At 42.5% G+C, this 576,716-nt stretch overlaps 7 protein-coding genes across 15 annotated transcripts; 3 read left to right on the top strand and 4 right to left on the bottom strand.

Annotated features, from left to right (window-relative positions):
- Positions 1 to 71,054: 71,054 nt before the first annotated feature.
- Positions 71,055 to 79,706, bottom strand: CHAMP1 (chromosome alignment maintaining phosphoprotein 1). Of its 2 annotated transcripts, XM_073350749.2 has the most exons (3): positions 79,366 to 79,706; positions 78,808 to 78,920; positions 71,055 to 74,806 (listed from the first exon to the last, which is right to left on the bottom strand). In XM_073350749.2, the coding sequence occupies exon 3, from the start codon at positions 74,741 to 74,743 to the stop codon at positions 71,927 to 71,929; it is 2,817 nt and encodes a 938-aa protein (XP_073206850.1). In that variant the 5' UTR covers positions 74,744 to 74,806; positions 78,808 to 78,920; positions 79,366 to 79,706; the 3' UTR covers positions 71,055 to 71,926. The 2 variants fall into 2 exon arrangements, with proteins under 2 accessions (XP_073206850.1, XP_073206849.1); XM_073350748.2 differs by lacking the exon at positions 78,808 to 78,920.
- Positions 79,707 to 94,475: 14,769 nt separating this feature from the next.
- LOC140904985 (F-box only protein 36) lies at positions 94,476 to 115,450 on the top strand. The gene is made up of 5 exons (XM_073327421.1): positions 94,476 to 94,772; positions 97,575 to 97,694; positions 99,244 to 99,352; positions 110,230 to 110,402; positions 115,098 to 115,450. Exons 1-5 carry the CDS (start codon positions 94,575 to 94,577, stop codon positions 115,281 to 115,283), a joined length of 786 nt encoding a protein of 261 aa, XP_073183522.1. The 5' UTR covers positions 94,476 to 94,574; the 3' UTR covers positions 115,284 to 115,450.
- A 6,850-nt stretch (positions 115,451 to 122,300) lies between these two features.
- Positions 122,301 to 170,328, bottom strand: UPF3A (UPF3A regulator of nonsense mediated mRNA decay). Its single transcript, XM_073350747.2, has 10 exons — positions 170,090 to 170,328; positions 168,493 to 168,599; positions 152,425 to 152,531; positions 148,447 to 148,545; positions 148,226 to 148,336; positions 144,342 to 144,397; positions 144,089 to 144,247; positions 140,019 to 140,179; positions 131,907 to 132,201; positions 122,301 to 123,691 (listed from the first exon to the last, which is right to left on the bottom strand). Exons 1-10 carry the CDS (start codon positions 170,282 to 170,284, stop codon positions 123,518 to 123,520), a joined length of 1,464 nt encoding a protein of 487 aa, XP_073206848.1. The 5' UTR covers positions 170,285 to 170,328; the 3' UTR covers positions 122,301 to 123,517.
- A 5,116-nt stretch (positions 170,329 to 175,444) lies between these two features.
- CDC16 (cell division cycle 16) lies at positions 175,445 to 243,482 on the bottom strand. Of its 2 annotated transcripts, none has more exons than XM_073350735.2 (19): positions 243,271 to 243,482; positions 237,387 to 237,441; positions 235,335 to 235,486; positions 234,459 to 234,497; positions 230,292 to 230,432; positions 227,631 to 227,790; positions 226,663 to 226,757; positions 225,804 to 225,937; positions 224,337 to 224,416; positions 223,381 to 223,430; positions 215,215 to 215,288; positions 213,244 to 213,369; positions 202,726 to 202,878; positions 201,944 to 202,007; positions 200,694 to 200,755; positions 190,400 to 190,535; positions 182,740 to 182,830; positions 176,267 to 179,324; positions 175,445 to 175,861 (listed from the first exon to the last, which is right to left on the bottom strand). In XM_073350735.2, the coding sequence occupies exons 1-18, from the start codon at positions 243,316 to 243,318 to the stop codon at positions 179,059 to 179,061; spliced, it is 1,926 nt and encodes a 641-aa protein (XP_073206836.1). In that variant the 5' UTR covers positions 243,319 to 243,482; the 3' UTR covers positions 175,445 to 175,861; positions 176,267 to 179,058. The 2 variants fall into 2 exon arrangements, with proteins under 2 accessions (XP_073206836.1, XP_073206842.1); XM_073350741.2 differs by having other exon boundaries at positions 235,335 to 235,432.
- On the top strand, positions 243,026 to 509,605 carry RASA3 (RAS p21 protein activator 3). 3 transcript variants are annotated; one of them, XM_073350720.2, is made up of 24 exons: positions 243,026 to 243,376; positions 368,894 to 369,011; positions 390,620 to 390,723; positions 415,148 to 415,242; positions 436,276 to 436,352; positions 467,813 to 467,893; positions 469,384 to 469,456; positions 476,096 to 476,175; positions 480,508 to 480,612; positions 481,189 to 481,345; positions 482,210 to 482,358; positions 485,153 to 485,267; positions 486,143 to 486,217; positions 486,851 to 486,974; positions 488,161 to 488,267; positions 489,511 to 489,588; positions 490,587 to 490,664; positions 491,941 to 492,014; positions 495,807 to 495,913; positions 497,645 to 497,727; positions 501,418 to 501,626; positions 504,750 to 504,853; positions 506,597 to 506,780; positions 507,430 to 509,605. In XM_073350720.2, the coding sequence occupies exons 2-24, from the start codon at positions 368,935 to 368,937 to the stop codon at positions 507,503 to 507,505; spliced, it is 2,412 nt and encodes an 803-aa protein (XP_073206821.2). In that variant the 5' UTR covers positions 243,026 to 243,376; positions 368,894 to 368,934; the 3' UTR covers positions 507,506 to 509,605. The 3 variants fall into 3 exon arrangements, with proteins under 3 accessions (XP_073206821.2, XP_073206812.2, XP_073206827.2); XM_073350711.2 differs by lacking the exon at positions 243,026 to 243,376 and adding an exon at positions 312,039 to 312,267; XM_073350726.2 differs by lacking the exons at positions 243,026 to 243,376; positions 368,894 to 369,011; positions 390,620 to 390,723; ... (5 more) ...; positions 480,508 to 480,612; positions 482,210 to 482,358 and having other exon boundaries at positions 481,276 to 481,345.
- On the bottom strand, positions 267,009 to 283,984 carry CFAP97D2 (CFAP97 domain containing 2). Of its 3 annotated transcripts, XM_073350689.2 has the most exons (5): positions 283,796 to 283,984; positions 278,583 to 278,663; positions 276,200 to 276,318; positions 270,634 to 270,826; positions 267,009 to 267,480 (listed from the first exon to the last, which is right to left on the bottom strand). In XM_073350689.2, exons 1-5 carry the CDS (start codon positions 283,886 to 283,888, stop codon positions 267,385 to 267,387), a joined length of 582 nt encoding a protein of 193 aa, XP_073206790.1. In that variant the 5' UTR covers positions 283,889 to 283,984; the 3' UTR covers positions 267,009 to 267,384. The 3 variants fall into 3 exon arrangements, with proteins under 3 accessions (XP_073206790.1, XP_073206801.1, XP_073206795.1); XM_073350700.2 differs by lacking the exon at positions 270,634 to 270,826 and having other exon boundaries at positions 267,387 to 267,480; XM_073350694.2 differs by lacking the exons at positions 267,009 to 267,480; positions 270,634 to 270,826 and adding an exon at positions 274,419 to 274,455.
- Positions 509,606 to 516,736: 7,131 nt separating the features above from the next.
- On the top strand, positions 516,737 to 527,872 carry C1H13orf46 (chromosome 1 C13orf46 homolog). 3 transcript variants are annotated; one of them, XR_012156692.1, is made up of 5 exons: positions 516,737 to 516,945; positions 517,442 to 517,547; positions 517,640 to 517,690; positions 520,141 to 520,191; positions 523,856 to 523,903. XR_012156692.1 is itself a non-coding variant. In XM_073327403.2 (5 exons), exons 1-5 carry the CDS (start codon positions 517,416 to 517,418, stop codon positions 527,828 to 527,830), a joined length of 372 nt encoding a protein of 123 aa, XP_073183504.1. In that variant the 5' UTR covers positions 516,972 to 517,415; the 3' UTR covers positions 527,831 to 527,872. The 3 variants fall into 3 exon arrangements, 2 of the variants coding, with proteins under 2 accessions (XP_073183504.1, XP_078707261.1); XM_073327403.2 differs by lacking the exon at positions 516,737 to 516,945 and adding an exon at positions 527,758 to 527,872 and having other exon boundaries at positions 516,972 to 517,547; positions 523,856 to 523,920; XM_078851135.1 differs by lacking the exons at positions 516,737 to 516,945; positions 523,856 to 523,903 and adding an exon at positions 527,758 to 527,872 and having other exon boundaries at positions 516,978 to 517,547.
- Positions 527,873 to 576,716: the final 48,844 nt, after the last annotated feature.

Raw genomic sequence — 576,716 nt, 5'->3', positions numbered from 1 at the left:
AAGTTGCTGTTAAGCTACAGCTGACACTGTAGGGATGGTTTGTCTAGCACAGTTAGGGCTAAAGAAAACCCCTACCAATGACTTTAAAAAAAAAAATCATACAATGCCTAAGCTTTTGAAATATAACCTGCCACATCTTGCTGCAGCATCTTTTTCTTCCAACCTTTTTGGAGTAAATAGCTTTTTATCTTGTACATGCTTTTCCATGTGTCTAGTTCGGTAAAGAACTGGGAACATCTTAAAAGTTTGCAGTTGACTCTTTTGTGACTTAGTGGCTAGAGCACTGGAATGGACTCAAGACCTGGCTTTTATTCCTAGCTCTCCTGATGGCTGGCCCTGGGCAGGTCACTTCACCTCTGCTAGTTTCCCCATCTGTAAAATAGGATTAATGACCTCCCTTGAAAAGTGCTACGCAAGAGCCACCTATTACAACTTTTCCTTCAGTCTGGATTGTGATCTTCATAGTCTAGATACAAATTGTTTGATTTTTTAAGTTGGCATTTCCTTGACTGTTAAAGGTTTGTGGTACATCCCTGAAGCACCCTTAACTACCCTTCAGCACCATTTTTGTCTTAGAGCTGTGGCTTTCTCAGTTCTCAGAAAGCAAGGTCTATCTGTACTGAACAAATATAAAAAGTTAACACGTTTTAGGGGTAGAAATGCAAACAGATGTTTCAGATCATAAAATCTCAGGGTCAGTAATATTTAAAACAAACTTATTCTCCTTAGAAGTTTATGGGGAGAATGCAGAACACTGCACATCAGTGAACCAGTATCAGATTAATGTTTGGACCTGGAAGACACCTATCTCTAGGAACACAATTTGTTATCTCAAAATGACCTGCAACTGCAAGTTCAGCCTTCCTCTGACTCTTAAGGGTGAGAGGGACATGGCACTGGTCTCGGTTTCTCTTGAACTTTTTGTAAGTTTTTATTTTAGCACCAAACCAGCCCTTTCACCTGGGGTGAATATCTCTGTGATGACATAATCTCTCTTCTCACTCTGTAAGCAAGGATGAACTAAGGTCATTAACACTTCATGAGGCTAAAGCTTTTCTTTAAACATGTCAGACATCGAAAAGTTAGGGGTTTTTTTCTTCCATTTCAGAAATTGACTTTAATTGCACTTAAAAGAGACTAATGCTATTCTTAATTAAAATGCAACTCCTTCAGGGCCTGAACTCCCTGTCTGTGAAAATGAGTTACCAAGGCTGTAGGTAACACAAGTCTTACTGAAACTGATTTTAGCTTACAGACAGATTTCCCCAAGCTGGCAACATTTTTCTTCCAGAGTGATTTCAAGTGCTGAGAAATAGTATTCAAACTAATACAGATCTTTAAATGTGAGTGTTTTACCTTGCACAGGGTAGACATCTTTCATAGAGACCTTCCTCAACAATTTAATGAAAATATGTCCACTTACTGTGTCTTTTGCTACTGTGATTGGAGTACAAAGCACAACACTTCTATATTTTAACTATAAAAATCTCTGTCTGGGGTAATTTTACACCACCTACAAGGAATCAGTATTAAAGGTGTGACATAGACACATACAATGAAATTCCACTCTTTCTATTAGATGTATGGTCTAGATTTTCTATTGCGTGTTTCCCCACAGCTAGAGTGGGTAATCTTTGTACTCTCTAGGGAAGTAGATGTATGCAAGAGTGGGAGGAGTCACCCCATTGCCACCTGGAAGGCTGCCACCATTACTAAATTTTCCTGAGTGAGAGTAGTAACATTAAATCTTCTCTGGGCTCCCTCAGAGCCTGCCTTGGAACAGTGTGGACTTTGAATCTATTCTTCTCCCTGGCCTCTGTCCCAGCAGAAGAAAGTCATTTACTACTACACACCTGCACTAGGCAGACTCTTCCTGGAAGTGTGAATTGGGCTCAGCTGTGATATTGAGCCTCTCTTCCTCAAGTGAGCTATAGCTAACAAAAGCTTATGCTCAAATAAATTGGTTAGTCTCTAAGGTGCCACAAGTACTCCTTTTCTTTTTACGAATACAGACTAACACAGCTGCTACTCTGAAACCAGTGTTGCTTCAGAAGGTGATCGTTTGGCTGACAGAACAAATGATTAGCTGGATATAACCTGGTTTGACCTAATATGGCTTTATGTAGCAAAAGTATTGAATTAGACACACAGGGCAGTAGACAGTGCTTATTGCTATCTTTTTTTCCTAGCAATTTCTTCCCTTAAGGTTAATTGAACTTTCCTCACATACATAAACTGGAACAATTCTTTTTCTTCAGGGGGAAAAAGCTTGCTTGCCCAATTGGTTTCTCCAGGCTTGCCCCCCTCAAATCTGTTGTAAGACCTCAGTCATTTTCTGTACTGCTGCTCCTAAAATAGTGAGAACAGCAGACTCCGCTTCTAGCCCTTTGTTTTACAGTGATCAAGAACACACAGTCACACTTTAGTCACTCCTTTAGATTTTTCTTGTGCACCTAGTGTCACACTGTCTCAAGTTGCTCATGATCATGAGTACCACCTCAGGGCTGACTGTCAAAAAAAAGGGCAGACACCCCAAACCATGGATGTGTTCTATAATTACATTTCACCAAATGTGAATTTCTGGCTCACTGTATCAGTCTTACAATATTACCAACCCCAAATGTTCAAAAATCAGGCTCACTAAAAATCATGAGATTATGTAAAAACAATAGATTTGGTGTTCTTTTTATTTACTTTCTGCTTTTTGAGCTTTTAGGGTGCACTGGGGTCACATTTTGAAGCTTTCTCCACAGCCACAAGGGCTAGAAACTTACTTTTTCTTTAAGAATGAAGGCAGAAATCATCACATATCCACTTGACTCCTGGAGCTGGGCCTCTAAGGAAAACAATTATCATGAGACTCATGACAAAATCATGAGAGTGGCATGGGGCTAGGATTCATCACTGAATTTGGCCCACTGGGTGGATCATTAGCTTCCCTGGCCCAGGCTGGGTACTGATGGGGAATGCAATGTGAATGCTGATGCTTGCTCGCCCCCCCCCCACCACCACCACCACCACCCCCAAGACCAATCACTTACCCCAGGTCTATTGGTACCCTAGATCTTATACCTGTAATAAACTTTTTAAAGGTTTATTAGCTAAGAAAAAGGAATGAGTTATTTACAGGTTAAAACAAGCCCACATATACACACAAATGAATTACCATCTAAATCCTAAGAGTGACAGAGATCTGTCAATTCAAAGCGTCTTTCAGGATAGACCAGGAGGCAGCCCCTGGGGATCTTGTGCTTCAGTTCAGAGTGTGTGGCCCTGTCAGAGTTCAAACAGCCAAAACAAAGGAAAATTTTCCTGTGACTTTGTTTTATTTCCTTTGTTCAGCTTCCAAGTACACAAGTTGAGCTTCCTTGCAGGTAGCATTTCCAGGGTGTGAGTAGGGCCATTAACCAATCCTTTGTAGTGCAATATTCCTTGATGGCCTATCTGATTTTGATAGTCCTGCTGGATACCTGGTGGGGGGTCAGGGGAGAGCAGATGATTCCAATGCCTGAGTTCACAAGTTCAGAGCAAACATTTTCAAAGTTATAAAGCAAAACTTATTTCCTTATAGCATGGAACACAGCTATTACAAGTAAGATTAATGCACGCAGTAATTTACAAGCATTTCAGAGTCTAAAAACTAAATATGTTTTTATAAGACTAATCTCTGTTTTGTTCAAAACTAACATAAAGGTGAGCTGCTCTAATCTCCATCTACAAGTTTGTCAGTTTTTAGCTTATGCTGGCAGCCTCGGCAAGAGCTGGCATCTGGTGTGTCGGCATCATACCAAGCAACTTCCCTCTCCTCCAACTTGCTGCTCAAACTATTTGACTTCTGCAAAACCTGCCACTGGTGTACAATTTCTGCTTCACCTCCAAACTTCTACTCTTCATGTACTATATGTGTATGAGCTATCAAGTGCTCTAAACTGTGAGCAAAGAGGGAGTTATGCTATGCCTCCACTTATTGTTGAATGGTAGGATGGGTGAGTTGGAACGTACAACTTTTTCATTAACTAATCTATTATTTTCATATTGCCAGTGATAAGGGGGGAGAACAAATAGGAAGCAACTGAGCAGAGAAATAACCCAGAAATCTTACAACAAAATGAATCATATGTAACCCCCACAAACAGTCTGGCTCTCTGTCTCCACTAGTGACTGACCCTCAGATGTTTAGCAGTCGACTACTGCCTTTGAACTAATGGAACTCAGTCTTTCTACTCAGGTAGTAGAGGCTTGTGGTTTTAGATCCAGATGTACTGGGTTCAATCCCTGTTATCAGTGATTTACCTAGGTGTGTCATGTTACATCTACATCATGATAAAAAGAAGAAAGCTTGGAATATCTAATCTATATACTATGTAGAGAATTTCAGGAAAATCACCACATTATTTCCTGTATGTGAGCCTATTTAAAAAAAAATGTATGCAAGAAGTAAGGGAAGGGGGTAGCGGAAAGTTTTTTTTAAAAAAAGTTAGGCCTAGGTGTTCCCTCCAATCTACAGGCAATTAGGATACTTTTTTTCTCTTCCCCGCCCCGGTATGATTTAAATTGAATAGATGAATTCCTAAAGCCAGAAAGCCACGTTCATCCCTGGTAAAAATCCACATTAATAGAGTTAGGATGAATTTGTCCTAAGATTTAGATGGAAATTACAGCCAGATCATTTATTTTATTAAGCAAAGGGTGAGCTCATGAATAATTTCAATATAATTACCATAAATCAGTGCTCAGAGCCTACTGTCAATGTTTACATTACAGTATTTTATATGAGAAATGAATACTGTATATGATTCTGTTGATGCTTAGCCATCACTTATTTTAGCCTCCAGACAAGCAGCCGTGTTAGTCTGTATTCGCAAAAAGAAAAGGAGTACTAGTGGCACCTTAGAGACTAACCAATTTATTTGAGCATAAGCATCCGATGAAGTGAGCTGTAGCTCACAAAAGCTTATGCTCAAATAAATTGGTTAGTCTCTAAGGTGCCACTAGTACTCCTTTTCTTTTTATTTTAGCCTATTATGCTACTAGAAACACTAAGGCCAGTGTTTTCAAACTTGGGTGCCTTATTTGAGCACTTAAATTTGAGTTCTAATTGACTTAGTCACAGAGTTTAAGGCAGAAGGGACTACCAGATCATCTAATCTGATACGACCCCCGCCCCCCATACACATCACAGGCCACTAAACCCCCAACAAGTTACCCCTTGAATTATAACCAATACTTGAATTAGACTAAAGTATTACAGCCCTCTAGAAATGAAACTATTGTGTGGAAGCTGTATGTCTTACATACCTCTGAAAATTAGGCTACTTAGTTAGAGGTGCCTAACCTTAAACCCAAATTTGGGAAGACTTGGCTTAAGATCGTACAAAAATAGCAAGCTATGACTTTAAACATGACCAACTATTTTAAAAGCATCCTTCCTTCCACGCCCTTCAAATTGAATTCCTAAGACAAAGGAAAAAATGTAAAACATTCTTGAACATGCTTGTGTGCACAATGACAAAGCAGTAGGAGGAACAGCATCAATATCATTTTAATCACCGAATTATGTCCCAGTGTTTCAATGCAAAAAACTTTCTGATTCAACTCCCATTTAACTCTATGAAAAGACTCCCATTGACTTCAGTGGAAATTGGATTGGGGCCTTAATTCATTCTGTAGAAGTGCAAGAGTGGTCTCCTGTCTCAAATTCTTTCTTTCTCCCCTTCTCTCTCCATACAGCTTTACTCTCAACCTTTTTATAAACTATCTACTCACAGAAGCTCATTGTAATAAATTTTTTAAAATGTGTGAATCTACTGATTAGTATACATGAGAGGAAAGCTTTGATTGCCTTTTAGAGATGAGGGTTGAATTTCCCCACATGGACTTTTGACTAAAGGAAGATTAATTGTAAACTGCAGTTGCTGGGAATTGGACTTGTGCCCTTGTGCTCCTTTATGATCTATGAAGCTTTTTCCTGTTACTCCCTTGTGGACTTTGCGGCTGAATGAAACACCAGTACATTTGACATCACAGACACCAAGGAAGTGAAGCCTGACTAGCTGGGAGTGGAGTGGAGGTAATTTTGTGAGGCTTTTTAAAAAAATGTGTTTTTTGTTTTGTTGTTGTTCACACTATTACCCCTTACATCTCCAAAGCCTGCAGAAGTGAGCCTCCCAGCCTGGGTCATCGACCTGGAGTTATGGGGGTCATGCTAGCGCTCTAAAAATAGCTGCATAGACAGCACTTTGAAGCCGCAGCTCAGGCTCTGAAGCCCCCTAGGCTGCAGAGCCCAAACTTCAGTCAACGCTGCAACTTCAAAGCACTGTTTACACAGCCCGTTTTAGAGCCCCACAACCCCAAGTTTGTTGACAGGGGCTGAAAAGCTTGCTGGTGAGCAGTTTGGACACACTCTTAGGTGTCCTAATCAAGATTGGGGCTCTGCTGTGTTAAGTACTGTACAAACGCCAGGGAAGACACTGTCCCCAACCCAGAGTTTTGTAGATGAGACAAGCAGTGATACAGATTATGTTAGAGAAATGTCAAAGGCGTGTAACTTTTATCCTCCATTCCATTCCCCCTCACCATACATCATCCCTGTCCTGATGCCTCTGGCAATTTGTTAGTCTCAAACATCCTCCTTCTCTGTTGGCCTCTCCACAGACATAGCTTCAGGCCCAATAAGGGGGAGGAGGAATTAGTTACAGACTTGCCAAAAATGTCTGTGGTAAAGTAGACATGATAGGGTAAAGTGGATTAGGCAGAGTATCACAGGAAATGCTCCACCTGTGATTCCTGTTCTAGTCAGTGGGAATTCTCTCTCTTTCTCTAGTGCACGCGCGCACACACACTATTGTGATGCTGTAAAATCAAGCAGCAAGTTCCTAGCATGCGGTCCTATGAGTAGACTTATTTTTGCTAAACCGAATGGTCCGTTTACAAAAGTCTACCAGTTAAATACTTCAGCCTTGTCTAGACTGGAATTTAAAGGTATTTTGTTAGGCCATGTCTACACTAGCACTTATGTCAGCAAAACTTTTGGCACACGGAGGGGGTGGAAACCCCCCCCCCCCAAGCGACATAAGTTTTACCAGCATAAGTGGTAATGTGCACAGCGCTATGTTGGGGAGAGACGCTCTCCAGCCAACATAGCTACCGCCGCTCGCTCGTTGAGCTGGTTTTGTTATGTTGATGGGAGAGTTCTCTCCAATTAGCATAGCACAGCTGTATCCGTACAACGGTGCCGCTGTAAGCTTGTAAGTGTGGACGTAGCCTTAGCTAGCACATTCTAGCTAACATATTGTAAAGGTCTAGAGTGAGCAAGGCAGTACATTCTTTAACATGTGCTAAACTAGCTGAATTAAAGCTCAGCAGGGAGCCCAGGCTTCAACTCAACCAGCTAGCATGTCTGAAAATCTACCCTGTCTTGTCTACACTAGACCAGGGGTTCTCAGGACAAATTTTTTAGTGGTCTCCGAGTGTGGCCATCAACTCTTGCTTGTAGCCGCTCTCACCCTTTTTCCTAAAATACTTAATTAGCTTGAGGGAAAACAAATAAATATGCACATAGACACAGCCAAATCATTGTAATTTATTTATTGCTAGTAAGTAAGTCTGTTGTGAAAAGTGATATTAACAAACATATAAATATCACTTTTCATAGTAGACATACGCAGCCCCGGCAAGCCTGGGGACAAATTAAGCCCTCGATGGTGGGGCCAAGGGAGGCAGCGGGGGCCTAGAGCCTGAGGCCTGGTGCCACGCATCTGAAGCCAAGGACTGGAGCCTGAAGCCCCACAGCCAGAGCCTGCCACCCCACCACGCCAGGGCTGAACCCCAAAGCCTGAGCCCCACCTCCCATGGGAAGGTGGAGAACCCACTGGGTGCCTGCTCCTACAGCGTTGTGCCACAGGTATCTCCAAAGGGTGGCAGGGCCCAACCTCTGCTGGCGGCCCCAGCAACCAACACCAAGGCAGGGCATCCAGGAGCAAACAGGGAGGGGGCGTGGCCACTACTTTGCCTCCCCCGCCAGCCCAGTCCCTGGTGGCCACATTTGAGAAATGCTGCACTAGACGTTTAGGACATGTTATCTAACCCATTTTAACAACTCACCTTTAAATCTTGATTTTGATAAAGCTTTAAATTCTACCGTGACAGTACTATAGAAAGGCTAAGATGCTCTGCCTAACACACTACTACTTACAAAAACACATAGTTGGGGGGAAAAGATCTTTGAATCTTTAACACCACCTCCATTCCTTCAATTAAGGGATAAGACAACTCCAAATCCACATCTTTGCATCCTTCAGCTGAAACCTTCAACAAAAAGCGAGAACATGTAACACTTGAAATTCCTATTTTCTACATGGGGGGGGCAGGAGTCAGTAGGTAGGGAGACATATTTAAAAGTACAAAGAAGTATATGACCCCAAATTTGTTCCCTTCTGCAGATCACCTTTTAGAAGGGACAGCCTCGGTTGTAAAGATACCATCTCAGCTATCTTACAGATAGAATCTTTTAGAAAAATTCTTCATTGTGTTATTGTCAGTAGTTTTGCTTATTTTTAAATCTACCACTTTCAGAGTGAGATTTTATTGTAAAGGGTATATGCAATCACTGGAAATAAAGTGAAACCAAACCAAACCCTTTTTCTGAGATTTGGAAAATTTCAATTTTTTAAAGAAATTATTATTCCATTTTCACATGCCTCTGTACCTCCAGTTATTCCAGGACTGGAACCAGAAGTGTTGAAATATTATGAAACAGTCTGTTCTTGTGGTACTCCTGACTTGACCAGAAAAGGGATGTGAGTGAGAGGGAGATGGTTCCCATGAGATTTCCAGCCCTATTCTAACAATCAAAGTTGGACAAGTTTTAGATAAGTATCCAAACTTTAGGATGCTTATACAAACTGAAACCAAGATGTTGAGGTTAACTTGTCATTGGTTAACTATGTCATTGGTAGATTGCGGGATCCTTTCAATAATCATTTGCCAAGACAGCAGTGAGGAGAAAGAGATTTTGAGATGAAGTAGTATTGTCTAGCTATTAGAACAGACAATGGGACATCAGGACCTCTGGAGTCTCTTACCAGCTCTTCCACTGGTTTGCCAGTAACAAAAAAAAAGAATTTGGCCCAAAGCAAGGTTAACACAACATTTTAATGTATTTTTGTTCATCTCTTTTCTCTTCTATGTTATATAGATTCTTATACTGCCCTCATCACTGTAGTATCTGAATGCACTAAGTGATGTGACCAATATCTGTCACATGTGCATAATACTCTCTCACCTTCTCTCCTTGGGGAGAATTGTGGGTATTTTGTTTTGGGAGGCTTTTGTCATTTGTTTTTTATTTTGACAATTGAAATTCACCTTTAGTTACATAGGCTAATGCTTCCTTATGCAGTAGTAAACAATCTCAGTTATATGACCACTCGTTACAGTGCTTTGTCTTTAGATCTGTGAGAAGAAATGGCCAATTTTGTTGTGTGGATTGTAAAATGCACAGATCGTGAGGTTCCATTGTAGCAGTAACAGTACACTGCCCTTCTATGGCACCTTGCATCTGAAGTCTCAAAATGCCTTATGAACATTAATGAATTGCCTCTAACCTGTCTCATAGAGGTGTTAAATATTATTACGCCCCTCGCTTGTGTGCAATGAAACTGAGGCCCAGAGAAATTAAACCATTTGTCCAAATTAACACAGGAAGGCTCTGGTTGAGCAGCAATATAACCCGGGTTTCCTGATTGCCAATCCTGTACTTTAACTACAAAACAATTTGTCCTGCCAAATTATTTATTATTCAAACCTACATCCTTAAAAATGAGATTCATGTGGGACTGTAATATTTGCTAATTTTAGAGCCTTTCCATAATATATATAAAAATTATCACAGTTTCTCCACTCCTAAGAATGGTAATACTGCATTGGCTATAAGCATCTTTGTTTTTTCCCTCCCACACTGTGGCTTAGAATGACAATGTGGCAATTCACAAATCAGTGGGTGACAGTAAATGTCACCGTTAACCCTAGCTGGAATTGGTATAAAAGGTCGCCCCTTTTTTAAAAAACATATGCTGGCTAAATTCTGCATCTAGCAGAAGGCATTTATAAGTTCTATTGTTTAAAATAATTATTTCTTTCATTATGCAGTGATTCTGTGTCTGATTATTTGTTTACAGAAGCATAGGAAGCCAATTGATTGAATTAAGCTCAAAATGCAAATTCCTAGTCTTACAGGAGGAGGAGGATAAAATGTTCAGTGATTTTGGGTTGCAAATTGTGACAAGTTAGTCATATTCAGTTCACTAATGAATCTTCTGATTAACTGTAGCCTCACCTCTTTCTGCCTTACTTGCATCTGCTGCGGGAGCGGAGTCAGAGTGAGCTATTTTCCTGATATGTATCTACATCTGTATCTCTCTTTTATCAGTCGTAAAACTGGATCTTAAAATATTTTGAGGTGCAATTTTAGTAGAATGTCAAAGCTCGTAACTTTTCTGCAGGTGCTAGAAGCCAAGATGTAGCCAAGGAACATAATGTGATTCTGCAATTTTATCTTCTTTATCCTTGAGAAGTCAGGATGTATTATCCTCATGTCACAGGTGGGGAAACTAAGGCACAGGGAGGTTAAGTGACTTGCCCAGGGTCATAGAGGAAATGTGTGGCAGAGCCAGGAAGATTTCCTGAATCCCAGGCCAGTGTTTTAGCAACCAACCATCCTTCCTCTCAATCAATTCATAGGAGGGGGTTTTCAATCTTTTTCAGAGTGTAGATCACATCCTAGTAGAGATTGCCTTATGGACCACCACCACTTCTGTTCATAGTGGCATAGCAGACCTGTAGCAACTACACATATGAAAAAGTAATTTTAGAAATGTATTTGACCCACCTATGTTTTCTTTTAATGTGGTTGAGTAGCTGGAAACTGGGTCAGATTTTACTTCAATGGAGCTATGGCAATTTACATGTGACCAGCACCATGTCACTAGCTAGATGTCTGTTGACGACCAGCAAATGCGCCAGGGACCACAGTTTGGGGACTGCTGTCTTAGGACAAAAGGTATCTTGCTACCATTCTGTAAGAGAGCACTTAGTTGTTGGGGAGCTACAGAATGAAACCATGGCACTGTTAATAAGAAATTCACTGAATATTTGTTATTAAGGAAGTCATAATTTAACCAAAGATAAAATACCTTAAATTTCTACCCTTTAGTCTTCCACTTGTTTATGTTACCCATGGAGCTCGCTGGTAAAATTTAGAATCTCTCTAATGAGACAACTGAAGAGTGTGTGATTGAGGGTGAGGAAATATTTATCATATTACAGCCTTTTAACTTTCTATTCCTTTTCTCTTGATCGTTTCAGCCCTTACTACTACAGCCCACCAACCTCCAAGGTCTGAATGCCCCTGAACTTCAAGGAAGTCTGGATCTGGATCCAAACTGTGCAGCTACGACCCATTTTATGAATTCTAATCTCATCTATTTAAACAAAAATCCTCCTCTCAACCCTCCCAGGTCTTGCTTATAATGAGAATTTTAGGGAAATCCCCCACTGTTGTTCTAGCACTATCTATCTAAGTGCCACTGTATATTGGCCACCTGTGCTTTTACTACTAGGATCATCTAGGCCTGCTCTGAACAGGATTAGATGATACTGTGGGAATAATGTCGGTATCTGATCTATGTTGAGATCTTTATTTGAAAATGCACTAGCACCAGAATTTAGGCAAATCTTTCTTTATTAATCCAAAGACCAACTGGCTTTTATAGTTATCCCGATGTGCAGTCTAATCTTAGCTAAACCTAGGTACAACAATATAACAGCTATCGATCATAAGTATTGATCAGTTACTTACAACAGAACTAGGCCTGGCATGCTCAAACCCACGTTGGCTGGCTCCAACTGGACAGGCTGATGCTAGCAAATGGCCCCATCTATTCTTTTCACTTTTGTATCTTATAATAAACAAGCCTACACGCCTATCACTCTGTGTCAAGTCTCCGCCATTGTCAAAACCGGTTCGAACCATCTTTGACCAGTGGGCTGGCAAGTGCCCAGAGATTTCAAGGTCTCCCCTCACAATATTTCACTTGTCTCTATCGTTTCTGCAAATGTCCCAGTAGTTTTACTCCCATAACTCATTCCTTTCCATTAGTACCTGCTAACAAATGTGCTTAGCTTTGTTTCTCCTTTTTCCCAACAAAGCATGCTTTCTTAATTCTCAGCAGAGCCAATTAGCCCTGAGCATTCCTGTAGTGTACGCCAGCAGTCCCACAATGACTAGCGCCCGTGGAATACAGCAGTGCTGCAGCCAATGGTGGGAGATTTCCATCGTATTCTCATTGTAGATACAACCCTAGATTCCATGAGCTCATTTACTCACCCAAAAATCTATGCACAAGCACCTCTCTCCCACTTCCAGATCTACATGCACTGCCTGTACCCTACACATCAAGGGCTGAAGCCTTTTGTGATGCTTCTGTATAAATGGCTATACAAAAACAGTCTCACATTACTTTGCTTTGATTCTCTCTTGAGCTCAGTTCAAATCTGTTAATTTTCCTTTTCTCCTAACCTGAATTCTGATTACTGGTTTCCTCTCATCATATTAACTTGTGTTATTTGTTATGAAATGTACACAAATTAAAAATGTCTTCAGTTAGCAAATTTTTATGTTTCAGACTTGGGCACATGAATACAATTCTTTGTCTGTTAATACATCAAGCATATATCTCTCATCAATTGCAGCTTTCTTTTAAAACTGTGCCATATTATACCAAAGGGAACAATTAAGAAACAAAAAGAACAAACAGGAAAAAAGAGAACTGATGACTAAACACAAATCTGATCCATGCAGGTTTTTCTTTCCAAATGTTACATCAGTGCCAGCTCAAATATGCCTATTCCCAAATTGTCAAGGAAAGGGAAGCTAAAACTAAGAGACTCTGCCCAACTGATCCCTATTCTTAACTATTAATCATTCAAGCACTAGATATAGAGAAATTGGGTCTATGGAGGAGGCAGGGAGAGGAGGGTCATGAGGACGTTGTTAGTTTAACTAGGATTTTGGTGCTTTTGAAAAAAAAAAGTGGATAAAAAATGTAGAAAACCACCTCACAAATGATTTGGAACCATCCAAGTTTGTACAGTGCCGAGCTGAATGGGGGCCTGGTTCACCAAAAAACAGATAATGCTGACATTTATGTTGCTGTACCTCCTCTGCTGGGTAGTGGTGTGGTTTTGTTTTTTTAGAAAAAACAGTGATTTTGATTTCTATTTTTAAAGAGAAATGTTGGGAAATATTCTCTTTAATAGCACTTTTGTATGTTTGTCAGATTTTCTGTACTTTTCTTCCTTCATTCTTTGTTTAATTAAATGTGTATTAAAAAGGATCAGGGAGTTTTATTGAGCCAGTGCTGCCCTGGGAATAATTCAGTAATCTATAGCTAAATAGTTTAGGGTGCAGTTTTCAAAGTTGTATGGGGAATTTAGCAATTAACTTTAATGGAAGATATGTGGCTAAATCCCATGCATATTTTGAATCCCAGTCCTAATCTTTTACAGGATCTAGACCTTTCCTATTTTAAAATTAGGTTGCAGTTTTGGACCATCCCCTTGACAAGCCTGGATTAAGTGCAGAAGAGACCCTCCCCATTTTAATATTGTGTTGTTTAAATTATGTTACAACTCAACCTGAGTGAGTGGTCACAACCAGCCTGTCTGAGCTGATGAACTTATTGCTGTGTTTAAAGAAGGACTTTTGTACTGGGCCAAATTTGAAAAGAGGAATATTTATGCAGAACAAAATGCACTGTACTAGCGGTGTCCCTTATTCACCTCTGTGTTAGGAAACATTTGTGTTTGAATAAAGCATTCAGCCTTCTCAGTACTGCTTCTCTATCTCCTGGAACCTGCACTGAAGCAATAATCCTGTGTTTAGGACACTACAGTCTGTTGACATGGAAACAATAGTAGGACAGGCCATAAACTCAGATGAGCTATGGGAGAAAAAGGAGGAACTCACTAACAGTAACTGTCTCCAAATGACTCACCTCTAAACAGTCATGCTATGTGGCCATGAACCTTTTAAGCCATCCTTGGCAATTAAGGGGCATGAGTGATTCCCTCAAGCCCTCCATTCTATAAACTGAGGGTATAAATATCCTGTACCTTGAAGCCATCACTCAATTCCTTTCGGTCTCCAAGAGTCTTATTTGCAGGGCCACACAGAGGTTTTGGGGGCCAGGGAAAATCTGAAACTGAGTCCCCAACACTCCCAAAAAGATTACCATGAGAATGAAGAGTTTAAGAAGAGGAGAAGAGATGGGGGCAGGCTCAGAAAGGGCCCAGGTGAGTGGGGTTGCTGCCCTCCCAGCAAGGAGGGGAACCTGGGGTGGGTATGAAGGGTCAGAGAAGGTCTAGGTCTGTGGGGTCATATCCCTCCCAGTGGGTATTGCGAGGGGGGGGAAGGAAGCAATAACCCCAACCCCAATCCTACCTACAGGCTCTCACCCTGGCTTGGCAAGATTATATCTGTGGCAGCAACAGTGGGATCTATGCCTGGCTAGGGCAGGTGAGTCGCTCCCCGCACTATCAATGGTAAGCACCAAACCTCAATGGTGTACAACCCTGTGCACCAGGTTGCAATGTCACACATCAAATTTGGCCCATCCGTCTCTCTATCATTTTGAGGGCCCTCTCAAATGGCAAAGCCTGTGGCAAATTACCCCTTTCTCCTCCCACGCACCTCTGGGTGGCCCTGCTTATTTGGACCTGGGCCCCAAAATGGAATAGGCACTGCACCTCAGGGGAGACAACACATTCTGAGAACAAAAGTTAGGGCTTTCAACATGGTTATGTTTTTACCATCTATATTGGTATGATTACACCACTATAACTCCCCCTGTTGACACTTTTATTCCACAATAAGTTGCTTTTGGGGGTTGTTTAGCTTAACCCCCTCCCAAAACAACATAAGTTAAACCAAAATAAAGCTCTCTTATACCAGAATGGGTGGATCCACACAGGGAGTAGGTTGGTATAATGATAGCACTTTAAATTCACACCTTAGTTTATAACAGTATAACTTCCACATGTAGCTAAGCTCTAACTGCCTGTAAGTAGCCCCTTTTCTACTTCCTGGTGTGACTGAAACACTGCCATCTAGTAACTAGCATGTGCTTTGATGCAGTGTCCAGAGAACAGTGGTTCATGACAGTGTGAACTGAACTCTGCCTAGTAACCCAGCAGTCTCCACATAAGGGCAGATTGTATTTCCATATAAAGAAAGGTGCTAATCCCCAAGCTGAATGAGCCTTGAGATGTTCAAGCACAGGGACATTAGCCAGTTCAGAACAAGACTGAATGTATAGTCTTATCCCCTTAGACCTGGTCTACGCAGTTTTTATCTGGAATAACTATGATGATTATGATTTTTTTTACATTGAGATTTTATAGATATAGATATATCATTAAAACCTCTATTGTAGATGCAGTTATACCAGCATAAAGGTCTTTCATATGCCACTATAGCTTATTCCCCTTCCCATACAGGAATAAACTATACCAGTGTAGTTAAAACAATACAACTTTTGTATGTAGACAAGGCCTTAGACAGCTTTTGAGCTGAGATGGTCTGCCTTCTAGATTTTTCTCCAGAGATCAAAAACAGTCTGTCTTTCTAAATGGTTTAGTCCTATCCTATGTAGGGAGTAGCTAACAGGTCTTTTGACCTCCAGAATTTGTAACTTTGCCTCTCCAGGGTGAAAATGTGGCTTTGAGAAAAACAAGAGGCAGTGACATAGATTAATTTAGATGAAAATCTGATACAACTTTGCACAGAAATTGGGGATGAGGTCTCAGTACCACCTTGTATTTGTGGAAGATGGTTAAAAAGTAAGTTGGTCATCACGGCTCATAACTTCAAGACTCTCTGGAAGAGAGGTCGTAATAGCAAGACTCTATGGCCCCAGAGGGCTCCTCCATGACTGAGTTAGTTAACACCAAATTTAAGTACCAAAGAGTAGGCCTCCTAACAGAGAGTATAAGTTGGTAAGAACTTTTTAAATTAGTTTAGCCAGAGGATGAAAAAGCAGCATGATCCCTTCTCATAGGATTGCAGAAAGGCAGAAATAAGAGAAAGTCTGACAAAGCTGCATTTGGACAAGAATCAGAGTCAAAGTTTCTTTCTTAAACAAACCTTTAAAACTGGTTCTACTTAGCAGCAAAATATCTCCTTTCTGGGCTCTGCCAGGACTGCTCTGGGGTCCTCAGATAAACACAAGCAGACATGGTATAGAAACTCACCAGTCATTCTCTTGGGTGAAGCATCTAAGATACAGGAAAATTATACATCCTTCCTCCTGGGACAAGAGATCTCAACTCAAGGAAAGAATTTGACTACAATGGACTGTAGCACCCTTCATGGAAATTGAAAAAAGGAGCACATGTTCTAGGAGGGAATAATTTGGAAGGGGCACCAGGAAGTCAGTCTGTGTGCACATGGCTAGAAGGCTAGCTGCAGTCGCAGCATCTTTGTAAATAGTTCTCTTAATAAAGAGCCAATTTAGTACAAGAATGGGGTCCTTTCATGAGATTACCCAGCATGCAGTACATGAAACAGACTTGCTCCTGATTTATACCACTATAACTGATCAAAATATGTCCTATAGTCTTTTAGGCATGAGTCTAGATCATTTATGACCTGACTTTCAGCGGTACTAAGTACCCCCAGCTTCTAATGAAGTCCATGGATGCAGTAGGTGCTCAAAACACTTCTGAAAAATCAGGCCATCTGGATTTTGTAAAAAATGACTGGCACCTTTAATTTCACAGGTCCCAGCTACCTCCAGGATTGGGGGCATAAAGCTACCTTTTAACTTTCTGCCCCATCATGTGGTCTCAGTATTGTTCTAGACCTACCCCCGGACCCCCATCACATGAGCTGAACCCTGATTTGGAGCACCTGAGATATCAGATTATGATGGGTCTCTGTCATAATTTGCTCATCTGCAAAATGAGGATTATAATACCTACTTCACAGCAATGTCAAAAGGCTATTCATTTATTCTTGAAAAGGACACTGAGATCCTGGGCTGGAAGGCACTATAAAAGTGGTAAGTATTACTATCATTTATTTAGTACACATTGGAAAACCTAGATTAGTAATAGTGATAGCTTCAGAATTATTCTGATGACCCATGATAAATTGCTCGAGGCTTAAATCGGACATTCCAGATTCAGGTGGTTTCAACAGATCAGCTGTAGATGAAGGAGAGATACGTTTGTGTCCAGGAGTCAAAATAAAAAGAAGTGAGAGACCAGGTGAGCACTCAAGATGTTTGTACATTGGAGATTGCCCAAAGGAAAAGAGTAGCGAGACCAAAGCGAATTGTAAACATTCCCTGAAGTTTAGGTGAGGAAGGAAAAGGGACACTGTCAGAGGATGGCTGGCCCCTGTAACTGAAATAGGTCCAGCTCCTCTGTGCCAGAGCAGGGGCTCTCATTTAGGCCAGTGAAGGGAGAGGGGCTCTGCCTGGGCTTTAAAGAGTCAGAGGGTAGTTCAGGGAGAACAGAGCTAGATGTGAGAAGGAATTGGCTAGGGGAGAGTGAGGCAGAGAGGGGCAGGAAGTAGGAATGCCAGAGCACCATGGGAGGAGAGGCAGTGAAAGCCTGAGAGGCAATGGGGAAACAGAAAAGCTGCTGTTGTTGGTTGGGTTTTTTGAGTTTGGGAATAAAACTGGGACTAGACAGTGGGTGTGGCAGTGAGTCACTTGGCAGTGGGGAGACACCATTCCTTATCACAGCTACCTTCCAAAAATCTGACAACACATGGGTGGCAGAACAGGCCCTTAGCAGTTTTAATAGAGATGAACGGAATGGGGAGCAGAGATTACTTGTTTCAGCCATGCTTGCTCGTAGGCCAAGGAAAGAATAAATCTAGCCTGTCCCTTGAGGCATTGATGGGCTGATTTTGAGAAATGTTGAACACCCAGAACTTCCATTGGCTTTAATGGGAGTTGGATGGCATCTCTGAAGTCGGAAATCACATCAAAAGTATGTCTGTTAGTCCCATGGAGTAGTTGGCTTTTGGTTTCCTTAAACCCATTTAGATCTTTTACATCTGTTGGTTATGTTTTCAGAGAGAATTTCTGATTAATGTGGTAGTCCCCATAATGGATGTAAAAGTAAAGTCTTCTCAAATAGGGGGTTTGAGTGTCTTCCACTGATGCAGGATGTTGCATGGGGGCAGGAAGGAGGAGAGGTGCAGGGAGGCCCCAAGGGGATTAATTATCCCACCAGGGTTCTGCCAGGAGGGCAGTTCTTTAGTACAGTTAGGGCTCAAGAGGACACCACCCCCCACCCAGAGAAGGCTTGGACATCAAGCTATGCCTCCTCTCTCTCCATGGCTGTCTACTTCTGGTGTGGGAACCCACCCAATAAAGTGTGGCTTGCAGGCATCTTGAGCCATCACACCTTCTGGCTCTAGGTCAGATTTTCCACAGCTAGCAACTTACAGCCCCCTCTCTGCACGGAATGAATAGATTCCAAGGCCATCTACTTTTTTTTCCTTCTTTTTTTTAACATAAGAAATGGAAATATTTCAATACTTCAATAGTAGGGGAGCTTCAGAAGGCTGAAGGGATCAGTTAGGACAGAATCTCTAGCAAGGATGGTTCCGACATGCTGTAAAGCTGAGTCAGGAAGCACAAGGAGCACAAGAGGAGAAAGCACATCTCTGGAAATGGAATCACTGTTGGCTGCACGCTAGTCACACTGCTGATGGATTGCTCTGCAGCAACCCTTGAGAGGAGGATTTTGTAAATTCAAAACCATTAAACAAATTCAGAGTGGATTTAAAGCTGGGATTTTATTAAGTCAAATATTTTAGTGACTTTAATTCTCATGCATTGTCTATGATTGACAGCTCTGGGCAAACACTCTGCTTATTCACAGAACAAGTGACACACAGATAAACAGAGCAAGCTTCCCCAAACAATCGCTCCCAATCTACAACTATGCCTTCTACAAGCCTTTGCCCAGAGTGCTACCCAGTTGGCAGTCTCAATTAATGTTATGATAGGGGCAGTTGGTGTGCTGTGGATACCTGAAAGTGACCTGGAAGCACCAGTTCACTTCATGTAGCCCATCAGATTCCAACAACATTTGGCCCCTACAGTATGCTGCTGGACTTGAACCTGTGGTGAAAGGCTATATCCCGTAACTCTCCCTTTTAAAGCTTGTTTTCTTTCAAAGGTGATTTTTATAAAAATTTGATTTGAAAAATATTTTCTCAGCTATTTCTTTGCCCCCAGCACATCTGCAGTATAACTGCCCTGGTTATAGCATTCCTAAAAAGTTTGGGGCTAGCAACTTGTACACATGTGAGCTGCTAGCCCTTCACAAATCTGCCGCTTTCTGTTCTTGTTTGTCATCTCTTCCCTGGCCCTTTTGCTTTGCCAGTGATGCCTGCCTTGCTCCCACCCCATTTCTCCACTTCTCCAACTGTCAGCTGCTTGCATTCTTCCATTTCACAACCGCCGTCAGGGGAGGAGCACTCTCTTTGGATAGATCCACAAAGTAACTAACCACTTTCAAATCCTGAAGACTCATTTTCTACTGTAATGTCTGCAAGAAGTTAGACAACCAATAATGGTGGGGTCCATGGGGTCATCTGGCTGCTCAGCAGAGGCGGTGGCTCAGCCACAGATAGACGACTGATAGGGATCTTGCCGCCACCCTACTGCCATCAGCTAACCTGAGCCGCTCTGCCCCCAGCAGCTCTGAGCTGTCTTTTTTTTCTCCTGGATCCCAAAGGCCAGCCTGGGGTGACTGCAACAAGTAGCTTTAGATCTTCAGGAAATATTAGTGACAAGTTTTCAGTCCTCAAGCTTGGTTTGCACTGGTTCCATTGCATATTAAGCAGCCATTGCAATTCACTCCAGAGGTAGCTGCAGTCGGGGCGAAAGGTGCAATATAACAGGCATGTTATTAGGCCATTCCAGCAGTAAAGGGTACTAGGGCTATGGCTACACTAGACAGCTTGTAGCGGCGCAGCTGCACCAACGCACCTGCACTGATGTTAACTCTCTGTGTAGCCACTTTAAGCCAATGGGAGAGATTAATTACTCCAGCCCCCTGCAAGCATAGGTGCTGGAACTAGGGGTGCTGCTGCACCCCCTGGCTTGAAGTAATAACCAAAATACATGGTTTCCACCTCCAGTACCCCCCTATAAAAACTGTTCCCACACCACTGCCCACACGTGGCGATAGCTACGTCAGTGGGAGAAGTTCTCCCGCCAGTAGAAGCACCGCTGTGGACAGCACTAAGTTATGTCACTCAGCGAGGGGGTTAATTTACACCCCTGAGCGACATAATTTATGTTGATTTAAGCTGTAGTGTAGCCATAGCCTGAGACCTACATTTCAGAATCTGGGATTTGGTTATCTACAAATTTTCATCTTGTGTAGTAATTGACACCTATGCTGAATGGATGTAAAATGCCACCACTCTGATTTACGAATGGTAGCTGTGTTAGTCTGTATCAGTAAAAAAATGAGGAGTTCTTGTGGCACCTTAGAAAAGTGGGTTTTAGCCCATGAAAGCTTGTGCCCAAATAAATTTGTTAGTCTCTAAAGTGCCACAAGTACTCCTTGTTTCATTCTGATTTAGTAGCACTTTATACCCACTTAGCATAGGTGACTGCACAAGTTACATAGCAATGGCTAATCAGGTCCCTTTACTTGAGTGAACAGGAGCAGCAAACGGAAGGTTTTCTAGGGTGTGCGAGAGGCAGATATACCTAACAAATGTACTCCAAACTTAGGCCAATAACACCCCCACCAAAAAAACCCCAACAGGACCAGGTGGTATCCACCCAACAGTTCTGAAGGAACTCAGATATGAAAGTGCAGAACTCCTAACTGTGATATGTAACCTATTGCTTAAATTGACCTCTGTACCAGATGACTGGAGGATAGCTAATATAATACCAATTATTTTTAAAAAGCTCCAGAGGCAATCCTGGTAATTACAGGCTGGTAAACCTAACTTCAGGACCAGGCAAATTGGATGAAACTATAGTAAATAATAAAATGATCAGATACATACAATACGTTGGGGAAAAGTCAACACGGTTTTTGTAATTGAAATCATGCCTCACCAATCTATTAGAATTATTTGAGTGTGTCAATAAGCATGTGGACAAGGTTGATCCAGTGCATATAGCGTACTTGGACTTTCACAAAGCCTTTTACAAGGTCTCTCACCAAAGGTTCTTAAGCAAAGTAAATGGTCATGGGATAAGGAAGGAAGGTCCTCTGGCTAAAAGATAGGAAACAAAGGGTAGGAATAAAAGGTCAGTTGTTGCAATGGAGAGAGGTAAATATCAGGGTCCCCTAAGGATCTGAACTGGGACCTGTGCTGTTCAACATATTCATAATTGATCTGGAAAAAGGGATGAATAGTGAGGTGGCAAAATGTGCAGATGATACAAAATTACTCAAGATAGCTAAGTCCAAAGTTGACTGTGAAGAGTTACAAAGGGATGAAATTCAATGTTGATAAATGCAAAGTAATGTACATTGGAAATAATCCCAACAATGATGGGATCTAATTTAGCTGTTACCACTCTAGAAAGATCATGGAGTGTTTGCAGATGGTTCTCTGAAAACACCTGCTCAATGTGCACCAGCAGTCAAAAAAGTGACCAGAACATTAGGAAACCATTAAGAAAGGGATAGATAATAAAACAGAAAATATCATAATGCCTCTATATACATCTGAGGTATGCCCACACCATGAATGATGTGTGTGGTTCTGGTTGCCCCATCTCAAAAAAGAGATATTAGAATTGGAAAAGGTGAAGAGAAGGAAGCCAAAAATGACCAAGGGTATGGAACAGCTTCCATATGAGGAGAGATTTAGAAGACTGGAACTGTTCATCTTAGAAAAGAGACTATAGAGGGATGTGATAGAGACCTATAAAATCATGACTGGTGTGGAAAAAGTGAATAGGAACTGTTATTTACCCCTTCACATAACACAAAAACTAGGGGATACCAGATAAAATTAACAGGCAGCAGGTTTAAAACAAACAAAAGGAAGTACTTCTTCACACAACACAGAGACAACCTGTGGAACTTGTTGCAAAGGCTAAAAGTATAACTGGGTTCAAAAAAGAATCAGGTAAGTTGATGGATCATAGGTCCATCAATGGCTAATAGCAAGTGGGACCCAACCCCATGCTCCTAGTGTCCCTAAATCGCCAACTGCCAGAAGCTGGGACTCGACAACAGGGGATGGCTCACTCAATAATTGCCCTGTTCTGTTCATTCTCTCTGGGGTACCTGGTATTGGACATTGTCAGAGACAGGATACTGGGCTAGATGTTGGCAAAATAAAACCACCTCCACAAGCGGCGGTAGCTATGTCGACAGGAGAAGCTCTCCCACCAACGTAACACTGACATAAATTCCAGTGTGGACAGTGCAATTTATGTCATTCAGGAGGGTGGTTTATTCTCTCCCCTGACCGAGGTAAATTATGCCGACATAAGCTGTAATGTAGACGTAGCCTAACTGCCCTAGCTAGGATATTCTAAAGAAGTGCTTGTTAAAATAGGTATGTGTGAGATTTAGGAGAAAGAAGTGAAAAATAAAAGCACAAACTTTGCCAGTACCCATCACCCTTGAATATCTCAAGTGAAACAAGAAGAAAAAATGATTGTGATTTGAAAGGATTTTACATCTAGAAGTGATTTTGAAAGCCAACAGATACACTACAGAATTTTTAAAAAGCTAAACAAAGTAGACAGATGGTCAAAGCCACTTAATTAGATGCATTCAGAATAGAAGAAAAAGATTGTCACATCGAATCTAACTGAAATGCTGTTGAGAAAGGCAGACAAGCCATTGAGCTGCTAATCACCTGCTGATAAGCGCTCACAATTGGAGAGTTCAGCTGCTCTGTACATGAAAGACCACAATTTGTACTCATCAACAAACAGGCTCAATCCAAGAGAGTGCAGAGCATATCTGGTGAGATGCTGAGTGCCCCTGCTGATTTCTCAACATCTTACAGGATTGGACACAACATCTAAGTTGATCTTTATTCAATGACACTACCTTCTCTTTGCATGTAAAATGGGGCCTTTTCTCACAAACTATTTTTTCATTTAAAGTAAAAAAAAGGGGGGTGAGTGGGTTATATTTTGCTGTCCAGGAGGGTAACTAATCACTTACAGTGAAACTCTGTGTGGAGAAATGACTGGGCTCAACAGCCAGGTGTAGCTTTTGTCACTGGGGACTTGCGGAAAAAAGGGAACATCTACTTTCTCTGTCCCCCTTTGAAGATTTTTTTTTCTCATCTATTTCCCCCTCCTCTTCTCTCTGATCTTCCCACCCACTTCTGCAATTGGGAATTCCTAACATTTAATTGGGGATTGGTCCTGCTTTGAGCAGGGGGTTGGACTAGATGACCTCCTGAGGTCCCTTCCAACCCTGATATTCTATGAGTCTATGATTCTATGATAAGCAAGCATGTGCACACCCACCTCCTCAATATGGCACCTCCCACCCTTCTGATCCATTTCTTCTGCTTTATTATTAGGGAGTGCTCCTGAAATCAGATGCCTTCTTCTATTACTTGGGCTCTAAGGTCTTGCCTACCAGTGAACCTTGGTGTAATCGTACCTATGCCTGGGGATTTGCACAGTGCACCTACACCAGTGGCTAAAATCCCTATGTGGAGCAAGGAAATAGGAACTCACTAAATACAAACAATCCCAAAAACAGCCAGGCTTGAACATGGAATCTGTGAAAGCTGCGAGGGACACAAACCTGGGATCATTCATCCATGCGCGCGTCTCTCCAGGGGAAGACTATGCTAATGTTTCAAACAAACAAAACATTTTAATATTTAACCAGTATTTCTGTGGAGAGCTGTTCTCACAGCTCAGGTGACAGATTATAGACAGGTTATTCTTCCTTTGACAAGTACTCCAGAAAACAAACACTTTTCAGAAGTTGTATGTTTCACTGTAAATTCAAAGAGGAAGTTTTTGCTCTCTTTCTCCCCTCGCCCCATTTAGCTAGCTAGCTCTTCTATTCTCAATGAAGTTTAAACTGTGGTCAATTTTTTAATTTCCACAGCCATACAAGAATACATACTCAAGATTTACACTGCTTTGGGGTCTGGGAGCACAGTCAGCCCATATTACTGCTGGGAGATTGCCTTCTTCCAAAATAATTTGTGGCTTTTGGCTTTCAAATCCACCGCAATCCATGAACAAACTTGAAGAGTCTGGCAGCTACGGGCAGGTTGGGATTGTACAATGAGAGAAAAACTGCTTTCAAACTCTCTCACAAATCCTGAGTCAGACTGGAAAGGCTTTACACATTTTGTGTTTTGCTGTAGTAACCATTTCCTCACTCCACCCAACCACAGTCACTGTTGCTGTGTGAGCAAACAGTTGGCATGACAGAACAAGCCTAGATAGGTTGTGTTTTCACATCAGATGAACTTCCCAGCCCCTTTGAGAAGAGCTGTTGCTACTTCTTGTTGTTGGTATCAAAACCATTTTCACTTGCGTGGAAATGTTATTCTGGGGGCAGAGGTGTTACAATAACTGCTCCATAAAGTCTAACAGCCTTTATTTTCTACGTATGAAGTTCCCAGACTTTTTTTTTTTTTTGCTGTGCCCGCCTTCTCCATGGGAATCACATAACAGCCTGCCCCAACTCCCACCTGTCCAGGGCAGAAAGTGCCTCATTGAGGGGAGTGGGCAGCAGACCCAGCTACCTTCATCTCTGGAGGAACATGTGGCAGGGCAGTGCCGTACAGGGTAGACTGAGACTCCTTGCCCTCCCTCCTCTGTGACTGGGGACTCCCTGTGTGTTCTCACAGCTGCTGCCCTGGCCTGGCCCTGACACCCAGCCAGCTGCAGCCCCACATAAGGTTGCCAACCCCCCAGGATTGGCCTGGAGTCTCCTGGAATCAGCATCGATCTCCCGCTGACTACTGAAAACAATCCAGGAGATTTTAATAGGATATTTTTTTTTAAATGACATTATGTCACTTGGGGTGGGGGTGGGGAATCTCCCAGAATAGCTTCAGTCAGAGTTGGCAACCCTAGCCCCACATCATCCCTCATGCCTCCCTTATGAGGGAGAAGAGTGTCCCATAGTTTGGGAACCTCTGTTCTCTGTTATTTCCAATAAAGAGAGTGATTCTCTCTGTACAACAATAATTAGCCTCCCATCACTCACTCCACCCCAAGCCTTCATGCCACACATTATTCCCATTTAAAAAATCCAAAGAGTAACCAACAAGAGGTGTACCTAATGGTAAGCCTATTTTGTTAGCTTTAATGACTCTGACCTTTGTTTTTCTATGTTCTCTCCCCTCTCCTGGTTTATCATCATTTGCTGTGTTAAGTCTTATTTAGATAAGATCTTTTGGACAGGGGCCTATGAGCTTTTTGTCTGTGGAGGAGCATCCATCCATACAGCACTGTATTAACAAACAATAAGTGTTGTGTAATCTGTTCCACTTTGTATTTTGCTCTGACATTCTGAGTACTTTTCCCAGACCTGAAGAAGAACTCTATGGAGCTAGATAGCTTGTCTCTCTCACCAACACAAGTTGGTCCAATAAAAACTATTACCTCATCCACCTTGTCCCTCATGTGCAACTGTATTATCCTTTCCATACCAAATCCCTAAATATTTCCTAGTTTCTGCACCTTCCTGCAGTGACAAATTTTCCATCAGTGTTTTGATAGAATTGCCATCATTCTAGAAGCCATCTTGTACAATTGTTGTGCTGAATGAAATATCTGACAGGGAAGGAAATGGTTTATGCCAAATTAAGAACAAGTCCTCAAGATCAAGCATATTTGAAGGGTGTGGCTGGCCTGCACACAAATGCTAATATCAGAAAATGAATTATTTCCTTATGCATGGCTTCTGGTACGTAAAGTTATATGAACTGTGGGTTTTAAGTTATGTATACAGGTCCTGTGGAAGTCTTTACTATGGCCACAGTAAAAACAAAAACAAAACAAAAAACTTTTCAACTCCTTGGGCTGGTCCATACTTAAAAGAAATACTGATATAATTATATTGCTTATAGATGTCATTTTTTGCCAACGTAGTTTACTGGTAAAAGCATTAGAGTAGATGCAGTTATACTGGTATAAAGGTGCCTTATATTGGTATATCAGTTCTCATACTAGAATAAGTTATACAACTATAAGCATTTTTATAACAGTATAATTGTGTTCACACCTGGGGGTTTGCCACTTCAATTATATTGCTATAGATGAAGTGGCTAAACTCTGATGCAGACAAGCCATTTGTGGCAGCCTATTCTAACAGCCAGCCCAGTGATCACAGAGCTGCAAGTATTCAGTTGGGTTCTGATTCTTTAGCCCTCTTGGTCGTTCAAACAGTGGAGCTTGTGCACTGAAATCTTACACTGCACAATGGTACAATGGATGGTATGAGGTATGACTTTTGATTATGTATAATGTTTTGTGAAGGATTCTTTGAATGGAAATAGGTTCCTCACACACAAAAGACACATGATTTCTCCTTTTTCTCTCTGAAAAGAGACCAGTTTAGAAGCATAATTTCACTTCTTCACCATTGGCTGCCTCATCTTCACTGAAAATTGTCTATTTAGGTAATTATTTCCCTCATTTTTTCCTTTAGAGTGAATCAGTAGTTCTACTCTCCCTTCTGCTTTATGCTTCTGACAGTTTTTAAGCTCTTTCTTGCAGAATTATCTGGTGTGACAGAGACAGATTCCTCTTCAGTTTTTGGACTGGTTATTTCAGGACACGCACCTTGTTAAGTTAAAGTGCCAGATCAGGTTCACATAATCATGCAACTAAGAAATAAAGAAGGGATTAATGCAGGCATGAGGTAACAGAAAGTGCCCCAGCTGGAGCTGATTACAGCTGTTATAGAGGCTTCTCCAGGGTAGGATGTTACTCCTTCAAGAAGAGGCTGTGACCTGAGCAACCAGACTAGCTTTTGAGCTGTTCAGAACTCTTTCTGCCTACCCAAGGGGAGGAGTTCCAGCCCAAAGAATAGACTAAATGAGGTACCAATCTCTCTTAATAAATAGTGCCACCTGCGTGCAATATAGTACCCCAGATAATCCTGAAATACCTTGTAAATAGTTTTAATCCTAAAGATTGCTTTTTAAACATACACGCTATTTTTCCACTTCTGCATTAGTCCAAGCTTCAGAAGATAGCAACTTCCACATAAATGCGGAAAGCTGCAGGACGCAGTTTATCTATTTATCCTAACTATCCCGGCAAATAGCTACCTCTAATAGACCAATTACTTGCTTGGTGTAACTTCTGGCACAGCATGGGTCATTTGCTTATCTGATGGCCAAAAGACAGGGGGAAACCTAGCCAGATTATTTTTGTTTTGAATTTTTTTTATTTTTAAAGCCATCAAAACAGAGCCCAAAAGGGTCATATGCAGTTGTTTCCTACTTGGAATAGACCACATGGTTTGATTTACTTATTTTTTTTCCTCCAAAGTTCTGCACATGTGGTTGTGGTTACAGAGAAGCGCTTAGAACACACAGCTAAAAATGGCTTGGAATGATGGGAAATATTTACAATAGTCATCAGGATGAAGACCAAACACATTAAGGAGAAACATATTGCCCTCTATCTACTGTTGACATAACTAATGATAAGCTTAAGTTCAAGAGGAGCTTGGGCTACGATCCCATGTAGCTTTCGCAGGCTTCACTCTTGCAATGAGATCCGTGCGGGCATCTCCATACCTATGTAGATCTCATTGCAGAACTGGGGCCTTTTAGTCTGTGGCAATAATCCAATTAATTTAACTAGTGGTTTTGTTGGAGTAATGAATGCAGGATCATGGTCCTTACCAAGGGCTGCAGGATCAGTTGTAGATATCAAGGTGATAGGTGTCTCTGAAATGCTATAGGTAGATTTGATAACTCTACATCATCTTATTCTCATTGTATGTTAATAATGGTCAATCTTTCTCAATCTAGTCTCATTAGTGGGGAAAGGATGGCCAAAGCACAGGACTTGGGAATCAGGAGACTTGAGGTCTACTCCCAGCTCCACTACAGAACTCGAGTATGCCCTTGGGTAGGTCAGTTAGGCCCAGAGCCTCACTGGTATTTAGGTGTCTAACTCCCAGTGATGTCATGGCCTGAGGTGCTGAGCACTTAGAGCTCTCACTGAAGTCAAATGGAGCAGGATCAGGCCCTTAACCACTCAGTGCTTCAGTTTCCCTATCTCTAAAATGGAAAACTAATATTCACCTACCTGCCTGGGATGTTGGGAGGCTTCCTTCCTTAATGTTTGCAAAGTGCGTTGTGATCCTTGCAGAGAAGGTGCTATAGAAGGGCTAAGGATTAGCTTTATTGCCACCTTTCGGACAATGAGTTTGTTACAAAGGAGACTGCTACAACCAATGGATTTACAGGACTTTCTTAACCAGACAGGATCACACAATGAATGTTTAATGGGATGAGAGACTGGAAAAGTCTCTCATCCCATTAAGCATTCCCCTGCAGCTAAAGGTTTTCAGTGAATTGATGGGGCAGCACCAAGTAGCCAAGTCTGTCTCTAGTACAAATTAGCCTGAACTTCATTACATAAATATTCTCACTCAACTCCTTGTGTCAGCCCGTTACAGCCTCCCATTAATCAGATGAAAAACGCTGATTGTAGCCATTGCACTCCTTCATGCAGCCATTTTTTAAAAACAGACAGATCCATAAATGGAAGTCTGAAATGAGTATTTTTTAAATGACTCAGCCTTTCTACAGGCACATCCAAATGATCACTTAGGAACCACTCTACAATCCTTACTCTCACCTCAGCTCAATGGTGCCTTTGTAGCCTAGCCATGTGCTGGGGAAGGAGGAGAAAACTCAGCTCCTAACAGTGGCTGCTCATGTGAGGAGCTCAGTGGAAGGTGAACTCGACACCTGAAGCGAAAAGGAGCTGGAGCCCCCTTGTCTGCTGACATTGCCATTAACTTTGCTATAAGAGGCCATTCTGCCTGCTCTGAGAAGGGAGGAAGACTCAGAGCCAGAGTCTCATGGGAAAATCACAACTGTAGCATCTTCGTGAACCTGCTGCTGAAGAAATTTGGGCACAGCCATACCTCTGGCATTTTCTGCCCATCCAGCTGGTTGACTTCTCCATGAGAGGCCAAGGATGTTCTCCTGGACCTGAGGCACAGGTGAACTGGGGAAAGCACAGGAATCAGCCTGCAGTGGGCATGCAGCTGGGTCACAGGGAGACGTCATGGAAAATGGTGATTAGTCTCTTAAATTAGCCATTCTCAACCAGAGCCCCGGCACCCCCCACAGGGCAGACGCCCTGAGCCACTAGCCCCCGCCTGTTGGCTGAAGTCCAGAGCCCCAAGCCCCCTTCCCTCCCCCACATTCTGGGCCCTGGAATTTTAATCGCATGTTGGTAAGGCCTCAAAAAGAAAAAGGTTGAGAACCAATCTTAAATAACGGAGGAAAAACACACGGACTTTGTCAAATGAGTGGGATCAGAAAACTATTTCCATGTCTGATCCCCTTTGTTTCACCCTGATGGTACCATTCTCTACTGCAAAATGATTTATTTGGCAGTAGGTGTTTGTAGAATATAACCTGCCCAGGGAATTGAAGATGACAGCTTTATGTTAGAAATAATGTCTTCTGGGACGGGGCTATGTCTCTTGCAGGGAAAGAAGTGGACAGCACTTACACTGCTTGTTTGCTAACCTGTGGGAAAGCTGGTTGCCATCACACAAGAAGGGAAAGTGAAATATTGCAACCCTCAATAAGGAGTTGGAGGGAATAGTTATTTCCCCCAGATAATGAATTGTAAAAATAGATTCATAACTACAGATCTGAAGCTGTATTCTAGCTGCATTGCTGAAATCAACTGGAAGAGCATACAAATTAAATCTCTCGGGACTGGCCAATGTTTGGCTCATTTTCAAAAGCTGTTAATTTGCTGATACGGGCCCATACCAAACATTCAGTGAAAATTCAAATGGTGACCTGTTGTCCTGTGTGTCAGCATTTATATTGGAAAGCTATTTAGTACAGCTGCAACATACCAAGGTAGAACTGCTGAATACAGATCGAAACACAGACAGCTGAAGCCAAAGGCTCTGGTGATAATGTTAGAGTAGGATATTTGCTGGCATTAACCCCAACTAGGTAAATTTCCAAAATGGGGATTCTTCACATCTGAAAGTGCTCTAAGACCTTAATTAATGTGCTGTGAGATTCAGATGAAAGGAGTGATAGAAGTGCAAAGTAGTATAATTATTATTTCTACAGGAATTTTTCCCAACAGTTAATTGTCACTTGCTTTTTAAAAAATAAATATAATTTGCCTACTTTAATAAGCATCTGTCATGTTTTATTAGTTTCTGTATTATTAATTACTATTATTATTATTTATTTGTATTACCATAGTGACCCTAAACCCCATTGTGCTAGGCGATGCACAAACACAGAACAAAAAGATGGATGCTGCCCCAAAGAGTGAGCAATCTAAGTCTCAGACAAGAGACAGATGGACACAGACAAACTGATGGGGAAGTATAAGGAAACAATGGGCTGTGGTCTCAGCACACCAGCAGCCTAACAATTGTCATGTTTTTTCAAGGCATCATGGCAAAGAAGAATTTTATGGAGGAATTTGAAGGAGGGTGATCAGGTGGCTTTGTGAATATTTCAGGGAGCTCCTCCCAGCATAGGAGAAAGTACAAAGACACTTGTTTGAAAATTTAGTAGAGTGGGTGATGGAGGCTAATATCTGTAATAGAGAGAGAGCACACCTGGAGCACAGGGCCTGGTACAAGGACTGAACCAAAGTCAACAAAAGCCAGGCCCTGAGCAAAAGCCAGCACACCTATCCTAAAGCAAACGCCTGTGTACAATTTCACTGTCTGGTGCCTGAATTTGGCAAAAACATGTCTGGTGTTGCTAAAACAGAGGCACTCCTAAGTACTAGGTACTGGATTTTCATGTAAACACGTTCCTGGGAGATGGTACAGGAACACACTGACCCCAAGTAAGACAAGGATGGGAGGATAGAATAATGAGTGGGGATGTTTCATTCGAACCCGCATGTACAAGGTGTACGGCTGGTAACTAACCATGTCAGGCTTGTAATACGTAACTTGTTTGTATTGATGTGTAAAAGAGAAATCATAGGAGGGGCACCTTTGTGCAGCCTCCAGGGCAATGGAAAGTCCTGCTGCTGACTGAGCGAAATCCATTTTAACAGGCGTACATGTGTTAGTGTACCTGGAGAATCCATGGGGTGCTAGGACCATGCTTCATTGACAATAAACCTGTCAGAGTCTCTTCGCCACTGAACTGACTCTGTGGTCTTTCTGGGTAGTACTAGTGAGATCTGCTGAGCCAGCTACCTGTGCAGAGCTGAGATGGCACGTGGAGAGAGGTAGGGTCCTGCAGGGATCAGTTCTGGGTCCGGTTCTGTTCAATATCTTTATCAATGATTTAGATAATGGCATACAGAGTACACTTATAAAGTTTGTGGATAATACCAAGCTGGCAGGGGTTACAAGTGCTTTGGAGGATAGGATTAAAATTCAAAATAATGTGAACAAACTGGAGAAATGGCCTGAAGTAAATAGGATGAAATTCAATAAGGACAAATGCAAAGTACTCCACTTAGGAAGGAACAATCAATTGCACATATAGAAAATGACTACATCGGAAGGAGTACTGCAGAAAGGGATCTGGGGGGTCATAGTGGGTCACAAGCTAGATATAAGTCAACAGTATAACATCCTTGTAAAAAAGCAAACATCATTCTGGGATATGTTAGCAGGAGTGTTGTAAACATGACACAAAATAATTCTTCTGCCCTACTCCGCACTGATTAGGCCTCAACTGGAGTATTGTGTCCAGTTCTGGTTGCCACATTTCAGGAAAGATGTGGTCAAATTGGAGAAAGTCCAGAGAAGAAAAATAAAAGGTCTAGAAAACATGACCTATGAGGGAAGATCAAAAAAATTGGGTTTGTTTAGTCTGGAGAGGAGAAAACTGATAACAGTTTTCAAGTACATAAAAGGTTCTTAGAAGGAGAAGGGAGAAAATTTGTTCTGTTTAACCCGGACAAGAAGCAATGGACTTAAATTGTAGCAAGGGCAGTTTAGGTTGGACATTAAGAAAAACTTCCTCTCAGGGTGGTTAAGCAGTGGAATAAATTGCCTAGGGAGGTTGTGGAATCTCCATCATTCCAGATTTTTAAGAGCAGGTTAGACAATCATCTATCAGCAATGGTCTAGATCAGTGGTTCTCAAAGCTGGTCCGCCACTTGTTCAGGGAAAGCCCCTGGCGGGCCGGGCCAGTTTGTTTACTTGCCACGTCTGCAGATTCGGCCAATCACAGCTCCCACTGGCCGCAGTTCGCCGCTCCAGGCCAATGGGGGCTGCAGGAAGCGGTGCAGGCCAAGGGATGTGCTAGCTGCCCTTCCCACAGCCCCCATTGGCCTGGAGCGGTGAACTGCGACTAGTGGGAGCTGCGAACCTGCAGCTGCGGCAGATAAACAAACTGGCCTGGCCCGTCAGGGGCTTTCCCTGAACAAGCGGCGGACTGGCTTTGAGAACCACTGGTTTAGATAATGCTTGGTCCTGCCTTTAGAGCAGGGGACTGGACTAGATGACCTTTTGAGGTCCCTTCCAGTCCTACAATTCAATGATTCTACATACATGCCCGCCAACTGATAACATCATTGGCATGAGTTGACAATTTGATAATGAATGAGAGAGGATAGGTATGGTAGTGATAGGCCATTAACTTGATAGGCCTTGAAAGTGAAGACCATTAGTTTATTGTAACAGGTTGGCTCCCTGGCTTCTCATGAGCGCCCCCTGACTGGGTGTGCATTTGCACCTCTCTCAGTCTGCATGACTTCTGCCGGTGATTTCTCAGATGGGTTTTCAACAACTTAGCCCTCTGGCCGACTAACATACACAGTCTGTAAGTGAAACAAAGTAGACCTCTTCTGGGGTATATAGTCCAACAGGGGCCTAACCCACTACCCCTCTGTTGGTATTTCTGTGGCCCTCCCTGGGCTTAGTCTTTAAGTAGTCCCTGCCCTTGTATGGGGCTGTACCCCCAGGATTTCCTCCCTCTTTGCCCTCTCTGGTCCCAGCTCTCCAGCTGGGCCACTAAACCACCCAATCCCCTTCTGGAGATGTTTCACAGTTCACTATTCAGCCCCATCTCAACTCCCTGCCTCAGGCATAAGTCACTTCCCTAGTGGCTGGGAGGGGTGGGGGAGAAAGAGACCCAGGCCTACCCACTACTCCAGGTCCTAGCCCAGTGACCCTATGAACCGCAGCCAGGTGCCCCTACATCCCCTTCTGTGCTATTACAGTTCCCTGGTCCATTTCCTTGGGGGCCCTGGCACCTTCACAAGTGCTTCACCCATACCATAGGGCTGAAATCTTGTACTCAGTCCCAGCAGCTAGCCAAGAGTTCTCTCTTTCTCCCCTGGTCTCTGCCAGTAACTGATCTGTCCATGGTCCTGCTGTTCCTTGAGCCGGCCAGGAACACAAACCTTACTCCTCCAGCTCCATGCAGCAACTGACTGTCCTCAGCTATTGCAGTTACTTTTATATGGGCTTGCTGAGCCCTGATTGGATATTCCCTGCATCCTCTCTCATTGGCTGCTTCCCTACAATCACTCTAGGCAGCCTGGAGGACTTCTCTACTGCTCCTTTTTAGGATGGGGTGTGGTAGGACCAGGAGGCCTCCAGCAGGGGGCCTCTGGGCCTAAAACACCCTGTCACACTTATATTTGATGTTATAGAGAAGGGGAGCCAGTGGACAGATGCAAAGAAAAGGGTGACATGGTTAAAGCACAGGGCTAGGGAAATGATCTCTGCAGCAGCATTCTGAATGGATATGAGCAGGGGAACATTGCATTTGTCCAGACCAGAGAAAAGGATGGTGGGTTAATCAAAATACAAGATGATGAGAGTCTTAGCTGTGTGGTTGGAGCGGAAAGGCCATACTTTAGAGATTTTAGGCAGAAAGAATCAGCATAGAATTAGACATAGTCTGGATGTGAAGACCTAGATGGGGACTGAGTCTAAGATGATGCCCAAGTGTTGGGCGTGAGTGACAGGCAGGACAGTGGTGTTGTCCACAGAGATTGAGAAAGGAGGTGTGAAGAAGAGTGCTTGGGGGGGCTAGATTAAGAGCTCTCTTTTAACCATGTTGAATTTGAGCGGACAGCTGGATATCCACAAGGAAATGTCAGAGGAAATGTCTGCACTTCAAGCTGGGTATGTAATTCCCAGTTTGAGGAAACATACCCATGCTAGCTGTCATCCAGCTAATCAACTAGAAATAGTCTAGCAGCTGTGGTGCAAGTGGTGGGAGGAGCTAGCTGCCCCATTACGATCCCACCTAAGATGCTGGGCATGTGCTTTTGCCCCTCGAACCACTGAGAGGGAAAGGAATCCTTTCAGCAATGTGACTAAAGGGGGACAACAGAGGGGTAAGAATTCATACACAAAGCTAAGCCGCCTGCTCTGTGGGTGGCTAAAGAGGTTGGGAGGGAGAAGGTTGTACAAGAGAACTGCTAGCTACTACTGAGATCAAACTCTAGTCTTGCCACTGAGTGTGGCCAACATAAGCTCTTGTCATCTGGCCCTTAAACACTGACCAAGAACAGTTGAACCATATTTTAATATGTGGTTAATTGGGGGATTGGTTGTAAGCAGAGCCCTGCGCAGATACAAAATTTGGATCCACATCCGATCTGCTATCCACAAAAATGATCCATGGATGCAAAGTGGATATCTGCAGATTTGCAGGGCTCTCGTTCTAAGGCTAAGCCCTAAATACTGTATGCTGGAATGGACACCAACACTTACTGGAAGAAGAAACGGACTTTGTTCCCTTAGATAACATGCTCCTTATGGGAACTCATATCACCTTTCCACATGTGGAATCTGTTCTGGAAGGCCTTAGCACTTCCCAAGAGGAGAGTAGTGCAATAGCCAGGGCTTAAATTTAGCTGGAGCTGTCCAGAGCAGAGCTCTGGTAAACGTGTTAGCCCCACGGGGCTAAAGCCCGAAGCCCCGGCAATCCCTTCCCCATAGGGCTGAAACCCCGAGCCCCCGCCTCTCCAGTGGAGGATGTGGGGAGGGGCATGATGGGATCCGGGAAATACTCTATGAGAATTTAAGCCCTGGTTATGATCCAATCCTGCAAACATTTACTACGAATGTAGTACTTACTGTCATGAGCAGTCCTACTGAAGTCAGCAGAATAACTCACAGTAGCAAGCACTACAATAAGTACCGCATGCTTGCAGAAAGCATCACATTAGATCATATAAGGTTGCAGGATTGGGCCCTAAAGTTGTGTGTAAATGTGTATAAATAAACAAGTGTGTTTGCATGTTTCCAGGAGAATGGATATGCATGTGTGAGAGTGGGGATGGGTCCCCAAAAATCTGAGGAAAAACAAACAGTGCAGAGATACTTAAAATGATTATTCCAGTTTTAGATTTTCAAAGGAAAAAGGAATTCTGGAGTTCCTGAATGAGCTACTTCTAACCATGCTGCTGAAAAGGCTGCCAATCCTCCACCCAATAAGAAAAATGCAGTTATGTTTCACAGATCTGTGTTAACCCAGATCTCTTCTTCCCAGTAATGAATTATTTCCAATCACAAACTTTTTGGGAAAAGCAGAGTCACATATTTCAGGGTATACTTTTGAACACAAAGTATTCTAATCAATAATAGGCAGATTTCCACTGTTGGGAGCATTGCAGCTGCACAGTGGGGAGGGAATAAAAGGGTATGGAAAATACCACCAAAAATATCATCCCCTCAGAACCATCTTGCCCCACAAGGTCAAAATTGTAATGTTTGATGCCCTGACTGGACCCAGGATCACATTCTCATAAGTTGTACCTTCCAAACATATTCATATCTGGCATGTGCAGTTAACTGTTTGTGCCCCAATGAGAATGTTGCACAGTGGGTGGGACGGGAAGGGGTATGGAGCTGACATGGAGGCATAAGCTCTGAAATAAATGGCTGGGAGGGCGGAATCATCACAAAGAGATCCTTATAGAGACAGCCTCTCCACCCCCAGCTCCAGGTCCCATCTTGTAAGTTTTTCCACAGGACAGGGGGTTGATCTGTGGAGTTCACACCATCCCTTGTTTTGCTCAACAACATCACTGTAATGTATAGTCAGTTCTCTGTGTCATATTAGTGGGCCATTGACAGTGGCTATTTTCTTGTCTCCTAAGATTCCTTGACAGAGAATGAATCACTGCACAGTTTTAATACAGCAGGCAGATGTGATGGATTTCCTTGTATTACACAGTAATAATACAGGACATAGTTAATTCGGGGCTAAGGCAGAGCATATCAGACAGAAATGGTTTTTGAGGTTTGTGAAGCTGAGGTGTTTGCTAACCACAAAAGCATATTCATGCATGTGAGCTTCTGCATATCACACCTGTTATGCAACAATAGAACAGAGTCAATAAACCACAACTTAAAAAAAGAAATGGGGAAATGCCATTGTTCTTCCCTTCTGAGGCTTTGGAGGTTCCATACAGCTAATTCCTCTGACTTTCAACTGAAGCCAAAGAAACTAATACCACAGAGCTATGGGTTAGGGATGAAAATACATGTACACCTTCTGCATGGAGGTGACTGGAGGCCAGTGGTGAGGAGAGAGAGACAGGGGCACCACAGGGCAGCGTTCTCCTTTTGTGAGCAGGCCACTTGTTTCTGGAGGGCTTAGTTTTCTTCCAAGAGTTGTATCACCCGAGCCTGATGAGCATGGACCTCAGTCTGGAGATGGACAACAAGCTCCTATGGACCAGGCACCCTCTGGAGCGGTCAGAGGTGGTTTGTGCAATCTGTCAGGAGTCAGGAACCAGAACTGAGGGTCAGAACCGGGGTCAAAGGCTGAATGCCTGAGCCAAGGATCAAACCAGAGTCAGAGCCATGAATCAGGGCCAAGAGTCAGAACTGATGTACCTGGAGTCAGAGAAGGCTGGAACTGAGCTGCGTCCAAGGAAGGAGCAAGGCTAGGATGCGGACCACAAGTTGAGGTAACAGGGACTAGGCAGGGTCTGTTTTAACCTGCACAGATGCCTGGAACTCCCTCCAGGCTTAAATGGTGCACCTGGCCCATTCAGAGGTCACAGGGATGCCGCCAATTGGTTCTTCTGTGGGTAGTCTCCCAGGGTTTACAGAGCACTGATCATGGCTCTGACAGGGCTGCCAGGCAGTGGCTGGAAGTGTCAGTCATCTGGAGCCTGGAAGACTCGGGTTCTAGTTCACCAGTTCCTTACAGACACGTACTTGGGAGTAAAACTTGATCTTAGCCTGACATAAACCTGCCTGCCTGGAACACCTGAAAATGAAGATTTCGTCCCTTAGTGCCATGGTATCAAAACTAGTGGAAACCTCCTGTGGAACAGAGTCTTTGGTCCTTCTTACCCAAACATAATAAAGTGTAAGTTTTACACAGGTATTGATGGATGTTGCCTCCAATTGTAAATTCTATTTCATATTTCATCCCCTAACTCATTTGCCACTGGAATTCCACTCCATTTGTTGTGCTGCTCCCATCCACTAATAATTCCATTTTAAATATCTGAAACCAGCAAGATGTGTGTCTAACCTCCTCTCGCAGTACATTATATCTCTTTTCCCCCAGCCTTCATCGGTTATGATCTAACTAGATTGTTCTCTCAAAGATAGGAAACACTTCTTGTGTGTTTTAAAGAAGCACAGTGCACTCTGTCATTAATTATTGTTATAAATAACTAGAATGAACAGGATAGACTGCATCTGGTACAATCAGCAGCACTATACATGTGTTGCACCTGGACCAGCAGAGCAGTCTTGTTTGCATAAACTTATTTTTGCAAGTTTTGGCTACAGTCTATAAAATAATACACCTCAGTAATATAGCACATGACTGGCTGCCTCTAACAATTGCACAACATCCCTAATGACTGGAAAAGAAGCAAAAGTTAGCTTGGCCTTTAGCTGACAAGCTGGCTCTTTCCCACCTCACTGCAGTCATGGGACTAAGCAGTTGCTTTCCCTGAAAGACTCTTGATCCATTTCAGTCATTACAACAAGAAACATCTGAGGATTACAAAAGCACAGACAGATCAAAATAAAAACAGAACTCTAATTCTATACAAATGAAAATACAAACACAACCTCAACACCACAAAGTATTACAGAAACCTAAAACATGTTTGCAAGCTACAGTACTTTGAGATGAATGGGGCCTTTCTGTTCTTCTTTGTTTTGATTTCTGAGCTGGAACTGGTATAAATATAGGGACTGATAAAAACAAAAAGTAGAAATCCATGTTGATTTTAATGAGCTTTAGATCAGGCATCTATTCCTGAGAAGGCTCCAGGCTCCCATTAGTCAAGCTGTATTTGCACCCACTCATGCAGGCTGAACTCTGTGGAGAAAATGGTTTGAAACTCTAATACGATAAAATCTCAAGTTTCCTGGAGGGGGACTAGAGACATGCTCCAGTGGAAATCTGAATGACATACAGATCTACTTGTATAGATACTGCCATCCTGTATAATATCCCTTACCCAATGCAATGATCTTCATGAAGTACAAGATTATTACTAACAAAAAAGAAAGCTGTTTTATGTTTTCACATTTAAAAACAGATAATTACACAATAACACAAATGTATCACATGCCATCAGAAACAGTAATGGGGCAATAATTATGATACAAAGAAAGCAATGTCATTATTTTCATATATCTATTCTTATTTTAGTTATATTTCACACGGATAACATTTTTGGATAATGAACCATATTATACATCTAAACAAAATGCCACAACCTGGTATATTTTAAAGAAATAAAATTTCATACCACACTGCACACATCATGCATTGTGTATATTCTACATTTGTTGCTGAATAGCTAGTTTAGGAAAGGATGGTTGCTTTAATTTTTTTCTTTTCTTTTTAATTGGGACAATTGTTTGTATCTCTTCACTTGTAAGTGCAGTGTAATGCACTAGAATCAGTGGCTACTGGCCCCTGCATGTGACTGGAATATGACCTTTCATAATCCTGACCCACATCGGGCACTACTGCAATGAAATCAGGATCATTTTCTCTTATCAGCACTCCCATATGTCACACTCATGACAGTTACTCTGGTCCAGTTGTACATGTTGTGACCCTACACCCCTTATTCTTCACAGAGATATTTTATTATATGTAGAGGTGAAAGTAAGCCAGTACAGCATACCGGGGCGGCCCAGCTTCCCCAGGAGGCAATTTAAAGGGCCTAGGGCTCCCTTTAAATAGCCCCCAAGCCCTGCTGCTGGAGCCCCGGGGTGGCAGCGGCAGCCCGGGGCTCCGGCAGTGGTTTAAAGGGCCCAGGCGGTAGTGGTGGCCGAGCCCTGGGCCCTTTAAACTACTGCCGGAGCCCCCGGCTGCTGCTGCTACCCCTGCAGGGGAGGGGGAGGGCACTTACCAGTACAGAACAGGCCGGGGCTGGCTCTGACCCCCCCATCCCCGGCCTCAACCCAGCCCCCGTACCAGAAAGTCCCTATTTCTACTTTCACCCCGATTATATGAACGTGGCATAACTAAGATGCGTTCCATGTAAGATAGGTCATGTGTGGTATCATGGGAAAGGTTGTGATTTAGTGAATATGATTATCCTATTTGTATGCATGTATCATTTTTGTATCTAAAGTTACCAGGGCGAAGCTTTGCCTGTTGTAAAGCTCCTTTTTTACCTCCAAGAGGCTTGATTGTTGGGAATATGGACTACGTATCAATTACAAAAGTGTTTGCACCTGGGGAACAAAATGCAATCAGTCTGGCTGGTTAGTTAAGGGCCAATAGGGAGAACAATAGGACTCTGAAGATACTAATCTCCCCCTTCCATAGAAGCTTCCTGGGATGCTGCTTTGACGCTGCAGGGTCACGTGATCATGTCACCTGCTACTGGACCCCATCTTGGCCTACCAGTATTTTTCCACTATTAAGGGGTGGGGATCAAACTGAAAAACAAAGGATTCCCGCCATATGTAAATCCTATTTAAGACAGGGAAGTGAGTTAATCAGGGTTTGTTCTTCACTGAATCCCCACCCAAGATGACTGCTGAAAACACCTAGCACGGATCTGGGGAAGGAAGGACTTGACCCAAGCTAGGTGTCTGGTCTGTGAAAGGAATACCTGGAGTTCTAAGCTGCAAGCAAGAGCAGTTTGTCTTCAGGAAACTCTGCAACCTGCTTAAAACAACATTTAGGGTGAGAAATTACTACTTGTAGCCAGTTTCTTTGCTGTACACTTAGCTTGCATGTTTGCTTTATTTGCTCAGTAATCCACTCTGATCTGTTTGCTAACCCTTAAAATTTATCCTTTGTAGTTGTTAAACTTGTTTTTATTTTCTCTAAACCAGTTTGTACAATTCATAACTGGGGGACAAAAAGCTCTGCATATCTTCCTCCACATGGAGGGACGGGGTGAATTTCAATTAACTTACACTGTAGAGTTCTCTGTGCTGCACAGACAATACAATTTTGGGTTTGCACCCTAGATGGGGTGTGCACTTGAGTGCTGGGCAATCCCCTAGCTGATTCTTCACATGCAGAGCTGATTTCAGTGTCTGTCTCTTTTTACAGCTGGGCGTGTCCCTACCTGTGTGTGTTAGAGGAGGCTTGAGGGCCTGGCACAGCAGGACAGGGGGAGGGAGCCCAGGCTGGTGGAACGGGTAGGCTCAGTGGGACTCCAGTAATCAGGTGGCACCCCAGAGTGGGGGACAATCTGTCACAGTGGCACAGCAAGCAGGGTAATGTGCACAGCTTCTTGCTCTGAGACACTGGTGGTGATTTTAAGTGAGTTTTAAGTGTGTTGGCTAGAGAACAGACAAAGTGGTTACCAGTTTCTTATTTTCTGTTTGCTTATTTTAGGCAAGGGAAGTAGGGGCAGAAAAGCAGGAAAATGAATGAAAGTGAAGCTACCAAAAAGCTGGAGCTCTGTAGATTGCAGGCAGAAGAAAATGAAAAGATGCACAAGAAACAGGTGGAATTAAGACCACTGCAGATAAAAGAACAGGAAGAGGAAGAAGCCAGACAAAAAGTAGCCCATGAGAGGGCCATGGAAGCCCAGAAGCAAGCCATGGAACTGCAAGCCAAAGCAGCAGCAGCCAGGCAAAAAGCTGCCCTGGAACTGCAAGCCAAAGAAATGGAGGAGAGAGGAAAAAGAGACACAACATGAACTGGCCTTGATTGAGAGGCGGAACCAGAATCCCACACCAGAGGACCCCCACCTCTCCAAAAATCCATAGGTGGGAGCGGTTGTGTCCTGCATACAACTAGAGTGGGGACATTGCTGAATATTTCATCACCTTTGAGAGTACATAGTTTTTAAGTACATAGAGGTTGTTACAAGGAGGAGGAAGAAAAATTGTTCTTTTTAACCTTTGAGGACAGGACAATCTAATAAAGCATATTTTCTGCCCAAGTTGAGTCAATTGCAGAGTTGGGTGGTTCCTCAATAACCAAAACATTTGTGTCTTTTCCTACTCTCTGTTATATTGCAAAAAGTCTTTTGTTTCTGTTCACAGCCAGGGCGAGGCTTTGCCTGTTGTAAAGCTCCTTTTTTACCTCCAAGAGGCTTGATTGTTTGATGGTGGCTCTGATAGTTTGCCATTGATAGTTTTGGGAGGGAACAAGGTTGGTCAATTGAACCTTGTAGCACCTCACTGGCTGATTCGGGAGGGGCTGACAATTCCTTAATGCTTGGATGGGCCATCCCTGGGGCCCATTATCTTTTGGTAATTCATTTCTACCCCAGGTCCAAAAAGCATACTTTCAATATAAATACAGTGTTCCTTAAATATTACCCATACATACATCTCACAATGATTATGAGTCTTGACAAGTTATGAGCTTTTTGTAGACACTTTGCATGATATCTTTTATGGATAAATACCCTGCAAAATATGTGTTGCTGTAATGAGTTTGTCAGGTCTGAAGGGAAAGCTGTTTACAAAGGACAGGGGACTTTCCCAAGAGGTCTCAGTTTCACAATAGAACACCCCTAAAAGTGAACTTCAATGGCTGTCTGTACATAAATATGTTGATTAAAATGTTCAGCAGTTTAAAGTCAATGGGGTTAAGGGCTATGGGATTAAACCCATCATAGCTTTAAAGTCCTATATCTTGGGTCCTTCAGGGGCTGAACCAAGTTATGAGTCCCACTGGACAGCTTGGAAATTATATAAGTGTACCCCTTCCAAGTGGTATAAAGTTCTAGTCTCTGGGTCTGCATGGTCGTAATGTATCAGATATTAAACCTGCTTTTCTGACCAATGTAGTTTGATGGGGGATGGGAATGCAATCAAAGCTGCATGACAAATGCAATTTGCCACATTTATATCACCATCACATGTGGGGTACTGTGCTGTTACATAAACCGAGAAAGAATTTATGAACAAGGGATACCTGAAAATGGAGAGATTTCATCAAGCCCAAAATATTTGCTGATTATCCTAACTGTTGAGCTGTATTTATCTTTTCTGCAGATGTAATAACCCTGATATAAGTAAATACTCTTATGTTCCCATTGCCCGCAGAAACAGTGTTTACAGTCAACAGTATTAGCCTGTCTGGAAGCTCTCTTCACATTTTTCTTTACATCTACAGTCAAGATCATTCTCATTCTCTTCAGAAGTGAAGTTTGTGTACAAGTGCTTGAGTGTATACATAAAGTCAAAGCTCAAATACCAAGGTGAAGCGTGCTTTTGAAATTCCTGGACACCTAACTAGAATGGATTTCTCTCTGTATCAGAGGTCACCTTCAACCCTTGGGTCAAGTGCTGCAAACTGGGAAAATAAAAGTGATTACTGTAACTGCAGTTCTGAGAGAGACTGCCCTTGTGGAGCAACACTTTTGACATAAGCACCCTCGGCAGCATCCATTGGGGCCACTCATTCCTAGCATAATCCCTCCCCCTCACTCTGGGTTCTAAGTACACAGCTAGGCTGATCATCAGGTTTTTTTTGTTCACTCTAAAATATAAGAGACTTAGAAGAAATGTGGAAGATGGGCAGGGAGCATGGATTCGTATCGGCAAGCATCTCAGAGAACCATGCTTACTATGGTAAGTACCATTTATCTCCTTTGAGAATTACCCAGTAATTCCCCATTCTTCATGCATTGAATCCCTTCAGGAGGTGGTTCTAAGGAATATTTATCCGAAATTACTGCCAGACCGCTCTTCTGAACTGACCTGAAGTGAGCACTACAGCACAACTATTACTGCAGATGGCAAAAATGGTGAGAAGGGAACTCCCTGATGGGCATGTTTCTCCTCCAGTCCCTCCCAGCAGAGCACCTTGAATGCCCTGAAACATTGTGGCCCACGTATACATGGTGTCTAGATTATACACCTTCTGTAATTGTTTCTGCAAAGACCTCAGTTGTAAACTTGTGAATTGTAGCACTTGGACACATAGAAGACACATAAGGCCTAATAACAAAACCACACACATCTCCAAGGCTGAACTCTCACAAGGGATGTGGTCTCCTGGATGGGATAGAAATGGTATTTGGGGTAAGGGGGAAGATTTGAAAGCTGTGAAAGTTACTAGGATTCCAATGAATTCCACTTTCTGTGATGGGATGAAAGTGGACTTTTCTTTAACATGAAGCCCTGACCCGGGGTATTTTATCTGCTACCCAAGATCCATAAACCTGGGAATCCTGGACGCCCCATCATCTTAGGCATTGGCACCCTGACAGCAGGATTGTCTGGCTATGTGGACTCTCTCCTAAGGCCCTACTCTACCAGCACTCCCATCTATCTTCAAGACACCACTGACTTCCTGAGGAAACTACAATCCATTGGTGGTCTTCCAGAAAACACTATCCTGGCCACTATGGATGTAGAAGCCCTCTGCACCAACATTCCACACAAAGATGGACTACAAGCCATCAGGAACAGTATCCCCGATAATGTCACGTCAAACCTGGTGGCTGAGCTTTGTGACTTTGTCCTCACCCACAACTATTTCAGATTTGACGACTATTTATACCTTCAAATCAGCGGCACTGCTATGGGTACCCGCATGGCCCCACAGTATGCCAACATTTTTATGGCTGACTTAGAACAATGCTTCCTCAGCTCTCGTCCCCTCATGCCCCTACTCTACTTGCGCTACATTGATGACATCTTCATTATCTGGACCCATAGGAAGGAGGCCCTTGAAGAATTCCACCAGGATTTCAACAATTTCCAGCCCACCATCAACCTCAGCCTGGACCAATCCACACAAGAGATCCACTTCCTGGACACTACAGTGCAAATAAGCGATAGTCACATAAACACCACCCTATACCAGAAACCTAATGACTGCTATACTTACCTACATGCCTCCAGCTGTCATCCAGACCACATCACACGATCCATTGTCTACAGCCAAGCCCTAAGATACAAATGCATTTGCTCCAATCTGTCAGACAGAGACAAACACCTACAGGATCTCTATCAAGCGTTCTTAAAATTACATTACCCACCTGGGGAAGTGAAGAAAAAGACTGACAGAGCCAGAAGGGTACCCAGAAGTCACCTACTACAGGACAGGCCAAACAAAGAAAGTAACAGAACGCCACTAGCCGTCACCTACAGTCCCCAATTAAAAACCCCTCCAGCGCATCATCAAGGATCTACAACCTATCCTGAAGGACGATCCCTCACTCTCACAGACCATGGGAGACAGGCCAGTCCTCACTTACAGACAGCCCCCCAACCTGAAACAAATACTCTCCAGCAATTACGTATCACACAACAGAAACAATAACCCAGGAACCAATCCTTGCAACAAACCCCACTGCAAACTCTGTCCGCACATCAATTCAAGGGACACCATCATAGGACCTAACCACATCAGCCACACCATCTGGGGCTTGTTCACCTCCACATCTACCAATGTGATATATGCCATCCTTTGCCAGCAATGCCCCTCTGCCATGTATATTGGCCAAACCGGACAGTCTCTATGCAAAAGAATAAATGGACACAAATCAGACATCAAGAATTGTAACATTCAAAAACCAGTAGGAGAGCACTTTAATCGCCTGAACACTCAATAACAGACTTAAATCACCATTCTTCAAGAAAAAAACTTCAAAAACAGACTTCAACGAGAAACCGCAGAACTGGAATTAATTTGCAAACTTGACGCCATCAAATTAGACCTGAATAAAGAGTGGGAGTGACTGGGTCACTCCAAAAAATAATTTCCCCTCCGATACTCACACCTTCTCATCCACTCTTGGAAATGGGCCACATCCACCATGATTGAATTGGCCTCATTAGCACTGACCCCCCCACTTGGTAAGGCATCTTTTCATGTGCTGTATATTTATACCTGCTTACTGTATTTTTCACTCCATGCATCTGAAGAAGGGGATAAGTATTCAGGAGGCTAAAGTTCTGTTCCCAGCTCTGCTGACTCAATATCTGACCCGGGGCAAGTCATTATGCTCTTATGGCCTGATCCAGCACCATTAATGACAATCGGAGTTTTGCCCTGAGCCGGATCAGGCCTCAATTTCCCGGTCTGTAATGTGGAGATAGTTATGTTTCCATCTTCAAAATGCTTTGAGACATTAGGATAAAAGGTGCTAGGTAAGTTTCAGATATAAATTATTATTTATTGTTTCTTTTATTACAGCATCCTCTACCAAACACAGAAGAGGAAAAAAGTTTTGAATAAGGATTTTGTTCTAAAGAAATCAGTGATGTTAAAGAGATTCCGATTAGTTTCATTTCTTCTATCGCCCAGACTGAAGCTTTAATGGTAACACTACTTTTTGGTGTTAAAATCCTACTTGACATACATCAAGTGCAGAAGAAAGAATGCGCCTTTTTAAGAATCTAACTTTTAATGCTATTGTGCATCAGATCCTAACTATAACCTCCCGATTCTGTTCTAAGTAGGTTCTTATACTACTCATCACAGCAGCGTCTTCCATTAGTGCATGAAGTGATGCAACAAACATCTGTAATGTGTGGTGTGTTCTCTCCCACATCATCTCCCCCAAGGGAAAATTTGTGTGCAGGATAGTGTTTTGTTTTAAATGCACACGCTGCTCTGTGCTTAGAGAAGGCAGGGCAAAGAATTGCATCTTGTACTTGGTTTTCATTTTTTTAGTTTTCAGAGTCTGCCTCATCTATTTAGGACTGATTTACACACAGATTTTTGTACCGATATACTTAAATTGGTATATTCGCTTAATGTGGATGCAGCTATACCAATATAAAAGTTCTTATTGTGTTAAATTTACCAAAATAAGCTATAGCAATGTCAGCACCTTTATTTAAGTTTAATTGCATCCACAGTAGGTGTTGAACTAATTTAACTTAAACTGGTATTTTTAAATCAGTACAAATACTGTGTATAGACAAGCCCTTAGACTCCCAGATGTCTGCCTCTTGCTTTTGACTCAAAGCCAGATCTAGGAGAGGCAAGGCTATGCTTGTTTAGCAGATGAAAGTTGTCATGCTAGAAATTTCATTATGGCAGGATTTGCAGTAATTAGTTTCCATACCAGCATATAAATAAAAGGATAAGATGCTGACAGAAGCCCTTTATCAATAAATAAAAGTAAAGATGATGGGTGTGTTCAAAATAAGGCAGAAATGTAGTAACTTGATTTGACCTAGGACACATTCTTTTGAGATGAAGGTTTTATTCACAGAAGAATTCTGGTTTATTTGCCACTGTGTTCTCCCAAGTAGTTTTTGTAGAATTTGGGAAAACATCTGCAGTATGTTATACTTCAGTTAATACAACTTCAAATAATCCCAGAAAATTATCAGTGACCTTTTGCAAAGTGTTTAAAAAAATTAAAATGTCCTTCAGCATTTTATACTTGTGCTTGGCCAAGGAACAAGAGGGGTCTAATAAGCCGTTTTTGTGTGTGAGCAGAACCCATTTTATTGTTATAAAAATATTCAACAAAGAAACTTGGATATGAAAAAATAGTGGTAAGTATTTGGGAGTAAACCCAAAAATTCTAATTCCCTCCTAACCTGGGTATTTCAGAGGTCAATGGGCAGGGTGGGTATTGTGTTCCTCATGCTGCTAGCTACCCTGGTGCTGAGAGAGAGAGAGCGTCCATGCATCCTCTACTGGATGGACTCTAACCTGGTCAGGCGCTGATGGATCTGCCTCACGCTCTAGGGACCGGCTTGCAGAACACATGAATGTAAGTTTCTCCTTCACAAGTCAGGTTCATTTTGGCTTGCAGCTAAAGGTCATTAGAGATGCTGCACATTTTCCCTTGTTATTCCCAGATGAATTAACCCCAAAGCAGTATTCTGAAGAATAACATTTCAGCCATGATTGGCACTATCTTTGGTAGCAGTTAGGGACAATAATATTGGGCTGAGCATACAAAGTGTGTATTTTGTTGGTACGAGCCACCAGTAGGTATTAGTACCAGTTCAACTCTGGGGTGGCGGAAAAATGTATTTTTGGACAACATACAGAAGGAAAGTTAAGTGTTTACTCCTCACCACTGCCCTGCTCAGAGCCAGGGATTTCCCTAGACCCCACCAAATTTCTCCAACCCCTCCCCCCCCACCTACATGCAGTGTTGCCAATTTAGTCATTGGTTGGAAATTTGAATTGAAATTGAAACATTAATACACATTTTAAAAGCATATACAGTATATGAGACAATACTTGTACCTGAGAAAGTATAATGGGTTTGAAAAGTATGAACAAAGACTAGCTTCCTCATACGGCTGTTATTTATGACAATGTCAGCACATTTGTTTTGGCTATATTGGCCTGCCTAATTATTTCAAATTATTATTTATAAGCAAGGTCTGAATGACAGCTAGTGATGAGCCAGTGGTGGGTGGAAAGGCCTCAGGACCAGACTATATTTACATGAACACACCTACTCTGCCTAGGTATCCAGCAGACGGAGCTGTGCTGCCCAAGTGATCAATTTTGGCTGGTGTTGGGTTGCAAATCACTTAAGTATTAAATGTGGGGGTCATGAAATGTTGTTATCCGTATTGTAGGAGGAAAGAGCAGCAGAACTGTACGTAGCCTGCCTGAATGAGGGGTCTCCCTCAGTGGGTAATTTCTGCCAGGGCTTGCCAGAGCTGAGCCCCGGCATCTCTAGGCTGGGCAGTTCCTAGCCCTGGGACCTTGGGGCTTGTCACATCAGTTATGAAAGTAACAAACTTGCTTGAGCCCCAGCACCTCTTTCATTATAAATTAAGCCCTGGTCACAATCAACTCAATGGCACTTTCTAAGTAGGAGGCTTGGATGCCAAATCCTAGTGAAGAGAGAGGGTGGGGCACAGGTGTTTTGCTTGGTGGTGTGGGCTCTGCCTAAGAGTCACAGGCACTATTTGACCTGCCCCTCTCTCCTGTTTAGAGAGAGAGCTGATTAGGCTCCATAGAGAGTCTTTTGGTTTAAGTGACCGCTAGAGCTGAAATCACTGATAATCAGGTATAAGTGCTTAGACCTGCTGTGGGACAGTGTTTCTGTGGAAGAGACAGCCCAGCCTGCACTAACAACGAGGTTCCCCCACTGAGAGCTGAAATCACTGACAGCCGGGTGAAACCGCGAGAGACCGACTCGCAGAGGTCACAGTGGCTGGTGACAGCACAAGGTGACAGTGCAGGGCCATTGGGGATGGAGTGGTAGAGTGAACAATGGCTCGACAAACAACAGCGGCCAGAGCATTGGACTATGTTTTAGTGACTTTGCTCCAGAATGCTACATTTGTGACTGGGAAATTTATATAAATATACATTTCCTAGTAGGCCAAGATTTTTAAAATGCATTATTTGCCAAGTCATTATTTCACATCATGCTATCTCAAGAGGTCATTATCTTGGAGAGTTTCTGTACTAAATTTTTTTATTATTATAATTATTTTTTATGTAAGCATGGCCATATTGGGTCAGACCAACGGTCCTTCTATCCCAGTATCCTGTCTTATGACAGTGACTATTCCAGGTGCTTCAGAGGAAATGAACAGAATAGGGAATCATCGAGTGATCATCCCCTGTCATCCATTCCCAACTTCTGACCAACAGAGGCTAGGGACACTCAGAGCATGGTGTTGCATCCCTGCCCATCCTGGCTAATAGCCATTGATGGACCTAACCTCCATGAACTTATCTAGTTCTTTTTTTAACCCTGTTATAATTTTGGCCTTCAGAACATCCCTGGAAAAAAGTTCCATGGGTGACTGTGAATTGTGTAAAGAAATACTTCATTTTGTTTGTTTTAAACTTGCTGCCTATTGATTTTATTGGGTGACCCCTGGTTCTTGTGTTGAGTGAAGAGGTAAATAAGAGTTCCTTATTCATTTTCTCCACACCAGTCAAGATTTTAGTCTTCTCTCTTCCAAGCTGAAAATCTTTTAATCTCTCCTCATATGGAATCTGTTCCATACCCCTAATAATTTGTGTTGCCCTTCTCTTTACCTTTTCCAATTCCAATATATCTTTTTTGAGATGGGGTGACCAGACCTGCACGCAGTATTCAAGGTGTGGGCATATCATGGATTTATATAGTAAAAGTGGAGGAGCTTGGTTTGCCAGACTGATCAGCTAAACCAATACTGACAACTTATATGAAAAGGCTGCAAAACACCATGCCTTTGGACTGCATCAACATGCAGAAAGCCTTATAAGCCAGTCACTGTCAACGCCAATTTCAGAAGAACTTAATGATGCTGTTAAGAATGCTGGAGACACAACTCAGTTTATGAGAGCCAAGAAGTAGCATCATACTTTCTATTTAAGCAAGAGATACCACACACTACAAACTGGAGGCCAATGTTAAGTGCATTGTCATTTGTTAATCCTGAAGTTGGACACTGGTTTAGAACAAGACTGGCAAATATTCGCCATCTTTCTGAAAAAACTCAGCTGACTCTCTACAAGCATGGGGTGCAACAGTGAAAGACTCAGCAGCTGAAAAAGTGAAGAACTCTCTCACCATATTCAAAATATGTGCATACATGGCTGATGAATGCACCAATGCAAATAGGCATCAAGTATTAAGTCATTGCGTATGTTATCTTGATGTCCGGGGTAAGCCAGTAGATGCATTCTAGATGTTCAGGTTATAGAAGACACATCAGCTGCATCTGTGACATCTTAGAAGAGTTAAATGCTTGTAAACTGAAGCCCAAACAGATGGCTGCTTGTGTATTTGATGGAGCTACAAATTTCTCTGGAAAACATAGTGGAGTACAAGCTTTGCTCAGAGAAAAGTGTAAACCTAATCTCTCCTATACACACTGCAGAGGCCATCTACTCCAGCTAGTGCTAGTACAAGCTGCAGAATCTTCAAAAGACATTAAAAAGCCATAAATGTAATGGCTTTTTTATCTTCTTTTTTTCCCACCACAAGTCCAAAAGGACTGAATGTCTTGGAAACAAATAGAATACACTGGAATTGAATTTCAAATTAGTCTAACCTGGGAAAACCTGCTGGCTTTCTCATGAGTGATTCTTGGCTGTTGTCTTCAAATTACTACAACCATTATTACTGACTTTGGAAAGTATCCACCAAGATAGGACAGATCTAAGTAGTGAGGCTGACGGACTACTTTTGTTACTAAGTTCAGAGAAGACTATCGCCATTCTCTTTCTTGTAAGTCTACTGTTGAAACCACTTGGGTCATTAAACAATGTCATCCAGGCATCTGCTACAACAGTAGAAGATCTCTGTCCAGCAATAGAAGCTACCCTTGTATCAATCAGAGAGATATCCACTGAAAATGTACTGGAAGGAGCAAAGACTTGAAGGTACTTATACTGACTCCTTAAACGAAAAGGACAAGAAGTGTTTGTTAAGGCAACTGAAAAAGCACACAGACTTGATTCTTAAAAATCTACAACAGCGACTTCTAGATTCTACTTAACCTCTGCATAGCTTTTACAGATCCCTGTCCTATAAAACACTGACAGTTGAGTGAAGTGAGTGAGGTACTACCAGCAATGAGGCTGCCATGTGCTCAGGACAGAATACAGAATTTGAACAGAGTGGAATATCATATGACGAATGAATGAAGTTTTGACTTCAACTTCTTTTTTATCATCACTAGTGGCTCTACCTGATCTTTGTGCTCTGTTTCCTGGGATGAAAGAAGTAGGAATTCATCTCTTGCTACTCCCAGTCACAACAGCTACAGTTGAGAATTCTTTTTCATCATTGAATAGAATTTTGTGTTCTGAAAGAAGTCGCTTTCTGCCTGATCACATGAATGAACTAACGAGCATATCAACTGAAGGAATGGAAGTACCGGACACACGAGAAGCCACCAAAGATGAACATACTGAATTCAAGAAATCGATTAACAGAGTTGTGAAATCGCCTTCTGCCTGATCATAAGCATATCATGAAGGACTGGAAGTAATGGACACATAAGACGACACAAAAGAGTGCAAAATTACAACAAGAAACCAAGAAGGATATAGATGATGTGCTTCATAGTAGGCTTGAGTAACCAACTTTAATTTTTGTGATGATTTTAAAACATGAGTTAAATCTAATAAAATGGTCATGAAACATTTTTCAGTTTTTACTAGGGTGCTATACAGCCCACCTTTGCCCTCATGGTCTCAACCCTCCTCAGCCCTCACCTTCCCCTGAATATTCCAACACCCCTCCTCCCCCATTTCAATTCCTGGGGAAAACACTGTACCAAGGTATTTGAGGAAACAATGGGGAAGCTATTAATTAGGGAATGTCCCTGGCCTGGCTTCAACCAGGCTGGCAAGATTTATTCTTCCCAGAGCCAAACCTAAGATCAAAGGGGACACTAATGCCATAAAGATGCTTGCCTCAGGAAAAAGGAGGGGTGGAGCAGTCTGTCAGAAGTGGCTGGAGAAGAGTCTCTGACTGAGACACACACAAACTGAAGCCACCACGGTGTTTCTCCTACCCCAGAGATGGAGGTAACTCAGTTGAATGGAACTTCCCAAAGCTTTCAAGAAAAACAAACATTTAGGACAGAGAAAGTATGTGTATAGATCTCTAGTGGTTTTACCCTTTTCTCTGCGAGCTATGTACCTTTGAGTGAATAAATGATGCTTTATTTTGGAGAAGCTGGTTTTAAGTGACTTTAATCAGCCATTGTCACAGGCTCCTGGAGGAAAAGGGTTCAGAGGTGCCAAACACAATTGGACCTGCAACGGTTCGCTCTAATTTTGGTAGGCCGTGTGCCCAAAAAATTTCTTCTGTGCAAATTGTTGTGCTTCTGTGCAAATTTTTGTGCGTGCGGTGTTTCGCCGTCTGCGTGGGGTTTAGGATCTGTGTGCATGCTCACAGACACAGAGCTTAGAGGGAACAGAGCCTGTCAGGTTAATGTGGATGATAAAAAGAGGGCTGCAGCCCAGAGAGCCAGTTTAAGAGTGAAAGGACCATATGGTTCCACTCAGAGAGGGGCAAAATCTGTCCCCAAAGGGGTGCACTCGAGAGGGACTGAAACCAGTGGGTATGTCCTCAGCTGATCCTGTGCTAACATGGCTACACTGCTATTTATACTCATACTAGCTCAAAGAGAGCTACCGGGAGTACTGTGTATATATACATGAGCAGGGGAATCACACCCATAGCTTGTGGTGTAGATGTAGCCTAAAAAGCATCTCCAGCCCAGCTCGCCCTGTAACCATAACATACCCCATTGTAGTTATTCTCAAATTGATGCTTCCTGAGCTAAGAAATTTAAAAGCAAACAGTGGTGTCTTATTATAACTCAGTGCTGGGAAAAAGCAAAGCAAGCTTTTGTTAAATCATAAACCAGTGACCTAGATTCTTGCCATCCTAACATTTTTTCTGCTGTTTTGTGTACATATACACTGAATACTTTGATTTTGTCTGCAGTGAAGTTATGAAATTAATGCTTATGTTCATTCTTTTAATGGCCATTACAATAGGATTAAATGCATAAAAAGCTTACACACTAACTGAGTCTACTGTACTGGGAACGTTCAGTAGATTCCAAACATGGATTAGATATGTATATGAATTAAAAACAAAATCTATGTTAATGCAATGTTAGGGATGTACAGTTAAAATAAAAATAAGACAGAAGAAATGCAAGAGTTGGATACCTACCGCAATATTAACTTGATCACATTGCACCTATGTTATAGTCTTCTCTGTTATTAAATATATAATTTAACGCATTGCTGTGTTTGGGCCACATTAAAGGATCTGTGTGTGTGAGAGTTGGTGGCATAGAGGCAAGATGGCTTTAAATCACCTTTTCACAGCACTTCCTATAAACTGCTCTAGCAGCTGAGGATCACCAGTGTGCCAGATACTCTGGCCACACTACCTACTGTCCTAACATGTCCCTTATGCCTAGCCAGCTGAGAACAGGTGCTATAGTTGGTATTGTCAACTCCAACTGTTCAGAAATCATGAAACAGACCCTCAAAATCATGAGATGGTCTTCAAAATCATGAATTTTGTGTCTTTTATTTGCCTTCTAGATTTTGAGACTGTACGGGTCACATTTTCAAGCTTTTCTACACAATGGTGAGAGCTAGAAACTTCCCTTAAAAATAAATCTGAGGTTCTCACATAATAATGTGACTCCAGGAGATGGGGATTTAGGAAAAACATCAAATAACACAAGACTTATAAAATTGAAAGAATTTGCATCACTTCACAGAGCTGCTACACCAGCTTTATGCTACTCAGGACATTCCCTGTAGAAGAGGATTTCCCCAGCTGCCCTCTTAGGGCTACTTTCGGAAAAGCAGCTGGACATGGGGGCTGAAGATCTGTCCCAATGATCTTAAATATGGACCACAAAATAATCTAGATGTGCAATGCTGCTATGTTAACTTTGCAGTAAGAACTTTAACTTTTACATGTCTTCCACCAAAATTCATGGATTAATTTGGCCCAATATTATACCTAGCATAATGGGCTCTTTCTCCTCTCATTTACACCCCCATTTTATACCAATGTCATGTCAGTGATGTTAGTAGAATTACTTCTGATTTGTGGCAGTGTGAAAGGGAACTCAGGCCCAATGGGTACAGCTGGATCCAGAAATATAGGAAGGGGTTAATGAAAGTCCTGATGATAAACAAAATCAGTGTACATCTCCTTCCCCTGAGGAACTATACATCACTGTGTATAATATATGATGCAAACCAGCCTTTACTCATTAGAAAAGGGCCAGAGTGGCCACAAACACAACAGTGCTAACTGAATTGCTAAAAGGCAGTGATAGTGACATTTGAGAAGGCTGAATATATTAATGATTTTGTTTGGAACCCACAGAGGTAATTCTGGGTTACTCCCAAGAAATTGGAGCAGCACTATTTACAATAATGATTATTCTTAGCTAAGTTGCCATGGAGTAAAGCCTGGCTAATCCTAATGGACCAGTTCAGGAATAATCTATTTTTTAAATCCCATTGCTTAATTCTCTATCACAATCATTAGGCCAGTATTTATCTAAGCTACAAAAGCAGCAAGATATACCAGGAGCTGTGATTTCACCGAGTTTGGACAATGCTATCCTCATTGTTAAGTATAAGAGAGTATCTTATTGTTCAGACTTGATCTATGCAGAGAAGGATTTAAAAAAACAAAAAATAAAACCAAACATTTCTCTTGATTTCCCCCCTAAGTTATGTACTACATCTACTATATTCCTGAGCCTGGCATGCCACAACCATTAGATTAATGGCATTTCTGGACTGCCAGCCAAACCAATGCTTAAGAGGATATGTGCATAATGTATACGCAGTCTCAAAGGGGATCATTAAGGTTTTTTTCTTACCTGGGCCCAGCAAGTCCACATCAATCTTGCTGCTGCCATCCTAGAGCAAGTCTCCGTCTCAACCTTTCTAAATACTTAACATTTATTAATTAATTCTCCCAACATCTTTTCAACTTAAGCAAGCATAATTATCCCCCAACTCATGCAGGATGGTTACATACTTAGCCAAGAACACAGAGATAGTCAGTGTCAGAACAATGCACCCACACCGCAAATATAAAAAGCTGAAAAAAAGGTCTAGCCAAGTCTATGCACACAACTCCCTCCAAGCTTTTGGGGACAAGTGCATTATGGGACTCCCAAAGCATCCATCTCATAGTTCTTGGCACACTCTTCAGAGCAGTACTTTTTTTTTTTTTACAAATTAGTATGGCAGGACCTAAATCCTGGGTTGGTTTTTTTGTGGGGAGAGATGGGGGAGGAGACATTACGAAAAGGAATGCCATTTATATCAGTAATTTTCTTCCTCCACAAAAAAAACCTCTTTGACTAAATCCTTAAAAAACGATCCAAGTTTTCTACACACAGCTAAACTTATTGTCACCAAAGCCATGGCAGTGTTCACTTTGAAAGAAATAGTGGCATAAGGTCATTGTAGACAACACCACATTGTTGTCTGCCATTAGTTACTAGGGACAAAGGCACAGAACCATTTGATTTTAAAGTACCTCACTGCTGGAAAAAATTCCAGAGAGATTAAATTAAGGCAGACAATGGAGGCATTTAAAGGGAAAATGACCAGTTTGATGAGACAGATGGTATCTGTAATTAACTTTGGAATTTTATTTCACATATGTTATACCCTGCACATTTTCAAAGTTACACCAGAAGAAATGGGTGTCCACCAACCTAATTAGCTGGCAACTGATCCTCCTTGGATACAAAACGTTAACCAAAAAAACCAAACGGCCTACAGCCAATCAGAAATCAGCTTATATACAAACAGTAAAATAACTACTTTTAAAATTTTTGAAGAGAATACAACTCAGGTCCACACTGACCAAAATCTATAGTAGCTGTTGGTTGTTTACCAGTCAGCTGCTAGCCTCAATGCATTTCATAATGGACAAGTGTCCGCATCATAAAAGACACTAACACAGTCAGCTCCCTTGTTGGCAGTCTGATAAAGGAGGCCAATGGTTTAAACAGCATAGAGGCTCAACTACCCTCGCACCCCAGTGGTTCTCTCTGTTGGTTAAAGTTGTGGCACATTAGCAGGTTAGTGGAGGAAGATTGCCCTGTTGCTATCTCTTGATGTGCCCCGCCCCTTCTCCAGGAGAAGTAAATATAGTCTTGAGAGAGGTCAAAAGGTGGCTGCACAACACTTTTCTAGTGTCCTTAATCCTTGGGCCATTGAGCCCCAAGTTTGTCCTAAGGCGCAATTTAGAGCAGCTTCAGGGCTGCCTAAGTCACACCAACATAACTCTGGGATCATTTTGGCAGTCCTAGAGCAAAAGGGCACAGGCTACACCCTCTTTTTCCCAGGCATGCTCCAGATGGGTCATGGAGTAGTGTAGGAGCCACTACCCTGGTCTCTGTATGAATTGAGCATTTAGTCTCTTGGTTACACCAGGTTTAAGGATGCTTTATGTTTTAGCAGTGCAAAGTTTTCTTAACAGTGCTGATGACCTGGGCCAAAGAGACCAATTGTTAATTTTCTGTACTATTTGTTAGCAAAAATAGGAGTCCTTATATCAATTATTTGGGATAATACAGATACATTTATTAGTACAAAACTAAATTATTCCAGTTCTGAAATGAATCTCTGCATGCTGCTTAGGAAACGTATTGGTGAATGTCTCTACACTCCCTCCAAAATTTATTTTTCATAAATATTTTGCCACTTTATCTAGCAGCAGGAGATTATTGTCCTGAGATAATGTTTTCTTCCAACTGATGTAATTTTACTTGTATTTTATCTTCTTTCATATGATTAAAGTATGTACTCAAATTCCCATGGGTTTTGTTAATCGAATGCTGCATTTCAAACGATTTGTCAAAGACAAGTTTAGAATGTCAAACAAAGATCTTTTCTCCATCCCTAATATGTATTTTTAATATTTATTTAGGAAGTTTTAACATGTTTACAAATCCTTGCCATGAAAATATCAGAGACTAAACAAACATGACATCAGCTAGCTTTTTTTTTTTTTTTTTTTAGAAACATTGTACAGGTATAGAGTCATGAGACCTTTCTATTTAATGTGGTGTTACCATATTACAGGATGAGCATCATTACAACACCTGTGTCACTTCTAGTGCTTTTATTGAGAGAAATCTCTATATAAACATATTTAACAGATCAGGAATGTCTATCAAATGTTCATATTCAAAAACATTGGAGAGGTATGCTGGGGTTTTTTTGAAGGTGAATGTCCTTTGAGTACTGAATAAAAGGTAACCAAATATCTAAGTATCTATCTTTCCTCTGTCTGTTTTGCTGAGTACATAATTGGTGTGTTAATTTACCCATAACCACAACCTGCCATATTTTTTTAACCAGTCCTCAATGGTTGGGATAATTTTCTTTTTCCAAGTAGAGGCTACCAAAAGCCGAGCAGCTACTAGAAGATGAGAGATTAATTCTTCATTTCCTTGTGCGGTCACCTAATATTTTAATTGTACTATTTTTCACAAAGGATACAAAGGTTCTGTGAAATATTTACCTTTTCATTTTTTTACTCTAAACAGAGCAGTAAAGTTCCATATTCACCAAACCAAATCAGTGTGCTCATGTTTTACAATTTCAGCTCTAGCCCCATGACATGTGAAGGCCAAACAGGTCATATAACTCTCCAAAATTCATTTTTCTCTTGAATGAGCACAATGAGAAAATAATGGAGCAATCCCAAACCACAGCTAAAGTATGTAAAAGAATACAAGGGAAAAGCTTGCAGAGTTCATTACTACTGTATATCTGCACATAAACTTTCCTTTCAATATGCCAAATTTTGAAATCCTTATTCAGACAAAACTCCCACTGATTTTAAAGGGAAATTTGCCAGAATAAGGACTAGGCCTTATGCTTGTATAATACTTGGACTACCATAATTTCATTGCACTAATAACCACACAGTCACTGAAGTGCAGTTTGCCCGTAACCAAGGAAAACTGTTAAGTAGTAGCAATGGGACCAAATCAGAACCTTGCCACACCCCAGATATTAGTTAAGGGCCTGTTTCTCCATTGCCTTGCATCTTGTGTAGTTATTTATATTTGTGCAAATTATATATGTATTATATAAGTACAAAGGATCTGTACCTTGTGTCTGGTCTCACCTCTATATCATCTAATAATGAACACAGTTCTGTCCCCCTCCCACCGAACTTTGAGGAAGTTTGGATATGGACCTGAAATTTTCCCTTTAGGCTCACCTCTAAAATATCATTATCTTCCCCAAATAAACTTCTGTGTGGTTAGGGATCCCTCACTAAACAGCACTGGCAATACAAACAAGCAGTTCAGTATTGTCTCATTATGGAATATACACTTAAGTTAAATCCTGATCCTAGCCCTCTCCCTCAGACCAGAGCCACTCAACAGCCATGACAGAAGATCTGGAATGGAGTATCTTCTCTGGCATTTGCCCCTTCCACTGCATGGGTTGAAGAGATTTGAATGGTGATGGAGCCGCACAGTAGTGAGTGCACCAACCTCACACTGTTTCCTGCTCTGATCCATACCAACATTTCTGATGCGTATCCCAAATCCCACCCTGTCCATGCCACAGATCTGCACTACTTTGGTTCGATTACAGCTTGCCTTCCCCGTCCACTCCATACAAGCAGAGCAAAGAGCAGGATTTGTCCCTAATTGTTCAGCATTTTATTAATTTATTATTATTATGCAGGGGAGAGAGAAATATAGGGAACATGAGCATGTGGAAATTATTTCAAATGCTATTTCGAATGCTATTGTAATTAATAAACTTGTTATTTACAGGAGATGATAGTCCCAGAAAGGGAGCATCCCCAAAATTAAGCCAGAAGCTCTGTAACACTGAGTACTATGGAGTAGGTGGTAAGGTGCTCAGAGTCCTACTGCACTCCCTGCCCACACCTAACTCCCCATAATTAAGGGTCTAACTTTTGAACAAGCGCAGAATGCATTTGTATGTAACTTGGATGCACAATTATCACAACTGCATGGTTTAAAAACAATGTCCTCATTTGAAATACCTTTACCATACTCTACCTGGCAACAAATTGCTCTCCAGCTCTCTCTAGTGGACAATTGCATTACAGGGGCTGGGAGAGCTGTAAACAATAGAAATATTAATTAATACATACATTTGGTTTAGAAATAATGAAGATACTTTTTAAGAAATTGTACAGGCTCAGGACCCTATTTTCCACTCTACGTTAACATGCAAAGGTGTCATACATGAGTATATCTGGAGCTGTGTATTGCAATAATTTCAATGATTATATCTGATAAACATTTGCTTATATATAAAATTCTTTTAAAATATACACATGTATTTTTTCCTTGATCCAGAGCTAAATTTAAGATTTTAAACTCACAACATTCAAGTAAATAAAAATTATGACTTTTCTATTTTAATGCATGTTTTCATTATAAATATACATTGTAAATGGGTTTTAAATGTTAATTGTTCATCATTTGTTTAATTTAATGCACAAAATGAAGACGGCACATTTAACAGAATATTCTCTGTGTTATGAGATACACAATACAATCTTCACTCAGCATCTGACAATCGTTCTCTGCCTTTATCTCTGCAAATGTTATTACACTCCTTAAAGCTGTTAAAATAAAATAAAATAAAATAAAAAGGTTATTTAAGCTCAGAGAAATGGGTCTGATCCTGCAGTTCACACTTAGGGTGAAATTTGCCCAGGTTGCAGAAGGCCTCCAGTGCAATGGAACCACCATGGTTCTGCTGTGCAGGTGGTGGGCAGCTTCAGAGTGGGTACAAAGAGGGATGCAACATTTAAAATGAAAACTGCATCCACACTGAACTGGAATGTAAAATAATTTTAACTTCCTTCCAGTGCAATTCTAAAAGGACCCATAAATCTTCATGTAATGAAGTGAAATGGTAGGCTATAAATGGAATCATAGAGACTTCCACACTAATATTTTCTAATCCTCTAAATCTCTATATTTGCAGCCAGCTCCACAGAGCTTTGCACAATAATGATGCAGTATGGTCTGTCTGACTGACAGTTTTGAAAATTATTTCTAGCTCATACGAGTTTATGGAAATTGAATAGGTATGAGAAAGCTGTAGAGTGACAATTCCTCAGCTGTGAATAAATGATTACAAGGGATGCCAAGATTTATTTTAATCCTGCAAACATAGCGATTTATTTTTATCAATTTACACTTCTCCTATTTCCTGTATTTATATGTTAGGAGCAAGTAATATATATTATATTAAAGAAGTTTTGATATTAATCCCGAGACCTGGGATTGAACACAATGAAACTTTTTTGGGGAAGAATGTAATGTTTTGTCATGTAATTTAGTGCTAAAGCTGCTTTCAAAACCAAGATACTGTTTTAAAAGTGGAGGAAGAAGAGACTAACATGCAACCGTTCCATGGCTGGAGTACTCAGTACTCATTGTCAAGGACACAGAGGCAATGGAAGAGGAAAGCTGGGCTGTGGTATATGGTAATACAAGTAAATAATGATTACCTATAGTTAGTGAATTGAACTCTCTGTTTCTGATCAACATGTCCTTCAAGATTTTAGAATTGGTAGATCTCATCCTCTCACACCTAGTTTTTATTTAGATTGGAAGAGGAAAACAAGCTTTCCTGCTTTTTAAACTCCCAATCAGTTTCTTCTCTTTGATTGAACTAGTTATTGAACTGAACTAACAGAATAAACTGAAATGAAGAAAATATTCTCTCTGTATCTACAGAAAAAGCTGCTGCTGTGAAAAGCTGGTTTAGCACTTCAACAGACTTTGTTTGGTTCCAGATGCTTTGTCGCACCAGTTCAGTGGCTTGACTTTAAAACTTTGCTGGCAAACACGTAATGTTTGAATTTTTTTAATGTAAATAATTTTAATAGATTATAGTTAAAGGCTGCGAGTTTGTCACGGAAGTCACAGATTCTGTGACTTTCCATGACTTCTAGAGTGGCTAGCTGTACCGGCTGCTGCTGGGGCAGCCTCAGGCCATTGCTTCCTCAGCAGCAGCAGGAGTTTGGGTGCGGGAGGGGGCGGAGGTTTGGGTATGGGAGAGAGTGAGAGCTCTGGGCAGCGCTTACCTCAGGGGGATTCCCTGGAAGCAGCAACATCCCTCGGCTCCTAGGGGGAGGCGCAGCCAGGGGGTCTGCACACGGCCTCCACCTACAGGCATTGCCCCTGCAGCTCCCATTGGCCATGGCTCCCAGGCAATGAGAGTTGCAGAGCCAGCGCTCAGGGAGGAAGCAGTGCACAGAGCTGCATGGCTGTGCCTCCGCCTAGGAGCTGAGGAATGCCGCCACTTCTGGGGAGGTGCAGAGCTGGGTAGGGAGCCTGCCAGCCCCACCAATTGAGGTCATGATTATCTGGCGTTAAACAGAAGATGTGAAGTCACATTTGCTTATTTCTTAGCATTTTTTTCACTTGTTAGAGCAGTTCTGTGACTGTGAACATGGCCTGTTACCAACTAGCCATGCATAATGTGCATGCTCTTGCTAATGAATTATTAGCTTTATGAAAGCTCAGATTACTTGGGAAGAAATTCACTCTAAAAAGTATATTTTCAGCTCAGTACCTGAATGTTTATTTCCAATAATATTTTACAGTGATTTTGTTTTCTTTTTAAGGTTGAAGGCAGAGCATTTAATTTAAATTCGGAAGTGACTTACTATGGAACATTTTACTTCAGTATGTTTCAGATAACACCGCCATGCATGGGGGAGGAACGGAGAATGGAGGTAACAGCTGAGTATCCACTCCCTCCCATGACCAGCAAGCATTGATTTCCACTCCCTTTACACAAGAAAGGAAGGAAAGAGAAATGCCTAAGAGAACTCTCTCCCTACAGTGGTGATGGAACTGAGTACAGCCTCTCTATTGGATACCATTACTGGAGTTTCACTGACATTCCCAATCACACTGGAGCTTTTCTGAGATTTGGCTCCAGGGATTTAGAAGTGTGAAGAATCAGTACTGATGTAAGCACCTAGGATAGCAACCACAAAAGTACTTAAGTGCTCAAACCCCACACTTAGGTGCCTAAATCCCAGTTTTAGGCTCCACTACAACCCTGCTTAATCCAGTGCCTAAACTCACTCAGTGCCTAAATTTTCAGGGTAAAAGTTCCCTAGACACCTATGTTTCTGCCTCTAGGCATATGCACTGCTACCTCCCTCTACATGATCAGATGCTTATCTCCCATGTAAGCCCCACAGCAATCTACGAACTGGGGGGAGGACAGGTGTTTGCTCACCTATCTTGCACATGAGGCCTGATCCTGTAGGCATACTCATAGGCCACCTACCCGGTGTAGGTCCTTTTCCAAATCAGGAGCGGGAGAGGAGGAGCAACTGCTAACCTCCTTATAACTTTTATCCCAGTGGTTAGAGCACTAACCTGGGATGTGGGAGTCCCAGGTTCAACTTACCCCTCTCTGCCAGAGGAAGAGAAAGGATTTGAACAGGGGTCTACATCAGCAGTTCTCAAACTGTGGGTTGCGACCCCAACAGATGGATTGCGGGTCCAACGGGCTAGATTTGGCACATGAGATGATGTGGTCCATCCCTAATGTGTCTGGACCTGCTCCACAAATGCTATGCCAGAAGGCTGCCATTTTGATCTACAAAATGATGGCCTGCACCAGTTGTGACCTTGCACATATGGTGCTTGCAAAGTCACATTGTGCGGAGGCTGCCTTCCTGGATCAGCACTTGTGGAGCAGGTCCAGACATTTTGGCTGTGCAGAGGGGGCTATGCAGACATTGTTTTGCCATTTGCACCACCCAACTGAGCAAGCATCCACCTGAGAGACTTCAATCCAGAAGATCCTTATTTATGGGCAGCAGCCTTATCAACAGAGTATCCTCTCTGCTTGAGCTGGTATGAGCCTATTAGAACATAAGAATGGCCCTACTGGGTCAGACCAAAGGTCCATCTAACCCAGTATCCTGTCTTCCGACAGTGGCCAGTAGAGGGTGTCCCAGAGGGAATGAAAGAACCGGTAATCATCAAGTGATCCATCCCGTGTCACTCATTCCCAGCTTCTGGCAAACAGAGGCTAGGGACACCATTCCTGCCCATCGTGGTGAATACACATTGATGGACCTATCCTCCATGAATTTATCTAGTTCTTTTTTGAAGGCCAAGAAGCCTCACATAATTGGAGAGGCTTTGATTTTGCCAACTGCAAGTACGGAGAAGATAATGGGTGGGGAAACGAAGGCAAACAAATTCAAAGCCATACAACTCTCCAACAACACAGTGAAGCGAGGGATTGAGGTGATAGCAGATGATCAGAAATGCACACTGGTTGAGCATCTGAAAAACACAGATGCTTTTACTCTTCAAGTTGATGTGAGCACTGAGAGCCGTGATGCACATTTCTTGGCTTTTGTGAAATACACACGGGAGGGTGCAATTCTTGAAGAGTTTCTGTTCTGTCTCCCTTTACCTGGACACAAGACAGCACAAGAAATATTCAATGTGCTACATGTAAGATTACAATATCTGGTGTAATCGCATCGTGGGCTTTTGCACAGATTGAGCTCCATCTATGGAAGGCAACAAAGAAAGTCTGCATGCCTTGGTAAAGAAAGTTGCTCTGTCTGCTATGTGGCCAAGGAAAGTGTGGGCCCCTTAATGAATGAGGGAGGCAACCTAGTGACAGAGGATGTGGAAAAAGCTAATGTACTCAATGCTTTTTTTGCCTCTGTCTTCACTAACAAGGTCAGCTCCCAGACTGCTGCGCTGGGCATCACAACATGGGGAATAGATGACCAGCCCTCTGTGGAGAAAGAGGTGGTTAGGGACTATTTAGAAAAGCTGGACGTGCACAAGTCCATGGGGCCGGATGAGTTGCATCCGAGAGTGCTAAAGGAATTGGCGGCTGTGATTGCAGAGCCATTGGCCATTATCTTTGAAAACTCGTGGCGAACGGGGGAAGTCCCGGATGACTGGAAAAAGGCTAATGTAGTGCCAATCTTTAAAAAAGGGAAGGAGGAGGATCCTGGGAACTACAGGCCAGTCAGCCTCACCTCAGTCCCCGGAAAAATCATGGAGCAGGTCCTCAAAGAATCAATCCTGAAGCACTTACATGAAAGGAAAGTGATCAGGAACAGTCAGCATGGATTCATCAAGGGAAGGTCATGCCTGACTAATCTAATTGCCTTCTATGATGAGATTACTGGTTCTGTGGATGAAGGAAAGCAGTGGATGTATTGTTTCTTGACTTTAGCAAAGCTTTTGACACGGTCTCCCACAGTATTCTTGTCAGCAAGTTAAAGAAGTATGGGCTGGATGAATGCACTATAAGGTGGGTAGAAAGTTGGCTAGATTGTCAGGCTCAACGGGTAGTGATCAATGGCTCCATGTCTAGTTGGCAGCCGGTGTCAAGTGGAGTGCCCCAGGGGTCGGTCCTGGGGCTGGTTTTGTTCAATATCTTCATAAATGATCTGGAGGATGGTGTGGATTGCACTCTCAGCAAATTTGCAGATGATACTAAACTGGGAGGAGTGGTAGATACGCTGGAGGGCAGGGATAGGATACAGAGGGACCTAGACAAATTGGAGGATTGGGCCAAAAGAAATCTGATGACGTTCAATAAGGATAAGTGCAGGGTCCTGCACTTAGGACGGAAGAACCCAACGCACAGCTACAGACTAGGGACCGAATGGCTAGGCAGCAGTTCTGCGGAAAAGGACCTAGGGGTGACAGTGGACGAGAAGCTGGATATAAGTCAGCAGTGTGCCCTTGTTGCCAAGAAGGCCAATGGCATTTTGGGATGTATAAGTAGGGGCATAGCGAGCAGATTGAGGGACGTGATCGTCCCCCTCTATTCAACATTGGTGAGGCCTCATCTGGAGTACTGTGTCCAGTTTTGGACCCCACACTACAAGAAGGATGTGGATAAATTGGAGAGAGTCCAGCGAAGGGCAACAAAAATGATTAGGGGTCTGGAACACGTGACTTATGAGGAGAGGCTGAGGGAACTGGGACTGTTTAGTCTGCAGAAGAGAAGAATGAGGGGGGATTTGATAGCTGCTTTCAAGTACCTGAGAGGTGGTTCCAGAGAGGATGGTTCTAGACTATTCTCAGTGGTAGAAGAGGACAGGACAAGGAGTAATGGTCTCAAGTTGCAGTGGGGGAGGTTTAGGTTGGATATTAGGAAAACTTTTTCACTAGGAGGGTGGTGAAACACTGGAATGCGTTACCGAGGTGGTAGAATCTCCTTCCTTAGAAGTTTTTAAGGTCAGGCTTGACAAAGCCCTGGCTGGGCTGATTTAATTGGGGATTGGTCCTGCTTTGAGCAGGGGGTTGGACTAGATGACCTCCTGAGGTCCCTTCCAACCCTGATATTCTATGATTCTATGACTCTCTGCATGATTCACAAAGAACTGGCAGCTAAAGCTCTAAGTCTAGAGGTCGGTGAAATTGCAGCAGGTCTCATCTACTGTGAACTACATTAAGGTTCAACCTCTTCATGCATATCTGTTTGAAAAACTGTGTGAAGATATGGGGTCCAATCATGATGTGGTGTTGTTCCACACTGAAGCTCGTTGAGAAACTGCTGAGCTTGAATTAATATGCAAACTAGATACCATTAACTTGGGTTTGAATAGAGACTGGGAGTGGCTGGGTCATTACACATATTGAATCTATTTCCACATGTTAAGTATCCTCACACCTTCTTGTTAACTGTCTAAATGGGCCATCTTGATTATCACTACAAAAGTTTTTTCTCCTGCTGATAATAGCTCATCTTAATTAATTAGCCTCTTACAGTTTGTATGGCAAATTCCACCTTCTCTGTATGTGTATATATATATCTTCTTACTATATGTTCCATTCAATGCATCCAATGAAGTGGGCTATAGCCCACAAAAGCTTATGCTCTAACAAATTTATTAGTCTCTAAGATGCCACAAGTACTCCTGGTTTTTTTGCGGATACAGACTAACATGGCTGCTACTCTGAAACCTATCAGGGGGTCATGAATTTTGAAACATCTCTCTTCTGAGAGAAAGGCTCTGGCCTAAGCAAAGTCTAGGTCTTCTCTGAGGAAGGTGATCCTTTGTGTAGGTTGAAGCATGGATTTCTCTCACTTGATTACAGTCCCAATTGACCGGAAAATGCACATGTACTGGATTGCTGAGGAGAGATCCTGTTGAAAGTTGGCCCTTAGGAACCATCTGTCCAGGTATAGGTAGACAAATATTCCTTGGCACCTGAGGTGGCCAGGAGCTACCTCGAGACATGTGATGGGGCAGCTGCCCCTTACTGGCAGAAAAGGGATTAAAAGCAGCCCTAGGGAGGTTGTACAGGAGGCAGGCAGACAGAGAAGAGCTGAAGGGAGCAGCCAATCGGGGCCAAGCCGAACTATATAAAAAGGGAGCAGCAGGGCAGAGGAAGGCAGTTCTCTGCTGGAGCCCACGGAGGAAGGACTGTGTCCCTGGAGGACTGAGAGAACTGCCAGCACCCTGGACAGAGCAGTGCTGCTAGCAGGACCAGTGGAGCGAGAGACAGCTCCTGGCTGGCTGCTGAGGTTTGCACACTGAGGCCCCAAGACAAGGGCAAAGAGGATGCTGGGGCCACAAGGATGTGGCCAGACAACTCATTGCAGTAGCTACTAAAGGAAGTGGCTGAACAGCAGACTGCAGGTCCCCCGGAAAGGGGGAGCACACTGTGTGGTACAGCCAAAGGGCTGTGTCACTGAAGCAGATGCCACAGACCTTGGAGAGACGTGGATCCTGGAGCAGAAGTGATGGCGGCGAGGCAGCACCCAAAGAGGGCACACTACCATGCAGAACTAATTCCCAAGACAACCAGCAGGAGGTGCCAGAGTGGTGAGTCACACCCCATCACAAGGCATTTGAAGAGTAATGGGGTTATACTCAAGCCAAAAGGAAACTCTAACTACTAGTATCTTGTCTTCACACACAACCTCAGATACGTGATGTGTTTTATTGCCACATCAAAATAGGTGTCCTTGTAAGTCAAAAGCCACATACCAATCTCCTTGAGATAAGGAAGGGATAATGTCTCTCAGAGACAGCATCCAGAAATGTGTGTTCTTCTGTACCTGTTGAGGTTTCTGATGTCTACTATGGGTCTCAGACCATCACTGCTCTTGGGAAATCAGGAAATTGTGGGAGTAAAATCCTTTCCCTCTGTATTCTTGTGGAGCTTCCTCTACAGCTCCCTTTTTCAAGAGAGAATCCACTTCTTCCAACAAGATTTTTTTATGAGATTGATCCATGAGGTAAGGAAAAAGGGGAGGATGGTGAGGTGGACTGTTTGGAAATAGATGGAGTATCCATCATGGATGGTGTCCAGTACCAGCAATTGGAAGTAATCATGCACTAGGAACTGTAGAAAGAGGACAGACTAGGGAGGAAGGACTGGAGATTTGGTGCAAATGGGTGTGTGGCTCTCAATTGTACTATTATAATTGGTTTGGAGACCAATGCTTAAGGCTGTAAGGATGTGCAGCAAGGAATTCTCCTCCTATAGTGATGTCATTGGCCAGCTGCCCCATTTCAGAGGTGGCTGTAGCCATTAATTTTATTTAAAGTTAATTTAGTGATGTTATATTACACCACCATGAGTTCAGCTATAGTTTTCAAGCTCAACAGAGTGAAATTGCCTCTACTGCTTTTCTCAAATTTGGAGGCTCTAGGAACACATGAAGTCCAAGGATAATAACTACTGATTCACTCACAAGTACAAAGTCTTATCTGTACTACAAGTTTTATTAAAGCAATAAGTTACAATTACCCATGCATACAGAAATCCTACCAAAAACCTATGCAATAATTATAACTGTAGTCATACTCACATCCTCAAAGATATTCTAGGGTCCAATGGACCTCTCACCAATTAATCATCAGTAGAGGGATAGTTCCTGTTGTATTTTTTCCTGTTGGTATTCCCACTTTTACCCAAACAGGGAACCCTCTTTTATATTGTAATTCTGACTACACCTAACACTCTTATGCACATGCATAAAGGTGTCAATCCTTCCCCCCACCATCTGTACTTCCACACCCCATGAATATTGGGTGCCCCATTTTTCATAGGTTTGTAGTTCCTCTTATTCTTATTAGCATTTACACACAACATGTACCTTTGCAGTCAGGAGAGATGTTTTAAAAGATGTTACAATAAGGTGTCATGATCTTGAGCAACACATTGAGCTCAATTTTCCACATCACCACATCTATTGGCACATATTTACAGTACTCTTGTGATCTTTACTGGCACAGGGTTATTGGAAAGAGTCCAGCGGAGGGCAACAAAAATGATTAGGGGACTGGAACACATGAGTTATGAGGAGAGGCTGAGGGAACTGGGGATGATTAGTCTAAGGAAGAGAAGAATGAGGGGGGATCTGATAGCTGCTTTCAACTACCTGAAAGGGGGTTCCAAAGAGGATGGATCTAGACTGTTCTCAGTGGTAGCAGATGACAGAACAAGGAGTAATGGTCTCAAGTTGCGGTGGGGGAGATTTAGGTTGGATATTAGGAAAAACTTTTTCACTAGGAGGCTGTGAAACACTGGAATGCGTTACCTAGGGAGGTGGTGGAATCTCCTTCCTTAGAAGTTTTTAAGGTCAGGCTTGACAAAGCCCTGGCTGGGATGATTTAATTGGGGATTGGTCCTGCTTTGAGCAGGGGGTTGGACTAGATGACCTCCTGAGGTCCCTTCCAACCCTGATATTCTATGATTCTTCAGTCACTTACTAATGTGAAGCATTCCTAAGCATATGGCCTAGTATGGCTAAGTTGAAATCTTACTGGCCTCAGCCTGTAGGCCGTGTGTTTCAGCCCTCCTTTACTTAGATACCTAATACATACTTATCACTCCTAAATACGTTCCAATCTTATACTTCTATGATCCTACATCTTAAATCTATTTAGCATACAACAATTACATGTAACATAGCATATGAGTTAATCATATCGTACAGCACAATAGATGGATAATAAAATGAACTAATTGGCTACATGGCTGATATCAGCTCTTTAACTTGATATTTGTTAATATGAACCCAGTTTTATAAGCATTTTGTCTATGATCTTTCAAAGTTAAATAAAAATATTACTATAGCACTCATTTTCTGAATAAAGTCATGTTATACTACAAAAGAACATCATCTGTGCTAATAAAGAATACTTGTATAGCATAAGAACAGCCATACAGGGTCAGACCAAAGGTTCATCAAGCCCATTATCCTGTCTTCTGACAGTTGTCAATGCCAGGTGCCCCATAGGGAACAAACAGAACAGGTAATCATCAAGTGATCCAGCCCGTTGCCCATTCCCAGCTCCTGGCAAACAGAAGCTAGAGCAGTGTTTCTCAAATGCAGCCACCAAGGGCTTTTCCTGTGGCCTGGCCACAGCCTCCTGGGCAGTGATGGGGGGCGGCGGTGGACTGTCCCCAGGACCACCAGCAGGTGTTGGGCCCTGCCTGCCCTCTGGAGTCACAACCACCAGAGGGGAAGCAGACCATGAGTTCCCCACCTTCCCAGGGGCAGTGAAGCTCAGGTTTTGGGCTTCAGCCCTGGGTGGTGGGCAGCAGGCACCAGCCATGGGCCTTGGGGCTCCGGCCCTGGACCCCACGTGCACAGCAGTGGGTGCCAGCCCTCGACTCACACTACCCTCCCCGGCATTGCCTCTGGCCCCCACCCACTTCCCCATCCAGGACTTAATTTGTCACCTGGCTTGCCAGGGTTAAGTCAGCTGTGAAAATTGATATTTGTATGTTTGTTAATATCACTTTTCACAGCCTCCCAGCTAGCCAGTAAGTCTGCTGTGAAAAGTGATATTAACAAACATACAAATATTATCTTTTGCAGCAATAGACTTACTAGCTAGCAAGTCTTTTTTAAAAAAGCAACCAAAAAGCAAAAGAAACAACAAAAAGACAAGAATGTGCAAACCAACTTATTTGTGTTTCTATTCTGTTTAGGCTCAGTAAAGAATATATTTATTACTGAGTCTGCAAAAAAATCTCTACATAAATAAATTACAATGATTTGGACATGTATATGTGAATATTTGTTTTTCCTAAAGTTAATTATTTTAGGAAAAACTGTCAGGGTGGCCACCAGCAAGAGTTGGTGGCTGCATTCTGAGGCCATGAAAAAAATTGTTGTGAGAACCCCTGGGTTAGAGACACCACCCCTGCCCATCCCGGCTAACAGCAATTGATGGACCTATCCTTCATGAATGTATCTAGTTCTTTTTTGAACTCTGTTATAGTCTTGGCCTTCACAACATCCTCTGGTAAGGAATTCCAGAGGTTGACACTGTGCTGTGTGAAAAAAAGACTTCCTTTTGTTTTAAACCTGCTCCTTATTAATTTCATTTGGTGACCCCAAATGCTTGTGTTATGAGCCCACAAAAGTGACCTTAAAATCCACTTATGGGATTATGGGAAAACTAGAAACAAATGGCCTGGTAGATTAGGTACTTGCCCTCTTTACAATGCAGGACTATTGTCTACAGTACAGCCTAGAGTTTATTGCTTTCATTGGAAGTAACAGGTTGACTTCCTACCATTAAACTGAAATGAAAATACACAGTCTGTTACTATTATTTACTCCAGTGTAAATGCATTAGTATGTGGCCAAAGCAGAGAAGGATAACTTACTGTATCTAATGGAAAATAGCAATGTCAGGTAAGTAACATCCAAAAATAATTAAAACAAAAGGATTGGAAATGGGACAGAACACTAAATAGCGTACGCCTTCCCTACAATGGTATATTACAGGTATTTTCCTCCTCTTATATTTAATGCTCCTTTCTAAAGTACAGACATGGGAGTTTAAACTAATTTTACTTCCATTAACAGAAAGCTATAATACCTACAGAAAAACTTCAGATTTATTCTGCACTGAATGCTGCTATTCAAAAGTATTTGAGACTACAACATAGCAGACTATCACAGGCTTTTCTTTGAAAGAATAGACAAAAACAATGTCATGTTCACGTTAGCTTTTTATTAAAAGATTGAAGCATAACATTTTACCAGATACAAGAAATTCAGTTTTCTCTGGCATACAAAACATTGGAGTCAACAAGAGAAAATTCTGGTTGCTGTATGTATATGTGTATATATATATATATATATATATATATATATATATATATATATATATATATATACATACACACACACACACTAAATCTGATATCACTCCATCAATTTAATGTATATTAGCACATGCTTAAAACATGGTCAAAATACGTCACAAAATAAGTACCTTGACATTTTAAAAGTCTGAGATAAATCATTCAAAGAGGTGAGAGCAGTGAATTTCCAACAAATGCTATACACTCAATCACAAGCTCAGGGCATAATTATTCCAGAAAACCAACATCATTTTTTCATGCCTGATTAATCACATTCAGTTTCACTGGGCTACTAATTTTGAGGCTTTGCTTCACATTTTAAAAAATAAGACATTTGAGAGATGTGAAAAACTAAGTTCAATCTTCACAGTAATATGATATGGGTTGTTTGCCACACCTCCACTTTATGGCCTGCATGTTTTACAACAATCTTTACAAAACTAGTTTTCACCCCTGTTTTGGTTTCAGAAATATAGCATCTCTGACGAATAAAGTATGAATCTACTGAATAATAATACAGGGACATGAACATGTATTTAGAACAACTTTTGAATAATACATCCTTTCAGTAATACAAGCTATAAGACAAGTTAAACACAGTACAATAAACCACGCATCTTTTGACTTGTCAGATCAGCTAAACTACTTACTTAGCTAACATACAGCAATACTTACACATTTTAGTAAATTAAACTCATTGAGTATAAGGAAACAAAAACAATCACATTTGTTCAAGAGGTTCAAGGCTGTCCAATTGCTTTTTATTTGTATCTTCACTATGACGGCTTTGGCAATGGGTTAAATGTTTCTTAAAGCCTCTGGGAAAATTTGATTCAAAATTACAGCGTGGACATTTAAGCAAACTTTGACCATGAGCAGCAACGTGGTTTTTAAGAAGGGACTCCAAAAGAAAAGCCTTTCCACATATTTTACATTTGTAGGGGCTTTGAACATTGTGCTTGTTAACTAAATGATGCAAAACAGCACCTTTTTTCATTGCACGACAGCAACAAATTTTGCAATAATACTTTCCCTTTCCACGCTTCATGTATTTTGCGATCTCTTCTTCTGAGATGAAAGCCTCTTTCTCTTCTGTAAATTGCAGTATGCACTGTGGCTGAATGGGAGTAGCTGCATCTATTTTGCTCTCTTTGTTGTAATCAGACGATTCCGTATCAAACTGTTCTTGATCACTATTTGATTCTTGTTCCTTTACCTCGACAGAATCCATCTCTGTTTTTCCACATTCACTGTTATTTAGTTCATTATCAGAGGTCTCCTGGTTTTCCTTCTTAGGCTTCTTTTTGGGGCATGAATACAACATATCTTCTGAAGGCTCCTTCACTAAGATTGACTGCTCTTCCTGAGACAATAGATCATCCAGTGTTTTTTGGTCTTCTAAACTCTGAGCTAGGAAATCACTCTCATCGGACTCAATAGGCATCTGGGGCTCAGCGGAAACAGCTGAAGCAGGTTTGAGAGGCTCAGGAAAAAGAACATTTTTCTGGACCTCAGAGGAAACAGAATGAGCAGGTTTGTGGGGATCAGTAGAAAGAGCATGTTTCTGGACCTCAGCGGAAACAGCAGGAGCAGATTTCAGGATCTCAGAAAACGGAGCATGCTTCTGGACATCAGAGGAAACACCACATTTCTGAGGCTCAGTAAAGGCGGCTTGTTTTTGTGTCTCAGGGGAAACAGCAGAAGCAGGTTTTTGGGACTCAGTGAACAGGGCAAGTTTCTGCACCTCGGGAGAAACAGCAGGAGCAGGTTTCTGGGACTCAGTGAAGGGGACATGTTTCTGGATCTCAGGGGAGGCAGCAGGAGAAGCTTTCAGAGGCTCTGGGAAGCCAGTATGTTCCTGGACTTCAGGGGAAACAGCCGCAAGTTTCTGGGGCTCTGGGAAGAAGGCATGTTTCTGGACTTCAGGAGAGAAAGGAGCAGGTTTCTGGGACTCAGTAAAAAGGGCATGTTTCTGGACTTCAGGGGAAACAGTAGTAGCAGACATCTGAGGCTCAGGGAAGAAAGCACGTTTCTGGACCTCAGATGAACCAGCAGGAGCAGATTTTCGAGGCTCAGAGAAGAGGGCTCTTTTCCGGGATTCAGGGAAGAAGGCCCGTTTCTGTCCCTCAGGGGAAATGGTGGGGGCAGACTTCTGAGTCTCAGAGAAGAAGGTTGACTTCCGGGACTCGGAAGTAAGTTTCCAAGACTCAGGAGACATTGAGGGAGCAGGTTTACGAAGATCAGAAAACAGAGAAGATTTCCAAACTTCAGAGGAAACAGTGTGACTAGGTTTTCGGAGTTCAGGTGAAAGAGGGGGAGCAGACATCCAAGTATCAGGAGAAAGAACAGGTTTCCAGCCTTCAGGGTACACAGAGGAGATGGGTTTCCATGGCTCAGACGAAACAAGAGTAGATTTCTGGGGCTCAGAGAAGGATGCAGGTTTCCAAGGGTCAGGAGCAGGCCTCCGCGGCTCGGGGGACACCACCGGGGCAGGCCTCCGCGGCTCGGGGGACACCACCGGGGCAGGCCTCCGCGGCTCGGGGGACACCACCGGGGCAGATTTTTGGGGCCAGGGAGAGACAGCAGTGGGAGATTTCTGTAGCTCATGAGAAATAGCAGCAGCAGGCCTCCAGGGCTCAGGAGAAGCGGAGGGAGCAGGCCTCCATGATTCTGGGGAAATTGCAGAAGCAGGTCTGCGGGGTTCAGGAGACAAAGCAGGAGCAGGCCTCCGCATCTGAGTCATATGCCTGCGGGGCTCCGGAGATACCGCCGGGGAACGCCTGCGGGGCTCGGGGGACACCGCTGGGGAACGCCTGCGGGGCTCAGGGGACACCGCTGGGGCAGGCTTCTGGGGCTCTGGAGACACCACTGGTGAACGCCTTCGGGGCTCAGGGGACACCGCTGGGGCAGGCTTCTGGGGCTCAGGGGACACTGCCGGGGCAGGCTTCTGGGGCTCAGGGGACATGGCTGGGGAATGCCTGAGGGAATCAGGAGACACTGCCGCGGCAGGCTTCTGGAGCTCAGGGGACACTGCTGGGGAAGGCTTCTCAGGCTCAGGGGACACCGCTGGGGAAGGCTTCTTAGGCTCAGGGGACACTGCCGATTTCTGAAGTTTGGGGGAAATAACTGGGTCAGGTTTCTGTGGTTCCAGGGAAAGGGCAGGTTTCTGTGGTTCAGGGGAAAGGGCAGGTTTCTGTGGCTCCCGAATGAGTGATGTTTTCACGGATTCAGTCTCAGCTTCTACCTGATCTTTCTGGTCTTCATTCCACTTTTCAGGTACTGCATGTTGTGATGTAATGTGATAATAAACGTTGCAATACATCTTGCTGGTAAAGAAACATTTGTGACAGTGGAACAGTTTTGCACTTTTCTGATAAAATATAAGTTTACCTAAACCAGCAGCATCCATTTCATCACAATATTCTGGGTGGATGGTACCCATATGAATTTGTATGTTTTCATAATCTGTCCCTCTGAAACTGCAGTGATCACATTCTAAATGCTCTGATGTTTTACGCAGTATCTGGAACATGTCCATTTTTCTATGGTCCGTTGCAGCTTGCACAGCACTACAAGTCGAAAACAGCAAGCTTCTGTATTCCTGCAATAGAGGTAAAACATTGCATATTTAGCTCATATAATACAAAATTTACTTCTTTATTTTTTGTTCATTTTGAATCAGCTTGATGCACTTCTCCATTTCTAGAATAAAAATTAATCCCAGCAAGATCAAGCCAATCCAGACATTTACAAACCCTCAAGATAGTTACGAAAAGTGTCATCAGCAGCTGAATCTTTCTTTTACACAAAATACACCTACTTCTCTTACATAGCAAATTGATACATCAATTTAATAAATTATTTTGCTCTGCGGGGAAAAATAACTTTTGCATGGCTATAACCTCCTGCATGAAAACATACAAATACAGATTTCCCCTTGGCCTGCAAGTCACGGCACATAGTGGAGTTTGTGCAAGTAATTTAAATTCTATTTCTGTTTACCAGGTGGGTCTGGTTGGTATATATTTATCAGTGGACGGACTTTGCAAATAAACCACATGCACGGGACCTATGTAACAAATATTTAGCTCATGGCACCATGTTCATCTGACAAACATTTCTTTGCTTGATATGAGAATACTTATACTACATTTCATCTGAAAAGTAGAACCACTTTCAAAAAGTTAATCTTTGCAAAACCACTCTAGGACTGTTATCTTCATTTTACAGATTAATAAACTAGAAGGAGAAATTAACCATCTGAGACAAGTCCACATAAGCATTTCATAAAGCTGGAACAGAACCATGAGGTCCTGACTCTCAGTCAACTGCTCTATTCACTAAACCCTCATTTCCATACAGTAATTATTTTTCATGAAAAACCACATTTGTGACACACAGAATGACTGTCAATTAAAAAACCATGCTGTTGTCTGAAGTTTACCTGCTGTTGTTACATTTAAGATTACCGACATTGAAAAAGCAGAGAAAAAAATTTCTTTTTCAGTTTTTGTGCATTTCACAGCCCTCTGTATAGGTGGTTTCTCCAGCATGTATGGGTCTTTCACACAGTGGAGGGGAATAAATATATTTATAAAATAAAAAACTGACTGTAAAACCAAAACAAAATCACAGAGATTAAGACAGATGCAGCAGAGTGGGCAACAGGGGATGGATCACTCTATGATTACGTAACCAATTCATCCCCTCTGGGGCACCTGGCACTGGCCACTGTCAGACAACAGAATACTGGGCTAGATGGATCTTTGGTCTGACCCAGCATGGCTGTTCTTATGTAACTCATTAAAAAAAAAACTGACTAGATTTCACCTGATAGTGTCTCCAACGATGAAAAGTGATAGTGTGATAACAAGATGTCCAGATAAATTATTGCTGTAAATAGAAGACCCAATCTAACCATATCCCATCAACTATTTTCACCTATTTTCATCGGTGCCCTTGTACTGGGAAAGGAATATGTGTGTGGTAGTAAATTATTAATAATAATGTTAATATTATTAATATTATTTATTTGTATTGAGGTCGTGTCTAGAAGACCTAGTCTGGAAGTAAGGTTGAGTCACTGCTCTAGGGCTGAGAAAAAAAATCCTTCACATATGTACAGAAAAATGGTTGCCCAATTGTACACTTCTGTATCAAAAAATAATTCATTTACCTAAAAGATGAAAGCTTTTTTTTTTCTGGAAGACATGGCTTTGATATACACACATTTTGAAACCACAGAATCTGAACTGGAAACGTGGGTTAAAAAAAATCTTTGAGATTTTATTATTTATTTTAATCCTTACTATAACTCTGGATCGCCTACTACCCATACTAAATGTTCAATCCTTTTATGAACCCTGCTAAACTGCTGGTTTCAGTATATCTTGTGGCAACAAGTTCCACAGACTAAATGTACTTTATGTGCAAACTACTTCCTTTGAGCTGTTTTAAATATGTTGCTTTTTAATTTTATTGAACACCATATCCTTTTATTGCGAGAAAGGGTGGATAAGATGGGTCCATTTACCTTTTCCATACCACTTATTATACATACCTTTATTATATCCCTCTCTATACTAAACCATCCCAAATCTCTTCAACATCTTTTTATATGGAAGCTCTTCCATATCCCTAAATATTTTTGTCGTCTGTCTCTGAGCCCTCTCTCTTCCTCCCTTCATGTCCAATCATTTTCAGAATTTCTTGACACATGGCATATTACTAACCCTTCTTGGGAGGTTGAATTATTTTGTACTTCAATACATTTTATATTTATAGGAATTTCTGTGGTTTGAGACTACTCTTTGGCTTTCATTGTCTCCCAGATGAAAGGATAAAAATAAGGTGAGTCTGTTACAGAGTGGGATCAGACTGCGTCAAATTTGTGCTCAATTTTTTATTGTAACCACCACATCATGCTACATGTTTAACAAGTGCAATGTCGACCAAGGGCTTGTCTACACTGGCAATTTACAGCGCTGCAACTTTCTCGCTCAGGGGAGTGAAAAAACACACCCCTGAACGCTGCAAGTTTCATCACTGTTAAGCGCTAGTATAGACAGGGCACCAGCGCTGGTAGCTATGCCTCTCGTAGAGGTGGTTTTTTTTAGAGCGCTGGGAGAGCTCACTCCCAGCGCTGCGCTGCGACCACACAAGGCCCATTAAAGTGCTGCCACAGCAGCACTTTAGCATTGCCAGCATAGACTAGTCCTAAGTCTATGTCTACATTACAGACATTAGAATGGCACAACTGTACCACTGCATGCAGCCATTCTACATACTGACGGCAGAGAGCTTTCCCATCAGCATAATTAAACCATCCCCAACAAGCAGCAGTGGACCGGGCCGGTTTGTTTACCTGCCGTGTCAGCAGGTTTGGCCAATCGTGGCTCCCACCGGCCGCGGTTTGATGTCCCATGTACTGTGATTTTTTTAAAATTTAAATTATTATAATAGATTATAGTAAACTTAGGGTTAGCATAGACTGAATTTTAAATAGATTTATTTTAAAGAGAAAAATGTATTTAACAAATAAAAATATGATTTAAATAAAAAACAGTCCCTGTGATGCTCTTTTTCAAGTACATTGCATGAGGATACTGAATTGGCTGAAAATTCATCCCATGCCAGACAATTAGTTTTCAGAAACATTTATAATATAACAAACAACAACATTTTCCTGGTAATGTAAGGCTTAGAATCTAAGTTTAGCACAAAATTAGATTAATTTAGCTTTAAAGATAGTTAAACTGGAAAGAAAAATTAAATTGGCAAAATCCATATATAATCACATCCGAACATATTCTCCTTAACTCTTATCTCTCTTACTTTATTGCATCTTAATTTCTTTCCTTACTGACTGTTCTAACTCCTTTACTTAAGATCTCCCGAAGAAACTGCTACTCAGGCACCTGCACCAACTACTATATGCTACTGCTGCCCACCTTCATAGACATCCCAAAAAGTGTGCACATATCTCTCACAAACTATTTCAGGATCCACTTCTAAAACACCACTCAATAGACTTGCTCCAGCCTTCCTCATATGCCTGAATTCATAATCCTGGTATGGCCAAATTGTGTCTCATGAGCCACATGACTTTTTTACAGTTAAAGTGAGTCTCTCAGAGCCCAGGCCACTCTCAATCCTTCGCCTACCAGATTGGGGGATGTGGGGTGTGGAGAGAAGAGAGCTCAGGGCACCTGCCCTGCAGCGGGGTAGTGGGATTAGGGACTTAGTTCCCCCCTCTGCAGAGGGGGGAACTAAGGGCTTTAGCTCTGGGAGGGGATGTTGGGGCAGAAGCGCTGAGCCCCAGCAAGCTCTGCCCTGCAGGGCAGGTTGTGCATTTCTTGCAGCTCTCGAACGTCTGAAGATTACTGTATGCGGCTCAGCTCGGAGGATCAGTAAATTTGGCCTCCCCGACATAATTTGCACCGCTCCCTACGGAACTGATGGGATGATATAGCCCATCAAGTTGATTCTAACAAGTGACAGGGACAGTCCCTTAAAAGTTGCACGCTGTAGAGAAACTCCTTTACTTGAAAAAACATGATCCTAGATTATTAAAAATGAAGGAAAGTTTGCAATTCAGCTAACCTGTCTCTATTTCTGGCAGCTGTTTTTTGTTTGTTTTTTTTCTCGTCACTGGGGCAAGGAAATCGGCTGCACGCTCAGGTCTCGGCGCCGCACGGCGCGGGTTTCAAAGGCTGCTGTTTACACCAAGTACAGCTTTCACCATTTTTTTTTTTTTTAAGTATTTTGATTCCGCGTTTTCTATTGCCGTTAACCTCAATATAACCCTGGGGGCGGGCTGTGTGGAGGGTTCACGCATTTAAATGCTAGGACCAACCGCGCGGAGGCGGGCCGAGGGGGGGGGGATTCACGCCCCCGCACGGGGGCAGCCTCCTCGCACGCCCGGCTCGGGGCCTAGCGAGCAGCAGCCCGGGGGCGTGTGGGGGGAGGGGATCGCGCAGAGCGGGGGAGGGGCCTGAGCGCGAGTCTGACCGGCCCCGACCGGCCCCGAGCGCGCTACCGGGGGCGGGTCTCCAGCACGAACGGCCCCGGCACGGTGGGGGGACGGAGGCCTCGGTCCCGCGCCTGCCCGGAGATGGTTCCGCCCCGCCCCGCCGCAAGCCCTTTCCCGGCCGGACTCACCGCAGCGGCGGAAGGGGGCGGGGGACTCTCTCGAGGTCGTTGTTCCCGCCGCTCCGGTCAGGCGGGGGCTCCGCGCGCGCGGGCAGACCCCGGGCTGGGCGCGGCCCCTCCAATGGCGGCGGCTCTTGCTTCCGCAGGCCGGGTTGAGGGCGCCGCGGGCGGCGATGGGGAGGGGGCGGGGGGGAAGAATAGGGGAGGCGCGCGCGCGGCCGCCCAGCGGCGGCTTTATTGGGTCTCCGGCCCTTCCCGCTGCCCAACCGGAAACGCCGCAGCCGTCTCTGCCCCGCCCTCCGCCGCGCGAGACCGCAGGCGTCCCCGGAGAACGTGCCGCGGCCTTCTGGCGGTGTGCGCGTGCGCGCGCGCGGGGGGCGGGCCGATGGCTGCGGCTGGAGCGTGTAGCGGGGGCGGTTCGGGTGGGGAGAGAGCGCGCGGGGGCCGTTGCAGGAGGGGAGGCCCCTGGGAGGCCCCCGTTGGGGGTGTGGCGCGCGCGTGTGCAAGGCTCGGGCAGGCGCCGCACGTGCAGCAGCCGGGCAGGGCCCGTTCTAGGTCCTGTTGGGGCCAAGGGCCGCTGGCTGCGGTGGCAACCTGCTGGTGCCTAGTGAGGGGCCTTGCTGATGTGATTGCGGGGGAGGTGGCCCCTCGTGTGTGGGGGGGGGAGCATCTGTTACACACTCTCAGCCTGTGCCAGTGTCTCCCACTCACTGCTTCCCCTCTCCCCGCAGCCGTCCTTCACATCCCGGGGTTTCTTCTTGCTCCCTCCCCAAAGGCTCCCTGAGGCACTGGCTACACTGGGAATTTCCCCTGGTTTCGAACTGGGCTGCACGCTACGGTTGCGACTCCAGGCTTTGCTCGCCTACATGTGGTGTTTGCACGTTCTGATATGCCAATGTCTAGTATTGGGGCAAATGCCCAAAGCAGGTAAGCCTGGAGACCCAGCATGAGACTTATCTGGCTGATGGGGGTTTGGCTTTTGTTTTTGACAGAGGGGCTGAAAACGGAACTTAGAATGTGTGGTGCTGGCCCACCAGTTGCCAGCTCGTGCCAAGGTCTCCAGGTCTCAACTGAACACTGACAAAATGCCTGGCATCAGTCCGGCTCCCCTTTGTGTTAGTAACGCCTAAAATAGTTGTTCGTAAGAATGTGTTTAGTCTTTATTGACTGCATGTGACTAGCTGCAAGAAACATTAAGGGCACAAGAGCAAACTATCCCACTTCATAGGAAAGATGGGAAGTATGGCAAGAGACCACCCTGGCTTAACCAGGAGATCTTCAATGATCTAAAAATCAAAAAAAGAATCCTACAAAGAGTGGAAACTAGGTGAAATTACAAAGGATGAATATAAACAAATAATACAAGTATGTAGGGACAAAATTAGAAAGGCCAAGGCACAAAACGAGATAAAACTAGCTAGAGACATAAAGGGTAACAAGAAAACATTCTACAAATATATTAGAAGCAAGAGGAAGACCAAGGACAGGGTAGGTCTGTTACTCAATAAGTGGGGGTGGGGGGGGAATAATAATAGAAAATGTGGAAATGGCAGAAGTGCATAATGACTTTTGTTTTTTACCAAGAAGGTTGGTGGTGATTGGACCATAGTGAATAGTGAATGCCAGTAAAAATGAGGTAGGATCAGAAGAGGCTAAAATAGGGAAAGAACAAGTTGAAAATTACTTGGACAAATTAGATGTCTTCAAGTCACCAGGGCCTGATGAAATGCATCCTAGAATACTCACGGAGCTGACTGAAGAAAAGGAGTACTTGTGGCACCTTAGAGACTAACCAATTTATTTGAGCATGAGCTTTCGTGAGCTACAGCTCACTTCATCAGATGCATACCGTGGAAACTGCAGTAGACATTATATACACACACAGACCATGAAACAATACCCCCTCCCACCCCACTGTCCTGCTGGTAATAGCTTATCTAAAGTGATCATCAAGTTGGGCCATTTCCAGCACAAATCCAGGTTTTCTCACCCTTTGCCCCACCCCCCAAACTCACTCTCCTGCTGGTAATAGCCCATCCAAAGTGACCACTCTCTTCACAATGTGTATGATAATCAAGGTGGGCCATTTCCAGCATAAATCCAGGTTTTCTCACCCCCCCACCCCCATTCACACACAGACTCACTCTCCTGCTGGTAATAGCTCATCCAAAGTGACCACTCTCCCTACAATGTGCATGGTAATCAAGGTGGGTCATTTCCAGCACAGATCTAGGCTTTCTCACCCCCCCACCCCCGGGGGAACACACACACACACACACATAAACTCACTCTCCTGCTGGCAATAGCTCATCCAAACTGACCACTCTCCAAGTTTAAACCCAAGTTTAACCAGAACGTCTGGGGGGGGGGGGTAGGAAAAAGCAAGGGGAAATAGGCTACCTTGCATAATGACTTAGCCACTCCCAGTCTCTATTTAAGCCTAAATTAATAGTATCCAATTTGCAATTTGTCCTTACCCATAACTATTTTACTTTTGGGGACAATGTATACCTTCAGATCAGCGGCACTGCTATGGGTACCCGCATGGCCCCACAGTATGCCAACATTTTTATTGCTGATTTAGAACAACGCTTCCTCAGCTCTCGTCCCCTAAAGCCCCTACTCTACTTGTGCTATATTGATGACATCTTCATCATCTGGACCCATGGAAAAGAAGCCCTTGAGGAATTCCACCATGATTTCAACAATTTCCATTCCACCATCAACCACAGCCTGGTCCAGTCCGCACAAGAGATCCACTTCCTGGACACTACAGTGCTAATAAACAATGGTCACATAAACACCACCCTATACCGGAAACCTACTGACCGCTATTCCTACCTACATGCCTCCAGCTTTCACCCTGACCACACCACACGATCCATCGTCTACAGCCAAGCTCTGCGATACAACCGCATTTGCTCCAACCCCTCAGACAGAGACAAACACCTACAAGATCTCTATCAAGCTTTCTTACAACTACAATACCCACCTGCGGAAGTGAAGAAACAGATTGATAGAGCCAGAAGAGTTTCCAGAAGTCACCTACTACAGGATAGGCCTAACAAAGAAAATAACAGAATGCCACTAGCCGTCACCTTCAGCCCCCAACTAAAACCCCTCCAACGCATTATTAAGGATCTACAACCTATCCTGAAGGATGACCCAACACTCTCACAAATCTTGGGAGACAGGCCAGTCCTTGCCTACAGACAGCCCCGCAACCTGAAGCAAATACTCACCAACAACCACAAACCACACAAGAGAACCACTAGCCCAGGAACCTATCCTTGCAACAAAGCCCGTTGCCAACTGTGCCCACATATCTGTTCAGGGGACACCATCACAGGGCCTAATAATATCAGTCACACTATCAGAGGCTCGTTCACCTGCACATCCACCAATGTGATATATGCCATCATGTGCCAGCAATGCCCCTCTGCCATTTACATTGGTCAAACTGGACAGTCTCTACGTAAAAGAATAAATGGACACAAATCAGATGTCAAGAATTATAACGTTCATAAACCAGTCGGAGAACACTTCAATCTCTCTGGTCACGCAATCACCGACATGAAGGTCACTATCTTACAACAAAAAAACTTCAAATCCAGACTCCAGCGAGAAACTGCTGAATTGGAATTCATTTGCAAATTGGATACTATTAATTTAGGCTTAAATAGAGACTGGGAGTGGCTAAGTCATTATGCAAGGTAGCCTATTTCCCCTTGCTTTTTCCTACCCCCCCCCCCAGACGTTCTGGTTAAACTTGGGTTTACACTTGGAGAGTGGTCAGTTTGGATGAGCTATTGCCAGCAGGAGAGTGAGTTTACGTGTGTGTGTGTGTGTTCCCCCGGGGTGGGGGGGTGAGAAAGCCTAGATCTGTGCTGGAAATGACCCACCTTGATTACCATGCACATTGTAGGGAGAGTGGTCACTTTGGATGAGCTATTACCAGCAGGAGAGTGAGTTTGTGTGTGTATGGGGGAGGGGGGGTGAGAAAACCTGGATTTATGCTGGAAATGGCCCACCTTGATTATCATGCACATTGTAGGGAGAGTGGTCACTTTGGATAAGCTATTACCAGCAGGAGATTGAGTTTGTGTGTGTGGTTTTTGGAGGGGGGTGAGAGAACCTGGATTTGTGCAGGAAATGGCCCACCTTGATTATCATACACATTGTGAAGAGAGTGGTCACTTTGGATGGGCTACTACCAGCAGGAGAGTGAGTTTGTGGGGGGGGGGAGGGTTGGAGGGTGAGAAAACCTGGATTTGTGCTGGAAATGGCCCAACTTGATGATCACTTTAGATAAGCTATTACCAGCAGGACAGTGGGGTGGGAGGGGGTATTGTTTCATGGTCTCTGTGTGTATATAATGTCTACTGCAGTTTCCACGGTATGCATCCGATGGAGTGAGCTGTAGCTCACGAAAGCTCATGCTCAAATAACTTGGTTAGTCTCTAAGGTGCCACAAGTACTCCTTTTCTTTTTGCAAAGACAGACTAACACGGCTGTTACTCTGAAACCTGTCATTATGCCCAGGAGCTGACTGAGGAGATATCTGAGCCATTAGCGATTATCTTTGAAAAGTCATGGAAGATGGGAGAGATTCCAGAAGACTGGAAAAGGGCAAATATAGTTCAATCTATAAAAAGGGAAATAAAGACAACAAGGGGAATTACAGAACAGTCAGCTTAACTTCTGTACCCAGAAAGATAATGGAGCAAATAATTAAGCAATCAGTTTGCAAACATCTCGAAGATAATAAGGTGATAAGTAACAGCATGGATTTGTCATAACAAATGGTGTCAAACCAACCTGATAGCTTTCTTTGACAGGGTAACAAGTCTTGTGAATAGGGGGGAAGCAGTAGACGTGGTATATCTTGACTTCAGTAAAGCTTTTGATACTGTCTCACATGACCTTCTCATAAACAAACTAGGGAAACTGTTCCCAGAGAGTACTTATCAGTGGTTCACAGTCATGCTGGAAGGGCATAACGAGTGGAGTCCCGCAGGGATCAGTTCTGGGTCTGGTTCTGTTCAATATCTTCATCAATGAGTTAGCTAATGGCATGGAGAGTACACTTATAAAGTTTGCAGATGATACCAAGCTGGGAGGGGTTGCAAGTGCTTTGAAGGATAGGATTAAAATTCAAAATGATCTGAACAAACTGGAGAAATGGTCTGAAGTAAATAGGATGAAATTCAATAAGGGCAAATGCAAAGTACTCCATTTAGGAAGGAACAATCAGTTGCACACATACAAAATGGGAAATCACTGCCTAGGAAGGAGTACTGCGGAAAGGGATCGGGGGGGGGGGGTCATAGTGGACCACAAGCTCAGTATGAATCAACAGTGTAACACTGCTGCAAAAAAAGCGAACATTCTTTCGGGATGTATTAGCAGCAGTGTTGTAAGCAAGACACGAGAAGTAATTCTTCCACTCTACTCCACACTGATTAGGCCTCAACTGAAGTATTGTGTCGAGTTCTGGGCACATTTCAGGAAGGATGTGGACAAATTGGAGAGAATCCAGAGAAGAGCAACAAAAATTATTAAAGGTCTAGAAAACATGACCTATGAGGGAAGATTGAAAAAATTGGGTTTGTTTAGTTTGGAAAAAAGAAGACTGAGATGGGACATGATAACAGTTTTCAAGGATGTAAAAGGTTGTTACAAGGAGGAGGAACAAAAAATAACCTCTGAGGATATGACAAAAAGCAATGGGCTTAAATTGCAGCAAGGGAGGTTTAGGATTGGAATAAATTGTTTAGGGAGGTTGTGGAATCTCCATCATTGGAGATTTTTAAGAGCAGGTTATATAAACACCTGTCAGGAATGGGCATAATACTTAGTCCTGCCTTGAGTGTAGGGGACTGGACTAGATGACCTCTCGAGGTCCCTTCCAGTTCTATGATTCTATGATTAATCTCAATTATCTGTTTCCCATATTGTAAGATATTTGAGTGGCTATATTGGGAGCTTCTGTGACAGTGCAAATCATCAGACAGGAGAGAGACATTAGCTACTGTGCAGTGCTAGTCTCCCAACAGCATGTGTTATGTCCTGTCCAACAGGAAAGGTCCATCGACACCAGACGGATTAATGTGGGACAATAAAGAGGACAAAAGAAATTTGTTGTTTTGCTCTCCCACCCCTCCAATCACCCAAATGGATTCCTCCCATTAGCTGAGCCTGCAGTTCAGAGCACAAAGGATGAGAAGAATAAAAACACCTACAAGACGGAACTTGTATCTCTACTTGGACTTTGCAGGGCAGGGTTACTAGGCAGAAGTGGGAGCCTGGGTTAGCCCTAAAGGTCATCTAGAGCTTGCTTATTAAAGAAGCTTCTATTACTTTTTGAAACTTAAGATTGTAATTCATTTGTACATATATGTTTACCTGCTTTAACGTTGTAAATAACTCTCATTTCCTTTTCCTATTTAATAAAATAGTTTATTATAGGACTGGCAACACGTGCTGTCTTTGGTGTCAGATCTAAGGTGCAATTGACCTAGGGTAAGGTAGTTGTCCTTTGGGATTGGGAGTAACCTGAATATTGCTGTGATTCTTGGTGTAAGGGACCATCTATCATCTGGGTGGTGAGACAGAGTAACTAAGGGTACTTCCTGTGACTCCATGTTTAGGCTGTTACAGTGCCCACGGAGTTTACACTTGATAATTGGTGGGTGAAATCTAAATATAGATCTCAAAACCAATTTGGGCTTTGTTTCCTGGGTCTTAACAGTCTGCCCCGAGGTTGATACTCACGCTTATGAGTCACTGCAGGCAGCTTTATATAATGAAAGGCTGGTTTTCAGCTCTCGCTGGAATCTTCACTACATTACTCCATAATGAACTAGTCTGCCAGGGATGTCTGTCACAACAAAATGGTTCCCGTGGCATTGGAATATCATTGTGATTAAGAACGCAAATGTTCATGAAGAGAGGTCAGAAAACATGCAGTTGAGAGTATTGCTGTTGCTCATCTGCTTTCTCTCTTTCCTTACCTCTCTAGATCTCAACAAGTTTTGTCCCTCACACACCTTTGTCTTCTAGTGGGCTGTCATGATGGTATGACAGACAAAAAGCTTGGCTTGTACAGTGGCTTTTAGTTTAAACAGAAATTGTATTTGTGTTAATTCTTTGCTTTTTGCTAGGGATTGCAATATTGGAAACAAGTATATGAGCATATAAGAATAAAAGGGCTGGGGGAAAGAAACAGAACACTAACAATACAAATTCCATCTCTGATTATTATTTGATCTTCAATCTCTATCCCTCCCCTTTTCTTCTTGGGCATATTTTTCAGCAGAATGCTCGCACCTCTCAAGGTTCACCAGCTTCCCTTCTTTCTTCAGCAAGGAGTAGATCGGAGGTTCTCAAACTGGGGATCATGACCCCTCAGGGGGTTGCAAAGTTATTACGTGGGGGGTCATGAACTGTCAGCCTCCACCCCCAAACCCCGCTTCACCTCCAGCATCTATAATAGTTAAATTAAAAACACTTTTTTTATATTTATAAGGGGGGGTCACACTCAGATGCTTGCTGTGTGAAAGGGGTCACCAGTACAAAAGTTTGAGACCCATAGGGGTAGATGTTATTTCGTCACCCATGGTCCAGGCTGGGATTTAGCTGGTACAGGCTGGTTCAGCATACCAGTCTGTTTGGGGCTGCCTTTTTATTCTGCAGAATTTAAGCTGTCATTAAAAAAAAAAAAAAGTAAATCTCTACCTGTTATGGTTGCTGAGATACACTTGATTCATGTTCTCAAATCTAATTGATTCGATATCTGCCTGCTTTTTCAGAGCCTTTACCAATAATTCAGAAGGATGTAATCTGCCCTCTGTATCTTAATAGGCACTAACTCTGATACCAATTGATGACAATGTTGGCATTTAAAATATTGTAAGAGGCTTCCTTTTCCCCACTGGCTGGGTTGCAGGTGGGTATGGTTTGAGAGAGTAGCTGTGGGACTGGGAAATTGGAACAAAGTGTTCTTGTGGGTGGTTCTGCTGGTCAGTAGTTCTAGGGGTAGTAAACACTGCTGTGTTAGGGCTTTGACGGTATTCAAGTTTGTTGGATTTTTAGATAAGGTGGTCTCAGTTAATTTCTTTGGGTACTCATGATGTTACAGTATTAACTATTTCACTGGTCATCAAAACAGCTAGGGATGGAGATAAAGGATTATAATATGAAGATCTGCACACTCTATTGTGAGTGCCAGGAACTCATTTCGTCACCTCAAGAGAGTGGGCTTAGGAGAATACCGCCACTTTTTCCCACCCCCTAATCAAGACAGAGCCAAATTGAAAGACCCTAGCAGAGCCCAGCAGGATATCAGTGGAGTATGCCTCACTGGGTGTCTGTCTACACACTCCCTCTCCGCAAAAAAAGACAGAAGCCCAGTGGAGTATACGAACTTCCCTTAGGTGAAGCCAAGCCCAAGAAGACCAGAGACCATGTATGGTCATATTTTCAAACTAATTTGCACGTGGCATCTCATGTAAGTGGATCCTATTCTATGGTGGATCTTGGAAGAGTACCACCATCTCTTCTTCACCCCCAAATCTGACCTCCTGCCCATTACAACTGCTGAATTTTTTAGGGTCCTTTCTCATGGCTTCTGCTTAACTGCTTAACACATGATGTTTAGCCTTCTATCTTTATTAGCTGAAACATGCAGGAAAACTACAAGTTACAAAACCTGGTTAAATCCTTTGTTTATATCATTTAAAATATTAACAGGGTTCATAAAGAAGTGAAAAACAAAGGGAGTCCCAGAGAGTGGGAATCAATTTATAAATCAAAGGAAAAAAGAGAAAATAATGGAGGCCAATTTTTCTCAGATTTCCCAGCCTTTTATCTGAACTTCAACATATGGTCTAGGTACAAGATCAGCAAAACGAATTTGCATCTTACAACAGAAAATGCTTTTTCTAACAAACACTTGCTTGACATATAGAATCATAGAATATCAGGGTTGGAAAAGACCTCAGGAGGTCATCTAGTCCAACCCCCTGCTCAAAGCTGAACCAACACCAACTAAATCATCCCAGCCAGGGCTTTGTCAAGCCAAGCCTTAAAAACCTCTAAGGATGGAGATTCCACCACATCCCTAGGTAACCCATTCCAGTGCTTCACTACCCTTCTAGTGAAATAGTTTTTCCTAATATCCAACCTAGACCTCCCGCACTGCAACTTGAGACCATTGCTCCTTGTTCTGTCATCTGCCACCAATGGGAACAGCCAAGCTCCATCCTCTTTGGAATCTCACTTCAGGTAGTTGAAGGCTGCTATCAAATTCTGCCTCACTCTTCTCTTCTGCAGACTAAATAACCCCAGTTCCCTCAGCCTCTCCTCATAAGTCATGTGCCCCAGCCCCCTAATCATTTTCATTGTCCTCCACTGGAATCTCTCCAATTTGTCCACATCCTTTCTGTAGTGGGGGGCCCAAAACTGGACACAGTACTCCAGATGTGGCCTCACCAGTGCTGAATAGAGGGGAATAATCACTTCCCCTGATCTGCTGGCAATGCTCCTACTAATGCAGCCCAATATACTGTTAGCCTTCTTGGCAACAAGGGGACACTGTTGACTCATATCCAGCTTCTCCTTCACTGTAATCCCCAGGTCCTTTCTGCAGAACTGCTGCTTAGCCAGTCGGTCCCCAGCCCGTAGCAGTGCATGGGATTCTTCCGTCCTAAGTGAATGACTCTGCACTTGTCCTTGCTGAACCTCATCAGATTTCTTTTGGCCCAATCCTTCAATTTGTCAAGGTCACTCTGGACCCTATCCCTAGCCTCCAGCATATCTATCTCTCCCCCCAGCTTAGTGTCATCCATGGATTTGCTGATGGTGCAATCCACCCCATCATCCAGATAATTCATGAAGATGTTGAACAGAACCAGCCCCAGGACCAACCCCTGGGGCACACCACTTGATACCGGCTGCCAACTAGACATCGAGCCATTGATCACTACCCGTTGAGCCTGACGATCTAGCCAGCTTTCTATCTATCTTATAGTACTTTCATCCAATCCATACTTTTTTAACTTGCTGACAAGAATCATAGAATCATAGAATATCAGGGTTGGAAGGGACCCCAGAAGGTCATCTAGTCCAACCCCCTGCTCGAAGCAGGACCAATTCCCAGTTAAATCATCCCAGCCAGGGCTTTGTCAAGCCTGACCTTAAAAACCTCTAAGGAAGGAGATTCTACCACCTCCCTAGGTAACGCATTCCAGTGTTTCACCACCCTCTTAGTGAAAAAGTTTTTCCTAATATCCAATCTAAACCTCCCCCACTGCAACTTGAGACCATTACTCCTCGTTCTGTCATCTGCTACCATTGAGAACAGTCTAGAGCCATCCTCTTTGGAACCCCCTTTCAGGTAGTTGAAAGCAGCTATCAAATCCCCCCTCATTCTTCTCTTCTGCAGGCTAAACAATCCCAGCTCCCTCAGCCTCTCCTCATAACTCATGTGTTCCAGACCCCTAATCATTTTTGTTGCCCTTCGCTGGACTCTCTCCAATTTATCCACATCCTTCTTGAAGTGTGGGGCCCAAAACTGCACACAGTACTCCAGATGAGGCCTCACCAATGTCGAATAGAGGGGAACGATCACGTCCCTCGATCTGCTCGCTATGCCCCTACTTATACATCCCAAAATGCCATTGGCCTTCTTGGCAACAAGGGCACACTGCTGTCTCATATCCAGCTTCTCGTCCACTGTCACCCCTAGGTCCTTTTCTGCAGAACTGCTGCCTAGCCATTCGGTCCCTAGTCTGTAGCTGTGCATTGGGTTCTTCCGTCCTAAGTGCAGGACCCTGCACTTATCCTTATTGAACCTCATCAGATTCCTTTTGGCCCAATCTTCCAATTGGTCTAGGTCCTTCTGTATCCTATCCCTCCCCTCCAGCGTATCTACCACTCCTCCCAGTTTAGTATCATCCGCAAATTTGCTGAGAGTGCAATCCACACCATCCTCCAGATCATTTATGAAGATATTGAATAAAACCGGCCCCAAGACCGACCCTTGGGGCACTCCACTTGATACCGGCTGCCAACTAGACATGGAGCCATTGATCACTAATACTGTGGGAGACCATATCAAAAGCTTTGCTAACGTTAAGATATATCATGTCCACCACTTTCCCCATATCCACAGAGCCAGTTATCTCATCATAGAAGGCAATCAGGTTGGTCAGGCATAACTTGCCCTGGGTGAATCCATGTTGACGGTTCCTGATCACCTACCTCTTCTCCAAGTGCTTCAAAATGGATTCCTTGAGGACCTGCTCTATGTTATATCCAGGGACTGAGATGAGGCTGACCAGTCTGTAGTTTCCTGGATTCTCTTTCTTCCCTTTTTTAAAGATGGGCACTATATTTGCCTTTTTTCATTCATTCGGGACCTCCCCCGATCACCACAGTTTTCAGAGATAATGGCTAATGGCTCTGCAATCACATCATCCAACTCTCTCAGCACCCTTGGATGCATTAGATCCAGTCCCTTGGACTTGTGTATGTCCAGCTTTTCTAAATAGCCCTTAACGTGTTCTTTCACCACTGAGGGCTGCTCACCTCCTTCCCATACTGAGCTGTCTAGTGTAGCAGTTTGGGAGCTGCCCTTGTCTGTGAAGACTGAGGCAAAAAAATGTTTTAAATGGCTTCATTTAATTGCAACAGGTTCTTGTCATAGCCTGAAAATCCTCCCTCTCTAGTCCAACATCTTTAGGAGTCCCTTTCTCTTCCTGGACCATCCGTATTTGTTTGATTGTGGCCATTAAACCCCAGGAGTCATTTTGGGGACTACTTGAAAAGATCACTGTGTTCAGCACAAAAAAAGCTGTGACTCTCTTTTAGGTACAAGTATGATATTGTGAGGATAGTGAAACCTAGTCCTGCTTTCTCTGTTAACATAATGTGGATAACAAAAGGAACGTATAATGCGCTAGCTAGTGTGCATGTTTATGCCACCCATTCTGCAATATGGAAAGTCAGAACTGTTCAAAACTGTGATAGTCTCCCTCTAGTGGCTGGTCACTCAAAAGCAGGAGCCAAAACATGAAGTCTACCTTATCATGATGAGTGAAGACAATAGTCTAAAAAATGTTAGTAGTTACTTGTCTGTAATATTAAAAGAAAAATTGTCTTTATTCAGAAAGTCTCATATTTTTCTATAGAGGGTTTATTGGTGAGCCTTAATACACATTAATACTACTACAGCTAAGTAGTGGAGTGTCTTTGTTTTCTCCTTCGAGTGATTCTGCACATATATTGTAGGCATATATGCGTATACTGTAGTGCTCCCAATGAACTCATAACAGACTTTTGCCAGCAGAATTGCTCGGCCGCACACGCAGCCCTACTCTCCTCATGCATTGAGACGAGGCCATGAAAGGGGTATGTCTGGTGCCTCCTTCTCAGTTCCTTCTGGCTTCCCATGACAAAAGCCAGAGCTGTCCATAGCTGTTTGCTTCAGTTATCCAGTGTTTTCTAAAAAGCTTTGTCAATATAGTATCTAGAGCAGAACTCACAGACAGGCACTCTAAGTGCCCTGTTACTAAGATCTCCGGCAGTACTGACGGATCCTGCAGCTTCTTAGCCTTACCCCCCAGCTTTTGGGGGACCTTCGGTATCAGTTCCGTGGGATCTGTTCATGACATCTTACCTGACCTGGTGTGGCTTAGGGAGGGATCGTGTCTCTTATGAGCAGCCCTCTGCAGGAATCTGCTCTTGTGCCCATGTGAGTGTGTCTTACTCTCGAGGTAAGGCTTGTCCTTAGGCTTCTGTGGCTCATGCTCAGAGGGGCACTGCCTGTCTGTGGAGGCCACTGTACAGGGCTGACTCCTTGGCCAGAATCAGAGTGTGCTGGGGTGTCATTTCCTCTTCCATCAAGAACTTGCGGAGACGGAGCTCATGGGCCTCTCTGGTTCTAGGGGGAAAAGGACTTACACTTCACTGAGATGTGTTCTTCTCCCAGACAGTATTTGAGAGCTCCTTGTAACACTACATCTTGAGGCAGTGCCTCTAACAGTGATTTGGGGGTGACAAAAGAGAGGTCAGTCAGGGCGTTTTCCTCCCCCAGCTCATAACTCCCTTACTGTGGATTTGTCAGGTAAAGCCCAGGACACCCGAGTGAGCTCACCCAGATGGTACTCTGCTGAGAAGTAGTACTGATGTAGCTGATCAACCCAACTATGAATCTGAAGGGGTCAATGCCCTGACCCAAACGGTGTCACACTGTGGTTAACACCTGGTGGACAGTGTGTAATGTGAAACTGTGGCCATACAAATAAGGATGCCAACTTTCAATGTCCATATGCATGCTAGGGCTTCCTGCTCTCCAGCTGAGTATTTCTGCTCAGCTGAGGAGAGAGCTTGGGAGGCAAATGCCACTAGGTGTTCCACCTCCTGGTGGATCTAGAAGAGCATAGCACCGAGAGCTAAAGCTGTGGCATCACACATAACTAGGGCCTTACCAAATTCGCCATCCATTTTGGTCAATTTCATGGCCATAGAATTTTAAAAATTGTAAATTTCATTATTTCAGATATTAAAATCTGAAATTTCACAGTGTTGTAACTGTAGGGGTCCTGACCCCTACAGAACTTCTTTCTTTTTTACAACAACAAGATTTGACACCCACAGAGAAGAGTCAATTGCTTCTATAATGTCCTCCTTGAGCAACAGAGAAACCTCTGTGGCTACAGTGAGTTCTGCAGAATGTTGTATAATTGGGATGAACAGGGAATTCACCCATGGACGAAGTCAGAGGTATGGCAACAGAGAGACCAGAGGAGACCTTATGGAGTACATCTCTCCAATCATTCCCCACAAGGTGGATTTCTGTTTACTGTGTGTTTAATACTTTAAAGTCCAGTGCCTGGAACAGATCCAGCCTGAGAATGTTGGCTCCAGAACAGGCCACATAAAGTGGTAACATTCCCTTTTCTCATTGATGATACATCACGGGGAGATCCACCATCCTCAACGAAGTGATTTTCACATTGCCATATCTGGATAGCGTGGACTGTGCTGGCCACAAGGTGAAACAGGCGAAATATCTATAGTACGTGGGTGTACGTGGGTGTAGTTTACTAGTGACACTCATGTCCAGTGTCCACCAGCAGCAGTATCTCCACACCTGCTAAATGGCAAGGGCAAATTTTAAAACTCTCTCAGGCCCGTGTAACCAAGTGGATCCCCTCAGGGATGGTATCTTCCTCCATCTCTTGGTCATCCATATAGGTGACGGCTGGGGCAGAGCGACACCATCTGGCAAAATGGTTACGTTTTCCACATCGGCAGCACATTTGTCCCTCAGCTGGACACTCCCGGAGCCCCTGACAGTGCCGGGCTCGGCAACACTTGCTGCAGCAAGGAGCCGTGTCAGCACTCTGCTCCTGCATCCGCCAATGATTAGAGCGATTCTCCTCATTCACCCACACGGTTACCTGACCCTCTGTCAATATGCTGTACCAGGGTGGCTTCAGTGATGTATGGTGTGAATGAGGATCCTGAAGAAGAACCTGGAGAGGTCTGGGTCTGGGAAAGGGTCTAAACCTCTTGAGTTGCAAATACAAATTGACAGCCAATCTCCACCACCCTGTACTGTCAGGGAATCTGGTCCATTAGGAGGCAATCCTGCAAATGTGGGGGTGGAATCTTCTCCATAAATTGATCCTGAATCATCTGATCAGTTAGGGGTGCAAATTTGCACAGATCTGCCAGTTCCCAGAGGCTGGCTGCAAACTGCTGGACTGACTCCCCAGGGAGTTACCTTGCTGCTGAAACTTAATGCGTTCGACCATTGCATTGGGTGTAGGTGAAAGTGGGCTGCTAGTGCCCTCTCTCTGCCTCCTGATACAATATGTTCGTCTCCAGAGTGGAGAAAATCCAAAAGCCTTCGGCACCTGGAATAGAAACGTATGCTGGTGAGCTTCAGGCGCCACTTCCAGACCATCTGCCTTCAAGTACATATCTAATGCTACAATTCACCTGGTCCATGGCAAGCATGGGTCTCCTGGTAGCACCAGGAATGGGGTAGGTGTGGTCACAGAGACTGGGAATTGCCTGGTAGCCGGGGCCACCCCTGGGTCCCACATCTTGTTGCCAAGTTATTGGAATACCACAGTGAAGACTACTCAGGTTTAAATGCAAACAAGAACTAACTTTTCTTCCAGGAGTCTTATGGGCAGCCCCTCTCTATGTTTCTTCAGGACCACCTGGGGCTCCTCATCCTCCAGGCTCCACTTCCTGGTTTCTTAAAGGAGCCACATCCCATAAGCAGCCATTCCCAACTACTACACTGGCGAAAGTCTCCAACTCAAGTGCATTGGGAGCACATATACCTGTCATGGATGTGTAGGTGCACAACACATCTTGAAGAACAACAGTTACTGCAGGTAGGTAAGTTACTGTAGGTAAGCCATTTTTTCCTGCAGGTCCTGAATTTTATCCTCAGTGCCACACCTGTAGAACCCAAACCTCCAAATAAAACAGAAGGGGTTGATCTAGCACTAATCCTTGAGTGCAGGGTTTGCCTGGCCCTATTCTATCTTCTAAATGGAGTGGAGTATTAAAGCTTGTCTGATGGAGATATGTTACTCCTTTTTGTTTTTATTCCTTTTGAAGACGGTATTAGGAATTAGCTCTATAAATAAGCTGTGAACAGACGTGTTAGATTTGTCTATTATCCAGGCTGCCTTGGGAGAGAGAAAGTTTTGTGCACCAAACATGAGAAACTGTACAGCTGTTGGCTTGCGTATTGTTTACGTGTTGATGCTAGCCAATAATGCTCGTCTTGCCTCATCAAAAATGTACAGTCTTAAAAGTAATGGCATTCTAGTTCGTAGAAATGAGAACTGCTGGAAAAGCTCCAAGACCCAGGCAGAGAGTAGACAGAGCAGATAAATTGTAAATCGAGCGTAGGGATATTGCATATACCTTACCGGGATTCATTTTATACTAATGCTCAAATTGGAAGAGCAGTGATGCTAGTCCCCTCACAAGTGATGGTAAATTCCAATTTATTTCATTTTTCATCCACTAATGTTTAGAAGCTGGGGAATATTGTACCCACCCATCCCTCCTGAATTACCACTGATATGTACATGAATCCAGCCTCTTCTGGGCTATGTAGCTGTAACAGTGCTTCTTGTAATGAATCTTAGATGTCACCTGATTATTATTAGTTGCATCAGTCCTGCTAGATGTATGCCCTGTTTAGTCAGTCAGTGTTTACAACCAGCCACTTTCTGACAGAATAGTGCTAAACTAGACTTCAGTGGAGGTGCACTGATTTACTCTCTAGCTGAGAGTCCAGCCTTCAGCATAAAACTCTGAGGCAAAATGAGTATTTAAAAGAGAAGCACTGTATCAGTTGTTTTCAAATAACTCAGTCATTCTGCTCTGACTGCAAGGCAGACATTTCCTAAGGAAATGCAATGTCTGGCGAACTATACAAAAGCTATGGAAAAAGGCATTGAAGCCAAGCATGCAGAAGCATAGAAAAGTGTCATAGAAGAGTTTTAACGGGGCCATGCATAGAATTATAGAGGTGTGTGCGTCCCAGAGTAGGCCATGGAGATGGATTCTCTGGAACCCAGTTAGATTTATATTGGCCGCCTAGAAATTATGGCAGTAAGTGAGCAATTAAAAGTGATTTGCACACACCCAGCAACTTTGTATAAATGGTAATTCATTAAAACAGGCCTTTATGAGGGACTTGCTCTTAGACAACAGGAAGGTGGTTGGCCATTCCTCTACTGCTATTTTAAACTTCACAAGTGAAAATGGGACTCCCCAGGGTGAAACGTATGGGTATAAAAAGGAACATGTCACAAATGAGTTAAATTGTTGAACACCAAGTAATTTTATCCTGCTAAAATTATAATCTAGGAGAAAAAAATTCAGGTAGACCAAATTATGAATAAGCTTTTTATGATAAAAAGCTAAGGATGTGCTCCCGCATTGAGCACACAAAGGTTCTTACCATGGCTTAGGAGACACCATTCCTTACAGCCACATTCCCAAGCATCTGGCTCAAAATGTGTTGCTGGAGTCACAGTGTAACAAGAGTAACTTTTAATTTTGTATTAATGCATGTTTGATTACTCTATAAAATGCATTATTGCAAAATTAAAAAGGCATTGAACTACACAAAATATATTAGAAGAAAAACCCTAGGAATTTGAAAACTTATATTTAAAGCTTTACATATAAGTATCTGATCCCATGTAGACTTTTGGGGCCAGATTCTTTGATTCAACATGGTCACTCCCAGCAGAGAATTCACTCCCAGCAGAGAATTCACTCTATGTAGGGGGAATCTCCTCAGAGTATGCCAGATCAGGATTGTGACCTGTTGGGGGAGGAGGGGGAGGGGGAGAAAAAGCATAGTGGAGCTGAGGTTTTTCATGCCCAGTCCTATGCTGGCATAAAGAGAATTTATGACAGGCTGGACAGCCCTGAATCAGGGAGCCACAACTGGCACCTTCTGGCTGCCACTCTCAGCTCACATCATTAAGCTTCAAGTAGTAGATTCTACTACACCTACCTTTCTATTAGCAGGTTAAAAATGAAGTGAATGATGGTTCCTGCTCCAAACCACTTTCCATAGGCAGAAAGTTCCACCTGTATCAGCAGTAGGTGATTAAGTCTGTGATCCTGCAAGTGGATCTGGGTGGGCAGATCTCGGTACTCACATAGATCCAGTTGCAGGATCAGGGACTTAGTTCTCTGGATACAAACCTCATCATGTGATATTGATATCAGGCTTAGAACCAGCTTCCTCTCCCAATTATTTTCCTTTTACTAACTTCAAAGACTTATTTTCTCTCTCTCCTATATGTGAATGTTCTGTGGGATTAGTTCTGGTCCTCAACAGCTAAAAAAGCTTGCCATGGATACAAACTAACCTGTGCTGCGAAGGGTGGACATTGACTGTGCAATTATTTAACTTTCATTTCTAACAGAGCACTCTAATGACTTTTTGACAGCTCATGAGTAATAGTCAATGCTGTGAACATAGTACTCCCGAAGAGAGATTTCCCCAGCACTTAGCCCTCCCCTCAAGTAGGCTGGCCTCAGGAATGTGGATGCTGATTATGCTTGTTATTATAAACAATTTAGAAAGAGCTGAGTTCAACCAGTCATTGCACAGAGTCCATAGAAACAATCCAGTGAGGCTGTGATCTGTCTTGCAGTCCAGGCAAGGAGAGAAAGCCAGCATGACTTCCCTCCTGCAGGATAAACTTCAGGAGATCCACAGTCAGGCTCCTTCTCCCAGCAAAGACTTCCATCACTTTACCATCACCAAACCAGAGGTAAAAAGTGTTCATTGACTTTCAATTAGCATTGTAAAAAAATCAACAGCTCATAATTGTGTTTCTCAAAATGTTACACTTTGTATTCAAAGCATATATAGTGTCACACAATGTTTCCAACATTTTTTTGCATCACAGTAATGTCAGAAGATGTCGTTTGTAGAATAAGTTTAGTCCTATAATTTGTATTGACTGATCTTTAATGCTTTGCTAAAGAAGATGCTTAAAACAAAGCGAATTTGAATTTCTTTTTCAAACTTGCAGTAAATTATCTGACATTCACTGTGCTGTTGGTAGTGATACTTTCACTCCTTGCTTTGTTAGTTTTGATAGTTCAATAGCAACCTAATATTCCATCATCATAGCAATACATGCAAAAAACTGTCTTAATATGACAGTAAGCTTGCAGAGTTAAAATCACTTATCCAAGAAATGAAAAAGCTAGGTTCCAGCAGCAGTGAAAACTTGGCTGGTTTTCACATGTTTTATGCCTTGTAGTATATGGATAATTTTTTCAAAAGCATCTATTACTTAGGAGTCTAAGTCCTAGTCTCAAAAGTGACTTAGGCAGCACAGCTGAACTCTTATACAAAGTCAATAGGACTTCATCTTCTAAATGCCTAAGTCATTTTTCAAAGTGTAACTTAGGCACATTTGAAAATTTTACCCTATATTTTGAAAATGTCTAATCCAATGGTTCTCATCCTTTTCCATTCTGGGATGCCAGGCATATGCGCCGAGTTTCTCATGTGCCAGGAGGTGCTCCCCCTGGCTCCGCCCCAGGTCCTAATTGATCTCCATCCCTTCCCCCAGGGCCCCACCCCCACCCTGCCTCTTCCTGCCTCAGTTCTGCCTCTGCCCCGCCTCTTCCCGCTCCCTCCCCTGAGTGTGCCAGGCCCTCGCTCCTCCCCCCTGGCACCTCCTGCATGCTGCGGAACAGCTGAATTCAGCTGGTGGGAGGCGCTGAGGAGATAGGAAGGCACTGATATGGGGTTGCTGGTGGGTGCTTAGCACCCCCCATTTTTTCCCCATGGGTGTCCTAGGTTCCTTTCCCTTTGTTTTCATGTATGGTATAAGAGTTGTGCTTAACAAATCTGTCATAATTGAGAAAAATAATGTGAATAAAGAGACAAACAAGTACAAGACTGTATGTGATGTTGACTCAAGTTTTTTAGGCTAGCGAATTTAAAACAGAGAAACAAAATCCTGTAGATTATTTCAGAGAGGCTGTGTGGTTTTGTTTTACACCAACTTACAAATGAGCGTGTTTAATTGATGCATACATCTGCAGTTTTGTGACCCCCAAAAGCAGTATTGGAAGAGTGATATGCTGTACAATTGTTTTTGTAAGCACTGATAAAAAGCTTCTTTGTGATTCTAGTCCTAAATTTGTATCTTTTCTTAAAAGATTACGAATGGGTTGTACAGTGTGAGATCAAAGTCCTCAGCCTCTGCATAGCTGTTTTTTGTTTGAATTTATTTTTGGCTAAATTTAATTGAATTTAGTCCCTGTATCCACACTCATTCTTCTTGGTGCTGGCTGTTGTAGGTGATCTGGAGGTCATCGAGGATTTCCTTTCAGCCTAATCAAGAAAAGATTTTCCCAAAGGAAGTGAGAAAACCCCACAGCGATATTTTGCTGAATGAACAGTTACACAGCAAGTATTGAGTTAGCAAACACAGAACAAACAGTATGACTAACGTTGTCTCTCTCCTCTGTGATATATATATGTCCTAATACCACTGCTGGTTTGGGGATATATGCTGTCGTAGTGTATGCACTCTCCATCCCCATTTTGGGGTGGGTCGTGGGGGCACCGTGGTTACAGTCTACCAGATTATCCTCATGCTTAAGAGAGCATGGTTTACAGGTTAAAATCAATATGGCAACTCTTGAGTTCGGTGCTGTGTGGCCTAATGGCCAGAAACAATATGGCTGCCCTCAGGCACAAGGCAGTACGGCCTAATGGCCAGAGTCAATATGGCTGCCCTCAGGCACAAGGCAGTACGGCCTAATGGCCAGAGTCAATATGGCTGCCCTTGGGATCAGGGCTGCAGGGCTTAATGGCTGCAGTCAGGGGCCACCACACAGGGGGGTGAAAGCTGGGGTAGGGGGACCTGGGCCCTCCCGGCTCCACCAGCTCCCAGTCCAGGGCCCTGTCAATGGCAAGTATGGTCACCACCCAGTAAGTGGGGCTCCTACTGCAACACTCTGACCTTCCTTGGATGGGAAATACCAGTCACACCTCCTCCCTGGTCAACTTCCTACTGTGTCTCCTGAAGCCGGGGTCTGTACTCCATCAGGGTCTCCGAGCTCCTTGGTGCAGGTAGCTCCCCAGGATTCCAACTCTGGTTGGCCGGCCGTAGGCCACAAGTCTCCAGTCTGGTCCTCGAGACCACTGGTTCCTGCAGTCAGGTGCTGAAGTGATTCCTGGGCTGGAGCCTCCACCAAGTGTCCTCCCTCCTTGGCAGTCAGCCTAGAATGAGCTGGTCTGCTCCCTTTTATACTGAGCCAGCAATTGGAGAATACCCAGCAGGGTCTGAGGGGTGGGACTTCCGCCGCCCATAATGTGGGGTTAACCCTTTCTTGTATAGTGCGGGGTATGCACACCCTGTCACATATACCCTTCTTTTTACCTGGTTAAAAACTTTATCCTCAAATCCACAACTCATTCCTGAAATCATTTTATACTATTTCATAGATTCCAATCATGTGTTTGTCTCTTCTCCCCCTCAACAATGCCCATAATGTGGGGTTAACCCTTTCTTGTATAGTGCGGGGTATGCACACCCTGTCACATATACTTTATCCTCAAATCCACAACTCATTCCTGAAATCATTTTATACTATTTCATAGATTCCAATCTATGGAATAGCTATCATGTGTTTGTCTCTTCTCCTCCTCAACAATGTCCATTATATAGAAGATCCTTGGACATAATTTGCAGACCAGGATTTATCCTTCGTGCCCATGTAGAAGCAATACAATTATCTATATCAACAAATTAGGTTTTTTCTCATAGTGAGACACTTGACAGTAACAAAGATAAAGTAGTGGTGTGCAATATAGTCACTGCATAGGACTATTTTCATTTATTTCAATCCCTTTTGGGATCAGTCAGTTATTTTAGAATTTTCTGTTTGTTTTTGTTAAATGGTGATGGTTGTAATGAACAGGGCACTAAACATGTAACCCCATATGGTACAGTAGCTATGGAGAAATCTATTAATCCTTGTAAGCGTCTTAAACACACATTGAAAACCCTTATGCCTTTTGTGACAAATGTGATACTTACATTTCAAAGTGTTTTCTTCTGAGGTAGCTGGTGTTTATATAAGGAACTGACAAGCTTTCAGTATGCAATGGTCTACAGCATTTTTATTGCAGGATGGTGTTCTAAGACAAGGAAATGGCCTGTGTTCATTCTGCTGAAGAAAACGCTACATCTTTCATTTGACATGCCTGGGCCTTTATTATTCCACTTTTAAGTATTATGGAAGTGCTAAATTATCTTTCCTGGGTTGGTAGTTAATATTATTTCAGTGAATTATCTTTAATTGAAATTTTGCTGGGGGTAGAACACTCAGTTCTGAAAGAAATTATATTACTGTCAATAAAGGGAGTTTAGCATCTCTTATTAGCAACTGTGATCTCTTTACATCTTGCCCAAGTTGTAGCTACAATGCAGTAATCAGTCCTTGCCGATACCTCCCCATTTTGTATCACATGAGTTCTCTTCTAGGCCTTTTTAGTGGCAGCAGATAATCCCTTCTTCATCAGCAGTGGGGTGACTTCCATTTGGTTTTGACCAGTAAGAGTTGATTTGTCTTCAGTATCACTAGCTTTACATATGTATTTTAAAAGTTCATTACACGTGTGTGACATTTTGGGGAACACCCGGGCAGGGGTTCTGTCACCACCTGACTTGTAACTTTGGGTGCCTTAATGCTATGGCTCTGAGTTCTGACACCAGTAGCCAGCCTACATGAATAAAGTGTCTCAGCCCTGGCTTCTAGCAGCCTAGTTACTCCGTGCATGGTAACCTCAACAACTTGCTCCAGTTCAGAGTTCCCCAAATCCATCTCCCCAAGTTCTTCACTATCAGACACTTGGGCTTTTCTGCTCTGGCTTGTTGCTCCCAAAGGCATGAAACCTGCCCCCAGTCATCAGTTCTCTTTGGAACACATTGGAAGCCCAGTTATCAGTTCTCTGTGGGGCTCAGTTTGCTTATCAGACACCTGGTTGGTGTCAAAATAAGCAAAATGTTTATTTAGTAGAAAAATCATAGTTCAAGTGATTGCCTGCGTCCATTTCACTGTAGGTGCGTGTGTGCGCTTCAGTGCACAGTTGTCAAGAGAGGTTTTCCCTTAGCGGTACCTGGTGCGGGCGGCATGAGCACCTTCTGCTGCCTTGCGCACTGCACACAGGCATAAAGGGTGGAGCCACCCACCCTGACCCCTTCAGTTCCTTCCTACTGCTTGTGATGGTTGTCGAAGCTTCCATCCTTGCCTCTGCAAATCTTTTTGTCTAGTGTATAAATAGTGCCGGTTTTAGCATCTATATAGTTAGTTCAGTTTAGTGTCATTTAAAAGAATGTTTTTGTGGCTCCAGTGCCCAATCTGTGTACCTGCCCTGATTCTGGCGATGTGCTGCACTCTTTGGGTTTCAAGCCCTGCCATTTTGGTGGTAAGGCAATGCTTAAAAGTGACCCTCACCCCACCTGCCCTAAGTGCTTGGGGAGGCTAACGTAAGTGACAGATGTAGCATCTGTAAGGGCTTTAAGTCCTGCTCCAAGAAAAACAGGGCAGCCAGACTTAAATTAATCGGCACTCCATCCTCCATCCGAACCATATGTGTTAGTTAGTAGTGCACCTCCAGCATTACTGGTACTGAGAGGCAGATTGGTGTTGCTGGCATCATAAAATGGACTGGTACCAGGGCCATCAAGGGAGGCACAGACGCTGAGTTCATCTAAGGACTCGGGAGTGAGCTCAAAGAGGAGGCACTCTCCAGAGCATATCACCAAGCAGGGGAGTTTGTTGATTCCAAAGACTAATATGGGCCTGTTGAGACCAACTTCTGAAGTACCATCATCGGGATCGCCTCACACCCCGGTACAGCAGAGCACTTTCCTGATACCATCTGATCCTGAGGCAACTGAGGCTGCAAGAGAGTTATTGAACCTCTCAGTAGCGCCATCACTGGCAGTTTAGGAGTCTTGCCCAGCACCAGCGCCCAAGGAACCAAAATTGGCGGCTTCACCTCCACACCATGCATGTCCAGCAGATTTGGCTGTTACTGTAGCAATGAAGTTGGTCCTGTCTAGTAAAAAGCTGCAGATGAGCTCTCCTGTTCCCCTTTCTTCAGAGTCTGAACCTGCCTCACCGGTACTGATGGGTACAGAACCATAATGCTCACAAGAAGAGGATTCTTCTTTGTCAGATTTTGAAGTGGGTTCCCATGTGTCCCAGCCTAGCCATTTTCACCATCAGGAGCATACTACTTGTCCACCTTGGTTTCAGCACAATATCAACGGGGGGCATACCGACGGGACCCTTGGACCACACATAGTTGGGGATTGAGATCATACCACTGGCCCTTTTAGAACCTGTGGAGGTTTCCCCCTCAATCAAGAGTGTCCTCACATCCCCTTCAGCTGGCTCCAGGGTTGAAAGTAAGGCGGTACGGGCTGGTACGGTGTACCGGTAAAAGGTAGCTGCCAATACCGGCCTGGACTGCTGACTTTAAAGCGCTGCTTTAATGTCGCTGCCCCTTTTGTACCCATGATCAGCAGCCCTGCCGGGTCCCTACCCCATACCGGTAAGTTCTGCATTTTACTTTCACCCCTGGCTGGCTCTGCCTACGGGCTGTCAGGAGCACTGAAGCTGCAAACACCTTGCGTCAGTACCAAGCCCAGCACTGATTAGGTTCAGGGCTCTTCTCACAGGCAAGCCTGAGAAGAATGGGAACTAGACCAGCCCCAGAACCAATGGCATCCTCTTCCTTATTCCCTGCTGAGGCAATTTTGGCAGACCCTATTTCTCTGACTCCTGATGATTTCAGGACACATCAGGAGTTGAAGATGATGAATTTGGCCCTGGACATCCACCCAGAGGAGGCTTGTGGACATCTTGACATTGGTGGCTCTGTCTAGTGTAGCTCTGCCTATTAATAAGATTATTTTAGAGCCCAACTAGGTTCTTTGGCAGACCCCAGTTCCCCTGCTGCCTACTGCAAAAAGGGTGGAGAGGAAGTAATATATCCCCTCTCAGGGGTTTGAACATCTATATCACATCCCCCACAGGGCTCCCTGGTAGTTTTGGCAGCCAATGAAAGTGAGAGACAGGGACACCAGTAATCAACCCTGAAGAACCAAGAGGCCAAGAAGTTGGACTTATTTGCAAGGAAGCTTTATTCCACAGGTAGGTTACAACTTGGTATTACAAGTGGGAAAGTTTTGTTGTGGTGATACAATTTTTCATGTGGGATACAATTTTAAAGTTCAAGGACAAGCTCCCAGATGATGCAAAACAGGATTTCCACATATTGATCAAGGAGGGCAAGTTGGTTGCCAGAGCAGCTCTGCAGGCTGGTCTGGATGCAGCAGATTCTGCAGCTCATGGCATGGCCTCTGCCATCGCTCTGAGACGTTCGTCATGGTTGCAATCTTCTGACCTCCCTCCAGAGGTTCAGCAAACAGTTCAGGACCTCCCATTAGAAGGGTAACAGTCCCAGACCGCCAAAAAGGTGGGACAAACCAGAACAAAACGGGTGGAGGGAGGAGAGAGAAACAACCCTGGTCTCAGTTGGAGTGTATACCAAAAGGAACAACCTCAGACCACACCCTACTACCGGGGGCAGCCCAAGGCCTCAACTAGACCCCAAGGAACACTCCAGACTCCTTATTGTCCCACCACACCGTTCTCCAGCAACCCACCTCGCCCCAGTGACCCATCAGCTGGACAATGTTTAAATGTAATGAGCCGGGCATGTAAAGGCCAACTGCCCCAAGAACCCCAACAGATTACAGTTCATTGCACCGGGGTCACACCAAAGGTCCTCAGGCCCAGATGCCTCCCAGATACCCTCAGAGCGGAGGGAAACTGTGAGTGTGAGCGGGAATAAGGTCACAGCGTGAAGGGACACCGGAGCACAAGTGTCGGCTATCCATGCTTCCTTAGTGGACCCCAATTTAATTGACCCAGAGGTCCAAGTGATGATTCAACCCTTCAAGTCAAACTCTTTCGTCTTGCCTACAGCCAAGTTTCCGGTCCACTACAAGGGCTGGTCAGGAACGTGGACTTTTGCAGTCTATGAGGATTATCCCATCCCCATCCTGTTGGGGGAAGACTTGGCCAGTCATGTGAAGCTAGCCAAGAGGGTGGGAATGGTCACCCGCAGCCAGGCTAAGCAAGCTGTCACACCTAGCTCTGTTCTGGAAACTTCTACCAGGACCCGGTTGGAGGTGATAAAACTGGACCCCATGCTAACGTCTTGAACAGCAATAGTGGATCCAGTCACAAAAACCCAGACAGAGCCAGTCCCAGAACTGGAACCGGTGGAACAACCAGCACCAGAACCATTACCAACACTGAATCCAGTACTTGCAACCCCAACACCAGAGGGCTGTACCGAACCTGCACCGGTAGCAGCAGATAACCTTACACAAGAGGCTCAGCTGAGGTCTGAACCCCAACATAGTGCACCAGGAAAACGCGGTTCACAGTCAACGGAAATAGCCCCATCACCTGCATCGCTTCCAGAGGGACCAAGCCCAGGTCCACAATCCAATGAGGAACTGATGTCTCCAGCATCAAGGGAACAGTTCCAGACCGAACAGGAAGCAAATGAAAGCCTGCAGAGAGCTTAGACAGCAGCACAGAGCAACCCACCGCCTCTCAGCTCTTCCAATCAATCCAGGTTTGTTGTAAAAAGAGAACTTTTATACAAGGAAACGTTTTCTGGTGAACACCAGGAACACTGGCATCCCCAGAGACAGTTGGTAGATCCAGCTAAATACCGGGTAAAGCTATTAAGCTTAGCCCCTGATCATCCTAGTGGCCATGCTGAGGTGAACAGTACCAAAAAACATTTGGGAAAGTCGTTCCACTGGGAGGAAATGGGCAAAAATGTTTCTACCTATGTCCGGACTTGTGAGGTGTGCCAAAGAGTTGGAAAACCCCAAGACCAGGTCAAAGCCCCTCTCCAGCCACTCCCCATCGTTGAGGTTCCATTTCAGCGAGTAGCTGTGGATATTCTGGGTCCTTTTCCGAAAAAGACACCCAAAGGAAAGCAGTACATACTGACTTTCATGGATTTTGCCACCCCTTACCATCATCAAACAAATGGCCTGGTGGAGAAGTTTAATGGAACTTTGGGGCCATTTATCAATACATAAATTCGTAAATGAGCACTCCAATGATTGGGACCTAGTGTTGCAGCAGTTGCTCTTTGCCTACAGAGCTGTACCACATCCCAGTTTAGGGTTTTCACCATTTGAACTTGTATATGGCCACGAGGTTAAGGGACCATTACAGTTGGTGAAGCAGCAATAGGAGGGGTTTACACCTTCTCCAGGAACTAACATTCTGGACTTTGTAACCAACCTACAAACCACCCTCCAAACCTCTTTAGCCCTTGCTAAAGAAAACCTAAAGGATGCTCAAAAAGAGCAAAAAGCCTGGTATGATAAACATGCCAGAGAGCGTTCCTTCAAAGTAGGGGACCAGGTCATGGTCTTAAAGGTGCTCCAGGCCCATGAAATGGAAGCGTTGTCGGAAGGGCCATTCATGGTCCAAGAGCGCTTGGGAGCTGTTAATTATCTCATAGCCTTCCCCACCTCCAACCAAAAGCCTAAGGTGTACTATATTAATTCTCTAAAGCCCTTTTATTCCAGAGAATTAATTTATTTCAGAGAACTGTTTGTCAGTTTACAGCCCAGGGAGAAGATGATGCTAAGTGGCCTGAAGGTGTCTACTACGAAGGAAAAAGTGATGGTGGCGTGGAAGAGGTGAACCTCTCCATGACCCTTGGGTGTATGCAGCGACAGCCGATCCAGGAGCTGTGCACTAGCTATGTGCCGACATTCTCAGCCACACCAGGACTGACTGAATGGGCATACCACTCCATTGACACAGGTAATGCTCACCCAAATAGAGCCCAACCTTACCGGGTGTCTCCTCAAGCTAAAACTGCTATAGAACAGGAGATCCAGGATATGCTACAGATGGGTGTAATCTGCCCCTCCCACAAGGCATGGGCATCTCCAGTGGTTCTAGCTCCCAAACCAGATGCGGAGATACATTTTTGCGTGGACTACCGTAAGCTAAATGCTGTAACTCACCCAGACAACTATCCAATGCCACGCACAGATGAACTATTGAAGAAACTGGGATGGGCCCAGTTCATCTCTACCTTGGACTTAACCAAGGAGTACTGGCAGGTACCGCTAGATGAATCCGCCAAGGAAAGGTCAGCCTTCATCACACGTCGGGCTGTATGAGTTTAATGTGCTCCCTTTCGGACTGCGGAATGCACCCGCCACCTTCCAAAAACTTGTAGATGGTCTCCTAGCAGGATTGGGAGAATATGCAGTCGCCTACCTTGATGATGTGGCCATATTTTCGAATTCCTGGGCAGAACACCTGGGACACCTACAAAAAGTCTTCGAGCGCATAAGGGAGGCAGGACTAACTGTTAAGGCTAAAAAGTGTCAAATAGGCGTAAACAGAGTGACCTACCTTGGACACCAGGTGAGTCAAGGAACGATCAACCCCCTACAGGCCAAAGTGGATGCTATCCAAAAGTGGCCTGTCCCAAAGTCAAAGAAACAGGTCCAATCCTTCTTAGGCTTGGCCGGATATTACAGGCGATTTGTACCGCAATACAGCCAAATCACCGCCCCACTGACAGACCTAACCAAAAAGAAACAGTCAAATGCCGTTCAGTGGACTGAAGAGTGTCAGAAGGCCTTTAACCAGCTTAAAGCAACACTTATGTCTGACCCTGTGTTAAGGGCCCCAGACTTTGACAAACCGTTCCTAATAACCACAGATGTGTCCGAGCGTGGTGTGGGAGCAGTCTTAATGCAGGAAGGACCAAATCAAAAGTTCCATCCTGTTGTGTTTCTCAGCAAAAAGCTGTCTGAGAGGGAAAGCCACTGGTCAATCAGTAAAAAGGAATGTTACGCCATTGTCTACGCTCTGCAAAAGCTATGCCCATATGTTTGGGGACGGTGTTTCCACCTGCAAACCGACCATGCTGCGCTACAGTGGCTTCATACCACCACGGGAAATAACAAAAAACTTATTTGGTGAAGTTTAGCTCTCCAAGATTTTAATTTTGACATACAACACATTTCAGGAGCTTCTAACAAAGTGGCTGATGCACTCTCCCGTGAAAGTTTCCCAGAATCAACTGGTCCAAATCGTCCTTAAGATGTGGGAAATATTGTCAGTCTTTATACAATTAGTAGTATATTTAGAGATGCATCTGTCTTATTAACTCTGTTTTCTCCTAGAACTCCAGAAAGAAATCACAGCCAGTGTTTCACCCTATCTGTGATTTGGGGGGCGTGTCGTAAATATAAAGGGAAGGGTAACCACCTTTCTGTATACAGTGCTATAAAATCCCTCCTGGCCAGAGGCAAGGCCCTTTCACCTGTAAAGGGTTAAGAAGCTAAGGTAACCTCGCTGGCAACTGACCCAAAATGACCAATGAGGGGACAAGATACTTTCAAATCTGGAGAGCAGGCGGGAACAAAGGGTTCAGTCTATCTGTGTGATGCTTTTGCTGGGAACAAAAAATTAATCAGGTTCTTAAAAGAAGAATTTTAATTAAAAAAAAAGGTAAAAGAATCATCTCTGTAAAATCAGGATGGTAAATACCTTACAGGGTAAAAACCTTAAGTTACAAAAAGACACAAAAACGGGAATATACATTCCCTCCAGCACAGCTTATTTTACCAGCCATTAAACAAAAGAAAATCTAACACATTTTCTAGCTAGATTACTTACTAACTTAACAGGAGTTGGAAGGCTTGTGTTTCTGATTTGTTCCCAGCAAAATCATCACACAGACAGAGAGAACCCTTTGTCCCTCCCCTCCTCCAGATTTGAAAGTATCTTGTCCCCTCATTGGTCATTTTGGGTCAGGTGCCAGCAAGGTTACCTTAGCTTCTTAACCCTTTACAGGTGAAAGGGTCTTGCCTCTGGCCAGAAGGGATTTTATAGCACTGTATACAGAAAGGTGGTTACCCTTCCCTTTATATTTATGACAACACTGCATAGTCTCCAGGACTCTAGAGCAACCCTAGAGTCCCTGGGCATTTACATCCCAGCAGTAAAGCAGAAGGCCTTCTGTCCTCACCAGTCCCAGGGATTTCAGGGGTTTGCCCCTCAAGCTCAGCAGCTGCCAAGGAAGAAGAGCAGAGGTTACAAAAGACACCCACCAGCATCCTCTGCCCCTGCAGCTTCTGGTTCATCAAGGCATCCTCCTCCAATACCTCATTTTGATGAGCTGGCCAGGAACAGACTGCCAGTTCTTAGAATGCCATCTTTTTCTTCCCTGATTTTTGCAAACCACCTGTCCCACTTCCATAGTGCTTGGGCCCACATCACAAGAGATCAATAGGTTCTAAGCATGGTGGAAGTGGGATATACACTCCAATTTATTTCTAACCCCACCCTCCCATCCCATTTCCCTGTCCCTCTTCAGTGACCTGTCTCATGAGACTGTGTTGCTGCAAGAAATACAGTCACTTCCCCTTGTAGGAGCTATAGAGGTCCCTCCACTGTTCAGGGGGAAGGGGTTTTACTCCTAAAATTTCTTGATCCCAAAAGCAAAAGGGGGGTTTCAGGCCTATTTTAGATCTAAGGGAGTTAAACAAGTTAAACAAGGGGGAGAAATTCAGGTGGGTTGGGGAGAAGATCCACAGACCCCAAAACAGGCCAGAACATTGACCTGCAGTGCAGCTCCCTGTGGTCACTTCTCCAGTCCATGGGTTAGAGCGGTGGCTGCAGCTCTTCTTTCCCATTTGCATGTGGGGTTGAGGCTACTGGATCAATATAAATAGGGATCCTGTGGCCCCCTTCCCAGGCTAGTCCCCGTAATAACTTGCCATCCCAGCCTGTGTGCGACTGGTGCAGAGACTTCTGTGGTACAGACAGCCTCTTTTATTCTCCCTTTTGTTACAGCTGCCCTTCCCACCACATATCCATGAGTTATCTCCCCCCTTGCCCCATGCAAACTATCAGCAAATCGTGTTGCTTCTTCCCTCCATAACATCTCTAAAAACTGCCCCCTCTCTTTCATCCCCTGCTGTTAATTGTAATCCTTTTTCTGCTAAATCACAGTCTCTTTCCTCCTAACAGGAGGGTGTACACATGCTCCTAGTGCTGGATCCTACGTCTAATTACAGTGTCTCACTGGGGACCTTGCATTTATGAACATGCCTTAAAATTACTCATTTCCAGAGAGCTGTTTACCTGCAATTTATTTAGTATCTATTCTTTTCTTTTCTTCTTTTTACACAGAGCAAATGCAGAATATCTTTGGTAACAAGATGCTGGAATACACGCTGAATTTGTGTCAGGGATGTTATGATTTCCTAGCTCGAATGCCTGATAACCTGATTCTGCACATCCTGTCATTTCTTAACACAGATGACATCAGACAGCTGTCAAAAACTTGCAAGAAGTTTCAGCAGGTAATTGTATAAGTACTCACATATTACTACTGATGTTGCCATGAATTTGAAACAAACGGGGTCTTAAGGTTATGAAGGCTGGAGCTTTACATTATCATTTTATGACACAGGGGCACTGTGATCCATGGATCCATCACCACTGATTTCTGTGGTAACTAGAGATGGAACTAAGTAGGCGAATGCAGATCTGGATTTTGAACACTTTAGGGGGATCAGGATCTCCCCTCTCTAGTGGGAATTAGAATCTTGCTATGGACACAAATAGTCTAAAACCGTATTCTGCTTGGCCAATTGAACCTTTACGATGTCACAGCCATGCCTCCGAACACAAGAGCTGACGACCTGAATCCTAATCATCAAAAAGAAAATTCCTACAATTGTGATTTTAAAACATACGGACTTGGGGGTGGGGGAAGGAAAGATGAAAACTGCTAGCTCTTTCTATTTCTTTTCTACCCTCATCTAATATAATGTGATTTATACCTGAACCCCTTTGAGGAAGCTTGACAACAGCAAAGGTAAGGTTTATTCCCCTCACTGTTTCACAGAACCCATTCTTCATTTCCCTTTCCCTCTGCATTTTCACCTCTCCCTCTCTCTCTCCCCTGGTGCATCCTGGGAATCGTAGTACCTTAACTCAAAGCTACTAGAATCACCTGGGAACAAACTTACAAACACAAACTGTGGTAGCTATTGGCACCTAGCTTGATACAACAATGGGCTAAGAGTTTCACTTTTAAAATGTAGCTGCATTCTCTCCCTGTACCTTTCCTACCAACCCTTTCTCCCGTCTGTCTTTGTTTTTTCCACCTCTCATAAGCTCTTTAGCAAATAAATGGGGAGCCTTAAACGAGTTCACCACTCAGGTTATCAACTTAAACTTTATCATGAAAGCTGCCTAGCCAAGCTGGAGAGCAGCAATTGGACTGATAGGAGAAGTTATGGTTTCTTTTGAAGTTCTGCTATGGGAAGCATGGGACAGGATCTCTATGTGTAGTAGAAATCTATTTCATGTTACAGAAATCTTTGAAAGTAAATTATCCAGAGGCAGTTCCAACACACTGCCAGAACTGAATGCTTGCTAGCTGGTCAAAGGGTCAAGATGTTTCAGTTCTTTTCCTATAGTATCTCATCGGACCTGCACTTTGGACATCTAACACTTGGCCTGGGATTTACTAGCTATATACACTGTACCTTTGTGTAGAAGTTAGCAGGACATCTTACTTTCTCAAACAAATCAAGGGCTGTTGACAGGGCATACGTAGGCCAAAAAATGTAATATCCCTTTTCTTTATCTAGATCCTCCTCACCCAGACAAGCTACCATAGCTAAGCAGCATGCCACAATATCTGCTAAAATACAATCTCTTTCTTCCCAGCTTGTAGGAGAAATAGCTGATTAGTTTAGTTATGTATGTGTATGCATGAAGAATTTATGGAGAGAAAACTAAGCAGAAGAGACACATTCTGCAGTTAGTTGTGAATATAGTAAATATAGTACGGTTCATGATCATTCCTACCTCTGCTGATGGCGAGTTCCATAGCGTAGGTCCTGTGTCTGTGAAGCTCTGTCTCCTCCACTAATCAACCTCGCTGTCCTGAAAGATAGTGGTATGGGAGGGAGAGGTATCTAGGGCCAGTCCTAAGACCTTTAGTTGCACTCTATAGTCAATGGGGAGCCAGTGCAGAGAGCAGAACACCAAGGTCACGTGTTGGCAGCAATCTATGTTGTTAAGCAGATGGCAGGCTGCGTGTTACTTCTTCTCAATCCCTGTCAGTTTACTTCTCTCTTTAGTCATTGGCTCTTTCATCTAAAATTATCAACTGCATTAACCAATGTATGAGAGAAGTTACAACACACAAACAACATTTACTATTCCGGTGCAGCTCTGGCTTTGACACTGCGTAGCAGAAGACTAAAGTAAGCTACAGCTCTCAAATATGAAGCATGAAACCTTCTTCTAATACTACAGCTTTCGCTTCATCTTTGTGGTAGCATCCAGACATATTCAGGAATCAAATTACCAGTAATGTTTTCCTTTTTGCAATGAATATTTTACAGTACCCTGAGCAAGCCCAGTGAACACAGTGCCTTTGTTTAATGTGCATCATTTAGTCCTAATAAGCATCATGTCTCACATTAGTGATTTTAATTACTGAGAGATCCAGTCGTTCAAACAGAACGTGTTCAAAGGAGAAGGTAGTGGGCCTGCTTGTGCTCTCAGTTACTAACGTTTTGCAGATATGTTACTTCGTTGACTTCAGTCTGAGTTACTCTGGATTACGACAGGGAGAGAGGAGAATCAGACCTAGGTGACCCAGATTTTCAAGTGTCCATTTAAGGTGTAATCAGCCTGTTTGTTAGAACTGGGTGCATGGGGGCCATCTGGCAGGCATGAGACCCTCCCCCACATGAGGGTGAATGGCCCTCTGTGCTGGTGCTTTTTTTGCAAGGCTTCAAGCTGAATGCTAGCTCTGTGCACACCCACATAGGGACATTGTGGGTGGGAGGAGGCATGACCAGACATCCCTGTGGCCTGCTGATTTTTCTGCTACCACAAGGCCCATAAGGACTATGGAAATGGGAGGTGCAAATATGAATAATCCTCAGACCTGCCCTAGTCTGTGCCGGGGCCAAGACAGCACCAACCAGCTCCCAAATAGGGAAGGCATAAGCTACATCTTCTCAGTCCCCACTCTGGCCCTGGCCCAGGGGCATTTCCCCTTCCTTTGGGTACATTTTGTAGAATAAGATGTTGTGGGGAGCAAGGGCTCCCTCAGCCCCCTCCAGATCCCACTGTCCATCATTTATACTGTCTCCCATCCCCAGTTAATAACACATGAGAGGTTATCTGAATCATACAAATAAGCAAAAGTAAGATCCTCTCCTCTCCCTTTCCCTTAGGAGAGAGGGCACGGTGGGTGACACCAGCAAGGCAGAGGTGGCCTGTCTCTCAGGTGGTCTTTCTGGACTCAGCTCTATGTGCTTGGTCTATCAGGATCTATTGCCCGTTAGTGGGGCTATCTTCAGCCCCTCCTCTTGGGACGTACAGCTTTATAGTTGGCCTGTACAGCTTCGGAAGCAGTGCAGCCTGTGACTGTCCTTGTTATCAGCAGTCTCCAAAGCTAAGCAGCCTTCTCCCTGTGGCAGGTTTTCCTTTTTAAGCTTCTCCCCTTCAGGCAGAATAAGTCTTGCAGGTGTGCCTCATTAGGGCTGAAGAGGCCCAGAAGAGCTCGTTAGTCTCCTCTCCCCCAGAGCAAGGGCATGTCCCTTCACAGATGTAAATAATTAAATGTAATAAAACTGGCATAAGTGGCAATTGCACCTTTTGGCATTCAGCAGATCTGCAAACCAGAAACATACACACCAAGGAGATGAAGGTGTACGGAACTGTAGGAACAGGAACTAACAGGGGATGCAAGATAAAGCGGCTTCCCACGACAAGTTTAAACTTACGTCCACCACGTCACTCCCACAGGACAAATTCAGCTCTAGGATAAGCAAGTTCATCTTCTACTGATAGCATGATTTTGCTCTCACCCTGTTTTTACTGAGGAATTCCATTTACTTCAGTGGAGTTACTCTTGTTTCATCAGGATGGGAGATCAGAACCAGGCCCACTGGCTTCAATAGGTGTTGCAGTCACTTATTCCAGGGTTTGGTATGCACAGAATACCAAATCAATGCAAATTCATTTGTTCTGCACACCCAGTGTTCCACATTGTCCCCTTTAGCGCCGCACACAGAACATGGGTGGAAGGAGGGGCAGTTGCCTCCTCTGGTCCCTGTGGAGGCCTCTGCCTGGGGTCTGGAACCTGCATGGGGAATGGAAACGGGATAGGCTGCGGGGAGAACACACATCAGCCCCCTTCCAGCCAAAGGGAAATTCCCTGAAGAAGACAATACAGGCTGTATTTTCTGCAGAGCCTTCTCCCAGTGGTTGCCAAAAGCAGCCAGCCATTGGAGTGTGCTGCTGGGGTCTGGAGCCGGCATAGGGCCCCTGCCCGAATGGCCTGACCTCCTCCTACTTATCTCCCAGGGTTAGAAGTGGGCCCAAATGCCTTTCCCATGGTGGGGCCAAGCTCCTGTCTTCCCTCCCACATAGGATGATGTAGCAGAGAAGAGGGGAATCACTGCAAGGGGATCCTCATGGAGGTTTCCTTCCTGGGCCTCCCTCCTACAGATTTATCTTTGGGAGGGGTTTGACCCGGGACACTGAACCAAATTACATTACTTTGTTGCTTATGTTCATTTTTTGACCAACTTGTACCATCATTTAAATCACCACTGAAATTTGTCCCTGGTCTTGTTGTGAAATATTTTGCCAAACAAGGGTATTATTTAGCCTGACATGCTGAAAAAGGTAGAAGAATTTGTATTGATATTAGCAGTCAAATCTCTTCTATACTTGTGCCACTTTTAACCAAAGGCCCCCCTCCCCCACTGGCTTAAGTAAAATAATGTAAAGGGAAAACAAACAAACAAAAACAACTAACCACCCACTATCCCCCACACCCTCCTCCCCCCAAAAACCCAATTAGCTGTGAGGCGTCAGATTCTGAGGTCATTACACTACTTTAAAAATGGAGTAACTCCTGTGACTTGAGATTTACACCAGTATGTTCTAAAATGAGATCAGACTATGGCCTAATGAAGTGTATATTGTGTAATAACCATTGCAAATATTCATTTTAGTTATGTAGCCGTGAAGAACTATGGGAAAGAGTTAGACGGCTACAAGATAAACACACTAATGAGCTGAAGATTATGAGGGTCCCAGTTTACAAGAAGCTAACATACTTCAATCAAAAGCCCAGTCAGAGAAGATGCAGAGAAGACAGACCACATTCTTTTAAATGTGATTGGCAATTATCAGACTAGACTGACAGACCACGCATCTTTTTTAATATTATGTTGCTATTGTGAATAAAACCCTATTGTGGAGATAAAGAGAATTATAATAAGTAAATATGAATTTTCTCTAGACATGTATGAGATCACAGAGCTTTCCTTTCATAAGTTAAAACTGAAAGGGTACCATTAATTTGAAAACCCCATTCCTATCTAATTTTTTTTTAAATCTTTATTACAAATACTTCATCAGAAAAAGATTAGTGATTTTTATACCTTTCTCTTTTTGTGCACGTAACATCATTTTTGTGTATAGTCAGTTTCACTGTTTTGTTGATGATTCACAGCTCTATTGGGACACTACTTAGCCAAATCTGAAAGCGAACCCTGGTGTAGCTCAGACACCTGCCTAAAGGAGTCTTTGAAAAAAATAAAGACATGACGGAATGACTTACAGCAATTTATTTTATTATGCAGAAAACTTAGGGTGTACTATTTAAAGGGTGCTGTATCAGAAAACTGAGTTGTTGAAGTTGCCAGTGTGAAGTTTTTGAAATTTAGTCAGTGTGCATTTAAAAATGCTTCAGGCCATGAACAGATTTTATTTAATGATCCTTTGCAGTCCACTTCATTCTGCCTTACAAAAAGTAGCTCCTAAGATGCACATATTCTTATTGCGGTTCACTACATACAGAAGGACTTACCCACTATAAAATATTGATGACTTGACCCACAAGTAATGTCTTCAGTGAAGAAAGGGTGCAACAGACAGAGATGGCTGTTGGTCATTAAAATGCTGAAAGTTCTTATTAAACACAGAGTATAACCTCTTGCAGCCTAACTGAATATTGAACTAAATTCAGCTGTGGCGTCAGTGGATGCAATACCATTGTCGTCAATGAAATTGCAAGACTGAGTCTGGGTTGTTGTGCAAAGCGAGTTAATATGGTAGAAATCAAAATTTTCACACCATTTGTACTCTGCATGAAGGCTGGCTGCACATCTGCATTAATTTGTGTGCTACCAGATTGCCTCATTCGAGGAAGTGCAGCAGGTTGCTAGGCAGACGAACACTCATTTTCAGCCTAAGTCAGCTGGTGTAGCATGAGCACACTGCTGTTGTGTGGCAACAGGCAAGCAGCTGTTCTTTCTGGCTAGTGTGAGTAGGGGCAGAGGCAAGTTCAGCCAGCAGAGTCTTTGCATAGCAATGGGAATGCTCCTGAAGATTTTAACAAGGGCCTACCAGGGGAAAAAATAGTAATAATAAACCTTGGGGAGCTTATGCTTAAGAGAGGAGTTGATCAAGGACTGGGAAACTTATTTCATTTATTCTGCCATCTAAAGAAAAGCAGTTGCTCACAAATATAACCAAGTGGGGAAGCTAAATTTCTCAGAAAAAAATTAAGTCCATTTACTGTAGATATGTAGATTAAAAAATAAACAGAGCATATTGACACTGTACGAGCGTGCTCCTCTTGTGTCCTTTGAACAAAGGTGGAGGTGGGACAGGGGATGAAGCCTTTTCAGAAAACCTTGGGCTGTCCTTCCTCGTAAACATTTTTTGAAAATATCTGTGATTTTGGTGCAATCTGTTTCATTCCAATGCAAAAACCCTGGCGCCACAAAGCAGGCAGATCTGGACAGCTGATAGTTTCCCTGGTGCGACAGAGCTCTCAACTAGCACAGAACTGGTGTGGCCAGCCCCCAAACCACTTGATATGTGTCATGGGTAGGGAAGGGTTGTGGCTGATATGCTCAGTTGTCCTATGGCCACTTAGGGACTGTGCCCATCTTGTAGAAGTTAGAGCAGCTCCGGCCTACACTGTGGGGACATGACTGCAGAGGCACCTTGAGACTCAAGAAGCTTGATACAACAGAGCATGTCGGACACGTTCTTAAAGTATTTTTCTGAGTTGCAGGGCTAGTTACAGCACTGCCAACACTTGCAATTTTATTAGCAAAAAGAAAAGGAGTACTTGTGGCACCTTAGAGACTAACCAATTTATTTGAGCATGAGCTTTCGTGAGCTACAGCTCACTTCATCAGATGTTTATGAAGTGAGCTGTAGCTCACGAAAGCTCATGCTCAAATAAATTGGTTAGTCTCTAAGGTGCCACAAGTACTCCTTTTCTTTTTGCGAATACAGACTAACACGGCTGTTCCTCTGAAACCTTGCAATTTTATTGTTGAGGCTTGTGCTCTTTGGTGTCTTTTTAAGCCTTAGCTTCTGGAGTAAAGGGATTACTTGAGCATCTCAACTTTTATTTAAAACAAAACAACAGGTTTTGACCCCTGTTGGCTGCAGAGAAAAGTTTGAAAGCATGCCCAGTGTATACCTTAGACGCTCAGAACCCAGGAGTCAAATAAAAAGAACTCCAAGTTTGTAATATTAAAAAAAAAAATCATTGGCCTAAAAGTTATCTCATGATTTGGGGGGGAGGGGGGCAACTCCTGACTGTGAATACTTGGGGCTGGCAATACTGAAGTTATCTCTGGGATCGCAGTATCGATACATGGGACAGACTCTATCAGAAGCAGATAACTCATCCCTTCAGCCCACCACTGAAAGCTCAGCTCACTCCCCGCCCAGGCTTTCTTTAAGTCAAGCGGGAAACTGCTCTCTTGTCAGCCTGGAAATAATTGTTATAGGTCTTCCCTGTGACCTCTCACAGCTGCTGGCCTTTACCAGGCCCCCCTCAGTTTGCCACAGGTTGGTCCTAGCTGGTGTTGCCAGAGTCTGAGACCTCTTGGACGATGGACAGTGGGACTGGATAGACCCTGGGGTGCTTGCCCATGCGTGACGTTGCCCCTCCTCATGTCCTCTGTCATATGTTCTAGGAGGTGGAAGACCATCCAGTCCTCTATCTTTATTGCATACTTCAAACATGTTCTGCAGGCAGGTGCTCCTACCTGCACCTATCCCTTGATCCTCTAGAGCTTGACACCAGGACCCTGCCATCCAGCTGGTCCACTTCCAAGCCATGCCCAGTGAACATCTCATTGTGCTCCTGCTCCACCCTGTGTACTTCTTTGCCCTCAGTCTCAACCTGACACCAAGTGGAGGGATATCCTTCCAACTAAAGAGGACACGGATCCTGGTGGGCTAGCCTTTATTCAACTCTAGTCCCACATCCTACTGCAAATATAAGATGGTGGTTCCTGAATGGACCCATGAGCACAGGCTAGCACCTATCATGGACACCCCTCAATGCCTGCCCCTTTTGTGGTGAGAGGGATACTCTATCTCCAGTGTGCCAGGTTGCAGTCACTCTTCTGGTTCCTGCAGAACCTTCTGCTGAGATTCTGGATGAAGTTCTCCCCACATATATTCCTGTATACACACCCCATTTGTGGTCCCACAAAGCACGGATCTTTCTGGTCAACCTCCTCCTGGCACTAGTCATTGACAAGTCCAGGAGCAGGAAGCCTGACAGGGAGGTCCTCTATGCATGAGACTTTTTTCTGTCTCCTTGTCACTGGACACATCCGGGCAGACTTCCTCTAGGCTTCGTCCACTAACTCCTTGGGCTCCTTTGCTGACCAGTAGGTGTGTCCAGGGCCCCCTCCTTGGTGTCCCCACCCTGGTTTTAAACCTTTGACATGCATTCCTATTCCAGCTTTATAAGTTTTTGTCCCAAATAAAGAATGGTTACTTACCTTACAGTAACTCATTCTTTGAGGTGTGTTGTCCATATGTATTCCACACTTGGTGTGTGGGTTCCATGCACTTGAGATCAGTTTTTTGGCCAGTACTGTCCAAGAGGGATGTACCTATGCCCTCAGTGCTCTCAGGCCCCCCCCCACCAAAGGGCAGAGTGGGGACTACCCCCACTCAGTTCCTTTGCCAATTCAGCATCCAGGTGTTTTAGGATGCAGTAGTAGGAGGGATGGAGGGCAGGTCGCGGAATACATATAGACAACAAATGTCCAAAACACAGTTGGCAACGGGTTTAGTTGGGGGCTGAAGTAAAACTATGTCCCCATGTTTATCCCCCCCCTCTACCCCCCACTGTTCCTCAGACGTTCTTGTCAACTGCTGGAAATGGCCCACCTTGATTATCTACAAACTACCACAAACATCACCTTCAGCCCCCAACTAAAACCTCTCCAACGCATCTTCAAGGATCTACAACCTATCCTGAAGGACGACCCATCACTCTCACAGATCTTGGGAGACAGGCCAGTCCTTGCCTAGAGACAGCCCCGCAACCTGAAGCAAATACTCACCAACAACCACATACCACACAAGAGAACCACTAGCCCAGGAATCTATCCTATGGCCTGGCCGTGACTTATACCCCCGACTAAATCTTAGCTGGGGGGAGGCACTGTTGTGTGGGGAACCCAGGAGGGCCACTGCTGCTGCTCGGGAGGTGAGCCCCGGAAGCGACTGCTTGCGGGGCGGCCCGGCGCCAGCAGTACCAGGTGCGCAGGCTGCAGAGCAGCAGCTGCTCCGGCTGCCCCTGGTGCCGCCCACCTGCTGCTGCTCCAGCTGCCCCGGGACTGCTGCTGGCAGCCACTCAGCAATGGCTGCTCCAGCCACCCAGGACCACTGACCGGGGGGTCCCCAGAAGCAGCTGCACCGGCTCATGCAGCTGACTGCGGAGCTGCTCCAGCAGCGGCCAGTAGCTGTTCCCGGGGCCAGCTGCTTGGGGGCAGCTGCAGAAGTCACAGCGGTCACGGAAAGTCACAAAATCCATGACCTCTGTGACAGACACAGAGCCCTAATGATAAGAGCACTGACTCAGGGAAAGTGGTTACCACTCCATCTCCTCATGCTGTGAATCTCAGCATTGAGACTGTTGGTACCCTAAGCAGATGTTTTTTTAGGTAGTCAGTACCAGAATAGACTATGCCAAGGAGGTTGGTACCAAGGTTATTGGAACCAAAGCAGTAAGCCTCAGCATCAGTACTGAGTGCTCTGGAGACAGCACTGCAGAAACAGTAGTGGAGACTGCATGAAGGTGCTCCCTGGCTGGTACCGGTGTACAGAAACCATAATGTTTATGAGTGCCAGAGGGACTTAAGTCAGACCTCATTCTACCCTTGTGAGAGGAGGCATGAGATCTATGGCCATGTCTACACTAGGGACCTTTCACTGGCACAGCTGTACTGATGCAGTTGTGCCACTGCAAGATCTCCCATGTAGCCGCTCTATGCCGATGGGAGAGAGCTCTCCTGTCGACCTAATTAAACGGTCACCAACAAGCGGCGGTAGCTATGTCTCCTGCCAACAGCGCTGTCCACACTGGTGCTTCTGTCAGTGTAACTTATGTCGCTCGGGGGAGTCACACCCCTGAGTGACACTAACAAAAGTGAAAGTATACACACAGACTATGTCTCTTCCTTTTTACAGGTTCCTCAGACAGCGCCTGTCCTACTCTTTAAAAGAGTGGTGCTGTGTTCTGCCCGTCATGGCTGAGAAGACTTAGAAGTGGCAGCAGAGGTGTGCTTCTCAGGAGCTGGGGCTGTGGAGGAGCTTGTGGCATTCACCATCACCAGAGCACTTCTGGGAGCAGAGTGTTCAGACCCAGGCAGATCTTGTTTACCCTGGTCTGAGGTTGGCCTTATATATTTGTCTACGAGTAAAGCTTTAAATGAGCCTCCCTCGCTTTTCAGGTTCTTTTAGAAAAAGACAGATAAACGAAACGTTTGTCAGTAATATGCTCCCACCCAAACAGAATCTAGTATGCCTGTTGTTGAGGGGGGGTAAGCCACCTCTCCCAAAAGGCAATATTTGAACCCTGGTGATTTTTGCTCAGCCATAAGGACTGCAGCCTAACTAAAAGACAGAGATAAAACTATCTGGAATGGAAACCTAATAACACGGCTGTTCCTCTGAAACCTGTTTCTAAACTATACTACATCTATACTGAACAGCTAACTATCTATGGTGATATCAGTTTTGTAATCGCAAGTGAACAACAGACAAGTACACTGCTCTTGGTTTTGCCTCGCAGTCACAGGCAGTGAAAAGGAACTGAGGTTAGCTCAGTACCACACCAAGCTATATGATCTCAGGAAGGGGAACACAAGCACATTCAGGGTCCATGTGTGGCCCCAACAGGTGCTGCTGGCCAAAAGATTCTGAACACAACTGCACGGGACACATGGCATCAAGTCTGGATAGTATATGGACAACATATCTTGAAGAAGAACCACCTGCATTCTGGATCTTGTGGCCTGTCCCACATCCAAGGGGGTTGGCCTTTAGTCTTATGGGCTCTGGTCACCACCTCCTATAATTCAAAGAGGCTGGAAATATTTGGTCTCATCTGGGCCCTGATCCTACAAAGACTTGTGGTTTACCTACATATAAAGATGCACCTAAATGACTAACTTGGTTTGAATTGACACCTCTCCTTATTTTGGTGTAAATTTGTGTGTGTACAGTTATGACAAGATCACTTCACCTCCCTTGGATTCTAGGCATCTGTTTGCCTCAGTTTCCCTACCCTGATCAACTCACTGTCTCCCTCATACGTTCCAGCAACCCAGAGCTATTGGGTCACTGAGGTGATATGCCCTCTGGCTAAGTCATTCCAGTACATTCTTTTCAGAGTTAACGAAGAGTCCAGCAAAACTGTGGAGAACTGCCTAGCATTTTCTGACACTGATCTGGCTCTACTGTAGCCAGTATTCCTGCTCCCTGCAAGTCTCTCCCTTCACGCTACATAGGCTCCCATAATAGGAAGCTCCATTCTTGGGATACTGTCACGTGATCCTGGTCACCTGACCCAAACACCAGCCCAAGCCCAGCATAGGTGGGATAGAGCCCAACTCAGCCCATCCTGTGATTACAGTCTTATTTAAGATTAAGAGTGTCCTACTTCAAAGTAGTTTAAGTCGGTAAAAAATGCTTAATCCTCTTGCATATAAAACATCTTATATGTAAACTTAATATTAAAACTCTTCAATTATATTTTTAATCTGCCTTTTAATACTAATAAGTTGTATACTATCTTTCTTAATACCTTTGGTGTACTAGGCAAAAGAATTGTGGAAGATCATTTCTCAGTTCATAATCAAAATGTTTTTACTTTTTATTATATTTAATGTTTAATGTCTGGGAAAATACAACAAATTTTTTTTTGAGTTTAGAACAATCAGATGTTACACTTAATAACAAACTGTTCAAAGTAGAATGTCAAAAATAAACAAACATCTTAATATTTAACTTCACTGACAAAGCAGATCTTAGTTTCAGATAACTGAAAAGTGCATCAGTCGTAAAAGACAACTATCAAAGAGCCATATTTTGCCCTTACACGGACATGTAGCTGTCTCTGAAGACGTTGGGAGCCATACGTATGCATCAGAGGGTGGAATTTGGCCTAGATCTCCAAAATGAAATGTTGGAGCTGCTGTGTGTGTGTTTTTTTCAAACAAATTGTATTTTATAACATATATATCATACATGTTACAAATCCTGCAAATGCAACTTATGTGAAACATTTAACATATAAAAAGTCATCACTGTACAATCACTTTTTTAAAAGTCAGTACCAAAACAAACAAACAAACAAACAAACAAAAACTGCAATTTTAGTTAAACCAGATACAGTATTTAAGTGCTGAGGTTTGCATTAGCTTTTTCTGTTTTAAACACAGGAATATATTAGAACATAAAAGGCAAAAGTGGTTAAGAGAATGACCAATTTTATAACAACATATAGTAGCTTTTACTCACACTTACCTGACACTATAGTTAAATTGAAAAACAATGTAAACACAATGAGGTACGGATATCAATAAACATTTGCAAACTATGGGCCTGATCCTGTAAACACTACTGGCAACAAAATCCTGGTGTTTGCAGGATTGGGTCCTATGTAGTTAATGCCATTCACAGAACACATTTAAAGTGCCTGAGATATCAAACTGATGCAAATATACATTTCTTTATTTCTATCAATTTAACAGGCTAGACTAAGTGAAATATTTTCTGACAAGTTTTATATAAATACTAGCTTAAAACTAATAGAGGTTTTCTAGCTAAAGGTAAATTTACGAAAATACTGAACCACTACTAAACTAGTCAAACAGTGCTTGCTTCTGTTTTTGTAAAAAAGCAACTGAATTTCCTTTATGTGATATTTTATCTGCCTCCGATCACCATTTTCATTTTAAAGAAAGAAAGAAAGAGGCAGAGGTATTATAGTTTTGTTGGTCCAATCTGTGGAATTCTGAAGTGGCCTGATATATTTTGTGCAGAAATTAAATCTTAAATTAATTTTTTTCACAAGTTTTCTACCCCTGATGTTTCATTCTGCCTCTTCACTCTTCTCAGAACCACCTCCAGTTGAATTATCTACCTCATACTTTCTATCGCAGGCATCTTCACAGGACTTCCCACTGCAGTCATAGATCTTACTTGTAGATCCCGTATGTGTTCGAATGCGAGCTCCTGGCTGGTATAACTGCATGGCTGGACGATCCTAGAAAGAAGTGCATAAGGTTAACTTTTGGAGAAAACTATAATTTATTCACATATGTGAGATTTAGGCCTTGTCTATACTATAGAGTTATGTCAACAAAAGGCAGCTTTTGCCGACAAAATAGTGAATGGGTGCACACTGCGATGCAACTTTTGGAGGCAAAAATGCCGTTTTGGTAACGAAATAAAACCACTCTGACGAGAGACATACGTCTTTTTCTGCAAAATGTTTGTCAATGAAGTGCCAGTGTAGACACCACGCTTGGTTTTTTCACTTTAATTGGCCTCCAGAAGGTGTCCCACAACACCCATCCCAACAACATCTAATCAGCAGTTTGAACTCCACTGCACTGCAGTCAAGTAAACAACCATCCGACCCTCCCCGTTAGATGCCCTGGGAATTTTTGAAATTCCATTTCCTGTTTACTTGGTGTCGATAGGTCTCATTGCATCTTCCAAGGTGACCATGGAGACTTACTGCAGCAAATGCTTTCCCACTTGGACCACTGCGGAGCTGCTGGACCTGCCTAGTATATGGGGAGAGGAGGCTATGGAGTCCCAGCTGCACTTGAGCCATAGGAATTTTGATACCTATGGGCAGATTTCTCAAGGCTTGTTCGGAAAGGGCTGTGACCGGGACGTGCTGCAGTGCAGAGCGAAGATAAAGGAGCTGAGGCAGGTGTACCATAAGGCGGGGGGGGGGGAAACCGTTGCTCTGGTACTGCACCTAAGACCTGCCTGTTCTATAAGGAGCTGGACACTACCTCGGTTGCGACACCACCTCCATTGCCAGGAGCTCCATGGATAGTTTGGTGGGCCTGGAGGTGGCGGAAAGAGGACCTAATCCAGAGGACAAAGTTATTGATGAAGAGGTGGAGTTAGACAATGATGTGGAGCTCCTGGCTGGATCTCCCAGTGGGGGAGGCAGCCAGGAACTGTTCACCACTCCAGCGGTGTCTAGCCAGTCTCAGCAGTTGCTCTCTGGTGAGCAAGAAGCAGGAGAGGAGATGCCTGGTAAGTGGCTGTGGTTTGCGTAATGCAGAGGTGGGTTCAGGATATAGAAATGTACAAGGATGGCTGTATTTCTGTGTGCTGGACACTTCGCTGTGCAGCTAATCAGTACGGTGGAACAGGGTGTTGATGTATGCTGGGATCTCATGGGAATCCTCCAGAGAGATTTCTAGGAAAGTTTCCTGGAGGTACTTGTCAATCCTCTGCCGCAGATTCCTTGGCAGAGCTGCTTTGTTCCTTCCCCCACTGTAGGGAACTTTCCCACACCATTTGGCAATCACTTGTTCAGGGACCAAAGCGGCACACAGGCAAGCAGCACAGGAACCATGGCGGAAGCCACAAGCATGTAGTAGATGTACACTCGCTTCTCTGCTTACCCTCAACAGTGAGATATCTACTACAATGACCCTGGCCTGTGGGAAAGTGTGGGAGAATTTTAGAATTTTTCCCCTAGTTGGCTGCACTGCAACCCTTGCGGAGTGTTCTTTTTCCCATGTAGAGCGCCGCTCCCCCCAGCCAACACTCACCATGCTTTGGGTGTTTGCTGAGATGTGTGCTTGCCAAGGGTCAGTGAGAAAGTGATTATGTTACCAGAGGTGTATTTTACTGAAATGTTTCTATACTGTGCGTGAACTTAACAATCATGCTTCTGTGCATTGTTCCTTGTGCTTCGGCAGATGTGGCCTTGAGGAATACCCCACAAACATCGGCCCAGCATCACTGATAGATAAGAAATCACCCAAGACAGAGCAAAGAAGACATATTCCGGGAGGTACTGCACTTCTCCAATGCAGAGAAAAGGGAGAGCAAGGAGTGGAGGGAAGCCGAAAGGCAGAACAGAAAAGAAAATCAGGAGTTAAGGATTCTACTGAATGGATGATTAAAGTAATGGAGGAGCAAACACAGATGCTGAAGTCCTTAATAATGCTGCAGACTGAGCAGATGCATGCCCATCCTCCCCTGCAGTACATTCAGAACTCTTTTCTATGCCTCCCCACAACTCTGCCTGCACAGTCCTTTCTGCTTTCTGGGACTTCTCAGTTTCCCCTTCACTCCACCCCCTCAGACAACTTTCAAAATGATAGCTGGACCTACACACAGCTCTGAAAGTCTGCCCTTCCCTGGTAACCTCCTTTCCCACCAAGTTTCTTTGTGTGTGTGTGTGTTGTTTCTTGTGCAATAAAAGCAAAATTTTTGACCAGTAACTCATCTTTATTTGTTTCCTACAAATTGAAATAGCAGGCTCTACCAATACATACACAGGCAGTTTAATCATTTGCGTACTGGAATGTAAGGCCCGAAATTTCGCCATTGCTTCCTAGGAAAACTACATGTAATGTAACATTGCAGCACCAATCACAGAGATATATATTACTGCTTCTCATTTTCAAAGTTTTGCCTCAAAGCCTCCCTGATTCGAATTGCTCCCCTCCTGGCCCCTCTGATAGCCCAGGTATCTGGCTGCTCAAAATCAGCAGCCAAGCAGTCTGCCTGTCTTTCACCCTTACCTTCACAAAGATTATGCAACGTACAACACGAGGCTATGACCACAGGAATATTATCCTCATTGAGGTCTAACCTAGCATAAAGGCATCACCAGCACACCTTTAATCTCCCAAAGGCACATTCCACTGTCATCCGGCATCTATCCAGACTGTTGTTGATCCACTCCTTACTGCTGTCCAGGTTTCCCACGTAAGGTTTCATGAGCCATGGCTGTAAGGGCTATGATGGATCTCCCAGGATCACTATGGGCATTTCAACATCCCCCACTATAATCTTCTGGTCTGGAAAAAAAGTCACCATTTGTAGCTTTCTATACAGGCCGGTGTTCCTGAAGATGCGTGCGTCATGCACCTTCCTGGACCATCCTGCATTGATGTCAGTGAAATGCCCAGGGTGATCCACAAACACCTGCAACCCCATGGAGAAGTATCCCTTCCTATTGAAGTACTCTGTCGCAAGGTGGTCTGTTGCCAAAATTGAATATGTGTGCCATCTATCGCCCCTCCATTGTTAGGGAAACCCATTTCTACAAACCCATCCACTATTTCATACACATTTCCCAGAATCACAGTCCTTCATAGCAGGATGCGATTAATTGCCCTGCACACTTGTATTAACGCAGCCCCAACAGTCAACTTCCCGACTCCAAATTGATTCGTGACCGACCAGTAGCAGTCTGGAGTCGACAGCTTCTACAGAGTGATTGCCACGCACTTCTCTACTGATAGGGCAGCTCTCATTCTGGTGTCCTTGCACCATAGTGCTGGGGTGAGCTCCGCACACAGTTCCAGGAAGGTGGATTTCCACATCTGAAAATTCTGTAGCTACTGCTCGTCATTCAGTGCTTGTTTCCCAAGCCCAAAAGCGATGGTCCACTGTCTGCAGCTGTTTCGTGAATGCCAAAAGCAATCTAAAGTTGCTTCTATCCATATCACACAGCATGTCAGGCAACTGGGAATCTTCTTCAGTTAGGAACTTTGTGATTAATTGCACTGCCATCCGCAAGGTCTTAATGATAGTTATCAGAGTGCAGGAGAGCAGTGCAGGATCCATCCCTTCTCACAAAGATGCCGGGGTGCACAGCAAACAAGGGCCATTGAAAAATGCTGTGAAAGAAAACTGGAAGCCCATGGTATGCTGGGACAGAAAACAATACATCATGGAACATTGAGCGTGGTCCCAAGATGCACCGTGACCTGCTCCACCTTCCCACAAGACCTACCGGCAGAAGTGGTCAAGCTGGACTGTGGGATAGGTACATTGCTCACACTTCGATGATAGTGCCCCAACTCTGGACACTCTCTGCTGACAGAGGGAGCGAGTGTGAATGTGCAATACTGATTTTTATTATAGTGCTTTTTGAGTGTTGACATGACTTTTGTCAACAAATCTCTGTAGTGTAGACAAGGCCTTAAAGTGAGTAACTTGAGTTTATGTAGATAGTGGATTTTGTGTTAAATCATTTTGTATTTAATAAGAACTAGGAAAAAGCTGCAGTGTAATGAAAACAGATTTAGCATTTATTATCCACCTCTTTTATAACACTATTCTTGGGAGCCAAGAATATTGAGTAAAATAAAACAGCTGTAAAAACAGGATGATAATATTTTTTCTCACAGTTTAAATTAAATGTAATCTAATCTAATCTAACAGAATGTTATAACAAAGGCCAAGAGAATTCTGTGGTAAATTTTGATACAATCTATAGTATAAGCTGGGGAGGACAATAACTGGTGCCAAGCACACTTATGGCTCTAGACAAGAATGTCAGATAATAAATACAAATATAATAAAATCATACCAATCAGTGAGAAACCAGAACCAGGGCTTGATAAAATTAGAATAATGAACTGCAAATGAAGTTTGGTATTCCATATTGTGACGGGGTCAGGCCAGATGGCTACAGGAGAGTGATCCTATTGGGATCCAGGAAGTGGGTGGGCGAAGCCTGCCCACTGCTAAAGGGTCCCCCGCAGCCCTGGTTTTATAGGTGGTCACTTTAGCTAGGGTAGGAGGTTTACAGGGAAGTCCCGTGACTTTGTGGGGGCACAGATAGGGAGTTCATAGATAAGGAGGTGAGGGGAAAAGTGCAACCAAAAACGTAACAAAATATTCGTGAGGAGCCAGAATAGGGGCTGCACCTGGTGCACTCCAGGTAAGCGTGTGCCAGGGTCTCCCTCACGCCGCAAAAGGGGCAGGTGTCTGGGATGGGGGTGAACTGCGCCAAGTAAACGCCCATGCTCACGGCCCCGTGAAGGAGCTGCCAACTGATATTCCTGGCGGGCCTCGGGACCAGGGTATAGGCTGGCCCACCGGTACAGGAGAGTGTTAGAAGGCAGATATATTAGCCCCAGATTAAGTAGGTCCCTTTTCCCTGGGTCAGGTAACAGGGAAGGTTCCAGAACGATCAAACTTTCTGGAAACAATTAAGGCAGACAGGCTAATTAGAACACCTGCAGCCAATCAAGAAGCTGCCAGAATCAATTAAGACAGGCAGGCTAATCAGGGCTCCTGGGTTTAAAAAGCTCACTTCAATTTGTGGTGTGTGTGTGAGGAGCTGGGAGCAAGAGGTGCAAGAAGCTGAGAGTGAGAAGGTGTACTACTGGAAGACTGAAAAGTACAAGCATTATCAGACATCAGGAGGACGGTCCTGTGGTGAGAATAAAGAAGGTGTTGGGAGGAGGCCATGGGGAAGTAGCCCAGGGAGTTGTAGCTGTCACGCAGCTGTTACAGGAGCCACTGTAGACAGCTGCAATCCACAGGGCCCTGGGCTGGAACCTGGAGTAGAGGATGGGCCTGGGTTCCCCCCATCCCTCCATTCCCACAACTCCCTACTTGATACCGGAGGAGTTGACCTGGACTGTGAGTTCCACCGGAGGTGAAGGTCTCTGGCCTGTTCCCTGATCCACTAGGTGGATCAGCAGAGACTGTGGGGATTGTTCTTCTTCCTTTCCCCATCCTGACCAGTGATGAGGCTAACTGAGTGAACGGAAGATTTGAGCCACGGAAGTGGCCAAACTGAGGGCTGCCGTGAACCTCTGAGGCGAGCAAATCCGCCAATAGACGCAGGACCCACCAAGGCAGAGGAGGACACAATATTCATATAGAGTAAAGTGGATACCACCCAATGTGAATCAGGAAACAAAATGAGTAAAAAGGAAGAATGGCTAACTGTACAGGAATAGTGACTGAAACCATCAAAAACTTGCTGATCTGCAAGGGCTGTGAATAATTTTTGTTAAATGAAATTAAGGCCAAGTGCACCAAGAATTGTCAGAATATATAGATATATATATATATATATATGCTAAAGACTTTCTAAGACAATAAGATATTGTGAATGGTTACTGTTTAAAAGCCTCTGCCTAATGAGGCTATTTATTTTAACTATCACAAACATTAGACTTTGATGCTATGGAGAGATCATATTTGACATCTGTTTTAAAATGTAGGGTTTAGTCTAGAAAATGGCATGGAATAGGCCATTTTAAGAAAACTGCAGAGCACTGAATTCTGTTCCATCTCAATCCTGATTTCCTTTCACCTGCCCCTCACAATTTTCAGTCCCTTTGGTCTTGTTTTTTCCTTCATTATTTTTTCCCCTTAACTGATACATCCTTCATTATCAGCTCTTCTCTTCCCCCTTCTTTGCTTGAACTTCAGCCTTGTTTAACCCTGCTTTCCCTTTATTTTCCATTTCTTTAGATTAGATGCCAGACTTTTTATTTAGGATGTTTAAGAACAAGTTGTTGTAGGAAGTGTTTTGTGGTGCTATGAACAGCCACATCAGCATGGTACTTATCTCTCTTCATCACATCCAGCCAATCAACACCAGTCATGCAGTCCTAAACCCTGAGATGAACAGTGAACATAGAGCCCACTAGAACCATTACAATAAAGGGTCAGTCAGCTTTTATATACCACAGACCCTCTTTATCCATCACAGTTTCTATGTTCATCAGACTGAAACTTGGCATAAACAGTGTTAGCTCAACTGGATGTTTCATTTTTTATAAAATGGTTTAAATCAATTTAATATTTTTAAATATTTTTAGACAGAGATTCAGACAGCTGCTAGAGGGGGCAGAGAAAAAAGAGCATGGCTACTCCTTGCCTATCCTATCTCTAGCAAAAGCACAGCTCCCTCAGGAGGCACACTGTCATGGGGACCTTGCCTGTGCCTGGTTTGAAAACCCCCTTCAGAAGAGGTGCACATTACAGGGGGGATTCCATACAAGACAGTATCAACCATCTTGTATGGAAAACTTTACATGATTAGAATGGAGAGAGGATAAGGCCACCAATAGCAGCCATCTCTTGGAAACGCTATGACATGCCCTCTGAAATCACAAAGCCCCAAGCCCTCAGAAAGGGGCTCCACAGGTTTCAAGGTGAAGACAGGAAAATGGTTTTCTGCATGTGGTTCCCATTCAAGAAGCTGCCCAATTGTGGCTGTTTTTTTAACAGGTTATTTCCCTGGATTTGGCACTTCTCAATGGGGTGATCTGCCCTCAACCAGGGAGAACCTTTACCTGAGGGCAGAATGGATGAAGACTGCAAGATCTACTTTCCTATCTTCTGTACTGGAAAATTTCTAAATATGCTTGTTTCTGGATAAACTCTTTAGTTATTCACTTTTACTTTAAAAACTGAATAACTGTAAACCAGCCAGTAAATCTGCCTGACTAGTAAATATTCTGCTTAGAATAAATTCACTTTTAAAAGGAAAATGGGCCAAAGTTTTCAAACTCTATTATTAGGGCCCTACCTAATTCATGGTCCATTTTGGTCAATTTCACGGTCATAAATTTCATAATTTCAGCTATTTAAATCTGAAATTTCAGGTGTTGTAATTGTAGGGGTCCTGACCCAAAAAGAAGTTATGGGGGTGGGTCACAAGGTTACTGTAGGGGGTGTTGCGGTGCTGCTACCCTTACTTCTGCACTGTTGCTGGCGGCAGCGCTGCCTTCAAAGCAGGGCAGCTGGAGAGTGGCAGCTGCTGGCCGGGAGCCCAGCTCTGAAAGCAGAGCTGCTGCCAGCAGCAGCACAGAAGTAAGGATGGCATGGTATAGTATTGCCACCCTTACTTCTGCGCTGCTGCTGGCTGGGCACTGCCTTCACAGCTGGGTGCCTGGCCAGTAGCTGCTGTTCTCTGGTAGCCCAGCTCTGAAGGCAGCACAGAAGTAAGGGTGGCAATACTGTAACCCCTCTAAAATAACCTTGCGACCCCCCTGCAACTCCCTTTTGGGTCAGGACCCCTAATTTGAGAAATGTTTGTCTCCCCCATGAAATCTGTATAGTATAGGGTAAAAGCACACAAAAGATCAGACTGAAGGGGGGAGACCAGATTTCACGATCCAGGACGCGTTTTTCATGGCTGTGAATTTGGTAGGGCCCTATCTATTATAGGGCACACGTGATATAACTTTTAAAACACTCAAAAAATGCTGAGCTTCCAAGACTAATGTTCTAAGGAAGATTCCAAATATTGTATGTATATATGACCAGAGCAGACAAATCCTATCTCCTTAAATCATTTTAACTATGTAAAAAAAATAGAAATCTGGGTTTTACTGAAAATCAAATAAAGAATTGCTTTTCTTGAAAAAAGCATCTTTATGCTGAGATTGCAAAAGTAAAACCTGTAGCCTTGAAGTATATTTTACTAATGAAAGATTATCCTAAATGAATAAAAGAACCTTATTTCTTATGCGCTCCTTTTTGGATGCCATGTCATCACACTTGTCCTCTTTACCCAGTTTGTCTACGGCCTCCACAGTGAAGCTGTAGTTGTGGTTCCCTTTCTTCCCTCTGTCTTGGCTGTATGCTTTCCCCCATTTCAGCTCTTCTTCATTCCTTCTCACAAACTTGTCAAATTCATAGTGAGCTCTATGCTTTCTGCCATCATCCAACCGATATCGTGGTCTTTCAAGGTCTTTTTCTCGAAATCTTCTCTCCAAATCCATTTGCTCTTTATCACTATCATTCTGTGACCTATGTGTGTTTAAACAAGAAAAAAAACCAAACAATTAACTTAGACAAAATCTTTGCTCACAAAGATTCAAAGGCCACTGAAACCAACAGAAAGACTCTCACTGACTTCAACAAGCTTTAGATCAGGCCCCCAGACAGGCTATATTTTCAATTAAAAGAAGAGGTGCATTGCAATTTTGATACAGGCTTTGTACATCATAAATTCAGCTCCCCATTGTGCATTCAGTTCAATTGGAAGCAGAAAATTTTTCCAGTGGCTTGAAAAGAAAATCAGATTGACTTCAGAACTGCTTTGAAGATCATCCTGCAACCCTTACTCATATTTGAAAACATCACATAAATAATGCTCTTGATGTTAATGGTACACGTAAGTAAGGGTTACAGGATCAGGCCCTAGGAGACTGACCCTGCAAAGACTTGAGCATGTGAGTAATCTCACAGACTTCAGAGGGAGCACTAATGGCATAAAGTAACTTGCAGGCTCAAGGCCTTAATTTTTTGGCTCCATTTAACAGAAATTATTCACAGCCCTTGCAACAGATGGAAGGCATTAAACCAGTCAGAGTTAATGCTGCTGCTCCAGCCTTCACTTACATTTGTGTGCCTAGGTGATGTAGCCCCACCATTGCATTTTTATTTAGGTGAAAAAACATGATCTTTTCGAAAGCTCATGCTCAAATAAATTGGTTAGTCTCTAAGGTGCCACAAGTACTCCTTTTCTTTTTGCGAATACAGACTAACACGGCTGTTCCTCTGAAACCTGTCATTATGTACTAAGTAATTTATATTATAAATAAACTGTTTGCAACATTTTGCTGTTAAGATGATACAGTTCTCTGCACTTTTATTCATCTCATTGCTCTTGTTCAATAATCAGATAGCTCCCTCATAAAACAGTATGGAAAAGATTGCAGAATAATTTCATCTAATTATAAAAAAGAGTAAATACACAGTAGTTATTTCAAACTTTTATTATATGAAATAAAAAGTAATTCAAATTTAAACAGGAATATACAATTTTGCCAGCCACTGACATTTTAGCTTGTGACAAAGGAAATGCTAATCAGCAGACAAAATGGATGAGTCTGGAGATTTGTCACTTTTTTATTATTGTTTATTAGCACCTGTTTGTTCATTAACTTTGTTGAATATGACAATTCTTCTGTTTTCCACATCATTTTTTCCTTGTAAGTCATGAAACAGTGAAAGTCTTCAGCCTCTGCCATGTAATTATCTGCTGATTGGCACTTCCTTTATTTAAAAAAGGGGGGAAGCCACACCTGCAAATTGCTGAGTACCAGCAATAGAAAGTCAATGTTAATTGAGGTTGCTCAGCAGTTCGCAGGACTGGGCCCTGTGTCAGCATATTACACTTCCTGAGTGGAAGGAAAATGGCAGCTCTCACTGGGTCATACCAGAACCTTTCCCAATTACAGAAATATTAAAACAGTGGCATATACTTCTAAATATGTATATTACCAGTAAATATTACTTTAGCTCTCCAGGATCTGACTAATCATGCCTATTTAGTTTTCCTCTACCTTTTCAGCTTTTAAGTGAAAATGTGTAACTGTAGGCACTAACTCCATGAAGAGCCTGAACTCCCAACAAAGTTTGGGAGAACACTTCAATCTGCATGACCCTTACCATAAGCTGGAAGAACACTTTTAGGTTAGCTCCTGCAGAATCTACTTGGCACCCTGCTTCCTACTCTGCCCATTACCAACCACAGAGAAAGCCTCAATTAGAAATGCCGCAGGAATGAAGTTGGCAGGGTGGATTTGCCTAAAGATGGCTCATAGGATGGCAGCAGATGGGGAGAGCAAATTCAAGCTCAGTAGTGGCTGGTGTAGCTTTGTAAAGAATCCATTGTAAGGAGCAGGTTGTGATGTTGCACTCGATATGATTTTTTTGAAAATATGCTAATGAGTGTGAATATACTGTAACTGGAATATGCTTCATGCAAAAGGTCTCTTGTAAGGTATCATTACAAAGCTTATAATCTACTGAGTATGTTCATCCTATTTGTATAAATGTATCATTTTGTATCTGAAACTAGAAATATAAAATATAACTCTGAAGTCCTATTGTAATTATGCAAAGTGTGGGCCATTAATGGTAGCCTGGAATCTTGATGGCTCCCATTAACCAGGAAAATTGACTGTAGATGGCTCTGTTTACTTGCAAGCCTTCCTGTGAGGCAGGCCAGGAAGAATGAAGGCTTGAGGTCTCACAGGACATGTGATCATGTCACCTGGTACTGGAATCCATCTTAAACCTGGTGCTTTTCCATTTAGAAGGAGGGGTGGGGACCCAGAGAGACAAAACATTCCTGCCTTGTGCCAAAGCTATAAAAGGGGGTGGACCAGAACAAAGGAGGCTGCAGTCATGTGAAATCCCCTGCTTTTCACCTAAGATGCCTGTTGGAACTAACAAACTGTACCAGAGGAAAGGATTGGGTCCAGACTAGGAAGGAGTCCAGTCTGTGAAAGAAGCTTACTGAAACATCTTTAAGGGTGAGATTTCATCTGTAACCAGTTTCTTAAATGTATTAGGCTTAGACTTGCGTGTTTTGCTTTATTTTACTTGGTGACTTACTTTGTTCTGTCTGTTATTACTTGGAACCACTTAAATCCTACTTTTTATATTTAATAACATCACTTTTGCTTATAAATTAACCCAGAGTAAGTAATTAATTCCTGGGGGAGCAAACAGCTGTGCATATCTCTCAATCAGTGTTATAGAGGGTGGACAATGTATGAGTTTACCCTGTATAAGCTTTATACAGAGTAAAACGGATTTATTTGGGGTTTGGATCCCATTGGGAATTGGGTATCCGGGTGCTAGAGACAGAAGCACTTCTTAAGCTGTTTTCAGTTAAGTCTGCGGCTTTTGGGGGACGTGGTTCAGATCTTGGTCTGTGTTTGCAGCAGGTTAGAGTGTCTGGCTCAACAAGACAGGCTACTGAAGTCCCAAGCTGCTAGGGAAAATGGGCTCAGAGGTAGTCCCAGCACATCAGGTGTAGAGTGAACAAAAACAGACTCCAATGAGAATCTTCAGAACTGGAATTAATTTGCAAACTGGACACCATCAAATTAGGCCTGAATAAAGACTGGGAGTGGATGGGTCACTACAAAAACTAATTTTCCCCCTACTGATACTCACACCTTCTTGTCAACTGTTTGAAATGGGCCACCTTGATTACATTAAAAGTGGCAAAGAGTCCTGTGGCACCTTATAGACTAACAGATGTACTGGAGGATAAGCTTTTGTGGGTGAATACCCACTTCATCGGATGATCCAGTAGCCACAGGACTCTTTGCCACCTTTACAGGTCCAGACTAACACGGATACCCCTCTGATACTTTATTACATTGAACTCATTAGCACTACAAAAGTGATTTTTCCTCCCTTCTTGTCAACTGTTGAGAATAGCCCACTTCCATCTTAATTGAATTGGCTCGTTCGCACTGACCCCCCCACTTGGTGCGGCAACTCCCATCTCTTCATATTCTGTGTATTTATACCTCTATACTGTATTTTCTACTCCAGGCATCTCATAAAGTCGGTTTTAGCCCACGAAAGCTTATGCCCAAATAAATTTGTTAGTCTCTAAGGTGCCACAAGGACTCCTCATTGTTTTTGCTGATACAGACTAACACAGCTACCACGCTGAATCAACTGAAGTAGATCATAGCCAATTACTTGGCAAACGGCACCATTCATCACAATTTAAAAAGCACTCAGAAAGAAAAAGGTAAAATGTACTATACCTGTACAGCCTGAAGAATGCTGCGTTACACCTGAAACACTAAATTAATGCACACATAAAGGGTCTGTTGTAAATGTTATGTTGCTCTGCCAAAGGATTAAGACATACAAGCCAGGGGTGGCCAACCTGCACCTGAGAAGGAGCCAGAATTTACCTATGTACATTGCCAAAGAGCCACAGTAATACATCCGCAGCCCGCCATCAGCTCCCCCCGCCTTCCAGCAGCCCTGCTGATCAGCGCCTCCCCCTTCTTCCCCATGCCTCCTGCAGCATGCAAGTGGCTCTGGGGGGGAGGGGGAGGACTGAGGGTGTGGCAGGCTCAGGGAACGGGGCAGGAAGGAGAGGGCCTTGGGGGAAAGGGTGAAGTAGGGGTAGGGCCTGTGGCAGAGTCAGGGGTTGAGCAGTGAGCACCCCCCTCCCCCGGCACATTGGAGAGTTGGTGCCTGTAGCTCCAGCCCTGCAATACAAGCCTTATTCTCAAATAATAGATTTAATCCTGCAAGATGCTGAGTATCTGCTGAGAGCTGCTGAGTGCCCTCAATTCCTAGTAAGCAGCAGGAGATAAGATTTTTATTATCTCTCAAGAGATGCTCAGCACCTCAGAGGATTGAACCAGATATCTGAAACCTTTACCAAAGATGATAATAGGAGGCAGTGCGGCCTTCTTGATAGACAAGGCCCTTCATTTTTGGTTTTTATTTTGTTTAAAATTTCCCAGGAATTTATCAGTGTTTATTGCAAAAATTACAAAACAGGTGAAAATTGGTGCAAAAAATCTGAGCACAGTTTTCTGGGTAAATATCAGTATTAATATTCAGGGATGGGAGGACAGAAAAAAAACAACAACAAAAAGAGAAAAGTAAGAGTATTTCTGATCTGGCTCCTACTTCAGAAAGAGAGATGGCTTCCCAGGTTACTGAGCCACCAGCTCTTGTTCCGAAGCAGGGAGCCACATCTAGGGAGTTCCAGCACTTCCTTTTTTAGGACTAGAGTACAGATATATGCATGCACATACATGAGTGTGTATAGTCCACTACACTGCCTTACTTTAACAGACACCCTCGCATTTAGATTAATTTAATATTAACATAAACACATCTACCTAATGTAAAGTATTGGATTTTCTTAACAGTTAGTATTTTTATGTACTTGAGTGGTCCAAAAACCAGGTGAAAATTGGTAAAAAAATGAATAATAACTTTAGTGAAACCAGGGGATTTTTCAGTAAATTAAAATTTAAATTAAAAAATGAAGGGCCTTGATAGAGCACTAGACTGGGACTCAGGCGACAGAGTTCTATTTCTGCTGAGTAACGTGGGGAAAATAATTTTCATCTCTCTGAGCCTCTGTTTCCCCATCTATAAAACAAGGATAATGACATTCACCTACTTTGTAAAGAGCTTTGAGATCAATGGATGAAAAGTGCTACATCAGAGCTAGGCATTATTAAAACATGTAGGATGTTAATGATGTACCATTTCTTAAGCTAGTTAGTTCAACATTTGTATTTTCTAATCATTGAACAAATTCTCTTTACTTTTCTATCTGCCGTTACAAGAACATTTCTTGCTCTGCATCTCCAAGAAGTACATCCCTAAAAGTACAAGTGGTAAAGTTACATTTGCACTTCCCTGCATACTGCTCGATAGAAAACTTTAGAAGACTACCATGTGGGTCAGAGTAATACATATGTTATTAGACTAGAGCAGGGAAGTGGGAGTCAAGACTTCTAGAATTTAATTTTCACTCTTCTGACTCACTGTGACACCTTAAGCTCTCTCTGATCCAGTTTGTCCATCTGTAAAATAGATTTAATAGTGGCTTACCTCCATACGAATGTTCCGAGACTCATTTTTTCATGCTTGCAAAGCACTCTGAGACCCTTTGTTGAAAAGCACTGCAGAAGTGTAAAATTTCAATGATCTCTCCTAGCATATAAACCTTAGCGATATGTCTGTCTTAGGGGTCAATCCTGCTCTGTAACCTGCTTGCAATGAAGCACAAAATGCTGGAAATATTTGTAAGAGGTGCAGCATTGCCACTTTTGGTTTGTCTTTTGATGGTTGAGCTCTCCCTACCCATTCCTGTATGTGTATGTGACATTCAGTGTTGCTCACTCTCCCAGATTTTTGGGTAAGGTGATTTTGACACCTACAGCTTCCAGTCCCCTGCCCAGCAATTAATTCTGTCTCCGAATCTTCCCATCAGTTCTGTCCCCACCAAGCCCTCACCCCCAATAGTTCAGCTCCTGCATCAACCCTTCCCCCGCCAGGTCAGCCCCCATCAGTCTTCACCTCCTCAGTTCAGTCCCCCAGCCTCCACAGTCAGTTCAGAACTAGCCCCAGAGCACAATTCCCCAGCCTCCACCATCAGTTCAGCCTCTTCCAGTTCAGTTCCCTCCCATCACCAGCCTCACCTCTGCTCCTCTTAAGTTCTTCACCCACTTCTCCCAGGCCTGGGGTGGGGGCTGACACAGGGTCCCCTGTCCCCCTTCCAGGCTGGAGGGGCAACTCCAGGGGCTCCTCACCCTTCTCTGCCCCTTTCCAGGCTAGGTGTTGCAGGGGGAGTGGGGATGAGATCCCCATTGCTCACAGTAGGGGAAGGGAGAGGAGGTGGTCAAGCTGCAATGGGCTGCTGAGCTTTTTGCTGCCTCCTCTCCTCTCCCCTCCTGCAAAAACAGCAAACGGAAAGGAGAGCTTCTGCAGAGCTGCATTTTGTGAGGAGACTGGAGCTTTCTGCTTCATCATAAGACAAGCTCCACCCCTATCTGAAATCCCATCATTCATGAAAAAAAACCCAAGTGTTGGCAACACTGGAAGGTGCTCATCCCACTACCTGCTGTGAAGCCCAGCTACACAGCTGCTCCTTCTGGGCTGCTGCAGAGATTGGGGTGAGAGAGGTCACAGAAATGTCACAGATCCACTGACTGACCACTCTCAAGAGGGCCTGTAGCTGGGGTTCAAGCCCCTGCAGCTCTGAATTTGCAGAACTGGCCATGGAGGACCTCTGTGGTTTTTGCAGAAGTTGGAAGTTAATAATCAGTAAAGAGGAATCACAAAATATGAATTCTTTCTGTTGAATGGTGCATGAAGAAATGTATTTCTAAAGCTATTAAATACTCATGAAAATGCCTATTGTCAGATAAAAAAATAATAAATATATCTGTCAAATTGTTACAATGACATGAGGTTAGCTTGTCCCGCCAAGCATTACATTTTCCTTTGATTCAAATTGGATCAGAGGAATTTGCACTCTATCATTAATTTCAGCTTAAGTTTCTATGTAAATATTTCAGAAGGCTCAAAAGCAGATCTTTATAATATTAAAATACCTAACAGCTGGTATGAAAGACCATTCGCAGTTTACTCTGTGGAATGCCCTCATTCATTTAAGAACTATGAAGAAGTCAAAACTGCAAATTTATCAGTGCATTGCTAAGATGTTTTGAAGTACATGCTCCTTTGAATGAATGCGCATAACTCTCATTAAGGTTAAATATATGATTGTTTCATAGCACTAAAATTATAGGAAGAAATGAAGGCTTTTGTATTTGATTATGCAACAAAATGAAGTGGAGAATATTAGTGTGTCATGAATACTATTGCTATTATATAACAAGCAAACCTTCCTGTCTATCCATTTCAGTGGAACTAAAAATATTCTGCTGTGTGAAGATGGAGCTGAGCCTGCCTTTTAGGCCTTTCCAGCAATACTGACAAGCACTTGAACACTTTAGTGAAATACCAATGGACTATCAATGATGTTTCATACTTACATAGCACCTTTTAACCAGGGATCTCAAAAGCACTGTACAGACATTAATTACTTATGCCTTGCAATATCCCTTTCAGGGCGGTAAGTTGTTACTACATCCATTTTACAAATAGGAAAACTTAGAGAAAAAGATGTAGATGGCCACATTCACAGAGCAAAATCCATCCCTGTGATGAGAACCAGCACAAGGACAATGCATCACTTAAGTACCACCTAAGACCTCAAAATCCAAGGATCCAAGTTGCAACCTTACCAGATAAACAGTACTTACTTTTCCTTAAGTTCCTTTGGTGAGCCCTCCAATGGCTTGGATTTTATACTCCCGGATCCAGGTGATTTTTCCCATTTGCTTTCTTCAATATCAGCTTCTTCTCCTTTTTCCTTATTCATTTCACTGGCCAGGTCATCTCCCTTTTCAGGCTTCTTAAGAAGCTATGAAATAATGTTTATATTAAGATATAAGTGTTTATGCACCCTTAGACATTTCAACGACTTCTTATTGTAATATACTAATGTATACCAGCTGGTGCTAATTTGCAAAACCTATTTCATTCAGATTTTATTTTAGTGATTTCATTTTTTTGCAAAGCACAACATTAAAATAGACATTTAAAAGTTTACTTATATTAATGGATAACTAGAGTACAATACAAATCATGCAGCTGCAACCTTTAAAATAGGACTTCATAAAAAAAAACCTGGAGAATGCATGCTTACCCACTTTCTTCTCCTAGGTATTAGCTATAAATAATTACAGTGTAGCTCAGAGACAGGCAAAAGACTGTATGTGTCTAAATCATATCCTGAGAGGGCCCGATCTTACTATCATTGAAATCAATGGCAAAACTGCCATAATACTTCAAAGAAAGCAGGATCACCCTTCACTTCTCTAGATAATTTACAAAATCTGGCAACACATGAGCAGCTTGAGAAATACTAGTTAGTATATATTGCCCCCAGTAACAACTATGTGGGTGAAACCAATCACTATGCTCTCAAATGAACTCGCACAGGAAAATGATAAAAGACAAAAACACCGTATCATCTGTGAGTGAACACTTTTCACAAAGCAATCACTCTATATCTGGCCTACCAGCTGCCATCCTCAAAGGAAACTCACACAACACTTTCAGAAGACAAGCCTTGGAGCTTAAATTCATAACTTTGGTAGACACTAAAAATCATGGCCTGAATAAAGACATTGGATTTATGGCTTATTACAACAATCTATAACCCGCTAACAACCTCCCACACATCCCACCCTTTCCCCCATATGACTGCAGGGGAGGTAACAGGGCACTTCACCTTGAATGGTCCTCTTGAAATACGCGTTAACTACTTATGCTATACAATCTGTTTCACCTTATATTTAACTGTGACACTCTGAGGATGTTTCCCAGACATGAAAAGAGCTGTGTGTAAACTTGAAAGCGGGTCTCTTTCCCCTACAGAAGTTGGTACAATAAAAGATATTACCTCACCCACCTTGTCTGTCTAATATCCAACATGGTGACATTCCTCTTATGACTTCCCAAGTTACTTGTAAAATAGAGAATATTTTCCTGGTCCTTTGGTGGTGAAACTACCTTTCAAAACTCTATTGTCATAGATATGAGTAATATTGAATTACTTTTGCACAACACATTTTGGAGTGGATAGTGATTTCCTTTTCTTGGCATGTGAAGATGAAGAATGTGTTTCTTGTCTTGCTGCCCAAACATGCATATTATTAATTATATACCAAGTTATGTCTTCAAAGCACCCTATAAACTTTGGTCCCAATCCTGCAAACCTTAGTCATGTGACTAGTTCTTTCCATTACCTTTAATTCTTAGAAATAAGGCTTTTCATGACTGGACTGATTAATAGCATAAAATATGGATGTAGCCATTATCTATTAATCTTAGACATGTATTGGAAAGAACAGTGCAATTTGGTAACCACACCTTTGGTGTTACAGTTTTAGGCCCTAATTGTTGTAATGTATGTTTCTTAACTATTTTTTTTATTTTTATCTTAAAGAAAAATACAAAATACTGGTACAATCGTAAGTTATTTGTATACTTATGTTAAATCAGAATATTGTACTACTATGGAGAGCTGTAAGTCAACATATGTAAGTTCATACAATTAAACTTAAAAATATCTTTTCAGTACATGTAAAGTCTATTATACGTCCCTAATTCCTCTGCTTACAATTGGAATCTAATATCAGTTGTGTTAGTCATATTGGGTGCAATATTTCATTCATTCTTTTTGCTGAATACCATGTAGTTAACGAGACCATAACTCATGTTGAGAGTTATGTGAAAATAAACTTATATTAAAATATTTTTTTTAGAAAGAGACCCAATATAATAAAATATAATAATAATATCGATTTTATATCGGAAATAAATAGGGCTGTTGATTAATCACAGTTACTCATGCGATTAACTCAAAATTAATCACAATTAAAAAAAATTAATAACGATTAATCACAGTTTTAATCACACTATTAAACCAATTGAAATTTATTAAACATTTTGAATGTTTTTCTACATTTTCATATATATTGTATTCTGTGTTGTAATTGAAATCAAAGTGTATATTATTTTTATTACAAATATTTGCACTGTAAAAATGATGAAAGAAATAGTATTTTTCAATTCATCCCATTCAACTACTGTAGTGCAATCTCTTTGTTGTGAAAATGCAACTTTCAAATGTAGATTTTTTTTTTGGTTACATAACTGCACTCAAAAACAAAACAATGTAAAACTTTAGAGTCTACAAGACCACTCAGTCCTACTTCTTGTTCAGCCAATCGCTAAGACAAACAAGTTTCTTTACATTTACAGGAGATAATGCTGCCCCCTTCTTATTTACAATGTCACCAGAAAGTGAGAACAGGCATTTATTTGCGTGGCACTTCTGTAGCCGGCATTGCAAGGTATTTACGTGCTATATATGCTAAACATTCATATGCCCCTTCGTGCTTCGGCCACTATTCCAGAGGACATGCTTCCATGCTGATGACGCTTGTTAAAAAAATAATGCATTAATTAAATTTGTGACTGAACTCCTTGGGGAGAACTATATGTCCCCGCTCTGTTTTACCCGCATTCTGCCACATATTTCATGTTATAGCAGTCTCAGATGATAACCCAGCACATGTTGTTTATTTTAAGAACACTTTCACTGCAGATTTCACAAAATGCGAAGAAGGTATCAATGTGAGATTTCTAAAGATAGCTATAGCACCCGACCCAAGGTTTAAGAATCTGAAGTGCCGTCCAAAATCTGAGAGGGATGAGGTATGAAGCATCCTTTCAGAAGTCTTAAAAGAGCAACACTCCAATGTGGAAACTACGAACCTGAACCACCATAAAAGAAAATCAACCTTCTGCTGGTGGCATCTGACTCAGATAATGAAAATGAGCATGCGTTGGTCCACACTGCTTTGGATTGTTATCAAGCAGAACCCATCATCAGCATGGACGCATGTCCCCTGGAATGATGTTTGAAGCATGAAGGGACACATGAATCCTTAATGCATCTGGCACGTAAATATCTTGCAACGCCGGATACAACAGTGATATGCGAATGCCCGTTCTTGGCACGGGCCGAGGGACGTACTGGCCACCGCTTCCAGCAACTCTCATTGGCCTGGAGCAGCGAACCGCGGCTACTGGGAGCCACGATCGGCCAAACCTGCGGACGCGGCAGGTAAACAAAGTGGCCTGGCCCGCCAGGGACTTTCCCTGCACAAGTGGCGGAACAAGTTTGGGAACCACTGGTCTAAAGAGTGTTTCAGAGGGCAAAGCTAATGGATCCACAAACGGATCATTCCGCTGTCAAGGGGGAAACTCAGATTTTAGATTAGTGGGGGTTCTGGCCAAACTCATCCAAGGTGTAACTCCACTGACGCCAATGGAGTTACACCACAGATTAATCTGGCCCCTGGTCAACAAGAGGTGGTAAAGAACTCTGAGGTCATGGATAACAGAAAAAAACGTGTGGCATATTGCAAGCACAAGCACTCTGTCGTGGAAAATTACTGCAGTAATCCAGAAGTCTTTCAACCTTCATGCTGGGACTCCTCAACATAGCTACAATATGAGCAAAAAGCAAAGTTAGAGGAACAAAATCAGAAAAACTGTAGTTCAAAAAAAGGGATATTAAAAAATCCTATAATCCCAATTGTCCCTGCCTTGACAAACTTCTAATCATGGGACCTGAATTAGATCTTCCTTTATTCTTCCCAACTGATATGAGTACTTTGGAAGTAAGTGGAAGACAGGAAAATAAATTCTGTATAGTTTCAAATGAAGAATAATTTTATATTTTCCTTAAAAGTACCTTGATTCTTATTTCTTTTTCAGCAATTTTCTTTTGCTTCTCTGCTTCTTTTCTTTTACGTCTTTCTTCTTCTCTGCGCTTTCTTTTCTCTTCTTCTCGCAGACGTTTCTTTTCTAACTCTCTCCTTCTTCGTTCTTCCCTTTTTTCTTCACGTATCCTCTGAAGAATTACAACATTTTTTATATAAAATTTTTCAAATGCAAAACATACTTGAAACATAAAAGTTGAGCTTCAGTCAAAAGTCTGGACCTACCTGCTTTTCTAATTTTCTATTTTTAATATATTCCAAAAGAGGTGTTGTTCTTCTAGCTAAAATACAAAAAATTTGTGATGTAGTGTTCAACTCCTAAAATATGTACTTGTTTCTTTATTATAACTACTTGCCCTTTATTTTAAGCTTTAACTGTAAGGGAGCTAGGTGATATATAACACTTTGTTTCAAGTGGTGTATATATGTTGGAAAGTGCTCCCATCTCTCCATTCAGAAAGGATCCCTGGCTCTTCATCATTAAGGACCCTAGAAGTAAGAGAGCCAGAGATATTTTCTGTGATTATTTAATGTTTGAATTATAACCATATACTTTAATTTTCAGGAAAGACATTTTTCTTGCTGTTCACCAAAATATTATTTACGAAAAGGAAACAAATATGTTCAAAATTTATTCCTAAATTTTAACATTGGTACACCAGCACCTGGCTGTCCAGCTATTCTTATATTACCATCACCATGGTCATATATAGCACTTTTCATCCACAGACCTCAAAGAATTTACAAAGGTAGTATCAACATCCTCATTTTCCTGATGGGGAAAATGAGGCATATAGAGGTGAAATGACTAGTCTAAGGTAACACAGCAGGCAATAGCAGAATCAAGAAAAGAACTCAGCTCTCCTGAGTCCCAGTATGTACTACGTCAAACTGTCTTTCTTATTATATGGATCTGACACTTTTTCCATTTTTACTAGAGATAAACCCAAACTAAAACCCTACATCAGAACATTCCCAAACTTTACAAAAATGTTTAGCTAGATCCAAACTTTGCAGCTTGCATGCCACCTTCAATTACAACTCTGAATTTTCACCCAGTCATAAAATTAATTGTGGGTTGAAACTTGAAACAGTATACTTATAGGCATAAGTAACTACAAAAATGTTTGAGATCCTCTGTCAGTTTTAGATGTGCAGGAACAGAATTATAATATTGGACAATATTTAGGACTAAGGACTGCTCTTGGATGCATGTACAGGGCTCTCACTGAATCCAAAGGAAGAAAAGCAAACACAAAGGGGAAAGGAGGGAGGGAGGGATGGAATGGTCATTAGTGTGCATGATATAATTTTGAAGCCATAATAAAACAGAGTTGGAAAAGGATATTTCCTTGACGCTATGGTTTCATTTATCTAACCTTTAAAATTTAAAACAACATGGCCTAAACCTGGCCTAAATTTATGTCCCGAAAATATGTGAATGTAGACATTACTAATTACAGTGTAACTGTTACTAAATTATTTATTTACAAAATCGTGAGTGCAATTTAGACACTTTTTTAAAAACATGAACGAACTCTTAAAAAGAAATCAGCTGAAAAATGAAAACAAAAAAGGGATCTCTATGCAAGCAACAGCTTTTAATTTTTTCTTTCTTCCCTAAAAACATGGACAGAAGGATGAACCTACCTTAATTTTGTTAAAGAAATTCTGCTTTTGAATTCTGTATTACATTACTCTGTCACCCTGAAACTGATGAGCTAGAGTATCTGAGCTGAGTTATCAAACATGCTCATTTGATCTAACATGACCTGGAGGCACACAAAAGCCCTTTGAGAATTTGAGGCCCAGTTCTGCTCTCTAATACATGGCCATATCTTTCACTGACTTCAATGAGAGTTACACCCTTGTTTCTGAAGGCATAGCTGGGCCCTTGTACAATTCAACTAGAGCTGTGATATTCACGGAATAAGTTTTTTCTTGGTTTTGACATTGAAATTGCAACCATGTTTTATCAAACAACAATACAGTATTTGAAAAAAATAAAGCAAAATAAACATAGGACAATTTAATTTGATCTATTGTGAATTGATTTAATAGAAACAAAACATTAAAAAGCCATTCTGTAGAACCTCTCTCAACTGAGATACTGTCAACACTGCACTTGCAACTCTAAGGCTACCCCTTTTTCATTAATAGCTGGAATAATTTGAAGTTAGAAAATCTTTATTAAGATACTGGGAAGCTCATTTTCACATTGCTGTGAAATATCTAGGGAAAGCTTCCGGTCAAGTAAGGATACATATTCTTGAGGAACTCCACATCTATAACAGTCACACACATTCAAGCTTTGTTGATGACAGATTTATTTAGTGTCCTTAGTAATATTCTTTCCACCTCTTCTCTAATTTATCCTTACCCTTTGCTGAGCTCCAAATATCCCTTTGCCAATTGTTAACTCACACACCTACTACACAAGTGTCAATGCCACTGCTGCAGTGAGAGTGCCGGGGGGACGTATGAGGAGGGGGGAAAGTATGGGCAATTTAAGAAACAGTAGTGATCAAAATATATTGGTTATTTTTATATATCCAAATAAGGGAACGGTGTACAGCTAAATTTCTCCTAATTGATTATAACACCCAGTGGACAACCATATGTTCTGTATGCAGTCCCTTGCACATATATCATGTTATCCTGCAAAGACTTTATTTGGCTGGCCATCTGAAAAATGCCAGTATTGTCAAGATTAAAAAATATTTTGAAATAGTTATAGTATGCAGTATAAAATAATAATATTACTAGAGGGTTTGTGAAAAAAATAAAGCTTATTTTTAATCAGAATTGCAAGTTTTGAATAAAAATGGTCCTTTCCTGCCCCAGGTCCTCTCCTCTCTCTGTCTGTGTCGGTGTCCTGGGGGGTGTAGCTTCCCATTTTTATTGAGCCTCAATCAAAGCAAGGGCTGTCATCAGTCACTCTCCTTTCAGCTGAGGACTAAAGAGGACTGGTTGGTTCCCTTTGTGTCTATCAATAATACTCCTTAAATCACTATAGGGCAACGCCTGCAACACTTTTACTTAAAATTTGTGCTTATACCCTTTCCTGCTTCTCTATACTCTGTTAAAACAGCTTCATTTTTCCTTTGGCAGTTCACCTATCAAAAAAACAACCCTCCCCCATGTCCCCAAAAAACCTGCTGGCCTGACTCTAGCGACTAGCTAAATGGTTAGTGCCATGCAGGAGATCCAGATTTGATCTGCACTCTTGGATTTTCCTGTGGTTCTAAGGATTAGGAATACCTCGCATTACTTAACAACTACCCCTTCCTAGGACCAGAAACTAAGGGTGAGAATTAAATCTGGGTTTTCAGCATAGCAGTGAAAAGTACTAATCAAAAGGCTAATCTCTAAAGTAAATCCAACAGTGTTTTGTTTTGTTTTTTTGTTTTTTTTTAAAGCTGAATTGCCAAAGGGAAAAAATTAGACTATTTTTATATAGTAATGGAGCAGGAAAGGGCATAAATACATAAATTGTTTTTTTGCTTTGCCGTACCCCGTGAACTATGTAAATATATGTATTATTAATAATGTTCACATGGTTGAAACCTGAAGAATGAAACCCAATATACTTTAATCCTGAAGAGCTCAAGCTTGATCTGATGGATACAGATCCTGCTGGAGAATGTGAAAGTCATTCTGCCTATATAAACAAGGTTTAGTTCAAGGTTTATTTTTCAGGCTGCCCCCAGATGATCTTGATAGGGTATTTTACCTTTCACCTGGCAGGCACCCAGGATCATGAAAGAGCTTGAGTACAGTATTGAGGATCTTATCCTTTCTTTCATTTTGGGTTATCATTTTTTGCCCTTCTACCATCTTTCAACAATAAACTCATAGACTATTCCTTTATAAATACTAAGGACCAGTTTCTGAAGCCACTGTATATACAGAACATGTGAGTTCCATACATGCAGAAGCGTGCCATATGAGGTGGCTGTAGGCATTACTCCAATGGAGAATGAGAATATAAATATACTCTCAACCACTGCCAGGCTGAATGGGAGAGATCCTGCTGGTAGTATCCCAAAAATATGAAAAAGCATATTTTTAAATGATCAATAATGAGGAAAAAAGTCAACAAAACAGACCAATAAGTTCCCTTGTTTTTGCCTCAATCTCTCCCAACAGAGTCTCAGGATTAGCACAGATTTTCTCTTCATCGGCACAGTAACTTTCTAAAAATTTCCTATATTCTGGATCTGTGAAAACATTTTTTGAAAAAAAAAGTTAATAAACTATTTATCGTATGTATCTTATTAACAATAAACAGAGTAGCTTTTCCACCGTGAGATCAAGAAAATGGGTTTACCATCCTCAATGCTCCCAGCTTTTGCATCTTTTTTCTTTAGCTTCTTTTTTGAAATCTTTTGGAATGGAGCAAATTCTACCACAGCAGGATATTCCAAACCTTAAGAGAGAGACCAAATGCTCAATTTTTAGATAGGGAAATATCTGTAATTTAACAGTGAGATTTTCAACAGCATACAGCACTGGCCTAACTTTGTTTCCATTGAAGTTAGTGATATGCGCTTTTGAAAAACCCACGCTAAATTGCTAATTAAATGATAGAGATAAGTAACATGTAGTACCATGAAATATCTACAGAGTAAAATAAATAAATATGTATTTGAATTACACACTTTGAGTTCAGATACTGTTGTCATAAGTATCAGAACAAAAATCAGCCCTTCATTAATTTTGATACCCCTACCAGGATGTCATAATTAAAACAGATCAGCAGTTGCACTATCAACCCATTCTTTTATCATTCATAGCTTGACTATAAATCTATAAAGATTTTCACTGAGTTAACAAACTGACATATGAAAGCTAAGCCCAGAGATCATCTCTTTCAATAACAGAAATTGGTCCAATAAAAGACATTACCTAATATCCTGAGACCAATATAGCTACAACACTGCATAAAACAACTGAGATATTTCTATAGTTTTGTTGCTAGGAGGGGATGACAAAGGGGATGACATCTCCATTTAAATCTAGCAACATGTAAAGCTGTGTGAAACGCCGTCATTTTAGTTTACATGAGTTTGTGCAAGTCACCTTCTTGTTTTCACTTGCATAGGTTCTCAGTCCATAAAGTCTGCTCTAACTCTGGGGTTAGAATAAACCCAAAAACGTTAAAGAAAAATTGAGATGAAACAGATGGAATTTATTTCGAGTCAAAACTATGTGAAACTTTTGAGTTTTGCCTGTTTTGCACTCAAAACCATAAATCAGCCCAGGTTCACACAAAAGTTGCCCAACTTCACTGGAAACCTGGCTTGAGGGAAAAATACAATTTTTGTCATGTTTAAAATATTCTTACAACTGTTTTGATGAGAAGCCCTAACACCTCCCAACTTTGGAGCAGGGACTTGAAATTTTGCAGGGGTTTAACTTTGTGCCAGAGATGTGCTTTTTGCCATCCCTGTGAAAATTCCCCCGAATTTGGCAAAATAACATCTCTATCATATCTCAGTTGGTACGTGCTCAGTAGAGAACTGTCAGAGTTTAGCAGATAAATTCTCCAAAGATGCTCTCTCCACTGAGCATGGAGCGGGGAGGGATAGCTCATGCGGGGAGGGATAGCTCAGTGGTTTGAGCATTGGCCTGCTAAACCCAGGGTTGTGAGTTCAATCCTTGATGGGGCCATTTAGGGATCTGGGGCAAAAATTGGGGATTGGTCCTGCTTTGAGCAGGGGGTTGGACTAGATGATCTTCTGAGGTCCCTTCCAACCCTGATATTCTGTGATTCTATCCCTGACAGCTCCTCCCTGACTGCACATGTGCCACCACACCAAGTAAGTGAGCATGCTCTATCCCACGGCTGAAGGGGTTGAGCGGGACTTTCCCTGCAATTGCTCTCCCAGGGCCACTGTGTAACCCAGCACCAGACCTGAGAGCAGAGAGGTGGTCTCTCCGGTGTTCTCAGTGCTCCACCTGATGGCAAGCAGGCAGCCAGGATGAGGAGGAAACCACTTCCCTCTAATGCAGCAGGGTGGGTAGAGAAGAGGAACTAGGATGGGGCAAGGGCAGGAGCTGGGGAGGAGCAGATAGGAGCAGAGGGTGTAGGGGGGAGAATGGAAGCAGGGGCGACGGTGACAATAGCTGGAGAGGTGGGACAGGACTATGGGGTGGAACAGGGACAGAAATTGGAGAATGGTGGGATAACAGTTGGGGAGAGAGGAACACAGGTAAGGACAGGGACAAGAGCCATAGATAAGGTGGAAAAAGAGAAGGAGATTAGTAGCAGAGGGAGGGATGGGGCAGGAACTAGGGGAGGCAGGGCAGATAGGAAAGAGTCAGAAGAGTGAACAGAAGCACAGGGAAACAGGGTCAGGAACTCAAGAAGGGAATAAGAGCAGAGAGCGGAGACAGGGCAGTGGGATCGGAGCACCAGGAGACAGGGACGCTCTGAGGGCAAAGATATATGAAGAGTCTTTAACCACTAGAAGACACTCCTCTCCAGACCCTGAAATTGAACCCAGGATTTCTGTATCTCAACATTCCTTTGCTGTCTAGCAAATAGCATGAAAACCAATGGCAAATTAAGTGTCTCATCCCTCTTTACTGGCTGATCCATACACAGGATAACAGTCTACTATTGCTACCAGTTACTCAGTTGGCTCAAGTGGTAGAGGTCTGTGCTGTGGATCTAAAGGTCCCATCTCTGCTGATGACCCATATGGAGGTTAATATGATTTCCACAACATGGATTTTTGTTTTTTTCCCTGTGGTTTTTTAAAAACCTAGAAAACTACGTTAAAAAACAAAGCGTATGTCTACATTACAGCGAGGAGTGTGCTTCCCAGCTCGAGAAGACAGATGCGCTAGCTCTGCTTGAGCTAGTGCACTAAAAATAGTAGTGTAGCCAGGGGTTGCATGGGCAGCAGGTGGGGCTAGCTGCATGAATACAAAGCCACCTAGACAGTACTGTACTTGGACAGCTACCCAAGCTGCCACTCATGCTTCCCCTGGATACACTGCTATTTTTAGCGCACTAGCTCAAGCACAGCTAGCACATGCCTGCCTGCCCAAGCTGGGACACACTCCCAGCTGCAGCATAGATGTACTTTAAATTACAAGATCATTAAGGTTGCAGTCAAGCACTCAAAAGTTAGGAAATGCCAGAATCAATGTTATCTGTACAACCTTAATTTGACCCCCTTATAGTAATCTTCAATAACAGGATCACACACTATTGTATACACAGGCCCCCAGCCTCATTCAGCATGCAGGATGGAAAGAAGGAAGGAAGGAAGGAAGGAAGGAATGAGGGATGTGCAGTGACTGAGGTTGTTGTCTGTAGGACCCATTTTATTTGTTGCCAAATTTGGAAGGAGTGTTCAGAAAGAGGCAGGGGACTGCAGGAAGAGAAAGGATAGTTTGATAGTTAAGGCAGTTGTAGAACTAAATTCTATTCCTGCCTGTGCCACAAAGTTCCTATGTGATGTTGGGCAAGTCACCTAAACCAAGCTTTGCACAGGTGTCCACTAATTGTGTGCCCCTCATTTTCTTGGTACCCACCTTGAGATACCTGAGGTCTGATTTGCAAAAGTGCTGAGCAGTCACAACTGCAACTAAAGCCAATAGGAACTGTGCTCTGAACATATAAAGTGCAATAAAATCTAAGTACTCTGAAAAATAAGGCCATAAGCCGCTCCAATTGGGCATCCAAAAGTAGTAGAGACGTGACCATTTTGGCCTCCATTCCCCATGCATAAAATGGGATAAATAATACCACCTTATCTCCCAGCCATATCATAAAGATCAATTCATTAATGTTTGTGAAGCACTCAGATACGATGGTGATGAGCTTCATAGACAAGCCCAAGAAGAAATTAATAGGGTTTGGATGGTGTGATAAATAAGGCATGTCACCACATGCTGAATGATGAGGATAAAAAACAAAAATACTGAATAGCTACCCACTCGGTGAGCAACACCATCTTAAGCACCAAATGGGGCAGGAGTCCTACGGAAAAAAAGTATGTGATCATGTAAATAAAGAATGTCATATGCACAAAGGGGCCAAATTAAGATTGCCAGTCAAATTTAAATCTGGCATTTCTTAACTTTTGAGTGCTTGACTTTGCAATCTTGATGCTCTTTTAATTATATGTTTTAGTATGTAATTAACTACCTATATTGAGTAAAGATTTCCAAAATACTTACTGTCCTGTAGTGCTACAAAGAATACAGGTTTATATGTGTTAATTCCAGAAAAAATCAAATATGTAATAAACAGGTCGCACTGAGATTTTTAAAAAAATGTAAATAGTCTAACCTTTATTATCAATGAAGACATAGCCATCAAAGCGATCCCTAAAAAGAAGGATGTCATCAGGATTTCTAAAATTAATGTATGCTCTTGAGTAGAGATGAGGATAAAGACTGCAACAAGAAACAATTTTATTTTCTGTTATTTATTGTCATGTTCAGGAATGAAGAAAGAAGCAAAATTAGAAAAATCCTGTCATAATTCTCATTTATCTTATGAAATGATTGCATTAAACTTGCATATCACAGAATGCAACTTTTACATACACACTTACAAAATCACAGGAGCCAAGCAAAACGGAATTGATTTCCAGGATATTCCACATCCTGGCAACTGTGGAGTTTAATTCTGAATTAGGAGACAAAAGTCCCTTTTTCAAATCTTGGAGTATGTGTTTCCATTCTGTGCCCGCTTATAGCCATTAGGCCCACTTTCCTATGATAGTGACATAAGAACTACGGATATTGGCAATGCCACTGGGTATTTCTTTAGCATGCTCAGGAAGTCTTTTGCTGCTGATATTGGGGAGGGGGAGATTAGATTGACTGGCAGTTGCCAAACTGTCACTTTGTCTTTACAGACATCCATCTTTAAAAAAAGATTAAACCTTTTGATAAATAGCAAGAATATATCCTGGGACATATAAAAATAAAAACAAATGATTCATTTTTGACAGACTTGTATATAAATCCAGCAGGTAATTTACAGTTATTGCCAACACCCAAACATTTCCACTAGAAGAATGAATGGTTACTGACCTGATAATAACTGTGTTCTTCGCAATGTTGTCATCTCTGGGGATCCCACATGGTCCCCATCCATGTGACAGCATGGTTTAAAAAGCAGTGTATGCTGGGGCTGGGGCTGTGTCTGTGCCCTACATGTGCTCATGCCTCCCCAGCCCCCTGCCATGGGCATAATGAGCAGAACTGCTGCAACCATCCCACAGTTCTGCCACCAATTCAGAATTCCAAATAAGGAGGAATATGAAAAAGCGGAGAGGAAGGGCGGGCTGTAATATCCTTATCATCACTAGAGAGTAAAGCTGCAACCAACAATTACTGGAGGTTTAGGTACCACAGGAAGTACCACCCCAAGTTTGATCCTGGCTTGGCTTGGTAACTAGTCTTGTCTCCTGCCTTCAACCCCAGCCCAGTGGACACTACTGGCCCAGCGGCCTACACCCTGACCATTACAATTAGACTTGTCTTCGCCAATATGGAGCAATCAGGATCAGTGCAACTGCATCTTGCCTGATTGGACTCAAGCAAATCAGTGAAAATGTGTACATACATGAGGCCTTGACTACCACGGTCTGAGGAAAGCGTTTTGCACTGATCCCAGGTTCATGCCTCCTTAGAAGAAAAGGCTGGGCATTTTGTCTTATCTTTGGTGCCAATCAATTCTACAATGAGATTTCCCCACCAGAGAAATATTGGCTTGATGATGGAGCTCTTCAGACATCACTTGTGGGTGGTGATAAACTGTCTGCTTAGGAAGTCTACTGGGTTATTCCTGACTCCTGGCAGATAAAAAGCAATGGGGGTAATACCATGTTGTTGACACCACGTCTATAACTTGATTGCCTCCTGACATAGAGGTGATTAAAAGGCACCTTCTTGCTTGTTTATATAGTGCATTGCAGATGTGTTGAGTGTGAGGAACTGCAGAACAGGCAGGAATGCCATGCAAGTTATTCTGATTGTTCATAATTTTAGAACATTTATGTGAAGAGTCATGTCCTTTTGAAACCAAGTCCCTTGTATTTGGAGGTGATCCAGGTGTGTACCTCAACTTGTACCTGATGCATCTGTGATCAATGTCTGTGTAGGAGAGGCAGAGAAGTGCACCCCACTCTTGGGGTCACCAGTTCAGTGCCGAAAAAATGTGTATAGGGACAGCAACCCATATGTTCATTTGATATCTTGCAAGGTGATACATCAACCACAACCATCCTTGTCATAGATGCAGGTGAAGTCTGGCTAGCGGCATCATCTGTGCAAGCTGACACATGGCCCAAAAGTCTGAGGAAGTTTCTTACTGTAGTTGATGGAGTCAATTTCATACTGGTAATTATCATCTGAAGATAAATAAATCAGTCTTCTGAAACATGCTTTAGCTGATTTGGAGTCAATTAAGGCTTCTATTTATTGTTTCTAGTTGGTTGAGAGATGATTTTTCAAAACTGACCAAGAGGCCCAGCTGTCTGAATAAAAGGAGGACATAATTCAGAGCTGAGCTGTGGCAACTTCCTCGTGGGCCCTACCTTGGATCAGCCAATCGTCTACATATGGGTACATGTGAATACCCTGTCTCTTCAGATGTGCTGCCAGTGCAGCTAGGCATTTTGTAAAGACTCTTGGTAATGTGGAGACACCTAATGGTAGAACTTTGTATTGATAGTGATGGGGCCCTACTATGAATTGCAAGTACTTCCTGTGGGCTGGATGGATGGCAATACTGAAGCATGTGTCTTGTAAGCTGAGCCATGAACCAGCGTTGAACCCGATGGGAAGGGACAATGCAGGCAAGCATTACCATCCTAAATCTGAAACAGTTCATATATTTGATCAATCTTCTCAGGTCTGTAGGATCCCTTTTTGGAGCGGGAGTGATAAAGATATATTGGGAGTAGAAGCTTCTCTCCTCCACTCTAGCAGAAACTCCTCTAGGGGGTACTACAAAAGCAGAGAAGTCACTTTTTCCTTTAGCTGATTTTCATGAGAAGGGTCCCTGAAGACAGAGGGAGAATGAGGGGTGAAAGGTAAGGACTGAAATTGGATGGAACAACCATGGTAGCTGTGGCCATTTTGCATGCATCAGAAGAAGGACACAATAAAATAAATAAATAAATAAATCAATGAGACACAGTTAACTTGGGGGAAAAATCCTTTTCTGAGCCCTGCAGGTAACCAGCTGGAGCTCTGAAGTTTTTACCCAATGTTCTTGTGCCAACACTGACCTTTAGCTTAAACAACTCTTCATCCTCCCTGCTGTTTACCCCTCTCACCCAGCTAATGTATTTATATAGAGCGACCATACCCCCACTCAGCCTTCTTCTTGCTAGGCTAAACAAACCAAGCTCTTTCAGTCTCCTCCCATAAGATAGGCCTTCCATTCCTCTGATCGTCCTAGTAATTCTCTGCACCTGTTCCAGTCTGAATTCATCTTTCTTGAACAAGGGTGACCAGAATTGTAAACAGTATTCCAGATGAGGTCTTAACAGTGCCCTGTACAATGGAATTAACGCTTCTCTCTCTCTACTGGAAATGCCTTGCCTGATACATCCTAGGACCACATTTGCCTTTTTCACAGCTGCATCAAATTGGTGGCTCATAGTTATCCTGTGATTGACCCATACACCCAGGTCTTTCTCCTCCTCTGTCACTTCCAAGTGATAAGCCCCCAGCTTGTACCAGAAATTCTTATAGACCCTTGCACTTTGTACTATTAAATTTCATCCCTTTTCTGTTACTCCAGGCTTCAAGGTCATCCAAATCTTCTTGTATGATATTCCAATGGTTTGTGCTTCTTCTTATGGAAAGAAAGAGATAAGTGCTGAGAATCATCCTTATCCCGGTGTTTGGGCCTTTCTTGCCTTGTTGAAGAGGCAGTACCAGTCTTTGGTGCTGATGTGGTAAGCAGTAGTGAGGTGGTATTTGATGCCAGTTCCTTGCCTGATGGTGCCAAGGACGTATGCCAGTTCCAACCTTAGGTGCTGCACACCAGCTGGCAGAGACATTGGCTGACAGAGACTTAGAAAAGGTTCGATTTCCTGGAAGTTGATCCTTGCTCTTCAGGATATGAATTTCCTCTCATGGATTATTCAGACACATGACCCTGAACTTTGTTCTTGTTGAGAATGAACACCACATTGGGCATCAGTCTGATATGTGGCGCTCAGTGAGACAAAATAGAGAAGGGCTGTGGCTATCTGTGAGTGAAATTAGACTATCACAGGAGGCACACAGTTTGAAGCTCGAGGGCTTTGATACCAGCATTTTGCATTGCATAGATGGAAAAATTAAATTTAGGGGTTTTTACATATTTTGTTGTTATGATAGAACTCAAATAATAATGTGGAAAATTTAAAGTTGAGCGCAAACCCTAACCAGCCAGCTAATTCATGACTGAAGCAGATTCCAGTAACGGTAGCAGGACACCTCTTGTTCCATTTCACTGCCCCACACAGTAAGGGGGAAAGGAGGGACAGGTGCAGTTGCTCTGCCCTTTATGTCTTGATGTGGGGCACAAGGACGTGCACAGTTCAGGTGTGGTCTAACAGACACTGCTTTTTAAAGATTCCAATCTTATGCACGTGGGGCACACATGCAGCTAGAGTGGGATCCATGAGGACACAAATCTGAAGGAGAATTTTTCTGATCCTTCTGAATTAGACAGAGCTGTTGGGATGGATACCCATTTACTGTAAATGAAATGTTCATTATCTAGCATTTTTAAAGAGCACTAATTCCAATGGGATCTTAAATTGAGACATTTTTCAATTTATATATGAATTAAAAAATAAAAATGTTTATTTATAACTCAATGAAAGACATCAGTCTAAAAGAAACAGTGTTAATGACACAGATTTATATCTGAAAAATGTATTTTATCTATAAAAATAAATATGAATTGAATGATATTGATGAAAGTTTCAACATTTCTATGCAAGTGGATGGCACTGAGTGTACTATATGGAGGTAGCCATGACCAGCCATGAAAAGGCTGTACTATGATAGAATGAGTTTCCCTACTATTGATTTCAATGAGAAACAGTCAGTGCCTTTTTAGATAAATTTCAATATGAATGCAGAATAGAGTAATAAACAATATCATTAAATTAACTTGGCTTTGTTTACTTTATAAGTAGAAAGGCTTTGTGATTTGACATTTGAAGAACATTTAAGTTGAGATCACACAGGCACCATGTATGCGCTGCTAGTGCAGTGGTTCTCAACTGCACATCCCTCGGCCTGCACCGCTTCCTGCAGCCCCCATTGCCCTGGAGCGGCGAACCGCGGCCAGTGGGAGCCGCGATCGGCCGAACCTGCGGATGCGGCAGGTAAACAAACTGGCCTGGGCCGCCAGGGGCTTTCCCTGAACAAGCGGTGGACCATAGTTGAGAACCACTGTGCTAGTGGCTGGAGCAACCAGAAAGACTTTTGGATAACTGTCACCTCCCAGGAAGCAGAGGGCTCCCTCCTCTGTACTTGCTTGTCTCAGTAGGAGTACTCATGTGTTTCATGTTACGCACATGCTTAGGTGCTTGACTGAACTAAGGCCTAAATTATTTCAGTATTGATTAAAGATTAACTTGATTGCATTGTTAAACTGCTCATATCAAATACTTTTGCTTGTGGCTCTTTGCTGCCAAAGCAGAAATGCTGGAATTAAAGACAATGTTAGTGTAAGAAAAATGAATCTGTTAATAAAATTCTTAACTAAGTAAATGAAGTTGTTTGGTACACATGCCAAAAACGTATTGTGCATCCAAGAAAAATTACTGCCTGGAAAACGGAAAAACGTGTTTAATGTATTTTTATAAACATTTCAACTATTAAAGAAATACACTAGGACATATGAAGCAGAAATAGGCTTCTTTGAATACACCAGATGTGGCGAAAATTAGAGCAATTTCATGCTTATTTCCTTATCCCTTAAATTCTTGCAATTTCATACTGTCAAAAAAAAATTAGAAGTGTAACTGAAGGGAGCATTATAGATCTTTCTCTGTCCCTTAAGGAAACTGCTGTGCCTCTGATTTACAAGCATTTGGACCAACTACCAAATATCTCTGGAAGCAGATGATGGTTACAACTCCTATTAATGCAGGTTTTGTGTATGAATTTAGGACTACTACTCCACTGTTTGCAGAAAATAAAAATATTTTTTGCCATTTTTAGGTCCTGATCCTGCAAAGTTGCAGAGCATCCTCAATTTCCACTTACTTTACATGCGAGTTGACGGTGCTCAGCACTTTATAAGGTCAGGCACTTATTACCTATAAAATATCAGAAACCTTGACACGGAACAGTAACCATTGTAAAAGAGAATAGAAAAACAAAAAGATTTATCCTCTCAGAAACATTTCTAAACGCCTAATATTTCAGTAGCAGATGTTTTCCACCTGCTTTGGCACCACAATCTATTTTCCCCCGACACATGAAACAGCAATATTTTTCTGTCCTTTTACACTTATATTTGTTAGATTGAATACATTTCACAATTGAGTCAAACATTTAAAACAGTGAATTTTATTTTACATTAAGCGTTTATTATTGCTGTTAGCAGAGATTAAATATATGACTACCAGAAAGAGTAGATAGGATTCTGTGTTCTGGAAAGTACAGACTTCAAAAATTATCTTACATGTTTTGAAGGGATCCAGTGTAGCCACAAGATTTACGGTAATAAAAACGTTTAAATATTATGGACCAAAATCACCACTCACAGCACACAAAAATGCAAAAACATGTGTGCAAAGCTGCACTATCAAAGTGGGATTCTCCCCTAGCTATAGTTGGTTTATTACAATAAATAGGTATGGCTATGAGAGTACTTAGCAGTTGTGAGTTCATTCCTCAAATGAAGCCATTTCCACAATCCCAAAATATATTATTTCTCAGAGATGAATCAGAGAGGTAGGGCCAGCCAGTTTGGGATCACTGTTGTACTCTGGGAAATGTAAGAGGTGTGAAAGCTATCAAGGTTTCCATTTTATACTCCCCTTGTTAGGCGCCTAATAGTTACTCCTGGGAGAATACTGTGCCCACACAGAATTTATGTGTTACGCAAAAAATTTTTCCTTGCAGAAAGGTGCTACAATTATGCCTTTCGCCCATCAGGGGCCACTTTGGCACCAGAACAAAGAGCAGCTGCTCCCGGAAAGGGGGGGGGGCAGCGGCAGCCCCAGCCCCAGCTGCAAATAGGGAAGAGAAGAGGTTGTGTTCCTCACAGCACCCTCCATGTGGGGCCAGGTCAGGAGGCACGGACACCATGGGGCACATGGGACTGCTGTGTGAGTCACAGACTGGGGTTCAGAAGAGCTAGGGGGGAATAGAAACATTTGGTTTGTGTATTTTACCCAAAAACCCCCACAACCTACAGTGAAATAACACAAGACCACAAAAGTGAGAAAACTCACAGCCAAGATTTCTACAATTTTACCATAGATATTAGTCAGAAAATGAAGGGATTCCTCCTTGTGCCCTGATGTGACAGGAACATTAACTGTCAATTTTCTTGCATTTCTGCTCTTGTGAACCCCTCTTTCCCCACTCCTCCCACACACATTTTGGAGTCTGAAATAAATTTCCCCATCCATGCACATACTAAAATATAGTTGAGGAACAAAATTTGACAATTTTGCACATACACTGTGATGTCAAGATAAAATACACTGGACCAGATTATCTGCTGCCTTGCACTTTGTGTGGTCATTTATAATATGTAAAGTGTATGAGTGAAAAGGAGATATAAATTTAGAATTGGTAATTCTGAATTGATAGTATTATATATCTATACGACCTTCACTTTGCATGCATATAAATGACCACATAAGGTACAAGGCAATGGAGAATCAGGGATATTATGAACTTCTGGATGATTGAAAGTATACTAACCCTATCAACCCCAAAATAGCCATTGTCCTTTGGAAGCTCTGCAAAATGTGTTCTACTCTAAGGGTCTTAAGTGTTTTTCAAGAGGCACTCAAAAACCCATAGGATTGGGCCCTTAGGCCCTGTCTACAGGGAACACTTTTTCAACATAGTTTTCTTTACTATAATTATAGTTATAACTAAACTAAAAGAGTGCATCAACACTGCTTTGTGTGAAGTGGTTTAAGCTACTTCCTTTGTGAATTGTAGCATCCACACAGTATCACGCTTTTTTGAAAAAAGTGAACACCATTCTGGGCAGATATCCCAGGATGCACTGTTCTATACTCAATGCAGTATGGCTTGCTTACCGTGTTGGATTGTGGGATATCTACTGAGCTTCTGGGATTTAGTGTCAAATTCCCATGATTCCTTCCACAGTATCCCAAAATCGGTCTTGTTTTCACTAGCTAGTCATTTTCAACTGTTTCAGCTGCAAACAAATGTTCAAACTGCTATCAGGCAGCATGGAACACCATGAAGTAGGCACTGATTAATACAAACAGAATACCAGAGGTACTGTTAATCATGCAGGCAGGTGGCTTTTGAGGAGAAGGAAGAATGCCATCACTATAACCACTAAGATTTCATATGGATACTGCTAGAGGAGGAGGAGGAGAATGAAACCAAGCAGTTACTTCTGCATGACATTTTACTGGACTGGCTTCACTCGATGGAGCACTGTCTCTGGGCCTAGCCAGCCAGCACTGACTGCAGTCCTGGTATAACCAGCAGTGGAATTGGAAGGCCAGTTCCCTGGAATCTACACAGAACTTACCCCAGATCTCCAGTGCCAAATCACTAATATGACAGTTCCTCTCAGTGTGGAGAAGTATGTGGCCATTGCCATTTGGAAAACTGCCTTATCCAATTGCTACTGGTCAGTAACTAACCAGTTTGGTGTTGGTAAATCAACTCTTGGAGTTGCTGTCATGGAAGTGTACACTCCCCTCCAATCCTTTGGGTGTTTTGCTTTCTGCTGTGACCCATTCATGAGGTCAGCAAACATCTCTTCCCTCATCCTCTTTCTCTTCCCTTGGAGATTGGCCAGGCATTGAGATACTGATAACGCTCCTCTCTGTGTGGGTCATGCCATGCCAGTTGCTATGAGAACAGAGAAACAATAAAGCAGTTACTGTACCAATATTAGCCATCATCAATGATAGAATGTTACTTCTATTATTTACCATCAAATTATCAATTTTGGAATTCCATTGTCTGGCCTGGTGTGCTAGAAGATGGTAAGACAATTTAAGATATTTTGCCTCAGATCAGGTCCCCACACCATGGTGTAGAGATACCCTTTAAATGGCCCCTTATACAATTTTTGGGGGTGAGAAGAATGGAGAGTGGGGTTCCCCAAGGAATAGGCTAGTAATTGCATGTACACTCTTGGGAGCTGTCCTTAAATGGGGAATATTATCCTGAGGTGTATTCTTAAGAGGCAGAGATGGGTCCTGTGCAGAAAGGTAAACGGAGAACAACTGACAAAATATGCAACATGCTACATGCTAGGATGGTGCCCCCTCAAACTGTTGCTTAATGGAAGGGAAACACTACCTAGGTGGGTGGCCCTAAGAAGCAAGCAGGGCCTTGTCAAATGCTTGCCAAACTAGATTGCTATCTTTGCCTAGAATTCTCATTTATCATACCAAGGGATGAGAGCAAAGTGTGATATAAAAAAATACAGAATTTTGCAGCTGTGAGGCATGTCCTGTTAACAATGCAATGGGTTTAGCAATGTAATATAATTCAACAAATAAGTGCTTGATGAAAAAATGCCTTTTGTAACACCTGCAAATCACAAATACACCGGACCCTCGCTAGAACGCACATCTTTATAGCGCAAATTCACATAAAACGTGGTCGCTGCCATGGATCCCAAATTTAATCACTTTAATTGCAATTAATTTTAACGCGGTCCCTGCGTTAATGCGGTACCGCGCATATATCCCAAATCCCGCGTTCTAGTGAGAGTCCAGTGTACTTTATAGAGTCTATGCAACATAAAAGACTTAAAACAGCCTCTGTAATCTCAAGTGGCCAATTTAACATGTTTAACTGTACATGTATGAAAATCTTAAAATCTAAAAGAGCTCAGAGCAATGACAAAACTGTGGGTTTAAATGCATTTTCTACTGGTGTATTTCTTGCTTTTTGTTTTGCTACAATAAAACTGACTCAGATGCAATGCATTTGTCTTTTAAATTTTTTTTTCATAGCTGCAGGGCCACTATCTTTTACTGAACCACAAGAATGAAAAGCAGGGAGAGGAGGCAGAGGTGGTTGAGCAGGGAACATCAAGCAGCATGGGAAACTAGGGAGGATACATATTTTGGTCTATGAGCATGGGATTAAAAATCTTTGGGATTAAAAAGCCCACTTTTAACTGTTGAATTTTCTGTCTTAAGTGCCATTTTGAGCATGCTACGGGAGCTGGAGAAAAGCCAAGCAAGTGGAGGCCAGAGGGTGCTGAATAGGGGCAGACATATCCATCCGTCTGCTGTGGGGGGAGGGATAGCTCAGTGGTTTGAGCTTTGGCCTGCTAAACCCACGGTTGTGAGTTCAATCCTTGAGGGGGCCATTTAGGGATATGGGGCAAAAATTGGGGATTGGTCCTGCTTCGAGCAGGGGGTTGGACTAGATGACCTCCTGAAGTCCCTTCCAACCCTCATATTCTATGACAATATCTGCCAGACATGCCAGGGCACAGCCAGTATTCAGAAGAAAGTTTTCCAAATCCCCCTAAACAGGCATTAATGGGACAGACAATTGCAATATAGTACTTAATACTTACTGGATGAGGTCCCCTCTGTAATATTGTCTCTGGCTGGGCACTGGGGAGGCATCTCTGGCTGGCTGGAAGGAGTGCTGAAGAAATCTTGGTTGTCTAAAGGAATTTTCTTCTGCCTGGGGGGACAAGGCTTCCTGTGGGGTTTCTGAAGGCATGCTTGGCTCGCTGCAGATTGTGACCAAACTATCCAATGTATACTGGGGTTTAGTGGTGGCCTCTGTGGCAAAAATCGGATTCAGCTCTTCATAGTACTCATGTGCACTGGTATTTTGATTTTGTCTTTGGTGTTTTTGTAATTCTGCTGCAGTGCTTTGGTGTAGCACTGGCTTGTGTCCTGAGAGTGCTCCTTTTCCTGTTTTTGATCTGCTAGACACTTATAAATATTTGCATTTCAGTGACAGATGGAAAGATTAAATTGAATTTGCTCCTTTCAGATGGGCTTGGGGTGTGTCAGCTATCCATGGGTGGATAGCTAATCAAGATGACCCCAGTGCATTGGAGAAGGCACAGGTAACCAGACAGACCAGTCCAATGTGAAGCAATGCAGTGTGGAATATCAGTGGGATGATTACCTGAAGTAGTACAGTTCAAATGGGGATGTATCCGCATGAACTTTATAGCAGCGTAACTCATTCAGAAATTGTGTTATGTTGTTACCAAAGCAGATTAACGACAGGAGGATAAGAAGCAAAATAAAGCAAAAAAAGATTGCTTATGTGTGGACAAAAGGCAGCTCATGTCGAAAAACTCAGATATACCAAAAATAATTTCCATGTAGATAAGGCCTAAGTGTCTGTGGAGACATCAGACTGATGACAGAGCACAGAATCTGAATACAAATCACAGAGGGAAAAAGTGCCTCCCACTCCAACCCTACAGACCATTAGTCTACTAGCGGGGTCAAGGAAGCATTAGAAAAAAAATCTGACATCCTATGTAACAGATATCAGTCTTCAGTATTCCTTTTCTCTATTTTCTAAAAAATATGTATTCACAGCTTTCAACACCTAAAAATGTAGTAACCAAATAACATTTGAAAATGCAGCTTTATTTTCTTTGTCCTTTTTGCTTTACTTAAGTGTCAAGAGTAATTTTTAAAGCAGATGAATTTTTAAAAAGTGTTTTAAGTGTGCCCTCATTTTTCTTCCAGCAATACAGAATGATCTGCCTCTTCAGAGATACATGAATGGGGACAGCAGTATCAGCAAGTCATGAGGGTATCCCTACAGCTGAGAAAATAGTTCACACTAAATAATTTACTCAATCTATTTAGTCTCTTTTTCTACATATGCAATGTCCATGAACAAAATGGAACTTTTTCCTATTTAAATGCTGTTCACACTTACTTGACAATTTTGACGGTTTGATGCTCAATACCCAAATTAAAGCTGTGTTGGTCACATAAACCATATGGCAGTGTTTCTGTTATATATGTTCTATAGGTTATTTTCTATATTGGAGAGGACAATGATTGACACAGCATATGACAGAGTTTGCAAAAACCTTCACCAGAGTCCTGGCACACAGGCAGTTAAATAAGCCAGACAAAGATCGGACAGGAGCCTTCACAATTAAGTCTTTCTGCACGCAAAATATTTATTTGCATGAATGCGAGGAGAGAAAAATAAACTTTAAATCTATGGCCTGCTTTGAGTTGCCTAATCTTTCTAGGAATGATGGCTCCCTATAGACTTGTGCCCCAGACTTAAGTGCTTTGGCCCATCAAAAGAGCTTGGAACATTTCCTGGCATATAGCCAAAGAAATCCATTGAAAACAGAGAGACTCCTTTAGGAGAAGAAGTTTCAATCTGCCTTTGTTATTTTTCCTTTATCTATTGGAAAGAGCAGCACAGGCTGAACAGGAGCCCACAGAGTGTCCCACTTCTACACATGGAGGCACTTAAGAGTGCTGATCCATTACAGATAGAGTGTCCTTGAATCCTTGGTTTTTTCAGACTGCCAAACTTCAGGTTGGAGTATGAGTAGCCTAGACTGACAGACTAAATAACAAAACTGCTCTACATTAACTTACGGTAAATCTATCACTTAACTAATTAAAACTGTCTTAAACTGCTACAAATAAAAATTACAAGTCTGGCGCAACCACACAAGTAAGATTATGGAAAGGAAATTTGGCAGTTGGGAACTATTTCCCCTCTTTGTAGCCTCAGCTGGTGGTTCAATGTTTGAGGGGCTCTGCGCTCCAACAGTCATTGCCAATAAACAGTTCCAGGGTTACAACCAGAGGTGGAGACATGCCATTAGTTTGGATCTACTATAGACAATTCTCTAAGAAGAAAATGTCAGATATGCACAGCTATACACTGCACTCTCTATTAATTTAGGATACATATCCATGTACCATTGCTTCACGACAATGTTAAGGGTGTTTGGGTTGCATTAACTGTACATTTCCTCCCTTTCTGAAATTTGTTTTGTTAGGCAGTGAATGTTGTCTTAACATTTATGGCACCATGCATATTAAATAAAAGTATTAGCAATCTCAATTTATATTCTTTGTTAGTTAACTTTCTTCTTTTGTTTAATTGTTTTTGAAATTGCTAATGATATAATTAGTAATATATTGGATGTTAATGTTAATTTTGAATAAGTCTTGGAGTCTTACATACACATTTTAAGGAGAGTGGTCACTTTAGATAAGCTATTACCAGCAGGAGAGTGGGGTGGGAGGAGGTATTTTTTCATGCTTTGTGTTTATAAAAAGATCTTCTACACTTTCCACAGTATGCATCGGATGAAGTGAGCTGTAGCTCACGAAAGCTTATGCTCAAATAAATTGGTTAGTCTCTAAGGTGCCACAAGTACTACTTTTCTTCTTGGAGCACTGGGGAGGTTCCAGAAGACTGGAAGAACACAAATGTGCCAATTTTTAAAAAGGGTAAATGGAATGACCCAGGTAATTATAGGCCTATCAGCCTGACATTAATCCTGGGTAAGATAATGAAGTGGGTGATAGTGGATTTGATTAATAAAAGATTAATCGAAAATAATGTTATTAATGCAAATCAACATGGGTTTATGAAAAACAGATCCTGCCAAACTAACTTGATACATTTTTGATGAGATTACAAGTTTGGTTAATAAAGATAATACGGTTGATAAAATGTCCTTTAAACTTATGTAAGGCATTTGACTTGGTATCACACAACATTTTGATTAAATAAATAGAACAATATAAAATTAACATGGCACACATTAAATGGATTAAAAACTAGCTAACTGATAACTCTCAAAATGCAACTGTAAATGGGGAATCATCACTGAGAGGGTGTGTTTCCAGTGGGGTCCCACAGGGATCAGTTCTTGGCCCTATGCTATTTAATAATTTTATCAATGACCTGGAAGAAAACATAAAATCATCACTGATAAAGTTTGCAGATGACACAAAAATTACGGGAGTAGTAAACAATGAAGAGGACAGGTCACTGATTCAGAGAGCTCTGGATCATTTGGTAAACTGGGCGCAAACAAACAATATGTGTTTTAATCGTGTCTAAATGTAAATGTATACATCTAGGAACAAAGAATGTAGACCAGGGGTCTCAAACTCAATTTACCTTAGGGCCAGTGCCAGTCCTCAAATGCTCCGAGCGGGCCAATGTCAATGAAGATGGTATTCACACCACCTCCCAGCCCGTTTCCCACCCTTTTCCCTCGCTCCCACTTGGCCTCATGCCACCCTGGCTGACTCTGCCTGGCAACTAACGGTGCTGCCTCCATGGCTGACTCTACCCAGCAACTAGTGATGGTATCTCTGTCCCTCTCCCCCAGCCAATGAGAGCTGCGGGGGGCAGCACCTGTAGAAGACGACCCTCTGCTGCTCCGCCGACAACAGCAAGGACAGGGAACTGCTTGTAGGGAGCGGAGCTGCCCAAGGTGAATGACACATTGCTGAGTGCAACACCTGGGAGGGTCCCAGGAGCAGCAGGATGGAGCAACGTTAGGGGGAGGGGCATGTGACTCTCTCCTGCCTGCTCCCCTTCCGCCCCGCTCCACCCCAGCCAAAAGTCATGAGGGCCGGATGAAAGAACTTTTTAAAAAGTTTCCATGGGCCGCAGTGGGGAGGTTCTCAGGCCGCAGATGGCCCCCGGGCCGGGACTTTGAGACCCCTGATGTAGACCATACAGGATGGAGGACTCTATCTTGGGAAGCAATGACTCTGAAAAAGATTTTGGGTCATGGTGGTTAATCAGCTGAACATGAGCTCCCAATATGACATTGGCCAAAAAAGCTAATGCTGTCCTGGGAGGCATAAACAGGGGAATCTCAAGTAGGAGCAAAGCGGTTATTTTACCTCTATATTCAGTACTGGTGCAACTGCTACTGGAATACTGCGTCCAGCTCTGGTGCCCAAAATTCAAGAAGGATATTGATAAATTGAAGAGGGTTCAGAAAAAAGCCACAAAAATTATTAAAGGACTAGAAAACATGCCTTATAGTGAAAAACTGAAAGAGCTCAAACTATTTAACAAAGAGAAGGTTAAGGGATAGCTTGATTACAGTCTGGAAGCATTTACATGGGGAACAAATATTTAATAATGGACTCTTCAAAAGGTATAACATGATCCAATGGCTGGAAGCTGAAGCTAGACAAACTAAGACTGGAAATAAGGTGTAAACTCTTAAAGGTGAGAATAATTAACTACTGGAACAATTTAACCATGGTCATAGTGGGATTCTTTATCACTGACAATTTTTAAATCAAGATTGCATGTTTCGCTAAAAGATATGTTCTGGGAATTATTTTGGGGAACTTTTGTGGCCTGTGTTATACAGAAGTCACAATACAGGAAGTGTTATTCAGGAAGTCCTTTCTGGCTTTGGAATCTATAAATGAAACAGGAGCTATCCTTGAGTGCCCAGGTGTGTAAATTTAAAATTAGCTTTTTGTGAACATCCGTGTTAATAAAACTTGATTGCTTGAAAGCCTGTAGAAAGCAATGAGATGTGTACAGTGAAGAAGTTAATTCATTTTAAATTCAAATGAACACTCATGGAAAAATGGCTGTAGTATTTGCCCTGCTCAACACTAAGAAAGAGAATAAGTCATGTAAGGTGTACAAGAAGTTTAGGAAGATCTCTGTTCTACTTCACCAGTGAAAATAGTATATATATATAAAAACACTACCTACTTACCTGACCAAAACAAAAAAGATAAAGGCTTCATAGACACAAAATATAAATTTGTTATGTAACTATGCCCAGGGTACCTGGGGTCTTGTCTACACTACAGGGAAAAGTCAATCTAAGCTACGCAATTTGAGTTACGGGAATAGCGTAGCTTAGATCTACTTACCGCGTAACGTAGCTTAGATCTACTTACCGCGGGATCCATACTACGCAATGTCGATGGGAGACACTCTCCCATAGACTCCCCTTACTCTTCTCGATCTGGTGGAGTACAGGAGTCAATGGGAGAACGATCTGCGATTGATTTAGTGGGTCTTCACTAGACCCGCTAAATCGACCGCCAATGCATCTATCGCCATGCATCAATTCCCTGGTAAGTGTAGACAAGCCTTTAGTGAGATAGGTTGCTTACAAACCCATTGAAAGTACCTCTTTCCTTCTTAATGTTGATAAACAGTTCCTCCTCACCTGGGATCAGCAGTGCAAAATTCAAAATAATCATGGGCAGGTAGCGGATGTAGCTGCTCTTCCAGTTGCTCCTTGGTTAGACTAGGAGGAAGCCGGCGAATAACTATCTGTAAAGTAACATAGTTAAAAGTGAAGACTCATTTAGTACTAATCTAAATATTTAAATATTGTCAAAATAGTAAACAAACTACATTGCATCTTTCTGAAAACTCTCCCTAGAAATTCGAATTTCAACAGGATCCAGTCTAACCATATAATCCTGCACTGGGATGCAGTTTCTGTCACATACAGATGAGGGAATGATAGCTAACACATGTAATATAATTGTAGGACAACTGAAATATTTTAACAGAGAGTTTAGAAGCAACTATAGTTGAGCTGAGTATAAAAGATATTAACAAATTATGTAAAATCAAATTAAGTACTAAATATACAAAATACTACATTCTCTGTGTATAAAACGATTTAACATGAAGTAACTTTCTCAAAACACTTTTGCTGCAAGAATAATACATACTATATGTGACCTACTGTCTTGTGCCATTTAATTCCATAAAACAGTTAGGGTCACAATTTGCATGAAAAACATATGGATGGAGTGCTGTCAAATGTGTAAAGCAGGGAAATGAGAGGTCAGGATTTGTGTGTTCTGTTCCCAGCACTCAGTCACTGTCTCACTTTAAGCAAGTCACACAGCCTTTCTGTGCAGCAGTTTCCCAATTTGTAAGGAATTTTGTGAGAATTGCTTGTAAAGTGCTTAGATGAAAGATGTTTTATATAAAAAAAAATAGCAAAGTTGATGTTGTGGTGCTTTGCAGGGACTCCTTCCCCGGGGGAAATTCCCCACTCCTCTGCCACAGCATTTGTCATCCTTGATTTTTAACTCACTAACTGTGACTAGGCAAGCAGATTTGCAGTGATATTGCTTGTAACTCAAAATCATTTTACAAAAGTGGATCAATATTCTTATTCTCAGTTGTTTAAGCATTGGCCTGCTAAATTCAGGGTTGTGAGTTCAATCCTTGAGGGGGCCATTTAGGGATCTGGGGCAAAAATTGGGGATTGGTCCTGCTTTGAGCAGGGGGTTGGACTAGATGACCTCCTGAGGTCCCTTCCAACCCTGATATTCTATGATTCTTGTTTTGCAGATGGGCAAATTGAGGTACGGAGCCTGCTCCAACCACAAACCATCCTGCCGGCTAAACACTATGCTAAACCTTTGGGATATAAAACCTACCCCCCCCCGCCCCATTGCGGGTAGAGACTCACAAGACGTCCGAGAACCTCTGCCGATTAACCATTCAATAAAATGCACTACCACCGTGGTACCACTGCACCGCCCCAAATCCCTGTCATCCCCGCCCCTTCCCGCCTCTCCTACCCCACGCAACCCCCCCGCATTCCTCCCCACCCGGGCAAGTCCCCGCTCCCCATTCCCATAGGGAAATCCCCCCGCCCCCGAGGCAACCCCCCACCCCGAGGCAACCCCCACACTCTCCCCGCCATTCACGTCTAACCCCCCCCCATTCCCCCTGCTCCAGGCAAATCCCCCGCCCCGCCGCGCGCTGTCCCTGGTGCTGACGCGCCGGCCGCTCACCTTGCTCAGCGCCGCTCTCTTCTCCTCCCGCTGCCTGCCCAGCGCCGGGTGAGGCGGCGGGGGCGGCCCCGGAGGCGGCGGGGGGGTCTCGGGCTCCCGGCGCGGGGACTCCCGCCGGAGCGGGGTCTCCATGGGCCGCTTCTCCCGGCCGCCCCCGCGCGCCAGCCCCGGCCTGGCCTCGCGCTCCGACCTCATGCAACCGCCGCCGCCGCCGCCGCCCGGCGCAGCGACACCTCGCGAGACCCCACCCCCGCCCACCAGGTGCCGAGCAGAATCTCGCGAGATTTCAGCCAGGGCGGCGGGGGGAGGGAGGGAGAGGGGGACGCAACTAGAGCAAGGGGCCGCCGCCCGCTGGAGCGGGGCCGCGTGCTTCTCCCCTGTGCACCGGGCGTGGCGCGAAGCGGAGCGCAGCGCTGCTGCACGCTGCACCTTTGACAATTGCCCCGCCCCTCTTAGAGCAGTACCTGCTGCCCATGGCCTGCTGCTGGGAAATGGGGAGCTGCGAGCTGGCTCTGGAATAAACCTTTCTCCGGGAAAGGTCGAGTCGTTTCGCCTCTTGATTGTTTGGGGAGGGAGGGTGGTAGCCCTTGTGGCACCTGAGAGACTAACCAATTTATTTGAGCATAAGCATCCGATGACGTGAGCTGTAGCTCACGAAAGCTTATGCTCAAATGAATTGGTTAGTCTCTAAGGTGCCACAAGTACTCCTTTTCTTTTTGCGAATACAGACGAACACGGCTGCTACTCTGAAACCTGTTGGTAGCCCTGGCACTCGCCTTGGTTAGCAACGTCCATGGGCAGGGAAGCTGGTGGACGATGGGTATATAAGTGCTCGTAGCCCCTAGATGGCACAAAATAGCTTAGCCATAGGGGGCAACAAAGCTGGGGTCTACCACGAGGTTTTAGTGGTGTCAACAATGGTCTTTATGAGGGATAGGGCAATACATGCTGGTCCAGAGGGCACAAGGATATTCACCATTGGATCTGCGTCCTCCACTACCTCCTCTGCCTGAATGCCCAGGCCCTGGGCAACCCTCCTCAGCAATTGCTGCAGAACCCCCTGTAAGGAGTGGCTGCTCTATTCCCTCCACGCCCAAGGGGTCCCACGGTGCTAGGGATTCCTGGGCTGATGCTAATGTGGAAGGGGCCATACCCCTTAGTGCCAGGACTATACACTGGTGCTGAGGCTGTTGGTGCAACGGCTGTCAGTGCCGAGGTCATCAGTGCTAATACTGCTGGGGCCGGTGTAGACGGCACCAGTGTTGCAGGGATTGGGATGGGGACATAAGGGAGTGATGGAGCTACCCCCGATCCTGCTGATACCTACGGTGCCGGAGGAGGTATGAAAAGGGCCTTGGTCACCACCCTGGAATGCGGCCCTTCGCTCTGCCCTTGGCCTTGGTGAAGAGGGGCCACTCTGCCATGGGCTGCCACTGCGTGAGCAACAGTGCCAGGAAAGGGTGCCAGGCTCATGATGACCTAGACTGTCTACTTCTGCTTCTATAAGATCAATAGGAGTCCGACTCCGAGGTCTCCGAAAAGGACCACGGAAAAGCGTTACTTCGCGGCGCCAACAGTCTGCGCTGAGGTCTTGGGGACTGATGAGGCTGCTGACTCTGTTCTGGTGCTAGGGAGTCATGCACCGGGGATGGAGACCGCTGGGACATCATTGTGGGCTCTTCCCTTGACCGTGCCAGGGGAGCAACTGGTGGCGACCTATCCCGTCTAGGCAGGGAGAATGGTGCTGTGAGATGGAGCAGGTCCTGGGCTGCCTTGAACGCCTCTGGGGTCAACAGGAGGTGTAGCTCTCGGCTTGACGATCGAGAAGGGTCTGGACTCGACCACTGTTCCACGACAGCAGGAGTCAATGCGACTGTCATTGGCAGTGGGGCCAAATTACCATAGTCCAACTCGGGTCTCAAAATGGCGAGCTCCTTGGGCCAATCCAGGCCGCCTCTTCTGTGGCACTGCCGATTGAGACCAGCGCCAACCTGCAGCATGTGAGCCACAAGTGGAGCTGGGACGGTGACGAGTTCTTATCTACTTGGCACCAATCCCCACGCCAACGGTGCTGGGGCACTTTGTACCGAGGAGGAGGTACTCAGTGCAGGGTCTGCCGACCCAGGGTGGGATTGGGAGCAGAGTGCAGCTTCCGTTAGTGGGATCTTCAGGCACTGATTCCTATTTTTTAACGTCCTGGGGCGAAACCCCCTGCAGGTCCTACAGCAATCCTCTGGATGATGCTCCCTCAAACACTTGAAACATGAAGTGTGAGGATTGCTTCTGGGTATTCACTTGCTGCAGACTTCACAGGTTTTGAAGCCTGGAGACAGCTGCATGCCCCAGCGCCGGGATAGCGCTGGAGGGGAAACCCCCACAAAGGACACAGTAGGTACTTAAAGGTAGTTCTTAACTACTTAACACTAACTACAAAACATAATGAATAACTAAATACAGACTGCCAAATGTGCGGGTCATGACAAGAGCAAGGGGAAGTTCCAGCTAACTGTCACTGGTGGTAAGAAGGAACTGAAGGGGTGGTGGGTCTGTAGGGCCCTATATTGAGCACCGTGGACGCGCCACTCCATGGGGTGCCTGGACTGACCCAACGGATACTTCTAGGGGAAAAATCTTCCAGCTGCCATTCGCATGCACGTGCACACACACACACACACACACACTTGACTGGAACTGAAATGAACAAACACTCAAAGAAGAAACAGGTACCAGGGACAAGGCAGGGCTCAGGAAACAGGCAAGAAGGCAGAATCCAGTGTAGCAGCCAGCCAGGCATTCACCTAGTTGCTTGGACAACTTCCTATGCCTCCTTCTGGCTTCAATAGCAAGTCTGAGCCAATCAGAGAAGCCACAGCATCAATGTTTTCATACTCACACCCCGAAGGGAACCATAGAGTTGGTGGATCTCTCAACAGGTGGTCATCTGTGGAGGATTTCCTGATGGATAATCCCTCCCTATTTATGCTGGAGAACACATTTTATTCTGTGTTACACTCACACCAATAACCCATATGCATAAAGGTTACAACCTAATCACCTTATTTAATAATTTAATTGTTATATATTGTGGTTAATTCATAAGTAATCAATGGGGGGATTAACAGATTTAAATTGTAGGTACAAGTGTGGGAATAGGTAGGATGGGGTATCGGCTTGATAAGCATATATTATTAGTAAGTGTGTGTTAGGTAGATAAGTAAGATAACGCTATTAAGGTAAGGCCTAGAGGCCTGAGGCCTGTCAAATTTCATCTTAGCCATATCAGGCTTTAGTAGAAGGCTGAAAGAAGCTGACATGACTGGTTGGTCCAGGGTAACTAGTAAAACTGCAAGATCATCATCAAAGAGGTGTTAATTGATGATGATTGTGAAAATATGACACAAAATATCCCAGGCTATACTGCAAACTTCCCATTTCCCTTATCTGGATTTCCACATCCTAAACATGTTGGGGTGCCCTGCTTTTCATAGGCTATTTTCTTAGTTTCCCTTATCTTCGTTAACATTGACATCAATAAGTCACCATGGTAACTTGCAGTCATTGCAGAATTTTCTATGGTGTTACAGTTGGGCATTTTGCAAGATGAATGGCACATAGCCACTTCTGTAGCCATAGCCGCAGTAGCATAATCCGCCACATCCCAGGAAGCCTGCAGAGCTGATTGATGATCAGACAACCTTCCACAACAAAGGACTAAAACTGCTCCCTAACCCTTTCCAGCAATTTATTTGCAAACTGAGAGACTGCCTTCCAGTTGTTATAATCACATTTAGGCAATGCAGAGCTGTAAACACACCACAGAATTAATCTTTCTCCCAAAGAGATCAAGCTTTTTTGGATCTTTTTCCTTGGGGGTGGCTGTTGCCCAGTCTTGACTACTCTTCTCTTTCACCATGGCCACTACTAGTGAGCCCAGCATAGCAAGTAAATAAATACTGCTCAAACCCTTGAGGCAGAATCTGGCGATCACATTCTGTTCATTTGGCCACAGGGGGAATGGAGGAAGGGGCTTGCCACAGGTAGGCTGTATGAGGGGCCTCATTTATGGGACGAGTTATTTCCTGCTGTAGCCAAGTACAAAACATCACTTTATGGGTATTCTCCTCCATTAGCTCTACTTGTATATGAACAAAAGCAGCCAATTTTCTGAGTAGCTCTTGGTATACCCTAAAATCATCTGATACCAGAAAGGATGCCTCTGGTACTAAAGTCTTATCTGGTCGTTAGGATGATGCATTAAGGGAAAACAAGGGAGAAACCTCCCAAGGTTAGTCCTGCAGTACTGGGATAGACTATTACTCTGACATAGGGAGAAGTCCAGTAATACAGAGTCCATAGGTTGATTGGTACCAACTGTCACAGGCCTCAGTACCAGCAGCCAAAAAATCTCTCCTATGGAATCTGCTCCTGCGAGAGTGTGGCAATGTTGATCTGGATGCTGGAGCATCCGCCAGGCCATCCAGTATGGTCAGTAACAAAGCTGGAATGATACCAGGCCCCAGTTGTGCCTGGCCCGAATGTCCCAATCCCTGGCTCTACGCTTCTCAAATCTCCATCTGTAAGTAGGAGAATGGGACCTGGAGGAAGCCCTGGACTCTCGATAGTGAGACTCAAGGACTCACCTCAGATTCTGATGAAATGGAATAGTCTGAAAACCAAGGCAGTGAAGTACTGAGGGTGGGCATGGGAGGGCTCTTGGAGATCATGCCCAGGATCTATGCTGGGAATGCAGCAGCAGAGGAAGCATGGTCAGCTTCCTAGCTGCTGGTACCATGCAAAAGGTGGAGCTGGCACCAAAGTGGAGGATTATGAAGAGAGCAGTACCAGGCATATGATTGGTGGGCCGACAGCAGAATGCAGTCTATACACTTTTTGTTGCAAACTGTTTATGAGAATAAGCTGTTAACAGGAAAGTTTACACAGAAAACAAAAAAACCCTAACCAAAATAAAAATATATCTTCTTCCAGGACTACCCTGTAACCATCCCAAAATATCAAACTTACCTTTGAATGTTGCTTTTCAGTTTCTTGCAAGCAACAGAAAAATAATATCCCTGTACATTTATCACTTATGTCCTCTTTACCCAGAAAAACAAAATACAGATTGCTTATGCATGTTAGGGTGCAGGGGAGACGATTAGGGGACAGTGGCTGGGTATGTGTCTGAATAAGGAAGAGAATGTGTCTAATCATGAGAGGTGAGTGTGTACAATACTGGAGATGGGTGTGGGGGGGCGAGGTTAATGGGGGTTGTGAACGTTGATGGTGTGTATAGATGGTGATGTTTGTTTTTTCCTTTAAAAAAAACAAACCAAAAGAAATTTAAAAAAAACTTAGTAGGAGTCAGTTCTGAATCTTTATAGCAGCTGTATTTCAAATTTTTTAAAAAATCCTTACAAATGATTTATTCATTTTAACTATTTTTGGAATGTGGCTTTACTTTGCATAATCTGTACTTCAGCAACTATTACCAACTCGGTTAACAAACACACCAAGATATATAGTATCCAAAGTGCAATACATGGGATAAAGAAGTCACCTATGATAACATATTCTAAAATGACTAATTTATTGCACAAAAATAAGATTCCTAGGGAAAATGGTAAAATACTTTTACCAAGTATTTCCAACCTCTGTTTCTGCACAGACAAATTGACAGGTGATGACAGCAGCAACAGCTCTTCTGGTAGAACCAGGTCCCCCAGATTCTCGTTGAGAAGACAGCCTCTTCTGCTTGGATATAAAATGCTCTTGCTATTTTGGAGAGGAAAAAAAACGGTTAGGAAGAAACGTCAGCCTGCAGCTGTAGAAGAGCCGTAACTCAGCTGACAGTTAAGTTAAAATAGGAGAGGAACTGAACATTCAACTGCAGCCTCCTTTACAAAACACTTTTAAAAGTATGTATGTGAACATGAGACTATGAACTCTCCATTTCTGACTTAAGAACTCCGCCTAAGAAAAAGCTCAAAAATCGATTTAAAAAAAAAATCTATATATAATGTGCCTATCCATTGCCCTAGGCACATGTACATTAAAAACCTTCACAAGACTTTTCAACCTCCTCACCCATTCAGAATAAAATTAACTACACACAAAATCCCCCTTTCTTTCCTCACCCCTCCCAACCACTCCCCTCCCCTCCCTCCTCAAAAAACCCACCTTCTCAAGAGTCTAGTAGAATAGATAGGCCTTGAAGCACATCTTGAAGATGAAAAGATTCTGACTAGTTTGAGCCAATGTGTTTGTTGCAGGACAGCAAGTTCCAGACCTTAGGGACCTCTTCTTGAGAATGCCCAACCAAAAGGAGCTTCCTGTCTGTCTGAACTGATCAGGTGTTACACAGTTCCTAGGTACCAAAGAAATAGGAGCTAGTAACCCTTCCTACAACAGGCTCTCCTGGTGTCTGACCTTTATTTTTTCTATATGGTGCCCCAGCTGTGTGGTTTCCATGTCCAATCCCCACTGAGCAGGGGCTCTAAGAAGTGTTGGGTTTTTTTTGTATTTTTAATACTGGGTACCCCACTTCAATGCATTTTTAGGCCAATTTCCTAGCCCAATTTCATGCAAACTTCTGGAATTCTCCCCTCATGACAGCCAGGATTCATAGAACCTGCCTATGCAATCCAAAGAACAATCTATACCTCCCTTAAACTGCAGTAGAGGGGCACTAAGGATATGAGCACCCCCGTCTGAGAGGAAGATGCTCTGGAAGGAGTTTCAGAGGGTATCAGATACAGAGGATTCCCGTCCCACATCCCTTGTCCAACTGGACTGACCAGATTCAGTCCCTGCTGAGAGTGGGAATTTGCCCCAATTACAATTATTGGCTATACTCTGTTGGACAGCCCAAATACAAGTTTGTGCCACCACATTTTCACCAGTTTATTGTTACCAGCGCTAGCTAAAAAAGCTAGCATGGGTATGCCTATCATGCTACAATTACACTTTCATTTTGCAGTGAGGACACACCCTAAGAAAACAGCATGAGGGAAAATTGCATCTCTCAAAGTTTAGTTTTTAAAGAGATAAAAGAATTATGTTCTCTTCAGAAGCAACAGCACAGCGGAAAGGGGAGAAAAACCTAAAGCTCCCCACAGAGAAAAGGTCCAAAAACCAAAGGAAAATGCCTATGTATTGCACAGGGATGTGAAAATATTTAGCATATGTGATGAGTGTTTTTCATCTATAGATCTCAAAGATCTTTACCAAGGAGGTATCTATCAATATCCTCAACTTTTCAAAGTGCTGTGGAAAGATCAAGTAATATATGTCCCAATATATAGCATTTAACTAATAGCACTAATTCTATAGTCTTCCAGTGTTTGTTCCTTTTGGGGGCTTTCTTCACATCTTTCTTTGATAACTATGAAACAAATGATATGTCGGGTAGTTTTATTGTTTTTTTTCCCTAAAAGCACTGTCAGAAATGATTGACTTTATTCCAACATAATATTTAAGGTGGCTTGTTAACCAGATTTATAATTGATAGATTAAATTTTAGGCCTATTACTTGATTCTGATGTCTAAAAAGTGAATTAATCACCTTTCTATCTCAGGAAAAACAACATGTAACATATATTTGCTGGTTCCTGAGCTTTGAAGTACTCAAAACAACTGGACTGCTACACTATTTTTCTTCTTCATGAGGATTTTCAGTTCTATACATTATCAAACACAAAAAAACTGTTAAAAGTGAGCCAAGGTTGCTGAACTTAATTAACAAAACACAGATAAGTTAAAATTAAAGTATCCTGAATTAAACTACTTAAACTTAAACCTCCCCCTCCCCAATATTCACAAATTTTAAGGCAAGTAAGGATGAGGAAGAAGAGAGGGGAGAAGTTTATACAAAACATGGTTAGTATTCATTTTAAGCAGGAGCACAGAACGGCCCTACTTAGTTTATTGGATGGAGAAATTATTTCTGTTCATAAAACACAAGGTTGTTAATTGTAAATAGTGATGCACAGAGCAGATTTAAAAATAAAATACCACAGAGATTTTTTAAGTACTGTACACACACCATTCAGTTATATCTTTACCTTGACAAAATAACCAAGTGAAATGTAAAGAGAATTTCTACAGCCTTATAATCAGCACATTCTGCCTTGCTTATAATCAAGCTAACTTTTGAAAATAATAGCTCAAGCATGTCACTGATTTCAGAAAACTGTATCAGATGTATCTATTAAAATATTTATGATACTCTGAATATTTGTGCCATTCACATTTGTTGCCTGATCAGCTTTCCCAAAGCAGTTCTGCTTACATCTATCTTCCAGTAGTTCAGTACAGATGACAAGATGAAACGATTATCAAAAAAAAGGACAAAACAGAAACCGTAATATCCACTACCCATGCTTAAAAAGCTTTGACATCAATTTAATATATAGCAAATTAGATTCAGCTGATAAAAAAATTGCTCTCCACAAATGCATGCACAGGCTGAACAAAATAATGGATATTTTTGAAATTATTCCGGTCTTAAAAGTATAAAATATTATATTAGCAACAAAACCCTAGTTATTTTTGGCCTATGACAAAGTGTTCCTCACAGACAGGTTGAAAACTTAGAAGCCACAATAATTATATAGTAGCCCTTGGCTACTCAATTTGATGAATATTGTACACTTTCATTTTCAGGATATATTTTTAAAGTTTCACAGTCTTAAGAGCAGTCACAGGGTACAGTAACCAGTTTTAAAAACATAATATATGAATTTCACCTTTTATTCCATTATGTAAGATTATTTTGTAGAAACAATAAAATTGGAAATAGTCTGTTGGAAATGAATATTTTTTAACAGTCTTAAGATTACTTCTCTGGTGGTAAGTGTAGAGAAGTAGTTGGGATTTGTATAAAAATAGCAAATTCCTGAATGCCAAAGGAACAAAAAAGCTAAATCCAAATGTTTTACACTTTTACAAAATGAGATCTATACCAGTGTTAGTCATGAACTATGGTCTGACATTGACGTTTCTAACATCATATCACTTTCATTCATTTCAATCTCAAAGGTTTCTTCTAATGGACGAGTAGTATCTGTAGTTTTCCTTTGATTTGATGTTTCCAGTGTCACAATACCACTTTCATCCAGCGTTTGTCTTTCTATATCAAATTCCCTGAAATCCCAGGGAGGTGAAATAATGTTCTTTAATGTCTTCATAGTGTGTACATCGAAGTCATAACATCTTAATTTGTCCTTAATTTCTGTTCCTAGAAATAAACAAAGTTATTAATTACTGTCCAAGTGAACATTCCCAAGATTTCACATCTCATAAAATATTTAGTTTACCAGCAAATAATCATGCCACTTATACATCCACCAACCACTGACGAGAAAGTCCATAAACTTTATGCTTTATGCACTAGAACCGCTGCAAGAAGCCACCAATAGTAGGCAATCTCCTGTCTTAAAAAGACCCAAGGTATCCCAATATATTGAGTACAATTCAGCTTCACTTTTCCTAGAAGACCTCTTTCTGTTAAGTGACTGGACAGAAATTAGTTTAAGTCAGTTTTACACATATACAGCTCAATTATTACAAACTTGTATCCTTTAGTCAAATAACTGTCTAGTACATCAGAATGTATCAACTGACTATATATGCAATAAGCCCTGACATTTAGAGGAAATGCATTTCCAACTGCTTTTCACACTGCCAAACCAATTTGTTGGAGTGACAACACAGACATTACTTCCTAATTGGCTTCAGCCTCATTAACATGCTTCACGGTATACTAACTCTATTATTCACCATGGAGAAATGAACAAGTTCAGTGAAACAGAAAAATGTGTGTAATTAGGAAGCTGTGTGTGAAAAATTACTTCCGTACTGCGTAAACATCTCAAACTTTGGCATAATGGGGGGCGGGGGGGGGCCTTCATTACCTCATGTGGGATCACTGTCCTGTTTTTTAAAGTATTGATTTTGGGGGGGCGCAGGTTTATGTATCCCTCCTGCTTCTACAGGGGACAAGTGTGATATTCATTCACTACCACAAAGACATGTTAGCCAGAGATTCCCTACATAAACTTATCTTATGTATCATTTGTGAGCAACTCCTACAGATAATATTGATCTTAAATATTGATCATTCCCCACCGCCTTAATCTTTAAGCTGTGACAAGCAATTTTTATTTAAAGAAACAGTCACTGTTTTGCTAATAAAAAGACATGTTTTTTCCTTTTTTTTTTATTCTTTGCTCTTTGCTGTCTTCACACAATTACACTTTAGTAATTTTCAACCAAGAACTCTCCTCTGTCTTGATATTTACAAAAAAAACTTGACAGTGGCTATAAAGCTGGTGTGCTGTTATCAGTTCAAATGGATTCCAGGTCAGTAATAAGGAAAAAATTACCACCTAAAAGCTGCTTGGTGAAATAAGTCGATAGCCTCAGCCCTGTTCTTAGTGGATGGGACATTAAAAAAAAACATTATTATTGACACTCCTACTGAAAGCCTGAAGTGTCCAAGGATTAAATGAGCAGGGATACTGAACTAACTGTTCATCCTTTAGAGATGGTCCCTTCCCAGTCAAGCAGCAAGCAGTCTGAACACATTTTCCAGTCTTCTTTCCTTATCCCCCTCTGTATCTCCAATCACAAAGACCTCTAAAGTTTAAAGCAGTCTCTATCTTCTCCATATTCTACCTTTAAACACATTTCTTCCAGGAATCAGAATCACAGAAATGTAGGACTTGAAGAGACCTATATTGGTCATATAGTCCAGTCCTCTGCACGGAGGCAGAACAAAGTATTCTCTAACCAAGGGTCTCAAACTCAAACGACCACAAGGGCCACATGAGGACTAGTACTTTGGACCGAGGGCCACACCACAGACCAACACCCCCCCCCCGCTGCCCCGCCCCCGCCCCCACTCCACCCCTTCTCTGAGGCCCTGCCCTGCCCCACCTCTTCCCTGCCCCCATTCCAACCCCTTCCCTGAAATCCCCACCCCAACTCCATCCCCTCCCTGTCCCCAGGGGGTGCAGGAGGGGTGCAGGGTGCGGCAGGGGGTTGGGGTGCAGCATGGGGCTCAGGGCAGGGGGTTGGGGTGCAGGAGGGGTGTGGGGTGCAGCAGGGGGTTCAGGGCAGGGGCTTTGGCTGCAGGAGGGGCTCAGGGGGTGGGTCTGGCCCAGTTTGCACTGGGGGCAGGGCAGGCTCCCTGCCTGCCTGCCCTGCCCCACGCCGCTCCGGGAAGTGGCTAGGACCTGGGTGGGGGGCACAGGGGTCTGTGTGTTGCCCCGGCCGCTCCTCCAGGTATCTCCCCCAAAGATCCCATTGGCTGGGAATGGTGGTCAATGGGACTTAATAGTTCAGTGGGACTTAATAGTTCTAGAACGGAACTTGCAGCAGATCTTACACCAGTCCTTTTGGTGACCTTCCCCTAGGCACCTTATACAAGAAGTGTGGGGGTCACTCTTTGGCATGCACTTAGCGCAGACTTCACAAGTTTTGAAATCCAGGGACTGCGGCATACCCTGGTTCCGGGGAGTCGGAAGGGGGGGGAACCCCCAACTAACTACTATACAACTAACTAGAGAGAACTATACACAAAAAACGGAGATAAAGGCACTTGCTAGGCAAGGGCTATGGGATGTTTCAGCTAACCATCACTGGTGGTAAGAAGGAACTGAGGGGGTGGCGGGTTGGCAGGGCTCTATACTGAGCGCCATGAAGGCACGACTCCAGGGAGCGCCCATGCCGACCCAATGGAGGCTGCTATGGGAAAAATCTTCCAGCTACCATGCACGTGCACACACCTGATTGGAATGGACATGAACAGGCACTCGAAGAAACACTTCTGGTTAAGCCAAGATGGTCCTTTATCATATTTCCTATCTTTTTTACGCATTAGGATAGTTTGCTCTTTGTGCCCTTAATAATGTTTTTTTAAAAAACTTCCAGCTCTCCAGAACTCTTTTTTACATTAGATTTCCTTCCTTCCTACTGTGTCCATACTTGTCTCTTTACCTGAATCATCCTGTGTTTTGTCTTTGTCTTCAAGCATTTTGCATGGTGACATGTATATTGGGGGTGCTATGAATGATTATTAAAAATAGATGCTAAAATAAACTGTCCTAGAAGCCATTATTTATGGTATCAATAACTAGTTTCTCCAGACAGTGCCAAGATTCAATCAGTTAATATTGGAATATACATCTCCTTCACAATGGAATAGTCTTTAATGTCCTCCATGTAAAAAAAAAATCTTGTCCCAGATTTATATATTTTCCTTTCTGATCTTAACATAAGACTCTTCCCACTGAATTTAATGAACTCTCTCTTGATTCAGTAGCTTGCTACCAATTTTTTTTTCTGATGGGTTTCTGTTGTACATGTAACATTAGATTTCAGAGTAGCAGCCGTGTTAGTCTGTATTCGCAAAAAGAAAAGGAGTACTTGTGGCACCTTAGAGACTAACCAATTTATTTGAGCATAAGCTTTCGTGAGCTACAGCTCACTTCATCGGATGCATTATGCTCAAATAAATTGGTTAGTCTCTAAGGTGCCACAAGTACACTTTTTCTTCATGTAACATTAGAGGATCTTTTATGGGATACACATTAACAATTTTTTCTTTTACTATTAATTTTACTACATATAGTGACAAATGATATACTTACCAATGTAAGCTTCGGAATCACCAATATACATTTCTATGCAGTGTCCAAGCATGGTGACTGAAAAAGTGTCATCCCTCCTAAGACCAAGGGCCTGTAAAAAACAGAGTACAGAATATTCAATAGGAGAAAGATATTTGCAACATCATAGCATCATCATAACTTCACACAGTTTTTTCTCTTCATTTCTATGTCTACTTTAGTTGCTGCTTCAGATTGTGTTCTTCATTCATAACAGTCTTCACTATAAAATGAGGCTCCCCTTCCAACAAATGAACAAAAAATACCGCTGCTTCTTTAACTGACAAAAAGTTAAGATTGCAGAGCCATTATCTTTCAAAACTCGTGGTGATCGGGGGAGGTCCTGGACAATTGAAAAAAGGCAGTATTTAGTGCCCATCTTTAAAAAAGGGAAGAAGGAAAATCCGGGGAACTACAGACTGGTCATCCTCACCCCAATCTCTGGAAAAATCATGGAACAGGTCCTCAAGGAATCCATTTTGAAGCACTTGGAGGAGAGGAAGGTGATCTAACAAGGTCAGCTCCCAGACTGCTGTGCTGGGCATCACAAAATGCGGAAGAGATGGCCAGCCCTCTGTGGAGATAGAGGCGGTTAGGGACTATTTAGAAAAGCTGGACGTGCACAAGTCCATGGGGCCGGACGAGTTGCATCCGAGAGTGCTGAAGGAATTGGCGGCTGTGATTGCAGAGCCACTGGCCATTATCTTTGAAAACTCGTGGCGAACCGGGGAAGTCCCGGATGACTGGAAAAAGGCTAATGTAGTGCCAATCTTTAAAAAAGGGAAGAAGGAAGATCCTGGGAACTACAGGCCAGTCAGCCTCACCTCAGTCCCTGGAAAAATCATGGAGCAGGTCCTCAAAGAATCAATCCTGAAGCACTTGCATGAGAGGAAAGTGATCAGGAACAGCCAGCATGGATTCACCAAGGGAAGGTCATGCCTGACTAATCTAATCGCCTTTTATGATGAGATTACTGGTTCTGTGGATGAAGGGAAAGCAGTGGATGTATTGTTTCTTGACTTTAGCAAAGCTTTTGACACGGTCTCCCATAGTATTCTTGTCAGCAAGTTAAGGAAGTACGGGCTGGATGAATGCACTATAAGGTGGGTAGAAAGCTGGCTAAATTGTCGGGCTCAACGGGTAGTGATCAATGGCTCCATGTCTAGTTGGCAGCCAGTATCAAGTGGAGTGCCCCAAGGGTCGGTCCTGGGGCCGGTTTTATTCAATATCTTCATAAATGATCTGGAGGATGGTGTGGATTGCACTCTCAGCAAATTTGCGGATGATACTAAACTGGGAGGAGTGGTAGATACGCTGGAGGGGAGGGATAGGATACAGAAGGACCTAGACCAATTGGAAGATTGGGCCAAAAGGAATCTGATGAGGTTCAATAAGGATAAGTGCAGGGTCCTGCACTTAGGACGGAAGAACCCAATGCACAGCTACAGACTAGGGACCGAATGGCTAGGCAGCAGTTCTGCGGAAAAGGACCTAGGGGTGACAGTGGACGAGAAGCTGGATATGAGTCAGCAGTGTGCCCTTGTTGCCAAGAAGGCCAATGGCATTTTGGGATGTATAAGTAGGGGCATAGCGAGCAGATCGAGGGACGTGATCATTCCCCTCTATTCGACATTGGTGAGGCCTCATCTGGAGTACTGTGTCCAGTTTTGGGCCCCACACTTCAAGAAGGATGTGGGTAAATTGGAGAGAGTCCAGCGAAGGGCAACAAAAATGATTAGGGGACTGGAACACATGAGTTATGAGGAGAGGCTGAGGGAGCTGGGATTGTTTAGCCTGCAGAAGAGAAGAATGAGGGGGGATTTGATAGCTGCTTTCAACTACCTGAAAGGGGGTTCCAAAGAGGATGGCTCTAGACTGTTCTCAATGGTAGCAGATGACAGAACGAGGAGTAATGGTCTCAAGTTGCAGTGGGGGAGGTTTAGATTGGATATTAGGAAAAACTTTTTCACTAAGAGGGTGGTGAAACACTGGAATGCGTTACCTAGGGAGGTGGTAGAATCTCCTTCCTTAGAGGTTTTTAAGGTCAGGCTTGACAAAGCCCTGGCTGGGATGATTTAACTGGGAATTGGTCCTGCTTTGAGCAGGGGGTTGGACTAGATGACCTTCTGGGGTCCCTTCCAACCCTGATATTCTATGATTCTATGATCAGAAACAGTCAACACCAAGGGCATGTGACGGAGAGACTGCCGAGACTTATCAAGCCCTCGAATCACTACCCCTTCCTGCTTCTCCACGTGGGCACCAATGATACTGCCAAGAATAACCTTGAGCGGATCACTGCAGACTACGTGACTCTGGGAAGAAGGATAAAGGAGTTCGAGGCGCAAGTGGTGTTCTCGTCCATCCTCCCCGCAGAAGGAAAAGGCCTGGGTAGAGACCGTTGAATCGTGGAAGTCAACGAATGGCTACGCAGGTGGTGTCGGAGAGAAGGCTTTGGATTCTTTGACCATGGGATGGTTTTCCAGGAAGGAGGAGTGCTAGGAGGAGACGGGCTACACCTAACGAAGAGAGGGAAGAGCATCTTCGCAAGCAGGCTGGCTAACCTAGTGAGGAGGGCTTTAAGGTAGGTTCACCAGGGGAAGGAAACCAAAGCCCTGAGGTAAGTGGGGACGTGGGATACCGGGAGGATGCACGAGCAGGAGAGTGCGAGAGGGGAGGGCTCCTGCCTCATACTGAGAAAGCAGGACAAACAGCAAGTTATCTGAAGTGCCTATACACAAATGCAAGAAGCCTGGGAAACAAGCAGGGAGAACTGGAAGACCTGGCACAATCAAGGAATTATGATGTGATTGGAATAACAGAGACTTGGTGGGATAACTCACATGACTGGAGTATTGTCATGGATGGATATAAGCTGTTCAGGAAGGACAGGAAGGGCAGAAAAGGTCGGGGAGTTGCACTGTATGTAAGGGAGCAGTATGACTGCTCAGAGCTCCAGTATGAAACTGCAGAAAAATCTGAGAGTCTCTGGATTAAGTTTAGAAGTGTGAGCAACAAGGGTGATGTTGTGGTGGGAGTCTGCTATAGACCACCAGACCAGGGGGATGAAGTGGGCGAGGCTTTCTTCCGGCAACTCACGGAAGTTACTAGATCGCAGGCCCTGGTTCTCATGGGAGACTTCAATCACCCTGATATCTGCTGGGAGAGCAACACAGCGATGCACAGACAATCCAGGAAGTTTTTGGAAAGCATAGGGGACAATTTCCTGGTGCGAGTGCTGGAGGAACCAACTAGGCGCAGAGCTCTTCTTGACCTGCTGCTCACAAATAGGGAAGAATTAGTATGGGAAGCAAAAGTGGATGGGAACCTGGGAGGCAGTGACCATAAGACAGTCGAGTTCAGGATCCTGACACAAAGAAGAAAGAAGAGCAGCAGAATATGGACCCTGGACTTCAGAAAAGCAGACTTTGACTCCCTCAGGGAACTGATGGGCAAGATCCCCTGGGAGAATAACATGAGGGGGAAAGGAGTCCAGGAGAGCTGGCTGTATTTTAAAGAATCCTTATTGAGGTTACAGGGACAAACCATCCCGATGTGTAGAAAAAATAGTAAATATGGCAGGCGACCAGCTTGGCTTCACAGTGAAATCCTTGCTGATCTTAAACACAAAAAAGAAGCTTACAAGAAGTGGAAGACTGGACAAATGACCAGGGAAGAGTATAAAAATATTGCTCGGGCATGCAGGAGTGAAATCAGGAAGGCCAAATCACACCTGGAGTTGCATCTAGCAAGAGATGTTAAGAATAACAAGAAGGGTTTCTTCAGTTATGTTAGCAACAAGAAGAAAGTCAAGAAAGGTGTGGGCCCCTTACTGAATGAGGGAGGCAACCTAGTGACAGAGGATGTGGAAAAAGCTGAAGTACTCAATACTTTTTTTGCCTCCGTTTTCACGAACAAGGTCAGGTCCCAGACTACTGCACTGGGCAGCACAGCATGGGGAGGAGGTGACCAGCCCTCTGTGGAGAAAAAAGTGGTTCGGGACTATTTAGAAAAGCTGGATGAGCACAAGTCCATGGGGCCAGATGCGCTGCACCCGAGAGTGCTAAAGGAGTTGGCGGATGTGATTGCAGAGCCATTGGCCATTATCTTTGAAAACTCATGGCGATTGGGGGAGGTCCCGGATGAATGGAAAAAGGCTAATGTAGTGCCCATCTTTAAAAAAGGGAAGGAGGAGGATCCTGGGAACTACAGGCCAGTCAGCCTCATCTCAGTCCCTGGAAAAATCATGGAGCAGATCCTCAAGGAATCAATTCTGAAACACTTAGAGGAGAGGAAAGTGATCAGGAACAGTCAGCATGGATTCACCCAGGGCAAGTCATGCCTGACTAATCTAACTGCCTTCTATGACGAGATAACTGGCTCTGTGGATGAGGGGAAAGCAGTGGATGTGTTATTCCTTGTCTTTAGGAAAGCTTTTGATACCGTCTCCCACAGTATTCTTGCCAGCAAGTTAAAGAAGTATGGGCTGGATGAATGGACTATAAGGTGGATAGAAAGCTGGCTAGATTGTTCGGCTCAACGGGTAGTGATCAATGGCTCCATGTCTAGTTGGCAGCTGGTATCAAGTGGAGTGCCCCAAGGGTCGGTCCTCGGGCCGGTTTCGTTCAATATCTTCATAAATGACCTGGAGGATGGCGTGGACTGCACCCTCAGCAAGTTTGCAGATGACACTAAACTGGGAGGAGAGGTAGATATGCTGGAGGGTAGGGATAGGATACAGAGGGACCTAGACAAATTGGAGGATTGGGCCAAAAGAAATCTGGTGAGGTTCAACAAGGACAAGTGCAGAGTCCTGCATTTAGGACGGAAGAATCCCATGCACCACTACAGACTAGGGACCGAATGGCTAGGCAGCAGTTCTGCAGAAAAGGACCTAGGGGTTACAGTGGACGAGAAACTGGATTTGAGTCAACAGCGTGCCCTTGTTGCCAAGAAGGCCAATGGCATTTTGGGATGTATAAGTAGGGGCATTGCCAGCAGATCGAGGGACATGATCGTTCCCCTCTATTCGACATTGGTGAGGGCTCATCTGGAGTAGTGTGTCCAGTTTTGGGCCCCACACTACAAGAAGGATGTGGAAAAATTGGAGAGAGTCCAGCGGAGGGTAACAAAAATGATTAGGGGACTGGAACACATGACTTATAAGGAGAGGTTGAGGGAACTGGGATTGTTTAGTCTGCGGAAGAGAAGAATGAGGGGGGATTTGATAGCTGCTTTCAATTACCTGAAAGGGGGTTCCAAAGAGGATGGATCAAGACTGTTCTCAGTGGTAGCAGATGACAGAATGAGCAGTAATGGTCTCAAGTTGCAGTGAGGGAGGTTTAGGTTGGATATTAGGAAAAACATTTTCACTAGGAGGGCGGTGAAGCACTGGAATGCGTTACCTAGGGAGGTGGTGGAATCTCCTTCCTTTGAAGTTTTTAAGGTCAGGCTCGACAAAGCCCTGGCTGGGATGATTTAGTTGGGGATTGGTCCTGCTTTGAGCAGGGGGTTGGACTAGATGATCTCCTGAGGTCCCTTCCAACCCTGATATTCTATGATTCTAAGTCATGCCTGACCAACCTGATTGCCTTCTATGATGAGATAACTGGCTCTGTGGATAAACGGTGGATGGGATATACCTTGACTTTAGCAAAGCTTTTGATACGGTCTCCCACAGCAGTCTTGCCAGCAAGTTAAAGTATGGATTGGATGAATGGACTATAAGGTGGAGAGAAAGCTGGCTAGATCATCGGGATCAACGGCTCAATGTCTAGTTGGCAGCTTGTATCAAGCGGAGTGCCCCAGGGGTTGGTCCTGGGGCTGGTTTTGTTCAACATCTTCATTAATGATCTGGACGATGGGATGGATTGCACCCTCAGCAAGTTCAGGGATGACACTAAGATGGGGGGAGACAGACATGCTGGAGGGTAGTGATAGGGTCCAGAGTGACCTAGACAAATTGGAGGATTGGGCCAAAAGAAATCTGATGAGGTTCAACAAGGACAAGTGCAGAGTCCTGCACTTAGGACAGAAGAATCCTACGCACTGCTACAGGCTGGGGACTGACTGGCTAAGCGGCACTTCTGCAGAAAAGGACCTGGGGATTACAGTGAACGAGAAGCTGGATATGAGTCAACAGTGTGCCCTTGTTGCCAAAAGGCTAACAGCATATTGGGCTGCATTAGTAGGAGCATTGCCAGCAGATCAAGGGAAGTGATTATTCCCCTCTATTCGGCACTGGTGAGGCCACACCTGGAGTACTGAGTCCAGTTTTGGGCCCCCCAGTACAGAAAGCATGTGGACAAATTGGAGAGAGTCCAGCAGAGAGCAAAAAAAAAATGATTAGGGGCTGGGGCACATGACTTATCAGGAGAGGCTGAGGGAACTGGGGTTATTTAGTCTGCAGAAGAGAATAGTGAGGGGGAACTTGATAGCAGCCTTCAACGACCTGAAGGGGGATTCCAAAGAGGATGGAGCTCGGCTGTTCTCAGTGGTGGCAGATGACAGAACAAGAAGCAATGGTCTCAAGTTGCAGTGCGGGAGGTCTAGGTTGGATATTAGGAAAAACTTTTTCACTAGGAGGGTGGTGAAGCACTGGAATGGGTTACCTAGGGAGGTGGTGGAAACTCCATCCTTAGAGGTTTTTAAGGCCCAGCTTGACAAAGCCCTGGCTGGGATGATTTAGCTGGGAGGTCCTGACTTTGAGCAGGGGGGTTGGACTGGATGACCTCCTGAAATCTCTTCCAACTCTAATCTTCTATGATTAACAAAACCAAAACTAGATACACTATACCCACCTTTGTTCCAGTACTAAAATTTGTCCACAAAACAGCAGTGCAACCTTTCCTCTTCCATGAAGGAAGATGAATTCATGGAATATAATTAATGATAAATTAATAAAATATAATACTTACAGCTTCTACACTTTGAATCTTTGAGCAAGTTTATTGTTTGTACAGCTAAATTGCAATATACAGACTCAAATTAAAAATTATATTAATATGAGTTGAAGTTGAGTTTAATTTAGGGGTGAAAGCATTGCAGGAATGTTATCCCCAAACCAAGCATTACAAAAACTCAGAAAATTCAGTGTTAAGGTTATACTTAGAAGAAATCCAGACATGTTAAGATGTGGAACCCTTACATGCAAACAACCTTCATTCTGCCCAGGAGTGATATTATATAATAATCATATAATTATGTTTACGGTACTTTAGTGTTTGTGGTCACAGACTAGATTAGACTGATTTTTAAATACACAGGTTTTTCATATTTTTCCCCCCCTCAGTGTCATTACAGAGAAGAGGTAGATAATTTAGAACCTAATTTCTTGAAACGTAAATTATACCATATTTCAGTGAATTCTAACTATCTGGTAAATCTGAAGAGTCTATGTGGGTCACTTATTATGATAATCTGGGACATAGAAAGGACTGACACATACAACATTTCTTAAAGGATCCTTGTAAATGCTCAGAACATTTATTCTATATTCAAAGAGTAAGTGCTGTAAGTTTGAGAAGGCTACATTGTACTTTTCAAACATAAGGCAATGAATTTGTTTTAAGTACACAAATAAAATTTAACCCTACTTATGGAGCTGTGACCAACACCTCTCTCATTTAAACCATATACATACCGTATGAAAATAGTCAATTGCACTTTCAAAATTGCCCATTAGACTGTGTATGTATCCAATGGCAGAGTATGTGGAAGCATTCTGAGGAATCAATACTAGGGCCTGACGATGGTATTCTAATGCTTCTTCATATTTCCTGTTAAGTTTAAATAAAGAGTGCATATTAGTAAGTTCTACCGTGCAAGTACTGTCATTGTACTATGTTTGTAATGTGACTAGCACATGAGACCTACCCTTACTAAGGCCTCTAGGTGGCTCTGCAATATAAACATTAAATAATAAGTTATTGCTTCATACTTGCAAGATGAAAGAATGGACTAAACCTTCATGACATAATCACAGTCTTATTACACAGTAATTCAGAAAGAAGATTACTCTGCTTGTGCAGTAATAGAGGTTTTCGAGATGGTTGTCCCTGTGGGTGTTCCACTTTAAGTGTCTTGGCACCCTACACTTATAATTGGAGATTTGTAGTAGCAGTGCCCAGTTGGCTGCCACGCGCCGCAGCTGTCTTGCGCCGCTCCGAGCAGTGCGCAGCCAACCGTCCCTCAGTTTCTTCTCTACTCCAGAGGATCGGCGTGAAACTCCGAAGTAGAGGGGAGGAAGGGGGGTAGTGGAGCAACCAAAGGGACAACCATCTCGAACCTCAGTTACCACACAAGGTGAGTAACCTTCTCTTCTTCGAGGAGTGTCCCTGTGGGTACTCCACTTTAGGTGACTGTTGAGCAATGCCCCTCAGTGCAGAGGAGGGGCTTTGGAGTTGATTCATTGCCAGTGGATAACACCGTGAGTCCAAACTGAGCATCTGTTGCTGATTGTTGTTCTAGAGCATAGTGTTTAGTGAAAGTACGGGCAGATGCACAGGTAGCTGCTTTGCAAATGTCAGTAATAGATACTGTGACACTGCATCCCATAATCTTCATAGATATATTATGGTATGATTATGGCATAACTATGATGTATTTTAATACAAGATAGGTCATGTGAGAGATCATTGTAAAGGTTATGATTTACTGAATATGATTATCCTATTTGTACGCATGTATCATTTTGGAATCTGAGGTTAGGAATATTGTCTATGTATCTATTACAAATGTAGAAGGTGAATTTCATAAGCTTAAACTGCACAGTCTTTGTGCAGCGCAAGGCAGTATAATTTTGGGTTTACGTGCCAAGGGTGTGTGTGTTCTTGAGCAGCGGGACAGTTCCTTAGCTGTAGACTCCCCATGCAGAGCTGATCATAGTAGCCTGTAAATTCTGCAGCTCGGTGTGTTCTACCTGTGTATATGCTGGTGAAAGAGCAAGCTTAGAGAGCTTGGCAACTTATCACTGCACCACAGTGTGAGAGGGAGCCCAGGCTGGTGGGTCAAGGGGGCTCAGTGGTACCCCAGGGGGAACCCATCACACGTACATTATTGAGAAAGGCCATAAATGTTGATACTGCTCTGATGGGGTGTGTGCAAACTCTCGGTGGAGGTTGCAGGTTGCTGTTTTGATAGCACAAATGGATACACCCAGATATCCATTTGGATAGTCTTTGTTTTGAGATGGTTTGGCCCTTCAAATGTTCTATTATGGAAACTGACAGTTGAGATGATTTTCTGAATGCTTTTGTTCTTTCTATGTAGAAAGCTAGTGCTCTGCGGATGTCCAGCATGTTGAGTGAGGCCTCCCTGCTGTCAGTATGGAGCTTCGGGAAAAATACAGGTAAGTATATGGGATGATTTAAATGAAAAGGGGAGGCAACCTTGGGGATGAACTTGGGGTGTGGTCATAGGATTACTTTATCCTTAAAGAATGTAGTATAAGGTGAGTCTGCCATTAGGGCAACTAATTCTCCCACCTTTCTTGCTGACGTGATGGCAATGAGGAAAGCAACCTTCACTGATAAGTATAACAGAGAGAAAGTTGCAAGGGGTTCAAACAGTTTTCCCATGAGACCGTGTAGAACAAGGTTGAGGTCCCACATGGGAGTAGGGTTTCTTAGTGTTGGGTAAGTGTTTTCTATGCCCTTAAGGAAGCGTTTAGTCATCAGGTGAGCAAAGATAGTGACTCCATCCACCTTGTCATGGAAGGAGGTGATGGCAGCCAGATGTACTCTGACGGAGCAGGTGGATAGCCCAGATTTTTAAGGCCCAGTATATAGTCGAGGATTCTAAGTTGTGGGGCTGATTGTGGAAAGATCTGTTTGTCCTGGCAACAAGTGCAGAATCATTTCCACTTATGTGTATCTATCTATCTACCCTTCTTGTGCTTAGTCTGCGACTGTTCAGCAGTATATCTTTCACTTCTTCAGAACAGTCCTTCTTTACCCCCACCAGCCATGGAGTAATCAGGCCTTGAGGTGGAGTACTGCGAGGTTGGGGTGACGGACATGCCCCATGTCCTGTGACAGAAGGTGAGGAACTAAGGGAAGGGTTTGAGGTGATTTCACTGGCATCTGTCTCAGGAATGGGAACCATGTTTGTCTGGGCCAGGTGGGTGCAATGAGAATGACCCTGTATTTGTCCTGCGTGATCTTGTGAATGACTCGGATCAGTAGTGGGATAGCAAGAAATGCATACAACAGTGGGGCTTCCCATTTTATGAGGAGAGTATTGCCCAGGGAGTGGTGTCCCAATCCAGCCCGGGAGCAATACTGTGGGCACTTGAAGTCCTGAGCTGTTGCAAATAGGTCTATAGTGGGGAACCCCCATAGTTTGAATATGGCTTTGAGAATTCCAGGATCCCTCTCCCACTTGTGTGTTTGTGAGAAGTCGCTGCTTAGGTGGTCCACTGTTGTGTTCTGACATCCCGGCAAACAGGATGCCGAAATCTCTATGTTGTTGGTGATGCACCAATTCCAGAGATGTACTGCCTCTGCACATAAGGGGTATGATCAGGCTCCCCCTTGGCCATTTATATAGAACATGCATGCAATATTGTCCATAAGGATCTTGATGGCATTGTTCCTGATTAAAGGGAGAAAGTGCTTGCATGCGTTTCGGACTGCCCTTAGCTCCAGTAAGTTTATGTGCAAGTTAGACTCTGCTGAAGACCAGCAGCCCTAGACCATATTGTCGCATAAATGTGCCCCCCAACCAACTAGAGAGGCATCCATCGTGACTGTCATTGTTGGAACTTTTTGTTGGAAAGGGACACCTGAGCAGATGTTCTGTGGTTGTGTCCACCATGTTAGCGTTTCTTTTACCATGAGGGGCATCGTGAGGCATCAGTTGAGAGAATGTCTGTGTGGTATATACACTGTTCGAAGCCAGGCCTGTAAGACTCTCATGTGGAGCCTGGCATATTTTAAGACAAACGTTGTTGCCGACATGTGCCCCAACAGTTGTAAACACATCCTGGCAGATGTTTGTGGGCTGTCCATCTGTTGAAATTAGGTTGACTAGAGTGAGGAAGCGTTGTTGGAGTAACATTGCTGTTGCTGTGAGACAGTAGAGGTAGGGTCCTATAAATTCCAACTGTTGGACAGGGACCAAGGTGGACTTCTGTACATTTATCTGTAACCCAACATCCATGAAAAGGGTTATCGTGGTATGTGTGGTGTTTATCACTCCTTGCTGCATTGGTGCCCTTACGAACTAGTCATCTAAGCATGGAAAAATCATCACTCTCTGTCTGCGGAGGTGAGTTGCAATGACCGTGAGAACCTTGGGAAAAAAAACTCTTAGGGCAGCTGACAGGCCAAAGGGTAGCACTCTGTATTGTAAATACTGATTCCCTAGGGTAAATCTCAGGAATCTTCTGTGTGCTGCATATGGTAATATGAAAATAAGCATCCTGGAGGTTGAGGGCTGAGAGCCAATCTCCTTTCTCTACTGCCAGAATTATTGTGGATATAGTCACTGTTTTGAAACATTGCATTCTCAAAAATTTGTTGACTTTTCATAAATCCAGGATGGGTCTCTACCTGCCATTCTTTTTCTGAGTAAGAAAATAATGGGAATAAAAACCTCTCCCCGTGTTGAGATGGTACAGGTTCCACGGCACCTAATTGTATGAGGTGGTTTATTTCCTGTTGTAACAGGGGCTCATGAGAGAGTTCCCTGAAGATAAATGGGGGAGAGGAGTGAGTAGGTGGGATAGAAATAAAGGGGATGGAGTAGCCCTTCTGAATAATCTCCAGAAGCCATCTGTCTGTTGTCTGACAGTTCCAGACTGTCACCATATTACCTGATGGTCTCCATATGGGCTGGGGACCGGATCTGGTTTTGGAATCAGAGAGTGTGGATGTCTTGTGCCCTCGACCACATCTTCAAAATGATTGTCTGGAGGTGGATGGTTGTGTGTATTTTGCCAGTAGGGCTGAATAATTGGCTACATGGAGGTAGAGTGTGGCACAGGAGTAGGCTTTCTGTCCGAAGAGGTCTAGCGTTTTCCAGTCCTTATTATATGGGGTCGTTCTGGACTGGTGTTGTTTTCCCCCTTTGATTTACCGCATCCACCACCCGCGAGTTTGGTACAGGGTGGGTAAATAGAAACTCAGCCCCTTTTGCTGGCACATAATATTTATTTTCAGACCTCTTACAGGAGGGAGCAGCTGTGGCGGGTGTGTGCCAGATTATTTTTGCAGGATCCATAATGGCATCATTAATTGGCAGTGCTATCTTTGCTGCTCGGGATGTCTGGAGTATGTCTGTGAGCTTGTGTTGGGTCTCTTGTAGCTCAGCTAATGAAATATCCAGAGATTCAGCTACACTTTTGAAGAGGTCTTGAAAAGATTTGAAATCATCCCCCCTAGCGTGTGGGGGGAGTGGCATTACCGTTTTGTCTGGCGACAAAGATGATATGTGGATGGGCAGCAGGATGTCACCTTCAGGTGTGTCATCAGGCACCTCTATCTCTTCCTCTTGTGTCTCTGAGGGTGTTGGGACAGTTGGTGAAGGGGACAGAGTTGTTTTGGACCTCAGTGGGTTAGGGGGCCTAAGGTTCTCTGCCCTATACATTGCCCATAGATCCCAATATGGCCAGTTGGGTGGGAAGGGTATAGGTGGCGGTGCCCACGGTTGACCATATCAGCCCAGCATGTATGTAGATGTTTCATGCTGAGAGGGTCCAGGTTTAGGGGAGGAGTGATACAGAGTGTATATTACTGCCTCACCCTCTTCTTCCTCATCACTGGAGAAAGGAGGGTCTGATCCACAGGGAGTGGTTACCAGGCTTGGTTCTGGTCTTGCTGGGGTACCGTCGGTACTGAGTAGGGGAATTCCAGGTGTTGAGGTTGCTATCAGGTCTGCATGCCTCGTGAATTGCTGCGGAACCATAAGGCTTGGTGCCAGGGACGGCATCATGCACTGACCGGGAATTAGGGTAAAAGCTATCATGTCAATGACTTGGAGCTGTGCTGAATAGGTACACGGCAGATGGTGACACTGTACTGCTTGGTGCCGAGGTTTTCTTCAGCTCCGTAGGTGCCGAGCTGGGAGGTTTGGCTTTACGGTGTGCACCTCCATTAGAGCTTTCCCACATAGGATCTTTAGCTCCTCAGGATGTTTCAGTACGGATGTTCCCAGTGCCTCATGGTCTGGCGCTCTTGGTGCCATTGGTACCAGGACAGATTTTTCATTTGGAGAACACTTTCTTTTAGGTGATTCACATTGTGTGGATGAGTGTGACCACTTTTTGGTAGCTTTTCTAGGAGCACGCTCCGTAGCAGCCGTTGTTGAATTAGATCCCCTGTCAGACGCTGCCACTGGCGACCAGGAGGTGTCCTGGACTCGGGGTCGGACATTGGTCTGAGGGATTTCTCCATCATCAGGAGCTTCAATTGGAGATCCCTAGCCTTCCTTGTCCTGTCCCAGTCAATTTTCTGCAGTGTGGACACTTTTGGGTAATGTGTGCCTCTCTGAGGCAGCTGACACACTGTGCGGGGACGTCAAGAGACCGGTATGGAAAGTCTGCTAGTCAGGCAGCGTTTAAAGCCAGGTGAGCTGGGCACGCCTGAGAGAGAAACTCCTCTGGAGAAAGAAAAACGGGTTTATTACTGTTCTTTCTTTTTTTTCTTTAATCAATAGCCGAGTACCTGCCAGAGAGGCCGGGGTAAAGGGAGAAAAATATATAATTTAAAAAAAAAAACAAAAAACTAAAATATAAGATATAAAGGGCAAAGGGCTAGGGTAGCTAACTACGACTAAGCTAACACTATCGGGAACAATGGCAAACTATTACGCTCTCAAGGTAAGAAAGGGTGCTGCTGTCGCTCCAACTCAAGCCAAAGGCAGTAGAGAAGCACCTGGGGCATGGTTGGCTGCACTCCGCTATGTAACCACTTGGAGCGGCATAAGATGGCTACTACAAATCTCCATTTACAAGAGCAGGGCGCCAAGACACCTAAAGTGGAGCACCCACATGGACACTCCTCGAAGAACCACCAAATTTTCCGTTATACAGCATATCCCTTCACATTTAAGATTTAAAAAAATTGAAATGTATGAAAAATCTTCAACAAAATGGTACTCTATGTTTAGATTTAAATCCTGCGTGTGGAAAGAACATACTGCTACTTATTAAAGATAGGTTTCAGAGTAACAGCTGTGTTAGTCTGTATTCGCAAAAAGAAAATAAATTGGTTAGTCTCTAAGGTGCCACAAGTACTCCTTTTCTTTTTATTAAAGATAAGCTTAATTTAAAGTTGCCACATATGCATATTTGTAGCCAGCCACAAAGGCGTGGGGGTGGATATAAGATGCAGTAGCTCCCTGCAGTCACCTCCCATTGAAGAGGATCCTATCTTATGTGGCAAACTACCATAGAGGTTTAATGCTACTTGAGGCAGCATTATCTCCCTCCCCACTTGGATACAGCTATATTAGAGATGTGAATGGCAGCAGAGCTGAGCCAATCATGCTGCCACTGTTGCTTGGGGTGGAGAGGAACTGGTAAGCCTCAGGAAAATAAGCACACTGTAGATTGTTTGACATTGTTGGGGTTGAGGTAGGAATTTTATGGAAAGCTTCAGGTGCTGCACAGAAAATAGTATTACTGCTACCTCCACTTTGCTTCTAATTCTGCCTTCCAGAGGCAGGCAAGAACATAGCATTTATCAAATTACATATTTTGATGTTATGGGGCATATGAGGATTTTCAAGATATTTTAAAACCTTCAAATGAAACAAAATATAAGCAATTCTTTACTTTGTTTCTGAACATTTTAGGTATAACCCATAATTCCCTTCAAATACCAGACAGCCTTTCCTGAAATTAAAATCATCCATGAATCAAATTATGTATGGCAATCATTCATCCAGAACCCAAGAAATATATAAAAGCACACATGCTTACAGCTTGATGTCCTTACTACAAGAATCTCAAGCTACTATAATTAAAATACAGAGATCACAAATCTCAGAGGACTGTTAGATAGCATTTTCTCTTACATCTGTTTTCATGGCTAACTCAGATTTCTGTTATATAAAACTATCAAATAGCAACATGTAAAGCTGTCAGAAATGCTAGAGAACAATTAAATATAAAATTTGTTCGCTGTGAAACCAAGCCTTCCACACTACACAATATTCATATCTATTCTAGCACATAGCATTTTATGGTAGTCTGTCAACTTAATTTTAAATTAAAATGATTTCTTTGCATTAAAAATGTTTTACTATTTAGAAAAATGCCTTAAACACATGGACACATGAACAAAGAATACAGTATTGGCTGCTCTAAATGTGATGTAACTATTTTTAATTTTTTTATTCTAGGAAATTTTAGAAGACAAAAGTGTTATTAACTGAAACAAGGATTTTGAAAAAAACCCTCTATAATTATACCAATGATACTCCTGGGGGAATTCTGTGCTACTGCACATGCACATATGTCCTTACTACAAGTTGCAGTGGGGGAGATTTAGATTGGATATTAGGAAAAACTTTTTCACTAAGAGGGTGGTGAAACACTGGAATGCGTTACCTAGGGAGGTGGTAGAATCTCCTTCCTTAGAGGTTTTTAAGGTCAGGCTTGACAAAGCCCTGGCTGGGATGATTTAACTGGGAATTGGTCCTGCTTCGAGCAGGGGGTTGGACTAGATGACCTTCTGGGGTCCCTTCCAACCCTGATATTCTATGATTCTATGATTTAATGAGCCCTGCAGATTTCTAATTTTTTGCACAGAAAAAAAGCTTCTGACAAAATGTTGCTGCAGTTCTGCATTTTGCCCACCAGAGGGCGCTGTTGAGCTCAAACAAAGTTGCAGCGCCCCACAGCAGGGAAGAGAGAAAACTGCCTTGGCAGCACTTCTCAGGCCAAGTCAGGAGACAAGGGCTGTGAGGTGCTGGACGGGGAGGGAGGTTCAGGCAGGGGCTCATAAAGGCTAGTGGGGGAGGACACACTGGGGCAGCGGCTGAATGGGAGTGAAGGCACAGGGCCACGGGGGGAGGGAGGGGCAGAGCCACATGGTGATGAGGGGCATGCAGAGCTACATAGGGACAAGGGGAGTAGTTGGGAGAGGGCACACAAAGACACATTGGGACAGGGGCAGATGTGCCTGACTGAATGGGAGAGGCTAGGGGTCAGCCAGGATCTGCATGGGGACACTCCCTAACAATCCCTCCTTGTCTCGCGCCCCCCCCCCAAAAACCAAAACAAAACTGTTCCATACTTTTCCCACCCATACCCAACAACCCAGGCTCCTTACCAGCAATTTACTTCCCTCTCCCTCAGCTCCTCTGAAGAAGTGGGTTTTTTACCCACGAAAACTTATGCTCAAATAAATCTGTTAGTCTTTAAGGTGCCACCGACTCCTCCTTGTTTCAGCTCCTCCATTACCCCTGACTCCCACAAGCCTTTGCACTGCTTCCGAGGAGGGCAGGAAATACAGTTCTGTATTAATATGCCTAATAAGGAATCTATTTGTCAAAAAACATTTCCTGAATCTTTTTTGTTGTCTGCATTGTTACAGACATACTTGCTGACAGGTATTTTGAAATAAATGATCAAAAATAATTGAAACTGGTGTGATTTTACTGTGTTATTTTGACAAATAAAATATTCAGAATTTTGCAGAATTTTAAAATATTGTGCACAGAATTTTTATTTTTTTGTTCTAGAATTTTTAATTATTTGGTGCAGAATTCCACCAGGAATATAATGAATAGTTTTCCAGCAGCATGGCCTTTTGTTTGCTTTGGCAAAGTGGGCAGCTATTACACAAGTCCTTATTTCCTAAGGAAAATTAAAACTAGTTGGCAGCTCTTGTAAAAGGTGTAATTACCACTGAAGCCAAAAGCAATAGTAGAGCTTCAGAGTATCTCTCCACTCTAATTGCTTTCACATGAATGATTCTGAAATACAATAGCTACAAACCATATGGCCAATTAAGGAATTATAGCACTGTTCATATGTAACAAAATTATATTTAACTATTACAATCAGATTTTAAACTTATAGATATGAATACATTTCTGAACTGCAAACATTTTTATTAAATGAATTTTTATTAAAAATATTAGTCTGATATAATTATTTAGTCTGCTACAAAGGTATAATTCCCATATAATTTGTACTGTAACATTATTTTGTCAGGGTCATAACCTGAATAAAATATGGAATAGTCCTAGCATCAAAGAACATTTTTTAAAAATAAATATCTTAAAAAGATGGCCGTTATTGATGTATTGTTGAGAAAAATATGCTCAGATTTTGTTTTACAACTGTCCTTGGATTTTACATCTATTTCAAGCATTATTTTGTAACTCAGTCAGAAAAGTATTTGTATTTTATTTCACAGCAAATCTGTAGTAAAGCTTCTGGAGATGGGTGGAAAGATGGCTGCAAACCTTGAACTTGCCATTCTCAACAGTAATTCTATAGTCCTTATGACAAAACTCCTACAGAAGCCAGTGAGAATTTTGCTTGAGTAATAAGTCACATTCTGATCCAGGAAAACAGTCTGCACAGGAAGACTCTTACACTGATGCAGATTGTTCTGCAGAATCTGGGCATAATCAAGGACTTCAATATTGATGCAGAAGTTAGTTAAAATGTAGATTTGAGCACTTATGATTAAAATTTTATCAACTAATAAAATAATTTTAAGACTTACGATTTTATATAAATTATTGTATATATATGAGGCATCCTCTCTCTGTAAACCATGTCCATGTGTAAACACACTGCAAATGAATGTGCACGAACAGATTTAGGTGGCCTCATTCTGATTTCCAAGAAGACCGCCTTACACTGCTTTGACAGAGTACAGTCTTATTGTAACTAAGCAGTGGGTCCAAGAAGAACAAACTTTTTTGTAACATACCAGGTAAATGTAGCTTTAAAACATTTCACATTTTCCACTTACTTGAGCTTTCTGCACACATGTCCTAAGTTGTTCAATAAAGGCTCCCATTTATCAACTGTTACCTGCAAAATAATACATCCAACCTAATGATATCAACCTAACAGCTTTTAATTAAATTCTGTATGTTCAATTACTAAAGATAAATCAGCATGTAAATGAACAAGGCAGTTCATTCTTGGAGAATGAAAACTTGAAGACAGGTATTTAAAATTCCTTTTACATTAAACAGTTAGGTAAAATAAGCAAACGTTGTCCAATGAAACCATTTACTTATTAAAGTGAATCTTCCTCCCCATTTTAGTTATTTTTTCCAGGTTCTTCCACCCCCCATCCCAGTTAAATAGCCTTAAAAACTGCAGTGATAACATTTATTTGGACAAGAGGGCAAACACAAAAATAATGATATCTTCACTTACAAATTCAATGCCAGCTTTGCACTTTCAAACTTAACCCTTTACTATTTATTAGCACAGTTGGGTTCATCAACAAGCAGTGCAGAAGTGACCCTCAGTAAAACTAGATCTTGACAGAATGACTGCAAATACTAAATATCCCATTTGGCTTTATCCCTTTTCTTCCATGGTCTAAATTTATCTGCTCTGAAATAATTAGTCCATTTACTGGCCACACAATGCCAATATCTAAGCTGCGAAAATCCTTAAATTCCTTTCTGGTCATGGTGTTTAGCTTATGCTCTGAAGCATCGGAAGAAGTGCTGTAACTTTACCACAGACACCGTAAGTACAAACTCTATTCTTATTCCTATGCATGTTTAAGTGTTTTTTTAAAAACTAAGATATCTGCATTAATACCTTGCTGCACTGAGTTCCATATGTGATTGGAGAATTCATATGGGACGGAGCACTGTTTAACAGTTAAGGCACACAACTGGGAGTCAGATCTGGATTCTGCTAACAGCTATGCCACAGGCATAAAAGAATACATTTTAAATCTGTTACTTTTTATTCAGCTGAAGGCTTGTTGTTTTGGAAAAGGTATATTATGGGAAAAGGTAAAAAGGTATGTCTGATAAGCATGATGTAAAAATATGAAAACACTGGATGGCAGAACTTAATGATATTAGGCTAAGGTTTTAAGTCACAGTCTATATCATTGAGGAGGACAATGTCTCAAAATTTACTGCATTTATTCTAACAATTCAATTACATAAGGCAATATAATATGAGAACCTGCAGTTTTAATAAACAGTTCACTGACATAAAATTAAGTATGCATTAATTAAAAATTACCTCATTTCCAATAGCTTTAATTTTCTCTAAAGCATCGAGGAACCACTTTTCTGCAGTTTTCCAACTAAAATAAGAAAAAAACATTACTGGAATTACCAACAAAGTATCTATCACACAGTTGCCATTCAAAAATCCCTGACAAAGCTGAATAAACTGTGTTAGAAAGAGAGAAAAGTTATCTTTCACACTATTTATTCACAGATAATTTCATTCATATTAATTAAATGGTGAAATACAAGCAGTTGTGACAAATATCTTGCACACAAAGGTGCATGATCTTAAAGCCAAACTACAGAGTAAAAATTAAAATGGAGTTTCTAGCCCAGAAACATGTTAAATGCTCCCAATAACCAGGCTATGGATAACAATCAAAATCTTAACCTTATACACCTTTTAAAAACGTGTTCCCCTCTCTGGAATCATCTTGGTACTTCCTGGTTTGCCAAAAACAAAATCATTTCAACACATGGAATCTCCTGCACATATGAATACCTCATATGATACCTGGCTGTTCTATATGTGCCTAATTCCCAAGTATCAATTCTTTCCTGACTCAATGCTTAAAGCATCAAACCAGATAAAATACCCTATTAGAAAAAAAACTAATTTGACAAGTAAGAGTTTACGGTGAATACTAACTAATTAGAATCATAAGCAATTTCTTGTTCTGTAGCTCAAAATAAGCCCTTTTATAAAAACAAAATATATGCTACTACATTACTTTTAGGAAAAGAATATAGACTAGTAGTACTGTCTTTCTTTATCTCCTTTTGCAAACTTACTCTCCATTTTGAAATGCAACCACTCCAACTTCATGCATAACAAAAGGATCCTCAGGTGCAATGCTTAGGGCTTGGCTGAAAAATCTTTCAGCTAATTTTGAATTGTTGGTCAAACCATATTCTAGTCCAATATAGAGCATCGGCAAATGACAGCTGTAAAAAACAAGGAAAAAAGGAAGCTTCATATATTTATTTGCTTGTATGTAAATATTTAATAATTTGCAGAAATCTTAAAAGCATTTAATTGTGTGATACTTTATAACTATACTTTAAATAAAAAAACCTTTACATAAAAAAAAACTTTAAAAGAACAGTTACTTACCTGATAGTAACTGTCGTTCTTTGAGATGTTCTCACATGGATCCCACTTATGGTGTCCATGTGCCCCAGCACAAGAGTTCAAAACATTTTCACTAGCAGTGTCCGGTAGGGATCACGCATATGCCCTTTAGACTCCAGGGCATAAAGGGGGCAGCGACAACAACCACCACTCAGTTCCTTTGCTGACCAAAATCCTCATACATAAGACAGAGCTGCAGAGTTGGGTTGTGGGATGCACGTGCACAGAACATCTTGAAGAACAACAGTTACTATCAGCTAAGTTACCTTTCTTTCTTCTTTGAACTACTGGACATGTGGATCCCACTTATGGTGATAAGCTAGCAGTCATTTTTTAAAGGGGAAGGGGGGGCTAAGAGTTATCTGAAAAGAGATTGCAAAGGTTCTTTGAAAATATGCATCAGATCCTGAAGTGGTGACTAACAAATAACATTTTGTAAACATATGACCTAAAGACCAGGTAGCCATTCTACATATTTCCAATATTGGAACCTGACTTAAGCATGCTGTTGATGATGTAGCTTGCACTCTGATGGAGGACTCTTCTTACTAATATTGTAAGCAGTTCTAATACAACTGGATACCATTTTGGAAGTCTTTATGATGAAACAGTCATCCCCTTTGATTTATTACCACACAGAACAAAAAGTCCTGAAGTTTTACAAAAAGATCTAGTTCTATCAAGGTAATATAACAGCAGTCTTCTCAATTCTGAAGTATGTAATTTAGATTCAACAGGTGAAGAATGAGGTTTTGGGGGAAAAAATGGTGAATGAATGGATATGAAAATCTGATAGTACCTTAGGCATAAAAGATGGATGCAGTCTCATGATTACTCTAGCCAGGTGAAGAACTGTAAATGGAGGATTTATCATTAGGGCTTGTAATTCGCTTATTCTACAAACTGATGTAATTGCCACCAGAAATGGTACCATCAGCGATAGCAGAGGAACTGGATAATTTGATAGAGGTTCAAAAGGGTGGGGAGGAGTGTCCATAAGCAAAAAAACCACTGAATTTAAGTCCCATATTTGAGTGATCTTTCTCACAGGAAGAAAAACGCAGACAAGCCCTTCCATAAATCTATTCACTGACCGAAGAGAGAAAATTATACCTCCCTCTACTGGAGGATGAAATACAGATATGGAATGGAAAGCTGCCAAATGAACTTTGATTGAAGTGATAGTGACAAGTGCTTTAAGGATAAGAGTTAATCTAATATTACTGGAATAGAACATGGACATGGAATTACAGACATGAAATCACAGACTAGTCATCTTAACTTCTTACCCAGAAAGATAGTGGAGCAAATAATCAAGCAATCTATTTGCAAACACCTAGTAGGTAACAAGGTGATAAAACAGTCAACATGGATTTGTCAAGAACAAATCACGTCAAACCAATCTAATAGCTTTCTTTGACAGGGTAACCAGCATTGTAGATATGGGGGAAAGCAGTAGATTTGGTTTACCCGGACTATAATAAGGCTTTTGATTGTGTTTTGCATGACCTTCTCATAAACAAACTAGGGAAATATAGCCTAGATGGAACTACTATAAGGTGGGTGCATAACTGGTTAGAAAACTGTTCCTAGAGAAGAATTACTAGCAGTTCACATTGAAGCTGGAAGGGCATATCAACTGGGGTATCTTGAATATCTTCATAAACAATTTAGATAATGGCACAGAGAGTATAGGTATAAAGTTTGTGGGCAATAAAAAGTTTGTGGGCAAGCTGGGAGGGGTTGCAGGCCCTTTGGAGGATAGGATTAAAATTCAAAACGATCTGGACAAACGGTCTGAAGTAAGTAAGATAAAATTCAATAAGGACAAATGCAAAGTACTCCATTTAGGAAGTTTGCACACATACAAAATGGGAAATGACTACCTAGGAAGGAGTACTGCGGAAAGGGATCTGGGGGTTATAGTGGATCACAAGCTAGTGGAACACTGTTGCAAAAAACCTAAACATCATTCTGGAATGTGTTAGCAGGAGTGTTATAAGCAGTAATTCTACCACTCTCCTCCATGCTGATAAGGCCTCAGCTAGAGTATTGTGTCCAGTTCTGTGTGCCTCATTTCATGAAAGATGTGAACGAACTGGAGGAAGTCCAGATGAGAGCAACAAAAATGGTTAAAGAAAGATGGTTACAGCAACAAAAATGATTGAAGATGGTTATAGTGCCTGAGGAGTTTACACTTGACAAATGGTTGGTGAAGTCAAAGTACAGAACTCACAACCAATCTGGGGTTTGTGCCCTGTTTCTTAACAGTCTGCCCTAAGGTTAGTACGCATGCTCTTCAGCCACTGCAGGACAGTGTGACAGATATATTATGGATTGTGTGTCGGTAAACAGACTTTATCCATGCTTGAAATGGTCTGAGACTTAACCTGGTGAATATGGCCCAGAAGTTTAAGGCACATCCTTGTTGTCATTAGAGGATAGGTATGGAAAGGGAGAATCAGATTTTTTATTATTTGAAATCCGTTCAGGTGGAGGAACACTCTTGCTGCTACTGAGTCTAGGAGAGCTCCAATGAACTCTGTGGATTGTGACGGAATCAGATTCAACTTTTAAAAGTTGATCCTCAAATGCAGGGATGAAAATAAATAAATAACTTTCTTTGCTGCCACTATAACCTACATTTGTGACTTCTCCGACAGAAGCAAGTTGTCTAGGTAAGGGTAAATATTAGGGCTGTCAGGCGATTAAAAAAACTAATCGCTATTAATCGCACTGTTAAACAATAATAGAATACCATTTATTTAAATATTTTTGGATGTTTTCTACATCTTCAAATATATTGATTTCAATTACAACACAGAATACAAAGTGTACTGTAATCACTTTATATTTTTTCCATTACAAGTATTTGCACTGTAAAAAAAAAAAAAGAAATAGTATTTTTCAATACACCTAAATACAAGTACTGTAGAGCAATCTGTTTATCAAGAAAGTTGAACTTACAAATGTAGAATTATGTAAAAAAAACTGCATTCAAAAATAAAACAATGTAAAATTTTAGAGCCTGCAAGTCCACTCAGTCCTACTTCTAGTTCAGTCAGTCACTCAGACAAATAAGTTTGTTTACATTTGCAAGAGATAATGCTATCCGCTTCCTGTTCTCATTTTCAGGTAACATTGTAAACAAGTTGTAGCCGGCACTGCAAGATATTTACATGCCAGATGTGCTAAAGATTCACATGTCCCTTCATGCTTCAACCACCATTCCAGAGTACATGCGTCCATACTGATGACAGGTTCTGCTCGATTACAATCCAAAGCAGTATGGACTGACACATATTCATTTTCATCATCTGAGTCAGATGCCACCAGCAGAAGGTTGATTTTCTTTTTTGGTGGTTCGGGTTCCGTAGTTTCTGCAATGTAGTGTTGCTCTTTTAAGACTTCTGAAAGCATGCTCCGCACCTCGTCCCTCTCAGATTTTGGAAGGTACTTCAGATTCTTAAACCTTGGGTCGAGTGCTGTAGCTATCTTTAGAAATCTCACACTGGTACCTTCTTTGCGTTTTATCAAATCTGCAGTGAAAGTGTTCTTAAAAGGAACAACATGTGCTGAGTCATCATCCGAGCCTACTATAACATGAAATATATGGCAGAATGCTGCTAAAATAGAGCTGGAGACATACAATTCTCCCCTACAACGAATTCAATCACAAATTTATTTAACACATTTTTTTTAACGAGCATCAGCAGCATGGAAGCATGTTCGCTGGAATCGTGGTTGAAGCATGAACGGACATACGAATGTTTAGCGTATCTGGCATACAAATACCTTCCAATGCTAGCTACAAAAATCCCATGTGAACGCCTGTTTTCACTTTGTGGTGACACTGTAAATAAGAAGTAAGCAGCAGTATCTCCTGGAAATGTAAATAAATTTGGTTTTCTTAGCGATTGGCTGAAAAAGAAATAGGACTGAGTGGACTTGTAGGCTCTTAAGTTTTACAATGTTTTGTTTTTGAGTGCAGTTATGTAACCAAAAAAATCTACATTTGTAAGTTGCACTTTCACAATAAAGAGATTGCACTACAGTACTTGTATGAGGTGAATTGAAAAATACTATTTCTTTTGTTTATCTTTTTTACAGTGCAAATATTTGTAATAAAAAATAATATAAAGTGAGCACTGTACACTTTGTATTCTGTGTTATAATTAAAATCAATATATTTGAAAATGTAGAAAAACATCCAAAAATATTTAATACATTTCAATTGGTATTCTATTGCTTAACAATGAGATTAAAACTCTGATTAATCGCAATTAATTTTTTAATTGCGATTAATTTTTTTGAGTTGATCGCGTGAGTTAGCTGCGATTAATCAACAGGCCTACTAAATATGCAACCCTTGTCTGCATAGATGGGCCACAATTACTTGTAGGAACTTTGTAGGCACATCCACAGTGCTAATGAAATTTCAAAAGATGGTAATGACCTCCCAGAGCCATAAAACGTAGACACTTTCTGTGCATGGGGTGTATTGACACATGAAAATAAGCATCCTGTAGAGGGCAACGAACCAATCCATGGGATACAGAGCAGGGATATCAGAAGTGAGAGCTACCATGCTAAATGTGGCACATTGAATGAACTTGGTGAGGTCCCAAAATCTAGAATTGCAAGTAAGCTGCCTTTCTTTTTTGGTATGAGGAAATAAGGAGAACTGAAACCTTTTCCAATAAACTCCTCAGTTACTAACTCTATTGCTCTTAGTTGGATCAGTTCATCTATCGCCTGACTCATGGCACGCTCATGAAAATGGTCCCTGAAAAGGGACTAAGAAGAGGGGTTGGAAAGCAGGCAGGGACTGAAACTGAATGGCATAACCAGCCCTTATTACTTGAAGGACCCATTGCAATGTGGTGATTGCTATCCATGCCTCCAGGAAATAAAATAGATGGGAACCAAAGGGTGTAGTAAAATGTTATACCTCTTTGTGATTTAGTCCAAGATCCTTGATTGTTGCATCAAATTTGATGTCTTTCTGTCTGACCAACTGAGTAGTTATAGAAGGGGGCAGCGGAGCTGCCATCTTCTGATATCTAGATCTCTTTCTAGATTGTTCAGAAAAGGCCTCTAGTGTTGCAAATATGAACAAAATAGATACTGAGTGTTCCTATATCCGGAGAATTAAGTTTGAGGACGAAATTGTCTTGTTTTGAAAGGATGAACATACAAACCCAATGATCTGAGTGTGGATCTTGAGTCTGTTAATGAATGCAGACATTCATCAGTCTTGGTACTAAACAGATTCTGATCTTCGAATGGCAAATCTTCAATAGTTGCTTGCACTTCCTTTTGTAAATCTGATGCAGACAACCATGATGAGCATCACATTATGACAGCTGTAACCACTGAACAAGCACTTGAATCAGCAGCATCTAATACTGCTTGAAATAGGTTTTGAAGGGCAAGAAGCTGCCCTTCTTCACAAGTAGCTTTAAGCTACTCTACACTTTGAGGGTAATTGTCCTTAAACTCTGACACTCTACACCATTGCAGATAAGCCATGCTATCTAAATATGATTGATAATTCGCTCTCCTGATCTGTAAAGATGTTGAAGAGTACATTTTCTTTCTGAAAAGATCAAGTCTCTTGGGTTCTTTCTCCTTAGAGACAGATTTAGTGATGAATTAATGTTCCCTTGAATTTTTTTCCATCCATGTGCAGAATGAATTTGGTTATGAGCACCAATATCGAGGTAATGTGTGGATGTGCACCACCAGTAGAAACAAATAACCTAGCTATAAACACATATTTTTAAAAGTTACCATAGGGATAATTACTCCAGCCAGGATAGCATTTTAGAACTCACTATTCAAATAATTAAATTTAAGCATTGAGAGAAATAAAAATATGAAATGCATAGACAAGTCGCACTTTAAAAGAATAAAATTACAGAGAATATATGTGAATTTCAGGAAGTATCAAGAAGTAACAACAACAATACAAGTATGTGTTGGGAGGTGAGTGAGTGTGAGAGACACACCAAGTGTGTGTGAGAGAGAGACACACACAGAGACACAGTATATGTGTGTGTGTGTGTGAGAGACAGAGACGGACATGCTGCCCCTTTAAGTAGATCGGCACTCACCAATCTGAAGCCTGCTTGTTCAGACTTAGCAGCAGCTGTCAGCAAGCTCTGTCCCACATCCCACTCCTGAGCCCTGTCATGTTGCCCCCGCCACTCTGTGAAGATGCGGTAGAGGGGTGGGAGTTACTTGTGGTTACTTAAAATTTGTTGCTCCTCTGCAATTTGAACTTGATAAGAAGAGCGATCAGAATTATAAGAGTTTGTAGCAGGTGACTCACGAACAGACTCCGTATATTGTGGGAGAACCTGTCCCTGAAATTGTATATATGACTGCCATGAGAACCAATATGTCCATGGATGTGGACCAGATAGGAAAGGGATATTTGGCCAGTTCAGAAGCAACCGAAGAGCACAGTGAGAATTAGCATTCTCAGGTCTATTAGGAGGCGCTTTTCCATATGTGTCCCTAGAATTATTTTCTTTCCATCCATGTGATTTCTTTCTTGGTGGTGGACTCCTGTCAGAGTCTGCAGAGGAGTCAGTCTTTGGATGAAGAAACTTCTAATGCAGAATTCTTGACAGCAGACTGAAGGATTTGAGTGGGACTCAAATCCTTAATTGTAATGCCATGCTGGTTCAAATAAATTTTCATTAGAGATATGCTTGCTTCTTTTTTGAAGAGGGGATCTGTCTGGTATCAAGATCAGGAAAACGTCCAGGACTGGTGACTCAGGTTCTGGAATGACCCTGAGGTCTGGCAAAAAACACAAAATAAGCTTTTGGAGCTGCAAATTTAGTTGTAAGAGTCCCTATAGTGAGGAGCTGTAGATGCCTCTCTGCTTTGAGTGCTCCTTTGCATCTGAAACTGCTGGCTGTAACTAAAAGATGCAAATGCCGACAACAGAAGCGCTGTAGAAGACTGTCCTAACTCTGATGCTGAGAATAACAGTGCTGGTGAAGCTGGTGCCAAAAAGGAAGAAGGCAGATGACTGTGAATTCTTCTTCTCTTGAGATCTTTTAGATGAAGAAGCAGGTTTCTGTACCAGCTCTGTTATGTGGTGCAAAATGGCAGGTCTCAGTCCCACTCTTTCCTGCACTGACAGTAATGGCTCTCTTCAACAGTTCCTCTTCTCTCTCAGCACCAGCTGTAGTGGCTCCTTTGAAGAGCTCTTCTTTGCTTCTGCCACCGGAGAGCAAAGGGTATGTCTAACCTATCGCTGCTACAGCAGCGCTGCAGCTACATTCCTGTAAACACTTCCTACACGGATGGAAGACATTTTCCCATCCATGTGGGTAATCCCCCTCTCCGAGAGGCTGTAGTTAGGTTGACCGAGGAATCCTTCCATTGACCTAGCCATGTCTATACCAGCGGTTAGGACAACATAACTACGGTGTTCAGAGCATGAAATTTTTCACAGCACTAGGCAACCATAGCTAGATCGACTTACATTTTAGGTGTAGACCAATCCTTTAGAGTCATTCAATCCTCTAACAATGGGGGTCTCTGCCTCCTCTGATTGACCTTTCTGAATCTCATATTTTTAAATGCTTCTGAATTAGCTGTCACATTTCTGGTGACAGGAGCATTGGCGAGGTAAGTTTTGAAACAGAAGCCTTTGTACCAAGTTTCATGCTTTGAGTCAGACACAGCTCTCATGGACCTTTCCATGAGAAAAAGCTGAAGTGTCTCTCCTTTTGTGTGTGCTTCTTGAAGGACTTGCAAATCACACACTTAGCAACAATATGTTGCTCAACCAGACAGTAAAGGCACCTGTTGTAGGTGTCAGTCACAGGAACAACCCCCCTACAGAGGGACCTGACTTGAAGCCCACAGATTTGGGCTCTGCCATAAATTGCTTTTTTCCCCATACCTACTGCAAACAAGCTAACTGAAACAGTAATAAGTGCACTAACCTACTACCTATAAATAAACTAACTACCAACTATCAGACTAAATGCTAAGGAACAAGATTACTTCAGAGGGACACTTATGTTGTTACAACTCACTGCCTAAGGCGATTGGGGTTCCTGTGCCGTTTATGCCCTGTGAGGGTGCAGGGGGGAGGCATACAGGATGCATGGACCACCCCTACTGGACACTGCTAGTGAAAATGTTCCAAACACCTATGCTGGGATACATGGACACTAAATGGGATCCACATGGGCAGTAACTCAAGGAAGAATATGTATTATATAACACTACATTAAATAGATTCCAAATGAAGTACTAATCTGAAGAGTACCTTGAGGAAAAATATTTAGTGGTAAGAAGTTAAATTTTAATGTTTACTAGTATTTTAGTCTAGAAATATGTATTTCCCTTTCCTATCCCCAAGTTAATTCTGAGTTTAATCCAGGTTTGCTTCGTCACCTATAAACTGAAAATGAAGATAACTGGACTTTAATGACACACTACGTAGTAACGCTATCTAAACTTTTAAACTGTAAGCAATAATCTAATACTAATGATGTATTCAACAAGCAGAAGGATTATGGAACACTACTTATAATCTTTTTCCTCCCTGGTTTTCAACATAAGAATGGCCATACTGGGTCAAACCAAATGTCCATCTAGCCCAGGATCCTGTCTTTTATGTCAGTGGCCAATGCCAGGTGCCCCAGAGAGAATGAACAGAACAGGTAATCATCAAGTGATCCATCCCCTGCAGTCCATTCCCAGCTTTTGACAAACAGAGGCTAAGGACACCATCCCTGCCCATCCTGGCTAATAGCCATTGATTGACCCTATCCTCTATGAATGTATCTACTTCTTTTTTTATCCCTCTTATATAGCCTTGGCCTTCACCACATCCTATGGAAAGAAGTTCCACAGGTTGACTGTGCAGACTTCCTTTTGTTTTAATCCTGCTGCCTATTAATTTCATTTGGTGACCCCTAATTCTTGCGTTATGAGGTGTATAAAACACTTCCTTATTTGCTTTCTCCACACCAGTCATGATTTTATAGACCTCTATCATATCCCACCCCCTTAGTCATCTCTTTTCTAAACTGAAAAGTCCCAGTTTTATTAATCTCTCCTCATATGGAAGCCGTTCCATACCCCTAATCATTTTTGTTGCCCCTTTCTGAACCTTTTCCAATTTCATTATCTTTTTTGAGATGGGGAGACCACATCTGCACGCAGTATTCAAGATGTGGGTGTACCATGGATTTACAGAGAGGCAATATTATATTTTCTGTCTTATTATCGATCCCTTTCTTAATGATTCCCAACATTCTGTTAGCTGTTTTCACTGCTGCTGCACATTGAATGGATGTTTTCAGAGAATTATCCACAAGGATTCCAAAATCTCTTTCTTGAGTAGTAACAGTTAATTTAGACCCACCATTTTATATTTATAGTTGGGATTATGTTTTCCAGTGTGCATTACTTTGCATTTATTAGCACTGAATTTCATCTGCCATTTTGTTGCCCAGTCACCCAGTTTTGCAAGATCCCTTTGTAACTCTTCACAGTCTGCTTTGGACATAACTATCTTGAATAGTTTTGTATCATCCTCAAATTTTGTCACCTCACTGTTTACCACTTTTTCCAGATCATTTATGAATATGTTGAACAGTACTGGTCCCAATACAAACACCTGGGGGACACCACTATTTACCTCTCTCCATTCTGAAAACGAACCATTTATTCACACTCTTTGTTACCTAGCTTTTGACCAGTTACTGATCCATGATAGGACCTTCCATCTTATCCTATGATAGCTTACTTTGCTTAAGCGCCTTTGGTGAGGAACCTTGTCAAAGGCTTTCTGAAAATCTAAGTACACTGTATTTACTGGATCACCCGTGTCCACATGCTTATTGACTCCCTCAAAGAATTATAGTAGATTGATGAGGCATGATTTCCCTTTACAAAAGCCATGTCAGCTCTTCCCCAACAAATCATATTCATCTATGTGTCTGATAATTCTGTTCTTTACTATAGTTTCAACTAGTTTGCCTGGTACTGAAGTTTCCATTTGAGTTATTGTCTTAAGTATATTTTTATTAATGAAAAAAGTAATGTAGGTTAATAAATGAATATTCATAAGTCGATAGTTTTTTAAGCCTTTCAGAATTTCATTCTATATAAAATGGCATTGTCTACTTTTGACATACCCTTTCATCAGCTGTGCTGCTGTGAAGTAAGCAGCCATTGCTTGGTCATGCTCACTCTCAACTGCAAACGAATGTCCATATGCTATCCAAGCTGGTCCGTAGGTTCTCTCAAGTGTAGTGGCTTTGCTAACACACACACACACAAGAAATCAGACCAACACATTATAATTACATCTGAAATTCAATATATTCATTTTATTGGAACACTTAAACAGTAAGCCTGTTCAAGTATAAATAGTCTGTGTACTCATGTATATATTTAATAAATTTGCAGTAAACTAATGAGTGTTTAATAAAGAAGTTTGTCTCTAAACAATTATCATACTGGTGAAAGCTTACCTTTTGACACACATTATTTGACACTTTAATAGAATGTATTATTCTCATTTTCTAAACTGATTTTAGCAAATTTCTAAACTATATTATTTAGATAGTGTTAAGCGTGCATAGTGAAACACCAAAGGTAAACTAAATTTAACAGAATGAATGCATGCAGAAGAGGTATATGGTATTTATATCTACACATAAATCTTAGAGACACCAACAAAAAGCAAACAGAAAAACAATTACATTAGAAAATCCATCTCTATTCATGCAGTGTAAACAATGTTAAACATGTGAAAGTGGAAAATGGTAATGTCAAATTATGAAGTTTCTATGTTGTACTTAGGCCATGTCTACACTAGCACTTATATTGGCAAAACTTCTGTCGCTCAGGGATCTGAAACCACACTTGAGTAACATAAGTTTTGTTGGTATAAGCGCTCATGTGCGCCAGCACTATGTCGGCGGGAGACACTCTCCCACAGACATAGCAACCGCCACTCATTAAGCTGGTTTTATTATGTCAACGGGAGAGCTGTGCCTCTGTAAGCTTGTAAGTGTAGACATAGTCTGTGGGTGGAAATATTGCTTATGTGACTGCAAAAGTCTGGGCTTGCCTACGGCAAGCCTATTGTTCTCCATTCCAGACAGCTGTCCTGCCTGGGAAAGAAAGTGTTTGACACCTCTTTGAAGGACTGTCACCAAAAAGCCATCAAAACTGCAATTTAGGGTCAACAACTTTGATCATCTGCCAAATACTGACCTATAACCAAGGAACAATAGTGTCCATACACAAGAGCCCACAAGAAGAGGGCAAGCACGACTGGAGTGTCTGTGCCATGTGCTGAAATTGAGAAGCTCCAGAAACTGAGGCCCTATTTAAGAGCAGAGACTCTGTGAAGGGAGCCAACCATCACCACAAGACAGACATGAAGGAGAGAGGGGGCTGGAGGGACTCTATCCAGCCTGAAACACTGACAAATTTCAGACTCACAGAAGAGATGACATCAGAGATGGGGAAGGTGCATCTCACGACTTTTGTTATTTAAAAAAATCTGTAACACTCAAGAGCTTTAAGAATAAATTCACTGTGGTTAAGAAACACCTTTGCTAAGTCTGTGTTCCTTGTTTTCTTGCCACTGTGTTTCCAAAGGGGTTAAATTAGAAGCCCAGAATGCTCACAGCCCAGGTGGAACTCTGAGGGAGTCTGCGTGGATGACAGTATCCCACAACCCAAGGAAGGGCATCAGACAAGATGTCTAAGCTTGAAAGTATGCTCTACAGTTCCAGAGCATCTCTAGAATTAGAATCAGTTGGAAGCACATGGGACCCAGCGACTGGGTTCACTTCGAATGGCAGGGTGACTATATCCCCCATATGAGGCCAGTTTGTAACAAAACATTTTTGATTGATTGCAGTATCAAAGGATTGCCATAGCAAAGAAAGGGTAAACACAGGGAACGTACAGCAGCCAGGATTACTGGGTTTCTGTAATTACATTTATTTATAATGAACAGCTCTTGTGTAATACTTTTATAGTTAACTATTCTTTATTTGAAAATTAAATCCTGAATAATACTGACCTAACAAGTCATAAACAACACAATAATAAATCTAATATTATTAGATATGAAGTTAAGCTTTTACCTGAGATATCTTCTGGCATGTTCATTTTTGTGACCGACCATGAGATAATAGCATCCTACCGCAAACCATGAGACCTAAACATCAACGTCAAAAGAACAATACTAAGAGTACAGCAGATGATGAAAATAATACATCTACAAATAATGATACAGGACAGGAAATAGGTAGCATTTAGAGAAGTTACTATATTTTGCTTGAAGTCATCACTCTCAGAGTTTCAAATTATTATAGCAGCATCTACTAGCACAGCTAGACCTGTTTCCACTATAAACACTATTTGTAACTCATCCATTTAAAGCCTCACCTAAAATAGGGCTCAAAATTAGTTAAGACATTATGTTTATACATAGAATAAGAGGGCCCACACATGGAGTTAAAAGGAAAACTTCATGTGCAGACTAGCCCTTAGAAAAAATGGAAAGGAGGGAAAAAAAATGTATTCTATTTTTCTCCCAACTATTATAACTTGGTCAAAGATTTAAAGATTTCAGAGTAACAGCCGTGTTAGTCTGTATTCGCAAAAAGAAAAGGAGTACTTGTGGCACCTTAGAGACTAACCAATTGGTTAGTACTCCTTTTCTTTTTTAAAGATTTAAAGGGTGGTACTCAAAGGAACCAATTGCAAATTACTTTCAATGAGTATTAAGCACTTAACTAACACCAACAGTCATTTGCCACTGATGTCTTTGAATACCCTCTTAGGCTATGACTACATTTAGCTGTAACACTTCAGTGTAGATGCTTAGGCTTGGTCTACACTACAAAGTTAGTTTGACATAAGCCACCTTGCGCTGACCCAGTTGTGCATGTATCTATGCTTAAATTTGCCTCCTACCTACACAAGTGCCCTGTTACAGCAACACAGTAACACCACCTCCCCAAGTAGCACTGAGCCATGTACTCAGCTCGATGCAGTGAGAGTGCAGATACTGCAATATTTATGATGACCCTAACAGTCTTCCAGCAGCTGTCCCTCAATGCCAGATACTGACCACTCTGGTCTCAATTGTGAATTCCACTGCCCAGGGGTCACAAAGACTATAAGGCCCGCCTCCCCTTTAAAGCCCTGCAATTTTTTGTAATGTCTTTTCCTGATTGTCCAGCTTGGCAAGCACATTTAACAGCTCCTCGCTGTTGTGTGCAACTGCCAAGCTAACCATGCTGGCTTCATGCTCCAGATACACTCCAGCTTGGAGCAGACAGGAGATATTAGATCTTCTGGGCCTGTGGGAAGAAGAGATTGTGGGAAGAGCTATTATACTTCTCCTAAGAGGAGTTTCTTCTCCTTATTAATAAGCCACTAGTCAGTGGCATGGGAAAGCACCATTCAATAGCACCACTGCAGCATGCAGGCTAGCAGCATACGTGCCTGGGCAGCTTCAGGACACCAGCAGCAGCTGTGCTCCCTGTGCTTTTGTTTCCCTCAAGAGTAAGCTAAAACCACCACTGCCTGTGGAAAATGGTACCAGTATTCAGTACCATTGCCCTATATTCAGTTGAATGCAACAGAGCAATTCCCTCCTTATTTCCCTCACCCCTGGCAGGCTATACTCACCAGGACTGATGCTGTGAGTGGCACCACGCACAAGCACTCCAAAGCAGAAGTGTCAATAAGCATGTCTTGTTTAAAACTTTAGGGGAGCAGGGGAAAGGAGTTCTGAATCATAACTTTCACTTTCTGTTGTGACTATATCCATGTGTTTTATCTACAGCTGCTGCCACTGCGACCTTGAAGGATTCCTCCTCCACAACCACAGAACACCTGAGCCAGATAAGGAGGAGAACGAAGAGGACTCTGGATACCATGTTCAGTGAGGTACTGCAAGCCAGTGCTTTATCAGACTCTTAGCAAAAGGGCCTGGAAGGTGAATATTGCAGACAGCCTGGAGAAGGGGAGAGTGGACAGGAGAAGGGCCTAGGAGTCCCAGAAGGAAAAGGAGAGGGAGATACACCAGGACATAATGGGATTTCTCTGGCACCAAACACAGATGCTGCAGACTCTTGCCTCACTTAGCAATCCATGGAGAACTCCATTACAACACAACCCTTCACACCCCCTCAACATTCCACATAGTATCAGAGGCTGCATCCCTCCTCCTACCGCTCTACCCCGGGGAGACATTAAGGACAAACACAGCTTCACACACATAAGCAATCCCTTGTTAAGTTTTGTTCATTAATTTATTGCATTTTTAATGAATTGGATTTTAAATTGCATCAATTTTATTTTGCACTGGTTTTCTTACTGAATAAAAGTCTATTATTTGGAAAATAATTTATCTTTATTAATTCACAACATATGCTGCAGAGTGCTTAGCAATTCTGAAAGCACCTAGTCGCCTGTTACAGTACAGTGTGACAACCATTAGGATCAATGACAAACAGTCTCATAATAATAATAAATGTACAACAAGCACTGCAAAATTAATAGGTACATCGACAGCGCTATATTAATAGATATACAGCAAGCACCACACAATTCCTAACAGGCCTCAAAATAGCAAGGCCAGGTAGAGCACAGTACACCACAACATATTACTGTGGCTCAATGTTGAAGCGCTCTTTAAAAGCCTCCCTGAGCCATAAAGCTCTGTGCGGAGCTCTTCTAATAGCCCTTGTGCTTGGCTGTTCAATCTCAGCAGATAGCAGCTCTAACTCCATCCTCTAACCCAGCAGCAACTTCTCCCCCTCTGTTTCACAGATACTATGCATGGCAGAGCAGGCAGCTATAACCATTGGAAGTTTTTTTTTTCCACTGAGATCCCATCTTGTGAGTAAACAGCAACAGTGTCCCCTCAATCTACCAAAAGCACATTCAACTGTTATTCTTCCCTTGCTGAGCTGGTAGCTGAATCTTCCCTTGATGCTGTCAAGGTGGACAGTGTATAGCTTCATGAGCCAAGGGAGCAAGGGGTGTTCTAGTTCCCCCCAGGATCACTATTGACAGTTCAATATCACCAAAGGTAATCTGCTGGTCGGGAAAGAAAGTCCCTGCTTGTAAGTTTCTGAACAGTCTTGTGTTCTTAAAAGATGTGAGCAATATGCACCTTCCCTGAGCAGACAAGACTGATGTCAGTGAAGCATCCCCAGTGATGCAACAATGCTTGCATAACCATAGAAAAATAGCTCTTTTTGTTGATATACACTGTGGCAAGATGGTCTGGTGCCAAAATAGGATTGTGTGTGCCATCTATTGAGCCACTGCAGTTTAGGAACTGCACTGATGCAAATCCATCCACTATGTCCTGCACATTGCTGACAGCCACAAATCCTGTGTAGTAGGAAATGATTAATGGGCCTGCACACGCGCATGAGAACAGGCCAGGCAGTGGATTTTCCAACTCCAAAATGTTTTTTCACTGACCGGTAGCAATCCAGCACTGTAATTTCCACAGTGCAATCACCACTCGCTTCTCCACTGTCAGTGCAGCTCTCATCCTGCGTCCCAGTGCTGAAGGGCTGGGGTGAACTCAGGAATGTGGCTTTGTGCATTCGAAAGTTATGCAGCCACTGCTCATCATCCCAAGCCTGCATAACAATTTGATCCCACCAGTCAGTGCTTATTTCTTGGGCCAGAAGCAGTGTTCCAGCAGCAGCAGCTGCTCTGGGAATGCCATCAACAACCTTGAATTGGTTCTCACTATGTCCCACAGTTATTTGTCCTCCAAGAAATTCTCATGTTCCCTGCAGATTCTGTTGCTTTTATGGCTCTGGAAATACTGGAGGATCATGTGGTCCTGTGCTTGGAATGCTTATAACAATAATGCAGAGAGCTGTGCAGGTTCCATGTTTTCTGTCTGCCATCCTCTGACAGGAGAAAGGCCACACGGGTTCATGGGATTTTTAAAAAAAGATGGAAAAATTATCAGATATGGATGATATTATGGGATGGAGACAGTTACACACTGGTAAGTTGACCCCTTGCTCCCAGTCACCCTGTGCAACTCATTTCTGCACATCGTGCGCCGCCAAAACTTCCCAAAATACAGTGCGCTGGAGGGTGGTTGCATACTGGGATACCTACCCATGGTGCACTGTGCTGCGCATTGACATCAGCACTCCTGGTGAGTTCATTCAGTGCCGATACAAGGAGCCAAGTATGCACAAGCACACATGATACACTTAACGTAGCAGCTTTATGCCGGTGTAACTTGCATCAACCAAAGTTTGTAGTGTAGACATTGCCGCTATATAGTGATGGGAGGGGTTCTCCCATTGCTGTATATAATCTACCTCCCCCAGAGGCAGTAGGTAGGCCAACAGAAGAATTCTTCCGTCAGCCTAGCACTGTCTACACCAGGGATTAGGTTGGTTTAACTACGACTCTCCAGGGTATGGATTCGTCACACCCTTGAGAAACGTAGCTATGTCAACGTAACTTTTCAATGTAGACCATCCCTTAGTGTTTGAAAAAAGAAGGGAGAAAGAGGAGGAATTTTGTATGTACTTAGTGTATTACATGAATTCATTTTATTTTAATTTAATTTTTTTTTTTTTAACGCTTGAACATCTCAGCTGAGTTACTTGGAAAAATGGCCCTTGCATGTGCACATCAAGTATATATCCTAACTGTCTTACCTAAAGGTTAGCAGTATATAACAATGAAACCATAACATATCCACTGGTATTTTAACAGGTTCAATGAACCCTCAATTCAGTTGCAACAACAGAATTGTGTTATGCAATGTGCAAATTGTAACAATTCTATCAACACTGTAACTGAACATAATAGAAAGAGCACCTTTTCGGATGCGTGAAATGTGGTGGCAGTTACGGTCACTGCAAGAACCAGGCTTGGTAATAACTCAAGGTTATAATTCAACATGTTCATAAAGACCACTAGTGTAAGTGTGCCATCTCATGTTTTCAGTTATGGGATATACCCTGGCACCAAGCCTCAGGAATCGTCTAGAAAAGCAATGGTTGCTGGGAACGCATCCTTGAACATTCAAAGCAGAGGTTATAAGAAGTCAGAGAAGTCCCAATTACTGTCTCAGTTCCTTCCGCTAAAACCCCAAATTATTAAGAAAGCAGAATTCCAAGGAAGAGGAGATAGGTGAGCAAGTAGTATGAATATGCAGAATCAACATTTTTGAAGAACTAATTACAAGTAAGTACCCTTTCTTCCGTCCTCAAAGTTTCCTTTGCATACTCTCATTGGAGGAAATCTAGCTAGCAATACTATTTCCCCATTAATGTTGGTTGAGAAATAATAATTAAACAAGGACTGCATAGTAGTTCTTCCAAAGCAAGCATCAGATCTATGCTCCAAGTCAAAGAGAGTAGTGCTGCATAGATACGAACATAATTGCAAATAGCAGCATTGCAGTTTTCTGTTATGGAATCCGGTCATCTAGCTTAGCCCCAGGAGAGTGAGCCCTAAGACTTTTAAGTACTGTCACCCCACCATAACATGTCTCATTGCGAAGGTTAAGATTTTGTCACGGTTATTTTTAGTAAGTCACAGGCAGGTCACAGGCCATAACAAAACTTCAGGGAAGCCCATGGCCTGCCCGACTTTTACTAAAAACAACTGGGACAAAATGGGAAGGTGGGGGGGTCCAGCACCCACCGGTGCTGTGCTCTGGGGGCCCTCTGCTGCCCAGGGCGGCTGGGAGCTGCAGGGGGGCCCCTGCTGTGGCTGGGAGCTGCAGGGCTAGCGGCTGGAAGCTGCAGGGCCCTACCAGCTGACAGCTTCAGCCACACTGCCCTGGGACAAAAGTGGAAAATGTCATGGAGATGTCTGCAAGTCACAGAATCTGTGGCTTCCATGACCGCTGTGACATAATCTTAGCCTTACTCATTGTATAATCTAACCCCTTTCAACAGGTTTTGAGCAGAAATGCCATTCCATTTACAAAGCTACAAAAAGTTCAGATGGCTTCCTCCATACGCTGATTTTAGACAAACAGAAATTCAAAGCTGACATCAAGAACATCCAAACTAATTTCCCCATGGATGAGAATGTTTTTGAAATAAAGACAAAAGATTAATAGTCTGATTTAGCTGGAAATCAGACATTATTTTAGACAAGAATTATGAAGGAGCACAAAATGCAATATTGTCTTATAGTATATAGGAGATATAGTAAATGAAGGAACAGCCAACAAAGCCTTCAGCTCATTTACTCTTCTCTCAGAAGTAGTTGTGATTAAAAGTGTTATGTACAGCGACAGTCATAGTAAAACAGTCTCTCAAAGGTTCAAAATGTGCATCCATTAACTATGTCAGCATTCAGTTGAAATCCCATATTTGGACAGATTTTTTTGAAAGGTATAGCTAGTGAAAAAGTATTATCCAGCCCTTTGAGGAAATTCGTGAGAGTGGGATGGCTGAAGACTTTTGATTTGTCAATAGGAGAGTACTCTGCCCAGATGGCAGACAGCTTCACTTACACTGACAACAAGAGGATGCTAAAGGACTTCAGACATAATAATAGATGAAATAGGGACAAAATATGGAGACAGGTTGTTATCTGCCATCCCCTGAGAAAGCTGTTTCTATTTCTGGGAGTAGCATTCCAATGGCTGAAGTTACCAAAAGACTAACCATCTAAAATGACCCCCTCCCCCCCAATTAAAAACTAAGAAAAATTTTCCAGACACAGATTGAAGTGTAAGTGTGCACATCTTACACTTACACATCTGCAACTAGCCACACAAAAGCCAGTCAGGAAATTCTAAACTCAGCCTCAAATATTAAGCACCACAAGGGGGGCATTTGCGCCATCCAGAAAGCCAGAAGGTTCCTGGAGCTCGATAGCACTGGGTGGAAGTTTGAATCCCACATGTAGAATTATGCAGCTGTCACTCTAAAGAAGGACTTTGAATTCTGAGCAGATAATCTAAAATTTAGATTAGTGGGTTTTTTTTAACATTAAAGATTTGTTTTCTAAAAAAGAGAAAACTATGATCAATCACACAATCAAAGAAAGTTGTTTGCTGTGTTGGTCCCCGGATATTAGAGACACACGGTTGGTGAGGTAATATCTGTTATTGGACCAATGTCTGTTGGTGAAAGACAAGTTTTCGAGCTGACTCAGAGCTGAAGAAGAGCCCTATGTAAGCTTAAAAGCTTGTTTCTTTCACCATCAGACTTTGACCCAATAACAAATAATGTCTGCCTACAAATCAAACAAATGCAAGTCAGATTCATAGAAACATACAAAATAAATGTATTTTAAATTCACTGATACCAGTGATGATGGGACATTCTCCAAACATTGCATTTATATAAATAGTTTTTATATTTGCACAGGTTATGTGTTTAGTTGAAAGAGTATTCGCTGAATACCTGAAGCTGTATTTATTTCAACGTACAGTACCCTAGATACATGCTCAATCATGTATCGGTAGATTCCATCACATAGGTGGAACATTGTACCTCCATGCATTGTTAAAGTTGGTTGTAAGCAGTGAATTGTGTGCATAGTATATTAATTTTCAAACTACCAGAACGTTTATAAAACAAACTTATTCAAACGCCTAAAAATCACTAATACCAAGTCTGACCGTTTAAAAGACAATGCCTTTTGAGTTATCTATTCAAAAAGCATTGGGAACAATTCTGTGAAGTGGGGAAAATGTTTTTCCTGCACATATCTCCCCAGTAATGGGGGGAATAGAGTTTGAAGAGATTTAAATCAATTATTTTTTACACAAAGGGTTTTAAACTGCTTAGCAACACCATCTTTTGGAGCAGCAGAAGACCCTCACCAATATAAAATGATGAAGGAATGTCAGTTATGTAGTACTTCTGAATATGGGAGGAAAATTCTTCCCTGCCTGCTGCAGATAATCATTTTATACTCTGAAGCATGACATTATCTTTTAAGTTACTCAAGTTAAAATAGCAGTGTTAGTAATTGTAAAATGATCTATCTTTTTTAAAATCTAGCTAGAGTATCTGTTTTCATGACCTCCATCAGTGGTAAATTCTACAAACTGAATATATTTTATATAAAGAAGTATTTTCATTCTAAATGGATTGTAAATTTAATCAAATTTTGGTACAGGACAAAAAAAGAAAGCAATTAACTATTTCCACACTATCACTTCCTGAGTCTGAATTCTAGTTGTTCAAAGTGATTATTAAATTACAATTTCTGTTGCTTTTACTTATGCAAAGCTGGAGGAACACACACTATAGTGACCTATAACAACTTACAGGATTATTTGGGTACAAATCCACCAATTTATGAGAAAGATAGAATAGCTCTGTATGGGTGAAAAAAAAAAGAAAATTAAAGCATGTCAAACACTAACACATATTTTGGCCAATACACTTTTCTAAAGTAGCACTAAATCTTCTCATATTACAAATTGAAAATTAGTATATAAACTCAAATATTCCATTCTTTAAAGTCTCATTTCCAGCTGTTTCCAAAGACCTCCCAGCTCTTCTTTGGAAAGAGCATGGATAACTGTACAAACAGCTGGAATCAAGAAGCAGATGTCTAAGCTACACTATTGTAGTTGCCACAGGGATGTTGAGTACTTGTGAACAGCATCTTAACTGAACGGAAAAGAGATATATGTGATTGCAAATGGGACAGGAGCCAGTTTGTGAAACACTCTCTATTAAGATGAAGTTCACACTATGAAAGTTTGAAAACTTATGGCATACACAATAGATATGCTCACATATTTTGTGGTTCCAAGTAGCCACTTTTGAAAATTTCCCCCTATGTTTGTTTTTCATTGTTTGAAATAAAAAAGTTACATTTGCTAGGCTGTTGAACACATGTCAGAACTTAAGCAATAACAGGTTGGCTCACAGTACTGACTCATTGGCTGCACAGCCCAAGGGATAAGACACAGAGAAGACTGATAAAGGGTACAGGAATACCATTTACATGAGTTCTCTTCCCTGTGCAGCTTGCCAAATCCCTGTTGTGAGGGTTTTTTCCCTTTTCCCTCCCTCTTTATGGCCATCCTGTGGAAACTGCATGCAGAGGGTCAGATCTTTTCTGCTGGCTCAAGTCTAAGAGTTGTTGGGAAAACTTGGTTTTATTTTAGAGGCTATCCTAAAGACAGCAGGAAAATAACCTAAGTGTCCTTTAAAAATAAAAACCTATATTTGACTCTGATCATATTAAAAATTTAGTCAATAATATTTCTCACCATTTGCTTTATTCAGCTCCACAAGTGTCCCTATGTGCACAGGTAAACAATTGGCATGGAAAGGATCTTTTTCCATTACTCTAAAAATACAAAAACAGCAAGGATTATTATAAAATAAAATGTTAAAATCATTTAATTGAGTTGGAGACAAATTACTGTTATATTATATAGTGAGCAATTAGCACTTTAAATCAATCTATAATAATCATGATCTCTTCACAAGTGGTCATTCCCTGATAGCATAATAAAGCCTAACCACACAACAGAACAATTAGAACTAATTTAGCTAAACAGATAAATTAACGAGAAATTCTGACAGATGAAACAGACATTAGGAAAACTGAATACAATTTCCACTATATTTGTTTCACACTTAGCTACCAAATGAATGCAGAGTATCTATTTTTCTGTCCATCCATCCTGTAGGACCCACAAGCTCTGGCTGGAACATAAGAAACCTTAATATATTCCCTTTTACTCTCTGCCCTCCTCAAATGGCCTTGCATCATGATAACCATCTCTCTTGTGAACAGGAATGCACAGCACCTTTCTACAGAACCCCTTACATCAAAGGCACTATTTTTAGATTCCAAGCACTGAAAAGGGAAATCCCATAACCATGTTTCAAGCTGCAACAGTTTAGTTTCCTTTTTTCAAATATCTGAGAGCATGGGAATTGCCCAGAGGAGCATTTAATGCCCTAAAATGTCCCAGAGTCTTTCATTATAGGAAGCCCAAAATTTTGCAAGGATTCAAACTTCTGAGGAGACTCCCACCGCAAAGGCTCAAAAGTCTGTCACAACTCTCCTTCTGACAAAAGGCAGCTGGACAAATCCCTGTGGAGTTCATAACGCACTCTCATGTTGAGCAGTGTAACGGGTGGGAAGAGGGTGCTAGAAAATGAACACAAGGGGTGAAATCCTGGCTCCACTGAAGTCAGTAGGAGCTTTGCTATTTGCCTCAGTGCGGCCATGATTTCACTCCAGGTGCTGCACTTCCCAACAGGGATTAGTATTATGCCTCTGCAGTATTCCCAAACCATACCAGTACTGGACTCAAGGTTGTATCCCATATGGCAATGTCTTGGCTTGGTTTGATCAACCAAAAGATTTACTATATTTTGAAATAAAAGTTAAAACTTTCAAACCTTCATTTCATAAGACAACTATTTTAAGAGGGCTCACCTGGAGAAAATGTAGGGATTAACATAAGGCAGCATTATATAAAGCTCAAGTATTTTGCTTTGTGCCACACAGTAAAACAAATGTACTTTTACAACGCCAAATGCTAGAGTCAACTGCATGTTTACTGTAGATGAGATATTAGCTTGCAAAATATACATTAGACAACTGAGTCAATAATATATTTGGGTGAACTTGTGGTTATACAGAGTTTATTTCTGCATGCCATCTGAAAAGTAGCAAAATGAAAATTCAAATAAATATCAAAGTTTTTTCATGTACTTACACAGAAGTAAGCTTGTAGCACATTTTGAAGTCACAGTTATAATAATGCCTTTCAGCTAGGGACACTACTACATCCAGATTGTCCTGAAGACCATCTACAGATTCAGGAATTATTGTTTCACTTGGCTTATTATACTGAAAAACATAATTGTAACATAAATATGATATAAAATGGGAAAACCCAAGCATCGTTCTATCAATATTTGTTTTTAGTTCTGAAAATGATAATTTAAGGACCTCTGAACCTCAAAATTTTGACTCCATATAAAAAGCCAATATTGAGTATAAAACTGTAACTTTTAGGTAATGCATTTCTTTATGACACATTTGGCATAAGCAACTTCCAAAAATGAAAGATATTTGACTGTCAGAATTTGAAGGAGTGTCTCCGAAAAGGACGCAATGCTGTGAGTGTCATAGCACTAACTGGTTTCAGAGTAGCAGCCGTGTTAGTCTGTATTCGCAAAAAGAAAAGGAGTAAGCTTTCGTGAGCTACAGCCTATGCTCAGATAAATTGGTTAGTCTCTAAGGTGCCACAAGTACTCCTTTTCTTATAGCACTAACTGTTCCATGCTGGCCTATGCTACAATGTTATCTCCAGAAAAAAGCATTTTGGAAGCAATGCATTTAAAGTTAGCCAGAATTAGACGGTTCTATTAAGTAAGGCTATAATATACATTAAAGGAAATGTATACGAAATTGTTACACACTTCTATTAATGGAGAGCTATAATGGCAATTAGGTCATAACACCATAAAAAAGAATTTTTAAATTATATTTTTGAAGCTAAGGACAAAAACAGTATTGTATGATACTTACATATGAAGTCAAGATTTCCATAGGATTAATCAGATTTTTACCTTTTTCAGTTTGTTCTCAAACAGAAAATGAAGCAATTCTTGTTCTTCTTCTGTACACTGTTTACCAAGAGGTAGAGATTCAAGAAGCTCTTTTTCTGTGTTAATTAAAAAATATGAACCTGGGGTAAACTATGTTTGAAGTAAACAAAAAAATAAAATTCAACAAGTTGTAAAGAACTGATTTTCATTGAACGCAAGGGCTGTGAAAAGTTTTGTGATGTTCACCCCAATACCACAAAGAAAACAGCACATCTTAAATACACTAAACGTGACTGACTGCACTCTGCTATGATAATACTGAGAGATATGGAAGTAAATGACTGAATCTTCTTTGTTTTCAGTCCCTCTTTTTCTACAATTCTAAATTAAAGTTAACATAAAGATGGAGTATCACAGCCTACTGTTTTATACTTATGCTGTAAGCTAAGGTTGTTCACTGAAAAGCAAAATGCTGTCTAAAGCAAGGATTCACAACATTTTGGCATCCACGATGCCAAATCCAACTGTGGTTTCTTGCCATAAGCTACCCAAATCCCACAATCCTTTTTTGCTTCAAAAGAGATCACCTAAAAAAAGGCTGCTAACTCTGACTAGGGAGCACTGGGGCTGCAGGAGGTACTAGTTAGGAGGTGGAAGGGCTGCTTGCTGTCTTGCTCCTAGCGCCTGGAAAATGTTATTGATTATCAGTTTATGAGACCCATTGGTCATACCCTCATGACCCACCCGTTGGTTGTGCTCAACAGGTTGAGAAACACTGGTGGTTATTTTTTCCTGAAACCTACAGCTTAAATGATTAACAGTTTTTGCCCATTTAACATAAGCAAAGAGTTGCTAATATTTGGGCATGGAATATTCTCTCAAAGTAATTTCAAACTGATTATTCTAACTTTCATCTACTGGACAAAATGTATGGTGAAACTGGAGATGATTTCATTTATATTTGAGAAACAAACACCGCTAATCCAAACCTTCTTGTGCTGTTAGCATATGGTGTGATGTTAAAAAGTCAAATGCTTCAAAGCAGTAAACATCAAGCTTCAAGGCTTCTTTGTAGCTGTACGTGGCCAGGGTTCTATTATCCAGAGCATCATAGATCTTCCCTCGCAAAAGGCAAATAGAACTCTTGATCTAGTGATGGAAAAGCAGGGCTGGAGGTCAGACACTGAATCAACGTATATAATTTGGTTTTGAGCACAAATGAAATAGACTACCTGAAAAGTAAAAAGCATTTCATATATGATGGAATCTGGTTTTTAAATACTGCCTTGATATATAACATTGTTACTAATAATCTAAAACCAAAATGAATACTACATTAAGCTGTCTACAGCCAAACATTAACAAGAATTGGTTAAATACATGACAAAAATAAGTAGACTAATATGCAATAATTCAAACAAAAGCCCTTGAGGGTTATTAAAGAGAGCACTAATTCTACTATACTGTTTCACAATCGGAAGATAACCTCTTTTATTACAGCCCAAATTGTCTTAACTTTTCAGTTTCGCTCTGGTGTTTCTTGAGAAACCTATGAGTAATACCAGAAGCAGTGGAGATATGTCTGTCACTCAAGAGGATGGCACGCTTTATGTTCACATCTGAAATATTACCACTGAAACCACAATTAAAATTAAATCTTAAATCCTAGAGAAGTTGATGGTTCAGCCCATGATGGTACTCCAGCTCCCCAAGGGCAACTTCCTAATTGCTACTGCAAGCAGGTAAGTGACATTAAATGCTGGTATTTAAGGGTCTGTCTACACTTGGAGTTTTACACTTTAAATGCACACGCTAACTTAATCTAAATTAATACTCAAGTGTAGTCAAGCAATGCCCCATTGACAGAAGCAATGAAGGCCAGGTCTACACTAAAAAGTTAGGTCAACATAACTGTGTTGCACGGGGTAATGAAAAATCCACCCTTGCATGATGTAGTTATGTCAATCTAACCCCTGGTGTAGACAGTGCTAGGTTGATGGAAGAATTCTCCACTGACCTAACTACACAAGCATAGTTTGACTTCTATAGTTGGGGGGACAACTCCAGTCAGGCCAATGGGGCCATGCATGGGCGGGCAAATTCTGCACCTGCCTGAGGCTTGCAGTTTGGGGTGGGGTGGGGAGGGGGGCAACACACCGCCTGCCCCCCCACCCCAACTATGCCCATACCTAGCTATTGCCTCTCAAGGAAGTGAATTAACTACAGTGATGGTAGAAACCCTCCCATCGCTGTAGTGAGTGCCTACAATGAAGTGCTACAGCAGTTCAGTTGCAGCTGTGCTGCTGTATTCCTAATGAAGACACAGCCAGTGTGTGACGGGGTGGACTAGGCTCTGAGGCCCCCTGCTGGAGACCTTGTGGCCCTGCTACACCCCTCCCCAGAAAAGGGCAGTAGAGAGGTCCTTCAAGCTACCTAGAGCAGCTGTGTGGGAAGTAGCCAATCAGGGCCCAGTAGGCTAGTATAAGAAGAACTGCAGGGCCAGAGTGAGTTCAGTTCCTTGCTAGAGCTGAAGGAGTGTGGATGGTGTGTGGCTGGCTGAGGGAGCTGCAGGACCTCAACTGAGTTAGTGCTGCTAGAAGCCGGGAAGAGTGAGAAGGAGCCCTGAGCTGGTTGCAGGGATTCCATCTGGAAAAGGCCCTGAGACAAGGGTGAAGACAGCACAGGACAGTGTGGAAGTAGCTCAGAAAATTACAGCAGCAGTGTGATTTAGATAAAGGGACACAGTGAAAGCTGCTATCTACAGGTCCCTGGGTTGGGACCTAGAATAGTGAGTGGGCCCGGGGCCCGCGAACCCCCTATTAGTCACTAGGGGAAGTGGCCTGAACATTGAGGCACCCCAGAGGGGGAACTGAACTGTAGTGGCCCAACTGAAGAGCTAGGGCCAGAAAGGCCTTCAGAGAGCAAAGACATTGCCTCCAGGGAAGGAGCCCTGGGGCACTGCTCTATTCTGGAGCACGGACAAACAGAAAGACATTACAGAGGGCACTGAGAGAGGGGTTTGCTTTGATTTTATCTCACAGACAGACAGTGTATGACTTGGCCAGATGGCTCAATCAGTGAAGACCCACCACAAACAGGTAGAGAGAGTGCAGGCACACGCACTCGGCCAGCAGGTGCTCGCGAGAGGTGAGTGCAAATCCGTTACACAGTGTTAACGCCTCATTACAATATTTAAAAGGCAGAGGAAATTCATTCCCTTATTGTTATTTATCTCCAAGAATCTGCAGTCCAACTGAAAGAGATGACAGTTTACATTGTCAAGGCTCGAATCATATCTGGAAGACCTAGAATTTATTTATTTTAAAACTGAAATAGATTACACAGAACTCCCTAGAAATTCTCAATTATTAATTCTGAGCAAGCAGTTGCACAACACTAGTAATAGTGACAAACCAGGATTATCATTTAATGTAGACAATAATAAAGGCAGCTAGTAATATAGATTGCTGACTAAATGGAGAAAAAACATAATACTTCTGGAATAAATATTCATTATCCTATAATAAAAGTCAAACACACATTCAATTTCAAGTCCAGATGCCAAAGACATTGCTTTCTGATAAATCCCTGTATAATATTAACATTCTTCTTCAACCATGAAAACATCATGTTTTGAAAATGCTACCTACAGAGGATTGTGACATCTCCCAGTCACTGGTAGAGTCTTTCAACCCACTTTCATCCTTCAAGTATTTTTCAAATAGTCTTTTGTTGATTGGCTCTTCCATGTCAAGAATATCAAGAGCCTGTTGATGCTCTTTTGCAGCATACTACAGAGAAAAACAAGGGTAAGATGTTAAGCATTTAAAATTAAAACACCAATAATTAGACTATGGCAAGTAAAAATTATAGAGTTGGTAGGCCAAGCCACTCCACATTTTGGCATATCTTTATTTAGATGTATACCAGTTTACCATCATAATCTAACTGTAGTGGGAGGGCCTGGTCTCCCTCCCTGACGGGGAGAGAGCTGCAACCACCTCCTGGTGGGCAGAGCTGGGAAACCTGAGACCACACTGCCAGAAGCAGAGGGGCAGGACAGGAACCAGAAATATAAAAGGCAGGCCTTCTGACACAGTTGGAGAACTGCCGGAGAAGCAGGACATCTCCCTCACACACCCACTGCCGGAGCTCAGAGCTGACAGAGGCTGCTACAGCGCCAGAGACATGGAGGGACTGCCGGAGCTGCCAGGCACCAGGGACACCGAGGAACTGTTGGGGCTGCCACTAGTCTTTTACCTCAGTGAGACGAATGACCCCAGAACCCAGGTACTCCCTGAATGGGAGTGTAGGAAGGAGCCCAGGGAAGCCAAATAGGGTTTGGTTGCATAACTGACTGCAAGCGTGTTGCGGACAGACTCCCTGCTGACCCAGTGGTGGACCACTCTGCCACTGTTAAGGCCCTGAGCTGGGATGCCGTGGAGTCAGGTGGACCTGCGTCCCCCTACCCTCCCTGCCACCCCAACCTTGGAGGTGGCAGCCTCCCCACCTTTGGGCCAAGAGGCCTGCGTAGGTCTGACGTTCACCCGAGCTAGGACGCTAGATGGGTTTTCTGTCTGCCCCGCCAGAGAGCTGATCCCCCTAGACTGCTTAATTTTTGGCTGCACGCCCTGGCTGAGGCTCAGACTCAATTGCTGGCTGGCCTAAAGGCTTGGGCCCACTAACTGTCAGCTAATTCCCCTGTGAACTGAGTCACCCCCGAGGCATTGTAGCGAGGGGACGTGGTCTCCCTCCCTGACAGACCACCTTACACTAACAGGTTTCAGAGTAACAGCCGTGTTAGTCTGTATTCGCAAAAAGAAAAGGAGTACTTGTGGCACCTTAGAGATTAACCAATTTATTTGAGCATAAGCTTTCGTGAGCTACAGCTCACTTCATCGGAGGCAACTACAATTACACTAACAATTCACAATATTTCAGTATTGCTCAACCAAACATTTGGAAAATAAATACCTGCAGAATGATCATACAGCCTAGTATTATGTGATCACAGAAGTATACAAACCTACCTTAAAATGCATTAAGATAGGATTTTCTATCATTTGTTACAATTAGGAATGTTGTGCGATTAAAAAGATTAATCGTTCTGTTAAACGGTAATAGAGTACCATTTATGTAAATAGTTATGGATATCTTCTACATTTTCAAATATATTGATTTCAGTTACAACACAGAATACAAAGTGTACAGTGCTCACTTTATATTTATTTTTTATTATAAGTATTTGCACTGTAAAAAACAAAAGTAATAGTATTTTTCAATTCACCTAATACAAGTACTGAAGCGTAATCTCTTTATCATGAAAGTTGTGCTTACAAATGTAGAATTATGTACAAATGCACTAAAGATTCATATGTCCCATCATGCTTCAACCACCATTTCTAGGGACATGCGTCCATGCTGATGGCAGGTTCTGCTCCAAAACCATCCAAAGCAGTGCGGCCTGATGCATGTTCATTTTCATCATCCTAGTCAGATGCCACCAGCAGAACGCTGATTTTCTTTTTTGGTGGTTTGGGTTCTGTAGTTTCCGCATCGGAGTGTTGCTCTTTTAAGACTTCTGAAAGCATGCTCTACACCTCGTCCCTCTGAGATTTTGGAAGGCATTTCAGATTCTTAAACCTTGGGTCTAGTGCTGTAGCTATCTTTAGAAATCTCACATTGGTACCTTCTTTGCGTTTTGTCAAATCTACAGTGAAAGTGTTCTTAAAACAAACGTGCTGAGTCATCATCAGAGATTGCTATAATATGAAATATATGGCAGAATACAGGTAAAACAGAGTAGGAGACATACAATTCTCCTCCAAGGAGTTCAGTCACAAATTTAATTAATGCATTATTTTTTTAACGAGCATCAGCAGCATGGAAGCATGTCCTCTGTAATGGTGGCCGAAGCATGAAGGGACATACAAACGTTTAGCATATCTGGCACGTAAATACCTTGCAATGCCAGCTACAAAAGTGTCATGCGAACAGCTGTTCTCACTTTTAGGTTATATTGTAAACAAGAAGCCGGCAGCATTATCTCCTGCAAATGTAAACAAACTTGTTTGTCTTAGTGATTGGCTGAAGAAGAAGTAGGACTGAGTGGACTTTTAAGCGGTACAGTTTTACAATTTTTTTGTTACAATAACTGCACTCAAAAACAAAACAATCTACATTTGTAAGTTGCACTTTCACCATAAAAAGATTGCACTACAGTACTTGTATGAGGTGAACTGAAAAATACTATTTCTTTTGTTTGCCATTTTTACAGTGTGAATATTTGTAATAAAAAACAACCATACAAAGTGAGCACTGTCTACTTCGTATACTGTGTTGTAATTGAAATCAATATAATTTGAAAAATGTAGAAAAACATCAGAAAAAGTTAATAAATTTCAATTTGTATTCTATTAACACTGCAATTAAAAGCAATTTTTTTAAAATCAAGATTAATTTTTTCCAGTTAACTGCAATTAATCGACAGCCCGAGTTACAATCAATCAAAATACATGCTGTTCTATTTATTTTTCTCATCCTCCAGACAATTTTATTTCTTTGGTTGCACTTTGTTTAGATAGCACTTTCCATTCAGAAGGGACCGAAAGCATACCGCGACTACATACTTATAGCACCAATAAAACAAAGCTACCTGTGGGGCAGAATTCAGCAACCAACCAGAATAAACCACACTATACATTATTAGGGAGGAGGAAAATTCTGGAGCGTGGACAACATGTTCTAAAGAAAGTGTCCTGGGACCTATAGAACCCTTGCTGAGCAGCCAGAAATTTGTTGTTCTTTGGTCTCATTCAAGAGACCTACATGCTACTAGTGGGGGAATTCTACGCCAAAAAAATTAAAATTCTGCGCACAATATTTTAAAATTCTTCAAATTTTATTTGTCAAAATAACTCTATATAATCACACCAGTTTCAATTATTTTGTTAATTTATTTCAAAATACCTGTCAGCAAGTATGTTTGTAACAATACAGACACAAAAAATTTCCCCCCAGGAGTAGACAGTAAAAGAAATGCCTATGACAACCCAGTTTCTGTTTCTCTGCCCCCACACCCTGAGCCCAGCCAGCAGGTCAGACACCCACAACCCCTCCCCCGCAATGGCCAGCCATGGGGCCCCCCTAGTCCAGACACCCGCACCCCCCCCAGAGCCCAGCTGTGGCCCCCCCAGCCCAGACACCCGTACCCCTTCCCCCCCCCAGAGCCCAGCTGTGGCCCCCCCCAGCCCAGACACCTGCCCCCCTACCCCTCAGAGCCCAGGGATCCAGAGGATGAAACAGCCTGATGCTGGGTCCCAGCCTTGTGTGGAGTTTCCTGAGCGCCGACATCTCCTTCCCTCAGGGCATGCGGGGAACTGCAGCTGCCGGGAACCCTCTAGCTCCCTCCCTATCCCCCCAACAACCTCTTCTATGTGCGAGCTGGTCTCTGCCAGGTCCCCTAGTGGCGGCCAGCAGCTCTGCAGCCCATTTCTGTGGCAGAAAGGAAATTCTGCATACACAATATTAATTTCTGCAAAATTCTGCATTGCACAGTGGTGCAGAATTCCCGCAGGAGTAACACACAGCATGTTGCATGGAACTCAGTTTACCCATCTTACAAGGATGAGGGAATAAGTCTTCTCTCACAGGATTTGAACCTGTAGTTCCAGTGAGTATAAGCGTTTCAATCCCCAAATTTAGACCTCTAAATATTCCCCTTCTAGCGTAAAGTGTGCCATATGTGGTTTGCGTATTTACGTAGCATGCTTTGTTTAGTTTGATTTTATCCAATATAAACTAAAATATATACTTACATGACATCTAGCAGCAAGGTATCGACATGCTTCATACAACTAAGAGAAATAAAGAGGTTTGAAATATACTTATCAAGGAAGCTACAAACAAAACTCCCTAGTATTAACAGCAAAAAGCTATTATTCCTACATCAATGTCTGTTCTTCTTCTGACTAATGATTTCTTTCTTACTTCCCCAAATCATTCTCTCAAGTCTCTAACTCTTGAGGAAGACAGGAAATGGGGAAACCTCAACACATCATCCTGTCTCCTTAACCCTATCTTATCCCCTCCATTTCCCTTATGCTGACATACTCTTTCCCTATGACCCTTCCCCTACAAGCACTCTCTTATACACCACCCTATTTTCTTCCTATCTTTTGACTTTAGTCATAGGGCATGTAATCTACCCAAACTGCTAGATTCCCTCGACTCTCTCTCCTTTATCTCCTCCAGTGTGGTTCATCCTTTCCACCTCAGCAAAACTTCCCTGACCAAAATCACTAATGACCTTCTATCCCAGTTTGTAAATTTCTTCTATACTATATTAATTTGAACCTCTCCAACTCGGGTGGCACTTCCTCTTCTTTTGATTTCCACAATTCTAGTTCAAGTGGGAGGAGAACTAGAACAGCACACAGTCCCTTCCCTAAATCTATTGGTCCCTGCACATGTCAGCCCTTGGCCCTTTTCTCTTCTCTATATATCATTCTCTCACCATGACCTTACATTATGCAGTTTACGTAACCACTCTTCCTTTAAATCTGGATTGTTAGCTCTGAAGGTAAAGAACCTATAGTGCATTTAGCACAGTTCACCTGCTATTTAGCACCAGGTATAGCACTATGGTTCTAAATAAATAAAAAAAGTATTATTTCTTGTTTGAAATTACTTACCTTATCTAGCTTGCGTGATCGAAGGGCATGTGCTGCCCTATGATACTGAGCTGTCAGGTAGAGACATTGGGCCAGCCAATAGATGTCCTGAGGTTCCTCTAAAAATATATATATATATTTTATATATATATATAATCCCATTAAGTACAATCCTAAAACACATGTTTTTATCATAATTTTGTATGGCATAGACATTTTCAGGTCATTAAAAAGATCTCCGTATACTGCTCTTCGTCAAAACTAGTCATCTCAAGAAATTACTCTAAAAATAAAATGCATCTCTTTGGACATCTCAGAAATAAGAAATTTTAAGAATTAAATCAAACCCTAACACTAAGACTGTACGCACTATCAGCAGCAAACAAGGATGTAAAAAAAAAAAAATCTACCACCAGTCTGCATACCATAAGTAACAGAGGGAAATAAAATTGATGTGGAAAAGAGAAAAATAACATCTGTATGCTATAGGGGACTCCAGACTTTGAATGCACTAACAGCAGAAAACACACTTTTAACCTTTTTATCTTTCAAAGTTTGTGCAGAAATTAGTGCCTGCAAAAGCAAAATATTATTTTCAAGTTCTAGAAGTGTGACAATTAGGTCCTGATCCCAAAACTTATGCATGTGCTTAACTTTACACACTGTGAGTAATCCCATTTGAAGGATCAGGTACTTAGTAAGTAATAAGGCCATTGCAAAAAAGATATAAAGAGCAGGTAAGGAAATACTCCAAAATCTAAACATGGACAAATAATTTGGTCCAGGTGACATGCACTTACCGAAAACTATATTTAAAAAGAGTCATGATGCACTGAGAGAGTCTTCAATATTGAAGAAAAGCAAAAATGATTTAAAAGGAAAGAAAAGTTACCCTATCAATTACTACCCCATAAATCCAATAGATCAGGTGTGGCCAAACTGTGGCTCTTTTACAGTTAAAGTGTGGCTCCCGAAGCCCCCACTGCACCCCCATTCTCCGCCTACCAGGCTGGGGAGGAGCTCAGGGCTTCTGCCCTGCAGCCGCATGATGGGCTAGGGGCCTCTGCCAGAGATGACTGGTGCCTGCTGAGAGTGGGGGAGGGGACAAAATTTAAAGCCCACCCCCCACAACAGCTTGAGTCATACCGCCCTCTTACCCTCAGTGGCTCCTCCCTGCAGCTCCCAGGTGTTAGCTTTGCATGGAGAGGCAGTGGCAAACAGGTGGGAGCTGCAGGGAGGGGTCACTACTTTAGCTCCACGGGGAGAGGCAGCAGCAAAAGCAGTAGCTCTCCCTGCTTCTCCCAGCTGTTTGCCACTGCCTCTCCCCACAGTTGCAGCTCCCAGCTTACAGACTCTAGGAGCTGCCATGCAAGAAGGGGGCCCAGTGGCCCCATGTGACAGAGCGGGACCAGCAAACCCTGGCAAAAATCTGGGGGGCATCCCCATGTACCCTCCCCACACATCTCCTCTTGCATCTGCCCAGTGTAGATGGGGGTCTTTCCATGGGGTGTGCCTGCTGGGGCTTGGGGCTTCAGCTTTCTGAAGACTGTCATATGTGGCTCGGAGGGTCAGTAAGTTTGGCCACCACTGAAATAGACTAAGCACTAGAAGAGGTACTGCGGAAACAATCTTGCATTGGCAGTGGACTGGACTAAATTATAAAAATTAATTATTTTTAATTTCAGTGTTTATGAATCTGCAAAAAGGTTCTTGCAAGTAATAGAGATTTCTCCAAGTGGAAGGAGTTGACGCTCCATGCATTTCCAAGCCCTGAAGGACAGAATGTTTTTCAGCCTGGGAAAGAGGCTTTGTTCCTGCACTAGTAGTTAGAGTACATTTTTCAAGCACAGGTGTCAAACATGCATGAATGCTGAACTGTACACTATCTAATCTAGCAGATCAAAAATCTAATGCTCTACTTGGGTAGATGGTATTGCAGAGAGGCTCACAACAATATAAAATATAAAATGGAACCTCAACAATATACAAGAAGCTGAATAAATTATCGCAGGTAAAAGTTTTCATGAAACTAATATTTTAAATTAAGTGAAATAAAACGTAACGATTACTTACCATGAGACAGTGAAGCAACTTTGTCTGCCCAAAACAAGGCACTTTGATACTGTTGCTGGAAAAGAATGTTAGAAATGTTAGGGTTTGTATTTAAATATATTATTTAGCTTCATATGTCTTGCTATTACTAAAGGTGGAGCATAACTCCAGAGTCTTCATTGGTGACTACCTAAGCTACCTTAAAAAAACAAAAACAAAAACCTTGAGTTAACTGATTGCCAAATAAGTCAAAGTAGTTAACGTGTTTGTAAAGACTTCTTAGGGCACTCCCCAACCATTTATGATTTGCCCTAAATTGAGGCAGGGGGCTTTACTGTGAATCCTGGGAATAGGAGAGATGGAAGAATAGCATTTGATTATAATGGAGAGCCAGCTCTGCTACAGATAAGATTAAGAGTTGCTTTCTATTTAAAGGGAAACTCTTCAACATGACCAAAAATCTGCATGGTTATTCATATTGCCTTCAAATTTGGTGTGTCTTATGGGGCAGAGGGTTGGGTTAATGATCCAAATTTGGGGTCTTTTACCAAGCAGTTTGAGATATAGTTCCCCAAACAACAAAGCTTTTCTTAGGGTTGACAGATTCTACCAGTGCTTTTTGTGCACACCTCGGTCAAACCATGGGTCTCAATCACTTAACATTGACGCAGTTAGCGTAGGGCACTTTGGGGAAGCAATATTGGAAACACTATTCAACAAAGAGTCTGGTTCTACAGTCAGGTGCAAGCCTAATGCTCATGCACCAAATGGATTTGTCCAGGCATGTGCAGAGTGCCTGAGAGACTGTAAACCAGACATGATACTCAGGACCCGTGTAACTCAAGAAGACATGCTATGGCCACTGAACATGAGCAATACCCAGTCACTATAAATTCAAACCCAACTCTAGCAGAAGTCTGAAAATGAAATTTAGACATGCTCTGTCAGAGGGTATTGTTTGGGGGAGAGGAGAACTTAATCAGACTACTGTTGAAAATTCAGAACACATTCAAACTATTTTAAAAAAAATGATACAGTCCAATGCTTGCTAGGAAAGGAGGAGAAATGAGGGTTTGAGCCATGCTTGAATACTGTTTTGGCATTTGTTGGGGGAGTAGGAACAGCATTCTGATACTTCTGACACGGTTTCCCCACTCCAGAAGGAGAAATGACATCTCAGTAACTGCCATTTCTCCTTCTGGAGTGATCCTGGAAACAGAAGAAGTGGAGAAGGAGGTGGGTGATATGGAGGTGGCTGGCATGGCATGTGGGAGGCATTGGGGCAGAGGGTGTCTCTCAGCCCCAGATTCTCCTCTGACACTTATTCTACTCCACAGGAAACACCACGTCTGCTAAAACTTAAAACCCTTTTACAGTCACTTTACCCTTATGTACATAATGCGTTACCTAGGGAGGTGGTAGAATCTCCTTCCTTAGAAGTTTTTAAGGTCAGGCTTGACAAAGCCCTGGCTGGGATGATTTAATTGGGGATTGGTCCTGCTTTGAGCAGGGGGTTGGTCTAGATGACCTCCTGAGGTCCCTTCCAACCCTGATATTCTATGATTCTATGATAATGCCAAACACTATATTTTCACTTACCTATCATTAAACTCACAGTTCACACCAATGTTCCCTCTAATTTTTGACAGGCCGTGTGCGCAAAAAATTTCTTCTGTGCAAATTTTTGAAGCAGAGTTCAAATTTGTGCTCCATGAGACAAATGCGCCCAAGCGAGTAAAATGCTTATACATTTAAAAACTTTTAATTTGCAATTTGTGATAATAGTTTTACATTATGTTATTCTATAAATGTCATTTTTAAATACTTAGAAAAAGGAAATTTAACCTCCTTTCCCTTTCCCCGCCTTGCCAGCTAGTAGAATCTGGCTGTGTTGATAGATGGCGGGTGAACAATGTCAAAAGTCGCCCGTAAATGATATTTTGGCCTGGCTCCGATGTAGTATTTCATTTTTTGTACGTGCAGTGTTTCACCGTGTGCCTGGGGTTTAGGATCTGTGTGCGCGGACACATGTACACAGCTTAGAGGGAACAGTGATCCACACTCATCTCTCACCTAACTGCTGACAATTCCCAAGGCTAGACCCATATGCCCCACAACTGACAAACCCTAGTGCTGAAATAAGGCATACTGGATCTACCAAGATACACCTGCACATCTTGCCTTTGATCATACACACCAGGGGTCAGGGAGAGGAGCTAATCCTCTGGGGAGAGGGCACGACTCCCCAAGAAGTCACTGTATCACAGCTTTGACAAACTGCTCCAATTAATCCACCCAATATTTAATACAGCTGCACTTAACACAGTAAATGCAGCTGCACTGCACACAGATAATTCTCAGTGGCTACTGCTGGTCCAGGGGTCAGAGTTAAGGTTGAGTGGGCATGTACCTTAACTCTTTATTTCCTGGTTTTCAGAAGTTTGAGTTTTTCTGAATTTGATGTTTTGGAAGAGCACAAGATACAACCAGGTAATCTTAACTCTGCACTAATGGTGTTGTCAGTAACTAAACAAGAATTTGGGATCTGAATGAAGCAATATTCACAATGTATGGGAATTTTTTCAGACTGCATGTCCTATACCATTTGTTGTGGCCCTCCATCTTGGAAGGGACTGCATGAAATCTCTAAGGCTAAAGGGTATAAAGTGCTTTAAGAACTTTCAAGAAGAAAGATGCTATATAAATGTCAGATATAGGCAGGGCTAATAGCAGAGCCTATTATTAAGGTTATCCAACACATCCCACTAAAAGGTCCTGATTTCAATTGCTTACAACTTCATCAAACTTTAACCATTTGGGCCAAGATTTTCCATATGGGTTATCTGCTTCAGCCTATTTCTTAAAGCGGTCTCTAAAAACAAGGTTATTAAAAACATTTTTTAATTTGCAATTAAAAAAATACTCTAGTGAGCTTTTTTCCAGTGCTCATGATGAGCAGCAATATTCTGTTTTCACCTCCTTGTTCAATGCGTGGCCCTAAGCCTTATTTACTGTATGCTATTCAAACCCTTCTCTGAAGAAAATTACTAATTTCCTCATTGGCTTTTCTATGGCCTCTATCATAGAATTACAGTGCTTCAAACATTAAAAGCAACATAAGTGTGTAGGGACAAATTAGAAAGACCAATCACAAAATGAGATTAAACTAGGTAGGGACAGAGAGGGTAACAAGAAAACATTTTACAAATACATTAGATGCAAGAGGAAGACCAAGGACAGGGTTGGCCCATTATTCAATCAGAAGGGAAAGGCAATAACAGAAAATACGGGACTGGCTGAAGTTTTAAATGCCTTTTTCATTTCAGTTTTCACCTAAAAGGTTAGCAGTAATTGGATGACTAACACAGTGAACATCAGTGTAAATACAGTAGGATCTGAGACTAAAATAGGAAAAGAACAGGTTACGAATTATCTCGATAAGTTAGAGGTCTTCAAGTCAGTAGGGCCTGAGGAAATACATCCTAGAATACTTAAGGAATTGGCTGAAGAGATCTCTGTGCCATTAGTGATTATCTTTGAGAACTTGTGAAGGACAGGAGAGATCCTAGAGGACTGGAAGAGGGGAAATATAGTATCTATCTATAAAAAGGGGAATAAGGACAAGCCAGGGAATGTGTAAACCAGTCAGCTTAACTTTGGTACTCAGAAAGATAATGGAGCAAATAATCAATTTGTAAGAAACTAGAAGATAAGGTGACACTTAACAGTCAACACGTAGATGTGGGGGAGCAGTAAAGCTGATATATCTCAACTTTAGTAAGGCTCTTGATAGTATCTCACATGACCTTCTCATTAAGCAAACTAGGGAAATATAGTCTGGACAAACCGACTGTAAGGTGGGTGCAACAAGTGGTTGGAAAACCATATTCAGAGAATAGTTATCAATGGATCACAGTAGAATTCGAAGGGCATATTGAGTGGATCCACAGGGATCTGTCCTGATTTTATTCAATATCTTTATAAATTATTTGGATAATGCCATACAGAATACACTCATATGATACCACACTCAGAGGTGTTGCAAGTGCTTTGGAGGACAGGGTTAGAATTCAAAATGATCTTGACAAACTGGGGGAATGCTCTGAAATAAATAGGATGAAATTCAATAAGGGTAAATGTAAAGTACTACACTTAGGAAGGAATAATCAAAGCACAAATACAAAATGAGAACTGACTGTCTATGAAGAAGTACTCCAAAAAAGGATCTGGGGATGATAGCGGATCACAAATTAAGAATGCATCAACAAAATAAAACTACTGCAAAATAATAATTAAAAAAATCACTCTGGGATGTATTAACAGCAGTGTTGTAAGCAAGACACAAGAAGTAATTCTTCCACTCTACTAGCACTGATAAGACCTCAACTGGAGTACAGTGTCCATTTTTGGGTACCACACTTCGGGAAAGATGTGGACAACTTGAAGAAAATCCAGAGAGAGTTACAAAAATGATTAAAGGTCTAGAAAACTTGACCAACAAGGGAAATTTAAAAAGTGGGGTTCTTTAGTCTGGCAAAAAGAAGACTGAGCGGGAAGTGATAACTGTCTTCAAGGGCATAAAAGGTTGTTGTAAAGAGGATGGTAATAAATTGCTCTCCTTAACCACTGAACAGGATATGAAGTAATGGGATTAAATTGCAGCAAGGGAGATTTAGGTTAAACATTAAGAAAGATTTCCTAAATGGAAAGGAGTTAAGTACTAGAACAAATTACCTAGAGAATTTATAGGTTTCAGAGTAGCAGCCGTGTTAGTCTGTATTCACAAAAAGGAGTACTTGTGGCACCTTAGAGACTAACAAATTTATTTGAGCATATAAATATGTTAGTCTCTAAGGTGCCACAAGTACTCCTTCTCTTCTAGAGAATTTATAACTCTCGATCACTGGAGACTTTTAATAGCAGGTTAGATAACACCTGTCAGGAATGGACTACTAGGTAATATTTAGTCCTGCCTCAGAGCCAGGGGACTGAACTAGATGACCTGTCGAGATTCTTCCAGTCCCACCTTTCTATGATTTAACTGATCTTTATAACACTCCTGTGAAGCAAGTGAGTCGTATGACCCCATTTTACAGACAGCGAACTGAAGCACAAAGTGTCTAAGATTAGTTGCCCACTCATTCCGCTGTTCAATTTGAAACAGATCAGACCTGATTTTTCAAAGGCCTTCGGATTATATGGCACTTTATCTGTTCCAAGCACTACTCCCTCCCATTGACTTCAGCTGCAGCTGTGAGTGGGCAGCACTGCTGCACATCAGACCCCAGGTGTCTCAAGCACCCAGAGAAAGCGGGACAGGCTGTTAACGGCCACCTGTGAAAAGGCTGGTGTAAGTCACTTGCCCACAAACGCTGTGGCGGAGGCAGCCATAGGATCCAGTTCCCCAGGGCAACATTTACCGGCCCGCCACCCTCTCTGCTCGTTGTCCGCACCCCTTCCAGGGCTGCTGCGGCAGGCGAGGCAGCGTCCCGCCGCACCACGCCGCAGTCACTGCCCAGCCCGGGGGGGAGCGGGGCCCCCCCGTGCCGTGCACGAGGCCCCTCCTCGCCCCCGACACGGCAGTAACGGCCCGGCGCTGCTCGGTGCGTGACGTTACTTAACACGACGCACGCGGGACCTTCCCACGAACACGCGCGTGAGGCCCGGGGCTCCCTCCGGAGCAGACCGTTGCGCTCCCGGCTCTCGCACCCGCCTGCGGGGCCACGCTCCGCTGCCAGGGGCCCCGACGAAACAGGGGCGGAGACGCACCCCCAGGCTCCGCCCGCCGGAGCGCACCTCCCCGCGGCGGGCCCCGCAGCCACTCAGAGGGCGAGGGGGCGTCAAGGCCGGGTTAGGACCAGGACCCGAGCGGAGGAAGAGGCTGCGCGGGCTGCTGTCACCTCACCTGATCTATGTACTGCCGGACCCGCTTCCTCAGCCGCTCCAGGTTCATCTCCCTACGCGCGCGAGCCGGGTGACCTCAGGATGCTCCGCACGCGCCGCTGGCTCAGGTAACGGTCTCGCTGTCACGCATCAAGCGCGCAGCCCGGGAATCCCGCACTCTCCGCCGGCCGCCCTCTCTCGGCGTGCCGCGCGGTAACGTCCCCACTTCCGGTGTCACGCCCGAAGTCACTCCCCACAGAAACACCGCCCCGCGCGGATGGTTCCTAGAGCGCGCCCAGAGCCGAGCTGTGGCGCTAGAGCGGGGCGGGGCGGGCGAGTGGGGCTGCCCTACGCTGTCCAGCTCCTCCTGGGGCAGAGCCCGCGGGAGGAAGGGGGACTGTGACCCAGCGCTGCCAGAGTTTGTGATGTTTCTGTGAAGCCTCCAGCTCCTGGAGTCCTGTTATTTGGCCAGAGCTTCCCCGTTCATTACAAGGAATGTCCCCAGAGCCCCAGGGAACCCGTGACCCGCGGCATCCTAAAGGCTTAGCAAATGAAGAGAAATAGAAAGCTCCCAAAGTGGTATTATTATGTATTTAATCCTGTTTCTTTAAAGGCCTGATGGGGGGGTTGGCACGACTCAGCACCTTACAAGATATTATTAGCAGAGGATCTCTCTTCCCTCTCTGTTACCCCCAGGTGTGAGCGGGCATGGGCTGCCACACTGAGCCAAGTACCACTCAGTTTAAAAGGTCTAGGGACTGCTGAATGAGGGCTGAAATCCTTCCCCAGCCATAGCACGCTTGCACTACTACCTGCTGTGCATTAGGTTCTAATGAGTAGACTAGCTCCACCTGTGCTGTTATTATTTAACCTGAAATACTAATTATGGATGTCCAGAGGCAGTGAAATTGGAAAGGCAGATTTGGGCTCACAAGGGACCCAACATTGAAAGAGCAGTTAGTCCAGGTAGCAAGTGGCTAGCTATGGTTAGGAATATGAAGTAAAATATTTTCTTGGCATTAGGTCAAGTGTGCCATAAATGTGATGGGGAAAATAATTTTTTAAAAGAATGTCATAGTATTAAGGCCAAGACTGGAAAACAGTAAGACCATGATGCAAATTTCCTTGTAGTGACTGCAGAGTAAAATGTTGTAGATGTGCAAATATTGGTAAACCCTAATGGCAGAATTATAGTCTTCAGATTGGATGTTGGAGTACAATTCTATGTTGGTTTGTTTGTTTTTTTTGGGGGGGGGGTTGTTTTTTTGTAATATATAGTACAGTAGCTAAGGAAGAGGTGCAGAAATACAAAGCAAAGCTTGTTTCATATTCTGAATAAAATAGTAGTGTAAGTGACCAACAATGTGTTTTTAAAAACAGTATGACTTAATACATAGTAAATGCGGATGTACTACTTGTGCTACATCCAAAAATCTACTTAATCATGCTGTCAAAGTTCCTCCCCCACTCTGAACTCTAGGGTACAGATGTGGGGACCTGCATGAAAAACCTCATAAGCTTATCTTTACCAGCTTAGGTCAAAACTTCCTCAAGGTACAAAATATTCCACCTGTCGTCCTTGGATTGGCCGCTACCACCACCAAACTAATACTGGTTACCGGGGAAGAGCTGTTTGGACGTGTCTTTCCCCCCAAAATACTTCCCAAAACCTTGCACCCCACTTCCTGGACAAGGTTTGGTAAAAAGCCTCACCAATTTGCCTAGGTGACTACGGACCCAGACCTTGGATCTTAAGAACAATGAACAATCCTCCCAACACTTGCACCCCCCCTTTCCTGGGAAATGTTGGATAAAAAGCCTCACCAATTTGCACAGGTGACCACAGACCCAAACCCTTGGATCTGAGAACAATGAAAAAAGCATTCAGTTTTCTTACAAGAAGACTTTTAATAAAAATAGAAGTAAATAGAAATAAAGAAATCCCCCCTGTAAAATCAGGATGGTAGATACCTTACAGGGTAATTAGATTCAAAACATAGAGAACCCCTCTAGGCAAAACCTTAAGTTACAAAAAAGATACACAGACAGAAATAGTTATTCTACTCAGCACAGTTCTTTTCTCAGCCATTTAAAGAAATCATAATCTAACCGTACCTAGCTAGATTACTTACTAAAAGTTCTAAGACTCCATTCCTGGTCTATCCCCCGCAAAGACAGACTATAGACAGACACACAGACCCTTTGTTTCTCTCCCTGCTCCCAGCTTTTGAAAGTATCTTGTCTCCTCATTGGTCATTTTGGTCAGGTGCCAGCGAGGTTACCTTTAGCTTCTTAACCCTTTACAGGTGAGAGGAGCTTTCCCCTGGCCAGGAGGGATTTCAAAGGGGTTTACCCTTCCCTTTATATTTATGATACATGCAATGAATTAAATGTTTGATCTATATGCTAGCCACCGAAATGCAAACAGAGAGCACAGACTGCATACTAGTAAAGTTCTCAGATGTCTTTCAATGCTTGGGTTATCTGGAAGGAGGATACTATTTTAAGATAAAACAATTGGTAACTCTGTCTATCCATCCTCCAAACCCTTCCCCAAACATTTGGTCTAACAAATAAAATAAAATAAATTGATAATATTGAAAATCTGGGGGTTATTAAAAGTGTAGAAAAACCTAGAGAAGGAGTTAATTCAAGTGTTATAAGTGGAAGACCAAGGCATTGAACTGCATACACCATAACAGAAACATCCAGTGAAATCTGTTGAAAAGGGAGCAACTAAATTCTTGCAAGCACAAATATTCTCAGAGTTAGATGCGAGCAGAACATGTTTCAGCAAGTAAAGTTAGATAACTCAAGTTCTAAATTAATTATTTTTAATGCAACATTTGTGCATGATAAATTTAAGTGACTGTTCTCATTTGTTGTATATCTTTGGTATTATACAGGTTTCTGAGGGATTATATAGCCCTGAAGTCATAACTCATGCTGTTTTAATTTGAGGCAGGTACACAATAAGTTTTGCAGAGATCAGGACTTTGTTATGTCTGTCTTTCACTGATTTATATGACATTATAGATCAGCCCTCTTCTGGGTTCAGTTGCCTGAGGAATTTCTTACAGTTTTGGCTGCACATTTTTTGAATATACATATACAAATAAATAATATAATATATATATAATATAATTAATATACATATACAAATATGCATATACAAATAAAGTTGATAAGACTTTGACTAACTGCCTGGAAAAGGTGTGTCTATATTAAGTTTGGTGGCAGGTGGCATTTATTCTCAAATGATACTGTCAATTCAGGGATCTGCTGTCCTGAAACTTTAAATACATGAGAGCTAGATACATGTCAATAGTTCATATTCTTAAATTCCTGAATAATTAAAGTACATTTTAAAAATGTCTATGTTTGGGACATCCAGGTTTGCACAAAATCCATTTATTCCCCAATTTTAAGATCAAAGTTTAAGTAATTTCTTCTATACTTCATAATAAATAATTAAATCATACATTATTAATAAAGCCTAATTAATTTAAGTCAATATTTAAAGCTAAACATGATATAAATCTTTCACATTCTAACCCTTTCAAAAAACAAAAATCTTAAAAATCACTAAAATGTTTCAGAATACATTAAATGAATTCTTATTCTATCCAAATGTTAATATCAAACCATAAAAAAGTAAAAGCATACAAAATACATCTAAAAATATGAAAGAACAAACTGAAAAGTAAATACCCATTTTTTCTTATTATCACTTATAAAAGGGGGTAGGGGAAGCCACTCACTGTAACATTTTAAACATAACCATAGTTTTCAAAACAAACCCATAGCTGTACCAGTTAGAGAGAGCAAAATCTCTCTGCATATATTTTAAAACTTTTAAATGGGAAAAATAACTCTATCTTTAAAAAAGATAAATATGTAGTTGGCTTTTGTCTTTATAAGCGTTTCTTCTTGCAGTTACTTTATAAAATTTGTCCTTGAAGAACAGACAGATTTTGTATCAGTAAATCAAAGTATTGTTAACTTTCACATAATCGCATGAGATAATGAGGTATCATTGATTGGGTTACTTTCTATAATTTCTTCAAAATTATTTAATTACATACCACTTTATTTACTTTCTCAGTTTCATTATTAAAGAATTAAACCATGCATATAAAGCATTTCAGTGTTTAAATATGTGTTAATATGCACATGGGTAGATTCTTCTCTCTACTTACATCTGCTCTGTTCAAGCAGGGGTAGGAAGAGGGTGCCAGGAAGCTGGTATAGCTGTTTGATTCTGTGGCAGCCATGGCATGAGTTACAGCAGCCCAATGGTTCTTTTACACCACCTGAGTATGTCTCTGTAGAAACCATATAATTTGCCACTTCAGAACCAGCAGACGGCTGCTGTCCTCATTCTGAGACACCCCCCCTCCAAAGGGAAGGGTGGTGGATGCTGAAACTACTATGCTGGTTCAGGCTGAGCTCGAAGCCATTCTCAATCCTCCCATCTGCTGAGGAAATTCTCAGCTGTGACTAGGCTCTGACTCTTCAGCATCATCTGGAGAAGGGAATCTGGCCTCTATGATTATACATTTATGTTGGAATTAATGTAAATATTGTTTTTTATTTTGGGGATTCAGTTCCCAGTATAGCACCTGGGTGATAGGAAAGTGAGCTCTGTGGGACTCAGAGTAACAGCCGTGTTAGTCTGTATTCGCAAAAAGAAAAGGAGGACTTGTGGCACCTTAGAGACTAACCAATTTATTAGAGCATAAGCTTTCGTGAGCTACAGCTCACTTCTTCAGATGCATATCGTGGAAACTGCAGCAGGCTTTATATATACACAGAGAATATGAAACAATACCTATTCCCACCCCACTGTCCTAGAGCATAAGCTTTAATAGGTATTGTTTCATATTCTCTGTGTATATATAAAGCCTGCTGCAGTTTCCACGATATGCATCTGAAGAAGTGAGCTGTAGCTCACGAAAGCTTATGCTCTAATAAATTGGTTAGTCTCTAAGGTGCCACAAGTCCTCCTTTTCTCTGTGGGACTGTTTGTCTTCCTTGACTTGTTCTCTCTTTTGGGAGATTAATGTGAAACTTTTATAAAAGAGATCATGTGTAACACTATTCTTATCTAACCTGACTGGGCATCTTGTTTTTGAGTGTTTTCTGGGAAACATTTGGTTGATTTTCAGATGTTTTGGGTAATAAAATCCTGAGATAAGGCACTCCAAAGGCCAGTTTCAGCAACTGAACTGCAGCTGGCGAATCTGTCAGCTTATAGAACATCAAAAGATTCTTCAATAAAGCACATCAGTAAAAGAAAAAAAAGATTTTTTTTAAAAAAGGAAAATATACTGAATTACGTTTTGAATGATGTTTGAAGACTCCTGTTTAAAATTAAAGGATACAGAAAAAGAGAGATTCCTGGGGACAGTCCATTTACTTGCTGGAGAGCCAAATTTAAATTTGTTCAAAGAGTAACGAGTGTTTACAAAACTTACATTGAACAGAAATGTTTGTATTATTTAAAAAAAAAATCTGAAAGCAGGTTTGTTAAAATTTGAACATCCTCCTACAGTTCTTTGAACCCAAGGAATAAGCATGCTGTATTATGCATGAGAGTCAGAAAGTGAAGGTGACCAATCTATCCTGAGTGTCAAAGTGTCAACTGGCAAGTGCATTTATGGGGGCTAATTTAAAAATATAAATAACATTCACAAAAGCAAATAGTAAATAGTTATGAATAAATTAAATTGTAAAAACTAAGAGAAAATAAACACCGGGTTATTTTCAGAACATCTAATGATATAATAATTTTCTGATGACTAAACCATACTAATACTGTTATAACAATATTGTTAAGAAACCTATTTTATACTATTCTGCAGTAGAAATTTAATTTGTCCTATAACATAACAGGAAAAACAATGATAACAGATCAGTCATTAAAGGCCAGATGGTGATTTATGCCAATGGAAGTACCTGAGTAAGTGCTTACCAGCGTGAGGAAGGGCTCGACAAAATCTTCTGCACGTAGCTAGCCTCTCTAGCAATGTAATATTATTACTGGTTTCAGAGTAGCAGCCGTGTTAGTCTGTATTCACAAAAAGAAAAGGAGTACTTGTGGCACCTTAGAGACTAACAAATTTATTTGCGCATAAGCTTTTGTGAGCTACAGCTCACTTCATCGGATGCAACACACACACACACACATATATCTTCTTACTATATGTTCCATTCTATGCATCCGATGAAGTGGGCTGTAGCCCACGAAAGCTTATGCTCTAATAAATTTGTAAGTCTTTAAGGTGCCACAAGTACTCCTGTTCTTTTTATAGAGAAGAGGATATAGTTCAAAATTGGGGAGTATTAGTAAAAGGATATTTTGTTAATTAAATAGACATGATCTAGGGCTGGAGAAATGATCTAGGCCAAAGTTGGGGACTTAAAATCCTGACATTTACCAAGACTGAACAGGCATTTTTCCTACTCTGTAGAACTGTTGATCCAACTTGCTTCTCAGAAAGGCAGAATGCATGATTCTGTGCTAACACGCTGTTACGCTAACAAAATACACTGCAGAACATTCACCAGGCCATGATGAAGTATTATCACAAGTAATTAAAACTCAATTCCCATTGCCAGAATGGATGAACCAGGTATATTTCATGATCCATTAGCCTTGCTTGCTTGTTGTCTTCACTGCATTCAGAAATTTACTGGGGCTTGCCGCCATTAGTGCAGACCAGCGAGATTGTATTGTGAAGTAACAGACTTTTTAGACAAAGGAAACGCAGTGGATCTAATTTACCTCGATTTCAGGAAGGCATTTGATATCATGCCACATGGGGAATTATTAGTTAAATTGGAAAAGATGGGGATCAATAAGAAAATTGAAAGGTGGATAAGGAATTGGTTAAAGGGGAGACTACAACGGGTCCTACTGAAAGCTGAACTGTCAGGCTGGAGGGAGGTTACCAGTGGAGTTCCTCAAGGATCGGTTTTGGGACCAATCTTATTTAATCTTTTTATTACTGACCTTGGCACAAAAAGTGGGAGTGTGCTAATAAAGTTTGCGGATGATACAAAGCTGGGAGGTATTTCCAATTTAGAGAAGGATAGGGATACCCTACAGGAGGATCTGGATGACCTTGTAAACTGGAGTAATAGTAATAGGATGAAATTTAATAGTGAGAAGTGTAAGGTCATGCATTTAGGGATTAATAACAAGAATTTTAGTTATAAGCTAGGGACGCATCAATTAGAAGTAACGGAGGAGGAAAAGGACCTTGGAGTATTGGTTGATCATAGGATGACTATGAGCCACCAATGTGATATGGCTGTGAAAAAAGCTAATGCGGTCTTGGGATGCATCAGGAGAGGTATTTCCAGTAGGGATAAAGAGGTTTTAGTACTGTTATACAAGGCACTGGTGAGACCTCACCTGGAATACTGTGTGCAGTTCTGGTCTCCCATGTTTAAGAAGGATGAATTCAAACTGGAACAGTTACAGAGAAGGGCTACTAGGATGATCCGAGGAATGGAAAACTTGTCTTATGAAAGGAGACTCAGGGAGCTTGGCTTGTTTAGCCTAATAAAAGAAGGTTGAGGGGAGATATGATTGCTCTCTATAAATATATCAGAGGGATAAATACCGGAGAGGGAGAGGAATTATTTAAGCTCAGTACCAATGTGGACACAAGAACAAATGGATATAAACTGGCCACTAGGAAATGTAGACTAGAAATTAGACGAAGGTTTTTAACCATCAGAGGAGTGAAGTTTTGGAATAGCCTTCCGAGGGAAGCAGTGGGGGCAAAAGATCTATCTGGCTTTAAGATTAAACTTGATAAGTTTATGGAGGAGATGGTATGATGGGATAACATGGTTTTGGTAATTAAATATTCATGGTAAATAGGCCCAATGGCCTGTGATGGGCTATTAGATGGGGTGAGATCCAAGTTACCCAGGAAAGAATTTTCTGTAGTATCTGACTGAGGAATCTTGCCCATATGCTCAGGGTTTAGCTAATCGCCATATTTGGGGTCGGGAAGGAATTTTCCTCCAGGGCAGATTGGAAGAGGCCCTGGAGGTTTTTTGCCTTCCTCTGTAGCATGGGGCACGGGTCACCTGCTGGAGGATTCTCTGCTCCTTGAAGTCTTTAAACAACGATTTGAGGACTTCAATAGCACAGATATAGGTGTGAGGGTTTTTTTGTAGGAGTGGTGGGTGAAATTCTGTGGCCTGTGTTGTGCAGGAGGTCAGACTAGATGATCATAATGGTCCCTTCTGACCTAAATATCTATGAATCTATGAATCAGATTTGAGATTTTAAAAGATGATCTCCTGCCCTCTAGTGTTTAAGAGCTTGTCAGCTGCTGTGCAGTGTTTTGCCTGGTTTTCAGAACACTTTCCAGTCTTGCATCCGTTGATTAATTAACATCACGTTTTTCTTATCCTGCTGGCTCTCTGGGCACTAGTGATTATTAGAAACTTAGACAAAGTATTAGTTTGTAGCGGAAAATTACACCGGAGGATTAATTGTGATCTGGTCATTCACTGTCAACAAGCTGGAGGTGGAAAAGAGAGATACAACTCACCACTGACTGATATCTGTTTTAATTTGTCTCTCTTTTTTGGAAGCCTGTGGTTCTAATTGGTATATCTGTATTATGAATTTCCATATGTCTCACAATCTGAGTCAATAAAAATGCTAGCAATGATATGCAGCATAGGCACCAGACTGATGTAAAAGGTGCAAGAGGATATGTGTATTTTAAGTACATCTAAATGACTAAAAGGAGGGATTGAGGTATTCTGTACCCAAAACTCGTATTTAAAACAGGGATTCATTGATCTGACCTGGTAGTGGCTGTTCTTATGTCTACTTGCTCCTTGGTGTTTTTGCTGATGGTGCTATTTTGTATGGGTGGTTAGTTATTATGTAGACCAGTGGTCACCAACCAGTCGATCACGATCAACTGGTCGATCCTGGATCCTCTGTCAGTCGATCATGATCTCTGGCCGCTAAAAGATGGTGGCGCAGCAGGGCTCAGGCAGGCTGCCTGCCTGGCCCCACACTGCTCCGGAAGCTGCTGGCATGTCTCTGTGGCCCCTGGGGGGGAGGGGCAGAGGCAGCTCTGTGTGCAACCCAGACCCCCAGCACCGTCCCTACGGGGCGGTGCTTGCAGGCACGGGCAGCGCACGGAGACCCACTGCCCCCCTCACCTCCAGGGGCCCCAGAGACGTGCCAGAAGGTAGATGCTTCCAGAGCGGTGTGGGGCTAGGGCAGGCAGGCAGCTTGCCTGAGCCCTGCTGCGCTGCTGCCTGGGAGCTGCCTGTAGTAAGCGCCTCCCGGCCACAGCCTGCACCTTGCAGCGCCTCCTGCACACCAATCCCCTGCCCCAGTCCGGAGCCCCCTCCTACACCCAAACTGCCTCCCAAAGCTTGCACCCCTCACTCCTGCACCCCAACCCTCTGCTCCAGGCTCAGCCAATGCACACCCCCCAGTTGAGAATGTTACACTAATTTGTGACAATCCCTGCAGAATTTTGGATCTATAAACCACTAATAAAAAGTAAAACTCACTAAATGTTCAGTGGATTCTATGAGATTAGGTGCTGTGTGACCATATGACCCCTACACCCAAACTCCCTCCCAGAGCTTGCACACCTCACTCCTGCGCCTCTGCCCCAGGCTCAGCCCGGACCCCCTCCCACACTCTGAACCCCTCGGCCTCAGCCCAGAGCCTGCACCCCCTCCTACATCCCAACCCCCTGCCCCAGCCCAATGAAAGTGAGTGAGGGTGGGAGAGAGCGAGCAACGGAGGGAGGGGGGAATGGAATGAGCGGGGCGGGGCCTTGGGGAAGGGGCAGGGTAGATCCTGGGTTGATCTTAAATTCAAAAAGTGATCTTGTGCGTAGAGGTTGGTGACCACTGACGTAGACCATGCTCCCCCAGATATGGATACCTCTAATGCTTTTCACATAGACCATCAAACAGTAGTCTGATAACAATGACTATCAGGCACTAATGACCTACTCCAAATTTGAATCTGAGACCTACAGGTGAAAAGCTTCATATTTCATTATCAAGCCCCTGAGCCATTCCCCTGTTTACCAAATACAACTTGGCTATGTGATCATGTATAATAAAGTGTTTCTAAAAATAGCTGAAAATCATATAGATACAATTTTGCAAAGCTTCATAATCTGAAGTCTAAACCATTGATTGCAGTCATCAAGTCTGAGAATACAGAGTGAGAAGGCATGTTGGGCCAAGTTCATTCCTAATGTGTCCCCATTATGGTGAATAGTTATATCAGCGATAAACTTAGACTCTTGATTGAAATTTATAATCCATGGAGAACTCTTCTGAATAAGACTTTAGGAGTGAATACTGAAACTTCCTGCAAGAGCCACGGACATTTATAATCTTAATCTCTGTTATTCTCCCAAATGTAGGCAGAAAGGATTCCATTTGACACAGGCTGCTGCAAGAAGCCCTTTGACATAAGAAGATATAATTTAATAGTTTCTGAGAGTGCAGGAACCCATGATGAAATCCCAGCCCTATTGAAGTAGGATTTCACCCCAAATGTCCCAACAGTGAGGGTGCTATCTTTTTCACTGGGATTTTTTCTTGACTTGGACATTGTTTTTATTCATTATTCAGGAGTAGTTTTACCTTCTATTTTTGATAAATGGCTTCATTTATAAAATGTTTATTAATTGTGCAGAAGGGACATGTTATAATCAAACAACTAAGAACATAAAAACTAATCTCTTCTCAAAAAAGAATGCATGAAATATAAAACACGTACACAATCCTTAAAGGTGCATACAGGAGCAGTCCTGCTTGTCTAGTTTATATGAATAATCGCATAAGGAAAATAATCTTTGGCCCACAGTACAACATGTAACAAGAAAGTACAACTATGCAATGTAGAAATAAATAAAAATACTCCCACCCAGCAAACAGGCCCATGCATGTTACATTGTATTGATCTGTATGTTCATGTATACATTTCACACATAGCACTATAAAACAACTATCTGTACTTCTCCATATCTGTAGATTTTTCCCTATGAAATTTAGAAATGGATTCTATATTGCGTTAAAGTAATTCAGTTTAACTTTTGTTCCAAATACAATATATTTTTGTATGAGACTGTTGTTGCAAGGTCTGTCAGGTTATTGTAGATAAATTTTCCATGTCCTTCCATTATTGTAGAATAATCCTTTTAACATTATTAGACTAGGAGAAAGCCATTCTGCTAATGCTTTAGGATTTCTTTGATTTCTGAAAGATGAAATATAGCAACAGAAGATTCCAATTATAAGGTATATTATTTAATTACTAACATTTTGGTCTAAATTAATTGTACCTTTTTGCATTCCAGGAGCATGTCTGTGGTATCCAATTATAGCTAATCATTTCCATAATTTATTTCAAGTATACATATGTGACCTATGTATTATAAAGAACTTACATTTCAAACATGCAGACAAAATCTGGAACAAAATCTCAAAAGAAGAGTTACCAGTCAATAAGCAGTATGGCATTGATTTGCATTGCCTTAATCTTCCATAGATTATATTGGATCCCAGCTCACAATTGCTCCATGCATATTTCTATTTGCCATCTTTTACTTTTTTAATTATAATTTTCATACTCCTCTTTTAGCAGATCTATGAGAATGATGTTAAAGAAAACATAAGAGGCATATATGCAGAACTTGTATTGCTTAGAATGTTGTTGGGCATAATCCTATTACAACAAAGGAGACAGAAAGGCTATGCTACAGGAAGTGAGACAGAAACCTCTTTACATCCTGTTCCCTTATTCTGTCATCTGCATAAAAACAAGTAAAAGAAAACCAGCATCTACACACTGTTGCTCCAAAATGTAATTTTTTCATGTCAGATGTGACCTGCTGAAGAGAGAACGCACAACACAAGATAAAATAGTTATTACTTATTGCCGAGGTGTAGCAACAAGGATAAAAGCTGTGGCAGGCTGACCATTTCCTGCAATATGAACTTTACTGAATTATGTTAAACCTTACTGAATTAGGTTTAAAGCTTTGAAGGTCCATTGTATTAAGAATGCAATTGTGCATGTGGAATTGTATGTAACTTAGGCAGGCCATTCATTCAATTTTAAACCGGACAGTCCTCTTCTTCGGTGCTTTGTCCCCCACCTAGTACTGAGACAAAACCATATGTGGTTTTGTCTAGTATCAGACAGGGGATGCCATTTTGAAAAGCATGCCGCTCCCGCTGCTCCTGCCAGTGTGACCTCAGATGCACTGTGTGTGTGAGTTCATGCCAATGGAGGCAGAGCAGTGTGATCTTCCAAATAGTGTCCTCCGTCCAATGTGAACTTGTATGCACATTATGTGTGAGGTCACACCAGTGGGGTGGGACACACCATTCCTGCAAGTACCAGAATGTCTGGTATTTTGGGAATCCGTGAGTGACAACCCTAAAGTAACTTCCCGGAGAGGAGGGGGATGCTAATATAATTCCTTTGGTTATCAGCACTTCGAAGCCCCTGCACCTCCCAGAGAGCTACACACTAACTAGTTCAAACTGGATTCCCTAGGGATCAATAGACAAAGAAAGGATTTTTGGATAAACACCTAGCAACTGGGGAGCTGAAAGTCTGAGAGTGGGTGCCTTGCTGAAATAATGAGGGGAAATGAAGCTGCAGTAGGGGACGTATGCCTCAAAAGCCAAGTCTGTACAGTGCTGAGCATCTCCTGCCGTGTGCTGAGCAACCTCAACTCCCACTGATATCAGTGGAATAGGGTCTCAGCTTGTTTCTGTATAAGAACTGAGGTGCTCAGCACCTTGCAGGTTCAGACCCTGAATTAGCCACTTGTTTGTGGTTTTTTTTTTATTGCTACAGGCTTTTATGTTGAGGTAAGTGCCTGACAAAGAGGCTCCTGCAAAACCAGCATTTTACTCTTAATAACACTAGTTTGAGTATATGCATATAAACAAAACACTTAAGTGGATTTTGTGAAAGAAATATCGTGATTGTTGGGATCTACTGTCTAATGTCTCTTGTAGAAAATGGTCTCAAATAGATTTTATGCTGTCTTCTTTTGGTTTTATTTTTCCTCTGTAAATGTGTTTTCCTCATAAAGCTGGCTGTTTTGTTTATTGTTTTTGTTTTGTTTTCTAATGGTATCAGGATTATGATGATGAGGAATCACATGGAGTGTGTGTATTTAGGATACCTCTTGGAACAGACAAAGTAGGGAGATAACAAGCAGGAAGCACTTCAGGCTTCCTGATCTAAACCATTGCATAGTCCTGCTGTGTACTGTTGAACAATTAGCATATTTCAACCCAGAGTGTGCTGGAGTTTAGTGGTTAAGTGAATGGAGCTGTTGTAAGGCTTAATTAACTAATGTTCGTAAAGTACTTGAATCAAAGTTCTGATATCAGTGAAGTCAACATAAAAACTGTCTAAATAAAAACTGCTCAAGAACTTCAGAAATGTGGGTCACAATGTATAAATTGAGAGCAATCAACCTTACTAGTTCCCACAGATTCTCCTCTTTGATCCTATTCCTATTCTTTGATCCTATTCTTCTCTTTGATCCTATTCCTGATCTTAGATGCCCCTCTGCACATCTGCTCCTGTCTGCTGGCATGGACCCCTTTCTCTCTTTCCTGTTAGCCAGGCTGCATACTCTAAAATGTCTCTAATGGTGTCCCTATCAGTTCTCTGTGGAAACAACCAGCTAGCATTTGTTACCCATCAAATCCCCAAAGTGTGAATTCATAACACCTCTAGTTCAGGCATTATAACTGATGCTGACCTGTGCTATAAAAGCAGTGTGAGCTTGGGGAGGGGACACACAGTCGCTGGCACGGGGAGATGAGGGGAATGAGACTATTGCAGGGAAAGGGGAGGAATGGAGACGCACACAGAATCCCTGGTATAGGAGGAGCAATCAGAGCTTGTGGTAAGAGGCGAATGGGATACACACAGAACCCCGGCATGAAGGAGGTTGTTGTTGGGGAAAAGGGGTATCAGTAAGTCCGTGAAATAGAAGGGGATGGGAAGGTGGTGGTACACCAGGACCTTGTGCAGGAGAGTGGAAGGATGCAAAGAACCCCTGGTGTAAGCTCAGTCTAAAAGAAGCAACAAAATGTACTACACCTTACAGCAAATAATTTTTTGAATGTGGTTAATTAACTCATTGCTTATAGGAGACACAGCAGAAGTGAGCTTTAGAAGAGTTTTGAATGAAGAGGAGCTGGTGGCCTGGCAAACAGGTTGGGTGAGGAAACCCAGTATGTTGTGTTGCTCACACCCAAAATCAAATGATTTGTATTAAAGGTGAAATTCTCACCTCTGCCAATGACCAGCACAAGGCCTAGCCACAATTTAAGCCCCACATATCTCCTCAAATAGGGCTTCTGTAATTCACAGGACTTGTGCTGGTGCTGTCCCCCAATACTCCAGATTTCACCCATAATGTTTGATTCCTGCCACATTTTGTGGTATGTCAAACATGCAGTAAAGCTCACCTCCCTGTGTGTTTGTGATATGCTACACCTTAACTAAATTATATGAGAGAACCAGAAATAATTTGGTGTATTCCTCTCCTTTCCCTGCCATGTGCCTCATTTGCCAAAAATACGTCAGGAATCAAACATTATGGGTGAAATCTGGATTTAAATAATGTTCCTTCAGAGATGGTGTTCAACAGCTAAAAGACCATTTTCCCTATTTGGAGCCTCTACCCAGACAAAACAAAAACCCCAAACCCTGTGGCAGTGAGTCCCAGAGCCTGGGTCAACTGACTAAAAGGTAAGTCTGCTCTACAAAATTAAATCGACCTAAGTTACTTAGACATACAGCCACTGCAGTAATTAAATCGCTTTTGGGTGTCCACATTACACTCCTTGTGTCGGCATTGCATGTCCTCACCAGGAACTCTTGCACTGATTTAACTGTCAGTGTGGGGCATTGTGGGATGGCTTCTGAAAGGCAGCAACAGTCAGCATAAGCAATGCAGTGTCTATACTGACGCTGCGTCAACCTAACTATGTTGACCTAAACACTACGCCTCTCATGGAGGTGGAGTTATTAAGCTGGTGTAGTGGATGAGTTACATCTGTGGGAGCTACAGTTTAGTGTAGATGCTTACAGAGTTAGGTTGATGTAATTAAGCTGTATTACGTTGATCTAATTCTGTAGTGTAGACCATGCCTCAGGCTCACAGAGTTCAAGCTGTGGGGCTAAAAATAGCTGTGTAGACCCTTACGCTGGAGCTCAGACTCTGTAAAACTGCAATGGGTAAGGATCTTGAAGCCTGATCTCCAGCCCAAACCCAAATGTCTACACTAGTATTTTTAGCCCCATGGCTTGAGTCCTGTGAGCCCAAGTCAGCTGACTGGGACTCTAAGACTTGCTGCCCCAGATTTTTGTTTTTGCTGTGTAGACATACCCGCTGAGGCCTGTGTTTTGTCGGGGACAATAACAAGTGTTTTAAACATTTTTCCTTATGATGAAATATGGTTATTTTGTTATTTCTGAATGCTAGTATTAGGGATGTGGGTGGCATTTCAGATGGCCTGACATGAAATCTGAGAATTACATCTTTCATTAACTGCCAACCTGATTGTTCTGGGGATCTTGATAAACCTGTTCTTTTGGTAGCGTCCTGAGCTAGCTTTATGTTTTTGGTTACTATCATATGTTTTGTGACCTTTACGTTTGCAGATCCATTTGTAACATGCATTCTATTTGCCCAGTGTCTATGATATAGCCAACATATTAGTTATTCCAGGTAACGAATGAAATCGCTTTTCCACCTGATGTAGTCTTCATTTCCACTTATTTCCAGGGGGTATAGGCATATTTATGGAATGGTGTAAACAAATGTTCCTTTCTACATCCTTTTGGAGAACTAGTGAGGCCAATGTGATTGTGGCTGGGCTAGGTTTGTGCAGATGGGGAGAATCTTCACAGGAGGCCCAGGTGATGTGTGCATGTTCTCACATACAGGCCCCACAGGGTGAGGGGTGGAATTCTACAGTTTAAAGGGTAGGTCCATGGGAGCATTAGTGGGACACAGCATTCTCCCTTTGGGTGCAAGCGGATTTCCCACAAGTTACAGTTGGTCACACCAACAAGGACTATACTCTATATGACTAGAACATTGTATGATTGCAAATACATCCCCTGCCCCATACATTTGCTTGGGTTTATTTTGGGCAACTGCTGCCAGCAGGTGCTACATGGGAACATAGCTCCTTTAGCATGGGGAAGAGGGAAGCCAGTGGAACAGTGGCAGTCTTGGGTCTCCGTGCAAAAGTCCCTACCCCTCTAAGCACTCAATCCTGAAGTCAGTGGGAGTTTTGTATGCAAGGTCTTAGAGGATTAGGCCCCCTGTATTCCAAGGTCTTTGTGGCACTAGGATTTTCTTGGATTTAGTGGGTTGTACCTTCCGCCATCTCCGTGTGTGTGAATGAAACTCCCCCTCCAATAGGACAAAGGCTATGTATAGAAACTGAGGCCAAAATTTCCAACTTGACTTTCTAAAGTTAGGCACTTATAGATCTGTATTTAGGCACCTACATTAAATGTGCTTGATTTTCAAACAACTACATTCTGAAAATCAGATATTTTATTTACGGCCTAACTTTAGTTCCAAGTTTAAAAGGTTGACTTCTGTTCCCAAACTCTCATGTGGGGTTATAATATGGCCCTGTATGTTGCAGAGAGAATGATAACGCAAGTTAACTTAACGAAATTTGGAGATCAAGTATAACAAACTCAGGCCAGAGATATTGTAGAATTCAACTAGGGGGACCAAGTGTCCTGATTTTATAGTGACAGTCCCAATATTTGGGGCTTTGTCTTCTATAGGCTCCTATTACCTCACACCTCCACCCTGTCCCTATTTTTCATGCTTGCTATCTGATCACCCTAAATTCAACATAAAATTTGATAGTGAGAGCTCACTACAAGTCAGATAAAACTAAATATGAATTTAAAATGTACTTGTCTAGTAATTAGTGGCCATGGAAACTGTTCATCGTTCTCAGAAAAGATGATCAAAACTAAAATTATACTTGTGTAATATTAATTGCATCACTATAATATCCTATACTGTGGAAAAAATGTGAAAGTTTGTGTATACTCTAAGCTTGCTTCTTCTCCTAGAAAGGTCAGAGGATAAAAGTATTATGCCCTGACAGGCAGCCAGCACCACTTTACACCTGTTATTAGTTGCACTCAGCATAAAGAAAATAGACTCTCCTGTCCAAATCACAAAATCAAAGCCTGAAACACACACAGTTCAGCAGAACATTCAACTCAAACCTCTAACAGTTGAAATCAGTCTTGGTTCAAGTTCAGACAGGCTTTATGTGCTGGCGTTGGTTTGCTGGAATTTTGGTTTGGGTCTGAACTTTCAATCAAAGATGGGTATGGACCTTTTTAGGTGTATCTGTAGATTTGCAGTTATTCCAAATAGTCTATCACTGTTGAATTTTGGGTGCTATATTCCTTTTACATAGATGGCCCAACCACATGTCCTCAAGGGATTGCAAAAGCCATTTTACTTGATTTTTTTGGAATGGGGATTGGGTAAACTTAGCTTAGTTTTCCTGATCCAAACGGAAAATCAGAAAAAAAACAAATAGTGGTCACCTCACTCTTGATGTAACTCAATTGACTTCAGTGTAATTACACTAGGATACAATCTAGCTCATTATTTTATCATCTGTGTCTGTCTGGCTCTGCCACCTCGTCTTTTAGCATGTTATTTATTTATTATTAATTCCGTCAGTAAGACTTTGTCTGAACTAGGATTTGAAGACGTGGTGTTAGAATGTGTTAGAGAACACCTGCTAACTAACACCTTCTAAAAGTCTAGCACAGACAAGACAGTGTATATTTTAACACATGGTAAACTATTCAAATTAAAGCTTAAGGAGGAGCCTAGCCCAGACTGGAAAGAAGCTGTGCCATTTAGGCTCTCTAATGAAGCTGTCATTTCAGTAATGCTTTGTGTGCTTCTGTTACATTGAAGTGCAGTGAAGGTGGGGAGGGCAAATAAAACTGCCAATAAAATGGTATCTTGCAAATTCTCTATTGCTATTTAGTATAAGTTTCTGGGAGTATCTACAATTTGCTAGGTGCAGTATGAATCCACAAGACGGCAGGCCCCTGCCACTAAGAGCTCAAAGTCTATAAAAGACAGAGCAAACAGAGAAAGAAGAACAAACAAATAGGGTGATCAGGAAGTGATTGTCTGTTTCCTGAAAATGAGCCAGATTCTCTACTGGCATAAAGAAACTGAGATCAGTGGAATTATGCCAGCAGAGAACTTGACTCAATACACTTTAACACATGTAATTCCTGGATTGTGTAGCACTGTGATTCAGCAAACTGCAACCTCTATGGCAGTTTCATTTGCACTTTAAAAATGTAAGTTTTTTCCATGAACCGAGTAATACAACCAGTGCAGAAACTCCTGTGTTTCTAATTTTAATTTTGTCCCCAGAGTTTGTTTTGTCTGGTATCAAAGGAATGTGGGATTAATTAGATTATAGCTTTTAGATGTTTCTTCAAATCATATAATCAACCATCTAAGTAGGAATGAAATAATTCTGAACCAAACTTTGCAATCTTGAACTTATCTCACATACTTACTGTAACAAATATGTAACAACAAACAATGGATCCATTATGGATTGGCACTCAGCTGTTGGATATGAACTCCTGTGGATGCAAGATGTTTGAGAATAAGCATTGCCTAACTGTTGGGAGTATTGCAATGTCCTGGCATGTGTGAGTAATGTTGTTTGCTATTGGAGCTGGAGCAGACCTGTTCAAGTGTTTGTGATTATATTGCCCTTAAGTGGCTGTCTCATACAAGATACAGCAAGTCCTAATACTGCTACTGTCTAACCAGGGTCTTCTGGCTTTTGGGAAAGGATCCAAAGTCCATTGAAACCAATGGTAGTTTTTCTTTTGACTTCAGTAGGCTTTGGACCAGACCCTATTAGGAGTTTGTGGGTTTCCTGGAAGCAATGGTCCCAGCTTCCAAGTTATATGACTGATGCCACATGGGTACAGTTTAGCTGGTGACCATGGTGTCTATTATTTGTCTACGCAGGGTCTGAATGAATGCTTTCCTGACAGCTAGCTGGGAGGGGGAGAGACTGTGGGTGTGGTTATGTAAATACAGTTTGCTCCTGCTGTTTGCTCCTGTTTTGTTTAGATTTGCTTAGATATGCAGCAGATGTTTTGCTCATTGTAATCAACTTGGCTGGTGTTGGGTCACGTATCACATTAGTACTGAATGCAGGGGTAGTGAAATGCTGTTATCAATGTTGCGATTATTGTGGGAACGCAGGGAAGCAGGACTCTGTTTAACCTTTTCCAAATGGGGATGGGTCACCCTTAGCAGAGAGGACCTTGGTGAGCCAGGGGCTCGACTGCCAAAGCCCTGTGAAAGTCAGAGGGGGTAGGGACAGGAGTTCTAGTTAGGAGGCTTTGCCCTCCTTAGTTCTCTCTAGACTGGCTTAACCTGTTCTTTTCCACTAATCAAAGAATAGAGCTAAATAAGCTTGTTGTTTTAATTGCTTAATCAGAGCTAAAACCAGTTGCGGTAGGACTGTGTTTCTGCCCTGTCTGCTGAGAGCTGAAATCACTTGAGATAGGGCAGTTTTTCTGCCCAGTGTGCAAAAGAGTTGAAAATCACTGAGAGACTGATGTGCAGAGGTCACAATAGAGAGGCAGAAGGTGACTGACAGTCAGCTGGCGAATGAGTGACCAGCAGGGTGGCAGTGGATAGAGGCGCAATGAGCGGCCAGCAGGCGGCACCGGAGAGGTGTGATGAGCAGTGAGCAGGTGGCCAGTGAGCGGCCAGCAGAGCGAGTAAGGTGCCTCTTCACCCTGCACCAGGGTGGGAGGTGAACTCTGCAGATGTACCTCCGAACTCTGGGTTTGCACTGACCAAGGACAGCAACTGTGAGTGGGGTGCAGAAAAGGGTCGGGCATGTGAAAGTGACTTTTGGGTTGCTGGACTTAAGAACCTGAGGGGAAAAGGGCATGGCCCAACCTACTTGGGGGTGGGGGGTGGTCTTTTACTCATGGTTTATGTTTATGAACCTTGTTTGCGGTGTTTTCCCAAATTAACTCTGAGTTACTTCCCTCCTTTTATTAAAAGTTTCTTTTCTACACTCGGAATCAGAGCTTGCGAGTGGGGAAATATTGCCTCTCAGAGGCCTCCAGGGGTGGTGTGTAATTTTCCCAAGTTACAGGGTGGGAGGGATCGAGCCGGTTCTGTGTTGTATCAATGGAAAGGAACCCCTAGATATTAAACCTGGCCCTGGTTGCTGCTGGCTGCATCTGGTAGAAGGGTTACATTTGTACCACAAAAAGAAAAGGAGTACTTGTGGCACCTTAGAGACTAACCAATTTATTTGAGCATAAGCTTTCGTGAGCTACAGCTCACTTCATGGGATACATACTGTGGAAATTGCAGAAGACATTATATACACAGAGACCATGAAACAATACCTTCTTCCACCCACTCTCCTGCTGGTAATAGCTTATCTAAAGTGACCACTCATGTGTATGATAGCATGTGTATGATAATCGAGGTTGGCCATTTCCAGCACAAATCCAGGTTTTCTCCCCCCCCCAACACACACACACACACACAAACTCACTCTCCTGCTGGTAACAGCCCATCCAAAGCGACCACTCTCTCCACAATGTGTATGAAAATCAAGGTGGGCCATTTCCAGCACAAATCCAGGTCTTCTCACCGCCCCCCCACACACAAACTCACTCTGCTGCTGGTAATAGCTCATCCAAACTGACCACTCTCCTTACAATGTGTATGATAATCAAGGTGGGCCATTTCCAGCATAAATCCAAGTTTAACCAGAACGTCTTGGGGGGGGGGGAGAGGGTAGGAAAAAACAAGGGGAAATAGGCTACCTTGCATAATGACTTAGCCACTCCCAGTCTCTATTTAAGCCTAAATTAATAGTATCCAATTTGCAAATGAATTCCAATTCAGCAGTTTCTCGCTGGAGTCTGGATTTGAAGTTTTTTTGTTGTAAGATAGTGACCTTCATGTCTGTAATTGCGTGACCAGAGAGATTGAAGTGTTCTCCGACTGGTTTATGAATGTTATAATTCTTGACATCTGATTTGTGTCCATTTATTCTTTTACGTAGAGACTGTCCAGTTTGACCAATGTACATGGCAGAGGGGCATTGCTGGCACATGATGGCATATATCACATTGGTGGATGTGCAGGTGAACGAGCCTCTGATAGTGTGGCTGATGTTATTAGGCCCTGTGATGGTGTCCCCTGAATAGATATGTGGGCACAGTTGGCAACGGGCTTTGTTGCAAGGATAGGTTCCTGGGTTAGTGGTTCTGTTGTGTGGTATGTGGTTGACCCACGGAAAAGAAGCCCTTGAGGAATTCCACCATGATTTCAACAATTTCCATCCCACCATCAACCTCAGCCTGGTTCAGTCCACACAAGAGATCCACTTCCTGGACACTACAGTGCTAATAAACAATGGTCACATAAACACCACCCTATACCGGAAACCTACTGACCGCTATTCCTACCTACATGCCTCCAGCTTTCACCCTGACCACACCACACGATCCATCGTCTACAGGCAAGCTCTGCGATACAACCGCATTTGCTCCAACCCCTCAGACAGAGACAAACACCTACAAGATCTCTATCAAGCTTTCTTACAACTACAATACCCACCTGCGGAAGTGAAGAAACAGATTGATAGAACCAGAAGAGTTCCCAGAATTCACCTACTACAGGACAGGCCTAACAAAGAAAATAACAGAACGCCACTAGCCGTCACCTTCAGCCCCCAACTAAAACCCCTCCAATGCATTATTAAGGATCTACAACCTATCCTGAAGGATGACCCAACACTCTCACAAATCTTGGGAGACAGGCCAGTCCTTGCCTACAGACAGCCCCCCAACCTGAAGCAAATACTCAACAGAACCACTAACCCAGGAACCTATCCTTGCAACAAAGCCCGTTGCCAACTGTGCCCACATATCTATTCAGGGGACACCATCACAGGGCCTAATAACATCAGCCACACTATCAGAGGCTCGTTCTCCTGCACATCCACCAATGTGATATATGCCATCATGTGCCAGCAATGCCCCTCTGCCATGTACATTGGTCAAACTGGACAGTCTCTACGTAAAAGAATAAATGGACACAAATCAGATGTCAAGAATTATAACATTCATAAACCAGTCGGAGAACACTTCAATCTCTCTGGTCACGCAATTACAGACATGAAGGTCGCTATCTTAAAACAAAAAAACTTCAAATCCAGACTCCAGCGAGAAACTGCTGAATTGGAATTCATTTGCAAATTGGATACTATTAATTTAGGCTTAAATAGAGACTGGGAGTGGCTAAGTCATTATGCAAGGTAGCCTATTTCCCCTTGTTTTTTCCTACCCTCTCCCCCCTCCCCCCAAGACGTTCTGGTTAAACTTGGATTTATGCTGGAAATGGCCCACCTTGATTATCATACACATTGTAAGGAGAGTGATCACTTTAGATAAGCTATTACCAGCAGGAGAGTGGGGTGGGAGAAGGTATTGTTTCATGGTCTCTGTGTATATAATGTCTTCTGCAGTTTCCACAGTATGCATCCGATGAAGTGAACTGTAGCTCACGAAAGCTTATGCTCAAATAAATTGGTCAATCTCTACGGTGCCACAAGTACTCCTTTTCTTTTTGCGAATAGAGACTAACACGGCTGTTACTCTGAAATCTGTACCACAGTTTTGTTACAATAAGGATAAATATCTGAGGATTTATACAATTAAGAAACTGAAGTTTTCTTCTCATCAATGCTCGAAACATTCCAAATGAGAAAGGAAAATGTCTCTGTGACCTGTAAAATATTACTAGGAGAATGTCTCTGAAAAAATTAGCCAGCCTCCATGAATGACAATTCATATGAGTCATTAAATCATGTTTGTAACTTATTTCCAACAAAACAAAAGCCAATACTTCTTAATACACCCTGTTATTTGGCTTCAGATTTTATATTCTCCAAGAGGAGTGAAGTTTCACTTGACTGGCTTTGCATGCTTAGACTATTTTGTGGGTTCAGTAGGTGTTTTCCATGAAGTATCACATTTAAAAATAAAAAGGCAGGGGGATGCATCCTCTAGACCAGGAGTTCTCATCTTATAGGCTGTGGACTAGTGGTGGCCTGGAGAGCACTTGCTGGTGGCACAGAGAGAGCTGGCTCCAGGGCTTAATTTGTAATGAAAGAAGTGCTGGGGCTCAAGCAAATTTTTTACTTTCATAACTGATGCCGCAAGCCCAGAGGTGCTGGGGCTATGAACTGCCAAGCTTAGAGGTGCTGGGCTCAACGCTGTCAAGCCCCGGCACAAATTAAGCATTGGTTGGCTGATCACAGAATGTTGTTTCTCCTCTCTGTTTCCAGCTTCTAAATTCCAGGAAAAGAAACTAGGAAAATACTTAATGTACTATTGATATTACTTCTCCATGTATGTAATTGCTGTAGCTGACACAAAGCTGACATGAGATCATGAACAGGAAGGGAGGTGGTTCACCCAGCCATCTCTCTATTAAGAGGGGATCCAGCCTATGAACACATTTAAAAAAAACACTGCTCTAAACTATTTGCTGTCATCTAAGTCAGCCTTCACTGGGGAATCTCCAATGGATGCTAATGTGAGAAATATAATTATTTTTAACAAGCTGGTTTTAATCAGCTGAATTAATTACCTGTGATAAAGTCAATTCATTTTCCCAGCTTTGCTCCCACTTCATTTGCGTTCATGAAACATTATGCAGAGTTATAGTTTGCTGGCAACTATAAATAAATTTATATATGTTAATAAAGACATATGCCTAATACCTACACTTACAGTAACTTCTTTAAAATGATAGTATCTATATAAACTCTTGCAGCTGCCTCTCCCACATACCCCATCTCATGATTAGTTCTGTAAATTGCTTGAACTGTATTGATAGGGGACTAGTTAGAATTACACCATTTCTAAAACAGTCTCTCTCTCCTAGTGATCTTTTTCCTCTGCACTTTGGATGTCCCCTTTTTCTCACTCCTCTGTCTTGCTTTTCACATCTTCATCATTCTGTTGCTTATCTCTTTTCTCTCTCTCTTGTTTTGATGCTTTCTTGTTTAATTTTTGTTCCTGAAAGAGAAGTGAAAAATCATTACAAAAATATCGAATATAAAGAACATTTCAATATCTTGAGTTTTGCGGTTATTCTAAAAGTGATCCCTCAGCCATGCACTGCTCACAGGAAAGTCTGTGTGATAGAGCATTGGGTGGGGTAAGGGCTGAAATATTTCTCTGGACCAAGGGAAGGGAACTTATCCTTTTGCTCTTTAGAATTGTTTTGGCTGTCAGGAATGGAGCAAGTTCCATTAAGGTACTCCAATGGCTAGGTTGATTGAGAGAGCTCAGCAATGAGGGAATTTGCTGGAATCAGTAAAGATGACCCTGATATAGAAGGGGAGGAAAATTCTGTCTCCTCTTGGTGGCATTGGTATGCTCCACCAGAAAGAGGTGAGCAGTCAAAGAGGGCGGAGGAAAGAGGAAAGGCTGACCAAAACAAGTGTAACTTTTCATAAAGAAGGAGCTTTACTTTGAAAAATCAGGTTATAGGTATTTCAAATTGGATACCCAAAATTAGGGGATACTTTATATCTTAATCTCTGTACCTTCATTCCTCCTCTGTAAATTGGGGATAATAATACTCCAGTCACTTAATGAGAATGTTAGTAAGATAAATTAACATTTGTGAAACACTCAGTGTCACTACTGTAGTGATGAGTGCCATAGAAAATCCCAAGTGAAAATTAATAACACTGGCTTTAAATCAGGGTTTGAATAGTGTGCAGTTAATAAGGCTTGGGGCCACACGTTGAACAATGAAGATAAAATGCAGTACAGAATTGTTGCTCATTTAGTAAGCACCATCCATTCTGTGCACTGAATGAGGGAGTGGTCCTGTGGGGAAAAAAAGTGTGATCATATAATTAAGACTACCATAATACACATGCACAAAAGGAGTGAATTAAGGTTGTAGAGGCAACCTTAATTCTGGCATTTCCTAACTTTTGAGTGTTTGACTACGTTAGGAACCTTAATAATGTGCTTTTAACATAGTATTTTGTGTGTAATATATATTTACAGTAGTTCAGGTTGCTTACCTCTTTCCTTTGCAAGCCCTTCTTTTAATTGATTATTACTCTGACAGACTTAAAAAGTTCTTGGGCTGAAACTTTTCATGCTTGCTTTCTGCCTCAGGCTGAATATTTCTTGAAAGTTTCAGCAAAAATGGTACAACTATTTACAAGAATAGGGCTTGGAGAAAAAGATCCTCCCCCGCCTCCCCCCCGACAACCAATTTTTCCTTTTTCTAACCAATTTTTCCTCCTCTTTCTTTTAAGAGTTCTAGTATTCCATAGGTGTGCAGCAGAGACTTGAAACTTGGCAGAAGGATGGTCCTGGGGCCAGAAATATGCCTTTTGCTGTTCCAGGAAAATCCACCCAGATTTGGCTGAGTTGTTAACCCCTAAAAATCTCCTTTTATACATACTCAGTAGCTATAAGCCAAGCCTCAATGATGTTGAATGCAGAGACCTAACTGTCTAATACCTCTTGCTGCTGATTTACAGCTGTGCATTTTATCAAAGAAAATAAGATACTGGCTACTTTAAACAGCAGATATTCTGTAGAAGTCAACCATGATATATTTCTGTAACCTCAAAATCTTTCAATATTTAGTCCTTTGAAAAATTTTGTTGTAGCATTTGGGTATCTCTGTAGTGGTACTATTAAATTGGTGCCTTTTTCCACCTCAGAGGGTGTTGCATTTCAGTGGTGGACAAATTTCAGAGTAACAGCCGTGTTAGTCTGTATTCGCAAAAAGAAAAGGAGTACTTTGTGGCACCTTAGAGACTAACCAATTTATTTGAGCATAAGCTTTCGTGAGCTACAGCTCACTTCATCGGATGCATACTGTGGAAACTGCAGAAGACATTATATACACAGAGACCATGAAACAATACCTTCTCCCACCCCACTCTCCTGCTGGTAATAGCTTATCTAAAGTGATCACTCTCCTTACAATGTGTATGATAATCAAGTTGGGCCATTTCCATCACAAATCCAGGTTTTCTCACCCTCCGCCCTCCCCCCCCCCCGCCACACAAACTCACTCTCCTGCTGGTAACAGCCCATCCAAAGTGACCACTCTCTTTACAATGTGTATGAAAATCAAGGTGGGCCATTTCCAGCACAAATCCAGGTCTTCTCACACACCCCCCCCCACCACACACAAACTCACTCTGCTGCTGGTAATAGCTCATCCAAACTGACCACTCTCCTTACAATGTGTATGATAATCAAGGTGGGCCATTTCCAGCACAAATCCAGGTCTTCTCACACCCCCCCCCCCACCACACACAAACTCACTCTGCTGCTGGTAATAGCTCATCCAAACTGACCACTCTCCTTACAATGTGTATGATAATCAAGGTGGGCCATTTCCAGCATAAATCCAAGTTTAACCAGAACGTCTTGGGGGGGGGGGGGGGGAGAGGGTAGGAAAAAACAAGGGGAAATAGGCTACCTTGCATAATGACTTAGCCACTCCCAGTCTCTATTTAAGCCTAAATTAATAGTATCCAATTTGCAAATGAATTCCAATTCAGCAGTTTCTCGCTGGAGTCTGGATTTGAAGTTTTTTTGTTGTAAGATAGTGACCTTCATGTCTGTAATTGCGTGACCAGAGAGATTGAAGTGTTCTCCGACTGGTTTATGAATGTTATAATTCTTGACATCTGATTTGTGTCCATTTATTCTTTTACGTAGAGACTGTCCAGTTTGACCAATGTACATGGCAGAGGGGCATTGCTGGCACATGATGGCATATATCACATTGGTGGATGTGCAGGTGAACGAGCCTCTGATAGTGTGGCTGATGTTATTAGGCCCTGTGATGGTGTCCCCTGAATAGATATGTGGGCACAGTTGGCAACGGGCTTTGTTGCAAGGATAGGTTCCTGGGTTAGTGGTTCTGTTGTGTGGTGTGGTTGTTGGTGAGTATTAAGTAATTCCTAAATGCTGTAATTTCTACAGTCACTTAATGAAGTTTGAAGAGTCCTTTCGGATCCATTTTGGTGAATAGTACTGTATAAATATAAGATCACTTATTCTGTAGCTGCCTGCCAGTTGTAATGATGTGCTCTCTAGAATAAATATGCAGCAAAACACAAAATGGACAAGTCAAATCTGTAATAGTTAAGAAACCACCCCCCCAGAAATCCAGGTTACCTTTCGATTCTGCAATTTACACCACCCACGAGGATATCTTGCAATGCTGTCCATGTATTTTTCCGCCCTTTGCCAGTCTTCATGCCACCTCTGAACTTGATACTGAGGCTCACACTTTGTAATCCTATCCAGAATGGCCCGGTTCTCTTGGCTCACTCTCAGTAGTTCCTTCTCTCGCTTTTCCCTGTTTAAACTAGAGAGGGAAACACATACGAAGGAAAATCAAGCTTCTGCCCAGTTACGAACGTGCTTGAAGAATTTGTGGGTCAAAGCTGGAACGTGAGAGAGAAATTCTCTGAAGCTATTATACTTCTCCTAAGAGGAGTTTCTTCTCCTTATTAATAAGCCTTCGCAACTCAGCCCTGTGACCTTCTGAAGGAAATACGTTTTGTTTGAAGAAGTTTTACACTCTGCCTCTCAGATTAGACCTTCAAAATTGAGCTTCTGTCTGTTCTCTTTTCAGAGGAACAGCCGTGTTAGTCTGTATTCGCAAAAAGAAAAGGAGTACTTGTGGCACCTTAGAGACTAACCAATTTATTTGAGCATGAGCTTTCGTGAGCTACAGCTCACTTCATCAGATGTTTACCGTGGAAACTGCAGCAGACTTTATATACACACAGAAATCATGAAACAATACCTCCTCCCACCCCACTGTCCTGCTGGTAATAGCTTATCTAAAGTGATCAACAGGTGGGCCATTTCCAGCACAAATCCAGGTTTTCTCACCCTCCACCCCCCCACACAAATTCACTCTCCTGCTGGTGCTAGCCCATCCAAAGTGACAACTCTTTACATAATCAAGTCGGGCTATTTCCTGCATAGATCAAGGTTTTCTCACATCCCCCCACCCCCATACACACACAAACTCACTCTCCTGCTGGTAATAGCTCATCTAAACTGACCATTCTCCAGGTTTAAATCCAAGTTAAACCAGAACATCTGGGGGGGGGGGGGGTTAGGAAAAAACAAGAGGAAACAGGCTACCTTGCATAATGACTTAGCCACTCCCAGTCTCTATTTAAGCCTAAATTAATAGTATCCAATTTGCAAATGAATTCCAATTCAGCAGTTTCTCGCTGGAGTCTGGATTTGAAGTTTTTTTGTTTTAAGATAGCGACCTTCATGTCTGTGATTGCGTGACCAGAGAGATTGAAGTGTTCTCCGACTGGTTTATGAATGTTATAATTCTTGACATCTGATTTGTGTCCATTTATTCTTTTACGTAGAGACTGTCCAGTTTGACCAATGTACATGGCAGAGGGGCATTGCTGGCACATGATGGCATAGATCACATTGGTGGATGTGCAGGTGAACGAGCCTCTGATAGTGTGGCTGATGTTATTAGGCCCTGTGATGGTGTCCCCTGAATAGATATGTGGGCACAATTGGCAACGGGCTTTGTTGCAAGGATAAGTTCCTGGGTTAGTGGTTCTGTTGTGTGGTATGTGGTTGTTGGTGAGTATTTGCTTCAGGTTGCGGGGCTGTCTGTAGGCAAGGACTGGCCTGTCTCCCAAGACTTGTGAGAGTGTTGGGTCATCCTTTAGGATAGGTTGTAGATCCTTAATAATGCGTTGGAGGGGTTTTAGTTGGGGGCTGAAGGTGACGGCTAGTGGCGTTCTGTTATTTTCTTTGTTAGGCCTGTCCTGTAGTAGGTAACTTCTGGGAACTCTTCTGGCTCTATCAATCTGTTTCTTTACTTCTGCAGGTGGGTATTGTAGTTGTAAGAAAGCTTGACAGAGATCTTGTAGGTGTTTGTCTCTGTCTGAGGGGTTGGAGCAAATGCGGTTGTATCGCAGAGCTTGGCTGTAGACGATGGATCGTGTGGTGTGGTCAGGGTGAAAGCTGGAGGCATGCAGGTAGGAATAGCGGTCAGTAGGTTTACGGTATAGGGTGGTGTTTATGTGGCCATTGTTTATTAGCACTGTAGTGTCCAGGAAGTGGATCTCTTGTGTGGACTGGACCAGGCTGAGGTTGGTGGTGGGATGGAAATTGTTGAAATCATGGTGGAATTCCTCAAGGGCTTCTTTTCCATGGGTCCAGATGATGAAGATGTCATCAATATAGCGCAAGTAGAGTAGGGGCTTTAGGGGACGAGAGCTGAGGAAGCGTTGTTCTAAATCAGCCATAAAAATGTTGGCATACTGTGGGGCCATGCGGGTACCCATAGCAGTGCCGCTGATCTGAAGGTATACATTGTCCCCAAATGTGAAATAGTTATGGGTAAGGACAAAGTCACAAAGTTCAGCCACCAGGTTAGCCGTGACATTCATAAACCAGTCGGAGAACACTTCAATCTCTCTGGTCATGCAATCACAGACATGAAGGTCGCTATCTTAAAACAAAAAAACTTCAAATCCAGACTCCAGCGAGAAACTGCTGAATTGGAATTCATTTGCAAATTGGATACTATTAATTTAGGCTTAAATAGAGACTGGGAGTGGCTAAGTCATTATGCAAGGTAGCCTGTTTCCTCTTGTTTTTTCCTAACCCCCCCCCCCCAGATGTTCTGGTTTAACTTGGATTTAAACCTGGAGAATGGTCAGTTTAGATGAGCTATTACCAGCAGGAGAGTGAGTTTGTGTGTGTATGGGGGTGGGGGGATGTGAGAAAACCTTGATCTATGCAGGAAATAGCCCGACTTGATTATGTAAAGAGTTGTCACTTTGGATGGGCTAGCACCAGCAGGAGAGTGAATTTGTGTGGGGGGGTGGAGGGTGAGAAAACCTGGATTTGTGCTGGAAATGGCCCACCTGTTGATCACTTTAGATAAGCTATTACCAGCAGGACAGTGGGGTGGGAGGAGGTATTGTTTCATGATTTCTGTGTGTATATAAAGTCTGCTGCAGTTTCCACGGTAAACATCTGATGAAGTGAGCTGTAGCTCACGAAAGCTCATGCTCAAATAAATTGGTTAGTCTCTAAGGTGCCACAAGTACTCCTTTTCTTTTTGTCTGTTCTCTGTAGATACTAAAGATTCCTTGGCACTTTTTATAAGATGCCAGCCCTAATCTTGTCCTAAAACCAATCCTCCAGCCCTGAATTATTTTTGTTGCTATGTTGAGGGAGATGGCATGCCTGGCTGCTGAGATGTTAATAAACAATCATTTTAGGCATCTGGCGTTAGTCCTCTGTTTTCCAATTGTTGAAGGAAAATGTCTCACCCAAATTTCAGATATTAACCAGATCAACTGGTTTTGAGAGAAGGTTCAGAGAAGTGTCTGGTCAAAAGTTCTTCACAAATATTTCATGACTGGTTAGTGCCAGAGTTAAATGACATTCGGTTCTGTTCAATATCTTCATCAATGATTTAGATAGTGGCATAGAGAGTGCACTTGTAAAGTTTGTGGACAATACCAAGCTGGGAGAGGTTGCAAGTGCTTTGGAGAATAACATTAAAATTCAAAATGATCTGGACAAAGTGGAGAAATGGTCTGACGTTAATAGGATGAAATTTAATAAGGACAAATGCAAAGTATTATATTTAGGAAGGAACAATCAGTTGCACCCATACAGAATGGTAAATCACTGCCTAGGAAGGAGTAGTGCGGAAAGGGATCTGGAGGTCAGAGTGGACTCCAAGCTAAATATGAGTCAACAGCGTAACACTGTTGCAAAAAAAGCGAACCTCATTCAGGGATGTATTAGCAGGAGTGTTGTAAGCAAGACATGAGAAGTAATTCTTCCACTGTTCTCCACTCTGATTAGGCCTCAACTGGAGTACTGTGTCCAGTTCTGGGCTCCACATTTCAGGAAGGATGTGGACAAAATGGAGAGAGTCCGGAGAAGAGCAACAAAAATGATTAAAGGTCTAGAAAACATGACCTGTGAGGGAAGATTGAAAAAATTGGGTTTGTTTAGTCTGGAAAAGAGAAGACTGAGAGGGGACATAACAATTTTCTAATATATAAAAGGTTGTTACAAGGAGGAGGAAGAAAAATTGCTTTTCTTAACCTCTGAGGATAGGACAAGAAGAAATGGTCTTAAATTGCACCAAGGGAGGTTTAGGTTGGACATTAGGAAAAACTTCCTAACTGTCAGGGTTGTTAAGAACTGGAATAAATTGCCTAGGGAGGTTTTGGAATCTCCATCATTGGAGATCTTTAAGAGCAGGTTAGACAAACAGTCAGGAATGGTCTAGATCAGTGGTTCTCAAAGCCGGTCCGCCGCTTGTTCAGGGAAAGCCCCTGCGGGCCGGGCTGGTTTGTTTACCTGCCGCATCTGCAGTTTGGCTGATCGCGGCTCCCACTGGCCGTGGTTCACTGCTCCAGGCCAGTGCGGGAAGCGGTGTGGGCCAAGGGGCATGCTGGGCGCCCTTTCCGCAGCCCGCATTGGCCTGGAGTGGCGAACCGCAGCCAGTGGGAGCCGCGATCGGCCGAACCTCCGGACGCGGCAGGTTAAACAAACCGGTCTGGCACTCCAGGGGCTTTCCCTGAACAAGAGTGGCTTTGAGAACCACTGGTCTAGATAATTAGTCCTGCCACGAGTGCAGGGGACTGGACTAGATGACCTCTCAAAGTCCCTTCCAGTTCTATGATTCTATGATGTCAAGGGAGCTACAATGATATGTATGCTACACAGCAGCAATAAAGGTTAATCTCCAGTAAATGCGGGGGTGTGTGTGTGTAAAATAATATAATGCTCATGAGAATCTGTACATCCATTAGCTCAGTTTCAATGGTGTTTCAAAGTATTCCTCATATATTTTTAATATCTAATGGGACCATGCTGAAGTTGGAAATTCCCTGTTACACAGCAATTGCTGTTCTGGACTCCACCTGGATTACCTGAACTACTGAACTGCACCGTTCTGTCTAGAGACATGTTGGGGCCTGATGAGCTATCATTCCCTCATCAACCAGTCTGTCTGTAAATGAATCATGAAGGTTAACAAATGACACTTGACTTGCACCAAACATTCCCATGGCAGATTCTGGTGTCCTCGCTTCACTTCTTAATTCTCTTCTTACTAGTGATCATGCATTGTTCTGCTGTACTCTGTTGAGTATGACATTCTCTTGGAGTTAAAATGGTACAAACAACTACTCTCCTGTGAGAATTGTCTGAGAGTGCTTACTCATTCTCCCTTGAGCAATGACTAAAGTCCTGATTTACTTACTCAATATGGTTACTGTACACTGTTCACTTTGTTGTTCTTATTTCATTTCCATGCTTTGGACCTACGTCTTTCCAGTGATGTCTGTGGGAATGACTGGCAAAGCAAGTGGCAGTAACTCAGTCAGCAACAACAGATTAGTTGGGACATGATAATATGTTTGTTTCATCTATTTCCTCTAAACTAGGTCAACAATCACTGTCTCTATCCCTCAGTTATTAAACTGAAGAAATTAATCCAGAAGCTGGTATCTGTTTTTCTACAGAGACTAGAAGGATGAACCTCGAAGGAGTTGGAATCCCCATAACAGGGCAGAACAATGAATATCTAAAATATTAGCACTCCTGAGGCCTCCTTTAAATACATGTCCTTGCTGAGCAGATTATCCATTGCTATGTTTATCTCTGTCACAGTAACTTGATAACCCTATACAAGTTCTACTGCTGATGTTACCTTTTGGCCTGACAGTAATTTTTGTTATCAATTCGCCCTTTCGTCCTCATGATGCAGGATATCTTCTCCAGCAGCAAATGATTGTCTCTTTCAATGACTGAAAGCCGTTCCTTCTCAAGCTTCATGCACAAAAGAGGCAGAGAAATATTTGTTATGGTCCAATCAAAACAGCGGCAGAGTGCTGTGGATACTTAACAAGAGGCTCCAACTCTGGTTCCACACACAGACTGAGACAAAAACTGGTAGGGTAAAAATTCACCCCCAGTACAGAGGTCCTGCAGAAGAACCTCTTCACCACATAAGATCCACATAAGTTAGGGTTTAAGTAGCAAACAGTGCTTTTGAGGGACCCTCAGCAGTAAGCACCACTTTCCCCTGACTTCAGTGGGCTTTGGATCAGGTCCAGGGACAGGGATGGCAGGGGTTACAATCTGATTGAAGGTGGGAAGCAACAAGTGGGTTTAATAGGCAAATGGAAGGAGCTGCAGCAGGAGGATGAGGGTAACGATGATAGAAACATGTAGCTGCATAGACTAGTTATGTGCACATTTAGCTAGTTTTAAGTCATTTTTTAAAATTAGTTTTAAGATCTAAACATGGAGTATATTAATGATATCAGTAAACCCAGTACAACATAGAGATTCATTTGTGTAATGTGAAAAGATACCATGGTGATGGGAGCAATGTAAAAACCTAAATAGAAGAACGAGATGGGATGGGAAGACCTTGTAGTGAGCCTGGAGCTAGCCAGACCTGTGAGAAATGTTTGTGAACAGCTGCCCTCTGCTGAAATCTAATCCATTCCAAAAGCCCCTCCCCTCCCTGCTCCCCCTAAGAAGTGCTCTTCAGAAGTATGTTTCTGTGCCCCAAGGATGCCATGTCTAGCAGGGGTGGTTTGAAAGGAACCAGAGAATAATAGGCAGAGTAATAATTCCACCATTACCTTCAGAATGAAAACTTAAAACAACTTGCTTCCAAGTGCCTCTCCTCCCCGAGTGTAATTGAAAAACATATTTTGTGCCTACTGATTCGCCCCCTCCCCTTGCCTCTTTTGCTGTTTATTTCTAGCATTCTTAAGGCTTGCATGGCCTAAATAAGATAAATATGAAATATTGGCACATGCTGCTTTGATAACCCTCAATAGCTAATGTTACTGTAGTGAACTACTGGCGGGGCTCTTAATTCATCTTTTTTGTTTGCTTGGCTTTATAACCAAAACAGGTCAGATGTAGCTCAAATTGTATTATGGATGTACCTAAAAATGGTGCTGTTAAGTAATCCCACCAGGCTCTTAAAAACCCAGAGGGATAGTGACTACAAAGGAGAAAAGAATGTGGTTACAGGAAGATAAACTTACTGGCAACATTAGAGAGAGTCTCTCTGTATTTACATAGCACCTCTAAAAGAATCATGTTACAGCTGGATGGGGGACTTAATGCCACCCAAAAGTGTCAGGGTTCCAGTAGCATAAAGGGACATACCCAAGATTGGCAGCTTCAGATCTGACTTTTTTTTTTAAATATGCATCGGCAAACTCCATACATATATATGATTTTTCCCAAAGGAAATTCTTTGTTGCTCTTTTACAGTAAAGAAAGGGGGTGGGGGGGGGGGAGCGGCAACAACCAGCACAGATGCCAAATCCTACAATAGTATATAAATAGGATATTCTCTTCTTAGGGGAGAAATTAATTGTTTTGATAGCAAAATAGTTTCAAGCTCTCTGGGGGTTGCTATAAAATAGGATGAGATGATAAACATTTTAAAGAGGCCAAATCCTGAAGTCCTTACTCAGGCAACACTCCCTTTGCCTGAGGGAGACTGTATATAGGTTTTTTTTTAAAGTGGACAGAGACCATTATTCTAGGAGAATAGAGTTCATTTTTCCATTGTCATTTTCTTTTTATAAACAAACACTTGCCATTTTAATCATAGAGGGATAAAGATTTTGAATGAAAATTACCAATAAAAACTATCCCTTGTTACATTTCTCATGTTTTGAGTATGCCAACATGTCATAAGATTGCCCTGTGATAACATTCTGGTTATTATTGTTTCAGTTACTGTAGATTTTTTTTTTTTTTTTGATGGGCAGGAACAGATTTTAGGCAGGATCTGGACCTGGCAATTAGATGGAATTTGATGCATCAAGTCAGTTTATTTGATGTGGGACTGGGAGGGCAATATCCACTGGCCCAGTCAGGCAGAGCACTGTCTGGAAATGAAACTAAAACTTTGACCATTTAATCTTCTTATACCCCTGTTGATCTGCCTGTCTTACTTTGTTGGGGGTGAAGTGGGGGGAACACTATGGTGGGCACTGGCATATGCAATCCTATTCAATGCTAACCTACTTAATTAAGTGACATAACCAAAAAGATACCTTTAGCTTCTTTAACTTCAAGTGAAGATGGCCATACGTTAGAGGAGTAGTGGTGTCCACTACAGGTTTGGCTGTCTGGATCTGCAGCAGAACAAAAATCATCATTATCCATTTTTCTTGAAAATCAAATCCTCATAAACTGTTTTGGGAAATGTTTAAATTGTTTGTCCACTGTATTGTTAGCAGTAATATCATAGCTGACACATTCATAATGTCAGCAATGCCAAGCCTCCCCAGGGAGGTAGTGGGAAATGAAGATACAAGGGACAATTGTTTTCCATCACCAATAAAACTCAAACCTTTCCTCCCAGAGAAAAGAAAAAATACATACTGGTGCCAGGACTGCTTATGCCTCCTTTACCCAGGAGTTCTGAGGTCTAGTCTGGCCCCAGGCACAGGCTTCCTAACATATGTCCCTGAAGCAATAGTTGCTTTGGACTGTTGCAGGGATGCAGAATCGCTGGAATGTAAGAATGACTTAGCCCTGGTCTACACTAGGACTTTAGGTCGAATTTAGCAGCATTAAATCGATGTAAACCTGCACCCGTCCACATGATGAAGCCCTTTATTTCGACTTAAAGGGCTCTTAAAATCGATTTCCTTACTCCACCCCTGACAAGTGGATTAGCGCTTAAATCGGCCTTGCTGGCTCGAATTTGGGGTACTGTGGACACAATTCGACGGTATTGGCCTCCGGGAGATATCCCAGAGTGCTCCATTGTGACCACTCTGGACAGCACTCTCAACTCAGATGCACGATTGTTTGCCATTGCTCTGACGCAGGGAGGGGCGACTGAGGACACGGCTTACAGGGTTGGCTTCAGGGAGCTAAAATCAACAAAGGGGGTGGCTTTACATCAAGGAGTATTTCAGGCAGGACTTCACAGAGGGTTCCAATAAGAAATGGTGCACCTAAGTTATTGTTCTTATTGGAACAAGGAGGTTAGCCTGGCCTCTGATTGATACATGGCTAGATTTACCTCGCTGCACCTTCTCTGTGAGTGACTGCAGTGTGACCTAGAGGAATGAGTCCCCTAGACAGGGGAGGGGGGGAAGCAAATGAGTACAAAACAAGTCTGGTCTATTTCTTGTTTTGATCCACTCCATCTATCTTTTACATCTTTGGCTGGCAGCAGACGGTGCAGAAGGACTGCATGCCATCCACATCTCATGGCTGCTCGGCAGAAGATGGTACAGTACCACTGCTAGCAATCCGTATCGCCTGCCTGCTCACCATAAGACGGTTCAATAGGACTGACTGCAGGACTAAAGAGAATGACCTGGTCAAGTCACTCCAAATTTAGTCCCTGCGCCCATGTCTGCCCAGGCGCTCCCAGCCGACGTGGCCAGGAGCACCTCGGACACGACGAGGACGGCTACCAGTCGTATTGCACCGTCTGCTTCCAAAAGGCAATGGGTTGCTGCTACTGTGTAGCAATGCCATACCACGTCTGCCAGCACCCAGGAGACATATGGTGACGGTTACCTGAGCAGGCTCCATGCTTGCCGTGGTATGGCGTCTGCACAGGTAATTCAGGAAAAAAGGTGCAAAACAATTGTCTGCCCTTCCTTTCACGGAGAGAGGGAGGGAGGGAAGGGGGTCCTGACGATATGTACCCAGAACCACCCGCGACAATGTTTTATCCCCATTAGGCATTGGGATCTCAACCCAGAATTCCAATGGGCAGCGGAGACTGCGGGAACTGTGGGATAGCTACCCACGGTGCAACACTCCGGAAGTCGACGCTAGCCTCGGTACTGTGGAAGCACTCCGCCGAGTTAATGCACTTAGAGCATTTTCTGGGGGGGGACACACACTCAAATATATAAAACCGATTTCTAAAAAACCGACTTCTATAAATTCGACCTTATTCCGTAGTGTAGACATACCCTCAGCTACTCCCTCCCCTAACCCCAGTGTACCCTGGAAATGTCCCTGACTTAGGGCCTCCTGAGGAGGTATGGATCTGGGTGTGGGGAGCCATGCAACTCCTGCAGGGGGCTTCTTGTGTTCAGGGAATTTCCATGACCTCACTGTTATAGCAATGCCTTAATATGTATCCTCCAATGCAAAACTACTGATATAATCACCGAATAGAGTTTGTACTGCACTAGATTCAGTGGCACAGTTAAAATCTCCATCCCCCAACACGTCACATGAATATTCAGGTCAGGTCTGACAGGAAGATCACTGCAAATGGTAGGTCATATGAATAGTCTTGGGTCAAGGAGTGTCTGGAGGTGAAAACTGAGGAGCAGGGGAAGAAAGAGAGAGAGAGAGAGAGAGACCACTCTGAGACTCAGAGGAACCCTGTGGAGGTGAGACTACATTAATGGGATGCATGATTTTGTTGCTTTAGTTAATAGTATGGGATAAACACTGCTCAGCTCATTAATATGTTATATATAAATATAAAAATAGAGTATGTGTGTATATAATATGAATAATTATTTGAACTATGCCCTCTTTGATTGACTCTGCCTTTCAAGAGTTGCTTACCCATGTGATGTGTAAATAAGTGTAGAACATTTACACACTAAGCAAAAGGGGTTGTCAAGTAAGTGCAATTCATATGGTAACAGCACAGAAAAGTACATTCCATAAAGCGTTGCCTGGAGTCCACATGTAGCCTTCCAAAGCTCCAAATGTAGCATAGCACAGCACAGAGCTTTGAGTCAGGGACAAAAGCCTGACTCCCTGATGACTTCAGAATTGATGAAAACCTCGATAAACTATCAGGTCAATCTCAAGACTATATAAAAAGGCAATAGTCCATTCATTAGATTCATTGCAATGATGTTTGGAGCTGAAATTACACAATATCTATTTACTCAAGCTGCCTAAGTGCTGGTAATATGTTCGGCTTCCTTTTGTTGCAGATTCTAATAGAAGGCCTGATCCTGCAAGATGCTGGGTGCCCTCAACGGTCATTGATTTCCGTGGGAGTGGAGAGTGCTTAGCATAACAGGATTGGATCTCAATTAAAAGGCAGTTTATTATTGGATAGCAGGGCTAAATTTTTTTGTCAAAACAATTTTCCATCAAAAATGCCATTTCAACTAAACCATTTTTTGTGTGTGAAATATTTTAATATCATCCTGTTTTGAAGGGTTTTGGAATAGAAAGTTTTGATTTTTCATTTTGAAATGACTTTTTGTTTCAACATTTATATTTTATTTTACATAAAAAAATAAATTGAAAAATGGTCAAAATGGAAACGAAACATTTTCAGTTTATCAAAATAAAATGCTTTGATTGGTCCATTTTTAAATTTTCACTTAGCAAAAAATTTAGAAATTTTGGCTTTCATTCATGATTTGGGCCTTTTTTTTTTTTTAAACATCCCAAAATTTTTCACGGGACAGAAAATCCATTTCCCGACGAGCTCTAGTTTTAAGGTTTGAATTCCTTGGGATGAATATGAAGTGCCCTACTTTCTAAGGGGTAGCTGCATGTCCACAATGGATGTACACTATGTCAGCCCTCCAGCATCAGACCACTTGTAAATAGCCCTAGTCATATACAATGGCATGACATGTCGGAGGTTAATTTAAAAAAAAAAAAAATTTTTAAAACTTTTGATCTTGCCATTTTGGTTAGAGACAAAATGCTTGATTTTATATTTCATTTTTAAATTCTCTCCACCCATTAGTCAAACCAGTGGAACAGAACATGGAAAGAAGGGTGTATTTTATATGGTAACAGCATATGAAACTGACCATATATGAAAATAGGGTGATTAGACAGCAAATGTGAGAAATCGGGACCTGGGGTGGGGGGTAATAGGAGCCTCTATAAGAAAAAGACCCCAAAATCGGGACTGTCCCTATAAAATTGGGACATCTGGTCACCCTATCTGTACATAATGAAGAAATATTTCCTTACAGTAAGGTCAATTACACTGTGATATCTTCTTAAGGAAGCAATGCAGTTTAATCCTTCTCACAGGAGTTATTCAGACTTGTGTTATACAATAAAATAAAAACCAGCAGGATCTTATTAAAGGGAAAAAGGCAAAATACCACATTTATTGTGAATACAGAAATAATCATAGTAAGCAGTTAGTTATAGCTATAACATTCCATTCAATCTCATATTTATTCACACATTCATTCTCTCACACACACAGGTTCTGCAAGGTTGTTATCATAGTTACCAGCCTTAGAGTTGCTCATGCCAAGCCACTGGCCAGGTGGCCTGGACATGAGGAGGGAGCAGGGCCTTGTCTGATGCTCCTGGAAGTTGGTTTGCAAAATCAGACCCCAAAGTTCTCACTTTCTAGCGTCTATTTTATAGGAATTTCTTCCTATGCCAGTCTATGGGAATTGCTTCATCATGCTGTTGCTGAATCAATCAGCAGATAGCACATTCCTGATGGCTCCATGCTGCTAGATGTTATCTTGTTCTTTGGTTCTGCCATTCTTGAGGCTGTTGGGTGGATTCCAGTCTGCCCTCCGGGTGGGGTCCTCTGGTTATTTCCACTTGACGCCTTCTTCAGCCAATGGACACTGGATTCTTAGGCTGGCACCTCCCTAATCATTCAGTTATTATCCACACCAAGCATCCATCCACATACATCCTCTATGTCTATTTTATTTACAATTGTTAATACAACAAAAGGGCAGGGAGTCTCTGGGTGCTGTTTCTGTTGTTACAGAGTATTGCTTTGAGTCTCTCTCTGTGTGAATTGCTTTGAGAACAGACTCTGTCTTAGAATGTACTAACGCAATTAGCAGCTTGCAAGCTTCACACACAGAGGGAGAGAAACAGTACCAAAAACCAAGAGACCTCTTAATTAGTAATACCCTGGAATTTAAAGTATGGGGAATCAAACTCATTTGTGATTTTAATACAGAACTTCTTTAATATGATCTAACACTTGGACTATACAAAGCACTGTGGAAAGGCCTGAAGGGAACAATCCCACATTGCCACTGAGAGGGACTGCATGATTGACCAGATTTTTTCTGTCTTTAAATTCTGTGGACATCATTATCATACTTTAAATTGGTGGCAACCCATTAGCAACCTGCATACAATGCACGCTATTATTAAAAAAAACTTTCTTTTTATATGGTAGGTCAACCCTGATCTCTAAGGAATACTTTCAGACTAATGTTAAAGAATACATAAGCATTTGCACTAACAAATCTGACTTGCCTATTTACTCACTGAAATAAATTTACTCACTGTACTACAGAGTTGTACCTACCCTTTTCTTGTGCTCTTCATAGTTTGTTTTGTCCCATTTTTGCTGAAGATATTTGTTGCCACAAGGTAAACTTGGCTGGTAGGCTCTATGCATCTTAAATAATACAAAGCGTCTCTATAACTGATGCTGTTCTAAAGAATGAGTGATATCACTCTGAGCCTTCTTAAGCAAAGCCCTGGAGACTGGGTATGTTTGTTGCAGGTCATGTGGTGGTTGTCATGGTATCACTGCTAAGAAAAAATTGAATAGTCAGTGGTAGCATTTTAAACAATATGTTTTTAGAGCATAGTAAATAAGAGCTGAACATCTTAGCAAAAGATTCCAAAGGGTATTATCTCAATATATTAAACAGCTTAGCAATTATACTTCACTGGTCATGCTTAGCTCTGCAGTGATTAAGGAAAGACAGTGTCTCAGTATGCTATTATTAATACTTTATGTAGCACCACAGATGTAGAAGAGTCTGTATAACAGTTAACATTTGTCAAGCTTACAGTTTAAAGGTATGCATCACCACATATGGTGGGATGCAGTCTTTAGAACTGCATGAGCGTGTTAAAATATTTCTTCGCTGCTAAGTATCTACCTTTTTTTTAAAGCCACATTAAATATACATTAATACCAACACGCTTTGATTTGATAATAGCCCAGTAACCTTAGTTTGTCGTAATACCATCTGATCACTGGTGAACTAGAGGAAGCTTGCAGGAGTTTGCACAAACCAGTTGTTAACAGATCTGTGTCTTGTTTAACTTGACCATTTACCATCTAACTTGGCTTTTATATTTCAATTAATTTTATTTTAGATCAGAAGGGGTTTTTTTCTCCTTTAGAAAAAGCTGTATGAAATGATGCCCCAACAAACAGAAACAGTAGCTGTCAGGGTTCCTTCCCCACTCTGAACTCTAGGGTACAGATGTGGGGACCCGCATGAAAGACCCCCTAAGCTTATTCTTACCAGCTTAGGTTAAAAACTTCCCCAAGGTACAAACTTTGCCTTGTCCTTGAACCGTATGCTGCCACCACCAAGTGTTTTAAACAAACAACAGGGAAAGAGACCACTTGGAGACGTCTTCCCCCCAAGCCCTACACCCCTGCTTTCCTGGGGAGGCTTGAGAATAATATCCTAACCAATTGGTTACAAAATCATCAAAGACCCAAACCCCTGGATCTTGGAAAAATCAGTCAGGTTCTTAAAAGAAGGATTTTTTTTTTTTAAAGAAAGGTAAAAATCACCTCTGTAAAATCAGGATGGAAAATACTTCACAGGGTAGTCAGATTCAAAACACAGAGAATCCCCCTCTGGGCAAAACCTTAGTTACAGAAAACAGGAATAAACCTCCCTCTTAACACAGGGAAAATTCACATAAAACAAAAAATAAACTAATCCGCCTTGCCTGGCTTACCTGTACTGGTTGCAATATTGGAGACTTGGATTAGGATGGGTTGGAGAAGATGGATTTCTATCTGGCCTCTCTCAGTCCCAAGAGAGAACAACCACGTAAACAAAGACAACAAAAGCCTTTCCCCCCCACCCCCAAGATTTGAAAGTATCTTGTCCCTTTATTGGTCCTTTGGGTCAGGTGCCAGCCAGGTTAACTGAGCTTCTTAACCCTTTACAGGTAACAGGATGTTGCCTCTGGCCAGGAGGGATTTTATAGCACTGTATACAGAAAGGTGGTTACCCTTCCCTTGATATTTATAACACCCACCCCCCCTCTCCCCCCCGCAAATCACGGATAGGGTGAAACACTGGCTGTGATTTCTTCCTGGAGCTCTAGGAGAAAACAGAGTTAATAAGACACATGCATCTCTAAATATACTACTAACTGTATAAAGACTAACAATATTTCCCACATCTTAAGGACGATTTGGACCCATTGATTCTGGGAAACTTTCAAGGGAGAGTGCATCAGCCACTTTGTTAGAAGCTCCTGAAATGTGTTGTATGTCGAAATTAAAATCTTGGAGAGCTAAACTCCACCGAATAAGTTTTTTGTTATTTCCCGTGACAGCATGAAGCCACTGTAGCGTAGCATGGTCGGTTTGCAGGTGGAAACACTGTCCCCAAACGTATGGGCGTAGCTTTTCCAGAGCGTAGACAATGGCGTAACATTCCTTTTTACTGATTGACCAGTGGCTTTCCCTCTCAGACATCTTTTGCTGAGAAACACAACAGGATGGAACTTTTGATTTGGTTCTTCCTGCATTAAGACTGCTCCCACACCACACTCGGATGCATCTGTGGTTACTAGGAATGGTTTGTCAAAGTCTGGGGCCCTTAGCACAGGGTCAGACATGAGTGTCGCTTTAAGCTGGTTAAAGGCCTTCTGACGCTCTTCGGTCCAGTGAACGGCATTTGGCTGTTTCTTTTTGGTTAGGTCTGTCAGTGGGACGGCAATTTGGCTGTATTGCAGTACAAATCACCTGTAATATCCGGCCAAGCCTAAGAAGGATTGGACCTGTTTGACTTTGGGACAGGCCACTTTCGGATAGCATCTACTTTGGCCTGTAGGGGGTTGATAGTTCCTTGACTCACCTGGTGTCCAAGGTAAGTTACTCTGAGGCTTATTTGACACTTTTTAGCCTTAACAGTTAGTCCTGCCTCCCTTATGCGCTCGAAGACTTTTTGTAGATGTTCCAGGTGTTCTCCCCAGGAATTCGAAAATATGGCCACATCGTCAAGGTAGGCGACTGCATATTCTCCCAATCCCGCTAGGAGACCATCTACAAGTTTTTGGAAGGTGATGGGTGCATTCCGCAGCCCAAAAGGGAGCACATTAAATTCATACTGCCTGATGTGTGATGAAGGCTGACCTTTCCTTGGCGGATTCATCTAGCGGTACCTGCCAGTACTCCTTGGTTAAGTCCAAGGTAGAGATGAACTGGGTCCGTCCCAGTTTCTCCAATAGTTAATCTGTGCGTGGCATTAGATAGTTGTCTGGGCGAGTTACAGCATTTAGCTTATGATAGTCCATGCAAAAACATATGTCCGCATCTGGTTTGGGAACTAGAATCACTGGAGATGCCCATGCCTTGCGGGAGGGGTGGATTACACCCATCTGTAGCATATCCTGGATTTCCCATTCTATAGCAGTTTTAGCTTGAAGAGACACTCGGTAAGGTTGGGCTCTAATTGGGTGAGCATTACTTGTGTGAATGGCGTGGTATGCCAGTTCAGTCAGTCCTGGGGTGGCTGAGAACGTCTGCGCGTAACTAGTGCACAGCTCCTTGATCTGCTGTCGCTACATACGTCAAAGGGTCATGGAGAGGTTCACCTCTTCCATGCCACCATCACATTTCCCTTCGTAGTAGACACCTTTGGGCCACTCAGCGTCGTCTCCTCCCTGGGCTGTAAACTGACAAACCTTTAATTCTCTGGAATAAAGGGCTTTAGACAATTAATATGATACACCTTAGGCTTTCAGTTTGAGGTGGGGAATGCTATGAGATAATTAACAGCTCCCAGGCACTCTTGGACCTTGAATGGCCCTTACCACGACACTTCCATTTTATGGGCCTGGAGCACCTTTAAGACCATGACCAGGTCCCCTACTTTGAAGGACCGCTCTCTGGCATGTTTATCATACCAGGCTTTTTGCTCTTTTTGAGTATCTTTTAGGTTTTCTTTCGCAAGGGCTAACAAGGTTCAGAGGGTGGTTTGTAGGTTGGTTACAAAGTCCAGAATGTTAGTTCCTGGAGAAGGTGTAAACCTCTCCCATTACAGTTGGTGAAGCAGCAATGGCCCTGTCAAGGTTCCTTCTGAACTCTAGGGTACAGATGGAAAACCCCCTAAGCTTATTTTTACCAGCTTAGGTTAAAACTTTCCCAAGGTACAAACTATTTTACCTTTTGCCCCTGGATTTTATTGCTGCCACCACTAAGCGTCTAACAAATATATAACAGGGAAAGAGCCCGCTTGGAAACGTCTTTCCCCCCCAAAATCCTCCCAAACCCTGCACCCCCTTTCCTGGGAAAGGCTTGATAAAAATCCTCACCAATTTGCATAGGTGAACACAGACCCAAACCCTTAGATCTTAAGAACAAGGAAAAAGCAATCAGGTTCTTAAAAGAAGAATTTTAATTGAAGAAAAAGTGAAAGAATCACCTCTGTAAAATCAGTAAATACCTTACAGGGTAATCAGATTCAAAACATAGAGAATCCCTCTAGGCAAAACCTTAAGTTATGAAAGGACACAAAACCCGGAATATACATTCCATTCAGCACAACTTATTTTATCAGCCATTTAAACAAAACAGAATCTAACGCATATCTAACTAGATTGCTTATTAGCCCTTTACAGGAGTTCTGACCTGCATTCCTGATCTGGTCCCGGCAAAAGCAACACACAGAGAGAAACTTTGTTTCTCCCCCACTCCAGCTTTGAAAGTATCTTGTCTCCTCATTGGTCATTTTGGTCAGGTGCCAGTGAGGTTATCCTAGCTTCTTAACCCTTTACAGGGGAAAGGGTTTTTCCTCTGGCCAGGAGGGATTTAAAGGTGTTTACTCTTCCCTTTATATTTATGACAGGCCCCTTAACCTCGTGGCCATATACAAGTTCAAATGGTGAAAACCCTAAACAGGGATGTGGTACAGCTCTGTAGGCAAAGAGCAACTGCTGCAACACTAGGTCTGAATCATTGGAGTGCTCATTTACGAATTTACGTATCATGGCCCCCAAAGTCCCATTACATTTCTCCACCAGGCCATTTATTTGATGATGGTAAGGGGTGGCAACCACGTGATTCACCCCATGAGCTTCCCAAAGGCTTTCCATAGTTCCTGCCAGGAAATTAATTCCTGCATCTGTGAGGATGTCAGAGGGCCAACCTACCCTGGCAAAAATGTCTGCTAGTGCCTGGCACACACTTTCAGCCCTGGTGTTGCTTAGAGCTACTGCTTCCAGCCATTGGGTGGCAAAATCCATGAAAGTCCGTATGTACTGCTTTCCTCTGGGTGTCTTTTTTGGAAAAGGACCCAGAATGTCCATAGCTGAACTTCAATGATGGGGAGTGGGTGGAGAGGGGCTTTGATCTGGTCTCGGGGTTTTCCCACTCTTTGGCGTACCTCACAAGATTGGACATAGGAAGAAACATCCTTTCCCATTTCCTCCCAGTGGAATGACCTCCCCAAACCGTCTTTGGTTCTATTCACCCCACCAGGGCCACTAGGATGATCGTGGGCTAAGCTCAAGAGCTTTTCCCGGTACTTAGTTGGAACTACCAACTGTCTCTGAGGATGCCAGTTTTCCTGGTCCCCCATAAAGTATTTCCTTGTATAAAAGTCCTCTTTCTACAACAAACCGGGATCGATTAGAAGAGTTGAGAGGTGGTGGGTTGCTCCGTGCCTCTGTCCAAGCTGTCTGGAGGCTTTCATCTACTTCCTGTTCGGCCTGGAACTGTTCCCTTGATGCTGGAGACATCAGTTCCTCACTGGATTGTGGACCTGGGCTTTGTCCCTCTGGAAGTGATGCAGGTGATGGGGGCTGTTTCTGTTGATGGTGAACAGCTCTCCGCTGGTGCACTATGGGGTATTTCAGGTTCTGGCTGAGCCTCTTGTGTAGGGTCATCTGCTGCTGCTGCCAGTGCAGGCTCAGTGGTGCCCTCTGGTGTTGGAACTGTAGACGGAGTTGCAAGCCCTGGACTCAGTGCTGGCAATGGTTCTGGTGCTGGTTGCTTTGCCAGTTTTGGTTCGGGGACTGGCTTTGGCTGGGTCTCTGGGACTGGATCCACTATGGCGTTGCAGTCGTTGGCAGGGGATCCGGTTCCACCACCTCCATCTGGGTCTCTGGTAACAGAGACAGGGCCCTGGTGGAAGGCTCAGAAACAGGAATAGGTGTGGAAGCTTGTTTAGTCTGGTTGCAGGTGATCATTCCCACCCTCTTGGCCAGCTTTACCTGGTTGGCTAAGTCTTCCCCCAGCAGCATGGGATGGGATAATCATCATAGACTGCAAAAGTCCACATTCCTGACCAGTCCTTGTACTGGACAGGCAACTTGGCTGTAGGTAAATCGAAAGAGTTGGACTTGAAGGGTTGAATCATCACTTGGGCCTCTGGGTTGATTAAGCTGGGGTCCACTAAGGATTGATGGATAGCTGACACCTGCGCTCCAGTGTCTTTCCACACTGTAACCTTCTTTCCGCCGACACTCTGTTCCCCTTCGCTCTAAGGGTATCTGGGAGGCATCTGGGCCTGAGGACCTTTGGTGTGACCCCAGTGCAATGCACTGTAATCTGTTGTGGTTCTTGGGGCAGTTGGCCTTCACATGCCCCAGTTCATTACATTTAAAACATTGCCCAGCTGACTTGTCACTGGGGCAAGGTGGGTTGCTGGAGAATGGTGTGGTGGGATGATAAGGTGTCTGGGGTTTTCCTTGGGATGTAGCTGGGGCCTTGGGTTGCCCCCAGTGATAGCGTTTTGTTTTGGGTTGCCCCTTCTGATATTCGCCCCAACTGCTTTTTTTTCTTTTCTGCCACCTCCACCCATTTGGCTCCAATCTCCCCCACCTCAATTACAGTTTTGGGCTTCCCATCTAGGATGTATCTTTCTATTTCCTCAGGAACACCCTCTAAGAACTGCTCCATTTGCATTAGGAAGGGCAACTCTTCTGGAGATTTAACACTTGCACCTGATATCCAGGCATCCCAATGTTTCACAATGTGGTAGGCATGTCGGGTAAATGACACGTATGGTTTCCACCTTAGGGCTCTGAACCGCTGAGGGGAATGCTTGGGCGTTAGCCCCATTCTGACTCTCGCCTGGGTTTTAAAAAGTTCGTAACTGTTCATGTGTTCCTTAGGCATTTCAGCCACCACCTCTGCTAAGGGTCCACTGAGCTGCGGCCTCAGCTCTACCATGTACTGGTCTGTAGAGATGCTGTACCCAAGGCAGGTCCTTTCGAAGTTTTCTAAGAAGGCTTCGGTATCATCGCCTGCCTTGTAGGTGGGGAACTTTCTGGGATGGGAAGCGGTACCTGGAGAAGGGTTGCTTGGGTTGGTTGGTATATTCTGCTGAGCCCTTGCCTTCTCCACCTCCAGTGCATGCTTCCTCTCTTTTTCTTTCTCCTCCGCAGCTCTCTTTTGGGCAGCTTCCTCTGCCTCCGCAGCTCTCTTTTGGGCAGCTTCCTCTGCCTCCGCAGCTCTCTTTTGGGCAGCTTCCTCTGCCTCCGCAGCTCTCTTTTGGGCAGCTTCCTCTGCCTCCACCTCCAAGCACCTTAAGGCCATCTGTCTATCATGCTCTTTTTGTTTCCCTTTAACTTCAAATCTGGCCAGCTCTAGTTTATTAGCTGCTTCACTGTTAGTTATTTTCCTGCTTTCTTGTGCGTAACTCTAGCTATACCCGAGAGTTAGGGAAAAAAAAAAACTTGTGAATTTCCCTGCAGGAGGTTAACTACCCTGCCTTTAGGTAGAGAAAACTCCAGCTCAAAAAAGTTTTTTTACAAAGGGATTTTTCTAACACCTCTGTCTCCAGGCAAATAGACAGAAAACCCTCTAGCTGCTCTCAGCTTAAAAAACAAACCTCTTCAGGTCTGTACTTTTGGTTCAAAATGATCTCTGGTTGAAAATGATCCCACTGCTTTGCCACCATGTCAGGGTTCCTTCCCCACTCTGAACTCTAGGGTACAGATGTGGGGACCCGCATGAGAGACCCCCTAAGCTTATTCTTACCAGCTTAGGTTAAAAACTTCCCCAAGCTACAAACTTTGCCTTGTCCTTGAACAGTATGCTGCCACCACCAAGTGTTTTAAAACAAAGAACAGGGAAAGAGACCACTTGGAGACGTCTTCCCCCCAAGCCCTACACCCCTGCTTTCCTGGGGAGGCTTGAGAATAATATCCTAACCAAATGGTTACAAAATCATCAAAGGCCCAAACCCCTGGATCTTGGAAAAATGGAAAAATCAGTCAGGTTCTTAAAAGAAGGATTTTTTTTTTTTTAAAAGAAAGGTAAAAATCATCTCTGTAAAATCAGGATGGAAAATACTTCACAGGGTAGTCAGATTCAAATCACAGAGAATCCCCCTCTGGGCAAAACCTTAGTTACAGAAAACAGGAATAAACCTCCCTCTTAACACAGGGAAAATTCACATAAAACAAAAGATAAACTAATCTGCCTTGCCTGGTTTACCTATACTGGTTGCAGTATTGGAGACTTGGATTAGGATGGGTTGGAGAAGATGGATTTCTATCTGGCCTCTCTCAGTCCCAAGAGAGAACAACCATGTAAACAAAGACACAACAAAAGCCTTTTCCCCTGCCCCCAAGATTTGAAAGTATCTTGTCCCCTTATTGGTCCTTTGGGTCAAGTGCCAAGCCAGGTTAACTGAGCTTCTTAACCCTTTACAGGTAACAGGATGTTGCCTCTGGCCAGGAGGGATTTTATAGCACTGTATACAGAAAGGTGATTACCCTTCCCTTGATATTTATGACAGTAGTAAAAATAGAACCTTTGCACATACTAATTTTGGTCTGTGAAGTAGACATTTTCCACTCCCTCACAAACAGTTAAGGGAATTGAGAAGTTTGATTTTGGCCACTGGAGAGCTCCAATCATTTTTCATTAATATAACAAATATCTGGAGAATGTCTGTCTGTAAAATTAATAAAGAATACAAAAGCTGTAAAGTTCAAATAAAGCCTTTCACTTAGTTCATGCTAAGGTCTACATGTATGCACTAATTCATGAAAATCAGACAACATTACAATATTGTGCTTTTTTTTTTTTCTTGAACCATCAGCATTGCTCAAATATTTTTAGTGAGGCCCTGATTTGCTTTGTGGAATTGTGGCCTTAATGTGTTTTGCATAATAAGTCATCTTAAGTGCTGTGAATGTAATAATCTATTATGGCCTGATCCAAAGCCCATTAAAATCAATGGGAAGCTTTCCACTGAGTTGAGTGAACTTTGGATCAGGCTCTGGGGAAATGAGGGAAAATGGATGAAACATGGCAGATCCAGAATTGGCCCAGATTTTCTGCTCCACCTGAATTTATGTTTTGGGAAGTAAGGGAGAAGGAGGAGAAGTGACTATAAGCCATCTCTGTGGCCGTGTCCTACATTGCTGGGGCCATCCAGGATGCTGATCCAATCTTGTGTGAGTTTTAAAAAGAAAAAAAAAAAAGTAGAGAAGGTTCAAGGCTGCTCACCTTTAATGCCTAGCTACCTCTGGGCCCAAGGGGCTGTTCCAGCAGCTGCACCCCCTTCCCCAGGCATACCTTCTGTGCTGAGGGCTAGGAGGAGTGTAGTTTAGGCAACACTACTGGTGGCCATATACTCCCACATGATTCCCTCTGCTGGGAGTATCTTCCACTTGTTAACGCATGACATTTTCATTAAGTAACTAGAATGATATAAAATTAACATGGCACACATTAAATGGATTAAAAACTGAGTGATAGGTCTCAAAAAGTAATTGTAAATGCAGAATTGTCATGAAGCAGTATGTTTCCAGTAGGTTTTTTGGCCCTACGCTATTTAACACTTTTATCAGTGACTTGGAGGAAAACATAAAATCATCACAATTGAAGTTTACAGATAACCCAAAAATTTGGGAAGCAGTTAGTAATAAAGAGGACAGGTCACTGATACAGAGCAGTCTGGATTGCTTGGTAAACTGGGTACAAGCATTTTAATACAGCTAAATGTAAATATATAAACCTAGGAAGAAAGAATGTAGGCCATGCTTAAAGGATGGGAGACTCTATCCTTGGAAGCAGTGACTCTGAAAAAGACTGGGGGAAGGGGGATGGATAATCACTTGAACATGAGCACCTAGTGTGACACTCTGACCAAAAGAGCTAATGCAATCCTGGAATGCATAAAAGGGGAATCTCAAATAGGAATAGACAGGTTATTTTACTTTATATTGGACACTTCTGCAATCACTCTTGGAATATTGTGTCCCATTCTGGTGCCCACAATTCAAGAAGGATGTTGATGACCTTGGTTCTGAGAAGAGCCATAAGAATGATTAAAGGATTAGAAAACCTGCCTTATAGTGATAGACTCAAGAGCTCAAACTATTAGCTTAACAAAGAGAAGGTTAAGGGCTGACTTGATTATAGTATATAAGTATTACATGGGGAACAAATATATTTACTAATGGGCTCTTCAAGCTAGCAGGGAAAGGTACAACATGATCCAATGGCTGGAAGTTGAAGCAAGAAAAATTCAGACTGGAAATAAGGTGTAAATTTTTAACAGTAAGGGTAATTAATCATTGGCACAATTTACCAAGGTTCATGGTGGATTCTCCATCAGTTAACATTTTTAAATCAAGATTGGATTTATTTCTAAAAGATATGCTCTAGGAATTATTTTGGGGCAGTTCTACGGCCTGTGTTATCTACTCCAACGTTTCTCAAATGTGGCCACCATGGCTGCATGTGGCCACCAAAGGCTTTTCTTGTGGCCACAGCCTCCTGGGCAGTGATCGGAGGGTTGGGGGCAAAATAGTGGCCCCTCCTCTCCCTGTTGCTTCAGGATGCACCACCTTGGTGTTTATTGCTGGGGCCACCAACAGGGGTTGGGCCCTGTTTCCCTCTGAAGACTGCTGGGGCACAATGCTGGAGGAGCAGGTGGCAGGGCTCAGGCTTTGGATTTCAGCCCTGGGTTAATGGAATGGCAGGCTCTGGCCATGGGGCTTCAGGCTCCAGCCATCCCCATTGCCTCCCCTGCCCCTCACCAATCCCCCTCTGATTTGCCCCTGGTCCCCACTGCCTCCCCCATCCAGGGCTTAGTTTCTCCCCAGGCTTTCCAGGGCTAAGTAAGGCTGCTGTGGAAGGTGATACTTGTATATTTGTTAGTAAGTCTCTTGTGGAAAGTGATATTATCTGGCAATAAATAAATTACACTGATTTGGACATGTATATGTGCATATTCCCCCCCCCCCCCCCAAATTAAGTAAGTATTTGAGGAAAAATTGTCAGAGCGGCCACCGGCAAGAGTTGGAGGCTGCACTCAAGGGCCACCAAAAAATTTGTCCTGAGAACCCCTTCTAGTCTGGCCTCCTGTATGATCACAATGGCCCCTTATGGCCTTGGAATCTATGAATCAATCACTGGTCAGTTAAGGTGGCTTTAAGGTTGGTTTGTGCGATTGTGGAGGGCAGAAAGTATCTTTAACAGAATATCTGGCCAACTATCTCTGCAATGTAACACAGACATTTTCAGTACATTAAGCCAGTAGGTTACACAATGTTTGTATAGCAGCTATGGGAACTTCCACATGCAACATTATGCATATAAGGACTTACCTGTCATTCCTTAATTGCAAGAGATACATACTGAGGAAAAATAATTAAAAACAAAATTAAATATAACATGAAGATTTGCAAAAAGTTTATTCCCTAGTTTATAGCATGCTTCAGGTGCATACAAACTTCCGTGCAACTCAAATAGAATTTTCTATATGCTTGTTTTCTTCAGTATAAAAGTAAGATGATGAAGGTGAACCTACCTATATTTTAGTTCTACATTGCTCCATGAATACAGCATCCGTTAAAGGCTCAATCTTGAAATGTGCTGAGTGCTTCTTCTGAGGGGCTGAACGCTCTAAACTGTTATTGATTTACAGTTTTTGTCTTATTTTCAGTTTGGACCTGATTTCTGAGCAGGGCTGCCCTTTTAGTGATAGACTCAAAGAGCTTGGAGCCCTGCATAGCTTGAGCTGCCACAGAGTGGTGCTGGTGATAGTAAATGGGTCTTGAGTTACCTCCCATCTGGTCGTGTTGTAGGCCAGTGAGTTGCTACCCTATCCTCCCGCGGTCTCCATGCCAGAAGGAGAGATCAGTTTGGCTCACAAGCTGCCAGTTCCAGCAGCTGCTTGTGTTGCTTGTGCTGGGCTCAGCTATGGAATGTTTCTTTAAGTTAAGAAAGATGCTTTTTTGGAAGGTATAGATCATGTGTCTTGTAGTGATAACGTTCACCACGAGAAGTGCCTTATTTCCTATTTGCTTTTGGTTTGTAATTTGTGCGCACACTTTGAAAAAAGTGAGAGATTAAAAATGCTTATTTTAAAACTTTAAAAGCTTCCTCTAACCAATTCTATAGAAAACTACATTAAAAACAAATTAAGTCTCAGTTTTCGATGACTTTTTTCTAAATACCGTGGTGATGACCACGATAGAAAAACCTATGTAGAATAGAAAACTAGAACAGATCATCTCAAAGTGATTATACTTCAGGCCCTGATTCTGCAAAATATTTAAGCATGTGCCTCGCTTTAACACGTTGAGTCCCATGACTAAAGTAACTCGTGTGTGTGTGTGTGTGTGTGTGTGTGTGTTTTTTTTGCAGGATCAGGCCCTTGGTCCCTGAGTATATTCTTGCTAGCAAGTTAAAGTAGTATGGGCTGGATGAATGGACTATAAGGTGGATAGAAAGCTGGCTAGATCATCGGGCTCAACGGGTAGTGATCAATGGCTCCATGTCTAGTTGGCAGCTGGTATCAAGCAGAGTGCCCCAGGGGTGGGTCCTGGGGCCGGTTTTGTTCAATATCTTCATTAATGATCTGAAGGATGGTGTGGATTGCATTGTGGTTTGCAGATGACACTAAACTGGGCGGAATGGTAGATACACTGGAGGGTAGGGATAGGATACAGAGGGACCTAGACAAATTAGAGGATTAAGCTCAAAGAAATCTGATGAGGTTCAACAAGGACAAGTACAGAGTCTTGCACTTAGAATGGAAGATTTCCATGCACTGCTACAGACTAGGGACCGAGTGGCTAGGCAGCACTTCTGCAGAAAAGGACCTAGGGGTTACAGTGGACAAGAAGCTGGATATGAGTCCACAGTGTGCCCTTGTTGCCAAGAAGGCTAACAGCATTTTGGGCCGTATAAGTAGGAGCATGCCAACAGATCAAGGGACATGATCGTTTCCCTCTACTCGGCATTGGTGAGGCCTCATCTGGAGTACTGTGTCCAGTTTTGGGACCCGCACTTACAAGAAGGATGTGGAAAAATTGGAAAGAGTCCAGCAGAGGGCAACAAAAATGATTAGGGGCTGGAGCACATGACTTATGAGGGAGAGGCTGCGGGAACTGGGATTATTTAGTCTGCAGAAGAGAAGAATGAGGGGGCATTTGATAGCTGCTTTCAACTACCTGAAAGGGGCTTCCAAAGAGGATGGATCTAGACTGTTCTCAGTGGTAACAGATGACAGAACGAGGAGTAATGGTCTCAAGTTGTAGTAGGGAAGGTTTAGGTTGGATATTAGGAAAAACTTTTCCTACACTAGTACACTAGGAGGGTGGTGAAGCACTGGAATGGGTTACCTAGAGAGGTGGTGGGATCTCCTTCCTTCGAGGTATTTAAGGTCAGGCTTGACAAAGTCCTGACTAGGATTATTTAGTTGGGGATTGGTCCTGCTTTGAGCAGTGGGTTGGACTAGATGACCTCCTGAGGTCCCTTCCAACCCTGATATTCTATGCTTTTATATTGCATTTTCTTGGATGGTCACTAGGAGAGATTGAAAGAAACCACTTTTTGTCAGTTCAAACTGTTGTTTGATACGATCCAGAGATCTGACCCAGACCCTTCGTATTCACACCCTTATCAAGTAACTCATAAGCAAAACATCCTCCCTAGTAATTGATGATTTAACTGGGAATTGGTCCTGCTTCGAGCAGGGGGTTGGACTAGATGACCTTCTGGGGTCCCTTCCAACCCTGATATTCTATGATTCTATGATTCTATGAAGAATCCATCCATGGTCAGTGGGATTAAGAAAGCAGGTGGAAGAGCGGCTGGAGTGAGCGATTAGGACCAGTTCTCTCTGTGCACGTCAATAGCTGGCAATTGTTAAGTATAGGATCTGATTGTAAGCACTATTGCTGGATGCTTCTTTAATCCATGGCCCCATTAAAAGAAATCATCGGAACTAACTTTTAGTTAGAAAAAGTAGTTTGTTTCCCACCCATTGTTTAAGTAATTGAGAGTGAAAGAAAAGCACTATGAAAAGTATATGGGATACACTTTGTTTTTGTATTTAAAGAAAAGCTTTTAAAGAATCTTTTGCAAAATCAAAGCTCCCACCAACTTCCAGTAAAAAGGCAGAGTTGAAAAATATTTGGCGGTGTTGTGCTACAGTTTATCAGTAAGGCCTTGTCTACCCGGAATTTTCTCCCATTCCAGCCACTAACATGTCAGCAGAAGTACAAAATGTAAGACAAAAAAAAAAAAGCTGAGATTTTTCATTGGTAGAGCTGAAATCACGTTAAGCTTTACCAGTGCAAACTTCAGCTTACTTGTCTATATGTGTTGGTTGCACTGAGGCAGCTACACTGATGGCCAGAACAGGAACAGATTGTCCATGTAGGCAAGGCGTAAGTTGCAGGAAGAGACATGATAGCTCCCGAAGAGCAGCACAGGGCAGAAAACTTCCTAAGGCCTGAAGTGTAGCCAGATCTGATTTCATGCAAGAACAGAAAAGTATGCTGGAACCCTACAAAGGCTTATAGCTAAAAACAAAACCCAGACAGGCTTGTATAGGTGTTTGTACCATGATACATACACGTGTGCACAGAAGTGGGCTGAGGTTAATATTCATTTTAAGAATTCTAATGCTGCATTTGAAGCACTTTGCAATAATGAAGCAATATAATGCAATAGGATGTGCATTCCTTGCCTGTCGATACACGCCCCAGGCATTGTATTTTCTACCACTCAGAAAGCATGGGAATGTATAGCCTAATATTGTTTACTGCTAATTTAATATGGCTTCATATGTTAAAAACAGTTTGTGGGGCTTATTACACAACACCATCTAATACAAAAATATGTAATGGTTTAGAAAGATGTTGAAAAATTGTAGAGGAGAAAATGAGGATTTTACTTTGTTACTTTTATCTAATTTTATTAGCTTCCTAGACCCATCAGTCTCCTTCATAATTCCTTTCCACTCCATCCCATGAAACTGGATGACCTTTCAGCAGCAATCTGTGGTCTGGCATCACCTTCCAACTCTCACTGTTTATCTCTTTTTAAAAAAAAATGAATGTCAAAGAGAGACTCCGCATTTCCCTGAATACAAATATCAGAATATGAACCTATTGGGCACACTGAAATCAGCTGCATGAGTGTGTTCGACATGGATATGAGATTAGCAAACAGAAGCATCTCTAAAGCAATGTTATTTATTTGTATTTGTGCACTCTACAATAAGTGTCCATCCAGTTCTCTAGGCACCCTGGATCATTTTTAAAAAAAAACTCCAGTAAACAAACAGACCTATCCATTACTCTGGAATAAATCCAATAATCCAGCAACAACATAAATCCAGCAAGAACCCCTATTGATTGTCCCCTCCAGAGTCTCAGTTCATCACTACCCAGCTGTACCCAACACCCACTTCCTCATGGGCAAGAGAGAAAAGGTGGGTTTTGCAATACTTCCTGAAGTGCTTCCTGAAGACTTACAAACTCAGGCTGTTCAGGACCTACAGAAGAAGTCAGTTCCAAAGTTCTGGGCCCACTGTCAGCCACCCCCTTTTTCTCATACCAAGTAGGCCTCAGTTTAACTCACTGACTGCAGTTGTGGCAGGATGTCAGAGTGAGCGGGATAAGTAGGTCCCAGACCATCTGGGTTTTTTATAAATGAAAACCAACCTTTAAAAATCAATCTGGAAGCCAACAGGCAGCCAGTGCAGGTTGCAGAGCAAGGGTTTAATGTGAAAAGAAACACTGCAAAACAAGTGGGTTGCTGAATTCTGCCTGAGTGAGTTAGGCACCCAAGTTTGAACATTTGTCACAAAATCTTTAGATTCTGTCTTTCCTTGACTGAGTGGTAACTAAGATTTTCCTATTGATTTTTTTATTTTATTTTATTTTTTTTTGACAATGTAGAGGAACATGTAGTTTGTAACTGACACAGTTGTGGGGGGAGCTGCCTACCTATTATTTCTGTTATTTCTCAAGTGTCTATCACCAAAAATATTCAAGTGCTGACATAGTATGGGCTGCAATAAATTTTTAAAAGGTATCTTCCTTTCTGATTGGCTGCAATACCATAGAATGATTCTGCACTACATTCTGTATGTCAATGTCTGGTTGTTAAACATTTTATACGATGTGTTTAATAAGAATGTGCAAGTCCCCTCACATACAAATAATGTTTATTAAGTGGGTGTGAGATAAACGACAGCATGTTTTGCTCCATGACATTTGTGCTTATTTGACCAGAGACCAAACTTCTGTCTTTAGAACTAAGTTGAAATATCCCAACGATTTCCAGCAGGTGGCAGATGATCGTGCTTGTAATGAAATCTGGGTACAAATGGTGTGTTTTCCAGATTGTTTACTTAGAAACTTATTTAAATGTACACATTATATATTACATTATAAACTGTGTAATCATTAGTGATAAAATAAGATTGCATAATTGGCACAGATTAGTAGTTACCAGTGCTAATATGTAATTAACTACTTAGGAATTAAGTATCGGATGAAATTTAAAAGCCAAAGCTAAATGGAAAAAACAATCTCATGGATCAAAGAAACTGCTGATATTCCGAAAATCTCCAAATAACCATCTGGCTAATTGTGCTTCCTAGTATAATGGTGTCTTTGCACATGTGCTATGATTGAAGATCATTTCATTGCACAGCAGTGTCTGGAAAATAAGCAATATGGGCTCTGACTTAAATAATTAAATGTTAAAAATATGGGTCCAGATTCTGTCACACTTACTTTCGTGGAGTAGTACCTTACTCCATGAGTTTTCCCACTGACTTCAGTGGTACTACTGTCAGAGAAAGGTATTTCTCAACAAGAGTAAGAATGACAGAATCTGGCCCATGAAGCCCAGATAAGCAGTCCTTTCTGAGAGCCAGGTTGTGATCTCTTTACCCTCATTAGTGAGCAGTTACTCACATGAGTAACCATCATGAGTTCAGTGGCAAATACTCACCAAGGAGAGTAATGGGTTCACAACCTAACCCTCAGACATTGATTTCAATGGGGTTTTGGGTCAAGTAAAAGTCTGCAGGATCTGACCCATAGAAAATGCATGATTGCATGAAAGGTTCCATAAAATATTTATTGCCACATGTGTGGGATGGCTGTGTTATAGTGGTGAAGTTTATGGATGAGTTATGCAGGCCTTCCCAATTAAGTCAATATAAACTTTATACCATCTGTCACTTAATTTTGTTTATGCCATGAAGTTAGGAAGTGATTTTTGAGACAGTGGGGTTTTATCTTATGGGGGGGGGGCTTTGAGATTGTGCTCTCTGGTTTGTGCAGCCTTCCCCTGCACTCCGCTCAGTGAGTTTCCACTGTATTTAGGGTCCCTCCCTTTCCATGTTGCTGTTGTGTGGAAGGAATTACCCCGCATGTGCTCCCTACTATCTCCAGAACTCCAGCTACATGAGAGGAGGAGTGAGGGTGAAGGCCTGTGATGTCAAAGTAGTCACCAGCTCAGAATGAACAGGCAGACTGCAGCTGAATTCGTGACATGCAAGCCGTAGGATATGAAGACCATTTAGATAATGGTTGCTTATATATATCATTTGTGAAATACAAGCAATTTTATGATGGTTTTCATGACCACCTATTAAAAAAAATATGAATGACACTGGGAATTTCACCTTTCTCCAATTTTTTCCTATGTTTATGCCTAATTATACCCATTACTCAAAAGGCTAATGAGGGAGAGACTGGGATGGATATAGCAGTATATACTTATTATGCTGTAATAAAATTAACTGTTTTTCATATTGTACATGGTTATTGCTGCTATTCTCTGCAGTAAGATCATAGTATAATTATAGTAAGTATAATCTTTCTTTGGAAAGACAGAGAAGTTTGTTTCTTAATGGGAGAGCAAAGGTTATTGACATTAGTGCAGCTATGAGCCAGAGGACAATACTTCACCAGTTTAACTACTAAATGTTTAGTGAAGGTGTACTTCATCTAGAACTAAATCCTGTAACGCCCAGCAAAGTGGTTAAGACCAGTTACCATAGCTTACTTAAGTATTAGATTTTAACTTGGAAATTATATTTAGAAGTTAGCTGAGGAAGCCTATTCTTCCTGTGCCAAGAACCATCTAATACCCTTTCTGTCTCCCAGGCTTCCAACTGCAGCGCAGTCTTCAACTGTTCTTTCCTCTCTTCCAATCCATCTATCTGATCTGGCCTATATGTGCTATCTGGCCTATATGTGCCATTTCTATCATGCTCATCACAATGGTATCTAGTCTTCTCCCATTAAATCTTGTCATTTCTTCTTTATTATCGCCAAAAGCTGCCCTTTCCTTACTGTCATTGTTAGTAAATCCCTTGTCCATGCCTTGGTCACCTCTCACCTTGATTACTTTAACTCTTCTTTCTGACCTTGCCTCTTCTCAACGGCAGTGTGTTCAAAATGCTCTAACTGTACAATCTCTCTCTCTCTCTCTGAATCCCTTAACTCATCTCTTATAAAATCACATTCAAGCTCCTAACCTTCACCATCGTACATAATCTTATCCCTATCCCCATCTTTAATTTCTTCCACCCCGCACCACACACACTGGCTCCCTATGCTTCTTCCAATGCTCCTCCTTACTGCTCCCTTTGTTTTGGCTTTGCACCTTTTTGCCATACTGTCCCGTAAACCTGTACCCCCAATCGTTTCTTCTCATCCTTCAAATCCCTCCATAAAACCTACATCCTGCCAGGAATTCATCAATTCTCTCCCATCACCAATAACCTCTCCTTGTTCTCTCTTCCATTAACTGTTGTCTTGTGTTGTATTTGTCTTGTCTTTCAAGACGAATCTCATTAACACAGTCTTCTTTAAACAGGACTAAGTTAACATGAACTAGGTACCTTTTCGTTCGCAACCGCGAGGGAGTTACAGCACTACTAACACACGCTGCACTTCACACTGCCATAGTCTACATTGTGGGGCCGTGAAGACAAACCTTCAGATAGTAAAATTCCTTAATGTAAGAAATATGTTTTACTGTTTATGAAGTGCCAGGCAAATTAAAAATACCATATAAATGATTCTCAATGGATAGTGATAAACCCTGGATAACATGATTCATCCATGCAGTCTGTTATCCTGCCTCTGGTGGTGGTAAGCAACTGATCCTTTTCTAAGGAAAGCAACCCCCAGTACAGAATGGTTTGGGGCCTATTTACCAGAGAGAAACATATCTCTCACCATACCATATTGCTGCAGTTGTGGGCACTGGAATCACACAAGTTGAGTCCCTCCAGGAAATACATAAGGGAGTGTGACGAAGTGGGACTGTTCTTAATGTTTCCTCTGAATAGTGTGGGGGTGCCTCAGTTTCCCCCATGCAGTTTTTAAGTCTTTAGGTAGTGGGTTAAGCGTGTATGATCATTGCAGAGCCCTAGAGGGAAGGTGTGTGCAGGGGTCTGGACACAGAGAATGGCCCATACTCTGTTTCCTGGCAACTGATGGCCTGGGCCCTTCCCCCCTGCAAGGTGAGAGCTAAAGGGTTGGAGAACAAAGGAATCAGGTGACCTCCTGGCCCGGGAAAGGGACAAAGCCCAGAGGAGGAGGAGCTGGAGGGAGTTTCAGTTTGGGGCTGGCCGGGACATGGAGTGAAGGGCAGACGTGGTTATCTGGCTCACTGCCCCCCAAAATGGACCCAGCTGAGGGGTCCTGTTCTCTGCACCTGCAAGGTCTGTTTTAGACCATGTTCCTGTCATCTAATAAACCTCTGTTTTACTGGCTGGCTGAGAATCACGTCTGACTGCGAAGTTGGGGTGCAAGACCCTCTGGCTTCTCCAGGAGCCCCGCATGAGCGGACTCGCTGTGGGAAGCGCACGGAGGGGCAGAGGATGCTGAATGCTCCGAGGTCAGACCCAGGAAGGTGGAAGCTGTGTGAGCTGTGTGTCCTGCAGACAGGCTGCTCACAGAAAGGAGACTTCCCCAGAGTCCTGCCTGGCTTCGTGGGGGGAGCAGTTCCAGAGCATCGCCCAGGGACTCCGTGACAGGGAGCTGCTGTCAAAGAGTTCTTCATGAGGGTTGCCAGCTTTTAAAGTCACTCCCCCCTTTTTGGTCTAAAATAGCCCAAATAAATGACCTTTTCAGGCATGCTGCAAAATCCATCTATTTTCCCAGCCATTTAGAGAGGAGGTGGGCTGAAGTTTGGAGGCACTTAATTACTGTCTGCAATGTAGGGATCTCATTTTCTGGGTTTGTTTGCTATATATTGATTTGATGTAGGATGAACAGTCCATTTTTATATTAATGTGAACACTAACTATGTAAAAACACTCAGCACTCAGGATGGGCACCTTTATGCATTCTGAATGAATGAATGACTTCAGTTCACAAAGTGTGTAGCCAATTGTGTGCAATTTCACACGGAGATTAGGTGTGGGAATTGGACTCTTTCCTGACCCCTACAGCTGATGAGTTTATGGCCTGAAGCATAAGATTTGACTATTCCTATTATCTTAGCTTGCAAATTAGAGCTACAAATGTTATTAGTGCTCATAAAATTATCCAGCTCATTTTAAAATCGAGCCACATTTGACTCAATTATCAATCCAGGCACTGATTCTCAATTAAAGTATTATTTCCTTATATTTGTTCCAAATCTATTGCCCCCTTAATAGCATTGAGTGTCCCCTTTGTTCTCACATCACGAGACAGGATACAAAGGAGGCACTGAGCAATATTCACTACATGCTTCATCATGTCATCTACCTCAGTCAGGTTCTCTCTAGGACTTCTTTTCAAGCAAGCTTTTACAATCTCTCATCATATGTACATCCCACATACAATTCTCTATCTTCATTTCACTGCACAACAACTTTTCAATTTCTGCTCTGTCTTTTTTAAGGGCAGACAACTGTAGCAGAACACATTACAAAAGAAACTGGTGGATTATCTGTCATTTGATATTGCATGATTTGGGGGCATTGTTTTATGTGTATTTTAATGTAAACAAAGCACTGTTTGTTGTTTTTTTCCTTAATTGTAGACACCTATTCTTTAATGAATTGTCAACTTTTACCACCCTGAATAATGTATTCCAAAGGCTCTGATTCTGCAAAGCATTTATGCATGTGCTTAATTTTACTGTGAATAGTTCCAGTGAAGTCATGGGGGCAAATTAAAGTTAAGCATATGCATAAGTGCTTGCAGAACTGGGGTCTAAGGGTATGTCTATACTACCTGCCAGAGTGGCAGGCAGTGATCTACCCCTGAGCACTCTCCTGTCGACTCCAGTACTCCATCGGAATGAGAGGCGCAGGCAGAGTCGAGGGGGAGTGTCAGCAGTCAACTCACCGCAGTAAAGACACCGCGATGAGTAGATCTAAGTACGTCAACTTAAGCTACATTATTCATGTAGCTGAAGTTGTGTAACTTTTAGATGGATTCCCCCACCCGCTGCAGTGTAGACCAGGCATAAGTCTCTTAATCATAGAATCATAGAATATCAGGGTTGGAAGGGACCTCAGGAGGTCATCTAGTCCAACCCCCTGCTCAAAGCAGGACCAATCCCCAATTAAATCAGCCCAGCCAGGGCTTTGTCAAGCCTGACCTTAAAAACTTCTAAGGAAGGAGATTCTACCACCTCCCTAGGTAACGCATTCCAGTGTTTCACCACCCTCCTAGTGAAAAAGTTTTTCCTAATATCCAACCTCCCCCTTCAGAAGATCCTGCAAGTTCAGATCCCATCAGTCAAGTGCATTACTTTACACTCTTCCAATATCTGTCATATTGCTGTGATGGTTCTGAGGGCACCCAGGACTGTGAGCCACCTTGTTACTGCCTGCTTCCGGTGAGAAGGAGTCTTGCCTGTGGTAACTGGGTGTTAGCTTCCTAATACCACCAGCCACTCTCCTCCAGGCTATGCCAGCCCTGTTTTTGCCTGGCAGGTTAACAAGCAGTTTACCCCCTCCCTGAGTCGGTGCACTCCTTAGAGAGTCCCCTGTGATATCCAGCCTCTGATGCTGGTTATGTATGGAAATCCCAGGTCCTCTACCTATTTTGTTGCTATAACCCAATTCAGTTGTATGTTGATGCAATGTTACAAGGCAAACATTGCAATGCAGCATCAATAATAATATTTAAGCAAAACTTTTCAAACCTAGGTGCCTAATGATAGGTTCCTAAATCTATCTTTAGGCCTTGGCCTTTATACTGTAAGCACTTTCCATGTTCAAAGCACTTTACAGACATCTACTTAGCCTTCACAAACTACCTCTAAGGTAGATACATATTACTTCCATTTTACAGATAAGGAGAGAGGCAGAGAAGTTAAACAAATTGTTCAAGGCCTCAGAACAAGTTTGTGAAACATGGAAGAAAAACTCAGATGTTTCTATTCCCAGTTATATTTTCAAGACGCTTGACCATGCCTCTCTCAAGATACCACACTATAATAATGATTTCCCTTAATAGTTTCTTATTGCTGTGAGGGACTTATCTAATCAACAGCTTTTTTGAAACATCCTAGTATATTATTACTAGCAGTCATTTTACTTCTTTATTAACTTTTCCAAAGAACAATGTAACATGTAGAAAGACATAACTTCCACTGCAGAAGACATATTGGTTGCCACTGTCAATTCATACACTTATCCAAGTGATGTACTATTTGTATTTAATTCTTTTTTTTTTTTTTATTGTGTAAAATGAAGTGACTTGGTAGGAACTTCTCTTTTACTGGTGATGAGAAGGATCTACAAAAATATTCAGGATGAGTAAATATATAATAGCAATTTTTTGGTACACAGCACCTAGTAGCTACTTGTTTCGTTAGCTTCTTAGAATATGTTAAAGTAGATTAGAACATTTCATAATTCTGTTTCCTCCCAAATGAAAGCTATCATCTAGATCATTGAAAGAAAGTGATTTCCTTGCCTGGCACAAATGAGTCACAGAAAATGACCTTCTGCATAGTCTAATTTAGTCCCAAGAATCCTCTGCAGAGCTGATATACAAACCCATATGTTTTCAATGAAGAGAAGCACTGAAATATATTGTCATTAACAGAGATATCCACATCCAAAAAGTAGCATTTCACTTTTCCTGGATTTTTTGCTCAGACTGCTGATATCTGCTATCTGTATATATGTAATAGACCACCGCAGTTCACTTTTACAGTTCCACAATGGACATATAGAATCATAGAATATCAGGGATGGACAGGACCTCAGGAGGTCATCTAGTCCAACTCCCCTCCCCAACTAAATCATTCCAGCCAGCCAGGGCTTTGTCAAGCCTGACCTTAAAAACCTCAAAGGAAGGAGATTCCACCACCTCCCTAGGTAACCCATTCCAGTGCTTCACCACCCTCCTAGTGAAAAAGTTTTTCCTAATATCCAACCTAAACCTCCTCCACCGCAACTTCAGACCATTACTCCTTGTTCTGTCATCTGCTACCACTGAGAACAGTCTAGATCCATCCTCTTTGGAATCCCGTTTCAGGTAGTTGAAATCAAGCAGCTATCAAATCCCCCCTCATTCTTCTTTTCTGCAGACTAAATAATCCCAGTTCCCTCAACCTCTCCTCATAAGTCATTTGTTCCAGTCCCCTAACCATTTTTGTTGCCCTCCACTGGACACTTTCCAATTTTTCCACATCCTTCTTGTAGTGTAGGGCCCCAAACTGGACACAGTTCTTCAGATGAGGTCTCACCAATGTCGAATAGAGAGGAACGATCATGTCCCTCAATCTGCTGGCAATGCCCCTACTTATACAGCCCAAAATGCCGTTAGTCTTCTTGGCAACAAGGGCACACTGTGGACTCATATCCAGCTTCTCGTCCACTGTAACCCCTAGGTCCTTTTCTGCAGAACTGCTGCCTAGCCATTCGCTCCCTCGTCTGTAGCGGTGCATGGGATTCTTCTGTCCTAAGTGCAGGACTCTGCACTTGTCCTTGTTGAACCTCATCAGATTTCTTTTGGCCCAATCCTCTAATTTGTCTAGGTCACACCCCTCTTGTTGGCATCTCCCATTGACTAGTTTAGGTGGGCAACCACCTAGTGTCCTGGCTCTTGTCAATCCCATTCCCAGGTGCCTATCTTCCCCCCACAGGAAGCCTAGGCACCTAACTCAGACTTTGTGGATCGCAGTGTTGTTTTGTGATTTTTCTAAAGTTAGGCATTGTGACAGTGTTGCCACGCAAAAGCCCCTTTGTGGATATTGGGCTTAAGGTGTCTGAATAATCTCCTTTTAACGTTATAAACACGGGGACAAATACTTCCCTACCTCACAAGAGCACTGAGGATAAATTTGCTGTAGAGGGACTGCATGTGTTGTCCCTCCCTCTAAGCAGTAACTTCATCTCCTGAGCATTATTTTTTGTTCCGTTGTTGTGGCTAGGGATTAATTTTTGGCATGGTGTAACAGGCTGGCAGTATTTGCCCAAGATACCCACCCTGTTAGCAGTTACACTGATCCTCTTGGAAATGTTAAGTGAGTTCTGATGACTCACTATCTCAGTGTAAAAAAACAAACAAAAAAAACAGGGTTTTTTTGTGTTAGCTTGAGATGGCTCTTCTGATGTAAAATCCTAGTGGAAACCAGACTCAGTGCAGTTAGCGGAGGTCACACTACACTCCTAGTGGGGCTGATGTAAAAAAGGTATGCTTTTACAGAAAAGTCACAGCCGTTGTTGGCAGGTAGCTTCTTACCCCACCTGGAAATGAAGGAGGTAGGAGTAGTAGTGACTGTCTACAAAAATAATAAAAGGTAACTACAGGGTGAGCTGTCTGGGAAGTGGGATCCTAGGGACAGCCAATGTTTCAGAGAAGATTTGAGCTGAACTTAATTATCTTATTGTTAATGTATATGGTAAGAAAAATAAAATCCAGGAAGAGGGTGGCTTTGGACTCTTAATGTTTGAGAAGGCTGGGGGATATGGCTGATTATACAGGGGTTAGTTGATTATATTGCATTCTCTGCAACAGGCTGATTATTTTCATGAACAGCTCTGCCTGCTGTAGAGCCAATGTCCATGGCCTTTAGCTGGCTGTGTGGTTTGGAAACTCATGGATTCTTTGGGATTGAGAAGGCCCTAGCAGAAGTATAGACACTCATCACAGTTGGATCATAATCTTAAATAGGGGTGGAATAGTATAGTTAATATTCAGAATATTAATGTTTTAAAATATTTTTATGGAAAAAAGTGGGTTTTCTGCATGCATGTTTGTAATGTTTATGTTCTGACTACAGAACATCAAGCATTGATAGCACTTTGGAAGGGGAAATGTCTTTGCAATATACCAAGCAGACTGTTCCATGTAAGGCTCAAGCAGCCCCAAAACTCCTATGGTGTGGCAGAGGATAAAGGAGGCCTGTTTGTTCCCTCCAATTTTTAATAGTTTGCTGACTGTGCAGTAGAGCTTTATTTTAAGCATTCCAGCTCTAGTGGGAGCTAGTATAAACTGGCAAATAGATGATGGTGTTGAGTATTTTGACTACTAATAACTGCAAGTAGCTTTTCTTTTCTCTGTATTTCACAGAAGACCACAGGTGGGTACAGACTTGTTGTGGCACAAAAGCTCAGGGCCAAGTCATTCCCTCAGTGATCCTGTGTAACTCATTTCAATTCAATGGGGTTGCATGGATGAAAATGACAGCAGAATTTGGCCCCATAACTCTATGTAAGAACAGAGTAATGCTAAGCAAACCAAAGCATATATGAATTGAACCATAGTGGCACTACTGACACCTCTGGTCCTTTCTGGCACAACAGAGAAACACAGGAAATACTAGAGGAGTGAATCCGAAACAACTCCTTTTTCCATCACAAGAATTAGCATTCTAAACCAGACTTAAGGCCTAGGCCTGCAAAGGCGATTATTTATTTTGTGAAATTCCTAGACGTGGGAGATGTATCAAAACTATGAAGTGAGGCTAAATATATTATGACACTATTTTCAAGTAGTAGTATGCCAACCACAGAAAGAAAGGGAGAGGTATAATGCATTCTTTGAGGCTGGAATATTATTTAAAGTATACAGCAAGGAAACAGGTTTCTTTAACTTGGTGTTTTCTATAGTACCTTTTACTGGGATATAGAGGGAATTTCCCCTATTGCTAATAAATAACCATGCAAAGGTAACAAGAGTGTCTTTTGTATGAGATTTAAAAACCCAAGGTCCTTTCTGCTTGGTGTGAATGTTAAAAATCTCATAGCACTTTGGATAAGAGGAGAAGTTTGTCTATTTGCGTGTGGTCAAAATTTCCATATGTCTCTCACAGAATGCTGTGTACCAATTGGTTGCCGCTATTGATTGGAGAAGTGGCTGCATTTCAGTGTTGCTAAAAGTATTTTGTGCTATAATATGCTTGAAGTAGAGAGATAAGGGAGTTAGGCAAACAGCTGCTCCAAACTGTGTGTTCCCCTTTGAGTCCATGGGACTAAAATGATTAACCCATTGCAAGTTTAAGCCTTTTTAAGTTCTAAAGGGAGGATTTTGTAAAGCACCGTTGGGATTCTTAAGGACAAAAGGTGCTAGATAAATGTAAATGATTATATCACTAAGTGACAGGTGTCGTGTGGCTGCACAGACAACAAGAGCTGAATCAGTCAGCCAACAATTCCCTAAAATAATCTTGACTTCTTTTTTCAGTCTCTGAACTTGTCAGTTTCCTCTTGGAATCTGCATCATACCTGCTTAGAGTGCAAAATTGAAAAGCCTGAGAGATTTTTCCTCTTACCTGCCCCTCTACTCCTATTACAGCTCCTGACTGTTTCTACTTGCCGTTTAAAAATATTGACCTCTAATACATATTTTTCAAAAACAAGAAAATGAATATATTTTTCCAATGAGACCTCAAGCACTTGATGGGACTGACTCACCATGTTCTTCACAGCCTGTTGTTCCTCCTCCACAAGCTTCCTGCCTCAAGTGAGAGTGACTGCCTTTGGGATTTTTCTCTTGCTTTCTTCCTGCTATCCTTCTGTAGTCTCCCACCTATCCACTAGCTTCTTTATGTGTGCTCAGGCTCTCCTCCTTCACCAGTTCTTTCTTCCCTACCTCTTTTTTTTCCCTCACTTCTGAAGCGTATGGCTAGAATGAGGAGCTTAGCATCAACAGAGCCAGCTTTGGCATTTTGGGGGAAGACCTACACAACAGCATTTTGCTGCCCTTCGCAAATGTAGCTGACTCCTATCCACCAAGATCACACCACTCTGCCTAAGGCTCTTGGAAGGTTAGTGAGGATTTTTTTTGCAATACAATTGCAATAAATTGAACTCATTCATTTTACATTTAAAAGTGTGTGTGTGTGTGTGTGTAATCTTTAGGTTGCTCCAGGCGGCTGCTACAGAAGTGGAACCCAGCTGGTTGAGTTGTTCCCTTCAGCTCTGGCAATTAGATTATACTTTGAAAGGCAACATTTGCACTGAAAAGGACTAGAAACTTTTCTATTAAATCTTTTATACTTCTTTCTCTAAATCCAGGAGAGATGCTGCAGCTGTTGGCTTTATGAAGCCCAACGCTTAGCTTCGAGCACTGATGTGGGTTGTGTTTCTTGGTCTGGTTTCACACATGATCATGCGAGCATTGAAGCTTGAGCTTCCTGCTGTACCCATGCGGTCAGGCAGAGTGGGATTTGCTGAGGACCAAACTGAGCAAAGAAACAATGTTTGGTAGCTTGCAGGTGGGCGTGACTGTGATCTGGTTAATGAGATAGGATGGGGGTTCCTCCGCCTTTGTTTGAAGGCTGGGTTTTAACCTGGGATCTGTGAACAGGCGTGGAGGGGTTTCACAGTCAGGTCACCCTGCCTTTCTTTATGGCTAGATGGGCGAGAGATCTGAATGCTTTTTTTTTCTATTGTAGCGGGGGATGAAGATTGAGAACAACTGCTCTGTATTATGTAGTACTAGGCACTATGGGAGGGAGGATCCTGTGTTAGATGGACCGCTGGTCAGATCCAGTGGGGAGATTCCCACCTGGCGTGCACTTGGGAAGAGTAACAAACTCTGGGTGCCCTCCCGAGCTGTCCAGTCCCCCCTCACATCGGTGGCTCCTTTTCACAGCTGGGGTACTACGCTCACCTTGCTTAGGGCCGAGATCGTGGCGGCAGTGCCCCGGGGGGGGGGGGGGGGGCTGGAGTAGGGTCTCCCGGCTGGTAGCGGCGCCCTTCTCCTAGCCCAGGCGGCCCTGGCCCGGCCCCGCTCGCCAGCTGTTCAGGGCTGTAACACTCTCGCTGTCTCTCGTTCTCGCCCAATAGGGAGCGGCCCGCCCGAGGAGGCCCAATGAGCGGCGCGGCCGGGCGCTCCGCTAACCAATGGGGCGGCGGCTGCGGGGGCGGTGCTGGTGTCCGCGAGCCGAGCCAGCAGCAGCGGCCGCGGGCGGGGGCTGCGCAGTGTGCTCACCCGCCGGAGCCGCACAGCCAGCCGCCGACCCACCGCCCTCCTCCCGTCTGTGCCTTCTCCGCGGTGGAGGAGCTTGAGCGCTGCTGGGAGCCAGGCTCGGCGGCACCATGGCCGTGGAGGAAGAGGGGCTCCGGGTGTTCCAGAGCGTCAGGATTAAGATAGGTAAGAGCAGGAGACGGGAGCGTCCCCGGCCGCCAACAAAGGGCGCGAGGGGGGCTCCCTGCAGCCTTGGCGTGGGCTCTGGGGCCGCGGGGCTGCAGCCTGGCGCGTCTGCAGCCGAAGTGCCGGTACCTCCTTGCCCTGGGGGCGACAGTGCAGTGAGGCTCGTCTGCCCTCACCCCAGCCCCGTAGCCCGGCCGCCCGCCTCCCTCCCTCTAAAGCGACTGCTGAGGAGGCAGCAGCCGCCTAGCTAGGCGCTGTGGGGTCCCGTTGCCTTTTACAGCAGCTGCGCTGCCTCATCCCTCCTAGCCGGGACAGCTCTACACGTAGAGCGCTCTTCAGCCTGCCCACCAGCTGCCCTGGCTGCTGCTTGTCCCTCCTGAAGTTTCTTCGCAAAGTCTCCGCCTCAGAGGGGCGATGGATGCTGAGGAGGACGCTAAGGGTCTGTCCTGCCTGAAATGGGTTGGGTTGTTCCTTAAGATCGTGCAGAAACATCCCGACTAGAAACTGACCAGCTGCAGTAGCATCTTTGCCAGTTACAGTTAGAAACTAAATAGCCTATCCTTGGACTTGTCTTTCAAACGCGCTCTTCCCCACCCCGCGCGTGTGAACGCATTGGGCATGGAGGATGCAAATCTCTGTTTCTTTTAGATTCCTAGTCTCATTAGTATTGGTGACAGATTATGTAATAGGATGGAAGAACAACCTGGGTCATTATCTGTGTGAGCCCCAGGACTTAATTTTTGCTAAATTACACTGAAGAGATTTGAAGACTAACAAAGCCACTCATCAGTTTTGTGCATCGTTTGCTAAAACCGATGTGGAAAAATAGAAGGGCATAAAATTATTAGCAGTAGGTTCAATTTTAATAAGATTTTCATACATCTAATATTGCTACAGTCTCATGTACTGGAAAGTAAGCTATTGCTATGTGGTTGTTGCAGAAGGTAGCTCACTTTGTTTTAGAGATGCATTACTATTTTAGCTGCTGAGTGATTTCCAGACCACATTATTAGAAAGTAAGCGACAGATGTCACTGTGTTGTAGATTAAAACTCTCTCTGGTAGTGTTTTGAGTGTGCAGGGCTGTTGGGAAATCCCTTGTTTCCTTAACAGAATAAACCCACTTCATTTTGAAGGGGAACACTTTGTTTTGCTTCCCCCCCCCCCTGCTATTTGGGGCAGTTGGGAGTTTGAAAGGAAGCTAAGGTGCCTAACTCCCACTGAGGGCTAAGAGAGTTGGATGCTTAGCTCCTTTTTGTGCTTTTGAAAATCACTGACATGTTGATACTCCTAAAAGCAACTTCATGCCTACCAACTGTAATGCAGGATAAAGTAAAACAAGTTAGAGAGTAAATCTCATTACTCAGGTAACACAATGGTATTTCAAGGAGGTGGCAACATGTTAATGTGCTGTTAGGATCCTTCCCTCATTAATCCAGTTACGCAGTAGCTTAGAAAATAAAAAAATTGGCACCACTGAAATAAAATGTTACGGTAACATGAATTAGAAGTTATTTACATTATGTATGTGACTCCATCCAGAAAAGCTTATCAATGGGTCTATATAGTATGGCAGGGTGAGACTGGCTTTCAAGTTCCCTTGAAGGAGAGAGAGAAAAAATCAGATGTTTAATGTCTTGTTGTGGTAGGTGTATTAAAGGAGGAATTCATGGAATAGCAATATGTTGTAACTAAAGTAGTAGTAGTAACAGAAGAATTTCTATCTACCATTTTGCATGTAATAAAAACCACTGCAAGTAGTATAGCATTGACTGGCATTCACTGAAGGGAGTAATGTGATGGTGTCATAAGTAATTGACTGACATAATTGAAATATGTCTGAGTGACAGAGAAGATACAATTTAGCAACAACAGCAAAAGGTTTGAGATTAATCTGACCAAAACATCTGCTAAAATTAATCCCCTTTTAGAATTTAATATCCGAACCCTTATTAGAGTAATTTTTGATTGATACTCAATACTAGAGTAGTGATTTGTGGCCACTTATGTATAGTCATACTACAGTGAGAAAACTGTATCTGTGTCATTGACACTAGAATGCCTAACCTTTTGTTCCTAAAATAAAGTTCTTTTATCTGATGTGGTAAGAGTAACTCCAATAGTTCAGGTAGCAGAGCGGATTGGTATGCACATGAGATTTGACTTTTTAATCCAGTAGAGGGCAATGGTAAATGTATGCAGGAACCAATTTGTTCCTTCTGTCATTTAGTAGTAGTAGTAATGTATTTGAAATCATATTAATCAACTTTCATGGCAAGAGTTTCTAAACAAATGCTTGTATAACAGGTTTTGTTTAAATGTTAAACACTTCTGGGACTTAAGTATGTTCTCACAGAGGTGAAAGTCATGTCAGCAAAACAGAGGTGGCAGGATAATTGCAGTTTCTGAACTGACTGAAAAAAATTGGCATGTTGCTGTTGTCTCAGTTCTGTTTAGTAGGACTTGTGAAGTGGTTGTGACCTGCATAATTTTGCCTAGATGCTTTAGAGTTCCTACTTTCCATCTCAAAAGTGGAACAAATAGTCCTTATGTGCACCCAGAAGAAATAATAAGTGGTACCTGCATTGCACTCAGTCTTCATGAAGGCTTGGAATATTTTTCAGATATCTACAAGTTAGAGGTAGACATGAAAGAGGAAATGAGAGGCAAGTAGCCACAATCCACTTCTATCAGCTTTTAGGAGTGGAAATCTCTCCATATCTATCCATCATGAGGTTTTTGTGCCCATCACTAGTATCCAAGTGCCTTTCCCTGGTTGGATTTGTTTACATTTTTTTATATATATATAAAAAAATAATTCATGGTGAGAAAAGCTCTGTCATCATGCTCTAGAACTGATCCAGAGTCTGATCACTTTTAATCTTCTTTGGAAATTCATTCCTAAGCCAAATTTCTTTGACCAAATCACTTAGTACTTGGTTTGGTGATCTGTATTGTCCCAGAGGAGCACTTCTGTCCTGTCATGTCATGGATGGAGAAATGGTCACATACAGCAGGGTCCTGACCTGCTGAGGACACTGAATGCCTTGAAGTAGCAATGGAAGTGGATTGTGAGATGGACTTGAGGTCGGGTGCTTGTGAATCACCATGGGCAGATCTTGTCCGGGAGGAAGAAGTTGCGTCCCCTAGGAAGCTGCAGATGGAAGAAAGCATTAGTGACACAAAATGTCAGCTGATTGTCCAGGATCAGTGATTGAGTTTAATGAACAGGACCACTTCAAGCCAAGTGTGTGTGATGTCTTAGTTCTTTACAATGTTTCCCTATTCTGAAGAGGATCATGCTGGTCTTGTCTTGATTCAGCTTGAGCCAGTTCCTCTCTCTTTAGGACTTAATCTTGTGTGGACTTTGTGACATTCTTGTGATTGCATTGTTTGCATCTGTTGAGAATGATTTTCTTCTGTTTCCATGGCTGGCATATCATGAGCAGTGCAGATGATTCTACAGATGATATCCTGTAGATATTGAAGAGGAGATACAATGAGGTGGATTCCTTTGCGAAACTATGGGTGAGAGCTTTTGGGAAAGAGGAGCTATCACTGCACTAACTCTCCTTTTTGTGGTCCTCTCCATTGGAAGAACTCAGTGCCTGTCTGCTTTTGCTCATGGTTCCCCCATGATTAGAATAAAATCATTTTTACAAGAAAGCAGCATATGGACAGAAATAAAAGGGCATTCATCGCCTTTGCTAAATATTTCCCTTCAAGGTCTGATTGTGTTTGGAGTTATTTGGCTACTTTTTACAGAAACTGTATTTTCACATTGTCCATCTTTCTTCATTGAAAATTATTTTTTTTTACAGGAATCTCTCATACATAAACAAAACAATGTGTCTTGTAAGACTAAACAAATGCTTCCTGTAAGATTGCTACTTTGAGGAAGTGTGCTGCTCTGATATTTCCATGAGTCAGGGTTTCAGAACCTGAAAGGAAACAACATAAGACTTGTGGCAGACGATTGGCTGGAAAAACTACAAAGAGAGTGCTTCTGCTTGGCAACATAGTTACTGTTAATAATACTTATGCTCTACTTAATTGCTACCCTTTTCTCTCCTTTGACTTGTGTCATTTTACTACTTAACAAGTTTAAACTTTCAATTACAGAAATAAAAGCAAAGTACATATTTAGCATATTCAGCATTTCTACAATGGAAAGCTATAACCTGGGTAATGGGAAAGAACAAATCCTACACTGCAGGAATTACAGAGCTGTGTTATGATGGAAGTTAGATTACACAATCATAGTGGACCCTTTAGGCCTTAAAATCTATTAACTTTGGATTTAGTAAAATACCTTAAATCTTGCACTGTTATATCCAGGAATGTAAAATGTATGCTATTCTCTTGATAGCATAAAACTTAGTGCTTTTGAGTGAGTGTTCAAAAATCATGCGTAATAAAATGGAGTTCTTAGTTGACTACGCTTTTATCTGTAGGTTCAGATGTTGAGATTAGTCCTCCAGTACTTCTAGAAACAGCCCCACAGATATCAATCTCTTGTGAGAGGGTGGATGGATTGGGAGTCATTTGGAAGTCATGAGTGAAATAAGACTGGTTTCAGAACATAACTCACGTGGGTGATTTCATTGTGTAACTTGGTATAGATGATATATCCAGCTCGGTAGGGAGTTAAAACTGAAACCAAAGAATGTTATAGTGCTCATACCATGCCTGACTTTATATTAGCAATTGTCAGGAATACTGTAATGCACTCGTACTGTAGAAATGGAGAAGGGAAGTAGCATTTTAGAAATTATGCATTATGTAGTACGTTATGTATGAAATGGGTAATTGTGGAAATCGACTAAATCTGTAAACAGAGCAGTGATACAATGAGTGCAGAAACATTGGATTAAACATTTTCTCAGTGAGTCGCTTTTTTCCTTAATCTATGCTTTAAAATGATTACTGTGAAAAATACATACTGTAAAATATGTCAAGGGGTGGGGGAGAAGAATGGTTTATTGATAAGCTGTTTCAAAATCAGTAGGGCGGCAAATGATGAAACTAGGTGAAGTTAATTGCCTGTCCCCAGATATTTAGGAATTCACAAGATCAGAACCACACTAAAATGTTAAGTACTACTGATGGTGTGTTGGGAAGGGTGGGGGTGGAGTGGTAATTTAAACAGCATTGCTTGTTGTTTGGTATGTTAGTAGTTTATTTAAGATGAGACTGGATAATTTAAGGGGATTCATAGTAGACAGACTTTTTCCATCTCTAACTCACTGATTCAAACCTTGTTCAGCTTGGTAGCCACCACATTTGGTTGCTAACTTGTTGTTCAACGTGCTGTGTGAAAGGAATGGTGGTCAGCCCTCTCCCATGTGAAGAGAGCACTACATACAATAGGCTGTTCTGACAGATCCATAAGATGGTACAAGGGTTGAATGGATATGGAGAACAAACTACCATCTGACCCTTAAGGATGGCCTCACCACCTGAGGATCGAAGTAAATTATTCAGGCAGCATGGTAAAAACTTTACTCCCGTGGGTTTTTGTCCTTGCTATAAGAATAGCAGAGGATGATAGTCTTTGGGGCTGCCCGTCTTGTACCTTTCATGATTTCTAAATGAACTTAATCACATTTTGTAAAATTATACAGATCCTGCACATGGGAACAAAACCAAATATGGTTCAGTTTCTGGAGGGTGAATTCCTAATAGCCAAGGTTACTAGGTCAAGAAAACTGATTAATTCAGGACAGTAGGGAGTCTGAACATAACTTGCCAGTTTTTTTTCTTCTGGAATTAGCAGACATGCTATCCTTTGATCCCATGGACATGGTTAACTAATAGTGATTCTCCTTGAGTCTTCAGAAATATAGCTAGGTGACTTCATCTGGAGGTCAGAGCACCTCTGATGGCAAGAGCTCCATGATATGGTACTCGATATCCTAATCCGTGATCATATTCCAGAAAATGCATTTGTCAATTTTATCACTGTACTGAAATAACTTTTTAGGATAGCTTTTATTAGTGGGAAAACAAATATTCTGTTATTGGGGTTATATTGAGCCACAATATTAGCTCCCGTTACTACTTACTGTGTGCCTACAATGGTCTGTTTTAGTATCAGACATAGTAATGCAAATCTCCCTCAAGTTTCATGTGCTAACATGGGGGCTTCTCTCCTAGCTGCTGCACCCAGATTAATAGACTATTCATCCTGGCCACATCCTCTTGGAAGTTTACATTTCCTGTGTGACAGCTAAGGATGGACAGATAAGGACTTGAAATCAGCTGCTGTGTAACATACGTATTAACGTTATTCTGAGGCTACACAAGAGGATTAAAAATCCTACAAACAGTGCAGGCAGGACATAGTCTCTAGGGCCATATTTGTATTAGATAATTCCTTATATATCATGCTGAGATATAGGAACTATGACAACTGTCTGTTGGATTACTGTTCCCAAATGGTTGGTTGATTACTATTACCAAGTGCAAAAAACCCCAGAAGTAAATGGTGTAACTTTGGTTATAACTTTGTCATGCTAACAAAAGAATTTGCATTCTCAGACTTCACATGTTAAGTGATGTTTCTCATATAAAAGCAACTTCATAGTTAAGGCTGCAACTATGCCACATTAGAAGATAAATTCCTTTGGCGAAAATAAATGATTGTATGGTGTGAGGTAGGTACATTAAATTAACTTTTATTATTCAATGGTGGGGTCATGGGGCTTTTTTCTTCCTCACTCTGGCCCAGCATTGCCCACTAGGCTATATAAATGATGTTTCTCTGTTAACTGCGTTCTCCTAATTAGATATTTCATGATGGTGATGATGGATACAGCAATTTGTTGATGTACACTCCTCCCCATCCCATTTAAATGCCTGAGAGACAGATCTGGGCAGAAGTCTGAAACAGGGAAATAAACATTTTTAAGGGGTTTTCAAATATGGTTGGCATTTTACAAGCAACAGCAAAGTACTTTATCACAATAACAAGGAATGGAGAGAGAGCCAAAACTTTTAAAAAATATTACTAAAAACTGTCATCTTTTGACTTAGTCCTGACCCTACAGCAAAAATAGAAAGACATACAATTAAAAAAAAACAACCCTAAAAATACCCATTGATGTGCTATATTGCTAACAGCAGCATAAACAGGCAAATCTCCTAGACCAGGGGTCAGCAACCTTTCAGAAGTGGTGTGCCGAGTCTTCATTTATTCACTCTGGTTTAAGGTTTCGCGTGCCAGTAATACATTTTAACGTTTTTAGAAGGTCTCTTTCTATAAGTCTATAATATATAACTAAATTATTGTTGTATGTAAAGTAAATAAGCTTTTTAAAATGTTTAAAAAGCTTCATTTAAAATTAAAGCTCAGAGCCCCCTGGACTGATGGCCAGAACCCAGGCAGTGGTGAGTGCCACTGAAAATCAGCTCGCATGCCATAGGTTGCCTACCCCTGTCCTAGATGTTACAAATGAAAACAAAATGGCATTATAGAATCCTGAAGGGGCCTTAAAACTTCTCCCTCCCCTCTAATTCTCAGGTAAATGAAGGATTGGAGGTCTTACTCAGATCTCATTTACTATTGTAAGTTGGGAATAAACCAATAGAAGTCAATAGTTAACACTGGTGTGAGATCTGAATGGTCTTTGGTGAATTGATGATTACAGCATTTGCTCTCTCAAACCAGTGATATTCAGACTGAGGCTCTTGAGCTGTAACTGGCTCTTTAATACGTCTCCTACAGCTTTTTGCAGCACATGATATTAAACACGGTGTGATTTAATTATCAGCCAATCAGGAAGCTTTTATTATGTTAACCAATTGTAGTTGATAAAATAATACGTGGTCAGTCGTTTTGAGGTGTGTGTGTGTGTGAGTGTGTGTCTAAATAAATATTTTCCCATCATATTGTTGAAATATGAAAATATAGTACTACAGTAAATAAAATAATGAATTCATACTTTTGTGGCTCTCCTGGGTAATGTTGATCGCTAATTTGTCTCCTGAATCACTGAGGTTTGAGTATCACTGTCTTAAAAGGAAGGAAGAAGATTGGTGCTTAATATGACACCCTTACTCTATCTTCCATTCCCTCGTGGAAAGCTTCCCACATGCTGTATGACACTCTAGCTGCAAGATGGTGATATTTCCCAACATCAGGGGAAGTAGCAGAGGTGGTGGAAGTAGAAGTCCTGGAATGAAGGGAGAGGCATGTTACCCGTGCTCAAATTCTAGGAGAGCTCTTGGGGGAGGGAGGGGAAATCAAGATATCAAACGCTTACATTGTTCAAAGGGATCTGGGGATCATAGTGGATCACAAGCTAAATATGAGTCAACAGTGTAACACTGTTGCAAAAAAGGCGAACATCATTCTGGGATATATTAGCAGGAGTGTTTTAAGCAAGACATGTGAAGTAATTCTTCCACTCCACTCTGTGCTGATTAGGCTTCAGCTGGAGTATTGTGTCCAGTTCTGGGTGCCACGTTTCAGGAAAGATGTGGACAAATTGGAGAAAGTCCAGAGAAGAACAACAAAAATGATTAAAAGTCTAAAAAACATGACCTATAAGGGAAGATTGAAAAAAAAATTTGGGTTTGTTTAGTCTGGAAAAGAGAAGATTGGGGGGACACACACAACAGTTTTCAAGTACATAAAAGGTTGTTACAGAGAGGAGGGAGAAGAATTGTTCTTCTTGTCCTATCCTCAGAGGTTAAGAAGCAATGGGCTTAAATTGCAGCAAGGGAGATTTATGTTGGACATTAGGAAAAACTTCCTGTCAGAGTTGTTAAGCACTTGAATAAATTGCCTAGGGGAGGTTGTGCAATTTCCATCATTGGAGATTTTTAAGAGCAGGTTAGACAAACACCTGTCAGGGATGACCGAGATCAGAGGTTCTCAAACTGTGGTCCATGGACCACCAGTGGTCCACGAGCTCCATTCAGGTGATCTGCGGATAGTTCCCTTTAAGGTGTGTGCCGCACACGAGAGAATGAAGGGGCACCCACCTAATTAGCCGAGCCACGCAGGCGTGGCTCGGCTAATTAGGTGCCTGCACCCTGGAGAAGACCCACATGTAAGGTGTGGTGCTTGCTTTCGGGGGGGGATAGGTGGGAGGGGGTGGTGGGAATTTGGGATGCGCAAATCCAAAGTGCTTTACAGTAGTTCGCTAACGGTACAAACAACATTTAGAAAGATCATTAAGTGGTCTGCCAAGACCCTCAGCAATTTTCAAGTAGTCTGAGGGGAGAAGAAAAAAATGTTTGACAACTACTGACCTAAATAATATTTAACCCTGCCATGAGTGCAGGGATTGGACTAGATGACCTCTCAAGGTCCCTTCCAGCCCTATGATTCTATGATAATGACTTCGGACTCCTAAAACTCAAATGGCAATATTACAGTATTAAGACATGATAGGGTATGTAGTAGTGATCTGTTTAATGTCTCAGGGAGGTAAGACATTCCAGACATATGTTAATGAATCACTGTACCATGTGGTATTATGTCTTAATGCTATATTTTAAAACTACTTTCATCCATTTTGTGCTGGTAATCAAGGAGAAGCTTACAGTGGTTTTCAAACTTCATTGCACCACGATCCCCTTCTGACAACAAAAATTACTACATGATCCCAGGAGGGTGGACCAAAGCTTGTGTCCTCCCCACGACACAAAGCCCAAGTCCCATCATCTTGTGCAGGTGGACCAAAGCCGAAGCCCAAGGGCTTCAGCCTATGGTGAGGGGCCTGTAACCTGAGCCCCACCACCCAGGGCTGAAGTTCAAGGCAGTGGGGCTTGGGCCCCACACCCCAGCAAGTCTAACACCAGCCCTGGCGAGCCCATTAAAATGGAGTTGCAACCGACTTTGGGGTCCTGACCCACAGTTTGAGAATCACTGGCTTAGCATTTGCTTTCATTATGACAGTAGGCTGTATTTTGTGTGACTGAAGTTGATGAGAAACTTGTACATTCTGAATAGTTTTCTTAACTTTTTCTGCTTTGTACAATACTAGCAATTTACATGACCTTAGTGCATTTTAAAAAACAACTTCGTCATCAGTTCTTTAATAATGCCTTTAATTTAACATTATGGAGTGGGGATTGATTTTAGGCTCCAGTTATAAGCGTGATTTATTTTCAGCCCACACCTAATTCCCCTTCCCACCCCCGCCCAAAAATAATATCCCTGAAATTTCATATGCCACATCTTCCAATGGCAGAAGTTTTTTGGGGAATTTTGGAAAAGCCTAAGACTTATAAAGTTATGGTGTTCTGGTAATTCCTGTTGTTCGGTCTTGGATATTTCTGTTTGTGGTTCATCTGATCTTCAAAATGGCTTGGCCTAGGAACTTGAGGTCCCTGAAGTGTTTTTTCCTCAAAGAAAAATGTCATTTAGTATTTATGCAGTTTTTGGAAGAAGATAGTGTGGTTAGTAAAAACAACGAGGAATCCTTGTGGGACCTTAGAGACTAACACATTTATTTGGGCAAAAGCTTTCATGGGCCAGAACCCACTACATCAGATGCATGGAGTGGAAGATACAGGAGCAGTATAAATACATGAAAAGATGTGAATTGCCTTACCAAGTGTGAGGTTAGTCTAACGAGACAATTCAATTGACAGCAGGATACCAAAGGAGGAAAAATAACTTTTGAAATGGTAATGAGAGTGGCCCATTTCAGACCGTTGACAAGAAGCTGAGAGTAACAGTTGGGGGAAATTAGGTTTTATAATGACGCAACCGCTCCCAGTCTTTATTCAGGCCTTATCTGATGGTGTCCAGTTTCCAAATTAATTCCAGTTCTGCAGTTTCACGTTGGAGTCAGTTTCTGAAGCTTTTTTGTTGAAGAATTGCCACTTTTAGGTCTGTTATTGAGAGACAAGGGAGATTGAAGTGTTCTCCTACTGGTTTTTGAATGTTAGGATTCCTGATGTCAGATTTGTGTCCATTTATTCTTTTGCATAGACACTGTCCGGTTTGGCCACTGTACATGGCAGAGGGGCATTGCTGGCACATGATGGCATATATCACATTGGTAGATGGTGTGGCTGATGTGGTTAGGTCCTATGATTGTGTCCCTTGAATAGATAGATATGTGGACAGAGTTGGCAATGGGGTTTGTTGCAGGGTTTGGTTCTTGGGTTGGTGTTTTTGTTGTGTGGTGTGTAGTTGCTTGTGAGTATTTGCTTCAGGTTGGGGGGCTGTCTGTACGCGAGGATTGGCTTGTCCCCCAAGATCGGAGAGAGTGAGGGATAGTCCTTCAGGATACGTTTAGATCCTTGATGATGTGCTAGAGAGGTTTTAGTTGGGGGCTGTAGGTGACTGCTAGTGGCATTCTGTTACTTTCTTTGTTCAGCCTGTCTTGTAGTAGGTGACTTCTGGGTACTCTTCTGGCTCTGTCAATCTGTTTCTTCACTTCACCAGGTAGGTATTGTAGTTTTAAGAACGGTTGATAGAGATCCTGTAGGTGTTTGTCTCTGTCTGAGGGATTGGAGCAAATGCGGTTGTATCTTAGAGCTTGGCTGTAGACGATGGATTGTGTGATGTGGTCTGGATGAAAGCTGGAGGCATGTAGGTAAGTATAGAGGTCAGTAGGTTTCCAGTATATGGTGGTGGTTATGTGACCATTGCTTATTAGCACTATAGTGTCTTGGAAGTGGACTTACTGTGTAGACTGGTCCAGGCTGAGGTTGATGGTGGGGTGGAAATTATTGAAATCTTGGTGGAATTCCTCAAGGGCCTCCTTCCCATGGGTCCAGATGATTGTCATCAATGTAGCGCAAGTAGAGTAGGGCTGTATGGGGATGAGAGCTGAGGAAGCGTTGTCCTAAGTCAGCCATAAAAATTTTGGCATACTGTGGGGCCATGTGGGTACCCATAGCGGACCCGTGAACTTGAAAGTATAAATTGTCTCCAAATCTGAAATAGTTGTGGGTGAGGACAAAGTCACAAAGTTCAGCGACCAGGTTTGCTGTGATGGTATCGGGGATGCTATTCCTGGCGGCTTGTAGTCCATCTTTGTGTGGAATGTTCGAGTAGAGAGCTTTTACATCCATAGCGGCTAAGATGATGTTTTCTGGAAGATCACCAAAGGATTGTAGTTTCCTTAGGAAGTCACTGGTGTCTCAAAGATAGCTGGGAGTGCTTGTAGCGTAAGGCCTGAGGAGAGAGTCTACATAGCCAGATAATCATGCTGTCAGGGTGTTAATGCTTGAGATGATGGGGCACCCAGGATTCCCAGGTTTATGGATTTTGGATAGCAGATAGAATACCCATGGTTGGAGCTCTAGGGGTGTGTCAGTGTAGATTTGTTCCTGTGCTGCTTTAGGGAGTGGGGATGTTAAAAAGATATTCTACACTAGACTTATCTAACCTCCAACTTTTGGGTGGAGGTTCCAGTTTTCAAACCTTAAGTGTCTCTTGTTATCATATCAGGCTAATTAGGCTGAATTTGAGACCTCGTCTGCCAGCTTTCTCCCTTTTCTCATCTTCCCAAATCAGATGTGGACAGAGGGAAGAGAAGGGGAAGGTTTCTGCATAGGACCAGAAGCAGCTGTTCCTTGAAACCCATTTGCTGAGAGGAGGAGAGCTAAGCAGCAGGAGAGGAGGAGGAGGAGAAGAGCAGCCAAGGATTGTAGCAAGAGGGAGGAGTCTTTTGGTGGATGGAGGCGAATGAGTGGACTGGGAGGAAGCTGTTGTTAAGAATATATTCCTGGGCAGGGTGGGGGTGTTACTGATGGATTTAAGCAGTCATGGTGTAGTGAAATCCTACTTTGCTTAAAATATGTAGAATTTATATGTAACTCCTTTCATACATACTAGAAAGTTCATTATAGCATTTTTTTAAATATCTGAAGTTTGGCAAAATTTCTTGATTTTTTTCTTAACTTTTGATGTTCACTTGAGCTAAACAACTGGGGGGAAAATAACTTGGTATTCCAAAAATATCCTATGTTTTTTATTTTATTTTTTTTAAAGGCAGAATAGACCAATTTCTAAATCTTCTTGTATCAACACCACCTCTTATGGAACATAAGCTTCTTCTGTCATGTTTTAGCATGGATTTATTTCCTCCTGAAGTCAAGGCTATACTTGGGCTTCTGTCGCTGTACTGCTACTCAAGAAGATTTCAAAATCCGTCTGGAACGACAGTCTGCCTTCGAAGGGCTGATAGCATATTTGTGTGTTCCTGTTTCAAAAAGTGAACTTGCAAAAGTCAAGGCATTAGGTTATATAAATAGCAGGCAGAGCTTCAGGAACTCATGAAAGAGTTCTCTTCCTAACCTCCTTTTGAGTACTACACACAAGTGGGTTATTCCCTCAGTGACCGTTCATGAGGGACTGGTTTTGTGTATATTAGCAAGTTGTTATTCTCAAGCTCTCATTAAACTCAATTTTTCTCCATTAGTCTTTAAAGAAAATAATGGTAACCATCATCTTCAGTATATTTTTGTACTCATATGTTTGTAATTTGCATTAGTAGGAAGTAATTTTAGTTTTAATTTTCCAAATGTAGAAAAGTTGGCAGTTTGCAATACTATGTTCTCAAATGTGCGTCTTGCTATGACAGTTTTATATAACATTTACATACAAAAACCAATATTAAAAATGCTGCTTTGGTTGCAATGTCAAATAGTAGAAAATTAGGAAATGCCAAAGTCATGGTTTCTTTTGCAACCTTCATTCCGCCCCTGGTGCAATGACTCTGACTTATGGGTGTTAAAATAACTCTTTGGCATAGGATGGGAAGACTGATTTACTACTACATCACAGTATTTCTGAAAACATTTATATTTACAAGTGACTTATAGCTTATTTTACTTTTAATCAAAAACTCCCAGAAGAAAACAGAGTGGTGGCCTTCACAAGGCTTTAGTTAGATTTCTTGCTTGTATTTCCCAGCTGGTGTTGAAGTACATCTGGAATCTATGAAATTCCTTCCTTTGTTCATCATTTCCTGCTTCATTCAGTGCTGTAGTGTGGGGTTCTGAAAGTCTATTTCTCTAGGCTTATAAGGTTTATTCTTCTAGCATTTACTGACTTTTTAGTGATGGTCAAGTTTTTTGTGTATTTTACAGTATAGATTGACTGTACTGCTAAACTTCTAAAATGTGCTGTTTGAGAATTCCAGTCAAAGTTGGCCTCCCTGAGTCTCTGGCACTAGTTCAGCCTACTACAGAGTGTTGGAGGAGGGAGGCAGAAAAGGGAAAGAACAGAATCTGCTACATGTCATGAAAGCTGCCTTTCTAAATGTCTCTCTAACCATAGAACAATCACCTGTGTGTGTGTGTGTGATAAAATTCAACCTATTGTGTAGGAAGTATGGAGTGTTACTTATTACTGTTGCTTTTTGGGTTCTAATTTGGAAAGAGTATAACTGCCATAGAATAACATGAGTACAGCCTTGAGTGTGTTTAAAAATTAACTCTTCTTTTGAGAGCATGACTGAAGGCTTAAGTTGTGTGAGTCTGAGTGATCCAAAAACAATGTTCAGTTTAGAAAAGTGAATGCAAAGGTGTAAATTATATTGTTACAGAACTAACACCCACAAAAGAGCCTTGGGACTGCAATTGTTTTGGTTGACAGAATGTAGTCTTTATTTTTAGTAATACTTTTAGGTTTTGCTGGCAAAACATCTAATAAAGAACAATATGCTTCCCTTATGAATACTTACATTCTCAGATTCTGCCTCTGAATATTGATTGGTAATGGGGTCACACACTGTTTCACAGTGTGGTCTACATCTTAATAGCAGGTGCCTTGTGAACAGTTCCCTGCCTATTCATTTCTGCACAGAGTAGAGCTCCTTCTCTTCCACTTCAAATTGTGTAATATCTGTGTGAGAACTACATCCAGTGCTTGCATAGAGAACTCAATATTAGGGAAGTATTTCTTTTATTTTTAGAAGTCCCTTTTAATGCAATTTAGCAGATAGAAATGAGGATGGGAGCCAGTACTGCCAGCTCTCCACAGACCACATTTAGAGAACTGCTGACTCCAGCTGACTTTTTAACTTTATATCTCTCTCTATGAATTTTAATGTATTTTAACAGCAATCGTATGTCACTGGTTGGTTACATTAAAAGGCAAATACACCAGTCACATTATACTTAGTGTTAATGTATTTTAGCATGTGGTGATTCACTGGTGCGGCACCTCCTGCTGGTCATCCTGGGAATTAGCTCTTCCAGCCCAGCGCGCCCTCTGCAGGCTGGTGTCTCGCCTGCCACTGTCCCCTGTGTCCCTCCCGGTGCCCCTTTACCTTGGGGTGTTGCCCCCTCCCCAGGGAACCCCCAACCCTCTATCCCCGCCTTGCCACAGTGGCTACAGCCAGTCACCATCTAGCCCTCGCTCACTGGGGCAAACTACAGTCTGTAAACCACTCATCAGCAAGAGGGGTTGGTCCAGCTGCCTCTGCCTATTCCCAGGCTACCCCTCTGTAGCCCCAATACCTTTCCTGGCCTTTAGCAAGGCCTGCAGCCTGGGGGGTTTTCCAGGCTGGAGCTCCCCAGCTCCTCTGGCCTTCCCCCAGCCCTGCTCCACTCTAGGTGCCCTGCTCAGCTCCCAGGCAGCCAGGTCCTTCTCTCCCTATAGCTAGAGAGAAACTCTGCCAGCTCCTGGCTCACTGGCCTCTTATAGGGCCAGCTGTGGCTGACTTCCCAATCAGCCTAACCTTTTCTTGCAGCCTCAGCCCTCTCTTAGGACGAACTTTAACCCTTTCAGGGCTGGAGCAGGGTGACTACCCTGCTACAGTATGCAATCCTTTGAGGTATAGAAAGTATTTTCTTTTGCAACGTATGCAAAAGAAGTTATTTAGCTATGCAATATCAGAATCTTAAGTAGGTAAGTGACATTCTTCGGTTATTGGGTGGTGGTGGGGGTGTATGGGTAAAGGTTACTCTTGGTACGCTATTCTTTCACTTAAACAACAATAAAAGCCCTGATCAAAATGACATAGGGACAATGATCACGTGAACTGCGTATGGTGTGGAGATGGCACTTGCTTCAGTAATTGCCTATAATCACAAACAGCTCAAAGGTGAAAATATATTAATGCTGCTTGATCATCAGCCGATGTGATGCAGCTGATCCTGTGGGGAGATTGTGAGAAGAAGCTGACTGCCATGCCAATATGATAAGGATGGATACATGGCTCTACTGTACATGTATATGTGCACTGCTTTCTAGTGGATAATATTGTCTCTCAACTCTCCAGTGTCTAAGGGTGGAACATTGCATAAAAAATATTGCAAAAGATTTTGAGGTTTCAGACCAACCAAGGGGGAGAGGAAGCCGCAGTCCTTCACCCCAGAATAAATGATAGCCCAGAGCACTCACCTTGGATGTTGGAGGCCCAAGTTCAAGTCCCTGGAGTGGGCTCTGTGCTGTAGTTCTTTTTGTGCAGGAAGAAGGTATTTAGTTAAAGGACTATTGCTGGAGGTGTAAACTGCTTTCTGGAAAGGAAGATGCTGATACTTTGGGGGCTACTCTAGGTCTTCCACATTGATCTAGGTGCCAAAACAACCTTTTACTCAGCTTTATTGTGGGCTCCAGGAACTGATCAGGGGTTTATAGACTTAGCCATAGACAGCTTAATCTTATTGCTCTCAGTCTGTACTCTTTAGATAATCCAGATGGGATGGTGCAGTCTCGTACCATTGCAAGGTATTAAATAATAATAGTTTGTAAAATGAACTAAGTGGGCCAGGTCATGCTTTTCAGGTGTCACTTTTCTTGATTCATTAATTGTCTAATTTCAGTGCTAAATGAGTTTTTCCAGGTTGAGAAATATGACTGGACATTATGGCATTAGTCTGCCTAATGACCCCTTGAATATTTGTATTAAATCTTTCCTCTAATGCTATCTTATTTATATTCATGATCATTTTCAGCCTACATTCCTAAGTTTACTGGCAAACCTAGAACGGATATTTAGAAATTATAAATGTGTATACACACACCCTCTTAAAAAAACAAACAAACAAAAAAACCTGTTAAAAGACCATCATTAAGATTGCAGTGTCAAGCACTCAAAACCCAGGAATGCCAAAATTAAGGTTGCCTGTGCAGCCTTAATTTGGTCCCTTTCTTTTTATGCATTATGATAGTAATAGATTGTGTAATTAAATGTACTTATTCCCCCTCCCCCCGCCCCCAACAGGACCTCTACCTCAATCAGTGCACAGCATGGGCAGTGCTCATTTAATGAGAACCTATTCAATATTTTGTTTTCTCCTCAGTGTTCAATGTGTAGCCCCAGGCCTTATTTACTGTGCACTGTCCAAACCCTGTTCTGGGCACAGAATTATAACTTTTTCTGGGGATTTTCCATGGTGTTTATCTCTATGCTATCTAAGTGTTCATAAACATTACTTTATTTTCAGAATATCCCTGTGAGATGAGGGTGTGTTAGTTCCCCATTATAAAACAAGGATGAGTCACAAGGATTGATTTAAAAAAAAAAATCCACTAATTTTGTGTCCCCAACTTGATGTATCTAGGACCTGATTTGTCAGAGTACATAGCACTTCATATGTTCAAAGCACAGCTCCCATTGACTTCAGCTATACCTGCGATTGGTTAGTTCTTCTGCAAATCACGTTCCAGGGTCTCAAGTCAGGAATTTAGAAAATGAGGAACACCCCATTAGTGACTACCTGTAAAAAGTTAAGTGACTTGCCCAGTGTCACACACAACTCTGTACCAGGGGAAAGGATAAAATCCAGTTCTCCAGGATAGCATTCAACTGCTTTAACCAGGAGACAGTTTTCTCTTCCTACCATCCCCCTGCCTCATTCACTACACACCTTCACAACAAATTAGGCAGAGGTCCTACGGACAAGTCTCCTGTAGTACACAACCCTGATTAATCCCCAAAGCACATCCATTCGGTGCCCTGAGTGATGAAGGGAATGAAATAGCATTTGATGATGTTTCCTGGCCCAGTCTCTCTCTCTCTCTCTCTCTCTCTCTCTCTTCTCTCCCCCACTTTTCTGGCTTCTTGTCCTCCATTCGGTTCAGGCAGCATCTTCATCCAATGCTCCTGACTCAGAGCAACCAGGAACTGCAATTGCAAGGAAAGTCCTGCTTACTCCCAGGCTGGAGAACCATGGACAAGCTCTTTGGGAAATTAAGATGCAAAGCTCTAACAAGTGTCTGCTGAGTATGTACAAACTAATTTTTTTCCCTCCCAAAGGCTTATAACTTGGCCAGATTTGGGCATATTTTCATGAGGATGCTGAAAGACAGATCTTCGACAAAAAGGCCACTCTACCAAATTTCAATTCTCTGCTCTGACTTACTTTTTTATGGAGTGTTCTCGCATTGCTGCACGTTGCAACATCCATTCTCTCACTTCTTCAAACTGACAATATTTGGTCCTTTTAGTATTGCAGTAACACCTACAGACCCCAGTTAGAGATCAGGTTTATTGTGCTTGGTGAAGTAAGCACACATAATGAGGACAGTCCTGTCTCACTTTCCAATCTACCAATGTAGTGAAGCAGCATTCTAGGTTTCATAAATGTAATAAGATTACAGGCTCAGCCAGTCACCTTACCAAAGAGTTCTGGATCATTTATATTTGAAATGTAAGCTTTTGCTTAGCCTTGGTACATGCAACTCTTTTGAAATATTTTCTCCGTGTCTATCTACATAAGAATGGCCATAGCGGGTCAGACCAAAGATCCATCTAGCCCAGTAGCCTGTCTTCCGACAGTGGCCAATGCCAGTTTCCCCAGAGGGAATGAACATCCCCTGTTGCCCATTCCAAGCTTCTAGCAAACAGAGGTTAGAGACACCATCCCTGCCATCCTGTCTAATAGCCATTGATGGACCTATCCTCCATGAATTTATCTAGTTCTTTTTTGAACCCTGTTGTAGTCTTGGCTTCACAACAGCCTCTGTCAAGGAGTTCCACAGGTTGACTGTGCATTGTGTGGAAAAAATACTTCCTTTTGTTTGTTTTAAACCTGCTACCTATTAATTTCATTTGGTGGCTCCTAGTTCTTGTGTTATGAGAAGGAGTAAATAACACTTTCTTATTTACTTTCTCCACACCCAGTCATGATTTGATAGACCTCTCTCATATTCTTCCCCCCCACCCCCAGTCGTCTCTTTTCCAAGCTGAAAAGTCCCAGTCTTTTTAATCTCTCCTCATACAGCAGACGTTCCATACCCCTAATCATTTTTGTTGCCCTTTTCTGAATCTTTTCCAATTCCAATATATCTTTTTTGAGATGGGGCAACCACATCCACACGCAGTATTCAAGATGTGGGTGTACCATGGATTTATATAGAGGCAGTATATTTTCTGTTTTATTGTCTAACCCGTTCTTAATAATACATTCTGTTCACTTTTTTGACTGCCACTGCACTTGCAGTGGATGTTTTCAGAAAACTATCCACAATGACTCCCCAAGATCTCTATCTTGAGTGGTAACAGCTAATTTAGACCCCCTCATTTTATATGTATGGTTGGGATTATGTTTTCCAATGTGCATTACTTTACATTTATCAATACTGAATTTCATTTGCTATTTTGTTGCCCAGTCACCTAGTTTCAAGAGATCCTTTTGTAGCTCTTCGCAGTCTGCCTGGGACTTAACTATCTTGAGTAGTTTTGTATCATCTGCAAATTTTGCCACCTCACTGTTTACCCCTTTTTCCAGATCATTTATGAATATGTTGAATAGGACTGGGCCCACCCCTGGGGGACATCACTATTTACCTCTCTCCATTCTGAAAACTGGCCCTATATTCCTACCCTTTGTTTCCTGTCTTTTAACCAGTTACTGACCCATGAGAGAACCTTCCTTCTTATCCCATGACTGCTTACTTTGCTTAAGAGTCTTTGATGAGGGACCTTGTCAGAAGCTTTCTGAAAATCTAAGTGCACTTTATCCACTGGTTTCCCCCTTGTCCACATGCTTTTTGACCCCCTCAAAGAATTCTAGTAGATTGGTGAGGCATGATTTCCCTTTACAAAAAACATGTTGACTATTTCCCCAACAAATTATGTACATCTGGGTCTGACAATTTTGGTCTTTGCTATAGTTTCAAGCAGTTGGCCCAGTACTGAAGTCAGGCTTACCAGCCTGTAATTGCCAGGGTCTCCTCTGGAGCTCTTTGTAAAAATTGGCATCACATTAGCTATTCTCCAGTCATTTGGTACAGAAGCTGATTTAAATGATAGGTTACAGACGACAGTTAGTAGTCCTGCAATTTTACATTTGAGTTCCTTCAGAACTCTTGAGTGAATACCATCTGGTCCTGGTGACTTATTACTGTTTAGTTTATCTATTTGTTCCAAAACCTTCTCTAATGACACCTGAATCTGAGACAGTTCCTCAGATTTGTCACCTAAAAAGAATGGCTCAGGTTTGGAAATCTCCCTCACATACTCAGCCGTGAAGACCAATGCAAATAATTCTTTTAGTATCTCTGCGATGGCCTTATCATACTGGAGTGCTCTTATCTCAATCATCCAGTGGCCCCACTGGTTGTTTAGCAGGCTTCCTGCTTCTGGTGTACTTAAAACATTTTTTGGTATTACTTTTTGAGTCTTTGGCTAGCTATTCTTCAAATTCTTTTTTGGCCTTCCCAATTATATTTTTACACTTCATTTGCTAGAGTTTATGCTCCTTTCTATTTTGGTCATTAGGATTTAACTTCTGCTTTTTAAAGGATGCCTTTTTGCCTCTCACTGCTTCTTTTACTTTGTTTGGTTAGCCACTGTCAAGGCTGATTCCCCACTCTGGCACTTCAAGTGTAGAAGGTAGGGGCACTCAAGGATTCTAAAAATTAATCCTGGCCACTCCAGGCTTGTATTAAACTTCCAAGGTTACAGCTTTTCTCTGACCTTGGATGGGTACATGCTGCCACCACCCAAATGCAAAAAACCCCTTTGAGAACCCAGGAAGGTTCACTTGAGAATCCCTTCCTCTGGGATACCCTCAAGCCCTTTCACCCCCCTTACCGCAGGGAAGAGTTGAGAAAGAAAACCAAGGAAATCAGCTGTTGCCACCAGCTAATTAAACAACATGGGCACAAACCTCAGGCTATTGCTAGATTTAAAAAGAGCAAATACAAAAGTTAAGAAGCAAAAATAGCTTCCTTGAGGTCCAGTTTAAAGGTTACAAGCAAAACAAAAGCACCTGGAGTTAGCACAGAGGAGTCCACAAGCCATAAAGAAATAAAAGATAAACCTAATAGTGTCTTCCTAAACATTTCCTGATCTACTTACATATCTGGGGTTCCAAATGAATAGTTTCTAAGGTATGATCTGATGATTTTTCATACCTGGTCCAAGCTCTTACAGCATAGTTCCAGCCCTGTCTCTGCTCTCCAGGAGAACAACTGACAGACAGAAAAAGGGGAAGTTTTTTTTTCCAAATTTTTAAAAGTTCTAGCCTTCCCATTGTCTCTTTTGGTCAGGTGCCCACTCCATTCCTTTTACCTATGCAGGGAGACTTTTTAACCCTTTACAGGTAAAGCAAGTAGAGAACAACTACTAAGAGGAACTTTATAGCTAGCTGGCTGTCCATAAAAGAGAGCTACCCCATGCCCCTTCATTTATCAGAGCCCCATTGTGACTCTTTTATGGTTCTCTTACCATGTTTTTAAATTTGAGGTATATATTTAAGTTGAGCCTCTATTATGGTGTCTTTAAGAAGTTTCCATGCAGCTTGCAGGGATTTCACTTTTTGCACTGTACCTTTTAATTTCTGTTTTAACTAACTTCTTCATGTTTGTGTAGTTCCCCTTTCTGAAATTGAATGCTACAGTGTTGGATCACTGTGGTGTTTTCCCCACCACAGTGATGGTAATTTTAATTATATTGTGGTCACTATTCCAAGTGGTCCAGCTATATTCACCTCTTGGACCTGATCCTGTGCTCCACTAGATCTAGATACTTATGATCACAAGGACCAAATAGTATTTGAGTATCTCCCTGCAGTAATGTTGTTTAAGGAGGTATTATTAAATTAAAGAGATTAAATGTCCTCTTCTCCAGGTCTTGTGAGAAGCCTATGATGGAGCTAGGAATTGAATATGGCTGGAGCTCCAAGAGCATGCTTCTCACTGTCTCTTCATTAACCTCTTGTTTTACAGTAGCTTTTCTCTCCTAAAACTTTGTGCTGACGCAACTCCGCTGCTGGCAGCAATGGTAGAAATCTTTCAGAAGATAGAGGAAGTAACCAGAGGATGGCCATTTTAGACTTGATTCTGACCAACAGGGAGGAATAGGTAGCAAATCTGAAAGTGGGAGGCAATTTGGATGAATGTGATCATGAATGATAAATGTTATGATTCTAAGGAAGGAGTGAGAGAAGCAGAATCAGGAGAATGGACTTCAAAAAGGAGACTATAAAAACTCAGAACTGATAGTACAGTCCTATGGGAAGAAAATCTAAGGGAGAAAAGGAGTTTGGCAGAGCTGGCAGTTTCTCAAGGAGACAGTCTAAAGGCATAACTGCAAATAATCCTCCTGTGAAGGAGAGCGCGCACCATATGGGCCTCTTACTATTCTTTCTATCCAGGAGCTCTCTAATGAACTGAACATGTAAAAAGAATCCTACAAAAACTGCAATCGTGGATGAATCACTAAGGAGGCATACAAAAGAACAGCACAAGAGTGTAGGGACAAAATCAGAAAGGATAAGGTACAAAATGAATTATGTTTAGCAAGGGATATGAAAGGCAATAAGAAGAGGTTCTTTAAATACATTAGGAGCAAGGGAAAGATGAAGGAAAGTGTAGGTCCTCTACTTAGCAGAGAAGGAGAGATCATAACTGATGACATCAATAAGGTTGAGGGGTTTAATGCGTATTTTGCTTTGGTCTTCACTGAAAAGGTTAGTGGTGACTAGATACTCAACACAATTAATATTAGCAAGAAGTTGGGAGGAATACAAGCCAAAATAGGGAAAGAACAGGTTAAAGAATATTTCAGTAAGTTATATGTATTCAAATTCAGGGCCTGATGAAATTCATCCTAGCATACTTGCTTCAGGTAGTTCCTCAATCTCAGAACGGTTAGCAATTATTTTCAAGACCTCGGGGAGGATGGGTAAGGTCCAGGAGGACTGGAGAAGGGCAATCATAGTATCGATCTTTAAAAAGGGGACCCAGGGGATTTTTGACCAAAAATAGCTCTGAGCACCCCCATTATAAAAATTGTTCCAGCACCCCTGTCAGGAATGGTCTAAGTTTACTTGGTCCTTCCTCGGTGCAGGGGGCTGTACTTGATGGCCTCCCTAGGTCTCTCCCAGCCCTACATTTCTATGATTCTATGGAAAAGGGAAGTGTAGTTACAGTCGTGGGGAATATTGCTACAGTGTTCTGTAACACAGTAACTGTGGCAATAAAACACATCCTGTGGTATGTTACAGCAGCTAAATTTCACTTTTTTGTGGGGAGTGATTTATTTCATCTTCTGTAGTTACTCTTAGTTGAGAGGATGCGCAATTTCAGAAGTTTTTTTTTTTTATTATTGTGGGGCAGGAGGGAGTGGGGCAATAGATAGCACTTGTGATTTGCTTTCAGTTAGCTAATTTTATGGTGATGGTTAACTGGGCTGTTGAGAGAGTTAGAAGAAAACTCTCTCTTAAATATAAGCATTTAACCCTTTCCGCTGTTTTGTCTTTCTCCATCTCTTTTTTTCTTCTTCTTGCATTCTGTGTGGTTTTCTTTCACTCCCTCCACTTAGTTCTTCTGGTGTCTAGTTTTCATGCAGCAACATATTTTAATGAATTATTTTATTACCTCCTTTTTGTGATTTGCAAATCTTCATTTTTTGGTGTATATGATGCCCATATTCTTCTTCCCCTCTCAGCTGTCCTCTCTCCCCAGTATGCCAGTACTGCTGCTCTGGCCAGCAAGAGGAAGTTGTTAGAGTAATGCAAGGTCTCTCTCTCTCTTTCTCAGCAGAGTGAAACTGGTAAGATTGCACAAGTTTCTCTCTGTTGTCTCTATGGGAGCAGCACAGGAGGGGAATTTTACCAGTGTATGGAGAGGGGGATGCATAGAATGTCCATGATCTTATGCTAGAGATTAACCCCCGTGTGCAACCAGTGGGTCTTAAGACCCAGAAGAGGGGTGAAAGAAACCTGATCATTTTTGGGTTTCTTGCCTCTTTGAAAAGCAAGGACATGCTCACGTAACAGTTCTGAGCACCATTACTTCTTCCCCAGAGGAAGGTAGGTATAATGATCTTTGTTTAGATGGGAGAGTGGAGGCATGGAGAAGTAACCTGTAGCAGGTACGCACTCTTGGACAGAGCTGGGAACCAGAGCTCCTGACTTGTATCCTTTTACATGGACCCATACTGCTTCCAAGCTATTAATTTAATTAATGGTAGTTCAGAATTTGAAGAAGACAATGCTCCAAAATAATCTACCACTCCCAAATTTGAAAGCACTCCCTCTCCTTCTCTCCATATGTACAATAGTGCATGCATGAAATTTATAAAAATGACTGGTAATATGTCATTTTAAAATGAAAGAATGGTAGAGAGATATGAATAGACAAAACCGATATTTAAGCCTAAAAAGTTAATGAAGCATGGCAAATGAGATTTAATTTGAGGGAACACAGCTAGAATTTACTCATCATAATGTTATATCCTTTAATCCTCATTAGGGAAAAAGCTAGAGGAAACAGTTGTTAACAATATAATATTTGTGGTTTGGGCAGGGTGACATGTAACTTAATAGTACAAACTGTTTTAAAAATTCTGGTCTGAATTGAGTAACTTGGAAGATCCAGCCCCAGAAAAATGGGAAATACTGAAGGATTTGTAGTTTGTTCTGAATAATGGCTACATTCTGATGAAAGCTTTTACCACAATCGATTATGTGCATTTAAAAAAAAAAATCTGTGGCATGTGTGCTGTAGATCCCTATTGCACAGCAGCAAGTGTTGCAGGATATTGGTAATGTGAATGTGCTTGCTTCTCTGAGATCACAGGCTAATAAGCAGTGAGATTAAGTAGGAACATAAGGAATAAAAGCAATTACCCTAAAACACTTCAAGAAGGTGGCAGAGAACCTGACATGAAACTGGGCTACTTAGAGATGCAAACTAAGATTCTGAATGTCAATTCCAGAAAACATTGCTGCTGTTCGGAAAGGTTTCTTCTACTAACCACTTCAGATACTGCTAGAGACACAGCACTGCAGCATAAATGAATTAGATTAAAAACCTTTGTTTGGACTGAAAGATACTGCAACAAGGAGGAAGTGGAGAGAAGCTTAAAGGACACATTTATCTGGCGAAGTGGCTCTTTCTTTCCCAATATCTTCTATTTTGTTATGTTGTAATATTTATTCAATATAAATCTTTTATGTGTGCTGCTTATAGTTTATGCCTTCTGGTGCTAACAAACAGCTTCATTTTAGATATATTAGATATATCGTGGTCAAGAAAAAGGCTTTACAAAAGAATGGAATTATTTGACAAGAGGTGTATGGGAGTTGGGGAAGAGGCGACTTTTGCATTCTACTACTTCCTACCCATCCTTATCCTTTCCGCAAACATCTGTTTGTGTAAAAATAACACACACACATCTGTCAATGAATACAAGAATCAGATTATTTTTAGCTAATTATTTTGTAAGGGTCATTTTCTTTAGATGGTTAACTTAAACCTGACAGCTATTAATGTGATTTCCTCTGGGCATCGGGGAAAGTAAACTCACTAAATGAAAAGGAGACAGGTTTATCCCTTTTCTCAATATATAAATTAGTACTCCTATTGACTGCATAAACTAAAACGAAAGGCACTGTTAAACTAGTGCAGCAGTTCTCAAACTGTGGGTCAGGACCCCAAAGTGGGTTGTGATCCTGTTTTAATGGAGTTGCCAAGACTGGCGTTAGACTTGTTGGGGTCCGGGACCAAGCCTGAGGGCTTCAGCCCTGCGTGGCAGGACTCAGGTTACAGGCTGAAGCCCTTGAGCTTTGTGCCCTCCACCCCCACCTGCCCACCCCGCAACCAAGGCGGTAGAGCTCAGGTGGGGTGGGCTCAGGCTTTGGTCCCCTGTCCTGGGGTTGTGTAGTAATTTTTGTTGTCAGAAGGGGCTTGCGGCTCAATGAAGTTTGAGAACCTCTGAACTAGTACTAATGTGAGAGGTGCCCTAGGAGAGACCAGGTGGGTGAGGTAATATCTCTGATTGGATCAACTTCTGTTGGTGAAAGAGACAAGCTGTCACACTTGCACAGAGCTCTTCTTTGACTAATTGGCCTAAAACATTTTTGATCAGCAGAAAAGCACAATTGCCTAGTTGGTTTTACTGTGGTTAGCAAGATAGCTGTGGTTATCTTCATGGTATATTTTTCTGTCATGTGCCCTCATGTCTGCACTATAGTTATCACCACAGCAAGAGTTAGGCAACTTGGCCACAATGGCAGACGTGTGGCAAGAGCAGAAGATGATATTTCTTGTATTTGGGAGTGAAGCTTGTGGATGATGTATTGGAATACTTGAGTTACTTTAATGTTCACTTGCCATAAACAGAGGAAGTGGTGATTCATGTAGTCCTGCTTGACGCACAGCCAGAAAGGCATGAGTATCTCTGACACTCTGTTGGCTTGTTTGAGGTTGTGAATGCATTGCACAAAGTGACTGCTAGGTCACACAATCCAATAGCACTCTGCTACTGGAATGGAGATCTGAATGATACGATGGAGTGGCTGGGGGAGAATATTTTGGTTCTGTGGTATTTTTTTTTCTTCACTATCTGTACATTTTTTCACCATTTATTAATAATCATCCAAGTAATCCTAGAAATGGGTTAGTAATTGTTGAACAAACTATTCAAAGATCAAAATTTAAACTGTCGTGAAGCACATAATTTACTATGAATAAAACATGGATGCTATTCCAGACTCTTTAATTTTTACTTTATTTTTGTATTATACTTTGAAGGATTAGCACTGAAACAAATTTGTTATCCTTTTCAATAGTGCACTCAACAATCTTTTTATCTGCACCTGAATTCTAAAGGTAACCAGCAACATAAACAGCAGAGAGATACTATCCTTTTGGGTGCCCTGTCAAATTGGAAATCACGTGTCTGAAAATTTGGTACCTATTATAATTTTTCTCTGGTGCCCTTTTAAACATTAACTGGGCAGCAGGGAATCTCTCTTTATAAAGGCTTTTTAGAGGATTTAAAATAAGCTGAGAGCATGCTATTTAAAGGTAACTGTACTGACAGAAAATTCCAGATGGGAATTTTAACTACTCTGAGTTCAGTACAGCTATTAATCCATGGACTGGATTGGGCCAAGTGCTTAATATGGCTGGACATATACATTGTTTGGTGGCAGACATTTATAATTTATATATTGAGTTGCATAATAGAGGAGACAATTATTTAACAATTAGTATTTTTGTATAGAGAAAAACCTGAATGTTTTTTCAACGTACTATAGAGATGCAGTTTCGCTTATTAATTGGGGAACGAACATTTCAGTATTGGGCAACTGATAAAACAGCCTTTTTGTGATCTGCTAAGCATGTATTTAGATTAATACACTGTTACTCTACTCTCAGGAGGAGAATATGTAATTATAGTGGATGAAGCATTAGATGTCATAAGAGATGACATGGAGCTGTGAGTGGTTTTTGGCTTTTACAAACCTGATGAATGTAATTTTCAGTTGTGTTTTTGTTTTTGTTTTTCTTAAGTTAAATGATTTAATTTCCTTTTTTGTGGGGAAGGGGGAAGAGAGAGACTGTGTGTGTAAATGGTCCATCCTCAGTTGTGGCCCCCTTTACAATTTTTAATTAGTTACAGCTGCAAGAGAATGATGTGTGTTTCAGTGTATATTATTTGAATGGCTGCACACTGCTGTGATCAGTTAAAAGACCGAGATCCTCCTGCTCTCACATTTATGAAAGTTTTTTGTTTTGGTTGTGGGGAGCAAGATCATAAATGGATTTCAAGCAGGAAAAGTTCTGGAGTGAACACTTTCACCTCTGCATCCTCCCTCTCCCCACAGCACAAACATATATTTTTGCCTCTAGGGAAATAGCAGGAAATAATAATTTTAGCTTTCACTTTAAATGACTTAAGTTTTAATGATAGAGCCCTCAAGACTACATATCTAGGTACCATCAAGAAAATGATCTCAGGGGGTTGCCTCTGGTATATCTCTAAATGTGACGGAGTATGATCATTTGGCATGGCTGGTGTGTGTGTTGGGGACTATAAAGAATGAATTGGCACAAATGCATAGTTCTTTCTTTTGTTTTTGTGTTTTTTTTCTGTGCCTGATAAATAAAACTGGCCTCTAGCCTGTCTGATTATACAATTTAGATTTTTTTTTTAAATGGTACAACAGCCAATGTAAAATGTAAAAACTGAGGTAGAATGCAATTTCAAAAGATGTTAACTCTTTATTTGTGCCCCTTTCTGTCCTCATGCTTACAAGAATTCACTTGAAAAGTCAGTAGGTACTATGACAAATTGGGTGTTCCCTCTGTACCATTTCTGAATTGTGGATAATTATGAAATTGTATCATGAAATTACTGTCAGAGAGAGCCTGTAGGTATGTGGATCCACCATGAGTGAGTTAGCAGTGTTGTGTCATGCAGGCCAGAAACAATGGTGAGTGATCAGCACTCAAGGATCATCTGAGGGCAATGGATTTGCTCTAGCAGGGAGAAGACTTACTCCTCCCATCTGAAAGGAGTGAGGTTTGAGAGTATAGAAAGTTACCAGGAGGAGAAGAAAAGGAGAAGGCGACTAGGCCAGGAGTCTATAAAGGGACACATGGTGGGGAACTGGGGAGAGAGCCACTTTGCATCAGATTAAGAAGAGGGGGGCTACTGCAGGGGCAGAGTAGGCCAGGGGACAGAGGACCTTGCCTGCCTGCCTGCCTGCCAGAACATATGATCCCATAAGGACTCACAAAGGAAGGTGAGCTAGTGAGGGAGTTATGTTTGGGAATTGTTGTGTGTGATCTGTACTCGATGTGATTAACTATAAAAGAGCATAAAGGTGTTAGATTATACAAAGTATTTCTGAGTTGACTGCTCCACAACTGCTGTGTACCCCTGAGAGAGGTAAACTGTAACCAGAAGCTTCCCATCTCTGGGGTGCAGTTCTGGAAGAGGGAGTCTGAAGGGTCAATGCTATGCCCAGAGAGGCAAGGCGGCTGGACAGCAGGTTCCAACATTTGGACGAGGGTGCCAGATAAGTGTACTCACAGGGCATAGACTTTCTAGGAATCCAGAGATTGGGGTGGTAGCTGGACTCTGTTCAGGCTCCAGGAGCTTGAAATGCACTGCGGATCCAGAGCACAGAGGCTTGGATTCCCCTCATAGCAGCCCTGGTGGGTGGCCAGCACAGGCACTCACTAGGATTTGGGACAGTTACATTGTAATGTACACTGACTATACATAGAGTCTGGGGAAATGGCAAAAACTCAATTTCCTTTCCAGTCTAAACTTGATACAGAACTATGAGATGCATTGGTGAGACCTGAACTCTGGATTAGCAGGAGTATGAGAGACAGTGTGTGGCATACTTCTATAAGCACTATGTGCAAATGGCAGACTGAAATTTAGGGCAAATCAGTGGTTTCCTTTCTATCTTTGAAGTGTGTGGTTGTACACATGGCTTGCATTTTTGTTCTAAAATTTCTCCTTACTCTAATTTAGGCTGTTCCTTTTATAGGCATATTGTCATCTTGCCGAGAAGTTTGTGTAACATTGTGTATTGTTTAATTTAAGAATTTCAACAGGCAGTGTTTTGTTTTTAATAATATTTAAAGGAGACAATTAATGAACTTAAATATTTTTTCTTTATAAAGTTTGTTTTTTAAGAAAAGAATGTGCATAAAACATTTCCCTCATTAAAAGGATTTTGTTGTTGGTATGTAACACCATAGCTATGGCAAGGGGAATAAATCCATAATTTAGGAGTCACTATTTTGGGGTATAATTAAAAATTGGCTTCCTGCTGCTGTGTCATATGTCTGTAATCTTGATTACTGAAGTAGCAAAGAATACACAGTTTGTATCTTTTGAAGATGCTGATGAGTCAAAATTGCACCAAAGTTCTTAACATCTGTGGCTAAATGATCTTCCTGCCACTTCTGAAAACACTCCCAGATTTCACTCCTATTACCTGTATGACACAGAGGTGATGATCTATGTTCTAAGTACATCCAGAATTGCCTCTATTGTAACACCTTCACTGTGATTTTTTTTTTTTTAAATTAGGGTTCTGCACAGATTGCTATAGTTGAGGATTCTTTACGTATACAATGCCACTTTGATATGCATGCTTTTTTTCTACAGGTGGTGCTTTCTCTCTTTAGGAGTTATCATATTGAGTTGTTGCATACTCTTCTGGCAAAGTATGTTGTAAAAACGCTTTATAGTACCCCATTTTGAGATGCATGACAAGAAAGACATTGAATAAGTCTGGTGCTGCTAGCTTTGTATTCTGGGTTTCAGGTTTTTGAAATTTGGCTATCTCTTATTACGCTACCATCTGTTTCCTTCTAGTCTGAAGACTGTCAACAGCTGTTGTAAATAATCCCAATCTAGTATTTTAATAAATCCGAACAGGTTAGTGTAGCTTGAGCTCACATATGTGTTAGTGAGTGAATCCTCACTTGAGAGATGCCGACGTTTCTAGTGAATGTATAGAAACTACAGTATATTCATGCCCATAGAATAAATTCAACAATGGCATCACATCACAGACACTATGTTGGTAATTTCATGTTTAGCATGCATTGCCACATCTATGAAGACATATTTGGAATTCATTTTCCATTTTTAGTGCTCTGGAATGACAAAGGGTTGATTGTGGACTTCGTTTTCCAGGATATTTCATATGATCAGATGGTACCAGGGTGAAATTTGTGGTGACTAAAGTGGCTTTTCATTTCTGTGTAACATATATAGATCAGAGACTTTGCTGTCTGAACCCATATTTAGTGAGCCTCTTTAAAGAAGCTAAATTGCAATCTCTTTGGGTGTGCATGTCATAAATTTGTTACTAATTTACAGTTTGAATTATACATCTTACTAGAAAATAGCAAGGAGTTCACTGTTGCTTACTAAAAACCCTCCCTTTCTGATTTATGTAGTCTGGAATGGGGTGGGTGTTACATTTTTGTATTATTTTAAGACATCAACTTGAAATCTAGTCCATTTTTTAAAAAACAAACTAGTTTCATGTCCAGTACCTGCCCTGAGACCCCTGCCAATGTTTGTGATTTCACAATCACATTTTCCTATTTAAAAGAATATTTCTTCCTTGTGTCAGCAAAAGCCCACACCCACCAAGAACCCAATTTTGCAAATTGTTCCATGTGTTGAGAGTTAGACTATGCACAAATTACTGCTAAATGCAGAGAGAAGAAACTCCTGAGATAACTATAATAGTGGGTTGAAAAAAAACAAAAACATATTTGGCTTGTAAGTTGATGTCCCTTTTTCTGAAAGCTATTTTTGCCTGCCTTCTAGAAAATCCCTTCAGCTAAACAGAGGCCTCTGAGTTCTGTTTCCCCACATTAAATCAAATATCCTATGTTCCACTTCTAAATTCAAGACAGAAGTATATTCACTACAGGATTGAGTAGCCCTGGAATTTAAAAAGAAGGGACTAAGAAGAAACAAAGCCCTTTTTTGCTTAAACCAAAAAAAGTTTAGTAACGAGATACTGTACATATAAAGAGAAGTCAGAAGGGAAGAAGTTTCCCTAGCTGAACATTTAATATTTGAATCCCAAATAGCTCCTTGTTTTGGATCTAATGTCTGAATTCTGATCTAATAAAATACACTTTGCTGTAGAATTCTTATTGACCGGTATGTGCAGACAGTGTACAGTGAGGCATGGAGTGTAGCAAGCAGTGCCTTGGCACGTCAGAGGTGAGCTTATGGTATGCTGGCTGGCTGACACACACATGCTGGACAGCATCTTAAAACTGTAGCTTATTGAACTCTCCCAAATTCTAAAACTTCTAAAATGTAATCTATTAAATATTAATCTGCCAAAGAAAGTAGCCCCACCGTGGCTGATAGAAGTGGGATCAGCTGTTTCATGTTTTAAATCCCCCGCTTCTGCTGATCAGAGCACCAGATGGAGCAGGAAAACGCCATCAGCTTCTCTGCTCTCATTTCATCCTGCACCTCCAGTCCTAGGTGCCTCCATATTTTCCCCCCAGCTGTTCGCTCAGTTTTCTCCTTGGCTTGTCCTCTCTCCATGTAGCTTGTTGCCATGTGCTTGAGGCAGCCTCCTACTTCCCATACACAATGCCCTTACTTTCGTCCTTAAAATGAACACCCTTCATGAAGCCACCTTATGCTGACTTCTTTGGGCACAAGAAAGTGCAGTGACAGTCAGTGAAGTGATATTCTTTATAGTAAAAGGCTTTGGGGGTAGCAGTCCTGGCCTTTTTCTAAAATATGTTAAGTAATAGTGGTATATGTTTATGGCACTATTTATAATTAGCTCTGAGCCCCTCCCTCCTACTTGCTGAGGAGAATGAGCCCTCTTCCCTACCCCTCTTTGTTACAAGTGTTGGGGATTTCCCATCTTCTTTTATTCCATGGTGTCTGTATGGATCCTGGATGGCTTATTTTCTTCAGTTCTTTCTTCCTCTAGCCTTCAGTGCAGTTAGGTGTTGCTCTGATTACTGTTCCATCCCCAACCCCAAGACCAAGCAAAGGGAGTGCTGATCTGCATGGTCTTCATGGCAATGGATCCAGTCACACAGTATGGGTCAGAATGACTGCACCTATGGGAGACTCCCTGCAGCTACTCTTCAGTTGCAAGCTTTGCCCCATCAAGCCTGCTGCACCTCATGGAGCAGTGGTATTAGAAACTCAAGCATATAATGACAATACGTCAAATCATGCTTGTCATTGAAAGAATTGAAAACACTTTCCAAACATTCTCACAGCATCCTTTGGGAAACTGAGGCACAGAAATTAAGTGTCTTGTTATGTGCAATGACAGCTAAAGTCTGTGCCAGAGCTAGGAATGGAACCTAGACCTTTAACTAAAAGAGCCATCTTCTGGCATAGGGAGACAAGAAGCCATAGCAGTTCTTTTAAATGTAAGAGCTTAATAGGGTGACCCGGTGACCCAATTTTATAGGGACAGTCCCGATTTTTGGGTCTTTTTCTTATATAGGCTCCTATTGCCCTCTACTCCCGTCCCGATTTTTCACATTGGCTGTCTGGTCACCCTACAGCTTAAGTACATAGTTTAAAAAAAAAAATCCTTTTTGATGGCCTTTTTTTAAAAACTCCATAGTGCATAGAATGGAGCAGCTAGGAGCTAATTGATGATGAGGCTGAATGGCCAGCCATCCTGATTATCTTCCAACAAAGGCATTATATAGCCTTTTCTGCCAGTCCCACAGCTGTTTTTCCCACAGGTACTTTTTAACTAACTAAAACATGCAGATTTATTTGAATCTCGTGTCTAAAACTTAATGGAATCTACTGTAAAAACGGCACCTTCTTACTCCAATTTTTTCTCCGTGTATATTCAAAGTCCCATTTACTGGTGTCAGGTTTTACTGCTTCTTACTCTGATACATCAGAGCAAGAACAGCTAAGAGTCTATGAGCTGTGTGATTCTGTTGCAACTTGTTTGATTTGACAGAATTGTTTCCCAGTCTGCTACATCTATGCAAATCTTCTGCAAACAGTGAATTCACACCAGTGTCTCAGGAAATAATTTGAAGGCAATTGGGGGATGCACAAGTGTAATTAAGGGCCTCTTTTAGCCTAAATAACCTTTGCTACTGAGGTGCATGCGGTGGCAGCATCCAGCTTGACTTTCTAATCCCAGAGTCAATTTGCAGGGTTGACTATTGTAAAATAATATGAATAAAATTGTTGTAAACCTGAGCATACTTGATATGGAAATCTGAGAGGAAAAACATGACTCATGTTGTCCTTTGTTTAAAAAAAAAAATCACTCTTTTCATAGTTAAACAACCTTTCACATTGTGTCTGGGCTACTTGCATCACTTTTTAACTTGCACACTTGACACGCTACCGCTATAAGAGTTGTGGATTGTAGACTGTCTTGAATCAGTAAGGGGAGGAAGGCCTGGGTTAAATATAAACAAACAGTACTAAAAGGAAAATGTTTGTTAATGGAAATAGGCATGGTAAAATATATTTCAATAGTAAAGGTCTAACATTAAAACTCACTAAAATTAAAGTTCACTTCTTTTAAAAAGGCTTGTTATTTTAATCCCCCCATCATCATTCTGACCTCTGTGCTTGTATGTTTGTTCCCATCAAACACCCGTCATTTGCCTTGCCTTTTAGGCCCTAATCCTGCAGTCAGCTGCATGCATATGGACTTTTGTGCAGGCATAACCTTTTCTATGCAGGGATTCTTCTTATGCAGTAGGCCTGCTGCTATTGCAATATAAACCAAAGACCCCTATTTGTATCAAGTTCTCTACTGATGTAAATATGTACATACAAAATAAATGCATTAATTTGAAAACGCTACATATGGCTTTCACAGCAATTACAAATTGCTCCTCTCATGAATATCTTTGAATTCTCTGACATGTCACTGGTAATATAAGCATATGTACAGTTTTACATCTCCAAAGAGCTGTATAAACATTAATTAAATAATGTTCCATACATGTTACTAATAAAATGAAAAAAGTTAGATTTTTTTAAATTTTAGTTTTAATAACTTTAACATTTACATAGCTTTTCTACATAAACACTTAAATCTTTTCTTATTCCAAATTGGGCAGATTCACATTTGTTTATGCTTTTTTACACTTAGGTTTTTGTGCACAAAAAACAGTGCTGCGACAGGTGGATTGCAAACACGACAAGGAAATGTCTGAATATTTTTTCTCATGGAAAGACACAAGGATGTGTTTCTAGAAGTAATTAAAAACTTAAATTTTGGACCTAAAATCACATAGTCTTACTGAAATCTTAGCCTTACTGTTATATCAGTGATACTTTAAGTATTTTTTTAGAACACATTATTCCAGATTAATCAATTACCAATCCTGTGCTATTTGCACTAATTGAAACCTTAATATTTGCATTTGTATGAAATGCCTGCGATCAGAGGACTCTATCTTTTTGGTTCTTTCTAGACTGATATGCCCTGGTTTATGTAATCTACATTAGAGGTTGAGGAGGGGAGAGTAAACATTTTTTTTCTTTTAGATAATTGGTAGAACGGTTGTGAAGTAGGATAGTGTAACATTTGGCTCTTGTCACATTGCATGCACAATAAGATGAGTCATTCTTCCTTGGTTAAGCTTGTTCCTTAGGCCAGGATTCATGTGATGTTCTCTCTCTCAGGGAGATAAAATTAGTCACTGTTTGAAACCTTATTTAACAAAGAAATCACACCGCAGGTTACTGATGCTTTACTTACCATTTATTTTGATTCTCTCTTCTGCCAACTGTTTCAGTTCCATAGCATCCATTTATGAAAAAAAATTGGAACCTAATCCTGCTAATTATTACCCATGCATGTAGTCCCATTAAAATGAAGGGTGGACAAGATTGGGTTTTTTGGGGTTTTTTGTACTGTCAAGACATTTACCCAATTTTTATAGTTTAAATTAGATGTCTTGTCTGGTATCAAACCCTGTGGTTCCATTACTAGCGTTAACATTGAGTTTATTCATCAAAATATTTAAAAGTAACACAGTCTGAAAACAATCATTGTAGTGATGATTAGTATTTTTATTTTGTGAGTGTTTTTTTAAAGTGAAGCAATGTGTCAGTGTAACAATTAACACATGGTAACTCTGAATGTGATTATTTTTAAACAGGTGTCCCCTGTACCAAGGAAGAGAAAATAGTGATCGTTTTTGGGCAGTGCTTTGTTACAAAAAGGGACAGGTAAATGCTACTAGTGGTCGAATCCGTAGTAGTAGCGTGTATCTCCCTTTCTTTTGATGATACTTGAGCCAGATACGAAGAAGAGAGGAAGGAATTGGGATAGTCTTGTTACATACACTATATGATTACACTAGAGAGCTTGCAGCGGTGCAGCTGTGCTGCTAACTCTCTAGTGTAGCTACTCTAAACCGACAGGAGAGAGCTCTCCCATTGGCTTAATTACTCCACCCCCCGCGAATTGTGGTAGCTTTGTCAGTGGGAGAAGCTTTCCCGCCAACGTAGCACTGTCCATACTGGTGCTTAAAGTGGCATAAATTCTGTCACTCGGGGGTGGCTAATTCACTTATGCTGTAATGTAGCCATAGCCAATAAAGTATCCCAGCCAAGAGGCTACTTGCTTGAAGTGATGTGATCTTTGGAGCATGAAGATGAAGGCAGACAGGGTTAGGTGGGAGGGCTTTTGATGTCGATTGAGAATGATGTCATGATGAGCTCTGTAAATCATTTTCTTTAATATGGAAGGAGATGACTGCAGGATTGGTGACCTCTTGATACTAACCGATACGGGGGGGAAAACAGCACTGGAAGTTTGGAGAAGAAGTGGAGACATTGGCTACATCCTGGGCCTGGATACCTTGAGCACAACCCATCCCATAAGGCAGAGTTCTTGGTAGAATATGAGACCGTATAATAGGAGACTATCACAATACTACAATATCTTATTTAATGATGACTGTTCTCCTGGTGGTGTTTTCCCTGGCTGTGCATCAGAAACATTTCTCTTAAATCAAATTCTTGACAAGTGTCATTCACCAAATCAGGAGTTCATGATCAGAGATATTACATTGGCTTTGGTTTCTCATATCAGTCAAACTATTATGCCAGTGGCAAAACTGAAAACTTTGAAGAGGAAATCTCATTAACACACTTCAAGATAGATGGGTACCACGTACAAGACAAAATAGACTTCTTTTGTGGCTGATCTATAAGCCTAGGGAAAGGCTCATTTGCTTTTTATTTCTATCACTTGCTTGATGTTCAGTTATGTATTTTGGGAAGAAAATTCCAAAACTGAGCCCTATGGCTGTGCAAGGCAGAACAATTGTATTCCTCTTAATCATGATTTTGAAATTGCTGTGCTCTGTTGCAATCATAAGACTGCTCACAAGTTTGAATCAACAGGCTCAGACTGCCGCTGAGCTGGAAACAATTGGATCATTTAGCAACTAATATATTGCCTCTTTGGTACTGTATTTGGTAGTATAATTTAAAAAAAAATAAAAATCTTATTCAATCCCTTGTAGGCCCCCAAGTTGAAAACTTCAAATTACTTAGCCCAGGTGTGAAATAACTGTGATCTGAAAGAATTTTGGCCAACATGATGATTAGCATGGCAAATATGGGGATCCTCTTTTGCTTATGCAATCTGCATTTTTGCCACAAGCAGTATCAGAGTTTCCACAGTCCCCAAACAGGAATCATGTGCATATTTGTAATTTTGGTAAGACAGCCCATCATTTGTACTGAAAATTAGTTGGTTTCTTTTTTGGATGTGTGTACCCTGGATGTTGTTTAAAGAGACATTCAATATTTTTAGGGCCCAAATTTTGTCTACTTTAGAAAGGTAATATCATGAACATATACATATACTATTTATTTAAAACATCTCATACCCTTAGTAACCAGGATCATAACTTGGATTTGATTCTGTAGTTTGGAAAAGTCTGTTTTTGTATTTGGATGGTAGTCCCTTAATCCAAGTGCCTAATGATTATAATGACTACTGATACACATGAAGGGAGGAGGGATTTTTTTATGAAACTGATACTGTGAAGAGTTACTGAACTTGTGTGAAAGTATAAGTCTCTTAGCAAACAAATTTATTGTTTGGGCTTCATTGAAAGATGAATTCTTGTAACTTTTGTGCAAATTACTTAAGGCAAAATGTTTGTATGAAAAATAAAATATTGAGAGGTAAAAACAACTTCAGTGCACAAAGCATATCTTTGCTTCACAAGACATTCAGTGTAGTCCATTGCAGTGGTTCTCAAACTAGGGCTGCCGCTTGTTCAGGGAAAGCCCATGGTGGGCTGAGCCGGTTTGTTTACCTGCTGTGTGCGCGGGTTTGGCCGATCGTGGCTCCCGTTGGCCGCGGTTTGCCGCTCCAGGCCAATGGGAGCTGCGGGAAGCGGCGCGGGCTGAGAGATGTGCTTGCCGCCCTTCCTGCAGCCCCCATTGAGAACCGCTGGTCCAATGGATAGGCCACTGAACTGGAAGTCAGGACATCTGGCTTCTGTTCTTGTCTGAGCCACTACCCTGTTGTGTGAGCTTGGGCAAATCACTTCACCAGTCTACCTTAGTTACAGGGTCCCTGTTACTGTAGTTTCTGAGCTTCTTACAGTCTTAATGTATTTGTCCTCACAACACCTCTGAAGTAGGGAAGTGCTATCCCCATTTTGCAGATGGGGAATGGAGGCAGACACACCCTGTCTGGCCAGTCATTTAAAATCAGTGACTGACTGGGGAATTGACTCTAGGTCTCACATATCAAGAGGTGCTGGAACAATTTGTATAGTGGCGGTGCTGAGAGCCATTGAACCAAACTGTAAACCCTGTATATGATGGAAACCACTTCAAGCCAGGGGGTGCATTCCAGCATTTATGCCCATGTCCCAGACTAACACCCTAGCCACTGGAATTCCACTTTGTACTTTTCTCCCATGTATGGAAAGGAGGAGATGATTGATGATGATGATGATGATAATTGATTCTTAAAGATCTCAGATATCCAAGAGCTAAATATGAATAACTTAATATTCATTCTTTTTATTCAGTTGTTACCATTAATGGTTTGTTTAATATGTGTTATGTGTGAACACTGAGTATTCTGTATTTTTTCTTTTCCTGAACATCACAGCTGTCCCTCACCCATTGGTACTGAGGATTAACATTAAGATGATGAATATTTAAGCTGATAAGAGGTTAAAAATAATGATTTTCTGTTATCTGTAGATAATGTTCGGAATAAAATATTTCCAGTTACACTTTGAATAAAGCCCCCTTAAAGTGCTGAATTGGAATTAGAAAATAAACCTTAAAAATGTTAAGTTTAGTTGTGTATGTTGTATTCTTTGTTTTTTGGTTGGATGGCAGAGTTTCCCTAGATATGCAGCTATATTTCATTTTATGAGGAACAGGAAGATAAAAAATTAAATCAGCGCTGAAGTATGTCAGTTGTTTAAAATCAGTGCAGATTATACTTTATCTGGCTTTTGTTACATCCTGTATTTTTCTGTAAATAAGGCAAAGCAAACTCAAAACTGCTAGGTATGGTTATGTGGGGCCACTGCAGATTCAAGGAGTAAACTACGTTCCATTGGCCATTAGATGAGCTCTTGTTCTGGTGCATTTTTTTAACCTGTGCCAACAATCCTGCATCAGGATTCACTATCCAGAGACCCCTGCTGAGTCCTGTCAAATTCAGTGGAACTCCACAAGTCTGTGCTAGTGGATCTCCATGTAGTATCTGGTCCTGATAGGTTGTGGATATATAAGTGGAGGCCAAACCCTCTTTCGCCCCTCTCCCCCCGGCATTTTTGGGTCTGTCTCCAAATTGTTATTAATTTTCTAAATTAGAATGATATTTAGGTTGAGGGGCACCATGAGGCATATGCAGCCCCTTGCCTGAACAGGGACCAGGGCCAGCAAGAAGGTGAAGGGCCAGGCAGGTGCCACCGCCAGCCCTTGCTAACACCCTCCACCTCAGCAGCCCTCTGAGTGCCTTGAGCTCGTCACCTGGCATCCCTGCCCCAGTTGCACACCCAGCACCATGATGCGTCTCACAGGCACCCCCAGCCTGGGCATGAAGAAAGGGCTTAGGGTCTCCTGGCCATTACCTATGACCGTTCCAATCACTGTGTTGTCCAGGTGGAAACAGAGAGGCACCACTGAGCTCTGGTCCTGGGGGGTTGCAGGGCCGATACACCAGGGGGCTCAACAGCCATGGATGGCTTGGAGTGAGAACAGCCATGAACCCTCCAACCTTCTCCAGCAGTCCTGGCAACTGCTGCCTCGTGGGGCCTGCCCCTTCTCCTCACTCACCACCTGGCAGCTCCGCTTTGCCCTCTGCTGCGGGTGCTGGGCTCCCTCAAGCCTGGACAGGGGCCATCGATGGCTGCCACTCTGCTAGCTGGGGTGGGGCCCTGGCAACCAGCTTCTGGCACAGGATTCCTTGTCACTGGGTGCCCTGCCAGTGGGAAGGGGCCTTGCTGGGGGGCGGGCCTGGGGGGGCGTGACTCGAGCTGTTCGGGGAGTGGCTGAACCTTTAAACTGTGCCCCCCCCCACTTTCAATGTATACAATTTGGGGGGGCATCACCACCAGGTTGCCCACTCCCTAGTAGGGTTGCCAGTTTTGGCTGGATGTATTCCTAAAGGTTTTATCACATGACAATCTTTAATTAAAGATTAATCTTTAAATTCCTGGAGACTCCAGGACAATCCTGGAGGGTTGTCAGATCTACTCCCCAAACTCTGCCTGTGGTTGCGCCAGAGGCCGACAGTTTAGGAACCCCTGCTCTAGAGGTACATCATACTGTTTTTTTTTACCAAACAGTTGATTGGTCTGCAGACAAATGATTTGCAGTAGAGCCGCAGTAATTTATGCTTGTGACTACAAGATACATAAATCACAGAATATGGCAAATGAGCAAACTTTTTAAAAAGCAAGTGCATTTTAAATACTTCATGCTATAGTAATTAGACCTCACTATAGAACTTGTTAGATCTTGAAATATCTTTGCTGCTAAGTGGAGAAACTACTACTGTCTGTGTGGTTTTATGGCACTGCAGGCTAGCAAGCATTAATTAGTAATAATAAGTCGTCTTTCTGTATGCTTTTAACGTACATGTGTTTGCACAGTATAATCTGCTAAACAATGAAGTGAATCTTTTATTGAATTTACAACAACATTTAAAAACACTCCAAGTTGGAGTAAAGTCACTGGTAAAGTCTCTTATACAATGTGTTGTGTGACAACCATGAGAATGCTCAAGTAGGATGCATAGTGTGTGTGTAATATAATGGGGGGGGGATGATACAAATAGTTTGTTGGAACATATGACAGGAAATTACATGTATAGTGTAAAAAAATAAATAAAATAAAAATCCAATGACTGTAGATTCAAGTGAAATAAATCTAACAGTCTGTTTTCCCCAGTAGGCGATACTGTTGGATGACAGGTTTTCCTGCCAAAGATCATTTTCATTGCCCATTGTTTTGACTGTCACCCTTCTTTGCATCCCTCCACTGGCTCCCCCTTTTCTGTCATATCAAACATAAGCTGTTCGCCTTCACTTCACTTTTAAGACCCTTCACAGACTATCCCCATCCGCTATCATCCCTCATTCTGTATTGAAAGGTTGACTCCTGCCTCTGATGAGCCCTTGATGTCATCTTCCATCCACTCACATGTTAAAACTTCTAATGGGCACTTTTGTGCTTTCTGCCATGCTGCCCCTGAGACTTGGAAGGACCTCCCCATAAATATCTGTAAAACTAACTTATTATTCTCCTTCAAATCCCTCTTTAAAGACTTCTCTGCCAGAATGCGTACAAAAATGTTGACAATGGTTAGGCTGCTGGTATGCTCAAAGCACTGATCATGCTGACCAATATTGTCTCTTAGTTTCCTTGTACTCCATATTGGTCTGTCTGTATCGATCAGTTGAGTCTTTTCTTATGCTTGGATTTTAGACGCTCTCAGGTACTTTGGCTCTGTTCAAACAGAATGAAATTAATGGGGCCCTGCTCCACGACTGGGGATCCTAGGCACTATGATAATGCAAATAATTGAAAAGCCCTCAGAAAACGTGTGTGTGTGTGTGTGTGTACGGCCCTGGCTTTGAGTCTGTATTTGCCTTTTCATTTCAAAAACAAAGTTTTATAAATTTAAGTTTTATAAATGCCCTGCTCAGAGAGAGCTATACGGGAGACTTTTAAAACAAACGCAGATTTCATGACTCATTTTTGTATTGTCCTGAAGCTCAAGGTAAGGGTTTCAATAGTAGTTTGAGCTCGGCCTGAAAGTGTCCCATGGAAAATTGGCCTTCTAGTCAGTGATGCAAAAGGCTCCCACGCCTACCCATGCACACCCACATCAGAGCTGATGGATGTAAGGATCTTCTTCACTTAGCAAGACAAAAGCAGAATAAATAGGGAGGGAGATGTCCAGCATACATCTAGTTTTTGATCCAGCTAAAATGTATACATTGGTAAGTGCTCCCAGAAGGTAGAGGAAGCGGATTGTGCTATTACATACAAAGCAGTTTCTGAGCAGGGTTCCTTACTGGCCTTCTGTAAGGCTTGAGAGCTATCTGAACTCTGAAGGGTAAATCTCTGTGTAGCCTGTGTTTTGCTGAATAACTTAAATTCAAGCCAGTCACTGTCAGGGAAATGACATTCTGGTTCCTCGTTCCATGCTGAGTTCCTTGAAGAGAAATCTCCTGTGGTAAACAATTGATATAATGAAGAAAGCATAATTCATGAGCAAGGATCTCTCCTTAAGAAAGGACTTCATTTCAGACAGGCCCAAGTCTAGGTTTTAACATTCCTTCATTTCCTTTAACAGGCAAACGTTTACCAGCTAAACCCCTAAGGAATAAGTATACCAATAGAACACTAGTATCTAAGATGATCAGCTGTCTAGATTGCCTTGCACAAGAGTATCATAGTTTCACTGCTGGGTAGCTTGATATCTCCCTACTTTTACCTCTTCCAACCCCCAAGATAGAGCGGAATGTGTGTTAGGTTTTGGCTTTCAAAAAACTTTGCATTGTTCAGGGTAACCTAAGGCAAAGAGATGAGTCTTGCATAGGGACAGGAAAGAGGTGCCAAGAAAAACTTCCAGCCCTCATGAGTCTTAAACCTGAGAACAGAATAGTGAAGCTGTTGTGGGAGGTCTTGTTTTTGGAAGGAGAAATGTTCATCAATTAGCTTGGCTTTGGAGGTTACCTTGAATATGAATAACACCATTGGTCCTGTTTAAGTGTTTAGGCTGCCTTTTTGAGTAAGGCCAGGCAATTGAAAACTTGGTTCTGTCTGAACTTGGACTAAAACTTCACTAATGGAGTGGTTAGTTTTTGGTTAACATTGATATTTCTGATTTAGTAGTCTTAAAGGAAAGGCAATTATGGGCAACTGAATTATTGAAGACTAGTTATAGTTAGTTTTCTTCTTCTGCTGGCAATGCTTCAACTCCTAGGCAATTATGACATTTGTAATCACACATTTGGTTTTATTCTATAAATGAAACCTTACAAATGTTTTGAGATTCTAACTTTTCCTATTAAAGTAAGTGGTCTCAGTGTTGTTTTTTATGGTGATTTGGATGATTAATGCCCTAAAACAGGAAAGTGACAATAGCATTATTCCTTTACCCTTTTTGTCTTGTTTCCACACAGTTGTGGCTCCTTGAACACAACGAAATAGTCTGGAAACAAATTAACTAAATGAGTATCAGGCTGCTTGGTGAATACTTTATGATTTGTAAATTTAATTTCATTTATATAGAATATTTACAGAGATTGCTTCCTGTTCAGAAAACTATTCCTGGTCATGCTACAGATATGTACAAGGACATTACACATGTTGGCCATAAATGCTGACCAGATTTCCGAACACCACAGTCATGTGAGGAACTGTTTGAAATGTGATGGTATTCAGAAACACTTAAGACAGCAGCTGACTCAATATAGGATTTTGGTCACATTTATGGACACTTAAAATTAATTACTTGTATTTTCTGTTTTATATGATTCCTCAAAGAAGGTTAAATCATTAACTGTTTGCCCAGCACATGGAAAAACATCTTAAAGTTACTTCCTCTTGGCCGCTTTACTCATCCTTCAGCTTTAATACTCTCCCTCCCTCTACAGATGTTTAGTGATTTCAAAACTTTCAGTTTGTGTTGGGAGAAAACATTTTCTGAGAGCATGTTTATATGGGGATACTTAGGAAAGCTAATCTGAATTAAGTAAATGTGTGAATTTAAAGTGGATTAGTTAAACTATATTAAATCCTGTGTCGACACTTTCTTTCAGACTCTAAGTGGCCTTAATTCACTTACAAAAATATTTAAAAAGGAAAGGAACTGCACAAACCAAATGCTTTAAACAAGGTCACAATTTATCAGTTTTAAGGAGTGCAAAAAAACCTACAGCCAGTCTGCACTGCTAAAAACATTAGGAAAAAAAGTCTCAAGATCTCTTGCGCATGCAGCTTGAAAGTCACGAGAGACATCTCAATTCAAAAAACATTCTTCAAATACAAGTCCAGCTGAAAAGTAATTTAAAAGCTAGCTAGTTAGCCAAACTATGCTCTTACTTGTTAAGAAGTCTTCCACTAATCAAAAATAAAAATCAGATCAAAGGAACCCAGAAAGGTTACTGTCCCAGAATGCAACTGGGAAACTGGCTAACTGTAGTGAAACCTGTTTAAGACATCACCCTTACTAGGCAGTCTCTGGTTTTAAAAGATCACTGCAAAGTGCCTTTGCATACAAAATGGCTTTACTTTTATTAGAAAGCCACTTTTTTTTAACCCCTCCTCCCCCCAAGTGGTTTTTTAAATTCAATTTCACTCAGTAGTCAAATCCAGTGACTTCAGATGTTACATAGATTTGTTAATGTAAATTATTTTCTTTAGACCACACAACTGTTGTAAAGCAAACAGAGGAAGAAATAGACTATTTAAAAACTCGTTCAAATTAAGTTGATGCTAGTTGGAGGGGAAATTCTTTGAAGAACTAGAAAGGTTTAAGAGTAACAGCCATGTTAGTCTGTATTCGCAAAAAGAAAAGGAGTACTTGTGGCACCTTAGAGACTAACCAATTTATTTGAGCATGAGCTTTCGTGAGCTACAGCTCACTTCATCGTGATGGGTGGGATGTGAGAAAACCTGGATTTGTGTAGGAAATGGCCCAACTTGATTATCATGCACATTGTGTAAAGAGTTGTCACTTTGGATGGGCTATCACCAGCAGGAGAGTGAATTTGTGTGGGGGGGGTGGAGGGTGAGAAAACCTGGATTTGTGCTGGAAATGGCCCACCTGATGATCACTTTAGATAAGCTATTACCAGCAGGACAGTGGGGTGGGAGGAGGTATTGTTTCATATTCTCTGTGTATATATAAAGTCTGCTGCAGTTTCCACGGTATGCATCCGATGAAGTGAGCTGTAGCTCACGAAAGCTCATGCTCAAATAAATTGGTTAGTCTCTAAGGTGCCACAAGTACTCCTTTTCTTTTTTAGAAAGGTTTACATTCTCTTCCATCAAAGGCCTCTGCCTACCCTTTGTACTCATTCGTTCATCAGACTGGTGCAAAGTTTGGGGGTCCTGTCTGACCCATCACTAACCCTACATAATTAGGTATCATTGGTAAACAACAGCCTTCTTCCTCCCATATCTTGCTAGGAATCTGTAATCCTTCCTTTCAGATGAGGATCTGGCCATGGTTATCCATATGTTGCCACTTCCGGATGGGAGTACTGTAATTCACTGCACCTGGAATTGAATGTCCGCTTCAACAGGATGGGCTGCCATGAGTACATCACTCTAGAATTTCAATACAAAGAAGAAGGGCACTAACCTGAGACTTGAGAGACCAGGGTTCATTTTCCAGCTCTGATGTAGATGTCCTGTGTAACCTTGTCAAGTCCCTTAGTTTCTCTGTGCTACAGTTCTCCATCTGTCATATTGGGGGAATAGCACTTCCCTACGTCACAGAGGGGTTGCGAGGATAAATGTATTAAAGACTGCGAGGTGCTCAGATATTATGGTGGTAGGAGCCCTATAAGTACCCAAGACAAACTGACAATGGATGTAAGGCTTTGGTCGTGTCACCTTCAAACAAGGAAGTCCCCTAACACACATACCCACACTGCCCAAGAAAGAAGGGAGAAGAACAGAAAATTCTATTAAGTACACTGTGGACTATGCAGTTTTAATTTACCTGTGAAGTGTTTATCATGGTGATGCACATTCTATAAAACCCTAAGATAGAAATGAATGTACCAAGACATCACGCAATACAATTGATTAACACATTCTATTAAATAGTGTTGCCAGAAATGTGTTCCAGAGACTTTTAACAAGAACATCTAATTGTAATAGCAAATGATATCACAGTCTGGAAGATACTGCGCATATTGAGATCAACATGAATAGTCAAATGCATTTAAATTTGTGTGGAAAAAGAAGAGAATGTCTGCCACAATACAGATTACAGTAGAGTGCGTAGAAGACATCTCATGAACATAATGTTCATATGTTAGTGTATGTATCAAAACAAACTGTACAAGGTAAAATTACTTCCCAACCCCTGTTGTTTTTCTTATGGTTGGCTAGAATGTCTCAGGGAAAAGAGTCCTTATATGTTTTAGCCTGGCTCTTGAGAGGAAATTACTTGATGTGACTGAAGTGTGTCCAGCTGATGATCATTTTGAATCATTGCAAGAATGTAACGTACCATATGGTCTGGGAGAAGAATAAAGTAAAATCTCATTCTGAGGGCAAGTTAGTGATGGAATGGTAAGGGAGGTGTCATCTGAGTCCACAAAATCTACAGAATCATAATTCCAATGGCGTCACCCTCTGTGGTGTGGCAGGCAGGGGGCACTCGATGACCTCCTCCTTCCCCCACCTCCCATCACTAGGTGATCCATTAATGGAAATTTTGATAATTCAGTATCACTTGAAGGCCCTTTCTCCTAGGAATGTAGTGGTACCAAACACAACAAACCTAGAATAGTTATGTAGTTATATTCAAGAAAATGTTTAAAAATCAACATTTTTTTCATTATACTTTAACACAGGGATGCATTGTTTACATAAAAAAAGACATTGTTCTTGGCTAATCCTAGGGAAGTTAGCCTTGACATGTAGGACTGAAAACATTTATTCATCAAAGTCATCACCAATGTAGTCTCTGTCTAGGGCATCACTAGACACATTGTCACACTAATCCTTGTCTCTGTCACACTTGCACATCTCCATACAAGGCAGACTATTAGCCAAACACTTGAAGGGTGGTGAGCATCTGATCTTTGCACATGAGCATTTGATTAGCTGAAGGATTGATTTGAGAGTGCATAACTGGTATGATTAGCCATCCTTCAAGACCTATCCAGGCCCAATAGGGAGGGTAGTTTTGGATGCATTAGATCATCCCAGAGTCATTCCATTGCTTCATAATTTGCCCTCTTGATACCAGGTTTTAATGCATCCCTTGTTGATGGCAATTTCTCCTATGTTTTTCTGCTTCTTGGGAAACATTCACCAACGTAGCTCTGCAAGTGTCATAATGTTGGTCTTCAAATGGTATACTCTGTGTATGAGCATCTCTAGTGCATTTATGACCTTATCTGTGTGTGTGTGTGTGTGTGTCTCTTTCTCTCAGCCATTCTGAGCACTTTCAGAACAAGGAGAGAGTCTTCACAGGTTGAATCAAATGCCTTCCAGTAAGATAATTTTGGTCTTTCCTACCAACTTTCCAGTTGTCACAGCCTGAAAGAGTGTAGAATCCTGGCAGTGCAATGGCTTTTAATGTTCCAAATGATAGGAACTCATCTCTGAGGGGTACACAGAGATTCTGTTACCCAGCAGCTAGCACAAAAACAGTCTTACAGTAATCTTGGGTAGAGTCTCACAGAGAGTGCTAGAACATCTGTTGTACAAAAATCCAGAGTTTAGTAGCATCTCTCTCCATATTCAGTGATTTTTTTGGCCTCTGGAGTTGTTGTAATGCTGTATGATTGAATGGCCATTTATATCCCTATTCTGATAACTGTTTTGCCACTGTTATACAATTGCAACAAATCTTTTATGAAGTATGTCATGTAAGGTGTTAATGGAAACGTTATGATTTGCTAAGTATGATTATCCTGTTTATATGCATGTATGATTTTGTATCTGAAGTTAGGAATATTGGCTATATACTAGCAACATACATATGTTGGGTCACATACATATGTTCTATTCCTGGGTCACACCCGCAAGGTGAAATTTATATTAAAGCCAGACAACTATATATTGATGGCCCATCAAGAATACTTAGCTCTCACAATGGGCCATAAAAGAAACTCATTTCACTCAAATTGCTCTTCCTGTGGACAGCACAGCAAGGATATGGCTGCCCCTGTGAGTCATCAGGGCATTAAGAATATGCTCATATGACAGTGGACTCCTACTTAGGTCAGTAACTTTTCCATAAAGTTCCATAAAGAGACAGTAAATTTCCAGGCACGTGGCAGAGGAAAGAAAGACTCCTAAGACCTTCGTTTTGCCTCTTTCCTGCCCTGGTTCTCTTGACTGTGGATTTACAATTTAAAACTATGGACTGAGGATCTTCCAGAGAGACTTCACAAGCCAGCAGTCTATTCCATCACTGCTACAAACATGATATAAAGACTTTGCAGTTATTTGTATGTGTATCTATATATATATATATAACCTATTAACCATTATTAACTCCTCTTCTTTCCTTTTATTATTAAAACTTTAGTTTTTAGTAACTAAAGGATTGGCATCAATGTGATCGAGTAAGATCTGAGTAATATATTGACTTGGCTAAGTGGCTGATGTCTTGTGATTAGTGTATATGCCTCAGAGGGTGGACACTCTCCCGATCATAGGGAGTGGTCCTGGCTGGGAGGTGCAGAGGTGTTTGTGGTCAGAAAAGGTGGAGAAGGAAATATCTCCCCCATTGGTGTTGCTGATATTTGGGGAGACATTGGTAACATGAGCTGTGATGTAGTGGATGGTGCCAAAAGGATTATTTCAGTACTGCAGGTATGGTTCCTTCCATCAGCAGTAGATCAACCGGGACCATTAGCACTTCCACTTCTGGTGCCAGCTCTGGTGGTTTTGGCATTGAGATGTCTGTACTGGATGTAGATACCACAGTTGTCTCAAAATCCTTTGGTGCCAAACCAGAGGTTGACATGTGACATTTGCCCATATACTGTGAGCGTGCATTGTGTTATGCCCTTGGGGGGAGAGGGAAAGCAAGTGGTTTTTTTCAGTTTTCTACTTCTCTTGTCTTGGGAGAATATTGATGTCGAGAGTTATGTTGAGTGCAATGCACTGATCTGAATTGCTGTTGTGGTACCAGCCTTTGGTCCCAGAGGAGCTCTTGGTACCAAATTGGTCTTTGATTGCTTTGGCCCTGGCTTTGTCAGGACCAGGGCCATACTCTTACTGGCTTGGGCATCATCTGCCTCAGTGATGAGCTGCCAAAATCTTAACGGGTTCCCTCCTCACCCCACGAGGGGGTCGTTGCTGCCCCCCCCGACTCCTGCCCCACCGCGTTCCTTGACGCCCCCCCCAACCCCATCCACCCCCTCCCTTGTCTGCCCCCAGAACCGGACAGGAGAGTCTCGTGGGCCACCGTAGTGGGTGCCTACCCAACCCCTAAGAGCCAGAGGCACCTGCCAGGGGGCGAGGTGGGGAGTCCCGGAGGTGCTTACCTGGGGCAGCTCCCAGGAAGCATCTGGCAGGTCCCTCTGGCTCCTAGGGATGTGGGAGCATAGCTGGGGGGGAGCAGCCACTCCCCCACTAATCACATCAAAAGTGGCGCCTTAGGTGCCAACTCCCTGGGTGCTCCAGGGCTGGAGCACCCACAGGGAGAATTTGGCAGCTCCCTGCCCCGCCCCCGCCCCCAGCTCACCTCTGCTCTGCCTCCTCCTTCTCCCCTGAACGCGCCGCCCTGCTCTGCTTCTCCGCCCCCTTCCCTGGCTTCCCGTGGTTCAGCTGTAGGGCTGAGAAGCAGGCTGAGGGTGGTGGAGGTGAGCTGGGGTGGGGAGCGGTTCCCCTGCACGTTCTCCCCCCGCCCGGGTTACCTGCTGTCGCGCGGGTGGCCCTCCTCACGCCCCCTCACCCCCCCCTCCCCAGTTCACCTCCGCCTCCCTGGGCCCCGCGCGGAACAACTGGTTCTAAAAGGGCTTCTAAATTTAACAACCGGTTCTAGCAAACCGGTGGGAACTGGCTTCAGCTCACCACTGATCTGCCTGCTGGTTAGAGTGCTGATAGACTGATTTTCTTTGTGGAAAAATCCCATCTTGTAGCACAGTCTTCAGTCCCAAGGATCTCATGTGCTCTTCATGGATTGCTCCGGAAGATACTGTTTCAGACTGGTGTCCCTATATTTTCTTGTCTTTGTGGAAAACGATTGGCAGATCGAGCAATGATTAGGCACATGGCTCTCAACAGGGTAAAATAGACAGCAGCTGTCGAGGAGAATTAAACTGTTAGAATATAGGCAGGGCTTAAAGCATGATGGTTTTGGATCTGCCATTATGGATGGTAGTATCATGAGGCACCAAATGGAATTCATAAAGTCTTTGGGGGTTTGTGGAAATAAAAACAAAAGGGAAAGGAGAGAATTGTTAGTAGAAATCAAGCCCTGACTTACCTAAGCTAAGGCTATGTATGGTTCCATTCTCCTGCCATATGCGGTAGGAGGGAACTGAGGGACGGTTATGACAGGTCTACCTTTTATGCCCTCTGGGTTGGGGCCAGAAGGACATACAGAAGATAGGCGCATCCAGATGGGCACAACAGTTCAGAGATTCTGATCTTGTGTGCACAAGGCACATGGTGACCAATACAGACAAATAATTGAAGAAGCATTCCAGTTTTGAAGAGATGGAGTTTGTGAAGGCAAAGGAATATTCATGAGGAGATGTTTGTCTGAGACACCGTTGGAGCTGATAAGACAGAATGGGAGAAGAATGGGGAGTTTGGGAAATTGCGCACATAAATGTGGTGGTTGAAACAAATTTGTTTTGATGTGACAAATTATATTTTTAACCTGATCCTCATAACGAAACAAATAATTTATTCTATCATATAATATGCTGGCAGGCAATGACTTACATTAAGAGCAGATCAGCTAAAAATCTGGTTCTCCAGACTGTGGAATCACTTCACAGATGGCTATTTGTGACCTGATTTAGGAATCTAATAGTCTGCCTTTTTGTTGTTGAACCGGTGAGCGTGTGTGGGTGCGTGCGTGCGGGCATGCTATGGATTTTTGCTCTCTTTAATATCCAGCTAAAGCATTAAAGCAACAAAGATAAACCTATTCAAGGAAATTGAATATTTATAATCACAACTGGCTTTTTAAATAGATTTCATTTTTACATATTGCTTGATTAGATAACATTGGATTTGTGATTTACCTTCAACATAAAAGAAAATTGCAGTGACCCTAAAGGCATTGTTACATAAAGGAAGAAGGTAGGAAAAACAGTAATACCTTGCGTTTAGGATATTATAAATGAGGTGCAATAGTATAATTGTCCTTGAGTACGCCTACCCATTTTGTGGTTTTAATCAATTTCCTATTTTAAAATGTTTCTCTCTTCCTTTCATCTTTGTGAAAGACCTACACAATGCATCCGTGCATGGTCAGCTACACCATATGCCTTATACAAAGTCAGTTGGACAAAGCGCTGTTAAATGCACAAAGTAAATAAATTTTAAAAACAGACTTTTTTTTCCAAAATTTGTTACATTAGTTTTGGATATTGCTTTGTAACTAAAGATGGTTAAAATTCAGACAGATGTGAGTTGATTGTCCATTTTAATAGTCCAGAGAATTATATATTTCATCAATGCATATTGATTTACTAATCTTTTCCAATGCCTAAAATAGCAAAAGAAGTTGCCACATACAATAAAGGGATGATGTGCACCATCAGCCTCCGGTGATCAATATACATATATTCCTAAGTCAGCACATTTCAGAAATATCATTGCACACCTGAGCATTTGTCTACATTATTGCAAGCCTGGCTACATGGAATACTAAAATAAGGAGAAAATGGTTTGCATCTTCGTGGTGTTTAACCTTACGTTGTGTCCTATTTGCAGATTTGTTAGCATCTGATCATCTCATCCTGAGTTACTCAGGCAAGGGGTTCTAAACATGAAGAATACTTTCAGCATAAATGATGATGAAAATATATCAATCTGCCATTACATTTTGGACTCATTGCTGATTTATGCACATTTTATGGGGAGTGAAAATAAAAGCTTGAAAGGTGTTTTGTTCGAAACTTCAAAGTAGAAGTTAGAATTTATGGTAATGATAGAACTGTGTGTTTGAGGGGGTTTAGCTTACACCATCATTTTGTTTTATTCTTGACATGCTTGCAAGTGAGATTGTTCAGAGGATATGTACTGAGTACAATAGAAGCGAAGTGAATCATTGTTGATGATAGCTTGTATATATTGCCCTTTTCAGAGTTTTTGTTTCTGTCCTTGAGTTTCTCTGCCCACTGCATGAAATTGAATGCCAGGGTGTAGAAAGCTCAGCTGTTGTTTTTTCACTGATTTTGTTTCTCTAAGGGGACTGATTTCCCCTTCAACCACTCAATAAATCAAATGTATCCAATATAAGTTATTTCTTAGTGCTGGATGATCTCACAACATAAATCTGGTGGGATACATAACTAAATTTACCTTAATGGGTGTAGTGTTATAAGTGCTATTGCCCTTAATATAAGATACCCATTACACACTCATATGCTATTTAGTTGTGCAAAGATTGTACTTTTCTGGCCTTGTGGAATGAAATATGCCAGATTTCAGAGGCCTGGTTTAGATGTAACGTCGTCTTCTCCCTCCCCCCCCCCCATCCCAGTGGAAGTGTCCATAATATCTACACCCAAACCTGGCAGAGCCACATAGGACCAGATCCCTCCAGCTCTCCAGGATCCTTGTTAGTATTACTCCATTTCAGCAGCAGTATCATGGCCTCTTGGGGAGTGGTAGTTGCTCCCCAGAGCTTCCTGGGAGGCACTGGGCAGGTTGGTAGCTGTATTATTTTCACAATCTCCCTCCCTTCACTCCATGTGAATTCCAGACCCGTGCAATGTGGTGTGTATGTGTGTGTAATCTTGAAGGTTAAAATGTGAATGCATTGGTATCTGACAACATAGGTAATATTGCAAAGGGGGGAGGGAGGGAAGGAAATAGTGCAAAATATGTTTTTGTTCAACAGATAAATGTTAGATGACTCAAAACATCGAAAATTATTTTTAAGCTATTTTTTTCTTTTGGGACCATCTTTTTAGATGTTTGTTTAGGAGTCTCTTCCCACACCTACAAAAAGAAAAATTAAAATCTTATTTTGCTTCTCGTTCTGTTTTAGCAGCTGCATCTCCCTAGGCACCTAAGCAGTATTCTCTTTCACCTCATGCACCATCTGCCATGGAGCCCTTATCCCTCGCCTTGCTTCATCCCTCTTCCTAAGCAAGGAAGGGACTCATGAATTTTGGAGTGAGGAGGGAAGCCGAGTGAGATTTGGGAAGACACATTCCTTCCTCTTCATTCTAGGTTATTGTGTTTCTCTGTTCTGATATCTCTTCATACACCACCACTTTCTCTATGCTGCCTGGAGAGGGCAGTTCTTGCTTAAGCTGTAATTACACTCCATACCAGCAGGGGAAGTCAGCATCACAAATACTGCAGTCCGCTCTGTCTCAGAGCCAGTCCAAAATGTCTTAATTTTGGATGTGAATAATTAGTTTGCTTTGCTAGTACTGACTCTCATTGAAACCTGTCATTGACTTCAGTGGCCTTTAGACCAGACCTATACATAATGCAATGGGTCTACAGCAGCTGGAATAGAAGAAACTGGGGAAAGTATTGAGTGTCACTTTCCCAGACCTGAGTGTCACTTTCCCAGACCTGAGGAAGATCTCTGTGTAGCTCAAAAACTTCTCTCTCATCAACAGAAGTTGGTCCAATGAAAGATATCATCTCCCCCACTTTGTCTCTCTAACATAGTGAGTTAATCAGTGCTTTTGTTTCAGACCAACAAATGCAAACAGAATTGGTCAGCTCCTGTGACAATAGTGAAATAACCCCAAAGAAGGAACATTTTGTTTAAATGACACTATACACCAGCTGAAATTCTATGGGGGCTTGTTTTGTTGACATTGAATGTCTGGCTTGAGGGCTAAGAGTCCTTAGGTGTTCCTTGGATGCTTGATTTTTCTGACTGCTCACTAAACAATTCAGACTATTGTTCTTATATAAGACCCTAAATAGTCATTGGTATATGTCTCAGTTAAACCCTACACCACACTATTTCTGTGTTGACTCTCTTTAGTTAAGTCAGTAACATAACTGGTAAGTGGGAATGATCAGTTAGTCCCTTGTTTATAGCCTCCATGGTTTGTCAATGTCTGCGAAGTGGAAGAAGAAAAATCACAAGTTCCCTCTCTTCTTCCTCTGTGCCTCTAACTCGGATGCTTTCCCTGAAGGGCAATGATAAACGGCACTTTTCAGTCCCGATGAGTCTTCCTTCTCAAATAAAACTTTCAGAGATCCAGTAACCCCTGTTTTTATTAGAATCCAAATACATCACTACTTCTGCATTCTCCTTATCTTTATACTGTAATTCTTGTATTAAAAAGCAACAAAATGGGCTTCAAATTAAAGTTAGCTATTTTAGAATTTCAGTGGGTTACAGTACTAGAGAGGACATTGTCTCAGAAAACTATTCAAAAATCAAGAGTTTCTGAAAAGAGGTCATTTTAGGGGAGCAGAAAATTCACAAACTTAGTCTACATTTTTTTTCCTTTTAAAAAAATGTTTCTAACTTGAAATTTGAAAAGTTTCCTCATAATATGCTCAGCCCCCACAAGGGAGGTTTCCTCATTACCCTGCTACGATGCTTCCTGTTGACGCCCTCTGGAGGGAGCTTCAGCCAGACAGGCGTTGGCCCAGCGTACGATTAAAGGTGAAACTAGAAAGGAAAGTCCTCTCTGGGACTTGGAGGAGGCGAGGCTAAGGCAGAGAGAAAAAAAAATTTCCTTGAACATAGTCTGTGATGTAGTAAATTGTACAGACCCAATGCAACTTGTCTCCTGACTTTTTTTTTCTCTAAGTGGAAGTGTGCACTGAGGCATTACCTTGCGGCATCAGCTCGGTCTTAGAGAAGTTAACTTTTTTTAATTTAAAAAAATAAAAATAAAATAAAATGAACTTGAAATATAGCTTTATTGGCCACATTGTAACACTTCAAATTGTGTTTATCATCTTTCAGCTATAAAAATAATGGGTTAAAAGTCTGTCAAACTCCATACTTTGTACATTCTAGCTTTTAAGTGTAGAAAATTATTTAACATCACAAATTTTAGTCTTCAGGTGTTAGTCTTGGTGATCAAATGCATATAATTTTGTGTGGCTTTCTTACTCTAATGGTCAAATGCAGAGATGCTGTGATTCAAGTTAAATGGTAAGTGAGCGTAAATTACATCCCAAGGGGGGACACACAGGTTGTGCTGTGGTCAAGAAAGATGTTGCATCCTAAACCACCTTTTGCCTTCCTGTTAAAGTAGAAGATGGGAGCCTCCTTAATCTTCTTTTCCCGTGAATTGCTTTTACTGCTACAACTCATCTATTCCAACATCAGCATGGAAGTTGCATCCATTTGCTGATTCATTTACACGACCATTTAGGTCAGCTCTGAATGTGGCCCAAAGCCTGTAGAGATTGTGTGACTCAAGATGAGATTGGGATGAAATGAAATTGGTCCTGTTAGTGAAGCTATGCAGGAATTGGGGACTGAAACTGACCTGCAGATGTCTGATAAACAGGCTACACTTGTTCCTGTCGCTTAGATTTCACTCCTCTCTTCTATGTTCAAAAATAAGCTTTGCTCTCTGATCTTGATTTTTCCCTTATCTTATCAGTAGAGCAAGCTCTAGTTAGTGCATGTGACATCTGATAACAATCTGTAGGTACCATAGAAGTGAAGTGCAAACAAGAGCACATGCAGAGTGAAGGCTTCCTTAAGCTCTCAGAGGAGTTAGGGCTTGGCCTTGAAGTCAAAACACTTGCCAAGTGGTGCTAAGGTGTTTCAATGAAGCTGTGGGGAGAGTTATCTGATTTCTTTTCCTAGGCTTTTGTTTGGACTGTCACTGTGCCAAGCAATCTTAGTTTGCAATTTTGCTTGTTGATGGACCAGTAGAGGAAGAGACTACTATTCCAGTCTCATTTCCTGGGGTTTTAAAAAAAAAAAAATCTGAATTTTATACTGCTTTGTCTTTGTCTATCCTCCATTCTCCAGCCCTATTCTTTTAGATGCATGATATGTAATTGTTTCTTGTTGCAGTTTTGAAATAAGCAAATGCATATTGTCTAACAAATTAATTTTAATGCCTGGCACTTAAACAGTGCCTCTGTCCAAAGATCTTAGGGGGTTTACAAGCTTTAATTAAACTTCAAAGCACCTTATGAGAAGTGTTATTACACTCCATGTTCCGGTGCCTCATTTAAGTGACTTTTCATGCTAACACCTTGGAGAGTAGCAGAGCTGTAGATAAAATCCTTATTTGCAGTCTCTTGCGGTTTGAAAATTTTATCCCAAACTCTATTTTATCAAAAATGACTTAGGTGTCTAAGCTTCATTGAAAGTCAATGGGATTTAAAGTGCAAAGTTGTATTTTCATAAGTGACTTAGGTTCTTTTGAATTTTTTTCCCTTACCATTGGCATATTGCAGCACACTGCCTGCCATTCTACATGAGCATTGCTCCTGTCAGAGGACTGAAAATAATCTTCTAAATAAAGACCTGGTAGGAAGCATTGTACAGCCAAATAAAAAAGTTGTGTATAATTTTTAATATAACTGTTGATATACCATCAATATCTGCTCATATTTAAAGTTTGCTTTTGAATTTTTTTTCTTTAGGAGAAGCCAAAAATCTTCCTACATATCCGGGGCCAAACAAGATGAGAGATTGCTACTGTACTGTAAACCTGGACCAGGAGGAGGTTTTCAGGACCAAAATAGTGGAGAAATCACTATGGTAACAAATATTTCTTGTGTGCAGATATATTCAGTCAGTTCTTTTAGCACCCTAGAACATTTCTATTTATATTATATTTCCATAGTATTCCAAATAGATCCTTTGGTGGGATGGAGAAGAACATAGCTGATTTTTTTTAAAATTGTAGGACTATAATAAGAGCATTATTATGGACATCGTGGACTGGCATCTAACTATATGTTTTTATCATTTATGTGTGAAGAGGCTCTTGTCCTGAGAGAAAGCACATAATTCATTTCCAAGGAGGTTACAGTTAATGCAGCTCCCTGGGATACTTGCTTTTGAACTTCCTTTATGCCTTTTAGCTGTCAGTTTAACTGTGCCATTTAATCCAACTGTCAGGGATTTTTCCTTTATACTGTTATCATAACTGCTGCTATATCAGAGCTGAAAACCACAGTGGGGTTTTGTTCTGCACATTCTTGGAGGTGCAAAAGTGGGGGAGAGGGAAACTAGATTACAAGAAAGGGAAAAGCAGTTTCAGTGAAATCCTGAGATGGCAGGTACGGTGCTAAGTTTTCCGAGATCCCTCTCTCCTGCAGCTGACCAGCTTTGCTCTTTTGAGAGGCAGTTGGTGGTGAATGGGAGTGTTTCCTTCTCCTCCAGCCACTCTGAAACTACCAGATCTCTTGGGTATTCAGGCAAAGCATGAGCGAAAAGGGGTTTCAGAAGTCAGCTTTTTTCTCTGCCTTCCCTACTTGCTTGTTTGCTTTCTCCTGGGGGGAAGGTGTGGAATCTTTCCCCAAGTGACAGATCCTAGGATGCTGACCCCTTATTAGAATCTAGTTGTCCTCTTTCTCCAGGCACTTTACTGGCCTCCTTGGTGATAGTGCTCCTTATTATGCCCACTGTTAATGACCTATGATCTTGTGGCTAAAGTCTTGTCTACCTTCAACATCTGAATCAACTGTAGCTATCAGATTATAGCTGCACTGGTGCTTGCCTGCAGTGTAGACAGACAAAACAGCTATTTGCACTGGGGCAGTTTGCCATGGTTTAATTCACCACCAGTTTGAGAGACCAGTGCCAATAGGCTGTCCACACTAGGAATTTGCATCAGTGCAGCTACAGTGGTGGCTGACTTTGGGACAAATCCCCAACATAGGCAATGCCTAAAACACAGGCTTGGAAGTTGGGAGAAATGGCTTCTAAGGTGCTCCTGTACCGTGTGATAGGTGTAGTACAGGGGTTCTCAAACTGGGAGTCAGGACCCCTTAGGGGGCCACAAGTTTATTACATGGGGGTCGTGAGTTGTCAGCCTCCAACCCAAACCCTGCTTTGCCTCCAGCATTTATGATGGTGTTAAATGTATAAAAAAATTATTTTAATTTTTAAGGAAGGTTGCATTCAGAGGCTTGCTATGTGGAAGGGGTCACCAGTACAAAAGTTTGAGAACCACTGGTGTAGAATATGACTAAATTAGGCAGGAGTAAAATAGTAGATTGGAATGAAATAGGTACAGATTCACAGCAAGGAGTGGAACTTCTGTTGGGGCCCAAAAATGTCTAAAATATAGAGAGAACAAGTTAAGGGCACAGACTCTCAGCCTTTAAGGCCAGAAGGGACCATCATGATCATCTAGTTTGACCTCCTGCACATCATAGGCTATACCCACCTATTCCAGTAATAGGCCCATAACCTCTGGCTGAGTTACTCAAGTCCTCAAATCATGATTTAAAAACTTAAAATTATGTAGAATCCACAATTTACTCTTGTTCAAACCAACAAGTAACCTGTGCCTCATACTGCAGAGGAAGGAGACCCCTCCCGCCCCCTCCAGGGTCTCTGCCATTCTGACCTGGGGGAAAAGTCCTTCTGACCCCAAATATGGCAATGAGTTAGACCCTGAGCATGTGGGCGAAGCCCACCAGCCAAAAACTCAAGAGAGAATTCTCTGCAATAACTCAGCGCATTCCCCATCTGTTATCCCTTATCCACCTATTGGAGATATTTGCTGATCGCATTCATGGATGGGCCATATGCCATTGTAGGCAATCTTATCATACCAGGTCCTCCATAAATTTATGAAGCTCTGTCTTGAAGCAAGTTAGGTTTTTAGCCCTTCCCCTTGGAAGGCTGTTCCAGAACTTCACTCCTCTGATCATTAGAAACCTTGTTCTAATTTCAAGCCTAAACTTATGGATGGCCAGTTTATATCCACTTGTTCTTGTGCCAACATTGGCCCCTAACTTAAATAACTCCTCTCCTCCCTGGTGTTTATCCCTCTGATATATTCACAGAGACCAATTATATATGCCTTGAGCCTTCATTTTGATAGGTTAAACAAGCCAAGCTCCTTAAGTCTGTTCATGTAAGTAGGTTTTCCATTCCTCTGATCATACTCATAGCCCTTCTCTGCACCTGTTTCTGTTTGAATTGATTTTTCTAGAACATGACAGACCAGAATTGCACACAGTATTCCAGATGAGGTCTCACCAGTGCCTTGTATTTGGTAATAACACTTCCTATCTCTACTGGAAATACCTTGCGTATGCACATTAGGACTGCATTAGCCTTTTTCATAGCTGCATCACATTGGCGGCTCACAGTCATCCTGTAATCAACCAATACACGTAGGTCTTTCTCCTCTTCTGTCGTTTCTGTCGCTTTTGCTTGTAGCAGAAATTCTTGTTGTTAGTCCCTCAGTGCATGATCTTGACCTTTACCCTCTTAAATTTCATCCTGTTCCTATTATGCCAGTTTTCAAAGTCCTCCACATCTTCTAGTATGATATTCCAGTCCTCCCCAATACCTCCCAACTTTGTCATCTTCAAATTTTATTAGCACAATCCTACTTTTTGTGACAAGGTCATTAAAGAAAATGTTAAATAAGATTGGTCCCAAGACCAGTCCTTGAGGAACTCCACTAGTAACCTCCCTCCGGTCTGACAGTTCACCTTTCAGTATGACCTGTTATAGTCTCCCCTGTAACCAGTTCTTTACCTACTTTTTGATTCTTGTATGAATTCTCATCTTCTCCAATTCAGCAAATAATTTCCCATGTGGAACTGTATCAAATGCTTTACTGAAATCTTGGTAGATTAGATCTACTGCATTTCCTAGAAAATATGTTATCTTCTCAAAGAAAGAGATCATATTGGTCTTGCATGATCTACCTTTTGTAAAACAATGTTTTGTTTTTGTTTTGTTTTAATCACAATTACCATTTACTTCTATGTCCTTTACTCTGTCTTTCAAAATATTTTCTAAGACCTTGCATACAACTGAGGTCAACTAATGGGCCTGTAGTTTCCTGGATCACTTTTTAATCTTTCTTAAATATAGATACTGTATTTGCAGTTCTCCAGTCATAAGTATGACCCTCAAGTTTACAGATTCATTAAAAATCCTTGCTATTAGGCTTGCAATTTCACGTGCTAGTTCCTTTAATATTTTAGGGCGGACATTATCCAGTCCTCCCAATTTAGGTACCAGTAAGATAATTGAGTTTAGCTTCCACCCTGGATGTGGTAATTTCTTCTTTCATATCTTTGTTCACATTAGCCATCCTGCTACTCTCTCCAAGCCTCCTCATTATCCATATTAAAAACTGAGGCAAAATATTTGTTTAGGTGTTGGATCATACCTAGATTATCTTTAATTTCTACCCCATGCTCAGCATTTAGCAGTCTCACTTCTTCTTTCCATGTTTCCTTTTTATTTGTCTAAAAAACCTCTTACTAACGGTTTTAATGGCTTTTTGGCTTTTTTTCCCTATGTTTTCTGACCTCTAAGAGGTAGCTTTCCTTGCTCATCCAGCCCTTCTTCCATTCCTTATAGGCCTTCTGCTTTCTTTTAATAACATTTGAGACTCTTGTTCATCCAGATTAGTCTACAACCCTTCTCTACAATTTTTTTCCTTTTCCTTGAGATGCAGGCTTCAGACAGTTTTTAAAACTTTGAATTAAAGTAATTCCAAGCCTCCTCTCCATTCAGATCCTTTAATTCTTCAGTCCAGTTCAACTCCCTAACTAATTCCATGAATTTTTTTAAAGTTTGTCTTTTTGAAATCAAGGACCTTTGTGGCAGACATATTTTGCTTATCCTTCCATTTAGTTTACACCAAATTAACCCATGATCACTCAAACTGAGGCATGTGTGTACTTTGTGGAAAAAGGGATTTCCTTCCCCACAAAATAAATTTCTGGTCACCTTATAGTTAAAAAAAAGAGAACTGGGTGGAGGGGGCTGCATAAGTATATTTAACATGTAAGTCAGTGATGGAATCAGAGTTAGGTAGTAAATTCTAAAGTAAACTTCTCCTGTTATCATATTCATAGATTCTAAGGCCAGAAGGGATCATTATGATCATCTAGTCTGACCCCTTGTATAACATATGCCATCAAACTTCAAAATTCCTGCAGTATAGCTTTTAGAAAAACATTCAGTCTTGATTTTAAATGTGAAACATTTACATTGGAAATATTCAGTCGTTTAGCTCTTGAGATTATAGATAATAGGTGTGACTTTCAAAAGTGCCTAACTGATTTAGGAGCACAAGGCCTATTGATTTTCCTAGAATTTGTCCTCTCAAATTACTTAATACTAGCCCACATAATTTTAAGATTTCTGCACTTAATATTTTTCTTGTGGCTTTATTTTGGATCTTTGTGTTCTGCAATGGGGCAAGAGAGACGGAGATGCAAAATGTATAGTGTAGATTTTGACCCTCACAGATTGTAGATTGATGGCCACATATAGTTAGGACAATTGTGTTTTATCATGAAGCTGTTAGCACCTTCCAGTTTAATGGATTTGGTTAGTAATGAATGACATAAAGTTGCTGTCTAAAGTTCTTGCTGTAATTAAGAATTTGCCACGTCTAAAGCTTGAAATAGTTTTACGAAAGTAATTTTGCAATTGTCACTTAATTTCTGTCCTGATTCAAGCAAGTGTAACCTTGTTACTCAGAACTAGGAATTACACAGGTGGTGGTGGGTTTTTTTTCTCTTGGATGATCATTAAACCACTTCACAGGAGGGCTTACTGTTTTAGTTGATGTCATTTCACTGGATTAATCCAATAATTATTTTCCATTGAGAAAATAAGCCTTTATGTTATAGGAATAACAACTTTCCATCTGTCTTTAGACATATTTAAATTAAAGTGGTAGGCTAAAGCCAGTCTGAAATCAGCAGGTTAGTGTGCTCATGGGAAACTACAATCCTTTCATCCTGAAGTGTTGACCAAGGAACCTCTACTTCCAAGTCAGCTCTTGGCTTTTCTTGCTTTCCTCCTGTGTCCCGGAATAGCCTTTCTTCCCCCTTGACCATGTCAGCTAGCGTCTACCTTTAGCTCCATCTCTTTTTGAGGGTGGGTAAAGGCATGTGTCAAGGTTCCTCCCCGACTCTGAACTCTAGGGTACAGATGTGGGGACCTGCATGAAAAACCTCCTAAGCTTATCTTTACCAGCTTAGGTCAAAACTTCCCCAAGGTACAAAATATTCCACCCGTTGTCCTTGGACTGGCCGCTACCACCACCAAACTAATACTGGTTACTGGGGAAGAGCTGTTTGGACGCGTCCTTCCCCCCCAAAATACTTCCCAAAACCTTGCACCCCACTTCCTGGACAAGGTTTGGTAAAAAGCCTCACCAATTTGCCTAGGTGACTACAGACCCAGACCCTTGGATCTTAAGAACAATGAACAATCCTCCCAACACTTGCACCCCCCCTTTCCTGGGAAATGTTGGATAAAAAGCCTCACCAATTTGCATAGGTGACCACAGACCCAAACCCTTGGATCTGAGAACAATGAAAAAGCATTCAGTTTCTTACAAGAAGACTTTTAATAAAAATAGAAGTAAAAAGAAATAAAGAAATCCCCCCTGTAAAATCAGGATGGCAGATATCTTACAGGGTAATTAGATTCAAAAACATAGAGAACCCCTCTAGGCAAAACCTTAAGTTACAAAAAAGATACACAGACAGAAATAGTTATTCTATTCAGCACAATTCTTTTCTCAGCCATTTAAAGAAATCATAATCTAACACATACCTAGCTAGATTACTTACTAAAAGTTCTAAGACTCCATTCCTGATCTATCCCCGACAAAGACCAGCATATAGACAGACACACAGACCCTTTGTTTCTCTCCCTCCTCCCAGCTTTTGAAAGTATCTTGTCTCCTCATTGGTCATTTTGGTCAGGTGCCAGCGAGGTTACCTTTAGCTTCTTAACCCTTTACAGGTGAAAGGAGCTTTCCCCTGGCCAGGAAGGATTTCAAAGGGGTTTACCCTTCCCTTTATATTTATGACAGCATGCTACTGCTTTTGTTTGTCTGTTTCGTAAGAGCATCCCTCCTGACTATCACAACACCCTCCTACCTCTACGATCTGCTGCCAGTTGGATTTGTCCTTCATCCTTGAACATTCTCCCAATAAGTGAATAAATAAAATAAATTCAAGAAAGAAACTGTTTTTAACAATGTCTTTACAGTGCCTCTGTTTGTACAAATTGCTGCTTCTTTCATATGTGTCACAAGTCAGTATCTAGATTGTTCAGCTATCTAACTGCTGCATCACTGGGGGAGGGGTTGCAGTCCACCCTCCAGTCTTTTAACTATGCATTCCTCCACCACATGTTTGCTCATGTGCAGTGCTGCCCCGTAATCACCCTGGTAAGATGGAGCTATGCCAAAATTTCTGCATTGTGGTAGTCACTCTGACCAGTCCAGTGAGTAGCCTGTTAAGCCTAGTTAGGATTTGCTTTCCAGGTTACAAACAGGTGGATGTAAATTAGGGCTTCTGAAATTCATCAGCTTGCCTGTCTCTCTATCCCAGAGTTGCTGCCGCTCTGCAAGGACATAGCTGTTGGTCTTGATACGCTGTTGTTCATCCAAGATTGGCACTGGGCCAGCAGCACTGGACAGGAATGGATTAATGGCTGCCACAAAAGGGTGTGTCAAAGTCAGCAGGAGTTGAAGGTCTAGTTCTTTTTCTGGAGGTGGGCAGATCATCTTCTAGGAAGTGTGCACTGCTTACTTACACCTATTGGAACCATTGTCAGCCTTGTGTGCAGCAGGTTGTTTTCATCTGTCATAGCCCTTCATGCAGTTTGAAGGTTAATGGCATCTTGTCAAAGTTTTGAGGGAGCTATGGGATCCAACGCATATAAATTAGATGTTAATGTGTGGCTAAGGCAACCACTAATGATATGGGTGGTTGTGTTCAGTTCCGAATAAATAAGATGCATATGCTTACCTCCCCACTAGATTTGTTGCAAACTATTTCCTGTAAGCCTATGATGAGGCTTAACATTTAAATATTAAATCAGCGTTTCAACTCTGGCTCCCATTCTCAATTTCTAATGTTTTGGTTGGGCTCGTTGTCAAAACTTGGACAGTCTCTGAGTAACAGGGTCTTGGGTATTGCAACCCATGAAAGCAAATCACAAAAATTACATCTCTCCTCACCTTTTATTGATAATTTAAACCTTTGAATGCAGTTTTTTCAATTTAGCAAAGAAGTGAAAACCTCTGTTTTAAAATTTTTATCGAACTGTGACTGTTAAATGACAAACTGTTTCCTGTTTGACCTATGGTTTGTTTTTTTTTACAATTATCTGTGAAATATTAGAACAGTTGGGGGAGGGGTGCATATGCATAAAGTTGAATACACCTGTCACCCTGAAACAATTGTCGCAGTTCAGAGCAATTGCACCTGTATTGCTCCTTTGAAGGCATCCCAGCTCCTTAGCTATCACCTCCTTTGGGCAAAGTCCAAGTGTCTCTCCCTTGAGACCAGGGGTTTTCCAGGCTGCACAGTTCTCTGCCTACACTGTGATATCCCTAGCAAGCCAAAACATCTAAAGGGCCAGCACCTGCTCTTTGTTTTCTCTGCAGAAGTTATGAACAGTGTAATTGCCTGCAATTATAAGTTACCATACAGCTCTTCATAAGTAAGCATGTTTATTCTTAAGTTGAAAGCGTTACAGAAAAAAGATATTAAACATTTTGTTTACACGTATATTAAAAAGCTTACCAGACCTCACCCTGAACTCCAGCTTTGGACTCTGGTAGGTGTCAGTCTTTCAAAACCCATAACTGTTCTCCCCTCAACACGCACACAGTTACAATTTCATGGCTGTCTCAGATTCAGAACCAGACCAGCTATGAATAGTTCAGTCTTTCCTTTTTTCAGATTGGGCCTTTGACCTTGGCGTCAGGTAACAGGTGATCAGCAGACAATGGGCCACTCCTCAGGGCGAAGCTTCAAAAGGCTGTGGTTTTGCATAATTGGAGGTGGAGAATTTGCATTCGCTTCCCCCTAGATATTCCCCGGGAAAATGACTTAACACTTTTTGTTCCAAAACACCATTCTTGCCTGGTTTCAGAGTAGCAGCCGTGTTAGTCTGTATTCGCAAAAAGAAAAGGAGTACTTGTGGCACCTTAGAGACCAACCAATTTATTTGAGCATAAGCTTTCATGAGCTACAGCTCACTTCATCGGATGCATTCAGTGTATTCTTGTCTGGTACATTGTTCAGTATAATCTTTTGAACCCCCAGGTTCCACATCTGTCACATTTCTCCCTTTTGAAAGGTTATATACAATCCCAGCCCTCAATAATACATAAACCATTCATTTAATACAATGGATCCGTAAAATACTAAATCTTAATTCAATAAAGTCTGCCGAGAATATGACAGGAAAATGCCATATCTACACCAATGTCTTCTAATTCAGGTTTCCTTGCACTGAGGGAACCTGTATTTTTTCCAGCTGTGTTTTCATATACTCTGTATATACATGAAAGGGTTTAAAATTGAAACATGGATGAAACATTTCATTTTGTATAGTGAGGAACTTTGCATGTGTCTTTTTTTAGCTAATTACTTGAATGGTAACTTCACTGATGTGGAGGTGGTTTATCACAGTGGTTCTCAACCAGGGGTACATCAGTTTATCTAGATATTTGCCTAGTTTTACAACAAACTATATAAAAAGCTCTAGCAAAGTCAGTACAAACTAGAATTTCATACAATTATATACACTGCTCTATATACTATACATTGAAATGTAAGTACAATATTTACATTCCAGTTGATTTATTTTATAATTACACCTCTACCCCGATATAACGTGACCCAACATAACATGAATTCAGATATAACACGGTAAAGCAGTGCTCTGGGGGGTGGGGCTGTGCGCTCCGACGAATCAGCGTGTCTGGCTCCGACATGCTGCTCTGAGCAGCATGTTAAGGGTGCCGGGCCGGGGCGAAGGGGTTGGATAAGGGGCAGAGGGTCTCGGGGGGTGGTCAGGGGACAGGGAGCGGGGGGGGAGGGGTTGGATGGTTCGGAGGTTCTGGGGACGGGGCGGTCAGGGGACGAGGAACAGGGGCATTGGATAGGGTGTGGGAGTCCCGGGGGCCTGTTAGGGGGCAGTGGTGTGGATAGGGGTCGGGGCAATCAGGGGACAGGGAGCAGGGGGGTTGGGTAGGGGGTGGGGTCCTGGGGGTAATTAGGGACGTGGGCAGTCTCTGGAGGGGGCGGTCAGGAGACAAGGAGCAGGGGGGCTTAAATAGGGGGTGGGGTCTTGGGAGGGGTGATTAGGTGCGGGGGTCTCTGGAGGGGGTAGTCGGGACAAGGAGCGGGGGGGTGTTGGATGGGTTGGGGGTTCTGAGGGGTAAGTCGGGGGCAGGAAGTGACTATTAATAATGGAAATGCTCGAGGCCAAAGCAAGTTTGATATACCGTGGTTTCATCTATAATGTGGTAAGATTTTTTGGCTCCCGAGGACCGCGTTCTATCGGGGTAGAGGTGTATATGGTAAATATGAGAAAGTAAGCAATTTGTCAGTAAAAGTGTGCTGTGACACTTGTATTTCTGTGTCTGATTTTGTAAGCAAGTAATTTTTAAATGAGGTGAAAATTGGGGTACGCAAGACAAATCAGACTCCTAAAAGGGGTACAATAGTTTGGAAAGTTGGAGAGACACTGGTTTATTACATGTATTACAGTAGCGCTTAGAAGCCCCAACCAATAAACCCCATTGTACATAGCAAGAGAGTCCCTGCCTTGAAGAGCGTACAGTCTAAACAGCTAACGGGGTCGGGAAAGGAAACCTTGTTATCCCCATTTCCCAGATGGGGAGTTGAGGCACAGAGGTTGTGATTTACCCAGTGTCGCACACAATCTAGACCTCTTGCTTCCCAGGCCAGTGCCTTAATCACAAGGCCAGTAACAATATTTACTACACCTTTCAATAGCACTAAATTCCCCTCAAAAACTTGAGCAGCCAGGTTAGTGGGCACTGGGGATATCTAACACTTATTTCTGTAAGTCAGGTGGGACCAGTAAATCATTGTCAAGAATTTTACATCATTTCCACCAGTCAACCTCTCGGCATCAAAACCTGTTGTATTATAGTGAATCAAAGATTTAAAGTTTCTACTAGGACAGCTTTCCAGTGCCTGACTGGAAGAAGCAGAAGGAGTGGAGATACCTCCTAGGTAGAGGGTGGCTAGGACTAGAGGGGGCTCAGCCCCCCTTTCTCCCCCCCAACCCCCAAAGCTCTCAGCCCAGCTTGACTGGTGAAGCCCTACATCTGACAGGACCAGGAAGGGAGTGGGGCAGGATGACCCTGCCTACACATAGTCATGTCATGTGACACTGGTGGAATGCCATGATAGCCAGTGGGCCAGAGTGGGGAGCCAGCCAGGACCAGCCTCATGCACCAGAGCTGTCACTCCCTGCCTCCTTCCTGCAGGCACCTCCCACCTATGCCCCCTTGGCAGCCAGAGCCACGCAGGCACTGAGTCAAGGATGCACCTCTTCCCCAGATCAGACCCCTGCCACATCTGGGGCTGAGAAGGTCTGGTGCCCTGAGGTTATGGGGCTGTCCACAATCTTCACATTGACCTGAACAAGTGTGCTGGATCTTTCAGCAACAGCACACCTGCTCTGTTAGACCAGCTTCCTGGAGCCAACCCAACTGGGGAAGGACCTCAGGCCAGAGTGGAGGTGTTGGGGTACACGGTGTGGGGGTCTGCCTACACTCCCCACTGGCCCGGGGGCTTGAGGGTGCAGGCTGGCCAAGGCTGCTGTTGTAATGCTCCCATGCAATCATGGCCAGCCCTGATCCAGCTCCCAGGCAGGATCACAGAGCTGGAGGCCCAGCCCAGCCCCAAAGGGGACTGATTGGAGGGCTTGGGATGGTGCTGCGTATCAACAGAGCAGGGTAAGGGGCTCAGGGAGAGTCTCTGCATCATGCAAGTTGCATCTCCCACTGGGTCTCCCCTTCCTAGCATGCGCCCCTTGTCACTAAACAAGAAGGTGGGGGTAAGGGTCTGGGGGGAATTCAAGCTTCCCAGGGAAACTCTGGGGAGAGGACTGGGACAAACCTAGCTGGTGGGTCCTTTCCTCCTAGAGCTCCCTCCGCACAAGGCCTTCAGGCTGCGGGGACCTGCCCCGGAATTGTCCAATACCACCAGACTCTCAGCACGCAGAGCTGCTCCCAGCGTGGCAGCCGAGGGCCCTCACATCAGTGGCAGGAGCTGGATCTAGCCCCAAAGGAGCATTAAGCTCGTGGGTGGGGGTCACCTAAAGGTAGCAAGCTGGGGTTGAGGGCCTCAGACCCCATTGCCTTCACCCCGTCTCATTTCCTGTCTCACTTCCTGCATCTAGCTGCCCTCTTTTTCACAAAGTAGCAGGCTGCAACCCTGCCCAGTAGCTGGTTCCCTGCGGGTGCTGAGAAGAGGGATTCTGTCCATAGAGAATGCAGAAATGGTGCATTTTGGAAGTGCTGAATTCTAAACAAGTGGAGCAGGGCAACATCAAAGGCAGAAACCCCACTTCTGAGAGTCAAGCTCCAGGGTAGCAGCCAGTGCAGGCTGGGCTCTCTCTCTAACATGGCCCTCCCCCTTAGGTCTCCCCTCCACACCGAGCCAGGATAGAGACTGCACTTTTAATTTTGTTGTCCTTAAGATTGATGTTGCCTTTGCTTGCATCAGATGTTTCCATTCGCTTAAAGGACAGTATCAGCTGCAACAGAAAAATCAAGACAGCTTCTCAAATCTTAGGTAAAGGGAATGTGACATTTCTAAATGTGTTTCAATACCAGTAAAAGTAGAGCTGTGTGAAGAAGAGTTAAATGGTTGGTGTGCTTCAGTAAGGTGGATCAGGTATCTTGGCTCCATGATCCTTTAGTGCTCTTTACTACTTGACAGGAATTTTTCACACCTTGGACAGAGTGATCAAAAACTGAATGTAAGGGAAAATAAACCACCTGAGCCTTGAGTCTACTGTCCCTAAACTTTGGCGAGGAGGTAAAGTGTCAACCACATAATACTTACATTTGTGTGAATGTATAATACATATTCACAAACAATAGACTTTATTGATGACAGCAACCTTAATTAACATTAAACAAACAAAACTATTAAAAAAACATCAAAATTAGGAAAATACATAAAGGATTAAAAGGCTACAAAGTCAAGCACACTCAAGTTCAAAAATACTGGAGTGGACATTGCCCTTGCAATCTTAATTTAACTCCCTTCTGGAAAAATCTGAGACACACCGAGGTACTGACCCTGTAAAACAGAAAATACTGATACAGCCTCGCAGTGGCAAGACCACAATATTAAGGAGAAGTCTGTAGCAACTCCATAGTTTAAGGGTACTTGAATTTAACACAAGAATAAAGTTCCTTTGTTTCACACTTTGCCAACTGAACTTAGTTACTAAATTTGATAAATTCAGTCTTGCAAAGAGTTACTGTTCTGTATGAAAGCTTGTCCACACTGTTTGGAGCAGCAGTATGTCAAAGCACAGTATGGAACTTGTAGTGTATGGTAGCAGTATCCCATGCAGCCAGATAACATGTGACAGGCTAATGCATGGTAGGTTTAGACTCTGGCATGCTGTGCGCTAACCAACTATATAGATGCCCTAATTTTTAATAAAATATTTAATGTTTGCTGATATCGTCTTAAAATACTTACTTTGCTTTGTTTTCCTCACATTTATTTGTGTTCCTCTAACTAAACCACCACAAACTCCATACTTCTCTCTCGCATTCGGATGTGTTGGACACAAGCCACTTCTCAAATTTTACATACATAGTTGTTCCACTTACTTTGGGGATATGCCAAGATTAGCTGATAGAATTACTTGGATACATCAGCACCTTAGATGTTCCAGTGCTGCCCACCTGCCTTTGTGAAACACGGAGCTCTGCCCAGCATAAAGGCCACGGGGAAGGAGGCTTTGAACCGAATGGCATAAGCAGTACTTTAAGAGCGGCTTCTCTCCTATCTGTTTGCTCCACTGCAGTTCCCATAACAGCCTCACTCCTCAATGTACTCTCCTCTAGACACACTGCCTGGCCCCACCGTGCCCTGTACTCAGTTACCACATTTTGCTTTTAAACACTGATATGTATCAACATTGATGGATCTAATCATTGATGTGTATCAACATTTAAAGGCTTAATGTGGTAAGGGAGCTTGCAGGGCGTGGAGCTTGGGGAAAATCAGACTGCTCATGAGAGATTATTGGGGCAGGGAGTGCACAAGACTTTGTGGGGAAGACATGTAACACAGCTGGACAGAGTGCCAGAAGTGGGAGGAGGCCTGGTGGACATTAGGGCTCTGAGGGGTTTATGAATGAGAATACGTATCAGTATTGAAAGCTATCCATGTGAGTAACTATGTTAAGAACCTGAGAAATTCCTACAAAGTAAACACATCTATAACTTGAGTTCCACTTTGTCAGGGGGGTACAGATAAAGGCTGAATATGCCATGAGACAAGGGTATTTCTATTTGTGGGGGAGGGGAGGAAATTTGACAGATGAAAGAGTCACAAGGTCCCTAGAAATGGGTAAGGGAGAATTTTTGGTGTTTGGTAGGCATGTCAGTCAGTGGATAGGGTTCAGAGCTGGCAGGGTGAGACTGTAACGGCACCAGATACACACACAAAATAAAATCAGTAAAAGAACAGGCTGAGGAAGTTTTAAGAAAAAAATGAGGGGGGTCGTAGAAAATAGTTTACACCAAATGAGACTATATCTGTAGCTAAAATCTCCCCACCCTCCACCCTGGATCTAATGTAGTTAACACAGTAATAATGTTCTGATTCTGTTGATGGATATATGTGCTTGAACACATGACACAGCACTCCCTATCAGGTCCTTCAGCCCAATTACTTATGAGAAAAAGTGGCTTATGTACAGTGGATGGATATTAGAAGAGGATCTGTACTTTCACAATGACTTAAGTTGTGTGGGTTTGTTTTAGTTGTATTTCTTATGTAACCATATGCTTCCAGTTGTATATATTCTGCCAGAACTCTGAGTTTCAGATCTAGTATGGGTGTATTTTGCAAATGTTTTAGATTCCCTGCAACCTTTGTCTGCCTCTTTTGGCTACTCCTACAGAATCTCAACTTATAGTTCTACAGTAGCAGCAACCACAAACTTTATCAGAATTTGAGTTCTTCCAATTCCCTTGTTGATTGTCTTATGTAAGTATTCTGAAGAATCTTTTTTTCCTCTCGTCACTCTCTTAACGAAATGTTGCAGAGTATTTGTGCACATTTTATAAGCCAAATGCTGAATTGTTCAGAAACAGGCAAGTACCCTTTCGTAGACTCTTCAGTCTATTTATTTTTCTTCCAACTCACACTGTGATGTGAACTCTGGTCTTCAGTTCATGCAGCAGGATGAATCCAGTCTTTCTAAACAAGTTGGAATAGTCAGAGGATGCAGAGTTCTTTGTAGCATGTTAATGGTCCTTACTTCAAGTACAAAGGCAGGTTTAAAAGGAGAAGAAAAATCTATATACAAAGAGGTTTGGTTTGGGCAGTTACATTATTATTCATGTTGCAACCCTCTCTCTTCATCCACTGAACTATCAGTGCCAAAATGAGAACAAGACTGCTTTTGCAAACCCAAGTGTTGAGAAATAAATGCTGGGTTTTGCAATATTATCTGAAACTGAAGAAGTGGTTCTAGTCTATGTGATTCAGTCTGTATACTCTTGTTCCTTCAATTTACATTGATTGTGATGATTTTTAATAGGTATTTTTCAAACAAAACTTTTTTTTACAGTTAAGGTTGAACATGGTTCTGTCTAGCTAACACTGAAAAGTAATTACAAAATCCTGCATCTTTTAAAAAACCCAAATCACCAGAATGTTTGAAAATGGTTATGGGATCTACTCCTATATAATTTTTCATTGCTTAAACTCACTCCACCTGACTGCCCCTTGCCCCCACCCCAGTCCAGCTCCTTAACATCTTTCCCCTGGAATTTGCAAAAACATGTGCTAGGTAGGGTTGCCAACTTTGATTGTAGAAATCCGAACACCCTTGCCCCGCCCGCTGCTCACTCCCTCTCCCCTTCTTCTGTCACTCGTTCTCCCCCACCCTCACTCACTTGCTGGGGTAGGGGATTGGGGTGTGAGAGGGGGAGGGTTCTGGCTGGGGGTGCGGGCTCTGGGATGGGGCTGGGGATGACGGGTTTGGGGTGCAGGACGGGGCTCTGGGCTGGAGGGTAGAGCCAAGGGGCTGGAGTTAGGAAGAAGCTCTGGGCTGGGGCTGGGGTTGGGGTGCAGGGGTGTTGAGGGCTTCTGGTTGGAGGGTGCGAAAGGGGGCTCTGGCCTGAGGCCCAGGGGGTGGAGGTGCAGAAAGGGTGTGGGCTCTGGGAGGGAGTCTGGGTGCAGGAGGGGGCTCAGGGCTGAGACACAGTTGGGGTACGGGGGGGGTGCAGGCTCGAAGCAGCACTTACCTTAGGCAGCTCCTAGGAAGTGGTGACATGTCCCTCTGGCTCCTAAGTGCAGGGGCAGCCAGAAGGCTCTACACACTGCCCTGTCCTCAGGCGCTGCCCCCGCAGCTCCCATTGGCCATGGTTCCAGGCCAATGGGAGCTGTGGAGCTGGCACCATGGGCAGGGGCAGCGCACAAAGCCCCCCTGGCCACCCCTGCGCCTAGGAGCCAGAGGGACATGCCGGCCGCTTCCAGGAGCTGTGCAGAGCCAGCCATTTCTCAAGCAGGCATTCCGGTCAAAAACTGGGCACTTGGCTACTCTGATAGGCCAAAATAAAAAAATGACTAGGTAATAATCAGAAATAGGATCTTGAATAGGAAACCTTTCTGTAAATTGAGTTGGATGTGGGTGAGTGAAGTAGTATTTGGAAGAGGACAGGAAGGATTCCTTTACTATTTCCAGACTAATTCACATTTGGGCACTAAAACAGATGTTTTTTGAGGAAAATAATATTTCTCCAGCGTTAACTGTTAATTTTTAAGGAAAATCGCGCTGCACTTTTTTTTTAAAGTTTTTATTTGACTTTGCTGTTACTCATTGGATTAAGTCTCCAACTGAAGAAAGTGCTTAAGCACGTGCGTAATTGCCCGAAAAGCACTTGCTGAATCAGGTTGCCATAAAAGGGCTGCAGAAAAGGAGTGCTGCTGTGCCTTGATGAGGCCTAGCAAAGGGCTTCGCTCCCATGGGCTTTAGCAAGTCTATGGGAGGGAGGGAAAGGGAAGATGATGAAACCTGGGTGGAATATGGAGTAAAAGATGGTGGACAGGGGAAGCTTTTCTCTTGATTAAAAACCTTGGGATTTAAAAGCTACAATATGTTACCCATTTTTAAAGTTAAGTGTTTACAGTCTCTGCCTTTCCTTGTCTTTCTCCATGCCCTCCAGTCTCCTGTCATTTCCCCCCTTTCATCCCCTGCCCTAGTCTCCTGCCTGCCTCAAAATTACCCTTCCTCCTCCCCACAGACTCCCATTCCATGCCCAGATCATGCAGTGAAGATTCCTGCTCCAACGTTTCTCCAACAGTTGAGATTGGCATATGAAACATCAGGAAGATCAGATGGGGGTGGGGGAGACGACAACTGAGGTGTATTCAAAATGAATCTGCTTATGAGATATTCGCTTCACCCTTAGTTATGGAGTAATTACTGTCAACAGCTGGATGTGGCAGTTGTGAGGCTAGGGACTCAAAAGCTCTATTCTTCTATGTATAGAACACCAGTCTATCAAAGTATCTGGGACACCTTACAATAAAACCCAAGGCAGGTTAAATTAATAACGATTTAAAGGACTTTAAAATCAATATCCTGTGCCAAAGGATTTCTGAAATGTAAACATTTTCAAACCTACTTTAAGGAAGGCTAATTTCATGCTGACTGCCAGGTAAAAAGGAGGGCATGCAATGGCTTCTGTCGCTGCAAATCTGTTTACGATGCCCCATCCCCTTGGCTGTCATTGCAAAACTTAAAAGAATCAGAAGCTATTTTGATACTTTAAACGCTTCCTTTTGCAAATATTGATGCTTATTCTGATGTTTAAAAACTACACCCTTCCCCCCTTTTCTTCACCAAATTAAATCTTCTAATGAGAGAGTAGGTCTAATCTACCAGGGAATTTTTTTTAAAATTGGAAGTTCAAGTTGAACTCATTAAATTCTGACAGATCTCTGAATCTTTAGCTGGGATAATTCTGGTATTTGTTCTTGAAGTATTTGTCAGTCTCTTGGTGGGCTATGTAACTTGATGCTGCTGACTTTTACTAATTTCTCTGTCAAATAAAAGCATTTAGTGCAGCAAACAGGGTGGATTGCCTTTTTTTGTTTTGGGGAGGCAGTTTGTTTTTTTGGAACGAGGTTTCTCGAGCCCTGAGGCTGATGCTCAAGACAGTTTGGCTTGAGAAATAAATCATGGGGTTTGACTGCTGTGACCTCTTGCTCCTCAGGTCCATGCTTGAGACAAAGTGGGCACTGTTTGAAGAGATACATTAAGGATAAGCTTGCAATTTAAGTGGAAGCACATAGCAGTTGTATAGTTCCTTTTCATTCCTTCAGAAAGAAGATATTGTTTTGCAAAGCCACCCTACCACTCAAGGGGAAGGGGGAAAATCAGATTAGATTTAATGTGCATTTTCTTGCAGTTAAAGTTTTGCTGCTTAATTATCAGTTGGGAAATACGTGCAGTGTTTAAGAAATGCACCTTTAATTTCTAAAAGTAAGCACAATATAGGAAAAATACACTATCTGAATGAGTTGGAGTAGGATATTGTAAAACACTGTCTTCAAAATCCACAACCAGGAAAGCACTGAACAGAGTTTTCTAAAATATAAAATAAGGGCCCTATTCTGCAAACACTAATGAGAATAATGCTTACTGTGAGGCACATGAATGAGTTCAATGGGACTACTCCTGCAAGTAAGTCTCGTGTCCAGTAGTGGATACAGGATTCAGTTATAATATAGCTAACTGCATTTCCTTCGCATTTCTCCCTTTCATTATGCTCTTTTCCAACATCATGTATTGTAAACAGGTTTTTAAAGACTTTTTTCTCAAGGCCACTCTCCAGAAATGTTCAGTGCACATCCATATGTTGTTTCCTCTGTTGTCTTTTCTATTCTTGACTGCTTCAAATGATGGTGGTTTGGCTGGTCCAATTGGAGGTCTGTTTGGTGGGGTTGGGGGGCGGCTAATTACTGTCCCTGAATACATTTTTATAAGTATCAAATGGTAATCTGAGTTTAAGGACTGTGCAATAAATATGGGAAAAGACATATTTGTACCTTTCAGGCTTTCAGGTGGCACAGTAATCTAGGAATTATAATGGAGAAATGGATATATAATCCAGGTTAATAAGTATCATCTCTTCAGTGTCTTTTTTTTTTTTTTTTTTTTTTTGTGGTGCAGCCCATTATGTGTATCAGTATTTTATGGGAAGGAAAGGACAGACTTTATGGATAGATTCACTAGCACATCTAGAAAAAGCAAGCAGAATTTCTCCAGAGAAACTTAGATACTTTAATGCTTAGGCATTGAACTCTGTCATACATACTTAACTTTGTGCACATGAGTAGTCCTGCTGAAGTCAACTGCATAAGTGTTTACAGGTATAGGGCCTTATGGTCCCGCTTAGGAACCATTCTGCTAGGAGAGCTGTTCATAATGCTCAGTTTGGTAGAAAAGTTTGTGCTAGTGCAAAATTTCAAGCTTTGTATCTGTAAAAACCATATCACACTCCTGAAGATCAAATAAGGTTTCTTCATAGAGGGAAAACAGGCAAAAGTGACGAGGCATGCTGTCATAGTTAACATGGAAAAGTGCCAATGCAGCAAGTACATGTTGTAAACTTTGTTGGAAGGTACCAGATCTGTGAGTAAAGTAAATATATAACATCTATAAAGTTGCTTAAACTAAGGCATTACTAAGTAAATATTGTCCAACTCAAGAGTAGAGCCACCAAGAATTGTGTGCAACACCTTTTGCAGTTAGAAGTTAGAAGCTGTGTATGCAAGTACAATCCTTAAATACTCAGGGTCTGAGACACAATAAATGGGAGCAGATGCTGACGTTCAGAGGAGACTGGACAGGAGAGGGACCAAATGATGTACTGTAATTTTTTGTTTTCTGAAATCTGCCTTTAGGATCCATGTTTAACGACAGTAGTGCTCTACGAGTCTGTACTGTGGGCTTCATTCGTTAATCTTGGACACATTTCTCAACATTGTAGCATATATTATTATAAATAGATTTTTAACAATTGTTTTTTCTGAATAATAATGTATAACTTTAACAATTAATACATTGTGTCATGTTCTCACTAAAAATGACATTTAGTACCATGTTTTGCTATATAATGAATGAGGCTTGCTGGCTAGCTCCAAAAGTCTATTAAGAGAGTATAGAAATCCATTAAAAATTTATTTCATTCTAGGCAGCAGTGTGAACAAAAGAGGTGTGCAGTGACCTAAAATGCTTTTGCTGTGTATAATAGGAGCAATGTATGTGTGTCTTGACAGAGCCAAGGGAATGACATATGCTGATAAAATGCAAGAAAAATGGAAAGTTAATGTAAGGAACTATTAATAACTCAGATGAGTATTAAATCTTTTAACAGAATACCGTTGAAGGGTTTTTTTTATACTGTAGCTTTAATGAATCCGTCTCCCAGTCTTGTGCCCAGCCAGGACAAAAGGGAGGTCTGTTTAAACAGAAAAACTACTGGCTTTCAGCCTATTAATTAGAATTAGTGATTTATTTTTAAGTCTACATCTGCAGTGCTTGCTGCATCTGTCAGTATGACTCATGCTTCAGTAGATTTGAATGGGCGGATGGAGTTTAAGTGACTCGGGGTGAAAAATCTGTGTTAGTACGATAGACCTGTCACGGCACAAATAATGTTGATAGATGCTTGTAGTTCTTATACACAATTCCTTAACCATATAATTGGATAGAAAAAAAAAAAGGTTTGCTATTAAGTCTGAGGTGTTTCTCTGTTTAAACTAGTAGGATTCAAGGGAAGCTATTTACGTCCCTAAACAGATTTGTATGTTAAAAATGATATTTTTATCCATTGTTGAATTTGACCTAACTGTAGGAAAGATAATTTGTTTTTCTGTTGATCTAGCTAGATCATTCTTCTGTATATCATAATCAGGTGGAAATGGATATTCAGTATTAATAGATAATAAACATCACAAATCCACCTCAAAGGCTTAGTTACTATCAATTGTCTTAATCAGTTTTGGATTTGAGATTTTTGTTTGGAGAAAATGGAGGAGTTGGATGTGAGGTTTTCATTTAAAATTAATTAATTAGTTCAAAGAGTTGATTTAATGCGCATTGGAGAATACATAGTCTATAACTTCCTCACAGTTACTTTTGCTCACTCTTCTGTCTGCCTCTTGTTTTATACAGTACAAGCTGTTTTATCTGGCACTTCACCAACCAGAAAGCTCTATAAACCAGCATTTCTGATCTTCATTGAAAGTTCATTTATAGTCTGTTTGGTGTGGGGCTGGCAGGGGGTTGGGGCGTGGGAGGGGGTGTGGCGTGCTGGCTTAGGGAGGGAGTTTGGGTGCAGGAGGGGGCTTAGGGCACAGGAAAGGGTGCGGGGTGCTGGATCCGGGGGCTGCTCATCTCTGGAGGCTCCCCACAAGCGGCAACCTGTCCTGTCCACTTCTAGGCCGAAGCATGGCAGGTGGCTCTACGCACTGCCTCTGCCCACAGATGCCACCCCTGCAGCTCCCATTGGCTATTTTTCCTGGCCAATGGAATTTGTGGAGGCAGCGTTCAGAGCCACCTGCCACGCCTTCGCCTAGGAGCAGCTGGGACAGGTCACGGCTTGCGGGGCGCTGCCCGAGGTAAGCACCCCCCGGAACCTGCACCCCCTCCTGCGCCCCAAGCCCCCTCCCACACCCAAACTCTCTCCCACTTAGTTAACTGGCATTTTTCAATTATCGGCACCCCCCATTCCTCCAACATGCCAGATAAAACAGCTTTTACTGTACTTAGATTGCAAACTCTTTGTGGCAGGAACCATCTTGTCATTGTGTACCTACTAAATGGGGCACTGGTCCTTGATTACAGCCATTAGGTGCTATTGCAGTACAAATAATAAATATCTGTTCCTTGTCATGCACTGGAAAATTTTGTTTCATGGGTATTTAATATATAATGGAATAAATCAAAGTGATATAGTGCCTGGAGATGTAGCTTAGTGCATACACACAGTTGCAGCCTAACAAAGGCAAGTGTAGTCAACATTCAGGGTATGAAGTAAAAACAAACTTGCTACTTTGAGATACCAATACTAACTCTTCTTATTTCCCCAGCCCCTTCTATGGAGAAGACTTTTACTGTGAAATTCCTCGGAGTTTTCGTCACCTGTCATTTTACATTTTTGATAGAGATGTTTTCCGAAGGGATTCCATCATAGGTATGTGTTTATAAAATGCCTATTTTCATTGTAGTTGTAATTGTTCAGGATTTTCCATGTTCATCAAACTATAAGCAGCTATATGAATTCAGGTCTTAGAATGGGCATTAATGATAGTGATTGTGATTTAAAAAAAACACACCACAAAAGAAAAAAGTTGTCTCCTATATATTATATGCTAGGAAATACAAATAAGTTGATGGGGAATGCAGATTATTAGTTTAATCAAAATATACAGTAAGTATTACAGCATTATTATTAATGTTAGCAACATAATTTATAATCACTTGATTTTATGTAGGACTTTGTGATGGGATGTACGTGGCCTTTTGTGGATCCCTGCTGGAGGGGCTGGGTTCTTGCTACACCCCGCCACAGGAAGGAGCAGCAGAGATGGGTCCTCCCAGCCTGCCTAGAGAGGCCTTGTAGAAGCAGCCAGTCAGAGCCCAGCAGGCTCAGATAAAAGCAGCTGCAGGGCTTTAGCTGGTCAGTTCCTGGCTGGGACCAGAGGGTCAAGAAAGGGTGCTCTTCTCTGGCCAAAGGAGCTCAACTGGCTGCATTTACTAGAGCTGGGAGTGAGAGGACATGACAAGTTTAACCCTAAGGTAACAGGTGAAGGTAAAGGGAGCAGGAGGGAAGAGGCCCAGGGAATGCAGCAGTAACTAATTAAAGGAAGCAGTACATGGCTGCTGTATGCAAGGAAGTTGGAACGGGTGACTCTGCGTTCCCCCACTGGCCACTAGCAAAGTGGTCTAAGTTCCAAGAAGGGGACAAGATTCTTTAAATCCCACCCTTCATTCTGGCTTCTAAAGGGCTAGCGATGGGGCTGAAGACCCTGGTGAGGGCAGACAGTTTGTTTGACTTTCCCTGCTCTGGAAGGGGTTCATCCATTTTGACTGTGTGTCTTGGCCAGAGGACTGAGCCACTGAAGACCCACCTAGTGAGGTCAAGTTTCAGAGTAGCAGCCGTGTTAGTCTGTATTCACGAAGAGAAAAGGAGTACTTGTGTTACCTTAGAGACTAACAGATTTATTTGAGCATAACCTTTCATGAGCTACAGCTCACTTCATTGGATGCATTACGGGGGGGGGGGGGGCGCAGGAGGAGGGAAAAGATTACAGTACCATACCCAATCTCAAGGAGGCACTCAAGGTGAGTGCTGCCGTCACAGGCCTGTAATCTCAAAAAGATCCCCAAATACTTTAAAAACTATCTGCATGTAGCATCACTAAAATACTACCACCTTTGGAGTAGGGGGCAATAGCTAATGGGTCATCTAGTATAAGAGTGGTAGGGGAAGGAGAAATTTCACCCAGAACATCAAGGCAAACCCTTACTTGTGCAAAGTCCCATGAGATTTTTCAGTGTCCATGCAAAGTAGACAAGACCTCTGCTTGTAGGATCCTGTTTGAAAGCCCGACGTGCAGTAAACTCAGTAGCACTTCATTTATCTGCTTCAGGGCTTGTCTATATGGTCACTTAGTGCAAAGCAAACTGGGGCGTTCTGTACCTGATTTAATCTGCCATGCACTAAGTGGCTGCATGGACCCTGCTGCCATTCACTAACAGTTCCATAGACAGGTTTCAGAGTGACAGCCGTGTTAGTCTGTATTCGCAAAAAGAAAAGGAGTACTTGTGGCACCTTAGAAACAATTTATTTGAGCATGAGCTTTCGTGAGCTACAGCTCACTTCATCGGATGCACCATAGAGTTCCATAGAGTTCTTTGATTTTCTCCTGTTTCAAACAAGTATAGTCAAAGTGCACTGTTACTGTGTGGCAGCAGGATCCACATGACAAGTGAGTGCTTCGGGGGTTAGTACGGTTCCGGAGTCTCCTGGAATCGGGCTCTATTTCACGGAGGCTACTGAAGCCAAACCGGGAGATTTTAGGCGGCTAAAAGTCTGGCAGTGCAGTGGGGCTAAGGCAGGCTCCCTACCTGCCCTGGCTCTGTGCTGCTCCCAGAAGTGGCTGGCACGTCCCTGGGGGGCAAGGGACTCTGCACTCTGCCAACAACTCAAACACTGACTCCACAGCTCCTATTGGCCGGGAACTGCAGCCGGTGGGAGCTGCGGGAGCGGTGCCTGCAGGCAGGGGCTGTACACGGAGCTCCACCACCCCTGGCCCGCAGGGACATGCCAGCCACTTCTGGGAGTGGAGTGGGGCCAGGGCAGGCAGGGAGCCTGCCTTAGCCCCGCTGCACCACCGACCGGGAGCTGCCTGAGGTAAACACTGCCCAGCTGGAGCCCACACCCCTTACCTCCTCCCTTGCCCCAACCCCCTGCCCCAGCCCTGAGCCCCCTCTTACATCCAAACTCCCTCCCAGAACCCTCAACCCTCACTTGCCCCAGCACCCCAACCCCTTGCCCCAGCCCTGAGCCCCTTTCTGCACTCAAACTCTTTCCCAGAGCCCCCTCCTGCACCCAAACCCTCTGCCCCAGGCTCAGCACGGAGCCCCCTCCCATACTCCGAGCCCCTCAACCCCAGCCCAGAGCCTGCACCCCTCCCCGCAACACAACAGCCTGCCCTAGCCTGGTGAAAGTGAGTGAGGGTGGGGGAGAGTGAGTGTTGGAGGGAGGGGGGAATGGAGTGAGCGGGGCTGGGCCTCAGGGAAGGGGCAGGGCAGCATGTGTGTTTGGGTTTGTGTGATTAGACAGTTGGCAGCCCTGGAGGTTAGTGTGCTGTAGGTTTACAGCCTGGCTGGCTGAGTGCTAACTGACCATCTAGACAATCAGTTAGAAGGATAAGGAGCTTCCTCAAGCCTTCATGATGATGTTGAGGAGCGGGGAGGAGATTTAAAACCCTTTTAATCGGTCATATAAATGTCAAAATGTATTTGTTTTAGGACAGGGTTTTTTTTCAAACTTTTTTATTTGTGGATGCCTAAAAATTTCAAATGGAAGTGCGGACCCCTTTGGGAAATCTTAGACATAGTCTTTGGACTCCCAGGGGTCTGCAGACCACAGGCTGAAAACCACTGTAACGACAACCTTTCACAGATCCCTTCGACAGTCTGTGGGCCTCTGGTTGAAAACCACTCTTTTAGGAGCACAGACATTTTTCATTATCCTTGCAATGTTATTTTTTATTTTAAAGTTTTAGATGGATTATTTTTTCAACAGTTTGACAAAATCATACATTATCTTTATTGTAAACAACAATGTTCCAGCTTAGTAAATCTGTAGTTCACAATGAGGAATACGTGCTTTGCTAAGTTTGTGGGGGCTGGAGGGGAGTGTGGAGAAATAGTTACAAAAAAAGTGAATATATGCTGTACAAATGCAGTATACAGTCATGCTTAGTGCATATAGAGTGAATCTATCTAGCGATCAACACACTTCTTCTCAGTATAGTTATTTCAGCATACAGTCACTGAATTCTTATAATAAAAAAAAAGGGAAAAAGACCTCAAAACTCTGCAGTTTTTATTTGATACTTTACACAAGGTGCATTGATTTTAAATCAAAGCAAATTAAATCACTGCGTTTAATCATGATTTAAGTCAGCAAGCAGGAAACATGGATTTAAATAATTGATTTGAACCTTGTTTTGCGGTTGTACTTTCATAAAGAAAAGGTTGATTCTCATTGATTAGTAACTATTAAAATATGTTGACTTGTAACTAAATATAGCCTTTACACTAAATTTGGTATTTTTTGCTAATAGGACACACTATATACGTATTTATTTAAGTGCTTACATAGCTTAACATACATTTGTTCAGATTCTTAATCTTTACATTTTTTATTATGTTAATAAATGGTAAATGATGCATTTCTTATTTACTCATGACTTGGTGTCAAGCTCTGTTTGGATGGAAATGCAATAAAAATACACAACAGATTTTTTTTATTAATTACATAAAACTAGCTTAAATAGGCTGGCTACTTAAGAGAAATAGTTTTAAATGAAAAACGTATTTTCATAAGCTAACTGAAGTTTTTTAGATAGTTGAATTAATATGAACCGAACTGATTGTTTCTGGTCACCATGTCCCTCAAGATTTTAGAGCTGTAGGGATTTATCTTTCACAGCTAGTTTATATTCAAGCTTCCCTGCTTTTTCAACTGCCAGTCAGTTTCTTAACTTTGAATGAATTAGTCATTGAACAGAATTAGCTGAGTAAACTGAAATGAAGAAAATGTTGTCACTACACCTGCAGAAGAGGCTACTGACGTCAAAAGCTGGTTTAGCATTTCAACAAACTCTGGTCTAGGTGCTTAGTTAGTGACGTCCACCATTCAGTGGTTTGACTTCTTTGAAAACTTTAGCAGAAAACGTGTACCACTTAAATCGTTGAAATTAAACTTAATATAATCTATGAAATATTTATTTATGCCTTAACATAGTTGTTATAATTTAAATTAAATTTTAAATAGGTTTATTTTTAAAAAGAAAAATTTATTTTTTTTAAATTTTTGAAAAAATCACTTTTATCCACTGATTTTTACGTACAAACAAGCTAGGGATCTGAGTTATGGTTCCCTTTATAGCTCAAAGCTGAATTGTAGGTGCAGCATGCAGCTTTTTTTTTTTTTTTAAACCACGTATTAATAGAAAGTACTAACTATGAAAGAACATACTTGGGTGAAAGATGTGGGAACCATAGCTTCGAAGTCTGTTCTGTGGGTGTGAAATTTTGACTAAACCTGTATTTAGTTTCCTCTTGGGTACTTTATACTATGCTAATTCTTCTAGGGCCTGATCCAGAGTCTGCTGAAACCAGGTGAAGTCTTTAAATCAGAGGTGGGCAAACTCTGGCCCGCGGGCCACATCCGGCCTGTCAGCTGATTTAATCCGGCCCTCGAGCTCCCGCTGGGGAGTGGGGTCTGGGGCTTGCCTGCTCCCGTGCTCCTGGCAGTGAGCGGGGTTGGGTCCGCTCTGCTCACGCGTGCCACAGCTCCCAGAAGCAGTGGCATGTCCCACCTCCAACTCCTATGTTTAGGGGCAGCCACGGGGCTCCACGCACTTCCCCGTCCACAGGCACTGCCCCCGCAGCTCCCATTGGCAGGGAACTGCGACACCTGTGGACAAGGCAGCGTGCAGAGCCTCCTGGCCACACTGCCATGTAGGAGCCAGAGGGGGGCTGCTTCCAGGAGCTGCTTAAGGTAAGCGCCACCCAGAGACTGCTCCCTGATCCTCCGAACACCTCAGTCCCAGCCCGGAGCACCCGCCTGCACTCCCATCCGAAGCCCTCACCCGTCCTGCCCCAGTCCAGAGCCCCCACCTGCGCCCTGAACTCCTCATTTCTGGCTCCCCCACAGAGCCCGCAGCCCCCAACCCTGATCCCCCTCCCACCCTCCGAACCCCTCAGTCCCAGCCTGGAGCACCCTCCTACACCCCAAATCCCACATCCCCATCCCCTGCCCCACCCCAGAGCCCACACCTCCAGCCAGAGCCCTCACCCCCTCCTGTACCCCAACCCCAATTCCGTGAGCATTCATGGCCCGCCATACAATTTCCATACCCAGATGTGGCCCTCGGGCCAAAAAGTTTGCCCACCCCTTCCTTAAATTTGACTTCAATAGACTTTGGATCAAGCCCATAAAGTAATAGCTGCATTTCTATGAACAAATCCTATTCCCAAGAAAATTACTGCCTATTTATTTAGTGACTCCACTGCATTGAGATACAAAGGCAGGTTTACTTAAAATAGGGATTTTATCTGATAATGGTAAATCTTTGTACAGATACTACAATCTAAAACAGAGGGGCATATGTTCCCCTGAGCCACTGATTGTTGGCATTAGAAGTCAAACCATTTGAAGGATTGTTTGGAGTCTTCTGTCCTGCCTTGAACTTCTGTCATTTCCAAAGCTTTACTGTGCTACTTGTTCCGATATACTTTTTAAAACTTTTAATATATGTTCAGAGTTAAGAAACTTTTCAGTTAGTAAACTGAACTCTAACATTTATCTAGTAAAGATTAGAGAGCTTTCCTCTCTAGACCAGTGGTCCCACAGGCCGCTTATGGCCCAATCAGCACACAGCTGCGGCCCACGTGACATCCTTAGGACCATACAGGTAGCATATATATTGTGTGAATGGGTCCACATAACACAGAGAGAGCTGCGTATGTGGCCCACAATGGTAAATAGGTTGAGAGCTGTAGACAAATCAGGATGCCTACTATTCTTCACTTTAGGGTTTCTCCTGCTATCTCTTTTTTTAAGGCGAAGGGCAGCATTATCTTTGTGTGTTTCATTTCAAACTGGAGTGAAAGCGTGCAGACATCCAGTCAGGTAAAGTTCATGTTTCTGCACCCTTGTACTCCTGCTCAAAATGGATAAAATCTGAACAGCAGTCACAGAAGATTAGGTAAATAACATATCGAATGGATGGGAGACACAATGAACTGTATGACTGAAACTGCTACAATTGCCTCAGCACTCTGATACCTAAAGCAACATGAGTAGAACAAAGAATCAATCTACAGTGCTTCATGAAAGAGTGTAAGGAAGACCACACTACTGTCCTGCAGAGCTTTCTGGTGGCAACTTCAGCTTTCTCTTCCGGCGAGATGGCTGTTTCTCAAGAGGAGTGGGATATTGCACTGGGATATTGGAAATCGTGTAAAGGAGGAAGGATAAATTTGTTGGTTAAGGCACTGAGGTAGAACTCAGGAGATCTGGTTTCAGTACCCAACTCTGGCAGACTTATGTGACCTTGGGCAAGTCACTCAATCTCTCTCTACCTCAGTTTCCAGTCTATAAAATGGGGATAATACATCATTTCTCCAACTCTTTTTCTCATCATCTCAGATTTTAAGCTCTTTGGAGCAAGAACTAGCTCTTCCTATTTTTGTGTACAGCACCTACCACAGTGGGACCGTGGTGTTGGCTGGAGTCTCCAGGCACTTACTGCAATACAAATAATATTCTCAAAGCTCCCTGAACTAATTTTTTAATCCATCAAGGTGGTTTTGGACATATACAACTCCATTTATGGAACCTCTAATAGAAGGCATTTCAACTTAAAAGACTCATTAGTGTAAAATCTTAATTGCTGTACACTCTGCCACTTCTCAAATGTCAGGATTTAGGGCAGAAAGTAGGGAAATCTCTTGATTTGAATAAAAAAGAAGAAATTATGAAACTGAAATTTAAACTTTTTGAAACTTCTTTAAGCTTTGGAGCCTTCTTTTAGAAATTGGAGAAAAACCCATGCTCCTCTGATGGAGAGACTCTCTTGTGTGGTAGTAAGGAGGTGGTCCTTCCCTTTCTAATCTGATCTTGCTGATTCTTCATCTGAAGAAAGGAATTCTTCCTAATAAGGACTACAGTCTTGAGGGTCCTGGAAAGGAGAGTTATCCTGGTCAGACTAACTCTGGCAAAGCTAAGACAAGGGCTGGAGAGTAGAAGAGGGAGGAGCTGGATTCACTAAATAAATAGGCAGTAATTTTCTTGGGAATAGGATTTGTTCATAGAAATGCAGCTGTAACTTTATGGGCTTGATCCAAAGTCTATTGAAGTCAATTTAAAGCAGGGGTGGGCAAACTTTTTGGCTCGAGGGCCACATCTGGGTTTGGAAATTGTATGGCGGGCCATGAATGCTCATGAAATTGGGGTTGGGGTGCAGGAGGGGGTGACCCTTTCATCTGCCAGTGCCCAAAATGTACTGCATTGTTGCTCTAAAATTTATCTACTGCATAGGTATTTATCCTTCTGGGTTTGTTTTTGTTCACAGATGTCTTATAAATAGGAAGAAAATATCTGACTTGTTTTGTTTTTGCTGGCTCAAGACTTCATCTCTGCTACACAATGTGTAAGTTACACTTCTACCTTTGATGCCGGAGAATTCACTGTCACAACAGGCCAAGGTAGAAATATAAATATTTCAAATTTGAATTAAAAAAAAAAGACACCTAGTCAAAGCTCTAGAACCTTGATAATTAATATTACAGTAAATAAAAGCCCCATCAAATATTAATTATTCAGAAGGAACTCTGACAGCATACTACCTAAAAACCCCTACCCTCTCAGAATTCTGGGATGCACGCACTTAGCCCTCTCCAAAACCCCAAATCAAAAAGATGTCAAATCTATCCCATCAGACAGGAAACAGACAGTCAAGTTCACAACCTCTGCAAGCAATATTTGAACTATATTTTAGTGTCCAAAGTTTCCTAACAAAAATGTGATTTTCATGGTTGGCCTGAAATATACCCATCGGTTTCACTGGAGGGAAGAGGACACCCCTTATTTCTCTCTCAATAAGTGAATGGGGCAGTAGGGACTAAGAGTCCAGATGAAGTGAGACCTGCACATATGGAGACCCCTGACATGGGAACGACAGAGGATTGAGTGTCATTGGTGGCATGAGCAAAGGCCTGGAAGAAGTTGGGACCAGATACTGAGCAAAGGGGAGCTTGTGGAGCCAGATGAGCTGGAGTGGTAACACTGAGGCATGAGAAAGCACTGACTAAAAGGAGAGGTAAAGGCTGGAATAGGGGTGGGAGTGTGTGTGCACTGACAGTAGTGAGAAGAAGCTGAGGCTGTCGAGCCATGAGCAAGAGAAGGGAGACCAAAAGGCTGTATTTGGGACCTAGGCATGGTCCAGAGAGAAGTCTCTATGTAGAACAACCCTCCCCAGGAGGCACCTAATCCCACAGGATATAAAAGCCTAGGTTGTCAAGGTTCTAGAGCTTTGACTAGGTGTTTTTGTTTGTTTGTTTTGTTTTTTAATTCAAATTTGAAATATTTATATTTCTACCTTGGCCTGTTGTGACGGTGAATTCTCCGGCATCAAAGGTAGAAGTGTAACTTACACATTGTGTAGCAGAGATGAAGTCTTGAGCCAGCAAAAACAAAATAAGTCAGATGTTTTCTTCCTATTTATAAGACATCTGTGAACAAAAACAAACCCAGAAGATAAACACTTATGCAGTAGATAAATTTTAGAGCAACAATGCAGTATATTTTTGGCACTGGCGGATGAAAGGGTCATAATGATAAACACATTTGTGAGTTTTCATGTTTCATTATTACGTCTGCATTTTCCTGACGCTAACTTGCTAAGTCATTCAGGATCTTCTAAGCTAAATTGATGATAAAGCTGTGAACAGCTGTGCCTTGGATGTATCTTGGATGCCAGGTGGAATGCAACATGTAATAAAGACAGAAATGCAAGGCTTGATTGGTCTGAAACATGAAATGTTTCTATTTTTACATATATGTAATGTGTGTGTAAATGCAAACAGTTTACTATGAAAATAAGCTGGTTATGTCAAACTGTCCTTGGACATTGTGTATCCCTGCTTTGGCTTGAGGGATGTTACCCTGGTATAACCTATTGTTTTTAAAGCATGTTGAGATACTTTGAGTAGGAAAGATACTATTGCAAATGAAACTGATTCTGTTCTCATTAGGGTTTATTTTTTGTGTGAGAGAAACCAGAATAGCTTTTCTTCCCTTTAAAATAAAATAAGCTTTTTTTCTCTCCTACTTCAATCACACATACACTCCTCAAGGAATTTGGGTGAGAGTGGTAAAGCAAAGACGACAAATCAGGATGTATGTAATATAGGAAACAATTGTCATCCAACTCTTCAAAAAGGAAAAGGATTTGGGGGGTTACACTTGGAAAAACCATTGAGACTAGTGCATCTCAGCAGTAATAAGTAAACCAGATACGTCTGGGCACAGTGGCAGAAAGAGAGCAGTATCACTGTCTTAATACCTGTGTAAGGAAATTGTAAATACCCATTCTCCTTTGAGTGTCCTCTACATATTCCCACTCATGGGATGCTCCAACTGGTGGAGCCTGAAAGGTAGAATTCTAGCTAGCAGTAGCTGTTGGAGCACTCATGCCCCTCCTCCCTGCAATGAAAGTGAAGAGTTCCAAGGTGAGGATATAAAAGGGGCATGGTGCTCCAGCTGCCTCAGTTCCTTCTAACTGGAACCAGGTGAACAGTTTGTGTGGAGCTTGTGGGTGCGTGATTAGATTTAGATCTTAGTTGGTAAGTATTTAAATGTTGTTAGTTACTGTTTTAGTGATTGGTAATATAGTTAGTTACTTGGATGGAACTAAAGAAGAAACCCTTTTCCAAAAGACGTTTCTTGTCCAGTGCATTCCCTGCGTTGGATATGCATGCTAGATGCCTGGCACGTTTAGGGAAAGGACCCTTGCCTTCCAAGTGTTCAAAAAGCTCTACTTTTACAACAAGAGCAAAGACAGACAGAATAGGCTTCAAGCAATTCTGTTACAAGGACCAGTCGTCAAAACCATCTGGAACCAGGAAAGGATATGGTTCCAGAAGAGCCCACAGATCTGCACTGGCACTGGATGAGTCTGCCACTCAACCACTAATGCTGAAAAACCTAGAGTTAAAGATCAGAAAAAGAAACCCTTTGAAGGTGTCAGCCTTCTATGTTTAGTGCCAGTCCTTTTAATAAAGACTTGACTGGCCAGAGACGTATGAGTTTTCAGTCCTCAGTGATGTTCACCTCTTTTAGAAGAGCCAATCTGCAGGAGAAAGCCCTTCTAAACAATGTATGTTTGAGGAGCTGAGAAGTGATATCTACCTTCATGGAAAGGTGAGGAGACATTCTTTCTTAGATATGACACACTCAGATCCAGATGAGCCGATTCCAAAATTTAGGCTTGAGAAACTGGTGAAATGAGGGAGTACTGAGGCACCAGAGGCTGGTAATAGTGTGGCACCACAGCAGATTGGCTCCATCCTCTGTTCGGGCAGAGATCAAGTCAGCTATATTGATGGAACAAGAAGAGCTTGTATGACAGCAGACTCAGATATGTTTTTCTCCAGCAAGGAGAGAGCATGTAGAGGAATTCAGAATTTCTCCTCTCCTGCCACCACGTAAAACGTCTTTGAATTCTCTGGGGAGGAATTTTTCTCCAATTTCCTTTGTTCAGCAAGGGTATTACTGTCTCCAGTTCTGTCTGAACCAAGAATTACCTTTTGCAGAACCGTTTTGCGATCCATATTCTTCCTCTGATTAGAGGTATTATGAACAAAGATACCCTTATACCTCAGATCTGTTTGGGAAAAGATTTATTTTTATATATATAAAAATTATATATATTAAATCTTTTATATATATAAATATAAAAGATTTATATATAGATTTTTATATATATATAAAAATAAATCTAATCCAAATATGGGTTTCTGGCCTGACTGGCAAATAACACCTTGGGTTTGATGGCTACACTGTTTTTTTCTGGCACCTTACCTTCTTATTCCCTATGTATGGGAATAGGTTTTCTCTGATTCAGTTCAGACAGGATGTACAATTACTGGATACAAAAGAACCTAGAAGTCCTGCTAAATCTCCTACAGCAGGGTGGGAATTTTTATCAGAAGAGGAAGAATTAATGGAGTTCAGGGAGTCAGATCCAGACTCTGGAGGAATGACATCCCCAGAATGTAGGGGACAAGTTAGCCTTGTCATCTTGAGAAGATGTGATGCCATTCCATGAGTTAGTGGAGTCTATGGCGAATACATTGGATATTCCCTAATTTTCAATTGAGGAATCACACCATCCCATTTTTGATATACTGGGAGCAGCTACTAGACCAGTGGTCCCCAAAATTTTCAGGGTCATACATCCCCTTACCTCTGTCTATGCCCACCCCCACCCCCCTGGAACTGGAGCTGCGGCTGCTGGGGCGTTGGGGGATGCAGACTGGGTAAGGGGGCTAAGGCTGGGGCTGGAAACCAGAGCCACATCCAGGAGCTGAGGCCGGGTGTGGGGCCAGGCCATGGTGGGGAAGCAGAGGCTGGGGATGGGGCTGGGCACAGTGCCACGGTCAGGGGCTGAGGCTGGGGGCAGGGCCAGAGCAGAGTTGGGTGTGGAGTGGGGCTGGCCGGTGCTCCCTCTCCACCCCCTGTTGGGGCTGGCCTAGGCCCCGCCAGGCCCCCTTTGAATGTTCCTCTGCACCTGTATAGGGAGGCTCACCCCAGTTAGGGGACATCTCAACTAGACCAAAGTTACACTTTCCTTATTGGAAGGGTTGTGCCCACCAGCAAAGACAATCTGGAACGATCCTCCATCTTCCACCTTTATCAAAGAAGGCTGACAAGTTGTCCCAATTACCTTAGGACAGTTTGGCCATGTTCCACACCTACCTGACTCCCAATTCATTGGGTGTAGAAGTGGCTTTGCGGAGATCTAACAGTGCTCAACTACAGTCCACCCCATCTGATGCAGGGAAAAGACTAAATGTCACTGGCAGGAAAAGTTCTTCTACCACTGTAGCCATGCATATTTCAAATTATGAGTCTGTCATGGCAAGATACCAGTACCCTCTGTGGGGGAAAATGTTGTTCATCATACTTTACATGAGGAGTTTAAGAGATTAGCAAATGCTCTACTCACGGAAGGCTAGAATGTTGCTAAATACAAATGGAGAGCAGTATTTGACTTTTCAGATGCTTTGACTAGAGCAGTAGCTTCAGCTATCATTTTAAGAAGGCATGCATGGCTCAAATCAGTAGGCCTGCCTCATGAGATGAAAATGAGGATTGAAGACCTTCCTTTTGAAACGTCCTATTTAGTGTACAGATAGATGAAATGCTAGAAAAGATGAAAAATGTGATATCTACAACTAGATCTGTGGGCTTCTTTACAATGAATAGGAGATCATATCTAGCTTCTAATTTTAGATATCAAAGACAATATATGTCTTCTATGTCGATTCTTCACTGATAGAGGAGGAATTATTATCCTCAGCCTCAGTCTCATGCCTCTCAACATCAACAGCAGAGGAAGAAGCCTTGTAAGCCTCATAATAAGGGGAAGAATGCCACAACTTCATCATCTGTGATTCCTACAAGGCCTCAGATGTAACATAAGGCTTTAGAGTTACAAACCAGCCCAGTTGGACATTGTTTACCCTCAGTTTGGGAATCACTTGTGCAAATTTTACCACAAATGGGAATTAATAACATCAGCTAGGTGGATCCTGGAAGTTATTGCATGCAGGTATACTATTCAGTTCAAGATGTTCCTGTGCTGGCATCCTTGGGGGTGCAGCCTAGGCCTGTGAGACCACTGTGCCCCCTTATATGTCCAGCCTAGGCTGTCTCTCACAATGCTCTGCTAGTGATAAGCAGCAAACCCCTCCAGGTGCTGTTATCACTTAGCACAACAGCATGTGGAGCCCCACACCCAGCTAGATTGCACGAATGCTCCCAGAGCCACTCATGAATCACACAGAGAGAGACACCAGCCGAATCCCCCCAGCTCCCAGCACTGTACCTCAAGACTATACTGTCTTGCACTGCTCAAGACCTTTCTTGAGCAATGCAAGTTTATTAATTGGTTCACCGCTTCATCAATGGAAAGTGGAGATACACAAGCCTTTGTAAACCTGAGCAGATTTGCCCAACAGTTCAGGAAAATTTACTGGTAAAGATAAACACTAAAGCAAGTTTACTGATTACAAAAGATAGTTTTTTAAGTGATTATAAGTGATAAGCAAAATGTCAGAGTGGTTACCAAACGAAAAGAAAATATAAACACACAGTCTAAACCTTAACCATTATCACACTAGACAGTATTTAGATCAAGCAATATTTTCACCCCCCCTGGATCTTACAGTCCTTAATATACAGGTTTGTCTCATAAACCTGGGCCAGTTTCCTCTGTTGGAGTCTTCAGTCTTCTGAGCATTCTTGTTGCTTGCAGTCTGGGTGGGGGTGGGAGGAAGGAGAAAAGGAAAAGCATGGGGCCACTCTGTTCTGTTTTATACTCTGAGGGCATGGCTACGCTTGCAGATGTAGAGCGCTTTGAGTTAAACCAGCCTTCGGAGAGCGCCTTAGGGAACGCCCTGCAGTCTGTCCACACTGACAGCTTCGAGCCCACTGGCATGGCCACATTTGCGGCACCCGCAGCGGCATTGGGAGGGGTGCATTATGGGCAGCTATCCCAGCATGCAAGTGACTGCAACGTGCTTTTCAAATGGGGGTGGGGTGGAGTGGAGTGGAGTGACAGGGAGTGTGTTGTGTATGTGGGGGGAGAGTGGGTTTTTGGGGGGCTGAAAGCATGTCTGCATGCTGTCTTGTAAATTCAGACAGCAGCAGACCCCCCTCCCCCGCCTCTCTCTTACACATACACACACACACACACACACACACACCCCACCCCATTCCACAGCAATGGTTGCTTTGTCCCGGAGCAAATAAGCAGCCAGCTGTCATAAACGGAGCTTTCAAAGGACATTTCCGCATTCCTGCAGCGAGTTCAGAACAATGAGAAGAGTGGCCGCTTGACTTAAGGGGATTATGGGACGTTTCCGGAGGCTGATCAGAGCACAGTAATGCAACACCTCGTCACACTGACACCGAGGAGTTTCAGCCAAGGCGCAACAAGCGTTAATCTTCTCGCCAAGGTGAACTACCAGGAGCTCTCTAGGCGTGGAGTCAGAGAGCTCTACGTGCCTTGCCAGTGTGGACGGGTAGTGAGCTAGGCCTCTAACTCGCAAGTGTAGCCAAATCCTTAGTTTATATGCTTGGAGAATACAAGTCCAAGCATGTCTGATGGGCATTGCTGAGTCACTAGGGAAGGTTGAGCAATTCCTCTAGTGTGGCCTTGCACACGTGAGTCATTAAATTGTAATTCCTTTGCAGGACAGTGGCTGTTGATGGTTGTTTGACATCCACCCGGGCGTTGGTTATTTCCTTTGCCCTTGTCTCAGGGGATCGAATATCTGGGTGATTCCCCAAATCACAGCATATTTTAGTGACAACCATACAACACATTCTCATAACTTCATATGTATTAATGATATACATATTTAGATGGAACAATGTGTTCCAACAGATCATAATCTTTCCCGTGATACCTCACATGGTATGCTTTATATGAAATATCACAGTTATATATAGATGAGGAATATGGGGGCTACAGGGCCCGCCCCCGAGGTATGGAGTGTGTCAGTTCCCTACCCCTCCAACAACTGACTTCTGTTATCCTTGGTCAAGGATCATGCTCACCTTGATTTGGTAAGAGCAGAGATCTAATCTCTAGTGGAGTTAGGTGCAGTAGAAGTGGTATTACCAGATCAGAGAGGAAGAGATTGTTTACTTTTGTTTTCCTAATTTCAAAAAAGGCAGGGGGCCTTTGCCCTACTTTGGATTTAAGAAAATTAAACACCTATATAAAGAAATTTTGTTTCAACATGTTATCTCTACCTTCTATAATCCTTTCTGTTTCCCTTCAGGATTGGTTTGCAGCTATGGATTTAAAAGACCTATATTTCCATACGACCGTAAGACCTTGTAATCAGAAATACCTGTTTTTTATAGTGGGAGAGGACCATTTTCAGAACAAGGTCCTCCTTTTTGGGTTGTCTACAGCACCCAGAGTATTTACAAAATGCCTAAGTGTAGTAGAAGCGTTCCTAAGCAGGCGGGGGATGTTTGTGTATCTGTACCTGGACGATTGGTTAATAAAAGTGTCATCCAAGGAAGACACCCTACTGCATGTAAAAACAAATGTTTTCCTCTTTGCCAGTCTGGGATTATAAATAAATTGGGAAAAATCCATTTTAATCCCATCCTGAAGGAAACTCTTTATTGGGGGAATACTAGATTCAACTATGGCAAAAGCTTTCCTTCCAGAGGAGAAATTTATAAAAGTAAAAATGTCTATAAATCTCCTTTATCAATCCCCACAACAACCACTACCTTTTTTTCAGTGGTTGCTGCGTCTATTGGTGTCAACCGTGCCAATGATGCCATCTGTTCATCTTCAGATGAGGGAGCTTCAGAACTGATGACCAGTAAATTACAGACTAGGGACATGTAATGCAAACTAGTAACTCCACCCCAGCTTTTAGCACCACTAACATGGTGAGCAAATGTTCAAAGTGTAATGAAATTATGCCTTTCAGTTCCCGTCCTCCATTGGAAATACTTGTCTCTGATGCATCCACACTGGGCTGGGGGGCACATTTGAACAACAGGCTGTTAATCAGAGCCTCATGGGTCACCAAATGAAAAGTATCTTCACATCAGTGGGTTAGATCTGAGAGCAACAAGATTGATTTAAAGTCATTTCTACCTCAGGTCAAACACAAGGTAGTTCAGGTGGTAACGGACAATATGATGGCATTATATTATCTGAACAAGCAAGAAGGGGCGGGGAGACTTATTCCCTACTGTTATGTATGGAGTCAAAGAAACTTTGGAACTGGTATATAGAGTATCATCATCCACTAGCAATCCATGAAGCAGGGAAGCAAAACACGCTCGCAGATTATCTAAGCAGGTCAACATGTCAGATGCACAAGTGGTCTTTGAAGGACTAAATAGTAAAACATCCTTTCAGTTTTGGGGAGGGATTCCCACAATAGACCTCTTTGCATCCAGCAGCAACAGGAAGTGTCAGAAATTTTGCTCAAGCGCAGGTGGAGACAGGGAATCAATACTGGATGTCTTTCTAATACATTGGGGTCAGGGCTTAATGTATGCTTCCCCCTTATTTTCCCTCATGCAGAAAGTTATAAACAAGGTCAGATGGGCAAGGATAAGGTAATTTTAATAATACTAGTGTGTCCCAGATGACAATGGTATCTAGACTTAATTCACTAGTCAGGAGGGCTAATGGAGCCTCTGGCACTGGAGTTGTCACAACACCACAGAAGGGTTTATCACCCTGATCTTCAGTCTCTTCATCTTAAAGAGTAGGGAGTAGGACTCTGGGAATGTCAGAAAACAGTTGTTTATTACAAATGCAAAATGTATGGTTGCATTCCAGGAAATAGCCCACACAGAAGTGTTATAGTTGAAGATTTTTATTATGGATTTCCATGTATGATATGTATCCATATACAGCACCAGTTAGTTATGTTGTACAATATTTATTATACCTTAAAAAAAGCAGGTCTTTCACTATCTTCAGTAAAGGTTAATCTCCCAGCCATATTAGCGTATCACGTACCTGTGGGGAGGAAATAAATTTTTACTAATGATGTAGTTAAAAGGTTCTTAAAGGGCCTAAATAATTTATACCCTCCAATAAGGTGCTCTATGCCATTTTGGGATTTAAACTTCGTGCTTTCACATTTGATGAGACCTCTCTTTGAGCGTTTAGGAAGCTATAATTTATTTTATTTGTCTGTTAAGACAGTGTTTTTAATACCCTTCACCTCTGCAATGCTTATAAGGCTTATAAGCGAACTACATGCATTATTCACTGATCTGCCCTTTATTGGTTTTCATACATGCCCAAAGTTTTTACCAACAGTGGTGTCCGATTTTCATATAAAGCAGTCTATAATTTTACTGTTTTTCCCCCCAAACCATATACATATGGTGGAGAGGCTATGTTACATACTCTAGATGATCTAGCCCTTTATTTAGATAGGACTAAACAATTCAGACAGCACCAAAATTTATTGCTTATGAAAGAGAGAATGAGGGAAAAGCTATTTCTGTATAAATGATTTCAAGATAGGTTAGATTATGTGTTAAAGTATCTTATGAATTGAAAGGGTTGTCCCTTCCTCAGGGAGTTAGAACACTTTCTACTAGATCGAAGGCATCCTCTATGGCTTTTTCTAGACACTTTTCCTCTAATAAAAATATGTAGAGCTGTTCTGTTCACACTTCCACTAAATTCTACTGCTTAGAATCTAGCTCTGATGCAAGATTTGGCAAAGCAGTCCTGCAGTCTCTATTTAATTAGGACTTTGTGGTCCCACCATCCTGGGTCAGATACTGCTTTACTAATCTATCTCCTGAGTGGGAATATACAGAGGACGCTTGAAAGAGAACGGAAGGTTACTTATCTGTAACTAGAAAAAGAGTACTTGTGGCACCTTAGAGACTAACCAATTTATTTGAGCATAAGCTTTCGTGAGCTACAGCATTGGATGAAGTGAGCTGTAGCTCACGAAAGCTTATGCTCAAATAAATTGGTTGGTCTCTAAGGTGCCACAAGTACTCCTTTTCTTTTTGCGAAGACAGACTAACACGGCTGCTACTCTGAAACCTGTCATTACCTGTAACTGAGGCTCTTAGAGACAGACTCCGCAAATTCACACTTCACGCCTACCTCTCCCTGCTACTTACTTACTAAAAGGGCTTGGGGTCGTAGGGGAAGGAACTGAAAATCCTCGCTCTGGGACGCTCAGTGTTCACTGAAGGGACAGGCGACTGAGGCGTGTGAGCACTCCAATGGCTAGAATTCTACCATTTAGGCTGTACCAATCAGAGCATCCCATGAGTGTGAATATGCAAAGTCCATCTCAAAGAATCTCAGTTACAGAAAAGTAACCTTCATTTAATTCACAGTTAGTTTTGAGTATGTTGGGTATTCCCTTTCACTTTGGTGGAAATATTAAATGAGAGAAAATAACGAATGCAAAAAAGGCAGTTAATGGCAGTACATTGTAGCAGAAAACTTCTTCCTTAACCTAGCCAAATCCTGAAAAGAATGACTGAAGAAAAACAGCTCCACTTTAAGCCCCCAGCTGGTATTCTCATGGGCGTGTAATGAGTAGCTCAGGATGCAGACCCATGACCTTGAGTGTACAGATCAGTTAAAAACAGGAAACATGCCACCTCGTCAGATCATTTAGCACAACACTAAGAGAATAGTTAATCCTGTATACCTTTCTTGTGACCGATACACAATTATTTATCCTCTGCTTCAATCAAAAGTGTAGGGAAAATGATGACAAGATTCTATTTATTTTGAAAACTTATACCCCTAACACTAACGTGAGGACACTTATTTGAAGCAAGGTTTTTTTTGTTGTTTTTTGTTTTTGTTTTGCTAAGTGTTTGCACATATACATGCTGTAACCTGGAAATAATAAAATCTTGTGTGTAATGAAGTGCTTTTTGAGGTGGGGAGATGACTTCACTGTGGGCCAAATCCTGGCCCTCTCCTACATGAGAAAGGAGCTCTTACTCCCAAATAGAACGTCTCTGTGCTGTCTGATTGACTTGTGGGTTAGGCTGGTGAGGTAGGGGGCAAGGAGGTGGTGCTTAGATGTTGTGTTCAGGCTCACTAAGCTGTTACCTGGAGGGGCAAGGAACTCGTGCAGATAGACCTAACGTGGTTCTGTGAGGATCCTTCCTCTCTGCTGTGCAGTCCTGACATTGATTGCTGCTACTTTGGGCCTTTGTGGCCTCTGCAAAGCTGCCTTCGGTGGGCGTGAAACACCATTTGTGACTCAGAGAATTCTGGCAGGTTGCGTCCTTCCCTCCACCCCACTCCCCACTGCTTAGTCTGGTGGAGGAGCTGTGGCAAAGTGAAGCCAATTAAAGGCAAATTTGTTTTTTTAACTCTAATTTTGGTGTATCCTAATATGCATCCTCTGCTTTGGGCAGGCCCCATAACCCCTGAAGCGTTCTGTCCAATCCAGTGGAATGGAGGCGGAGTTTCTTTCTCCTTTATCTATGCTGACATGTTTACTGAACAGCTGTGCTTTTCTCAGATGAATACTTTCAAAGCTGAGGAGATGCAAATCTTTAGAATTGTTACAGTTTGGTACTGAGGAAACACACAAAGCCCTCCTTTCGAAGTCCTCATTGTGACATTTGCTCTTGACTTGAAGGAAGACAAAAAAAGAATCCTATACTAAACCAAACATATTATTAGGAAGCAGTGGGAAGTTTTATCTAGAGCAATAAATCCGTACTAGGAGAAATCAAGATTATAGGAGGAGAGAACTAATTCTGCCTTTTATCATGCACTGGACAGAAGTAGCTTATGGGAAGTAGGAAGCTGTGACTGTCATCCACTAGACCCATAAGGGAGTAATAAAATAGTGAACAAATATAAATAAAAATAAAAACCATACAAATAAAGAAAATCAATAACTGAGTTACACAAAAACAGTCTTTAAGAAATCAGCTCACAAATTAGAATTAGCCTGAGATATAAATTGCTGTACAGTCTATTCAATTACATATACACTTAGAAATTTATACTTACGAGAAGGAAAACAGGTATAGTTTGGATTATATACAAAATATATTAATACACAAAAATTTTTGTGAAACAGAGTTTACATAACTGACACAACCATAAGAACAAGGAAATGAAAATTTATGCTACCTAACAATACCTACGCTCTACTTCTCCACTCTCAGGCCCACAACTTACCCATTCCCACAGCCTTAACGCTGTCCCTTCAACTTCTCATATTTCGCATGCCTTTTTACCAAAGTACCCAACACTAATAGTTGTTCGTGTTTGGGACAGCAGTTTCTTGTATTTGGCAAAGGAAGTGCTGAAAGTCTGGAACCCCTTGTGAGGGAAAAGATAAGATTGTGGTGTGTGGTCTGAGGTGTGTTGTATTAATTTAAATGGAATAAATGGGCCCAAAGGAGTCAAAGATGTTAACATTAACAACCTTTCCTGTTTTAAACAAGGCACAGGGTTCCACGTACAGAGACCTCAGCTTGCTTAGGAGATGGCAAACACCATTACAAATCCTTTTAAGCTTTTATTAAAGATACAGAAAAAGAAAGGAAAACAATTAAAGCGTTTGAACTGTAAAATATGAAGTAAAACTTTCATGTTAACAATATCCCTTTAGCTGTAGAGAACGTTTAGAAGGAAAGAAACCCTGCTTGACTGGCTCTTAGATGATATTAAAGATGGTAATAAATGTACTTTTGAGGGTGGGGGAGAGAAAAAGTTAGTTAGGATGGGCTGGAGCTGTTGCCGAAGTCTGTTCCTGTTTCCTAAAAGACCAAACAAGACAAATACACACAAGAGGGGAGAGAAAAGAATAACGAAGACAGAAAATGTAGCTTCTGTGTTTGTTGCTAACTGTCCCTTTCAACCTCACTTCTGGAAAAACATAAGCACAGTGTTTGAATTGCATTTGTTTGCGCTGCAAAGTAGCACTGTTCAGTTTACTGATCAAAACAGTTGTACCTCCATATTAATCCACTTGGTGCTGGATGAATGAATCCATGGTCCAAAAATATTTATACTGTAGTTACATATTATAGCCCTGATCCTGCAATTGGATCTGTGCAGGCTTGCCCTTCTGGAACTCAAAAGAAGTTGTCCAAACTCTGCACAGATCCAGCTGGAGAATTAGGGCCTGTATAATGTGTCAGCATATGTGCTGTTAATATTCTGATGTAAACTAAATTGCCTGAGAGCTTTCTATGGGAAAGTTCCATGAAATGAAGGTGACTATGAATGGAATTGGCTGATGAAAGCGTGCCAGGGACATTACTTGTGAGGTAATTGTTACATGCAGAGTCTGGCTAGAGAATTTGTGCACTGGATTAGAAGAGTATCATAAGCGAAAGTGAACAAACAATTTCAAATGAAAATCCAAAGACATTTTTGGGAGGTCACCTGTGGATTTACTAGTTTCAGAGTAACAGCCGTGTTAGTCTGTATTCGCAAAAAGAAAAGGAGTACTTGTGGCACCTTAGAGACTAACCAATTTATTTGAGCATAAGCTGTCGTGAGCTACAGCTCACCCGATGAAGTGAGCTGTAGCTCACGAAAGCTTATGCTCAAATAAATTGGTTAGTCTCTAAGGTGCCACAAGTACTCCTTTTCTTTTTGTGGATTTACTGTATTCACATGCTCATTAGAGAAGCCAGTTTGCCAAGGTGCTGCCTGTTGGACCATAACAATTGAAGCCTAGAAAATACATATCCATAATTCCTCTACAAATACACTCTCAATAACGTAACTTCACCAGCTATGTATTCCCCATAAATAATTCAAATATCTGCTATCTTACACTATAGGTTTGTGTAATTTCATGATTGGCGTCCTGAGAAGTGAGAGTCATTAAGACTGCACATCCAATAAAAATACTGTAATGAACTTGGTGGCTCATTATTTGGCACTCTGTTAATCCCCAATATAACATCCAGCCAGTAGAGGGGTCTAAGACAGGGGTTCTCAGACTGGGGGGTTGGGACCCCTCAGGGGGTCACAAGATTATTACATGGGAGGTTGCAAGCTGTCAGCCTCCACCCCCAAACCCTGCTTTGCCTCCAGCATTTTAGAATAGTGTTAAATACAAAAAAAAGTGTTTTTAATTTAGAAGGGGGGTTGCACTCATAGGTTTGCTGTGTGAAAGAGGTCACCAATACAAAAGTTTGATAAACACTGATCTAAGGACAGGAAGGGGAAGTGTTGAGCTGAGGTCAGAGGAGTTCACGAATGAGTCAGAGGCTGCACAGAATTAGTTAGGAGCAGAAAGCCAGAGGCAGGAATCTGGGGGAGCCTGGCTGTGGAGAGAGGGCAAGGCATCAGGGGCAGCACATGACTCCTCTGTCTGGGGAGATGGATGGCACCCAGGCCATGGCCCCGCCCCCACTCAGCCTCCTCCCCTGAAGCCCTGCCCATGCTCCACCCCCGTCTCTGCTGTTCGCACCTCTTCACCCCCTCCCCTGCCCACCAGCTGGCAGGCTGCTCACCACTCATGTGTGCCTCTTCACCCTCTCCTGTGAGGCCCCATGTAGGAGGAGTTGGGAAAGGAAGAGGCAGAGCCTCAGGAGAAGAGCGGTAACGGGGCCTGGCAGTGAATCGCAGGCAGGGCCCCAGCTGGGACGCCCTCCCTTTCAGTGGTGGCATGCTCCAAGGGCGGCATGTTGGCTGTCTGGGGAGGCATCGCCTCCCCTGGCCTCTTATACCCGCCACCTATGCAAGGCACTTTAGGCATTGGGGCTAAAAGGGTGGGAGCTGGCACGGGAAGCAGCTTGTTGGTGACAAGAGGGCCAGTGGTAGCTGTAACTCATAGCTACTTGGGAGAAGCTAGAAAACAAGGGAACACTGTGTGGAAGGGTCTGAACGCAACTGAGAAAAGGGCTGAATGCTGGTCAGGGGATACTTCAACACATGAATTATAAAACTTACTTAAATGCTCATTCAAGTTTTCTTGTAAGAAATCAAGCTAGAGTGTGCCAACAAGGTAAGCGATTTGAGTTTATTAGTTTGTTTATTCCCTGCTTTGGGAATATTATCTATAGATACTTGGGCTTTAGTTTGTATGCAATACGAATATCACTGACCCTTTGCCACGCATGGTAGATTTAGAGGCCTTGCAGGTAGGTTTCCCATTGGAAGATAAATCAGCGACAGGGCATTTTTCTAAGTGTATTTTTTTTTATTTACAAACTGTACACAAGTCCTGATTCCTTGAATGAACTGCACACAGGCAACTCCCTTTTGCAGAAACTTCAGGTACAACACCACTGCCCTTTTACCAAAAGGCAGCTGTCTTGCATCTGTTTCTCTCAACTTAAAACACTTTGTTCACTGTGCCTTCATCAGTCAGTCCTTGGGAAACCATCTAGCCTAAAGCTGCTCTCTGAGAATCACACGGTCTTCTGGGACTGGCCATCAATCCTCCTTTTGTACAACTGCTCTGTAAACACAAAAAAATAAACTTCCTCCAAAAAGGTTTTACTGCCCGTTAGAGAGTACTTGACACAACTCCCTTTATGACCATCTGGATGAAGTGAAAGTTTCAGCCGTAAACCCAGATTTTTAAAGGTGTTTTGGCATTGCTGCACTCAGTGTTTCAATGCCTAACAGGATTTAAGCATGTGTAGCAATCCCTAAAACCTTTAAAAATCTGGACCTTAGTGCTCATACGTCAATTCATAACACACATGGAATTAGAGCCTGTTATTTTAGTTAGGTCACATACGCTTTAGTGGGAGTTAAAATGTAAGGGTAGCGCTAGCATGTATTTTCCTTGATCTAAATTTAGAAGTAGTGTGTACCTGTACATGCGAATAATGATTCTTGTCCTCAAGTGGATGGCGCACTATTAGTAGAATGCTAGGTCTCTGCAAACTTTAAGCCTCCAAACTTCTTGTGAGTAAGGTAGTTGTATCTTAACCAATTTTTAGGTTGTAAAATGACAGAGTCTATGTGTAAAGTTCAGAGTCACACAGCCAGCTAGGGCAGAATTGGAATTAAAATCCAGGGGTCATAACTTGGTGTCCCCTGCTTCAACAGTGCTTTCTATTAAAATATAAAGTAAAATGCATATATTATAGCCATGTCCACTCGTCTAGTTATGAGTCCAAACCTACTACAATGCCTGGAACTTTCCATTGGGATTATTGGGGAATTCTGCCTTTAAAATTAAAATGGCAGGACAATGCCAGTAGGTTTTCAAGGTTCTGACAGATGTTTATTGTAGCATCATGGTATTTTACTGTAAACCCAGTCATAAACAGATTGATGCTGTACAATACTTCAACTTGTTAAATGAGTATGCTGTAAGGAATTTCAAAGTTTTTCATGATGCAAAGTAGAAAAAGTTTCTTGCCATAAAGAAAAGTAATGCATTGTCTTGCTAGTTTTTCATAGCCCTATAGCTCTGATTGTGGGGAATAGTCATTAGATCACTGGTTTGAAAAAACGGTTTACATTGAAGTCCTATTGAAATAAATCTGTGTGTAAAAATAATACGTTTAAACAATGCTTCTTGATTTATTCAATTTCCAGGAAAAGTAGCTATACAGAAGGAAGATCTCCAGAAATACCATAACAGAGACACCTGGTTTCAGCTACAGCATGTTGATGCTGATTCAGAAGTACAGGTGAGATTTCTCCCTTGTTAAGGTATTTTATAATGCCACCATTGCAATTTCTAGAGCCATCTAATTACAGAAAATAAGCTGGCACAGATATGGAAGTGTCATTAATGACTTCAGTTGAGGTTACATTGATATTTGTAATTAAAGCATGTGTGTGTGGATTTTTTTTTTTTTTTAACTGGTGATATAAGGTGAAATTTTGGTCCATTGAAGTCAATTTCACCCATATAGTTTAGTATTGATTTAATTGATTTCAACCTAGACTTTTGTAATTTACCATATGATTAAAACTACATAAACTATAGGGATAGTGTAAAATAGGATGGCTAGCTACAAAATACTAAAGATCCTGAAGGTCTTGCAGATAACTGTTCAGTCTTAAAGGGACATTGTCAACTTGAAAATCAGGGTTACAAGTGCCACCTAAAATGATTATTATTATTACACAAAAAAACTGTGTGAAAAGAACATTATTAAGCTTGCAAATTCAAACTCTCAAAAGTTAGGAAGTACCAGAATTAAGACTGCCTGTGCTGGGTCTTAGAAAGGTGGCAACCTTAATAATAGGTGGTGCTTTCAGCCTGGCCTTTAATAAATGGAAAGTTATCAAGAAAAAAAAATTGTCTGTTTTCAGCTTACTTTGTGCATTTGACAGCTTTCCACATGTTGTCAGTTACACTGATTTCCTATTTAGGCATACTCTCCGTTGCCTGGGAAAACTCTTAAGGTCAACAAGGAGCAGAAAATACATTATAAAATGTATTGAGAAGTTTGTGTGGGGAGGGGGAAAGCATGCTATTTAGAGAGTGCTCTATCAGAAGCTGGAATCTTACAAAATTTTAAAAAAGAAACAAAAATCAAGTTATCCCTCTAACTTCTTTGATATCCAGGCAGCTGTAGATTTCAGGCACACCTTTCTAATGGCTCCTTTTTGTGTCTACTAGACCTCTTTTGAACCAGATTCCATTTTTAAAATAACAAATATTGTCCTTTAATAAGAATTTAATATTGTAGGTTACCTTTGAACAATGAATATGAGCATAGGAGCCCACAGACACTGCGGTCTGAGTACACTGCAGTGTTTTCCTATGCAGGGAATGGGGAAATGCTACTCAGACACCACAGTGTGGTATAGCTTTTGGCATATATTGGCTTTTTGATCTCCATGTGCGTGTATGCGTGCACACTGTGTACAGGAAAATGAATGTGTACACTGTGTATACTCTGTAGCCATGTGTTTTAAGTGTATGTACTTTGCAGTGAAGCATACTTATACTATACTTTAAAATATATGTAGTTTTGCTTATTCCAAAAAAACAAAGTTGGGTAACCTACAGTTATGAGCATGATGTGAGGGCATTGTCGTAATTGCTGTTCCAGTTCAGTCTGTAACGTTCTTTGGTAAAATATTGATCCTTTGTGTGTCTACATCACAGAAAGGCTTTTAAGGGCATTGAAATCCTTTGTTTACTCTTGCTTCTTTCTTCTTCTTCTCACCTAGAAGGCTCTTGTTGCAGTAGTTTTAAAACAATAGATTGTATTAGTGTTTATTTCCTGCAGGATATGAAAACTTTCCTTTATCATTTATCAGATGAAGTGAGCCAATATTTGCATAGTATTCAGCCATGTTGATTTTGCTCTAATATTGACAGCAGTTTGCCTGTGGGAGCTATATTAGACCAAGGAGACTCTCTAGGAGAACATTGATAATTTGTTACTGAAGCTGTGAGCTAATAAAGCAAAGGGTTGTGAAATATTCTAGTTTGAGGATAGTGAGAGCATAATATTAGCTGGAAAGCATGTACTGTTTGTGATTTTTTTTGTACTGCTTATCACTTCCTCTGTTTGTATCTTATAAAAAAAGTGTTAAAAGCTGTTTCTGGCTTCTGTGATATTATTACAACTAGCAGAAATATGATGAGCATTTGGACAATTTTACCCTGTTGATTAAACGTCTCATGTAAGGTTTGTTAGAACATATTACAAGAGATTTTTATGTTCCCCACTACAATGGTGGGCAGATTTGGAAATACTCTGTGAGGACGGCTATGTAAGGAGAAGGTAGTCCAAGAAAAGGAGTAAAATAAAGGCTGATTTGTACTTGTGGTAGGTGTCTAAGCTTTATCTCTTTTTGGAAAATTAATTGTATCTGTTTGTTAGGGGAGAAGATGAAGTACGGAATATGTTTAGCAAAACTGGTGAAAAATATGTGTAAAATGTTTAATCAATTCATTTTCCTTTGTTTCTCTCTCTCCTCAAAACTGTTGTAGAAATTGGCGGACAATTATTCACACTGAAGCATGCAAAAAAGCCCCTGTAGTGTGCAAACAAGAAGTCCCTTTAGTGTGTGAACTAGCACTTAAATATTCTGGCGTTGGTCCCCAGAGCCATAACATCTAGTGGATTAAGCACAGGGCTGGGTGTCAAGAACTCCTGAGTCCTAGTCCCACCTCTGTCAGTCAGTGGCCTTAACATGTCTTTCCAGTTTTATATAGCAAAGTTAGTGGATGCTTCTTAAGAGTTTAGTCTACATGACTTGCCTAGGGAGCCCTGTTACCTAATAGATTAGATTTAAAACTTGTGGAAATAATTACCTAATAAATTCATGGTGGAGCTGGGTCCTAACTTCTGTTTCTAAAGTGGTTCTCTGTAAGTTCAGAGTACGAAAGCAAACCAATGGAAACAAACTCCAGGGTTGTCTTTGTCCCTGGCAATGGACATCTAATCATGCTAGTACTGCATCTTCTAATCCAGATGATTATGAGGACCTGTTGAGTGATCTGGCGGGGTGAGCAGAATTGCACTGAGATAACTTAGCTCACTTCTCTCAGACCCGTGATGGTAGGCAGTTGCTCTTCCTTGAGAGAGCTCAATTACGGAGTCCTTCAGGACCCAATCTTCTCTTTTCCTATTAAACATCTATTCCTGATCCTTACCTTTAGGGGGAATATGTGGGACATTATGAACTCCAGTGTGGGAAATATCTAGCTTCACATCTAGTGTAGACAATGTGATAATCCCCATATCTCCGTGCCTGAGAGGAGCAACAGGATGAAGAAAAGTTATGTGAACATAGGCAAGACTGTATTAAAGTTAGTAAGAAGGAAACATTCTGAAGAATTTTCCAAAGCTATACCAATGCCCTCAAGTGAGGGTTGCTGAATTCCATTTGTCATGGTGACACGCAGTTGTGGGGTTCTGCTGGGCTCTTTGTTGTGCCTGAATAGCCAGATAATGAGTGTGGCAGGGAGGCCAGGCTGCTTCCTGGTGAATCTGTATTTTGTGATGGTGCTCCATGCATTCATTGTCTCCAGAGGCTTTTGCAATTCACTGAGTTGGGATTGAAGGTTATGTCCACCAAGAAGCAATAGCTGATGCAAAATACAGCAGTCCATCTAATAAACAACCACTGTCCGATTAGGATATCACTGCTGCTCTGCTTCATGCACTGGTTCTGTCTTCTGGATGAAAAAGCTGGGCCATCATTCTCTGAAAAACTGTTTCTCCGCAACCTGTTACAATAGCTGGGGATTGTGGAGCTGGCAATGCATAGGGTGTAGCATACATGAGCCAGACATTTAGCATGTCTTTCACAGTGGAATTGCTTCCTTCCAAAAATCACAGCGGGCGCAACCAGAATTTTCCTAAGGAGGGGCCCATGTTACCTACCAGGTATCAGAGGTCTCTACAGAAGGTGTATGGGGTTAAAAGTCTATCTTAGTACATGTTACACAGAATATTAAAGGTGTCGGGGTGTGAGTGGAAGGATGTCGATCACATTCTCTACTGAGAGAGGCTGACTGCGATGCGCTGCTAGTAGTGCTAATCCAGTGAGCCGATTTTCTTCCACTGTTTCTGAAATAGCTCCAGTTACCTCAGCTGTGTTTTATCATTGAACAGAAGCACGTCCCAAATTGGAGCTGGCATTGTGTTATTCTGTATTATTCTTTGTCCGTGTCTTCACAGTATTGCACATGTGACAGCTTGTCCAATGACCGTCTCTCAAGGAATCTGCTATTCTGTGTAAAACAATGTTTTTGAAATTTGCATGTGCATATAATTTCTGCTTCGCATGATGGTCCCTATGTGGATTCCAAAAGTGGGTTCGCAAGCGCGCCATGCACCGGAGCCAGAACTGTTCATAGTAATGTCTGTTGACCCACATGTGCATTATACATCAACCGTGTGGTGTGTCCAAGGCTTTAAGAGGCTGTGTGGGTCAACACCACTCCAGTTCCTTCTTGCCACCGTGTGGCCAGAGTTGGAACCTCGGTTCCTCAGTGCTCTTAGCTTGCTGAGAGAACTGTTCTTCACTCATTGTCTGTACATAGTTTTTTCTCTAGTTGTTTATAGTTGTCCGTTAGTTCTTAGTTAGATAGGTTGTCTTTGTCGGACTTCTCCCCTTGCAGGGATTCCTTCCCCAGCCCGAGGACTATGCCCAGGCAAGCTGGCTTCAAATACTATCCCTTATGCCCATGCTCCTTCTCTGTGAGTGACGAGCACCAGTGTTGTCTCTACTGCTTGGGTAAAGCCCATATTGCCTCCCGCTGCTCCATCTGCCACTCCTTTCCAGCTTGAACTAGTGAAGCCAGGGAACTTTGCCTCCGCAAGTTCCTTATGGAGGAGGCAATGTGCCCACGTGCACAACGGGATCCGGAGCCCATGGATCCAACGGCCCGATGCTCCGCACCAGTGGTGCGCACCTATCTTGGTCCTTCCCAGCCGGCACTGACAGCACCACCACAACTGACCAAGACCCATTGTGCTCATAAGACGCACAGCCATGGGCATAAAGGTGGCTCCCCAACTAAGACTGCCTCTAGAGGCAGCATTGCCTCCCTGAGCTGTGCTTGGTCGCATTAGAAGTTGCACGTTGATCCGCATGCTCCGGCATCGAAGAAATCCCACTCAGACCATAAGTCGAAACACCGTGCTCCATCGGTCCTGCCATCAGCTGCAGTGACTGGTCCACCACCATCCACTCTGGCTCCATCTACTCCTCTGGGACTGTCTGAACTTGCACATCCGGTCCTGCATACACTGGGACACCAGTCCCCTCTCACGCCGACAGCTGAACTATTGTTACCGTATGATGGCTCCCCTCCATGCTCCGGGCCTCCGCTCGCTCCCGGACTGCCATCTCCCACGGATGAACCGCTTCTCCTTCAGCCTCCTCTTCCGTTCTGCCTCTCTCCACCGGGCCCTTACATGGAGGAACCTCTTTTGCTCCTGGACTGTCCACCTTCAGTTCACCCCACACCGCCAGCTCCGGCTGTCCCAACAGCTCTGCCCTCCGGGACCCCTTTTCTGCTTTTGAGTGGTCCTCCGAACTAGATTCTACCTTCTTGCACACATGGTCGTATAGTCCTGAACCATGGCGCCATCCATTTCTACACCCTGTCAATCAACCATCTCCTTCACTGTGTGGCTACGGCCCTCAACCTGACTGTGGAGGACATACAGGACCCCCAGAAACAGTTCCTGGACAAATTGCTACCCCCCGGACCTTTCTGCAGCACCCTGCCTGTTCATGAGGCCATTTTACAACCAGCCCAGACAGTCTGGCACACCCTGACTTCTTGTGCTCCTACTCCCAAGTGGACAGAACATCATTATTTCATCGTCTCCAAAGCGACTCACTTTCTTTTTACTCACCGCCGCCTAACTCTCTTGTAGGCCACATGACGATTGAACACACCAGACAGCAGCATTTTAAATCTACTCCCCCCAATCGTGCCACCAAGAAGTTAGACCTCCTGGACCACAAGGCCTACTCTTCTCCAGGCCTCCAATTCTGAATTGCAAACTACCAGGCTATCCTTGCCACGTGTGACTTTCTCTTGTACTCGAGGTTCGCAGACTTCAAAGCCTTCCTCCTTCTGGAGAAGCAGCAGGACTTCCACCAGTTTCTGGATGAAGGCAAGTTGGTTGCCCAGGTGACTCTCCAGGTGGCGGTTGATGCTGCTGATACTGTGTCCTGCTCTCTGGCATCAGGAGTTGTCCTCTGCTGTGATTCCTGGCTACAGTCTAGCAGATTTCTGAAGGCGGTTCAGACTACGCTTGAGAACTTCCTCTTCCATAACAACAAACTGTGTAGAAACAAGACTGATGAGTCCCCATGTTCCCTTATTTACTCTCATGCCATCCTCCGATCATTAGGTATATAGCCCCAGCCCCAACCTGCAGGCAACAGAGGTCATCCTTCAGATCCTGCCCTTGTGCCACCTATCAGCCATATCCTCAGCGTCCCCCAGAACCTTCTTAGTATCACCAGTCTGCTGCCTCTGCCGCTTCTGCCATCCCACAACCATCCTCTAAACAGTCCTTTTGACTGCTTCCCCGAGACTCGTGAACCCTCCTCCCAACCCGATTGTTTTCAGATGTCCTCTCGCCCTTTTCGCACATGTGATTATCTCAGATCACTGGTTGCTGGACATTGTTCATCAGGGCTACCTCACAGAATTCCTCTCCTTCTCGCCCTGTCATCCTCCTGTGGAGCTTTCAGGAGATCCCTCCCAATACCATCTTCTGCAAGAGGAAGTGTGTGCCCTCCTCCACAAGGGTGCCATAGAATCTGTTCCACTGCACTACCACGGCCATGGTTTCTACTCCCCTTACTTCCTTGTACCGAAGAAGGGAGGTGGTGTCCGTCCCATTTTGGATCTTCAGTTGCTGAACTAATACATCCACAGATTCTGCTTCCGGATGGTCACACTCCCCATCAGCATCCAGTCACTTCCCCCTGGGGCCTGGTTCGCAGCTCTTGATATGAAGGATATCCTTCATATCCTTATTTCCATGTGGACATCCACCCTGCTCATGGAAAATTCCTCAGCTTCATGATGGGCTCATCCCACTACCAATTCTGGGTCCTCTCTTTTGGGATTGCCACTGTCCCCTGTGTCTTTACGAAGGTTTTCACTGTTGTGGCAGCCCACATGCATCACCTGGGTCGCTCTGTGTTTCCCTACCTGGACAACTGGATCCTTGTGTCACCTTCCTGAGCTCACCTCCTCACCACCATGTGGACCCTGCGCACCCTCCTTGACACCTTGGGGATCTGTATCCAGGAAGAAAAATCAGTCCTAACCCCTACCCGCATGCTTGCTTTCATAGAGGCTCACCTGGACTCTGTCGCAGCCCAAGCCTTTCTTCCCTCAGACCCTTTTGCTGCTCTCACCACTCTTGTTGCGTGGCTTCATCGTCGTCCTTGCACCTAAGTCCGTCAGTGCCTCTCCTTCCTTAGCCATATGGTGGCCTGCACTTCCGTCATGCCATATGCCTGCCTCTATATGTGTTGCCTTTAACTGTGGCTCCACTCTGTCTACGATCCTCAGTCAGACAGCCTCGGCAAACCAATCTTGATCCCTTCCTCTGCCATCACCTCTCACCTGGTTGTGCAACCAGTCAGCGGTCTTAGCCAGTGACCCTTTCACATACACCCCTATCCCATACCACCACTTCACTCATTGGCTGGGGCGCTCATCTGGACGGTCACACGGCTCATGGCCTCTGGTCGCTTAGGGAGGCATGGATGCATATCAGCATCCTAGAACTCTGCGCTCTCTGTCTTGCCAAGACCTCCTATTCTGCCTCCACTCGCAGCATGTTCAGTTACTGTCTGACAACATGACTGTGGTTGTCTATATCATCAAGCAGCATGGAGCCAGATTCTCCTCCCTATGCAAGGAGACTTGGTGCCTCTGGGATAGGATCACTGTGCATGCCTTTCACCTCCCAGGCACCAGCAACTCCCTGGTGGACATGCTCGGCTGTTCTTCCCATGTCAGCCAAGAGTGGGAACTCCATGACCCCACTCTCTGCTATCTCTTCTGGGGAACACCACACTGGGACCTCTTTTCGACCCTGGATAACTACAAACTTCCTCTCTTTTGCTCCAGGGGCGCTCTCAGCCGGGCCCTTTTCTTCCCACGGATCAGCGACCTCTGTTATGCCTTTCCATCTGTCCCGTTGCTTCCCCAAGTTCTGCATAAGGTCTGCTGTGACCAGCCAGTGCTCATTCTAATTGTCCTCTCCTGGTCTCTCTAGTATTGGTACACAGATCTCCTTCACCTCTCTGCTCACCCACCAATCCTTCTTCTGGGCCTCCCAGATCTCCTCAAGTAAGCACACAGCTGCCTGCGTCACCCCAGCCCAGGCCCTCTCTATCTCACGCCTTAGTATTTGGATGGAGTTCACACATAGATGACTCCTGCTGTGCCCTAGTCCGTGACATCCTTATGTGTAGCAGACGCCCATCCTCTCAGGCCTGTTTTCAGGCCAAGTGGCATTGTTTCACTATGTGGGCATGCCATCAACATCACTTCATCAACTCCACTTCTATTCCTGTTCTCCTAGACTTCCTCCTCCACCTCTGCCAGTCAGGCCTCGTCCACTCCTTCGTCCATGTGCACCTGATGACTATGAGTGTCTTTCTTTCCCCTGTAGATGGCTTCTGTGTCTTCACGCACCTGACCACCTCCCACATCCTTCGTGGCCTTCTCAACACTTTCCCCATCGTGCATAAACCTACCCCCTCCTGGGACCGCAACCTTGTTCTCTCTCCCCTCACTAAGCCACCCTTTGAACACCTGGCAATCTGCTCCCTCGCCCACCTCTCCATGAAATTGATCTTTCTTGTGGCAATTACCTCAGCACAGTGAGTTAGAGAGCTCGCAGCCGCGATGGTGGATTCACCATCTTCCTCAAAGACAAGGTCTCCCTCCACCTCTATCCCACATTCCTCCCCAAGGTGGCCTCCCTGTTTCACCTCAGCCAGTGCATGCACCTCCTGATCTTTTATGCTAAACTGTACACCTCTCCTGGTGAGCATGCGTTCCTTGCTCTCTATGTTTGCCGGGCTTTGGCTTTTTATCTCCAACGCACCTGCACCTTCCAAACATCTCCTCTTCATCGCCATCACGGAGTGCTGCCAGGGTCACGCCCTCTCTTCACAGTGACTCTCCAAGTGAATCACCCATTGCATCATGGACTGCTATACTGTCTCCTGAGTCACCTTCCCTCCCAGAGTCACGGCCCACTCTACCCGGGCATATGCTGCAATATTCGCCTTCCTGGCAGATGTTCCCTGGAATAACATTTGTAAGGCAGCCCCTTGGGCTTCTGTTCACACCTTTTCCACCCAATAGGCCATCACCCCTGCCTTGACGTCAGATGCTGCTGTCAGTCAGGCCGTCCTTCAGACTGTGTCTTCTGGTGAGACCTCACGCCCACCTCCATTCTGACCACTGCTTGCGACTCTCCCACGTTTGGAATCCACATAGTGACCATCACTCCAAGAAGAGAAGGTTACTTACCGTAATTGGAGGTTCTTCGAGATGTGTGGTCCCTATCTGGATTCCAATCTCTCCCTCTATCCCCTCTGCTCCAGGCTCCTCTGCTTCCTGATAAGAGGAAACTGGGGCGGTGTAGATCAGACGCACCACATGGTCAACACACATGCAGGTCAATGGACTCTACTATGAATGGTTCCGGCTCCGACACATGGTGAACTTGTATACCCACATTTGAAATCCAGATAGGTACTACACATATTGAAGAACCTCCAGTTACAGTAAGTAACCTTCTCTTACATGTGCAAATTAGATATGCTTGGATTAAGGTTTTATCGCTCTGATTTATGAGATAAGGTTCTTTAGGCTTCTGCGGTGGAAGTTGAGGATAGCAAAGGCTAGTAAACTGATTTAAAAAAGATTGTGTATGATAGTGTTGTTCAGAAGATATATAGAATTATCTGCTGTGTTAGACATTACTAATTTAAAAAATAATGAGCCCATTGTGCAGCATCTGCATGCATTATGCTCAACTCCCCTCTTTGCTAGGTGCATGTAAATAAGTTCAGCAAAGTTAATCATGGGCAAGTTTCAAAATGCCTGCATGTGCAATATATTATAACCACAGGCTATTCAAAAATTAGAAAAAGAAGAAGCTGTTTCCAGTTTTATATTAACTTTCTTTCCACCGCACCGGAAATAAATGGGTGTGACCCTTTCATCTCTCAGAAGTGGCTTTCAGGTTTCTCTCTTTTAGTTGTTTTGAAGAGATAAGAAATATGTTTTGATGCAGTTGCAGGATGACTCTGAGTTATATGCTCACCAAGAGTAAATTTCACAGAACTAGATTGTGTAAGAGAACCAGGGAAATGGAACCAGTTAGTGACCAGATCCTTCATTGTGACAAGACTTCTGTCTGTCCAGATTTGCACTCAAACTTCTAAGCACTGAACAGCAAGGCTATAGATCTCTCCTTTTTTAATTTTATTTTTCTGGTCTATTTTTTACTTTTTACAAGACAGACTGAAGCATGGTGTGTAATGAGAAGCACCTGTTCTTGATAAGAAATTTCCATTGTTTCAAAATAGTATACTTGAATTTTATGTCTGAAGAATGGTCTGTCTTGGAAATGAAAACCAGGCGCTAAAGTCCTCATTACGTACCTGTCCATTATCCTAGGGAGAGCTCCTTCCTAACTTCCCACCAGTGCTGCTGTGAGGGGAGTTTCAAGCTCCTGGAGTCCAGCCACTGCCCTAATCTTGGGGTCTCTAGGTGCACTCGCATAGTGCAGACCTATCTGGCACTCCCTCCAAGTGTCAGAACCTGCTGTCCAGACGCTAGCCTGTCTGGACACAGCACTTGATCCTTCAGATTCCCTGGTACTTAAACATGCCCCTCTCCCAGAGCGCCACCCAATGTGAAGCTTCTGGTTACAGTTTAAGTCTCTCTGGGGCACATAGAAGTTGTGATGCAGTCAAAACGCACACTTTGCCCAGTCTTAACACCTTTATGCTCTTACGTACAGATCATACAAAACAATAACTATCTGAAACATCCCTCATTTTCTATCTAACTCTTTCCTTGTGAACTCTTGAGGAACCATCTTGAGTCCAGAAATGTAGGGAGGCAGAGTGTCTCCTGCCTCAGGCAGGCTGTCACATGGTGAATGGTCTCTCCCTCATGAGAAAACAGACCCCAGAGCAGACTAGCCTCTGCCCTTTTAAAACCTTTAGCCCCCATGTGTCAGGTGGCACCCTTGCCATTTTCTCCATATGAGCAGAAACTCTGTCAGTTGACTTTGTTGCCAAGATGACTTTCCCCTGCATACCCTGTTTTTCTGGGCAAGGACCAATCTTTTGTCTACAGTGAGTAGATTTCCAACGATTGGGTGTTCAAGAGTCATCTGCCCTCTATTATCGTTCTTTTGCCACCAGCCACGGATTCCATACAGACCAGCGAGAGAGAGAAGGCAAGAGGCTGCACGTTCCCAATGGAGTTTGCAGCCTGACAGGCGCAAAGGTTCATAATCTTGCGCAGATTCCATAAATTCTATAGGCATATGCCCAGTTCATCACAGTACCATGTACAAATATTTAACTAAAAGGAAAACACATCCATTGGCAGGATCTGAATGTATTGAGATGCTATTTCTCTTCCTTAAGAAAAACAGGAAACAGGAAAGCTAACATTGTGCTATTTGAAGATGTTTTGCAGTTTCTTAGCAATTGGGAAATATCTTATTCTTATCTATTAAATTGTACATTTGGAGACCAACCAGACCTCCGCAAGATGCCCAGTGTCTCTAATTCCATAATGAAGTGTGCTACAGCGTGTGTGCCTGCACCCTCAACAGGCTGGGTTTGTTTTGTTACAGACCTGCTGTATATGATGTAGGCCATATAGTAAGATCTCCTTTGCATCCCAAATTATGACCCAATATTTTATTTTGTGGGTGCAGTTCAACCATAAGTTCAGTTATGAAATAGCTAGGGACTGGAAGTGGAGTCCTCATCTAATCAAATGACCCGCCCAAGACAGACTATTAGCTCAGGCTGGTGAGCTCCAACAGGAGAAAATGTTTGGCTATGGTTGCACACCTGGTTGTGGTAAACTGGAGTCCAGTTTCAAAGCCTCTGATGGCAGTGGCTGTGCTAATTATGGGAATTCTGAAAACAAAATGGAATGTTTGATATTCGGTCATTCTTCTGTCCGTACCAGAGCTACTCTTTGTTTCTTTGTGGAGCTCTCGGCTGAGTTCTGGACAAAACACTGTATCAGTGGCTCTCTTCTGATATTCTGAAAGTCAGGGAGGAGTTTGTCCCCTTTGGCTCTTCCCTTGTTTTCTCTCACTCGCACAGCTGAACTGATTTAACTTTTTTTTCTCAGAAGAGGGAACTGCATGTGGTTGACCCCTGAGCAACTCTCTGCTTAACTAGTTTGTTTCCACTTCCAGGCACCGAAGTTTGGGAAAGAAGACATGCAGACAAAAATAGTTTAGATCCCTATAGTGAGCCAAGTTTCTGTGGCCAATGATATTTATAAAGTGCCTTCCATTATTTTTTATTAAGTGGAAATTTCTGCATATAGAGAAGTAAGAACACAAGAAATTAAAGGGCGACTTGTCAGTGCAGTCTAGCCCCAAATATCTCCCTTGCCTAAAAATGAAGTATGAAGGCTTTTGGAAAATTAATTAAATCGTACAATTACAGCTCAATCTCCCAAATAGCATCTGTAATGAGGCATTCAACTGATAAATTCTAAATGTGCTTTTCTAAAAATTCTTTAGGTTGTAATTGCTGTGACAGCACAAAATTTGGTACTCTGAGATATCAAAAGTACCAGAAATTTCTCTCTACCAGTGGTCTGGCCCATACTAGGGGTATTAAGTGGTGGTTTAAAGGTATATTGCAAGATTCTGAAAACCTGTCAATATTTTATATTCCAAGAGGTTAGACTGTGCATGCCTTTATATTATCTATTTAGGGAGGCAGGATGAGTCCAGTATTTAGTGTGCTAGCCAGGGAATCGGGAGACCGAAGTTCAGTTCCCCACTCCAGCTCAGACTTCTTGTGTGACTTTAGACAAGTTGCTTAGTCTCCCTGCACCTCAGTTTTACAAATCGGGATAATAGTACTCCCCTACCACACAGAGGTGTTGGAGGATTAAATCTATTAAAGATTGAGCAGTGCGGTTACTGTGATAATGGAAGTCATATAAGTACATAAAGAGAGAGAGAGATTTAGAAACTTTTTCAAAACTGCTACTTACATGAATCCTTAGCCATTTGTTCTTTAATTCCAGCAGTTTCTGGAGACAGGCACATCCCAGAAAGATGCATACCAGGTTTCAAAGCAGTAGGATCCAAACAATAGCACATAGCAGATCCTAAAAACCACATTTGGAAAGGCAAGTGTGGAATAACTTGTTCTGAGTCTCTCTCTCTCCTTGTGTTTGGATAGTTGAAAAGCCCCATTATTATTAAGTTTTCTATTTGTATAACAACTTTAATCTCCTGCAGTATTTTACAAACACCACCACCATCCTGGTCAGGTATCAGAGGGGTAGTCCTGTTAGTCCGGATCTGTAAAAGCGGCAAAGAGTCCTGTGGCACCTTATAGACTAACAGACATCCTGGTCAGATTATAAGTAGTATATCCCTACTACTATATTCTTATTATTCAAGCATGTAATTTCTATCCATAGAGATTCTATGGTACGGTTTGAGTCATTTAAGATATTTACCTTATTTGATGCTATGCTTTCTTTCATGTGTAGTGCCATTCCCCCACGAGTACAGCCTATTCTGTCATTCCTATATATTTTGTACCCTGGTTCAGTATTACTGTGTTCCACTGATTATCATAGTTCCACCAAGTTTCTGTGATGCCTGTTATACCAATAGCCTCATTTAATACCAGGCACTCAAGTTCACCCATTTTAGTATTTAGACTTCTTGCATTTGTATATAAGCACTTATAAAATTTGTCACTTTTTAGCTGTCTGCCATTATGTGAGGTAATCGCATGGGACTTTTTCATTCGACTGTTCTCTTTTCAGTTCCTACCTGTACTTTATCAACTTCCATCCTAGTAAGCAGGAAAGGACATAGAGAATCTCCGTTAATAGAGCCTTCCCTACGGGATCTCTCTGTCTAAACGGTTTGCTCACCTGCACCTGTCGGCTTTCCCCCAGCCCTTAGTTTAAAAACTGCTCTGCAACCTTTGTAATTTTACATGCCAGCAATCTGGTTCCATTTTGGTTTAGGTGGAGCCCATTATTTCTGTATAGGCTCCTCCTTTCCCAAAAGGTTCTCTAGTTCCTAATAAATCTAAACCCCTTCTCCCTCCACCATCATCTCATCCATACATTGAGACCCTGCGGTTCTGTCTGTCTAACTGCCCCGGCACTTGGAACTGGAAACATTTCAGAGAATGTTACCATGGAGGTCCTGGACTTCAATCTCTTACCTAGCAGCCTAAATTTGGCCTCTAGGATCTCTGTCCTACCTTTCCCTGTGTCACTGGTATATGTACCACGGGCACTGGCTCTTCCCCAGCACTACCCATAAGCCTATCTAGGTGTCTGAAGAGATCCACAAGCTTTGCTGCCAGTAGGCAATTCACCATGCAGTTCTTCCGGTCATCACAAACCCAGCTATCTATATTTCTATTGATCGAATCCCCCATTACTATTACTTGTCTCTTCCTAATAACTGGGGTTCCCTCCCATGGAGAAGTATCCTAAGTGTGAAAGGATACCATAATATCATCTGTAGGGAGGGATCCAACTATGGAATCATTTCCCTCCACTCCACTTTGATGTTGTTCTTCCCTGAGACTTCTATCCTCCTCAACAGCACAGAGGCTCCCAGACTCAGGGTGAGACCACTCTACTGTATCCTGGAAAGTCTCCTCTATGTACATTGATCAGTCTCCCAGAGCTCCTCCAGTGCAGCCATTCAGGTCTCCAGAGCCTACACTCAGTCTATGAGGGCCATGAGCTCCTTGCACCAAATGCACACATATACCACCTGCCCACAAGGCTGGTAATCATGCATGTTGCATTCAGTGCAATAAACTAGATAGCCCCACTCTCCTGCTGGACTTCTGCCTGCAGTCTTTTTACTCCTGCAGGTTTGTTTGTTGGGTTTTTTCCCCTCTGTATTACTTTTGGGGGGGGGTGTAATTTATTGCCCTAAGTTTAGAGAATGTTAATCAAGTGTATTTAGCTCTCTCCCACTCCCTCTCTAAACTCCCTCGCAAAACTCCTCTGGTCGCTTAGGAGCTGGCTTTTTAAACTCCTCTTCTCCCTGTGTAGCTCCCACTCCCTGATTAAGGGGATCAAAGCCTTGTTAAGAAACTCTCAGCCTTGCTTAGCAGGCTGCTAGGCTTAGCACACGGCCCCCAAACAAACAGACCACATTATGTACTTCAGTCAAGCAGCAAGCATGCGACAAACTCATCCGAAGGGCCACATAGTCGCTCCTCCTTGACCTGGAGAACTCTCTCACAAAACTCCCCTTAGCTGCTCCTCTTTGCCTTCTATATATGGATAGATAATGAGAAAATTTTCAAACATGAGTGTTCAGTGTTAGGCGTTTAAATCCATATTTAACTTTGGGCACCCATGTTTGAAAATGTTATCCAATATTTTTGTTTAAAATTAACAGTGATCATCTGAACATTCATTCTTTCGGTCTAATTTTTTTTTCCAAAAAATACTTTTAAAGTAGGCCACAGCAACACAAACACTATTGGTGAAGCACTAGACAATGACTTTCTTTAGACTGGTGCTTTTCAGGCTTCAGTAGGTTGGCTCCCATTTTTCAATTAGGCATATGTCCGAGTCCTTTGTTCACAAGAGTCCAGGTGTGGCCCAGAGGTTTTTCCTGTTCATCAATGATTTTTAACTCTTGCCGTAACAATCACAGTAAGTAAAAGCAAAATGCAGTTCCATGTTTGAGTTAGCTTAGACGTTCTGTAGTCTGTGCTTGACCATTGTATGTTAGGAGCCAAATTCTGATAGCACGTAATCTAACCTAGGAAAATCCACTGGTAATTGTCCCTATGATATTTAACTCTGAAAAATGAATGATGGTTCTGGGGATGTTTATTATGGGGTCTCACCATTTCATTTCAGCTGGTAGAAGAAGCCCAAGCTAGTAGGGCTCAGCTTTGCAATAGAAGATTATTTATAGGATAAACTGTGGTTTATGTGTTTTTTTTTTCCTTTTTACACACTGTATTTAAAATTAAACCACAAATTTACAACTGCTGGAAACATAAGATGCATAAGTAGCATTTATAAAATTTTGGTTGCTTTACATCTGTCTTTTGATATTTCTCAGTCTGTAGTAACTAACAGTTACATTTCCAGCTGGGTTAAAATGGTCAATGAAAGGTTTTACCAGAGTCATTTAAAAACAGTACCTTGTTCTATTTTTTGCTTTACAAGTTTATGGAATTTAGGCTGTCCCATAGAGGAAAAATTAAAGTGATTAGTTCTAATAATGTAAAGTAAAATTCTGCCTTTGAATAAGTACACACAACTCCTATTGTGTTAATCCAGCGAGAGCTGTGCACATGTAAACAAGAGCAGAATTTGATCTTTAAATAATGTAATGGCTCTTTACAAAGAGTGGTTATACAATGTAATATTTTGTGCTTTTTTAGCAATACCACTATTTTTTACTTCCACAACTCTGAATATTACTGTTTTCTGTTTGAGTCCTGTCATCGCTGCTGCTGCTTCCCTACAAGAAGCTCAATCTGCTGACAGTTTTTTTGAATGAAGAATTGAGACATGAGACCCAGTTGGTCTCATTATGGCATTCCAGACCATTCCATTGTTTGTGAAAAATGAAGTGCTGATCAGCAGCTAAATGAACATGTGTTCCATTTCCACCTGTTCAGCAAAACAATATTTCTAAGTGCTGGTAAAGGGTATATTAGTAAATGTACTGGTTTCCAGGAACAGAATGGACTGGAATATTTTCTGTACAAATGTATTCAGTGACTAATATAATCAACTTCAGAACTGTCCAAGCCTCTAAATTTCCATGTATAATTGTTCACTGAATAGAACTTGAGAGGAAGGATAGACTTGTGGTGACGTCACTGGACAGGGATGTGGAATATCTGAATTTGGTTCCTGGCTCTGCCTTAAATATTCTGTGTCAACTTGAGCAAGACAGTTAATTTCTCGGTGCCTTAATTCCTACTCTGTAAAAGGAGAATAAATGCCTCTTTTCTTCCATGCTTTCTGCCTGGTCTATATTGACTGTAAGGGATGTCTTTGTTTGTTTGTCCACCTAGTACAACTGGGCCTCTCGATACCACCATCCTAATAATAGCATTTCCTTTGTCTATAAATTGTCAGGAGACAGGCAAGATGGCAACTTTCTGATTCTATAGTGGCTTAAATATATTTTTTAACTGGTGATTTACACCCCTTTTTAACTATTAAGTGGCTGAATTATAACATGAATTTGCAGCATAAATTGCTGTCTTCTCTTTAAAAGAAATGCATTATCCAATACTCTGCAGGCTGGCTAAATGGCGGTGCTCATGAGTCAATTAATTCAGATGGGTCCTTGTGTTTTGCTTAAGGGCATAATTGACATGGGAGAAAGCATGCTGTGTACACAGGAGCTGTATTTCTGTGAATTAAACATCCAAGCATATTAGCACAGCTTCACATTAAGGTATACACCCACACCTGAACTTGGTAACTGGAAGTAATGAGGTATTCTGGCAATAATCACAGGGCTGCCAGCTTAAGTGATGCCATGACCTCTGAGCTGCTTTCCAAAGGCTTGTCACTCTTCAAATGTCTAATTTTTTCTAATTCTTTAGAAAAGAAAAACAAGGAAGAGCTAATACAACATTTGGGGTCTTTTCTTCTTAAAGAGACTGTAGTTTAGTTTATTAAAATTTCATAGAAGTGGGGGAAATATGTAAATTGCTATTAACTTTGAGTCAACTATTAAAAGTTAAAAATTTCTAAAATAGAAAGCTGCCATCTTACTTGTGGAATTCAGACTTTTTGACGTTTTGAACCACCACAGTAAATAAACCTTTCATCCCATTCATGTTCACTTGCACATTTTGAAGAATTCTGTTCTTTCTGTTCAGAGACCAGTCTCAGCAGTGCCTGAGGTTACCAGAAATATGTCTCAAAAAGAAAAGGAGTACTTGTGGCACCTTAGAAACTAACAAATTTATTTGAGCATAAGCTTTCATGAGCTACAGCTCACTTCATCGGATGCATGTAGTGGAAAATACAATGGGGAGATTTTATATACAGAGAACATGAAACAATGGGTATTACCATACACACTGTAACGAGAGTGATCAGGTAAGGTGAACTATTACCAGCAGGAAAGCGGGGGTGGGGTGGGGCGGGAAAAACCTTTGTAGTGATAATCAAGGTGGGCCATTTCCAGCAATGGACAAGAACGTGTGAGGAACAGTGGGGGGTGGGGGGGAATAAACACGGGGAAATAGTTTTACTCTGTGTAATGACACATCCACTCCCAGTCTTTATTCAAGCCTAAGTGAATTGTATCCAGTTTGCAAATTAATTCCAATTCAGCAGTCTCTCGTTGGAGTCTGTTTTTGAAGTTTTTTTGTTGAAGATTTGCCACTTTTAGGTCTGTAATCAAGTGACCAAAGGGATTGAAGTGTTCTCCAACTGGTTTTTGAATGTTATAATTCTTGACATCTGATTTGTGTCCATTTATTCTTTTACGTAGAGACTGTCCAGTTTGGCCAATGTACATGGCAGAGGGGCATTGTTGGCACATGATGGCATATATCACATTGGTAGATGTGCAGGTGAACGAGCCTCTGATAGTGTGGCTGATGTGATTAGGCCCTATGATGGTGTCCCCTGAATAGATATGTGGACACAGTTGGCAACGGGCTTTGTTGCAAGGATAGGTTCCTGGGTTAGTGTTTTTGTTGTGTGGTTGCTGGTGAGTATTTGCTTCAGGTTGGGGGGCTGTCTGTAAGCAAGGACTGGTCTGTCTCCCAAGATCTGTGAGAGTGATGGGTCGTCCTTCAGGATAGGTTGTAGATCCTTGATGATGCATTGGAGAATTCCCCTCCCCTGTCCCCGCTCTCCTGCAGGTAATAGCTCACCTTACCTGATCACTCTGGTTACAGTGTGTATGGTAACACCCATTGTTTCATGTTCTCTGTGTATATAAAATCTCCCCACTGTATTTTCCACTACATGTATCTGATGAATGTGAGCTGTGGCTCACGAAAGCTTATGCTCAAATGAATTTGTTAGTCTCTAAGGTGCCACAACTACTCCTTTTCTTTTTGCGGATACCGACTAACACGGCTGCTACTCTGAAACAAGAAATGTTTCTGTAAAAACATGAATTAAACGTATTGAGATTTTCTGTGGAAGGGTCATGTTCTCTCGTACTCTTAATTCCTTTAAAGGTAACTTATTGCTGTTTATAGTTGCTATTAATTTGTACTGAGGTAGCACATAAAGCACCAACAAAGGACTGTGGCCTGACTGTGCTACTCACTGTACAAGCACATGGTAAAGAGGCAGAGAGCTCGCAATCTAAATTGTGACAAACCACAACATATAGATGAAACAAATAGGGAAGGGGGAACAAGGTAACAGTAAAGCAAGAAAACTGTCATACAAGAAGCTCATTACTTGTATAGCCATTGTCATCTATGTGTTTTATGGGCACTGTGGCACAACTGAGTCTTAAGGAAGGATTTTAAAGGAGGTTAAAGTAATGACTTTGCAGATTTTTGCAGGAATTTTTTCCTGCTAATAAGGGTTGGCTTGGGGTTGGGAGACTCTTCTGTACTTTCTGAGGGAGAAACTGATTGGAGGATGTTGATGTTGAAGGTTGGGTACTTGACAGAGTGAAGGAGGGATCCACAGTCACAATAAAACAATAGATCAGGTAGGTAAAGTGGGGCTAACGTGTGAAGGGCCTTAAAGACAAAGACAAGAAGCTTCTATTTGTGGAGTAAGAGGAGCCAGTGGGTGAGGAAGCAAGAAGGGGGATGAGTGTCAGAATGACAATCCATGAAGATTTTAGCAGCCGCAGAAGCTTCTTGAAGGAGGGGCATGTTTGTAGGCATCGGGGTCAAAGAGTGGGAAGTTACAGTAGTCATAATGGCAGGTGAGGTCCTGAGCACAATTTTTAGTGGTGTGGACAGAGAAAAAAGGTCAAATCTTGGAGGTCTCATGAAGGACGAAACAACAAGATTTTGATACAGCCTGGATGTGTGAATCAAGAGAGAGGTCTGAGTCAAAGACGACTCCCAGTTTACAGGCCTGAGGTACTAAGAAGAAGGATGGTGGTAGTCTCCATGATAACGAAGAATGGAGTGAAAGGAAGGTCTTTGGAGGTGAAGGATCAAGTGCTCAGCTTTGGCCTTGTTGAATTCAAATTGATGACTGGCCCGTTACATGATGTCACCAAGACAGGCCAAATCATCCAACATTTTCCACTTTATTGTACACACAGTAAAGACAGCCCCTGAATTTTCTTCAATAAAACCATAGGCTCATGTTTAAAGACATAGTAAAGGTTACTGAGATGAGTGCTTGCTTATATGATTATATATTATGGGAAAGTACATTTCTGGCCTGAGTTAGGGTGCTGTATAACTAACATTGTGACTGTAATGACTGGAAAACTTTGTGGTGATAGATGATTAAAAACTACTAATGTACTTGGCCTTTGTATTTTTGTTTAGTTGCCCTGCCTAGTACCTCTTCTTCTTTTGCAATTTATAACAGATTATAAATTTTAGCATGTGCAGGTTCATAATTTTGAAAACATAGGGTTTAGACGTATCCAGTTATCATACACTAATGTGATATTATTCTTGACTGGTGAGGTGCAGAATCTGTGCTTAAACTTTAAAACATTAAAATTAGATAAAGCTGAAATGAAATATTTTTAGTCTCAGGTTAGTCACTCAAACCTGTATTTCTCAATTACTGTAATATACAGAGGTAAGGTAAGGGACAGATTTTTATGGACTGAAGTTGAATTAGGAAGTTAGCCCGCTGATTTCATTTGACTAGTAAAAAAAACTGCTGAGACTGTATAGCTATTTAGTTAACTAGTAATTAAACTATTTTTGAAATTGCAGATGGTGACACACTTGCTTTGTTTTTAAGTGGAATGTTGTGGTTGGCTATATAATAATGCTGTAATTTTCATGTGGCATTATGTCATTCTGTATTTCAGGGAAAGGTACACCTAGAGCTGAGACTGAGTGAAGTCATAACAGACACTGGTGTCGTTTGCCATAAGCTTGCAACGCGGTAAGATCTGAAATGTAACTATAGAACGATAACGGTAACTTGACAATGATTTGCCCTCTTTAAAAATTAATGAAAATACTGTGTTATGAAGGAATATGTCAAATGCAAACAGTTTATAATACACAAAAAGAAAAGGAGGACTTGTGGCACCTTAGAGACTAACCAATTTATTTGAGCATAAGCTGTACCGCACGAAAGCTTACGCTCAAATAAATTTGTTAGTCCCTAAGGTGCCATAAGTCCTCCTTTTCTTTTTGCGAATACAGACTAACACGGCTGCTACTCTGAAACCAGTTTATAATACAGCATTTTAAAAAATTACTTTAATGAACCAAATCACTTATTACAATTGAATATTTTTGAGCTCTAAACTTTAAATCGCCTACTTTTTTATTTGAAATCTGCTCATCCATTTATAGGTTACATTATTTTTTTTCCATGAAAAAAAAACAAATATATATGCTAGGTGGTTGTCTCTATTACTTTAAAATGTAAACAATCACTTATCCCAACTCTAGGTGCAGTATAAATATTAGAAACACAGCAAAGGATATCATAAATGTCCTTGTACTTTTAATAGGATTATACCAGCCAAGTGTCTTCACAACATAACCTGAATAGTGACAGAACATTACATGGCATGTATAATGATCAAAAGTCCACCAGCAATTATAACAGCAAACTCACAATCAGCTACCCCATTTATCTCACCAATTCGTCACTGAAAAATGCAGAAGAAGGGAGATTCTCAGTAAATACTCTGAGGCTAATAAGTTTGAGTTCTGTCAGACCCCAGAGCAAGCAAGTGGAGTGAGTTCCAAAATCCCTCTTAGATTATGTTTACACTGGACCTGAAGGTGTAGTTTCCAACTTAGGTAGATATACCTTCAATAGCTCAATCAAAGCTAGTGCACTAAAAATAAAAGTGTAGCTACAGTGGGTGGGGCTAGCTGCCCCAAGTATGATCCCATCTGAAACCCTAGCTATGAACTTGGGCAGCTAGCACGTCCTGTCGCTCGGGCCACTTTGGCTACATTTCTGTGTTTAGTGTGCTAGCTCTGATTGAGGGTGGAAATTATACCTCCAGCTCCCTAGAACACCCACAGAAAGCCCTTGTGAGTAATTCCCTATGTTTTAAACCAGGGGACCTCTAGCTTGAATGCCTCTCCTGGCTGCAACTGCTGCAGTATCACTCAGAGAGAAGCAATCTTTCAAATAGTCGGGGCCCAAACCATTTATGCTGTTGGCACTGTGAGAACTTTTTAGTGATAGCTTCAGAGGTCTTAACTGTCGTTATATTAGGACAAACACAGACAACGAAAGAAACGCCAACTCCCTGCTTCCACTTAAGCCTGGATATCTTTTTTTAATAACTTTGCTGAAGCCAGTCTTGTTGGGTTAATGGCCCAAGTAAATGATTCATTTTATTGACATGAGAAAGGAGAGTGGTCTCCTCACTCCTCTTTAAACCTCTCAAATGCGTTTCGAAGCTTGCTTTTCCTGAGGTGGTAGCGAAGTATGGGAGGATGGATTTTTAAAGGGCTGGCTCCATAACAAGTCTTTTTCCCAAGGAGGAAAAGCTCTTAACAAAATTAGCTGGCTTGAATGTGTATTTAGCAGAATATTTTTATCCTGGTTCAATGTTTTTCTCTTCATTTGCTCCCTCCTTTTCTCACTTTTCAGTCCAACATGCAGCCTGCTTTCATCCGCTTGTTCTCTTCCAGGCACCCTTGTCTTGTTTCCTCATTCACCCATTCTTTACTTTTTTCACTTGGAGCTATAATCATAGATTCAATATTAATTAACCTAATGATTTGATTTAAAAGGCCCCATTTACACTTTAGCTGTCAACCAAACTTATTACCGAGTAGTGATATGGCTGGCTCAAAATGTTAGTAATCATGGCAGCTGTGTGTTTTGCCCTTGCCAGGAGCCTAGGGCTAGCACGTGGCTATCATCCCGTAAACATGCTGTAACACTGTTCTTTGCAACATAGACAGGACCTGTTACTCATGCCTGAGTGACCAGATTGGTTGATCCTTGTCCTTCCCAGCGCTGTCGGTAATAGGACATCCCAGAGTACACTGCCCCAGGTGCTGCTATTGCCTTTGAGTGCATGTCTTCTTGCAATCAGATGTCTGCTGAGGGACTATGGGATAGCTGCCCAGATTCCCCCCTCCCCCGCAATACATGGGTACAAACATGATGAGGTAGCGATGTGTAAACTGACTGACACAGCTAGGTGCTTTACATCATCAGTGAAATCGGACCTTTAATATGTAACAATGTTTTTTTTAAATTAAATTCCTGAAGTGCTAGATGATGGTAACAATGGGAAATTGGTCATTGTCTTTCTACTTATTGTTCAGGTCTTGTACTACCAAGAAGCTGCATATATGTGATGTGGAAACAGCAGCATCTTACATACCAACAGTGGTATGGAATTTCCTTTCTAACGCTTTCTAATATTCATCCGAGTGGACAAGTTTTAAATCCCTATTCGAATCTTTGTTTATGTGACGTTGGATTTAAGACTATTGCTTTTATTGGACACTGAAAATATTTTAAATTGGTTTGTGAAGCATTCTGTAACCTCGACTCACAAGGTATTGTTCAATAAATAGTGTGTATAGCTCAATATTCAGAAATCCTTAGTTTCTAACCTCTGAGCCCTTGGTAATAGATCACAGCTCCCATGACCCATGTTACAATTTTAAAACCCACTGGCCCTCAAAACAAAACCTGTAAATAGGAATCTAAGGAAACTTTTATCCTACTGATGGTCCTTCCCACTCTCCTGCTATTTGCTCTGTAACTGATCTGAGCACACCATTCCCGCTGTGGCTGGCCTTGGAAGTGCCCCTGTATGTTGTTCACTACTGTGAGTGGGCAGGAAGGTTTGGAGTTTAGAAGGGAGGCAGAGAAGATAAGCATTTATAGAGCATGTGGATAAAACACTTAAAATCGTTTGGTACAGTTTATGATGGCCGTACATGTCATTAGAGGAGGGAAAGAAAGCAAGTGCAGAAGGAAAGGAGAGGTGATTAGATCGGAAACAACACTGCAAAATAGTCTGGAATTTTTCATGCAGTATCTTTTTAAATTATTGTTTTAGCTGGATATATAAAGCCCTTGCAGATTCCTGCTATGTGACTTTTCCACCAGCTGACTCCTCGCTCACTCAGGCACGATTTGATTCTAGCCATATAAGGAGAGAACACAGTAATTGCTTAACAAAGAAATCTCCTCGTATGATCTGTGTAGATGGAAAATGCCAGAGGAAGGACGATGGAGAGGGAAGGGAGGGTGGAACCTTCCTTTTATGAAATAGTTTATGAATGAAAAGTAGAGACTCAATGAAATAGAGGGATGGAACAACCATTATAGATCTGTCAAGGCTCTTGGCTTTGTTGTGAATAGGACATGGAAGTGCTTAAAGCAAGGTTGAGATTGTACTTTTAGTGAGCAAATAAGATAAAGCTCTCATGTGTGAAAGAGAACCTAAAATGATTACATCTGGTATTTTTCAGCAAATCACATTTTAAGGCTTTTCTCATGCCTTTTATTTCTTTTATGTCAGCTTTTTCTGCAGTGCTAATCATTTTGTATTTTCCCTACACATGCCATACAGTATTCTGCAATAGCCAGACTCTGTGAGATCAGGTTGACACTCCAGGCTTTCTCATTTAACTCTTCATTTCCTGGCTTTTGTGGATTTAATTTAAATGTCAGTGTTGTTTAACAGGATTGTTTGTTGTTTATTATTTTTAACAATAGTATTTAGAAAATAGAAACTGTCCTTAGATGACTGGTTTGGAGCTATTCTATAAATACTCTTATATACTACATAGACCAGAACAATCCAGATTTGCAGTTTCCCAAAAGATCGAAGGCTGCATCCAGTGGGCCAAATTTTCAAAAAAACTTGTGATGTGAGCAAACTTTTTGTGCCCCCAACAGTGCCGGTTGTCAAAAGACAAATACATGTTTGTGCCAGCAGACTGAAAATTAGGCTTGGCCAGAGACCTGATGCACCCTTTTTACCCATTGAGACCTACCCGCTGGCACGAGGAAATAAACATCAGTCTCTTGTCAACATACCTCCTGTCAGACCCTTGTTACACTTGCCTTCTACCTTTGTGCACACTGCCGCCACCACCACCTCCTCTAGTTTCTCCGGGCCTGAAAACAGCTGGCTCCTTGGTCTGCTGGAACACACCATGAGTATCAAGCTGGACAGGTGCATTTTATCTAAATAAAACGTCAATGAAATGGATCATTAGAAGTGCTGTGCACTGAACACTTAAACAGAAGGGAAAGAAAATAAAACCCATAAAGCACTTTAGGCTTTCTTAGCTGCTGCAAAGGGAACAAAGAAAACGTGTAACTTCTCCCCTGGAAGCAGTCAATGCTGTCATTTAGCCCTAACCCACTAAGCTGTTGTGGTTTCTCAGCGTTCTATAGTGGCTCTGGCAACTGCCACCACACAGTCTCCCAGGCTGGAGCTCTGTCACCGAGATTAGAAGGAGAAGCATTAGTGGATTAGAAAAGAAGAGATTCAGGCACTGAGCTAGGCTGGCGGTGTCCCCAGGCGCTCCCCCTATCAATGAAGACGAACTCTATCTTATGCTATTCATCACCCCACTGAGGACTTGCAGTGGGCCCTGAAGGAACTGGCTTTGTTTGAGGGAGTTTTCAACCGGCATCTTGCTCTCTCCTAGCCCCAACCCTCAGAATGTCAGTCTTGTGAGTCTCTAGAGTGAAAAATAGGGGAGGACTTAAGCTATAGGCTCATCCTATAAAGAGAGTGTGAGGCTGCAGCCCATTCGGTGATGACTCTGGCCTGAATGCATAGTGCAGACTCACTCCCACAATGAAAAAGAAAACATGCATAAGGCTGTGTGGCTGGCTCCCTGCATGTCACATTAATATAGATTAACTACTGTTGTGCACCTATTGCACAGCACTGTATGCCAGGTAAAAAGTGTGTGCGCGCGCAGTAGATCCTGGCATTCCTCACTCCCTTCCCCTCCCCTTCAAAAATCTTTCCCACCCCGCCCCCTCCACACACACACACACACCCTGTTCCTCAGCGCACATTTAGTTGCCTTTTTTTCCCCTGTTGGCCGTGGCTGACCCAGTGGCCATCAAAAGGAGGATTTGGAGAACTTCTTTTTGTCTGCTGGTCCAGAACTTTGAGGCGCATGTGGGCAACCAAGTCCCATAAGTACATCCCATTCAGTTCTGGAAAAAGGTGGTGTACACTTGACCCTGAGGCTATGCCTCTTCACCATCACTTAGTGTGCACAGGTGGCTGGCTGCACGCAGAGCCTCTTTGAAAATCCCATATGTCAACACCTCCTGTTTGCTCCAGGAAATACAGAGGCTTTAGGACTCAGTATGTGATACTCCAGTATGGTCCAAGTGGCCTTCTTCTTGATCAAACAGTTCAGTGTCACATGCTGGGACCTGGAGTTATGTCCATCTGCATCTTAATAGTGTAGGGGGGCAGTAGGTTCCATTGTAGAAATCCATGAGCCTCACTTTGGCCACACCAGTAGAGACATTCAAAAGTAATACTTCTGACTTCAAAGGTTCCTATGGGAAGAAGGCATTTAAGTCTCATTAAAGCTGCATGGGAGCTAGTCTCCCAGCTCCCTTTGACTGCTTTTGAAAATCCCAGTCCATGTCTGTAATTATTTATTTAAATGTCTGTATTTATTCAGTGTCCCCAGGTTGCTCCTTCCAGTGTTAACATTCATCATGCCTTGTCTCTTAAGTTAAAAAAGCCTGAAAACATCTGTTCTTGGAAAGCTTTTTCTTCTGCTTCTTTTGTTCTTTTCCAACAACAAATTTGTACAGCTGAGTTGTAGCTCATGAAGCGTGTTTATAAATGACAATGCTGACAGACTTAACTTGTGTGGCATTAGCAGCCAAGGCTGCTTTTTGTATATAGCAATAACATAGTCTTCCAATGACTGACTCACAGATCTGCAAATGCATCAGTAATGCTCAAGTTTGGTTGGTAAATTAAGCATTTATAACCATGGGGTGGAGGATGTAGGGGCTGCTCTGCATTAATTTATGAATGCTATATGTGCTCTGTGGTTGTCCGAGCACTTTAGGGGATGGATTCTGTCTGACTATATGGAGCTAAGGCCTGGTTTACAGTTAAAAATTAGATCAACCTAGCTACGTTGCCTAGGTTGTGAAAAATTTTGCACCCTGAAGTATGAAGTTTGGTCAACCTAACCCACCGTGTAGAGACAGCTAGGTCGATAGAAAAATTCTTCCATCTACTTAGCTCCCACCTGTTGGACAGGTGGATTAACCCCTTCCGCCAAGGTAGGAAGCGTCTCCACCAGTGCAGCACTGTAGCTGTGCTGCTGTAGTGTAGACGTACCCTAAAAAAGCCTTTTAGGAGAAACAAGCAGGAAATGAGACAGTGACTAGAGATAAAGACACCTCTGGGGCAAACACTTCAAAGGTCATTGAGAGACTTATGGCTGGGCTATTAATTGGGAAGGGCCCACCTGCTGTGGCTTAACCAAAGTTAAAAGGCTTATTTTGCCAGGGCTGGGGAGTCTAAGATCAAAAGGATACTAACCAGTCATAAAGTCCCTCTCTAGAGAGAAACATCGAGGTGGGATCAGTTGTCAGGCACAGTTTGGGGAAACAGGCTGAGACACAGAGAGGCTTCAGGAGAGAATCTAAAGAAGTTGGGCTACCTGGCGATCATGGGTGGGGGAAGGTAAGCTGCAGATAGATATCTCTGCTCATAGACTGTTCTGGTTTAAAATTCTTGTGCTCTTTAGTGTTCCTACTGTTAAGAAGGAATGATGCTTTATTCTGAAAAAGTTGTATGGTCGCTGTACCACTGGTCACAGCTCCCAAGGCCAAAACTGCGGGTACAGAAGCTAAGACAGACCAGCAGAGGCAATCACAGTTAGCACACAAGTCCTGGTCTGACTGGCAGAACTGCATGATTCTACCATGAGAGATGTGACAGCTTGAGACTTATCACTTGTGGGGATGAGACCCAGAGAGGGGACTGCAGTTCAGCTAGCTCGGTAACTGTGACACATGATATTTTAGTGCTTTTAAGTAAAATTAAAACACCTCCCATTCATCCAAATGCTTCCTTTTACTCACAAGCATTACTTCCTCCTTTTTTATGGCTTGTGGCATGACTAATTTGCTTTCATACAAGTACATAACTTTGTCAGATACAAATAATGTGTCAGGACAAATATTATTTGTCAGGACAAATAATGTGACTGTAATATCTGGGTTTGATTAAAAAGAAGACTTGGAGCTGAATGTCATCTGTGTATCGATGACACTGCAGGCCCAAATGTGACTGTTTCCTCTAGAGGCTTTATTTGCACATTGACAGGTGTAAAAACAGGGAGCCCAGCCTTCAGGGAGAACAGCTACTCAAAATTTGGTATAACAAAACTTTATATGCTTTATATATGATTCTCTAGCACAGGAAATAACAATATTATCTTTCTAGTTTTCCATTTGATAAAGTTGTTTTTAAGTGTCATTGCTAGAACATGAATATTAGTTTAAAAACAATGCCAGACTGCAGTTATTTGGGAATGTGGGAAGTAGATGGTTAGTACTGGAGGGTATATCGATACATACGCTTTTTTTCCTCTCAAGTAAATTGCCACTATGAGTCATGCAGGCATACAGTGCACAGCAAATCCATTCTGAGCTCACTTTCTCAGGGTCAAGTAAGTATATTTTCCTGCATAAGATTTGAGCTGAATCAGTACAAAAATAATGGTGATGCTGAATGGGACTTAGCCAGTTTAATGTGTGCATGACTCAGCGCTCCTAGCCGCATTTGCAAGGATTTTGTCTTTTGTCTGCATCCACTAAAAACTACTACTAACATAATGCAATCTCAGGGTTTCACTTTCAATAAATGTAAGCATCCATTAAAATGTGTCACAACCTTCCCTTTCTTGAGAGCATGCCCTACATCAATGGTCCATTGACCTCTGGGGGCCCACAGACTATGTCTAAGGGGTCTGTGAAAGATGATTATGGAAAGTAAAGTTTCAGATCCCAGAACAGGCATTCCGTTAGAATTTCTGATTAATCAAAAGTATGTCCGTACCCCCACCTACAAGGCAAAATCCAAAAGTGTTGTCATTACCATAGAAGCCCACAGTTTATTGCCCTTTCTCACATTGCGTCAAATGCCATGCCAAGCATGTGTAACATTATAGTTGAATTCTGTTCAGTCAGCTTTTAGTTTAAGACTTCTATGGTAGGGGTCCGCAGACCACAGTTTGACTTTCCAAAGGCGTCCACACCTCCGTTCAAAATTTTGTAGGGGTCCGCAAATGAAAAAAGGTTGAAAACTACTGCCCTACATCAAAATATGCCTTTTCCTTTCATTTTGCTGCAGAACTGCATCTTGGGCTTGTTTTTAATCTTGTGTGTTTCATAACCAATTGAAAAAACATTTGATCTGAGGTTAAACCAGATAGCATCTGGTATCTGACAGTGCAGAATTGAAGTACTGTGAAAGAAGTCCTTCCCAATCCAAGGTATGCAGGATAGAATATGGGCTGGAGGAGAAATGCACATCCATAGTAAGATAAGAGTTTTCTTCCCAGCCACCCAGCCAAGCCCTCTCCTTCCCTTCTCTATCATCCCTGAAATCTCCACCATCTTGCCCATTCTGCAGGTTGAATTAAGTTCAAGATCCTCATACTCTCCCTCCAGGTTTCCCACCCCTACTTTTATCTCAACTCTCATTTCCTCCTGATGCTGTGCTCTTCCCAAACCTAGTGTCAATCTTCCTTTTCCCCAGTTTTGTATAAAATCTTCCTTCAATGCCACTCCCTTATTCTTGAAACTCGTTCCTTTTCCTAACATTCCAGGCAAACATCCTTTTCTTCATAACCGTAATTAAAACTACACTGCTTCTGTGAGGCCTTTCAGCAATAATCCACCCCAAGCAGAGACTATTTTAAAGCCTGCACCATGGTGAGATCAAGCCATCATCTGAACAGCCTGTGCATTATGTGTAAGGCTGCATTTGAAGTGCTAGACAGGAACTGGTCTATTCTAAGTCAGTCTATTTCAACACTAAGTGTCAATGTTATTTAAATAACTTGAGGGTGCTTCCTGTTTTATACAGTAGTAAACATATTCAGAGTTAATAAGTGAAAGTTGAATAACTCATGCATAAATCCTTTTAAGAATAAATTAAATGTAATCTCTGAAGTTATTCAGGGTGATAGGAAAAGTTTATTGGGAGTGTAGGAGGGTTAATAGTTCAAATGCTAAGGCAGCAATGTTTGCTATAGATACGTGGACCGGAGAGTTCTGAGGACAGTGGCTTCCAGTAGCTTGCACAATCTTTATAGGTTTTGCTGAGAAATAGCTCTATAAGGATTACACACTTCTTTGGCTGTCTAGAATTAAGGAGTTTCCATACATACAGTTACTGAGAAGTAGTCATACATGACTCTCAGTGCCAATCAGAATGGAGGGAACTGCATAAGTACATGTGCAGTTATGGGTCAATAATTGTACAGCATCCTTTCACTCTCAGACAGTTCCACTGTAGTAACTGGAAAGAGCTAGGAAAGGGAAAGTTACGCAAAAGAAATCACTTTATTTCACATTTCCAGTTTGCAGCTTATCAACAGAAATGATGCAAATCAGACAAAATCAAAATATTATGTAAGCGCAGAATATTGCATTTTTGTGTATTAATGCGCAGTTTGGTATGTAAAAGCAGAAAAGTACAATTAACTGTGTAGAATCAGAAATCCTATTAATGTTAATGTTTGTACAAAAGAGTTGTGTTGTTTTGCCATTAAATTTTACATGTTAACTTATTTGAGGGTGGGGGATTTCAGCCATGTTTTCCCCTCCTTCTTCCAACCCTCCACCTCCCCATGAAAGTTGGAGATAGACCAATTGGTTTTTAGCAATACCATTCTCAAGATGCTGTGTGTGTCATGGGAAAGGAAGTCTGAATATTCTACCTATGCCAGAGAGCTCTGTGATTCCTTTAAGATAGCTCTGTGTTGAGAGCAGTGTAGAACAACACCATGCTTTGAGAAGCACTGAGAGGCAGGATGCTAGCCAGAGCCCTTGCTGTGAAGAGCAGACTCCCTCCTGCATGTCGGGCCTGCTTGGCCCTTATTCACAAACTGCAAGTTAAGCTGCTTGCACCCTACCCATTGTACACTTATGCAATACTAAGCACACTGTGGTCTAGAATGTGGCCACTTCTAAAAATCCTATAGAAAACTTCAATAGAAACCAAGGGGAAATTAGGATGCCGTCACTGAAAATCAGTTTTTTAGTGTCATTCAGTGTTTCTGTGTTTTACAGTGTGTAAGTGAAAAGACCGCTACTTTACAAATGGAGTCGTGTGCAGTTTTCTTTTGCCACTCATTATTGACAATATACTGAGTTGCTGTATCCTTTACCTGCAGCTTCTGTGTCATAACTAATGGCAAGCAAAGGGAGCTTTTGAATTCCTTTTGAGTGTAGGTAGGTAGAAATGTGTTGTGAGCCCATTTAAAGAGCAAACCTGCATCAAACATCTCTTTAACAAGTGCAGTATGTAACAAAATGCAGCTAGGCAATTTAATCCTGGAAAAATCGTGATGTGGCTATTTTCACAGCTTCACCAGCATGGACCATATTTATTGTTTTAATGGAACTCTCAGAGGAGCAATGTTATGGGATATGATCCAACTTAAAAAACAAACTTTTCCCTGAAAATCTTTTATCTTTAGTGAAGTCAAGTGTAAAAGTATAATTAGGCAGGCCAAAAAAGAATTTCAAGAGCAACTAGCTAAAGACACAGACAATTTTTTAAAGGCCATCAGCAGCAGGAAGCCTGCCTGTTAGTGGTACCACTGGATAATCAAGGGACTACAGGAACACTCGAGGAAGATAAGGCTGTTGCAGAGAAGGTAAATGAATTCTTTGCATCACTCTTTGCTGTGGAGGATGTGAGGGAAATTCCCACATCTGAGCCATCCTTTTTAGGTGACAGACCTGATGAACTGTCCCAGATTGAGGTGTCAGTAGAGGTGGTTTTGGAACAAATTGATAAATTAAACAGTTGTAAGTCACCAGGACCAGATGGTATTCACCCAAGAGTTCTGAAGGAGCTGAAATATGAAATTGCAGAACTACTAACCATGATATGTAACCTGCTGCTTAAATCAGCCTCTGTACCAGATGATAGCTAATGTAACACAGATTTTTTTTTTTTTTTTTTTGTAAAAAGGTTCCCGGAAGCAATCCTGGCAATTACAGTCTAAGCCTAATTTCAGTACAAGGCAAACTGGCTGAAGCTATAGTAAAAATAACAGAATTATCAGACACTTAGATGAGCACAATTTGTTCGGGAAGAATCAACATGGCTTCTGTAAAGGGAAATCATGCCTTACCAATCTATTCAAATTCTTTGCGGGAGTCAACAAGCATTTGGACAATGGTGATACAGTTGATCTAGTGTACTTGGGCTTTTTACAAGGTCCCACACTAAAGGTTCTTAAGCAAGCAAGGGATAAGAAGGAAGGTCATGGATCGGTAACTTGTTAAAAGTTAGGAAAACAAAGGGTAGGAATAAATGGTCGGTTTTCACAGTGCAGAGAGGTAAATAGTAGAGTCCCCCAAAGTCTGTACTGGGACCAGGGCTGTTCATAAATGATCTGAAAAAGGGGGTAAACAGTATGGTGGCAAAGTTTGCAGATGATACTAAACTACTCTAGATAGGTAAGACCAAAGCTGACTGTGAAGAGTTACAAAGGGATCTCAGAAAACTGGGTGACAGGTTAACAAAACGGCAGATGAAATTCAGTGTTGATGAGTGCAGAGTAATGCACATTAGAAAACATAATCCCAACTGTACATACAAAATGACAAGGTCCTACCACTCAATAAAAGGATCTTGGAGTCGTGGATAGTTCTTTGAGAACATCTACTCAAGGTTCAGTGGCCGTCAAAAATGCTTAACAGAATGCTAGGAACCAGTAGGAAAAGGGATACATAATAAGATAAAAATTATCATTATGCTACTATATAAATCTATGGTATGCCCATACCTTGGGCAGTTCTGGTCATCCTATATCGAAAAAGATGTATTCAAATTGGAAAAAGTTTAGAGAAGGGCAAGAGAAATGATTAGGGGTATGGAACAGTGTCCATATGAGGAGAGATTAAAAAGACTGGAACTGTTCAGTTTAGAAAAGAGACGACTAAGGCAGTTCTATAAAACCATGAATGGTGTGGAGAAAGTGAATAAGAAAGTGTTATTTACTACTTCACAGGACCAGGAGTCACCCAATGAAATTAATGGGCAGCAGATTTAAAACTAACATAAAGAAGTACTTCTTCACAGATTGCACAGTCAGCGTGTCCAACTCATTGCCAGAGGATGGTGTAAAAGCCAAAAGTATAACTGGGTTCAAATAAGAATTAGATAAATTCTTGGAGGATAGGTCAGTGAATGGCTATTATCCATGATGGTCAGAGAAGCAATCCCGTGCTCTGGGTGTCCCTAGGCCTCTGACTGCCAGATGCTGGGACTGGATGACAGCAAATGGATCACTCAATAATTTTGCTGTTCTGTTCATTCCCGCCGAAGCATTCGGCACTGGCCATTGTTAGAAGACCTGATACTGGGCTAGATGGACCATTGGTCCGACCCAGTATGGCCATTCTTATGTTCTTATCTACTCTTGTTAGAAGTAACACCTAAAATTACTATAAATAAAAGAGATCAGAGAGAAAAGCTTGGATATCTTTTTAAAAGATATGCTCTATCTCAAACAGAAGTTATGAGTTTGATGCAGAAATTATCAGGTGAGGGTTTTGGCTCATGTAATGCAGGAGGTCAGACTAGATGAAAACATAGTCTCTTCTGGCCTTAAAATCTATGGAGAAAACTAGTAAGTTAGTTATAAAGTGCATAATGTTTATAAAAGCTTTATAAATTGCTTTAAAAATTGCTTTAATATGAACATGGGTCTGAGCTGCTTGTATAATAACTGAAATTATGCAGCAAATATAGGATATTAATTAGGGTTGGTTATACCAGAATAGCTGCTTGACCATGCCCTAATTTGAATGGTGGTTTTGAAATGTTTTCTTAAAAGATTTAAATAACCAAAGAACATAAATAATCCAAAAAAGTCTTTTATTTACATTGTCTTTCACTCCAAAAGATCCCAAAGTGCTTTACAAAACTGCACCGAACAGGGAATATGCAAAAATCACTTCATTCACAAATGAAGTACATCCTCCTCTGGGTTGGAACATGATAGCTTTTAAGTGGGCTCAGAAGAAGTCAATGCCCTTTAGGGTAGAAGCAAAATAGAATATTGTATCCAACTGGAAACTTGTTAAATAGAATGAATCATAGAATCATAGAATATCAGGGTTGGAAGGGACCCCTGAAGGTCATCTAGTCCAACCCCCTGCTCGAAGCAGGACCAATGTTAACAATGTTAACAATGTTAACACTTCAGGTTAGCCAGGACACCAGGGCTAATACCCTTACCTTTGTGGTGGGGGAAATGCGATGGAATGTCTAACAACCCCAACTGGTCAAGACATTTAATGTCTGATTTGAAAGACTGAATATCCAACTGCAGACTGCACCATGGCACTGTGCTAGGGCAGTGCTTCAGTAGCCGCTTAGAGGTGAGAAGAGCCACTTAGCAAATCATGAACACTATTCCCTGCAGCACCCAGGTTGAGAGCATTTAAAAAATAAGGGACATCAGGCAGGGTCAGCCCATGTGTACATTTTTGCAGTACCTTAACAATTATTTTATTTTTAATATTTAAATACGTGTTTGTCCAGTTGTAATGCAGGAAGATGCAAGAATAGGAAAGCTTTAGCTCCAGTGGAAGTTTTTTGTGTTTTGAGCCATTCCTTTTAACTTTTCCACAGTGTGACATGACTTGATATGTCCTTTTCTGATGTCAGCTAGTAGTGCTGTCTTGTACGTATGTACAATGTGAATCTTCCAGTCACAGAGCAGTAGAAGGTATAAAATAATCTCCAGGAGATATGGCTCTTCTCAAGTGCCCTTATAAATGGACAGAACTATAAGTGTGGAGCTTAGCTCTGTATTCTAGACCAGCAGTGCGACTGAGAATGTTCAGAAACATGCAGCTCACTGTCATTTACCTGATCTAGAAAGTGGGCTAATAGGAGCTGTGGAAAGTGCTGGGAGAGGGGAACAAAATATGTAATTCAGCATTCTGTGACTGGTGAAAATTTCCTAAATTTAATGGTTCATGAATCCTGTTTAGCCTGAATTTCTGTAAAGCCAAGCATATTTTTTTAGAGTTAATTTCATGGGAAAATGTATTAAAACTGTGCAGGTTTTGTCTGTGTGGTGTTCTTGTTTGGAAGGAACATCTTTCTTGTGGTCCTGTGAATACTGTGAATTAAACAGAACTTTACAAACCTGATTCACTTTGAACTGTCAGAGCAGTGAAAGAAGATGGCACAATTTCACTTTCTGGTTTTTGTGCATTAACTCAGTCCCACTAAATGATGGGTTACATTTATTTTATTTTTGGTTTACTTTCCTAATGTTATTACAGATCTGCTATCTACTGTCAAGAGAATGAGTACCTGGGATTATACTGTTGAATGTCAATTACAGTGGTATTTTCCTGATTTGCTACATTTTGGGTGGTGGTGGTTTTTTTGTTTGTTTTTTTTAAAGAGTTTCTAACAATCCCAGTCTATAATGTAGGGTTGAGTCATCCTGAAATTCTCTCACTAATTACCTGCGGAGTTGCAGCATATTGTTTTATAACAAGGAGGTGTGTTTCTGGGGGGGTTTTGTTACTCTCTGATTAAGAAGGCATAAAATCCCTTTTTTGGTGTCAACTTTGACACACTTGTTAGTTTTGAGAGGAGAATCAGAAAGTGTTATATAGTTTGCCTGCATTACTCTGAGAAGTCATAAAACATAATAAGTATTGCTTTATTTAAGTATTGCTGATGAATCAGTTCAGTTTGCATTAATTAATGAAAGTATTGCATCTAACTAGAGATCACTGCCCTTTAGTAATAAAAAGTTGTTAATCAAAATCAGTATCTCTCTAATTAGTAGGGCTGTCAATTAATCACAGTTAACTCAAAAAAAATTAATCGCGATTAAAAAAAATCAATCAGGATTCATCGCAGTTTTAATTGCACCGTTAAACAATAGAATACCAATTGAAATTTATTAAATATTTTGGATGTTTTTTCTACATTTTCACATATATTGTGTTCTGTGTTGTAATTGAAATCAAATTGTATATTTTTATTACAGATATTTGCACTGTAAAAATGGTGAACAAAAGAAATAGCATTTTTCAGTTCACCTCATACAAGTACTGTAGTGCAGTCTTTGTTGTGAAAGTGCAATTTACAAATGTAGATTTTTTTTGTTACATAACTGCACTCAAAAACAAAACAATGTAAAACTTCAGCGCCTACAGGTCCACTCAGTCCTACTTCTTGTTCAGCCAATTGCTAAGAGAAACAAGTTTGTTCGCATTTACAGGAGATAATGTTGCCCTCTTCTTCTTTACAATGTCTCCTGAAAGTGAGAACAGGCATTTGCACGGCATTTTGTAGCTGGCATTGCAAGGTATTTACATGCCAGATATGCTAAACATTCTTATGCCCCTTCATGCTTCGGCCACCATTCCAGAGGACATGCTTCCATGCTGATGACACTCATTAAAAAAATAATGTGTTAATTAAATTTGTGACTGAACTCCTTGGCAGAGAATTGTATTTCCCCTGCTCCCTTTTCCCCGCATTCTGCCATACATTTCATGTTATAGCCATCTTGGATGATGACCCAGCACATGTTGTTCATTTTAAGAACACTTTCACTGCAGATTTCACAAAACACAAAGATGGTACCAATATCAGTTTTCTACAGATAGCTACAGCACTCAACCCAAGGTTTAAGAATCTGAAGTACCTTCCAAAATCTGAGAGGGATGAGGTGTGGAGCATGCTTTCAGAAGTCTTAAAAGAGCAACACTCCAATGCAGAAACTACAGAACCCAAACCACCAAAAAAGAAAATCAACCTTCTGCTGGTGGCATCAGGCTCAGATAATGAAAGTGAGCATGGTTGAAGCATGAAGGGACATATGAATCTTTAGTGCATTTGGCACATAAATATCTTGCGACGCTGGCTACAACAGTGCCATGCGAGCGTCTGTTCTCGCTTTCAGGTGACATTGTAAACAAGAGGCGGGCAGCATTATCTTCTGCAAATGTAAACAAACTTGTTTGTCTGAGCGATTGGCTGAACAAGAAGTATGACTGAGTGGACTTGCAGGCTCTAAAATTTTACATTGTTTTATTTTGGAATTCAAGTTTTTTTGTACATAATTCTACATTTGTAAATTCAACTTTCATGATAAAGAGATTGCACTACAGTACTTGTATTAGGTGAATTGAAAAATACTGTTTTCTTTTTTTACAGTGCAAATACTTGTAATCAAAAATAAATATAAAGTGAGCATTGTACACTTTGCATTCTGTCTTGTAATTGAAATCTATATATTTGAAAATGTAGAAAACTCCAAAAATATTTAAATAAATGGTATTCTATTATTTTTTAACAGTGCGATTAATCACGATTAATTTTTTTAATCACAATGAATTTTTTTAATTGCTTGACAGCCCTACTAATTACTCATATGCATGCAGCCAAAGTTGTTTGAGTTTTATGTATTTCAGTTTATGTTTTTGACGACACAGTATTTCACTTCTGTACTGTTAGCAGTTACATCTGCTTCACTTGAGCCAGGACATACCAGATGTGGTCTCCAGAAGACTGAGGACTTTATGTAGCATTTTAGAAGCACCGTTGATTGTTTTTTGTGTATGTAAATAATCATTGATTTATTTATATTCTTAAATGTGAATTATTTACTTTTATTTATTAAAATAGATGTATTTGCTGCAGTATCTCTAACTACATTTGCAAATTATGTGAAGTGGGAATCTACATGAAAAAATCAAGAAAGATTTACAAAATATGTAAGATATCTATACACCTAAGAAGGAGTTTAAAAGAAGTTTGTTTTTATACTTGTATAGGCACAGAAAGTGCAGATTTTTGGGGAGTAGGTAGAGATGAAAAAATAAATTAGCTGAGCTTCCATACTGGTAGTTCTGCAACTTTTGTTCGTTTTGTTTTAAAGCTGAAGTTTGTATTTTAAACTTTCAGCCAACTGACTAACATTTATTTACAGGGAGTTTGGAGGTTTGTCGGCCTTTTGGAAGAAATGTGTTCTGAGATGAGATGACTTTATCTTCTGTACTCTTTCCTGTGACAGTTGTAGCCAGAGTTAGGAATGTCTGTAGATACACATTATTTATTTACTAGTCAAGATCTTTATTTAAAACACCCAGTCTGTGACCAGAATGGAGTAATTCTGCCCCCTATTTGGCCCATCATGTCAGAATTTGAGAACTCTTAGCTAAGGCTAGAAGGTGCTTCTTTTGTCTTACTGTTCTTTTCTCGCAGTTGAATCCTCTTGTCTCTTTAGAACACTTTTCTCATTTTTGCTTACCTCCGTTGTGTTCTTTGTTGTTCTGCTTTGCTTCTTATCATCTTAAGTGGCTCCTTTATTCTCTCCTCTCCATCTATCTTGAAGATTCATCTCTTCTTCTTTTCTCAGTACTCTCTTGGCAACCTGATCCACTCCCATGGCTTCACCTGCCACCTCTGTGGGTGATTCCCAAATCTGTCCATGTTCCTGAAATTCTCCTGCTCCTTGCATCTCCTCTTCAATGTCCCTATACCACTGAATTTCAGTCTTTCCAGAACTGGCTTCTTATATTTTTTTCTCCTGACCCTTCTTCACCTTCCGTCTTTTGATACTGATATGGTTACCCATCTGTTGAACTGTAGAGGATGTCCAGGACCTTCTAGATCAGCTTCCCAGTGGAAAGAGAAACCAGTTACCTGGAATCTGGGTATATTCTAAGTGTAACTTATTTTATGTGTGCACATGCACCAGTCCTGACATGACAGGGTCAGACATCCGGCAGGCAACCATTTTCTTCAGGAATAACAACCCAATCCCAGGGAACAACTCTGCTTCAAGTACTGACTCCAGCTGGAGACCAAGCCAGACCACAAACTCTCATGCGGCTCTCATAGCTCCTTCTACCTTGAACCTTTTATTATATCCAAACTAATACCACACAGCACATCTTCCAAAGACTGATCATTTCTTCTCAAGCCAAGAAAAAGATTATAGAAGACTTCTGTGTAGCAGTGCCAGCTGGTGACACTTGTCATGACAGACTTTTCCATCTCCCAGACTCTCAACCTCTGTTTAATTTTGATTCTTCCTTTCATTCTGTTCTCACATATAGAGTCCCTCATTCCTTCAATTTAATATTGCCCAAATCCACCATCCCCACAGCTCAAACCTTTGTCTGGGCGCTGATCGTCTCTCACCGTGTTTATCATAACCACCTCCATTCTGTCCTCCTCTCCTCTCACATTCCCCACTAACCACACCATTTTGTCCCAAATGCCACTACAGTGGCTCTGTTCAGGTCACCCAGTCCTTGAATACCTGGTTTCCTTTCTTCCTGCATCCAACTGGAAATACTTCACTTCACGTACAAAGGCCCTACATAACTTCATCTCTCCTCACATCTTGGATCTGTTCCCTCCTACTCCCCTACTCATTCAGTATCTGCTTCTGTTCCTCTTGCCTTACTACTCCCTTTGTTTCTTTTCACACACTCTGTTTTGCACTTTCTGTGATGCTGCTACCTGCATTTGGGTCTCTGTCTCCTCTGAAAAGCTGCTTCTTCTAAAAATCTTTCCTTCTCCTCACCAGTAATTTCTCTTTGCTCTCTCATGCCTGAACTGTTATTCCATGTAATAAAATGCAGTACTGATGCCAAGGCAGATGTAATGGTCATTAAGTGCACATTTTTAAAATTCCACTAAGCATCTGTGTGTTACTGCATGTGTCCTCATTAAGGGCCTTGAGGTGTCTTCAGCTAAGAGAATTTAACTCGATTTTTTTAATATTAACACTACAGAACATCTTTTTATTCTTATTTGTCTTTAAGGGAGCTTGCAGCTCTTTTATAATTTATTCATAAAATGATTAAACTGCTAATGAATTAACTTCCTGTCCTGCGAGAACAGTATGGTTGACACACAGTTTTTATTCTGCTTCCTTTCTGTAGTGTGCCAGATGGGTCTTGTGTATATGTGCGGTTTTTTAAATATCTTCCTAAAGCTGTTATTAGGAGCCAGCCTTGGTATTTTGAGCCACAATGTGGAGACCTCTCTAATTGGTTTTCATATTATTAGCAGCAGAAAAATGAAAAAAAAAATCCATGTGAGTTATACTGTACAAAAATTCTGAGACTCTTATTTTACAAAATGAAACTGGAAAAAGTCCTCTTTAGTGGAATAGGGTCAGGTTAGACTTATACAAGTGTTGGCGTTATTTTGCTTTTGCACTTAATTTAATTAAAATTCTCTTCAGATTTTGTTATTGTGGTTTCAATGTAATATTGATTCTTCTTTCCTAATAACTTTGTCTTAACTCATTTTTCTCTTACATTAGCCCTTTATTTAGTCATTATACTTTATGCATTGTTTTTGTATATTAAGAAAACATAAGAATGGCCATAGTGGGTCACATCAAAGGTCCATCTTTCCCAGTATCCTGTCTTCCGACAGTGGCCAGTGCCAGGTGCCCCAGAGGAAATGAACAGAACAGGGAATCATCAAGTGATCCATCCCCTGTTGCCCATTCCTAGCTTCTGGCAAACAGAGGCTAGGTACACCATCCCTGCCCATCCTGGCTAATAGCCATTGATGGACCGATCCTCCATGAACTTATCTAGTTCTCTTTTGAACCCTGTTATAGTCTTGACCTTCACAACATCCTCTGGCAAAGAGTTCCGCAGACTGACTGTGTGAAAAAATACTTATCATAGAATCATAGAATATCAGGGTTGGAAGGGACCCCAGAAGGTCATCTAGTCCAACCCCCTGCTCAAAGCAGGACCAATTCCCAGTTAAATCATCCCAGCCAGGGCTTTGTCAAGCCTGACCTTAAAAACCTCTAAGGAAGGAGATTCTACCACCTCCCTAGGTAACGCATTCCAGTGTTTCACCACCCTCTTAGTGAAAAAGTTTTTCCTAATATGCAATCCAAACCTCCCCCACTGCAACTTGAGACCATTACTCCTCGTTCTGTCATCTGCTACCATTGAGAACAGTCTAGAGCCATCCTCTTTGGAACCCCCTTTCAGGTAGTTGAAAGCAGCTATCAAATCCCCCCTCATTCTTCTCTTCTGCAGGCTAAACAATCCCAGCTCCCTCAGCCTCTCCTCATAACTCATGTGTTCCAGTCCCCTAATCATTTTTGTTGCCCTTCGCTGGACTCTCTCCAATTTATCCACATCCTTCTTGAAGTGTGGGGCCCAAAACTGGACACAGTACTCCAGATGAGGCCTCACCAATGTCGAATAGAGGGGAACGATCACGTCCCTCGATCTGCTCGCTATGCCCCTACTTATACATCCCAAAATGCCATTGGCCTTCTTGGCAACAAGGGCACACTGCTGACTCATATCCAGCTTCTCGTCCACTGTCACCCCTAGGTCCTTTTCTGCAGAACTGCTGCAGAGCCATTCAGTCCCTAGTCTGTAGCTGTGCATTGGGTTCTTCCGTCCTAAGTGCAGGACCCTGCACTTATCCTTATTGAACCTCATCAGATTCCTTTTGGCCCAATCTTCCAATTGGTCTAGGTCCTTCTGTATCCTATCCCTCCCCTCCAGCGTATCTACCACTCCTCCCAGTTTAGTATCATCCGCAAATTTGCTGAGAGTGCAATCCACACCATTCTCCAGATCATTTATGAAGATATTGAATAAAACCGGCCCCAGGACCGACCCTTGGGGCACTCCACTTGATACCGGCTGCCAACTAGACATGGAGCCATTGATCACTACCCGTTGAGCCCGACAATCTAGCCAGCTTTCTACCCACCTTATAGTGCATTCATCCAGCCCATACTTCCTTAACTTGCTGACAAGAATACTATGGGAGACCGTGTCAAAAGCTTTGCTAAAGTCAAGAAACAATACATCCACTGCTTTCCCTTCATCCACAGAACCAGTAATCTCATCATAAAAGGCGATTAGATTAGTCAGGCATGACCTTCCCTTGGTGAATCCATGCTGGCTGTTCCTGATCACTTTCCTCTCATGCAAGTGCTTCAGGATTGATTCTTTGAGGACCTGCTCCATGATTTTTCCAGGGACTGAGGTGAGGCTGACTGGCCTGTAGTTCCCAGGATCTTCCTTCTTCCCTTTTTTAAAGATTGGCACTACATTAGCCTTTTTCCAGTCATCCGGGACTTCCCCGGTTCGCCACGAGTTTTCAAAGATAATGGCCAGTGGCTCTGCAATCACAGCCGCCAATTCCTTCAGCACTCTCGGATGCAACTCGTCCGGCCCCATGGACTTGTGCACGTCCAGCTTTTCTAAATAGTCCCTAACCGCCTCTATCTCCACAGAGGGCTGGCCATCTCTTCCGCATTTTGTGATGCCCAGCGCAGCAGTCTGGGAGCTGACCTTGTTAGTGAAAACAGAGGCAAAAAAAGCATTGAGTACATTAGCTTTTTCCACATCCTCTGTCACTAGGTTGCCTCCCTCATTCAGTAAGGGGCCCACACATTCCTTTGCTTTCTTCTTGTTGCCAACATACCTGAAGAAACCCTTCTTGTTACTCTTGACATCTCTGGCTAGCTGCAGCTCCAGCTGCGATTTGGCCCTCCTGATAACATTCCTACATGCCCGAGCAATATTTTTATACTCTTCCCTGGTCATATGTCCAACCTTCCACTTCTTGTAAGCTTCTTTTTTATGTTTAAGATCCGCTAGGATTTCACCATTAAGCCAAGCTGGTCGCCTGCCATATTTACTATTCTTTCGACTCATCGGGATGGTTTGTCCCTGTAACCTCAACAGGGATTCCTTGAAATACAGCCAGCTCTCCTGGACTCCTTTCCCCTTCAAGTTAGTCCCCCAGGGGATCCTGGCCATCCGTTCCCTGAGGGAGTCGAAGTCTGCTTTCCTGAAGTCCAGGGTCCGTATCCTGCTGCTTACCTTTGTTCCCTGCGTCAGGATCCTGAACTCAACCAACTCATGGTCACTGCCTCCCAGATTCCCATCCACTTTTGCTTCCCCCACTAATTCTACCCGGTTTGTGAGCAGCAGCTTCCTTTCATTTGTTTTAAATCTGCTGCCTATTAATTTCATTTGGTGGCCCCTAGTTCTTGTGTTATGAGAAGGAGTAAATAACACTTCCTTATTTACTTTGTCCACACCAGTCATGATTTTATAGACCTCTGTCATATCCCCCCTTAATTGTCTCTTTTCCAAGCTGGAAAGTCCCAGTCTTATTAATCTCTCCTCATATGGAAGCCATTCCATACCCCTAATCATTTTCATTGCCCTTTTCTGAACCTTTTCCTATTCCAATACATCTTTTTTGAGATGGGGCGACCACATCCGCAAGCAATATTCAAGATGTGGGCATAACATGGATTTATATAGAGGCAATATGATATTTTCTGTCTTATTATCTATCCCTTTCTTAATGATTTCCAATGATTATATTGTCCCTGTAGCACTGTAAAATTTCACTTAAAGTTAGGCAAATGGTAAAGGACTTTGCTGAATTGAGGTCATAATGCACACAGACAAGAAGAGCAAAGTTAAAGCTGGCTTGTAATGTTAGCATTGGCATTTCCCGATTTCCCTCCTGGTTTTTTTATATGGAATTTTTAGGGTTTTTAGGAGAAAAATCAGAATAATTGCCTTTAGTATTTGCCTAGGTCATCTGGCTAAATGCCACAAGTAAGCCAAAAGTTGAAACCAGGTTGACATGCCATGCCATTGAAAATATTTTGCATAATGTGTGTAAAAATCTCTGTGTCCTGAAGCTCCCAGAGGTTCATATGGAAAACTTTGTGAAGGAAACAAGGAATACTGTGCAGCCCTTTCTCTGATATTTAAAATAGTGGGTGAAATTTTGTCCCCACTCAAGTCAAGGGAAGTTTTGCTATTGATTTGAATGGAGCAAGGATTTCACCCAATGTCTCAAACTGGAACTACTTTGTGAATATTGCTGTTTCTTTTCCTTCAACACACATGTATCCACACAACATGCACCCTTGAATAATACGAAAGGTATGTCATAGAATCATAGAATATCAGGGTTGGAAGGGACCTCAGGAGGTCATCTAATCCAACCCCCTGCTCAAAGCAGGACCAATCCCCAACTAAATCATTCCAGCCAGCCAGGGCTTTGTCAAGCCGGGCCTTAAAAACCTCAAAGGAAGGAGATTCCACCACCTCCCTAGGTAACCCATTCCAGTGCTTCACCACCCTCCTAGTGAAAAAGTTTTTCCTAATATCCAACCTAAACCTCCCCCACTGCAACTTGAGACCATTACTCCTTGTTCTGTCGTCTGGTACCACTGAGAACCGTCTAGATCCATCCTCTTTGGAACCCCCTTTCAGGTAGTTGAAAGCAGCTATCAAATCCCCCCTCATTCTTCTCTTCTGCAGACTAAATAATCCCAGTTCCCTTAGTCTCTCCTCATAAGTCATGTGTTCCAGCCCCCTAATAATTTTTGTTGCCCTCTGCTGGACTCTTTCCAATTTTTCCACATCCTTCTTGTAGTGTGGGGCCCAAAACTGGACACAGTACTCCAGATGAGGCCTCATCAATGCCGAATAGAGGGGAATGATCACGTCCCTCGATCTGCTGGCAATGCTCCTACGTATACAGCCCAAAATGCCGTTAGCCTTCTTGGCAACAAGGGCACACTGTTGACTCATATCCAGCTTCTCGTCCACTGTAACCCCTAGGTCCTTTTCTGCAGAACTGCTGCCTAGCCACTCGGTCCCTAGTCTGTAGTGGTGCATGGGATTCTTCCGTCCTAAGTGCAGGACTCTGCACTTGTCCTTGTTGAACCAGATCAGATATCTTTTGGCCCAATCCTCTCATTTGTCTAGGTCCCTCTGTATCCTATCCCTATCCTCCAGCGTATCTACCACTCCTCCCAGTTTAGTGTCATCTGCAAACTTGCTGAGGGTGCAATCCACGCCATCCTCCAGATCATTAATGAAGATATTGAACAAAACCAGACTCAGGACCGACCCTTTGGGCACTCCGCTTGATACTGGCTTCCAACTAGACATGGAGCCATTGATCACTACCCGCTGAGCCTGATGATCTAGCCAGCTTTCTATCCACCTTATATCTATTCATCCAGCCCATACTTCTTTAACTTGCTGGCAAGAATACTGTGGGAGACGGTATCAAAAGCTTTGCTAAAGTCAAGGAATAACACGTCCACTGCTTTCCCCTCATCCACAGAGCCAGATATCTCCTCACAGAAAGCAATTAGATTAGTCAGGCACGACTTGCCCTTGGTGAATCCATGCTGACTGTTCCTGATCACTTTCCTCTCCTCTAAGTGTTTCAAAATTGATTTCTTGAGTCCTGCTCCATGATTTTTCCAGGGACTGAGGTGAGGCTTACTGGCCTGTAGTTCCCCAGATCCTCCTCCTTCCTTTTTTTAAAGATGGGCACTACATTAGCCTTTTTCCATTCATCTAGGACCTCCCCCGATCACCATGAGTTTTCAAAGATAATGGACAATGGCTCTGCAATCACATCAGCCAACTCCTTTAGCACCCTTGGATGCAGTGCATCTGGCCCCATGAACTTGTGCTTGTCCAGCTTTTCTAAATAGTCCTGAACCACTTCTTTCTCCACAGAGGGCTGGTCACCTCCTCCCCATGCTGTGCTGCCCAGTGCAGTAGTCTGGGAGCTGACCTTGTTCGTGAAGACAGAGGCAAAAAAAGCATTGAGTACATTAGCTTTTTCCACATCCTCTGTCACTAGGTTGCTTCCACCATTCAGTAAGGGGCCCACACTTTCTTTGACCACCACCTTGTTGCTAACATATCTGAAGAAACCCTTCTTGTTACGCTTAACATCCCTTGCTAGCTGCAACTCCAAGTCTGATTTGGCCTTCCTGATTTCACTCCTGCATGCCTGAGCAATATTTTTATACTCCTCCCTGGTCGTTTGTCCAATCTTCCACTTCTTGTAAGCTTCTTTTTTGTGTTTAAGATCAGCATGGATTTCACTGTTAAGCCAAGCTGGTCACCTGCCATATTTACTATTCTTTCTACACATTGGGATGGTTCCTGCAAACGTATTCTGCTGCTCTCCTTTCTTCCTTGTATCAGGATCCTGAACTCGACCATCTCATGGTCACTGCCTTCCAGGTTCCCATCCACTTTTGCTTCCCCTACTAATTCTTCCCTGTTTGTGAGTAGCAGGTCAAGAAGAGCTCTGCCCCTAGTTGGTTCCTCCAGCACTTGCACCTGGAAATTGTCCCCTACGCTTTCCAAAAACTTCCTGGATTGTCCGTGCACTGCTGTATTGCTCTCCCAGCAGATATTGAGGTGATTGAAGTCCCCCATGAGAACCAGGGCCTGCAATCTAGTAATTTCTGTTAGTTGCCTGAAGAAAGCCTAGTCCACCTCATCCCCCTGGTCTGGTGGTCTATAGCAGACTCCCACCACGATATCACGCCTGTTGCTCACACTTCTAAACTTAATACAGAGACTCTCAGGTTTTTCTGCTTTTCATACCGGAGCTCTGAGCAGTCATACTGCTCTCTTACATACAATGCAACTCCCCCACATTTTCTGCCCTGCCTGTCCTTCCTGAACAGTTTATATCCATCCATGACAGTACTCCAGTCATATGAGTTACCCCACCAAGTCTCTGTTATTCCAGTCACATCATAATTCCTTGACTGTGCCAGGACTTCCAGTTCTCCCTGCTTGTTTCCCAGGCTTCTTGCATTTGTGTATAGGCACTTGAGATAACTCACTGATCATCCCGTTTTCTCAGTATGAGGCAGGAGTCCTCCCCTCTTGCGCTCATGTCATTTTCAAATAATTGATTCTCCTTTAAGGAAGGGATGGGGAGTCTACATGCTTGGATAACCCTGCCTTCTGTAGCTCTGCTGAATGATTCACTGCATAGGGAAACTCTATATAGGCAGCACCATTCACTATTGCTATTATGTAGTCAATTGGTACAATGATTACAGCCCATGGTTGGAAGCCCACACACAGGAGAAATATTAATGTTGTCAAATGTGAACTATTTTGTCTTCTGTTCAGAAATGTTTATCCTTCCTTTACCTTCCCGTCCCCATGTATTTTAGTGTCAATCAGGGTAAAGAACAGGGAATATTTCTAAAGTGTGTGTACGTTTTTCTTTAGGGAATTTGCCCTTGCAAAGATTTAGGTTATGAACCACACTGAAAGCTGAAGTCATTTTGTTCTTGTTCTTCGAAACCTGCTAATTTTGTAAACCACAAGCAAAAAATAGTGAGGCAGCTGCATTGGGAGTTTTCTCACATGGCCCACCAGTAAATCCACTCCAGCCCAACTTCTGTAGTTGCAAGGGGGTAGCTTAGTCATTGTCAGCTGAGCTATAGACTCTAACAATGATCAGTAACTATCAGCTGGACTGGAAAGGTTCTAGCAGCGGCAGCCAGACATTTTGTGTTTGGGGCTCTCTAGTCACACAACTTGGGTTAGGTACAAACCTTGCTTAACTCGTCATTTCCATTCATTAATCTAGCACTCCTAAGTAATGTTAACGTTAATTTTGCAAATAACGCAAGTCATTTTTAACTGATTTTTTTTTTTAAGTTGGTGCCTAGCCACCACCATTCCCTTACAGAAGAAGCGAAGGGGTGTTCTGTGTAGTTTTTAGAAAGGTATGTTTTATCCAGCAGAATTTGATCTTAATGTGATTGTTAGAACGAAGTTGCAGCTATTCATTCTAACACCTTTGCTGCTTGTGGATTACAAGAGGTGGGATTGTTCGTTTACCTGACAGCTTGCCTGTGACAAAAGAAAGAGGCCATTAATTCAAAACAGTTCTGCAGTTACAACATTTTTTTCACAGCTGGTGAGCGTGCACTAAAGCTGTGAATTAAACGCTCTTGTTCATTGCTGAATTTTATTGCATCTCTCACTGGTGCTCAACAAAATGTGGGAGCAACAATTAGCCTCGCTTCAAGCTTCCTTTCCCTTCCCTCAAATCAGAAACTCAAGTCTGTTGCATACTTTCTCTGTCCTTAGATGTTAACTGCTTTTAAATTACCTGAGAGGCATTGGAGCAGCTTATGTCAGCATCTGTTTCCTGTTTTTCTACATATTGTTTCTTTCAACATTGTTTTTTCTTTTCTCATTCCCTCTGCACACACAAAAGAAACAGAACATTTACACTTGAACTCAAACTCATCTTGACTGTTCAAGTACCTCTCAGTGCTCTGCCTTCATGGTTTTTAGAAGTACTCTTACTAAAAGGGGCAGAATATTCTATACGCCCACAGGTGTGCTTTCATCTTAGACTTCTGATATTTCATCCTGTATTGCAGGGGAGCTGGACTGGAAATGATCCATTCATGAACAGTGGAAAATCTGCTCCGTGAGATAAACCTCTTGAGATGGCATTTCATTTTCTTGACCATCCTTAAGGGAAAGCAGAGCGGGCATGTGTTTGACATTGGTACATAGTTTTGAGTGGGTGTAGGCTTTTCTCCCCTTAATAATTATTCAGTTCAGTTAGGAATGTGGTTTGGTCACACTTTTAGTAATATCTGTGCTATGTGAATTTAAAAAGTAGAACTTGCTGTAGGTGATTGGAATTATTTTAAGCACGCTAAAACCAAACATGTGCCCCTATTTCTACTTCCTCTGGACTGAGGGAACCACTCTGCATGCTCTCTGATTTGTGGGGGTAAGAAGAGTCTTCCAGTTCCAACTTGCTCAGGGCAGAATTTGTTGCTCAAATTCAGCTCCTATATGGCAGCACTCTGCAGTGTCAGCAGGCTGCTAAGCCAGACCTGGAGAGGACTTCTTAAGTCTCTTGTCTATACAGAAGGTGCATACATAAAAGGGTCATAGCACAGAGCAGAAGTAAAACCAGCAGGTGAATATCCAATATGTCTCCTTCTAGACAAGGTGTCTGTTTCTGTTGATCTTGAACTTTGATTTCGCCAGAGTGTTCAGAACCATATAAAGATTTTGCCTAGGAGTAAATATTTTAAGGTTTGACTTGGTTTTTTAAAAACTGTACTGTGTCTGGCTTTGGTTCAAAATATGAAATTTGTCATTCCATGGGAATTGTTATTTAATAACATTAAGATTTGAAAAAATTCCTCAATTTTGCTGGGTTGTTTAAATTAAGGCCAACTCTCTCTATATATCTTTATATTACACTTTTGCAGGAATTCTGCAGTAAAACAGCATGTGACATTACATACCATATGTTCCAAATTCCTACACCTGTGGATAAAGTTAAAGAACATTAGCTGTAACTTTGAATTTTCTTTGATTAATTGTCACAAACTTAGCATTATTTTTGTACAATAGTAAACTGTACATTGAGGTGTTGGAAAAATAGTAAGAATAAAGTATGTTAGGTTACTTAAAATGTAAATAAAAAAGACAGTCCTGCCCAGTCATAGGCGCAACTCCGTGGGTGCTCCAAAATTAGTGGGTGCTTAGCACCCACCAGCAGCCAACCTCCTCCCACCCCCCACTTCTGCCCTCCGGCAGCCCTGCCGATCAACTCCTCCCCACACCCTCCCAGCACCTCCTGAAAGCTGCGGAACAGCTGTTCGTGGCGTGCTGGAGGCACTGTGAAGGAGAGGGGAGGGGGTGGAAAGAGGCAGGGCAGGTGTAGGCAGAAAGAGGCAGGGTGGGGGTGGGGGCTTACGGGGAGGGTTAAAGTGGGGGCAGGGCCTGGAGCTGAGCAGAGGGCTGAGCATCCCCGGGGAAAATTAGAAGCCGGGCCTGTATTTAGGGTTTGTCTACATGGGAAAGTTTTCTGTTATACTGGTATAACTCCATGTGTGGACATTTTTATTTTGCAGTAAATGGCCCTTTTTTGTGTTTAGTTTAAATGCAACATATTCATAAATTATCTCAAAAAAAGGGTAAATAGTAAGGTGGCAAAATTTGCAGATGATACAAAACTACTCAAAATAGTTAAGTCCAAAACACACTGCAAAGAGTTACAAAGGGATCTTTCAAAATTGGGTGACTGGGCAACAAAATGGCAGATGAAATTCAATGTTGATAAATGCAAAGTAATGCACATTAGAAAACATAATCCAAACTATACATATAAAATGATGGGGTCTGAATTAGTTGTTACCACTCAAGAAAGAGATCTTGGAGTCATTGTAGATAGTTCTCTGAAAACATCCACTCAATGTGCAGAGGAAGTCCAAAAAGCAAACAGAATGTTGGGAATCATTAAGAAAGAGATCGATAAGACACAAAATATCATTTGGCCTCTGTATAATTCCATGGTATGCCCACATCTTGAATATTGCATGCAGATGTGGTTACCCCATCTCAAAAAAAATATACTGGAATAGGAAAGGTTCAGAAAAGGGCAACAAAAATTATTAAGGGTATGGAACAGCTTCCATATGAGGAGAGATTAATAAGACTGGGACTTTTCAGTTTGGAAAAGAGACGACTAAGGAGGGATATGATAGAGGTCTATAAAATCATGACTGGTGTGGAGAAAGTGAATAAGGAAGTGTTATTTACTCCTTCTCAAAACACAAGAACTAGGGGTCACCAATTGAAATTAATAGGTAGCAGGTTAAAAACAAACAAAAGGAAGTATTTCTTTAGGAAATTTCTTCAAGACCTTTTGGCCTGACCCAGTATGACCGTTCTTATGTTCTTACACTGTTATTCCGGAATAAGTGTGTGTCAGCATGGGGATTTTATCAGTATAACCATACAAGTTTACACTGATATCTTATCTTATACCATATAACTTTCCCGTGTAGACCAGTCCTTAGAGATTTTCATCGACTAAAGCAGCATCGGCGTACTACACAGTTTCATTAGAACTGATACAATGTTTGCCAAGTTGCAGTGTGAAAACACATTTTCATTTATAAAAATTGCATCTTCCCTCAACTGGAAATGACATCTATTTTACCTACCATCTTCCCTCTCCACTTCACCAACTACTGTAGATTATGCTGCTGTAATCATCTGTGCGATGGAGAGTCACGTGCGCTTATACACAAGATTCTCCGTTGCACAGATGACTAGAGAACATAATCTATAACACTCATATTGCAAACAAAAGTTATACATAAATATAAACAGTCACACTGTAAACAAAAAACACCTAGATAAATTTGAATTCCAAAACTGTAATAAACCCAGGATTATGCATTGACACATGGTATGGTGTAATTTGACACAGTTTACAAAGGGAAGGGAGTACTTTTAAATGGATCAAACTCCTGCTTTTTGCCTCTCTCTTCTGTATGCATTTCAGACATGAGCTGCCTCAGCACACCCATCTCTCATCACTTCACTTTCTAGAAGATTCATTCCTAGCACCCCTCCTTCCCCCTAATCAACAAACTCACCTATTCAAAAAGGAACTTGTTTCAGAAGGGAGAATCCTAGAGGCTGTTCTGCCTTGTATACCAATAAGTGCTACATTCCTTGAGAGCTTTTTATATTGTGAAACCTGAAACTACACTAACTTATATTAGTTCACTCTTTAGGTGGGGTGGGAACATGGAAGCTAGAGCTGTAGATATTTCAACTTTAAAGATTCCCTGCTTGGAGGAAGTCAGAGCAGGGTGACTCAACCATTCTAGTTGCATTCTGTCCCTCTGGTATCACATCACTAACTTCTTGAAAGCAGAACTGAAAAACATGTTTGTTCATTCTTTCTGAGTTTCATTGTTCGGATGTTTTACTGGTTTGGGAAAAGATGTGTCTGTCATGATTGGCTATGTATTCCGGCATTTTAAATTTTGTTACAGCACATAGGCCTTTGTGCATGTAACACTGTGAAACTATTTGTCTGATACCAGGATCTTTCTGCAGTCTTTTCTCATCTTCAACAGTTTTTTTTACATCTACAAGTAAACATTGATTGATATGAACTCTAATATGAATGTCGCTGTGTCCTCCATACCTATAGTGGCTTCTTTCATGAACCGCTGATTGTTACTGATATTTTGGGTGTTGTAAGAGACCTTCAAATTAAGACTCCCTCCATAGTTTAGTGTTGGTTTCTGACCTTAATGATGGTATTACTTTAAACTGGGAAACAATTTTTTCGTCGAAGACAAAAAAAGTATACAGGATCATGCTAGCACCATTTGTATCCCTTAATAAGGAGCATTCTGAAAATGAGAAGACACTAACTTTTGTTGTTCCTTCAAGCTCCTCTTATTTTGTCTGGTTCTTTTTTGTTCTCCTTTCAGAGTTCTGGAATGCAAAGGCCTCCCAATAGTGAATGGGCAATGTGATCCCTATGCCACAGTTACCTTAGCAGGACCATACAGGCAAGTATTGAAGACTGAAGAGCTTCCATTTTGTAAGGCTCATAACAGATGGTCTGGGTTTTTATTTTTTAGAAATCCACATTCTAAAACCGATAGAGGATTTATTTGGCCATTGCTGCTTTATTTATATAATATAATATAATTAACTACAAGTAGCTTGAGGCTTATTGCAGTTTTGCTTCTTTTAAAGCTTTGAACATTACAAAGTATATAATTTGTGGTCAAGCTTAACTTGTGTAGCTTCTCACTTGGCAGTTGGAGGTCAATGTTCAACCATATTGTTTGCTTGTCCATTTTGCAGTAGTGGGGAGGGGAAGAGAGGGAAAATTAATATATAACAGCTTTTTACTTGTGCTCCAATATGACTTTGAACATTTGAGGTCTTCTCAGTTATGTAGTTCAGCTCCTTAGTACCTGTGGAAAGTGCTGTACACAGCTCGATCCTGTAATTTAATCTGTGTGGTTGTAACAATCTGCCAGAACGGATAAAACTGCAGAATGGGTCTTGCATAATATCATCTGTTGAATTATTTATTCTGCAACAGTCTTGTTCAGCCTAACTGTAAACATAGTCATGTTAAATTTTAGGTTAAATTTGCACATTCCCACCATTCGATTTTTTATATTATTGGACATGTCAGTGGCAATTTGTGCTCCTGCTTATCAGGGGAGTCATCTCATGAGTTCTTATTCTGGAAGAAGCAAAGTTGAGCTGTTCTGTGACCTCAGAAACTCATGACACAGATACTTCATAGTATTTTACAATGGAACTTGAAGGGGGTGGGGAAGTGCTATGAATGAGAGACATTTTTGACAATTCATTGCCTCAGATGCGGAGCAGTCTTTGAAGGTTGATTGGTCCATCTTACTCTCTGACCCAGTATCTTATTGTGCCCATCACAGGTGGTACTGTATTTGGGTTATATTATTCAGTAGTTGTTTTTAACTACTGTATTTGATAAGTGAAATCTTTTTTTAAATGACAGCAGGTGAGTATTACTGAAATTACAGTTGGAATGAGTTTTTGGCTGGCTCATCAGTCTTGACTGTCTTAAATATGCCTCTTTCCCCGCCCCTCCGAAAAAAAATCACGTTGAACTGTATAACTGAATTGTTATGATTCCACTTGCTAGGGAACTGAAGGCAAACAACTCTGTCTATCACCCATCAGTTTTCTTTAACTTCCTGTCTTCAGAAGCATGCAGCTTAGTCCTTTCCGTTGTCTAGTAATTGCCCAATAATTATCGTTGGATGGAGCAACTTACAGGATTGGGGCCCAAGAGCTCACATTTCAGTGTGTGGATAACAACTGTGAATACTTAATTGATTTATTAAATTTGTGTGCATGCGATAAAGAGGTGTGCCTTGTTGCATGCTGTGTGGAGTTTATAAAACAAATCAAAGCAGATAGGCTACTTCTACATTCTGTAATTGCTCATTAGGATCAGACACTTCTGCTAATGTTCACTTTTTTCTTTATGTCCATGCAGATCTGAAGCCAAAAAGACTAAAGTTAAAAAGAAGACGAACAATCCACAGTTTGATGAAGTGTTTTATTTTGAGGTTGGTATTTCAAAGGAATGAGCGATAAGCTGAAATACTACACTGTAGATAGTTGGCACAGCATCCTGCTCCATGTTGTGCCAGCTGTCTTCTTTGAAAACTGTTTCAAAGCACAGGGCAGAGCCAGCAGTATCCAGAATCAGACTAGATGTCTGCTGAGACAGCAGTGTGTCAGTTTTCCAGGTGACTGGAGTCAAGTTCTCTAGGTAGTCTCTCCTCCTCAACAGGGTTTTCTGTCCCTCCCAGCACAGACAATTTTTGAATTAGTTCTGCTAAGTGAGTGTTTTCCAGACTGTGGTTTTAAAGCTGCTCCACCCTGTCTTCCCTGGTCAGTGGTGGGAGGGTTGTCTCGCAGGGAAGATAAAGAAATTTAAAAGCAATGGAGGAAATCCATTCAAGACTGAATGTTTCAGATGCATGCTAGTGTTCTGTAACACCAAATCTTTCCCGTCAGTTCAACTGCATAAAATCCTTAGATCCTATATAACATGGGGGGGAGGGATAGCTCAGTGGTTTGAGCATTGGCCTGCTAAAGCCAGGGTTGTGAGTTCAATCCTTGAGGGGGCCATTTAGGGATCTGGGGCAAAAATTGGGGATTGGTCCTGCTTTGAGCAGGGGGTTGGGCTAGATGACCTCCTGAGGTCCCTTCCAACCCTGATATTCTATGATTCTATGTAACATTTTTAAATGAGTCTCTAGATAAGGCAAAATGTAACCCTGCTGGTTTTTTTCTTTTACTTAGCAGGAGTAATAGGTATATATATAGATTATATAGATTCTCATCCCTACCCCGGAACAGTTCTTCAGATGTTTTTCATTCTATGTCTTGTACACTTAAAAGACTTGTATCTTTATTTTATGGGAGAGTTTATCATGGATAACTTGGTCCTGGTCTACACTTAAAATTTTTGCCAGTTTAGCTATGTCAGTTAGGAGTTATATTGGCAAAAAAAAGTCCTTTTGCTGATATAGCTTATTTTGTTCAGAGGCCTGGTCTACTAGAAACCTTTGCCGGTATAGTAATAGGAGTTACGGATGTGATTTTTGACGTTTTTATGCTATTAAAAGCCTTAGTGCAGACGCAGTTATCCTGGCAAAAGCAAGTATCAAGTGTGTCTGTGTAGGAGGGGACAGCTATACCAGCAAACCTTTCCTAGTCTCGACAAGGCCTGAGTAAATCCCTTTAACCTCAAGCATTATTAGCACACACCAGCTAATTGAGAGGGACTAATACCGTCCGCAGCTGCTGAGAGCCAAAGTAGCTATGAATTCTCAGTTGTCTCTCTCGAGTGCCCTCCTCACTGTGGTGTCTGTGCACCTAGCAGCAAAACTAGGGAGGCCTTATCTACCAGCGGAGCTGCACCAGTTTAATTAGAATCTGCTCACATTTAGTGATGCAAGTGAACGAGTATGCGCCAGTTGTAAATCAGTATGTATCCACACAGGTGTGTTAAACCCGTGCGAATTCTGTGTGTAGGCCTGGCCTTAGAGGCTTGCCCTAAGGCTCGCTTCTAAGGGGTCAATGTGAGCATTAGTGTCAATAGATAGGAACTTCTAATCCCGGAACGTGGGGGGTGGGGGGGGGGCATTTTAAAAATCTAGTGAAAGCTTAAAGGGAGCTAAACCACTATATGTTAGTATCTGTGAACCTAGCTGTTGCTTTATTAAAAGGGGCTTATTTGCAGTGTTTCTCAAATGTGGCCACCATGGCCACATGCAGATACCGGGGCTTTTCTTGTGGCCACAGCCTCCTGGGCAGTGACTGGGGTCGGGGGTCAAGCAGTGGCCCCTCCCCCAGGGCCACCAGCATGGGTTGCACCCTGCCCCCCTTCAGAGCCACAAACACCAGAGGAGCAGGCAGCCAGTGAGTGTCCCACCTTCCTGTGGGTGCTGAGGCTTGGGCTGTGAGCTTCAGTCCTGGGGTGGCGAGTGGCAGGCACAGGTTGTGGGGTTTCGGACTCTGGCCCTGGACCCTGGCCATTGGTGCCAGCCCTTGGACCACAACCACCCCACCTAGCCCCTGGCTCCCGCTGCCTCCATAGCTTCCCATCCATCCCCACATCATCTCTGGCCCCCACTATCTCCCTACCCACCTCCCCATCTAGGGTTTAATTTGTCCCCGGCTTGCCAGAGCTGAGTAAGTTTGCTGTGAAAAGTGATATTAACAAACATACAAATATTATGTTTTGCAGCAGCAGACTTACTAGCTAGCAAGTCTTAAAAAAGAATAGCAACCGAAAAGCAAAAGAAACAACCACAACAAAAGACAAGAATTTGCAAAGCACCTTATTTTTGTTTCCATTCTGTTTAGGTCCAGTAAAGAAAAGAAACAACTGTACCTTATTTTTATTATTGAGTCTGGGGAAAAAACCCTCTACATAAATAAATTACAATGATTTGGACATGTATATGTGCATATTTGTTTGTTTTTCCTAAAGTTAATTAAGTATTTTAGAAAAAATTGTCAGAATGGCCACCAGCAAAAGTTGGTGGCCGCACTCTAAGGCCACCGAAAATTTTGTTGTGAGAACCCCTAACTGCAGACAGAGGCAAGTGTTCAGCGTTGGCTAATACAGGTGCTTTTAGTGATGGAATCTCAAGTTCCTCCAAATGCTCAAGTGGACAGCTAGGATCCAAGCAGAATAGCTGAGTCCATACTACACTGTTTATGATGTCTTGTCCATAGTGCTGCCCGTTCTTAACGGGAAAGCTGTTTTACACCTGCTTCTACTTTCCAGTATAGGGAGCCAATTCCATGACTTGGAAATTGCACTCAAGTGGTGACATCGTAGGGTCAGATCCACAGCTGGTGTAAATTGGCATAGTACATTGAATTCAGTGGCAAGGCAGAAATTTAAAGCAGCAGACAGTCTGTCCCATAGTTTGGCACACCAGGCTGGCTTCCCTGGAATTGCTGCTGTCACTCAACAATGCATTGATCCCCACTGGCTCAAGAAGGAGGAAAATATGTAAATGTCAAGGAATGAATACTTTTCTCCCCACAATAATTTTTTAAGATATCCATTGCACAGTCCCAGCTTAAATGTTGTGCAGTCAGTCATCAATGTGAAAAGATTCAGTACTCTTGTGTAATGATTTGTATGAGTGGAAACTCATTGTAAATAGCCCTTTAGTTGGTTTGTAGAGGCTACATGCTGAGTAAAGGGGCCAGAGCAGCATAAAGGAGCTCTAAAAGGCCCGGATATGACTAGGCAAGAATTCCCCGGTGCAGAAACTGAGACAACTTCAGGCTGTCTTCTAAGATCCCCTTCGCAAACCCTGGCATAAAGTGGTGTACCAGAGGCAGGGAGGGTCATATTGGGAAGCAGAGAGGGTGGACTGTGTGCTGTGGAGATTTCTGGGAAGCTGGCTGCCATTATTTAGATAGCCTCTGATATCAGAGCAGCTGAGAATAAGGAGGGAATAATGGTAGTTAAAAGCCAGTTTAGCCCCGTCCTCCCTCTGGACTGGGAATCCCAGATTCCTAATTCCATCCTCTGAATTAATGCATCCCACACAACTGCCCTTTAAGTATACAGCTCTGTGTGTGTTTGAATGAAACTGAACAGTAAGCAGTCATACAGCTGAACCCTTAGACCTGTTCACACAGCTTCAGCCAATGATTTCAGTAAGTGTGCACTAGCGACGCTGTGCCATAGGCTTAGAATAGAACTAACCTATAATTTTTGGTGGAAAAAGTCTCATGATCAGCCAAGTGTCACAGTTATTGAAAATCATTTTAGCATAGCTGTGCCCTCTTGCCATGCCTGTCACCTCCAGAGCACCTCCCCAGGTCCAGGTGTTGCAGGGCTTTTTTCAGTTTAGCGACCCCTTTAGTCATTCTGGTGCCACATCAGTCTGTCATTTACATGGCCTAGCCCTCTGGCTACATCCCTGCTCAGTTCATGCCCCTTCTGGGGTTAATAGACATGTCCCATTATAGGAAATCCCAAAGTCTAATGGCTTTTGAGCCTGGTCTTCAACGTCTGTCTCCGCCCACAATGCTTGTACTCTTCTCCTTCTGATGCTGTGCCTGCCCTCTTGGTCTGGGGAGTGGTAGGGAAACCCAGGCCCACACTCTTCTCTACGTTCCATCCCAGGAACCCTGTTTAGGAGGCCAAGACCTGGTCCTTCAGTCTGTCCGCAATTTTCCCTGAGCTGCTTCTACCTTTTTCCCAGCTTGTCAGCATCTTTTCCCTGGTCTCTGGATTCTGCTGTCCCATCTGGGAATCTGTAGTTCCTCATTGCTTCTTCTTTTGCAGCCCCAGTGGTATCCCCTCAACGCTGCTCCCAGTTAGTCACAGCAGCTGGGCCGTTATGAGTAAACTCCTCTCTTGCCTGGACTAGTCCATCTTTCCCACCCTCAGGCAGGAGTTCCTTCCCCATCCCTTTTCCTGGAGCAGGGGTTGTGACTTAAGTAGGGCCCTACCAAATTCACAGTCCATGTTGGTCAATTTCACGGTCGTAGGATTTTAAAAATAATAAATTTAATGATTTCAGATATTTAAATCTGAATTTCACAGTGTTGTAACTGTGAATTTGGTAGGGCCCTAGACTTAAGTCAGCTGCAAGGCTTTCATTGGTTCCCTTGAGCTGAACTCCCTTCCCAGTTAGCTTTCCCCTCTAAGGGGCTCACCAGGGCAGCCTTCTCCTCCCAGTGCCTGTCTGCTAGGTAGGAGGAGGCAGCCTTTATTCTGCTCTCCTTCTCCCAACTCAGTCCTAGGGGGTTGGGTGAGGGGGGAGCCTTGTCCCACCTTCTCCGCAAGGTTTCAGGCCCTTAAAGATTCCTTCCCCAAGCACCATTCGTTCCCAGGACCCTTAGATCTCTACATCTATCTATGGGACCCTTCCGAAGCCTTAAAAGTCCATACCTGGTGGTGGATTGGGCTGACCACTAGACAATACTGCCCACGATGGCAGACTATCCCAACACATGTGCTACCTATAAACAGTGGTAGCAGAAAACATTTTGTAAAAATGTCATTTTTGGTCATGGGCCTGGGGACACGATCACTTCTTAGGGCTGGTCCACTCTAGAAAATTAAGTCAGCTTAAATGCATTGCTGAGGAGGGTGTGAAATATCCACACCCCTGGCAGCATAGTTAAGATGACCTATACATCCCTGTGTAGACCGCGCTAGGTTGACCTAGCTACCGCCTCCCAGGAAGGTGGATTGCCTAGGTCGATGGGAGAATCCCTCCTGTAGGCGGCGTAGGTAGTGTCTACACTGAAGTGCTTCAGCAGCGCAGCTGTGCCGTTGTAGCATTTCAAGTGCAGACAAGCCCTTAAAGTCACTGTTGAGGAGGTTTGCAGTGTGGGGTGCGTGGAGAAATTCATGCTGAGCTGCTGAAATGATGTGGGGTATTAAATTACAGGCTCCCAGGTGCATTTGAGTCAATTATGTAATGAGGGCTGTGGTCTCCAGTGCTTCTAGGTACCTTTAGCTTTCATGAATTACCTTTAAAATGGCAAAAAGAAATACTACAGTATTTGTTTGACTTCATGTGCTGAAGAGTATTTTCTGGTTCTCTCTTTGTTCAGTTACATCTTTACTTACCCTGTATGTACCTACTGACATACAAAAGAAAAATAAGAAGTTAAGCTTATAATAAAAGCTACTTTTTGTGGCTGGCAAGTATTACTCGACAGGAACATTTTAAAGCTACCATGAAGATGAGTTGCTGAGCCAGCTCCTGGTTGCACATTCAATATACTTTTCTTTCCTTTGATCAGTTTGTGCTGTGGTTACTCCTGGGTGGGGTACCTTTTGCTTCTGGGTGGGGTGAGTTTCTGTCCTACATTGGTCAAAAATGTAAACCTCAAAGCCTTATTTCTTCTGTTGTGTTAACAAAAACAGATTTTTAGATATCCCATTTAAAAACTTTGTTTCCTCCTGTGCTTCGCACATGCAGTACCTTTGTAGTCTGTTTATTGCCTAGGCTTTGCTTTTTGCTTTCTGGTGTTGCAAATACGGGTGGAAGGAAGAGAAGCTGCACTGTGGTGCTAAGAAATTTCAGTGCTTATCCCTATATTATGATACACAAGACCCCAGCTCCACATCTCTTGAAAAATTAGCTGTTCTGCATGCTTGAGTGGGCACATTTAGCTGACTTTCAAAGATGTCTGAATAGACAGCACTTTCCTTTGCTACTTTTAAGTGCTCCTGTATTAAAAGGGTTTGTGTGTGTCAATATTAAGTGTTGGATTACTTCAGTTGCCTTTCTTCTCAAAGTGCAGCAGGAAATCATTGTAAGGAATCTATATTTTAAACCAGATTGTTTAATTGTTATGTTTGGTTTTTTTCAGCTAGACTTTAGATGTTGACAATACCTCTTGCATGATTTTCTATGTCTGTTTAACCTTTAAACGCTGATGTGAAAACCTGCGATATATTCTTATCTACTCTATACTAAAGAGAGTTTGGAGTGTGGTGTCTCGGTTATCCTGCAAGCACTTCTGCCTAATGAGTAGTCCCAGAGGTCAACAGGATTATTCACGTGCATAAACATTGGCAGAATCGAAGACTAAACTACAATTTATAGTCAGAGGAAAGCAGACTATCAGTATGTGGTGAAAGCATAGTGAGATCTCCATTTTAACTATTTTTATCTTTTTTATTTATTTCTTTTTCACACCAGGTAACCAGACCTTGCAGCTACAACAAAAAATCCCATTTTGATATTGAAGATGCTGATGAGGTGGACAAAATGGAGATTAGGTAATATAAAAAATTCCATAGTAACATAAACTTGTTTTTCTTCCATTGTACAATTTTGCATTAAATTCAGTTTCGGCCTAGTACCCTTTTCCCCAGTACCCCTCAATTAAGACTTTAGATCAGAGGTCATTAAAGTGTGGGACGCGCCCCCGCTAAGGGAGTGTGGAGGATCATCTGAGGGGGTGTGGTGGGGTCTGGGCCAGCCCAGACGGGGATGGGGAGGGAGCACCATCCAGTCCCTCCCCGCCACCAGCTCTGCTTCAGTCCCACCCCCAGGTGCATCCCTGTCTCCTGGCCCCACACCTGGCCCCACCCCCAGCGCAGCTCCACTCCCGGCCCTGCAACAGCCCTCAGTCACTGGCCGCAACTCCATTCCTGCCTGGGACTGAGGGTGGGGGCAACGCCAGGAGCGGATCCGCACCTGGACCCGGGCCCAGCTGCTGGCCCCCACCGCAGCCCAACTGCGACTCCGCCCCCAGCCTTGGTCCTTCTCCCGGCCCCAGATTGACCCCCAGCTGCGGCCCCCTTACCCCATCCGCATTGCCCCCCCTCAAGCCGCAGCCCCTCTCCAGACCCGAGCTCATGGGGGCGGGGGGCCCAGACAGGGGTAAGAGGGCTGTGACCCTCAAAGCTTCGGGGACTACTGTTCTAGATCTATCAGTGTGCGATTGTAATTAAGTTTAGCCCTTTACTGATGTGTGGCTGCTTTAATAATGTGTGTATGGCTGTCTGAAAAGACTTCATTGTTCCTAAAACCAATGCAAGACAGTTCTTAAGTCCTGGTGAGGGGGAAGAAATACTTTGTTGGTGAAGTCTATGAAAGAGTTTGTAAAAGATTAAGTACTTTAATAAATAAAAGAGAGCAGATAAAGGGCTCGTTCTGGTTGGGCAAACTGTTCATTGAGAGTTCCCCCACTCCCTTATAGGACTGAGAGTATTTATTTCCATCTCCTCCTCCTACCCCTCTCACCCCCCCCCCCCCGATCATGTATCTTACATTAACCTACAGCCATTTCTTCTCTGAACATTTTCCTTCCATGGACTATACATGAGATTAAGTCCCCTGTACATATTTTTCTAACAACAAAAAAAGTTTTCATTTTCAGTGGTTGTAGGAAGTGGCCAGGGTATATCATTACATTAGTACCAGATGTTCCTTTTACATGCAGGGGTTTTTTTCTTCTTTTTTCCCTGTGAATAGAGGAACATTTTCTTAGCTGTGGGGCCCTCAGATTGGTTATTGTAGTCATACAGGATAACAGATTGACCACTTCTAAAAATGCACCTTCCGTATTTTGCTTTTTTAAACAGCAGAACTAAGCTTTGGAAACTGGGGGTGGTGATGTGTATTTACTAATTCACAGCCTTATGACATCTTTCATACTCTAGGTACACAAATTTACAGAATTTAAAAACTTCGCATGCAATAAACACAAGGCCTTGTCTAGAATGTAGCAAATGGAACCTGAATTGTGCTTCTAGCCACCTCCTCCCTTCCTTCCCCTGAAGTCTGAAGCAAAACTGCAACGAATTACAATCCATAACAAATGTATTTGGTGCCAGTTTTCCTCTCTTGAAAGTTTGTGTTTGTGTATGTGTCATATCAGGAAGTTGCATTTATGGTGGGCATCTTCTCAGAATCCAATTATATCAGGAACCAGAGGACACGTCATTTCCAGTACATGGTTTGTTAAATCAAGGTTTGGCCATGTGTAAATAGTGATTCGTCCTCCTGAAAATCCATCCCTTCCTTAACTTGGTTTTGGCAATCTGTATTGCCCCATTAGTGTTAGTGCTCCTGCCAGATCACAGTTCCATTGTGCCAGGAACAGAACTGGGTGAGAGAGGGCAAAAAAAAACAACCGGAGTTGAAAACTTTTTTCCTTTTCCCCCCCACCAAAAATTTTTCAAAAAATGTCAACTACCTTGGGCCGACTCACTGTACAAGCCAGTGCCTGCCCAAAAAATCTGAATCTAAATGGAGATGAGATGGAACAAATTGATACAAATAATGCATGCAACTTAGTGCCACAAAATATTATTGAGGGATAAAATTGAGAGGGTTAAAAATGCATTAGAGATTTATGATATCATCTTCTGTTACACTAGTTAGAATAAACTTTTATAAGGAATATCAAACCCCAGGCTTCAAAGCATGCCAACCACCTACTGTGTGGAACTAGGAAGAAACTTTCCACAAGGGCACGTCATTGCAAAATTGTCCACAATGGGTGACTTTATACCACCTGCTTTATCATGTGGTACTGGTTCCTGTTGAAGATAGAATACCAGGCTAGATGTTATATTGTATATCCAGTATGATAATTTCTCTGTCTGTGGAACATGCAATGGACATTTAAAACTCTCTGGTTCCTTATTTATTTTAAAACCTGTTTTTTCCATATATTTATATTACAAGTCTTACTGTTCTTCCCTTATACTAGAGTCCTGCGTGGGACTATTTTTAATCCCGCTCCCACTATAATGTCAGTGGGGCCTGCAGGATTCCAGTCCCAAGTAGGGCTCTACCTTATACCAGTGTTTCCCAAAGCAAGAGACAATCTCTCTCTTCTCCCCCACCCCCAGCAAAACTCTGTTTTTCTTCAGCATATCACCTTCCATTTTAAAAATAAAAAGTAAGTCTCTGTTGCAAAGAAAACCTTCAAAGTGTAAAGGAACTTGTGCAGAGACAGCTGCCTGAGTTTGCAGAGAGCCTGGAGCAATACTGTCTCATTCATCTCACTTGCTCCTAGCTCAAATGCCAGTAGTTATACTCTAAATTTCAATATTGTTAACCCTTTCACAGTATATGAAGAGAGAGAAAGTATAATACAGGGATTTATACCAGAATTTCCCCAAAATGAGGGAAGTGGACATGGAAGATGTATAAGCCTTTGACTTTACAGAGTGGGACAGCAGGAAGTATGATAGGTTTCATTTTCCTGAAGGAAGGCTTGGCTTCAAGTTTGGGAATCGCTGCAATATACAGTCTCTCCCTCTTTGACTAGAACATCACCCCACAGGCCAATAGTTGATTACTGCTAGTAAACACTCATATCAATGATGGGGATGCTTTCCAACAGCACCAAGATTACTGTATGCTCACATATATAGGATGATCATCTTCTCATTTTTTGAAATAGCAGTGTATTGTCACTGAAGAGGTAAATACAGAGCAGTGGTTCTCGACCATGTGTATGTGTACCCCTGGGGGTACTCAGAGGTCTTCCTGGGGGTACATCAACTCATCAAGATATTTGCCTAGTTTTACAATAGGGTATGTAAAAAGCACTAGCAAAGTCCATACAAACTAAAATTTGATAGGCAATGATTTGTTTATACTGCTCCTGTATACTATACACTGAAATGTACGTAGATTATATTCCAATTGATTTATTTTATAGTTATATGGTAAAAATGAGACAGTCAGCAATTTGTCAGTAATCGTGTGCTGTGACACTTTGTATTTTTATGTCTGATTTTGTAAGTTTTTAAGCTAAGTGAAACTTGGGGGTACACAAGACAAATCAGACTCTTGAAAGGGGTACAGTAGTCTGGAAAGGTTGAGAGCCAACGTCATAGAGAATAAATATCTGTCTTGAAACTACCATCAGAAGGTTTAAACTTGAAAACCATGACAGGGAACCAATAACTTAAATTCTAAAACAACAAATGCATGGTAACTACTGACAGATAGTTAGCTAGTGATTTATAGTGAGGTGTTTGGGTATCTGGGATGAACACTATGTAATGCTAAGCCCCTGTGTTTAGCAGGAGAATTACTATATCCAGATGCGGGGGGAGCTTTCTCATTGGTGTTTTGAATTGATCCTTTTTTGTTTAGGCCCAGACTCCTTGGCACGTCCTGTGTGAGTAACAGGCCAAAAATAAAGGGGTTACAATATCTGAGTTAGAAAAAACAAAATTGGAAATAGTGTGGCTTGGGAACAGAGAAGTAAGCAGTTTTAATTATAGTACTTTATTCCCAGAACTGTGAGTTTTGACATCCCAGCAGTGGACCTGCACCTGTGAATTGGAAACATTTCTGCTGCTTTTGAAACTGTAAATGCTTGTGAAGAAAACGGATGAGGAAAGGGTATCCTAGGTTTCTGTCCACTGACTTGTGCAGTTATGAATTAGCAGATTCCAACATTGTAAGATCCTCTTTAACTCCTTGGAAACCAGTATAATATGTTTTGGAACATACTTTTCTGACTCATACATAATGGATGAAAAATGAAATTAAAAAAAAAAGAGAAAAATGGCTGTTTTGTTTTTTTCTTATATTTTCAATATGAATTTCTTTTGATTTTTGGTTTTGTTTTATTACAGAGTAGACCTTTGGAATGCCAGCAACTTGAAGTTTGGAGATGAGTTTCTAGGAGAACTAAGACTTCCATTAAAATTTCTCCGACAATCCAGCTCTTATGAAGCATGGTACTTGCTATTTGTTTTTCTTTGTCATAAAAGGAAAGGTACTGTTTTCAGTACTGCACATATTATATTTTTACTACAAAACCATAACAGTAACTACTGTTGTGTAACAAAGTGTAAACGTATTTAACTTCCATCTAGTTTCCCACATGAAAAACCTAAGCCAAAATCTTCAATTACCAAACTATCAAAACAAGGATATTGAAATATGTGAAGCATTGTTTTGATGGCATAGTTGTTGAAAATTTGGCTTTTTTTTTAATGTGTGTGCAAATTAGGTGGGAATTCTAATACATTTATCTTTGATGTTATGCACTGCAATTCTGCAGTAATGCCATAGTTTTATTACTATATGGGATTTTATATTGTCTTAAGTACACAATACTTTTATGATCAGAACTTTCCCTAGTAAAGTTGATGCAAAAGGAACTGGTGTGCATCTTTGGAAACCTAATTTAGAACATAAAAAAAATCAATAGGTTTACAAATGTTATGTGTGTACCTACATATTATATATATTCATGTATGGCTTAAGAGCTTTTTTGCTGTTTCAAGACCAACTATTTTTTTGCCTGCCAGGTATTTCCTGCAGCCCAGAGATAATGGCAACAAGTCATTGAAGCCAGATGACCTTGGTTCCTTAAGGTTAAATGTGGTTTACACTGAGGACCATGTTTTTTCCTCAGACTATTACAGCCCACTTAGAGACCTCCTGTTAAAATCTGCAGATGTTGAGGTAATTTATTTGCGGCTGCTTGTTGTGTACCTGCTGATTATCCTCAAAGCCCTCATAAATATTTGTCAATTTACAAGTGAGGTTATATAACTGAAGTTGCCAGAGATCTCAGCTAATCCTTTTTTTTTTTTTTTTTGCACTTGAGACTTTTATGAAGCTGTATATCCCTTGTGCTTGTTTTTGGTCCGTGCAGAAAAGATCTGTATCTGCACGCACTGATGGTAAGTGCAGACACACCCAGCTACAGCAGTGGTTATGAGAACCCACATGTACTCCTCAACTGTCTAATCCTAAATTTGTATGCAAAATAAACTGGTTGGGTTTGATCAGTTGCCTTTCTTTTACTAGAAAAGAAATGATTTACCTGCTATTATGTAGAAAAAATGTTTTTTTGTTTTTTTGTGCGTATTAATCCTAAAATGTGAAATGGGATGGGCTAAGTTTGAGATCAAATCATCCAAAAAAAAAATTCACTGTTGTACTAGACCATTTGTTTCCCTAAAGAGAACTGTATTTAACTTCTTTGATTGTAGCTTAAAAAATACAGCAAAAAGTTCAGGTTTTTATGTCCAGTATTTCGCAAGCCGCTGCGATATTCATTGAAACCAGATATTAACAATAGGAAAACAGACACTGCATTGTCATTGTTTTTAAATTGCTGCCCTCTTGTGATCAAAACTTACATCCAGCAGACAAAGTGGAAATTGAGACCCAGCCATCTCACAGGTCTGTGTGACGGGGCATTGCAGATAGTATGTATGGTACTGTGTGAGGAGTCAATGTGAAGAAAAAGAAACTAGTGTTAATAAGCGGTGATTACTGTAGGAACCCGTCTCAAAGTTTTTGCTTCTCTCTATTGTTCAGCCTGTTTCGGCATCTGCTGCACATGTGTTGGGTGAAGTTTGCAGAGAAAAACAGGAAGCAGCCATTCCTCTGGTTAGGCTTTTTTTACACTATGGCAAAATTGTGCCTTTCATCAGTGCAATTGCAAATGCTGAAGTGAAGAGAACTCAGTAAGTACCAAGAAACCACTCATTTTTTAAATAAAATTTCAGATGTTGTTATAATGTCATGCTCAATTTATGGAATCACAATGGCTTTTTTTAAAAGTAATCATTATTATTATTTAGTACTTGTACTGTGATAGCACCCGGGGCCTCAGTAAGGAATCAGGGCACTGCACAAACACATAATAAAAGACAATCCCTGCCATGGGAAATAGGTGAGTTAGGGCTTCAGAGAAGCCCCCCATAAACATCACACAGCTACCTCATTATCCCCCTTCAAAACTCTCCTTAGAACTTTCCTTTTTTATGATGCCTCCAAAAAAACTGACAGCAGTTAGGCCACTGGGATGCTCAGACCACAGCCCCTCATACTGACCAATAGTCTCGTTGTTTCCTTCTTCTCCCCTGCCAGTCTGTATCCATCTGTCATCTCTTGTTTCATGCTTGGATTGTAAGCCCTTTGGGGCCATCTTTTTGTTCTGTTTACACAGTGCCTACCTCAGTCAGTTCCTAGGTGCTATGATAAATACAAGTAAAAAATAATAATTATAATAATCAAATCCTGCAATAGTTTTAGCAGTTCACAACAAATCATTTCAGCTTCACAGCATGTATTGATAAATCATCTATTTCATCATAAAATAATTTGATTAATCTTATTTATATAAGGAAAAGGCAAGTTTCTCCATGGAATCATATGAAAAATGATGCTTAGGGCAAGTCTTGTCTGAGCATCTAATTTTACCATATGGAAGGCTTTACCACAAACAGTGGGGTGGGACATGGCCGTGGTGAGACAGCAAATAGGCTCTTCCTTACCAGTCACAAATTCCTGGCATAAACAACTGTCAGAGGATTTTGTGTAGTGCCCATCAATATAGCGTCTAGTATCCATACCAAGTAGATAGTGTCTGAAATTTGTTGCCATTTATGGGGTTAATGACTTATGTCTATAGACCTCAGGGTCTCAGCCTATTGCCTGGAGGACAGTTACTGCCATTAAGGTATCAATTGCCACAGACAGAACCAAATGAAGCCTTTGTGGGGAGTCTTTTCAGACAGAGCAAGAACTGAAGTACTCTCCCACCTGTAGGGATAGTCCCTCTGTGCAGGTTGAGGCACTTTGGTTAGGATAATGTGAGGAAATGTGTTCTTCCCCCAGCCTGCCATGTACCTATTCATGAGACATACTGGGCATTAGTTTTCAGGGCTTTCGGTCCAGCACCTTTCACAGGCAGTAGGTTTACTTTTTAAAAACAGAACAGTGAACTCAGCGGAAGAACTCACCGTAAACTCCCTCTTTGTAAACGGGTGCAATCGTAAAAAAATATAAACTATTGAATAGATGCAACATTGTGTGTGAGAGCAAATAACTGAAGGCCCAGTTGTGCAGGTGCAGCTTAGGTAATGTGCATGTAGAAGGCACAGTCAGATTTATAAATAGCTTAAATTGTCCCTGCAAATAATTGTGGATGCAAAATGAACCTGAAATTATTTGTATACTTTAACTTGTGGGTGCAAAAAAGGAGCCCAGTGAACAACAGATTGCAAATCTGATGTAGACGCTAATGGCTGTTTGCAAAATTAAGAACCAGTATGTGTGAATACACTTGTTAACTGGTCTTTTTTTTTTTTTAAAAGACTATTTCAGTTTCTGTGTGCATGCTTCCTTTTATAGGGCCAGCATACCAACATTGAAAAAACAGTTGAGCAAAAGGGTCCTGCAAGTCGTACTCCGGTTTGGGAGTGGCCTTTGTGGGTTTCCTTCATACATGATTTAACTCTTGCTGGCCAAGCTGTATATCATCATTAAAAACAGCATATCAGTGGATGATGCAAAAGTAGGAGACTTGTGAGAAAGCCACACAGGAGAAGGAGTGAGAATGACGTTCTATAGATAGTTATTTTTATCTTCATTAATATTGTCTTAAGAGAGCAATACTATGCCACACCTAGGAAGTGTGCCATAATAATGTGGCGTGTTTCTCAGTAAGATTGATTTGAAAATATGTAAAAATGCACATTTCTGGAGGTCATTCACAAACCTACAGGCTGTAATCATGCAAATATAAGGTTAACAAAAGCTACAGCTACTCATCTGCAGCTTTTTATGTCCCCAGTCCTGCAAAGAGAATTGTGCAGGCGGCTCCGCACTGAAACAAATGTGGGGCTGTGTAGGCTCAAGGGTCCACTCGCACGGTTCTGTTTGCAGGATTGGGGCCTGTGTATTTCATAACATACAGTATTCCATCAGGCATGGTACTGTAGTTCAGCCACAAAAGGTCACTTGGGTCATACAATCTTATTAATCACCCCAAATATGCCTTTTGTAAGAGGAGTTAGCAGATGGAATCCAGTGCCCAATATAGTCATGAGACTGAAATGGCTGCCTCCCAAGTTCATGCTGGGCAGTAGTGCATGAAAGCACAGACATTTTTCACAGTTTTTCCATTAGGTTGTAAGCTCCTTGCGGCAGGGTCTATGTCTCAGCATGTGTTTGTGCAGTGCTCAGTGTAGTGGAACTCCTGTGCACTACTGTAATAAAAATTATGAAGAACCCCTGAAAATTCTCAGACCTTCTGACAACCTTATGTTGATGACTATTGTTTTTCTGTGATAAGCTGGAAATGCACCAAACCTTATACAATGCATTTCATGGCAGCCCTTAGGCAGGGATCAAGGGGAATATTCGTGTGTGCATTCAAAACCAGCTTTTCATCGCTTTCACTTGCTGCTTTCATTTCCACATGTTAGTGATTTATTACAAAAGACTAAATTATAGAAAATTGTTCCCTTCCAGAGACCCCAACACCATTTTCAGAGGAAATTCATTAACTTCCAAGTGCATTGATGAGACCATGAAACTGGCAGGGATGCATTATCTTCAGGTTACACTAAAGCCAATTATAGATGAGGTAAGAGCAGATTCAGAACACTTCTTTTGGTAAAAGTTCAACCTAACGGGCCTTCTAGGAGCAGATATTGCTGATGTCTTGCCCCTTAAGATTGCTTTGCAGGACTAATGTCAAGAGCTTGTTTTTACAAGAAAAGCCATGTGGTACTCATTACCCATTGAGTCACCAATTCATGAACAGTGGACTTTCATTAAAGAAAAATAAAAAGTGTCCATGTGAACTGTGTCTAAAATAATCCTCTTGTCTTTTAAAATAAGTCATTTAGGTTCTGGAAAATGGTTAAAAAACAAAAGAAAAGCCTAAGAAAATAAAAACTCTGTGCAGCAGAAAACATTGGCCATAAATAACACACTTCATCCTGTCGCTTTAAATGAATATGATTATTCCTAGATAACTGCATATGTGACAGCTAGCAATGTGATGATGCTTTATTATCTCTCCAGTCCAGTATGGCTCTTCTTTTTTTTTTCCCCCCTTCCAGAACTATAATTGAACAATTTCAGACCACAGATTTCCTTTAAGTGATTCAGCACTATTGTACCAAAACAATTACTATGATGTCTCATCAGGAAATACTATTTTCCCTAAGAATAGTTTTACAATACTATCTCTTTGGAACAAGAAATGTTTTCTTAAATGATGATCTTGTTTGGGAGAACCTGGTGAAAACTTCATCCTTGTAGATGCAGGATATTGCCGAAAAATAGAATGTAACATTTTGGCAAAATTCAAAATCTTGACGAGCTGATGCGTGATGTCTTGCCAGAAGACAAAATACATTACCCAAGAAAGCTAGCAGCCTAAATTCTTTATTTTAAGACTTCTTCCACCTGAAGATATGCCAGTGTACTAATTCTTCAACATGTTCTTTCTAGATCTGCCAGCTCCATAAACCTTGTGAAATTGATCCTGTGAAGTTAAAAGATGGTGAAAACCTGGAAAATAACAGGGTAGGCAATCAGATTTGCAACTGAAAACAAAATCTCTAATTATATTGAGTATTTTGTTTCCCTTACTGAGGTTCCTGAACCTCATTTGGTGGTGTAAATTAAGCTTTCATATGTTAGTAGCCACTGGAAGCCTTAGCCTCGTAGAAATGTGTGTGATTTTTTTTTTTTTACATCAGCTTCATGTTTAGTTGTATAGCATAGTACTGAAATGTGATGTTGTCTATTAAATGTAAAATAGGCAAGGAAGAATAGGACTTGGTTTTTAATCGACTGCGTAAATATCCAGTATAATAGAAATGAGGACTCCTTAGCCAATTTTTCCAAAGAGAGCGTAGAAAATGGTTTTGTAGAAGAAATAATGTGCTTTTTGGAATGAGGTCCAATTTTGTGTGTGTGTGAGAGTGGAAAAAGACACTGTGCTTTCAGCTTTGTGCTTAGAAATACACCTCACCGCAGAGTAGGGTATCCATTGAATCTGGAACTGTGGCTTTTTTATATCTTACAATTTATTGCAAATATAATCTAGTATAGATGCCATTGTAGAAAGTGTAGTAGCCCTGTTTTCCATCGAAGAGAAATGGTGCATTTAAAACAAAACAAAAATAAATTTTAACATATTGCTAAATGTTTCAGGAAAATCTGAGGCAGTATGTTGACCGCATTTTTACTGTCATAACGAAATCTGGGGTGAGCTGTCCCACAGTGATGTGCGATATTTTCTTTTCACTGAGAGAGTCAGCTGCCAAACGTTTTCAAGGTGAGTTGCTGTATGTAACTTCTTGTATGTTAAATCATTTTGAAGTATATAATTTTTATTATCTACCAGTTTACATTATCAGAGTTACAGGTGTAGAGGTTAAAAGTATATTTCAGATTAGAAGCTATCTGTGAAGTGTTTATCTATACTGTGTTTACCTCAGCTCTTCCTTAAAATTTATTCTACTTTACTCTGAAAGTGACATGATAGAAATGGCATTGAGGGGGTTCAAATTTATGTATCGATGATTTCAGATCAAATATGCTCAGTTTACAAGTATAGAGATTTTTTTTTTTTAACACAGCTGGCCTGCAAACTCATTATCAAATCTCAGGTTTTTTCAACCCAGGCATTAGCCTGAAATAAAAACCAAATTATAAATTATTGACACCTATGCAAGGCCATTGCCTTCAGTGGCTTTGCATAGCTACCACTGAGTAGAACTTAGTAAAATTTGTTGCAGATACACAAGAATAAGTAGAATCTGTTTCACTTCTTAGCTGCATTACCTCTGCCAGAGTAAAAAGCAATTTAAAAAAGCCCCAATCAACCAACCAAAAATCAATTTTTTGTCACTAAAGTAAGCAGATCTAACTCTTCATACACACAAGGAGCAGATCAGTTGAGTAAGAGGGTGCCATTTTATAGTCACTTTGAGAATAGAAAATCTCAAAATGAAATGCCATTGATGGCCATATTGTGTTCCTTATCCATTCAATTTATAATAATTATTGTTATAATTACTATTCGTTACTTATTTTACAATAGTGCCTGGGGGCCCTAACAAATCAGGGCCCCTTTGTGCTAGATGCTAGAGATAAATGGTGAGAATCAGTCTCCTTTTTATAATCCGTGTAAATGTTATGTTCCAGTTGAGTACCAAAATCTGATATACAAACTAAGCATTTCCTGCACAATGAGACTTTGTGGAGCTCTCTGCACAGTTGTGTTCTGTTTTAATGGGGCTAGCTCTCACCCGGATATTTTCATTACTTTATCAATAGCTAATATTTGGCTCCAAATGACCTCCATTATCTCATTTGCCCATAACTCGGGAATATGTGAACTTCCAGCACAGGGCTGAATTAACTATCAGAAGGTATTTTGACAGTTTTACTAGTACTGAAGGTGCTCTTTAAAGTATTGTTTGTTGGGATAATGAGTAGAATGGTTTCTCTTGTTACAGGTGACCCAGATGTACGGTATACAGCTGTAAGCAGTTTCATTTTCCTGAGATTCTTTGCTCCTGCAATTCTTTCTCCAAATCTCTTTCAACTTACACCACACCACCCAGTAAGTACAGTATTGATCTATCTAGGTTCATATGTGGCCCCATCACCATAGTATGAGTGCCTACCAAGTGTTTTTTTTTTTTAATCTATTTTCTCAACACGGAGGAGAAATAGCTTGATAGTTCTTGTCTGCTTTCTGTGTTAGCAAGCAGATGTGTTAGGTGGCTATGTTTGTGAAGAACTTAGACTTCCCCCCTCGATAAGCTGAAGTGAATTTTACATTTAGTTTTGAAATTGAGCCCAGTGGTAATTCTTGTCCCTCTCTCTCAGAGAGGGAGTTCTGTAATCTAGGTCCAGCTCCTATGAAAGTTCTGTCTCAAACACTCATGAGCCTCCCCCTACTGGTCAACAGTTTCATTGTCCAGCTGGGTAATGCATACAAGCTTGTGTTCTTTGCTAGTGCTCAGTGCTATCGAAGAGAAGATTGGTTGTGGAATTACCTACTGTAAGAACTCTACATATGGGGCCCAGCATGCTGTGAAGTGTTACGTAAACCGGAATTGTATCGCCTCATTCTTTTCTTGTACAAAGTTATATGCAGTAATAGGGATTTCAGCTGCAATAACTTTGTTAAAAACATATTAATTGCCTTAAAAATTAAACAGATTTTGTTTACATGTTAAAATGTTCTCCCATTTCTAAATAAGTGAATTTTAAAAAATGGTCCTATCAGATACTCTTCCCTGGGATAAAAAGTGCCTTCTGGTGGTCAGAGGTGACTTTGAGGAATAAGTTGTTAAAGATTCCACGAGAAAGGGTACAGCATAATTTTTTAATGGGTTGAATATTACTGTGGCCTCTTGGCCAAATTTCTTCTCTTAAGTAAACAGGTTCTACAGTAAGTCAAAGGAACTGCAAACTATTCTAGCAACTGTGGTAGCTGCTCCATTTTAATTGGATTCATTACTTCAAAACCCTTTGAGATCCTTTGAATAGTAAATGTGTTGCCCAAAACCTAAACCTTTAAATATTAGTATAGAAAATAGTCTTCAAGCATTCACTTAAAAAATGAAGCAAGGATTCTTTCTTGTTTGCTCTTTAGAAGCAAAGGCAGGAAGGTACTCATTACAAAGTCTGTCATGCTTCTTAAGGCAGCAGCTTTCTTTCTATAAAGTTTGTGAGTTTTTAAAATTTTACACTGATTGTTGGTATGAGTGAAATAGAGAACAGAAAATGTGTGTAGTGCTCTGTCCCGTGATTTAAACATCAGGAATATGTAACACCATTGTTCTCCCCCTTCATAGGATCCTCAGACCTCTAGAACTTTGACACTTATCTCTAAGACCATACAAACATTGGGCAGCTTATCAAAATCTAAATCTGTAAGTGTTTTGTTTTATTTCTTATTTTGTGGGTTATGTTGGCAAAATGTTGCTCTTTATTTCCTTTTTAAAAGCCGATTGTCGCTTTATTATTGTAATTAAATGTTTGGAATGGCTACGTAGTACCATATGCAAATCAGTCAGTGGTAAGCCATGCTAGAGTAACTGAATTTATAACCTGCATGCGAATTGATGGCAAACGTTTTCTTATTTGAACTACATTTTTAGTAAAGTGTGACATGGTCTTGGGGCTCTGGGGCTTTTTGTGAAGTCTTTTTGAAAAAATGCCACATTGAAAGGTGCCAGCACCTGGAGAATGAAATACACATGGTAGCAGCCTTGCGGTATTTTCTATGCTGCCTCAGCAAAGTATTTAAAGCCTGATCTAGATCTAGAGGAACCACCTCTAATGGTGAGGGATAGTGCGCTTCTCGTGCCATTTGAGCTCTCAGCCAATTAGTGATGATAGCTGATCGTGGCTTTTTGATGTCTGCTAGAAATTTGAAATGAGAATAATTTGAGCCAGTAGGCCACCAAACAGTTATCAGATGATAACATGAGGCCACTGCTGACCTGGTCTGGATTCACACCAGCAACCTGTGAGTGAGCCTGTATCCCATTTACAAATCTCTTGAGCCCATTCAGTTCCTTGTCTCTTATTATTTTTGTCAGATTGTTTTGGGAGCATGACTTTTAAAAAATAGCTTGAAACTTTTACAGAATGTTATAGTAATTCTATTGAATTGAAGATTTGGAATGCATTCTGCTAACCCACATTTATTTTAGAAATTATTTTAGTCTGAGAGCTTTCTCGATATATTCCATATTACAGCCAAACAACCTGAAAGTAGCTTTGATTTCTTTCTCTTTTTTACAAATAGGGAAAGTGGTGGTGGTTTGAGTAGGGAAACTTATTTTCTGAGTCTGTTGATGTTAAGATTTTATGTATAAGTTGTATTGGAAGACACACAAATATTGGTTGGTTGTTTGCATTTCAGGCCAACTTCAAGGAATCTTACATGGCCACTTTTTATGACTATTTTAATGAGCAGAAATATGCAGATGCAGTAAAAAATGTAAGTAACAAGGCAATGCATCAAATACATATTATACTTATTGAAGCTGATGTTTAGAGGCATATAAGTAGTGTAATATTTACACAAGACCAAACACTCTCAAGAAAAAACAGATTCAGTAGCAGTAGTACTCAAGAAATATGCAGTGAATACAGTGCACATAAAATTCCATAGCATTTGTTGGAAACCACACTTCTTAAATAACACTTATGGAACATTGGGTCAGATTTTAATGCATATACACATTCCATGTTATCCTGCAAGCCTTCAATGAGAACAGTCTGGTCCAAGACTAAATGAAGGAGGTTGAGTAATAAAGGAAAAGGAGCATGAAGAGGAGATGAAAAGTGGGGGCGTCTACCTTTTGTACTTAGGGGCACTGTTACATTTGAGCTGTTCTTAATGTACCATCCAGAAAACCTTCCCAAATTCCCTAATTGTTCCTCCCCCACTCTGAACTCTAGGGTACAGATGTGGGGACCTGCATGAAAAACCTCCTAAGCTTATCTTTACCAGCTTAGGTCAAAACTTCCCCAAGGTACAAAATATTCCACGCGTTGTCCTTGGACTGGCCGCTACCACCACCAAACTAATACTGGTTACTGGGGAAGAGCTGTTTGGACGCGTCCTTCCCCCCAAAATACTTCCCAAAACCTTGCACCCCACTTCCTGGACAAGGTTTGGTAAAAAGCCTCACCAATTTGCCTAGGTGACTACAGACCCAGACCCTTGGATCTTAAGAACAATGAACAATCTTCCCAACACTTGCACCCCCCCTTTCCTGGGAAATGTTGGATAAAAAGCCTCACCAATTTGCATAGGTGACCACAGACCCAAACCCTTGGATCTGAGAACAATGAAAAAGCATTCAGTTTTTTACAAGAAGACTTTTAATAAAAAATAGAAGTAAATAGAAATAAAGAAATCCCCCCTGTAAAATCAGGATGGCAGATATCTTACAGGGTAATTAGATTCAAAAACATAGAGAACCCCTCTAGGCAAAACCTTAAGTTACAAAGAAGATACACAGACAGAAATAGTTATTCTATTCAGCACAATTCTTTTCTCAGCCATTTAAAGAAATCATAATCTAACACATACCTAGCTAGATTACTTACTAAAAGTTCTAAGACTCCATTCCTGGTCTTGTTTGCTGTATTCTTTTTTCAAATATTGTTAGAGCATTGTCTTGTACTACAGTAATATGTAAATATAAACATTTTGATTTGGCTTCTGTTGTACCCATATTTTATCCGTATGCTTTGTCCCTCTTAAGTTCTTAGATTTGATTTCATCCTCTGGAAGGAGAGATCACAAGAGTATAGAGCAACCCATCCTGCTTAAAGAAGGGTAAGAATGTGTTCATAGTAGAATTTCTTGTATCTCTGTGTGTTTTAGTACCATTGTAAGGCAGCTATCCTTCCTCCCCACTATATTCATATGTTACGAGGAAAAATATAAAGGTAGAAAAATGTTGCATTGCTGTCTTTATCCACTGTGGCTGCTAGCTTATTTTAACATCCTTTCATTTGATCTAAACACTTTAATTTCACATGTGTTCTCGAATTTTTGTTTAAAAAAAAAGCCTATAGAATTTAATTACCACAATTAATGCAGAGTTAAGTTAAACTGCCCCTTTGTTAAAAGAAGGTTAAGGTTGTGACTCAAACTAACAACAGCTGCAAAATTCCATTCCGTAGACAGACACTCAATACTTTATCATGACATTGAGGAGTGGGCAAAGCCTTCTGATGGGTTTTGCCATTGCTGTTGTGCTGTAAAATCCAGGTGCTGATAATCTTAACTAATTTTTGTAGAAAAATGTTTAATATGCATGTACAGTGGAACAACTTCAAATCTCAGTATCTCTGCTTCTTAAGACACTTTCCACACACTAGTTGTCATATGGACTAATTGCTGGCATTTTTCACTTTAAAAATGAGTCTGTAAAAGCACCTAAGTACAGAGTATAGGCAGCTAGATAGTTTCTTCTGAAAATAAAACCTTTTTGAGAATTTCTCCTGAGCTTAGTATGCTAAGTTACAACCTAGAGTAAATTTTCACAACAGATTTTATAAATCACTAAATAATAACATATTAGGTTTACATTGAAAATGCTGACAACTTTTACCTGTGAAAGTATGAACATCCCCTCTATTTAGCTGGTACAGTTCACCTCACTTCTGTGATAGAGTCCCCAGAAGTAGGCATGTCTGTTTTAATTCTGTGCATTATCATTCTTTTGCTTTTTGAAAATAAATGTATAATTTGTAACTTTTCCCCTCTGACTCTTAAACATGACTTTTCTGCCTCTGTCTTTCTTTTGCTCTTGTCTGATTTTTTTCTGTCTTTTCTTGCTCGGCCTGCTGGCTGCTGTTATAAGGACTCTTAAACTAACAGTAAAGAAAGTTGATGGTAATAGTTCGTGCAGGTAAGATGGTAGGGACAGCTGGTGCTTTGCCGAAGCTACCTGCTGACAGTGTGTCCTTCCTTCATAGCAACAGACATTTCTGACTTAAATTTGGGAAGGATGTTTTCTCTGTTTAATAACGCTGAAATGCCCAATGTAAAACCAACAGAGAGAATTTGTCACATACATCTCAACGGTGCCTATTTTTTTTTAAAAAGATGCTGAAAATGGTAAAGTACTTTTTATCTGTAGGCAGAGGCTTCAAGCCCGCTGAAGTGTATTTAATGTTTAGTGTACAAATTCCTAAAACCTCCTTGCGAGTGATTAAGATGTCAGCGTACATCTTCTATTGCACTGTTTCAGCAACATACAAATAAATTGTTTTCAAGGTTAAAGAGTGGGATGCAGATGGCTAGGTCCCCCGCCTTATCTTGTAATTGTCATGCCTTATCATTAAAAAAGGCAAATTATCTCACAACCATCAATCTGATTATTTTTCCAGAGCAATTATCTGGCTGTTGAGTGGGTTTTCTATACGCCTTTGCTCTGCTTTTTTTAATTAAATTTAATTTTAATCTTTTTTCTTTCTGTATAAAGAGCATCTGTAACTCACCCTGCAGAGTGTGCACTTTTGTTTGACCATCTAGTTCCCGAGATGAGTGGGTTAGCTGCTGGCCTGTGCTTTGCCGGCACCAAGCACGCCATCGCTGCTCAACCAATAGCTGTTGGGCTCTTTCCAAAAGGAAGAGAACTGGAAGTAATTTCTCCTTGCATACTCGTGCTCGAAGGGCATTCACACTGACGTGGCCAAGCAAAACTGAAATAGATCCTCATTTAAACCACAAAGAGGAGTAATAAAAAGACTCTTCAGCCAATTAACTTTGATAATGTTTTTCCTTCATGTGTCTTGAGCATTTGTTCAGCCAATTCCTCAAATGTTACATGGATTTTAGAAACAAGGAAATACTTTAAACTGGCCTTGAAATACTTTCTGCCTGCCTACCCAGGTAATGAAATCATGACATACTGTTTTTGTTTTAAATTATTGTAGGTAGCTTACGGGCTTCCACACTTCTCCTATTCTAATATCAAAGGCAGGATCTTCCATAAAAAGAGAGAGAGACAGTGTCTGATTCAATGCGTAGTTTTTAAATAACAGGAGGGAATGTGATCAGAAATGTGCTTTTAACTCTGGGGTACTGAGTGCCCACATCTAAAAGGGAGTTTATTTTCAAAACACCCTGGGTATGTGCAGGTCACCTTTAAGGATGTCTGCCTGGCAAAAAGAAGGACTTAATGAAGAGTGTGTTCCTCAGACTGCCCAGCCCCGTTTTCTTAGGCACCCACTCTCGTTCTGAGATTTGCCTAACTTCAAAACCTGAAGGGGTCCATCAGCTTGGTTGACATTAGGAGGGCTTGACCCACTGTCAGACATACAGCTCCATTGTCTTTCTCAAATGCTCTAGGAACAAAGACTGAGAAGTGACTGTTACTATCCAAACCTTCTGGGAATGGACAGATTTTAACCACCATAATAGTTATATAATTCTGTAAGTGCCTACAGTACAGTGAATGGGGCATGCCAAGCATAAAACAAGCCTCTGCCCCAAGACATTTACAGTCTAAATGCACTGCGGGAACAATACAGCACAATACTAAACAGAGTGGCACGAGTGCATTCAGGTTGGAATGCTTTGGAGAAGGAGGCTTTTATTAGGTTCCTAGTCTGTCTAACACATTCTAATTGTTTGTGACTAAGGATGTTCTATCAGAAATTGGAACTATGGTGTTTGTTATTCAAAGTATTCTGGCTCCCCTGCTAGTGAAAACACATGTAGTGAAGTCCTCCCTTACATTAAGCCACTCCCTATTACTTCTCTATGTTGTGTGTGTTCATTGTGCTGTATACTACCTTTGTGTCTGATAAATACAGCTTTGATAGCAAGTAGTTTTTAATGATTCTGTTATATTATCCAGTACAGTATACTGTACATATGAATCCACTCGTACACTGTGTAAAATAGCTTTCCATCTCTGGCATGCATAATTTCTCTCTCCCTCTCTCTCTCTCTCTCTCTCTCTCTCTCTCCATATATATAATTTCTTCTTTAAAGGTTGTACAGAGCATAATGAAATCAGTATCATATTTTCCTATGTTACCTTGAAATTGTGGGTTAATTTAGTGCTTAGACATATAGTAGATATAATATAGTTCTTAGTAAACTGATTGCTACCTGAGCGTACAAACAACAAATCAGTAAACGAAAAACTCAAAATTACTAGCTTTTAACAGGCTAGTTTATGTTGGGATAAAAATCTGTATTTTCTAACTGCAGCATTACTTTGTTAGTTGAAAATGGAGTTCCACAACATTCAACATTTTATATTATTTATAGAGTATGAGTGATTAAATCACATAAGACAGTTCTTGTACTAAAGAGGTTTTGTACATCTCTTTTAGGTGTTGAAAATCATCTAAGCCTCTTAGACTCTGTCTTGATTGGGAAAAGTGGTAGAGTTAAGTTAAGCATAGCAAATACATACTAGCTAAGTTCCTCTGTTTTCCTAGTATAGTTGGAGGGTAACATCTCTCGCTAGACTTTCAACTGGTTAAGTTGTAGTCTAGGCAGGAACCTAGGATTATAAAGTATTCAGTGTGTTCTTTTGGAGTTTGACAATTCGCGATTGTTATTGAGTGCATTAATGTAACAATGCTTTCCCGTTTACAATAGGTTTATGATCAAAAGAGCACAAGGAAGAAAACGATTTGGTATGAAAAACTTCAAGAAGAGATGGTTTCGCCTGACTAACCATGAATTTACCTATCAGAAAAGCAAAGGTAACAAAGGTTTGCCTTTCTGTTTTCTAACTTTTCACTAATAAAACAATGGGTTAAGCATACAGAACTGTGTAAGAGAACAGAGGGAGCTCCTTGGTAATGTACTTTACAATAAAAACCTAATTTCTGTAAATCTGTAACTGCAGAAAATACAATACATAGAAAAAGTATCTGAGAGGAGAGAGGGATGTTTTTTAAAAGCACATGAATTTTTTTCTTTTTCTTTCTGTGTATTCTTTGTACTAATCATTTCAGAGCGTTTGGGTGGAATTGGAATGCTTTGATATGAATTAAACCACATGCTTATTGGAGTGTGTTTATGGACTAAATCTCTACAGTACCCTATCAGTAATTAACATACACTGTGTGTGCATTCACACTTGTTTATCATACGGGCTGAGAAGGCAGAACACGGCTGTAATAACCTTAAGCTGGGGTTTGGGTTTGAATGGGACAATGCCAAATCCCACAAATTGATATCCTAGCGTTAATTTATTGTTAAGGTTTGGAATACTGTATTAAGCACTCAAAAGTGAGGCAGTTCCAGGGAGATGAGGTTGTAACTGCCCATTTTATGGTACACATTAACAACAATAAATAACACATTAGCGCCCACATTTCAAATGAAAAACAGAGAAAATACTTCCTGTGGGCATCGTGCTGAGTTAGTCTTGTAGAGGAAATCCGTCTGCAACTTCTGGAATTGCCTCACTTTTCAGTGCTTGATATTTCACTGTGTGGTTACATCATGGGTAAAATTAACTGTTTTAATGTAATTAATATCAAAATTACCACTTACATGGAACTGCTGAAGTATTGCTGATTTTTATTAATTGTCTCATTATTCTCAGGCACATACATGCCCATCTTTTATTGAATTAATTAATTCTCTTATTCTTGCATTTGTTATCACTTATCAATTGGATTCCAGAAATAGATTCTCTCTTTAGTGGTTTTCATTAATTTTGTAGCATTTGCAGTATTAACAGAAGCACGCTGGGGTTTGACTACATGCTTTGAACTTTCAAACATTTGTTCATAAGTAAAATCCTTAATATTAGATTAAGATTATAAAGATTATTTCAGGAGTTTCCAACTAGATTGGATTTTTTTATTCAGTAGAGAATAACAACTATTCCTTCTATTGTGTGCGTTTGCTGAGGGAGCGCTTGCAGGTTCCATTCACTATTAGATTACTTCACTCTCTCAATCATGAAGTCTGCATCACAGAATCATAGAATATCAGGGTTGGAAGGGACCTCAGGAGGTCATCTAGTACAACCCCCTGCTCAAAGCAGGACCGATCCCCGACTAAATCATCCCAACCAGGGCTTTGTCAAGCCTAACCTTAAAATCTTCTAAGGAAGGAGATTCCACTAAATCATGCCCACCATCTTTAATCACCTGCACCGACAGGAAAGATTCCCTTTTTTTTTTTCTTCTTTTTTTTTTTGCTGCCTCTTGAGGGAAAATATTCTGTCTGCAATTTTCCAGTCACTGCCTGAATAGGTGATTTTTGAAGCGGTTTGGTGGTGGCACATTTTGCAGCTCAAGGCAGAAATGAAATTAAGGTAATATTGAGACTTTGACAGCATGTCAGTAACACAAGCTTTCTTGCAGTCACATTGAACTCTTCCTTCACAGAAATCAAAGCATGGCTTTTAATAAGAGCAGAGGGCGAAGTGACACTTGAACAGTTATGCAGCTTTAGCTTGCAATTGTTTATTGCAGGTGATCACCCACTGTGTAGCATTCCGATAGAAAACATTCTGGCAGTGGAGAAATTGGAGGAGGAGTCCTTTAAAATGAAAAATGTAAGTAGGTCATCTTCAACTGTTAGTTGGATTTGTCTTGGTCCCCACCCCCACCAAATCTCCTCTTTCCTTTTTGTAACTCGTGTTGGATTTCCACTGGAAGACTTACAGCCACAGCTGCTTGTTCTGTATCTAGTAGCATGGGTGTCCAAAAGTGAAGTCCATTGAGATTTTTCATGTGGCCTTGTCAGCGGTATCCGGATTTAGTTACCTGCAGCACACACTTAGTACTGCCCGCTCACTGCTGATCAGCTGGCTGGGACCTAGATAGCTGGACACAGGGAAGGCAACCAAGTCTCTGCCCTTCCCATCAGCTCTAGGTCTGACCCTTGGGAATGAATTAACTCCTTACATTTACAACGGAGCACATTCTCTTGCAATGCTCAATCAGCTAGCATATCTTCGTAGAATAATGACATAGCGTGTATATATCTGGTATAGAGTATATGGGAATGAGAGATGTGGTCCCCGATATTTGCCAATATAACCTTTATACCATATGAGCTTGATAGTGTGGTATAATAGTTCTGTTGGCAGGTGTGCAGGATGGCTGCATTTCTCAAGAGTGGAGTACCAGAGCATGTTTTTATGTATTTGGTATATACTATCTATTATACAGAAACTGTTTTTAGAAATGTATGAATTTAAATCTAAAATCAGCTACCATAGGTGGTACGATTCCAACTGTACAGATCTGAGAGATCTTATAAAATGAATTGTATGTTTTTATCTGTCTCTAAACATTATCTAAAATAGGTATTTATTCATAAATTGTTGTGACTTCCAGCTTCTATATCATGTGATCCTTCCACTTCCTAAATTACATGGGCTCTGAGGACCAGGGTGGGTAATGTTCAGGCTTAGACTAGATACCAGACTTGTGATAATGTTTTTACTGATTGGCTGAGCAAAGCGAGACCCTACGCTCAACTCAGTGGCATTTCTCTGTTTGTCTGTAATGTGATAACTGTGGAACTGCTCTGTTTGTCTGTAACAAGATGCAGTAGGCTGTAGCTCGCTGTTTCTCCTCACTGCATAGTTAACTTAAGTATTTGTTGAATAAAAAGCAAAAGATGCAACATTTACGTAGTTTACAGAATAGAACCATGCTTTGAACTCAAGCATTCCTTTTTGCATGGGAAATGCAGATCTCTGAACATATTTCAAGATAAAATTTCCCCAGGACTCTTCCGGAAATGGTAGAATATGCTACTCCCCACCTCACCAGCCAATAAGGCTTTCTGCTGGGTTATTTTCAATATCAGAGAATTTCTGTTCCTCTTAGCATTAGAAATAGAATACAATGATATGGGCAGAATTCTAAAACCTTGCTGCCGATGCAGCTGATGTGAATTCTCCATACTCATGCAAAGTATATTTAAAGACGTCTACTATAAATATTTTCTTGGCATCTGTGTTCATCATCTTGTCATCTTGCACCAAATCCCATTTTCATCATTCCTAATGAGTGTCATAATGTGTGGTAGATGCCAGCACCACGTAGGGGCACAGTACGCCCAGCCAGTCTGTCTGTCTCTTCTTTCAAGAAGTCCTCCGGATCCTTGGACAGAGAGTTGTTTTACAAGTAACGTTCTGGTCTTTTGCAGAACATTGCTTTAAGAACAAATGCTGTTGTCTGGTGTTTTTTGAGCCTGAACAGGTCTTGCAACGACTTGAAATTCTTGGCTCAACTGTTGGCTTCTCAGTAACAGTTTCCATACATTAGGTCACTTATAATGGTATCCCATTACACAACCACATATCCCTTATAAATCTGTTCCTTTGTTGTAACATATGGGGCTCCACTACACTAAGCAGTGTGTTAAAATGCACTTTCCTACAGCTCTGTGTTAAACAGGGGATGAGCTGTATGCTCTAGACTTTGCAATTCCCGTCTCACCTCAAATTAGCCCTTTTTCTCCTGGGAAGTTTTTAAACAGAATACTGTATTTTGTCCACACTTGCCCTTGCCCAGCTGATCACACTAATAATTGCTACAGCAGTATTGTGGTGAAGTTCACACCTTTTTATTTGGTGTCTGGTATCAATAAAAAAAAATACTGAACACAGGAAAAAATGCCAACTGCAGCCTTCCTTTCCCTTTCTCTTTCGGTGAAAATTCCATTTAAATCAAGAAGTTCGCTTGTGAAATAGAAGGGATATTCCCCGTTTCCAAGAATACAAACCTTAAAGTGTAGTAAAGGGAGCAGAGACTGAACTGATACCATGTATTGAAGTGAGCTTCCTCTCATTACAGTGTGTATGGTAACACCCGTTGTTTCATGTTCTCTATGTATATAAATCTCCCCACTGTATTTTCCACTGCATGCATCCGATGAAGTGAGCTGTAGCTCATGAAAGCTTATGCTCAAATAAATTGGTTAGGCTCTAAAGTGCCACAAGTTCTCCTTTTCTTTTTGCGAATACAGACTAACACCGCTGCTACTCTGATACCTTTAAAATACTGTTTCCTATCCCTTATCCAGTCAGTATACAATCTGGGACAATGATCTCTGTGTTTGTAATTCAGAAAGGTGAGTTTATACCAAAAAAATTGATAACCCTGAGGACACAGGGGAATTATGGGAAATAATACTTAGCCATATCCAAAGCCATATACAAACAGTAATATGCAGATTTTAATTTTGGGGGGACTTATTTAAACATGAAAGGGGAAAGAAAACCAGCGAATGCTAAATATTTAGAAAAGTTATATGAACTTCAAGTACTCGATTTTGCTTTTCCAGTATTTGCTGTTATCTCATTAACTTTAATCTCAGTAATCCCCAACAGATTTTCAGATATCAGTTTATCTGGAAAAGGAATTATGTTTGAAATGTTACCTTTTCAAGAGGAAGGAAGAGCATGGAAAACGATTGATAGTGGTTGTGATTTCTTTGATTGCAAGCTATTTGGGGTAGGGACTGTGTGTTCATAAATGTTCAGACAGCATCTGCAAAATGGAATCCCAATCGTGATTTGGAGTGCCTAAGCATTAACATGACACAAACATTTTAATAATTTGAGCCACTAACACACCCCTGTATATTCACAAGGAAGCCTGCGCTTCTGTTACTTTATTAGTGGTATAAGTGGTTATATTTAGTGTGTGCAAGTGGTTATAAAAGGGAAAGAAAATCAAAACAAAATAAGTGCTAAGAGGTTAATTGTGTGTCAGTTAAAGCAAAATAGGCACGGCAGCTGATTGCAAACTCGATTCTTCCCCTTCCCCCTACAAATAGCGTTTCCTTTCAGCCCAGCATTTGCTTTCTCTGTCAGCTTCCAAAACTTGAAGCTGCAGCATTACTAAAATTGTATCTCTGACGCTGAGTGATCCCTGTAAGGGTGTGTTCCTCAGTAAGCATATTAATCTCCGTTGTTTATAAATTGTCTTCTGTAGAAGCAGGATTAACATGTTGCACAAAGCATTAGGTTTTATTTTTAAAGAAATAGTTAATGTTTCATTTTATAGATCCGTTTGTGTTTAATAGGATTTCTTGCTGCTTTTAGATGCATCTTTTGGTCTGACACATTGTCCTGTTTCCTTTAATAATCCACTGATCAGACTGTACCTTCTAATGTAGAGGTTTATGCTGTTAAGACTCCCTCCTTTACTTTGTATTCTTTTCAATTGACTCCAGTGTTAATTAAATTGGTGGTTCAGTCTGTGGATTATTTCCTTGTTTTCAGATGTTCCAAGTGATTCAGCCTGAGAGAGTCCTGTACATCCAGGCAAATAACTGTGTCGAGGCCAAGGACTGGATTGACATACTTACTAAAGTTAGCCAGTGCAACAAGAAACGCCTCACAGTCTACCACCCTTCCGCATACCTTAATGGACACTGGCTGTGCTGCAAGGCCACCGCAGATAATACTCCTGGCTGTACGCCCTGCACTGGGTAAGGGTCGGTAGGACACTGCTTGTTTTAAATTCAGCCAGGGGCATGTTAAGTATGTGCAGTGTGGCCTCCCAATGGGTAATATTTGTGAAGAGGTGCAAGCTGCCTGGGCACCTCTGGGTTCTAGACAACAAACTGTCATCTTAGGTCCATTGTGTTGTCATCCCAATCTTCTTCTCATACCGAGTGCAACTGGCATCTTCAGACCCTGGTTAAACTGCTCTCTCTTCTTAGTACATGAGACACTAGTACAGGGGTTTGCAAACTTTTTGGGCCGAGGGCTACATCTGGGTGGGGAAATTGTATGCAGGACTGGGGCAGGGGATTGGAGTTTGGGGTGTGGGAGGGGGTGCGGTGTGCAGGAACGGGCTCAGGGCAAGGGATTGGGGCAGAGGAGGCATCCGGGGTGTATGAGGGGGGCTCAGGGAAGGGGGTTCGGGTAGAGGAGGGGTGTGGAGTGCAGGAAGGGGCTCAGGGCAGGGGTCCAGGAGGGGTGTGGACCGCAGGAGGGAGCTCAGGGCAGGGGGTTGGGGTTTAGGAGGGGTGCAGGGTGCAGCAGGGGGCTCAGGGCAGGGAGTTGGGCTGCAGGAGGGGTGCGAGGTGCAGGCAGGGGGCTTAGGGCAGGGAGTTGGGGGGCAGGTTGTAGCAGGGGTGGTTACCCACTCTAACCCTGAAAGCAGCCTAGGAAAAAGGCTGCTCCGGGGGAGCCAATTGCTAGGCTGATTGGGAAACAGCCTCAGCTGGGGCCATGCCCCAGGCAGGCCACAGCTGGCCCTATAAAGGGACTGCTAGGCAGGAGCTAAGAGAGCACCTCTCTCTAGCTATAGAGGGGGAAGGGCCTGGCTACTGAGCAAGGTTCCTGAGTGGAGCAGTGCTGGGGAGTAGGGCAAGGGAGCTAGGAAGTGCCCGCCTGGAAAAGCCCCAGGCTGCAGCCTTGCTAAAGGCCAAGCAGATACTAGGGTTGCAAAGGGGCAGCCCAAGGGTAGGCAAAGACAGCCAGTTCAAATCCCCCGCCTTGCCAATGATAAATGGCTTGTACACTGCAGTCTGCCCCAGTGAGCGGGGGTTAGATGGTGACTGGCAGTAGCCATAGACTGAGGCGAGGTGGGGATAGAGGGTTGAGGGTTCCCCAGGGTGGGGAGACCCAGAACCGCAGGGTTACTACGGAGGGCAGAACCCTGGCGAAGGGTTTGGGCTCCAGCCTGGCGCTGCTTACCTAAAGCAGCTCCGGGGTGGCAGCGGAGCGCACCGGGGCCAGGGCAGGCTCTCTGCCTGCCTGCCCTGGCCCCACACTGCACCACTCTGGGAAGTGGCCGGAACCATGTCTCTGCGTGGCCCCTGGGGGAGGAGGGGCACAGGACTCCGCGCGCTGCCCTTGCCACACCTCCAGGTACCTCCTCTGAAGCTCCCATTGTCCGCAGTTCCCCATTCCCAGCCATTGGAAGCTGCAGGGAGCGGTGCCTGGAGCCAAGGGCAATGCATTGAGCCCTCCGCCCCCCACCCCACGGCCACAGGGACATGGTGCCAGCCACTTCTGAGAGCGGCGTAGGGCTTGCAGCACCACGGGGGGCAATCCCGCCCGCCAGATCCAAAGTCCTGAGGAGCCAGATCCAGCCCGCGGGCCGTAGTTTGCCCACCCCTACATTAGTAAGTCTAGTACAGGATAAAATTCAAAACCATAGTACGTGAGAGCAAAATCTTAAGCTCCTAAAACTGCCTACAGCTCGCAAGGACGGCTTTCCGTTCCTTGCTTGTATGTTAAACTGTAGACAACAGCTTTCTACATCTAGACTAACAAAAAACAGTGGCGTATTATTTGTAGGGTCTTTAGCACCCTGTGTGAAATGAGTTGTTGGTCTCACTCCAGTCCCTGGAGAACAGCTGTTGTCCTCACAAAAACTAATAGCCAGGTTGTTGGTAACCTGCATTGTAAACCTGCATTGTAAATCCAGATCTGTGTACGCTGCATTGTAAATCCAGATCTGTGGGACCTGGGCCTGGGGACTCAGTATTTTGAAGCCCCTGCTTGAGTGTTCAAACTGCATTGTAAACCTGGGCTTATAACTGCTGGACCCAGGTGTCTCAACCATGCTATTGCGTCCACGCTGCATTATGCAGACTTTCTGACTCAGGTCTGTGGCTTGAGCTGTCTCCACACAGCAAAATGACAGGGCTTGAACCCAGGCAGCTAGCAGAGACCTCGGGCCTGTGTCCTGAGTGCTTGGTGACCTGACTCAGACTGTTTCTGTGGGTACGTCTACACTCCAATAAAAACCATCAGCACCAGGTCTCAGAGCCTTGGTCAATTGACTTTGGCTCACATGGTTCAGGCTGCGGGGCTAAAAATTGCAGCATAAACGTTCAGACTCGGGCTGGAGCCCAGACTCTGAGCCCTATCCCCTTCGCAGCATTTCAGAGCCTGGGCTCCAGCCTGAACGTCTAAACTGCCATTTTTAGCCCTGCAAACTTGAATCAGCTGACTTGGGCCAGCCTTGCCACAGGTCTTTTGTTACAGTGTAGACGTACCCTGTGTGGACGGAATGGGGGCTTGGATTCAAATGTGAGCCGGAGCCCAAACTTAGTGTGCAGTGTAGACATACCTTCCGAGGTCAAGAATTGAATAGCCAGAGACTTAGCTATCTTCTCACTGTATCTGTCTGCCTAGACCACATTCATTAATCCCCAAAGTGTCTAAGTATTTGTAAAGAATCTTCTTTTCTGAGTTAAAGTTTAGACATGTTGGATAGTCAGTGTGGGGGGTAGTTTGAACTGTCATCACCCTGACCTGATCTGTGGAAAAACAGATAGCTTGAGGATCCAGGACATTCAGTCTAGCACCCTTTCTTGAATACTCAGTTTTAAAGAAGGAAACGATACAAACTTCTGCCCCCAGTATGTTAGGTTTGTAGTGTTACTGTGCAGTATGCCACATATCTGCAGGATTAAGAAAAGCCGAGCAACACCTTGCTTTTAATGCCTGCATATAAATATGAAAACGATTCACACTCCCATATTCATGATATTAGGTCTGCAGTGTTGCTCTCATGCTGTAAAAGAGATATTGTTTAAACCAGTCTGATATAGCATGGTACTATCACTACTTCCCTTTCTTATATTTTACAGAGGCCTCCCTGCAAATATACAACTAGACATAGATGGAGATAGAGAAACTGAACGCATCTACTCCCTTTTCAACTTGTATGTGCCTAAATTGGAGAAAATGCAAGGTGTGTATGAAGAAGTGTCGTTTCACCACTTCTAGAAATGAGACAATAACTTAATTTTATGCTCCCGATACCTCTAGCACAGTGGTTCTCACACATTTGTCCTGGCGACCCCTTTCACATAGCAAGCCTCTGAGTGCAACTCCCCTTATAAATTAAAAACACTTTTTTTATATTTAAAACCATTATAAATGCTGGATGCAAAGCAGGGTTTAGGGTGGAGGCTGACAGCTCACGACCGTCCTTGTAATAACCTCGCGACCCCCTGAGGGGTCCCAATCCCCAGTTTTGAGAACCCTTGCTCGAGACCAACTGTGCAGATACACATTTGCACAACACTGCGATCATCATTTAACTTTTTACTGCTGCCATGAAAGGTTTTGTGACTTATTTTTGGTACACAGTGGAAGATACACAAAAAATTCTTTGCATGTGAAACAGTTGTTTGAAATATAGTCTTAGCCCCAGACCCCTAATAAGGTTTAGGCAGAGCATAGTTTGCATGCTCTGAATTGGCAAATTAGAGTGTGCACTAACTAGAATTTTATTGATCTTGTAAGGAAGAAGCAGCCAAGTTGAGTTTTCAGTGGAATATGATTTTGTGTTACCAGAAGCCATGTGCATATTTCTCTGACTCGATTCCCCGGAGCATGCTGAATCCAAACAGTTTCCCACACTGGCTGTTTTGGATATATCTGACTCCATGTATATATAAGTAATGAGTATTTTTCAGCCCAGTTTTGCTTTTCAAGTGTCTAGGAGGGGATAAACAGTGAGGGATAAAAGTAATGAAAGGAAAAGCCTAAAGAGCTAGTGCTGCTGGGCAAGCCAGAAAAATATTCTGCATTACAATATGCCAAACTTTCGATCATAATTCAGTAGATGGAGTAGCAGAGAAGCCTTAACTGCAGTGCTCAACTTTAAATAGTACTTTATTTTATAACATGATATAAGCCAGGAGTGTCAGACATGCAGCTTACAAAATACTTTAATCCATTTCTGGCCACCATGCACTTATAACCTTAAGATTTCCTACCACTTCTGAGCTGCCGATCTCTGCCTATATCTCCTCCATTTTTGAATCATCACTTCCAGAAGCAGCATCTTGTTTCAGCATTTGAGAGAAGACCCTGCTTCTGGCCTAGGCAGCTCAGCAAGGAGCAGTAACTGGGAAACTGAGATGGAAACAGAAGAAAACCTAGAAAACCAGTGAAATACAGAAAGAGATTAAAATATTCCCTCTCCCCCACCTCTGGTATGCCCCATTGTAACACGAAAGTAGACCATGCTATGAGGCATTTGATACGTTAATATAAGCAAGAAACAGATATTTTCAAGTGCCGTAGTCACTTGGCCAAAACAACTACTTGTAGCACAGAAAGTGTAGTGAGTGTTGTAACGTCTCACATTTTTATAACGTTCTCATTTTGGGCAGATGTTATTGAGGCTCTGATTTACTTCAGCTTGATCCTTTTTGCAGCACTTCTGTAGAATGTCATTGATGGCAATACGATTTGTAATTGTTATAGTTAAGCTTCTCTTGAACATTCACACTTAGACTTCTAATTGCCTCTTGGGAACCTAGATGAATGCATCTTGCTTCTTAATCAATAGTACTTACTTCTAATGCAAGACCAGCTTTAGTTTCTGATTATCAGCAAAGTGACGCTGGGTGGTGTGTGTGACCCCAATTAAACTATTTTTTACAGTGTGCCTCTCCTACTTTTTTTAAATTTGCTTTCATAGAGGCCTGTGGCAGCAAATCTGTATATGATGGGCCAGAACAAGAAGAGTACTCAACATTTATCATTGATGACCCAAAGGAGACTTATAAAACACTAAAGCAGATCATAGAAGGTGTTGGAACTTTAGAACAGGAACATGCTCAGTATAAGAGGGATAAATTCAAGAAGACAAAATATGGAAGCCAGTAAGTATCGTTTGTTCAATAGCTCTGCAAAACAGAATTTGATCGGGTTACGGTCTGGTTTTCAAAACAATAGAGTAGGAAAAACCCTACAAATGCAGCTGGTGTAAGATGTTAACGTAGGCTTAGTTTGATTGTACTTTGAACGGTTTATAAATAATTTGTAAAATGCTTTCTTTTGACAAGATAGAGACAGTGGTAAAAAGTATTTGAAGACAAAAATGTATGAAAAGTGGAAACTGTAGCAAGATTATTATGAAAAAAAAAAGGAATACATCCCATAAAATGTCAGCTAAATATCAGAAGATGCCTCTATTTAGCCCTGAATATTGTACAGAGCTAGTTGAAAATATTAGGTCAGTCTGCTACATCCGTTTATTTAGATTTATACTGAGTGTCAAAAAAAAAGTGCCCATTCAAAGCTCCGGGTATACTTGACATCAAACACTGAAACAGACCCAGGAATTCCCCCAGTTCAACTCAAATACACAGCTATAACATGAATATAACTGAAATTAACTGACCTCATTTCTAGTAAATATTTGCTTTTATGTTTTTTTGTTGCAGTATAACTAGTGTCAGAACATTTTATTCCAACAAGCAATACAGTATAAATATAACAGTTCTCCCATCTTTTTCCCTCCTTCTTTAGGGAACATCCTATTGGGGACAAGAGTTTCCAGAGTTACATCAGGCAGCAATCTGAAATCTCAGCACATTCCATTTAAAGTGTGAAGGAGATCACAGGATGGTGCTGACAGGTCAAATCAATGAAGCGACAAGCTTAAAATCTAAAATAAAAGGGAAGCCACATGTAGCAAAATGTAGATAACAAGTGTCAAGCTTACAGACTTTGGGACTTGCTAAGTGTGTTGTTCTTTCTCCGAGAACTGTTACGATAGTTGCTATGCACTTTATTCATCTGGTTATCAACAGATGATTGAACTCTGCCTTCTAGGCAGCTGCTGTTGTGTGTGTGTGTGTTTATGTTTTATATTTGCTTTGGTTTCTTGGAATCTAGTGATCAGTTCAATGATCAAGGTGTGTGGACTTCATCTTGACACTCTGGCAATTCCTTACATTGCTGAAACCGAGCGAGCCGTTGAAAGGCAGCATTTTCTAGAATTGTTTGTACTGTTTTTTTTTTTGCGGGGGGGGAGGTTGTTCCTGGTTACTGTATGTTATGTCACACATCCGCATGCTATCTTAGGAAAAGCTTAGCGACACTTTGCTGTTAATGCCGACATTAAAAAAGGAAGTGGTAAAAAAGCCCTTCTTTTTTCAGCGTCGTCTCCCACGTTGTAGCCCGTATTATTGAGAGCCGGTCGATGAGCAGGCCTTTTGTTTTTATAGTAGCATAATTTCTGTTAAAAGATGCATAGGTTTTAATTGAACTCCAGATCTGAGTGGTACTCTTGATATTTTTGAGATACAAAGTTGTTTCTACAAAACCTTCAGTGGACTTCTGTTTTCAATATGAAATCTTGGTTCTGTAATGAAATTAACTAACATGAATTAGAGTAGGTGAAAGGAAATGTCTAGCCTTGACATTAGTTTGCTGTACAGTCTAGTCACCGTAAGATTTGAATGGCTATTTTGGAAGTGCCATTTTAAGGAGATTAGAGAGACAAGGTGGGGAAGGTGATATATTTTATTGGACCAAATTCTGTTGGTGAGAGAGAGAAGCTTTTCAAGCTTACATTTCCCACACCTGAAAAAATGCTTTGTGTAAGGTCGGCTCTCTCACCAACAGAAGTTGGTCCAATAAAAGACATTACCTCACCCACCTTGTCTCTCTAATATCCTGGGACCAACATGGCTACAACAACACTTGATAATTTAAGGGGAGGTTAAACAACTTGTTCTGATTTTGAAAAATGGCACGGCTTTTCCACTGCAGCCGGGAGAGTGCTTAGAGCCCTGTGCCTGACAGCTGAAATATACCAAGTCCCAAATAGTCTTTGGAGATGGTTTGCTACTGAATATTGCTTAAAAACTGAGATCCATGCGATCCTGGCACCATTTGGTTTTTTGGAATATAGATTTATACTTTTCCAGGAAAGTTTTTTAAATCTTTTTAAAAATATGTAAATAAAAGTTTGCTAAAAGTAATTTAAGCTTCAGTACATTAGTTTGTTACATGTATTAATGTGTTGTGAGTGTAGAGGAAGTAGAATGATCTATGTATCTCACTAATATCAACAAATGTGGAGGGGAATTAAAAATCTGCTAAATATAAAGTGTGTGTATGCGTGTGTGCTGGTTAGTTGTATGCCATAACTCTCCTCCATAAGGGTCTGATTCAATAAGCATCTGGCTGAGATTGCTCAGACGTCCATGCAATGTCATGGAAGTTATGGGTCGTAAGCTTCTGTGCAGCAGAACTGGGTATTGTTTTTCAGTTGAATTGGATCAGAAAATATTAAACTTTCAGCTTTTTAATGTGAAGATATTTGTATCTTTTCCTAAAGTGTTACCAAATAAATCTTCAACAGTTTCCTCATTGCATTTGGAGCATGGCTGACCTAGTTTGAAAGTCTCTGTTTATTAGTGGTGTTGTTAGGAATGGGATTTCTTTGTTCTGTGTGAACATGCTGTAGACCAGAATCCCAATAAATGATCGTCATGTTATTCATTGTCACCAGGAAGAGTGGGGGAGGGGAAATAGAAAAGTGTTGCAAAACATGAATTTTGGACTCCAAGCTGTTAGCTGCCATTTAATTGCAATTTTAACCGTATTTATAACTTAATATTCTGTTTATAAAATACTAATGATCTGTAATGTGTGTTCTACTTGCCAATTAAAAAAAGTGTTTTATTTCTGAAAAGTGTGTCCTTCTAATCTAAATATAGTCCAAATTTAATGAAAAGACGAGATAATGGTTATAACCTATCACGTCAGCTAGTATAGGATCTGCGTACAGGGCTGAGCAGCGCATTTAGTGAATAATACGTATTCTGTGCCAATTACTGTGTGAATGTTAAAAAAAAATGTAACTACCCAGTCTGTTAAGTAATTGTTTTTTCGAATGCTCAGTTTCTCCAAGTGGCAGTTAGTTCACCCGCTCAAGGGCTTCTATGAATTCAGCATAAACTGCGCGATTTTCTGTGCTGAGCTACATCCACCACAGTTCTACTAGTGGGCCTTTGTAGGAACACTAGGAGCTGGTAAACAGCACTTTTGTAGAAGACGATCTGCCATAATGCCTGGAAGCATACGATAGTCCAGCTAATAATCAAGAAGCCACTCCTCACTGCAACAGATCTGAGCGGCTGTCATGGGGACCCAACCCCTGCTTCTGGAAGAAGAGCAGTTTTAAACAACTGCTCCCTAGCTGAGTGGTGGAGTTGTGGTTTAACAGGTAGACCACAATCCGTGTTGCTGAAGCAGGAAAGAGGACCATTGTGGTGAAGGGAGAAGTTGGCTAGCGATTTTTACCACAATAACCAAAGCTGATCTCAGTGTGGAATTGCTATTGTTTCACAGATCCTCTTTAATTAACAAGCCAAACATTTACAGCAAGCATGCAGAACTCTAACCCAGAACTATAACCCTTAGAATTGGTTTATGGTTGTACACTAAGGAACAAGTGCAGAGTTAACTCCCAGCTTGGTATGCCTTTCTTCTACTCAAACTCCTTCTCCGGACACTAGTAGCCCTTGATGCTGTTCTGAGATGGCCTTCCTGCCCCCAATAGTTTCCTGTTCTCTGTTGGCTTTCCTGGCCTGCTGCAGTTGCTTTATTCCATGCCAGGATGCCTACACCTAGCTGTCCCTGCCACTGTGCGCTCCCTGCACTGCCTCTGGCCCATTCTGACATTGCTAGTAAAAAGATGCAGAGTAGAAGGGTTGGTCATGGAGCAGAAGGGCAGGATGCAACTCGTTCTGCCAGCAAAAGCTAACCCCTACCCTCCTCTGAGTCCTTCTCTTTCCCTCCACAATGCCCTCATGCTCCAGGAAAACAGCCAGTCCTGAAACATTAAAACCATCAAGGCTACCAGTGTCCTGAGAGCCAGTAGCTGTAAAACAGTTTGAAATAAGATTGAAGAGTTGCTGATACAGCTCCATATTTAAGGTATTCTAAAATCTCCTTATCTTGAAAGTCACCAGGTTTTGTACAGTTAGAACCACACTCTCCAGGAGGCCTTTATCCTGACCCACAGAGATCCAGCTCTAATCTACATTTTAGTTAAGGATCAGCTCTTGCTTTCCTAGAGCTAACTTAGGATGCAATTTAAACCTTTGTTCCAGTTTCCAAGTTTGAATTTTCTCACATCCCTTTCCAACTCACAAATTCTTAGACTGGACAGTGTCTAGAGTCCTTGAATTCTAGAACACTCTGTTAGGCCAAACAATGGATGCGTTCTAACCAAATGCAAATGAGCCAGTGATTTTGACTTTGGTTCTTTCTAGTCCTTTAAATGCATTTCTCCTGTGGTCCCCTCGCCTCAAATAGTGCCCTCCATATCTTACTGTATACTTGTTGGACACACCTGGAAACAAAGAACTCAAGTTATTCTAGATTCTCACTACCACTTAAGTGTTGAACTAATATTAACCTTCAAACCTGCATTTTCCCAGCAAAACAACTATGCAAGAGCACCAATTATGATGAGAGTTGCACATGAAAACCAAGCTTCCAAAACCTTCACAGAAATTTGGTAACACTAGCAATTAGCTTTTGGCTACTCCTTGTAGTGATTTTAGTATAGGCCGCAGATACTCACTTGACTAACCTGATTCTCAGACAGAAATGCATCATGAATGGGAAAAGTCTGTGGGTACCTTTCATTCCTAATTGCCTGGGATTAAAAATAAACTCTAAAACAGTCTATGGATGTGAGTGATCTTGTCCTCTTTCCTCTCCTGGGTCCAATATGCCAGCTCAAAGATGCAAATCATTTTAAATGGAAAACAAAGTAATATTCACAATCCAGGCTGTTAACTCATTGGATTATTGGAGTCAAGAACATTGCTACTCATTTCTAGTGGCAATGTTCAGTGCACTAGAAAAATCTGTTTTGGTAGAGGAATTTAAAAGGCCCCCTTCTGGATCTCTTCCACGCCAAACCTGCAGGAGGGGACACATCGCTGCACATTCCAAAAAGGAGAGTTTGAAATGGATTTATCTGGCACATTTGTCTGTAAAACTTCACATCAGAGAAACAGGCCTTCTTACGGGACTTTCCAGGTTTGCCAACTGGGTTTTAGCTGATGTTTAAAATCCTCACACTTCTTTTGAAAATGTGTAGACTGCATTTGTGGAGTATGTGTGGGGCACAGCTGCTTCAGTGATTAAATAAACCGTGTTGGGGCCTTTAAATGTCACTGCTATGACGTACTGGTGGTGTTTATGATGTCACAAAGATATCCAACATCAGGAGTACTAAATGCCACACACACACCAAGATTTTTCACTCAGTAAATACATCAAGTGAGAGTCAGGAAACCATGGATCTTGCCTGGTAACTTTTAAGGTCTTGTGACTCTCCTCCACATAAAATCCCAAAATGGAAAAGGATGTAAGCCCATCACACAAGAGATATATGCAGGGGGTCCTACTATCAAAAATAGCACCTGGCGTCCATAGAGTCCTCACAGAAACATCTGATCTTTACAGAAGTAAAAGTGTCAGTGGCCTCCCATTGAAGTCTGAGCTCACCAACCTGATTGAGAAGACCCTGCAAGAAGTTGGTAAGAAATTGTGTCCATCTGAAAAACAGAGCTCTTCGCTTAGAGACTTATTTGGGGAAGAGAGGGCTGCTTGCAAGGCATCTCTACCTGATGCCTACATTCCTTTGCTGTAATTACCCGTGGCTGAATGAATAATAATTATACACTCTTTATCAATGGCATAAATGCATCATGGTCTAGTAGCATAATCACAGGACAGAAAGCCAAGCACTCATGTATTCTCTTCTCAGCTCTGACATACAGTTGATGTGTATCTGGGCAAATTGCATATTCTCCTTTCACTCCAGTTTTAGTGAGTTCATGCACTCACCAGTGTAAATTAGGAGTAACTCCAATGAAGTCAATGGAGTTACTCCTGATTTACGCTGGTGAGTGCAAGAACTGAATTGTCAGCTTCTCTCTCTATTCATTAAATGAGGATAATACTTACCCATCTTATAGGATTTATCAAATATTTGTACAGAGCTCCAAAGATTTGCAATGTTAAATATTATCATTATGTATTGATTATTATGCCCAAAGTTGTCTGCCCTTAACAGAATTACCAACAGAGTTAACATAAATAGGTCAGTTAACCAAATAAATATGAGACAAAATGTAAAGATCCACCAACAGCCTAGGCTAAATGTAACGAATATATGAACTATAAAGAAATAACCTCATAACAACTTCAAGCAGTTATGAGTCTCATTTAGAAGGATGGGTACCACACACACACACATCTGGTGAATGTTATGGGCAACAGCATTCCAGGGGGGCTGGAACAGTTTGTATAGTGGGGGTGCTGAGAGCCATTGAACCAAACTGTAAACCCTGGATCTGAGGGAAACCACTTCAAGCCAGGGGTGCTGCTGCTCTCCCAGGACTCCTAGTTCCAGCACCGATGCAGCATCCCAGAGATCTGGACCCTGGATGGAGGCAGTCTCCTCATCTTTCTGACGATGCTCAGCATCTTAAAATTCAGTCACCATTGCCACTGTTTTACACTCGCCTGAGTAGAGCGGAGTGACATTTTTCAAATAGTTTATTTGCTGAAAAATGCAGGTTTGGGTCGACTGAAACTATTTGTGAATTCAGTGAATACAAAAAAAAAGTCAAAATATTTTGTTCTGCAAAACAAAAAAGGGTGTCAATGAACAAAACCAAACCCCCTCACCTGAGAATTAAGCGATGAAAAAATGGGGGAGGAGGGTTGAGAAACTTCATCAAACCCAAAATAAAATTTTATCAATTTTTTATTTTGGCTACTAAAAGCTCAATTATTCACTTCGCTCTTCTCCTGACCTCAGGCAGATGATAGAAAATAGATTTTGCATTAATTTACCTGAGGTTATGAGCACACTTAAGTTTTAAAGAACTATGATACGTGTGATAAAATATTTTTGGATTATTCCTGTGTTTAGCAAAAAGCTTTTTCACAACTCAACTTACCCAATTAGCAGTAAGCCTTTGGGAAACCCTGGTGACATTGGCCTGGAAATTTGCATATTTGGCCCACATCCTTCGTTATAATAAAAATGTAGCTCTTGGCACTGGTCACACTAGAGTCTTAGATGCACAGTGTTACAAACAAGCATAAATTGATCGTAGGCATTTGAATTTCTGTTAACAAGGCAGTATTGATGTAACTGTGTTGGTCCCAGGATACTGACCTGAAGAAAAGCTCTGTGGAGCTTGAAAGCTTCTCTCTTTCCCCACCAATAGCTGGTCCAATAAAAGATATTACCTCACCCACCTTGTCTCTCTCTTACTGGTGCACTGATTTTGAAGTATATAGAGCATTCCTCTGCAGGTGGAAGGATTTCCACAATGCTAAAAATGTAATGATTTTATACCTGCAGAGAATTTTGCTGAAGAGAGTAAAGGAGGAAAAGAATTCTATGAATGATGGTGGAAGGAAATGTAACAGACAGTTACATTGGTTTAAAAATGAGAATTGTGCACAAAAGAAACACAATAAAAGAATTTGTACTTCCTTTTAACAAGGTTTTCTGTGTTGGTCTTCATCATCATTATCAAGGCAAATCCCAAAACGACAAAGCCTCCTTGCAAATTGAAGGGATTGAGTGTGTTTTGTTTTCTTTGTTGCAACCCAGCGATTATTACTCCTTTCAAACCTACCCAAAAGTCATATTCCTGTAGCCATGACATCAGGAAATGACTTGAGATTTCCCTGATTAGAAGAGAGAGGATATGAGAAACAAGCCCTTTAAACACAGTGGACTGGAATTATCCCTGCTATAAGCAAATGCAACTCCATTGACTTCAGCTGAGTTGTTCCTTGCTTACAGCGGGTCTGAATATGGTTCATTTTGCCTTGACCAAGCACTGAGACTCACGTGATGCCAGCAGCATCTAATCTCATGCTAGTTAAATGCTGCTAGTGTCAGCAGCTGCCCTTCTCAGGGCAAAGACCCTCTTATACACACATTGCTCTGTAGGGTGACCTTATTGAAAACCATCATTTTACAAATAAAGTTCAACCTCTACAGCTACAGTATCCACTAATTATTTATCTATATCGAGCAATATACTAGTCACTTTAGTGGGCTCATCACTATAGTTTCATCATTCTTACCCAATTTCCATATACTTGCCACATTCAGCACAGCTCGTCTAGCTGACAAAAGCATCTGCAATGCTCCTGTCACGTGAAATCGCCCAAAGTAAAGAGAAATTAGCCTTGAGATCTGGATGTTCTCACAAGCCAAGCACTAGGGAAATTGGGGATATTCCCAACAAAGCATAGCCTCCTCTTAATGAATAACCCAGCTTTTGTACCAGCCAGGCCTTCTAAAGTTGATATTTACTGGAAAAATCTCTCTGTTCCTATCAAATATTGTGCTTGCAAGGGGGCCTCTTGAGACAACCGTGCCATGAAGCCACTGGTGAGCAACTTCAGATGAACCCTGCTAATTTTAAATGGATGCATGTAAACCTCTCAGAAGAGACCAGCCTTAATGACACTGTTGTGCAATATTTTTGTCTGTTAGGGAACATGGCATTATTCATGCAGCCTAGCTGCTGTATGGCCTCTCAGCCACTGTACTTCTTCTCAGAGCGCTCTTACCTTTAAAACAAAAAATTAGTAACTCCCGCAAATAGCTCCCTCCAAGTTCTTCATCAGGGAGATGGAATATAGCAAAGTCCTACAACTTCATAAGCCTGGCTTCTCACCTGGGGGCACAGCTTGCCCTCAAAAAAATTGCAGGTGCCCTTCTGTGTCTGCAATTATTTGCAAGAGCACAAAATGTGTCCTTGAAAAAACAAAAGAGAAAGGAAACAAAAACTACCAGAAGCCTGCAGGGACAGAGAGAAGCTGGGAGTGCGGCTTTGCCCAGGGTGCAGCCATTCTGGAATTCAATATCTGAAGAGCTTTGTTGTCTTTATTTTTTTCATGTCAAGAGGAGTTCCTGACAGTCTTCTGCAGAAGTAATGAGAACTGCCTGACCTTAAATCCATGCACTCCTACCCTCCTGGTTAACTGGTCCAAGTGAAATGGATAAAATGCAATGCAGTGTCAGAGGAGACATTGCTCTCTATTCTTTCCAGAAGAACTATAATTGGGACCTTACCCTTCTTTAACACTTTTTTTTTCTGCCAGAGAAGTGTAGTAGGAACAGAGTAAGGAATTTGCTAACCTTAACATTATGTACTGTGGCTTTGCTCTGGTTTTACTTTTCTTTCTCTCCATAATATTTTCTTTCTTCCTGTCTTTTAAATACCTTCACCCACTTTCTATTTGTTTACTTGCTGCTCCATTCCAGGACTTTTCAGGATGGCAGCGTCTGCTGCTGTTCATGTTTTCAGGTGATGTCTTCACACTGCTGTGGTAGGGGTTTGGATACCTGACCACAGGTTTTCCCCAGTGTCATTGTCATCCTGCTGATTACTTCATAGGGGAGGCCTGAAATGAAACAAGTTCACGTGGCACCAGCCTTCTACAGGTTGCACGTTGGGACTTCCCCATCTCTGATGCTGGGTGCAAGCCAGCAGGAGTGCAGGTTGGCCCAAAAGGCTTAGAGCAAGGGGCAGTGTTGTGTGAGTCAAAAGGGCTAGTCTGGCATCGCTATCCTTACCAGCTCCATCCAAGGACTGAGGAGAGCTGAAATGCTGTGACACCAGGGAAAACTTGTGCTCAGGTATCCAAACCCCGCTCCAACCTAGAGAGCAGTGTGAAGACACAATCCACAAATAACAGCAGAGGCTGCTGCCATCCTGAAAATTCATGGAATGGGGCAGCAAGTGAGAAAATAGGAGGGCGCTGAATGTAGTTAAAGGTGGGGAGCGGGGGAAATATGCAGCAATTCTTACAAGACTAGCAAAAGGTGGGAAATCAAAAATGTCCTTCGGTAGAGGGAAGTTAGACATGGTTAAGATGTTATTTTGATGTCTAAGGAAACTGCTAAAGGGCTCTTTTCTTTTTAGAAGCTGGGAATTCAGAAGAGAGGACAAAACGTGAAGTAGAGGACTGGTAAGCAACCACTAAACATCAAAATAAGATGGAAGTAGGTTTGCCACTCCTGGGTGCTAGTAGAACCCAGGCTTTGTAGGTATGAATTGGAAACAGGCACTTGGCTTTAAAACCATGGACAGCCTGCTCTGCTCTAAGGATGAAAAATCTCATAGCCCAGGTAAAGCAAGACCACACAGACATTGTACAGGGGCCAGTGTGGCGGATGGAACTCTGTCCCCAAGCTGGAGTCAGGCTATGGGGCACCTGCCTGGCCAGCTTACAGCCCGTGGGAAATTACTTGAAAGTCCCAGTGTACAGATAATTTAAAAACGTGTAAAGCCATTGAAATCAATGGGAGCTGCATGTGCTCACCATTTCTGGAAATCAGGCCATTGTGCTAGATAGCAAATGGAAATTGGAAATGGGACAGGAAATGTTGGTGAGTTGAATAATTTAATATTAATTTAATAATAACCAGTGGGTTGTTCATGTGCACACACGTCTTTCTGTGCAGCCAGGTGGAGCTGAATAAGAAAGGGGATGATGACAAAGAGGAAGATAAGGATGGAGACTACAGTCAAGAAGAATATGGCACTAGAATAGACACGGCTGAGCAACTGGTCAGGAAACATGAATTTAGTAAGCACAAAACAGTCTTTCTAATTGTTCTACTTTCATTTGCAAACTGTCCCATCTCCTTTTAAACCTATAGGAAGCAGAGACAGAAGATTTAAAAGTGGAAGAAGTTCTCCTGGAGGTACAGGCAAGTAACTCTAATGCAACTAACTGCTCGTCATTCATCAGAAAACCAAGCAAATGTGGAGGTGACTGTAAGATGTACGACTCCAGTGAGAAGAGGGTGGGAGGAAGCTAGAATGGAATGAAGTTACTTTCAGAGGAATATGTGTGACCCATTCTATGGAGCATTCGGTTTCAGTCTGATGATCATTACCTGTTGTTTTCATTAAACTCTAGTGCAGAGCTTTGGATTAGTGCCAGACCCTTTCCCATTGCTCTGCTCAAAGGAGAGCTCAGCTGCGCATCTACCCTGAAGGCCAGACATAGGACTCAGTCCTACTGTAGTCTATAAATGGAGCCTATTTGCCTGAGTAAGGGCTGTGGCACCTCTTCATGCCCTCTTCTTTCTCCATGATGACCTTAAAGCAACAGCAGACTCGACAGGAGCATCTTCTGCTATTTTCTAAAGTCTGTTTTCCCACATGGCTGTAGAGAGTTGGTATATCCTCAGGATGGCCCAATTCAGGTGACTTGAGAACATGTTGAGTGACCTGTGAAAGACTCTCTCCCTGACAAGACCTGAATTCAAGGTTCTCTATTGCAAAAGAAATAGCTGAAGACACAACAGTTACGTACAATGGGATAAGGAGTTGACTTTTCTGAATGCTCCCTGTGTGGCTTATTAGGTATTAGTAATGTCACCAACCCCAACAGGGAAGCAGCGATCTCTGAACTCAAGTCTAGGCAGGTATGTAAAGAAGAAATTAAATGTAATTTAAAATATATTTACAATGAAATCTTCACTGAGAATCACCTCCAGTAGGTGGGCCCTGGCTGTAGAAACCATGTTAAAGTGTTCAGAAGGCTCCCAATACAATACTGACAGGTTTCAGAGTAGCAGCCGTGTTAGTCTGTATTCACGAAAAGAAAAGGAGTACTAGTGGCACCTTAGAGACTAAACAATTTATTTGAGCATAAGCTTTCGTGAGCTACAGCTCACTTCATCGGATGCATTCAGTGGAAAATACAGTGAGGAGATTTATATACACACAGAACATGAAAAAATGGGTGTTATCACACACACTGTAAGGAGAGTGATCACTTAAGATGAGCTATTACCAGCAGGAGAGCAGGGGGTGGGGGGAGAAAACCTTTTGTAGTGATAATCAAGGTGGGCCATTTCCAGCAGTTAACAGGAACGTCTGAGGAGCAGTGGGGGGGAGCTCTGGGGGGGAAATAAACATGGGGAAATAGTTTTACTTTGTATAATGACACATCCACTCCCAGTCTCTATTCAAGCCTAAGTGAATTGTATCCAGTTTGCAAATTAATTCCAATTCAGCAGTCTCTCCTTGGAGTCTGTTTTTGAAGTTTTTTTGCTGAAGAATTGCCACTTTTAGGTCTGTAATCGAGTGACCAAAGAGATTGAAGTGTTCTCCAACTGATTTTTGAATGTTATAGTTCTTGACGTCTGATTTGTGTCCATTTATTCTTTTACGTAGAGACTGTCCAGTTTGCCCAATGTACATGGCAGAGGGGCATTGCTGGCACATGTTGGCATATATCACATTGGTAGATGTGCAGGTGAACGAGCCTCTGATAGTGTGGCTGATATGATTAGGCCCTATGATGGTGTCCATGGACAGTCTGCCATGGACAGTCTCTACGTAAAAGAATAAATGGACACAAATCAGATGTCAAGAATCATAACATTCATAAACCAGTCGGAGAACACTTCAATCTCTCTGGTCACTCGATTACAGACCTAAAGGTCACAAGATTACAACAAAAAAACTTCAAAAACAGACTCCAATGAGAGACTGCTGAATTGGAATTAATTTGCAAACTGGATACAATTCACTTAGGCTTGAATAGAGACTGGGAGTGGATGTGTCATTACACAAAGTAAAACTATTTCCCCATGTTTATTTCCCCCACCCCCCACTGCTCCTCAGGTGTTCCTGTTAACTGCTGGAAATGGCTCACCTTGATTATCACTACAAAAGGTTTTCTCCCCCCTCCCCCCCTCTCCTGCTGGTAATAGCTCATCTTAAGTGATCACTCTCCTACAGTGTGTGTGATAACACCCATTTTTTCATGTTCTGTGTGTATATAAATCTCCTCATTGTATTTTCCACTGAATGCATCCGATGAAGTGAGCTGTAGCTCACGAAAGCTTATGCTCAAATAAATTGTTTAGTCTCTAAGGTGCCACTAGTACTCCTTTTCTCTTTGTGAATACAATACTGTTGAATCTTAATTTAGATGTTCAGATACCACAGTAATGAGTGTGGTATAAAAAAACAGGAAACCTCTGCTAGACTCCCAATTTTGGCCAGTGCCTTTGGTAGTCACTTACTAGGTTTTACCATATGTTAATTCTTGTTTTCTTTCTTTTTTTCCTCATTTTCATTTTTTTAAAGATTTTCAATTCACTTAATGCTTCATTGTCTTCTCCTCACTTCTCTCTTCTAGAAAGACCTGTCTGCTTTTGTGGAAATTGACCTAAGAGACGAAGTTGAGGAGGTAAGAAAATAAAACCACCAGCCCTGAATGCACAGGATTTTATCTTATTTAAAGCATCATTTCCCCAGAAGGGGGAGTCTGAGAGTGAAAAGCAGTATGGAATATACAGTTCTCCTTCTGTTTCCAGATCAGCTATAAGCTGCCTGCTACCTCTCTGTGTTTCAATTTCCTCATAAGTGCAATGGCCTTAATACGTCCTTACCTCAGACAGGTATTGTATGGTTTGATATTGAGGTTTTTAAAGTGCACTGAAATCCTTTGAAAGGGAGGCCTTATAAAAATATAAGGTGTTTACTGTTATTAACAAGATAAAGCGTGTGTATTATCCAAAGAGGCCATGTGCAGTTCCTTCTTTTATTATAGAAATACAATAAGGTGATCCAGAGAATGATAGACCTGTAAATCTTACAGCTGTACCTGGCAAACTGGTTGAATCGATAATTAAAAGAGAATAACAAAATATATGGAAGACTGTGACCTGATAGGTCTAACCAGCACAAATGCAGCAAAGGAAAATCACGTCTCACTAATCTCTTAGAATTCCTTGAACACATCAGTAAAGTAGTGGATAAAGGTGTGACGCTTTGGAGGTCAGCCCGGGTCAGTGTCACCACCTGCCCTGTAATCTTGGGTGCTTCTGTGCTGTGCAGCCTTAGCTCAGAGCCCTGCCACCAATAGCCGGCTCACAGCATAGTAGCTTCACCCTAGCTTCCACCAGCCTGGTTACTCCTTGCAGGGTGACCCCAACAGCCCTTCCAGACTCGAGTCTCCCCCAAACCGTCTGCCCTGCAGTGTCCAGTCCCTCTCCCTGGCACACTCACAAAACCCTTTCAAGTTTGCTGCTCCTTTAAAGAGACAGTACACACCACCAGCCTGTTAGTTTGGCTGACGATTTCACTCTTCCATTTGCAATGCTGAACTGAGACGGTTGTGTAACAAAACAAGAGCAAGTGATGGTGTTGCTGTGTCAGTCCCAGGATATTAGAGAGACAAGGTGGGTGAGGTAGTATCTTTTATTGGACTAACATCTGTTGGTGAGAGAGACACGCTTTTAGAGCTCTTCTTCAGGTCTGGGAAAGGTACTCAGAGTGCCACAGCTAAATACAAGATGGAACAGATAGTTTAGTGTAAGTAGGTAGCACATATTCCAAGGGACCATTCACGGTGAAGGGGCCCCTTAATACTCCAGTAGTCACAGGAAAACAAGGCAGGTTAGTGGGTTGCAGATTGTTGTAATAAACCATAAATCCAGCATCTTTATTCAGACCATGATTTTTAGCATCTAGCAAAGTTATGAATTTAAGCTCCAAGGCTTGTCTTTTCACAATATGATCACTCTGTATCTGACCTAACAGTCCTCATCCCCAAAGGAAACCCGCATAACACTTTGAAAAGATAAGTTTGGGAGCTTTGCTAGATACTAAAAAATTCCTCCACTCTGGTTTTCCTGATGGCTTTGTTCTACCTTTCATGTAAATGTAATTTCATTGTCCCTCCTTGCTCAATTTACATTGGAGACGGATTCAAGCAGGCAGAACCATATTCCTTTGTCTAGGAAGAGGTGACCTCAGCCTTGCCTGCCAAAGACCTTTTAAGAATATATTTCCAGCACACCTTTATAATTTTTATATAACACCCATACATACACCACATACATGGCTGGCGGGTATCGTAGGCAAGGGGAGGCTGTGCCTCCCCAAACAGCCTACTGTGGCCCTGCCCCCAGGCCGGCATGCCTCCTGCAGGGTCTCGGGGCAGCTGGTGCTGCACTGTGCTGCCTGCCTGGAGCTCTGGGACTGGCCACCCGAGCACCAGGACTGGGGGCCGCCTGGAGCACTGGGGCTGGGGACGTGGCTACCGTGCTGCCCAGACACCCAAGCACCGGGACTAGGGGCCGCCCGGGGCTGGGGGCATGGCAACTGCACTGCCCAGCCACCTGCAGCACCAGGGCTGGGGGTGCTGTGGCCACGTGGCCCAGGGAGAGTGGGCGCTGAGGCTGCGGCACACCAAGGCTGGGGCCTCGCCACCCCGGCCGTCGAGGGCTGGGGGGCCATGGTGAGGGTGCTTTGGGCTGCTGCGGGGAAAGGGGAAGTGGGGGGGGGCAGAAGGGGAGGAGCTGGGAGTTAGCCTCCCTGGGCGGCTGGATCACTGGCCACCCATGACCACCTTATAATATTGATGACCAATGTGTTACCACTTAACATATGACTCAGTAGAACCTCAGAGTTACAGATACCTCAGGAATAAAATTTGTTCATAACTCTGAAATGTGGGTAACTCTGAACAAAACGTTATGGGTGTTCTTTTAAAAGTTTACAACTGAACATTGATTTACTACACCTTTGAAACTTTACTATGCAAAAGAAAAATGCTACCTTATCTTTCCTTACCTTGTCAAATCTTTTTTAAACTTTACCTTTGTTTTTTTACTAGTTTATGTTTAACACAGTACTGTACTGAATTTGCTTTTTTAATTTTATTTCTTGTCTCTGCTGCTGCCTGATTGTGCACTTCTGGTTCCAAATGAGGTGTGAGGTTGACTGGTCAGTTCGTAACTCTGAGATTCTACTGTACCTTACATGACACTCCTTAGATACATATCATGCCAACAGTGAGTTGGGGTACACTAAGCTGGTGAGATCAGCTGAGGCTCATTGCTCCATGATGGGGAATCCCTTGCCCTCTGGCACTGAGATGTTATTAGGGTCACAAAAGGAGAACCAGTTGACAATTTATTTACATTTCAAAAAGACCTTCAACAAGGTCCTGCACAAGAGGCTCCTAATGAAGCTAAGTAGTCATGGGGAAAGAGGCAAAGTATGTCATGGATCAATGACTGGCTAAGAGGCAGAAAACAAAGAGTAAGATTAAATAATGGGCAATTTTCCTCCTTGCAACAGATTAGCAGCAGGGTGCCTCAATGTTCTCTACTAGATCCTGTGGTGTTCAATATATTTATTACTGATTGGAAAGCAGGATGAGTAGTGACATAGCAAAATTTGCAGATGACGCAAAGTTCTCTAGGTTAGTCATGACCAGAGAGAACTGTGAGGAAGTTCAGAGAGCTCTAAACATGCTAGGTGAATGGGGAACACTCCGGCAAATGAAATTCAGTATCATTATATCCAAAGTAATGCATGTTGGAAGGTTTAAGCTACTTGTACACCTTATGGAGGTCTAAATGATCACTTCAGGAAAGGAACCTGGGGATCATTGTAGATATCCCAATGAAAACCTCTGCTCAGTGCGCAGCTGTGGTCAAAGAAAACTTACAAGGTGTTAGGATGCATAAAGAATGCAATGGAGAATAAAAACCACAAAAAATGCCTTTATAATGCCTTTCCCTAAATCAACGGTACAGCCTCACCTGGAACACTGAGTGCAGTACGGGTCACCCCATCCCAAAAGGATATTCAGAACTAGAGGGCGTTCAATGGGAATTATTCACGGCTTAAAGTTAGGATTCTTAAGTGCTTTTCTGGACTGGAGCCTCATCAGGAAAGGAAGTAGAAGTAACACAGGGAGCAGACTTGTTAACTGAAAGATACCATTTTCATAGTACTTTGTGGAGTAGAGCTGCACTTTTAAGATTTGCTGTATGTTGTTGTTAGATGGAAGTATTTAGTCAAGAAATTCCTGTCTGTAAACATTTTTTGTGGTTCAGATAACTGAACACTTCTTGACAGAGGAGAAACAACCGGAAGAAGAGGAAGAACCAGCTGAACTCGAGTATGGAAAACATTTTAACCTTCATGCAAAACATTAGAGAGAAAGGCTAATGTAAAATGATGATGAGGTGTGTTCTTGTTGGGCTTGTTTTATCATGAATATATTATAGGACAAATCACAAGCTGGTGGAGTTGCAAAGGGACATAAGTCATGAAGACTGTATCACAGTATCACAGGCATTTTTTATTCCCCAAATAATCCCTCCCCCACCTCTGCCTTCCTCTTTTAGTGCCAATAACTATAGCTGTGTTTTCACACAGGAGCACAGTTCTGGAACCTTAGTTGCCAGACCAGCCCTTACTGATCTTAAACCTGGCTTGTAACTCCTCCATATGTTATCATTTCCCCGCAACTCTCCCAACCTCGAATGAGGTAGAAACCTGCAGTGTTTACTCTGGAAGATGCAATGGAATGTCTGGCTCCTTGCTCAGCCTCTTCCTGGGAGCCAGGGATTCTGGCACGGAGTGCATCTTTTGGTTGGGATTGTCGACTAGGAGAGCAAGACTGGGGCTAGGCTAGAATCTGGCTGCGGTAGAGGTGAATTGCCCTGGCTCATAGGCTATGGGCTGAATAGAGGGATCTAAGGGTGGAAGATCCAATCATCCTAACCCAGATACAGTAGAAGTCTCAGCCTGCAAGTCTGACAAGAGTTGTTTTTACTTTGCATGTAGTTAGCCATTGCTGGGGTGTTATTTCTTAGGCATATTTTTGAATTTTGAAAGATTGGTTCATTCTTTAACTATTTTATTTTCCCTGTACTTATTTAACTGACTTTTAAGACTAATAAATAAGCGTATTCTAGTGGGAGCAACAGCAGACACGAAAGTTGCATAAGACAAGGAGTTTCCATTCTAGCCTTGTTTTCAGTCTCACATAACTTCTAGATACTTTCACCTTCGAGGGTGAAATTTTTCAGGGTTGGTCTTTACCTGAAGGTGAATATATGTGTGGTTGTGAGGGAAGTAAGAGGGAGTTTGAACAAGCATGAGTCAGTTATTTTTGAGTATGGGGGTCAGGGGAGTACCCTTCCCCATCATGAAGTGTTGTGATCACTTTTTGAATTGTTCTTTAGCCAGAGACGACCCATACCTGCCAATGGGATGGGGGAGGGGAGGTGGCGCAGAGTGAGGACAGTGCTTCAGAAGATGTTACTGAGCACGCTCAGTCGGTGTGAGCATGCTCAGTACAAGCCAAGCAGCAACTCTGAGGGGGTCATGTGACCTCATGTGCCCTCCTCCCACATGTCACCTCTGTCTTTAAAAAAACTAACTGTGAACAGAAATTTAGCATTTTATATGGCCTTAGCCTTCATTGAATCACTGGTGGAAATTGTTTTTGATGTGACCTATACGTCGCTTTCATGTGCGGCGCGCGCAGCTGTCGCTGATTTAGCTGTATATTGACCCGTGTACTGAAGGTGTAGAGGGAGGGCTACACACTTTGTAAAGTTTGCAGGAGAAGTCCCCCTCTGATGCACCTTAGGAGCAATGAAGCTCATAACATTACTTGGTCTGCAAGAGACACCCCTCCTCCCCCCCCCGCACTCTGGTTAAAGTGGGATCGCCAAGGTATATTGGTGATGTCAAGCCAAAGAGTTCCATATTTACATGCTCTATTGCTAATTCGTTGCAAATCAACAGAGCTTCAATACCCTGGAGAGTGAGGCTTCCCTTTTCTATGTTTTTATCTCCATCTTTTTCCATTATTTAAAAAAAATCCTAGGAAATGTCATTAAAAAAATCTACATTGGAATTAGAGTTACACGGTTAAGAACTGAAAGGTTGGAAAATAAGTTGCTTAAAGTATGCAGTGTTGTAGCTGTGGTGGTCTCAGGATATTAGAGGGACAAGGTGGGGGAGGTAATATCTTTTATTGGACTAACTTCTGTTGTGAGAGACAAGCTTTTGAGCTTATATAGAGATGCTCTTCAGCTCTGCTGCACTGAGAGTCACTTTATTCAGTCTTCAGAGTAGCAGCCGTGTTAGTTTGTATCCGCAAAAAGAAAAGGAGGACTTGTGGCACCTTAGAGACTAGCCAATTTATTTGAGCATAAGCTTTCGTGAGCTACAGCTCACTTCATCAGTCTGTCATTCTGCAGCTGTCATTTTCCTACAAGTCCTGCTTTTCCTTTGTACCTCCTTCCCTTTATACTCGATTTGGGCACTAGGTGGTGCTCTTAGTATGTGCTGGCCTTGTTCTCTGAGCACTTGAAGGTCCTTCTCTGCAATACTTGTAAATGCACTGCTGTGTGATACAACTCATGGGCACTACCTCATTTCTAATGGTAGCAAGACAAACCTCTTGCTGTTTAGACAATGTTAAATTGAATGAAATTTGGAGAATGTTAATTTTCAAATGGCATCACTTGTGCTATGAAAATACAAGTGACCTAAAATCTACTATTCACTTTGCAGGGCCTAGTAAGTATTTAAATGTATGCACCAATTACAGTGTGAGGCAAATATTTCAGAAGTTTGAGCTGCACCTCAGACTGTGTATTGTTCTAAACATTGGTTCTGTGCTCCCTTTTGCCAGGGGGCGGGAGTCTGTAAAATGGTGTTCTGAGCTCTCGCAAATTTATTTCAAGTATCGTGATTTGGGCCTTCCTTGCAAAGCACTCATGAAAATAGGACAAGCTCCTGTCTTCATGTGATTTTGGAAAACATAGAGTGGGACTCCCCACACAATGCCCTGTAGTCTGAAGAAATAAATTCTAGTCCCGTATGTTGCACTGAAATTATGAATCTTTTGTGGCTTTCTCAAACTTTATTATTAACCAGGGCCTCACACTGCTACCTTAGGGAAGATAACTATAATTCACCCATTGATAGATAACTGCGGGCTTGTCCTTGTCCTGTCCACATACAAAATCCCTTTCCATGAGTGTGCTGGAGCTTTTAACGGAGCTGGCTGACCCGAGAAGCGGCTAACATGATCCCTCTGCGGACTGGATGCAGGCTAGCTCTCTTTGCGTGCCGCTAGTACTACAATGCCTTCCCACAATTTCCCCTTTGTTCCCAGAAAGGACAAGCAAGTTTTCCCACAATTCACTGGGAAAGCATTCAAAAAGCAGCTCAGGTTGCTCCGGTGCTGAGAACCATGGGCTATGCCCCCCGAAGCCTGAAAGCCACACCAGAGTGAGCGAGTGCAGTACCCGTGTGGTTACAGCAACTCGAGCGTTGCTTTGCAGCGTGGCCGCTCTCACTTGAGCGAGGCTAACTTGGGAGGAGTGTCTTGAATGGAGATGACTTGTGTTAACTCCACCGTGAAGATCCAGCCTGAGAGCTTGCACAGGATCACTTCAGGCAGAGCTGGGAATAGAACCCAGGCCTTTAATAAAACAAAGCCAAGTAGCATCCACTTTGTCATGCTGCCATACAGTGTTAGCAACACTGTAACTATCAACACACCTATTGGGGCTGCTCAGGGGAGTTCAAACTTCAGAGGACAGACCAAAAAAGCATGATTTAATCTTGTTTAAAAATTCTCATGATTTTTTGGTCAATCTTGTGATTTTGGGGGTGTAACTTACAATTTTTGAACTTTTGGGGTTGAGAATCCTAGTAAAATGGGAATAATACTTCTTTACCTCCCCCAGATGATGTGAGGCGTGCATTAATAAATAGCTGCTGCATTTTGAACTCGTCAGAAGCAATGAAATGGAACTGAAAAGCATGAACCTATGACAAAGCACACATTGTACTGGCTGCAGCCAAACTAGACTGTCGATAATGTGAAGTTCTTTCTGTAGATCTGCTTCTAAACTGACCAGTGTCTCTCTCTCTCTCTCTCTCTCTCTCTCTCTCTCTCTCTCTCTCTCGTGTTTCTGGTTTACAGGCCCAAAAGCAACTGGCTGTGCTGCTTTCCAACCTGGACAAAGCAGAAGAAGAAAAGGATACAAATAGGATAGCCATGAAAAGGTAAATTCAGTGCCTAGGAGGCATTTGAAATGCTGGTCGGGGAATGATGCAGGCCCCAATCTGATGGGGGTGAGGCACATGTGAGGATTAAGAGAATATGAGAAACTTCTCCACCTCTATTCTTTCATGCTCTCTTTATCTGGCTCCTGCTCTTCTTTCATATTTCCCGTTCCCCAAGAAATTGACCGTTCAAGGCTACCTTATGCTGTCGAGATCCTGCCTGCTGCACTGGGTTTGATGTCACTAGGGATTCTCCTTTGATAAGCACTCTGCTCTTCGCACAATATAGGCAGAGCAGCTAGCCCTGTGGTGGGGGCCTGGGAACACAAGGAACCCCCTAAAGAGGTAATTTATAGCTTGATCCTGAGAAGTGCCAGAGCTCACCCTGCAGTGGCTGCGACCCAATGTCCCGATTTTTATGGGGACAGCCCCGATTTTTGGGTCTTTTTCTTATATAGGTGCCTAATACCCTCCACTTCCTGTCCTGATTTTTCACATTTGCTGTCTGGTCACCTTACATGGCTGGGAGTGGGAGATATGCAGCATCCCTCAAGAGCAGGCCCTAAAAACCAAATGAGTGGTGGTGACTTTGCTGCTGTTCTTTGCAGATCAATGGGGTTTTGGTTTTGTTTCTCACTGGGAGCCATGTGAGGAGGAATCTGTAGAAATCCCTTCTGGAGAACTCATTGCCAAATGTTTGGAGAACAATGGGATGCTGTTTGGCACCAGAAATGAAAATGAGAGTGGCTCCCTGCTAGTTCCTATTTTGGGACCGTCATAAACCACAACAGGCAAGCCATCCGCTAAACAAGCCATGCTCGAGAGGGACGTCAGAACAGTGAGCGGGATGGCAGGTTGGGCTAGGGGGCATCAGAAGGGATTGTACATAGGTGGCAGATCCTTTTCAAAATGAAATCACCTATTGTGGTATATGTACACACTAGTTATGCTACATGTCTATATCCTTACACAGGAGTCTCCAGCCTTTTTGTACGAGGGCCAACATAAACCAATCTGGAAGGACCAGTAGAGAAACGAGCACTAATTAAACTCAGAAAAAACGCAGAATTAGACTGGTTTGTTCCTACGCTTGTGACACCTCAGTAAGAAGCTCGCTACTGCAATTATTACACAATGGTAGGTGCAGAGTGAAAAGGGACAGAAGGCCCCGGGGAGCGGAGAGTCTGTCCCTGCTTAACTCTCTCTCTTCAGGTCTGATTCCCAAAAAAGAGGCTTTTAGAATAGCAGGCAGAGCCCAAATAGCCCACAGGTGAGCTAAGCCATCGTCGTACTCTTCACCCTAACTAGGTCTAATGGGATCCCTTCTACAACTGGCTTCAGCTCCTTCTCACTCCCTCTGGCTTACTGGGGGCTGTTCTGACCCAGCACTGTTGCTCAGACTATGCTTTCTGGTCGGTATGTCACTAAGGAAGCAGGTAAGATTAAATACATTGTGCGTAAACTCAGCAATGAAAGGGATCCTGGTTGGAAACCAGGCTGAAAAAATCTGTCTGTCCCTGCTGTTCCTCTTGCCTCTGTTTATTGCGCTTTTTGTGTGTACCATTTTTGTGTGGGAGAGGGGGCTAGGGCCCTGTGAAGAAGACACTTCACCTTATGATAGAGAAGTGGATCGTTGATCAGACGGCTCTGTGCGTGTGGATGCACTCTCTTATCCCATAGGGTCACCTATGGAGGAGGAAAGCTGGGACAGGGAGAAGGGATTAATGACTCAGGTTTTTGGGGGTTTATTTTTTGCCTCATCTACAATGGACCAAAGAAAAATGCCACTCTAGCACTTCCAGACTTGGTTTGGTGGATGTGACTTTTCCAGTGCTCAGTAGTTGTGTGTATGTGCTTTCCAGGTTTCAAAGTGAAAAGACTCCAAAATTTGGAATAAAGATATTTCAGGGCACAAAACAACATGAAATATTGAACATTTTGGGGGGGAAAACCTATTTGGAAAAAAATTCACCAACTTCAGCTCTACTAAAGTCAATTAAGCACATCGGCTTTGGAGAATAAAAATAAGCAGGCTGGCCACAAGGTGTGGGCCTCTAAGCATGCAAGTGCGTATTCAGTATAACTAGTGCTGGTGCCTACTTAGATATTTAAAAATAGTCAGTGTATTTGCATATGAAAGTAGTTGTGATTTATTTAAAGAAGCAAAATTTGGCCAAAAATTTAGACTAAAATAAATAAATACTTTTCTTAAAAACTCTGGATTTTATTTCCAGCAAAGAAATCTTTCCATATCACAATTGAAACATTCCCCTGTATCATTCAGAATGCAGATATCTTACTATTTCTGCTAGTGCATGAAAATCAGAGAGTTATATGGTCTATAAACACAACAGTCTAGTTGCACTTGTAAACAATCAGTAAAATGCAATCAGTGAACTCCATGGTTTTTATTCAGCTATTCCTAGAGATCCCCAGGTTTAAATTATCTCTGTCCAAATAAATACTGAATAGCTGCTTGATAACTGAGATGTGCCAAAGCAATCTTTCAGGCTTTCTTCATACATATTGAAAAAGAGAACCCGATTTTACTCTGTTAATATGATTCAGGCAAAGGGCTTATACGTTAACACTCTCCAATAGAAGCTGGTTCAATAAAAGATATTTCCTCACCCACCTTGTCTCTTTGGTATAATGTTCTCAGACTGTGGGTTGGAACCCCAAAGTGGGTCACAACCCTATTTTAATGGGGTTGCCAGGGCTGGCGTTAGACTTGCTGGGGCCCAAGCCTGAAGCCCAAGCCTGAGCCCCACCACCCAGGGCTGAAGCTGAAGCCTGAGGGCTTCAGCCCTGGGCGGTGGGGTTCAGGCTACAGGTCCCCCAACCGGGGCAGTAGGTCTTGAGCTTTGGCTCTCCCACCAGGGGCAGTGAGGCTCAGGCAGACTCAGGCTTCAGTCCCCACTCCTGGGGTCATGTAGTAATTTTTGTTGTCAGAAGGGGGTTGTGATGCAGTGAAGTTTGAAAACCCCTGTACTAGACTAACAAAGCAGCTGCTTCCAGGGTCTGCTACTCACTTGAGACTTATAATTGTACTTCGAGTGAGGGATAGGGTTCCTATGAGTAGGATACTTCAAGCGAGGGATAGGGTTCCTATGGGTAGGGTACTTGGAGTTACGATTATTGTTCCTATGGGTAGAGCTCAAAGAGTGAAAAGGGACAGGAGGACCTGGGGGAGAGGAGCACTGAGTGACCATCTCTGCAAAGATTTATTTAGGATGTTTAACGTGGGGAAGTAAAGTTCCAAAAGAATGCATTTCAGCTGTACTCCTAACCCTGAGACTCGGATGCCTAGCTGGGTAATTAAGTGGATTTTAATGTTTTCAACAAGGAAAGAGTCTGTCCCTGCTTAACGCTCTCTCTCTTCAGGTCTGATTCCCAAGAAAGAGGCTTTTAGAATAGCAGGCAGAGCTCAAATAGCCCACAGGTGAGGTAAGCCCCAGGATTAGGATTCCTTTTGGTACAATACTTGGAGCTAGGGTTAGGTTCTTATGGTTAGGGCTCCCCGCCCCAGGGTTAGGGCTCCTATGGGCAGGGTACTTGTGTGACGCTGTATGGAATATGGGTGACCATTTATATTATTGGTACCAATATTACAAAATTACAGTGAATCTTACGAGATATGCCATGTTAAGGTATCAGTGGAAAAGATATGATTTGCTAAGTATGATGATCTTGTTTATATGTATTTATCATCTTTGTATCTTGAGTTATAAATATGTATGGTATATTGATATCTCAAACTTGTGCTGTGTTTCTGGGTGACACCCCCAGACAGATTGGCACCAGCACTATCTAGCCTGTTGGATGGCCCAGCAAGGGCAATTGGCTGTACAATGAACCCATTGAGAGAAGCCAATGTGGCTGGCCCTTTGGGGTTCAGAAGAACATTTTGTATAGTGAGTAGAGTTTTTGAAATAACTTCTCACTCTACTGGACCTAGGTGTTGATTGGGAGCCAGAGAACTGGAATGCAATAAAGGGGGCTGTGTGATTTCTTTCTTTTTTTGGCCTCTTGATAACCAGTGTGGGGGATCTGGAGCACAGTTTGTGACTGGTTGGTGAATCTAACTTCAGTGTTAACCACCAGTTTTGGGGGAATCTGCTCTCCTTTTTCCAGTCTGCCCTGATCTTGGCATTTTCAGTATGCCTACCCTAGGCACCTTGGGTCACAACTTGGAACTAGAGTTAGGGTTTCTATGGATAGGGTACCTGGAGCTATGGTTAGGGTTCCTATGAGTAGGCTACTTGCATCTAGGGCTAGGGTTCCTATGTGTAGGGCTCCCTGCCTAAGTTCCCTCTAAGCTGCATGGCTGCCTATTAAGCCCCACAGCGGGGAGAGATGCCCCTCCCCAGCACAGACCTGCCACGGCGGGGATAGGCGCCCCTCTCTGCCGGCCCCAGCATGGACCTGTGTCACACATCACCTCCATGTTGGTGCACATAACAAAATTCATTCCGCACATGGACATAAAAAATGAGAGGGAACACTGCTCCCTGCCCTAGGGCTAGAGTTGCAATTGTTAGGGTACTTGGAGCTAGGGTTAGAGTTCCTATGGGTAGGGCTCCCCGACACAGGAAGAGTCACAGGAGCAGATCACTAGAGAGTGGCCCTAAGAGACGTCCTTGAAATGTGGAGGGTCTGAAAGCTGAGAGTCAGCCAACTCCTGGGACCAGTAGTTTGTTAAAGAGGTTCTAAAAAAACAAAACTCAAACCAAACGACCTCAGAGCTTTTAATCAATGGCAAACAAAATGGTTCTGCTTTGGCAAGGAAGAGAACAGAATCCCTCCTAGCCTTGCATGGAGGCAGCTGTGTAGCCTTAAAAGCCCAGGGTAGTGCATTCCCTTGTAACCTCACTTCTTTTCCCTTCCGCCTCCCAGCGATCCCCCTTTCTTAAGGCTCAGCAGTATAAATCCTTAGCTCCTGAGTGGTCTGCCAGAAGCCCTGCCTCATTACCCTGATCCTTCTCACCTGGGTGCATGTGGGCTAGAGAAGAAGTGACTGGGGAGTTTATTAACTGTCTGTTTGCTGGATCTCTTGAACCTGCCATATGGCATCATGAAGGACTTTCTTAGGGTACGTCTACACTACGAAATTAGGTCGAATTTATAGAAGTCTTTTTTTAGAAATCGGTTTTATATATTCGAATGTGTGTGTCCCCACAGAAAATGCTCTAAGTGCATTAAGTGCATTAACTGGGTGGGGTGCTTCCACAGTACCGAGGCAAGCGTCGACTTCCGGAGTGTTGCACTGTGGGTAGCTATCCCACAGTTCCTGCAGTCTCCGCTGCCCATTGGAATTCTGGATTGAGATCCCAATGCCTGATGCGGCTAAAACATTGTCGCGGGTGGTTCTGGGTACATATCGTCAGGCCCCCGTTCCCTCCCTCCCTCCGTGAAAGCAGCAGCAGACAATCGTTTCGCGCCTTTTTTCCTGAGTTACCTGTGCAGACACCATACCACGGCAAGCATAGAGCCCGCTCAGGTAACCGTCACCGTATGTCTCCTGGGTGCTGGCAGACGTGGTACTGCATTGCTACACAGCAGCAGCAACCCATTGCCTTGTGGCAGCAGACGGTACAATAGGACTGGTAGCCGTCATCGTCGTGTCCGAGGTGCTCCTGGCCACATTGTCCAAGAGCGCCTGGGCAGACATGGGTGCAGGGACTACATTAGAAGTGACTTGACCAGGTCATTCTCTTTAGTCCTGCAGTCAGTCCTATTGAACTATCTTATGGTGAGCAGGCAGGCGATATGGATTGCTAGCAGTCCTATTGTACCATCTTCTGCCGAGCAGCCATGAGATGTGGATGGCTTGCAGTCCTTCTGCACCGTCTGCTGCCAGCCAAAGATGTAAAAGATAGATGGAGTGGATCAAAACAAGAAATAGACCAGCTTTGTTTTGTACTCATTTGCTTTCCCCCCCTCCCACGTCTAGGGGACTCCTTCCTCTAGGTCACACTGCAGTCACTCACAGAGAAGGTGCAGTGAGGTAAATCTAGCCATGTATCAATCAGAGGCCAGACCAACCTGCTTGTTCCAATAAGAACAATTACTTAGGTGCACCATTTCTTATTTGCCAGTATCTGTCAGGGTGCATCAGAGTCCTTTATGGATTTTACCAACAGATTGCAGGAGGCTATCCTCCGACAGGTGGATAACCCTGCGGCAGCTCAGGAGATTCTGTTTAAAATGGCGGTTGAAAATGCGAACGAGGATTGCCGCCGTGCTCTCCAGGCGGCACAAGCCGCTGGCATTCTAGAGCTGCCGGACATGCTGCGGGCGTGCCAAAACATTGGCACACAAGCACATAAAGCTGGGGTTCTGGCTGCCGCCCTATGGAAAAGCGGGAAGGAGGGGAAGCGTTATCGCTGTGGTAAGGAGGGTCACTTTCAGTGGGAGTGCCGCTCATCGACGGCGCCCGCCCGCCCCTCAAAGAAGTGCCCCAAGTGTCAGAAGGGCTATCACTGGGCTAATCAGTGTCATAGCGGGTCGGGAAACCGCACGACGGGTCCCCCCCGAACCCAGGACCAAACGGGGGTGTTCCCCACTCAGACAACTGTTCCTCTGCCTTAAAATCCATAGACTCTATGAGGGCGGCGACTGCCGGAAGTGCAGGGCTTGATTTGATTATGCAGGAGGACGCTGATTTTCAGTTGCCGGGGGAGGTTTGCGCCATACCTACACAGGTGACGGGACCTCTCCCTGCCGGATTTATGGGTCTGGTTCTCCCTCGCTCACACGCTGGGAAACAGGGTTTTTTTGTCATCCCAGGGGTCATTGACGCCGATTACACCGGCGTTATTAAGGTTCACGTGTGGACCCATCTTCCGCAGTCGCTCCCACGTGGACGGTCAATTGCACAATTGATTTTAGTCCCCTATCAGGTGCCAGCTACAGAGGATCAAGCCCGGGGCGGAGGCGGCTTTGGATCGACGCAGTCTCAGTCGCAGCCTCACGACATGTCCTCTCAACTTGTTCCTCTAACAATGTCGCTCAGCCCCTCAAAACCTCAGTTAACACTTCTCTTAAATAATGTTCCTTTTACAGGGCTGGTGGACACTGGAGCTGACGTTACGGTGATTCGTGATCAGGACTGGCCGGTCAGTTGGCCAACAGTTCCTTCTAAAGAGTTGTGGGGGATCGGGGGTAGCAAACCCGGGCGCCAAAGTTTGTCTTGGGTCACGGTCTCTAAACCAGGAGGCCGTGCCCTTGCTACAATCCGCCCTTTTGTGCTCCCTGTCCACCTCAATATTTGGGGCCGAGACTTACTTGTAAAGCTGGACACCACCGTCGATATTAATATATAATGGCCCAAAACCCTCCCCCACCCACCTTGCCCTCCGCATTACCATTGGTATGGCAATCCTTAGAGCCCGTATGGATTGACCAGTGGCCCCTCCCCCTAGAAAAGCTGAAAGCGCTTCATTCACTTGTGCAACAACATTTGCATGCACAGCGCTTGGAGAGCTCCACTCGTCCTTAGAACACCCCGGTGTTCATTATTAAGAAAAAATCTGGTGCATGGCGGCTGTTACATGATTTAAGGGAAATAAATAAACGCATCCAACCCACGGGCCCCTTGCAGTTTGGGTTGCCAAACCCAAATTTAATTCTTCAAACCAATCAGCTTTGTGTGTTAGATTTAAAAGATTGTTTTTTCACAATCCCCCTTTGCCCACAAGATCGCAAAAAATTCGCATTTACGGTGCCAGAATATAATAATCAGCGACCCTCTCAAAGGTATCAGTGGAAGGTCTTGCCCCAGGGAATGCAAAATAATCCAACCTTGTGTCAAATTTTTGTGGATCGGGCCCTTGCCCCTTTTCGTGCACAATACCCCACACTAAAGGTCTACCATTATATGGATGATATTTTGCTTAGCGGTCCCCAGGTTACAGCACAACAGCTTGAATATTTGTCTCAGATTCTCGGCCAAAATGGCCTGTTAGTGGCACCAGAAAAAATCCAACGCTCTTATTCCTACCAATATCTCGGGCATAAGGTTTTACAAACCTATGCTGCCCCTGTTCGCCCGGAAGTGGTCCTACCCCAACCCCTAACCCTCGTTAAATTACAGCAAATTTTGGGTCATTTAAATTGGATTCGACCCTACTTCCGTCTCCCCACATCAATGCTGCAGCCATTGTTCGAGCTCCTACGTGGAGCTCGGGCACCGGGCTCAGTTATTGCCATCACTGAGGAGCACATTGCCTGCATTCGACAGATCAATGCAGTGTTGAGTCAGCAGTTTGTGGATAGACTCACTGAGGTTCGTCCCCTGCAGTTGGTTCTCCTTGCCACCCCTCATACGCCTACTGTGGCTCTGTTTGTACCTCGTACAGACATAGCCGTCTCTATTATAGAGTGGATATATTTGTCTTCCACTCCTCCTCGGAACATTTATCCTTATTTAGACGCCCTCTCCGACCTTGTTCGTAAAGCCCGCCACCGTGCAGTGCAACTTACGGGCACTGATTTAGTTGCCATTATTTTCCCCTTATTATGTAGTGAATTTGATTCCTTGTATCACACCTCCTTGGCCTGGCAGGTTGCTCTTTGTGATTATGTGGGAGAGATCTCTTATAATCCCCCAAAAGATCCTCGGTTGGTGATCACACAAAAGGTGCCACTAATCGTACATCGTCTTAGCCGCTCTCAACCTATTGTTTCAGCTATCACTCTTTTTACTGATGGCTCTCCACATCGTGGTGTTGTCGCCTATCAATTAGGTGACCCCCCTCGTTGGCATTCTCGTTTTACGCTGCCTCAGCGTTCCGCGCAGCGCTCGGAACTAGCTGCTGTTATTTTGGCCTTTCAACTTTTTGCTGATTGTCCCTTTAATTTAATTGTGGACATCCATTACATTTATCAGGTAATTGATCATTTACCCCTTGCCCTCATTACCCCTCAGGTCGATGCGGACCTTCTTCGCCTGTTTTTGTCCTTACAGTATCTCATCACCACTTGTAATTTCCCTTATTTTGTTGCTCATATTCGCAGTCATACCCCTCTGCCTGGGATACTCACTGAGGGCAATGCGCGCGCTGATCGCGCATTACGTGGTCAGGTAAATTCCCTTTTTTCTGACCCCATCGAAAGCCATTCCTTTTTTCATCACTCTGCCTCTGTTTTGGCCCGACAGTTTCACATTCCTGCTGATCATGCACGTTCTATTGTTTGTTCCTGCCCCCACTGTGCCGCTGCTGCCCCTACCTTTTCTTATGCCGTTAACCCCAGAGGTACTGCAGCGAATCAGCTGTGGCAAATGGATGTCACTCACATGCCACAATTCCGCCCCTATTCGTTGTTACATGTTTCCATTGATACCAATTCAGGATTCCTCTGGGCGACCCCACAGCGTGGGGAAGCCACTCCCAAAGTTATTCACCATTTGCTAGCGTGTTTTGCTGTTATGGGTCGCCCGAGCCAGATAAAAACGGATAATGCCCCAGCCTATTGCTCCACAGCCCTCTCCACCTTTTGTGCCCAATGAGATGTCCGTCTCAAACACGGGATCCCTTATAATTCCACAGGCCAAGCTATTGTTGAACGTGCAAATCGCACGCTAAAAACCTTGCTTGACAAACAATTAAAACAAGGGGAGCTGCGTCTCCGAACCTTAGGAGACATTCAGCAACAATTGCATGTCCTTTTGTTTACTTTAAATAATTTAACACTGAATACAGATCAGCAGACCCCCCCGGATTGGCATTTTCATAAGTCCGAGGTACTGGAAAGACCGTGTGTCTATTACCGTCAGCTGCCCGATCCGCAATGGTTGGGCCCAGTACCTTTAATTACTTGGGGTCGGGGATATGCTGCTGTGTCTCTCCCTGCAGGACCGTTGTGGGTTCCGGCCCGGTGTGTGCGACCGGCACTGAAACAGCATGGCGTGGCACCAAGGGCTGTCGAACCCCATACCGGAGTTTCAGCTGACCTTGGAGAAGAACGCGGTGCCTCCCGGGTCGACAATGGCAGGTCGGAGACAGAGGAGACGTAGCATCCCAAGCCAGCCCGTGACATGGGGAGCAGTGAAAGCATTGGTCGCCGCGACTCAACGAAGACTGGCAGCAAACCAACAGACAGAGAATCCTGAGACTCTGTTTGTGGCCATTCTCGCCCAAATCACTGCTAATTTTGTATTGATTGTGTGCCTTATGTGCCTGCTATTTCCTGTAGGGGTTAACTCGGGAGCGCCTCCTCTGTTACGGGCCCGAATGACATAGAACCTACGGGAAAGATTAGCTTCAATAGCAAATGTTACCCACTTTTGTTTATCTGATTTTGTAGCAGCTGAAGAATTGTTAGGTACGTGCCTTATTCCAGTATGTCATCACCCTGAGGAAATAGGGAATGAGATGATGCTCGCTGCTTACGCGAACCTCTCTTCCCAGTACTCTAGCATGGCTAATTGGGGCCCGGCCAATTACACTTTACCTTCTTGGGCTTATTTTTTGCTGTTACTGTGTGCAATATATTTCCTTTTTGTTAAGGCTTTGTCGAGTCCCGCCCTGGCAGGCTCCACGAGTTATGACCTTGTCTATCCGGGAGTTAATTAGCTTGCAAAAGCAAATTGATGGCTACCATGAGATGGCCGAGCACAAATAAACAAAAAAGGAGGGGATGTAGCATTCGTGCAAGGTTCATGCACTTGACAACATTCAGGGCACACCCGGAGCGTTGTGTAGGAGCAGTGCACACACGGCTCCTCTCAAGGGCATGAACCTTGGAATCTTGCCCAGATTACATGAACCGTGGGAAGCCTCCCAGGACTGGGCTCAAGGCCCTAGAGCAAGGAATGCGGTAGATAGATATTGGTAAATAAGAATATTATACAAAGCCAGTGTATTCCTTTTATCTGTTGGAGTATGTAATGCGCGGGGGGAGAGAGAGAAATAAAAGAGGGGGTGAAAAGCTGACAGGCAGACCAGCCCGTCGGCAGACCAGCCTGCTTGCTTGCTTAAAGCCTTGTTCTGTCTTGTATTTGAACCGCAACACTTGTCCGTTTCAAAAGCTGCAGGAAGGGACTTTATTCCCAGACCAGAAAATAACCATTGGGGATGTTGAAATGCCTATAGTTATCCTTGGGGACCCAGCCTATCCCTTAATGCCATGGCTCATGAAGCCGTACACAGGCAGCCTGGACAGTAGTGAGGAGCTGTTCAACTACAGGCTGAGCAAGTGCAGAATGGTGGTAGAATGTGCATTTGGACGTTTAAAGGCGCGCTGGTGCAGTTTACTGACTCGCTTAGACCTCAGTGAAACCAATATTCCCACTGTTATTACTGCTTGCTGTGCGCTCCACAATATCTGTGAGAGTAAGGGGGAGATGTTTATGGCGGGGTGGGAGGTTGAGGCAAATCGCCTGGCCGCTGGTTACACACAGCCAGACACCAGGGCAGTTAGAAGGGCACAGGAGGGCGCGGTGCACATCAGAGAAGCTTTGGAAACCAGTTTCATGACTGGCCAGGCCACAGTGTGAAAGTTCTGTTTGTTTCTCCTTGATGAAACACCCCGCCCCTTGGTTCACTCTATTTCCCTGTAAGCTAACCATCCTCCCCTCCTCCCTTCGATCACCGCTTGCAGAGGCAATAAAGTCATTGTTGCTTCACATTCATGCATTCTTTATTCATTCATCACACAAATAGGGGGATGACTACCAAGGTAGCCCAGGAGGGGTGGTGGAGGAGGGAAGGAAAATGCCTCACAGCACTTTAAAAGTTTACAACTTTAAAATTTATTGAATGCCAGCCTTCTGTTTTTTGGGCAATCCTCTGTAGTGGAGTGGCTGGTTGGCCGGAGGCCCCCCCACCGCGTTCTTGGGCATCTGGGTGTGGAGGCTATGGAACTTGGGGAGGAGGGCGGTTGGTTACACAGGGGCTGTAGTGGCAGTCTGTGCTCCAGCTGCCTTTGCTGCAGCTCAACCATACACTGGAGCATACTGGTTTGATCCTCCAGCAGCCTGAGCATTGAATCCTGCCTCCTCTCATCATGCTGCCGCCACATTTGAGCTTCAGCCCTGTCTTCAGCCCGCCACTTACTCTCTTCAGCCCGCCACCTCTCCTCCCGGTCATTTTGTGCTTTCCTGCACTCATTATTTGCCTCCACACATTCATCTATGCTCTGTCAGTGTGGGAGGACAGCATGAGCTCAGAGAACATTTCATCACGAGTGCGTTTTTTTTCTTTCTAATCTTCACTAACCTCTGGGAAGGAGAAGATCCTGTGATCATTGAAACACATGCAGCTGGTGGAGGGAAAAAAAGGGACAGCGGTATTTAAAAAGACACATTTTATAAAACAGTGGCTACACTCTTTCAGGGTAAACCTTGCTGTTAACATTACATACATAGCACATGTGCTTTCGTTACAAGGTCGCATTTTGCCTCCCCCCACCGCGTGGCTACCCCCTCAACCCTCCCCCCTCCCCATGGCTAACAACGGGGAACATTTCTGTTCAGCCACAGGCAAACAGCCCAGCAGGAACGGGCACTTCTGAGTGTCCCCTGAAGAAAAGCACCCTATTTCAACCAGGAGACCATGAATGATATCTCAGTCTCCTGAGGATAACACAGAGAGATAAAGAACGGATGTTGTTTGAACGCCAGCAAACATACACTGCAATGCTTTGTTGTACAATGATTCCCGAGTACGTGTTACTGGCCTGGAGTGGTAAAGTGTTCTACCACGGAGGACGCAATAAGGCTGCCCTCCCCAGAAACCTTTTGCAAAGGCTTTGGGAGTACATCCAGGAGAGCCGCGAATGCCAGGGCAAATTAATCCTCTCACATGATTGCTTTTAAACCATGTATAGTATTTTAAAAGGTATGCTCACCAGAGGTCCCCTCTCCGCCTGCCGGGTCCAGGAGGCAGCCTTGGGTGGGTTCGAGGGGTACTGCCTCCAGGTCCAGGGTGAGAAACAGTTCCTGGCTGTCGGGAAAACTGGTTTCTCCACTTGCTTGCTGTGAGCTATCAACAACCTCCTCCTCATCATCATCTTCTTCTTCGTCCCCAAAACCTGCTTCCGTGTTGCCTCCATCTCCATTGAAGGAGTCAAACAACACGGCTGGGGTAGTGGTGGCTGACCCCCCTAAAATGGCATGCAGCTCATCACAGAAGCGGCATGTCTGGGGCTCTGATCCGGAGCGGCCGTTCACCTCTCTGGTTTTCTGGTAGGCTTGCCTCAGGTCCTTAAGTTTCACGCGGCACTGCTTCGGATCCCTGTTATGGTCTCTGTCCTTTATGCCCTGGGAGATTTTGACAAAGGTTTTGGCATTTCGAAAACTGGAACGGAGTTCTGATAGCACGGATTCCTCTCCCCATACAGCAATGAGATCCCGTACCTCCCGTTCAGGCCATGCTGGAGCTCTTTTGTGATTCTGGGACTCCATCATGGTCACCTCTGCTGATGAGCTCTGCATGGTCACCTGCAGCTTGCCACGCTGGCCAAACAGGAAATGAGATTCAAAAGTTCGCGGTTCTTTTCCTGCCTACCTGGCCAGTGCATCTGAGTTGAGAGTGCTGTCCAGAGCGGTCACAATGGAGCACTCTGGCATAGCTCCTGGAGGCCAATACCATCGAATTGTGTCCACAGTACCCCAAATTCGACCCGGCAAGGCTGATTTAAGCGCTAATCCACTTGTCAGGGGTGGAGTAAGGAAATTGATTTTAAGAACCCTTTAAGTCGAAATAAAGGGCTTCATCGTGTGGACGGGTGCAGGTTTACATCGATTTAATGCTGCTAAATTCGACCTAAAGTCCTAATGTAGACCAGGGCTTAATGAACAGCTTAGTGGACACTACACTGTTTGAATGTGAGATGAGTCTAGTTTATTTGTAAGCACTGTGTATTTTTAGCTTTTTGGAGCAGTTAGTTTATTATGTTTAGGGCATCTTGCATAATGGGGCCGGATCCTTGACCGGGGCTTCCAGGTGCTGCCGCAGTGTGCATAATACACGTTTGTAAACAGTTTAATCTTTTAATGCCCTTGTTAACGTTAATAGAAACAAGAATGTAAACTGCACATTCCACAGCTTTACACCTTTAGGAGCAATTTTATTGCAGTTGTTAATATCACATTTGGTCTCTCAATTCTACAGTATATCCGAAATGCCTCAGAGGGATTAAATTTGCACATCCAAAATACAGGATATACTGGGGAACCACGTTAGATAACTCACTCAGACCCAGGCCAGTCTTCATTTTACATGGAACAACAACATCACATGAAACCATCACAATGTTTAAGAAGAGAATTTTTCCGTTTTCATGGAGACTTAAAGGGAGTGAGGAAGAGATGCAGGCTGAGATCCTCATGCCCACTGCAGCCCCTTTATGTTGGGTAAAATGGCCCCCAAAAGCCCCATGTCCATCTGGGTGAGGGTTCCCATAGTGTATGAACTATGGAAGACAGTCATAAGGCTGCTTTCCAATGACTCCATGCAAGCCCTACTGTAGAGGATGTGCCAGGGTTGAGCTGGGGCAGGAGGGGTGTGTTGGGGGCAGGACCACGGCATCCATAGGGAAGCCTGGTGAGGCTGCTGTGCTTTAGGCCCCTCAAGACTCTCTCAATTACACCAGGGGCCAATCCAGCCCCTGAAGCAGCCCATGGTTGCAATGGCAAAAAAAAGGCTTAAAGCCACCTGAGCCCTCCTCTGCCTGGGCTCCGAATTCTGTGCTGTGCCTTCTAGAGGCATGGACTCTCACCTGGAATGATTTGTACATGAGCACCCTTATGAAAGCTGGGATGTTTGTTGGAAGTAAAAAACAGAGCTTTCGTGCAAGTTTACATGTCACTGTGTGTAAAACTTGCTGCAAAAAAATCTAAAGTTCTCTGTATTTTACATGACCCTAAAATGGCAAGATTTCTTTCTGTCGTTGATTTGGCTTCATCATTGGTAATGCAGGATAATTTCTTTAGTAATTTGGTTTAGTGATGCAAAGGACTTCACAAAATCAAAATATTCTGGCCTCTTGCTACGTTCTTCAGAAGATTTCCCCTAATGGACCCTCTGCCAGTCAGCTGGATGAGCCATTGGTCTGACCCAGTATGCCCGTTCCTATGTTCTTAAAAGAACCTACACACATGCTAATAAGTTTACCAGAGATCACCCCGACTCCAACATGGGCACTGGCAGGTGATCAGTCCTTCAGTCCCCACCAAGGGGTTTTTCTGTGGTATCAAATTCATAACAACTGTCAGAACAAGCACCCCCAGGAATCTGTGAGTCACTCCTATAAACAGTTGGATGTTTAATCTTGGAACCCTGAGAAGAGGTAATCAGCTGACAGTCACCCTCTTGTCAGAGCATAGCTTCAAAGAGGTAGGGGTAGGGAACTTGCATTCACCTGCCCCTCGATATTTCCCAGGAAATTCACATCACACACATTGCCTCAAAAGTTCATCCTTGTCTGCCACATTGTTCAATATAGTCCATTGATCTTCTAGGCCCACAATAATACATAGCCTTTGCATTTAGTACTATGGACTCCCAAGATACTTAAACTTAATTCAATAATATCTCCCAAAGATATTGCAAGAAATTGCCATAACTTAGTGTTACCATCTAAGATGGTTACTCAGTGCCATATGTGAAATGAGCTGTTTGGTAGAACTCCATATACTAGCATGTGGTCAAGCATTCACATCACAAAAACACCAACCTAACTGGCTCTAACTGCTATGTTCGCTGGCAGCTTCAGCAAAGATGGCATGGAATGAATAGACAATGGATATTCACCAGGTGGCCTGCAAGGTGAAGCCTAATTAAATCTAATGGGCTCAATGTTTGCTGAGATTGTCAATACCTCCCTCTTGAAGAAGGCAAGGTTCTTTGTCTCCTAACATTAGCAATTGTTAGGCTCTTGCTTAAGAAACCACGTCTTGATGCTGGAGTCTTTTTTATTACTCTTCTAAAATAATACTATTGTGTTTTACTGTAACAGTCCAAAGCACACAGAAATCTCTGGCTTTCAATCTGTAGTATTTGTGGAGCATTATGGCAGAAATCAGTTACATTTTTATAAAGCAAAAACAATGAGGAGCTCTTGTGGCACCTTAGCCTTGGTCTACACTAGGAGTTGAGGTCGAATTTAGCAGGGTTAAATCGATTTAACCCTGCATCTGTCCACATGACGAAGCCCTTTTTTCCTACTTAAAGGGCTCTTAAAATCGATTTCATTACTCCACCCCCGACAAGAGGATTAGTGCTGAAATCGGCCTTGCCGGGTCGAATTTGGGGTACTGTGGACACAATTAGAGGGTACTGGCCTCCGGGAGCTATCCCAGAGTGCTCCATTGTGACCACTCTGGACAGCACTCTCAACTCAGATGCACTGGCCAGGTAGACAGGAAAAGGCCCGCAAACTTTTGAATTTCAATTTCCTGTTTGGCCAGCATGGCAAGCTGCAGCTGAGTGCAGAGCTCATCAGCAGAGGTGACTATGATGGAGTCCCAGAATCACAAAAGAGCTCCAGCATGGACCGAATGGGAGGTACGGGATCTGATCGCTGTATGGGGAGAGGAATCTGTGCTATCAGAACTACATTCCAGTTTTCAAAATGTCAAAACCTTTGTCAAAATCTCCCAGGGCATGAAGGACAGAGGCCATAACAGGGATCTGAAGCAGTGCCACATGAAACTTAAGGACCTGAGGCAAGCCTACCAGAAAACCAGAGAGGCAAACAGCCGCTCCGGGTCAGAGCCCCAAACATGCCGCTTCTATGATGAGCTGCATGCCATTTTAGGGGGTTCAGCCACCACTACCCCAGCCGTGTTGTTTGACTCCTTCAATGGAGATGGAGGCACCACGGAAGCAGGTTTTGGGGAGGAGGAAGATGATGATGATGAGGTTGTAGATAGCTCACAGCAAGCAAGCAGAGAAACTGGTTTTCCCAACAGCCAGGAACTGTTTCTCACCCTGGACCGGGAGCCAGTACCCCCCGAACCCACCCAAGGCTGCCTCCCAGACCCGCCAGGGAGAGAAGGGACCTCTGGTGAGTGTACCTTTTAAAATAGTATACATGGTTTAAAAGCAAGCATGTTTAATGATTAATTTGCCCTGGCATTCATGGCTCTCCTGGATGTACTCCCAAAGCCTTTGCAAAAGGGTTCTGGGGAGGGCAGCCTTATTCCGTCCACCATAGTAGGACACTTTACCACTCCAGGCCAGTAACACGTACTCGGGAATCGTAGAACAAAGTATTGCAGTGTACGTTTCCTGGCATTCAAACAACATCCGTTCTTTATCTCTCTTTGTTATCCTCAGGAGAGTGATATCATTCATGATCACCTGGTTGAAATAGGGTGCTTTTCTTCAGGGGACATTCAGAGGTGCCCATTCCTGCTGGGCTGTTTGTCTGTAGCTGAACAGAAATGTTCCCCACTGTTAGTCACGGGGAGGTGGGAGGGATGAGGGGCTAGCCACACAGTGGGAAGAGGCAAAATGCGACCTAGGAACGAAAGCATATGTGCTATGTATGTAATGTTAACAGCACGGTTTACCGTGAAAGAATGTACCCATTGTTCTATAAAATGTGTCTTTTTAAATACCGCTGTCCCTTTTTTTTCCTCCACCAGCTGCATGTGTTTCAAGGATCACAGGATCTTCTCCTTCCCAGAATCCTAGCGAAGATTAGAAGGCAAAAAAAAAACGCACTCGTGATGAAATGTTCTCTGAGCTCATGCTGTCCTCCCACACTGACAGAGGAAAGACGAATGCATGGAGGCAGACAATGTCAGAGTGCAGCAAAGCACAAAATGACCGGGAGGAGAGGTGGCGGGCTGAAGAGAGTAAGTGGCGGGCTGAAGAGAGGGCTGAAGCTGAAAGGTGGCGGCAGCGTGATGAGAGGAGGCAGGATTCAATGCTGAGGCTGCTGGAGGATCAAACTAATATGCTCCAGCATATGGCTGAGCTGCAGGAAAGGCAGCTGGAGGACAGACCGCTGCTACAGTCCCTGTGTAATCAACCACCCTCCTTCCCAAGTCCATAGCCTCCTCACCCAGACACCCAAGAATGCAGTGGGGGGCCTCCGGCCACCCAGCCACTCCACCCCAGAGGATTGCCCAAGCAACAGAAAGCTGGCATTCAATAAGTTTTGAAGTTTTAAACTTTTAAAGTGCTGTGTGGCCTTGTCCTTCCCTCCTCCAACACCCGTCCTGGTGCTTCTCTCCTCCACCACCCCTTCTGGGCTACCTTGGTAGTCATCCCCCTATTTGTGTGATGAATTAATAAAGAATGCATGAATGTGAAGCAACAATGACTTTATTGCCTCTGCAAGCAGTGATCGAAAGGAGGTGTGGAGGGTGGTTAGCTTACAGGGAAGTAGAGTGAACCAAGGGGCGGGGGGTTACATCAAGGAGAAACAAACAGAACTTTCACACTGTAGCCTGGCCAGTCATGAAACTGGTTTTCAAAGCTTCTCTGATGTGCACCACGCCCTCCTGTGCTCTTCTAACCACCCTGGTGTCTGGCTGTGTGTAACCAGTGGCCAGGTAATTTGCCTCAACCTCCCACCTCCCCGTGACTCTCCCCCATAAACGTCTCCCCCTTACTCTCACAGATATTGTGGCGCACACAGCAAGCAGTAATAACAGTGGGAATATTGGTTTTGCTGAGGTCTAAGAGAGTCAGTAAGCTGCACCAGCGTGCTTTTATACATGCAAATGCACATTCTACCACCATTCTGCACTTGCTCAGCCTGTAGTTGAACAGCTCCTCACTACTGTCCAGGTCTGCCTGTGTAAGGCTTCATGAGCCATGGCATTAAGGGATAGGCTGGGTCCCCAAGGATAACTATAGGCATTTCAACATCCCCAATGGTTATTTTCTGGTCTGGGAATAAAGTCCCTTCCTGAAGCTTTTGGAACAGACCAGAGTTCCTGAAGATGCGAGCGTCATGTGTCTTTCCCGGCCATCCATCATTGATGTTGGTGAAACGTCCCTTGTGATCCACCAGTGCTTGCAGCACTATTGAAAAGTACCCCTTGTGGTTTATGTACTCGCCAGCTTGGTGCTCTGGTGCCAAGATAGGGATATGGGTTCCGTCTATGGCCCCACCACAGTTAGGGAATCCCATTGCAGCAAAGCCATCCACTATGACCTGCACATTTCCCAGGGTCACTATCCTTGATATCAGCAGATCTTTGATTGCGCTGGCTACTTGCATCACAGCAGCCCCCACAGTAGATTTGCCTACTCCAAATTGATTCCCGACTGACTGGTAGCTGTCTGGCGTTGCAAGCTTCCACAGGGCTATTGCCACTCGCTTCTCAACTGTGAGGGCTGCTCTCATCTTGGTATTCTGGCACCTCAGGGCAGGGGAAAGCAAGTCACAAAGTTCCATGAAAGTGCCCTTATGCATGTGAAAGTTTCCCAAGCCCAGAATCAGCGTTCCACCGCATGAACCTGCCCCATTAGCACCATGATGCCCACTTTGCCAGGGCCCGTGCTTTGAGAGAAGTCTGTGTCCATGTCCTCATCACTCTCGTCACCGCGCTGACATCGCCTACTCACCCAGTTTCGCCTTGCCAGGTTCTGGTGCTGCATATACTGCTGGATAATGCGTGTGGTGTTTAATGTGCTCCTAATTGCCAAAGTGATCTGAGCGGGCTCCATGCTTGCCGTGGTATGGCATCTGCACAGAAAAAAGGTGTGGAACGATTGTCTGCTGTTGCTCTGACAGAGGGAGGGGCGACTGACGACATGGCTTACAGGGAATTAAAATCAACAAAGGGGGTGGCTTTGTGAGAAACAGAATGGCCCCCTCAAGGATAGAACTCAAAACCTCAAGGATAGAACTAAAAACTGGGTTTAGCAGGCTGTTGATTTCACAGAGGGAGCGAGGAGAAAATGAATACAAAACAAATCTGGTCTATTTCTTGTTTTGATCCACTTCATCTATCTTTATACATCTTGCTGGCAGCAGACTGTGCAGTACGACTGCTAGCCATTGTCATCTCCTGGGTGCTCGGCAGAAGACGGTGCAGTATGACCGCTGGCCATCGTCTTCTGCTGGCTGCAGATTAAAAGACAGTGCACTGCTGGTAGGACTGAATTGCCATGAAATGAAACTTAAAAGGGAAATGACTTGGCTGAATCACTCCCATGTTTGCCCAGGCGCCCCTGACCTCATCGAGGTCGGTTAAAAGAGCACCCTGGACTATGTCAACGATGGCTACCAGTCATACTGCACTGTCCGCTGCCAAAAGGCAATAAACTGTTGCTGTGTAGCAATGCAGTACCATGTCTGCCAGCACCCAGGAGACATACAGTGATGGTTAGTTGAGCGGGCTCCATGCTTGCCGTGGTATGGCGTCTGCACAGGTAACTCAAGAAAAAAGGTGCAAAACAATTGTCGGCCCTTGCTTTCATAGAGGGAGGGAGGGAGGGAAGGGGGGCCTGACAATATGTACCCAGAACCACCCGCGACAATGTTTTAGCTCGATTAGGCATTGGGATTTCTACCCAGAATTCAAATTGGCGGCAGAGACTGCGGGAACTGTGGAATAGCTACCCACAGTGCAACACTCCGGAAGTCGATGGTTGCCTCAGTTCTGTGGACACACTCTGCCGACTACATGCACTTAGAGCATTTGTGGGGACACACACACAATCGACTGTATAAAAATGCTTTCTACAAAACCGACTTCTATAAATTCGACCTAATTTCATAGTGTAGACATACCCTTAAAGACTAACAAATATAAAGGTATCATCTAGCCTCTCATTTCATGTTTTTGTGGAAGGTTTTGTTGCCATCTGGAGTTTTCTGACTAATTTTGACCATTTCCAGTATGGCTTTAACCCAAGATGTGGTGCAAAGAATTTGCTATTTTAATTTATCTGGGTAATAATTTCCTATTCACATACAAAGGTCAAATGTCCATGATAGTTCGTTTAGATCCATCAAATATCTTTCATGCCATTGACAGCAAGGTTGTGTTCACCTGCATGTAGATCCTGAAAGGGGGAGATAGAACTGTATTTGTTATACTTTTCTTTTCCCTTGGCAGATGTCCCACAGGCTGAGTTTGGGCAATTGTTCCTCTAGCCATAAGTACCATTCCTACAAGGTTCCAAGGGCTCTTTTCTGTCAGTCCTCCTGTTTTATACATATATGAAGCCACTGGGGAGAAAAGGTGGGGCAATTTGGGCAGGTGTTAGTGATAATAGCAATTTGCATTTCTCCAGCATCTGAGGATCGCTGAAGTACTTTGCAGACATTAATTACAGGAGTTTAGCTTTCAGTAGCAGAGACAGATCATGTGTAGGGGTAACTGCACCACCCACTTTGAAATGCAGCTGTGGTGGAGACAAAATGAATCCTCCTTTTAAGGGCACTCAGCAGCATTGCACAAAGGTGGGGAACAGGCTCAGCTGTCAGGAAAGGTTATTCCAGTTTGTCAGGTTTCAGAGTAACAGCCGTGTTAGTCTGTATTCGCAAAAAGAAAAAGAGTACTTGTGGCACCTTAGAGACTAACCAATTTATTTGAGCATAAGCTTTTGTGAGCTTTTCGAAAGCTTATGCTCAAATAAATTGGTTAGTCTCTAAGGTGCCACAAGTACTCCTTTTCTTTTTCCAGTTTGTCAGGTGCTACAAACAATCAAGGTAAAAAAGGAAGAACTAAAAAGATAATTGACAGATTCCTTTGAGTGTTGCATGAATGGGTTTATTTTTAGATGTCTGAGGCTCTTCCTCTCCCCCCTTCTTTTTGGAACCTCTGAGGAGTATTTACTGATTTACAGGAACAATATACACAATGTCCTAATGCTGTTTACTTCCTGAGAGCGCAAACACATTGATTCCAAGAAATCAGCTTGTAAAGTTTCAGAAACCTCTTGATGGTGTCAAAACAGAAACTGTATTTGTGAATGTATTAAAGGGTAGCAAAGTAATATGTTCAAAGTACTTATCTGACATAATTTGCTTACCTTAAATATTCAAAAGTACAATTTTAAAATAATATCCTGGGACCAATATGGCTACAACATCACTGAATACGGCTTTAAAACAGTGAGTTGAAATTGTTAGACTTAAGCCCTTGAGGCTGTCTCAGTATTTCTGGGCTAGGAAATTATAGCGGGGCTAATTTTCAGTATATTAAGAAGATTATTTAATATTACTTTGACTTTTTTTGCAGCAGTGACTATTAGAAATATATCAGGTTTTAGTTGCTCTTTTGCATCTTTAAAATTCTGACAATGTCATCTTAAAATATATTTTCAATATTTAGATCACAATCTGATCAAATTGCTTGTAGGCATTTCATAGAATCATAGAATCATAGAATATCAGGGTTGGAAGGGACCCCTGAAGGTCATCTAGTCCAACCCCCTGCTCAAAGCAGGACCAATTCCCAGTTAAATCATCCCAGCCAGGGCTTTGTCAAGCCTGACCTTAAAAACCTCTAAGGAAGGAGATTCTACCACCTCCCTAGGTAACGCATTCCAGTGTTTCACCACCCTCTTAGTGAAAAAGTTTTTCCTAATATCCAATCTAAACCTTCCCCACTGCAACTTGAGACCATTACTCCTCGTTCTGTCATCTGCTACCATTGAGAACAGTCTAGAGCCATCCTCTTTGGAACCCCCTTTCAGGTAGTTGAAAGCAGCTATCAAATCCCCCCTCATTCTTCTCTTCTGCAGGCTAAACAATCCCAGCTCCCTCAGCCTCTCTTCATAACTCATGTGTTCTAGACCCCTAATCATTTTTGTTGCCCTTCGCTGGACTCTCTCCAATTTATCCACATCCTTCTTGAAGTGTGGGGCCCAAAACTGGACACAGTACTCCAGATGAGGCCTCACCAATGTCGAATAGAGGGGAACGATCACATCCCTCGATCTGCTCGCTATGCCCCTACTTATACATCCCAAAATGCCATTGGCCTTCTTGGCAACAAGGGCACACTGCTGACTCATATCCAGCTTCTCGTCCACTGTCACCCCTAGGTCCTTTTCCGCAGAACTGCTGCCTAGCCATTCGGTCCCTAGTCTGTAGCTGTGCATTGGGTTCTTCCGTCCTAAGTGCAGGACCCTGCACTTATCCTTATTGAACCTCATCAGATTTCTTTTGGCCCAATCCTCCAATTTGTCTAGGTCTTTCTGTATCCTATCCCTCCCCTCCAGCGTATCTACCACTCCTCCCAGTTTAGTATCATCTGCAAATTTGCTGAGAGTGCAATCCACACCATCCTCCAGATCATTTATGAAGATATTGAACAAAACCTGCCCCAGGACCGACCCTTGGGGTACTCCACTTGATACCGGCTGCCAACTAGATATGGAGCCATTGATCACTACCCGTTGAGCCCGACAATCTAGCCAGCTTTCTACCCACCTTGTAGTGCATTCATCCAGCCCATACTTCCTTAACTTGCTGACAAGAATACTGTGGGAGACCGTGTCAAAAGCTTTGCTAAAGTCAAGAAACAGTACATCCACTGCTTTCCCTTCATCCACAGAACCAGTAATCTCATCATAAAAGGCAAATTTCAAAACATAAATTGTTAAATGCTCAAGCTATTACACTTTTGAAAAGTGGCTATTATCCAGAGGCTTTCATTTTTTTCTCTTGGTTTGCTTTATTGCATGTATGCAGATTTTGACAATTAAGAGAACGGAATAAAATTAAGTGTAGAAGTGAAGCTAAAACAACCTGAAACTTTAGCATTTGTGAAACACTGCTCTGTTTTGTAACAGAGGTGGATCCCCTTATAGTGCTTGGGTGTAAGTGTACCCTGTAAGTAGTCCTTTGGTCAGAGACAGTGAGTGAGAATGCTCCTGACCACCAGGCTATAGAATCACTTACCTAGGAGGCAGGATAACTAAGTTTAAATCTCTGCTCCTGTGACTATTTATTTATAGAGAGACAAGATGAGGGAGGTAATATCTTTGATTGGACCAACTTCTGCTGGTGAGAGTCACTGAAGAAGAGCTCTGTGTAGCTTGAAAACTTGTCTCTCTCACCAACAGAAGCTCATCCAAATAAAAGATATTACCTCACCCATCTTGTCTCTCTGGTATAATGGGACCAACATGGCTGTAACAACACTGTATATTTATTTATATACAGTGAAATTTCTTCAACTGGAGATGCTTCTGGAGCCCTTTCCCAGACTTTCCTATGGCTCAGTGGTTAGGGCACTCTCCTGCAAAGTAACAGACTCAACCTCAAATCCTGTTCCACATGAGGCAAAAGGGGGAACTGAAGCCGGGTCTGCCACATCTCAGGTGAGGGTGCTAGTCACCGGGCTAAGTTGTAAGATGGGCTCCTGCTGCTGCCATTTTGTGCCACCTAAGTTGGGGGGGGGGGGAATTTGCGGCCCAATTTTATGTTAAATTTGCAGATAATTTCAGAGTGACCAAAACAGCATTTTTTGGTGAATAAACTATTTGTCCAAAAAGTTTTGTCCCGCTCCCATCCCCACTTCCATTTGTCCATTTCAAACTGATCTAAACCAAACCTGTGAGCTCTGTTCAGTACATATTCGTACAGTACTTGGCACAATGAGTCCTGGATACTGCAGTGAAGCCTCCAGGCACTAAGAATATTTTAAATACTAAATAACTTGCCATCGCACCAGAGCCCTATAAGCCCCAATTCAGCAAAGGACTTGAGCAGATGCCTAAGTTTAAAAATTGAAATCCAGGTTTTGTTTATGGTTCTTCAGACCATCCGCAGTTCGTATAGAAACTTTCATGCAGAAGCTGATTTAAGATAAATTTTAGATTAGGTTTTCATGAGACATTGTGTCAGGAATCAGGGCCTGCAGCAGAGCCAGTCCCTGGGGAACCTAACAATGCAGCTGGCCTGTAGCAGGCTGCCTGATGGGCTATACCGTCTGACTGGCAGAAGAGTCAGCAGAGCAGCTCTTAAGACCAGCAACAGCAGTTCAGTGGCTGCTCAAAGCATTTGCCCATGGTTACAACAGCGCCTGTGCCTGTACAGGTAACCTAGACCTGGCCCTCGGCTCCAATTTCTAACTTCAGTCTGACATTTGGCTCAAATTCCTGACTACTGACTCCTGCTCTAGCCACTGGGCATGACTGCCCATGTTCCAGTCACTGACACTATATTAAATTAATTACTCCAATAAAAAAAACACCTACAAGATCTCTATCAAGCATTCTTATAACTACAGTACCCACCTGCGGAAGTGAAGAAACAGACTGACAGAGACTGAAGAGTACCCAGAAGTCACCTACTACAGGACAGGCCTAACAAAGAAAATAACAGAACGCCACTAGCCGTCACCTTCAGCCCCTAACTAAAACCCCTCCAACGCATTATCAAGGATCTACAACCTATCCTGAAGGATGACCCAACACTCTCACAAATCTTGGGAGACAGGCCAGTCCTTGCCTACAGACAGCCCCCCAACCTGAAGCGAATACTCACCAGCAACCACATACCACACAACAGAACCACTAACCCAGGAACCTATTCTTGCAACAAAGCCCGTTGCCAATTGTGCACACATATCTATTCAGGGGACACCATCACAGGGCCTAATAACATCAGCCACACTATCAGAGGCTCGTTCACCTGCACATCTACCAATGTGATATATGCCATCATGTGCCAGCAATGCCCCTCTGCCATGTACACTGGGCAAACTGGACAGTCTCTACGTAAAAGAATAAATGGACATAAATCAGATGTCAAGAATTATAACATTCATAAACCAGTCGGAAAACACTTCAATCTCTCTGGTCACGCGATTACAGACATGAAATTTGTGATATTACAACAAAAAAACTTCAAAACCAGACTCCAGCGAGAGACTGCTGAATTGGAATTCATTTGCAAATTGGATACAATTAACTTAGGCTTGAATAGAGACTGGGAGTGGCTAAGTCATTATGCAAGGTAACCTATTTCCCCTTGTTTTTTCCTACCCCCCCCCACTTCCTCAGATGTTCTTGTTAAACCCTGGATTTGTGCTGGAAATGGCCCACCTTGATTATCACACACATTGTAAGGAGGGTGATCACTTTAGATAAGCTATTACCAACAGGAGAGTGGGTTTGTTGGGGAGGGTGGGGAGAAAAGCTGGATTTGTGCTGGAAATGGCCCACCTTGATTATCATACACATTGTAAGGAGAGGTTTCAGAGTAACAGCCGTGTTAGTCTGTATTCGCAAAAAGAAAAGGAGTACTTGTGGCACCTTAGAGACTAACCAATTTATTTGAGCATAAGCTTTCGTGAGCTACAGCTCAGACCTGTAGCTCACGAAAGCTTATGCTCAAATAAATTGGTTAGTCTCTAAGGTGCCACAAGTACTCCTTTTCTTATTGTAAGGAGAGTGATCACTTTAGATAAGCTATTACCAGCAGGAGAGTGGGGTGGCGGGAGAGAAAACCTTTTGTAGTGATAAACACCCATTTTTTCATGGTTTGTGTGTATAAAAACATCTTCTGTATCTTCCACAGTATGCATCCGATGAAGTGAGCTATAGCTCACGAAAGCTTATGCTCAAATAAATTGGTTAGTCTCTAAGATGCCACAAGTACTCCTTTTCTTTTTGCGAATACAGACTAACACGGCTGTTACTCTGAAACCAATCAAAAAATATTGCTCTGACCCTAAGAGCATCCCAGTGCCAGAAGGCAAGGGGCTAACGGCATCAGGTAGAGAGTTTCAGCAGGCCTGACTAGTTCAGTGAACCCCAATTCACTTGTGTCATAATCTGTATCCAATATGTGTCATGTAAGGTATCATTGGAAAACCAATAACACACCGATGATTAATATTTTTGCATGTGTATGTATGGTAAATGCCTAAAGGACTGTATAAATGTAAAAGATATATGAGACTAAAATGTATTTGAACCAGACAAGTCTGGTGAATGCGTTAGCTGGTTTTTCTAGGCAAAGGAAAGGCTATCATCTCCATGTAGGTACAATCACAGTCAAGAAGCCATTCATTGGCATATAAGAGGCTGCAGGGACAGATCAATTTGCATTGTAGAAAGCAGAAACCAGAAAGGAACCTTCTCTATCAGAGTCCATGGCACCTTTCCTCACCACAGGGGCACTGGAATTTGAAAAGGTACATATCAAAAGTTCACTGGACTACAAAAGAGATGGGCAAAGAACCCCACATCATCTTTCACCTAAGACAACAAAGGAACTCCTCCAATCCTTTGGACTTTGTGGGAGAGCCTGACCATGGGGTGGTCAGTAGGCTTGCCAATCCTCCAGGATTGTCCTGGAGTCTCCAGAAATTAAAGATCAATCTTTAATTAAAGATTGTGTCATATGATGAAACCTCCAAGAATATATTCAACCAAAACTGGCAACCCTAGTCAACAGCCATCTTGCTGGAAGGAGGTTTAGTAAGAATCTTACCTTGAACCAAGGCTGTAGTTATGTTATGTCTTAGTCACTAAAAAGCATTTTCACTTTTATTGTTTGTAATCATTTGGGACTTTATTCCTCACACTTGAACTCACTTAAACCTGCTCTTTTTGAGCGAATAAACCTTTTACTTTTATTCTAAATCAGCCCAGTACTGTGTTTGACTTGAAGTGATTATTAACTCCAGTTAAAGTCACAAGTTACTGTGCTTTTGTGTTTTTAAAGGAGCAACAGACCTTGTTACTCCTCTGAATGTTTTGGGAGTGAGCTGGACCTCCCTCTCCTCCAGACTGGTTGTCAAAAATACATGTGAAGAATTACATAATTTATGAGCAGTTACCATACTAGGCATGCAAGTTGGATAGCTGGATGTGCAAATGATCAATTAAGTGTCTTAACTTGCTATTGGCATTTGCAAACACAATAAATGGTTGCAAGAAATTAGGTGCACTATTGCCCATATTTTAAAAAAAGGGGGCCCTTAATATAAATGTACAAGTTAAACTAAAAGAAAAGGAGTACTTGTGGCACCTTACAGACTAACCAACTTATCTGAGCATAAGCTTTCGTGAGCTACAGCTCACTTCATCGGATGCATCGGAAGCTGTAGCTCACTAAAGCTTATGCTCAAATAAATTGGTTAGTCTCTAAGGTGCCACAAGTACTCCTTTTCTTTTTGCGACTATAGACTAACACGGCTGCTACTCAAGTTAAATAGGCATTAATAGCAAGGATATACTTTACAACATCAATTTTGTTGGCATTTTTAACGACAGTAAAAATAAATATAACCAATGTAAGGGCACAATACTGATATAATTAAAGAAATAATACTATCTTTGTGAACAGGAAATCACATTCCTTAGGAAAATACCAGATCACATATATGCCAGCAACCTGTAAAGGAAAAGGAAATACTCTTAAATCCTTTGCTTAGTTTGTCTGAGTGTTGTAAGATAGACAAAGCTGATGCCCCGAATTCTCTTTAATTATATTCCTTGTTCCTTTACATGATAAATTCTATTGTGCTGTTATATGAACACCTGCTGGTGTGAGTGTTTAGTTTCCCAGACATCCACAAATGTAACATTGCATTGTTTGGATACACAAGATTCCGGGTTCCCAACATTCAGAGCATGTACTTCAATGGCTTGTAATAATGGATTGCCAAATCTCAGTCCTCCCACCCTCTTTTTCCCTGGCAGCTTTAATAACAGTGAAACTTCCTAATCAAGTTGTTGCTGATCAACCAACTGTGTAGACCACTATCTCCGTCACTGAGATTCTAAATCAGGAAAATTCCCTTCATAACCTCCTGTTTCTGAAGCTATAAGGAAAACATCTACTCCTTTTCATCTAATCCCACAACAGAAGAAGACATTTGTATTTTTAAATTTGGTCAACAATGCCAAGAACCTTGGCAATTTTTTAATATATTACTGTAAACTAATATTAAAATTAGAGTATTATAGCTAGAACCAATAAAATGCAGTACTACTTATGGAATATATAGGTAGCCTCTGCAGTGTATTGCTGCCGGTAGTCAGGTCAAACACAGTAGCTGGATTTTATTTTGAAAAGGGCTACATAGTTTTATTACCATAAACTTCTATTTTATTAATTTGGCTTTGTAAAACTGTGCCTATCCAGTGCTCTGGGCATACCTGTAGACACTGACTGTATAACAGTTCCATGAGAATAGTGCAGCCCTGGCTGAACTCTCCCTTGAGGTCAGACACCAGCAGCGGCATATTAACGCCTAGGCCGACAAATTTGCAGGGGCGGCAAATTTATAACAACAGCCAGAGGCTGCTTCTCCTGGCACCGGTTCGCGCCCTCTGCCCCCGGCCCTGCCCCAACTCCTCCCCTTCCCCGCCCCCCCTTGGTCGCTTCCCCAAATCCCTGGCCCTGCCTCCTCTCCTGAGCATAGAATCATAGAATCATAGAATATCAGGGTTGGAAGGGACCCCTGAAGGTCATCTAGTCCAACCCCCTGTTCGAAGCAGGACCCATTCCCAGTTAAATCATCCCAGCCAGGGCTTTGTCAAGCCTGACCTTAAAAACCTCTAAGGAAGGAGATTCTACCACCTCCCTAGGTAACGCATTCCAGTGTTTCACCACCCTCTTAGTGAAAAAGTTTTTCCTAATATCCAATCTAAACCTCCCCCACTGCAACTTGAGACCATTACTCCTCGTTCTGTCATCTGCTACCATTGAGAACAGTCTAGAGCCATCCTCTTTGGAACCCCCTTTCAGGTAGTTGAAAGCAGCTATCAAATCCCCCCTCATTCTTCTCTTCTGCAGGCTAAACAATCCCAGCTCCCTCAGCCTCTCTTCATAACTCATGTGTTCTAGACCCCTAATCATTTTTGTTGCCCTTCGCTGGACTCTCTCCAATTTATCCACATCCTTCTTGTAGTGAGGGGCCCAAAACTGGACACAGTACTCCAGATGAGGCCTCACCAATGTCGAATAGAGGAGAACGATCACATCCCTCGATCTGCTCGCTATGCCCCTACTTATACATCCCAAAATGCCATTGGCCTTCTTGGCAACAAGGGCACACTGTTGACTCATATCCAGCTTCTTGTCCACTGTCACCCCTAGGTCCTTTTCCGCAGAACTGCTGCCTAGCCATTCGGTCCCTAGTCTGTAGTGGTGCATTGGATTCTTCCATCCTAAGTGCAGGACTCTGCACTTATCCTTATTGAACCTCATCAGATTTCTTTTGGCCCAATCCTCCAATTTGTCTAGGTCCTTCTGTATCCTATCCCTCCCCTCCAGCGTATCTACCACTCCTCCCAGTTTAGTATCATCCGCAAATTTGCTGAGAGTGCAATCCACACCATCCTCCAGATCATTTATGAAGATATTGAACAAAACCGGCCCGAGGACCGACCCTTGGGGCACTCCACTTGATACTGGCTGCCAACTAGACATGGAGCCATTGATCACTACCCGTTGAGCCCGACAATCTAGCCAGCTTTCTACCCACCTTATAGTGCATTCATACAGCCCATACTTCCTTAACTTGCTGACAAGAATACTGTGGGAGACTGTGTCAAAAGCTTTGCTAAAGTCAAGAAACAATACATCCACTGCTTTCCCTTCATCCACAGAACCAGTAATCTCATCATAAAAGGCGATTAGATTAGTCAGGCATGACCTTCCCTTGGTGAATCCATGCTGGCTGTTCCTGATCACCTTCCTCTCATGCAAGTGCTTCAGGATTGATTCTTTGAGGACCTGCTCCATGATTTTTCCAGGGACTGAGGTGAGGCTGACTGGCCTGTAGTTCCCAGGATCCTCCTTCTTCCCTTTTTTAAAGATTGGCACTACATTAGCCTTTTTCCAGTCATCCGGGACTTCCCCGGTTCGCCACGAGTTTTCAAAGATAATGGCCAATGGCTCTGCAATCACAGCCGCCAATTCCTTCAGCACTCTCGGATGCAACTCGTCCGGCCCCATGGACTTGTGCACATCCAGCTTTTCTAAATAGTCCCTAACCACCTCTATCTCCACAGAGGGCTGGCCATCTCTTCCCCATTTTGTGATGCCCAGCACAGCAGTCTGGGAGCTGACCTTGTTAGTGAAGACAGAGGCAAAAAAAGCATTGAGTACATGCCGCATTACCCCCTTTCCCCCCTCCTTCGCACAGCTGTTTCGCACACAAGCACTGCCAGGAAACGGGGAGAAGCAGGACCCGGCAGCTTGCTCAGGGGAGGAGGCGGAGGCGGCAGAGCAGAGGTGAGCTGGGGCAGGGTGGAGGGGTGGCAATTATTTCAGGGCATAGGGGCGGCAAAATCTTTAATCCACCACTGGACACCAGCCTACCGTATTGCATCCAACCCCGGGGTTTCATGTACATTTCAATCTACTGAGGCCTTGTCTACACTACAGGGAAAAGTGGATCTAAGCTACGCAATTTGAGTTATGTGAATAGCGTAACTCAAGTCGACGTAGCTTAGATCTACTTACCGCGGGATCCATACAACGTGATGTCGACGGGAGACGCTCTTCCATCCACTGCCCTTACTCTTCTCAATCCAGTGGAGTACAGGAGTTGACGGGAGAGCGATCTGCAGTCAATTCAGTGGATGTTCACTAGACCTGCTAAATCGACTGCTGATGCATCGATCGCTGCGCGTCGATCCCCTGATAAGTGTGGACAAGCCCTGAGTCTGAGCAACTTCCAGACATTATCTCATAGTCCTATCTCTAACACACTCCAGGGAGTAGATCCCCTTCTTGGGCTGTGGGATCCCACTGTCCAGCTGCCTTAGGCCCCAAGACCAGTGGTGATACTTCATCTCACCAGTAGTTTAAGCACACTCTGCCCCCAAGCTGCATTCTCATCGGTTTCCCCAGTTTAACCTTTGGGGACCTCATCACAATTAAAATATGGAAACACACAGACTTTGCAAAGGAACTTGTGAACCAGACACACTTCACTTGTAGACAAAGCACAAGAGTTACAGATCTAGGCAAAAATAATGAGCATCTGCTTCCATTCTATGTGCTACCACAGCTATATCATAGCAACGTGAATTTGCTGCAACTTCCAAACCCTTCCCCAAAGTGTCATCAATACTTTAAGAGCCTTCTGGCTTGGGTTACTGTTCTTTCATGGTCTCAGGACCTTCCTGCACTCCACCCCTCCTGCTCAGTCTTCCTGTTCATGGTGATGGATGGCCAAAAAGAGAGCTTTCCAAGCTCAAGACGATCTGACCTTTAGAGTTCTAGACTCCTCTAGCAGGTGATCACTAAGCATCTTGAAACCCCCCCTCGGGTGATCAGCTACTTACCTGTAGCCCCTTCTGGGGTCCCAGCTGGGAAATTTGATTCCCCTGAACTGCAATCAGCCTACACTTCTAGGGTGGACCCATTTGAATAGAAGACCACCAACGCTGATGACTCCTGATAGCTTTCCAACATTGTTAGCACCTCTGCCAGGTCTGAGGATTTTCCTTACACCTTCTGAGTATCCCAGCTCGGGATGGAGGCTCAGTGCAAAAGTGAGGAGTAGAGGACAGTTTATAATCAAAATGGCATTCACAAAACAGAATGGAGTTTGCAGATTGATAAAGACATATACAGACCTGCAGTGCCTGTGTGAAGGATTTCTTCCTTATATACTATACAAGATTGTACAATTGGTTACATTTTTTCATGGCTGTCACCCTCCTCTGAAGCAGCAGCTAATATTAACCTTGGTAGGATTGGATGGGATATCAGTAGAGCCTGTATTTGTATCTGCAGAAAGAGAGGTGGAAAACGGTATTCGATGAGAATGTTGCCTGTTGTTGTTTAGCCTGCATAGGTTTGCACTGATGATTATCACAAAAGGTCAGGCTCCACAGCCAGAAATTACATAACAGGACAGAGAGAGAGACTCGTCTTCACAGTACATTAATATGGGTTTAATGGGTAGGCAGTCTTGTCCAGTGGTTAGTGCACCAGACTGGGAGACCTGGGTCTACTCTGAGCTCTGTGTGATCCTCCCACAGGTTTTACTTCTCTATGCCTCTGTTTCCTCTCTGAGCTTTAGGCTATGTCTATATTACAAACTTTTGCTGGTAGAGCGATGTTGGTCATGCGGCGTGATTTGTGACTGACAGAGCTGTGCTGGCAAAAGCCCCTTGTGTAGATGCAGCGATAAACTGAAAAACTGTGTTTTTCCCAGTGTAGCTTAGTTTGCTGGAGGGGATGGGGGTTGCTGGGCTGGAATAAGCTATGCCAGCAAAAGCAGTTTTCCCAGGATCAGATGCATTCACAGTAGGAGCCCATAATATACTGGTATAGCTATTCTGGCAAAGCATTCCTAGTGGGCCTGGCTTTAGTCTGTCGTGTCTATTTAGATTGTAAGCCCTATGAGGTAGGGACTGTCCCTCGCTAGAAAATTATGTAGCACAATGGGCCCCAATCTTGGCTAGTTACTACCGTAACCTACTGGTGTGTGTGTTACAGGTCCCCTCACCCTTCTGCCTGATCCACAGAGGATATGAGTGTGTTACAGCCCGAGCTAGAGCACTCTACCTCAAGCTGTAGCAGCTTATGCTTTTAGCTCTGGAGGTCCCTGATTCAATCCTCAGTATGTTGGCCAAAATGGCAGCCATCAAATTACTGTAATACAAATAATAATTAAAATCAAGAGGGCATGGCTGGTAGCACAGGATGTAGCTTATCAGGCACATTTGTCAGCAATCAGCTTGTTAAAGTTAATCTTCAACATTTCTGAACACAACAAGCTGCAGCAAGTTGTTATAGGTGCAACACTTTTTTACCAGTCACAGTACCAGCTGCAACAAGTAGCAAAAATTCTCTCACTATCTGTGGGTGGGCAACTACTGTCGATCATGTTCTCTGCCATTCACATGACTCTTGGATTATCTGGCACAATTCTGGTGTAAATCTGTTTAAAACAATGATGCCACACAGCTGACTTCCCCAGGATATAATAAAAGAGTTGTTTAAAATCAGCCCTCACTGGTCAAACTTGCGGTGCTGCAATCAGTTTGCTTCTCCTAATTGGGTTCATTTATGCTTACTTAGGACAGCTTCTCTCATCATCAAGTTCAGCAGAAATGGGAAGCAATCCAACCCTTACTAAAATTATTTATATAAAAGCAACCATATTAACTAAACAGCATTTCCCCTGCACTTGACATAGGTAGCTAACCTGAACTACAACAACCAATTATCAGCTAAGGCCCTAAATGGTAAGTATCCCTTGGAAGCAGGTTTCAGAGTAACAGCCGTGTTAGTCTGTATTCGCAAAAAGAAAAGGAGGACTTGTGGCACCTTAGAGACTAACCAATTTATTTGAGCATGAGCTTTCGTGAGCTACAGCTCACTTCATCGGATGCATGCCGTGGAAACTGCAGCAGACTTTATTTATACACAGAGAATATGAAAAAATACCTCCTCCCACCCCACTGTCCTGCTGGTAATAGCTTATCTAAAGTGATCATCAGGTGGGCCATTTCCAGCACAAATCCAGGTTTTCTCACCCTCCACCCCCCCCACACAAATTCACTCTCCTGCTGGTGATAGCCCATCCAAAGTGACAACTCTTTACACAATGTGCATGATAATAAAGTTGGGCCATTTCCTGCACAAATCCAGGTTCTCTCACCCCCTCCCAAAAACCACACACACAAACTCTCATCCAAAGTGACCATTCTCCCTACAATGTGCATAATTAAGGTGGGCCATTTCCAGCACAAATCCAGGTTTTCTCACATCCCCCCCACCCCCATACACACACTAACTCACTCTCCTGCTGGTAATAGCTCATCCAAACTGACCACTCTCCAAGTTTAAATCCAAGTTAAACCAGAACATCTGGGGGGGGGGGGGGTAGGAAAAAACAAGAGGAAATAGGCTACCTTGCATAATGACTTAGCCACTCCCAGTCTCTATTTAAGCCTAAATTAATAGTATCCAATTTGCAAATGAATTCCAATTCAGCAGTTTCTCACTGGAGTCTGGATTTGAAGTTTTTTTGTTTTAAGATAAGATTTTGTTTTAAGATAAGATTGGAAGCAGTGTTTAATTTGTGCAGGGCTGAGCTCCAGCACCTCTAGGCGTGGCAGTTCCTAGTCCTGGCACCTCTGCTGCATCAGATATGAATGTAAAAAAAATTGCTTGAGCCCTTTCACCTAATTACTTGAGTCTTGTCACCTCTTTCATTACAAATTAAGCACTGCTTGGAAGGCCCATGAGGCATTGTGTGTGACATATATGGCACCAAGGTGTGATATCCTTGACAGTCAATGGAATGAGGGAAGATGAGATCAGAGCTGTGTAAGACTGTTGGCACAAAGGGAGGCTAGCAAATTCTCAACTGCTTAGCAGCACCACGTGGGTGTAAAAATTAATCAGATTTCACTCAAATTTATATACCATAGAAAAAGAAGCTTTTCTGGTTAACTCATTTTCCACCTTGTATTAAAGTTAAATAGGTTTTTGTCCTGAACCAAAAAACATGCACCCAAAAAAACAACCACCTGTAAAAAATCCAACCCATCAACCTCCATGTGTCCTTCTCCTCTCTGGGTAATAATCTATCTCCTGAGCCCCGATGGTATGATGTCTGTAGGTTCTGTTATGACAAGGATGTGCCAGCCACGTTAAACTTATGTTCGGCAAGAAAAAATATTTTTGAGAAAGGCCTTTTGTTTGTGGGACTGTTGCCAAATTAGCTTTGAGAATTTTTACATGCGCCATGTGTTGAAATCAGACAAAGGCTGTCCTCATTGTGACCTGGAAGACATGGTTATTATTGCATTGTAAGAAAACAAAGTTTGTGATGTACTTTAAACTGTGCATATAACTGTCACTCTCTTTCTTCATCTTGTTCTGCTCTTGCTTTGTTTTTCAAGTTCACTCACATTCTGTACACTGTTTGTATTTTCCTTTTCCCCCTCTTGCGAAAGAAACCAGTGACCTACACTGTTTATAACATTGTCTGATAGCTGTGGCTTTCAAATACGAATACTGGTATTAAGCTGAGAAACAATGCTAATACTTCTGGGATGAAATCCTGCCTCTACTGAAGTCAATGGCAAAGCTCCCATTGGCTTCAATAGGGCCAGCATTTCACCCCCGAAGCCTCTCATGGACTAACTTTGCAGTCTCTTATAACTTCCTGGCATAGATGCTGAAAAAAAGAATGGAAGTCAGGGTACGTCTACGTCTACTCAGCAATTAAATGCCCATGGCTGGCCTGTGTCAACTGGCTCGGGCTGCAGGGCTATAAAATTGCTGTGTAGATGTTTGAGCTCAGGCTGGAACCCGGATTCTGTGACTCTTCCCACCTTGCAAGATCCTAAAGCTCAGGCTCCAGCCCGAGCCTGGACATCTAAACCACAATTTCACAGCCTGCAAGCCTAAGCCTGAGTCAGCTGACCCGGGCCAGCCACGGGTGTTTCATTGCTGTGTCGACATACCCTCAGTGGCCTGAAGAATAGTCTGCCAACTGCAGTCATAGTTTGTATCTTGATGGATGCCTCAAAGAAGGAAATAGAGTCCTGGCAACCAATAAGCAGAGATAAACCTCACTGAAATATACCTTCATTTATTACTTTTGTTTGTCTTTGTCCCAAAACTAATTGTTGTAATTGTGGTTTGAATGAAGTATGATTTACTCTAATTAAATTGGGAGGGTTGAGTCAGCGCTTGGTATGCTGGTGTAAATCAGGCATGACTCCTGAAGTCAGTTGATTTATTAGTGTGGAATTGGTCAAAGCGGGATCAGAACCAGGCCAGGAAAGTTATCTACTTATGTTTTCAATGTCCCTTAATGAGCAAAGACTCAAGGGTTTTCTTGAAACCTCAATAAGCTGCATGGTTAGAGTAGAATATGCAGCCAATCAACACAACAGACCTGACTGATTAATCTGTGGGATAGCCTCCAGCGTCCTTCCAGCTCATAGCCTGCTAAAGCCAGGACTGCATAGCATAGTACAAATCATTATGATGCCCATCGGAGTGCTGCAGCCTCTATAAACTTTGTTTAAGTTAGTTTAAAAGGGTTTGAGGCAATGCTCAGGCTTTTTCAAGCAAAACCAAATCTCTTCGAAGCTTTGAAAAGCAGCTGCAGAGATCTGCTACCTAAATAGCTCCTATAGCATTGCATTGTCTTTATGGACCTTTGCATGCCAAATCCTTTCCTCCTTCTTGAGGCTACAAGTCTTGTTAAATTTGGAAATAACGTGTAACATAAATAGCAAATGATTCCATGGCTCCTTCCACATCTGTCGAGTGCCAGGCTTTGGGATACATTACACCCTAAACATGTACGGAGGGGATGATTTGAAACAGCCAGGAAAGGGGAAAGTAGCACTGGTATTTTATTAGCAAACAAATGCGAGGGAGTCCGCGAGGTTGTGGTCTGTGAAAGGTGACTATTTGGCTTGAACTGCTGAGCAAGATTTTATTTTTTTTTTATCGGTATTAACATTCAAATAGCGCTTTCTATGTTCAAAGCACTATGCAGGCGCTGACTAATTAATCCTCAACTGTACTTGAAGCAGGTGGGGAAAATACCATTATCCCAATCTTACATATGGGCCAACGGAGTCAGAAAGGTGAACTGACTTGACAGACCACACAGTCAGTGGCACAGCTGGAACTAGAATGCATTAGACCAGAAGCCACCCATGCCTGCCAATAGTGGAGGGGATGTGGGGGGAGACTGAGTGAGGGCAGCCGGCTTCAGCCATGTTACTCAGCATGCTCAGTACAATCCAAGCAGCAACCCTGCCCGCCCCCAGCCCCACATGTTCCCTCTGCATTAGACTTCCCAGTTCCACGTTCATCCCCCAAGATCACACTGTCTGTCTTTTGTGGGGCAGAGTCTCACACTAAGAATCATGAGCATGAAGGACTGAAGGATTACAGGTAACTTTTTTGGAGTATTTTAAAATGAAGCATACCTGGTTTTCCTCTTTTATAGTTTTCCAGTGTTCTTCTTCTCACAGAATTGAATCAACTTCTAAAAATAGAACAATTTATCTTAGTATAGGAGGAAAAGATGGAAAATAATTTCAAGCCATTATGTGACTTCCTTCCTCTTTCATATTGGAATATTAGACAAATGTGGCTTCAAGGTAACGTTTTCCGTCCTTTGAGTTTCAGATGTGTCAGCCTGCCTGAACAGGAGGATGGTTTGGATAAATTGTTGCCCAAAATGCCTCTCATCTTGGCTGGCTGGGTATTTTTGGTGAAAACCCTGCTGTGCACCAGGTCTTAATGGTGAACAGCGCGGATCCTCCTCAGCGAAAGGGTCACTTGACACACAGCAAATCACTATCCATGGGCCCACCCAGCAGGGTATTCTCCACAGGTTCATTTTGCATAACAAATGGGAGGCCGCTAAAGAGCTTGCAGCCCATCCACTGCCTTCCCAGGAATGCCCCAAATCAGACCGCAAAACTACTTCCACATTTTTTTTAACTTGTGTTTCTTTCTTTTTCAGCACTGGCTTTTTTTCCCTGGCAGCATGAGACATAAAAATACTTCTCCCCGCTCAGGGCCGTCCTTAGGCGTACACAGCACACGCAGCTGCCTAGGGCACCGTGACATTTGGGACACCAAATTGCCCGAAATGTCACGGTGCCCCAGGCAGCTGCGCGCTGCATACGCGGCAGCCCCAGCCCCGCGACCAGCCCTATCCCTCGGCCGGCCCCCGCGCGGGCTGCGGCCACGGCAAGGGGCAGGGCCGTCCCTGGGGGGGCCCTAGACAACTCCCTCCGCCCTGCCTCTTCCCCCTGCGACCCCGCACTCACCGGCAGCGGCGGGAAGCGGGGCGCTGCGGCGGGGAGCTGGCGGAGTGGAGCGGGCTGGGGCCGGGCTGCTCCGCTTCCAGCCGCCGCTGCCGGTGCGTGCGGGAGGGGGGATCCCTTCCCCCAGCGACGCGGCTGGGGCCGGGGCGAGGGAAGCGGAGCCGGCTGCTTCCCGGCCCCCCGCTAATCCCCCGGGCCACTCTGGGCCTGTGGGGCCCCCAAAAGTGGCACCCCGCAGCTCTTACCTCCCAGACCTGCCCCCACCCCGCGGGGGGGGAGGGGGGGCTGCGTAGGGCACCCAAATGGCTAGGGACGGCCCTGTCCCCGCTACATTTTCTTTAGGCAGGCGGTTTTTTTTTTTTACAACGCACTCTTAATAGCAATGAGCCATACTAAGGTGCGTGTTGTTGGGCTGTTTGGGCAACTCTATTGGTAACTGAAGGAATGAAGACACAACCCATTGGCCAAAGACACTTAACAATGTCCTGGGGGACTGATCCCACTCTCCCGGAAGTCAATCAGAGTTGTGAATTATTGTTGAAATTTATAATGTTGTGCTGTGATTGCATTTATTGCATCTATAAAGTTACCTGGTTTGCAGTGGTACATAAACTCATTCTGTTTTTGAATATCACTGGATTAAGAGACCTCTAAATTACAAGATGAAATCCTGGATCTGTTGGGAGTTTTGCCATTAGATTTATTTCACCCTTACTCTTTAGTACTGATAAGTAGAAGTGTTGATCACAAAATGCAGTAGAGGTTGTTTGTGAAGACAATGTCAGCCAGGCCCATTTCTGTTAAAGTAAGATGTACAAAAGAAAGAAAGAAAGAAAGAAAGAAAGATGTGCATAGCCAGTGAACAAATGTCTTTTTTTTTTTTTTTTGCGTTGCTCAATCTCCTAACACAACAGCCAGAGGACCTAGTAACGCTGCCACTAAAGCATTCAATGTAACTGATTATTCTGCAAGTCCCAATGTGCTTCTGCCATTCTTCCTCATTTCATTTTCATTAGGAGTTGAGTTTAAATGTCATTAGGAGCTGAGATTACATTTTCTTTAGAGTATTCTTGAAGAGAAACAGGATGGCACTATTCAGTTTACTGTGTATCATTCAGAAAAACAAGGGGTTTAGAAAACAAGTATCCCTGCACACAAAGACTAACACATTTTGAGCATTGTGCTAACAGTGCATAGCGCCTGGCAGGAGGAATCACAAGAAGAAGAATGGAATCTAGCAGTCCAGTGCAGCTGGCACTCTCCACATCATTGGCACTGACATTATTTGAGTCATTTTGCCAAGGAAAGATGGGTCCTTCTGAGAGATGGCAGCATATTGTAATTTGTGAGAAACATGGTGTTAGGTGTGAAAGTACCGACAGGTTGGAAGGTAATTCCAGAAATGCCAAGCAGTCTTCCTTGCCTTAGCATTTTTGAAACGTTCTGTAGTTGCATGTCTCATTAGCTCAGAGTGAGAGTGTATGGTTGCATCACTTCACTGTTGCACAAGGGACTCAGTCACTTATAATTTGGGGCTAATTACTCCAAACATTCATGGGCTGTTAAACTCAGCTGCAGGGTTTGCAAGGAGCCTCCCAATTTTTTTCCCTAATTGGGGAAAATATGCTTTAGTTTTATGCCCTCAAAGTCTATTAAGTGATAAGTGCAAGATAAAAATAGCATCTGTAAGAGCTTTATGGATGCCGGTGAGTCACAGAGCAGGGCACCTGATACAGTTTGCATACATGGGTAGGTACTAGCAGAAAGCTTTATACACTTTGAATATCATGTACAAATGGTGGGGCAAGAGGAGGTTCTGGAAAAGGCTTTTAGCAGCTGTACTTTTTCAGTTGTGAAAAAGTAATGACTTTGGAGGTTGTCATATTTGGTACTGCATGTATAGAAGTTACGTGGAAAACTCAGAGGAATGCTTACTGATCTTTTGCAGTGTTACTGGGAAGTTACTTCATTCATACTTCATTAGCCTCTTACGTCCAAGGGTCTGATCCAAAGCCCACTGAAGTCTCTGGAAAGGCTCACGTTGACGTAACTGGGATTTAGATGTTGCTCTCAAGGAACATATAGCCGCACAGGAAAGAGCTGCCTGCTTTGGTCAGTACAAGAGAACAGTAGGTTTTCTTACATCAGTAATATACTGTACAGTGCCTCTGGATGTTTAATTTTTCTTTAATTTGCTCATGTTTTGGCATTACTGTACAAATTTTCCTTGCTTTTAAAATACAAAGGTATGTAAAGTATAAATAACTACTCAGTAATCTCATCTGAGACTCATCATAAGCCAGGCTTGTCTGCAGTTACCTAATGCTGATATTTACATGAACTTCTTTTAACACTTATGTCATTGCACATCAAATTCCAGACAAATGGATGCAAACAGATGAAGGGGCAGCCTTCAGCAACCTAGCACTCAGTGTTAACCTTGAATGTCAAGGAAACTGGCCATGAAAAGGCAGCATAGGGTCTCAGAAGCGTATATGTGCTTTCCTTGTATTTCATATCACTTGCCATTATTTCTTGACTTTTAAGCAAAAGCTCTGAAAAGCTATCAAGAGAAAGCGAATTCTTTAAGGGATTTATTTATCAAATCCATACGTAGGAGGAAAGGCACACAGGAGTCAGAAAGCTGTGGATTGTAGTAAATAAGATGTCATGATATATTTAGCAAGTGATAATGCAAACCATAGAAAAATATGCACAGGTGGAAAAGACTGGGAAGTTATCACATTTTTAGAGCAGAGTGATGGGAGGGCATTGGTCTGTTTTCCCCTTGCAAAGTAGTCAAGGTTGCCCCTACTTTGTTTTTCAATTTTTACCAGCATCACCATTACCAAGGTGCAGTACCTTACAGTGAAGCCTTGGCAGCACGATGCAGTTTGAAGCTTTCCAGAACTAGTGATACTTGGATTATTCTCATTTCATCCAAACTTGGACAGCCCTATTTCTGCTGCTACAACAGTGCCAACTCCACTTGTGCAGCTTGGATGCTCTGGCTCTCAGGGAGCTTGCATTGGCTGCTAGCCTATAAACATAAAAACATACACTGAAGATGTGCCACTAGATGAATACCCATTACCACTGAGCAGTGGCAAAATTCATGGGAGACACAAATTACTCAAGTGATTTCATTGTTCCATCATTTCAGAATAAGCGATAGATAAACTTTATATGTGGGCAAGTTATTTCGCTTACAAAGCCTTTAAACACACATGCCTGATCCTGAGAGGCATGGGCATCAGTTTTGTATAATTTTTGGTGGTGCCCAGAAGGGGTCCAAGTCTGCTCTGCCCCCAACCTGCCTTGTAAGCCGATTTTTATATATATAACTTTAACCCTAACATATCAATTTTAAAATGTTACATTCTGCTTATTGGGTCAGATCCTCAGCTGATGTAAATCAATGGAACGACATCAAAATCAATGATGTTATACCAATTTATACCTGTTTAGGATCTGGTTCATTGATTAATTTAGTTGAACTCTTCAAACCTCTGAACTAAAGTGTGTAGAGGTTTATGTGTATATGGTACGGCAGATTAAGCTGCTTCTTGTTTTGTTACTTCATTGCTCCAATGTTTCCATTCTTTAACCTGCCCTGAAGAATTCCCCTCCCCCAAGGAACATCTGTTTCTTAAATCTCACTAGACCATAGGGAAGAGGTCTTATCTAATATACAGGAAAGGTGGTGGTTTTAATAAATGTTTCTATTTTATTTTTTGCATGCTCCTGCTGTTACGTTCAACACTTCGTTCACTCCTGTACAGGCGTCCTGTTTAGCAGCACCTTCTAGTTTCCCATGTACAGTTGGAAATCTGTTAAATGTCAAGCAAAGTGAGTTTCATCAGGTTTTAAAACACAGTTTAAATCAGTTTGGGCCCAGTCCCTCTCCCTTTGAGCACAATGGGAAAACTCCCACTAACAGGTTCCTCAGTAAGATCTATGTTTGCAGGTTCCTATTTGATCTGTCTACCTCTCAGCTTCTCTCATTTTAATCCCCCAACCCCTCATGTTCCACACAAGTTTGGTGTCCCCAGGCGCAGGGCCAGCAGCGGAGCCCTGGGCAGTAGCCAGGACTCCCAGGCATAGGACCGGCAGCAGAGCCCCAAACATTGGTGGAGCCGGGCCCACATTCTGGAATATTGGTGGCGCACAGGCACCATGGGCCCATATAACTCACCACCTATGCTGAGAGGTGCTGAGCGTTGACGTTAGTGGGTGGTGTGACAACACACTAAGGAATCAGGCTGTACTTTTATTTCAATACAAGTCATTGCTACAGCTAGCAGTAAATATTTGCAGGTTACCTGGCTGTTCTCTCACAGGGCAGCTAGCCCAGATTTTCAGGCACACCACTACTGGAAGAGGAGCTGAAAGAGAGACCTGGGCAGAGGCAAACAGTTTCTGATGAAATAAGAGGCTAAGTTGAACAAGTGCATTCAGAATTTTAGATGCAGTGTGGCTAAGAAGCGAATACCCTGAAACTGCTGGTGTGACCGGCTCAGGGTGAGTTTCATGTTGAGATTTTGCCTCCCTTCAGAAGAGGAAACTCTAATAGGTATGAACCCATGAAAAACAGAACTGGAAAAACAGATTCATGCATGAAGCTCTGAAATAAAGGTGTCTAGTTTCACCTAGCCCTTGTGCATTGCTCACAAGGCAATGCACAGATCCAGGACATCTGCTATATGATATAACCCAGATGCTGAATTGACTGAAGTCTCAACAAGTTTTCTTGACAATGTTAAATTCCTAATTTTGTCACCCAAACAGACAAGGGTTCAGTTATGGCAAGCATAGGCCCCGACACCATGGGTGCTCCGGGGCTGGAGCACCCATGGGGAAAAATTAGTGGGTGCTCTGCAACCACTGGCAGCCAAGCTCCCCTCCCTACGTCACCTCCACCTCCTCCCCTGAGCGCGGCGTGTCCCTGCTTCTCCGCCTACCTCCTAGTGCTTGCCGCTGCAAAACAGCTGTTTCAGGCATACCAAGCTCCAGAAGGGAGAGGGGAGGAGCGGGAACGTGGCGCGCTCAGGGGAGGAGGCAGGGAAGAGGCAGGGCTAGGGCGGGGATTTGGGCAAGGGGTTGGAATTGGGGCAGGGACTTTGGGGAAGGGGTTGGAATGGGGGCAGAAGGGAGTCAAGCACCCACTGGCGCCTGCAGAAGTTGGCGCCTATGATGGCAAGTGAGTAAAGCATGACTCTGGAGCCTGTGTGCTCCAGCTCCCACCAGCTGAGCACCTACCCCCTGGTGCAGATCAGCCCTGGACTATGTGGCATTGTCTTAATTGACTCCACACTGGAATTGGCCAGTCTAGAGATGCAGTGATCAAATGGGATTACATCACTGGCCCCAATACCTGTGGCTATAGCAGAGCACTTCAAAATATGAAGCATCTCCTGGTATGCCAGATGCTTGAGTATGGATGGTCTTCCACTGACCTGGCAGAGTGCAATGACCTGGCAATCGCACGTGCGTGAAGGTGGCAGGAAGCATTCTGAGGACATGACAAGGGGACAACCCTCCAGTCCCATCTCTGTATGATCCATTAAGTTCATCTTTGGATTCTTTCATTCCATTCAAAACTGAGCACAACTTGATTACAAACACTCATAAGGGTTATACATTTTTCTGAGTGGTAGCCGTGTTAGTCTGTATCAGCAAAACCAATGAGGAGTACTTTAGAGACTCTAAGGTGCCACAAGTACTCCTCATTCTTTGATAATTTTCTGTTACCTGTAACTTATGATTGAACATTGCAGAGTTTCTAAACTAAAAGCTGTGAACTTCTGAGGAAGAAAAGCCTCTAGACCAAAATGCATTCAGGTATATTATGATTTCAAAAGTCCCCCACAACTACTGTGCCATAAATATCAGCCTCCGGGGACGAGATGAGCCAACCTGCAGAACTGGGATCCAGATTTCTACGTGCCTCCCATCCAAGCTCAGCAGCATTTAATGTAGGATTTTGAATCTGGCCCATCTTTAGTTATTAACTTTTAAAAATAAAACCGTTGAAAGAGGTTCAAGAGAGCTTGAGTATGATTTACAACCATTAAAAGCTTGTCATTTTAGAGTTAAGGAAAATACTTCAGACTTACTTTGCCCTGTAACATTAAAATCCACAAAATGAGGTGCTCCTTGCATTGCATTCTACATGATTGTTCTGGACTCTGTCCGGAGACAAATCCAGGACGCCAAGACTGGAATATGGGATCGAATATTTAATTTGTTCAGCATTTCCTTTGATGCCAAGTTTAACAGTGAAGGGAACCATCTGAGGCTACATAAGAAATGCATCTATCTTACTTTCCACTTCTGTTCCTTAAATTATTTTCAGCCTTGGCTCCATGAATTTGTGCAGGCCCTTTGAAACTAACATACTATAACTGAAGAATTAAAATCCACCATGGCCTTGGTTTCTGCCATGAATAGCCTACGAACAACCACTGCCCTAACATTCAGCTTCCAAACCAATCTAACCTAGGATTGTATGAAATGTAATTAGGGCTCACTTCCAGTTTTCAAAGTTAACAAACACAGGGGCATCCACCTTTCCATGTGCTACTTGGGGTCTGGTGAAGGAGCCCTAGCAACTGACTGCCTGTGCAGAGAAACTAGATAGAGGGACAAGGGGAGAAAGTAAATGTGGATAAAAGAGAAAAGAGTAAGTACCTCTTTTCCATTATCCCCAAACCTCCTGTCTTTTTTTCATACAAGACCTGATCCAACACCCATTTGAAGTAATGGTGTCTTTCCATGGACTTAAATGAGTATTGGATCAGGCCTTTAGTTCCCCATTAACTTTTTTACTTCTCAGCTCCCCTTCCTTCTTCTGACTTGAAAAGGATTTTTATTCCTTTCCTTATTTCTTTTTTTCTTCCCACATCAATATTTTTCTGATTTAACTCCTGCCCACTTGCTTCTTTTCAGCTACTGTCTGTCCCTTAATACAAATACATTTTGTTTTATGTTTCACATTAAATATTCAACCAAGCTTTAGAAGAATCCTGAGACGTTGCTTTAGAACAGAAGGCTATTTTACAATGGAAAAATGAGGGACAGACAAGGTAGGTGGCTCAGAGACATAGATTCATAGATTCCAAGGCCAGAAGGGACCATTGTGATCATCTAGTCTGACCTCCTTCCCCCAAATAATTCTTTTAGAAAAACATCTCATCTGGATTTAAAAATTGTCACTGGGGGAGAATCTACCATGACCCTTGGTAAATAGTTTCAACGGTTAATTACTCTCACCGATAAAAATGTACACATTTCCAGTCTGAATTTTTCTTGGTTTAGCTTCCAGCCATTGTATTGTGTTATACCAGTCATTCTCAAACGTTTGTACTGGTGACTCCTTTCACATAGCAAGCCTGAGTGTGACCCCCCCCTTAAAAATTAAAAACACATTTTTATACATTTAACCCCATTATAAATGCTGGATGCAAAGCGGGGTTAGGGGTGGAGGCTGACAGCTCCTGACCCCCCCATGTAATAACCTCGTGACCCCTGAGGGGTCCCAACCCCCAGTTTGAGAACCCCGTATTATACCTTTGTCTGCTAGATTGAAGAGCCCATTAGTAAATATTTGTTCCTGATGTAAGTACTTATAGATTGTTACGAAGTCTCCCCTTAACCTTCTCTTTGTTAAATAGATTGAGCTCTTTGTATTTATCACTATATATCATATTTTCTAGTTCTTTAATAATTTTTGTGGCTCTTTTCTGAACCCTCTCCAATTTATCAACATCTTTCTTGATGTTGATGTGGGCACCAGAGTTGGACACAGTGTTCCAGCAACTATTACCACAGTGCCAAACACAGAGGAAAAATAAACTTCTCTACTCCTACTTGAGAGTCCCGTTTATGCATCTGTTATGTTCTGGGGTGCAATGCACCCCATAAGTTGTCACCACTTATGCTGCACTCTTGGGTGCCATAAAATGCTTTACTGCTGTAACTTCCTGGCTGGGATTTTCAGTCAGCAACAAGCAAGCAGGTCACACACTGATTGTGCATAACTGCAGCCCTGGTCCAGCAACTCTGACCCTGCATCCTACTAGAAACACACCAGTCACACTACCAGGTCTCTACCAGCCTTGGTTACTACTTGCAGGGTGACGGCAACACATTCCCCATCCTGAATTTTCCCCAAAACGTGTGGTTTGTAATGTCCAGCCCTCTCCTAGACAGTTCAGAAAAACAATGTTAGTTTGTTCCTCTAAAGACATAAAAGCACATCACAGCTTATTAGCTTAACGGGTAAGCACGCCCTTCCATTTAAACCCAGCATTGAGTTGGTTAATAGTAACAATAGAACAAATTTATTAGAATCATAGAATATCAGGGTTGGAAGGGACCTCAGGAGGTCATCTAGTCCAATCCCCTGCTCAAAGCAGGACAAAGCCCTGGCTGGGATGATTTAGTTGGGGATTGGTCAAGCCTGACCTTAAAAACTTCAAAGGAAGGAGATTCCACCACCTCCCTAGGTAACACATACCAGTGCTTCACCACACTCTTAGTGAAAAAGTTTTTCCTAATATCCAACCTAAACCTCCCCACTGCAACTTAAGACCATTGCTCCTCGTTCTGTCATCTGCTACCATGGAGAACAGTCTAGATCCATCCTCTTTGGAACCCCCTTTCAGGTAGTTGAAAGCAGCTATCAAATCCCCCCTCATTCTTCTGTTCCACAGACTAAACAATCCCAGTTCCCTCAGCCTCTCCTCAGAAGTCATGTGTTCCAGTCCCCTAATCATTTTTGTTGCCCTCCGCTGGACTCTCTCCAATTTTTCCACATCCTTCTTGTAGTGTGGGGCCCAAAACTGGACACAGTACTCCAGATGAGGTCTCACCAATGTCGAATAGAGGGGAACGGTCACATCCCTCGATCTGCTGGCAGTGCCCCTACTTATACATCCTAAAATGCCATTGGCCTTCTTGGCAACAAGGACATACTGTTGACCCAAATCCAGCTGCTCATCCACTGTAACCCCTAGGTCCTTTTCTGCAGAACTGCTGCAGAGCCATTCGGTCCCTAGTCTGTAGCGGTGCATGGGATTCTTCCATCCTAAGTGCAGGACTCTGCACTTGTCCTTGTTGAACCTCATCAGATTTCTTTTGGCCCAATCCTCTAATTTGTCTAGGGCCCTCTGTATCCTATCCCTACCCTCCAGTGTATATACCTCTCCTCCCAGTTTAGTGTCATCTGCAAACTTGCTGAGGGTGCAATCCACGCCATCCTCCAGATCATTAATGAAGATATTGAACAAAACCGGCCCCAGGACTGACCCTTGTGGTACTCCACTTGATACCGGCTGCCAAATAGACATGGAGCCATTGATCACTACCCATTGAGCCTGATGATCTAGCCAGCTTTCTATCCACCTTATAGTCCATTCATCCAGCCCATACTTCTTTAACTTGCTGGCAAGAACACTGTGGGAGACCATGTCAAAAGCTTTTTTTAAAGTCAAGGAATAACACGTCCACCGCTTTCCCCTCATCCACAGAGCCAGTTCTCATCATACAAAGCAATTAGATTAATCAGGCATGACTTGTCCTTGGTGAATCCATGTTGACTGTTCCTGACCACTTTCCTCTCCTCTAAGTGCTTCAGAATAGATTCCTTGAGGACCTGCCCCATGATTTTTCCAGGGACTGAGGTGAGGCTGACTGGCCTATAGTTCCCCGGATCCTCCTCCTTCCCTTTTTTAAAGATGGGCACTACATCAGCCTTTTTCCAGTCATCCGGTACCTCCCCCGATCACCATGAGTTTTCAAAGATAATGGACAATGGCTCTGCAATCACATCCGCCAACTCCTTTAGCACTCTCGGGTGCAGCGCATCTGGCCCCATGGACTTGTGCTCATCCAGCTTTTCTAAATAGTAGCAAACCACTTCTTTCTCCACAGAGGGCTGGTCACCTCCTCCCCATGCTGTTCCGCCCAGTGCAGTAGTCTGGGAGCTGACCTTGTTTGTGAAGACCGAGGCAAAAAAGCATTGAGTACTTCAGCTTTTTCCACATCCTCTGTCACTGGGTTGCCTCCCCCATTCAGTAAGGGGCCCACACTTTCCTTGACTTTCTTCTTGTTGCTAACATACCTGAAGAAACGCTTCTTGTTACTCTTAACATCTCTTGCTAGCTGCAACTCCAAGTGTTGTTTGGCCTTCCTGATTTCACTCCTGCAT

The sequence above is a fragment of the Lepidochelys kempii genome, chromosome 1 (genome assembly GCF_965140285.1).
Source record: "Lepidochelys kempii isolate rLepKem1 chromosome 1, rLepKem1.hap1, whole genome shotgun sequence".
Lineage (NCBI taxonomy): Eukaryota > Metazoa > Chordata > Testudines > Cheloniidae > Lepidochelys > Lepidochelys kempii.
The sequence above is the reverse complement of the archived record's forward strand: the minus strand, read 5'-3'. Positions and strand labels throughout refer to the sequence as shown.

Bases quoted from the DNA above. Each gene is read 5' to 3' on its own strand.
- CHAMP1 (XM_073350749.2), bottom strand. From the start codon at position 74,743: ATGGACATGTTCCAGATACTGCGTAAAACATCAGAGCATTTAGAATGT.
- LOC140904985 (XM_073327421.1), top strand. From the start codon at position 94,575: ATGTTTCTTCAGGACCACCTGGGGCTCCTCATCCTCCAGGCTCCACTT. The intron at 94,773-97,574 runs GTAGGTAAGTTA...TCTGTCTTGCAG, and splicing joins AAGAACAACAGTTACTGCAG to TCCAGGCAAGGAGAGAAAGC. The intron at 99,353-110,229 runs GCAAGTATTGAG...CTTTTTACACAG, and splicing joins GCTGAATGAACAGTTACACA to AGCAAATGCAGAATATCTTT.
- UPF3A (XM_073350747.2), bottom strand. From the start codon at position 170,284: ATGAGGTCGGAGCGCGAGGCCAGGCCGGGGCTGGCGCGCGGGGGCGGC. The intron at 148,546-152,424 runs GTTAGACTATTT...CTCTCTCTTAAG, and splicing joins TGTCTTCATTGATAATAAAG to GTTTGGAATATCCTGCTGTG. The intron at 148,337-148,446 runs GTAAACCCATTT...ATGTTTTCACAG, and splicing joins AGCTGGGAGCATTGAGGATG to ATCCAGAATATAGGAAATTT.
- CDC16 (XM_073350735.2), bottom strand. From the start codon at position 243,318: ATGAACCTGGAGCGGCTGAGGAAGCGGGTCCGGCAGTACATAGATCAG. The intron at 234,498-235,334 runs GTAAGTAATTTC...TATTTCTCTTAG, and splicing joins GATCACGCAAGCTAGATAAG to TTGTATGAAGCATGTCGATA. The intron at 200,756-201,943 runs GTAATTTTTAAT...ATTATTTTGCAG, and splicing joins TTAAAGCTATTGGAAATGAG to GTAACAGTTGATAAATGGGA.
- CFAP97D2 (XM_073350689.2), bottom strand. From the start codon at position 283,888: ATGCATAGAGCCTACCAGCCAAGTTTACCTTGTGGCAACAAATATCTT. The intron at 278,664-283,795 runs GTAGGTACAACT...GTTCTGCTGCAG, and splicing joins ATGAAGAGCACAAGAAAAGG to ATCCAGACAGCCAAACCTGT. The intron at 267,481-270,633 runs GTAACCTGGATT...CTTCTCTTTCAG, and splicing joins GTAAATTGCAGAATCGAAAG to GAACAAAAATTAAACAAGAA.
- RASA3 (XM_073350711.2), top strand. From the start codon at position 312,213: ATGGCCGTGGAGGAAGAGGGGCTCCGGGTGTTCCAGAGCGTCAGGATT. The intron at 369,012-390,619 runs GTAACAAATATT...TTATTTCCCCAG, and splicing joins ATAGTGGAGAAATCACTATG to CCCCTTCTATGGAGAAGACT. The intron at 495,914-497,644 runs GTAACAAAGGTT...TGTTTATTGCAG, and splicing joins TACCTATCAGAAAAGCAAAG to GTGATCACCCACTGTGTAGC.
- C1H13orf46 (XM_073327403.2), top strand. From the start codon at position 517,416: ATGTGCACACACGTCTTTCTGTGCAGCCAGGTGGAGCTGAATAAGAAA. The intron at 517,691-520,140 runs GCAAGTAACTCT...TCTCTCTTCTAG, and splicing joins AAGTTCTCCTGGAGGTACAG to AAAGACCTGTCTGCTTTTGT. The intron at 520,192-523,855 runs GTAAGAAAATAA...TTTGTGGTTCAG, and splicing joins TAAGAGACGAAGTTGAGGAG to ATAACTGAACACTTCTTGAC.